Source organism: Halictus rubicundus, chromosome 11 (assembly GCF_050948215.1).
Source record: "Halictus rubicundus isolate RS-2024b chromosome 11, iyHalRubi1_principal, whole genome shotgun sequence".
Lineage (NCBI taxonomy): Eukaryota > Metazoa > Arthropoda > Insecta > Hymenoptera > Halictidae > Halictus > Halictus rubicundus.
In genome coordinates, this window is record NC_135159.1 from 1,745,038 (window position 1) to 2,193,789 (window position 448,752).

At 40.4% G+C, this 448,752-nt stretch overlaps 50 protein-coding genes, 5 long non-coding RNA genes and 1 other non-coding gene across 99 annotated transcripts; 32 read left to right on the forward strand and 24 right to left on the reverse strand.

The window, feature by feature from the left end:
- The first annotated feature begins 127,541 nt into the window (after positions 1-127,541).
- Positions 127,542-129,122, forward strand: LOC143359300 (uncharacterized). The gene is made up of 3 exons (XM_076797187.1): positions 127,542-127,671; positions 127,766-128,241; positions 128,788-129,122. The coding sequence occupies exons 1-2, from the start codon at positions 127,667-127,669 to the stop codon at positions 128,196-128,198; spliced, it is 438 nt and encodes a 145-aa protein (XP_076653302.1). The 5' UTR covers positions 127,542-127,666; the 3' UTR covers positions 128,199-128,241; positions 128,788-129,122.
- A 6,736-nt stretch (positions 129,123-135,858) lies between these two features.
- Positions 135,859-143,757, forward strand: LOC143359264 (nardilysin). The gene is made up of 14 exons (XM_076797097.1): positions 135,859-136,268; positions 136,349-136,437; positions 136,565-136,743; positions 136,841-136,954; positions 137,029-137,224; positions 139,523-139,728; positions 139,795-139,965; positions 140,053-140,396; positions 140,475-140,975; positions 141,056-141,206; positions 141,317-141,450; positions 141,551-141,929; positions 142,034-142,550; positions 142,646-143,757. The coding sequence occupies exons 1-14, from the start codon at positions 135,916-135,918 to the stop codon at positions 142,810-142,812; spliced, it is 3,501 nt and encodes a 1,166-aa protein (XP_076653212.1). The 5' UTR covers positions 135,859-135,915; the 3' UTR covers positions 142,813-143,757.
- Positions 143,758-144,702: 945 nt separating this feature from the next.
- On the reverse strand, positions 144,703-157,944 carry LOC143359265 (constitutive coactivator of PPAR-gamma-like protein 1 homolog). 2 transcript variants are annotated; one of them, XM_076797099.1, is made up of 17 exons: positions 157,469-157,944; positions 156,195-156,580; positions 155,948-156,120; positions 155,759-155,872; positions 155,536-155,682; positions 155,082-155,457; positions 154,629-154,889; positions 154,146-154,526; positions 153,934-154,072; positions 153,683-153,808; positions 153,494-153,611; positions 153,116-153,416; positions 152,588-152,832; positions 152,182-152,310; positions 150,723-150,823; positions 150,363-150,630; positions 144,703-150,306 (listed from the first exon to the last, which is right to left on the reverse strand). In XM_076797099.1, exons 2-16 carry the CDS (start codon positions 156,400-156,402, stop codon positions 150,363-150,365), a joined length of 3,087 nt encoding a protein of 1,028 aa, XP_076653214.1. In that variant the 5' UTR covers positions 156,403-156,580; positions 157,469-157,944; the 3' UTR covers positions 144,703-150,306. The 2 variants fall into 2 exon arrangements, with proteins under 2 accessions (XP_076653214.1, XP_076653213.1); XM_076797098.1 differs by lacking the exon at positions 157,469-157,944 and adding an exon at positions 157,358-157,462 and having other exon boundaries at positions 144,703-150,630.
- LOC143359305 (uncharacterized) lies at positions 151,341-152,074 on the forward strand. Its single transcript, XR_013083093.1, has 2 exons — positions 151,341-151,627; positions 151,708-152,074. It is a non-coding gene; the product is annotated as an uncharacterized LOC143359305 (long non-coding RNA).
- Positions 157,945-157,991: 47 nt separating the features above from the next.
- Positions 157,992-161,566, reverse strand: Gp93 (heat shock protein 90 Gp93). Its single transcript, XM_076797116.1, has 4 exons — positions 161,386-161,566; positions 161,202-161,288; positions 160,319-160,925; positions 157,992-160,191 (listed from the first exon to the last, which is right to left on the reverse strand). Exons 1-4 carry the CDS (start codon positions 161,429-161,431, stop codon positions 158,505-158,507), a joined length of 2,427 nt encoding a protein of 808 aa, XP_076653231.1. The 5' UTR covers positions 161,432-161,566; the 3' UTR covers positions 157,992-158,504.
- Positions 161,567-163,245: 1,679 nt separating this feature from the next.
- On the forward strand, positions 163,246-166,120 carry LOC143359293 (calcyphosin-like protein). Its single transcript, XM_076797180.1, has 5 exons — positions 163,246-163,437; positions 164,303-164,459; positions 164,590-164,767; positions 164,856-165,065; positions 165,214-166,120. The coding sequence occupies exons 2-5, from the start codon at positions 164,305-164,307 to the stop codon at positions 165,313-165,315; spliced, it is 645 nt and encodes a 214-aa protein (XP_076653295.1). The 5' UTR covers positions 163,246-163,437; positions 164,303-164,304; the 3' UTR covers positions 165,316-166,120.
- A 757-nt stretch (positions 166,121-166,877) lies between these two features.
- Positions 166,878-166,948, reverse strand: Trnag-gcc (transfer RNA glycine (anticodon GCC)). The gene has a single exon. It is a non-coding gene; the product is annotated as a tRNA-Gly (tRNA).
- A 785-nt stretch (positions 166,949-167,733) lies between these two features.
- Positions 167,734-170,920, forward strand: LOC143359291 (27 kDa hemolymph protein-like). The gene is made up of 4 exons (XM_076797176.1): positions 167,734-168,208; positions 169,388-169,873; positions 169,958-170,129; positions 170,225-170,920. Exons 1-4 carry the CDS (start codon positions 168,112-168,114, stop codon positions 170,433-170,435), a joined length of 966 nt encoding a protein of 321 aa, XP_076653291.1. The 5' UTR covers positions 167,734-168,111; the 3' UTR covers positions 170,436-170,920.
- A 1,004-nt stretch (positions 170,921-171,924) lies between these two features.
- LOC143359289 (interferon-related developmental regulator 1-like) lies at positions 171,925-175,681 on the forward strand. Its single transcript, XM_076797173.1, has 6 exons — positions 171,925-172,198; positions 173,481-173,959; positions 174,038-174,291; positions 174,394-174,637; positions 174,724-174,939; positions 175,023-175,681. The coding sequence occupies exons 1-6, from the start codon at positions 172,165-172,167 to the stop codon at positions 175,107-175,109; spliced, it is 1,314 nt and encodes a 437-aa protein (XP_076653288.1). The 5' UTR covers positions 171,925-172,164; the 3' UTR covers positions 175,110-175,681.
- Positions 175,682-175,862: 181 nt separating this feature from the next.
- On the reverse strand, positions 175,863-178,855 carry LOC143359280 (uncharacterized). 5 transcript variants are annotated; one of them, XM_076797156.1, is made up of 6 exons: positions 178,477-178,844; positions 177,548-178,266; positions 177,340-177,462; positions 177,094-177,258; positions 176,864-177,028; positions 175,863-176,262 (listed from the first exon to the last, which is right to left on the reverse strand). In XM_076797156.1, exons 1-6 carry the CDS (start codon positions 178,514-178,516, stop codon positions 175,984-175,986), a joined length of 1,491 nt encoding a protein of 496 aa, XP_076653271.1. In that variant the 5' UTR covers positions 178,517-178,844; the 3' UTR covers positions 175,863-175,983. The 5 variants fall into 5 exon arrangements, 4 of the variants coding, with proteins under 4 accessions (XP_076653271.1, XP_076653270.1, XP_076653269.1 ...); XM_076797155.1 differs by having other exon boundaries at positions 177,548-178,278; positions 178,477-178,843; XM_076797154.1 differs by having other exon boundaries at positions 175,984-176,262; positions 177,548-178,653; positions 178,717-178,855.
- A 13,990-nt stretch (positions 178,856-192,845) lies between these two features.
- On the forward strand, positions 192,846-193,984 carry LOC143359295 (NADH dehydrogenase [ubiquinone] 1 alpha subcomplex assembly factor 3). The gene is made up of 3 exons (XM_076797182.1): positions 192,846-193,056; positions 193,124-193,238; positions 193,410-193,984. The coding sequence occupies exons 1-3, from the start codon at positions 193,004-193,006 to the stop codon at positions 193,812-193,814; spliced, it is 573 nt and encodes a 190-aa protein (XP_076653297.1). The 5' UTR covers positions 192,846-193,003; the 3' UTR covers positions 193,815-193,984.
- On the reverse strand, positions 193,681-194,479 carry LOC143359304 (uncharacterized). Its single transcript, XR_013083092.1, has 2 exons — positions 194,288-194,479; positions 193,681-193,772 (listed from the first exon to the last, which is right to left on the reverse strand). It is a non-coding gene; the product is annotated as an uncharacterized LOC143359304 (long non-coding RNA).
- Rrp5 (Ribosomal RNA Processing 5) lies at positions 194,440-200,329 on the forward strand. The gene is made up of 5 exons (XM_076797096.1): positions 194,440-194,574; positions 194,649-194,714; positions 194,799-198,531; positions 198,608-198,773; positions 200,117-200,329. The coding sequence occupies exons 2-5, from the start codon at positions 194,649-194,651 to the stop codon at positions 200,292-200,294; spliced, it is 4,143 nt and encodes a 1,380-aa protein (XP_076653211.1). The 5' UTR covers positions 194,440-194,574; the 3' UTR covers positions 200,295-200,329.
- LOC143358814 (uncharacterized) lies at positions 199,184-248,890 on the forward strand. Its single transcript, XM_076796289.1, has 3 exons — positions 199,184-199,507; positions 199,588-199,810; positions 248,641-248,890. The coding sequence occupies exon 1, from the start codon at positions 199,184-199,186 to the stop codon at positions 199,505-199,507; it is 324 nt and encodes a 107-aa protein (XP_076652404.1). The 3' UTR covers positions 199,588-199,810; positions 248,641-248,890.
- On the forward strand, positions 202,538-220,450 carry LOC143359268 (uncharacterized). 7 transcript variants are annotated; one of them, XM_076797107.1, is made up of 9 exons: positions 202,538-202,695; positions 202,817-202,874; positions 210,827-210,994; positions 211,228-211,311; positions 212,694-214,224; positions 218,120-218,215; positions 218,287-218,639; positions 218,735-219,060; positions 219,933-220,450. In XM_076797107.1, exons 2-9 carry the CDS (start codon positions 202,843-202,845, stop codon positions 220,247-220,249), a joined length of 2,907 nt encoding a protein of 968 aa, XP_076653222.1. In that variant the 5' UTR covers positions 202,538-202,695; positions 202,817-202,842; the 3' UTR covers positions 220,250-220,450. The 7 variants fall into 7 exon arrangements, with proteins under 7 accessions (XP_076653222.1, XP_076653218.1, XP_076653223.1 ...); XM_076797104.1 differs by having other exon boundaries at positions 202,547-202,695; positions 202,817-203,261; positions 210,646-210,994; XM_076797105.1 differs by lacking the exon at positions 202,538-202,695 and adding an exon at positions 202,966-203,261 and having other exon boundaries at positions 202,852-202,874; positions 210,646-210,994.
- Positions 214,268-217,127, reverse strand: LOC143359298 (protein GVQW3-like). Its single transcript, XM_076797184.1, has one exon. It carries the CDS (start codon positions 215,111-215,113, stop codon positions 214,583-214,585), a length of 531 nt encoding a protein of 176 aa, XP_076653299.1. The 5' UTR covers positions 215,114-217,127; the 3' UTR covers positions 214,268-214,582.
- LOC143359083 (uncharacterized) lies at positions 226,897-227,384 on the forward strand. Its single transcript, XR_013083060.1, has 3 exons — positions 226,897-226,946; positions 227,027-227,091; positions 227,362-227,384. It is a non-coding gene; the product is annotated as an uncharacterized LOC143359083 (long non-coding RNA).
- Coro (protein coronin) lies at positions 240,075-247,226 on the reverse strand. Of its 8 annotated transcripts, XM_076797162.1 has the most exons (7): positions 245,648-245,921; positions 245,390-245,531; positions 243,847-244,052; positions 243,243-243,724; positions 241,601-241,979; positions 241,085-241,321; positions 240,075-240,991 (listed from the first exon to the last, which is right to left on the reverse strand). In XM_076797162.1, exons 3-7 carry the CDS (start codon positions 244,042-244,044, stop codon positions 240,812-240,814), a joined length of 1,476 nt encoding a protein of 491 aa, XP_076653277.1. In that variant the 5' UTR covers positions 244,045-244,052; positions 245,390-245,531; positions 245,648-245,921; the 3' UTR covers positions 240,075-240,811. The 8 variants fall into 8 exon arrangements, with proteins under 8 accessions (XP_076653277.1, XP_076653275.1, XP_076653283.1 ...); XM_076797160.1 differs by lacking the exons at positions 245,390-245,531; positions 245,648-245,921 and adding an exon at positions 247,081-247,226; XM_076797168.1 differs by lacking the exons at positions 245,390-245,531; positions 245,648-245,921 and adding an exon at positions 246,896-247,074.
- A 40-nt stretch (positions 248,891-248,930) lies between the features above and the next one.
- On the forward strand, positions 248,931-252,790 carry LOC143359282 (uncharacterized). Its single transcript, XM_076797158.1, has 5 exons — positions 248,931-249,299; positions 249,718-250,098; positions 250,175-250,453; positions 250,525-251,018; positions 251,101-252,790. Exons 1-5 carry the CDS (start codon positions 249,129-249,131, stop codon positions 251,252-251,254), a joined length of 1,479 nt encoding a protein of 492 aa, XP_076653273.1. The 5' UTR covers positions 248,931-249,128; the 3' UTR covers positions 251,255-252,790.
- On the reverse strand, positions 252,450-255,396 carry Tpr2 (Tetratricopeptide repeat protein 2). Its single transcript, XM_076797171.1, has 10 exons — positions 255,139-255,396; positions 254,744-254,832; positions 254,547-254,671; positions 254,282-254,470; positions 254,075-254,193; positions 253,834-253,987; positions 253,607-253,771; positions 253,343-253,508; positions 253,100-253,246; positions 252,450-253,016 (listed from the first exon to the last, which is right to left on the reverse strand). The coding sequence occupies exons 1-10, from the start codon at positions 255,174-255,176 to the stop codon at positions 252,817-252,819; spliced, it is 1,392 nt and encodes a 463-aa protein (XP_076653286.1). The 5' UTR covers positions 255,177-255,396; the 3' UTR covers positions 252,450-252,816.
- Positions 255,397-256,238: 842 nt separating this feature from the next.
- On the forward strand, positions 256,239-256,714 carry LOC143359302 (uncharacterized). Its single transcript, XR_013083090.1, has 2 exons — positions 256,239-256,483; positions 256,620-256,714. It is a non-coding gene; the product is annotated as an uncharacterized LOC143359302 (long non-coding RNA).
- Mtmr6 (Myotubularin related protein 6) lies at positions 256,642-261,669 on the forward strand. The gene is made up of 13 exons (XM_076797145.1): positions 256,642-256,817; positions 257,132-257,245; positions 257,338-257,500; positions 257,577-257,734; positions 257,819-257,944; positions 258,022-258,156; positions 258,243-258,375; positions 258,448-258,674; positions 258,752-259,002; positions 259,125-259,265; positions 259,342-259,468; positions 259,548-259,820; positions 259,903-261,669. Exons 1-13 carry the CDS (start codon positions 256,773-256,775, stop codon positions 260,044-260,046), a joined length of 2,037 nt encoding a protein of 678 aa, XP_076653260.1. The 5' UTR covers positions 256,642-256,772; the 3' UTR covers positions 260,047-261,669.
- Positions 260,854-269,390, reverse strand: LOC143359278 (calnexin). 5 transcript variants are annotated; one of them, XM_076797147.1, is made up of 8 exons: positions 269,346-269,390; positions 264,274-264,532; positions 263,908-264,203; positions 263,177-263,836; positions 262,859-262,999; positions 262,216-262,338; positions 261,848-262,084; positions 260,854-261,769 (listed from the first exon to the last, which is right to left on the reverse strand). In XM_076797147.1, the coding sequence occupies exons 1-8, from the start codon at positions 269,373-269,375 to the stop codon at positions 261,713-261,715; spliced, it is 1,803 nt and encodes a 600-aa protein (XP_076653262.1). In that variant the 5' UTR covers positions 269,376-269,390; the 3' UTR covers positions 260,854-261,712. The 5 variants fall into 5 exon arrangements, with proteins under 5 accessions (XP_076653262.1, XP_076653261.1, XP_076653265.1 ...); XM_076797146.1 differs by lacking the exon at positions 262,216-262,338 and adding an exon at positions 262,587-262,712; XM_076797150.1 differs by lacking the exons at positions 262,216-262,338; positions 269,346-269,390 and adding exons at positions 262,587-262,712; positions 264,912-265,596.
- On the forward strand, positions 266,390-268,317 carry Hpf1 (Histone PARylation factor 1). The gene is made up of 5 exons (XM_076797172.1): positions 266,390-266,594; positions 266,789-267,310; positions 267,379-267,527; positions 267,613-267,851; positions 267,934-268,317. Exons 1-5 carry the CDS (start codon positions 266,460-266,462, stop codon positions 268,236-268,238), a joined length of 1,350 nt encoding a protein of 449 aa, XP_076653287.1. The 5' UTR covers positions 266,390-266,459; the 3' UTR covers positions 268,239-268,317.
- A 2,020-nt stretch (positions 269,391-271,410) lies between the features above and the next one.
- Positions 271,411-274,777, forward strand: LOC143358640 (myotubularin-related protein 10-B). The gene is made up of 9 exons (XM_076795935.1): positions 271,411-271,825; positions 271,936-272,130; positions 272,198-272,353; positions 272,439-272,716; positions 272,783-273,087; positions 273,170-273,316; positions 273,381-273,553; positions 273,643-273,813; positions 273,881-274,777. The coding sequence occupies exons 1-9, from the start codon at positions 271,739-271,741 to the stop codon at positions 274,349-274,351; spliced, it is 1,983 nt and encodes a 660-aa protein (XP_076652050.1). The 5' UTR covers positions 271,411-271,738; the 3' UTR covers positions 274,352-274,777.
- A 113-nt stretch (positions 274,778-274,890) lies between these two features.
- Xit (ALG6/ALG8 family glucosyltransferase xit) lies at positions 274,891-277,070 on the forward strand. Of its 2 annotated transcripts, none has more exons than XM_076797019.1 (7): positions 274,891-275,161; positions 275,245-275,517; positions 275,605-275,773; positions 275,834-276,043; positions 276,099-276,338; positions 276,413-276,561; positions 276,645-277,070. In XM_076797019.1, the coding sequence occupies exons 1-7, from the start codon at positions 275,016-275,018 to the stop codon at positions 277,045-277,047; spliced, it is 1,590 nt and encodes a 529-aa protein (XP_076653134.1). In that variant the 5' UTR covers positions 274,891-275,015; the 3' UTR covers positions 277,048-277,070. The 2 variants fall into 2 exon arrangements, with proteins under 2 accessions (XP_076653134.1, XP_076653135.1); XM_076797020.1 differs by having other exon boundaries at positions 275,032-275,161; positions 275,256-275,517.
- A 232-nt stretch (positions 277,071-277,302) lies between these two features.
- Nd-39 (NADH:ubiquinone oxidoreductase subunit 39) lies at positions 277,303-279,445 on the forward strand. The gene is made up of 7 exons (XM_076797175.1): positions 277,303-277,439; positions 277,751-277,959; positions 278,059-278,352; positions 278,432-278,598; positions 278,670-278,798; positions 278,899-279,088; positions 279,186-279,445. The coding sequence occupies exons 1-7, from the start codon at positions 277,400-277,402 to the stop codon at positions 279,366-279,368; spliced, it is 1,212 nt and encodes a 403-aa protein (XP_076653290.1). The 5' UTR covers positions 277,303-277,399; the 3' UTR covers positions 279,369-279,445.
- A 2,248-nt stretch (positions 279,446-281,693) lies between these two features.
- Positions 281,694-286,353, reverse strand: LOC143359286 (uncharacterized). The gene is made up of 5 exons (XM_076797170.1): positions 286,202-286,353; positions 285,970-286,063; positions 285,223-285,345; positions 283,146-284,750; positions 281,694-282,752 (listed from the first exon to the last, which is right to left on the reverse strand). Exons 1-4 carry the CDS (start codon positions 286,312-286,314, stop codon positions 283,686-283,688), a joined length of 1,395 nt encoding a protein of 464 aa, XP_076653285.1. The 5' UTR covers positions 286,315-286,353; the 3' UTR covers positions 281,694-282,752; positions 283,146-283,685.
- Positions 281,694-329,682, reverse strand: LOC143359308 (uncharacterized). Its single transcript, XR_013083094.1, has 2 exons — positions 329,556-329,682; positions 281,694-281,903 (listed from the first exon to the last, which is right to left on the reverse strand). It is a non-coding gene; the product is annotated as an uncharacterized LOC143359308 (long non-coding RNA).
- LOC143359281 (uncharacterized) lies at positions 291,042-295,348 on the reverse strand. The gene is made up of 2 exons (XM_076797157.1): positions 294,046-295,348; positions 291,042-291,683 (listed from the first exon to the last, which is right to left on the reverse strand). Exons 1-2 carry the CDS (start codon positions 295,028-295,030, stop codon positions 291,103-291,105), a joined length of 1,566 nt encoding a protein of 521 aa, XP_076653272.1. The 5' UTR covers positions 295,031-295,348; the 3' UTR covers positions 291,042-291,102.
- Ric8a (ric8 guanine nucleotide exchange factor A) lies at positions 307,007-309,949 on the forward strand. Its single transcript, XM_076796553.1, has 10 exons — positions 307,007-307,216; positions 307,297-307,436; positions 307,625-307,737; positions 307,822-308,117; positions 308,191-308,363; positions 308,438-308,690; positions 308,775-308,919; positions 308,999-309,146; positions 309,513-309,632; positions 309,735-309,949. The coding sequence occupies exons 1-10, from the start codon at positions 307,139-307,141 to the stop codon at positions 309,859-309,861; spliced, it is 1,593 nt and encodes a 530-aa protein (XP_076652668.1). The 5' UTR covers positions 307,007-307,138; the 3' UTR covers positions 309,862-309,949.
- Positions 319,393-327,597, reverse strand: LOC143358984 (protein meiotic P26). Its single transcript, XM_076796552.1, has 10 exons — positions 327,275-327,597; positions 325,933-326,765; positions 325,433-325,764; positions 325,135-325,339; positions 324,545-325,037; positions 324,305-324,472; positions 321,973-322,223; positions 321,505-321,862; positions 321,132-321,364; positions 319,393-320,995 (listed from the first exon to the last, which is right to left on the reverse strand). Exons 2-10 carry the CDS (start codon positions 326,611-326,613, stop codon positions 320,891-320,893), a joined length of 2,826 nt encoding a protein of 941 aa, XP_076652667.1. The 5' UTR covers positions 326,614-326,765; positions 327,275-327,597; the 3' UTR covers positions 319,393-320,890.
- LOC143359299 (uncharacterized) lies at positions 329,551-394,011 on the forward strand. The gene is made up of 2 exons (XM_076797185.1): positions 329,551-329,642; positions 393,316-394,011. Exons 1-2 carry the CDS (start codon positions 329,627-329,629, stop codon positions 393,762-393,764), a joined length of 465 nt encoding a protein of 154 aa, XP_076653300.1. The 5' UTR covers positions 329,551-329,626; the 3' UTR covers positions 393,765-394,011.
- 140up (RPII140-upstream gene protein) lies at positions 330,770-332,081 on the forward strand. 2 transcript variants are annotated; one of them, XM_076796047.1, is made up of 5 exons: positions 330,770-330,985; positions 331,059-331,181; positions 331,258-331,509; positions 331,587-331,835; positions 331,913-332,081. In XM_076796047.1, the coding sequence occupies exons 2-5, from the start codon at positions 331,168-331,170 to the stop codon at positions 332,028-332,030; spliced, it is 633 nt and encodes a 210-aa protein (XP_076652162.1). In that variant the 5' UTR covers positions 330,770-330,985; positions 331,059-331,167; the 3' UTR covers positions 332,031-332,081. The 2 variants fall into 2 exon arrangements, with proteins under 2 accessions (XP_076652162.1, XP_076652161.1); XM_076796046.1 differs by having other exon boundaries at positions 330,770-331,181.
- On the reverse strand, positions 335,098-340,646 carry Twf (twinfilin actin binding protein). Of its 4 annotated transcripts, none has more exons than XM_076796790.1 (5): positions 340,226-340,642; positions 339,943-340,020; positions 339,215-339,874; positions 339,029-339,147; positions 335,098-335,734 (listed from the first exon to the last, which is right to left on the reverse strand). In XM_076796790.1, exons 1-5 carry the CDS (start codon positions 340,248-340,250, stop codon positions 335,564-335,566), a joined length of 1,053 nt encoding a protein of 350 aa, XP_076652905.1. In that variant the 5' UTR covers positions 340,251-340,642; the 3' UTR covers positions 335,098-335,563. The 4 variants fall into 4 exon arrangements, with proteins under 4 accessions (XP_076652905.1, XP_076652906.1, XP_076652908.1 ...); XM_076796791.1 differs by lacking the exon at positions 335,098-335,734 and adding an exon at positions 336,109-338,716 and having other exon boundaries at positions 340,226-340,646; XM_076796793.1 differs by lacking the exon at positions 335,098-335,734 and adding an exon at positions 336,109-336,383 and having other exon boundaries at positions 340,226-340,643.
- LOC143359111 (toll-interacting protein) lies at positions 341,291-343,116 on the forward strand. Of its 2 annotated transcripts, XM_076796796.1 has the most exons (7): positions 341,291-341,601; positions 341,753-341,926; positions 342,045-342,178; positions 342,263-342,476; positions 342,549-342,725; positions 342,809-342,919; positions 343,001-343,116. In XM_076796796.1, exons 1-6 carry the CDS (start codon positions 341,554-341,556, stop codon positions 342,917-342,919), a joined length of 858 nt encoding a protein of 285 aa, XP_076652911.1. In that variant the 5' UTR covers positions 341,291-341,553; the 3' UTR covers positions 343,001-343,116. The 2 variants fall into 2 exon arrangements, with proteins under 2 accessions (XP_076652911.1, XP_076652910.1); XM_076796795.1 differs by having other exon boundaries at positions 341,295-341,601; positions 342,809-343,116.
- Positions 343,120-345,260, reverse strand: Pex16 (peroxisomal biogenesis factor 16). Its single transcript, XM_076796794.1, has 5 exons — positions 344,944-345,260; positions 344,620-344,866; positions 344,266-344,533; positions 344,078-344,181; positions 343,120-343,996 (listed from the first exon to the last, which is right to left on the reverse strand). Exons 1-5 carry the CDS (start codon positions 345,071-345,073, stop codon positions 343,741-343,743), a joined length of 1,005 nt encoding a protein of 334 aa, XP_076652909.1. The 5' UTR covers positions 345,074-345,260; the 3' UTR covers positions 343,120-343,740.
- Positions 347,891-350,071, forward strand: Ts (Thymidylate synthase). Of its 2 annotated transcripts, XM_076797246.1 has the most exons (5): positions 347,891-348,005; positions 348,076-348,154; positions 348,799-349,062; positions 349,136-349,398; positions 349,696-350,071. In XM_076797246.1, the coding sequence occupies exons 2-5, from the start codon at positions 348,133-348,135 to the stop codon at positions 349,903-349,905; spliced, it is 759 nt and encodes a 252-aa protein (XP_076653361.1). In that variant the 5' UTR covers positions 347,891-348,005; positions 348,076-348,132; the 3' UTR covers positions 349,906-350,071. The 2 variants fall into 2 exon arrangements, with proteins under 2 accessions (XP_076653361.1, XP_076653360.1); XM_076797245.1 differs by having other exon boundaries at positions 347,891-348,154.
- On the reverse strand, positions 350,153-352,783 carry LOC143359350 (protein ILRUN). The gene is made up of 3 exons (XM_076797247.1): positions 351,670-352,783; positions 350,868-351,217; positions 350,153-350,776 (listed from the first exon to the last, which is right to left on the reverse strand). Exons 1-3 carry the CDS (start codon positions 351,825-351,827, stop codon positions 350,670-350,672), a joined length of 615 nt encoding a protein of 204 aa, XP_076653362.1. The 5' UTR covers positions 351,828-352,783; the 3' UTR covers positions 350,153-350,669.
- On the forward strand, positions 354,873-361,126 carry LOC143359188 (uncharacterized). 2 transcript variants are annotated; one of them, XM_076796946.1, is made up of 6 exons: positions 354,873-355,297; positions 356,429-357,319; positions 357,684-357,900; positions 359,491-359,724; positions 360,081-360,328; positions 360,398-361,126. In XM_076796946.1, exons 2-6 carry the CDS (start codon positions 356,578-356,580, stop codon positions 360,616-360,618), a joined length of 1,662 nt encoding a protein of 553 aa, XP_076653061.1. In that variant the 5' UTR covers positions 354,873-355,297; positions 356,429-356,577; the 3' UTR covers positions 360,619-361,126. The 2 variants fall into 2 exon arrangements, with proteins under 2 accessions (XP_076653061.1, XP_076653062.1); XM_076796947.1 differs by having other exon boundaries at positions 356,575-357,319.
- Positions 361,151-362,579, reverse strand: Crif (growth arrest and DNA damage-inducible proteins-interacting protein CRIF). The gene is made up of 3 exons (XM_076796950.1): positions 362,442-362,579; positions 361,685-362,161; positions 361,151-361,612 (listed from the first exon to the last, which is right to left on the reverse strand). Exons 2-3 carry the CDS (start codon positions 362,128-362,130, stop codon positions 361,252-361,254), a joined length of 807 nt encoding a protein of 268 aa, XP_076653065.1. The 5' UTR covers positions 362,131-362,161; positions 362,442-362,579; the 3' UTR covers positions 361,151-361,251.
- Positions 362,625-363,349, forward strand: L(2)37cg (RNA polymerases I and III subunit AC2 l(2)37Cg). The gene is made up of 3 exons (XM_076796951.1): positions 362,625-362,763; positions 362,834-362,931; positions 363,021-363,349. Exons 1-3 carry the CDS (start codon positions 362,746-362,748, stop codon positions 363,223-363,225), a joined length of 321 nt encoding a protein of 106 aa, XP_076653066.1. The 5' UTR covers positions 362,625-362,745; the 3' UTR covers positions 363,226-363,349.
- Positions 363,465-365,964, reverse strand: Rps2 (ribosomal protein S2). Its single transcript, XM_076796948.1, has 3 exons — positions 365,872-365,964; positions 365,163-365,514; positions 363,465-363,987 (listed from the first exon to the last, which is right to left on the reverse strand). Exons 2-3 carry the CDS (start codon positions 365,511-365,513, stop codon positions 363,493-363,495), a joined length of 846 nt encoding a protein of 281 aa, XP_076653063.1. The 5' UTR covers position 365,514; positions 365,872-365,964; the 3' UTR covers positions 363,465-363,492.
- Positions 366,339-368,111, forward strand: LOC143359307 (testis-specific serine/threonine-protein kinase 3). Its single transcript, XM_076797190.1, has 4 exons — positions 366,339-366,603; positions 366,712-367,015; positions 367,331-367,890; positions 367,956-368,111. The coding sequence occupies exons 1-4, from the start codon at positions 366,508-366,510 to the stop codon at positions 368,094-368,096; spliced, it is 1,101 nt and encodes a 366-aa protein (XP_076653305.1). The 5' UTR covers positions 366,339-366,507; the 3' UTR covers positions 368,097-368,111.
- Positions 368,129-375,307, reverse strand: LOC143359262 (uncharacterized). The gene is made up of 14 exons (XM_076797095.1): positions 375,140-375,307; positions 373,687-373,838; positions 372,594-373,532; positions 372,112-372,523; positions 371,591-372,036; positions 371,382-371,524; positions 371,057-371,307; positions 370,746-370,994; positions 370,322-370,668; positions 369,974-370,229; positions 369,665-369,899; positions 369,212-369,585; positions 368,834-369,118; positions 368,129-368,760 (listed from the first exon to the last, which is right to left on the reverse strand). The coding sequence occupies exons 1-14, from the start codon at positions 375,183-375,185 to the stop codon at positions 368,396-368,398; spliced, it is 4,500 nt and encodes a 1,499-aa protein (XP_076653210.1). The 5' UTR covers positions 375,186-375,307; the 3' UTR covers positions 368,129-368,395.
- Positions 373,862-375,157, forward strand: LOC143359292 (RWD domain-containing protein 2A). Of its 3 annotated transcripts, XM_076797178.1 has the most exons (4): positions 373,862-374,256; positions 374,329-374,569; positions 374,696-374,772; positions 374,837-375,157. In XM_076797178.1, the coding sequence occupies exons 1-4, from the start codon at positions 374,062-374,064 to the stop codon at positions 375,071-375,073; spliced, it is 750 nt and encodes a 249-aa protein (XP_076653293.1). In that variant the 5' UTR covers positions 373,862-374,061; the 3' UTR covers positions 375,074-375,157. The 3 variants fall into 3 exon arrangements, with proteins under 3 accessions (XP_076653293.1, XP_076653292.1, XP_076653294.1); XM_076797177.1 differs by having other exon boundaries at positions 374,329-374,772; XM_076797179.1 differs by having other exon boundaries at positions 374,116-374,256; positions 374,373-374,772.
- Apc10 (anaphase-promoting complex subunit 10) lies at positions 375,731-385,868 on the reverse strand. The gene is made up of 4 exons (XM_076797183.1): positions 385,755-385,868; positions 376,499-376,684; positions 376,169-376,421; positions 375,731-376,077 (listed from the first exon to the last, which is right to left on the reverse strand). The coding sequence occupies exons 2-4, from the start codon at positions 376,521-376,523 to the stop codon at positions 375,786-375,788; spliced, it is 570 nt and encodes a 189-aa protein (XP_076653298.1). The 5' UTR covers positions 376,524-376,684; positions 385,755-385,868; the 3' UTR covers positions 375,731-375,785.
- On the forward strand, positions 377,008-380,883 carry Eif3c (eukaryotic translation initiation factor 3 subunit C). Its single transcript, XM_076797110.1, has 10 exons — positions 377,008-377,156; positions 377,410-377,516; positions 377,588-377,720; positions 377,795-378,079; positions 378,162-378,259; positions 378,341-378,468; positions 378,560-379,337; positions 379,418-379,633; positions 379,713-380,529; positions 380,630-380,883. The coding sequence occupies exons 2-10, from the start codon at positions 377,424-377,426 to the stop codon at positions 380,761-380,763; spliced, it is 2,682 nt and encodes an 893-aa protein (XP_076653225.1). The 5' UTR covers positions 377,008-377,156; positions 377,410-377,423; the 3' UTR covers positions 380,764-380,883.
- On the reverse strand, positions 380,930-383,224 carry Vps33b (vacuolar protein sorting 33B). The gene is made up of 6 exons (XM_076797151.1): positions 383,035-383,224; positions 382,724-382,953; positions 382,140-382,646; positions 381,818-382,048; positions 381,425-381,750; positions 380,930-381,351 (listed from the first exon to the last, which is right to left on the reverse strand). Exons 1-6 carry the CDS (start codon positions 383,190-383,192, stop codon positions 381,088-381,090), a joined length of 1,716 nt encoding a protein of 571 aa, XP_076653266.1. The 5' UTR covers positions 383,193-383,224; the 3' UTR covers positions 380,930-381,087.
- LOC143359266 (uncharacterized) lies at positions 383,605-388,970 on the forward strand. 3 transcript variants are annotated; one of them, XM_076797101.1, is made up of 10 exons: positions 383,685-383,876; positions 384,313-384,431; positions 384,498-384,743; positions 384,885-385,006; positions 385,079-386,482; positions 386,565-386,777; positions 387,020-387,129; positions 387,229-387,443; positions 387,532-387,788; positions 387,984-388,970. In XM_076797101.1, exons 1-10 carry the CDS (start codon positions 383,715-383,717, stop codon positions 388,067-388,069), a joined length of 2,934 nt encoding a protein of 977 aa, XP_076653216.1. In that variant the 5' UTR covers positions 383,685-383,714; the 3' UTR covers positions 388,070-388,970. The 3 variants fall into 3 exon arrangements, with proteins under 3 accessions (XP_076653217.1, XP_076653215.1, XP_076653216.1); XM_076797100.1 differs by having other exon boundaries at positions 383,606-383,876; positions 387,532-388,055; XM_076797102.1 differs by lacking the exons at positions 387,532-387,788; positions 387,984-388,970 and having other exon boundaries at positions 383,605-383,876; positions 387,212-387,370.
- LOC143359285 (sorting nexin-7) lies at positions 388,090-391,191 on the reverse strand. The gene is made up of 7 exons (XM_076797169.1): positions 390,968-391,191; positions 390,680-390,835; positions 390,501-390,617; positions 390,252-390,416; positions 389,986-390,181; positions 389,630-389,904; positions 388,090-389,562 (listed from the first exon to the last, which is right to left on the reverse strand). Exons 1-7 carry the CDS (start codon positions 391,130-391,132, stop codon positions 389,203-389,205), a joined length of 1,434 nt encoding a protein of 477 aa, XP_076653284.1. The 5' UTR covers positions 391,133-391,191; the 3' UTR covers positions 388,090-389,202.
- Positions 394,012-394,269: 258 nt separating the features above from the next.
- Rfx (regulatory transcription factor Rfx) lies at positions 394,270-401,851 on the forward strand. Of its 5 annotated transcripts, none has more exons than XM_076797112.1 (17): positions 394,270-394,666; positions 396,736-397,046; positions 397,260-397,440; positions 397,728-397,772; positions 398,113-398,218; positions 398,287-398,386; positions 398,459-398,614; positions 398,927-399,058; positions 399,436-399,617; positions 399,685-400,155; positions 400,239-400,360; positions 400,426-400,523; positions 400,597-400,752; positions 400,844-401,046; positions 401,240-401,393; positions 401,469-401,520; positions 401,617-401,851. In XM_076797112.1, the coding sequence occupies exons 1-17, from the start codon at positions 394,657-394,659 to the stop codon at positions 401,658-401,660; spliced, it is 2,523 nt and encodes an 840-aa protein (XP_076653227.1). In that variant the 5' UTR covers positions 394,270-394,656; the 3' UTR covers positions 401,661-401,851. The 5 variants fall into 5 exon arrangements, with proteins under 5 accessions (XP_076653227.1, XP_076653228.1, XP_076653230.1 ...); XM_076797113.1 differs by having other exon boundaries at positions 394,271-394,666; positions 397,248-397,440; positions 401,469-401,531; XM_076797111.1 differs by having other exon boundaries at positions 394,272-394,666; positions 397,248-397,440.
- A 4,773-nt stretch (positions 401,852-406,624) lies between these two features.
- LOC143359160 (traB domain-containing protein) lies at positions 406,625-409,486 on the forward strand. Of its 6 annotated transcripts, none has more exons than XM_076796907.1 (7): positions 406,625-406,642; positions 407,349-407,611; positions 408,077-408,288; positions 408,371-408,485; positions 408,548-408,684; positions 408,761-409,176; positions 409,287-409,486. In XM_076796907.1, exons 2-7 carry the CDS (start codon positions 407,356-407,358, stop codon positions 409,456-409,458), a joined length of 1,308 nt encoding a protein of 435 aa, XP_076653022.1. In that variant the 5' UTR covers positions 406,625-406,642; positions 407,349-407,355; the 3' UTR covers positions 409,459-409,486. The 6 variants fall into 6 exon arrangements, with proteins under 6 accessions (XP_076653022.1, XP_076653020.1, XP_076653019.1 ...); XM_076796905.1 differs by lacking the exon at positions 406,625-406,642 and adding an exon at positions 406,696-407,066; XM_076796904.1 differs by lacking the exon at positions 406,625-406,642 and adding an exon at positions 406,696-406,975.
- LOC143359163 (histone-lysine N-methyltransferase SETMAR) lies at positions 409,478-411,745 on the forward strand. Its single transcript, XM_076796911.1, has one exon. It carries the CDS (start codon positions 409,628-409,630, stop codon positions 410,384-410,386), a length of 759 nt encoding a protein of 252 aa, XP_076653026.1. The 5' UTR covers positions 409,478-409,627; the 3' UTR covers positions 410,387-411,745.
- A 369-nt stretch (positions 411,746-412,114) lies between these two features.
- Cchl (Cytochrome c heme lyase) lies at positions 412,115-413,817 on the reverse strand. Its single transcript, XM_076796910.1, has 4 exons — positions 413,597-413,817; positions 413,006-413,244; positions 412,583-412,938; positions 412,115-412,496 (listed from the first exon to the last, which is right to left on the reverse strand). The coding sequence occupies exons 2-4, from the start codon at positions 413,228-413,230 to the stop codon at positions 412,256-412,258; spliced, it is 822 nt and encodes a 273-aa protein (XP_076653025.1). The 5' UTR covers positions 413,231-413,244; positions 413,597-413,817; the 3' UTR covers positions 412,115-412,255.
- A 949-nt stretch (positions 413,818-414,766) lies between these two features.
- LOC143358520 (uncharacterized) lies at positions 414,767-418,716 on the reverse strand. The gene is made up of 4 exons (XM_076795691.1): positions 418,660-418,716; positions 417,912-418,098; positions 416,301-417,791; positions 414,767-415,753 (listed from the first exon to the last, which is right to left on the reverse strand). Exons 1-4 carry the CDS (start codon positions 418,694-418,696, stop codon positions 415,456-415,458), a joined length of 2,013 nt encoding a protein of 670 aa, XP_076651806.1. The 5' UTR covers positions 418,697-418,716; the 3' UTR covers positions 414,767-415,455.
- Positions 418,717-448,752: the final 30,036 nt, after the last annotated feature.

Consider the following 448,752-nt stretch of genomic DNA (forward strand, 5'->3'; position numbering starts at 1 on the left):
TTCAGATTGAGTCTGACTATTGTGTATTCTAAGATCTGGTTGTTCCTGGCTGAAGGGGTATGGACAGTCTCATATGGAATGTGATTCTTGATTAGGATGGCGGTACCACCTCCCGCTTTGTTGATCTGTCTATCGTTCCTTATAATATTATAGTTAGAGTATTGGAGTTTGTATCTGCTTGCCAACTTGGTTTCGGATACTAAAGCAATATCAATATCATTAGCAATAATAAATTGGTGCAGATCGTATCGTTTGTTGAGGGAGACAAGTGAGTTTACATTAATTGCTGCCATTTTCAGCTCAGTTATTGTGCGAATGCTGAAGGGTGTATTATTCATCGTTAATATTAAAGGATTCGTACAATCTGTTAATCTTGGTTGCATTTTGGTTGACTATATATACGATGGAAGCTAATTGCGAGTTTATGGTTTCAGTGATCATCTGTTTAATTTGATCCATGATATTGCTAGAGCTTAGGTTAGGTTGGGTTTGGTTATCTGAATTAGAATTGGAGTTACTTCTCGGGAATAGGTGCTGGCTGTTGTTGGCATTAGAAAGCAATGCGTTAGAAAGAGGAGGAGCTGACTCGTTGGGTAAACTCAATGCATGATGAGAGACTGTATTGTGGTAACGCTGCGCAGCCTGCGGATTTACTTTTTGATGTATTTTTTGAATTTTTTCTTCTCTCTTGAGTTGTTTCATCTGGTCGTCCCTTGCTTTGACTTCCAGTAAGTATTGATAGTAGGGGCAGCCACGATAGGACGCAGGGTGCCCAAAGGTGTCACAATTAACACAGTAGATTGCGGTACGATCTGAATTCAGGGGGACCTTGCATTCGCCAGGGCCATGGGCATCTTTGCATTTAACGCACCTGTAGTCCAGGTTACAATTAGAGCTGGTATGACCCATTCTTTGGCACTTCCTGCACTGGTGAATTTCTTTTTTTTTAAGCGGCTCCCATTTTACCATTTGGTACATCAGGGTTTTAATTTTAATTAGTTCGGTGGTGGAGCTATCATTCGTTAGTTGGACCAAAAAGCAGAATTGATCATGGTTGACCTTGCTTAGTTTTATCTTCGTTATTTTTTGAATTTTTACTTGCGGTAATTTGAGATCCGTTATTTCTTTGAGCAAATCAGTTTCGTTGAAATTTCCATGGATGCCCTTCAGAATGAGGTTCTTCGGTTTTAATTGCTTAGGTGTGTACGAGAAGAATTTAATATTATTCTGAGTTAGGTGTACTTTTACAAGGTTGAATGCATCCATGTTTTTGCAATAAATAGTATGGTCTAGTTCTGCATATTGTCTAACCGAGAATTGGTTACTCAAAGGTAACGATTGCTTAAGGGTATTAATGAGGTCTGTAATGTTAATGTTACCAGCAAATATGGGTGGCGGTTTACTGCTTCTGGTCGGGTTGCTGCTATTCGAGCTGTCTTCTGTTGAAACTGTGGGTTGATCAGTGATATTAATTGTTGAGGGATTGGCTGCGTCAGCTGGAGTTGCATTGGACAGTGGTAAAAATACGTTGTCCGATATAATATTATTCTGTTCCGTGTGGTCGGTGGTTGGTTGACTTTTAAATGTCTTCTTTGGCTGAATCCAGCCTGAGCTCGGGTGAGAGCTTGATTGCTTGATGTCTTCAGTTGACCTTGCTAGCGGTCTTTTTTTTTTTATTAGTTTTGGAGTGACTGAGGAAGGGCTTTTATTGAACTCCTTTAATGCAGCTCTGGTTAGCATATCATTTGTGAAAGGTTTGCTTAGAATTTCCCTCAGAGAATGATTTAATCGAGACCTATGCCTCGAGCTTGTGCCCGCGGGGGGCACATTTTCCTTGCTGGAGCCCGGCTGATTGTGTTGATTAGGGCGCTCCATTTGGAGATGTGTATTGTATCCAGGGGCGAGCCCCGCTTCCCTGACGTTCGAGTTGACCGTCGGCGGGGAAGGGGGGGCCGCGTGGGCACGCTGCTGGGCCTTCTCTCTGATGTTCTAGGAGGCGCATGCGCTAAGCGGAGCGGTACAATATGGCCGCCTTATCCCTTGGCATAGGGATGGATCGCAAATTGGTATATTATGCTAACACGGCAGGGCAAGCACCGAACTTATTATCAGTAATAGTCTCAGACCGCTAAAACTGAACACTAAACACTCTTACATCACTCTGTGGGCTTTAAACAGGATGATTAATACACTATCGTACGGAGCTCTTGTCACGCGTGTTACTGCTACGGAAGCTGCGCCCTCTCCTCCGCGGGGAATCGAACCCCGGTCTCCCGCGTGACAGGCGGGGATACTAACCACTTTTTTTAACAATGCGTTTATTGTGCCAATAAATACAATATATACAGTGGGTACAATAAACTTAAACACAAAAAAAAGTATAACAAGGTATAATACACTTATGAGACTAAAGGCTCCGTTTTCGGAGCACGCACGGTCTTAACGCTAGTGTTTGTTTTTGTGCACTTATTGCTATTACATGATTATCTTATGAGATATACTTATTTAGATTATGGCTATGGGATATGTGCGCAGCTAGGCACGAGAGCTGTACAATCGGTTTTATATTTAGGGGGGGGGGAAGAGTTAGAGAAGATTTTTATATGTGATGGGATACTGACCACTATACTACCGAGGAGTCACAAATGTTAGTTAGTTAGCGCGATTATTTAAATAAACAATGTATGTGATTGGGGTTACAATGTATATATATGGGGAGGGGGGTGTTATAACCACCAGTATTTTTTTGTGTTTTGTCGGTGTTTATCGTTTACATCTACACTAGACAGTTTATAAATAAAGCGCATGTTTGGGTCGTCTCGCTGAATGTTTGTGTTGTATGTGATGTATTTGTCAAATGTTCTTCTATGGACGTGGTATATTAATGGTATATTGTTCGAGTTTTGAATATAGCCTTCACTATCCAAAAAGGTGAAAGATTCAGGAGGAGTATAGCCTGTTTTCATGGTTTCTGTGAAGTACATCGGGTTCGGATATGTGGCGGCAAAGATGAGGCTGTTAGATGATATTTGGCGGGTGCTGGCCCAATGGTTCCTAATCAGTTTTAGGATGAATAGGTCGATCCGGATGAGTTTGGCTTCTTCGTAGAGTCGGTGGTTGCTGATCATCTTGGTGAAGTTGGATTCCGGTGTCCGGTATTTGTTGAGGCAGGCTCTGATGCATTTCCGTTCGAAGATTCGGAGTCTCTCCATGGTTCCCGCGCTGATGTTGAACCAGATGGGGCATCCGTAGGTCAGGATCGGTCGTATGAAGAGCTTGTAACTGAGAATTTTTACGGATTTATCGAGATCTTTGGAATAAAACAGTCTTTTAAGGGAGAGGAATGCTTTTTGTGCTTTGCCGATTTGGATTTCTACGTGGAAGTTGTAGTTTAATTTAAAATCTAGATGTATGCCTAGGTAGCGAACCAACTCTTTGTGGGGAATTTTGACGTTGGGATTGAATTTATCGAAAATGTGAAATTTTTTTGAGTGTTTCTGCACATCGTAATTAGCGTTAGAGATTTTTGAGATATATGGTCTAAAGAGAATCGTCTCGCATTTATTTATATTTAATTTCAGTTTCCAGGTGTGAAAGTAGTCTTGGATGTTATCGAAGGTTTCTTGCAATTCAGATTGGATTTTGGATACTTTGTTATCGCGCACGTAGACTAGTAGGTCGTCCGCGAAGGCTATTACCCCTTTACAGTTGTCGCTATTTAGGCCATACATTTGGAGAAGATCGCTTATGAATATGTTAAACAAGACAGGGGAATTGACTGTGCCTTGTTGTAGGCCGTTATCGATGTTGAAACATTTGTTTGATTTGAGATGGCCGTTTGTAACGTAGAATTTTTTGTCATGTAGCATGCTCCAGATGATTTTAATTAAATGAATTGGAAATTCTTTTTTAAGAAGTTTAAAAAAGAGTCCATCCAACCAGACTGTATCAAAAGCTTTTTCTAGATCTATAAGTACGGCGCCTATGCAGTCGCCTGCATTTCTGGCCCAGCAGATGTCTGAAGTGAATTTAGTGATAGCGTGAACGGTGGAATGTTTATGGCGGAAGCCGAATTGAGATTCTGGGATAATGTCCTTGGTATTGCAAAAGTCGACTATTGCGTTATTGACGAGAGTTTCGAAGACTTTACTGATGTTTTTCAATCATTTAAAAGACAGGATTCATAGAAGTTCAGATTAAACAATGTTCGAACTTATACTAGAATGAAATACACAATTTCCCGGTTGAACAAATTCTTGCTTCGGCATAAAAACCTCGACGGATTACGAGGAAAAGCCAAAGCAAGATGCAATAAATTTATTCTATTAAGCAACTACAAGAATTTCGCCGTACGAAAGCCCAGTATCAAATAGTGTTTAAATATAGATAACGAGGTTAGAAAATCGGCGTTTCAAGCAATTTACATGCTAAAGGACATTTTAGTCTAAAACTAAGAGAGCTCTCTTACCGTTAATACTCAAGTCTCTGCGCGTAGTGATCCACAGCAGAGTTCCACTGGAACTCTGCACAATTGCCGGCTGGCCCATAGGGCACTCCTCTGCCGGCAGCACTACGGCTAGCCTTGCAATCCGTCCCAGCTTCGGGATTCACTGGAAAGGAGCTTCAAAGCTGCCAATGCCCTTGGATCTGTGAGCCGGCCTGGGAGGATTCAAGTATTGCCGAACCGAGTGCGAAACCAAATCTCCTATTACCCGGAATCACTCGCGTGAGCATTCAAACCAAAAAAGCAACTCAATTTTCAATTACGAACTATCGCATGAAGGACCCGAGTCGACTCTCTCCTTCTGACAAGTAAATTCAACCTTTTTTCTCAACACACTCTTTCTTTGTTTTCGACCGTTTCCACAACAACGCCTGCTTGTCAATCGCGACCACCGTGAATCGCTCGCTAGACTCGCATATATATCTACATGACGCGATTATCGTCTTCCTTCGCGATGATACGATCGTCATTACAAAATCGCCGCGAACAACTGATATTTGGGAGCAGACTGATTGGCCTATAGCTATTGGGGTCGCTACTGTCTTTGTCTTTCTTTTTTATGGTTATTAGTTTGGCCGTTTTCCAAGTTGCTGGGAAGTGATAGCAGTTTAAGCAGTTATTGAAAATAATTGTATAGAAATATATATAACGTCCGGGGAGGTGTTTTAATGCTATGTTTGGGATACCATCAAAGCTCGAGGATTTTTTATTGTTGAGATTATGAAATGTATATTGTAATTCTGTTGGTGATGTGAAATAGTTGGGAGGGATTTCTGGAGCTTCGGGATTGCTGGCTTTGTTGTTGTCTGTGAATGTACATAGGGTTCTACCGTTTTCTATGTCTTGCTGTGTGTCTGTACGTAGTGCGTCTACTTTCTTGTGGATTATGTTGGACAGTTGTGGTTTGCCCATGTGGTTGTTTTGGGAGTGGACTGTCTCAAAGTGTGCTCCCATTACGTCTAATTTATTCTGTTCGTCCGTTATTAGAATTTTGTCGGAATCTGTCGAGAGGAGATTGATATTCGGATCAGCTCTGCTAAGGATGGCGGTGTTTGACGCGGGAATTTTTAAGGTGTCAATGTCGTTGTTTTCTTTGTGACGGAATATGCTATTTATTGACGGGAAAAGTTCTTCTTGTTGTCTGAGGGAGATTTTAATAATTTTCTTTTTCCAATGGTTGCTCACCGAGTTTTGAAAAGCTTTCTTAATTTCGTGTCTGGTGTGTTTTAATCTTTTTTGTAGATGGTCTATTATAGGATCGTTAGCGGAAGTGTAATTGCGGAGGTCTTTTAATCTATGAATTTGTGTAATGAGTTTACTTTTATTGGCTCTGAGTTGTTTGATTTCGGGTGTGATGTATTTGTCCGTCGAGTTGAAGTTATTGTCTATTTTCGGTACTGCGATATCAATTGCTTTTACGATGTTGTCATTCAGTTTCTCGATATATTCTTCAATTTCTTTTGTTGTCAAGTTTTTATTGTCGGGGATTTCCGTGTCGTCGTTGTCGGTTAGGAAGGTTTTGTATTTTACCCAGTCTACTTTATTGTAATTGTATTTTATGGTCGGGGTTGTTTCGTCAAAGATGAACTGTTCGGCTGTTGGGATGGATATGGTCATAAGGGTGGCTCTATGGTCGCTGTCGTATCTTGACGAGTGTAGGAGGTTGGGGCCAGGTATGTCGTGGAATTTGATTCTATTGTCCGAAATACAGAGGTCTATAAAGGCTCCGCTTTTCGGAAACGAGGGTATTGCGGTACTGTGGAGGGTTGCGCGGAAGGTGATTTGGCTTTCTATAAGCCATTTGTTTAAGGAGACTCCTCGAGCATTGTTTATGGTATTTCCCCAGGCATGATGTTTCGCATTAAGATCACCTGCTAGCAGGTAAAAATTGCTAGCTTTGTATAATTCTAGAGAATCGAAAAGGGCTCTGAGCTCTATCATGAATTCTTTCTTACAGCTGCTGGTGGCATAACTCGCGATGAGATACAATTTGCAATTGTTTTGAAATTTAATTTCTACTACTGTAGATTCGAAACAGGTACTGTCTTTGATGCAGTTTAGCTGGATGTTTTTGAATTTAATATCCTTACGGATTAAAATACCCGTACCTCCTGCTTGTTTAGCATTTGTTCTATCGCGTCTGACAAAGATGTAGTCCTTGAAGCTCAATTTGTGGACTGGATTTAGTTTTGTTTCCGAAAGTAAAGCTACATCTGGTTTGTGTTTATTAAGGAAATCCAGGAGAGTGACTCTTCGTTCATTTGTAATGATGGAGTTTACATTAATTTGGACTATGTGCAATTCTTTTAAAATTAATTTATTGGCTATGTTTACGCGGATATCGGGAGCCATTGAATTAGAAATTGATATCTAAGGCCTCTGCAATGATGTTAATTTTATTAGCGTTCGAGATGATGCTTTCTTTTAGTGAGGATATTTGTGAATTTATCGCGATCGTGATTACGTTTCTGATTTCTTCGAGTAGGGAGGGGTGTGTCGCGTTTGTTTCCTGTGGTTGCGGTCGTATGGGGATAGTTTGTTGGGTCTGTATAATTTGTATCTGTTGGGATTGGGGGTTTGGTTGTACTTTGTTTGCGGCTATGGAGCTATAGGATATGTGGCTTTTAACTATATTGTTGTAGGATTTTATTTTATTCTGTGCGACTGATTTTGATTGGAGTCTACGTTCTTCTATTTTTTGCTTGATTTCTTTTAATTTCGGACATCCTCTGTATGACGCGGGGTGTCCGAATTGTTTGCAATTCGTGCAGTATGGTTTTGACTCCTCGGTATCCGCGGTTATGTCTATTTTTGATCGCGGGCACTCTCCTGGATTATGGGGCGTATTGCATTTTACGCATCTATAGTTTAGATTGCAATTTAATGCAACGTGGCCTATACGTTGGCATCTTTTGCATTGAATACGATCTTTTTTAATTAGTTTTTCCCAAGATATTATGGAGTGAAGGACTGTCTTTATGTTTTTAAGGTTGTTTATTGAACTGTTTTGGGAGATTTGGACTATGTAGATGGGGAGGTTTCTCCCTTCCTTTAATGAGCGTTGTGTATTGAATTTTCTGACTGATATGAATTCTATGTTTTCAACATTTTTGTTTTTGAGGTCTTCAAGGACTATTTCTGTATCAAAGTCTCCTTCTAGATTTTTTAGCAAGACTGTGATGGGTTTTTCCTGTTTGGGAGTGTATGTGAAGTATTCTACGTTATTTGATTTTAATGTATTACAAGCTAGTTTGAATGTCTCTAAGCTAGACGTATGAATTATATGTTTGTTGACATTAATTTTTTTTATTGCAAAGTTTTTCTCTACGTTTTTCATTATTTCTAGGGTTGTTTTGACTGGGGAGGAGTAGATAATTATTGGTGGGGGTTTCGAAATTTTTGAAATTTGTTGGGATTGCGTCACCTGGTTTTCGAATCGCGGCTTCTTTATGGATGGGTATTGGGAGTATGGGTATTAAAGAAAACCACACTATTATTAAATACGAAATAAGATTTATATCAGAATGGTAACTCTAAGAGCACGTTGTGAGACACGTCTTTACACAGCGAAAGAAACGTTACGAATGAAACACAAGAGATCGAAACAGAGGAGCAACAGTCCAATATTAACAACTGAAGATCGAGGGTCCCATGCCGGGGACAACATACAATGTATATTAACTGAAGATACAATGTATGCATATACAGGTCAATAGCCGGTTCAATCGATCCTACCTTTTAAAGAAGTAATAGATTGATTTTGTTCTACATTTATGAAATAAATTCCAACACGCCCCCTCAAAATAAATCTATTATTCTAGCAAAGACATGTCTTCCTTGTGCTTCATCTGGGGCTAATTACATATGGTCCAACATTTGTTGCTTAGGATTAGGGAAACCCAGAAAAACCTAATCAGACCAGTACATACACACACATGTATGTATACACATATAAGAATAACAATTGTAATTACTTGCAAACAAAAAATTATCAATATTAATATAGTTAATTTATTATTGCAAATCCAGTCCATTTCTCAGTTCTAGGAACCTGGCTGCTGGCAACGGCTTGGTCAAAATATCGGCCAGCTGACTACCTGTGGGCATATGTAACAATCTAATTATGCCTTTTTCAACCTGCTCTCTAGAAAAATGGTACTTTATATCTATGTGTTTTGATCTTTTATGATTCGTTGGGTTGTTAGCAATACTAATGCAGCCATTGTTATCCTCATAGATTACAATTGATTGCAAAACATCTATATTTAAACCCTTTGCCAAAGATCTCAACCAAAGAGCTTCTCTAACAGCTTCAAAGAGGGCCATATATTCAGCTTCTGTAGATGAAGCTGCTACAGATGCTTGCCGTTTTGTGTTCCAGCATATTGTGCATCTTTCAAATAATTTAAACAGATATCCTGTTGTACTTCTTCTATCATTTAAATCGTTGCCTCCCCAATCTGAATCAACGTAGCCGCTCTGTTCTTTGTAGGAATTACTACGCGTCGGAGCGATCCCGCACGCTCCGTGGTTTCGCTTACGTGTTCGAATAAACAACACTTTTGAAAGTACGATGTCTTTATTAATCACTTTGTCGAATTGGACTCGCGATATGCCAGTCTATAAAGGTCTATAAAGTTCTGGGTTCACTCTTTTAATACGCTTTACGTTTATACGCGTACAAGTTGGTTCGACGTAATCGCGAGAGACCGTGTATTCTATAAATTATATGACTGAATTTCGTACGATTTTCGTTCGTGCACAATGACAGCCTAATCGTTCAGGCGAACTCACTCGCGGCCCGCGGCCGCGTTCCATATATTCGCGCTCTCTCCCTGGAATCGCGATCGGCAGATGTTTCGTCGCGATCGTCGGATCTTCGTCGTCGCTGTCGCTGCCCTATTACCTTATATGGTCATTGGCGATTCCCATGACCATATAAGGCTCGACGGTTTCCCGCCAAATCTAACGGATCGATGAAACGGGCGGATCGCGCGCTCTTATGGTTATTTATATTTCGTATAATCGTGTGTTTTATAGACGTTACAGGCGGGACTTGTTCTTCGCCTGACGCTAATTCGTATACGTGTGCACACTGCAGGTGGAACGTGATCTTCACCTTATCGTTTATATTAATAGTGATATTAGCTAGGTGGAACCCGATCTTCACCATATGCTTGTTTGCACGAATGTATGTGTAGGTTGTAGGCGGTACACGATCTTCGCCTTATCTGGCTGTTAGGCCCATTCGATGGTATTACAATTGATCGTTGACACTTCGAAGTGTTGCGACGCGACACGCTCAGAAGATTAATATAATTTCCTCTTTCGTAAATTAATTTGATATTTTGCGAACATTTCAGATATCTAAGTACTCTTTTCAAGCACTGCCAAAGTTCTTTGTTATTTTTGTTCAGATATCTGCTTAAAATATTAACAGCTGTGCTTAAATCAGGCCTCGTACACAGCATCACATACATCAAACATCCGACAAGATTTCGGCAAGGAGCATCATACTCCTCAGCGGAATTCAATGCCGTGTAATCTAATTTATATTCAAGAGGCGTATTAATAGGGTTACAATCTGACATATTGAATTTGTGCAAAATCGTTTTAATATAAGCACTTTGATCCAAACTTATCCTACTTCCATTTCTCTCAATCTTAATAATGGGATATGGGTATATATATAAAGAAAGCACACTCTTTTGTAGCACACGGAATAGAGATTATATTTCAACAAATTCTCTAATAGCACGTCGTCAGACACGTCTTTACGGTTTGAGAGAAACGTCGCGAATGAAACAAGAAAACGAAACAGAGGAGCAACAGTTCAATATGAACATCAGAGGATCGAGGGTCCCATGCCGGGGACAACATACAATGTATATTAACTGCAGATACAATGTATATCAAAAGCCGATTCAAACGATCCTTCCTTCTAAAGAAATAACAGATTCATTTTGTTCTGTTTATGAAATAAATTCCAACACGCCCCCTCAAAATAAATCTATTATTTTAGTAAAGACATGTCTTCCTTGTGCTTCGTCTGGGGCTAATTACATATGGTCCAACATTTGTTGCTTAGGATTAGGGAAACCCAGAAAAACCTAATCAGACCATATAAAAAAAAAACTTGTACTATCACAACTATAATTCTATATTCATTATAATCTTATTTCTATATTATTATTATTATTACTGAATATATTTTTTTTTTTTTTATTCCAGGCCCATCTTTGCTCTAAATTCCTTAAATTTAGGTGCTGGCAATGGCTTCGTAAGGGTGTCTGCTAGTTGGCTATCTGTGGGAATAAATTCAAGTTTTATGACATTCTTTTCAACTTGTTCTCTTGAGAAATGGTACTTTATATCTATATGTTTCGACCGTTTATGGCTGCTCGGATTGTTCGCAATATTAATACAACCCATATTATCTTCGAATATTATTATTGGATCAGAGACACTTATATTAATACTCATTGCCAATGATCGTAACCATAGTGCTTCTCTCACAGCTTCAAAAAGAGCCATGTACTCTGCTTCAGTGGATGAGGCTGCTACTGACTTTTGTCTTCTACTATTCCAACAGATTGTACATTGTTCATACATCTTGAACAAATACCCTGTTGTACTCTTTCGATCCGTATGTTCATTGCCTCCCCAATCTGAATCTACATATGCACTCAATAGATTTTTAGAATCGTTTTTAACATAAGTTAGTTTAATATTAGCTGACCCTTTCAGATATCTAAGAACCCTTTTAAGGTTTTGCCATAGTTCGCTATTATTTTTATTTGAATATTTACTTAAAATATTTATTGCAATACTTAAATCGGGTCTTGTACAAATCATTATGTACATTAAACATCCAATTAAATTACGGCAAGGTGCATTGTGTTGTTCATCCGAGTTTAAAGCTACGTAGTCTAATACACTTGGAAGAGGTGTACTAACTGGTTTGCAATCTAGCATATTAAATTTCTCAAGCACAGTCTTAATATATGCACTCTGATCTAATGTTATTTTCCCATTAGTTCTATTCACTTTTATTCCAAGAAATAGTTTGATTTCATTTAAATCTTTCATACAAAATCTATCTTTCAAATAATTTTTGAAATTTTTCATTGCTTCAATCTCAGCCGTTATTATTACTAAATCATCCACATATAGTATCACGTATATATTCTTTAATATACTCTTTCTATCTAGAATATAAATGCAACGATCTGCTGATGAGTTCCGGAAGCCTTTTTCTACAAGAGCTTTTTCAAACATCTCAAACCAGCATCTAGCTGATTGTTTAAGACCATACAAAGCTTTATTCAATTTACACACTTGATTATTATTATTGTTACACTTGACACCCTCAGGAATTCGCATATAAATTTCTTCCTTTAAAATACCATTTAAAAAAGCTGTTTTTACGTCCATGTGGTGGACTAATAAATCATATTGATTTGCAAAAGCTATAAGAAATCTAAAACTAGACATTCTAGCTACAGGTGCAAATGTTTCATTATAATCTTCTAGATATTTTTGACTAAAACCACGAGCCACTAGTCGAGCTTTGTATTTTAATGGATTTCCGGATTCATCATTTTTGATCGTAAAAACCCATTTGCAGTCGACGATGTTTTTATCTTTTGGCCTCGGTACTAAATCCCAAGTTTTATTAATAATCAATGAGTTTATTTCCTCAGCAATAGCTTGTTCCCACTTGATCCTGTCTTCTCTCATTTTAATCTCTTCAAAAGAGGTGGGAATTTTTAAAACTATTGACTGGGCACACAAAAGATAATCATCGTCTCCATCAAATTCTTCATACGAAATAGACGGTCGTTGTTTAATTCTATCACTCCTTCTAGGTTCAATGCTATCCTTTAATTCTACTATTTCATTTTGTTCTGGTCCCGGCACTCCTGCTATATCTGTTTCAGTTACAGATTTATTTTCCATGTGATCTACCATTACTTTTATTCTTGGCTCTAGTATATCTGATTTATTGTTATCAGATTTCATCCTCTTTAATACATCTGATTTTTCATTATCAGATTTATTTAAACCACACTGTATATCTACTGATTTGTTGAGTTTAAATCCATTTCCTCTTCTGTAGTGTCCTTTGTGGTTTCCTCTTCTAGATTGATTTCCAAAATTGCTCGGTCGTTGATTTCCTCTTTCCATCCTTTGTACTTGCAGCACTTTTGCACTGTTGTCTACTTTTTCACTTTTGATTTTGGTTTCGTGATCTAAGAGTCTTTTCTTCACAATATCTATGGTAATATTCGCTTCTGTTAACATTGTCTCAATGACAGTCGATACCGTGTCGTAAGCTTCTGGTAAGCTCGATAACAGGATAGAAATTATTTCATTTTCCCTGGCAGGCACACCTGCAGCCGACAAATCTGTTATCAATTCATCGAATACTTCGAAGTGGTCTTTTAGTGAAGTATCACTCTTCATTTTTAATCGTAGCAAGCTCTTTCTGAGTGACAATTCTGTAGCCGTACTCTGGCTTTCATAGACGGAATCTAATTTGGTTAAAATAGATTTCGCCGTACTTCCTGGCGTATCGTATTTGAGGTGCGTGTCCGACAAATACTGCACAATCGCACATTTAGCAATACGCTCGGCTTTGGTCCATTCAGCCGTGATTGGATTCGGCGGCAGATCATCAACAACTTTCAGCACATCAAGCTCATACAGAAAATTTCGAATCCTGTGTTTCCACGCATTATATTTTATGCCACTAAACTGGGGAATATTTCTCCTGTCTTTAAATGTGTCCATTGTCACTTATACAAAGTATCTTACACTTAGTCACTAAACAATAAAAAACTACAAGTCAAACACAATTAAAAAAAAATACTTAACAATTACACTAAGTACTTTACACAAAAGACAAAATAAACTAATAACTATATATAGAGTTAATGCAAAACGTGTCCTGGGTCCATAACCTAATGAGATATGGGTATATATATAAAGAAAGCACACTCTTTTGTAGCACACGGAATAGAGATTATATTTCAACAAATTCTCTAATAGCACGTCGTCAGACACGTCTTTACGGTTTGAGAGAAACGTCGCGAATGAAACAAGAAAACGAAACAGAGGAGCAACAGTTCAATATGAACATCAGAGGATCGAGGGTCCCATGCCGGGGACAACATACAATGTATATTAACTGCAGATACAATGTATATCAAAAGCCGATTCAAACGATCCTTCCTTCTAAAGAAATAACAGATTCATTTTGTTCTGTTTATGAAATAAATTCCAACACTTAATACCTAAGAAAAGTTTTATTTCGTTTAAATCTGTCATGCAAAATTTTATCTTAAGGTAATTCTTAAAGCTATTCATTGTGTCGATTTTTTGCGGTTGCAATCACTAGGTCATCTACATACAACACAACATATATATTTTCCGATATATCTCCTTTATCTAAAATATAAATGCATCTATCAACAGGTGAATTTTTAAACCCTTTTTCTTGAAGAACTTGTTCAAAGATTTCAAACCAGCATCTGGCTGCTTGCTTTAATCCATACAACGCTTTATTTAATTTGCACACTTGATTATTATCACAATTAACTCCCTCAGGAACTTTCATATATATCTCTTCTTTTAACGTTCCATTTAGAAAGGCAGTTTTGACGTCCATGTGATGAATCAACAAGTTAAACTGGTTTGAAAAAGCTAATATAAATCTAAAACTAGAAATTCTAGCAACCGGTGCAAAGGTTTCATTGTAATCTTCTAAATATTGTTGACTGAATGCTCGAGCAACAAGCCGAGCTTTATATCTCAATGGGTTTCCAAATTCATCGTTCTTAACTGTGAACACCCATTTACAATCAACAATATTTTTATGTTGAGGCCTTGAGACTAAGGTCCACGTATTATTTGTTAAAAGTGAATTGATCTCTTCTGTAACAGCCTGTTCCCACTGAATTTTATCATTCATATTTTCAATGTCCCTATATGATGTAGGGATTTTACAAATAATCGATTGAGCACATAAAAGATAATCGTCCGACATATTGTCTTCATTGTATGAAACACTTGGTCGACATTTAATTCGATCGCTTCTTCTTAACTCAGAAGGTACTTGTCTTTTTCGATGATTATTTATGGAAGTATCATTGTGTGAATCTGCTTCAACTACAGATTTATTAAGTCCACGACTTAATTCGACATTTTCAATAACAGTATTTAATGGTGGAGATTTATCTGATTTAGTACTATCAGATTTATGATTATCTACTGAATTTGACTGCACGTCAGATGCATCAGTTTCAGGCTGTACCATTACAGGCCTTGATATCAAAAAATTAGTTTCATCAACTATTACATCTCTCACAATAACAAACTTAGCAGTTTCCACATTCCACACTTTATACCCGTTCGGTTCATAACCAACTAAAATACCTTTCGAAGATTTTTCTTCGAATTTTGATTGTCTAGTTTTATTATGTATATATACTGTTGAACCGAACACTTTCAAATATCTTAATTGTGGCTTTTTGTTATGCCACATTTCGTATGGTGTTTTTGATTGTTTCAAGGCTTTCGTCGGAGTTATATTAATTAAAAACGTAGCGGTAAGGACAGCTTCTCCCCAGAAAACTTTATACAAACTAGCTCCAGCAATTAAAGTTCGAGCCTTTTCTGTTATCGTCCTTACCATACGTTCCGATACACCATTTAACTGTGGGGTTCGTGGAACTGTTAAGTGGTATGTAATGCCTTTTTCAACACAATAATCTTTCATTTCGTTTGACAAGTACTCCCTGCCATTATCGCTATACAAGTTTACTACTTTAGAATTAAAATGTGCCTCGCTCTTTGCAACATAATCTTTAAACATTGAAAATACGTCTGATTTATGTGACATCAAATATGTTACACAATAGTGGGTATATTCGTCAACGAACAGTAGAAAATAATTTTTTTCGTTAATTGTAGTAGGAGTGATCGGACCACAAACATCTGAATGAACAATGAATAACGGTCGTTTTACATATTTCTTATCTTTCGAGTTTCGAAATGGTAATCGCGCTTGTTTGCCGTTTATACAAGCTTCACAAAGATTGTCGTTAACCACAACATTCTCTACTCGATTTATATCAGCAAACATTTTTCTATTCTTTAATTCTAAAAATTTTGATTTTCCGATATGGCCTAAACGCTGATGCCATAATTCATAATTATCTTTCACCGTTCTAGAGACATGGACAGTAGGAAAAGTATTTATCAAAAATTCTATGCCAGTTAAATTGTTTAGGGGCTTACCTGACATTATGACATTTTCATTTTTACTTATCTTAACGCCTTCCTTGTCGAAAACAACTGTCATGCCCGCCTGCTGGATCCTTCGAACGGACAGTAAATTGTACGGCACATCTGGGCAGTAGTATACATCGTCCACGGTTCCCTGGATGCCCAAATTAGTAGTAACATTCAGCGTTCCTTGTTTTGTCGCTGCAATGTATGTCCCATTTTTCGCCACAGAAATTCGTACTGGCGTTTGCAACACCTTGAAATTTTGGGTCAGGTCTTCCCTGTTAATCAGGTGATCCGATGCCCCCGAATCCAAGAGGAAGGTTATTTTGTTTGTCCCGTGCATTTCTGATTTATAATCTCCCACCATGAATGCAAAACTTGACGTGGGCGTTGACGTATTTGTCGCAGGTTCAGTCATTTGAACGGTTTGCACAGTTTTATTTCTTTCACCACTCTGTTGTTGGATGCCTCGTTTATAATAAATGCAATTTGGTTTAATGTGGCCTTTTCTGCCACAGTGGTGGCATTTCACTTCTTGGTTCCTGTTTGTCTTATATCGTTTCAATTTTGGTTTAGGTTTTGAGAAATTGAATTCTCGTTTCTTTCCCTTAAATTCGGCGTGAAGCACCTTTAGGCTGGTATCACGGTTCTCACTCGTCAATTTGACCTCATGGTCCAAAAGTCTCGTCTTTACAAACTCTAGTGTTAAATTATCTTCAGATAATGTTTCAATCGCGGTTATTACTCCATCGTCTTTTTTTGAGTTTCTTAAATTCACTATGTCTATGCACGATATTTAACACACGGTAAACGCACTTTCTCACAACTTAATTTTTGCAGAAAATGTTTCTTACACACAACGTAACTAGGTACACGACGTAATACGGTATGTAAAGTAACCTGGGCCCATAACCTATTGGGAGTATGGGTATTAAAGAAAACCACACTATTATTAAATACGAAATAAGATTTATATCAGAATGGTAACTCTAAGAGCACGTTGTGAGACACGTCTTTACACAGCGAAAGAAACGTTACGAATGAAACACAAGAGATCGAAACAGAGGAGCAACAGTCCAATATTAACAACTGAAGATCGAGGGTCCCATGCCGGGGACAACATACAATGTATATTAACTGAAGATACAATGTATGCATATACAGGTCAATAGCCGGTTCAATCGATCCTACCTTTTAAAGAAGTAATAGATTGATTTTGTTCTACATTTATGAAATAAATTCCAACAATGGGTGTGGAGCTGGCGCCTGGACTGTCTTCGTATCGGCCATTATGGTCCCACTTCCTGTCACCTTGGTTGTTGAGGGAGGTGCTGGCTGGCTGTTTTTTCGCTTCTGCGAGGAGACTTCTATCCACTGTTCGATTGTTGGAGGGTGGCCCGGTGCCGGGATGAACGTGGTTTGTTGAGTTGGCGTCTTTTCGGTCGTTGCTGGTCCTTTAACATTTTGCGATGTCCCTGGTTCCGCGATGATTTTTTGCTTTCGCTCCTCCTCCAGTTGTTTTGATAAATTTTCTATGGTTCTGTTTAAACTTGCGATCATTTTGATCAGTTCATCGTAGGAGGGTTTTCCCGTTTCGGTTTGTTTTGGCGTGGCTTGTAATTTGGAGGGTGTCTGAACTTTCGGTTTTCCCATTGTTGCTGTTTGTTCCGCGGTCTTACGTCTGTTTAAATTCGGCTTGGGATTTAGCCGTTTGACGTTGTCGTTTATTTTGAGCACTTTGTTGACATGTGTCAACAGTGCTCCACTCCCATCTGCGAACGTGTTCGTTCTCTTTACAAATCTTATTAAGTCATTGATTTTGCTGGATTGATTTTCTTGTGAGACGTGACTAGGGGGAAAACCCCCTTGTTGATTTTCTTCACTTTCTATTTTGTTTCTGTTTTAGCCCGTATTTTCATCACAGATAGATTGAACAAACTGTAAATTATTCGAACTGCGATATATTCACACGCGCTGTACGCGGATACTTTAGTGGCGAGCGAACACTGTACACTGTGTATGCGTGGGTTTTCGGCGGCGTTGTGTGTGGGGGTTACTCGGTATACCTGCGGAGCGTTCGTAAGGGCACGTCCGACTCCTACGAGGGTTGATGAGCAACTGGGGATACTGACCACTATACTATCGAGGACGGGACGCTGTTTTAATATTTGTTATTATTACTTATAATTGCTATCTAGGTTTGGAACCACCAGAACTTCTCTGGGTCTTCCTTCGCGACGATCTCTTTGTCGTATTTCGTTAGCTTATATCTAAAGCGCATTTCTGGGTGGTCAAAGGTGACGTTGCTGTCGTAGAGTAGTCTTTTGTCATATGTTTTTCTATTATAATGGTATATGATTGGTTGTTTGTGATTGTCTTGTATGAGTCCGTTGCTGTCGAAGTGTACGAATGATTCTGGGGGTGTATATCCTGTGTGTCTGGTTGATTCGTGGTATTGTGGGTAGGGGTAAGCTGATGGGTATATGTGGCTATTTTCTTGGATATTGGGAACGTTCACCCAATGGTTGCGAATGAGTTTGAGTGTAAATATGTCGATTCTGGGCATTTTTGCCATTTCGTAGAGTCTATGATTGCTGTATAGTTTGGTGTAGTTGGATTCGGGTGTCCTGTATTTATTTAAACATGCTCTTATGCATTTACGTTCGAGAAGCCTGAGTTTTTCCATGGTGCTTGCACTTATGTTATACCATATTGGTGCACCGTATGTCAGTATTGGCCGTACTAGAAGCTTGTAGCACAGAATTTTGACATTCGTAGTTAGGTCCTTACAGTAGAATAATCTCTTATTTGCTAGGAAGGCTTTCTGAGCTTTGTCTATTTGTATGTCTATGTGGTTGTTGTAATTTAATTTAAAGCCTAGGTGTACGCCTAAGTAGCGAACCACGTTTTTATGGGGGATTTTTACTGATCTGTTGTTGGAATCATGCAAGTGAAAATCTTTGGAGTATTTTCTGACGTCATAATTGGCATCGGAGATTGTGGAGATATAAGGTCGGAAAAGTATTGTTTCACATTTATTGACGTTAATTTTAAGTTTCCATGTATGAAAATAGTCTTGGATTTTATCAAATGTTTCTTGTAACTGTTTCTGTATTACCGAGGGTTTGTTGTTGTTGACGTATATTAATAGGTCATCTGCAAAAGCTATTGCTTTTTTGTGTGGTTCGCCATTTAAGCCGTACATTTGTAAGAGATCGCTTATGTATATGCTAAACAGGATTGGGGAATTGACGGTGCCTTGTTGTAGGCCGTTTTTTATGTTATTTATTTTTGTGGAGGTGTTGGTCCCCTCTGTTACACGAAACGATTTTCCGTGTAACATGTTCCATAGCATTTTAATCAAGTGAGGGGGAAAATTTTTCTTCAGCATTTTGAAGAAGAGTCCATCCAGCCAGACTGTATCGAATGCTTTTTCAAGGTCGATGAATACCGCCCCGACACAGTCACCTGCGTTTCTTGCCCAACATATGTCGGAGGTAAACTTTGTTATAGCGTGGATGGTAGAATGTTTGAATCTGAAGCCGAATTGTGTTTCGGGGATGATACTATTGTCTATGCAAAATGTGTTTCATGAGTTGTTGATGGTGGTTTCGAATATTTTGCTTATATTGGGCAAGAGACTGATGGGTCGGTAGCTGGTCGGTTCGGCACCATCTTTACCTTTTTTCTTCAAAGCCACCACTTTCGCTGTTTTCCAGGCTTTCGGAAAGTAAGCGCGGTTTAGGCAGTTATTGAATATTACTGCGTAGTAGTATATATACCGAAGGGGTAGCCTTTTTAGTGCTGTGTTAGGTATACTATCGAAACTGGAGGATTTTTTATTATTCAGGTGTTTGAATGTATCTTGTAATTTGAAGTAGGAGGTGAAGAAAGGGCCTAGCCGAATAAGATGGTCAAAACTGCCCTTAGACGTTTTTCAATAATTAATGAACCATTCGAAAGCTGACCAAGAAAAACCTCTCTGATCCAAATTTCAACCCCCTATCTTGCTCGTGAGGGTAGTTACAGGGTAAATTAGATTTTGAGCTTTTCCGTGCATTTTCCGCACTCTGATGCTTCCCAAAATTCTGAAAAAAATGTGACATATTTTGGACCCTAAGGCGGATTTTTGAGAATTTTTTCAGATTTTTTGGATGCAAACTGTGGTCGTAAAAAATGAAAAACCTCAAAAAAATCGGAAAAATGCAGGTTTCTCAAAAATATGAAAACATGCTATTGAGCTGTTTAGTGCCCCAATAAAGTACCATAACAGGCAGTGTCCTCAATTTTTTTTAGATTTTTTGTTGTGGGAAGTCTTTGTCAAAAACAAGAAAAACCGAATTTTTTCGACGTTTCTGCTATTAGGAGGAAAGTTACACTTGTTGATTTTATCGCAAGTATATATTAAGGCATTTTTAACGTTATTACATTGAAACAAGTAAGTGTTTGACCTCAGAAATATGTTTTAAGAGAAAAATAAATTCTGTTTCGTGCGATATATACCAGAATGTTCGCAACGTTTACAACATCGCCGGTTGGCCGAGCAGTCAAGGTGTCGGACTACGGAGCGGAAACGCTGGGTTCGAATCCCGTCGAGGGTAAAGTTTTTTTTTCCATACATCATCTTTATTTTTTCAATTTTTTTCCTGGTTTATTCATGTGATTTTAACAATATTTTTTAAATGTTTTTAAAAAATATTGAGGTAACATTTTTAACTAACTTTTATTTATATTACTCCGATTTGACTTCGAATTTAATGATATTATTTTCTTGGATTAGGCAATAAATTAATATTTATATTATTGTGTTCGTCCACGATTTCCGCCAGATATAGAAATTGCTTGCGAAAATTGGTAAGATTCCGTGAAAAGAATTTTTAAATCTACTTCTGTCATTTCCGGAAAATCCAGAGTATCTACCGAGGATACTGTTTGAAATGGAGTCGTTTTGCAGTTCCAATTATGTCCAATTTTTGGAAAGGTTTCGTTGTCTACTTGTTTGTGTAGAAGCTGGTACTTTTGACCTTGTATACTATACATTGCCTCTACAACCCAATGAATTTTCGTGACTTTTCGGGAATAATTCGACTCTTTCGTCGCAAGTTGAGAACGATTACCTTTTAAAGCAGGCATGAGAACTCTGAAACCAAGACCTGTTAAATGAGATGTAACATCTCGAAAACCTCTGTCGACAATACAAAAGTCTCCCCTCTTCATGATGGTTTTCAATCAAGTAACTATAAACGGAAATACATCCTCATGTACGTTACAATAAAGATGAATGGCTAAGGCTTATTTGTACCTGATACCTCACTTTAAAAATAGTGGTAGTATGAGGCCCTTTTCTTTCAATTTGACAAAAACCAATACTTTGCTGCGTGTTATTTATTCAGAGTTCTTCTCATTTCCTCCCTAATTTATGAAGACGCAAGGCTTAGAAACCAGATTAATGAATTTTAATATTAAGAATGTTAGAGAGGACCGTAATGAAGATCATATACAATTAGAGAATCGAGGAAGTGATAGATACTCTAAAACTATATTTACATATATTTTACTCAAAAATGTTTCTTAAATATTTTTAAAACATTAAAAAAATATTGTTAAAATCACATGAATAAACCAGGAAAAAAAATTGAAAAAATAAAGATGATGTATGGAAAAAAAACTTTACCCTCGACGGGATTCGAACCCAGCGTTTCCGCTCCGTAGTCCGACACCTTTTTTTTTTTTTTTTTTTGTAAAAACGTTTATTGGAGGTGTGCGTACATTCAAAGACTACATAAGGTACCAAAAACGTGACATAAAAAAAACCAAACAATAACTTAATAAATATCTGTTTGATCGAAAGTATCGATTCTAATAGATAGACAACTTTGTTATAACTAACTTAGACTAATTACAATATATGGGTTTAGGAACCAGAGGGGTTGTACAGTTGTTGCCACAGTATACTGAGCTATCAGTCAAGGGAAAAGAGGGTGACGAAAAACCCTCGAACCAGTTTTAAGAGCTAATAATAATTAATAACAAATAACAGATAACAGATAACAACAAAAAAGAAAAATATCATAGAGAAAGGATAGCTTGACAGAGAAAAGGGAAGAAGGAAGGGGAGAGGGAAGGCTATTTACATAGAGGCGAAAAGCACGTTTAGTAAGCGCCATTGTGTTTGGCTAAAATTTGAGCTAATACTGTTTGCGCGGATTATCGGGGCCTCGGTCGGGGTTGACTTGGCCTTCGCGCGTTGAGGTTGCTTAAATGGGTGGTGTTAGGTGATAGCCACCAGTATTTTTTGAAATCTAGTCTGTGGAAGTCTAGATAATCTCGGTTAGGGATAATTGAGGAGAATTTGAATTTGTCTCTGTTCGTTATGAAGTCGTTGTGGTTAAGAGCAACTCTTTTATCGGCTTTGTTCCTGCGCCAGTGATAAATAATTGGAGTGTTGTCGGCGTTTTGGATAAGGCCGTTAATATCGCAAAATAGGAACGCTTGTGGGGTGGTATATCCTGTGGCAAGTTGTCTACGGGAAGTAGCGTCGTCTTGTTCGGATAAAGAGCGGACGATGGCATTGTCTATGAATGGTAGTTTACTATAATAATCTCTCGTGAGCTTGATCATGAATAGATCAATTCTAGGTATGTCGGCCTTGTTGTATATTGTTTGGTTTTTTACGTAATGTTGCCAATCTGAACTTATTGATCTATATAGTCGGAGGCAGGCTCTCAAGCATTTGCGCTCCATTTGTCTGATTTTTTCTGCGGTTGTGTGGTTCATGTTCCATAGGATGGGCGCTGCGTAAGTAACTATGGGGCGGATTAGTAACATGTATAAAATGATTTTTGTTCGGTTAGTTAGGTATTTGTTATAGAAGATTTTGCTGTTGGCGTGAAAGGCTTTGTTGGCTTTATCAAGTTGTATATCTATGTGTTTATTGCCGCGGAGGAGGTAGTCAATGTGGACTCCAAGGTATTTTACTATTTTTTTGTGTGGGATGAGTTCTTTATTGTGAGTACCTGGTATTGTGGCTGAGATGCGGAAGTGTTTACTGCCAGCTTTTGTTTTGGAGTTGAGCATGTCGAGAGGCTTTCTGAATAAAATGGTTTCACATTTTTTCGGATTTAGTCTCAGGTTCCAAGCTGTGTAATATTGATTGATTTTATTTACAATTGTGTCGAGATCGTTTTGTACCGACTCGACTCTGTTACCCGAAACATAGACAATGACATCGTCCGCGAATGCAATTAGGCCGGGACTATTAGGTTCGTTGAACTTAAATAATTTGGGGAGATCGCTTAAATAAATATTAAAAAGGATCGGTGAATTAACGGTACCCTGTTGGAGCCCTTCTTTGATATTGAATTTAGATGAAGACAAGTGTTTGCCATCCCAGGTGAAAAAAGATTTTCCGGTGACCATGTCCCAGATTAAATGAGTTAGCCAGGTTGGAAAGTTCTTTTTGTGCAGTTTGTATAGCAATCCATTCAGCCAAACTGAGTCAAAAGCCTTTTCTATGTCGAGGAGGGCAGCACCCACTAGTTGGCTATTGCTGACCTTTTTGGAGATGTCGGTTAGTAGCTTATGGACGGCATGAGTGGTAGAATGGGACTGTTTGAAACCAAATTGGTGATCGGGGATTATTCTGTTGATGTAGCAGATATTTGAAATTTTGTTATTGACAATGGCTTCAAATATTTTGCTGATGCTAGGGGTGAGGCTAATGGGGCGATAGCTCGAGGGGTCTTTAGGATTTTTGCCTTTTTTTAAGATTGGCAAGACTTTAGCACTTTTCCAGGCTTTAGGGAAATAACTGTAATTAATGGAATTGTTAAAGAGAATTGTGAGCTTGATGATTAGGTTTGTGGGAAGGTGTTTAAGGACTATGGGTGGGATACCGTCTAGACCACTGGAGGTTTTGTTGGGAAGTTTCTTGAGGATATAGGATACAGTGAGGGGGCAGCAGAAAGGGTCAAGGGTGTGATCAGGGAGAGATGGATTAATGGCAGAGTTGGTTGGGCTGAATTGTATAATATAGGAGCCTCTAGATCTAGCCGTGAAGAATTCTGATTTGACAGAGTCTGCGGTTTTATCGACTATCTTTTTCAGAAGGGAGCCGTCGTTTAAGGGTCGCGGTGAATTTATTTCTTCAAAGAATGCGCCTATTGTGTTTAATTTATCTTTAGGGGTATTAATGATGTAGTTATTGTTGATTTTTTTGGTATTGGGGAGATCATAATTGCATCTGTTGATAATGCTGCTATTACTTTCGTGTATATGAAGTTCATCTATCTTGGATGGTTGTTTAGGTCTGAAGATAGCATTAATTTTTGGGAAAAATTTGTCGGGGTTGCGGTAATCAATTTTTTTTATAGTGTTGGTCCAGTAATTTTCAGCAGCTATTTTAAATTCGTGTTGTAGTGCTATTAAAAGTTTTTTGTGTAGTGTTATGGCGTATCTTGTGATGGGGTTTCTTTTTAATGGATCTGTTATGTGAAGGTGGTGTAAAAGGGAGACGATGTACTTTTTTTGTTTTTGGAGTTTTAGAATTCTGTTGTTTAGATATCTGTTAATGCTATCTTTGGGTTTGACTTTAGGGATGGAAGTGGAAATTGCTAGTTTGATTGCTTCGTTAAGGGTATTGAGGTTATGGTCTATTTCTTCGAGGGTTAGATTACGATCGGGAGGGATGTTGTTGGTGTGGAGTTTGGAGAGGCGTTTAGTGAATTTTTCCCAATTAGTGGCTTTGAAGTTGTAGATAAAATTGGGTGGCGGGTGGTTTTCCCACGGAAGGGTGCCGGTGTGTAGTTTAAAAGATAGAGTAAGGGCTGCATGGTCACTGTCGTATGGAATGGTTAGGGCTCTACCTTGGGTATTGTTAATTAAATCGAGTCTGGAGTCAACGAGGCAGATATCTAAGTACGACTGGGCAGGTTTGAATGTGGCGAAAGCCGGTGTGATGATTTTAAGTTTGAATTTAAAATTGTGATTTGTTTCCCATTGTCTAAAGTATCTGCCTCTTTGGTTATCACATCTGTCGCCCCAGGTTTTCCTTCTGGCATTGAAATCTCCCGCTACAATGTAGTAAGTGTTAATATTATGTAACTTAAGGCTATCGAAAAGAAAATCTAACTCTGATAAAAATAGACTTCGGCTGTCATTTTTGGCATATGCGCTGACTAGAAATAATATATTACTATTGTTTAATTTTAATTTGATGATGGTGTATTCTAATATTTCATTATTTGCAGAGGATGGGTGTGTAACTTCTTCGAATGATAAGTTTTTGCTAATTAGAATGGCCGTACCACCCCCTTGAATAGCATTTGGTCTGTCTCTTCTAATTATTGTATAATCTTTAAATGAGATTTTATGGGAGGGGTTGAGCTTAGTTTCTGATAGAAATATTATGTCATGATCGTAGTTTTTTAAAAATTGGCAAAGTTCTAATCTTCTGTAGTTGGCTATTATTGAGTTGACATTGATTGCCGCTATTCTAATTTGATTGCTGAGTGTGAAGTTATGGTCCATGATCTCTATTGAAAATTGTATTTAGTATGAATTCAATTTTTTCGGAGTTAGCAGAAATTTGTGCAGCTAATGTTTTAAATTGGGTTGAAACTAATATGGTTAATTCATTTTTTAAATCGGTTACCCAGCTAGGAGGGTTGATTGAATTGGGGTTGCTGGAGTCGTCTCGGGCAGTTATTGGATTGGGCGTTACGTATACGGGCTGGGGGGGATGAGTGGACTTCGTAGGCGGGGGCTGTTTGGGATCTTGAAGGCTGGCTGCTTGAGCATATGAAGTATTTTCCCTGATGGTGGCAGAGATACGGTTGAGGTTTCTTAGGGTTGAGCGGGTTTGGGAAGTCTTTTGCTCTTTTTTATTTGCGAGAGCAAATTTGATAAAGGGACATCCTTTGTATGAGGCAGGGTGACCTTGTTGATTACAATTGGCGCATTTGAGATTGTCACGACTGTTAAGGGTTTCGACGCTGCATTTGCCTGGCTCGTGGGTCAGGGAGCATTTGACACAACGGAACGGCAGATGGCAATTCTTGCTGGCGTGGCCAAGTCTTTGACATTTTTTACATTGAAATATTTTTTGTTTTCTGAGGTGTTCCCAGTGGACTTTTTGGTATGCTATGGCTTTTATCTTGAAGAGGTCTGTAGTCTTGCTATCGCTGGAGAGTTGGACAATGAAATGGTGTTTTTCAGGTGTGCTTTTATTATAATAGAATTTGGCGAGATTTGTGATTTTTAAATTGGGTATCCCTAGATCTTCTAATTCCTGTTTTATTTCCTCTGGGCTGAATGAGCCTCTGATGCCTTTTAAAATGATTGAAATGGGTTTCAAGTGTTTTTGCGTGAATGTATAGAATTGGATCTTCTTATCAATCAGCCCATCGCAAATGGTGGTGTGAATATCGGTGTCGCTGGCATAGATGGTGTGAGAGTCCTTTTTGACTTCTTTAATTAGGAAGGCTTTTTTGGGGATGCCCAGAGCTACGATAATATTTATCAATTCATGAATCGTGGAATTCAATGTGAAAATTGGAGGCGGTTTGCCAAATTTAGATGTTGATTTGACAGAGTGGCTGTTTGTAGTGAAGGAGGCATCTTGATCAATAGTGTTTTTGTTCGAGAGCGGTTGAAATCTATTGAAGTTAGCAGCGTCAAGAATAGGTGAAGGTGTGTCGGTTTGGGGGATTTTGCTTGTTTTTTTGGGAGTTTCCCAAATTTCGGAGGCCATGCCATCGATAGGAGTGAGGTTGGTTGTAGAAGAGGCCTGCACTGCCCCCTTGACCAGCGTGTTCGTAACAGGTCCGCGGGCCACCTTTAGGTTAGGCTTAACCTTATTGTTAGATGGCACATTATTTTCTTTTAGAAAGTCTTTGTAGAGGAGCTCTAGCTGAAGCGAATTCAGTTTAGGTACCTTCGGCCGTCTGAATTCGGAGCTGGTGCCGGGCTGGGGGCTCTCCCCGTCCTCCGAATCCGACGTGATGGAACGCTTGGTTTTCGGAGAAGGGAAGCTCGCCATCGGATCCATGGGCGAGCAGGGAATCCTGCTGCGACCCGGGAATCAAGATTCGGTTAATAAAAGTACTATACCGCACTATATAAATGTTCAGCGATAAAGGATTCGCATATAATATCACTATACGAATCCGCGGCGTATAGGTTAACCAAAGAAACAGTGAGCTGAAGTTGACTGGATGCTAACACGTCCTGTTCGGTCAACGGTCGGCAGCCGACTCCCCGTAGTCCGACACCTTGACTGCTCGGCCAACCGGCGATGTTGTAAACGTTGCGAACATTCTGGTATATATCGCACGAAACAGAATTTATTTTTCTCTTAAAACATATTTCTGAGGTCAAACACTTACTTGTTTCAATGTAATAACGTTAAAAATGCCTTAATATATACTTGCGATAAAATCAACAAGTGTAACTTTCCTCCTAATAGCAGAAACGTCGAAAAAATTCGGTTTTTCTTGTTTTTGACAAAGACTTCCCACAACAAAAAATCTAAAAAAAAATTGAGGACACTGCCTGTTATGGTACTTTATTGGGGCACTAAACAGCTCAATAGCATGTTTTCATATTTTTGAGAAACCTGCATTTTTCCGATTTTTTTGAGGTTTTTCATTTTTTACGACCACAGTTTGCATCCAAAAAATCTGAAAAAATTCTCAAAAATCCGCCTTAGGGTCCAAAATATGTCACATTTTTTTCAGAATTTTGGGAAGCATCAGAGTGCGGAAAATGCACGGAAAAGCTCAAAATCTAATTTACCCTGTAACTACCCTCACGAGCAAGATAGGGGGTTGAAATTTGGATCAGAGGGGTTTTTCTTGGTCAGCTTTCGAATGGTTCATTAATTATTGAAAAACGTCTAAGGGCAGTTTTGACCATCTTATTCGGCTAGGCCCTTTGTTGGGATTATGTCTGTGTTCGGATTTGATGCGGTATTTTCGTCATGGAAGGTGCATACTGTTTTGTTGTTACGTACGTCTTCGTCCAGTTCGGTTCGTATTTTTTGTACTTTCTGTTGAATTATGTTTGTTAGTTCGTGTTTGCCCATGTGCGAGTTCTGTGTGTGAGCCGCTTCGAAATATGCCCCTAATACGTTTAGCTTGTCTTGTGTGTCTGTGATTAGATAGTTGTTCTTTTCGTCTGTCTGTACGTTGTTTCGGTTTATGTTGGCGTTTATTATATCTGTTTTCGTGTTGGGAATCTTTAGGGTGTCTATGTTGTTTTTGTGTTTCGGTCGGAAGATATTGTTAATGGATGGAAAGAGCTCGTTGGATTTTTGCGTGGAGATTTGAGAGATTCTGTGTTTCCAGTAATCACTTGTCGAATTTTGGAAGGCTTTTTTGATTTCATATCTTGTGGTTTTTAGAAGTTGTTTGAGTGTGGCTATAGTAATGTCGTGTGCACTAGTGTAATTTGAGAATCTTGTTAGTCTGTTTAACAGTGTCAGTAAGTGGCTTTTTCGTTTTCTTAATTTTATTATTTTTGTCGTAATGTATCTGTCTGTTGAGTCGAAGTTGGTGTTGGTTTGCGGTACTGCTACGTCTATTGCTTGTGTGATATTTGTGTTGAGCTGTTCAATGTATTTGTCGATTTCGTCTATTGTAAGGTTTCTATTATTCGGCATGTCTATTTTACCGTTTTGTTCTAAATGTGAGGAGAATTCTGTCCAGTCGGCTTTATAGTAATTATATTTTATATTGGGGGTTGCTTCGTCTATTTCCAGGTAGTCGTGGGTACGTATGGATATTGTTATTTTTACTGCTTTATGGTCGCTGTCATAGTCGGTGGAGTCGAGTCTGTTATGTATGGGTGTGTCGTGAAATTGTAGCCTGTTGGCATCACTTTTGGGGAAGGATGGTGTTAATGTGTGAAGTAGGGAGATTCGGTAAGTTATCTCGTTGCGCGATATCCAATTCAGAAGAGCTACGCCTCTATGGTTATTGATGGGGTTGCTCCACGCGGAGTGTTTGGCGTTTAAAGGTCGCCCCAAACAAGACGGGCAAGATGCCGAAGTTGTTTGGGCGGCCAGATTCAAGAACACGGGCTAGAAATTTGCCGGTCAGGAATTGGTCTTCGTGCTCGAAATCTTTCCGGGGTCGCCCCGACGTCGTTGGGGCCATAACTTTGAACGTCCAGATGGCCTTTCGAGAGCACGTTGACACGTTCCCTGCTGTGCATGGCACAAAAAAAATGTTTTTAGGGGCTCCACAGCTCCTTAGGTAAACTATCGGTATCTCTCCTCTACAACATCATGGGGATAAGAATTGTGCCTGTCGCTTGGTGAAACAGCATCACACATCCTTATGTTATACGTGAATTACACAATTTTTTTAAGGAAATATCCAAATTAGGAAGGGGGTCATTCCATGTGAATTAAATCTTTTTTTGGGGACCATGTTTCGAATTTGGATGAAACTGAAAGATTGAGCCATCTTTTGTAATCTTCGAAATTGTTTAAAGGATACGGACCATCAAAGTTTGCTATTTGGGATGAGTTTTACGAAAACTGCCTACACAACACATTTTATACCACAGATAAAAGACATAAAAACAAAAAGATAAAAACAAAGATAAAAAACATTTTCTTTTTTTAATCATCATCGCAAGAGACTGTTCTTTTTAAATAATTCATCATTTTATATTCGAATGTGATTACTTAATGCAAAAATATTACTAATATCTTTGTTTTGCAAATTTTACCATCGGTTGAAGTGTTAAAAAATTTGAAAAAAAATATTAACAATTTTCATAACAAAATTTATTTTTAAAAACTAACAAATTAAAAACGAAATTAATGATAAATGAATGTTATTCGCTATCCGACTCATTCTCAGTACTTTCAATGTGATCCCTGTTCACGTTCTTCCAAACAATCTGGATCTATCTTTACATTCTTATTATTTTCGGATAGGTACGAAACGTATAGTAAAAGCAAATTAAGAATAAATAAAAATGATTGACATATTATTATTGCAAAATTGTTTATGCACAGAAATTATTATTATGATTATTAATAACAATTTCCATTCTCATATACATACGCATTTAGTGTCATACGCATTCTATGCAAAAGGAATGTATTTAATATCGTGATATACACGAATATTGAATTTTTCCAGTAAATTCTGCACCGTGACTGCGTCCGTATCCGCAGAGATTTCTAACGCTGCTCAATCTTGTCTGTGGGTTGCCCGTGGGCAACACGCTCCAGCATCGGCATCTCGGGGGTGTAGAGGGGAGTAAACAGTTCTGCGGTTTTCGGCACTTGGCCTTTGTTGCGAGGACCGTCGAGCGCCTCTCAAGTGGCCTGTCAGTTCGCTCGGTCCTTATGGACAGCGACTTCGGCCGTTCGAACAACTTCGGCATCTTGCCCGTCTTGTTTGGGCGGACCTTAAATCGCCCGCGAGGAGGTAGTAATTATTGTTTTTCTGTAATTCTAGTTGTTCAAATAATGATTGTAGTTCGGCCATGAATTCTTTTTTGCAGCTACTAGTCGCGTATCCAGAGATTATAAATAAGTTATTATTATTTTGGAACTTTATCTTGATTGTGGTGGCTTCGAAGGTGGCATTCTCTACGCCGCCCCGCTGGATGGACTTGAATTTAATATTATTTCTGACTAGGATGCCTGTTCCCCCAGCCTGTTTAGCATTGGCTCGGTCGTTTCTTAGGAATGTATAATTTTTAAACCTAATTACATGTCTAGGACTTAACTTAGTTTCACAAAGAAGGACCACATCCGGATCGTTGGACGCTAGATACTCTGCAAGAGATGCCCTTCTTTCATACGATATTAGTGAATTTACGTTAATTTCGGTGATTTTAAGTCTATTGCATCGAAGTTTCTCCGCATTATTTTGCCGTGTGTAGTTGGTTGTGGAGGAATTGAATGTTAGAATTCGAGGTCTAGTGCATGGGCGATGAGATTGATTTTGTTACTGTTAGATTCTAATTGCTCGAGGAATCGGGACATTTGAATGTTAACAGCGGACTCTATTGTTCTTTTAATTTGGTCTAATAATGATGGGTTTTGGTCTATAAGAGGTGTATGTTAAAGATATCCGAAATCTCGTGAGGAGTCAGGAGATTCTCTTACTACCGAGGTTCTGGGGTAAGTGCTGCGTGGTTCCTCACAGTCCTCATACCAGAAGGCACCCTCGCCTTCCCCACTCTGTGGCCAGATCCTTGGGGCACAGGGCCCCACTTTCTAAGTGAAAATTAAGGGGAGTTTAGACTCTCAGCCTCTCTCAACTTTCCCTCATCTGGTTGCAGTTAAACAACCCCTCGACGGTTGACGGCGGAAAGACCCAACGTGGTCGCCTGCCATCGTCCATCGATGGTTCTGTTTTATTTCATTCGTCTTCTTTAAGGGCCTCACGTAGCTCGGGACCCCATCATAAATCCATCCGAGCTTAAGGGTCGGGTCAGCGCGGACCCCTAACTTGGCTCGCACGTGTTGATGCTAACACGGCCAGACTGACCTGCTTCACGCTCTCGGGAAGCAATGTTTCGTAATTTTAGCAGAGTTTCTCCAGTTACCAATAACAGGCAATAACAGGCAATTATAGAAATACTTTTGGACAGCGCCGCACGCCACAATATTCAAAGTGTGTTACAGACGTTGCACGTCTTCACGACTAGCAGTCACCAATAACAGATAGTATTATAAAAATACTTCTCGACAGCGCCACACGCCACAATATTCAAAATGTTTTACAGACGTTGCACGTCTTCATGACTAGCAGTCACCAATAACAGATAGTATTATAAAAATACTTCTCGACAGCGCCACACGCCACAATATTCAAAATGTTTTACAGACGTTGCACGTCTTCATGACTAGCAGTCACCAATAACGGATAGTATTATAAAAATACTTCTCGACAGCGCCACACGCCACAATATTCAAAATGTTTTGTTTTTAGGATGTATTATCAATATCAATCAACTTCCATACCACAACAATTCTTTTATTATATTTTGCAAAAGAGGCTATCTTCCTCTTTCCTTCTCATTACAATCACAAAATTATAATTTTTATGAACGGAGTAAAACAAACATTATTTCATATTTAACATGTCACATTGCTAACACGGTTCATTCTTGTCTTCGTCGTCGCTTGACATCTCGTCACCAGCCCATTCACCCTTCCATAATCGTAGTCTATCTTTTGGCGCTACTTGGGGTCTGCCGGTTTTTCCTACAATTTCATAACGATCGTTAGGTAAGACTTTTGAAACCGTATAAGGTCCAAGGTATTTTCGATCTAATTTAGCACGGCGCGTTACTGCGGGTTTCAAAAATACCGTGTCCTGTTCGTTAAAGTTAATGTTCGTTCTTCTTGTCCTATTAAATCGTTTATTTTGTTTTTGTGCATTATCTAATATTCTATTATGGGCAATCTCTCTATCACTGAAAACGTCGATTTTCTCGTTTAAATTTGGTAAATCGGACTCTATTTGAGTTGCATCACCTGCACTTCGTTCTACGCCGAACAACAAACGACTCGGCGAAAATCCCGTCGTAGCTTGTACTGTGGTATTTAATGTCTCTTGGATTTTAATAAGTTTGCTCGGCCATTCTGTAGTTTTTAATGTTTCTACGGTTAGTAGATTGGTTACAGTCGCAACGTATCGTTCAGCTTGTCCATTTGCTCGAGGGGCGCCCGTGGCAATATAATGTATTTCCACATTTTGTTTTTTAAAAAACTGCTGCAACGGTTTGTATGTGAAATTTGTACCGCGATCTAACACTACTGTTCGTGGTCTTCCAAATAATAATAGGCGTTCCCTAAAAACTTGTAAAGTTTCTTCGCCTGTTAAAGACGTCAACGGCACAAGTTGAACGTATTTAGTAAAGGCGTCTAAAATAATCAAAACGTGCTGATAGCCTGTTTTTGTTCTAACAAACGGACCGACACAGTCGCAATGAATGGTATCGAATGGAATTGGTTTCTTTTCTATTGAATGGAGTAGACCTTGTTTGGGTCCTGTTTGGCGTTTCGCGACGATGCAGGTAAGGCAATGATCGATATACTTTTTGATGAACGCCCTCATTCTAGGGAACCAATATTTACGATTAATGCGATCAAGAACTTTATCTAACCCTATATGACAATTTTCGTCATGATACAGTCGCAACAACCCGATACGACTTCCTTTCGGTACATAGAAACGAGTGATTTCGTTATCGTTATCGTTACGCAATTTTCGACACAGCAGATTATCTTTTATCGTATAGTCACTACTTACGGAATCATTACAACGAATCCTTTCGATTATCGACTTGGTTTCCTCGTCATTCTTTTGTGCAATTTCCAACCACGATCCTTGACAAATGACATTTACGTAGCAGGCTTTATTTTTACTGGGATTTCGACTTAAATAATCTGCATATTCTATATGTTTCCCTTTACGATACTCTATAGTATAGTTGAAATCCTGCAGGTATATCCACCATCGAGCTATGCGCGGTAATAAATCTCGTTTGGTGTTAGTCGCCTTTATCGCATTACAATCGGTTACTAGCTTAAATTCTATACCTAAAAGGTAGACGCGAAAGTATTTCAACGCATTAACCACGGCCAAGGTTTCCAATTCGTAAGAGTGATAACGCGATTCTTCTACTGTCGTTCGGCGACTAAAGTAAGCCACCACTCGCAAATCTCTTTCGAATTTCTGAAACAGAACTGCTCCATAGCCTATCGCGCTCGCGTCTGTATGTAGTTCCGTTTCTTTATTAGGATCGAATGTTACCAGGCATGGTTCCGACGTAAGCTTGTCGATTACATATTTTCGTGCTGTTTCATGTTCGCTTCCCCAATTCCAGGGCTCGTTATTTTTTGTGAGTTTCGTGATACACGCTGTCCGAACAGCAAATTCGGGTATAAATTTACGGAAATACCCAGCTAAACCCATGAATTGTCGCACCTGTTTAACATTTTCGGGTACTGGTGATTCTACAAGAGCTTTAACTTTTCCCCTACCAGGTTTAATTCCTTCTGCCGACACTACTCTTCCTAAATACTCTATTTCCGTTTCAAGGAATTTACATTTTTTAATATTTAAAGAAAACCCAGCTGTGTCCAATGCGTGCAAAACCCTGTCTAATTTTTCTAATCCTTCTTCCTTTGTTATAGATGGTATTAAAATATCGTCGAGATACACTAGAGCAGTATCATATTTAAGGTTTCCTAAGGCGATATTAATTGCCCGTTGAAAGACGGCGGGAGCGTTTGCTAGACCAAACGGCATTCGAAGATATTCGAAATGACCATCAGGTGTAACAAAGGCGGTCTTCGATACGGAGTCTTCCGCGATGGCAATCTGGTGGAAGCCGGATGCCATGTCGAGAACCGTGAAATATTTGTTTTTTCCTAACCGATCTAACTGGTCATCGATTAAAGGAAGAGGGTACCGGTCTTTTACGGTTATCCGATTTAAAGCGCGATAATCTACGCACAAACGATCCTCACCGTTCTTTTTCTTCACTAGTATAATGGGGCTCGAAAAAGACGAAGTGCTTTCGCGTATTATGCCCTTTTCTAATAAGTCGTTAATTATAACGCGTACCTTTTCTCGCTCGCTAAATGACAGCCTATATGGATGGTAATTAACAATTTTACCTTCTTTCAGAGTGATGTCGAGTCGGGCGGTCTTCACCTTGTTATGAATTATATTATCGTTGTTAGACATGTGTCTATACAGGTTGAGTTGACTATTAAGTTGACTCTTTATGGGTTCATCAAGGTCCACAGCTACGCAGGCGAGGGGTTGCATCTCGCTCGTCGGTTCCTGTGGTAGCTTCGACGGGCAGCGTACGAGTCTTGAAGTCCCGTCCTCGTTGATCAGCATCTGCAAGCCTCCTTGGGATAGAATATTTTTGCCGATGATCACATCGTATGGGATGTACGAGTCCGCCACAACTAGAAGGTCCATTTCCAATGAAACATCTTCGGTCTGCACTAACGTGGTGGTCGCTCCCTTGGCCACGAGCACAGCGTCTCGCAATCCTCGTACAGTTACCGTGGTTGGTTCGATTTTGCAATTCGCTCGTTTTGCAATAGACTCTTTTATGAGCGAACATGTTGCACCCGAATCGATTAAACAATTTCGAACAACACAGTCTCGGATGATGACAGGTGTCGGCTGATGCGGCATCGAATAACACGCGTTCACTTCGGGTTTTCCCTTTTGGGTTCTGTAGGTCGTTTTCGATATATTTTCGGTCGGGGATTGACCTGCATTGAATCGTTGGGCCCGTTGCTTGAGCCAGCAGGTATCTTCCTCATGTCCGCGTTTTGTGCAATAGGTGCAGGTAGCAGTATGCTTCGATGGTGGTCGAGAACTGCCGGCCGCAATTTTTTGTCTTTTAGGACAATCGCTTTGCACATGGTCCATCGAATCGCAAACAAAACATCGCTTTCCTGGACGAGAGGTGCTGTAAGGACGTTTCGAAGGATTTTTACGATGATCCTGATCCTTCGGGTCCCGGCGTCGCTTAATGTAAAGGGCTATTCCTGTTAACAGATCAGCGGTGGTTGTGTATCGTGCGTTCGTCAGTGATTGCCGAGTAGTGGAGTCCATAACACTCGCGATTACAAGCCGCACTAGTTCCATCGGTGTAAACGAAATTTTCGTCTGTGTGAAATATTTAAGTTTTGTACGGGCGTATTCCGAATAACTAGCGGCATCGTCGCTGGTATAGAGCACCGCGCGACGTAATAACTGACCAAGACGGTCTTCCGTAGTGTAGATCGAGCACAAATCTTGGCGAAAAATCGTCCATGTTCGTGGGTTTCCCCGCCACGTACGGTACCATTCTTTGGCCGAACCCGTTAACGCGTGCGTTGCACTACACAATCGTTGCGTCGATGTAAGGTCCTTCGTGATTTCTTCCACCATATCACACCACGTGTCCGCACTTTCACCAAGTTCTTCACCACTGAATGTCGGTATGGCTTCTATCGGATGTTGCAGAGGTCGACTTAGCACACTTACTTCACTCGCGACGCGTTCTTCCTCTAATTTTTGAATGCGCTTTAGCAAGTATTCGATAGTCGTATCTTCATTCGGATGGTCAGCCATAGCGAATACTATTTAAGAATTCTTCGCGTACCGGTTAAAATCAGTGTGCGCGCGTAGTATTAAGTGAACAACTCGTTCACACGTATCCCGCTTCTGATGTTAAAGATATCCGAAATCTCGTGAGGAGTCAGGAGATTCTCTTACTACCGAGGTTCTGGGGTAAGGGCTGCGTGGTTCCTCACAGTCCTCATACCAGAAGGCACCCTCGCCTTCCCCACTCCGTGGCCAGATCCTTGGGACACAGGGCCCCACTTTCTAAGTGAAAATTAAGGGGAGTTTAGACTCTCAGCCTCTCTCGACTTTCCCTCATCTGGTTGCAGTTAAACAACCCCTCGACGGTTGACGGCGGAAAGACCCAACGTGGTCGCCTGCCATCGTCCATCGATGGTTCTGTTTTATTTCATTCGTCTTCTTTAAGGGCCTCACGTAGCTCGGGACCCCATCATAAATCCATCCGAGCTTAAGGGTCGGGTCAGCGCGGACCCCTAACTTGGCTCGCACGTGTTGATGCTAACATGTATTTTCTGTTTTCTTTGGTTCGGGGGTGGGTGGCTTCGGGGTGCTGCTTTCTTTTAAAAGCGAACTAAACGAAACACCGGGTTTGATAAATCTATTTTTTGCTTGTTGGCTTTTCTCTAATTTTTCTTTCGTGGCTAACTTTTTTTCTTCAATCTTTAACTTTATCTCTTTGATTTTTGGGCATCCCCTGTAAGAGGCTGGATGTCCGAAACTTTTGCAATTTATGCAGTAGGGGCCTGCAGAGTCCTGGCTACCTGACGGTTCGGCGGAGCGTGGGCATTCACCCGGGTTGTGGGGCACGTTGCATTTGACACAACGGTAGTCTAAATTGCAGTTAGAAGCCACGTGTCCTATTCTCTGGCATCTCTTGCATTGGATGCGGTCCTTCTTTCTGATCTTTTCCCATTTGATCGCGTTGTAAAGGACTGTCTGTATCTGTCTTAGGTTGTTTACGTTACTGTCAGGCGATATTTGGACAATGAATATGGGTAGTACACGGTTGTTTTCTGCGGCGCGTTTGGTAATGAATTTTTTAACTGCAACGAATTTTAGTTGGTCTACTTGTTTAGCTTGAAGAGCTTCTAATACTTCCTGAGTTTCAAAGTGGCCCTCTAGGTTTTTCAACAAAACTGTTATATTTTTTCGGATTTTGGTGTGTACGTAAAGAATTTGATGTTATTCTTTTTTATGATGTCGCAAGCTATTTTGTGATTCTCTATTGTGTTCGTTTGCAAGATTTGCTTGTTGTTGTTTATTCTTTTGATATGGAAGTCTTTAACTGTTTGTTTAAGTGAATTTACTATCTCTTTGTTTGAGTCTGTGTGTAAAATGATCGGTGGGGGTTTTTGTCTGTTCGTATTGTCGGTAGTTTTTGCGTCCGTGCGGGTTTTGGATTGTCCGAAATGTGTTTTATGCGTGTCTGTACCTGTCTTTTGTCTCTGGTCGGTGTTTACGCTGTTCGGGAATTGTTTCGGCCTTGGCTGGGGGATGCCGGTGCCTGGCTTATTGTTGGCTGGTCGTTTGTTTCCTGGGTTGGGGTTGTTGGGGTCCGGTTTATCTTCTGCCGGTCGCTTCAGCGGTGTCGTGGTCACGGTCGGTTTTCCTTTTTCCCTCGATGAGGGGACCTTCATCCAGGTCCCATTGTCCTCCTTGGCGTTGTTTTCCAGGTCGGTGCTGCTTGCGTCCATGGGCTCCGCTGTGGTGGTGCATTTCCTTGCTTCGGTGGTGTTCAATTTGTCTGTTGCTTCCTTTAATTGCAACGACAATTTTTCCACAATTATGAGGAGGTTCCTGTTTGAGCTCAGCAGCTCCTCGTATGATGGAAGGGTTTCCATTTTCTTCTCCTCCGGTTTCGATGAATTGGTGGGCACTGGTGATGGTTCCTTGTCCTTGGTCCTTAGGATGCTGGAGATTTTTGGCGTCGGGTTTAGTCTTTTAGCGTTCTTTTTCATTATTGCACTTTTGATATGAAGTGCAAATGCTTCATTGGAAAGCGTGTCTAGTCTCGTGATGGTGCGATGCGCTGTCAGTGCGGTGAGCACCTTTTCCGCTGTCTTTTTATCACTTTTTGTTGAATCACGTGGTTCACTCGTTTTTTCTTCTTTGTCCGCGTGTGAATTAATGTTGATTTCTTTCGAAATTTTACTTTAATTTTAATTTCACTGTTCGGCGCTATATGCGTTTCGCTTTCGCGTTACTGTCACTGTTCGCGCACTTCAGTGTAGTATCCCTTGCACTGGCTGGGTCGTACCTGCGTCGTTGTCGTTTCGGCTCTCTCGGCACGTCCTACCCCAACGAAGGTTCGAGGGATACTGACGCCCTAACCGCTGTGCCAACCGGCGATGTTGTAAACGTTCCGAACATTCTGGTATATATCGCACAAAATACAATCCATTTTTTCTCTTAAAACATTTCTTAGGTCAAACGCTTACTTGTTTCAATGTAATAATGTTTAAAATGACTTAATATATACCTGCGATAAAACCAACAAGTGTAACTTTCCTCCAAATAGCAGAAACGGCGAAAAAATTCGGTTTTTCTTGTCTGGACAAAAAGTGCCCACAAGAAAAAATCTAAAAAAAATTGAGGACACTGCCTGTTATGGTACTTTATCGGGGCACTAAACAGCAAAATAGCATGTTTTCATATTTTTGAGAAATGTACATTTTTCCGATTTTTTTGAGATTTTTCATTTTTTACGACCACAGTTTGCAAGAAAAAAATCTGAAAAATTCTCAAAAATCTGTCTTAGGATCCAAAATATGCCACATTTTTTTTAGAATTTTAGGAAGCATCAGAGTGTGGGAAATGCGCGGAAAAGCGCGAAATCTAATTTACCCTGTAACTACCCTCACGGGCAAGATAGAGGGTTGAAATTTTGCTCAGAGGGGTTTTTCTGGGTCAGCTTTCGAATGGTTCATTAATCATTGAAAAACCTCTAAGGGCAGTTTTGACCATCTTAATCGGCTAGGCCCTTTGAACAACTAATATGAAAATAAATACACAAATTTGATATGAAATAAGATGACAGATAATCATAAACAATGCGCTAAGTAACAGAATTGCGATCTCGCACACAATTATGTCTCTAATCAGACTTCCGCTTAGTCTACTCAAATATTTATACTCTGCCCCACTTCTTTCTCTCTTAATAGTGGGGTTGAGCCCCCTCTCGCTGGCTTCGCTTGGCTTAACGGCCCCGGTTCGATCTTTACGATCTTACCGTGCTCGCGGACCTGGTTTCGGAGGGGTTTGATCATAACCCCCTCCCGGTCTGCCGGGCCTAGGCTGTTGTCCATAACAACCTTATCCGTGGCCATCTGCGGGGTTTCCGTCCATGTGACGGTCTCCCTGCAATACGCGATGCCGCGAGAGGTTTATAACGCTTAATTTGGAACACATTTTCTCCCATAGTAGCATTCTATACATATACAGATCTGTCACCACACCATTCAATATTCGCACGCAGTTTACAATATTTCCGCATCGCACCACTGCTACGCTACAAACTTAACTCTATTCACGCTATTAATTTATTACGGTATTTGTTCGTCGTATACACATACATAAATTCGTCTCTTACATTTCACACTGTCATCTTGCGCGAAGAGGGGATATCCTAGTAACATCTTAATTTAAATTATCAATTCGCAACACCTAACTAAAACAAACAATTGATTCGTAACACTTCTCTTAAAGCGCTTGCTTGTTGAAGTGTTTTCCGATTTGGCTGCTGTGAATCTGTATCTCTTTCTGCGAGATAAAACATTTTTACTGGTTTACCGTGCGTGTCATCCACCCGGTGTTCCCCAACGAGGTGCAGCTTTAAGATCTTTAAGGTCAGCATTTGTGCGTTTTGCGGCCAACACGTCGTGTAACATAATAACATAACATGTTATTTACATACGTCGGCAGTACTCTTGCAAGTAATTCTTAAACTAACTTAATATAACTTACACTACTATTTACATCTTAACCTACTTATTACCGAAGTGGTGACTCTGCGCCGTTGTCTCCTGCCCCATCCTGTGCATGCACTCCCCAAAGCACCCGTGGCCGGAGAGCAACTGCGTGAGGCGGAAGGTCAACCTTCCCCGCCTCCTGCACCATATATCAAATATGGACAGGAGGGCTCGTACGGTCTGATGCGTCGAGGGGGCGAGCAGTTTCCCCCATTCAGCAAACGTGTCCGCTCGGGCCTGGCGTATCAGAGCCACAAGCTCCTCATCCTCCCCGCGCATAAGCTCCACTTCCGGCGGGCGGCGAAACGAGCAAACGATGTGGTATAACTTCGCCCGTTCCGCCGCCGCCAAATGGAACGGTGGAACCACTGCGTGGATGCCCGCCACCTTGACGGAGATGGTGCGGTATCCCCGTGTGGCCCGCAAGGGGCTGTTTTCTAACAGCAGTTGTGTTGATCCCAAAGTGGTGTATCATTATGGTCACTCAAGATTGGCTTGAAGATTATTAATTGATAATTAATTAATCCTTACATCGAAATCATTACTAGAACGTCTCGGGTAGAGCTCCGGCGAGTCTACTGAGTTCCTAAATTAATAGTCCGGGGGTGGTCCAGGTGTCCATGTCAAAACGAATAGAATGATCTATGTCACATTTAGAAAAGAGCGGCGGGGGGAGGGGTGGGGTCCAAAGTCTTATCGAACAATATGTTTATATAAAACCTAAAAAGTTACATACCTTCATCGCGAAGAGCAGGTTCCGCTTTCGTAACTGTTGCGGGATCACGATGTACAGTGGGTACAGACGTGTTTGAGGAACCAATAATAGACCACCATGTAATATATGAATAACTATTTAATTAAATGAGAATATACAAAATACTGAACTTCTACACTCGGCATGGCTCAGTCCTCTCTCGCACGCTTCGACAACCACCTCGCGTCTCACACACCCCACTCTCTCCCATATCCTTTATGGTGCATTCACAGTGATAGTCACTTCGCTACAAATTCCCCTTTGGCTTTCAATGTGAATTCACCTCTTATATTCAACTTGTCTAGGTTTTTCCTTAACTTATTTGCATTTAACGCTTTTGTCATAATATCGGCTTCCATATCCTCGGAGTTTACATGTTCTATTACAATGTTATTCTTCTGTACCTCGTCTTTTATAAAAAAATATTTTCTGTTAATATGTTTTGTTCTATTAGTAACCCTATCCTTGTGAACCCAATCCATGGCTGCTTTACTATCAGTGTTTATTTTAATTGGCGTTCTATTTCCGATATCTGTGCCTAAGCTTTCTAATAACCCTTGAACCCATTTTAATTCTTGCACTCCCTCACACATTGCCATGAGCTCGGCCTCACACGTAAACAGAGCCACCAAATCCTGCTTCTTACTCCTCCATCCTACTATATTGTTCCCTAATTTAACAGTATATCCACTAAATGACTTGGCATCTTTTGTACTGTTCCAACTCGCATCTGTGCTAACGGTTAATACATCACTCTTGGCATCGTATGTTAATCTATAGTCTTTGGTACCCTTTACATATCTAAATATTCTTTTTAATGCGTTCAAATGAATCTGACGCGGATCTTGACTATATTGCGACATCTTACTTATACTATGTACAATATCAGGTCTCGTTGCAATTCCCAGGTACATTAAAGATCCTAACATCTCTTGATATAATAATGAATCTATCTTTGGCGATTCTTCGTATTGGTCTAAATCTTGTTGTACATCTAACGGTGTATTTTCTATTTTGCACTCTGCCATATCGAATTTACGTACTATTGTCACGTTCCCATGCATTTAACACATGTGCACGTGCCCGATTCCCTTGCAGAATCGTACGCTTTCCCCCTATCTCCGTCGCACGCACAGGTAGATCCTGCAGCGGCGCGCTCTCTCTCCCTCGCACGGACGGCCAGCATAGTGTTACGTTTTAATTACGGAGTTTCGGGATTTATTTCGCAGGGAGAAGGAGGTGAGCTTATAGGGAAAAAAAAGGAAAGAAAACTGTTAGTTGATAAATAAAATATGTATATTAAGAAGAAGAAACTGTTTTATATATATAAATGTGTGTGTAGTGTGTGCGTGAATGTTCGTGTTTATAAAAGAAGTGTTAATGTGTATGTGTGCTTAAATAATAGGTGATATTAATGTAGGTAAGGTATTATCGCTTATTATAAAATTTATTACGCGTGGATCATAGGCTAGATGCACGTCGGTGGGGGGAGAAGCTAGGACAGGGGACGGCGTGGGGATCAGCTTCCATAGTATAGGCTCCGAAAATGTTATTGGGATTAATTTCCATGCGGGCCGGAAATAATCATCAAAGTTTTCTGGGGGTTCTACGTGTTGATATAATGCCTTTGTTAGTTTTTTTAACTGGTGTTTCCTTCCTCCCCGCTTAGTCTTACGCGACTTACACATCTAAAAAAGGACTTTATTAGTTATATGGAGTATTGCGGGAATTATAGGTAGTTAGCCAGGAGGTGCTGGCGAAGACCGCACCTTCTGGTGGATTTTGGAAGGTGCTGGCAAGGACCGCACCTTCGAAGGGTCTGGAGGAATCTGAGCGCGAGTGGCTCTTTGCCACTCGTATTTATACGGCCGTTTCCTCCATATTTGTATCTATTTTGGATTTTTCTAGGAAATCTTCTTACTTAGTTTTGTTTTCGATTGTGTTTATGTTTGTATGGTGGCGAGCTCCTTCGCAGGTGGCCACCTCGCGACGAGTACGTTCTGTGGTGGGGGCAGCTCCCGCTAAACGCGTTAAGCGTGAGCCGGGAGCGTCGCGTTCCCTTGCATGGGAACGTGACACCTCCCCCCTATGGAAAAAATGAGATTTGAAAAATCTCATTTTTTTTTTTTTTTTTTTTGTGTGTTATAATTTCGCTTGAATTTTAGAGATGCGGCATCTGTCCATGTGGATTATCTTCATTTTTCCTTTGATTCGCACCTTTATATTATTTTTGGGTAAAATCTTTAATACTAGATGTGGTCCGGAGTATTGATGTGCTAGTTTGGTCTTATCGTGAAGAAGTATAAAAACGCTGTCTCCTGCTTTTAATTGTTGCGGATGTATTTTTTTGTCATAATAATATTTTGATTTTTCTTTTGCTGCAATCAAGTTGTTCCTTGCTTGAATTTGTAATTTCTTTAAATTCTTGATATGTTGGACGAGGTAATCTTCATATGTTTCCTCAGGGTCTTCATTTATTAAGTCTTGTATAAATGGTAGTCTTGCCGTATTTCCAAACACCAAATGGTGAGGTGAGAATTTTGTTCCCTCGTGAACACTGGTATTATATGAAAATACAGCAGCCTCTGTGCAATCATCCCATTGATTTTTGTTTGTAATATATTGCTTCAGGTATTCTTTTAGGACATGGTGGGCCCTTTCCAACGATCCATTGCTCTGTGGGTGGTATGCTGAGGTTTGAATATGTGTGATTTTAAATCTTTTTAATAAATTTTTAATTGTTGTGCTTGTTAAGTTTGGACCTTGATCTGTTAATAAGCACTTTGGGCTTCCAAATCTGTAGATGAAATGTTTTAAAAATGCGCTGCTGATGGTGTTTGAAAGTCCAGTTGATAATGGAATAGCCAAAGAGTACTTTGTTAGTAAATCCTGGATTGTAAGGAGATATTTGTTTCCTTTCCGGGTAACTGGTAGTGGTCCGACCATGTCTATTGATACCTTATCGAATGCTCTTCCAGGTGTGTCCGTTAGAGTCATTGGTTGTCTATTCTTTACTCTTACTAGCTTCCGTAATTGGCAGTTTAGGCAATTCTGTATGTATGTAGAGATATCCTTTTTCATATTTTCCCAGAAAAAGTATTCCCTAATTCTTGCGTGTGTTTTGGTTACGCCCTTGTGGCCAGATGGTGCCGAGGCATGAAACCTTTCCAATATCTGATTTCTCTTCGAAATTGGTGGTATTTTTACAAGATTTTGACAGACCGTGACCTGTATTGGAAGGTGCAAGATCTTGTCTTCTAATTGTTCTAATATCGGTTGCCAATTTACTTGGTCCGTCCTTGCTGGTTTACTGATTGAGAACGAACTAATTGTTTCTTCGTAAATTATTTCTTGTAATTTTTCGAAACATTTTACTAACATTCGTTTGCTTATTTGGTTTTGAGGTCCCTTCGTGATTGGGAGTCCTATATATTTCTTCCTGTTGTACATGCGGATGCTAGGTTCTCCGAGGGTCAAATTATTATGCAGGGGAAATTTTGCGAAGTCCTGCAATTGGCGAGCTCCTTCATCGAAAGGTTCTCCTGAAGAGGTGATTAAATACACTAAATTGTCCTTTCTCATATGAAGACAGTCTCGTGTTTCTATTATGTTTGAAGAGATGTTTCCATGTTCTTCGTCTCCCGAGGATAATATCTCTTCTTCTTCAGAGTCCTCAGAGGAGTCTTCGGCAGGGTGATTTTGTTCTTCGGGGTCTTCTGAAGGGCTGTGTGGGGTTTCTGTGATTTGCCAAAGCCTTAAGGATGGCTGGGGGGTTCGTGGGGGTTCTTCGGAATCTTGAGGTTCCTCTTCAGGGGTTTGGGGAATCTCCATTGGCTGCCACTGCCCTAAGGATGGTGATGGAGGGTTTTGGGGGGTTTGTGAGGGTTCTTCGGGATCTTGAGGTTCCTCTTCAGGGGTTTGGGGAATCTCCATTGGCTGCCACTGCCCTAAGGATGGTGATGGAGGGTTTTGGGGGATTTGTGGGGGTTCTTCGGAATCTTGAGGTTCCTCTTCGTCCTGGGGGCTGGTCTTCAAGTTTTGTGAGGGAGGATTTCGGGAGAGCGCATCGGCGTTGTAATTGACTTTGCCCGGTTTATATTTGATTTCGTATTCGAATTCCGCAAGCTTTAATCGCCAGCGGACGAGACGGGATGTAGGGTCCCTAACCTTGTGGAGCCAGACCAAGGGTTGATGATCCGTGATCAAAGTGAATTTTTTTCCATATAGATAAGGGCGGAAATGTTGAGTGCAATACACTATTGCGAGAAGTTCCTTTTCAATAGTTGAGTAATTGATCTCGGCAGGGTTTAATGATCGAGAGGCAAACGCGATAGGAAGGTCCTGCCCAATTTGCCCTTGGCTTAAGACTCCCCCGATAGCATGGTTAGATGCATCGGTAGTAACTAAAAATGTTTGATTAAAATCTGGATATTGCAATACCGGCTCGCTACAAAGAGCTTCTTTCAGGTCTCGAAAAGATTGTTCCTGCTCATTTTGCCAATTGAATTTTATTTGTTTTTTTAATAATAGGGTCAGTGGTTTAGCTAGACCGGAAAAATTGGGAATGAATCGGCGATAATAGCCGCTGAGGCCTAGAAATTGTTTTATGTTTCGCGGGGTTCGAGGAGTTGGGAAATTTTGGATGGCGGATATTTTGCTCGGATCGGGTTTAATTCCTTTTTCAGAAATTATATGTCCTAAATAATGCACTTCTTTGCATAAGAATTTGCATTTTTCAGGTTGAAGGTGAAGGTTGGCGTATCGTATGCGTTCGGCTAGTTTGTTAAATTTAATTGAATGTTCTTGTAATGAGCTTGAATAAAGGACTATATCATCCATATATACGAACATCTCGGTTCCTTGTAACCCAGTTAAAACTGTATCCATTAGTTTTTGAAAAGTTGCCGGTGCATTTTTTAGACCAAACGGCATACGAAGGAATTGAAAATGGCCATGCGGGGATGAAAAGGCGGTCTTTTGAGCATCGTTCTTGTCCATTGGTATCTGGTGAAAGCCAGAAGCCAAGTCCAGCACGCTAAAATATTTAGCTCCTCCCAATTGATCCAATATTTCGGTGATATTGGGGAGCGGATATGCGTTTCCAACCGTCTTTTCATTTAAATGGCGAAAGTCGATGACCATTCGCCATCTTTTGTTTCCAGCAGAATCTGGTTTTTTGGGGACTATCCACAGAGGTGAATTGTATGGAGAGTATGATGGTTCTATTATTTTCTTATCTAATAATTCTGTTATTTGTTTATTTATTTCTTCTCTGTGGATAGGGGGAAATCTATATTGTTTATGGTTTACCGGAATATTATCAGTGGTGTGGATTTGATGTGTGGTTAGCTGAGTTGCCGTTAATTGGTCACCTTCGCAGTAAAAAATATCATTATGTTTTGAAATTATTTTTTGGACGTGCTCTTTCTCTTCAACGTTCAGGTGGTTTGTGTCAATTTGGGAGAAGATTCCTGCTGATCTCGAGGTGTTGACTTGCAATATTTTTTTGGGGGTTTCTTTGTTAATTATATAATTGTGTTTGGGGGGATTTTCTATTTCGTCGATTTCCTCGAGATTCAGCCATGGTATTCTCACATTGAACTCCTGATCCCTTGTGTTGAATATTTTAATAAATGCTTGCCCATTATTGTTTTTTACTACACATTCTCCTGCGAAGATGCCTGGACCGACTTTCAAGCGGGGAATGAAACCTACTTTCACGTGTGGATTTTTAATAAAAACGGGGATCGTGGTGATGCTACGTGGGGGAATTAAATGTTTTGGAGGATCGGCAAAGGGAATTCGTATTGAGCCGAGCGAGAGGCAGTGATCTTGGTACGAGATAGTGGCATTAGCCTTTTTTAAAAACTCTGATCCTAGGATTGCAGAGTATGGTATAGGGAAGTCGTTAGGGACGACGTGAAATTCGTGGGTTTTGTTAAATATTTGGATCCCTAAGGATCCGAGGGTTTTCACTACTTGCGACGTGATACCACTTAGTCTCAAGATCACAGCTTTATTTAAAGGAAGGTTAGATACTTGGCTCTTTTTTATTAAATTCGGTTCTGCTCCCGTGTCTATCAAAAATTTAGTGGGTCCTATGGGATGTGAGAGGTCTAGTTCGACGACAGAATCGAAGGTTCCTCTGATATGGTAAGTTCGGAGGAGATTGGGAAGGTAGGACGCCCGATTGTTCCCCCTCGCCGGTCGTCCGTCGGCGGGGGTTTGTTTTCGTTTCCCGAAGTTGAGGGACGATTTTGAGGGTTTTTGAAACACTCTGTATGAGTGTGACCAAGCCGGTTGCAGTAGTTGCAACTTTTCGGCGAGTTAGGGAACCGCATTTTATCATTATTATTATTATTATTATTATTAAGATTATTATTATTATAATGAGGTGCCGGTCTTCGCGGCGTGAAAGCAGGTGCCGTTGAATTTAGGGTCGACGGCCTAAATCTAGCTTGTTCTTGTTCTAAATCATTAAAAATATTTATTGAGTGATTATATGCCTCATTAAGGTTATTATAACCTCTGAATTTTAGTAATATTTGAATATTGGACGGAAGGCCCTTAACAAAATATTCTAGAACGAACTCATCTATTTTGGGATCTGTTGGGCGACCTTCCTGTCGTTCTGAAGCTACAATTGTATTTTTTAAATTTTTGACACGCTGGATATAGTCTATGATATGTTCATTAAGACCCTTGAAAATATCTGATAATTGACCACGGTAAAAATATGATGATTTTTGAGGAAGTAGTTTGGTATGAAGAGAATCTAAAAGATTATCGATTGAAGAAAATTCCTCATCTTCTATGATGCAGTAGGCTCTGCCAAAAATTTTTAATCTAATTGATTTGACTAGGTCTGGCTCTTGACAAGGTGAGAGAGCATCCCGAGCTCGTCGACAGGCTTGAAAAAACCTATTGATTGGGATGTTACTTCCCGAAAATGTCGGTATGTCTTGAATGACATCTTGAATTTTTAGTGAGGAAGAGTGATTTTGTGTTAACGATGCTTGAGGGGAGCTGACTTGCCTACTTTTCTCGGTGAGTTGAGTTTGTAAATTTAAAACAGTTTGTGTTAGAATTTTAATTTTATCATCTTCTTCTAATCGAACTTTCTCTCTTTCCGTCTCTAAGAAATCTTCGAAATTTTTCTGTGTTTCTTTAAATTGTTCTTGTTGTTCAGCTAGTAGCTGTTCCTTTTTCTGGAGTTGCTCCAACAATACTTCTACTTCTCCTTCAGTAAGTTTTTGTTGCCGTGTAAGAGGCATTTTTAATATAAATTTCTAACTTTTTCCCAAAGCTTTTCCTTCTCCGCGTATCATGTGCGAAATCCCACCGCTGTCACCAAATTTTTATCTGTTACGTTTTAATTACGGAGTTTCGGGGTTTATTTCGCAGGGAGAAGGAGGTGAGCTTATAGGGAAAAAAAAAGGAATGAAAACTGTTAGTTGATAAATAAAATATGTATATTAAGAAGAAGAAACTGTTTTATATATACAAATGTGTGTGTAGTTTGTGCGTGAATGTTCGTGTTTATAAAAGAAGTGTTAATGTGTATGTGTGCTTAAATAATAGGTGATATTAATGTAGGTAAGGTATTATCGCTTATTATAAAATTTATTACGCGTGGATCATAGGCTAGATGCACGTCGGTGGGGGGAGAAGCTAGGACAGGGGACGGCGTGGGGATCAGCTTCCATGGTATAGGCTCCGAAAATGTTATTGGGATTAATTTCCATGCGGGCCGGAAATAATCATCAAAGTTTTCTGGGGGTTCTACGTGTTGATATAATGCCTTTGTTAGTTTTTTTTAACTGGTGTTTCCTTCCTCCCCGCTTAGTCTTACGCGACTTACACATCTAAAAAAGGACTTTATTAGTTATATGGAGTATTGCGGGAATTATAGGTAGTTAGCCAGGAGGTGCTGGCGAAGACCGCACCTTCTGGTGGATTTTGGAAGGTGCTGGCAAGGACCGCACCTTCGAAGGGTCTGGAGGAATCTGAGCGCGAGTGGCTCTTTGCCACTCGTATTTATACGGCCGTTTCCTCCATATTTGTATCTATTTTGGATTTTTCTAGGAAATCTTCTTACTTAGTTTTGTTTTCGATTGTGTTTATGTTTGTATGGTGGCGAGCTCCTTCGCAGGTGGCCACCTCGCGACGAGTACGTTCTGTGGTGGGGGCAGCTCCCGCTAAACGCGTTAAGCGTGAGCCGGGAGCGTCGCGTTCCCTTGCATGGGAACGTGACAATAGGCCTAGCGCTCCCCCTCTCTCTCTCACGCACAGGGAAAACCCAAGGCGATGCGCCCGCACACCAATTAGCCTGCAAAAAACCCACCCTCAATAAACACCCCGTACAACAGTTCCGAAAATATCCGTCAGATGCTACTTGAGACGAAGACTTTCTCGAAGTCAAAAGTATGCTCTGACGGATATACCTCCCCCGGAAAAAACCAGGAAAATCGGAATTCACTCCAACAAGTACTTGGCTTAAAAGTGAAACCCCAGACACCGTGCAAGAACGCTTAGCACTGTCTGCCCACACCTTCCTACTCCGTGCAAGAACGTTTAGCACGAGTTTCCTCATTTCCGCCTAAACCCCCACCAATGCAAACCACCTCCACGAAGAAGGATACCGGACCATCAGGACCACCCACAAGAACCAAGAAGATTCGGAGGGCAGGACGGAAGGTTCAGGAGAACCGCCGCTTCAAAATCCAGAGACGAGCCCAGCAGCTGAAGACCGGATCATCGCCCAACCCACTCCCCTCCCCGCACTGGAAACTCATCCCTCTCACCCCTTGCTATCCGAGTTTTCCAGAGTTTTTCAAAATCACCGAGACAGATCCCCGCTTCACCGTTTACGCGAACAAATTGTTCCCCCAGCCCCCTAGCAAGCGTTAATATTTATCCATAGCTACAGTTACATTTATATCTCGTTTCCTATTATTGTTTATATTCTCACTCTCCGTTATATTTATTATTTTTGTAAAACTTTCATTATTCCAAAGAATATATATACGTTGTTTTCGTTACTCCTGCTACAAAATCGTTTCAAAATCAATTTATTTAGCGAAATAACCTAGAACCTGCAGCACCTTCCCTCTCCTTACGACACGGGTTTTCAACCCTTCTCCATAAGCGATACCAAGCGATCCCCGCCTCGAGAACGGGTTACCGCTCGTCCGTTTTCGGCTCTAACGGCTTCTGATCAATCCCAAAGGGAGTCGGAGGACGTAACACTATCTTATCTATATATTCTCGTTGTGATAGTTCTAATCCTACTTTTGTTTCCGTTATATCTACATTTAAAAAACTTTTCTTCACCGTTTCTACGAGATCGACATTCTTTCTTATCTCATTAATATTACTTTCTATTATTTGATTGTCCGTTCCTACGACTAGGAAATCGTCTACATATACTCCTATCAGTAACAGTCTATTGTTCTCTTTCTTCACATATACACACGGATCTTCTTTTATCTTTTCTAACCCTATCTTTTCCATTATCTCGTTTAACTTCTTGTTCCAATAAAATCCTGACTGAGGCAGTCCATAGATGCTTTTTATTAATTTGCATATTTCATTTTTTTTATTGTTGAATCCTGGAGGTTGTTCCATGTATACATCTTCTTTCAAGTCGCTGTATAAATATGCCGCTTTCACGTCATATTGTTTTATTCTCATTTTGTATGTTCTCGCTATCGATAGTAATGTTCTTATCGTTTGCATTTTAATAACAGGTGCGAATGATTCCTCGTAATTCGTCCCTTGCCGTTGTTGGCATCCCATTGCCACTAATCTGGCTTTGTATCGCACGCTGTTCTCTCCTATATGTTTCTTGTTGTAAATCCACTTTGATTTTATAACCTTCATCTCAGGTTTTCGTGGTACTAGCCTCCACACTTCTCGTTTTTCCATGCAGTCTAATTCCTCCTTCATTGCTTCTTCCCATCTATCAGCCTCTGAAGATTGCAACGCCTCCTGCAGGTTCTTTGGTATTAGTTCACTCACAGCTATGTTGACTTGTTGACACTTGTTCTTGATCCTCTCTGATCTTCTCACTCCTTGTTCTAATAATCTTTCTTCTTGTTGTTGTCTATTTCTTCCGTGTTCTTCTTCTATTTCTTTTGCCTTCCTTCTTGGTTTAGGTACTATTGGTGGTTGCTCTATATTTGTTTCTTTTTCAACCCCTTCTTCAGGACAATCGTCTTGTTCTGTATCCTTCCCTGTTCCTTCATTGCCTTCAACCTGTGTTTCTTCTACCTCTCTTTCTTTCTCTTCGTGTTTGTTCCCCTCAAGTATATCTATATAAGTAATATTACTGAGCCCATTCGACATTTCAATACCTTTTCTATTTTTCATGATTAATACCCCTTTCTCATTTTCATTAAATTTTACATTTCTTGCTTCTACTATCTTCCTTTGTTCAGCGTCATATATTCTATAAGATCTGCTTCCTTCAGAGTATCCTACAAATATTCCCTTCCTTGCCTTCGGCTTTAATTTGTGCCGTAAATTTTTCGGTATATAATAATAGGCGACACTTCCAAATATCTTGATGTATGAAACCGTTGGCTTCCATCCTGACCACAGTTCTATCGGTGTTTTTTCACCCCTCTCTCTACACAAGGTTACGTTCTTTAGAAAAGCGGCTGTCTTTATCGCTTCAGCCCAGAACTCCTCAGGCAACCCTGCATCCAGCAGCATCGTTCTAGCTTTATCCAATAGGGTTCTATTTGTTCTTTCAGCTATCCCGTTGCTCGCTGGATTATATGGCACCGTTGACTGCTGATGAATTCCCTTGTCTGTACACAACTTGCTAAACTTACTATTAATAAACTCCCTACCATTGTCCGACCTAATCCTTTTTATTTTTTTATTCAATTGGTTCTCATATTTTGTAAGATATTCAAGAAAACATTGAAATGTTTCCTCCTTGCTTTTGAGTAAATATATACATATATATCTAGAGTAATCGTCTACCAATACATAAATGTATCTGTTGCCACCTATTGAATTCACGCGCATCGGCCCACACAAATCCATGTGGATCAGTTCTAACGGCTCTCTTGTCACAATATTTTTTACAGGATAAAACGGTTTTTGTGCCATCTTTCCCATCACACATGCTTCACACCAGCCTAAAGATTCAGGACGATACTCAAGGTCCCTGACGATTTCTTTCCTTTTCATATAGTCTAAATAATTTTCACATACATGCCCAAGCCTTCTATGCCATAACATTTTTTCATGATGCGCTAACCTACTGCATTTACCTATGCCAGTATCTATATCTACACCTGATCTATTCTGCTTACACATACTCTCATTCTGTGTACATTCCTTAACACTCGCATCTGCCAACATTGCGTTCCCTTCCAGTACAGCAGTTTCTAATATAAAAATACCATCCTGTTCAAAAGCTTCTGCAATTTGTTCACCATATATCCCAATTATTTTTGCAACACCCTCAGCAAATACTACTTTATGTCCATATTCATTTAACTGACTAACAGATAATAGGTTAGAACGCAATGTAGGCACGTATAGCACGTTTCTAATACAAATAGTGTTTTCTTTGTCACCGCTACATACTTTCACCTTTACATCTCCTTTCGCTGGAGATTCTATGCTTCTACTTTCATCTGCTAACCATATCTTAACCTTATATTCTATCACATTTATCATATTCTCTTTACATGCTGACATATGCGCAGTCGAACCGGAGTCTATTGTCCATATTTTTCTATTATCACTCTTTCGCACACCTTTTCCACTTGTCACTAGGAAATTATATTCACTTTTGTCGCACTTCACCATACTGCTTTGTTCTTCCCTCTGCTGCGGTCTTCTGTAACTATTTTGATAGCTGTTGTGTCCCTGGTAGTGATGATTTCCTGGCCTTCTATTTGGTGGTTTTGCTGACGTCATATCTTTCCTATGATAGCAATCTCTCGCTATGTGGTTACTCCTCCCACATATATAGCACGCCCCGCGCTTTCCTCTGTTGACTGGATGTCGTGTTACCTTGTAAGCGTTCTCCGTCTTCCATGCTTCGTTTCTACCACGTGTACCGTTCTGATTCTGTCGGCTTTCTTCTTCCGTTAGTATACGTTTAATATCATCTATATTGACATCCTTTTGTGTTCTCAACACTGCTGCAGTTCTCTCGTACCTAGGATGGATTCCTCTAATCATATGGTAGCTTACCTCACGTGGGTCAAATGGAGATCCTATTTTGGCACTTTTGGATGCGATATTCCTCGTTCTTGTAACATATTCCATAACAGATTCGTTCGCATCCATTCGTATATTCTTTAATTCCAGTCCAATCTCAATTTTCTTGTCTTGTATATTACCTTCGTGTAGTCTTCTTAGTTCATCCCAAACCTTTTTTGCCTTGGGTTCCTCTAAAAATTGACCTGCTTGCTCGTCCGACAGTGTAACAATTATCAGTCCAAATGCTTCGTCATTTTTAGATTCCCACGTCTGTCCTGCTTTCCCTTGAGCCGATTCCAGATCGTTTGACACTGGTGGTTCGTTACCTTCGATTACTTCTTTAAATAATTTTCTCGCTCGTAAAACTGCACGTACTTTTAACGCCCATACATGGTAGTTCTTTTCAGTTAATTTGTCTATATTTTTGCTTGATACGCTTAACTCAGCCATGGTTATTTCTATGGTTCTACTGACGCTACTGACGGTACAATTAAATTTGCTGTTCAATAATTGCATCTCCGACGGCTTAGGCAACACGCAAGTTTCGTTAGCCGTATAACCTGACCCAGTGATGGTGTAATCGTGGGTCGTCTGTTTTTTAGCTTCAGACTGCTGTTATCTAACAGCGGTTGTGTTGATCCCAAAGTGGTGTATCATTATGGTCATTCAAGATTGGCTTGAAGATTAGTAATGGATAATTAATGAATTATTAATTAATCCATACATCGAAATCATTACTAGAACGTCTCGGGTAGAGCTCCGGCGAGTCTAGTGAGTTCCGAAATTAATAATCAGGGGGTGATCCAAGCATCCATGTCAAAACGAATAGAATAATCTATGTCACATTTCGAAAAGATCGCGGGGGGGGGGGATGAGTCCAAAAGTCTTATTGAACAACATTTTTATATAGAATTTAAAAAGTTACATACCTTCATCGCGTAGGTTCCGCTTTCGTTACCTACCGACTCTCGTCTCACTATAAAATGGTACAATTAAAATGTTAAGACTCGACTTGCAGACGGCTTAGACTCGTAAGTTTCGTTAGCCGGATTACCTGACTAATTCAGTGGGGGGATTTTCGTCAGTGCTTCTACGCATGTGAAAGTAGTGTGGTACTATTATTAGTAGGAAAAACCGGAAGAGTCCAGGACGAGACGACGAGACAAGCGTGTTACGTATTTTTGGTATATTATTATTATCATCGAATCGTTGACCCGTGGAAGTCTTGCTTCTTCTATTGATCCTGCCCTTCTCAGAAACATCCATCCCCCCCCCCCCCCCATGCCGAACACTCCTCTAGAGTGTGTTCGGCCTCCCTCCCGATGCAACACAGGTAGTCGCCGAAGCACCCGTGCACGGTCATCACCTGCGTCACACGGTAGGAGACCCTGTGCCCCATCCACCCCCTGTTCCTCCGGTCGAACACAGGGAGAAAAATATAAATAGTTTTACATAGTCGAATTATTAAATTAACGGTACAGTACTCGTCGCTTTCGATGATTTTGTGATCGAGAAAAGCACAGTATGATCCGAAGAACGAAGTATGATATATGCCCATTTGAGATTCCATGCACATCAAGATGTTAAGGGCCCGGGATAATCACGTGACTTTTCAAGATTCGGTGATCGGTATCTGCCATACAGTTTTCTTTACAGAAATGGTATTACCTACAAACGTGTAGCTGATTGATGAACACGAGATGGAGCTATCGTCGTATTCTATTATGAATCAGAAAGGGAACTCGATTAACGTTGCAACACAAGAGGTGTGTGACGAGGAAGCTAGATTTTACTGCGTTGTCAGCTTTTAAAAGTGCAATGTTGCCGCATCATATTCATACAAACACCGTCGATGCTCGTATGCAAAGTTGGTCGAAATATTTATCTAAATAAAAATTTCGAATAACGAACAAAAGCTAAAACAATTTTTATTCGTTATTCGAAGGTTCGAATAAAAAAAGTATCTTTATTCGACGAGTATCGAATAAATAGTTTTATTCGACGAGAATTTATCTGTTACGTATGGAGACGTTCTCCACGTTTATTTCGATTAGAATTTCTAATCTCTTTTCTGAGAACGAAAAGCGTCCCAACAGGCCCCTTTTATTAACGAAAGATACTGTATGCCTTCTTTATATCAAAATCTCTAGACACTCCCTTCTGGCATCCGTTAATCAATATTCTGATAGGAAATAGCCCGGATAACCTTCATTAACCCCTTTCAACGAAAATCTAACTGAGGCCTGCTTTTCATTAGAAGTGACAAAAAATGTGACTGTGACCTTACGCGACATCAAATCTTAAACAGAGTACCCCTTTCATTTTCAAGGTATATAAACCCATTCGTTTTCATCCTCTTTGGTTAGTCGAGAAGCGGTTCAGTCAAGATTGAGACGCGGTTCAGTACTCGTGCAGTCACGTCGCGTCAAGTCTAGTGAGATCGGGTTAAAGTCCCTTTCGAATCAATTCATAACCTTATAGATTCCGTTAGTTCGGTATATATTTGTTAAAGATATCCGAAATCTTGTAAGGAGTCAGGAGATTCTCTTACTACCGAGGTTCTGGGGTAAGTGCTGCGTGGTTCCTCACAGTCCTCATACCAGAAGGCACCCTCGCCTTCCCCACTCCGTGGCCAGATCCTTGGGGCACAGGGCCCCACTTTCTAAGTGAAAATTAAGGGGAGTTTAGACTCTCAGCCTCTCTCAACTTTCCCTCATCTGGTTGCAGTTAAACAACCCCTCGACGGTTGACGGCGGAAAGACCCAACGTGGTCGCCTGCCATCGTCCATCGATGGTTCTGTTTTATTTCATTCGTCTTCTTTAAAGGCCTCACGTAGCTCGGGACCCTATCATAAATCCATCCGAGCTTAACGGTCGGGTCAGCGTGGACCCCTAACTTGGCTCGCACGTGTTGATGCTAACATATTCTATTTGGCATTCAACAATCGCCATCTAACCCCGCATTGCCAGTGCGTCAACACCGTGCAACATAGGTAACAAATTCTCAAATTGTACATTCACTCGCGACACAAACAACAACATTTGTAATTATCTTAAATCAGAATATATTTGTCTTGTTTGTTAACTCGCGTAATCTACAACCCTTAATTATTGCCCAATATCCTAATCTAATAATTGAACGTTCCCACATGATACAATCTTACCGCTTGGATTGTATCAATTAAATTATATAAGTTACGAGGCTTACTAATCTTAAATTCAAATCAACGAAGATTTCTCCGACCTAGTGGCTCCCCGGTTTGGCATTGGGTGCTTCCACGAAAACTATACCATCCTAGCGGATCCCCGATTTCGCATTGGGTTCTTCCGTATCCTAGCAGCTCCCTGATTTTGCATCAGTTGCGTCTGTGAGTTTTCCACCTTCCTTTCATATCGGGTTCGCCGCGTGTCCAACCTAGTGACTCCCCGATCTCGCATTGGGTGCGTTCGCGAAGTTTCATCCTCCTAGTAGCTCGTCGGTTTCGCATCGGGTGCGTCTGCGTTTGACTCCAACCTCCCAGAGGTTCCCTGATTTCGCATCAGGTGCGTCCTCGACGTCAACTATCCTAGCGGCTCCCCGATTTCGCATTAGGTGCGTCCGCGCACCTAACTAACAAATGGAAACCATATTCCTGGGGTAACAACCCCTCGCCGGTCTCTCGCGTTGCTCGCAGCCCTGGCTCGTAACATATCCGACGAATAAAGATAATTTTTTTTATTCGAAGCGGATTTATTCGAAATTCGACTAATTTTTTTATCTTTTATCAGTATCTTTTATTAGAAGGCTTCGAATAAATCTTCGAATAACTTTTGCCGAGTGCCGACCTTCAAAGACCCAGCGACGACAGACGACATACAATGTAAGCGGATGGAGAATCGCGCACGAATGAAAGTTTAAACTTTTAGATTTATCAATATATCTTCATAAAATTGTGACGAGCGAAAGGAGGGGATTTTCCTGATGAAAATGAGGTCAAATTCGAGTGTAATCGAACAAGTTTCACTGATACGTAATGTTACGATAAAAATTACAATTTCATTAAAGATAGTCCAAATGATGTCGTCTTTGGACTCTTTTTGATCGGGATCAAACAAACCATTCAAACCATTCATTCATTCAAACCTGTTATATCATGTTCTATAGTGAGTTCTTAGAATAATTAGTTTCACTTTGAATTTCAGAATTTTGTATTCAAAACGTTACCCTCGATTCCACAATTATCTGAAATGAATAATATTTTGGATTTTTAAGGTTTGAAGTGTTTTGTTACTGTATAGCAAAAAAGTTTTTCAAAATCTTGAACTTCGAAAATTGATTTTTGGCCAGTAAAATCGCGTTCTCAGACCACGGTGCGCCGCTTTTGCGGCCGCCTCCGCCGCTTTCGCTTTAACCAAAGCCTCCTTGGTTTCAACAACGGCCTTCGACGACGACGCCGTCGTCGCCGTCGCTGCCACCTCCGATTGGTTCATTTTTTTTTTAAATCTGTAAAAAAACAATACATGGTTTTTAATGAACAAAATAATTTTGCCTAATGTGATATTCTTGTAATGCATTATACTTACGTTCGCTGAGTTTGTTCCTCGAGGACTGTCGAGCAGCGTTGTAGGAGTCGTACTGTGGAAATCGTACCCGAATGCCGACGCTTTTATAGCAAAATGCAAAGGTAGGGGCGGGGAGGGTTCATGAACGGGCACGGGCAGGTATTGCTGGTGACCTGGTGGTGTAGAGTGTTGGACAAAATGATGGGACGTTTCATATATTTGTTCATTTCATGTAACATAATAGAATGTTGTGTATAGGAACTCTTACACGTCGGAACGATCTTGCACGCTCCGTGGTTTCGCTTCGTAGTGGAAGAAAGAACGCTCTTGAAATTGCGTGGTGTTTATTAACTGATTTGTCGCTGCGATGAAGTTATACAGAGATTTACAGAATGCTAATTCGCAATACGACAGTCTAGAAGGTTCTGGAGTAACTAACTTCGGCATGGCCCTCCCCACACCGTGACCAGGTTTTCGTTCAACTGTTTATGACGTAACGTCGATGACGCCCGGGTGTCGCGTTCCCATTTCCATTGAGCCTGTGCACAGGACTTGTGTTTCCCCGTAATCGGCCATGATTTGTCGTGGGAGAGTCCCGCGAAGCGAGGCGCCCTTCTCAGGTCGCCCGGAATCTGGTTGGTGCGTCGTGCACGTCCCTGAAAACTCGGCTGTGCTCGGCGCGCGAAATGTATTAGCTCCTCGGGGAGCGCTTCCTAACCTCAGGAGCAGTCGTTTAACGCGAAATTCGGCAGTCCGGTCCCTGCGCTATCTCGTAACGGGCAGGATCAAAATTTGCAACGTCACAATATATATATTATTGAAACAATATTCCATGTGCCCGTTGCTTTCACCCTTCCGAGTAGCGCCTGAGCACGCGAGAGGATTCGAGCAACGAACAAGGAATCTTAATATCCTGAAAATCCTAACTAAAAGAATTTGTTAGATTGTGTACGAGCTAATGTTCATGCATTCTTGCAAAAAGACTCTACTTGAAATTTAAAATATAATCTCAAATTATGAATGAAATATATATAATATATATAAATTGTCAAGCAAAGAGAATAAGAAAGATTTTAATAAAAGATTAAAAAACCCCCGGACGATCCTTTCAACAAAGTAAAGTTTCGAAACTATGGAAACAGTACTCTACTAAGTGTAAAGTACTCGTGAAAATAATACGGTTTAAATTTATGTGCGTATTTGCTTTGTCTCGAGGATATATCCGTCGCGAATCGTCTTTTTGTACGTAAGATGTACTGCTTCCGAGCAATTCAAACTAATATTAAAACACGTTCTTAAAAATAAATAGTTATCTTGATGATAAAAATCGAAAATTGGTGATTACATTATTGAAATTATTTCATTTATAAAAAAAAAAAAAAAAAAAAAAACAACGCGACGTACAAAAAGACCCTACCTAGCTAGGAAACAAATTACTACCCGCGGAAACGCCTGGCGTTTCCTCGGTCGCTGTACTCGTCAAAATCATCTATTACTAATCAAATATTGCAATAAAAAAGACATTTGTTTGTGCACTCACTACTTGTTGGAGGGATGAGAAAGCTGCGTTAGAGTTCTGGAATCAAAAAAAGATACAAAAAGATATTAAAAAAGTGATTCGTAAAATTCCATCGGGGTATAATAAGGGTTTATTTAAATGATTTTTGGATTATAATTGAAAAGATGTCCTTTGTTACTTACATTCTTACCCCCTTGAAGTAAGCACTACACGTTGGCTCTGAATCTGAGCTATCGATGCGTAGTATTACGTTAGTTTTACTTCTCTTGTTTCCAATGATTCCAAGTGTTTCCAAATGTTTCCAATCCCATAGAATCCACCCCGGATTCAAACGCGCTACAACACCATCCACCTGCCTTCCTGAAGTTACGGATGATCCATCGGTCAATTTCGTATGACCGGTTTCCATCTGGTGCGATGGCGATGAATCGGGCTGAACGTAGTCCTGGATCATCGCGATATCGCGTGCAGGAGAAATCTCCACTGCAAATAAAATTAGCATTGATGGTGGTCATCCAACCATCAAGAGGCGTGTGCTCCACACTCAATGCGCATGGTCCAGGAGCGAGTCTAGATCGGCTTCCTCTTTATTCCATGGTTCTGCATTATCTGTACGATGGAAGAACCGACGTTATTGCACGTCAAGACGGCTGCATTAACATTCGCCAAGTCTTCAGTGCTCTCAGTAGGTTGTGTCACCTCCAGTTAGCCAACAAGGCCTGGTACAACCTTCTTTTTCGTCATGTCCGACGTCATCTTATATTTTTCTTCCATGTTACTCATAACATGGCTAACTCGGGTCATCCATTCCCGGGAGAATTGGAGGCGTCCCTCCAAAGTGTCGGCGGTTGCGGGCGGAAAATATACCCCCGTAAGAACATTCCTTCCTTCCGGACTAAGATCTTCAATTGGTCCGTATCCTAGGAAGTTCGATGTTGGAACCATTTCCAAGCCCATCAGGTCTTCGGGCAATGGACGCCAGTTCCTATTCCTATCAAGAATGGCTTCCACTCTTCTTCGCGTAACCATCGGGGCGACATAGCACTCATATGCATTATGGTTTTGTGCAGTCACTGGTACAAACGTGCCAGCATGGTTCCCCCGCGGAATAGCAACGTCCGGAATGTTAACTCGGACGTGGTCACCAGCAATCGTGGTGACATGTGATATAAGGGAGAAGTATTCTCCAATCTGACTAGGTACCATGTAGTCAAGATATCGGTTTTCGTGTTCAAGATATTCGTTTTGGGAGACGTCAATAATAGTGGCATTAAGCAACGTGTTGCAATAATGCAAGAATGCACAAAACGGCATCTTGTGTGACAACCGTTCGTCAACGGTGAGTAAGTCTCGAAATGTCCGCTCAACAAGGAGCGGAAATGTCGAATAGTCAAGATTGTGACCCTACTGCTGGGCGATGGGCGTCAGTGGCCCCATTGACCCCACGGAGTACAAGTCCTCGACTACTTCAGGCGTTTGTTTCTGTGCCCGGAACATCTTCAAGTCCACCACGGTGTCACGAGACAATTGTCGTAATCCGGGAAACGACAATGATTACTTCGCGATTTCGCGTATTAGTACTTCGAAATTACGTATTCTGAACCGTAGTACGAGATACGGAGTCGGCGGGGTAGAATAACAGTGCGTGGCGTAAGGTATTCACAACTGGACTGGTTTATTGAGCTGGCGTGGGCTTTATATACAGTTTTGGGGGTCCGAAAGGGCACGTTATCTTCGATGATGAGTCTTGAAATCCAAAGGGCATCTTAGTAATTGTTGTATGCATTAGGAGGAGATGACGCGTACGGTGAGCCAAGGAGCAGTTTACTCTATGCGTCGGATAGGTGATAAGATTGGCTTTACAACGGACTCGGCATCTCTAGAAGAGGGTTGTTTATTTGCTGGTGTTCTATCTCCCTCCTTCCAACGGTCGGAACGAGATTTGTTATGTTGCTGGCGGCTAGGAGTTACTCTTTTGCCTGCACCGACCGCAGCCTCATAACGATCTCTTACATCGACCTCATCTGCCCAGCTAAAACCGGCAGATTGATTTTTGCGATCATTAAAGTCTCGCATACGCGCATAATCTACCATCCACCTGCCTGGGGTTCGGACACGGAAATAGCGGGGACAGCCCTCACGGCAGGGCAGGTCGCGCAGTTTGAAAGAATCGCAATACGAAATGGGCTCTAAAAGATTTATTCCCTGTCAGATGTTACAAGGTAGGCGGCCACGTGGCCGCACCCGCGCTCTTTGTACAAGATTGGCGAATCGATGGAGGGATCGCAGCGCGTGGGAGTCGTTCGATAAAATCTCCCACTCGCGTGCGGTAGATTGGCACGGGTTAATGTTCTCGCCGAGACGAGAACTTCGCGGCGCGCGGATGTTCGGCGCAATTACAATGCGACTGTCGTGGTGTGGTTTCGGTTCCAACGGACGGCGAAATGCTCGGCGGAAGGTACGTGTTAAGATTTTCAAAGTGCCCGCACGTAAGACACCTGAACCGCGTGCGGTATATTTTTGTTTTGTAACGCGTTGACCGCTGCCGCCTGATCGCCGAGCTCTCTCTGCTCTCGACCGCCGAACTGCAGCTTATCCGTTTCTATCGCGGTAATCGCATCGCGAAGTTCTCTATTTGCGCCTTTAAAATTTGTGCCGTTGTCTGTATAAATGGTCAAAGGGGAACCTCGTCGCGCTGCTAAACGTTGAAGGGCCATAATAGCTGAGCTCGTGCTTAAGCTGTGCGCTAGTTCCAGATGAACAGCCCTGGTAGTTAAGCACGTGAAAAGTACCCCCCAACGTTTCTCCCGACGCCTACCGATGCGGACGATCATCGGGCCGAAATAGTCGGCACCGCAATGGCTGAATGGTCTCTGTCTGTACGCCACACGACCGGCTGGCAGGGCAGACATTAGTGGATTATTTGGCTTTCCCCGACGTAGCCTACATATGACACATTTACTTATTAAGGATCGAAGCGCGCGTCTAAGACCTACCACGTAGAATTGCTCATCATTTACAACCGCGTCACTGTTCGCGTGATAAAACCGTCGGTGATAATTTTCTATCAATAGCCTAGTAGCGGGATGCCTGCTATCCAAAATCACCGGCTGGTTGTTGAACTCTTCATCGTTCATTTTGGTAACCCGTCCCTGAGCTCTGAGAATCCCGTTGTCATCCAGAAAGGGATTCAACGCGATAATTTTACTTCCTTTCTTGATGTATTTCTTGGCTTTCAATGCCTCCAATTCCCCAGCAAACATTTCCGATTGGATAGTACGGTAACAATATTGTTCCGCCGAAATAATAGTCTCAGTTGTTACTGGGGCCTGTGGCCTTCCTTTCCATCGGTCGAACGCGGCCCTTACCCGCCTTGCAGCCACCAACAATCCGAGCCATCCTAACATTTTTGCGACGTGTGGCGTATAATATTCATGAACGTGAGCCACATATACTTGCGATTTTCGTAGCTCGGCGTTGTCAATTTGAGATTTCTCTTCCTCGGTCATATTCTTCTCCGTAGGCCAGCTCGATTCTGCCTGTCGTAAGAATTCTGGGCCGCCGAACCAATGGTTATCGGTATTCAGGTCTTTATTAGACCAGCGTGTCGCGTTGTCTGCAGGATTCAAGGACGATGGGACCCAGCGCCACTCGGAGCTTAGAGTCGACTCGCCTATCTCTCCCAACCGATTCGCGACGAATACTTGTCGTGTTCGCGGCTCTGATCTTATCCATCGAATAACGGTAGTGGAATCAGACCAAAAAAATCGTAGACCTATCTCAATTTTAAGCTCTTCCACGACAGTTTTGGCTAACCGTGCCCCTAACAACGCGGCCTGTAATTCCAGCCGCGGAACCGACAAGGGCTTCAAGGGCGCCACTCGGGTTCTTGCCATAACGAGGATTGTTTGTGCAGTGTCGTCTTTCATTATAAATCTTAAGTACGCAGCCGCTGCGTAGCCCTTTAAACTAGCATCGCAGAAAACGTGCAACTGTATTTTTGCATATCGCGTTCCGGTGAGGATGTAACGACGAGGTAGACGGAGATTGTTTATTCCGCGGAGCCCTTCGAGCCAGGATAGCCAACCCGATTGTTCTTCTTTACGTAGTTGCTGGTCCCATACTACACCGCTGCGCCATATGTCTTGCATCAGTATTTTGGATTTAAGCGTAAACGGGGAAAGGAAGCCCAACGGATCAAATACGGACATTATGACGCGAAGAAATTCGCGTTTCGTTGGCCTCACTTCACCCCTTAAGACTTGCTCTGATATTTTACCCATCTCCAAATTGAAATGAAGTTCGTCTTTTCGGGTATCCCAGATAAGCCCCAGCACCCTTTCTCCCCCTCGATCGCATAGGCGCATTTCATTCGGCCTTGTCCGCCTTTTAATTTCCGGTATTGGGTTCAGAATTAGTTCGGAGTTACACGCCCAACCGTGCATTTCAAATCCTCCTCTCGAATTTATTTGGATCACGTCGCGAATGAGCGTTATCGCTTCACGTACGGTATCTCGACCGGCTAAATAGTCATCCATGTAACTATCGTTGATTATACTTTTCGACCCCTCTGGCATTGATTCATGGTTCTCATTAGCGTTTTTGTTCTTTATGAACATAGCGCAGCACGGTGAGGATTTCGCGCCAAAGATCAAACGTGTCATTGCGTATGTTTCAGGGGATTTTGATTTGTTGGCGCCGCGCCACAGAAATTTTTGCGCCTCTTGATCCTCCTTTTTTACTTTCACTCGTAGGAACATATCTTTAATGTCTGCTTTAATCGCGAATACGTGCAAACGAAAACGTAATAGGATGCCCGGTAAAGATTGTAATAAATCCGGTCCCGATTCCAGCTGGTCATTTAAACTGACACCCGCTGTCTTCGCCGCTGCATCAAAGACCAATCTTAGTTTGCCTGGGTTATTAATATTTTTGACTCCGAAATGCGGCAAGTACCACGATTTTCCATGATTTTCATTATCCTTTGTTTTTACCGCGTAACCGCTTGCGATGAACCGATCCATTTCCGCGCAATAAATGGCCGCGTATTCAGGGGTCACGATCGAGTTTGTTTTCCAGGGAGATAAGTCTTTTCAAAGCCACCGCCTTGCTGTCCACGTTCTCCGCGCGGCTTTCTTTCCACAGTAGGCCTATCTCCCACGAATTTCCTTGACGGCGCGACGTTTCCTGTAATATCTTTAACACCCGTTCCTGTTTCCCGTTATCTTTGTTGAAATCGTTGACGCCGAGCGTGTCTATACCAAAATAGCTTCGTACTAGCGAATCAAGTTTTTCGTCGTCCTTCACCTCGCTCTCCGGAAATTCGTGTCGCGTCGCGTACGCACTGACTAGATTCTTTCTTTCCACGGGACGTTCGGAGACCCCATGCAACGTCCAGCCTAACTGACAGCGCGAAAGTGCGAAGCCTGTATTTCCGACTGTCCGGAGTTCCTCGTTGACTATCAGAGGCCAGTTGTCTTGCCCTATGAGAATTCGCGGGAGCGCGTTCGAGTATGGAGCTATTTTAGAATTCGTTATCCTTTCGACGTATTTTACCGTCTCTTCCGGGAGCGTCTGCGTGGGGAGGCTTAACTCTCGCATCGTTACGGCCTGCCTAATTTTGTGTGTTCCGTATCGACCTTTAATTTCGAATTCGACCCTCTCGCAATGGGTTATTAATTGCTCACGTGGTTGAACGCCTTTTAAGGTTATGTTTACGCGGGTTCCTCGCGCTCCTATTTCTCGCGACAACCCTCGGTCGACCAACGTAATCGTCGAACCTTCGTCCAACAACGCAAACGTACCCACGGATTTTTTGGGCCCTTGAATTCGAACCGGTAGTATCTTTAGTAGCGCGCACTCTACCCCTAGTCAAGTGCTCTTTGCGGTATCTCTCGCGACGTTTTCCGACGCGACGATAGTTTCTGGCGCTTTTCTGTTTGATTCCTTCCGACCCCTTCTCGTGTTTTTATTATCGCATCTGACATTATGGAGAAGGATATGGTGGTTGCCTTTGCAGGCTGAACAGCTCGCGCCCTTGCACTCGTTGCGCGGATGTCCCTTTTCCAAGCATTTGAAACAAAATCTATGTTTTTTTACCAGAAACCATCGTCGCGATATCGTTTCCCGGGCAAGTCCCGTACAGTCGGCCGTGGCGTGGTTAGACCTATCGCAGAACACACATCTATTTACGCGTTCTTCGCGACATTCTACTGCGTTTATTCTAAACTCTGCTTTATCCAACGTACTGGGACCCTTTCCCCTAATGCGTTTTTTCGTGCTAGGCAGCGCTCGCGACGTCGATGCAGTATTCGATCCTACGTTGAAAACACCCGCCGCTACTGCGAGCTCCGCTTCTTTAAACAGGAAACCTGATAGTTTCTCTAGCTGCGAATTTTCCATGGTCACTTCGATCGCATACTTGTTATAGGCGTATTTCAGAGCCGAGGGTAATTTGTTCCCGACGACTTGAACTAATTCGGGGCTGTGGAGGTAACCAGTGAGCTCCAAGGATTGAAAGGCTACCACCGCATTTCGAAGTTTAGTCGCGAACTGTGCTATGCTTATTGCGCCCGAGTCCAAGCGCGGTAGACCTTTAATATCGTCTATAATCTTGCGCGCCACTGCATATTTATCCCCGAAATTTAACTCCAGTGTACGTATGACGGCTCCTGGATCCTGACTCGTGGCTAACAACGCACTTACGGTCTCGCGCGCCTCTCCCTTCAACGCGGCGAAAAGCCTGGCCATATTCTCCCGATCGCTGTACGCCCCGAGTTCGGACGTTAATCGGTAGGTCTCTTTGAAGTGTATCCATTCTACCGGATCTCCCGAAAACGTCGGCAATGACCCCGCAGAGGTAAGACGATTCATGAAGCGCGAACTCCCTATTCCCATCGACGCCTCGCTCACGGTTCGCAACGTATTTTCTATCGCTTGCACGAGACGCGCTGTGGGGTCCGTGTGTTGCGGACGTTGTTGCTCGCCTTGTTCTCGTTCCTGGTACTCACTCCGACCGGTCGACCCTTCGTTCCTGCTGCTGGTGCTTCCAGGTGAGCTTTCCGAGGACAACCCCTGACGTTGACGGTGGTTTCTCTCCCTGACGGCTGCATTCGTTGACGGAGTTCCAGGTCCGGGTTGAGTTCCCGACGGTCCGGGCTGATCGAAGTTGAGAGGTTCGATTTCACTCCTCGCACTTTTCCTCGCAGAAGCTCGTGTTCTCTTAGCCATCGGCGAATCCTTATTCGCCTGTGGTGCAAGAGCCCTCTTCCTTCCTCTTGCCATCGCCGCACTTTACACTCAAGCGAATTATAACTCACCACCGGCGAAAATTATCCCGGGTTTCGGCACCACAGTTTGTCGCTTGACTCTCCTGCGTCTCGATGGCAACTAAACTCTCTCCGATCGGCAGTTGATTTTCTGAGGGCTATGGGAGGGGATGGAGCAATTTGTTTATGATTCCCTATTGAAATTTCATGGTGCTTTGTCCCAGGTACCAAACCCGCGGTTGTCCTCGACCGCCCATTGTAAGCACAAGAACGTACACCAGACAATCAATTTAACAATATCACGCTCATTATGTTGGCACTTCCCGAATCTCGCGACCTTTCCTTAGCCTGGCGGCCCCGGATTAACCTTTCGGTCTCTCCGTGCACGCTGGTAAACCTTCATTCCGTGGGGACGTCTCCCCTATTTTTGAGGTTTATTGCGGCCTAAGGTAGACGCGTCGCGTCTACCTTTACACGCACTGGCTTGATATGCAACAGAACGCAATCGCTTTGTCACAACGCGCCCACGAGATTCGGGTGACCATCGTTCGATAGTTTTCCACAATGTACAATTTTCAGCTAATACCGGTCTGCTCCATCCTCCTTCCATATCCTTTACAATACACGTGTATTTCCATACAATGAAATATTGTCGGAATTTGTTGATATCTAATTACCACTATATCTGCGTGACGGACACTGCACGATCTTAATTCTATCCGCAACAGTAGGATCGTGTGTAGAGACTCAAAATGAAAGACTAGAACAATGTTTTCAGGTGACGTAATTTCTTGATCAAACACGACACGAGTATAAGTGTAATTCGCACGGTGCACAGTGCGGACAAGTCGGCACATCTCACTACATTTTTATTTCACGATGCACAAAAATTTCCTTTGACAGAACTCTTTATTAGCAGGAAATGCATATTATTATTCATTTAAAAATCATTTAACAATTTTTTTTTTGCATAAAAATTGTTTTCTTTTTTTTTCAACTTATTAATTTTATTGTTAAATTTAATTTTTTGTGACTAATTACCATTGCATATGCATTAGTAACTAAATTTAGATTTTTGTGAAAAAATTTGGCCATGGAGGCACTCTCTAAAGTGCCAAAAATCGAAAAATGTTATATTAACTGTAAATGAGTGTGCAATAATAATTCTGTGTAATGGAAAGTTCTTACCAAGGAATATGCATTCTTTATACATTTAATAAAGTGGATTTATTTTTTGTACAAATTTTCAACGGTGGTTTTATTTGTTAATTGCATATAAAACTTCAAATTAACATAAAACAAAAACGGCAAAGTATATCCTGACATTCATGCATATTCGGATACATTACTTATTATAGTTTAAGAATTTCATAGTTTTGTCTGCCACTTTTTGCGACTCTCAATTTTATAAACTTTTTAAGAAGTGTCCATACCTTTGCTTTAGGATCTATCGTGGAAAATTTGTTATTTTATTTTTAAATGTATTAGTTATATTGTTAAATTTCATTTTTTGTGAATAATTAACAATAAGTATACATTTGTAAACAAATTTGGATTTTTGTAAAAAATTTCGCCATTTGTTCGCCACAGTTACAGTGGGGAATTTACTGGAAAATTTCAATATTCGTGTATATCACGATATGAAATACATTTCTTTTGCAAAACATGCGTATTAGGATGGAAATTGTTAATAATAATCATATAATGACCATATTTATGCATAATACAATTTTGCAATAATTATGTATCAATCATTTTTATGCATTTTTAATTTGTTTTTAATATATGTTTTATAACTATTGAAAAAGTAATAAGAATGTAGGGATAGATCGAAATGTGCAAGATCACGAGAGTCAATGATTTTGAGTCGCAATGAAAGTACTGAGAATGACTCGGATAGCGAAGCAGCAGCAGCATTTTGTTGAGTTTATTCATTTTATTCACTAGTATTATAATTTGTTTAAGTTTATTATTGTTAATTTTACATATGGTTCATTTATTAATAATTTTGTTCTAAACTTGTTAGTTTTTAAAAATAAATTTGTTAATTTTTAATAATAAATTTTTTTTTCTAAAAAAATTTTTTTTGGTTAAAATTATGAACTATATTGGTAAATATAATTGTCTGTAAAAAATTTCCTCTATATATGCATTAATAACCGAACTACGAGAAGTGCCGAAAACAGGCGATTTGTCCGCACTGTGCGGTGCCTCAACGTGTTAACATCATCCACGAGGACCATCGAATTTCGCGGTGATCCGATTAACGCGTGGGCAACTTTCTTATTGCGACAGACGTCGTAACTGTGCTAGCTACACGGATTAGCGAATACTTTTAATATTTACCTCTTTGTGCAGGCAGAGCATCACAAGCAGGTTGAATCCATTTACGAGCAGACCCAGGAGAGCATAGCAGCAGAGGCACGTCAACGAACGAACACGGCCATCTTCGAGTCTCTTGCTAAAACACGTGATTCGTAACTTCATCTTAGTCTTAAACTTCCAACAACTTTTCCGAGTTCAGACGTATCCGGGTCATTGGTCCGAGGTTGATTCTTAGAGGTCGCGTCGTCAGGTGGTTGGGTCGTGTGTCATCGCTTGTCAGCTCGTTGAATTAGGAGGTGCGTCAGCGAATTCCATGCGGCTCCACACAAGGTGAAACTGCACCCGTATAGCGAGTGCAGCTGATAGCCGTGTATTATTGCGTCAGCAATTGCCTTTATAAATTTGAGGATTATAAAGACTGCTAGTATTCCTACACTGAGGGATCCAAGTGCGATGAAGCCGTGCCAGAATTTTTCGGCTGCGTTTTCCGCTATCTTGTTGAGTGTTTCCTCATTCATCATGTTCATTATGGAAAGTGATCCATCTGGTATAGCTTTACCAGTTATGCCTCGAGCTACAGAGTTTAGTACGGCTGATTTTTCGGCTGGGAACATGATATGGTCTCTCAAGTTATTGAGATCACCTTGAGTATAGATTCCACTGGTAGCCAGATTCGATGGGTTAACGTAGTGCCATGCTGGTTCCTTGAGTGGTGTAGTATTCGAGGTGGCACGGCTTCTATGGGTCCTGTAAGCGTTTAATCTCATCCAGACTAGCTTTTGGAATGCTAGTTACAATAGGCATTAGATACTCTGGACGTAGTGTGTGAGAAATTAATCACCTGAAGGTAAACTTCCCACAATATCTATTATAGTGGTCTCAGCGAATGACAGTGCCAGGGGGTGTTTCCCCATTTCAGGATAAATGAATGATTTATTGCCGAGAAGAGATGTTGGTGTTATCACCATTTCATCAGGCAATTCTACATCATTTATTCTTTCACCAATTCCCCCTTGATTTGTGACTAGAGGTTTAGTCCCATCCTGGTTTTGTTCATCAATTGATGACCCTGTCACCTTGAATTTTGCTGTATTAATGGCATCCTCCTCAGATATGTAAGGCTGCTCAGTTAGTATCATACATGCTTCTTTCAAAATATCCCCGCCAGTCATATGTTCCCTGAACCATAGATAAGGATTGGCTTCCAGATATTGGGGATTTCCTGTAGCTAACAAACATAATTTTGCATATGTTACATGGTTTTTAAGCGATGAAAAATCCTTCCCTCTTTTTAACCATTCATTGGCCCTTTCTTGTAGTATTTGTTCAGTGGGGATATAGTCTGTGAATCCAGGAACGCTATATAATTGTATAAGAAGTTTAATGGTCTTTTCTCCAATAAAGGTTACTTGTTCGTTCTGCATTGAGGTATATACATAAAAAAATTTCTTAAATTCACCCATTATGATGATTGCCTTTTATAAGGTGGCCAGTCCTTTGTTTCCCAAAAGTGCTGGCTCAGGAGTTTGCATCTTTTAATATTCCCGATGTCTCTTGACTAGTCAGCTGTATGTCGCCAGGATTCTTTTACTTATGAAATCGACGTCTTTTCTTATAATTCGGCATAATTGGATACCCCTCCTGTTTGTTCCCAAGGTGTAAATTGATCTTCATCTGCGTATCTTGCAGGAAGATAAGTCGGTCTTTTTCCGCGCTACCTAACTGCGTAGAATTCTTAGCGTATATCCTATTTTATTTTTCTTCGCGTGACATCATCGGATTTCTATAATAATTCGTAATAATTCTTTATCTCAGGGTTTATTCATTGACGGTCGAACCACCGGACGTGACACAATCAATGGAAAGCATCCTCAGGTGTGACCAATGGAAAAGAGCGGTTGCGGCTTCAAGATTTGCTTTCTCCTTCTCGAGGCGCTCGAAGCGCCACGATAGCACGCACATCAAGGACTGCACATCAAGGTAGCCTTGAGGGAGCGATGAAACCTCTCCACCATTCCATTGGTCTGAGGATGGTAAGGAGTGGTATGGATTCATTCCGAGCCTAGCAGACTCTAACCAATGCAGCGAAGAGGGCTGACTCGAACTGGGTTCCCTGGTCTGTGGAGATGGTGAGCGGGGATCCAAAGAAAGCCCTGGCAACGGTTTCGGCCTGTATTTCCTTGATGGTTATCGCCACTGACCAACTGGAGTACCGGTCAATGATGACGGCCATGCCAGCAGCTTTTTGGAGGACTTAGAGGTTCCAATAAGGAGATCATTTAGCGGTGCCTGTATACGGGCAGCATCCGCGATACAATGCCTGTAATAATTTAACATTCCCAGAAAACGCCGGAGTTGAGTGTTGGTTTCTGGTTTGGGAAAATCCTCTATGGCTTTCACTTTGGCAGGAGGGGGGCGATAGCCCTCCTTCGAGTTGATTCGGTGAATTTATTTTATTGAACTTTTTATGGTCTTGAGAAACTCTTTTTACTCCTATACTATTTCTTTTAGAATTGTTTATACTTTGTGCTTGAAGAACTTTCGTGCATGTGAGAATACTTTCTGCTTTTAATTACCTTCATTCTCAAGTTTTCCATCTTTAAATGCACTCAACACTATACGGGGTGAGTCACCAAACGTTAGCACCTCAAATATCTTTGTTGTTTCTAAAGATACGTAAAATATGGTAAGGACAAAGTTGAATGGTACAATGGGGCTGTCACGATGCAAAAAAAAATTTTGTTTTTATGTCATTTTTTTTTAGATATCAAGGTCACCTTGACTTTTTAAAATGGAACCACCCTTTTTTAAACACTTACAATGATAGTCCCTTTCATTAGGAATTCAGTGACTATAATTAGTCCAAGGTCATTCAAGGTCACAGACAGAGAAAACGTATAAGATTTAAAATATGAAAGCAGAATACGTTTATCACGGTTGAGACTTGTAGTAAATAGTAAACATAGTATGGTCGTAGTTAAAGTAAACATACTAAGGTCCTTCAATGTTATTGTTGTTCAGCATTCTTATTTACTATCAGTATGTTTCCAAATGCGATTCCGTCTTATTCAATGACTGAAAAGTGTGATATGATAACGATTTACTGTGAATGTAGACAAAATGCAGTGCAGGACCGATTACTGTATGAAGAGAGGCACCCCGAGCGAAACACTCCTTCTGGACCGACTTTCATTAATACGTACAGCTAGTTTCGAAGTACTGGAAGTGTACATGCAAGACAGCACAAACGGAAGAATCCCACGACTAATGAAGACAATGAAATTAATATTTCAGCAGTTACAGCTGTCGATCCTCGCGTGAGTACGAGAAAAATTTCTCGGAAAGCAGGCATAAGTCAAAGTAGCGTAATACGAATTCTGGCCCGACATAAAGGGTCTAGGGGGATAAGACAGGTCTAGCGGCCCCGGCGGGAATTTTATTGGTATTTTGTGGAAAACCATCATTTTAGGTTGAAAAACAATCCCCTAAAATTTTAAGTCGCTAACCCTTCATTTAAGGGTGATATGAGGGTAAACACCCTCAACTTTAACATTTTTTTTCTCGGTTGTTAATTAAGATATTGAGATGAAATAAAATCGAAAATATTCGAACTTACTTCCTTCATATCATATATTTTTTTCATAATTGTAATTAAATTATTAAGACTAGAAAAAAATTATTTAATTTTTAATTTTTTTTAGGCGTGGGGGTGGCAAGCAACCCTTCGAGTGACCACTTCCAAAAAATTCAAGAACAATGTTCTGTTACCTATCTAATACGTACAAAAGTTTCAAGATCGTCGGATTGGTGGAACATAGTTAAATATTGAAAAACAAATGAAATTACCGTATTATAAAGTAGGGATAGTACTATTGGTGGTACATTTGATTAATGATAATATGTATTTATTATTGATTCTAAGATACTCTGGCTACGATTCTCAGCGTGGCACTCTTAAGGCTTGTACAGACCTGAACATTTCGACGAACATTGCGCCGAACATCGCGCCGAACATCGCGCCGAACAGCGTCCGAAACGCAAAATCGCGTCGAAATGAATGTCGACTTTGTTTCGTTCGCTGTTCGGCGCAATGTTCGTCGAAATGTTCAGGTCTGTACGAGGCCTTACACTCATTCGGTTTCTCTGCGACTTCCACTTAAAAGTCCCCAACACTCGCTCGGTCTTGAACCCAAAATCACAAACACCCGCTGCATCGCGCTCGACTGTGAAACAAGCATTAATTATATTTTTATTTAAACTTAGAAGTGGCAGTTCTAAAGTAATTATTAAAAATATATTCGGTCTGCAACATGAACAACAAGTGTCAGGATATTTCCATCAAATAATTAACGCATTTGAAAAGGATGTTTTGGGAAATCACTTCGGAATAAATACAAAATCCAGAGCCGATCTCATTTTAAATGAAACAGCGTACGCACCAAGGAAACTTTTTGAAATAAAAGATTCTGAATTAGTAGTCATTTTTGATGGAACATATGTTAGACACGAGAAAAGTAAAAATAATGTATATCGAAGGAAATCATATTCTGGACAGAAGAAAACATCATTATGTAAACCGTTTACAATTTGCACAACAAATCGATATATTATTGACACGGCAGGACCATTTAATGGTACCATGAATGATGCGTCAATCATGAAAATCTTATTAGTAGATCCTAACGGAATAAGTTCACTTTTACAACCCAATGATTTTTGCGTTGTGGACCGTGGTTTTCGAGATGTTGTCGAGCATATGAAAAATAGAGGATATAATGTTTTAATGCCAGCTTGTAAGGGAAATCGAGCACAATTGATAACAGCAGAAGCAAATTCATCACGCTTCGTAACAAAAATAAGATGGATTGTTGAAGCTGTCCATGGCGATATTGCACAGAAATATCGTTTATTACACCACAAAATAGACAATAAACTCTTCTACCATGTCTTAAATCATTGTGTCGAATAGCATCCTTTCTACACGATGAATTTGGTAAAAGATTAGATACAGATCCAGAAATAGATTTAATTATTGATTATATGAAGAATCAACGGATAAAAACAAACGCTTCAGGAACTAGTAGAAGGAAAAAAATTAAATCGCCGTAGAAAACCATTTACACGAATGACTGCCAACGTTGTAATGGATTTTCCAGAAATGACTGAGAAAGATTTGAAAATCTTATTCACAGGTAACATACTTTCTTGCATATGTATAACATATTATCACATATAAAACTATATGCTACTTATGTAATATTATGTACAGGTACCTCAATTAACCCAGTCGGTATGCTATCTAGCGGAGTTAATGAGGAATGATGATATTTTAAATATGGAATATTTAAAGGAAACTAAAAATATTATAAGGGTGAAAGTTCATTCGAAGCATATTAATCGCAAAAGTTATCAATGCTACATTGAATATGTACCACATGCGATTAGTTATACCGGAATTACACGATATACATGCGACTGTGCTAATGGCAACAGAACAGTAGGTTGCTGCCCCCATGTCGCTACCATTATTTACTATTTATCTCATGGGCGATTTAAATCGAAAATTGTAAAACCAGCGGAGATATTAACCAATATATTTGATACGACACATACTGTACCAGTAATTGAGGAAAATAGTGACGAAGATTGAATAAATCTATATTATGATTCCTAAACTTTTCTTTTACACCTACATAATGTCTATTTATATTGCAAATTCGGGAAGACAGGAATAGAATATAATACGATGCGAATAATTGATCAAGGAGGGACATAATCTCCTGATAAGAATTATTAATTAATAATTAGTCGTAAGAAACAGTGCACTACACATTATACTATTATAATGGCGTAATTTCATTTGTTTTTCAATATTTAACTATGTTCCACCAATCCGACGATCTTGAAACTTTTGTACGTATTAGATAGGTAACAGAACATTGTTCTTGAATTTTTTGGAAGTGGTCACTCGAAGGGTTGCTTGCCACCCCCACGCCTAAAAAAAATTAAAAATTAAATAATTTTTTTCTAGTCTTAATAATTTAATTACAATTATGAAAAAAATATATGATATGAAGGAAGTAAGTTCGAATATTTTCGTTTTTATTTCATCTCAATATCTTAATTAACAACCGAGAAAAAAAATGTTAAAGTTGAGGGTGTTTACCCTCATATCACCCTTAAATGAAGGGTTAGCGACTTAAAATTTTAGGGGATTGTTTTTCAACCTAAAATGATGGTTTTCCACACAATACCAATAAAATTCCCGCCGGGGCCGCTAGACCTGTCTTATCCCCCTAGACCCTTTCATTAGTTCCACATATCGCTCCATCAAGAATTGCACGGGAATGATTTTCAAAATAGAATTAACTTTTGTCAATGGGGATTGCTTCAAAATCATTCATTTTTTTCTAGTGTCTTGTTTACGGACGAAGCAACATTCACTAATCATGGCCCAATTATACATTTATAAAATACAGGCATTCTGCTTCCATATTTTTGTTTCATACGTTTTTTCTGTCCTTGACGCTTGAATGACCTAGGCATAATATAGTCACTGCATTCCTAAGGAAAGGGACTATCATTGTAGGTGTTTAAAAAAGGGTGGTTCCATTTAAAAAAGTCAAGGTGACCTTGATATCTCTAAAAAAATGACATAAAAACAAAATTTTTTTATGGCATCGTGGCAGCCCCATTGTACCATTCAACTTTGTCCTTACCATATTTTAAGTATCTTTAGAAACAACAAAGATATTTGAGGCGCAAACGTTAGGTGACTCACACTGTATATACCAGAGAGGAATGAGAGTGCTCACGCCTGGGTTTTCGGCGTACCCGATATAGTGCTGACATCTGCTCAGCCTTAGCATGGCACAGAACCGGTCCGTCGTTTAGCATGGCACAGAAAACCAGTCTGTCTTTCCTGGAACAAAACCGGTCCGTCTTTTAGCATGACACAGAACCGTGTCGTCTTTCCTAGAACAGAACCGGGCCACCGACGAGATATATAGAAAGACTGCCAGCCTTACGGGAGAATGTGTCGATCGAAAAATGCGGTGGTCTTCTACCGCCCTCTAGGATAGATTTTGGCTGGAGTAAGAAACAGAAGGCCAACGACGGTATTTCGTCGGTGCAGAAGACCACTACGGAAATTCTCATCGGTGAGAAGGTGAATCATTACGGACCTATATCGATTACACTGTCCAACAAAATTAAACTTTTTTCGAGTTTTGCAATACCTGTTGGGTGATTCTTATACACTTTGTCATCCTAAAACCGAATCTGAAAGTAGAATTGCTCCATCACGCAACGTTTTCGAAAAATTTTGGTTTTTGTAAAAATGCCCGATTTGGTACGAAACGACGTGTTACGCAAAAACTAAATACGCGAGAAAGTTCAAATTTGAGTCAAGAGATAGAGGGGACTCTCCTCTACATATTCATATAGTCAATTATATTTTTATGTACTTCCTAATAGTTGTAAATGGTTGTTAAAGTTTGAAAATGTGCCGACGCAGGTACTTTGTACGCTCTATTTTTGTATTTATGTGAAAAATCCTTTATCTAGCAGGAATTTACTATACAGGAATGCATTCTACAGACATTTCTGGTAAAGAAACCATTCACGAAAAGTATTTGGTTCCCTTAATGTACGAGAAGGATCAGAAAATGTTAATTGACAGCGTGTGCGCGACGCGTTCGCGCCAGACGGCCATTGCAGCCTTTTCGCGACTCGCCAGGGCCGTCGCTATGCGTAGTCGACGTTGGTACCACTCAAGTATGTCTTTGCTTACTATGCTTAATTAAATACATTTTTTTTTGTCTTTTTGGGTGCCAATCATTACAAAAGATTATAAAAATACGAGTTATATTCACATTTCATTGTGGAAATGCTTAATAAAGAAAATTGACCGCAGCAATGCGGTGACTCGAAAATTTTATTTTCAGTAATTGTTGTCTTATCTTTATAATTGTAATAACAATGGACATTCAAGATTCTTGCGATTAAAATAAGTCCAAACACTATGTAAATGGGACTATTTTTATCGATTTTATTGATCGAAGTACATAATTAAGATAGATCGCTCTATATTAAATCGATAAAATCTCGCGGAAGTGTATAAATCAGCCGGACTGTTTTTGTTATATTCGTGACGAAATTATTTTAAAATTAAAACAAGGAATACAATTCCAGCATTAATCTTTCATCAAGATATTTCAACAATGGAAAAACGTTACAAAGGAAAAGACTTATGTGCGGATGCTTGCTGATTACTGCTGGACACTTATTATTGAAAATCGGGATACCAGGAACAAACGTCAAGCAAGGCGGAAACATTTTTAATTTGTTTACATCAGAAATAGGTAACTTTTTGTATTCAATTTTCTTTATTAAGCATTTCCACAATGAAATGTGAATATAACTCGTATTTTTATAATCTTTTGTAATGATTGGCACCCGAAAAAACAAAAAAAATGTATTTAATTAAGCATAGTAAGCAAAGACATACTTGAGTGGTACCAACGTCGACTACGCATAGCGACGGCCTTGGCGAGTCGCGAAAAGGCTGCAATGGCCGTCTGGCGCGAACGCGTCGCGCACACGCTGTCAATTAACATTTTCTGATCCTTCTCGTACATTAAGGGAACCAAATACTTTTCGTGAATGGTTTCTTTACCAGAAATGTCTGTAGAATGCATTCCTGTATAGTAAATTCCTGCTAGATAAAGGATTTTTCACATAAATACAAAAATAGAGCGTACAAAGTACCCGCGTCAGCACATTTTCAAACTTCAACAACCATTTACAACTATTAGGAAGTACATAAAAATATAATTGACTATATGAATATGTAGAGGAGAGTCCCCTCTATCTCTTGTCTCAAATTTGAACTTTCTCGCGTATTTAGTTTTTGCGTAACACGTCGTTTCGTATCAAAATCGGGCATTTTTACAAAAACCAAAATTTTTCGAAAACGTTGCGTGATGGAGCAATTCTACTTTCAGATTCGGTTTTAGGATGACAAAGTGTATAAGAATCACCCAACAAGTATTGCAAAATTTTTTTGGTGTTGGACAGTGTTATTGCCTGATATCCTAATCTAATAATTGAACGTTCCCACATGATACAATCTTACCGCTCGGATTGTATCAATTAAATTATATAAGTTACGAGGCTTACTAATCTTAGATTCAATTCAACGAAGATTTCTCCAACCTAGTGGCTCCCCGGTTTCGCATTGGGTGCGTCCACGAAAACTATACCATCCTAGCGGATCCCTGATTCCGTATTGGGTTCTTCCGTATCCTAGCAGCTCTCTGGTCTCGCATCAAGTGCGTCTGCGTGTTATCCACCTTCCTTTTAAATCGGGTTCGCCGCGTGTCTCTCCTGGTGACTCCCCGATAACGCATTGGGTGCGTTCACGAAGTTTCATCCTCCTAGTAGCTCCCCGGTTCCGCATCGGGTGCGTCTGCGTTTGACTCCAACCTCCCAGAGGTTCCCTGATTTCGCATCAGGTGCGTCCTCGACGTCAACTATCCTAGCGGCTCCCCGATCTCGCATTGGGTGTGTCCGCGTACCTAACTAACAAATTGAAACCATATTCCTGGGGTAACAACCCCTCGCCGGCATCTCGCGTTGCTCGCAGCCCTGGCTCGTAACAGCAGCATCAGTCAACCACCAACAACTGGTTCTTTTACAAAAAACAAGTAGCTCTGACCAAAAAACTTATAAAAAAGAAAAAAAGGGAAAACTTCCGACAATTTGCTGCCAACCTCTCCCACAAAACTTCACTCACCTACATCTGGAACCACATCAGGGTACTTAAAAAGTAAGTGGACATCCACGAAGAACAAAGAAAGTACAAACTCTGAGCTACTCAAGGAAAATATTAACAAAGCCTCAGACAAACTCTCCCCTCCTTGGGTTCCAATAAATCTCATCATAAACGTAAAAGTTACTCCAAACCCATTCCTAGACTCCCCGTTCGACTTCACCGAATTCAACAATGCCATAGACCGATCCAACCCCAAATCATCCCCTGGACTCGATGGAGTAGATTATAGGATGGTACAAAAATTATCAACCAAAGCTAGACTTGATCTACTTGACATATACAACGAATTATTCACAAATCATCGCACACCAGAAGACTGGAACAAAACCCAGGTACTATTCATTAAAAAACCGGACAATCAAAACTTTAGACCCATCTCACTCACGTCTTGCATGAGTAAAATCGTGGAAAGATTAATAAGCAACAGATTACTGTGGTGGTGTGAGATCGTAGACCTCATACCCCCAACTCAGGCAGGCTTCAGAAAGGGCCGCTCATCTACCGACAACATCCTCAACCTAGCAACCTACATACGGTCAGGCTTCGCTCTTACCAACTTACAACTGCAGCTTTTCTCGATGTCAGCGCTGCCTTTGATAACGTCCAATGCCACATTCTGCTGAATACTCTAGCCAAGATGGGAATCTCACGCAACATCTTACACTTTATAGCCAACTGGTCATACTGCCGCTTCGCTTGGCCCCCCCCCCCCAGCTTCCATGGCATGAGGGTAATCTATAAGGGCCTGCCACAAGGAGGAGTCCTCAGCCCACTTCTCTACAATCTTTACGTCGCCAACATCTTCCAAGATATTCCCAAGAAAGTGCACATCTCCCAGTACGCAGACGACATAGCCATATACACAAGAAGCTCAAGCCTGGAAGAAGCCAAAACAACCATTGAAAAGTCTTTTGAAAAGGTACGAACCAATCTCTCTGCAATAGGCCTCGATCTTTCATCAGAAAAGACCAATATAGTGGTCTTTAACAACGGAAGACTACCAGCCGGACGCACCCAATTTCGATTAGGCACTACAGAAAAGACGGATCTAGACTCTGCAAAATTTCTGGGAATTCACTTTGACAACAGACTAAACTTCAAAGCTCACATACTTTCTCTCCACAACCGCTGCTTACGCACCATGAACATAATTAAATTCCTTAGAGGCGTCTGGTGGGGAGCCCACCCAGACACATTAATTGTACTATATAAAGCCCTGATCAGATCCAGACTGGATTATGCCTCCCACATATACTTTCCAAGCCAACAATCTCTCATAACCAAACTCGAGTCCATTCAAGTGCGTGCCCTCAAACTGGCCCTCGGACTCAGAACATCCGCTCCTACTAATGTAGTTTTGGCAGAAGCAGGGATACCATATCTCCAAAACAGAGCATCCTTTTTAGGCAAAACCCATCTCATCAAGATTACTTCCAACGTAAACCACATTTCCAACAGGTACATAAAAGAATTTGATCAAATAACCTCCTCGAACCCTGGCAGTTTACTCCATAAAGCCTCCAATGTTCTCATGCACTGCATCAGCAATATTCAAAAGATCTCCCATACTTGCCACAAAGACGATAACTTCCCCTGCATAGCCACATCTTACAATGCCATGAATTTCCAAATTTCCTGCGACCTCAAAACAGGATTTCAATTAGAAGGATCCCCATTTCCAAACACAGAATTTATAGACCACATTAAAACCCACTATCCAAACCATCTTTGTATTTTCACTGACGGCTCTAAAGTTCAAGGCGGACTCTCAACAGGTGCAGGTATCGTCTGCCTTGAAGGAAAGTTCTCACTCCCTATCCATATTAACCCCACAGCTTCAGTATACACAGCTGAATGTGCAGCTATATCAATAGCCCTAGATCTCTTTAACAACTCTGACAAACCTCTGCTAATCTGCTCCGACTCTCTCAGTGCCCTTACCTCACTAAATAACGCCTCCCCAAATACTAGAACCAACTATCATATCTGTTGCGACGCGTAACGACCCCCCAATCGCTCAACGGATTTCGGACCGTCTTTGGGCTACCTGCGCCCTCACTTTCCGGAACAATGACCTAGGCGAGCCGTCTGTCCGCCACGTGCCTACCGAAACAACGTGTTAACGCCACTACCGAGACGGGTCCGTTTTACAACCCTTGCAAATTTCAATAAATTACCGTTTATGACATAGCTACAATAAATCCTCGAAGCCATGGGACACAACTATTTAGCGTCCGATTTTTAACTACAGATTTCGTTTCCGGGCCATCTGTTTGCCAGCCCGCGCTATCCTACTCATCGCGTTTTAACTTCAATATGTCTTGCCTGGTCCGAAGCGCTTCCTTGGTTTATTGTCTGCTACGGTCATCCTCCAAATTCAATTCCGCCAATGACAGCCCCTAGGCCGCTTTGAAAACTCCTCCCAAAAATGACGAAGGGAGGGAATCGCAGCGAGCGTAGGTATAAGTATAGCCAAGCACTAACAGATAGGCAGAACACCAGAAATCGCTAAAATCAACTGAAATCGTAACGACCATCGTAACTCTAACACCGGGGCTGTCGCTGTACGACCAATAATACCGTTTGTAACGCCGTATCAGTTTTGTAAACGCGAAGAATAAAACGGGTAAATTCAACAACGCTTCCATTTATTTCAAACAGTTCAGTTTTTCGTTAGTTCGAAAACGAACAAGAGCAACGCGAAACGAAAGTCGCGGCATCGCTCAACAATATCATTGTTATCAAACAAAAAACATACAATCTAACAACCAAATTTAACAACCACAAACACGTTTCATATATATGGATCCCAGCCCATAGTGGAATACATGGGAACGAAGTAGCAGATAATCTTGCAAAAGAAGCCACAAAAAAAGCACCGTCCTTACAACACAAAATCCCTTACACAGATTACAAAGAGTTTTTCAAAAACGAAATGTGGAACGAGTTCCAATCCCTCCTCAGGGATAGGTTTCATAGCAAAGGAGTTAAATATTTTCAACAATTCTTCAATCCGCATAAGAAACCCTGGTATAGAGATGTTGACCTTCCCAGAGAACTGATAGTAAGATTCGGAAGAATGAGGACCAATCATGTTAACACACATGAATCCCTGGCCAAACTCAAAATAATACAGCATGCCACTTGTGAGTGTTCGCACCCCACCCAAGACGTAGACCATCTAATATGGTACTGTCCTCATCGTCGTAAGAACAGAAATCTAATGGTCTCCAAATTACTGAAAAATTACTGGAAACCCTGTTTAAAATAGACACCTTCCTAAAGAACCTCAACGTTACGGTCTTAAACCTCATCAATACCTTCTGCGCTGCAAATAACATTCTTATAACACCCCAAATCTACAAGCACTCCTCATACTGCTCAATTAATCAGTATTAAATAGTATAAGAATAGTAAGATAAGTCCGATAATTACCATTACAAATAAGAATAGATATAAGGCAATATATGTGCAATACAAGAACCAAATCAAATAGGTTAATCTAGTATCCAGATACTAGATATAAGAATATAAAGACTGAGTAAATGTAAGAGCGTAACTTAAGGTATATAGACAATAAGACAAGTAGAAGTGACCTCGTAAAGAAAATGTGATAGAAACCACATAGCTAAGTACCAACCCGAGAAAACTGTAAACAAATACTGTATAGGAAATAAGAGATATACATAGACTTACATATAGACGGAGAGGAAATATATAGATATAGATAGATATAGATAGATATAGATATATATATAGATTTATAGATATGTATATATATATAGTATATAGGCATATAGGTTTAAGTACAAGATGAATTTATTGTGTTCCTTATACAAAGCAGGTCAGGGGCCATATTAGGCCTAAAGCTTTATCAATAAAAAAAATATATATATATCTCGTTGGTGCTGCCAGCCTTACGGGAGAATGTGTCGCTCGAAAAATACGGTGTTTTCTACCGCCCTCTAGGATAGATTTTGGCTGGAGTAAGAAACAGAATGCCAACGACGCCAACGACGGTATCTCGTCGGTGCAGAAGACCACTAAGGAAATTCTCGTCGGTGAGAAGTTGAATCATCACGGAACCATATCCGACGAACGTATTCGAATTAAACAGATATTTTTTTTTTAGTGTTGCTTTTTAAGGTTTAAAATATTGAAAGTAAAACTAACATCAAGGACAAAAAATTCGTAAAAATATTTTACGTAAGAAATTATTAAAGCATAATTTTAGGAAAATCAATTTCTACTAATTTCATATGAGATACCTTAATTTGTAATTTAAAAATGTTTCATGAACAAGCATTATTTCCTTACACTTTTTTTTATAGATAATTGTTCCAAGGATCGATCTGTGGGAACAGAAATATGTTGAAAACCAGACTAGCGTTTATTTAACGTACTATTCCGAATAATATAGAGTTTTGAGAGAGAATCACGTGGATGAATTAATATATATAAAATAATATAATTGTAGGAGCAAGGATGAGCAAGTTTTTATTGAAATAGTCATTTCAAACAGCGAATAAAAGATAAAAAAATAATTTGTTACGCGTCAAATAAAAATAATTATGTTATCTCTATTCCACACGTAATGACTTTATTCGACGAATAAAGATTTTTTTTTTTAAAGACCGACCAACAGCCTACAATGTAAGCAGATGGAGAATCGAGCATTATTGGCAATTTATGCTTTTATGTTTTTAATCAGAACAATATTGTTAATACGAATGAGTTGTAGAGCTTATCCCGATCAAAATGAGCCCAAACACGACATCATTTGGACTGTCTTTAACGAGATTGTAATTTTTATCGTAACATTACGTATCAGTGAAACTTGTTCGATTACACTTGAATTTGACCTCATTTTCATCAGGAAAATCCCCTCCATTTGCTTGTCACAATTTTATGAGGATATATTGGAAAATCTAAAAGTTTAAACTTTCATTCGTGCGCGATTCTCCATCCGCTTACATTGTATATCGTCTGTCGTCGCTGGGTCTTTGAAGCTCGGCGCTCGGCAAAAGTTATTCGAAGATTTATTCGAAGCCTTCGAATAAAAGATACAGATAAAAGATGAAAAAATTATTCGAAGTTCGAATAAATCCGCTTCGAATAAAAAAAATTATCTTTATTCGTCGGATAAATTCTCGTAGAATAAAATTATTTATCCCATACTCGTCGAATAAAGATACTTTTTTTATTCGAACCTTGTAACCGTGTCGGTTACATATCGATGTATCGCGTGTATCCGACAGCGATACCGACCCCACCACAACATTCTATTACGGTGCTCGCGAGTCCGAACGTAGAGAAGCACCGCGAGATATCGCGATACCGTTCGAGTTGCGCACGCATCGATCCCCACTCGATAACGATCGAAGGAGGTCGATGCGAGCCGTAGATCCGGCACTCTACGTCTGGAAGCGGTCCGGGAAACACCTAATAGTCAATTGTGTCTGTTCGACGAAAACCGGTACGCGTTCGAGAAGTCAAACTGACTTAGCAGGGCAAGGCAAACCGTCCTTCCTGCTCTCAACGTGTACGCGCCTCAAACCGAGGAGTCGCGATCGACGCGTCGAACAGACACAATACATTCGTCTCGCGATACAAATCCTAATTCAAGGTTAAAGCATAGTTACTGGGTACGTAGAAGCACAGACGAGGTATAGGAGTAGACCAATCACCATATGGGGGTTCGTGTCTCATATGTAAACAACTGGTTTTCTTACGCCCTCTACGCTGACGAACGATAACTGCTGGAACTAGATCCACAAGAATGATCAAATCTGGTCAAATACAAATGATTGACGAGTTATGTACGCGATGACTATATGTTCAAATTATATTTTTTTATTTGATGTTATAAAAAATATAATATTAATTATTACAAATATAACATTAAATAAATATAGATACCACATTTTCAAATTATAGAAATACAATTTTCATACATTTATTTTATACATTTTATTTATACATTTCTCCATACGTATAATTATTATTCGCATTTCTATAATTTTTTAACACTATTGATGCGCATCCATTTTGAATATATTTTGTAACTGAATTTGAAAAAGAAATTAAATTGAAATTTACTATATATTTTCATGTATATTTCATTTAAACAACATAAATTTTAGCTTTAAAGAATCATGTAAAATATCAATTAATATTAATTGTGAAATTCGAAAGAGTTAAGAATTAATTAATCAATAATTATGTAGTTGATCGTTTTTTGCGAGATGTCAATCTATGTGACTCAGAATGTAGTTGTGTTATTTTCTTTCACGTTTGTAGTGAGAAAATAAACGACGAACGCAATATGTAGTACGACACGTACGAACACAACTGCATTCATCGAGCTCGATCAGACTCGTCCAGTCGTGATGCCAGAATCATTGCTTGGCCCCACTCAGACGTATCGTCGTCACATTACCAAAATATCGAGCGCCTGAACCGCAATCGATTCCCGGTTCGGCGAGACGCACATTTTGCTACAAATTTAAAACTAAAAAAGATATCAATGCGATATTTGGACTAGAAATTTTTTTTAAATTGGGTTTGATGTCGTATATTGAAATATGTTCTATATTTCTGAAATAATTTTTTTTGTTGATTTTTAAGATAAAGCCGGATAAGATGGTCAAAAATGCCTCCAAACCAAATTAATTTTTAGTCGCACCATGCTCAACAAAAAATTACGAAAAAATTCATGAATATTCTATCTTATATCATACACGACTGAGATTTTTTTCATAATTTTTGGTTTACAAAATCGTTTTTTCGAAAAAAATTCATATTAATAATCACGATGAGACACAAATAACATAATAACATAAACGTGGTCAACTGAAAACTTCGATATAAAATCGTCAATTTTATGCTTTCGGATTTGTTTAAAAATCGATTTTGCAACCAAAAATTATGAAAAAAATCTTAGTCGTGTATGATATTAGGTAGAATATTGATGAATTTTTTTTATAATTTTTTGTTGAGCATGGTGCGACTAAAAATAAATTTGGTTTGGGAGCACTTTTCATCATCTTATCTGGCTATGTCTTAAAAATGGACAAAAAAAAAATTACTTCAAAAATATAGAACTTATTTCTGTATACACCATTAAACCCGATTTTTAAAAAGAATTAGTCCTAATTTCGCATTGATATTTTCTTTTAGTTTAAAAGTTGTAGCAAAATGTGCGCTTCGCCGAACCGGGAATCGATTGCGCTAATCGGTGGAACGCGTCGAATAGTCGAGCAGGCAGCTCAGACGACGTTACGAGTCGGCGGAGGGGATAGACCCCCCCTGCCGTGGGACGGCGCGGCCACGTAGGCAAGATTCGTTACCGAAACCTTTTTCCATAAGAGTTTTCAATATTAATTTAGTCTTCGTTATTCTCCGATTTATAGCGAATTTAGATTCGTTTTTATCAGAAAAACATCTCCAATCGGCTCATAATATTTTCATTACGATATTTTTAATAATAAGACAGTTGAGTTCTGGTTGTTCATTATTAATAGGCAATGTGTTACAATGTTGCCTTTCGTCTTCCGATCGTGGTCTTGAGAATTTCAGTGGCTCATTGTCAGTCAGGCAAGCAGCTACTGGACACAACAATGCAAGCTCATAAGCATTGCTTACTAATAAAAATCTAATTTTTGTAATAATTTATTGTCATGTTATGAAAATATGAACAATAAATTGTAAATATTTTTCTGGTAAAAATGAGTCCAAACACGCCATAAATAGAATGAAAAGGAAGTTAAGGAAGTGTGTAGGAATAAAGTGTAAATAAATATACATAATTACGCGGAATATTTACCAAAAAAGTAACATGAATAATGATATATTTAAATACTAGCAAAAATACATAATAATGTTTTTAATACGAATTCCTCCGCATGTGGGTGAATTTGTGCTTCTTGATGCTCCCTACATATACATACATGTACATTATATATGTATATGCGTAGATGATCTCCTAGAAAGAATACATTACAATTAGACATAAAAACATACTTTTACATATGTAATAAATTCTACTAGTTATTGGGCTTTAAAAATCAAGCCATGTTACTATTAAAACCAGATATACCATTATACGTATAATGCAATTGTAATAGCATGCCACTCTTTCATCTTAGTTCTTCTATTACTTCCCAATGCAGTGATGTAGTACATGCAGTGGTCAAAGTAATAAAATTAACAGGATGGGCCACGTGAAGGCGTGAAAGAAGGTCTTATCCATCCCAGAGTACATTAAATGTTTACCAACATCAGCATACGTGTACAAACGTATACACCACAATAAAATATACGAAGTTATATATTTACACATTTTATTAAGTAAAAGAACATTGAGTGTACTCCGAATCGTGAAAAAAGAATAAATCAAGCAAAAAAATCGTTAAGAATATAATACAAAGTCTTTGCATGATAATAAAACATACAAAACAAAACTACTACAATCACCATATTCCTCGAGCCAAAGCAACTACAAATGTATTCCAAATATTACAATGCAGCTGTATATATTTCTTAATTGCTTCTATAAAAAAATCATTTACAAAATGTTTATTAACCTAGTTTCCAGAATTTCATATACACAACGTATACGCAAATCTCTATGCATGAAATTCCGAAAATATGATTAATAACTGATTTTAATGAATTTATTATAGACACACTTAAAAAGTATATTGAAATACCAACAGGATTATCGATAAAAATGAAAAAATTTAAACATGTCTGAAATGCGATAATTTGGAAAATGTTTTCGCGGAATTTTTTATACAAATACATTTCTTGCCGAGCCACACTGTATCCTTATGAATTTTTACTGTTAATGTAAAATATACAATGTCTTTCTTATGTTCAGCGCATTCGTCTTGGTTAAAGCAGTTTGGATATTTCTGTTCCACAGAACGTGAAATTATCGAAAATATCGATAGTTTATCTAATATGAATGCCTCGCTGCGTATGGATGGGTAAACCATGTCAAAAGTTTTATTTATAATTTTAAAAATGGCCGAAAAATGTACACTCGGGACACAAAGATGCCCAAATTCAATGTTATCGTGTACAATATATGCTCTAAAGGATAACAGTAGTTGCTCGTCTCGCGTGAACGTTGCATTATTCTCCAAAAACATATCGTAACACCTACGACATCCCGATTTTTCAATACATTTTTTAGCGATATACCCTGCAAGGTATTCAATCGCACACGATTCTAGCTAGCACACCGATGTTGACAGACTTCAATATTGTCATCAAAACGATCATCATCTGTGTTCTCTTGGATAGCAGACAATGAAGCATCTGATTCCAACGTGGCTGATTCACATTGTGCTATCATATCCCCCGGCATTAACGGTGCATCGTCATCAGGCATGCAGTTACCACTATGTATACTACGATTCAAATTCAATAATATATTTTTTTGAATTGCAAGACGCACCGCTTTTACCGAAGGATTGCGATCATAGGTGCCACCGTGCATTCGAAGAACGGAAAAAAAATTTTCAATGCAATCGCTGTTTAAGCGTGATGTTATAAGGAACATACTGCCTTCTTCTTTTAAATCGTTCCACAACTGCAAGATGGCATTTATAGATTGCCGTAATCCCAAAAGACATGGATGTGTTTTACGACCGTTAGAAGAAAGTACAAACCAATTGCTCATGTTGGTAACATGCGCAATTAAATGTTGATCAATGTTATTAAAACACGAAATAGCACGCTTCATGGGATTTGGATCACTGGTAGATCGACTGTTTAAATTACCAAACAAATCATTAAGCGTTTCAAAGAAACTAGCTGTGTGTTGTACAGTATTTGTATTAATGCTACCAGTGAGTGAAGCGGTAAACATAGCAGCTGACACTCTTTTGCTAAAAACTTGAAGAGCAAGCTTACACTTCATTTTATCAAAAGAATTTGGAAAAAAATGTTTATCGGATAATTTGTAAGCTGCTCGCGTACTTTTATCTTTCTCCAAATTCCAGAGAAGTACTACATCGCGCCACGAAACTATACAGTCATTAATAGAAAAATCATAATTTAATAAATTATTCCTAATGCTCTTGAATAAATGTAAGTAATCAAAAATGTAATAAATTTTTTGACCATTTCTTATAAAAAATGGCTTTTCAACAGAAACACGTTCATCTGCTACGCTTTGATAACTACTTCCCTGATCGGAAACAACTGCTCTGACTTTCAAACCTGTCTCATGCAATGCATCTAAATCATGTTTTTTAACACCAGTTTTTGATACAAAGAAAGCCAAAGGTTGTTTCCAATTAGTGAACAGCCCGCGTATCATAAATACACGAACCTGTGTACCCACAGCTACATTTCTACCCAAAAATCCTAAATCTTCGAAACCTTCAATGACCTGCCGTTTTGGGTGGAAATCGAGACACTTTTTGATGGCCATTTCATCAAATACAAGGGTGGAATTACGATCTGCAATTTCCATGTAAGAAGATTTTAATTTTATCGCGTTAAATAAATTTGGACAAATTCCTGGCCAAATGTCGATTTTCCCGAACCATCGACTAATTGTGGATGGACTTGGCAAATGAAAACCAAAAATTTCACGCATTTTATGGTACAAAACGGGAGAAGTGTAGTGCATTGTAATGCATAATTGTTGCTCCTTTTTCGAAAAAATTCGCCACGATTTGAGTTTAAACAATATGAGGATGACAAATGTCAATAAGTACCCGGAAATTCTTTTAGAAATTGCGTTCTTCAAACATGTATCATCGATATTGCCTGAAGAAAGCTTATCTTGCTACCGATTTATTGCCTTACACTTTGCCCGCAATTGCAAGCGAAGAGCCTTATATTTTTTCTTCTCTTGCTCTAATTGCACCTGGGTTTCCATTAGCTGCTGTTCCAAACCATTACAACTTTGTATTGATGACATGTCATCCTGTATAGACATAGTGTCTGACTCAGTGCTAAAACTATTATTATTCATATCGGACGAATGAAAAATTTCCGGTACGGCATCTTTGCGCAGTCTACCCGACGCGTAAAAAGAATGATTAGAAAAATGTTGACTGCACACATATTGATTTTGTAATTTTTTATCAGACATTTCCACCCAATCATCTACGCCACAGTTAATCAGCCACGTTATGCACCTATCACTATCTCTCGTTGGAAATGAATGAAAAGAAATATTGTTCGTTGTAGTACGGTTTGTTAAACCACAAAAGGGATAGGCACACTTTTTATAGTGAGTTTTCCGTTCATTCCGCTTCATTGTATGCGAGAAATAGGATAGCAAAGTGATTAGAGAGAAAATAAGCAGATTACGGAACACTAGCTTTCTATAATAGTAAATGCGATATTTACTAAGCGCATGCAATATACAATAATATATATGTTGTGACGTGGCATATTTGTCCACGTCCCGCCGATCAAGGTCGAAAGACCGGGCCACCCTTTGGCAGCACCGCGGCAACAACGGCTGCCGTGATCGATCTCCCTGGGAGCACCCGAGACCCCAGATCGAGAAATTGACGCGGTTTAAATCTGGCTACTCTGTCGTGACCTAATCAGAGATTACTCCAAGGCCACGTATCGTGACAAAGGGTAGACTCCTGGGTCCCGTGGAGCGACCGAGGTTTAGTGCGAGTGTCCCCCGAATCCGTACGATAGAGCATCGCACGATCCCGAGTATTCCGTCTTGACCTTTGTCAGAGATCACTCCGAGGCCACGTATCGTGCCAAAGGGTGAACCTATTGGTCCCGTGGAATAACCGAGGTCTAGTGTGCGTCTCTACTGAATCGAGACGATCGAGCCTTGCACGATCGTGGGCACTCTGCCGTGACCGGTACCCGAGAACACTCCGAGGCCATGTATCATGCCAGAGAGTAGACTCGTGCGTCCCGTGGAGTGACCAAGGTTTAGTGTGCGTCTCCACCCAGGCCACTTGTACGAACAGCGGGCAGATGCCTGGATGGTTTGACGGGTACGATGTCGTTCGATCGCGGAATTCGGGTCAGATTGGAGCAATCGGACTTTGCACGATCACGGGCACTCTGCCGCCGCCTTGTCTCAGACTGCTCAGAGGCCACGTTACGTGCTGAAGGGCAGGCTCATTGAAAGCGTAGAGTGAAGGCGATTTTGTGTGTGTCTCCATCCTGATCACTCGTACGATTGTCCGGCCGAGTGTAAGGGTGGTCAGACGGGTCACGAACTGCTTTTCGCGGGGCGTGATCCACGCTGGGTCATTATTCTAAATTGATTCCGAAAACCGGACGTAGAGTCGAGCGAGCGTACCGCGAGCGATCGACACGCATTGAAACGATTTATTTACGCGTCGCGAACCTTCGACGCAGGAGCCCGACGCGTTTTGTTTTACTCGTCACCGCGGTGGTATTTGTTTTGTATACAGTTCTTGCCAGAATATAGATATCCTTTGTTACCATATCTGGGTCTATAACATCTCATTTAACTCGTCCAAACCTCGCCGCTTTCCAGTGCCTGGAGGCACGAATCCATTCTATCTCGCGAACTCGCGGGTTTTCGAAGAATAGGGTAGTAACAGGCCCTGCGAAACGATAAAAGATAATTTCGAGAAGCGAAGTAGGGATACAGGTAGCAACGTACTCGGGTAGAGTGAAAAGAAAGGAAAGTACGGTTACAACCTTCGAATAACGAGTAAGATAAAGTATCTTTTATTCGAATCGTTATTTAAATAATTTTTTATCTAAATAATGCCCAACTCTGGTAGGTACGCCACGTCTGATGAAGCAGGTATCGATTAGAAAGAAATAGGCAAACCGGCGGCGGATGTAGAACGGAAATAAATTTTTAGACTTTATATGTTTTTGTACGATTGCGACGATTTTGTTAAAATTTGTGTACCGTTAAAATCAATTTTTTAAGAGCTCACAATAAAGGGGAGGAAAGATGTACCTACGTAATACGGAAATTAGTTTTTCGGGCATATTTGATTTCATAAAATTGCCACAATTTTTTTTAAATATACGACGAAGCGTACTCTATGCAATAAGACCAGAATTAAGTCGATTAATTTATCAGCCATATTTATTTCCGTAGAACCACGAGAATCTTTCTAACCAGTCACCACAAGGTAGTCCGTTTCTAATAGAACAAACCTTAAATCGATTCATCGATTTTTCTCGAATAAATTCTCAAAAATGTCCTCTTTCACAATAACGGAGGAGTAAGGTTCGAAACTGAATTATGACTGTGCGGAGACTATATCAATACTTTGCCCCATTTTTTGCCCGTAGCAAGGCTCAAATAAAAGGAAGGAAACGAATGATAAATTATCTTGTTTAATTAGAAAATTTGAGAGAAACGAGAAGGTTCAAGAGACAGGGCTGGCGAGCCTGCGAGTTGTAATTCGCTCGTTTGATTTCGTCGATCAATGTCGCTCCGATTAAATGGAATTTTCGCTATCGATACAAGCACTTTAAGCCGTTCAGAAGGTACAAGCCGCCAGATAGACTGCTCCAATGGTGCCACGATTACACGGGAGAATCTACCAAGGATTCCCGGCGCGTCATGTCGATACGTTCGATTTGGTGTATCGGTTTCTTCCACTTTCTCTTACACCCTCCCGCCATCCCACTCTCTCTCTCTCTCTCTCTCTCTCCCTCTCTCTCTCTCTCTCTCTCTCTCTCTCTCTCTCTCTCTCTCGCTGGAATTCATGGAATCCCCGAGCGTAGTTCCAACAGAATGTTCCAATTTACCGGAACACAATTGCCGACTGTCGAATGGCGTCCAATTGCTCCAGAGATTCATCCGTCCGAGATAAAATATCTCAGACCAGGGTTTCGCATGTTTGACAAATTGTTTCTCTCCAGTGCCCATTTAGCTGCGATATTATTCATCAACGAGCTTATCTCCTGCTTCGACAACCGAGCCACTTGTTTGGCTTCCGTGTAGGATGAAGGGTATGAAATCGCCTTCTGGACGGCCATTAATCTAAGAAATTCATTCGTTGATGTCCTGTTCTCGGAAAATTAGCTGCATCAACAATTGCGAAGCTTATTGGGATCGTTTATCATTATGTAAATTAAAATATCTGCAAAACTAATCATTTTTCGACATGCTCAACACTTTTTTGAAATATACAAACACGGATAGATTCGTGTGGGTTGGTACGAAAATATCCTGTTGTACAATGGCGGGACACGATTTTTCCATTGCAGCAGCTTTGATGAAGTCGATGCTTTTCGCAGCTCATGGAGATTTATATACGATCGTTAAAGAGATAGTTGAGTCATTAAAAATAGTATATGTAGACTGCGGGTTTGTATGCGTCCATAGAATTTATACATTTCAATTCGATGCAAAATTAAAATATGGTATCCGCTTCCAGCATTGAGTTTCAAGACTCTAAGGGATCAATTTTCGAGTATCCGGGATCAATTATCGAGATTACACGTTGAAGTAGAGAGAAAAGTCATCGAGTAGCTCGGGCGATAGAATTCTAATGCGAAATAAACCAAAGACACACCGAAAAAGAGATCAAATTTATTTCCCTTTTAAATCATTTAAGCGTTTCTAGATTTTCTAAATGCTTCTATACTGTTTTGCGTTTGATCCATCCATTTTTAATTAACAGTCTTGTTAATTATTGTTCGTTTAGCCTGGGATGAATAATTCTTCAAAATATAATTGTTAAATACGATGCTCTCATTCGGCTGATGCAAAGCTTTTAAATTCCGCGAATTTGAATGTGAAGATATTTAATCTCCCGATCAAGGAATTTCGACGGAACATAACGACTAAGAGTTTACTGTTTCCGTAGGAATCGGTGTCAGGCGTGGCCAATAATTGCATTGGTACGTAAAGAGAAACATTGTTTCGGTGAGGAGAGGTGTTCTCACTTTTGTTAGTTCCACTGCCATAATTCTTCCAGCCACGAGGCTCAGGGACAAACAGTTTCCCTAGAAATAAAGCATCGCCCATGGAAAGGGCAATTTTTTTTTGCGCAACATAAGTCTTTTGCACAAAATGTGTGTCGCGGTGGGCACCACCCACGTGTTCTCAGCAAATACCACTCTTTTCTTCAGTTGAAACAGAAGCATCCCGGTGGTAACAATATCTCCACCGGCCTGTGGTGTACTCTTTCAGGCCGAAACCAGGCCGAGGGAGGAGAATTTAGAGGGAGAATTGCTTACAGTTTTTGAACGCATCCAGATTTAATCCGATGATTTATTCACAGATTTAATCTGTGACCAATTGATACGATTATAGAAAACATGACGACGGAGAGAGAAATAATTAACGCGTTTGCTACTAGTGTTTGCTACTAGCGGTTGTTTTGGCAACAAGCTTCATCATATGATATTCTTCAAAACGTCCTCTTTTAAAATGTGGTGTCATATACGATCGGTAAAATATCGATGGAAATATTAATAATTACAGTATAACCTCGCCTGTTGCAACCTCATTTATTGCATGAACTCCTCGTTCGTTCCACGTTCAGTGTCCCTAGATGAGGAGGGAGAGCACGAATTGAGGGGACAAAGTTACCCTCTGTTTGCAGAAGACTTGTAGAAGAGGAAATTCAAAAGAGCCAAGGACATGTGGGGAAGAGTTCCGTGAGAAGAGTGAAGGAGAGAAATGCGGACAGTGGGGCCTCATTCTCTCTCATACCACGGGCTAGAAGCGTGGAAGTAGAGGGGCGGTCTATTGACCATCCCTAGTGAGGTTAGGTTTTTAGTGGGTATGGGTACGCCGAACGTCTGCGACCTGAGCCCCACACTACCCCATTCTGGGGTGTGCCTACGGCATTTTCCCCCTCACCCTTAAAAAAAAAAGAAGAGGAAATTCGAGCGGCAACAAGTATTGATCTGGCGACTATGTCCGTTGCCAGGGACGCTGTTACGAGTTGCTGGATCTTGTTGCGCACCCTCGATTTTGCACACATTTTCGTATTAATACAGTGGTGAGACAACAAACCGATAGAAATAATTAACGCGTTCGCTACCAGCGTTTGTTTCGGCAATATTTCTTTAAGGTGTAACATTTTATCAAACGCAACACATCCTTTTACGAAATGTGAACAATATATGATTACAAAAACGCGAAGAGTTTCTCTCTGAATCGTTCTATGCTTCATATGTAATATTGAATGTCTACGTGGGGAAAATTAATTTGATTTTTCTTGCACGAATGAAATCGCGATTGCCATACACGCGCGACAATTTCAACGACCGACTCTGTGAATTCATTTGAGGAAAATCAAATAAGAAAAACGAAATGCAGATAAAACAAGATTGTTTGCAGCGTTCGTAACGCGATCGTTATTACACAGTTCCGATGAAATAGTATTTTGAAGGAGAGTGAGAATCGAACGAGTGAATTGTTTTATTGTTCAAATAAAATACTCTGACTTTTCGCAAACGAGGACTTATTGAAATAACAAAAAAGTCACTAAAATCAAACGCGTAATTCTCCAAGTATGCAAACGATTTGGAATAAATTGAACCATTTACTGAAATAATATTTTCCTCTGTCTTTAGAGCAGAGCCTGTTACGAGGATGCTACCTGATAATTGCGTTTCTACCCCCTATTCGATGATAGTGTTATACCAGTATTACAGCGTCGTGTAATGTCCACAACTGTAACGTTTAAAGACATACAGTCAATTAATAAGACAATTTTTTAATAATTGGACCAAACGACTTTAATCTTTTCGAGATATTAGAAAAATTAGTGTCACAAACCAACAGAATTTTTTTCAAAAAATTGCAATTGGTCACAATCGTAGAGAAAAATTTGAGGGTTACTTTTTATTACCGTTTTTTATTCGGGCCTGTCTTGAATATTTAAAAACTGCATTTGGTAAATATTTGTCCTGAAGACGGAATTTTTCATTTCTCGCTAGAACATTTCTACAAAGAAAATATCTGGGTTGTATTTCTTGTTACTTGATCGTTTCGAGGTACTTCGATGTTTTATTTCGATCAACGCCATGTAGGTCATCTATGGGAACAGATGCCTGCCCCTGGCAAAACGCTTTTCCCACCAACGTGGTCGGCTAAGCTCAATCGTACGAGGGAAAAGACGAAGGGGCACCGCAGCCCGGTAAAGATGCGAGCTGCGCGAAAGAGATTTGGTAGGGGAAGCAAGCGGCTCCTACCGTGCCATTCCATGTTTTCACAGCACATTCTTGTGCAGCGTAATTGTTTTATTCTGCATCATTATTCAAGTACATCAATGTTACTGATACGCATACTGAAAATTTCATCGAAATCGGTTGACGAAGAAAAAAACAGCGTTTTCTACTAAGGATCTCTATAAGAACGATTGAATTTTGTCAGTACTTGTAGATTGTATTTATTCTGTTTTTTTTTATTCTATAATTATTACTGAATATTTTTTGTTTAAGAATCATTATTTTATAAATATCGCAATAATTTCCAAAGTAATTTTAAATTCTGATATTTTGTTAGATTGTCACCTAGTAATCACTTTCATATTTCCTATATGTGTAAACTCCACACAATCCAATTTTGCAAAAACTTTAACAGCTTCTATCTCAATAACTATTTGTTTGCGACATATTGTTCCTTTCAATCTTTTTCTCTTCTCGATCAGCAGAAGGTGTCAATGTAAAAAAGAAACTGTAACAACAAGTTTCTTCGTTATAAACAATTTTACGGCAAGTTTCTCTTATAAACGTCCACCGATCCAGAGATGTAGATTCATCCCTAGGACGGATGACCGTTACTATTTATACACCCTGTACATAATCTGCTTCATACAAAGGTAATAGGGGTATCGTATAGGGGTAACAATAAAGGGAACGAGACAGGGGATTCACAGCTGCATTAGAAAGGGGATTCGCATAGTTACAAGACATTTTAAATTCGGGGGCCGGCAGGCATTTGGCCTTGACTGTCACGCTGTGTTACGCTGTGCCTTTTTTTCTAAACATTTTACGTCTTCAATAAGTAAGTAATCAATTAAAAATGCATACCACCGTGTTTGTATATGTCTTTGCTACGTCTGTATAGAGCCTTTTTTTCGATACGAACACTAAATCTCTCGAAATTAAGAGAATCTCTTAGCGGCAGCCATCTTGTGACGTCATACTTGCTTCAGAATTCGAATTTTCTGCCGAATATTACAAATTACTCCACGATGAGGTAGAAATTCGCAATTTGGGCTCTATACAGACGTAGATTGGACTTTTAGGAAACACAATTGACCACTTCTAAACTGCTCATTGCAATATTGAAGCGGCAGTTTGTCTACATTTTGATCTTTGCATACGTATATGGATTTCAAACCATGCCGGCCCCCTTAAGGGTGCGTGGCCGTTTGAGCTCTCCAATGCTATCGGAGAGTGCTATTCCTATATTGCAAAATAAAACACTGACGAATTTTTCTCTCGAGAGTAAATCGCGACAGTTTTACTCTCAGAGACACGACTTATGTTTTTTTAATGTAATTTTTCAGCATCGTGCGATACCGAAATTCGTTTTACAAGGAAAGTTTTCCTTGTGATTAAAAAAATTTGAATCAGTAATATTTTTTAATTTCAAAATTTACGTCCACAATCAGAGACCTCAAAACATTATATTTCAAATTTTTGCGGAAATCAAATAATTTTTTCAAATACACGACCGCCATTTTTTTAATTTTGAGTTCAGATCTGTAACCGGCGATCCCGAAAACCTTAGAATACTAATTTTTTAACAGAACGAACAATTTTTTAACGTACACGTTCGCCATATTGGATCTGCCATTTTGTTTTTTTAAATTTAGCGTTCAATTTCGTAATCAGCGATCATCAAAACATTAAAACACAAATATTCAATGAAATCTGGGTCCAGGACGGTCTTCCTGGAAATTGCAATTCGCCTAGGTAAGGGGCCACTTCTGTAAGGTCCTGGTCTGCGCAGGGACATGATCGTATGAAGGAAAAAGAAGGAGATATTGGTGGATGATTCGCTTCCTTGTTGGTCTAGTGATGGGATATTGATCGGATTTGTTGACGCAGGCGCGACGATTATAGCATGAGTAAAGTACAATTTTGGCTAAAATGGGGTACTTTAGTCATCCCGTATAATTTCGCATAGTGATTTGATTATGAAAAATGAATGTATAACATGTGTATGCCAATCAAATGGTAATAATAATTTATCAAAAATATGTAACACGCTTGTTTCGTCGTCTCGTCCTGGACACTTCTGGTTTTTCCTGCCAATAATAGTACCCCACTACTTTCGCCACGATATAGATCCATTACTGCGCCGGACGCGCATGCGCAAAAACCCCGACGAAAATCCCCCCACTGAAGTAGTCAGGTTATCCGGCTGACGGAGCTTGCGAGTTAGTCTTGCTTAAGCCGTCGAACCGTCGAACCTGATCTACTCGATGAAGGTATGTAACTTTTATTCAGATCAATAATTAAATGTAGATATTTTTTTGTACTCTTGTTAGCTTTAAAACCTCCTATAGTATCCAACGACATAATTTCAAATGGTTTTTCCGCTGGGCCTAACTGTGACAGAGGCGCTTTGAAGCAGCCAATTCTTGACTTGTTTTTTATACATGTTTCACAAGAGCGACAAATATTTTTAATGTGTTTGTACATATTTTTAAAATAGAATTTATGTCCAATTGTTAAATTTAATTGTTTGGTCCCAATATGACCCTGTGTTTTGTGGACATCTTTGATAAGTGACGTTCCATATTCTTCTGTAATCCAAATCTTTTTTCTATTATTTAATGTTTTGTATATAATTTTATTTTCAATGTTATATTTGTTATCCAGTGGTAATAATTTTTGGTTCTCATGAATTTCTTCTATTCTTACTACATTTGTTGTTTTTATTTTCGAATCTTCTTCTTGTTCGGTCGGTTCTAATACCGGATTTCGAGATAGACAATCTGCTTCTAGGTTATCTTTTCCTGGGTTGTATACTATTTCAAATTCAAATTGTGATATATAGTTTAAAAGGGCCTAGCCGAATAAGATGGTCAAAACTGCCCTTAGACGTTTTTCAATAATTAATGAACCATTCGAAAGCTGACCAAGAAAAACCCCTCTGATCCAAAGGGCCTAGCCGAATAAGATGGTCAAAACTGCCCTTAGACGTTTTTCAATAATTAATGAACCATTCGAAAGCTGACCAAGAAAAACCCCTCTGAGCCAAATTTCAACCCCCTATCTTGCTCGTGAGGGTAGTTACAGGGTAAATTAGATTTTGAGCTTTTCCGTGCATTTTCCGCACTCTGATGCTTCCCAAAATTCTGAAAAAATGTGGCATATTTTGGATCCTAAGACAGATTTTTGAGAATTTTTTCAGATTTTTTGGATGCAAACTGTGGTCGTAAAAAATGAAAAACCTCAAAAAAATCGGAAAAATGCAGGTTTCTCAAAAATATGAAAACATGCTATTGAGCTGTTCAGTGCCCCAATAAAGTACCATAACAGGCAGTGTCCTCAATTTTTTTTAGATTTTTTGTTGTGGGAAGTCTCTGTCAAAAACAAGAAAAACCGAATTTTTTCGACGTTTCTGCTATTAGGAGGAAAGTTACACTTGTTGATTTTATCGCAAGTATATATTAAGGCATTTTTAACGTTATTACATTGAAACAAGTAAGTGTTTGACCTCAGAAATATGTTTTAAGAGAAAAATAAATTCTATTTCGTGCGATATATACCAGAATGTTCGCAACGTTTACAACATCGCCGGTTGGCCGAGCAGTCAAGGTGTCGGACTACGGAGCGGAAACGCTGGGTTCGAATCCCGTCGAGGGTAAAGTTTTTTTTTTCCATACATCATCTTTATTTTTTCAATTTTTTATTACATGGTTTATTCATGTGATTTTAACAATATTTTTTAAATGTTTTTAAAAAATATTGAGGTAACATTTTTAACTAACTTTTATTTATATTACTCCGATTTGACTTCGAATTTAATGATATTATTTTCTTGGATTAGGCAATAAATTAATATTTATATTATTGTGTTCGTCCACGATTTCCGCCAGATATAGAAATTGCTTGCGAAAATTGGTAAGATTCCGTGAAAAGAATTTTTAAATCTACTTCTGTCATTTCCGGAAAATCCAGAGTATCTACCGAGGATACTGTTTGAAATGGAGTCGTTTTGCAGTTCCAATTATGTCCAATTTTTGGAAAGGTTTCGTTGTCTACTTGTTTGTGTAGAAGCTGGTACTTTTGACCTTGTATACTATACATTGCCTCTACAACCCAATGAATTTTCGTGACTTTTCGGGAATAATTCGACACTTTCGTCGAAAGTTGAGAACGATTACCTTTTAAAGCAGGCATGAGAACTCCGAAACTAAGACCTGTTAAATGAGATGTAACATCTCGAAAACCTCTGTCGACAATACAAAAGTCTCCCCTCTTCATGATGGTTTTCAATCAAGTAACTATAAACGGAAATACATCCTTATGTACGTTACAATAAAGAGGAATGGCTAAGGCTTATTTGTACCTGATACCCCACTTTAAAAATAGTGGTAGTATGTAGCCCTTTTCTTTCAATTGGACAAAAACCAATACTTTGCTGCGTGTTATTTTTCAGAGTTCTTCTCATTTCCTCCCTAATTTATGAAGACGCAAGGCTTAGAAACCAGATTAATGAATTTTAATATTAAGAATGTTAGAGAGGACCGTAATGAAGATCATATACAATTAGAGAATCGAGGAAGTGATAGATACTCTAAAACTATATTTACATATATTTTATTCAAAAATGTTTCTTAAATATTTTTAAAACATTAAAAAAATATTTTAAAAATCACATGAATAAACCATGTAATAAAAAATGGAAAATATAAAGATGATGTATGGAAAAAAAAACTTTACCCTCGACGGGATTCGAACCTAGCGTTTCCGCTCCGTAGTCCGACACCTTGACTGCTCGGCCAACCGGCGATGTTGTAAACGTTGCGAACATTCTGGTATATATCGCACGAAATAGAATTTATTTTTCTCTTAAAACATATTTCTGAGGTCAAACACTTACTTGTTTCAATGTAATAACGTTAAAAATGCCTTAATATATACTTGCGATAAAATCAACAAGTGTAACTTTCCTCCTAATAGCAGAAACGTCGAAAAAATTCGGTTTTTCTTGTTTTTGACAGAGACTTCCCACAACAAAAAATCTAAAAAAAATTGAGGACACTGCCTGTTATGGTACTTTATTGGGGCACTGAACAGCTCAATAGCATGTTTTCATATTTTTGAGAAACCTGCATTTTTCCGATTTTTTTGAGGTTTTTCATTTTTTACGACCACAGTTTGCATCCAAAAAATCTGAAAAAATTCTCAAAAATCTGTCTTAGGATCCAAAATATGCCACATTTTTTCAGAATTTTGGGAAGCATCAGAGTGCGGAAAATGCACGGAAAAGCTCAAAATCTAATTTACCCTGTAACTACCCTCACGAGCAAGATAGGGGGTTGAAATTTGACTCAGAGGGGTTTTTCTTGGTCAGCTTTCGAATGGTTCATTAATTATTGAAAAACGTCTAAGGGCAGTTTTGACCATCTTATTCGGCTAGGCCCTTTCGCCAATATAGGATTTGGAATTATAGGTTATCCGTAGACACGTATTGATGCAGAAAATATACCTGTTTTTAATAAATAAACATATTTACAGATTAGCTCACGGCTAATAACATATTTCAAAAACAATTAATAATATTATACCTGAATCAATACAATTGTCATTAATAGTAAGTAATAAATACTTTATTACTGAAGCTTGTGACTCTCACTCTCTCTACGTTGCCTCTTAGCACGTTGTGCCAATTGTGTGACTCAGGCGACCAAGTTTGGCGCGTAGATACAAACTTACATATATATGGTTATGCAAAACAAAAATTAAACAACATGAACTCGCACGACTCTTAACGCCTTCATTCATACCGATAACATAGACATGCACTCCGATCTACAATTCGTAGGACCCACGAGTCAAGGATCCCACACTCGGCCATCCTGCACGATATCTGTCCCCAGATATGTTTATTTATTCTTCGGCTGATGAGATGTCGCTAGCCTCATCAATCCAGGGCTTCATATATTCTGCCGAAGTTGACGTCTGCTGCGGACCCTCGTGCTCGCCTACTTTATGTACAACGAAACGATCGTTCCTTAGAACTTTTGTCACACGATACGGACCTAAATATTTGGGCGCAAACTTCAAGCCCGGGCCGTATTGGGTTCTCTTTATGGCCACCAATTCGCCTTCTTTGTATTGCCGAGCCTTCTTCCTATGCTTATCGTAGCCACGACGATTCTCACGCTGAACTTTTAAAATACATTCCTTAGCTTGATTCCGCTGCTCTTCTCTGTTGCTTTGGAACATATCAATCATTCTTGGGTGTGTCCCAAACAATAATCTAAATGGCGTTGTACCGATGCTTCTATGAGGTGTTGCATTTAAAAATTTCTGAGTAATATCCAAATAGCGATACCACTCATCCGGTTTGGGCGCAGACAACTTTGTTACTATTGGTATAAGTGTCCTATTCACACGCTCTACCTGTCCATTAGCTCTTGGCATTCCTGTCGTTATCAGACTGTGTTCTATTGCTTCTGATTTGCAATATTCCCGAAAATCATTTGAAGTAAAAGCAGTGCCACGATCAGAGATAATGATTGTTTCTTTAAACGTTCTACTACTTCGGAGGTAGCTGTAGTTTTTGTGGCATACAACCACACAAACTTCGAAACTGCATCCACGACCACGAAAATGTGCTTGTAACTCTTTCGTGTGGATGGCAGTGGCCCGAGATGGTCAATGCGATACACATCTAATGGAATATTCCCTTTGTCAATAGAATGTAAAAATCCTTCCTGTCTCCCATGTTTCTTTTCGGCTAGAATGCACGGAACACAATTGCGCACCACTTTCTCAACTTTTGATTTTAAGTCTGTGAACCAATAATCTTTTCTAACTAGAGTCTCTGTTTTTGAACTCCCGAAATGACCATTCTCGTGTACGCGTCGAATAATTTGCGATTGCATAGTACGCGGCACTATTAGTTTCACGTCACCCTCAATTTCCTTAAACAACAGTCTATTCCGCATTACGAACCCACTTAATCGTTTTTCATTCACTGCTTCGAAAATCGGTTTCAAAGTCTCATCCTCACACTGCGCTTTACGAATTCTCGCAATTATGGTATCCTCGCATTCGTTCATTAACATACACTCCGGTAACGGATTTCGGCTTAACGCATCTACGTGTCTTAAACTATTTCCCGCACGATGTTCTATTTTATAATTAAATTCCTCTAATAAAAGAGCCCACCTCGCAACTCGAACACATAAATCTCTCTTACGCATCGTTAATGTAAACGCTTGACAATCTGTGATTATCTTAAATGGTATACCCAACAAGTATATTCTAAATTTTCGTAGGGCTTTAACTACTGCCAAAACTTCCAGCTCGTAACTAATATATTTCGATTCTGCTGGTGTCGTTTTTCCACTTGCAAAGTATACCGGATAAAACTTATTATCAATATTATTACGCTGCAAAAGAATTGCACCATAACCATGCATCGAAGCATCCGTATGTAGTTCAGTCTCCGCTTCTAATCTATATAATTTTAAAATTGGACTATTGCTCAATATAGTTTTTAACTTCGCAAATGCAAATTTTTCTTCCTCCCCAAAGTGAAAATTGACGTTCGATTTCAATAAGTTTGTTAACGGTCGTGCGATCACAGAATAGTTTGCGATAAACTTTCGAAAGTAACCAGCCAAACCTAAAAAACTTTGATTTTGCTTGAAATTTTGTGGTTGTGGAAATTTCATAACCGCCTCTGTTTTCCTTTCTGATGGACGAACACTTCCGTCTTCAATTATGTGCCCTAAAAACACTACTTTAGTCTGCAAGAAGCTGCATTTCTTCCAATTGATCTTTAGACCAAATCCCTCCGCAACACGCAATACCATCTTTAGATTTTCTATACCAGTTTCAAAATCCGTTGAGGGAACAATTAGGTCGTCCATATAAGTCAAAATCTTTCTCTCATTAATCAAATCTTTAAAAACAGCATTTATAAATTTCTGGAATACTGCGGGTGAATTACATAAACCAAATGGAACATAAGAAAATTCATAATGGCTATCCGGTACTATAAAAGCAGTATACTTCCTACTAACTTTATCTATAGGCACGTGAAAGAATCCATTCTTCAAATCTAACGTAGTAAAAATTCGTGAACCTTGCAAAGCGTCCAATTGGTCATCGATCAACGGCAACGGGTATCGATCTTTAATTATTTTCGTATTCAGTTTTCTATAATCTACACAAAGCCTGGTTGTACCATCTTTCTTTTTAACGAGTACCACTGGGCTAGCGTAATCAGAAAGAGAAGGCTGCACGATATCGTCGGAAAGCCACTGCTTTATATGTTTATCTACTTCTCCTTTCTCAAAAGGGGACAAACGTCTAGCCTTCTGATAAACTGGTTCGTCATCTTTAAGTATTATGGACATTTTCACACCCGTTTCCCGTGTTTTAAGTGGTTTATAATCTCTAATCAGATCGTTAATGATGCTTCTATGCTTGGTATTCGAAATTTCTGGTAAATCAATCTTGTTTGCTTCGTCTATACAATCAATTTTGTAAATTTCGGGTATATTACCTTGAGACTGGTGTTCTTTTTCAACGCTACGGATAGAAATTACACCCCCCTTAATATTTATCTCCACAGTGTTCAAAGAATCTGTGCCAATTATTAAATCATGCTGCATTAATGTATCAGATATTACCCAGATATTGATTGGATATTCACTACCATCGATCTCTATTCGTGCGTTGAACTGTCCTATCGTCATATTAGCTTGGGATCCAATTCCGCAAAATTTAATTTCTCGTCGTACTAATGCTGGCGACCCTATTCTCACGTACTGTTCTGCACGCATTACCGACAAATCGCTACCGGTATCAACTAATGCCGCTAAACTCTCTCCATTCATCCTTACATTCTTGTAGTATTTTTCGCGCGTATACTCTGAAATATTACAAATGGCATTCACAACATCTTTCTTCGGACAATTTGCTGCCACGTGGCCAAACATCTGACATTTAAAACACTTCGCGCCGCGATTTTTTAAAGGACAGTTCGTGCTGTAATGATTTTCCATACCGCAATTAAAGCAACGATTGACATTTCTGGGTACTTCCCTTCTCTCGACTCTCGGTGACGTAAACCTCTCGTTCTCCCTCGGTGGTCGCAACGGTCTCTCTTCCACTCGCATCGGTCCATACGCTCTGTCATCGAATCTGGGTTGACGGTACATCCTTTCTTCTTCCCTCGGTGGTTGAAGCGTCTTCTCCTCCGTCCTCCATGGTCGGGATGTCTTCTCCTCTGCTCTCCGTGGTTGAAACGAATTTTCCTTGGCCCTCGCATATGATGCATACGTCGTCGGCAAGAACTTCCCATACAACGACACCCCCTCGAACGCCTCCAACAATGATGTCTTCGTCTCCAGTTTTTGAGCGCGGGCAATGTTTCTTAATGTGAAATCTGGGATTCCCTCGATAACGTAGTCCACAACGTCTCTGTCACTCATGTTAAGACGATTTGCCATAATCACTTTCTCATGCATATATTGGGTAAATGCTTCCTCTCGTCTCCAAATACGCCGTTCAAACTCCTGCCGCAACCGGATCCTGTTTGGTTCGCGGTAAAACATTTCTCGTAACCCTTTCAATAGTTCTTCGACTTGCATCGCGATGCATTCAGGTTTTGAGTGAAACCACTCGAACGCTTTTCCTCTTAAACGTGACGAAATAACCAGCCTCATTATTTCATCCGTCACCCGATATGTTGCCTTCAGTAATCGCACCTGTTTTTCCCACATTTCATATGTTTCCACGTTGCCATCGAAATAATTTAACATCTCCGCCACCATTGATGCAGTCACACGCGGTGTTATCTCGTCTTCTATTGTCGGACGAAATGTATTAGCTGCCGGCCCATCGCCGCCGATTCTTAGTTGTTGCATATTTTTCAGAAATTCGATCTCTCTGCGTGCCAGGTTAAGTTCGTCTTCCTTCAATCTCTTCTCTCTCCGACAGGGTTTACGTTTTTTCCAAAGGCGGTACCTTAGCCTGTTGGCCAACACGCCTCCCCTTTGTTCCTAAAGGCGTTCGGAACGCAGGGATAGGGATCGTTTTGATGCACGATCAGGGCACCTCAACCTAAGTTGAGTACCAGTTTGGAGTGCAGTTGCACCCCACTACTGGTGGAGTATGGTTTCCGGCTGACCATGCAAAGGGAACAGCCCGTAGGTGTTGTGGACTTGGGCATTGGAAAAACCCCTCGTTCACCAGTTAAGGATCATCACAAAGGTAGACCGTCCCGTACGGGAAGTAACTCGCTTAGCCGCTACCGAATCGACTTGCGCCGACCCAGGAGCGTTACCAGCGGGGGCCACGAGGAGGCGGAGTTACCAGCTTAGCGCTCGGTCTCTAGCAGGTTTCGTCAACGGTGTGGTAGCCGTTCTCATGACTATTTCACCCTACGATCCCGAATACCCAGTTGTTGAGGTATTACCTGCGAAGGATCGTCAGGGTTATTTTGCCTTTACTTCTCAAGTGCCAAAGTCTGTGCGACTAAGGCATAATTCTATCGCGTGTTTGAACGCTGCACAGTTCTTATCACGCAGACCATGACTGGAAGGTCTGCCTGCTCGCTTGCAATTTATGCAAGAAGGCTTCTCTTCTTTTGACGGGCACTTCTCATATGTGTGCCCGTCTTTACCGCAGTGCCCGCACGTGTCGGTTTTCGCTTTACAATGCTTTGCCACGTGCCCAAATGACTGGCATTTGAAGCAACGTGTCGCAGCAATGTAATCCTTGAGCCCGTAGGCTTGGAACCCTATGAAGACCCGGTTCCTGTCCAGCAGGATTTTCCGGGTCTTAGCTGATACTTCTGCCACCCAGTTGGTGGTTGCTTGGTCCTTTTTGCCTGTTCTGAAGAGGAGTTTGAACTCCTCTTCTAATTTTGCCTCTGTTTCAAGATCAAGGTTTTGATTCTTGATTGCCTTATTGATTTCCGCCTCAGATGTCTCCGAGGGGATGCCAAATATTATGATTTTTGGTCTCCTCTTGGGGAGGGGACCAATGTCCACTTTCTCTTTTAGTTTCTTATTTCCGAGGACTTGCTCAAGGTCCTCGGTTGTCTCAGTTTCTATAAGAATACCGGAGTTCCCGAGTTTCCTCAGGTTCCGTATTCTTATTTTCTGTTCTGTCGGATTGATGCAATCCGACAGTACCTTTTTGGTCTCGTCGCTGTTCTTTATCTTACTACCCTTTACAGGGTAGATTGCTGCAGCTGGCTTGGACATTGTAACAGGGGTCCTCTTGGCCAGCTGCTTAGTTGCCTTGTTTGCTCTTATAATGTCCGAGTAGAGCAACGGTTTCGGAGGTGGAACCTCCTGGCCGCGACTCTTCTCGGGCATGGAGTCTATCTTTGCAGATAGCTCGTTTAGTTTCTCTGTGACTTTGTCCATCTGGTCCTGCATGGAGCTCTGCTCCTTTTGCGCGTCCAGTTTTCCTCTTAGAGCCGCGTTTTCTCTACGTAGCTCGAGACGGAAGTCCCTGGCTTCCGTCTGCATTACCTCATGTTCCCTGATTAGGGCGTTTAGGAGTTCTTCTCCTCTCTTTCGTTCGGGCTCCTTGAGTCCCCTGAGGAACCTTCTGAGGTTTTCCTCTGGGCTGAGTGGCAGTTCATCGAACCGCTCCAGCTCAATTTTAACATCTTTAATAAGCTTCTTGTGTGACTCGCTGCACGAGTCACCTGATTGCTTATTCTTACGCTTTCTATTCTTGGGAAATTCCCAATTAAAGTCCTCTTGACTTATGTCCCACTCTGTATCGTAGGGATCGTCCGTGTATTCGTCAGATTCGTCGTCCCAGACAGTAGCTATGTCCCTGTCTGTCTGGGTCGTTTCTTTTTCCACCTCCCAGCCCGTCTTCTTTTCTCCTTTCTTTTCTTCCTTCTTTCCTCCCTTCTTCTTCGTTTTGTTTTTGGTGTGTTTGTCAGAATCCATAATTGTTCCCACGATTAGGGACGAAAGACGGTCGCTCCCCGGGTGACGCCCTTTCCGGGGAGAAGGCTTTTACGCTCAAGATTTCGCCAGGTGTCTTGAGGTTGCGCTAATGGTCGATGGACCCACCGACCGCCCGTGTAAGCACGGGACCTCTTTCGCCGCGTTCTCAGCTTAGAGGTTAAGGGTTTGTTCAAGGGGTTCGCCTCCCCGTTAGGCCGACCGGTTAAGGTAAGCCCCCCGTTTCTCCCGTTCTGCAACATACCACCGGAAGTATCCGGTGGGTCGTCGCGGCAGAGGGGAGTCTTCCGGGTGAGAGCCGCGGTTATCGCGAACGATAACACACGCATGGGCTCCCTGAGAGCCGCGGTCATCGCAAAAGCGATGACTCCGCCAGAACTCTCTTAATGAGAGAGCCGCGGTTGTCGCAGAGCGACAACTCACGCAGAGCTCTCTGAGAGCCGCGGTCCCCGCCATGCGACAACTCCGCAAGAGCTCTCTTCCCAGAGCTGCGGTTGTCGCATGGCGAGAACTCTCGCAGGAACTCTCTTACCAGAGCCCCGTTAGTCACCCGAAGGTGTCCAGGTCCTACCACGTGAAGGAGGGGTTGGTGCGTCAGGGTTATACCATGATATAAGTCCCTGACGCTTATAAGACCCTTCTCTCTCCGACAAAGTTCAATTTCCCGCTGCATGTCAGCCCACTCTATCTCACTCACACGATGGGTACCTGCCTCTCCTAACTGCCGAACTTCCTCGCGGCCTGACGATTCGGTTTCACTGTCCTTCGCCCAGTTACCCGATGGATCAGCTTCCATTAGTCGGTGTATTAATTCGGCTTATACACCCGTTGTACCCAGTCCCATAGCCCGCAGTTTTTCTTTCAACTCTGCTACGGAAAAGTCACTGGCAGATCTCATCGGTAAACTCATTGCGCAAACAAAAATAACCCACAATAAATCGCACTAATTAATTATACCAGTCACAAACTCTTATCGTCACAATTACGACTGTCACTCTTGCTTTCAATCCCTATTGTGCACTTTGATCCCTAATAATTGTCACTTTTCACAGGAACGAATATCCCAACTCACGGATTTTCGTAGACACGGACGAGCCCCCAAGATTGTAGGGATCTTTGGTGCATAGGGATCAAAGACGAAAATCAAAGCAACAACATTTAATGATACAGAATATATATATATGGTTATGCAAAACAAAAATTAAACAGCATGAACTCGCTCGATCGCTTTCTCACTCTAAAACTCGCTCTCTCTCTCTAAACTCGCTTCTCGACCTCTCGCACGACTCTTCACGCCTTCATTCATACCGATAACATAGACATGCACTCCGATCTACAATTCGTAGGACCCACGAGTCAAGGATCCCACATATATAAAGCTAAGAACATCAGTGAGCCAATTAGTTCCCTGTGTTACGTCCCAGGTAGGACGGATTATGATTTTTATGAGATAGGACGCAGTTTTGAACCTACCTGTATTCACCGGCTACGGTTCGGGAAATTGAGGATTGTTTAAATAATTTGTATTCTTATTTTCCAAAAACAAACAAAATTATTGATTTATTCAATATCAGATGCTGAATCAGATGTTTTAAATATGATTTGACAAATAGAGATTATGTGCAGTTAACGCATAAACTAGATAGCTTACAAATATTTCGTATAATAATAATGTTAATTTTTACCGAGTCGCTGGGTTAGTATCGCTTCGCAAATGTAGTTGTCGCAGATCGCAAGTCCAATAATCGCAGCCGCGGGTCGCCAATTCCAATAATCGCAGCCGCAGGTCGCCAATTCCAATAATCGCAGCTGCAGGTCGTCAATTCCAATTCACCACTTACACTGAACTTTTGTTAAACCTTAAACCTTTACTGAACTTTGAACTTCACTTCAATGACGGACTGGTCTGGTCCAAACTTTATGACAGAATGATTGATCTTTGAAGTATTGGTTCCCTTTTATAGGATGGACAGTCCATTGTTTCAATAGGATATTGATTTGATCTTTTATCTAATGCGCGTCATTCTTACCATGGGATTAGTGTGCCTTCTTGGAACTTGGCGCAAGTGGACACACTTTCTGTTTATTTTTCGGGGTGACATCGATCTTTGCTGCGTCTCTCGCAGGAGGATAATTGGAATTGTTTTGTTCGCTATCTAATTTTCTAGAAATTTTAACGCCTATCCTAATCCTATTTATTTCCTTCTCCTTGCGTGACATTATTGGGTTTCAACAATAGTTCATAATAATTCTTTGTCTGAAGTTTTATTCGTTTGATTCTTAAGCGGTCGAATCACCGGACATGACACCGTCTTACTTCCTAGAATCTTAAGGCTTATCTTAATCTTATTTAGTCTTCTCTCCTCGCGTGGCATAATTTTTATTTGAAGTTTTATTTGTCTTATTCATGAGCGATCGAACCACCGGACGTGACACCTGTATGGCGTTTGCGCCATCGCATCCTTTTCTTCTTGGGTAGTTGGTCCATCATTGATAGTTAAAAGGACTCCTGGATCCAACGGTGTAGACACTCCACGACATTCCATCATGCTGTATTTCTGTAGTAGCGTCTCTATGTATTGTCTGTGTGACATGCGTATGTCCCCTTTTGGTTCCACTATTTCCACAAAGTTTGCCTCAATGTCGCTTTCGACATTATTACTTTCGGAATCATGTTCGCTGACGGACGTCTTCGGTTTTCCTTTACACCCATATGGATTTCTAATGACCCTTTTGGGCCTACCCACCTTTTTGGTTGTGTTGGGAGTGTTGACCCCCACTATCTCCTTACTTACTCCATTTTGTGCAGGCCTTTCCGACGAGCTCTGCTCATCGTCTCGCTTCGCAGTCGTGGAGCAGCTCTCATTCTCTGACTCGGTTTCCGACCAGGCTTCGTCGAACCGCCAACTTTGTGCATTTTTCCTATATATCCATTCGGACCCTATCTTCTCTTCGACGAACCGCACATGTTTGGCAGTGAGTACATCTCCTAATGTTGGACACCACAATCTGTAACCTTTCGTGCGATTACTATAGCCTACCAGTATGCATTTCACTGCTCGATTGTCCAATTTATTTCTCCCTTGTCTGGGAACTCGTGCGTATGCTAAACAACCATACACTTTTAAGTGCAACACGCTTGGCTTATTCCCAGTCCATACAGCCAGTGGTACCTCATAATCGATCCCGGTGTGACACACTCTATTTTTAATATACGCCGCAGTTGTTACCGCTTCGGCCCAAAACTTCTGTCACAATCCGGCTGAAGCGAGCATTGACCTGGTCATGTCCAGTAACGTTCTGTTTATCCTTTCTGCGACGCCATTCATCTGCGGAGTTTCCACATTTGACCGCTCGTGCCGTATACCCAACTCTCTGAAATATCCATCAAGTTCTCTATTACAGAATTCCAGTCCATTGTCTGTTCTGAACCTTTTGACCTATTTATTTTGTTCACGCTCCACCTTGGATATGTAGTCTTTAATGTGAACTTTAGCTTCGTCCTTGCTTCTCATACACTTTACAATTGTTTTTCGAGAAAAGTCATCGGTAAAGGTAATGAAATATTTACTACCACCGATTGAATTCACTGGCATAGGGCCACAGACATCAGAATGGATCAACTCGCATACCTGTCGTGTCTGTCTCTCCCTGAGTCTCTTACATGGGAGTTTTGTTGCCTGACCAACGCAGCACGCATCGCACGCAAATTTATCATCCCTCGTGTTAGTCAGCCCTCTCACTCTGTCTTCTTCTGCCATTCGTCTGATAATTTCGTGACTTGTGTGGCAAAAACGCTGATGCCATATTTCGTTTGTATTTAGGTTCAGCGCATGCGATTCTATTCCTGTGGACTCGGTCACATCCACTTCAGCCTTCACTATATACAAGTCATCTTTTCGCTCAGCCTCGCAAATTATTCTTTTGGTCGTTTCATTTCTTATTATGACCTTCCCTTCTTTGAATAGTAGCACTTTATTTCTCTTTTCGATTTGCGAAACGGACATTAAATTGCGTCGCACATCTGGAACATAATATACGTTGTGTAATATAATGGAATTTTTCTTACCATTCACCAACGTTGTTAAGGCTATATTCCCTTTTCCCTTCGCTTTCAGGTTTGCACTGATTTGTTTATTTGGGTCCGCCGCAGTATTTACTACTTCTGATTTCAATTCGTAGAACTTTGTAAACCATTCTCTGTTTCTGCATACGTGGTGTGTACATCCGCTGTCCAGTAGCCACGCATCATCCATATCCACATTGTTCACTGATACAAGAAATGCATCGTAATCCTTCCGTGGCTTTGGCTCGTACCTTTTTTTTTCCTCTCTCGGGTCTTGACCGACAGTCTCTGGCCATATGTATAACCTTCTTACAATTAAAGCAACGATTAGGTTTGACTTTATCGTTCCAAGGTTGTTTGAATTTCTTCTCTTCTGGCTTTTTAACAAACAAGGCTTCTTTGGGAGTAGCTTCGCTGTCAGCATTTTCTCTCGATGCTCTTCGGTTATATTCTGCCAATAATACCCTTTGGACCTCCGTTGAAGTAAATTTATCGTCTGGTAGGTTTGCCAACGTCATATTGAGGTTTTCGTAGCTATCTGGAAGACCTGATAATAATGTATACGCAAGGTCCTCGTCACCTACCTCTGCTCCTGCTTCTCGCAGGTTCGTTGCAGCTATTTTGGCCCTGGCAAGGTATGCAGGCATATTCTCATCATCCTTCACTTTTAAATGGTAGAATTCTTTCTTCAACTGCATGATTCGTACCCTTAACTTTGGTTGATGGACTTGCTCTAGTATCGTCCATGCCTCATGCGCACTTGCACAGTCTTCTATGTGAACCTGTTGGTATATTTCAACGTGGAGACCTATTGTTGCAATTGCTTTGTTCTCAATTGCTATGTGCATTGCCCTTTGCGCTTCTGTAGCCTCTGCGGGAAGCTCTACCTTCCTTAGAACATTATCCAGTAAGCCTCTGCCAGGTTGAGAGCTGGAAAAGGAAGCGAATGGGCCAGATAATGTCTAAAGGAGATAGAAGAGAGAGCTATAGGAGGAAAGAAGATGTCAAAATGGGAGATAGGGAGGAAGAAATATATAGAGGAAAGGGGGAATAGAAGAATGTTAGAGGAGGGAGATAAGGAAGAGAGGGAAGAAGAGTGGGGAAGGATAGAGAAAAGAGAGAAAGAGAAAGAGGAAGAGGAAAACTGGAAGAGGGTAATGGAGTCTAGGTATAATATATGATATAAAGAGATAAGGACAAAGGAAAGACCCGAATACCTAGAAAAAGGATCAAAAGAAGAAAAATGGACGAGGATAGCAAGGTACAGGCTGGGGAATGAAATGAGGGGAGGAAGGTACTGGGGGGAAGAGGAGGTGAGACGGTGCAGAAGGTGCGGGTACGAAGAAGAGACATGGGAACACGTGTTGGAAAGGTGCTCGAGAGATCAAGGGTTGGAAGTAGGAATTCAAGAGAAGGTGAAGGAAATACTGGCTGAGGACGGGAGAGGAGAAGAGTGGATGAAAAAATTAGACTGGGAGAGAAAAGAAATACAGGACAGAAAGTATCAATGAGAGGGTGAGAAAGGAGGAGGCAGGAGTGAAAGGAAGAATGAGTGAGAGAGAGTGAAAGCGAAAAGAAAGAAAATGTAAAGGGAACGGGATCTCTATGTAACCCGTAAGGGAACATTAAATATATACATACATACATACAGTAAGCCTCTGCCTCTGAGATACCACTTCATCTCAATCTTCCATGAACGATAGTTATTGTTATTTAATTTGGATACCCTATTATCACTTTCTTTCTCCATACTTGATGCAGACATCTATCGTGATGTACCTAGTATGTATGTACTGCTTTACATCCCCACGTGTTCACTTTTAGGTTATGTGTACTATTTAGCAATCCGGCGCATTTATTTGCGTTCTGGGCCCATAACCATTGTTGTGGGGGGGGGGTAAATAAGTGTAGAAACATTTATAACACACAAATATAATTACTAGGGCTGTTACTTTTCCGAAGCTTCGACACTTCGAAGCTTCGAAGGAACGAAGAGACCTTCGAACCTTCGCACCTTCGAACCTTCGAAACTTCGAAACTTCGAACCTTCGATTCGTTTCCAGTTAACGGATAAAAGGAATAAATTTTCATACTTTGTTTCTATATTCATCATCTAAATTATTTCAATAATTTATTGTTAAGATAATATATTTATTATTTGAATTATCATTTCGATAGTTCACTGATGAAATAATTGTTTAAATAAATAAATTGTTACAATTTGTTTCTATATTCATTATTTGAATTGTTATTTCAATTATTTATTGTTAAAATAATGGTTTAAATGAATAAATTTTCAAATTTTGTTTCTACATACATTATGTGAATTATTTCAATATTTCATTGTTAAAATAATTATTTAAAGAATGTACAAGTATTTACATAATGAATATAGAAACACATTTCTATAGATTATAAAAATTTCCGTAGATTATAAATTTTTATACTCTATAGAAATGTATTCCTATATTAATTATGTAAATACGTGTACATTGTCTAAACAGTTATTTGAACAATAAATTATTGAAATAATTCAAATAATGAATATAGAAACATATTGTGAAAATTTATTTATTTAATAAGTTATTTTAACAATAAATAATTGAAATAACAATTCAAATAATGAATATAGAAACAAATTGTAAAAATTTATTTATTTAAACAATTATTTTATCAGTGAACTATCGAAATGATAATTCAAATAATAAATATATTATCTTAACAATAAATTATTGAAATAATTCAGATACATATAAAAAAATATTCAATAACAATTTTTTATGTTAAATAAACAAAGATTTCGTTCACTGGACCACTGTCGCTAAAATGCAACAGGTATTTTTTGGTAGTGCTCCAATGAACGCTATAAAGATAATTTATGTAAGATAAAACAATTGTTATTAAATATTCTTTTATATGTATGGATGTCACAAGTTTTTTTATTATCTGATTTGTATCCCTTAAAAATTTCACCTGAAACATCAAATAATCGTGACATCCGCGCGATTCATTCTCGGAAATTCCGAAAGTTGATATTTAAACTTAAATTGCGGCGAAAGCATCTCGAAGTATCTCTTAAAATTTTGCACAAAGCTAGATCAATATTATAACTTGCCAAAACGATTAGTTCCAGATCGAAGGTATTCAAAGGATTTTTTGTATTCCTCCATAAAGAAAAAATGAGCGTAACACAAAGGGGCTTCAGATTAGTCCATATTACTTAATGTTAAACAACTTTTTTTGGAAAATTTTTTTTGCCATTCAATAGTTGAAACCATTTGCAATAACCCATATGATTTGTAGACCCCTAAGTATTCAATTATGGGCGGAGTAATTACATATCTATCGCACTGAAAACTGATGAATTCCCAGGAGCGAGGAAATGGTTATTTACCATGCGTATATCTCCGTAAAAAAATTTTTTTTAAATCTGACTTTGGCACCTCATGCACGCACTATTAGGCTATACAAAAATAATTTTTTTTTTATAAAAATCGAAAATTTATAAAAAGGATTTTTTGCCGCCTCGGCAACACTGTGCGGCGGTCTCTTTATTTTCCGAGATATTCGCAAAAAACTGTCTATTTCGATGAAAAATTCTGCCTTTTTCGAATGGCCGAATTTGATCTTTAGGGCGGGGGAAGGTTCTTTGGTTAAAATTCACAAGGAGACTTTTATTATCCACCCTATGAAATTATCGAGTCGATGTTCTCCCACTTTCACAGAAGTAATTTATGCATGATCACTATAAGTTGTTTCTATATATGTATCCATTGAGTTCATAAACATTGAATGGTCTTCACAAGTGTAAGTATTTCAGGTAGAGACAATTTCTAACTGTACCGCAAACGTTTTCTTCATTTATTCTCGGGTTGTCCCTACAATTTATTTTCCTTACCGCGTGTAGTAGCTTGAAAACTTCACCTTCTGCCGTTGGATACATGTTATTATTTATTTTCAGTGTTTTCAAATGGGTGAGGTTCGCCAGCGGATGCAGTGCTGGTTCCTCGGTCACCTCATTGCCTCATGTTTCGTTTTCAACGGTGAAGAAGTAATTTTGCAGGTATTTTCTCATTATTTCTTTATCAATGTTTTAATTTGAATAGATCTTGTTGTCTTGAATTTGGAATTTATAGGATACCCCAATCCTCGCTAGTCTGTCTTTGGATCCAGCAGGTAGTCGATAAGAGGAGGCTATAAGTGAGGGTGCAATTGAAAGCAGTGTTGTGGAATCATCTGTTGGTGAGTTACGTTTGTTCAATCTTTCTATTTTAAGTTTAATCTTTGGCCTGTGTGTCTAATCTTTCCCATACAAGGAAGTGCGTGGGTTTCTGTTCGAACTATGACAACGACTAACAAGGGAACATATTCAGATGCGAAAATCCGATTTTGATGAAACCTACGGGAGCTTATAGTTGTTTGAAAAATATTTGACACGTGTTATTTTTTATCGGCAGACATCCACTTTGAAGGGGTGAAAACAGTCCTCAAAGTTTTTGGGGACAAAACCATATTTTTTGAGATATCTCGGAAACCAGAGGTCGAAAAAATTTGAATTTTTTTTAAATTGTGTGTTTTTCAATGGGAAATGTAGTCGCGCAAGAAAATTTTAACAAAAGTTTTTTGTTTAAACAATATATTAAATAATGATTTTATTTAAATGATAGGAGAATTCGATGGTTTTAACAGGCCCGTAGAAAAATTTATAAAAGAAATACGCGAAATGAGTCAACTCGTGCAGGATGAAAGAATATATTTTAATATGCTTAAATGCCAGAAAATAAAAGGAGATGCGAGGAAGCTATTAGACCAACACGATTTATTCGATTTGGAGGACCTTTACGATATCTTGACAATAGAATATAGCTTGACTAAAAGTTTTCATTTACTGGTACAAGAACGAACTCAGCTTAAACAAGGAAAAACAGATGTTAGAGAATACACTAGACGATTTAACCTGTTGCAAAGGGATATAAAAAGATCTATTGATCAACTACCAAATCTTTCTGCTTCTGAAAAACGTGCTGCATTACGTGTAGAAGAAATTACTGCTTTAGACGCATATATACAAAATCTTAATGATACGCTTACTAAAGACGTCCAGTACATGAAACCAAATTCGCTACGCGAAGCCCAACAGATAGCATATGAACAACAACGCCGTAACGAATTAAGAAATATATCACAAAGACAAACAGTTACCGATAGTTCATGTCGCTGTAATCTAAATTTTGCGCGTCAACCCGCTACGTCAGGAAAAAGAGGTCTAGATTACACAGAATCTGAAACTCGTAGTCGTCAACCATTTTCAGCGAAACGTTTAGACAATTCAGAAATGGGAATCCCTACGTGTTTTAAATGTAACAAACCGGGACATATATCCAGAGATTGTACGCGAAAATTTTCAGCTGAGACCACCAATCTCGAAACTCCCAGACGTCAAATTTTTAGTCTCAACGGAATCGGTAATTCAGGAGAACGATCAGCAAACCGTCGAACACCATCTAGACGTGATCACAGAACAAATCACAGAAATGAAGGAAAAGGGAATCATTCGTGACTCAACGTCACCATACAATTCACCGTTGTGGGTTGTCCCGAAGAAACAAGATGCAAGCGGGAAGAGGAAATGGAGGGTAGTCGTCGATTTTAGAGGTTTGAACGAGAAAATTTTACACGATGCATACCCGTTACCCAATATTGAGGAAATATTAGACCAATTAGGGCGAGCCCGGTGGTTCTGCGCATTTGATTTGGCAAGCGGCTTTCACCAGATAGGAATGAAAGAGAAGGACAAACCCAAGACTGCATTTTCAACATCGGCAGGGCATTTTGAATTTAACAGGATGCCTTTCGTTTTGAAAAATGCACCAGCCACGTTCCAACGGATGATGGATCAAGGATTCAAGGGATTGATTGGCAAAATATGTTTTATTTATCTGGACGACGTCATAGTTTTCGCCGAAAGTTTAGAAGAATTAGAGCAACGTCTGAGGATTTTGTTTCAAAGGTTTCGGGATGCGGGATTAAAATTACAGCCCGACAAGTGCGAATATTTGAAGCCAGAACTGCAATATTTGGGACATTTGATTACAGCCGAAGGAGTAAAACCAAATCCGGATAAAATAAAAGCAGTAAAAGAATTTCCACGACCTAAAGAGAAAAAAAATGTAAAGCAATTTTTAGGACTCGCGGGGTATTACCGCAGATTTATTCCGGAGTTTTCAAGGATTGTCAAACCACTGAACTCTTTATTGAAGAAGGATATGAAATTCGAATGGAAAGACCAACAAGAGAAGGCATTTCAGCAATTAAAAACGGAACTATGCGGAGAACGAGTTCTCGCCTATTGTTCGGGAATCGGTGACGAGTTGCTCTGAGCAACACGGGCAGCGGGCCGATCCCGCGACTTTGTACGATTCAAAACCGCGCGCGCTCAGGCGTAGCGCTAATTAGCTCCCGAGCACGTCCGTCTCTGCGAATAAGCCCACGGCACACTAGCTAATCGTCGCACTCGCGAGTGACGACATCCGCGAGCGATTCCCGGAATCGGTCTTCTTTTTCGGCGAACCGTCTAAGCGATCGCACGTGACACCAAACCGTTTTATTAAGCCGTGATTTCCGAAAGTACCGCGCTTACCGGGTAAATCACACAACGTATATCGTGTACGCAGGGTTTTAACGATCAAGTCTGAACCTTTATTCCAAATACAAGTGTGACAACGTGTAGTGCATTCTTTTCTTCTCGATCAACCACGTGCTCAATCCGATTTTCCGTTCGCACAGTCCCGGCGCTCGGAGTTTTCGCCCTATCCGTTTCCGACCATCTGCCTCGAATTTCCAAGCCTTCCGATAAGGCTGTCCCAGCCACCCATTCCCAAACATTTTGGTCCTTCGAGCCGGATTGGAATCGAGGAACCACGTGCCGGAAACGCCGCCATTAATACGGAGACTCCCTTGCCGACACCATGAGCCAGTTCGAAGAGCTGCTTCACAAGCAGAACCAAACTCTCAGATCCATCGAGAGGGCTCTGATAGGAGCAAGGTACGCTCCTGAAGGGACTCGCACGAAACGTGCCATGCGCGACGGCGCGTGCGCAGCGCTGTGTTCACAGTGTTCAGAGTATGTTTGAGATGAACGCCACGAGTCTCACGTGTAAAGCACACGGTTAGATATAATGTTAAATATGTTAATAGTTCCTATAGTGTACATAGTTAAATAAACATTAGGTTAAGTTAAAACCTTCTTGATATTTTGATATCCACGCCCAATAGGCTCTATCCAATTTTAAGAAGCTGGGTCAAGCCAAAATGACTTCAGCGACCACGCAGAACCGGATGGCCGCCCTGAAGGAAGCCTTCAACCAAGCGCAAGACCTCGACGCGAGACTCACCGCTACTGCTGATCCGAAGGCGAAATCGAGTCACCCCTACTTCGCGGACAACGTCTTCGAAGCGGATGAGGACAACTACCTGGAGGCATCGGACTTCATGGCAGAGGTACTGAAAATCGCTACCGCCGCCGAGCCGGCATCCAGCAAAGGTGTGAGTACCACTCCAATACCGACGTCCAGACCGACCGCGCGTCTACCGCAAATCCAGTTGCCGTCGTTCGACGGATCGTTCGAGGCTTGGGAAAGCTTTCGCGACCGTTTTTCCTCAATGGTCATCGACGAACCCTCCCTCGCGAACGTTGACCGATTACATTTCTTGTGCTCGTCGTTAAAGGGCGAAGCGAGTAACGCGATCGCTCACCTACCAATCACCGACCAGAACTTCGCCGTCGCGTGGGAGCTCATTACGTCGCGATACGAAAATAAACGCCGCTTAATCACGACGCACCTTACCACGTTATTCTCGCTCCCGCAAGTAAATTCCGAATCCTCGCGAGAATTACGTGACCTACGCGACCGAATCAACGTTTCTACACAGGCGCTCAGAAATCTAAAACGTCCCGTTGATCAATGGAGCGATATTATTGTTTTCCTCGGCGTTCAAAAGCTAGACCGATCGTCGCGGAAAGCGTGGGAACTCAAATTAGAAAACGCGAACGAGTTTCCAACGTATGCCGAATTCGACACGTTCCTCGAGTCGCGATCGCGAGCGCTCGAAGCCATGGCGCCGATTCAAATTGGAGGTCCAACCGAAACCGTAATCGTGAAACGACCGAAAACAAAGTCACTCGCTACGCACGCGACCGCTGTCTCCACCGCGACCTGTTCTGTTTGTCGACAGAACCACCTTCTTTACCGGTGCCCGACGTTCGTCGCTCAATCGCCGTCCGACCGCTACAATATAATCAAAACACAGCGACGCTGTATCAACTGTTTCTCGGCTAAACACGCGAGCGCGCAATGCACGAGCCAACACCACTGTAAGGAATGCAAGCAGCGGCATCACACGCTCTTACATTTTCCATGCGCCTCCGATGATCAGCGCGTCGCAAACCCGAATCCGGCCGTCGCGTCCGATAACGAGCCCACGATCAGCGCCAATCTGGTCTCCGACTGGCCAACTCGTTACGGCGTGCTCTTATCGACTGCCCATGTACAGGTACATTCACCACACGGTCGGCGTACCACCGTCCGTGCGCTCCTGGACCAGGGCTCCGCGGCGACATTAATCTCAGAACGGACCGCTCAGTTGCTGCGCCTCCACCGAACGCGGACACTAATTCGAGTCACCGGTATCGGCGAAACGCAATCAGTCGCACACTCCACGGTTCGAATCACCGTTTCTCCAGCGAGGAAGGATCAACCTGCATACTCGACGACGGCGGTGATATCAAAAACGCTCACGAGTTACGTGCCACCTAAAAAACGAACCGATATTAATTGGTCTCACCTTTCAGACCTGGAGCTGGCCGACAGAAACCCCATGAGCTCGGAGCCGATCGACCTCATCATCGGGGCCGACTTATATAGCCAGGTCATAGTCGGAGGCATACGAAGGGGCTTACCTGCAACTCCGGTTGCCCAGAATACCACTCTCGGGTGGATCCTATCCGGTCCCGTTGCATCCTCTCCAACCCTATCGTCCATCGGTGTCCATCACTGCGCCAACATTGAGCAGCTCGACCAAGCCCTCAGAAGGTTCTGGGAAATCGAGGAAATCTCCACCTGTAGGTTCCTTACGAAGGACGACGAACAATGAGAGAACCACTTTCGTAAAACACATACCCGTGATCCAGATGGACGCTACGTCGTCCGCCTACCATTTCGTCATGAGCCACCTCTCGAATTAGGCGACTCCCGCCTCGCCGCTCTTCGGAGCTGGCAGCGTGTCGAACAACGCCTGCACTCCAACCCTGCCCATGCGGCCCTGTATCAGGACTTCCTGCATGAGTACGAAGTCCTCGGTCACATGCGGCAAACCCCGGTAGCACCAATCCACTCCTCCGATCAAGCGTACTATATTCCGCACCACGCGGTGTTCAGAGAGAGTAGCTCCACGACGAGCCTACGCGTGGTCTTCAACGCGTCCTGTCGTACCACCAATGGCCAGTCTCTGAACGACCACCTTCTACCGGGTCCAAAGCTCCAAGGCGACTTGATTGCCATCCTGCTTCGCTGGAGGCAGTCTAGGTTCGTCTACGCGGCCGACATCGCTAAAATGTACCGCCAAATTAAAGTCAATGAGCACGATCTCAACTATCAGCGAATCCTGTGGCGCCCTTCGCCAACCGAACCGATTAAGGAGTACCAACTCCGAACCGTTACTTACGGGACATCCTCAGCTCCCTTCCAAGCGCTGCGAGTCATCCAGCAGCTTGCTGTCGACGAAGGGCAGCGATTCCCCCTGGCCGTTCCGGTCTTGCAAGACCAAACCTACGTCGACGACTGTCTATTTGGTGCCGACAGCCCGGAGCTCCTGCGACGAACTCGCGATCAGCTGATCGCGCTGCTCCAAGCAGGCGGGTTTCGACTCCGTAAGTGGGCGAGCAACACATCGTCCCTGCTCGAGGACATTGACCCAGCGGATCACGGACTAGCATCGACCAAATCGATCACCACCACAGACACGATCCCAATACTCGGGATAGCGTGGATCCCCGCGCTAGACCGATTCCAGATTCGGCTCCATCACTCCACCGAGCCAACCAACACAAAGAGAGCGGTCCTGTCAGCCCTGGCACGTCTCTTCGACCCGCTAGGCTGGATCGCCCCGGTCGTCGTCACGGCCAAGCTGATAATGCAGCGATTGTGGGCGGCACGGTGCGATTGGGACGAACCTATTCCCGACAGGCTTCGTCACGAATGGCAAACCTATCTCGGTAATCTTCCGGACCTTGAGGCGATCCAGATCCCTCGTCCCATAGCGTCGGGCTCGGTCCGAAGGCGAAGTCTTCACGGCTTCGCCGACGCCTCCTCGACGGCCTACGCTGCAGCAGTCTATATCCGCAGCGTGCTCCAGGATGGCCGAGTAGAAATCGAACTCCTTATAGCGAAATCACGGGTGGCCCCCGTGAAAACCATTAGCGTGCCTCGCCTTGAACTGAGCGCCGCGCTCCTACTCGCCAGCCTCGTCGCCTTCGTCCGCTCATCGTTACGGTACGAACAGTGCGACACCCACTGCTGGACCGACTCGAGCATCGTCCTCACCTGGCTCAGCCAATCTCCGGCGAAATGGAAGACCTTTGTCGCCAACCGAGTCGCAAAAATCCAGGCGTCTCTTCCTGACGTGCTCTGGCATCATGTCCCAACGCAGGACAATCCTGCCGATTGTGCATCAAGAGGCATATCTCCACGCGAATTGCAGAGTCACCCACTCTGGTGGCACGGGCCAACCTGGCTTGAAAAACCTTCTGAGGCTTGGCCGACTCGCACCTTCGACTCCACTTCGCACACAGAATGCGAAGCGCGACCTGTCTCCATCGCCAGCATGGTCTCAGTTCCCGACAAGGTCAATTTGGCTTCACGCTACTCGTCGTGGCCGAAGCTGATCCGGGTGACCGCGTATGTGCAGCGCTTCATCAAGAGGCTGCGGTCGCAACCTCGCGGCTGCACAACGACGGCCCTCCTCCCGGACGAAGTCGCAGAAGCAAAACGCCACTGGCTCAAGCGAATCCAAACCGATACATTTCCTCAGGAGCTGCGTACGCTCGCCGCTCACGGGACCGTTCCCAAACAAAGTCCGTTATCATCCTTGAACCCGTACCTCGATTCGGACGGGCTCATCCGAGCCAAAGGACGGCTGTCGAAGGCGCAGCCTGAAACCGAAAACGAACCGATCATCCTTCGCTCCCATCCTCTCCTGTCACTCCTCATACACCATACCCATCTCACGAACCTTCATGCGGGACCTCAGCTCACACTCGCGTGCCTCCGACATGAATACTGGATTCTGCGAGCACGTGCAACAGTACGAGCTGTGCTGTACCGGTGCGTTCCATGCACCCGGGAGCGGGCTGCTATTCCTCACCAGCTCATGGGGGATCTGCCAGCCTCACGCGTCACTAAAGCTGAAAGAGCATTCATTCACACCGGCGTCGACTATGCAGGTCCGATTCAGGTTCGAACCGCTCGTGGAAGGGGACACAAGTCACAGAAGGCGTACATCGCCGTATTCATATGCCTCACCACGAAGGCAATTCATTTAGAAGTTGTCTCCGATTACACATCAGCAGCGTTTCTCGCCGCCTATCATCGGTTTGTCTCCCGAAGAGGCCTCCCGCGCTCTATGTCCTCCGATAACGGCACCACCTTCCACGGGGCGAATCGCGAGCTAACGACAGCGTACCGCGCCGCCACCCGCGACCCCGACGTCCACAATAAACTCGCTATCGACGGGGTAACTTGGCACTTTCTACCCCCCACAGCCCCTCACTTTGGAGGACTGTGGGAGGCAGCGGTCAAAAGTGTCAAGCACCACCTAAAACGGTGTATCGGTGCGCACACGCTTACCTTCGAGGAGTTGTCGACGTTCCTCTGCCGCGCCGAAGCGTGCCTCAATTCTCGCCCGATCGCTCCGACGTCCGAATGCCTCGACGACTATTCCGCCCTGACACCGGGGCATTTCTTAATCGGTGCCGCCCTCGTCGCGAGTCCGGAACCCAGTGCCCTGCACCTGGCGGAGAATCGGCTGTCCCGATGGCAACTCATCCAACGACTCACGGAGACCTTCTGGAGAGCCTGGATGACCGACTACGTGCAGACACTCCTCCAGCGTCCAAAGTGGAAAACAAGGCAAAACCTAACCAAAGTTGGCCAGATAGTCCTGCTCCGGAACACCAACACTCCTCCGTGCACGTGGGCACTGGGCCGTATCGTCGCGTGCCATCCGGGCGATGATGGGCTCGTTCGAGTCGTCACCGTAAAGACAGCCCAGGCTGAATTCAAACGCCCGATCGCGAAACTCTGTTTCCTCCCGGTCGCGATAAACGAGGCGAGCGACGCGTCCATTAGCACGTAAAGCCACGTCCCCCTGTATAATTGTACATACCGCGTAGCTCTAAGTTAGATTTAATTAGCTTTAAGTTGTATAAGTACATTAGTCACTTACCTGTACGTGACATTCGAACAACGACACCGATTGTCAGCCAAATTACGCAGTTCGGCGTGTGACAGCGGGCGACCGACCACACGCGAACATTACCGACATCAGCCGAATCTGCCGATCACTCGTTCCGTCCGCCGATGAAGCACGTACGTGCGAAAATTGTAATGCGCTTGCGCCACGGCAATCCCGTGTTGAACGCACCCGTTCAACGGGGGGGGGGGGGGGCGGCGTGTTCGGGAATCGGTGACGAGTTGCTCCGAGCAACACGGGCAGCGGGCCGATCCCGCGACTTTGTACGATTCAAAACCGCGCGCGCTCAGGCGTAGCGCTAATTAGCTCCCGAGCACGTCCGTCTCTGCGAATAAGCCCACGGCACACTAGCTAATCGTCGCACTCGCGAGTGACGACATCCGCGAGCGATTCCCGGAATCGGTCTTCTTTTTCGGCGAACCGTCTAAGCGATCGCACGTGACACCAAACCGTTTTATTAAGCCGTGATTTCCGAAAGTACCGCGCTTACCGGGTAAATCACACAACGTATATCGTGTACGCAGGGTTTTAACGATCAAGTCTGAACCTTTATTCCAAATACAAGTGTGACAACGTGTAGTGCATTCTTTTCTTCTCGATCGACCACGTGCTCAATCCGATTTTCCGTTCGCACAGTCCCGGCGCTCGGAGTTTTCGCCCTATCCGTTTCCGACCATCCGCCTCGAATTTCCAAGCCTTCCGATAAGGCTGTCCCAGCCACCCATTCCCAAACACCTATCCAGATTTTACTAAAGAGTTCATCTTGGCAACGGATGCTTCAGGAGAAGCATTGGGAGCAGTATTAGCTCAAAGAGACAAAAATGGAAAAGAGAGACCAGTTAGCTTTGCAAGCAGGACCCTGAATGCTGCTGAACAAAATTATTCTACTACCGATCGAGAAATGCTCGCAATAGTCTGGAGCGTCAAACATTTTCGACCATACCTGTGTGGCGGCGACAAGCTGGCGCCACGTCTCCGCCATCTGTTTAGTTTTAAGAAAGTATGTTTGTAAGAATGAATATCGGGTTGCGTGCTGCGCGAGAGCGTCGAGTGGATGTTTAGATGACTGGGTCGAGTGTCGCGTAGGGTGAGTGTGTTTAGTTTAGTTAAGAGCGAATGCAGACCGTGAGAATGAAGAAAGAGGGATTGTTGTGAGGATGCGTTAGCGAGCGAATGGTTAGTTCGTAAGTTAGTTCTGTAAGAGAATTCGTCGAGAGCGGACACGCGGGCTACGCGGGTGTATCGTCCCTCTCAGAATAAAAACTCTAGTCGAACCACGAGCGGTACACCTTTAATACCCGTAACCTATCCCGACGGTACTCACCGTCCACACCTGTATGGGAGGAAATTCACAATAATTACAGACCATCAGCCTTTGAAATGGTTATCAAATTTGAAGAAGCCAACATCGATGCAAGCTAGGTGGCGCGTAATACTAGAAGAATATGAGTATGAGATACAGTATAAGAAAGGTTGTTTAAATTCCAATGCAGATGCATTAAGTAGAAATCCTGTTTTATTGACCACAGTTAATAGAAATCCATGGTTAAGAAACATAGTTTTTATGGATCATAAGCCGGAAGGAAGTATTTATGTAGATTTCAGTGTAGGAAATCAGGAAGAAGTCAAATTTATGTTAGAAAACAAAATCATAGAAATACAAGATGCAGCCTTTACTAATTTAGAACTAACTAAACATTTCGAACGACTTTGTGACTACATGATCGCAGAAAATATACAGGATAACTTTTCCTTTGACTTCGATAATTTAATAAGTATATCTAGCTTATCACAAAAAGAATTAAAATCATTGTTAATAAACACTTTTAGAGGGGCAGATCAAACTATTATTTTAATATCTAAGCCATTAAAAACACCAGCGACTGAAAGTGAAAAACGACAAATAATGTCTAATTCTCACGGTTCATTATCATCGGGTCACATTGGTATAAAAGCCACAGTAGACAAGATATTAGAGAATTATGTATGGAAAGGTATATATTTAGATGTAACTAACTTCATTAATTCTTGCGAGAATTGTCAAAGAGCAAAAATAGTTCGACATCCTACACGAATGCCATTAACCATAACAGGCACTCCTAAACGGTTTAATGATAAGATAGCTTTAGACATAGTAGGTCCATTAGCTGAAAGTCTAAGAGGTAACAAATATATTTTAACAATTCAAGACCAACTGAGTAAATACATGGAAGCAATACCATTGGTCGACCAAAGGGCAGAAACAATCGCAACAGTACTTACTAATACTTGGTTGTTAAGATACGGTTTTCCAAAAACAATTTTAACCGATAGAGGAGCTAACTTTACCAGTAGAATATTACAAGAATTAACTAAACTTTTCAAAATAGATTTAGTACATACCACTGCATTCAGACCGGAATCAAATGGACCCTTAGAAAGAGCGCATGCCGTAATTAAAGACTTTTTGAAAACCTATGTTTTATTAGATGAAACTTGTGAAACTTGGGACGATTATTTACAAGCCGCAATATTCACCTATAATACTACGAAACATACTAGCATTAATTATAAACCATACGAATTAATATATGGACAAAAGCCACCCAGTCTAGATCAACTTCAGCATAATGAGACACCTGAGACTTATTGTGATTTAGTAACGTCGATAGAAGTTCATTTAAATAAACTTTGGAAACATGCAGAAGGAAACCTAATTAAGATAAAGGAACATGTAAAAATTTCCTATGATAAACACTTAAAACCTTTGTCATTGAAATTGAAAAAATAAAGATGATGTATGGGAAAAAACATTTACCACCGACGGGATAAGAACCCCAGCGTATCCGCTCCTTAGTTCGACGTCTGGCGATGTTACAAAACTTTACGAACATTCTGGTATATATCACACATGTTTGGGATCGAGCCTTTAATAGAAGGGTTGAAGGACCACTGTGTAGGCGGGCACGGTTAGAGGAAAACTCGGAACTGCACGAGAACACTTTATTTTACCGGCTCGCGGTTCGTCAACGCGAACGTTCGCTACACAGAATGTATACGTAAACAGAATAAACAGTATGAATTATACCCGCTAATATGATTATTCCCGGTCTCGAGAATAGAATCCCGCTGAGATTAACGCCTTCTAAGAACGGGTCACACGACGCACGAAGCTCTTAGAAAACCAAAGAAACCGAACCGAACCGAACTACTTGCGAGAGCGTTGAAGATCGATAGAGTAATGAATGCTTCGGAGATCGGCGAGCGGTTTCCTAGCACCGCCGGAACGATTACTTGCCAAATTTGAACACGGGCCAATAGAATATCTATTATCGCGTCGATAATCGATACGACGGTGACGGCCTATCACGCGGGGCGCTGAGAATCGACCCGCGATCTCGCGAAGACGAGCTAAGACCCAATGACCGTGCGGCGTTCGCACGTCACGCTCCGCCAATCCCAAACATTCCGCCCGCCTCGTCATTCATTGACGAAACTGAGCAAGAATGAATGCATTGGGAAAGTGCAACGTAGTATCCGAAGTTATGATCGCGAGTGAATAATGTACAGTGATGAATGTACAGTGCCAGATGCGTGAGGTGAATTTACAATTGATGTTATGAGATAATGAGGTGAGTGAAACGTATTCTAATGAATGTGGTGGTGAAAAGAGGCCGTGATCTTACAACTACGCAACTTAACCTAAATTTATGTACAAATTTACAGACGCGGATGGCACGATCCGCGTAATCGGCCCCGCCTCGAGGCCTCCCCCGCAGTTTATCGCTCATCGTCCGGCAAGTGCAGTGGGATGAGTTTGTGCACCGGCCGAAGCATTTGCGACGCGGCGGTGCGCACGGTTGCGACTCGCACGGAAGAGTCTGGTCCCGGGTGCACGAGAACGACGCGAGCGAGAGGCCATTGCGTGGGCGGCAGGATTTCGCTCTTAATGAGGCACAGGACTCCGGCCTTGAGCGGTGTTTTGTCCTTGTGCCATTTGCCTCGAGGTTGGAGAGAGTTCAAGTACTCCCGCGACCAGCGTCTCCAGAAATGTTGCTGCATCTGCTGGATTAACTGCCAACGGGACAATCGAGAGACGGGGAGGTCCTCGAGACTGGGCTCGGGGATCGCAGTGAGGGGTTCCCCAACTAGAAAGTGACCCGGGGTCAGCGCCGCTGGATCCTCAGGGTCGTCGGACAACGGTAATAACGGCCTAGAATTCAAACAGGCCTCGATGCCGGTCAGGAGAGTGGTCAGCTCCTCGAAGGTTAGGCGCTGCTCCCCGATGATCCTGCGAAGGTGGTGCTTGACGGACTTGACCGCCGCCTCCCAGATGCCACCGAAGTGCGGCGCCGAAGGAGGGTTGAATCTCCAGGTGATGCCCTCCCTGGCGGCAGCTGCGACCTGACCTCCGCTCTGCTTAGATGATTCTCGCAGGAGAGCCCGTAGTTCGTTGTGCGCTCCTACAAAATTCCGCCCGCAATCGCTGTAGAGCTCGGCGCAGCGACCTCGCCGAGCCATGAATCTCCGTAGTGCCGCCAGGAAGGTTTCGGTGGAACCGTCGGAAGCTGCTTCCAGATGAACGGCCTTCGTGGCGAGGCAGATGAACACCGCGATGTAACCCTTCGAGGTGCGCTGACCACGACCCTTCCCGGCTCGAAGCTGTATCGGTCCCGCGTAGTCAATACCGGATCTGAAAAATGGACGACAAGGCGTTACTCTTGTCAACGGGAGATTTCCCATTTTAGGCTGGACTGTTTGCCCTCTCCACCGGATACACGTGGTGCAATGTCGGATACACGACTTGACCAGGCGACGACCCTTCAGGATCCAGCACTCCTGACGAAGAGTGGCGAGAGTCAGCTGAGTCCCCCCGTGAAGGCATCGACGATGCGCCGCGTCAACCCAGAGCCGTGCCAAGTGAGAGTCGTCTGGTAGGATGGCTGGATGCTTCCCGTCGTAGGCGAGGTTGGACGCCTGGAGGCGGCCTCCGACGCGCAGTACTCTGTCCGGATCCAGGAATGGACAGAGTTTGGCCAATCTGCTCTTGGCCCGTAGCGGTTGGTTTGCCAGCAGCGCCCTGATGTCTTCCCCGAAGTGCGCAGCCTGCTCCAACCGCAACAGGGTGAGTTGGCAGTCTCGTACTTCTGAGGCAGCGAGTGTTGACTCCTCGTTCTGGTTTCCAGTTCTCCACCGCCGACACCATGCCAGAACTCGGAACAGGCGAGCCAGGTTGGAGAATCGTTCGATCAAGGGACACGACGAGCTCGTCTCGACCTCACGGACCACGTGATGTACCTCCAGTTCCTGGTACTCGTCGCTCGCTTCCTGGTCACTTGTTGAGAGGGGGTGGCCGGAGGACGAAAGCCACTCGGGTCCTTGCCACCATAGGTCGAAGTTGGATAGCTCGGATGGGTACAGCCCCCGAGAAGCGCAGTCAGCAGGGTTCTCCGCACTTCGAACGTGGTGCCACTTGGCGAGAGGCATCGTCCTCTGGATTTCGGCAACCCGGTTCGCCACGTACGTCGGCCAGCGGGAGGGATGGCCCTGGATCCAGCTGAGGGCCACAGATGAGTCCGACCAGAGGTGGATTTCGGCATCCCGCAACTCGAGCACCTTGGTGACGTGCTCAACGAGTCGAGCCAGCAGAAAGGCGGCGCAGAGTTCCAACCTAGGTAGTGACACTCTTTTCAAGGGAGCCACCCGGGATTTGGCCATGATTAGGGAGACGGTAGCCGCCCCTTCTTCGTTGACCACGCGCGAATAAACCACGGCCGCATAAGCGCGCTCAGAGGCGTCAGCGAATCCGTGGATCTCGAGAGTCTGAGTGGAGCGGTTGATCCCGAACCATCGAGGAATGCGAACCGCTCGCAAGGCAGGGAGTTGCTGCTGAAACTTCTGCCAAATGAGCTCCTCCTTGTCCGGTAGAGGTGAGTCCCAGTCGATTTTTAGCAGCCACAGCGACTGCTTGAGGACCTTTGCTACTATCGTTACAGGTGCCACCCAGCCCAGCGGATCGAAGAGCTGAGCCGTCCCACTGAGCACAGCTCGCTTGGTGTGTCGGTCCCTCCGAATCGAAGTAGCCGCAGAGACCTGAAAACAGTCAGAAGAAGGGCACCAGCGGATACCCAGAACGCTGTGAGACGAAGACGAGTCCCATTCGACGATTCCCTTCCGTTCGTCGTTGGAGAGTCCTTCCAGTAGTTCCCGAGAGTTGGATGCCCACTTCCGCAGTGGGAATCCGCCCGCCATGAGGAGCTCCCGCACCTCTCGCTGCTTGAGTCGCGCCTCTGGGAGGGAGTCAGCCCCAGTGAGGACGTCGTCCATGTAGACGTCCCGCCGTACTGCTTGTGAACCCCGTGGATAGAGCTGCTCTCCCACTTGGGCGAGTTGATGCAGGCACCGGATGGCGAGGTACGGTGCACAGGCGAGTCCGTACGTCACCGTGTTGAGCTCGTAATCCCTGATAGTTTCCTTCTGCTCAGGTCGCCACACGATCCGCTGCCACCCCCGATCCTCAGGATGGACGAGAATCTGCCTGTACATCTTCTCGATGTCAGCTGAGAATACGAACAGATGCCGTCGCCACCTCAGCAGCACATCCGCCAGATTAGGCAGAAGGTTGGGGCCCCGGAGAAGGAAATCGTTGAGCGACTTCCCGTTAGTGGTCGGCCTAGAACCGTTGAAGACGACCCGAAGTTTGGTGGTAGTGCTGCTCTCCCGCAGCACGCCGTGGTGAGGGAGGTAGTAGCCGTGCCGGGAAGAAGAGGATCTCATCGCTGTCATGTGTCCCAGAGCTTCGTAGGCATCCAGGAAGTCGCGGTAGGCTAGTTCGAATTCCGTCGAATGCCGGAACTTCTTGCTCAGTCCCTCCAGCGTCCGAACGGCAGTACGTCGGGAGTCTCCCAGCTCGGGTGCGGTCTTGAAGGGCAACCGCACCATGAAGCGACCATCGGGTAAGCGAAGATGCGTGGCAGTGAAGTGCTCTTCGGCCCGGATATCATCCTCGGTCCCTGGAATCGACGCCTCGACTTCCTCCTGCTCCCAGAACCTCGTGAGCGAGGCCATGAGCTCGCGGTCGACCCTGCAGTGATGCACTGGAGCTTCGACCCGCCTCCCCGGTCCGTTGTCCTTGAAGCACCCGGCTCCGCCAGTCAGTATCCAGCCGAAGTGCGTTTCCTGCGCGACTGGAGTGTGAGGAGGACCCTTCTTGACGCCCTCAAGAAGCACGAGGTCATATGATTCGGCTCCGAGCAGAATATCGACAGGGTCGGACTGGTGCCAACCTTGGTCGGCAAGATTCAACCCCTGGATATGAGGCCAGGAGCAGGGGGAAGGCAGGTTGCGAGGCTGGTAGCTGGAGAGCTCGGAGAGGATGTAAGCGGGGACCCGGAATCGTCGATCCTGTCCTCGAAGCGGGGCGATGACAAGCTCCGTCTTCCCCCGAGTGAACTGCGCCCTGGTGCTCCCGACGCCACGAAGAGGGATCCGGGCTTGGCTTCTCCGAAGGCCGAGCCGCTGCGCCAGAGCCTCAGAGACCAGGGAGACTTCGCTGCCGGGATCGATTAGGACGCGGGCCAGGCTGCGATGCCCGTGGGGGCCTAGAACCGAGACGCGAGCGGTGCCAAGAATCACCGAAGGACTACTCACCGGCGTAGATACCTGCTGCACGAGGGCTCCCGCCGGGCTGCTCTCCCTTGCCGGGGAATCTGCGTCGTGGATCAACGTGTGGTGCTTGCCCTCGCACCTCTGACATCGCTTGGCAGATTTGCAGTCGTGCGCTGAATGGTTACCGAGGCAGTTGAAACAGAGATTCAGCGCTCGGACCGTGGCCTTCCGCTCGGCGGGAGTCTTCTCTCGAAACTGCCTGCAGTTTTGGATATAGTGTTGGTCCTGGCAGAGGCTGCAGGACCGCCTGGAGGCACTAGCCGGAGACACCTGGTGCACCTTGAAGCCCTTGGACGCAGTGCCCTTTCGAGGTGAGGCTCCTTCGGACGGAGTGGGCTCTAAAGCCTCGCAGGCCTGAATGCGTCCGATCAAGAATTCTTTCAGTTGTTCCAGAGTCGGCATCTCCCTGGAAAACTTGACCGAGTCCTCCCACTCCCGGCGCGATTGGCGATCCAGCCGGTCGACGGTTAACTCGACGATCCAGTCGACGGCGTTGGTGACAGGACGATCGAGATTGGCGAGAGCATCGACGGCATCGAAGGTCTCGTCGAATAGGCGCTGCATCTCGGAGGAAGACTCTTTGCGCACCGGAGAGATCTGTGACAGCAGTCGGATTTGCGACTGGACTAGCAGACGCCGATTTTCGAATCGGCTCTCCAGCTTATCCCAGGCTATGGAGAAATTATCGGTAGTCGTTCGGATATTTTTTAGCAAGGAGGCGGCGCTGCCTCTCATGCAAGTTTTCAGATAGTGGAGCCGTTCCACCGGGGACAGAGAGGAGTCCTTTATTATGAGCGACGTAAACAAGTCGCGGAAAGAGGGCCACTCCTTGTATTGCCCGTCGAAGGTCGGCAGAGCCATTTTCGGCAACACGGCGCGTGACCTAGAGGAGCTCGCATCGGTGGCAGTTGAATTTGAAACCGGGGTCTCCTTGATAGCGGCAGCGACCTTGAGCCCTGAGATCATTTCCCGGAGCAATCCAGATTGCTCCATGAAGGTCGTTTGTACCTCCTCAGCTTCGTCGTCCTTAAGGTAGGAGCTCTCCCGTAATTTAGGGTCCGACTCCGCGGCGGCTCTCACGGCAGCGTCTCCCCGCTGATAATTGCTCCAGAGTTCCTCCAGAGTGCTCATCCCGGCTTCCAAAAATCCAAGCGTTATGTTGGCCTGTCCACGCTTCTTTATGTTGATCACTATCCGGCCGATCCGATGAGCGAGAAGCCTTTGGTTCCCCAGAAGGTCAGCCATTGTTGTTCTCGAATTTTCAAACGCGAGCAACGGTCACGACGAACTAATTTTCCTTCGTTTTAGCACACTGCAGCGCTGGATCCGGCTCGAAGGACCAAATGTTTGGGATCGAGCCTTTAATAGAAGGGTTGAAGGACCACTGTGTAGGCGGGCACGGTTAGAGGAAAACTCGGAACTGCACGAGAACACTTTATTTTACCGGCTCGCGGTTCGTCAACGCGAACGTTCGCTACACAGAATGTATACGTAAACAGAATAAACAGTATGAATTATACCCGCTAATATGATTATTCCCGGTCTCGAGAATAGAATCCCGCTGAGATTAACGCCTTCTAAGAACGGGTCACACGACGCACGAAGCTCTTAGAAAACCAAAGAAACCGAACTGAACCGAACTACTTGCGAGAGCGTTGAAGATCGATAGAGTAATGAATGCTTCGGAGATCGGCGAGCGGTTTCCTAGCACCGCCGGAACGATTACTTGCCAAATTTGAACACGGGCCAATAGAATATCTATTATCGCGTCGATAATCGATACGACGGTGACGGCCTATCACGCGGGGCGCTGAGAATCGACCCGCGATCTCGCGAAGACGAGCTAAGACCCAATGACCGTGCGGCGTTCGCACGTCACGCTCCGCCAATCCCAAACAACACAAAATACAATTTATTCTTTCTCTTAAATCACATTTCTTAGGTCAAACAATTACTTGTTTCAATTTAATAATGCTAAAAATTACTTAATATATATCTGCGATAAAACCAACAAATGTAACTTTCCTCCTAATAGCAAAAACGTCGAAAAAATTCGGTTTTTATTGTTTTTTGACGATGATGTCTCACAACAAAAAATCTAAAAAAAATGAAGACACTGCCTGTTATAGTACTTTAACAAGGAACTAAACAGTAGAATAGCATGTTTTCACATTTTTGAGAAATCTGCATTTTTCCGATTTTTTGGAGGTTTTTCATTTTTTTACGACCACAGTTTGTAACAAAAAAATCTGAAAAAATTATCAAAAGTCAGCCTTAGAATCCAAAATATGTCACATTTTTTCAGAATTTTAGGAAGCATCAGAGTGCGGAAAATACGCGGAGAAGCGCGAAATCTAATTTACCCTGTAACCAACCTCATGGGCAAGATAGGGGGTTGAAATTTTACTCAGAGGGGTTTTTCTTAGTCAGCTTTCGAATTGTTCATTAATCATTGAAAAACCTCTAAGGGCAGTTTTGACCATAAATCGGCTAGGCCCTTTTAAAAGGATCTGATGTCTACGTTCAACACTCGTCATACTTTCTGTTTAGTTAATATTTTAATGTTTGTAAAAAGTTTACCGATTTTCATCTCGAAATCTTTTTTCAATTTGCAATTGTTGGCTCTTCTCCGTGGATAACAGTCGATCTTTTATACGATGGTCCAAAATCATGCTAACTACCAAATAATTCGTAGTGGCAGCAAAGTTAAATCTACTTCCTAGCTCGACAATTAACGCAATTATATAACGCAATTTTTCCTGAGTTTTCATTACATGTCATCTAGTAGCTGTCTAGAAGCTGAAGTCGTTTGGTCGATTTATAAAAAAAGTTATTCTGATTTAAAGTGTCTGCCATCAATTATGAGACTGACTGCATAATGTATAACGAGAAGCGGCCGCACGTTTCTCGCTAAGCAACCTGCGCTATCTCCATGTTTATAATTGTGTAGTGTGAAAATGGTTTACTGCCTTTTTGGTTCGTTATCTCGACCATTTCTTCTAAAAAGTGTACTTCCGTACAATGGGACAGTAGGGCTCTCATCAGCGAGCTAAGGTTTATGACCGGCTCGCCTGCACGCCCCCACTTAGGTCACCCGCTCCGAGTATTTGATCTACCTGCACGCGTATGCGTTTTGCTCTTCCCTCCCCATCGAGCCACTGTTAATCTTCGCAGTTATTCATTATCGAAAAATATAAAAGTCTAAGACAATCTATTCTCAGGTTAGTTAGCTCAGATTCTGTCAAACAGTTTTTCTCAGCTTACCAGAATTCAGTCTTTTGACCTTTGGTGCGAGTACCAGTGTGGCGGCCTGTGCAAAGAGCACGCCGACGAACCGCCAGCATACATTGTAGACGCGGCGGCGACCTCGTATAAATACACATCAATATTATACAATATTTATATATCCATTCCTTCAAAAACTATTTAACGAAGTTTAACGTTAATTTTCAACATTATAAACAATTTTGCAACAACACATTTTTACGACTGTACACTGAACCCCGGTGTATAATATAAAGGAATATATAAAATACCGTTCTTCACATCTAGTTATTTACATAAATCTAGGAAATAGTTGTTATTGCATAATTATTTTCAATAAGGGTTATACAAATTCTGAATCAACATTTCATTATCAAAATATATAATAAAACATCGCAAACATTTAGCATTGTCAATATACTAAAATGCTTGATAATATCGATGTGCTGATCTTCCCGCTGTAACTCGCATCATGTCATTTTACGCCTGATTTTATTTCGAGCCGTTCGCTTCGTTGCGAGCAGCTCGCATCGGTGCGGGTAGCTCGCATCGTGCGAGTACTCGACTCGACTCGCACAATCGAGCCGAGCTAAGCTCGGCTCGCATTTTCGGGTACTCGCACAGCCCTAGCTGGCAGTCTTTATATATATCTCGTCGGTGACACGATTCTGTTCCAGGAAAGACGACACGATTCTGTTCCAGGAAAGACGACACGGTTCTGTTCCAGGAAAGACGACACGGTTCTGTGTCATGCTAAAAGACGACACGGTTCTGTGCCATGCTAAGGCTGAGCAGATGTCAGCACTATATCGGGAACGCCGAAAACCCGGGCGTGAGCACTCTCCTATCCTCTCTGATAGAAGATTATCGTATTGATCGTTCGAAACACCGATACCACAGATTATAAAGCAAAAAACGATTTGATGACGCATGGTGAATGGTAAATGGTAACACGTTTGCAAAGATCCTTCCTTTTCGCAACGAAAAATAGAAGTTTTCTCAAGGTACTTCAACGCAGCATTGAACGAGCGCCGAGTTTAATGATAATGTCGAAAAGTTATCTTCAGACTCCACCAGAGAAAAAATTGAAAACAACCAAGGCCTCTGTCGATTCGCCCAAGACCGTGACCACCTCCGCCGAACATAACCTCAAGAACGCCAACACTGTTCTTGTTGACAGTATGAAAATTGAAAATAGCAACGAAAAGATCCCAAGCGATGTCACAGCGATACCACCAGTGAAAGTCACCTATTTAGACGTACCCGTCAAATCGGGTAACGATAAAAAGGATTACAGGTGATGGAAAGGCTATAACGTATATCTAACAGTTGTTTTTTTTTTTCGCTTATACAATCATTTCTTTGTCATTCTTTCAGAGTAATTCAACTGGAAAATGGCTTGGTAGCTTCGCTGATCTCTGATATGCATTTTCCATCTTCTCTAGATTGCAATAGTGAAGTAAAAGGTAACGGATGCTTTGGGTATCGAATCGATTAATAAATTTTATTAATTTGTTGCATTTGCAATGCCAATTTAATTCAACGTGATGTCCTTGCTAACGTATTAGCTGTAACCACCCGTTCTATTATCAGCAAATGCAATACCTAGTGACAATGAGAGCGAAGAAGACGATGAGGACGAGGAATCTGAGTGCGAGGGAGACGATGAAGACGAAGATGATGACGATGACGAAGACGATACAGAAGACGAGGAATTGGGGTTAAAGGATTCGCCCTCTCATAAAAAACGGGTGAAGAGAGAAGAGAAACTGGTATTTTCAGTTGAAACATACAATTTCATGTATATTTTATGTAAATGCGTGCGTTGTTGATATTCTCAGACTGCAGCTACGCATATTTCTTACATAGGCAGCTTGTGGATTATCCGTGGGAGTAGGAAGTTTTAGCGATCCTCCAGAAATTCCTGGTCTAGCCCATTTTTTGGAGCACATGGTTTTTATGGGATCCGCAAAGTATCCACAGGTATTGATATTGAGTGTGATTTTTAAACAAGTTCGATTTCAATATTAATCCTTTAACATCCTATACCTTTCTAGGAAAATGATTTTGATGCATTTATCAAAAAAAGGGGAGGTTCGGACAATGCCTTTACTGATTGCGAAACAACAACATTCTACTTTGAGATACAAGAGAAGCATCTTTTATCCGCTCTCGATCGATTTGCTCAATTTTTTATCGAACCTTTGATGAAAAAGGATGCTATAAACAGAGAACGAGAATCTGTAGACAGTGGTACGTGACAACCAGAACGAAAATGATCGTTCCGGTTAATTACACTGTCCAACAAAATTAAACTTTTTTCGAGTTTTGCAATACCTGTTGGGTGATTCTTATAGACTTTGTCATCCTAAAACCGAATCTGAAAGTAGAATTGCTCCATCACGCAACGTTTTCGAAAAATTTTGGTTTTTGTAAAAATGCCCGATTTGGTACGAAACGACGTGTTACGCAAAAACTAAATACGCGAGAAAGTTCAAATTTGAGTCAAGAGATAGAGGGGACTCTCCTCTACATATTCATATAGTCAATTATATTTTTATGTACTTCCTAATAGTTGTAAATGGTTGTTAAAGTTTGAAAATGTGCCGACGCGGGTACTTTGTACGCTCTATTTTTGTATTTATGTGAAAAATCCTTTATCTAGCAGGAATTTACTATACAGGAATGCATTCTACAGACATTTCTGGTAAAGAAACCATTCACGAAAAGTATTTGGTTCCCTTAATGTACGAGAAGGATCAGAAAATGTTAATTGACAGCGTGTGCGCGACGCGTTCGCGCCAGACGGCCATTGCAGCCTTTTCGCGACTCGCCAGGGCCGTCGCTATGCGTAGTCGACGTTGGTACCACTCAAGTATGTCTTTGCTTACTATGCTTAATTAAATACATTTTTTTTTGTCTTTTTGGGTCCAATCATTACAAAAGATTATAAAAATACGAGTTATATTCACATTTCATTGTGGAAATGCTTAATAAAGAAAATTGACCGCAGCAATGCGGTGACTGGAAAATTTTATTTTCAGTAATTGTTGTCTTATCTTCATAATTGTAATAACAATGGACATTCAAGATTCTTCGGATTAAAATAAGTCCAAACACTATGTAAATGGGACTATTTTTATCGATTTTATTGATCGAAGTACATAATTAAGACATAGATTGCTCTATATTAAATCGATAAAATCTCGCGGAAGTGTATAAATCAGCCGGACTGTTTTTGTTATATTCATGACGAAATTATTTTAAAATCAAAACAAGGAATACAATTCCAGCATTAATCTTTCATCAAGATATTTCAACAATGGAAAAACGTTACAAAGGAAAAGACTTATGTGCGGATGCTTGCTGATTACTGCTGGACACTTATTATTGAAAATCGGGATACCAGGAACAAACGTCAAGCAAGGCGGAAACATTTTTAATTTGTTTACATCAGAAATAGGTAACTTTTTGTATTCAATTTTCTTTATTAAGCATTTCCACAATGAAATGTGAATATAACTCGTATTTTTATAATCTTTTGTAATGATTGGCACCCGAAAAGACAAAAAAAATGTATTTAATTAAGCATAGTAAGCAAAGACATACTTGAGTGGTACCAACGTCGACTACGCATAGCGACGGCCCTGGCGAGTCGCGAAAAGGCTGCAATGGCCGTCTGGCGCGAACGCGTCGCGCACACGCTGTCAATTAACATTTTCTGATCCTTCTCATACATTAAGGGAACCAAATACTTTTCGTGAATGGTTTCTTTACCAGAAATGTCTGTAGAATGCATTCCTGTATAGTAAATTCCTGCTAGATAAAGGATTTTTCACATAAATACAAAAATAGAGCGTACAAAGTACCCGCGTCGGCACATTTTCAAACTTTAACAACCATTTACAACTATTAGGAAGTACATAAAAATATAATTGACTATATGAATATGTAGAGGAGAGTCCCCTCTATCTCTTGACTCAAATTTGAACTTTCTCGCGTATTTAGTTTTTGCGTAACACGTCGTTTCGTACCAAATCGGGCATTTTTACAAAAACCAAAATTTTTCGAAAACGTTGCGTGATGGAGCAATTCTACTTTCAGATTCGGTTTTAGGATGACAAAGTCTATAAGAATCACCCAACAGGTATTGCAAAATTTTTTTGGTGTTGGACAGTGTTATCTAGAAGAGGGGCCTCCTCACCGATTTCAATAATCTCGAAATATGTTGTCAAGCTCATCATCCTGAACAATTTTTTCTCATATATGTTACGGCCGCTCGGCTTTAGTTGTTTAGATATTCGCAAAAAACAGCGGTCCTCCTCTGCCCTACAGGATAAATTTGGTCATTTGGTCATTAATACCAACAGTTTTTTTGCGAATATCTAAAAAACTAAGGCAGAGCGGCTATAATACGTATAGGTAAAAGTTGTTCAGGATGATGACTATGACAACATATTTCAAGATAATAGAAATCTGTGAAGAAGCCTGTTTCTAGATAATTACCATCGTTTCGAAAGGATACGAAATAAAGCTAAACCTATTCTATAGAATTCCAGATGGCCTTGCCTTTCGACACGAATAGAGGGGAGCAACTGCTTTGTAGTTTCGCGAAACCGGGCCATCCGGTCTCAAAATTCATGTGGGGCAATATGGTAACGTTACGCGATAATGTAGTCGACGAACGTTTGTACGAGGAACTGCACAAGTTCAGGGAACGTCATTACAGTGCTCACAGAATGAAGCTGGCCATACAAGTGAATATACTTTCTACACTTTTCCTCGTATCTTAAACAGACGAAGAATCCAAGAAATTTCCACAGGCTAAACTTCCATTGGACGTGTTGGAAGACTATGTGAAACAATGTTTTTCGAAGATACCGAACAATGGATTACCCCCACACGACTTTACAGCGTTCAAAGGAGCAAAATCCTTTGATACACCGAGTTTTCGAAGAATCTATAAAATTAAACCCGTAAAAGATGCTTGCAAGGTACTGATTATCGCGTATTTGATTACTGGTTCGCCGTAAACTCGGCTACATCGATTTGAAACTTGGTCTCTGTTTCTGTTTCTTCAGGTAGAATTAACGTGGGCGATGCCTTCCTTGCACGACTTGTACAAAAGTAAACCACATTGGTACTTCACGCAACTGATCAAGGACAAAGGAAAAGGCTCTTTAATGAGCTACTTAAAGAAAAAAATGTGGTGTCTCAACATGTACACTACAGAGGACGAAAGCGGTTACAGGCACAACTCTATGTGCTTGTTGTTCAGCTTGTCGCTCAAGTTAACCGAGCAGGGACACGAGCATCTGCGAGAAGTATTGAACGCCGTGTTCTCCTATATTAATATGATACGTAGGGAAGGGCCTCTTAAACGAATACACATGGAGATGGAGAAAATAAACGAAACGACCTTCAGGTGAATAGCAACAAAAAACAGATTGCGCCTATTCAAAGTTACAAGTTACATGTTCCGATACGTTATTATCGTTTTTAGATACATGGACGAGGAAGCACCGGTCGAAAACGTGAAAGATTTATGCGAGAACATGCATTATTATTCGCCGCAAGATTATATAACTGCTAACGATTTGTTCTTCGAATACAATCCTGAAGCTATACAAGCGTGTATGGACTATCTGACTCCGGACAACGTGAACATTATCATTTCCGATAAGAAATTTAACGACAAGGAATTTGAGAAAATCGAGCCATGGTTCAAAACGAAATACACGGACACAGAGATACCGAAAGAATGGGTGGAATGCTGGCGCACCATAGATCCATTCCCCGAGTTCCATTTACCACTGCCGAATGTGTTCCTTATCGACGATTTGAGCCTGATCCCTCTACCCGCAGAGGTTCCGAAATACCCTACGAAAATTTATTCGGATCGAGTGACCGAGATCTGGTATCGGCCCGACCCCAGATTTCGTTTACCCGAATGCTACATGAGCTTTTATATTGTAGCACCCGCGACTATGTATTCGCCGAAGAGGTGAGCTTTTACGAACGTACGAGCAACATTACCGAAACAACATCGTTAACTTGTTCACAGTCTCGGTGTTTGATTTACAGCGCTGCCATGACGGACTTGTGTCTAACGATATTGGATCATTTGCTGGCAGAAGAACTGTACCCTGCGTTGCGAGCAAACCTACATTACGAAATCTACACGGACAACAAAGGTGTCGTTTTGGAAGTGAGCGGACTCAGTCAGAAAGTGCCGGTGAGTAGTAGCGAATCGTGAAATATACTACTACGATTCAAAGGTTTGCGTATCTTCTGCTTCGTGCTACCGTACCTCGTCCAACAAAACTGTCCGTTGTCTGTTTTCAGTTGCTGTTATTCACAATTGGCAGGTACATTTCCGAGTACATGACACTGCTAACGGAGGAACTGTTCAACGTACTCAAGAAGGATTTGATCAAAATCTACTACAATAAATTCTTGCAGCCCGAAAAGCTAGTGTAGTATGCGACAAATCATAACGTTTACTATACAGACGCGGTGAAGCGCATGTCTGCTGTGTGCTCGAGCTTTAATTTCACGAATTGTATTATTGTATTTCAGCGACACGAAGCTGTCCATTTTGGGGCTGGAATATTGGTCAATGAATGCGAAACACATGGCCATCGGCGACGTCGAGTTCGACGAGTTCGAAAATTTTGCCAAGCACCTGACCGACCACGTTAACATTCGGAGCCTGGTGCAAGGAAATATGACCCAGGACGACGTTGTCAAAAACGTGCAGAGTTTCGTCGAGACATTGAAGTGTGGACCTCTACTGCCCGATACTATGCCACAGAACAGGATCACCCAAATACCCGTGGGTTCTCACGTCTGTAAAATAAGGAACTTTAATAAGACGGACGTGAATTCCGTCGTTACCAATTACTATCAATCCGGTGTGATGTCCATTGAATTGTCGGTTATAATCAAACTTCTAATTGTAAGTACAGTGAAGCGTAGACGAATACGCAGATTCTGATGCCGCGAAGGTCATTCGGTCGCGAGAACTAATTTCCACGATGTCGTTGATCTTCTCGATCTCAGATGATTATGGAGGAGCCGTTGTTCCATCGACTGAGAACAGAGGAGCAACTAGGCTACAACGTGTTCTGTCATAGCACAAATACTGTCGGCATCCTCGGCTATTCCGTGACGGTCTGTGCGCAAGCGGACAAGTACGTTACGGAACACGTGGACGATAGGATCGAGACTTTCTTGAACGCGTTCAAGGAGATTCTGGAAGCGATGACCGAGACGGAATTCGAGAGCGTGAAGGAAGCGTTCATCAAGCAGAAGCAGTGCGCCGACATCAGCTTGGAAGAGGAACTGAACAGAAACTGGACAGAGATTGCGTCGGCCAACTACATGTTCGACAGGATCGAAAGAATGATAGTTATGACGGAGCAGATCAAGATCGAGCAACTTAGGGAATGGATCGACTCTCATACCATCAATGGTAGTAACTTGAGGAAGCTGAGCGTGCACGTGGTTGGAACTCGGAAACCAACCGATTCCGAGAAGAGCAACGAAATCGTTGACTCGTCCGATACAAAAGCAAAAGGTAAATATCAGAGTACAGTTTGTTGAACCGTATGCGCATCCAAAAACTTGAAAGCTATGATAAACCGTGGCTCTTCGCTTCTTTTTCATTTACAGACGGAGAGTCGGAAACGGATTCGGAGGAAACTGGGACCGCAAAGTACCCGCTCGATTACATTCTTAGCCCGGAGTGTGAAAAGGACACGTGTACAGTGAATTACGTCACCGACATAAACCAGTACAAAAGTCAACTGTACACTTACCCTGTACAGCATATTGTCTAGTGATACGAACCTTTATTACATTGATATACGTATTGATGCGTACAATAGTACGAATAGTAACAGAATTGAACAGAAATGTAATCAATATCGCGGCCATTGCCAACTATTGTGTGTCTCTCGATGGAAAGAAGGGAAAGAAGAAATCTTTCTTTGAAAGCAAGATCATGTTAGATTTTTTTATATATAGTTCTTTTAATCGTATTCAAGACATGACAACACGTTTCAATAAATCATTATTAACTATCGAAAATGTCAGCCAACCATCTCCGAGAACCTCTCACACGAACAGCTTTCTTACAAAATTTCACTGAAAGTTTGTTTCCTTTACTTCGAACAGTGCAAAGCGTTTTTCTCATTAACAGACGATCAGTGGAACCTTAACTGGTCTACTTTGCAGATCTGTGTTGTGTAATCGCGTTTCTCTTTATCTCCCTTCTTTTGTTTTTTTTTCTTTATACATGAAAGAACAAAGGAGATATATATATATATATATATATATTTTGTTTTTTGAAAGAAACAAACTTAAACCATCTGCCCTTGGAGAAGCTTCTCTGCTCGTTCGAGATAAAGAAAAAGGATTCCTCTTTCGTTTCCCGGTGTACGGTTTCGCTTAGCGTTTTATTTTTCCTCTGATCGAAAAGAAATATGCCATTCAACCAGCAGAGTGATAGCGTTCCAAACAACAGATTCACATAAAAATATGTCAATGCAATTTGAATACTCTAAATTGTTTACAACATCCATTAGAAGTGCATTTTGCATTTAATATTTCGAATAATTATTGAATATATTGGTTTCTTTCCGTTTGTAGTATTATAGAATTGCCACTACATTTATATAATGATTACCTCCTACGTTCCAAATATGTATCTGCTTTAAGAGTACCTTTAAATGTGATGGTTTTTTTTTTTGTTAGCTTTCTAATAAATTCTCGGTTGCCTCGTGTTCTCGCCAGCACTGATTCTTCTTCCATTTTCATTTGTTGTATACAATAATTAGTGTGTTATTTCCGATCTATACATATGGGTTCCCTCTAAAGTGTTCGACGACATAGAAAATCGTGCTCGACGACTCTGTTTCACTTTTGTTTCTGTTAATCCACGAATAATTTTATACGGATTTCGCGTACGCCGCTTTCTTTCTTTATATCTTTTCTTTCAACTTTCGCATCGGTCTTGACACGTTCGTTCAATTAGCTCTTTCGTTCCAGTTTATCAAAACTAGCAAAAAGCATAGAATCAGCTTTGCTCGACACTAGACACGAATGGGGTATATGTTACAACAGTAAGTTACAAGGTAGAATAATCCAACAGGAATACATCGATGAGACTGTATGTGTGTGTATGTGTGTGTCGGAGAAAAATGCGGGGACCAAAATGAGTCGGTTGTCTGCACCTCTACAGAAGTTTTTTTTTGGACGCAACACGGTAAACGAATCAACTGACAGGGCTGTTTGCCGGTTTGCTTTTTTCTGCTCTTTCTGCTGATTTTGCTTGTTTTAATTGCGTTACATGTATATCGGATAGGCGATGGTGACCGAAGTGTCTACAGCTTCGTCTATGTGGTAGTTGGCGCGGTATTGTAACGGCGTTTTCGCAGTTGTGTGTTTCGAAGTCCGTTTCGTTTCAGGCAACAACGTGACAACTTACCGACCCATGTGGTTCAAACTTTTAAACAAATTGCATGACCGCTGACAACGCGCGTACAGTAATTCTTTCGCTTCGAACGAGCACGATCATCGTCCGGCGCTAAGCGTCTCGATGCTCGACACCACAATTCATTAACATTTTATTTTCTTCGGAGAACGACGTTCGTTCTTTTTTGTGTTTGTTTGTTTGTTTTTTTTTTTTCTTTACACGCACGGATCAATCGATCGCTTTGTCCCGGCTGTTTTGTTTTGTTTTGTTCTGTTTAGGTAATTGCGGAAAACAAAGAAAAGAAGAGAGAGAGACACTGAAAACGAAAACTAATAAAACGTACCACGATTATAAATTCTAACAATACATATTACAATGGTCAACATCCTCTGCACGGACTTTGTATCGTTTAATAATCGAGTCGCCATTCCCTTTCTCGTTTAGCCGTAAAAAATAATAGCAGAATATGCACGTGTGTATAGTAATATTTAATAAGAATATATAAGAACGGGGCCCACATACGTTTGCAACTACGTCGATAAGTGTTATGTTTTCTTGTTATTTCCCTTTAAATTCGTTACGTTGTCTTTTTTTGTTTTTTTTTTTCACTTTATTGGATAGTTTTGTTTTTTTTTTTTTAATATTTAGTTATTTATTTTTCTTATTTATTTTACTGTCTTTGCTACCGTACTTTGAATATATCTCGTTAATAGGTAGGTATGCAAGCGAAGAAACTATGGTGAATGAGAAACTTAAAATGTAGCGCGTTCCGAGCATTACGTAACGACTCATCCGTCCCTTTTATCCGTCGTTTTTTCAGAAGAGAAGTCAGAAGAAACATCGAATGTTTTCTTTAATGCCCATTAGTTGCTTGCTTCTACGGAGGTTTACGGGCGAAACAATAATCGCGAACGCGTTTACGCACCGTCTCATCAAAGTCGCCATACTTTATTCCTATATCCTTCTCATCTTCTTTATTATTTCTTTCGATCTTATATTTTTCTTTTTTTTTTTTGTGTGGTTTTTGTCTTTTTCTCGCAGCAGTGCAGTAGTGCGACAGTGCAGCAGTGCAGCAGCAATACCATTCGAAAAGAAATCATTGAAATTAAACGATCCGCTCGATTTTTCTCTTTTCATAGATATATTCCTTCTATGTATGTGTATATGTACATATTATAGTTGTGTGATTCGTCGCGAAAATACCGAAGAACTTCTAGCACAAATGCGATTTCAAAATCAAACGGTGAACAAAAAGTCGACTAACTATAATAGTAGAAAATGAAAGTAAACGAATAGGTAAATAATAACAAAAGGACGGAACCGAACGGCGAAGCAGCAACGCGGTTTTACATTTGTTGATTGCCGAATCGATTGTTCGTCCGGTGAGAAACGATTCGCGTTTCCGTTATGGAATTTGCTCGGAACGAAAGAGTAACAGCGTCGGGAAAAAATAATACAAACTGAATGTGCGAAGAGCAACGAGAGAGTACGGTCGTTTGGAAAATATAATCGCAAAAGTAAAGGAAAAAAAAAGAAAATTACCTCTTTGATTGACACACCGTGTGTCTCTTTCGTTTCTCACCTGTACAACAAGCGTTTCTCTATCTATCGCGTTCGGTTCCGGATCCCGGGTACCGGGTTACCGGTTTTTAGCATGGTTACACAGCGCGTAAAGTGTTTAGCGGCACATTAAAACTTCCAAGTACAATAATTCACGTTTTTCTCTGTTCGTTCGTTACCACAACAGCAACTATACGCAATCGGATCGTTTGCAAAATGGCTTGACCTTCTAAAAGTACACAAGAGAGTTTATTTTCCTCGGGTTAGGTGATTTTCGTGGGCCCCTATTTTTCCATTATTCATTTACTTTTACTTCATTTGCTTCATTTATTTCACGTGTTTTTCTCGCACGTTTTGATCGTACCCCAACTTATTACAACGAAAGGCAGGCAGGCAGACAGGCAGGCAGGCAAGCAGGCAGACAGGGACAAGACAAGCTGTTTGCCTTTTCGTCCTTTTCTTGATCGTCGATCGTATTACCACGCAACTTTCTCATATACTGTTAATTCTTATTTTCGTTCGCCATACGCTACCGTTTGCCTTGGTTTTCTTTTTTTACGATACTTTTCTGTTGTTCAATGCGGACTTCGTGATCTGAGATACAGCTTTTTTTCACTTGTTTTCATACGTTCACATTTCCTCAGTTTTCCTTTATATTATGTATGTCCATGTATTGCTTGTTCGCTTCATTTACTTATCATTATTATTATTTATTATTATTATTATCATTATTAAATTATTCCTTGTCTGCGCACACGTTGATCGCGTTGATTGCGTTCCTCGTGTTCTCATCATGTGTGTTTGTGCCATACTTTATTTTTCTTTTCTTCTTCATATGTTTCGTCTTCGCCGTTTTGACTTTTATATATACATATTTTTTGTTTTGTTAGTTTCGTTTTGTTCCTCGGAAAGAAAATCTTCTAGCTTTGCACGAAAGCGTACAGTGGGCGTTTTTACATTCTACGTTTACTCTCGAATATGTTTTACGTTCGTTCGTTCGTTCTGTTCGATCTGAAAACGGTGTGTCTCTAAGACTTCTAGATGTACGATTTATGCCGTCGTTAATTCTATTTTCATATTTCTTGGTTAAACGTTCGAACAAGATCCACACGATGACCTCTGTTTCTCGAATCTTTGTATTTGATTTATTATTCTATTTCCTCACGCATACGCAGAGACACGTAAGAAAACAACACGCGCGCGTGTGTGTGTGTGTGTGTGTGTGTGTGTTTGCCTGTATCGTTTTTGTTCAATTGAAAATCGTGGAACAGTAGCGAATGATTTAACTGTGAACAAACACAGCTGTTCGTTCGCGGAACCTCGTTTTCTTGCATTCTGTGTAGTATTCGAAAATCGTCTGCGAAGCAATCTTCCATTTTTTTTTTAGAATTTCATTCGGAAAACTGTTTACTATATGCATATGCTCTCGTATCGAAGCTGACACGATGTTCGCGTGTCCTTTTTCTTCTTCTTGATTTTCTTCTTTTTTTTTTCTTTTGCAGGTTTCAATTTCGCATTCGTTAACAGTTTCTTGTTTCGATTAAATGTTTTAATGTGCCAAACAACTCGGAGCCTCCGAGAGTTTCGGAGACACAGAAGAATTAATCAGATTTTTCGTTTGTTTCTTGCTTCTCTTTTATCAATCACGGATGTCAAACATGTTCAACATACCATCATCGGCTAAAGCACTTTCATTCTTCTACCCCCTCTCGCTTTCTCTTTCACACTCTCTTTTTCTCTGCGATCTTACTTGTTTAACGTTCTCTCTCTCTCTCTCTCGCTCTCTCTCTCTCAGACTCGTTTAACCACCACTCAAATTATATAAAGTTTCTCATTGTCTTAATGCATTTTACGCAATAACAAATCTACAAAAATATAACATTTTTTATTCTTATCTCTCGTTATATTATCTCAATAAATGGTTTTCTCTCTCTTTCCCTCGTTCGCTCGTTCTCTCTTGCTCGCCTTTCAATTAGTACTGCGCGCTCAAGACACATTCTATTTGCCTCGAAACCTCTGCTCTCTCTCTCTCTCTCTCTCCCTCCCTCCCTTCCTCTTTAAGAATCGTGTTCTGTCGTGCTGTCTTGTTTTTTTTCTCGTTTTTACACGTTTCCGCATATCATACTTAACGGATAAAATCCATTCATCAATGATCTTTGGTAGAAAGTCTCTCCGACTATTCTACGCTATAAATAGTATTTCTTGTTTTGTTTATGTTTCAACATAATCATTCCCTATCCCCGTTCTCACGGCAAGCGCGCAACACGGTGCGCTTTTATGTACACCAATCACACCGTGTGTGTGTCACTTCTAAAGTAATCCTATTCGTATGTACAATTAAACGAAGGATATACATTTCTTAAAATATGCTACACGAGGGCGCAAACAACTTTTAAAAGTTTCACTTTTTTTTGTCGAACATCAACGTGCAAAAAGCAAAGAAAAAAAATGAAACGACGATCTCGTTCTAAAAATATTTTTACAAAAAAAGCTCAACTTTTCACCCTTCCCCCAACCTCCCACTTTCCTCGGGTTAACAAAATTTAGAATTTTGAAAACGGCCCAGATAATAGAATTTCGAATTTGCGACGGCACTGTAGCATATTTTCGAAGCAAAACCAGAGCGTACCGTGAGAGCAAACTCTTTCAGAGAACTTCGCGCCCCTTCTTTTTCTTCTACTACTTAGATTCTAATGTTCTCGCGGTAAGCCCCGAAAAACCACGATTACAATTATCGTGCACAAATTGGTAATTCGTTCCGAAGTCGAACAAACGCAACGCATTCCTCTCGCCTCCTCGACGCAACAGCAAATAAATATATTTCGTAGGGACTGCGTGTACGCGCGCGCACAAAATCACCAATCTCCTCCTCTTCACATTTGTATTTTCGCGGATGCGCGCGTTCACGCAGTACCAACATTCTTCAACATCCCCACGCTTCTATATACATTTTTGTGGTTATTTTTTCCCTAAATAATTTCACTCGTAGTCCTTTCGCACGCACGCACGCACACATTCTCGCGCTCTCTCTCTCTCCCCCTCTGTCGTCCTCTCTCATTCTCTCTAACCGCACAGCGATTCGCAAGTAAACAATCAGTCAAAATCCAATACGCACGCTCTCTCTCTCTCTCTCTCTCTCACTCACACATAGAATATTTGTCACGCGCGCACTCGCTCGCCGAGCATTCACAACTTACACAGATATATTATGCTATATATCGGAAACCTCTAATCTAAATCATATATAAATATATATTTTACCTATATGAAAAGCATCAGTCTCCATTTGCTAATGAACGTCTCAGTATTCTATCACGCGTGTTCTCGTTGTCCGCGCGGAGAACGAGAAAACCACCCATCGATGCTGTCCCCCATTGTAAAACAACAATGTTCGTGAAACTTGTCGTTTGCATGTCTTCAATCCGGTTCGCGGCTGATCAGAGTACTGAGACCGTCAATGCGAGCGTTTCATATAATACCGGAAAATATATATTTTCATTGTAAAAAAAATAATCACACTTCTTAAGAATTAAATACTTATTAGCAGCTGACGACGACTTGTTCTCGTTTAGTAAAATTAGCGCACGCATACACTAATCAGTCGAGTTCTCAATCCATTGGTGATTTTCGAGCGCGGTGTAGGTTGAAACGACGCTCGTCTAGCACAAGCACGATTTTATCCTTGCATCGTTTCGTTTTTTTTTCTTGCGTTATTTCTAACCGTTTTTCTCTTATTCTTTTTACTGTTTTTTTCTTTCTTTCGCGTTTTCTTTTATCTTGTTGTTGTTTGTAGTTGTTGTTGTTTCTTTGTTTCGCTTGTTTGTATCTTACGCATTGAATGGTACGTTTTGGCAGTGAGGACATCGTATTGTGTACGTCGGAAACGGGTCACTATCCTGTGTACGTGTGTATTACATAGTCTCTTGACATCGTTAACCGATGCATTGTCTCTTATATTAGTTTAATTAGTTTTGGCCCCATCAGAGCTTTAGACATTATCGAGTGATTCTGCGCGCGGACATTTGAGGAGTCTCTCCGGCACTGTGTTGTGCATTATAGCGACTTACGTTAAGGCGAAAACGTATCGTCTCTGCGTCTCGAACACACTCGCGAGAAACAACGATCTCTCTCCCCTCTCCCCATTACTCGGTAGCGTCTACTCGGTAAAAGGGAGAACGAACAATGTACATGAATCGAGCTTGTAAACATTGCGTTCAAATGTCATGTGCCGCACAATCACCTCGTTACACGTATAATAAGATTTTTGATTGCAGTCTTAAGTCGTATCCGGGAGTGTCTAAAAGTCGATAAAAAGTCATGTATATATATGTTTATATATATATATGTAAATACCTAATTCTTGGCGGCGACCGGAGCGATCGGAGCGATCGGAGCGACTGGAGCAACCGGAGCAACCGGAGCGACTGGAGCAACCGGAGCAACCGGAGCCACCGGAGCCACCGGAGAAACCGAACCGATCGGAGCGACGAGAGACGCATCCCCCTGGCCTTTCTCTATTCCTTTGCAATTCTCGACTGCATCTTCGAATTGGCCTGGCACCGGCACCGACAGCGGCTGCGGCACCACGTCCTTTGTCGCGTTCGTGTTCGGAATCGTGTCGCTGTTCGCAACAACAACGACAATGCTCGTGAAAATAATTGGCCCGTCATGGTTGGCACAGATTGGAGCAATTACAATTACTATTTTACTCACTTGTAATCGGTTATCCCATCGACACCGTTACCTCGTCCCCTGCTGTCTTTCTTCTCGGACTCTTTGCTCTTCTTCACGGTGGTCTTCTTCTTCCCGGTCGCCTGAAAATTGAGTTCGGTAAAACTAATAGCGTTTTGCCATTGCTAATTTTGATAGAAAACAGAAGAACCATTGCAACCGAGATAGAAATGTGCCTCCGATGTTTTCCATATATATGCATAGGTACATATACATACAGGGCGTCCCACATAAATGGGAACACCTAAATATTTTTCGTATTTACAGTCCTATCAGAAAACTTCAGAGGACAAAGTGACACTATTGCAGGGGGCAATTATAATGGTGAAGAAAAAAATGTTTTCAAGGTCACCGATGTTTTTTAAATGGAATAGTATATTTTTTCGATAGCATGATAGACAATAAAAAACTGAATTTAGTGGATACCACCTTTTGACCTTGAAATGACCTTGAGCATGAATAATCATGTTGAAGCGGATGAAATGTGGAAGTTTAAAACTTACGTGTTTCAGCAAAGATTGCGCGTTGTTTACGTCGGGTTGACCTTTACATATCATAATAAATGTTCGAAATAGTTTTGATAGTAAACAGCGTAAGACCGTGGACCGTTAACGTATGGTGCGGAATTTTATGCAGTAAAATAGTAGGCCCGTACTTTATACAAGAAACTCTTACTGGTATAAAGTATGCTGCATTTTTACGCCAGGATTTGTCGGGCCTTTTAGAGGAAATTACGTTATTCGATCGGGAGCGCATGTGGTTTCAACATGATGGTTGTCCAGCGCATTATTCTAAAGTTGCTAGAACGGTGCTAAATACGAAATATCCTGGACGCTGGATTGGGCGACGAGGACCAATTCCATGGCCAGCCCGTTCTCCGGATCTGACACCATAGGACTTTTATCTATGGGGCAAGATAAAATGTATTGTGTACAAAGATAAACCCACAACGCCAGAGGATATGCGGCAAAGGATTACTGCAGCATGTGCTTCAATTACGTCTCAGGAAATCGACAATGCCTACAGATTATTTATTAAAAGATTGCATAAATGAGGATGGTCAACATTTCGAACATTTATTATGATATGTAAAGGTCAATCCGACGTAAACAACGCGCAATCTTTGCTGAAACACGTAAGTTTTAAACTTCCACATTTCATCCGCTTCAACATGATTATTCTTGCTCAATGTCATTTCAAGGTCAAAAAGGTGGTATCCACTAAATTCAGTTTTTTATTGTCTATCATGCTATCGTACTAAAATATACTATTCTATTTAAAAAAACATCGGTGACCTTGAAATTTCATTAAAAAACACGACATAACAAATTTTTTTCTTCAGCATTAGAAGTTTTCTGATAGGACTGTAAATACGAAATATATGTAGGTGTTCCCATTTATGTGGGACACCCTGTATAGTAATAGCCCAGCTATCGTTTACCTTCATTTGAGTCTTTTTCCCGCGTCCCGCTATTTGCGTGCGGTTGCTACCCCGTGTCGGAAACGTTGATCGACCCATGGGAGCGAACCCACGTGGAAGACCGTATTTCAGACCGCCGATCGACGTTACCTAAAACAAGAACGTATGTCGTAACTCAACACGTTCACTGCCGAACAATCGTCCTCTAAAAATCCTCCACAAAATCAAAGCAATGTAATCAAGTAATCATTCTAATACAATAAAAATTGTAAAGTTAAAGCTTATCATAGGGATTACTTTTTGAATTCTTTTAGATCGTACAAATCCCAATGTCGGTCGGTTCAAGCAACTATGTTATGAACATGATAAATTGTTAACCGTTGAAGAAAGCGAAAAAGTTTCGGAATTTTTGGATCTACATATGTACCTGCGGTGGGAGTCGTCCACGTGGATGACCCTGTAGTGGTTGAGGCAAACGACCGGGTTGTCCATAGTTGGCACCCCATTGACCAACCACGACTCCAGCAATCTCCAATTGGCCACCGCGCGACGGTATAGGTCGACGCATTAATCCGCGTTGAGGCATTGTTGCGTTTCCGCGGCCGCGCATCAAACTGTCGTTGAGCGTACAACTGGCGGCTAAAATATTTTGGGGCACCGACACACGAATACCTGGGGAAACAGATCTACGGTTACGTAAAAATACCGCAAACTAAATGTATCAGCTTTGAGATTCGAGGGCTAAGCAAGGTGTGACGACCACGAAGCAACAGAACTGAATTTACTTTCCTTCCAATCCGAAAACATACCGCTAGGAGCGTGCATGGCACGTCTAGGTGTTTGGAAGAAAAAATCGAGCTCTTTCACGAACGTTCACGAAAATGGAAAATGATAAAGAAAAGATGGAAAAGGCTGTAACAAAAAGAAAAGAAAAGATTAATTGATCGACAATTACCTGGGGCAACAGGCATCGGCGGCCGTGCAAAAACAACATTGATACCCTCCAGTACGGCTTTCCTCATCCGTTCTACCTTCACAACACGTTCTATATGGCCACTGCAGAGTTCCAACAGATTTTTCGCTATCGTAGCACGGGCTAACGTATGGTGAAATAATTTACCGTCGAAATATAACCACGGGCAACACATTAACCATGGAATTGGTGCGCCACAAGCATCGTTAGCCAAGAGAGCAGTTTCGACGCCAGCCATAAACAATGTAGCTAGCTGTACTCCGCGGGATGTCACTAAAGGAAGCTACGGAAATAAGGTTGATTAGTAATTTGTTGGGTGGAATTGACGATGCATGCGAGGTGTGGTGTAAGCTTCGGTACCTGAAGATCTTGTAAATACTGAGCGTTCATGAGTTCAGGTGAAAATGCTTGCGCGATGAAAGCGTCTAGCTCCTGGCGACGCAGTATCTTGATTATATCTGAGAATGACATGATATATCTGGAAGAGAAATAAGCTGCGTTAAACCAACACGAATCTCCACAAGCGAAACATTCGATTGTGTTAATTACCTTAAGACACAAGCCATGACCAGCAAGTGTTGGGGTACGTAGGTCGTATTTAACATGAGGGGAGTGTCGGACCTCATGCAAGTCAAGAATCCTCTTAGACGGCGGCGTTTATCATCTATACCTGTGCTGAAGGATGTAACGCATCATTTTTCTACGTGTTCGGTTGATTTAATGTCGTACGACGGACGGTAAGCATCAACATGTAATTGTAAGAATAAGATCGAGATGCGACCAAGAGAAAAGTTTCTCACCCAAACCACAAACGTTGAATCGTGGGAACGCCCCAACCGATTTGTTCCGCCTTGACCAATTCTGGGACCTGATACGGATTCGATTTGGACCATACCCACTCTTTTATCACAACGTCCGGGACTTCGATCTTTTCGCTGTCTGCGGGAGACACACCAAGAGAGCGTAGCAACGACTTCAACGAGATCGAGAACGATCGTTCTACAATACTTACCACCTTTCTCTTTACTTTTAGCTGCTAAATACATTCGATGATGCAGATTGAACAATATCGCGTACACCATCTGCCTAACGGGTCTGTAAATCAGATGAATAGATGGGAATTCACGATGATTCTCGTCCTCCAAGAGGACGGGTAGTTTAATCTCGCCGGCGATAAGAATCTGGTAGATATGGGGAGACATTAATCCTTTCTGGTGTCTCTCGGACGCGGTGCGCATCACTTCTGGCACAGTGGTAGGAATACTAGTCGTCTTCTCAGCTTGTCTAGCAGAATCGGCCGTTGCGTGGGATGGCGAAGTGGCGGAAGAACTGCTACTCGAACTCGACGAACTAATTAAAAGGTTGTGGGTACCGTTTATAGCGTGTCCATTTCCTAAACAACGTTTCACCGGATTAGAAAAACAAAACAAAAAAACACGGAAAAACGCTAACCACGGTTGTTCGATCGTTCAACCGCGTTCGCTTTCTCTCTTACTTTGTTCCGTTTCTTCCGCTCTAATATTATCGGCATCCCCATGACCCTGAATACCGGGCGGGTCTATCACAATTTGCGGAGCAGACTTTGCGTTCACTGTCGCTTGCTTGTACGCGTTTAAACTCTCGCGTTCGCTCTCCACAGTTTCGGACGCGAACCTTGACGTCTCTACATTCGAATCGGCATCCGAGGTTGCCGGCGTTTCAGTTGAATTCGACGTTGGGGTTTGTACCGCGTTTTGCTTCGAGTCCAATTTATGCACTGGAACACACGTTTGTTTGCTTCGCGTTACTCGACCTTAAGGAATTTAACTGGAGAGAAAGACTGACTGGCCGACCGACTAACTAACTAACTGACTGACTGGCCGACTAACTAACTAACTGACTGACTGACTGACTGACTGACTGACTGACGATAGAAGCAACCACGCGGAATCAGAGCGAAAATTCTTACCTCTGTTCTGTTTCACTGGTTTGTAATGCAAGAACCCTTCTTTCGTTCCATTGATGTAGTACTGAACGGATTGTCGCAGTTTCGAACACCTTGGATCCGCCAAAGTGCCAAACACTTTTTGCGCCACCACATCCAGTTCAACGGATGGAAGGTCTTTGACGAAATTGGCTATCGCTTTTATCGTAAGTTCATTTTTATCTGTATTCGCTTTGTTTAAGTTGGCGTTAACGTTCAGTTTCTTATAAAAATCAGTCAAATCCTGTTCGGTCAAGATATAATTTCCCAGTAGTGCAGCCACCAAGCATAATCTATCGGATGGTATGTTCAATGCTTTTAAGAGTTCGGGGAGTATGTATTCCTTTGTGTCGAGAGAGTCCTTGAAGAAAAATATAATCTCGCTTAATCGTTCCGCTAATTACGCGAATAACAATTATCTGAAGACCCGTGCCTATACCTTGTACGTCAGCTTCAGCTGTTCCGACGAAAAATATCGTGGAGGATCGAATGCCGCGTATTCCGCGTCATCGGCAATCAAGCCGTTGAAGTTATTTTCTCGACAATAAGCAATTACTTCTTGATGATGGTCGTCCATACTGCATAACTGTTTCAACAACACGGTAAACAATACAATGCCAAGACACATAACGTTATGAGATATTTTAAACAGTTTTACTTACAACTGTAACGTTTAAATGTCTCAGAGCCATTCGCAGACTGGTTCTTAAACAAACAGGCGGAGTCCACCAAATTTTTGGCGGTGGAGTACCTTTTATTGAAATGTGTTTCAATACCTGTACAGATGATTATCTCGGATTGAGTAAATGTCCTAGGAGTTGTATAGTGCACAAATAAAAAAAATAGCTTACGTTGTTCACTTTAATCCTGACTTGTAGTTGATTCTGTATCCAATCCGCGCGTCGGGGAGATTCGAAACATCCATTGAAGAATACAGCCAATTCCAAGCCTGACATTTCTGTTTTCTGTATGAGGACTGCCAGAAACTGAAGCATTCGGTTCCATTGTCCTCCGCAAGTCCAATCTGAAGGGAAAAAGATCGCTGGTTAATACTAGTTCAGTAGCAAAATAATATTGCGAACAGGAAGAAACGTGTACCTGAGAAATAGCCGCCATATAATCTATCTAAACAGCATTCTCCGTCGAGAACTAACTTTAATTTTCCAGAATGCAACTGCTGCGCTTTACCGATACGATTGTGCTGCCTTTGCGTACTGGTACGTGCGATTTTCAACAGATCAACTGGTACGGATCCTCCTTGTACGTAGTTGCTATCCAGAAAGACTTGCAAATCTTGGATGCCCATTTTGATCACGATTCGGTTTACGACGTAATGTTACTACTTAAATGCTTAAGTCTTTCGTACGGTGTTATAACTTTTTTCTGCTTATTTATTAACTACAGGTGAGAGTGTTTGTTTAATGTTTTGCTTTAAATACTTTTACAACTTGAAGAAATCTGATTTCAATTTCAATAATTTCAACCTGAAATAAATACCATTCGTCAATGACAAAAAAAATATATGCACATACACATATATTTCTCACATTTTAGAGGAATCCTTGTCATAATTTAATTGTAAACTTAATTTTAGGGAAACTTTCAAGTTTAGTTTAATTTAAAAGGAATTTTAATAATAAGCTGATTTTAGAGAAAATTTAGTAATAATTTTTGTATATATACATCCTACATTTTGTTCGTTAACAGGTGCATTTGAAATACAGCCGATACAAAGTACAATGTTCAAAATATACTAAACTATTTAGTATAGTTATGTCGCGTGCTCCGAGCATTAGAATATGGTAAAAGAGAACCACTCGTTAACAAATACGTGAGAAAAAGAAAAAACGAAAAAATATACACGACATGTATATAATATAAATTCCGGCAACGATATAGTAGATGATTTCTATCGCGTGTAAGCGACTACACTTCCGTTAACGTAGAGTGTCGCGTAGACGAATCGAAAAAGGTTGAAAAAAATACTGAATGATCGAAAATTTGTCATATTGGGAGTCGAAGTATGCCGACGCCATTTATTTTGTTTATATGTGATCATTTGTATATCGTCGGCGAGTTCTTTATCTCTCGACGGAAGATTCAATCTTGTCAAGGCTGTCTGTGACACGCGAATGGATCAAAGACAATCGGTTTCGATTAATCCTGATGTTTCTCGACGAATTGAACGTGACCGAAAAAGAAGGACTGCTTTATAGACCGGCATGGCGAGTAAGCTGTTCGCTGTTCAGTGGGAAACTTACACAAAGGAATTCGCACGGTTTCGTGACCAGTCTCCCTTTACAAACGACACCGCGCGAATTCCACCGAATCCAATCTACGCGATTTCATCCGGGAAACGTGATGATACTTACGTTAAATTAGCGATAATCATCGTGGCCCCAAAGAAACACAAAACACACGGGTTTTCAGAGTAGGTGACGTCGGATTCGAAAACGGAAATGAGCGCTCGGCCGCGCTCGGATATCTACGCCATTTGTCCCGGTTCCAACAGAATCGAGCGTTCCCATTGGTCTGTCCCCGAAAGCGACAGCCATGCCGGAAACGAATAATTTTACATTGTTTTGAAATTACCGACTACAAAAATGCAAAATATAACAGAATTATTATAAAATTACTCTGAGATCACGTATAAAATGTACTTTCAAATGCGTGGCACTGAGTCTTAAGAAATTTTTTATACAAAGAAAGGACCGTGCAAGCAGAACAAAATTTTCTCCATCTTTTGTACAATCGTTATTGTCGATACGCGTGATACGCGCGTTTTATTTAAACCTTAACTACGCGCGTACGTCCGCTAAACTTTGAAACGGAAAAGATCTCTATAAGAACAAATACAAAGAATAAATGGTAAAGTATAAAATCATAACAATAGTGTGACATTTCGGTAATCTTTTAATATATCCTTTTATACAAACACATTCATTCGCATCACAAACATGCTATGTTTTATTATATTCGATGAATGAACCTTCTTTTAGGTCACTATAAAAAAAAGTGAGAAAGTCGAATGAAATAAATTACAATAATAATAGTAATAATAATAATAGTAGTAGTAACAACAATAATTCGTTATCAAAGGTGTAGCCTACGATGTGTCTGCAATATTGTAGACGTATTACTATGGATGAACTTAAAACGCGGAGTATTGTACCCTTCGAATTTGTGTCTTTGTAATAATGCCATTATCATTACAAAACACTTTAAATGCTGCAAAAGAAGCATCGAAGAACACTTCTTCCCCTTTCTGTACAATTACAAGAGTTTCGATTGCAATGTCACGACAATAGTCAAGATTTCGCACGACGCAATCGAACACTGTGTAACCATACATTGTACAGTTACCTATACAGTGACAAAGTTGGACTTATGCGATATAGTTTTCATAGGTTACAGTTCTTCGTGCTTTTTCTCGTCTCTCTCTTCCTCGCTCGCGTCCATGTCTATAATGTTCTCCGACTCGGAGTCTAGCTCCTCGTTATCCATCGAGGCAGATTCCTCGTCTTGCATTTCGTCTTCTTCGTCTACTTCTTCTTCCGGTAGTTCGTCCAGAGGAATGTTCAAAGTTTTCCTCATGAGTTCTTCGACGCTCTGAGCAAAGGTTGCAGTTTCCCTGAGCATATATCCAGACCGAAGAGTAGCCGTTCTGAACATCATCAGTGCAATTTCTTTTGCTGTTTCATCGGCGGTATCTGCGTTCACGCGTCGCAGCAGTTCCCTGATCAATGGATGCCTCGGATTGATCTCCAGCGTCTTCTTTTGATTCAAGTAATAATTTTTCTGTGGGTCGTCGCTTTTCTGATGAGCGTTCGAAATCGCGAGTCTTTCCATGTTTCCGGTCCAGCCAAACATACTGGCGATCAACGCGCACGGAGAGTCCGTTAATCGCTCGGAGACTTGAACTTTGCCGACATGATCTTTCAGAATGTCGTTCAACCATTTGATCAACGGCTCGAACGTTGTCTTCAGATATTCCATTCTCTCCTTGGCTTTGTCACCCTCGTCAAGAGAGAAACCTTCTTTCGCCACGTTCTGGAACTTCTTGCCGTCGAATTCGGGAAGAGCTGAAATCGCGTATTCGTCGACGGCTTCGGTCAAATATAGGACCTCGTATCCCTTCTTATCCAGTCTTTCGACAAATGGAGACTTTCTCACCTCTTCTTCGGAAGAGCCTGCAATATAATAGACGTATTGCTGACTGGGCTTCATGCGGGAGACGTAATCTGCCAGAGATGTTGTGCCTTTCTGAGTAGATGAGTGGAAGAGCAACAGTTTCGACAGTCTAGCCCTGTTCTGGGCGTCTTCGATCACGCCCAGTTTAATGTTTGTGCTGTATTCTTTCCAGAACTTCTCGTAATCTTCTTTGGGAATCTTCTTGATCATGTCTAGCACTTTCCTGATCAGTTTCTTTTTGATTACCTTGATCAGCTTGTGTTGTTGCAAGTTTTCACGAGATACGTTCAACGGCAGGTCATCGCTGTCGACGATACCGCGAATGAAGGACAAATAGTTGGGCATCATGTCGGTGAATTTATCGGTGATAAACACTCTCCTAACGTATAATTTAATGTTATCGGACTTGGTGCCGTAGCGATTGAAGCTATCTCCCGGTTGAACTTTCGGAATAAAAAGAAGCGATTTGAAGGTGACTTCGCCTTCTGCTACAAAGTGAATCTTTCCCAAAGGTTCTTGAGTGTCTTTCGTCAACGCTTTGTAAAAGTCATTGTAATCTTTCTCCTCGACTTCCGATGGTTTCATAGTCCATATAGGTTTCGAATCGTTTAACAATTCCCAATCCCAGACGGTTTTGTCGACTTTCTTCGTCTTCTTTTCTTCTTCGGCATCCTCCACCTTCGCGTCGTCTTCTTCGTCTGATACTTTATCTTCAGCCAACTCTTCTTTCTTGTTTTCGTCTTCCTTTATGGGTTTCTCATTGTCGTCTTCTTCTTCGTCGACTTGAATAACTTTGCTGCTCCACAGATATATGGGGAAGTTGATGAATTGCGAGTACTTCTTCACCAAGTTTCTGATAGTATCTTCTTCCAGGAAATCCAATGCTTCGTCTTTCAGATGAAGGCTGCAACCACAAATCAATCAGGTTCATTGAAAAACTTTACTAAATCGGTGTACATGGTATACCGCGTATATAGCGTATGCGTGTTAACTCGGCTCAAAGATATTAAAAAAAATGTTATTTTCTGTACCTGACTGTTGTTCCTCTCTTCAAAGTATCCCCTCTTGGATCTTCAACGATACTGTAGCTGGAGCTATCCGACTGCCAAATGTATTGTTTGTCGTTGTTGTGTTTGGATGTGACAACCACGGTGTTAGATACTAGGAAAGCAGAGTAGAAACCTACTCCAAACTGACCAATCATATCGTTCAAATCCTGAGTGTTCGAAGTCTCTTGCATTTTGCCCAAGAATTCGGCTGTTCCAGACTTTGCGATCGTTCCCAGATTATTAATTAGTTCCTTCTTTGTCATACCGATACCAGAGTCGGTTAGACTCAATATCTTGTTTTCTTTGTCGGATTTTATCCTGATCACCAACTCGGGATTACTGTCCAGGACATTCTTCTCCGTTAGGGATAATAATCTGATCTTATCCAAAGCATCGGAAGCATTGGATATCAGCTCTCTAAGGAATATATCTTTGTTGCGGTACAGCGAATTAATAATTAGTTTCATTATACGATTGACTTCGGTCTGGAACACAAATTTTTCAGCCTTGTCTCTCAGTTCCTTCATTTGTGCTACATTTAATCCATCCAACTTTATCGCTTCCTCTTCTCTCTGGACTGCTTGATCGTCTAAAAAGACACACGAGCAATTATTATAAATGCAAAAAGTTAGTTTCAAATTGGCTACAAACAGCAATTTAATTGTTCATGAACCATGTAAACACGAGTCAAGTGGTCCATTTAAATTTGTCTAGGATAATTAAGGGAAAGGGGCGTTTCTCGCAACTGTTGTTACCAGATAAAGACCCCATTCGTACACTTACTTCGAGTAACTGCATATCAATCAAAAGTTGGCGAATAAAACAAGATTGAAAAGTAAAAAAGAAAACAGAAACTCTGTATAACCTGTTCGAGATCCTTCCCGACTGACACCCAAATCGTTCTCGACGGTTCCAACATTTTCTTCGACTTGATCTTCTGCTCTAGCGAATCCTAAACAACGAACAGGAAAATTTTTATTGCGTTACGGTTAACGTGTAAGTCTGAACACGTTCTTCCTCGATAATTATCCTTTTACTGTATAACGTACCTGCCAGAAGAAACAGGACCGACACCAATATTAACGCTTTTTTCATTGCTGTCGTAAAAAGTTTACGAATAATCGCAGAAAAAATACCGGAATTATACGGGTCCGAGACAAACACAACGCTTCGTTGTTTCAACACTGTTCAACACCGACCAACCGACTGTCATACAATCAGCCACGACGCTGTGTTATAGCAAGAAGAATCCGGGAACATCCACCAATCGGATGGACCCACGCAATACAGAATTACCAATCAGAGATAAGCCGGCTACAGCTCGGTCCAAATGTCCTTATCCTATTGGCGGATAAACGCAACACATGGCATTCGTCAGTTCCAGAAGTTTCTATTCTAATTCTTTAAATTGAAAACAAAATTTATGTTAAAACGCGCGTTTCATCGATTTTCATTGTATCTGTTCGTGAATAAACATATCGGATGTAAATTCTAATTATCCTATCTGCTCTTTTAAGAAAGTCGATTAGATTATTATCGATTGCGCGTCGAATGGTAAGTTAGCGACAACTACGCCATCGGTAACGCACATAACTGCAATGACTGTCGGTAATCTTTTCCCGCCAATATGATTCGTATACAAATATATGAATACGAATTTATCATTTCTTACGTTTCACGTTCGTTCACGTCTCAAAGTAAATTAATATTAAATGTTCCTTGATAAGAACAAATCGGTACGATCAATCTAACGTTACAGATCAACGATCACCGACAGCGATAGAAACAATTCGTTAAGGAAGCAGATCGTTAAAAAAACAAAGACCGGATATTACCATTGCGCGCTACGACAAAATCCTAATAGGTTTCATTTATATTCTACATCTATATGTGTACAAATATACATGTATCATATGCAGAGTCTACAAGCCGAAACACTTGGACAACACTCGCGTCATATCATTGCTTAACACTCGAATACGCCAGCAGGTCCTGTTTAGGGTAGTTATTCCGAATCCAAAGGTGGTTGAGCGTCCATGAAATAGTTGGAATAATTTTTTATGAACAGAGAAAGACACGGTCACGTCGTCCGCACAATACATAGAATGATCCTTCCGAAGAGATAGAGCGAGCTAATGCATAAAGCTTTGACCGGTACATACTAGGGATCGTCCTATAGTGCACCACCGGGAAATTTGGGTGACTCGCGAACTAAGATAAAGGAAGCGTGTGCATCCATATCTAGTGCAACATTCGCAGAAACTAGCAGGAGTGTGGTCAGCAGAACTCAGAAATGCATTCTCGCTAATGGAAGTCACATTGAACACGAGATGTACGTAGTCTTATCGCTACAACATACACTAGTAAATACAATATTACGAAATGTTAAATTTATTTCTTTTATTTCTGCCCTTGTGTAACCCTGAAGACCGTAGGATGCTACATGGTTGAAGAAGCGTCTTAATGCCCGCTTGCATACAAAAAAGATGTAAAAAGATATGTAACATTCCATTAAAAAAATGGTCACCTTTGTTTCTAGAAAAATATTAAAAATACAAAAAATTGAGATACGCTATCATATTGCTAGTAATATACTACAACTACAACTACCTCCTTTTCGGTTTTTTTTCAAATGTTTACCTTTTACGAAAAAAACGCTAGTACAAATTATCGCGAATACCCTGTATACGGTACATATATGTATAGCTAACCACCGATAGGAAATCGGTATTGGGAATTGATCACGCGTGAAATTTTTGCCGATATACGTGTTGTGACTGTTTGGTCGTTATGGATACGTTCTACAGACTATTGTATGGACATTGTATACGACAGCACACCTTGTTTTCCTATGTGAGCGTGGTGTCGATCAACGTACATACATACATACGTGCGGTGTGATCCACTGTATGCCGTCCTATTGAATGCGACCAGCCGCGTTAAAGGGACCATCTACCGTCATTCGCCTTCCGGTCTTCTTCGGAGTACTTAGTCGCGAATATTTCCTGCTCCTTATCCTGATCCTCGACGACTATCGTTCCGTCAAGAATCTTCTACAAAATTGGCGCGCATGATTTCGACTTCCTCTTCTTAGAATCGAGGTAAGTACAAAGTAAATGTAGAAAATAGAATGAGACTAAAAGAAAAATTAGTAAACACGCGAACACATACCTCGTAACTAACATTTTCCAATATTTTGGACAACAGGTATCCGCACCGTTCTAAAACATTACAAATAATTAACAAAAGCAATTTTTAGTCTACCCGATTGCGAGAAAGCGCGCACGGTACGCAGATTATGCTAATCGATCGGACCATGACAAATTACATTAGAATCGAATCGATACTTTCCTCTTTCCTCTTTCCTGCTTCTCGTACAATTGTGAAATAGAGATCCGCTTACAGCGTTTCGTCAGTCGTCGGTATTTAATTAAGTAAATATGGGCCGGGTATTTCACGAAGCCATACCGTTAACCGCACTCTGCAATCGAATAAAATGAAAATGTTTGTTTCGCATTACTTTGCAAAAGCTCCCCGGTGACTCTGCATATTCCCCGGTGATTTGAAAAAATAAAATTCATTATTATTGAAACAGGATTAGCGTGTACACACCAGGCCAAACCAGACCGATACCGCAACTCCCACTCTTCGCGTAAATCCCACCAGTTCCACACTCCCGTTGTCTTTCTCTGTTGGTTAAAAAGGCTACAAATATCGAAAAGCATTTTGCAAAAGGTGTCGAAGGATTCGACCGTGCACCTAATACAGCCAAAAGAAACGGCCAATGGTATAACTTTAGATTAACACATATTGCGTGGTATCGTACATGTTTTGTTCGTAGAGTAGATTAAACTACGTTCTGCGATTAGCTATCTCTCTCCTGGAGATGTAAAGTTATCCTTGTCGCGTGAGTCAACGCGATACGTTGCAACACAACGGTGAGGAGAACGGGTTTCTCTTTTGCAGGGATGTTCTTTAACAGACCGCAGAGCGCGACGACCAGACAAGAGACTGAGATGATCAATAAGGCCCAACGGGCCATACACACAGCCACGGACACCATAGAGAAGCTGCGTTTGCTCTGCCTGGCGAGAGGTGCCAACGGTATCCTTGGTCTGGGTAGGTGAGTTGTCAAACGATTCCATTTCGACAATCGCTTTCCAACGCGTTCCCGAAAGCAAAAGACAGAGCCATGTCGCGCGCAACAACGGTCTATCGATATCGATACAGCCAGTTTTCATTTTCATATTCAGAGTTTTCCGTCGTATGGACGACGATGGCAACAAGAAGCTGAACCTCGAGGAGTTCACGAAAGGTCTGGAGGAAACGGGTCTGGACGTTTCCGAGGAGGAGGTGAAAGAGATCTTTGAGAAATTCGACACCGACGGCGACGGGAACGTCAGCGTCGACGAGTTCATCGTTGCCATACGGGTACCGGAAGTTCTCGATTTCGATAGGTCGAAGTTCTCAAGGTATCGGATCGCGATCGCGACGATGACGAAGCGTTTTTGTTGTGCAGCCTCTGATGTCGCAGAGCCGCAGGAACGTGGTGGATCAGGCGTTCAAGAAGCTGGACAAAACTGGTGACGGTGTGATTACGATCGACGATCTGAAAGGAGTCTACAACGTGAAATGTCATCCTCGTTATATAAGCGGGGAGGAGAGTGAGGAGAGCATCCTGAACAAGTTCCTCGGCAATTTCGAGCAAAACAATACCAGGGACGGCACAGTGAGGATTGTTTTACATACATATACATACACATAACTATATTTTTCAAACGTTCTCGTTCTCGATACGTATAGATGCGCGTATAGGCAGAATTTCAGACGGAATATCGATGTTGATCACCTGAAACGTAATTCCACGTTAATTGCAGGTCACCGAGGAGGAGTTCATGAACTATTACAGCGCGATCAGCGCGAGCATCGACCATGACGCGTACTTTGATTTAATGATGCGGAATGCTTACAAGCTCTGAACTTTGTACGCAGCTATAGCCTACTCGGAATTATCGGCTTTATCAAGGACGTTAAGCTTTCACGGTCAATGTCGACAGCAAACCTATGCAGCTTGGTTATCCGCGCAGCACATTTGTGTTCCTTATTTACGAACCGAATTTATCCCTCTCTCTCTCTCTCTCTCTCTCCCTCTCGAATGCTGTAAGGCCTCCTTTATGTAATAATTAATGATTTAAAAAAGGTTAAACGTAGCCCGGTTTTCTCGGGCGCAGTTGATCAATGACTAAGCTATTCCATAATGAGGGCAGCGAGGAAATAATCTTGCAAAATAAGCTCCATTGTTCTTCGTAGACGTTCGACAGCGGTTCTCAATCGGGTCCACGAATTACGAATGTACCTCGGCAATCCGCCAATAAAATTAACCCCGGGAAGCCGACTGTACTGTGTTGATCGTGTTGGGAACATCTAAAATTCAATTATTATCCCATTACACAATTATATGAATTGTATGTGTGCATAGTGTATAAGGAATAGAAGTTGGTTACAGGGTCCAATACAGTGTAAACATGTAAATATCTACGATCAACATCGTATACCTACTTACTTACTGGAAACGGCGTGATCCTAAAGAATCACGATCGATTATATCCTTGTTAAAGTTTGATTGCCACTTCAACCTGTGTTTTATCAAGTTCAACGTTACACTTTACACTGAAAGAACAAAAAGTTGGAAACTCAAATGTACTGCATTATATAAAATACGATTTATTGGCATTCTGATATTATAACATCAAATATTCTAATAAACGTTTGTACTCGATCATATTACGCCTAGCCACCATATTAATGCCACTAATAAGTTGCCTAACGACAACTTATTATCGCTTTTTTTTTATTCCCAGTTAGCAATCGTTTATACCGCTGCGCTTGCGGTTCAATATTATCGCGTTGATGCACCATCCAACAGTTTATTGCAGTTATTCAATATTTATTAGGCAGCTTGCGATATCAGAGAACAATCTTATCGTGGAAGATAAGGAATCAAATATCCAATTAAATTCTATCTAAAAGGTTATCGAAACAGAATGTTCCTAAATTGTTACTTCCTCCGTTTCTCTATATACATAGAGAAAATTAGGTAGATTGTTTAATTAGAGGCAATCAATGTCTTCAAAATAGAACGAATGCTCTGGGATTTGGTATACGTAAGTATACAAAAAAATCTATTCAAATAAATCTTTATCATTAATTCAATATAAAATTAACCAGATGTTGGAGACTTTAACGACCTTCTTACATATTCTGTACACACTTGTCGCGTGTTTGCATCTAAATCGACATGCAAAATACTTTTTTAGATCAGACTCTCGGGTATCCTCGATGTTAGTGCTGTTTATGTAATATTTATAACTACCGTCTGTCAAAGTTTCGCATTTATGTACAACGGTGACTGGATGAAATGAACTCAGACTGCGCGTAAACAAATTAGTACAGCACCTCCCACTTAAGCACATACGTTTCTTTATCTTTGTTTTTAATCGGGTGATGAAAAAATAACTAAAAATCGGATGAAAAAGAAAACTGCATCGGCCGGGAATCGAACCCGGGCCGCCCGCGTGGCAGGCGAGCATTCTACCACTGAACCACCGATGCTTCTGGTATCATGTTTAACGGAATATATAGATCAGCGCAACAATAGTTATGTTTATCACGACAAAATTATTTAAATCAGCTGAATTGATTACTTATTACTTCTACCGTATATATCCGTATATACACAAATGTTTATACATGAACACGCCTGTTCGAAATGCAGCAAAATTTTTTGGACCCAACGCCCGCGCCTTTTCAAGCATTTTGAAAACCTGGAACCTATTAAACTGATTGTGAGTGGCTGGTGAAGGTATTGGGGACCCATAAGGGATTACACGCTTTATAAATTCCGTTCATAAAATCTTTCGGGTCATTGGAAGCGTGTAGTAAAAAACATATAACCCACGAGGATGTTTTGCAAGGACAATGAACTCGATGTCTTTTTATTAAAACTTTGGAGCTTTTGCATGTTGACAATTTTGCAAAAATAGATTCTTCCCGTTCGCTCGATGACTGATCGCTACGTACAGTAAAATTTAACATATCCGCCGTCCCACAACTAATCGGAATTCATTTGAAAACGAGTCGATTTATTTGAGCAAAATTTTTGCATTTTTTATCACGTGTCGACACTTCGCAATATGCAGTATTATTCTTTCTGCGTATCCCTGGCAGACATTTGAAATGGCAGAAACCTGTGAAATCGAAAAGAACTTTGAAGTACATATATTTAGTCGTGAAATTGGAACGTGTGAGGAAGAGTGAGAGAAAGTGTGCATGTGTATGTGCGCGCGAGTGGAGAGGGTAGGATTCTCATCGAATTTATATAAGCCGAGCGCACGCGCTCGGCGGTTCAGTATCGGAGTAGCGTTACTCTGTGCGATCGTCCGAAGTTGTGTCATTGCGCTCTCCGCTTCCCAATTTTCGTCCTGCTCTTTCACCTTTGTCCCCTCCCTGCCTTTCACTGTTTCCGTGCGTCGCGTCATAAAGTTACGTGTCGTTATAGACCTCTGGTAATAACAGAGCAAAACCGGGTACGGGTACGTGGACGGGAACAGGGAGCGGGAACTTGGACCCGTCGCGAGCCAGACGACACGCTCGTAAATCGTAACAGTGATGCGCATCTGAACGGTGTATATCCATCTTGCTCGTACAGCGGCACGTACTCTTTTGCCGTCGCGAGTCGCGAGTAAACGCCGTCTCACGTAACGGCGTTTTGCAAGATGATTTCCTCGGCGAAACGGGTACTTCTACGTGAAAAGTCAAGAGAACCTGCGATGACCAAATCCTCGACAATCGTTGCTCTGGTGCTCCTTTGTGGTAAGTCCGCCCTCGGCGATAGTCGACGAGAACTGGGAAACGTAAGATCTTGCTCGTTTTTGTGTTCCATCCACGTTGACAGAGTTCAAGCTGAAATGATTCACGACACGCAACGTATCACGATAAACAACAAAGGAAGGAAACGCGCGAACGAGAGAGACAGTTGTATCGATAGCGAATTCGATGCGTGTAAAACGATCGCATGCACAAAATCATATGCCTACGTACTTCGAGCTCGAGAATGCTGTACGGTTTTTTTCACGTTCGCTTCTCGTTACGCTTGCTGTGTCAGATTCAGATTGAAATACGACTCTTTTTTTTTGTTTCTTTTTTTCTTTCTGCAAGCAGTTCGTTATGTTACGAGCTGTGTATCTATCGCGGCATTGTTTCGACAAGAACAGTACGGTAAACTTGAATCATAGTCGATTCACGATTAAAAGAACGATAGAGCGACCTTCGATCGCGTTCGCATAATCGATAAGAAATGATTGGTCGGAGCATGGAATCCGACAAGGTAAAATCGAATTATATGTACTCTTACAATTAGAATTAGAGACGTACCGTTCAGATAGATTGTTGCTTTTCATTTTCCGCATAACTATCCGAAATATGTATAAAATAAATGAGAATCTGCTTTATTGCCGGGTGTGTGCAGTGTGCAAGTCTTTACGTTACGATACACGTGTGACGAATGACGAATACATACGTATCTCTTCGATTTCCGTACTTTGTACCCCCTTTAGATGCATTTTGATTTGCTCGATTGTATTTCACGGGATGCAAACGCCGTACTTCACAATGACGTACGATAAAATATACCGATACCGATACCGATACCTACACCGAAAGTAGATGTATTTACACGGTGGAATTATTAACTCGTAATTCATAAAACGTATCGGGACTCTCCTAGTTACGGGCTCTTGATTTCAGTGTTTCGTAACTGAAGTACTTATACATATAGGTGGCTGATGCGTTTACTTCCGCCTCCGTTGCGAGAAACAAATATTATTCTAAATCGAAACTTTTGAACTTGGACAGTTAAAATCGAAGCCGTTGAAAGGCCGCTAAACAACCGTGCAGGGGTTCATTCTCCCTAGTGAGATCTATAACGTTCTGTATTGGATTACTTTTAACAAGATGAATTACTCAGCCGTTTCTCTGTTTTTTTCTTTTTAGGTTTCTTTGGGCACACTAATTCCCAAGAAAATGCCGACGATGTAATAAATAAAGTATCCAACCTGATAGATCCAAAAACTCTGAACGCATCCGGGATTGATTTGTCCGCTATAAACGCATCCGCGATACCGGCTCTCAACGAGGCGAAGAATTTGTTTAAACAAAAATGCGACAAGAACGGAGGCGAAGGTACATTTGAGAATGCTATGAAAGCGGAAGAAAAATTGGAAGAATGCATCAGATCATTTGTAAACCTGAAGCAGCTCGAAACCGAGATGGAAAAGTATAAACCTACTGGAGATTTGGACGTGGTGTTTAGAAGATATTGCAGCAAGACACCCAAGCTTAAAAAGTGTATGAGCAATTTCACAGATGCGACGGAACCCTGTTTTGAACCATCGGAAAGAGAGACTAAGAAAATACTTTTAAACGTTACTGATTCTCTCTTAAATTTTGTTTGTTTCAAAGAAGGAGATCGTATTGCTCGTATGTATACAAACATTCAAATAATTATATTCGCTGAAACTCTCTATCAAAACTCTAGCTAAATGGATTTCTTATTGTTTCTAGTTTTTATATCTGCTAATGGACCAGAATGTTTGGAGTCGAAACAGCATGAAATTGAAAACTGTATCAATGCTACGTATAGCAAATACATCCCTTCTATGGATGCGAACAATGGATCGTTGATAGGATTGGATCTCATCGAACATCTGTTTGTACTTGGTAATAAAGAATGCGGGTAAGTAGACGTTCAAATAGTAGAATACAACAGAATTATGCTAATGGCGACACAATAATATTTTAACCGATCTGTTTCTTCCGATGTACACGCAGGGACGTTTCTACTGTCCAAAGCTGCATCGTTAAAGAATTGGAAAAATGTTCGGATCCCACGCCTGCCAACATTGTGGATTCCATATTCAACTTCATTTTACGAGCAACACCTTGTAAAAATGTGGTGCCTGGTCTAAATGCTGCTGCTACGTCTATGATTAGTTTATTATTGACTTCGAGTCTGGTACTCTTGTCGCTGAGACTCGTTTGAACAAACTATTTAAAATTTTGCACTGTTCTCTCCAATGTCGACAAATGTGCACAATCGACTGTTCTTTATATTACCAATTTTGTTTTTCTTACCTTACGATTCTATGAGGTGCATCGAACGATGCAACAGCATCCTCTTTTAATGTAATATATATGAAACTTGTACAAAATCACTGAAGAAAATTGTATAACATATTCAAAACATAGTAAAACTTTTCTTTTCTTTCGTTTTCGATGTGCTGTAAAATTGAAATGTAATCGCTACATTTGATTGCCAAATTTGCTGTTTTCATGTTCCAGGTGCTTCGGAATAGACTGACATATTCATAAGCGTCCATCTATAATCTATATGTATACATAAATAAGAATTATGGTAAAACCTAATTCTTTTTAACTTTTACTACACTTTGAATATGTTAAATTTTGTACCATAGAAATGTATTCGAACAGATTGATACAATCTTGTAATATAGATATTATAATGTATGTATATGTTTGTATTCGCATTCATCCTTAATTTTATCATTTGATACGTATTTACATCCTGTTTCTTTGAAATATTTAAAAGCGCAGCATTAATTATTAAATCGTAAAAAAAAACGATATAACTAGATATCATTCATTGTTATTCTTATGTTGACACCATACCAAAAGTGCGTCGTTCTTGTGGAGAACTTAAAGAATGGTTGTTTATATTTTCATAAATGTTGTTTTTATATTTCAAGAGTACAAAATAATAATCAATTGTTTAAATAATTGTGTTTAATCTTCTCCTTGTACCTAATACATATTATCTTCTCTAAATAAAGTGAATCGCGATTAAAAACGGATTAACCCTTTAGTTACTGGTGTATATGTGTTAACAAATGTGTCTGTCTAAACGCAAAACAAAAAAAAAGAAAAGTTGCATTTCTTATGCGCGATCGGAAATATGGGCCCCACGTTCGAAAGGAAGGCAATATAAACAAATACATCGAGCATACAAAGCGGTGTTTTTTATGCGTCTGATACGTAACGAACGAAACATAAACACTCTAAATACATACGCACTTGTTGCATCGACGCAATCTCGATAAAATAAATAAAAGTACCCCCGTTCCCGACATAATTCATCAAATTGCTTGCCGTATCTCACAAAAGCTTCGTGCCGTCGTCTATTGACGATAGCCGTAGTTAAAGGGTTAATAAATAGTGTTAGTGTTAGCGTTAATCATTTTGATCTGTTTCGATCATTCCGTTCGTGCATAAGTGTGGAGGTTCAACTTGGCGATAAAGATTCAAGGAAAACAAAATAACGATGGCTGCAGTGTGATCACGTGACGGAGCACCGATTGGTCGATTCTGTGCACGAGCTTCTTGGAAATTCAGTTTCCCGCGTGAATTTCCAACCGAGTTCTTTCGAGGCACGATAGCAAGAGGCTGATTGGCCAATTCGCAACGACACGATCAACGTGGCGCCTGCGCCGTAAACGTTTCGGGGAGTTTCGTCCGTGTTCGGGTACGTTCGCGATTTCGTGAAAGACAGTGCACTTGAGAAAGCCCGTCGTAGGCTGTCTCGACGTGTATGTTTTGAACAGTTCGCACCATGTTAATGAGTTTCTACCAAGTTTTTATTAAAAGTTCATGTGGTGCGTTCAGTATACGAAGGAAAGCTACTAGTGCAAGACATTTACCCTCTTGATCGAGTATTTTCGTTAGTATCAATTGTGCAATAAGGAAGGTGAAGAACGATGCCAGGCAAAGGGGGTAGAAGAGGAAAATCCGGTAAAAACTATTTCATCATTTTTACGTTTCCGTTTTTCCTGTCGCGAATCTATCGTTCTCGACCGAAATAATCTTTGGTAGTTTACAATCGGGCACATGGTCCCATTGAATTATCAACCTTCGCGACAAATGAGTAGAAGCCTTCGTGTCATCCTGCGTATAAGTCTTGCTTATATCGTCTTACGTCACTGCTATGCTCGTTCAATCGTAGCATTTTCGTTTAAACATTTGCACCGAAACGGTGTTTCGTTTATTCCGTGGCCAAGAAATCGTCTATCGATTTACCGGGAGTACCTTTAAATATATTAAAGTGAGCTAACATTGTATCGGTACCAGACCAGTACCACCTACCCCCATGTGACTTTCATGCTTTTCTCACATGGATCTTTGGGTTAGACGCAGGCAAAGGCGTTCGGGAAAATTCGATGAATTCGATAATACTCGATGATCCATGCTACTTTGGCCGATATTTTGTTCTTAGATTGCACTAGAAACATACGTGGTTTTCGATAATCTTGTCTCTGAACGGGTCACAAAGAAATTATAAAATTTCGTATTACTTTCGTTTGATTTTCACGTCGCTTAAACGCAACAAAGGTTAGATGGCTGAATTGTTCTTTTCGCGACGACCAATCGTGCGTTTTCTTCTAAATTTAGATTGTGCTCTATCTCACATATATAGCATAACATCGAAACTTCACCGTTCAATGAATCGTCGTCGTAACAAATGTTTAAATAATTTCTCACCGCTAGCTACTCGTTTGCAAAAATAATTGTTACCTTTTGTTCTGTATACGCAGTGACGATAACGATCTGTCGCTTGAAACGAACAAAAATGTTTTATGATGCGTTAACAAGAACAACAATTAACGTTGCAAACATGTAATTAACATTGTTTCCCTTTCCTCATGAATGAGAAACTGCAGGATAAAATTGTTGAACAATGGAATTCCTAGTCCTTCTTGTTCAATAATATCACCTTATACAATAACAGTCACATATGGTACAGTTATATTGGATGTCAAGAGTGGCAGCTGTTTATACTATGTAATATGACATTCGTTTTGAACAGCTGTTATCTTCTCCTTTCACTGAATGTGCCAATTACACAAGATTATTAATTTGTCGGTATTAGTGCTATCTGTTTATGTCGTGTTTATATTTCATGAATAATTATGATTTAGTTCTAAAAATTTTAGCAAAGAAAAATATGTACAAGCAAAGCAGAGAGATATATGTACATATAGTAAGATGTTTATCAAAGAAAATATTCCTTAAATAGGTCACAGCGGAAAAAGAGCTGAACTAACATCCGATGAAGATTCAGTTAACAACGATGCGTGCAGCGTTACCAGCAGTCAATCCGATAATCGTAGCATGTTGGACGATGTGAACGATACCGAAGTAGAAGAGTTTGCGCAACAAGAAGCATTCGAAGAAAAACTTAAAGAAGCGATAGATGGTTTAACTCAACGAAGCGCAAAGGGCAGGACGGTTTGCTTCAGCGGAATAGAAAGGATATTTGCCCTGAAATATGTTCCAGACTTTGTGGAAGACAGAAAAATGACTATCACTGATTCCATAGAACGAGGTCTGAAGAAGGGTCGTGGGGAAGAGCAGTCGACAGCAGCCAGATTGAGTACTTTGCTTTGCGTTCAATTGGGAGCATTTGAAAGCGCAGAAATGGTATGCAGAGACCTGAAAAGTACTTTGATTTTCATAATTAACGATACATCTGCGTCGACTCAAGCTCGCTCTGAGGTAAACAATAATTCTTAATATATTTTGCAAGTAAACGCAGGCATGAAATACGTGTACAGTGATTCTTCTGTTTTACAGTGTTGTTGGGCTTTGAGCATGAATCAGTTCTTATCGGGCAACGATGTTACGGACACTTTTGAAATTGTACAATTACTGTCTGGTATTTTTGCTGGTTCATACTTGAAGGGAAATGGAGCTGTACCGATTATTTCTACGGAAATGGCAGCATTGCATGCAGCAGCTATTTCTGCGTGGACTCTTCTTTTAACAGTTATGTCTTCAGCCGACGTGTATAATTTTGTTGCGAGCAATAGATCCAACAGTTACATGCCGTACGTACTTAATTTTTATTATAAATATATAGATGTATCTGTATGCAAGGAACACGTGGAAATGTTAGTACGGAACAGTAACGAGAGTCGTATGTATTTTAGATCTTTGAACAGATTGCGTGAATTATTGGATTCACCGCATTTGGATGTAAGGCTTTCGGCTGGAGAAGCTCTTGCTGTGATATTTGAACTTGGTAGGGGCTTCTGCTGTGATTACGAACAAGATTGGTCATTGGATTTAATCGAAGTGTTGAAAGAATTAGCAACAGACTCGAACAAATACAGAGCAAAGAAGGATCGTAAACAACAAAGAGCCAATTTCAGAGACATACTTCGTTATATAGAAGTAAGATAGAAAATAACTACAGAAACGAATTACATTCGATCACTTACCATTTTAATATTAATCGCTATCGCTTTACCGATTATCAGGAAGACACAGTATCAGAGATGCACGTAAAATTCGGCCAAGAAATTCTATATTTAGAAGGATGGTGTGCACGAACTCAGTATAACGCATGCTGTAGATTATTAGGCCCAGGTATTAATATTCATCTTGCAGAAAATCAACTGTTACGCGAAATTTTCCATCTTGGTAATAAGGTTTTACCTGTTAAACTGAATCAAAAAACTACCAAATTGGAGAGGGTAAGTCCAGTTCCATAACAAAACGTGATTAACTCTCGCACATACCTTACAATGCTAATGATATATCGAAATTACATTTACAGACGTTAATGAATGCAGCTGCATTTAAGGCTCGCACTATTTTACGCAATAAGAACAGAGATAAACGATCAGCAGCCTTGGCACCGTAATTCTTCAACTTTCTGCTTTTATACATTAGATAATTTGATTTAGGATAATGAAATCTCTTTTTTATTTATTATAACCACCGTCTGGTAATACAAATTCATTAAATGTATTGAGTTTTCCACAACAAACTAGAAAAAATTGTAAATAGAAATAATCATGGACAAAAAGATAATACGTAAATTTTGTTTATTGCGATGCAATTGAAAATTTGTTTCAGCCTATTTTTGATTAGTTGAAAACAATGCTGTCCGATATTATTTTGTGTTACTTACGTTCTGTATGTACGAAACTGAAATGTATTGTATGTATATACTTACGATAACTATAAATACTTGATACAATAACAATCTATTGTTTTCTATATACATATATAATATGCAGTAAAATGATTAATATCAATGATTTTGTAAAGTATAACGAGTGCAAACTTATGTATGCGATGCAGAAAATTGTTAACTTTACTTGTTTTATTTCATTGAGAATCTATAGTAGCATTGTACATAATTACATAAGTTATAACATAGCATAGGATTCTTCATTTTATTACATAATAAAATACGGTGAAATACTTGCATTTCTTGTACTTTTATTATATAACAATCCACATATACTTGTAAATAACCCATTTCCCATGAATTATATTCTCATTTCCTCATATTTACATCACAGCTGGGTTAAATGGGTGTAAATTATTACAATAATTGTATCGAATAACTATGCACACATGTACTGTATAGAGGCACACAGTTGTTTAGGTTTGTTTGTGTGTGTGCGTGCGTGTTTCTGCGCACGGGCGTGTATATATATAAAAAGAGGATTCGCGATACTGATCAGGTTTGACATAAAGAGAAAAGCTGCAATTACATACAGCAGTTACTACACGTGTAATTTCAATGTTTGATTCTTAAATTCCTTTTCGGATAACATGTGCCACCTATAATTCAATATTTTCGAGACCGCTCTCTCTGTACTCTCGTAGCTGCGACTATTTGTTTTAATCCATTCGTAATGTGCCGAGGACCAATTCGTTATTTTTAACCAATCCCTGTCGCATCTTTTCAATACTGCGTTTCGTCGAACATAGAAACGGCGCAAGGCCTTAGCGGTGAAGACGATTTCTAGAATTGTGGCTGTTGATATCTTATCACGGATCATCTGTAGAAAAAATAGATTTCCAGTGTGAAACTCAATCGAATAATTATTCGTATTTCAACTATTGCAAACATCTCTCCAAAATTCAATAGTTAGTTACTTCTAAGTTTGTATATCGCAATTATATTAACCATGATAAAAGAGAAAGTACAAAACATCAGGGATATTTGGCTTTGTTAGTCTGACATCAATAATTCAATCCTCAGCCAAGTTATTAAATGTGTCATGGTGAAGTATTTGCCTCCCACTGACTGGCTTCCAAGTCATTGATACAATAATCGGTCTCTATATAAATCTGTTGCCTTGTACACTATTCGCAGATCATCGATATTGCCACATAACATATGTACATAAATAGATCTCTAAAAGGTTCGAGATGCACTTTTTATGTTTTCTACATGTACTTATTTATACAGACTTATTTTGAAAGAATGGGTTACAGTTTAGTTAGATGGAACTTACGCAAACACCAATAAAGTCTTTTGTACAACAAGAATCTGAACGCATGCCATCACACCGTAAAAAGGTTGTTAGAATCTTAGCATTTTAGGAAAGCTGTCTGTCATAGATTACATTGGAAGTTTGTTCAAACACAAAATGCTACCAGTGTATGAAGATTTGGACACATTCTGCAAAATTGCACTAATGCTTCGTCCAATCTTTGTGCAAAGTTCCTATGTAAAAAGTATCTTGTCAATCCTTTGAATGCGTATACTTTTATCGTTTGTTTGAAAAATGTTCCATGAGTTAAAATAGTGGCAGATGAAATCTGTAATATTTATTTAACTATTAGACGACGAACAAATAGTATTATACATGGTTGAATACACTGACCTGTGTATTTGGATTATCCAGCACAATGCTATGGCATGGAATACCTCCGTGTTCCAATAAATCGATAGGCAAAAGTATATCGGTGGGTTTAAAACTTTCCACTTCGAAATGAACTTTAAGATAGGGATTGTTCTTTCTCATTTTTATCCAACATGCTCTCTTAGGCTGAATCAAAAAATGTTTGAAAATAAAATTTCTCAGAAATTTCAGAAAGCACATTCTAAACTAATGGAACATAGCAATTACCAATCTCATTGTGGTGTCCTTTGGACTATATCGATTTTGAACGATATGAAGATGTTCCAATTTAGTGTAGCCAATTAAGTCTATTACATCCTCATGAAGGTTTTGTGGACTAATAATCAACACCTTTGCAAGCAAAGCGAATACTTCAATTTAAAGAGTTCACATCTATTTTACCAAAAAATTTTTTGAATTCATATACAGAACTTACATTCAGATTAAGGAATACTCCCACATGAAGAAGGGGGCAATAATATCTTGTGGTATTGATCAGTACCAATTTAGATAACGTTTGCGTACAATTAGCGCAAATATCATCCATTAAGTGTAAAGCTTCTTTACTATCCAACATAAGATCTATTAATTCTAAACACCGTATGTTACATAAATTGCGCATAAGTCTCTTCAATTCCTCCAATAATTTCCCACCGGTTCCAAAGAGCCTGACATGATCATGGTCATCTCTGTTTGCCATGTTACAAGGAAATGTAAATTTCAGTCGTCTAATGTATGTACCAACACCTGCTACCGATGTATTATCGGATCCTTGTCTTTCGGTATACCAAGATACCATATTCATAAATTCGAAAAGATTATAAAAATTTAACATTGGTTCGAAGATTAATGTTCGAAAATTTCGTCCAACTTTATTCAAACATGCGGAGGTTCTCATGTGATCCAAGACGTATTGCCAACCGCTATAATAATTAAACTTGCCCCGAGTAAGCGTGGTATCCTCCAAAGTAAAAGTGGACCAAACGTTTTGTAATTTAAAGGCACGATACCACGATTTGCACACCAACGATGCATAATAACGTTCACGAACAGTTAAATAGGAGAAAATTTCCTCTAGAAGTATATCAGGAGTTTGATCCCAGTGGCTGTATACTCTCGTTTCTTTATCTTCTTCCGTCTCTTCGTCGTCGAGGTCTATGTACAACGCTACATGAGAAGTTTCTATTAAAACACGATATATATAGAATACTTGTCCGAAACATATACCGTTCTCTAACGTAATGTAGTCTTTCACCGGTATGTGCGCCGGTAACGTAAAAATGTAACTACAGAAAAAATGCGCATCTAAAATTTTTATTATTTCTGACACATAATTTTCTAACCTAAAACGGTTCACCTGCTTACCTCTGTCCTCGTTGTCGAACTTCCAACAGCCCTTGCTCATTTTCGTAACGAACTGTCGTCTTGTCAAAATACAATAACTGTGCGCCCGTGATAAAGTATTTTCTCTGCGATATTTCTAAAAATACATTAAAATAGGAAGGGGACGTCGCAACTGATCGAACAACTCCATGGTGCAGCCTGCAACGAGATATTCTTAGATCTTAGATTCAATTTGCCGCCGTGAACTTTATATTTTCGTACCGACGAATTTCTGATACTATTTGAATCAGCCAATCAAATGTTATCTCAATAACGATCACAGATTACGAGAGACACCGAGCGTGTACCGCGTTCAACCATGGAATATGTATATAGTTAGTGTGCCGGCCCGGCTGTTGGTACATCGGCACGTCGTTGGTACATCGTGGGTACGTAAGCGTACCTATATACTTGAATTTGAATTGTACAAGGTTCCGATGCTACTATCGCAGACGAGGTATAGGATAGACCTATCATCCAATGTATTTACGTGGCCCACTTTTGTGGGGTCACGTAACCTGACTTAACCCTATTACCATTTTCGTGTCACATCCTGTATTACCAACTGGAACTAAAATCTGCCGACAGCGTTGTTAGTGGTAGAAATTAAAAATAAAAATAGCTATATATAGCCACAGTCGAGGTATACATAGGAGTAGACCAATCACCATATGCGATTTCGTGTCTCAAATATACACAACTGGTTTTCTTACGCCCTCTACGCTCACGAACGATACATGTTGGAACTAGATCTACAAAAATGATAAAATCTGGTCTAATACAAATGGTTGAAGAGTTATGTCACCGACGAGATATATATAAAGACTGCCAGCCTTACGGGAAAATGTGTCGCTCGAAAACTGCTGTAGGTTTAAGGGTCCCGCGGATAAATGCGGAACCCAGATGCAGCCTACTCTGCACAGAACCGCTGGGAGACTTTTATCAAAAGTGATTCACTCGTGTATGCAACAAAACAACTTTATTCGACTTTACTTCGAGAGCGTAGGATCGAGACGTCTGTCTCGATCGAGAGTCCGGCAGCGAGAGAGTACATCGGGCGGTTCTCTCGCCTGCATTGCCCGAGGTTGAGAGTGCCAACCTCGTCAGAGCATATTCTCTAGGCGCGTGCCTAGGGGAATGGCGCGGCAGCGCCAATATCCCTACACACTCCCTCCCGAGTGTATACGACATTTAAATTAACCGCTGTTTTAACAAGGAGAAGTGTTACACATACTGCATGCACTTACAATTTTCTTTTTATAATTCTACTCGTTTCGGCAGCGAACGTAACGCGCTTTTTATTTGTATACGTGCGGATCGTGCTGCTTCCCGAAACGGCTGCAGGGTCGCCGGCAGCTTCTAAGTTCGATTCGCGAACTGCGTACGCGGGTTTTACATTTTCAACAGATACCGAACGCGGTTTACAATTGACCTCGATTTCGATGACTCTGTCGTTGACGCGTTTTAAGACTTTATGCGGTCCCGTGTATGGACGTTCAAGCGATTTCTTGAGAGTGCCTGCAGGGTCGCCAGCAGCAAATGCGACGTGGTTGCGCACGCTTACAATTCCTTAATGTTTCTTACAGCTAAGATACGCGAGGACTATGTACAACTTATGACTAAGTACGCGATAAGGTACGCAGCACCGTGCGCTGGCTCGCGACGGGGGTGCGCTGGAAGAATGTTTCCAGGACCTCGCGGAAATAACGCGCGGTTTGCACGGAGTGGTGGCGCAAGAATTTCGATCGGGGTTGATCTAAACCATTCTTTTGCCATTTGGACATGTGCGCGGGCGCGTGCGTGCGCATGTGTGCGGCGGGCGCGTTTGCGGCGCGTGTGTTGTGGCGCGGCGCGTGTCGCGGCAGACGCGTGTGTGTGGGCGCGGCGCGTATGTGTGCGCGTTGTCGCGGCGAACGCGTGTGTGTGACGCGGCGCATGTGTAGCGCGCGTGTGCGTGTGTACGACCATTGTTGCTTGATTATGAATCCTTGCCGCGGAAGGAGGACTCGACTTGGGCGAACCAAAGTGCCGGATCTTCTTTGAAGAAATCGGGCACTTTTGGTTGCCGGTATGAATCGACGCGACCCTGTAACAACGAATGAAGGAGTTCATCCTGAGTGAGCTGCGCGGGGGTAGACATTTTGCGCGATTTTCGAACACTCGGGTGCTTGGACCGGCAGCGAATTATTCGTAACGCGCGCTCTGCGCAGACGTACGCAGTTTCGCAAGGGCACGGCGCGACGCGGTAAACATGAACTACCCGGTGTCGTAGCGGTTACGCGAGTCGACGGGGGAATCGACACGGCATAAACACAACAACGCGAAGGTCGCGAAACGGTTGAATCAACAGGCATACGAAAATGGCTTCGTAGATTATTTTCGCCACGAGGTACCGCGCGGCGATCACGATCGTTTACAATAATGAGGCGAAATTTCGCATAATCGGAACGATACCTGTCGGCGCACGTGTCACGTAATAATCAAGAAGAAAATATAGAAAAAAACTTTATTGCTCAACCGGAGTTGAGTACCACTGAGTTAGTTACAAAGATTATTACAATGATTGAAATACACGGAGAACGTACGTAGGCGATACTAAAACAAAACTGAACGCTCGTGCCCTGGGGCGGCGGCCTCTTATGCCGTCGGATACAACTGACCGCTGAGGATATTTGATCCCTTCTTATCAACAGGACTTCTCCGAAGGTGGTGCCGTGTGCAACGAAGGTGTTGCCGTGTGCAACGGGCCATAATCAGGTGTGGTCCCTGTGACATTCCCCCCTTCTTAGAGTGGAGCTGGTCCCGCAGCTTCGATGTTGGAGGCTTTTCTTCAGGATGCTCTTTGGGATATTGGCCCGTCGTCTCTCGAATAATATCTCATCTTCTCCGATGACACGGGATGGGCGAAAGCTTATCGCTAACGGCTCGATGTAGGAATCGGGTTGTTCATTAGTCGCAGGCACGCTCGGTACAGTGTTGATCGTATTTGTCTTAGTCTTACAACACAGCAAATGTATACACAATTTCGATGGCATAACCTTACCTAGCATGCTGAGTATTCCGGTTTTGTTTAATACATAAAGGCCTAATAATCCTACAGAAATGTAGCTAATAATTTGAAATGCTGTCCATCCGTAGCTTTTAAGGGTCTTGATTCTATGTTCTACTTGTACTTTGTTAAGTTGATCGTCCAATTTATTCAAGTCTAGTTTGTATTGTTCGATGGTCCCTGCATTGTGATTTGTATCATGTATCTTTTCTAATTCTGAAAATAAATCGCTTAAACTGTCATTTGTTGGCAATTCTAATTCTTTTCGCTGTAAGGTGTAATTAACGCTTGCTTTGGTTTCGCCTACCTGTATGTGTTCGTTTTTGAATATTAAATCACATGTTGTGTTCGCGTATAAAATGGAATTTCCTGAAATGGTTATAATATCGTGTTTGTTGTCGCAAATAGTGTTAATCTCGGTAGCTCGCTCGGGTATAACTAGGTAGCGGTTTCCTGAATGTAAAGGTATTAAAACAATTTGATCAATTTTGTAAACCGAAAACATGCATGTGCGGATTGTCGATTGAAATCCTATCAATTCTATATCGCAGTTTGCCTTGTTTTGTCTTCCGCGAATCGGTTGCGTTTGCTTGCAAATGGTAGTGCCTAATTTCTTTCGACAATGTTTCGTTAAGTATTCTTCGTCTACGCTTATGAAGTTTAGACCTGAAGTAAAGAATATTGGCCTGACGATAACGGGTGCTAAGAACACGTTGTTCTTCAAAATCGGGACGGGGTATCGATACTTTAAAGAAAATTACACTGTCTTATACAAATACTGATAAATCGCTAATGTCCAAAATAAATTGAAAATGTTCCATGTCCGGTTTTATAAGAGTTTGCAAATTCTTTTCGTTTAATAACTTCTCGTAATTCGCGAGAAATTCCTTAGGCTCTATCATCTGAGGACTTATTATTCCTTGTTTACCTAATACAATGGTGTTTAATATTTCGTCGATTTCAAAATGAAGTTCGGATATGGCGTTCGTGGCGTGAATAATATTTTGCAAATATGTGGCGACGTCTTGCATTTTCTGTTCTAATTCGGCGGTCGCGTGTTTTAGCAACTCAAAATTTTTCATACTGTCGGAACTTACAATCTTGCGTATCAGTGAGGTTTGGTTCGAAATTACGGATTTTAAATTGTTATTTTGATCGAAAAGTTTGTCTATGTTTTCGTTTATCACATCTAAATCGTCATTATCTAATGTTCCAAAAAGTGATTTTGATACAGATCCTACGAAATTTAATAATCCTCGCTTGTTTCTACGGTTTGTTATAATTCTGAGGTGTGTTACAAGATTCGCAAGTCGTTTCTGCGCAGAAAACATTGCTTTAATTTCTGGATCGTAGTTGCAACCGGTCCTTTCACAATGCTGTTCTAAAATATGCGTAAGGCTACGTATTTTCGCATGGTTTTCGTATATATTGCTGGTGTCTAAACCTATTATAACATTTATTCGATTATTATAAATATATGCTACATCTATATTCTCGTGGTATAGCGATGAATCTCCTAAATGTTGTAATATAACTTTAGCGAATCCGATTTCTATGAACGGAAGGATTGTCCTGCAAAATACGGTTTTAATCTATTACCATGTATCTTTCTCCAAGCATTATTAATCAAAATTTCATAATAAGGAGTTTTTACTAGCTCAATGGTGTAAGGTCCTAGCCATTCTTGGTCTAGTTTATGCTCTTTATGGTCATTATGAACCATGACTAAATCTCCAATGTTAAACAAAGTTTGTGGTTTAATAATTTTTCTTTGCTGATCTCGCAAATTTCTCTTTTTACTTTTAACTAGCGTTTCTCGCGCTGCTTTTAACTTCGCGTCCCATTCTCGTTTACGAAATTTGACTTCTTCTGGAAGAGTTCTTTGAGGGTTCTTGGATATGGTCGAGGGAAGATTCGCCTTATGGCCAAATGTCAATTCGAAAGGAGTGAATCCGGTGGATTCATGGATCATGGTGTTGTAGGCTAAGCAAATGAAATTTAGAGATTGATCCCGTTCGGAATCTTTCTGTAAGGAACTTCGAATCATGTCTTTCACTACTGCGTGCGTTCGCTCGAGGCTTCCGTTAGATTGAGGGTGAAAAGCGGTTGTGGCAATATGTTTGATTTGGAATGCTTCTTCATATTTTTGCATCAATTCTCCAATAAAACTCTGTCCTCTGTCTGTGAGTACTTTCTTAGGGGCTGAGAATATATAAATGTAATGATTTAAAAGTTTTTCCCATATAGATTGCGTTTTCGTGTCTTTGAGGGGTAGCAATAGCAAATATTTTGTTAACTCGTCGTGGATCGAAAGTATGTATTGATTTCCGTTTCTGGTTTTTGGTAAGGGGCCGATTATATCCATAGCTATCTTTTCATTTGAATCAACAGGTGTGTCTGGTAACACTGGTTGTTCCTGGGGCCTGATTCTAACTAATTTTTGTTTTTGGCAAGTTTCACAATTCTCAATTTTCTTCTTTACCCTGTCCATTAAGTTCGGTATTTTATAATTATGTCGTATTCGGTCGTACGTTTTCTGTATACCTGGGTGTGCTGCTAAGTCGTGATGTTCTCGTAGTAATTGTTCAATTTCATGCTCTGGGGTTTCGCGTATTGGTTCTTAAGCTAGTTGTATGTCTTCGCGCGATTCGTTCAGAAATAATAACATTCGATTAATGTGCACCTTCTCAATTTCAGTAATACGTTCGTCTTCTATGCCAATTTTGTGATGATCTCGTACCAAAATGCTGAGTCTGTCTAACCATATTTTTTCGTCGTAGGGTCCTAACTGTTTCAAAGTTAATTGATAAAGATTCGGGTGATTTGGAATGATTTTAATTAGTTTCGGTGTGTCGTCTGTTTGTTCCCATCGTTTAAATTCTTCTGTAACAGACCTGGCTGCGCCAGGCCTGTTCCTAGCCGTACGCGCCCCGAACGCGAACCGCCCCGAACACGACCGACGGATACCGAGATCCATCGGTACCCGCGAGCGCACCCCCGCGACCCCCGCACCGCCGAAACGATCTTGGCGGGAACCGGAACCCTCCATGATGCGATACCGTCCCGCCGGATGCGTGACGCCACAGGAAAAACCGCCCGCGAACCGCACCGCACCGGACCCCTCGCCTAGCAAGACGAGAGAGACGAGCCGGAAAACGGTCTCTTTGGATTCCCGACTCCGCCGCGATTAGACCGTTCTTGGGGATAGCTAGCCGCCGATACAGACCGCACCGATCCGCCAACCGAACGGTTCGACGCGAACACCGGAGACCGAGAAAACCGATACGAGCCGCGCGAGTATTTTGCGAGGAATCGTCGAGCAGTATCGCCGTGTCTTCGCGATACGCGAAAACCCGTACACGCCGCCGCGTGCAAGACCGCCTGGAGGTGCCGACCCGAACGCTGAGCGATCGAGGACCGGAACCCGAGTCGCAACCGCCGAAAACCGAGACGCGAACGCCGGGACAGTGACGAACACTTGAGAAACTCGTGCCGTTAATCTCCCGTGCCCGACCGCCCGTATCCCGCCGTAACCCTCGCGTTATTCCGCCGCGAACCTTGGCACGGCGAGCCAAATCCGGCCGCGAGGAACCGTTGTACGAGATCCGCCGGGAAACGGACTCGTTACACTTCGTATAGTGTTTTAGCGTCTTCGTTCGGTTCTACATTGTATATTTGTCTCGAAAGGGAATCTGCGGCTAGGTTATTCTTTCCCTTAACATAGTCTATCGTATAGTCATATTCTTCTAATTTTAATCTCCACCGTATCAGTCTGCTAGAGGCGTCTCTACAATTATGCAACCATTTCAAGGCCTGATGGTCGGTTCTAATGAGAAATTTTTCTGTCGTGGTATAATTCTTTTCGGGTGCGTTTAAAGTTCGAGATATAAAACAACAAGGGTGACCTTCTTGTGAGAGGATGGCTCCTAATCCTTCGTTTGATGCGTCCGTCGTGAGTGTAAAGGGTTTCTTAAAGTCGGGATATTTTAAAACGGGTGTTGTGCATAATTTTTCCTTTAAAGTGTCGAAACTGTTTTGGGTTTTGTCAGTCCAATGGAAAGGCGTATCTTTTCGTGTTAATTCGGTAAGTGGTTTGGAATATTTTGAGAAGTTCTTAATGAATTTACGGTAATATCCTGCAAGTCCTAGAAATGATTTTACGTCTGTTGGGTTCTTGGGAGTTGGGAATTTCTGCACTGCTTCTATCTTTTTGGGATATTTCTATATTCTTTTGGAATATTTCTATATTCAAGTTCAGGTTTGAGAAATTCACATTTATCGGGTTGAATTTTAAGTCCTACTTCTTTTAAACGTTGCAATACCATGGCTAAATGTTGATTGTGTTTTTCAATTGAATCTCCGAATATAATGATGTCGTCTAAATAAACTAAACAATTCGATAAGCCTCTGAGTGCGTTATCCATCATGCGTTGGAAAGTGGCGGGGGCGTTCTTAAGTCCGAATGGCATACGATTGTAATGAAAATGTCCCTTCTGTGTCGAGAATGCTGTGTATTTTTTTGATTGTTCTTCCATGGGGATTTGATGAAACCCGGATGAAAGGTCGAGGGCTGAGAAAAATTTAGCGTTTCCTAACTGTGAGAGTATATCGTCGATGTCGGGTAAGGGGTACGCGTCCTGATCTGTGAGTTCGTTTAACTTTCTGAAATCTATTACAATTCTCCATTTCTGTTTTCCTGATGAGTCTAATTTCTTGGGTACTACCCATACTGGTGCGTTATATGGTGAATTTGATGGCTCTATAATTTTCTTTTCTAACATTTCATCCACTTGTCTCGTTATTTCTTCTTTATGTTTTTCAGGAGGTTTGTAGGACTTGGTATTGACAATTTTATTTTCTTTCAAGGTAATAACGTGTTTGGTTAGTGACGTGCAAGGGAGTTCAGTGGAGCTAAGGTTGAACACTTCCATATAATGCAACAGGATTTTCTCCAAAGGTTCTCTTAAAGCGGGTTCTATATGTGATAGTCTAATACTTTGTTTAAATTTGGACAAATCGTCAAAAGTGTTGGTTTCTAAAATGTTTGATATTATGGTTTCAGACTCACCACCATTGAAATAGCATACTGACGTTGGTTCTCCGTCCAAGTAGATTGTTTTGTTGGTCGTTTCACCGGGGCGTAGCACTTCTGGTTTCTGTAGCAAAGAGTACGTCTTATGGTCTAATTTTAACTCGTCTTTCGAAAGCAAGAAATTAAATTTATGTAAACCGGGTAAGCCTAAAATTCCGTCGTCTATAATAGGGAAATCGTCTTCTACTATCACAAACTCTACCGTTTTTGTTAACAGATTCACTTCCACTATGTACTCTGAAACGTATTTAGAATGTCCCATTGAAAATTTGTGTGTTTTTAACTTAAGATTTCGTGGATCGCAGTTGCTTCGCTTGAGGAGATTGATTCCTGCTCCTGTGTCGACAAGTAGTCGCACGGTTCCTGGTCGATGTACTCGATTGAGTTCGATGGTAGGTAATCTTCCAAATTGTGTGTTATTGATCCGTATTCGGGACCGGGGTCTTCCGTCGTGTCCTCGTAATTCAGATTGTTGATTCTCGGTAGGCCGGGTGCTCGAAAATTTTGACATACGTTTGCCGTGTGTCCGAATTGCTGGCACTTGAAACATCTCATTTTCATACGGTCCGAGAGTGGTTGTTTCTCTGCTTGGCTGAATTTGGGTGTACTGCCGTTCGGCTGGACAGGTGGGCTGACGTGTCGCTGAGGTGGGAGAGCGGGTCTCATTGCTCGTTGAAAATTGGTTGTTACCGGTGGAGTGGAGCGTCTGATACCTGTAGGGGGTGCTTGGCGGCGTCGACTGTGCTCTTCTCTAACTAATCGTTCGAAAGACATGGCGCGTGTTTCAGCGTCGTGCAAGTTGAGTGGTAAATTGCAAAGTAACATTCGGGAGAGTTCATACTGTAGTCCTCGTGCATAATCGGTTACCGTGTCTCTTTGTAGGCGGTCGATCATGGCTGTACGCGTTATCTCGTCGCGATATTCATTCGATATACTGTAGGCCAGTGCGTTGAATGCCTTCCTAAAGCGGATGTTGTAATCTTGAACTCGCTCATTCTGGTATTGCTTTATTTCTCGTAAACGGTCTTGGTTTTCACGTACCGTAGTCTGAGCTGCCACATTTCTCCTCAAGGCTTCGAATAATGTTCCGAAGTCTAAAATTCTCAAATTCCTAATGGCTGCTGCTGCTTTGCCAATTATTTTCTCAATTTTAATTATTTTCAAGAGTAATCCTTGCTCCGTGCATAGGCTCTTTATTTCGCGTACTTCATTAATGAATTCTTCTACACCGATATCGTTCTCTCCGTTCATCACGGGTACGTACCGTGAGGCGTCTTTGGCATTGAGGTATGGTGCCGTAGCAACAGTTGGAGTCGTGTTGGCCGGGGTTCTCATATTTGGCGTCGGGTTCTGTAGAGGCGGTATTGGTGGGGTGACAGGATTGGGCGTATGGGTGGCTGGCAGCGACCAGTGGGTTAGGCGAGAGCTCCTATCGTCAGTCATCATTGAACCAATTTCCGTAGAATTGATATCTTCCATCATTTTCAAGCCTTTTATCGTTCGAGTCAGGGTCTCAATTTCTGTAACTCGGTGTCTATTCTCTTCGTTCGCAAGTTTCAATGCGTTTCTGAGGCCTGCTACTTCGTCGCGGAACAGTTTTTCCTGATTTTGCATGCTATTCATTATTAGCTTAAAGTTCTCGTTAACACTATTGTCCGAACCCGTACATTTGGATTTCTCCACGCTGGTTCCAGGCGGTGTGATTTTATTCATCTTCGTAGAGAATGAACTGTACACTGTATCTTCACTGGAGTTGCTGGAGAAACTAGCCTTCCTATCACAGTATTGAGAATAAGAAGCCAGGGCTCACCTTTCGTAGAAATCCGTATCGTCTCCAAAATCTTCCGTTGATCTTAGGTTCCCGTAGGCCGAAGTCGTAATTTCGTTTATCACAAGACTCGATGGATCCTGGCAGGATCGCCAAAATGTCACGTAATAATCAAGAAGAAAATATATGTAGGAATCTTGGGAAATGGGGAGATTAATCTCTTTGAAACACTTTACTGAATATTAATATATTTAGAAGAAATAACGCTGACACGATTAACACTCTTTCTCGCAAGGCAGTCGCAACTCTACTCTCTCCGCTCTTCCCGAACATCCACGCTTTATAGTCTTTCAACTCTCCTATCACTTAGACCTAAACACTTTTCGTTCACGCCTCTTCAGTCACTCGAGTTTTCCAAACATACCGGCGCCGGACCGTCGCAACATGATCCGGTCGCCCGCACGCACGCACGCACAATGAACCATTCATCCCACATATAAAAAAAAACTTTATTGCTCAACCGGAGTTGAGTACCACTGAGTTAGTTACAAAGATTATTACAATGATTGAAATACACGGAGAACGTACGTAGGCGATACTAAAACAAAACTGAACGCTCGTGCCCTGGGGCGGCGGCTTCTTATACCGTCGGAGACAACTGACCGCTGAGGATATTTGATCCCTTCTTATCAACAGGACTTCTCCGAAGGTGGTGCCGTGTGCAACGAAGGTGTTGCCGTGTGCACAACGAAGGTGTTGCCGTGTGCAACGGGCCATAATCAGGTGTGGTCCCTGTGACACACGCATGGTTGGGCTCGTCGATAGACTGGCTGCAATGTGATGCTCGTCAAGGCGCCGGTGGTCGGTGGCTTCACACAATTAGCGGAACTCCAGCAAGCTCGTCCTCTGTAGACGTCCAGGATGGCATCCGATGTGCAGTGTTCGACCTCGTGCAGCGAGCGGATAGCTCGCCGCCTGGAACCGGCAACGGCAGCGTGCAGCGAGCGGATTGCTCGCCGCCAGGAACCGGCAATCTCTTCCGATCTCTCGACCGGCAGTCTCCGTGAAAACGTGCACCAGTTTCCAGGCACGTGCAGCGTGGTTCTTGATTTCCAGATCACGTCGGGGTCACCAGTTGTAGGTTTAAGGGTCCCGCGGATAAATGCGGAACCCAGATGCAGCCTACTCTGCACAGAACCACTGGGAGACTTTTATCAAAAGTGATTCACTCGTGTATGCAACAAAACAACTTTATTCGACTTTACTTCGAGAGCGTAGGATCGAGACGTCTGTCTCGATCGAGAGTCCGGCAGCGAGAGAGTACATCGGGTGGTTCTCTCGCCTGCATTGCCCGAGGTTGAGAGTGCCAACCTCGTCAGAGCATATTCTCTAGGCGCGTGCCTAGGGGAATGGCGCGGCAGCGCCAATATCCCTACAATGCGGTGTTTTCTACCGCCCTCTAGAATAGATTTTGGCTGGAGTAAGAAACAGAAGGCCAACGACGGTATTTCGTCGGTGCAGAAGACCACTAAGGAAATTCTCGTCGGTGAGAAGGTGAATCATCACGGACCCATATCGATTATCAAATGTTACATTCTCCGACCAGAGTTGGGCAAAATATTTATCTAAATAAAAATTTCGAATAACGAATAAAAGATAAAAAAATTTTTATTTCCTTATTCAAAGGTTCGAATAAAAAAAGTATCTTTATTCGACGAGTATCGAATAAATAATTTTATTCGACGAAAATTTATCCGACGAAAAAAGATAATTTTTTTTATTCGAAGTGGATTTATTCGAACTTCGAATAATTTTTTCATGTTTTATCTGTATCTTTTATTCGAAGGCTTCGAATAAACAGCAACGAGGTCCGATGAGCGCCGAACTTCAAAGACCCAGCGACTGACAAACGGCATACAATGTAAGCAGATGGAGAATCGCGTACGAATACAAGTTTAACTTTTAGATTTTTCAATATACCACCATAAAATTGTGACGAGTGAATTGATGGGATTTTCCTGATGAAAATGAGTTCAAATTCGAGTGTAATCGAACAATTTTATTGATACGTAATGTTACGATAAAAATTACAATCTTATTGAAGATAGTCCAAATGATGTCGTGTTTGGACTCGTTTTCATCGGGATAAGCTCTACAACTTATTAGAATTAAAATTATTATTCCCATTAAAAATATAAAAGCTTAAATTGCCAATAATACTCGATTCCCTATCAACATTAAGTATCAATAAAAATTGTTCGATTACACTCGAGTTTGGACACATTTTTCCCAGGAAAAGCCCCTCATCAATTCACTCGCCACAATTTTATGAAGGTATATTGAAAATATCTAAAAATTGAAACTTTCATTCGATGCGGGATTCGATCCCGGACCAAAAGATTCTCAGCCGGAGATGTTACGACCAGCGCCAACCGAAACTGTTGAGAGTCACAGTCATATATTGAAATGTAACGCAAATAAAATATTTTATATTGCAGTTTCTACACTGTTTTCCTGAATATAAAAATGTTCAATATTACATAATACACCTACAAAACGATCAGAAGGCATCGAAATAATTGATTTTGTTTTTTTAACGACGGTGCAATTTATACAAAATTCTGAAAAAATTCGGAAAAATTGTTTCAATAATATCTAACTACTGAATTTTTATAAAACTGGTATCTCTGAAACTTCAATTCGAAATGTGCACTTTCTCCAAATGATTGGACATCCAATTATCCAATTTTCTTAAACGCGTTTGCATAATCTGGAAAATCTGTAAAAAATACGACCAATAAAAAATAAGACCAATAAACGTGGTCAACTGAAAACTTCGATATAAAATCGGCAATTTTATGCATTCGGATTTGTTTAAAAATTGATTTTGCAGCCAAAAATTCTGAAAAAATCTCAGTCGTGTATGATATTTGGTGGAATACTCATGAATACTTTCGTAATTTTTTGTTGAGTATGGTACGACTAAAAATTAATTTGGTTTGGAGGCACTTTTGACCATCTTATCCGGCTTTGTCTTAAAAATCAACAAAAAAAATAGTGTAAAAAATATAGAACATATTTTAGTATACGCCATTAAACCCGATCTTTAAAAAAGATTTCTAGTCCAAATTTCGCATTGATATCTTTTTTAGTTTAAAAGTTGTAGCAAAATGTGCGCCTCGCCGAACCGGGAATCGATTGCGGCTCAGGCGCTCGAAACTTCGGTAACGTTAATTCGGCGGAACGCGTCGAACAGTCGAGCTGCAGGGCCCGCTCTAGCGGTTACGACGCCCCTTTTTAAGCACTAAGCACCGCGCCGAACAAAATGACCTTTTTTTTTTTTAGCAAAATTGTCTGGCAAGGGTAGTCAGAAATTTTCTATTAACTGAATATTTAAAACATCAATATTTTTCTCACACTTACAGCCAAAGCCAAAATGGCGCCCCGGGCAAGTGCCCGGGTTGTCCCCCCCCCCCCCCCTAGAGCGGGCCCAGCGAGCTGGCAGCTCACACGGACAGAATAGAGGTACGCTTGTGTGTAGCGCGTGCGTAGTAGAAGCAACGTAAGGAGACGTACTGTTGCCTTCGTCGTCTATTTTCTCACTACAAACATGAAAGAAAATAATGCAACTACGTTCTCAGTCAGTAGTGAAATAGATTGACATCTTACAGAAAAGATCAACTACATAATTATTGATTAATTAATTCTTAAGTCTTTCGAATTTTACAACTAATATTAATTGATATTTTGGATGATTCTTTAAAGCTAAAGTTTATGTTTTTTAAATGAAATATACATGAAAATATATAGTAAATTTCAATTTAATTTCTTTTTCAAGTTCAGTTACAAAATATATTCAAAATGGTTGCGTATTAATAGTATTAAAAAATTGTAGAAATGCGAATAATAATTATACGTATGGAGAAATGTTATTTACGTTCAAGGTTTATGAAAATTGTATTTCTATAATTTGGAAACGTAGTATCTATATTTATTAATATTGTATTGATAAAGATAATTGTAGATATATAACATAATGACATCAAATAAAAAAATATAATTTGAACGTATAGTCATAACATCAGATATGTACATAACTCGTCAATCATTTGTATTTGACCAGATTTTATCATTTTTGTAGATCTAGTTCCAACATGTATCGTTCGTGAGCGTAGAGGGCGTAAGAAAACCAGTTGTTTACATGTGAGACACGAAACCCCATATGGTGATTGGTCTACTCCTATACCTCGTCTGTGATATAGCTATTTTTAATTTTAATTCCTACCACTAACGACGCTGTTAGCAGATTTTAGTTCCAGTTGGTAATACAGGATGTGACACGAAAATGGTAATGGGGTTACGTCAGGTTACGTAATCCCACAAAAGTGGGCCACGAAAATACATTGGATGATAGGTCTATCTTATACCTCGTCTATGCTACTACATACGTATCAGAGAGGAGCTCCTCTCTGTATGCCTATGTACCTCATGGACCGACGGTTAGATGCATGCGTACAGAAGCTTTTTGTTTCTGCTATTTCGTGCTTTGTCAATGAAGTTTACATTTTTCCATTATTTATTAATTAAATAAAGCAAGACAATGGGCTCGAACAGAAATGTGTTCGCTGTGACGCGATTACTGCAAAATTTCAGGCGAGTAGTAGAACTCGGTGCACTTTTCGATTGATGAACTATTAGAAAATTATTTCGTTGTTTACAGGCAATTGCATTGTTCGCACGTGAAAAGTCTAGCGTACGAAGGTCCTGGTAGAACAACGGCTACGATTATTAACGATGAAGTTACCTCTAAAATTTTAATAAACAAATGTTTACCGGTACGTAATCGCGAAGCTTGTTTAAAACTCGATATAGAGAAACGTTAGTTTTATGTTTACTTTATTTAGAATCTAATGGATCCTTGATATAGTAAGCAAATTTCTGTCTGAATCTATTTTGTCTATGTCGATCTATAAGAACCGTATAATATTGTATTATACGTTTTACAGGTAGGATTTATATTCAACGATAATTCTGGATTGATTGGCCCTCTTGCAATTTTCCCAAAAACTGTTTTGTGTTGGAATATTGCTTCTGGAGAGGATATCAATGAACAAACGTTATCCTTATTTCTTGCTATCGAACCGAAACTAGATATATTAATTTTAGGTCTGGAAAGGAATTACGAATATAAGAAAGTTCAAGAAATGAAAAAAACACTAATAGATAGAGACATCAAAGTGGAGATACTTCCTGTAGAACGAGCATGCGGTATCTATAATTTCTTATGCGACGAGGGTAGATATGTTGCAGCCGGTTTAATACCACCATTACCAGAGGAAACCTTCCAATCTAAACTGCTCAAAAAGAATCTGCAAAAAATTAGAAAACAGAAAGCATTGAATAAAGAATGATTTTTAAATATGGCCCTACTGTATATACAAATATTAAAAATAAATAATATTAATTGTAAATGTGGCCCTGCTGTATAGACAAATATTCAAAATAAATAATATTAATTTATGTTGACAAATTGAATCTACAAGTGAAATAAATAATATCCAAGAGAATACTCTCTGGCAATGTCCTCTGGATTATTCTCTCTGATAATATTTACCGTATTAATATTGCTAACGTAATCTGTTTTATCATTAGAACGAGTGTGTAAGTGTAATTATTCAACTTAGTCGCGCACTCGCGTCAATGATGAGATATCCTGCGGGTTTTTTCGCGCATGCGCGACGATTTTAGCGTCAGTAAAATGAAAGTTTGGGTAAAACAGGGTACCTCGGTCGCCCTGCATAATTTCGCAAAGTTTGTTATGATTTGATTTTGAAAAATGAATGTACAAAATGTGTATATCAATGAAATATTAATAATAACTTACGAAAAATTCGTAGCACGCTTGTCTCGCCGTCTCGTCTTGGACTCTTCCGGCACTTTCGCGCCAATAATAGTACCCTATTACTTTCGCCTTTCGCCACAATATAAATAAGTTACTGCACTGGAGGCGCATGCGCGAAAAAACCGCACAATATCTCATCACTGACTCGCGTATGGCGCTGATGAATGCTAACATAACCTATGGATAGTAAATGTGACACAGAGAACATGTGCGAGTGTGACACGTTTTGAAATCATTTTGGATTCTAAACTGTTTTCTAAACTACGAAGGTGAATTTTCTGTAAAGTTCAAATAATCGCAATTAATGTTCCCACATCTTGTAAAATATTAAATATTTTTTTAGATGACGTTAAAGAGTTTTCCAAGAGGAGGAAAGAAACTGCAAGAGAAAAAGCCGATAACGAATTTAGTGAGTGAAATTATTTAGCTATAACTTTAATTATTTATTCAGCGTATTAATCGTTTAAATTATATATTACTTTTATCCTAACAGGTACGAAAGAAACATGAGAAAGTCAATAAAAAGAAACGCGAGAAGGGAAACACAAGAAAAGATGAGGAAGAGGAACCCAATTTTGTGGCAAACACTGCAGAACGTTTATCCTATGCTACGATATGCGAAGGATTAGTGGTACTGGGATGCATTTGTGAAGTAACAGAGTACGATCTGATTGTATCCCTACCTGGCGGTCTATTGGGTCATGCTCGAGTTACAGACATTAGCGAATCTTACACGAATTTATTAGAAAATTTAATAAAAAATAAGGATGATCTAACAAGCGAATTCAAACCGTTACCAGAACTGTATTCTCGTGGAGATCAAGTTGTGTGTTATGTAAAGAACATACAGCCTCAAGAAAAGTGGCAAATTGTGCTATCTCTTGAACCGAAATTAATAAATCAGAATTTGAATGTTGAATATCTGAGCAACGGTTCAAAAGTAACATGTACCATTAGTAGTATCGAGGACCATGGTTATGTTGTGGACACAGGCTTCACGAATGTGAGAGGATTCATACCGACAAAAGATCATATTAACGATAAGTATTCGTTTCTGGGAAGGCAGCTCCTGTGTCATGTAAAAGAAATTAAGACAAGCGAGAATGTATCGACTATAAAGTTTTCTTCGAAACTGGGGTTAGTTCAAGCAGGAAGCAATATCGAAATCAAATCGTTAGATAGCTTGAGTCCAGGAACTAACTGTAATTTGCAGATAAAAAAGATTCTTTCCAATGGATTATACGTTTCCTTTGGCAATAATTATACAGGCTATATAAATCAACTGTATTTGAGCGAACCTTTGTCCAAATATTCAAAGGGAACAAAAATTACTGGCAAATTACTTTATATTTTACCAACCGTGAAATTTGGATACTTCAGTTTATTGTCGAATAAACCTAAAGATAATTCTATAAAGCCAGGAAGTACGATAGAAGAAGCTACAGTTTTATTTAGGGAGTCTGGAGGAATTGTGCTACAGTTGACAAAGAGTGGAATCCGAGGATTTATACCTTTGAAAAGGACAAACGTGAACTTTGACAAGATTATTGAAAAATTTATACCTGGTAGTACACATAAGTGTAGAGTATTATCGTATTGCTGGTTGGATGGAGTTTATGTTTGTACGATGCAACATTCGTTGATGCAAGAAAGATATTTTTCGCTTTTTGATTTGAAACCAGGCGACTTAGCTAAAGTCAAGATTACAAGTATCAATACAGAAAATGGTTTCATTAATGTTCAAGCTGGTAAACTGTATGGACACGTCGCGTCGGAGCATATATCGGATGCTGGAATAAGCGCACTGAAAAAATTGAAAGTCGATCAAGAAGTAGAAGCGAGGGTATTAGCCATTGACAATGCACGAAACAAAGTATATTTCACTTTGAAGAAATCGCTCTTATCGAGCGATCTACCTGTTTTGTGTGATGTTCAAACAACGAATCCGGGATCCAAACACCATGGCACTGTAATCCAAATAAATAAGAATGGTATATTGGTGAAATTTTTTGGTGATGTTAAAGGTTGGATTCCGCAGTCTGTTTTGAATAAAGGAGCATCCACCGAAAACTGGAATTATTCCATCGGCCAAACAGTTATGGTAAAGATCGAATCTGTCGATAGAAATTCAAGGAGAATACTGTTAACTATAGCATCTGAGGATAAAGCGGTAGAAGAAACTGCGTTTTTTATTGGAGAACGTGTGGAAGGAACAATTACAGAGTCATCTAAGGAAGGTGTATATTTGAGGATAAGTAAAAACGATGGACAAACTGTTAGCACAGGATTTTTACCTGCAGGACATATGTCGCCGTGCATAGAAGTTGCCACTATGCTAGCATTAAAATGTATTCCTGGTGATACTCTTTCTGCCCTAGTGTTCGCTACAGCACCTAGTTTGATTTTGTCCAGAACTTTCTTGTCAGAAGAGAAGTACAGAGAGTTTGACCAATTGAAAGTAGGCGATAGTATACCTTGTTCAATCAGAGACATAGAACCGGATGGTGTGCGAGTTCTGTTACCTATCGCAGGCTGTTCATCGCCATTCTCGTATATCTCTTACAGCAATGTTAGTCACTTTCACGTTTTGTACAAGCATCAAATTCTATTTGCAAAAATTATTTCCATTAACCAACAAAATAAACGATTGATTTTGTCGTTAACACTGAAGAGAATATACGACGGGTTGACTGATCCTACGAGTAGGATGATGATAGCAGTGGATACATTAAATTTACACTTCAACAAATTAGCAGAATTAGCCCAAAATTCTTATTATGACAGCAGGCCAATCTCATCGGTTTCTTTAGGGGAGAAAGTAACAGGAAAGGTTGAACAAAGTACGGACAGCGGTGTTGTAGTTCAATTGGAAAACAATTTGTTGGGAATAATACGGAAGGATCATTGTTTTCGAAATCCAAAGGTGGGAGATACAATTTCTGGAACAATTATATGGAAAGATTACGTGCTCGAAGTCGTTGAAATGACAATGTTACGTTCCGTAATGAAAGGTGTAAATGAGAAACAAAATACAAGCTTACAGATTCCCGAAGGAAAAGTGATCCGCGGTAAAATTTTGATGGTAACAGATTGGTTTCTCATAATCCTCTTAAAAGGTCATGGTAAAGGCTCGTTGGCAGCAATGCCCGTTCGACGTCACATCAATGATATACAACCGAACCTGTCGCCCTACGTTGTTCATGCAAAAATCAGGTGTTACGCGATATTACATTCCGGTGAATCTGATATTGTACCTATTTGTATGGTGAAATCTGCATTCGAATCAAAATACATTAAAGATACGAAACCGAGCAACGCTACCTTAAAGAGAAATAGAGCGCCAATGGAAGATAAAGAAAGATCTGCTAAGAAGATAAAGATCGAAGAAACTCTGCCAAAAGTTGAAGACGTTGAATGCTCAACGAAAGATTCCAATACAGAAACTCTAAGTAAACGGCAAATTAGAAAGGGAAATGAAAAAAAATTGAAAGAAATTAAAAAAGAGTTTTGCAGCAGCTCACAGGAATCTAAAAAACCATCGATACCAGAATGTGGTTTCTTCTGGGACGAAAAACCAGATATGAACCTTCTTGGAAAGAATGAATCATCGTCCAGTGACACCGAGGATGAAGCGGAACAACAACCAAAACGTAAGAAGAAAAAGTTAAGTGCTGGTGAACGCAAAGAACAAGAGAGACAAAAGGAGCGTGAAATTCGTCAGCGGGAAGAAGCGAATGCCAGTAATCAGTTACCGAATTCTGTTGATCAATTCGATAGGTTGGTGCTGGCAAGCCCGGACAGTTCGATCATCTGGTTACAATACATGGCGTATCATCTACAGACAACAGAGATTGAGAAAGCAAGAGCAGTCGCCAGAAGAGCTGTGAAAACAATTAATTTCAGGGAGGAGAATGAAAGATTAAACGTGTGGAATGCTTGGTTGAATTTCGAATCGAAATTTGGAACTTCCGAATCGTTGAACGACGTTTTCCAGGAGGCAGTGCGAATTAACGACGCGTTAAAAGTGTACACTCACATGTTAACGGTACACTTTGAAGCTGATAGACAGGCTGAATTAGAAAAGCTAATCAATACTATGCTTGGTAAGTTCAAGAACGTTCCTCAAGTATGGATCGACTGCGGCACGGTATTGTTAAAAATGGGTTTGAAGGAAAAATCAAGACATATCATGCAAAGAGCATTGCAATCTTTGCCACCGTCGGAACGTGAGTACGCATGGTCGAGGTGTCCCGACACAGTCAAATAAACGGTGTTATTGTAAATCTGATTTTTCATGTACAGATGTCAATTTGATGACGAAGTTTGCCTTTCTGGAGAACAAATTTGGAGATAAACAAAGATCCCAGACGTTGTTCGAACAAATCTTGTGTTCTTATCCGAAACGCGTCGACATATGGTCGTGTTATGTGGACTCGTTGATCAAATCCAACGATGTTGATATTGCCAGGTAAACGATACTTTCGATTGAATTCATTCCAAATCTACAGGGTGTCTCACATAAATGGGAACACCTAAATATCTTTCGTACTTACAGTCCTATCAGAAATCTTCAGAGGATAAAGTGACACTATTGCAGGGGGCAATATAATGGTGAAGAAAAAAAGGTTTTATGTCGAGTTTTTTAATGAAATTTCAAGGTCACCGATGTATTTTTAAATGGAATAGTATATTTCTTTTACGATAGCATGATAAACAATAAAAAACTGAATGTAGTGGATACCACCTTTTTGACCTTGAAATGACCTTGAGCCAGAATAATCATGTTGAAGCGAATGAAATGTGGAAGTTTAAAACTTACGTGTTTCAGCAAAGATTGCGCGTTGTTTACGTCGGGTTCACCTTTACATATCATAATAAATGTACGAAATAGTTTTGATAGTAAACAGCGTAACACCGTGGACCGTCAACGTATGGTGCGGAATTTTATGCAGTAAAATAGTAGGCCCGTACTTTATACAAGGAACTCTTACTGGTATAAAGTATGCTGCATTTTTACGCCAGGATTTGTCGGGCCTTTTAGAAGAAATTACGTTATTCGATCGGGAGCGCATGTGGTTTCAACATGATGGTTGTCCAGCGCATTATTCTAAAGTTGCTGGAACGGTGCTAAATATGAAATATCCTGGACGCTGGATTGGCGACGAGGACCAATTCCATGGCCAGCCCGTTCTCCGGATCTGACACCATTGGACTTTTATCTATGGGGCAAGATAAAATGTATTGTGTACAAAGATAAACCCAGAACGCCAGAGGATATGCGGCAAAGGATTACTGCAGCATGTGCTTCAATTACGTCTCAGGAAATCGACAATGCCTACAGATTATTTATTAAAGGATTGCATAAATGAGGATGGTCAACATTTCGAACATTTATTATGATATGTAAAGGTAAACCCGACGTAAACAACGCGCAATCTTTGCTGAAACACGTAAGTTTTAAACTTCCACATTTCATCCGCTTCAACATGATTATTCTTGCTCAAGGTCATTTCAAGGTCAAAAAGGTGGTATCCACTAAATTCAGTTTTTTATTATCTATCATGCTATCGTAAAAAAGTATACTATTCCATTTAAAAAAACATCGGTGACCTTGAAATTTCATTAAAAAACACGACATAAAAAATTTTCTTCTTCACCATTATAATTGCCCCCTGCAATAGTGTCACTTTGTCCTCTGAAGTTTTCTGATAGGACTGTAAATACGAAAGATGTTTAGGTGTTCCTATTTATACATATGTATAATGTAAAATATAAAGGAACATTTTGACAAAACTGTTTTCGTGAACGCAGAAAAGTACTGGAGCGAGCGGTTGTTCAGACGTTGCCACCCAGGAAGATGAAGACTCTATTCAAGAAGTTCATTAGCTTCGAGGAACAGTATGGCACGCGGCAGAATGTTGAACGCGTTCAACAAATGGCTGCCGAATATGTAGAGAAACAATGTAACAAAGATTTGGAATCATTCTGAATAACGTGGGTCATAAATAAATTGTTTTCACATATCACCTGTAAATGATCACCGGAAAATTAGCGAAACTCGTTTGAAAGATTAAAGAAACACGGAATTTCGATGACACAGAACTGGTTGATCGATACCACAGACGAGGTATAAGGATAGACCTATCATCTTATGGGACTTCGTGTCTCATGTTCTGAAGTATCGACTGTTCAAAAAATCAGAGGTTTTTAGAATTATTCGTTTATTTTCTCGTATTCGCGAGACTGCAGTGACTATATACAGGGTGGCCCACATAACTCTGAACAGCTCAATATCTCGAAAACTATGCCATCGATTTTAAAGTTCTTAGTCTTAAATTGCATGGAACTGAAGGGCCTTTCTGACTACATAAACGTGAAGTGGCCTCCCTTCCCCTTTAACGGGGGAGGGGAAGTACCTTTGTAATTTTAAATGGAACCCCCTATAAAATGTTACATATTTAGATTCTACCGGAAAAAACAAGTCAATTTTGTCTGAAACATTTTTTTGTCAGATACTTCCATGATGAGATATAACAGTTTGAAGTTTCGAGTTGTAGGTATTCGAAGCGCTCGGAAATAGCGTTATGGAATTAAACGCGCTTGAGTCCTTTGCTTATTCGTGAAGAAATAAAATGTACTTTAAATTAAATGTTCAAAATGTCCACCACGGGCTTGTAAACATTTATTTACTCGAAACATCAAAGTTGTTCTAACATTTTTTAACATTTCGGGAGTCACTGAAGCGCAAGCGTCACGTATTCTTTGTTTCATATCCTCTTTTGTCGTCGGTGGTTCAAACATAACTTTGTCCTTTACATATCCCCATAAGAAAAAATCTAATGGTGTTAGATCGGGGGATCGAGGAGGCCATTGACGAGGTCCCCGACGACTTATCCATTTGTTCCCAAATTTTTCGTTCAAAAATTGCCTGGTGATGATTGCAAAATGTGGAGGAGCGCCGTCTTGTTGGAACCACATTTCTCTTCTAACGTGCAGTGGCACATCTTCCAAAAGCGCAGGCAAATGATTTTTTAAGAAATCACAATAACTTGCAGATGTTAGTTTCTTGAAAAAAATAAGGTCCAATCACAAAATCTCCTATTAGGCCACACCAAACATTTAAAGACCATCGACGTTGAAAGGGAACACATCGCATCCAATTTGGGGTTTCCACGGCCCAATAATGCAGATTATGTCTATTTACATGCCCTGAATTCATAAAAGTGGCCTCATCGGAAAAAAAGTATTTTGCACAAAAAGTCGTTTTCCACAACACCCTGCAGCCACTCACAAAATCTTACGCGGTGATCGTAATCTGCTATCGAAAGCTCTTGTGATAAAACCATGTGATATGGATTATACTTTTGCCGTTTCAAAATTCGTTGAATTGATGAACGACTAATATGTGATGTTTGTGCAAGTGTACGTTGACTAATATGAGGATTTAATGTAATTGCAGTAAGAATACTGGCACTATTATTTTCATTAGTGACAGCTTTACTAAGCCGCTTTTCTAAATTATGAAATGTTTCTAAATTATGAAGCGCGTATAATTCCATAACGCTATTTCCGAGCACTTCAAGTACCTACAACTCGAAACTTCAAACTGTTATATCTCATCATGGAAGTATCTGACAAAAAAATGTTTCAGACAAAATTGACTTGTTTTTTCCGGTAGAATCTAAATATGTAACATTTTATAGGGGGTTCCATTTAAAATTACAAAGGTACCTCCCCTCCCCCGTTAAAGGGGAAGGGAGGCCACTTCACGTTTATGTAGTCAGAAGGGCCCTTCAGTTCCATGCAATTTAAGACTAAGAACTTTAAAATCGATGGCATAGCTTTCGAGATATTGAGCTGTTCAGAGTTATGTGGGCCACCCTGTATAACTATTTTTGATTTTAATTACTATCGCTGAGGATGCTGTCAGCAAATTTTAGTTCCAATTGGTAATACAAGACGTGACACGATAATGGTAATGGGGTTACGTGACAACAAAAATGTGGGCCACAAAAATACATTGGATGATAGGTCTATCCTATATGTCGTCTGTGTCGATACCACCGACACCAGTCTATCAAATCTAAAGTCGAACGATTTGAATTGAATTTTCCGCGGCAACTGCATGGCGGTCAACAGCGATTGTCAATTCGAAAGACGCGCGCGCGCGCAGCAGTTGCGCATATGACAGCACCGATCGGTCGCGCCGCGCCGCGGCTCCACCAGGGGGACCCGAAACGGCATTTTGGTCTGCGCTAGCGCAGAATGCGGTAGTCGCGGAAGCGATGACTGTCAACGCGGAAATCGGTAACCTTGTAATCGCCATATTGTTTGCACGCACGTTGCGTTAACGAAATTGTCGGGGTGGTGTTGATCTCGAGTGGTGTGCAGTAAGTGTTGTTGACGCGGTGTTATACCAAAAAAGAAACGGAGAAAGAGAGATAGATAGAGCGTGCGCAAGTGTCAAGAGGAAAGGTAATTTAATACTCGGTTTACTCCGTTAAGTTTAAGAGAAGTACGAAGCACGGGCTACGGGCATGTATCGACGGTATCGGCACGGTGTTGGCTGGTACGGAGTACAGGATCGTCGGGCTCCTGTTGGTACGCGGCTCTAGCGTGATCGACGTAAACGTGCCCGTAAATCGATCGTGCCCCTTGAGGTTCTCGTCGCGCGACTATCTCCTCACCTCAGCTGCATCGAAAGTCTCTACATAGAGTATTGGTCGCAGTGACGTCACGCCGAAAGCTACGAGCTACAAGGGATGGCCTATGCCTTTCTTCTCTTTTTTCGTCCTTGTAACGAGCCAACGTAAATTTCTCGCGTGTACGATATACGATGACCGTGATGGGAAATCGTTTGTCGCTACCTTTTGTGAGAATCGTCGTCGCGTGTTGGTAAACTCCCGACACGACGGTCTTTCGAGCGAAACCAAGTCGCTTCCTCTTTCAGAACCTCGTGAGTATCCCATTATACTCTGTATTTTCTATCAACGGCTCTCGGCTCTCGGCTCTCGATGCAAGAGAACGAGCTGAATCGCGGTTTCCCTCGGATTCTTGCGAGAAATAACTTTTGAAACGCGAGAAATGCCAAAGGCCGCCCGAATCGTCGAATCTTTCTCCTTCTATCTCCTTTCTCTCTATCTTTTCTCTCTCTCTCGTCTGCCCCACTCCTTTCTCTCTCTCTCTCTCTCTCTCTCTCTCTCTCTCTCTCACGCTCTCTTTCTTCCTCGTTTCTCTCCCTCCACTTGCCGCATCTGTCTTTTTCTCCCTGGCCTCGTGAGCACGGGGTTAGGTTACGAATCGGAACAGCTCGATAAAAATATTCGAAGTGAGAAACGCTTTCGCGTTGCAAATCCAATTTTACGAGGAATTCAAAGGATGTCGGTCGTTTTGTGTGTCGAACACCCCGGATCGAAACAACACGAAGAATGTTGAATCATTATCCGGTTGTACGTGCAAACTCCCGTTACTTTCGAGAATGTTTAAACGTATTTTACCAATCATGTGAGACGATAATCGAGTGCCAGTGAAGTCTTTCCAACGCGTAAGCGACCCTACCATTTTCGTTTTTGAATCTTACGGTTTCTGGAAGACGGTTGTTACTCGTTAGTTCGTTAGTCATGAATGTTGCAGGAGTTTTGCAGGAGCGAAACGGGCAAAAGGGTTTTCGATCATGCAACTGACGTAATTAATCGATCTAACATCCAGTTGAACCGTTCTATCGATGCACTTGTACTGAAACACCTCGTGTGGCGTGTGCTTATCGATATATGATATAGATAGATCATTTATCGAAAAGTCCGTTATCGAAATATCTTTGTGCTAACTGATATTTATGGGTAAAAACAAACAATGTTCGAACGGCAAGGCGACTTTCTCCGTCGGTATTTGCTTTCGACGTTTTCGCGTTAACCGTATTTTTACAATTGTCGCGCAGTAGATTCGCAATTCCGCCTTTCGCTTCTCGCCAGCCAGATCGAATTACAATTTTGGTACGTTCGTGATCCACCGGGTTATTTCGTTCCAGTAAAGTAGTGTCGCCATAAAATTAGACATGATCGAGCGTGTCCTTATATATTATGTAATACGATACAGTACTCACCTACTCACGCATTTCGTTGGTCGAAAGTGACTCGTTCCGCTATAGACACGGAATTCGAATCGATTTTATTAATCGCGTTACGGGTACAGTTGCACGCGAGAACGGTACCCTTAGTATTTCTCGTCCACGTGCACCCATTCAGTCTTGCGGCGATTACGCTTCTTTACGGTGCTCGTTCACCGGAATTTTTCGAACGTTTCAACCATGTTTTTTTTACTTGAAATTCGTCCGACAATGAGAATAGTATATTGAAATGGTTTCTCGATTGGACTGCCGAAGTACGTCACTACCATCGGTTTCATTCGAATTGTCGAGAAAGCCAGAGATTCAAAAGGAAAACTGCGATCATGCTTTCATTGTGCAAATACGTAACCGGCTTTCCAGGTAATCCACGTATATGCATGCACATACTAATCTTCGTGACGCAATAGACGTGATTCATTCGTATCTCTGTCGTCGATCCCGGGTACTTAGAAACGGTGGTTTGTCTATATTTTGAAAAAAGAAAAGAGAGAGAGAGAGAGAGAGAGAGAGCTATTATTAGTAAAGAGGGTCACGATTATTAGTAATGTTTACGTTCGAAGTATTTTCCCGCCCGTTCCCCTTTCTGCAAATGGCGGAGGACATCGAGAAACCAAATCCTTCGAACAGAATCTTTCGTTACCGGTTCGAGAAGATTAAATGGAACGGTTGACCCGCAATTTATCGCAGGTTCACGTCACAGGATTGGTTACATAATTTCAATTGTGCTCTTTACGTTATTACATAACCTCGTTACAGACTTCGCCTATAACGCGAAACGTAAGAGATAACCCACGCGCGGCGTCTTACCATAATTAGGTTGAAAACTCGGCGTGACTCGACCGTTCATTTCGATCCAGCCGAGAGACGGAGCGAAACCGGTTCTCTTTTTCGCCTGTTCGTTCGGAAATGAACGCACATCTGAAGGCCAATTGTACAAACGATTGACGTTCAATTATGGCGGTTACCCGTCGGCATTATTAGTCGCGGGATCGTTATTTCTAACAATTCGAAATCGCAATGTGTAGCAGCCGCGGGGGAACAAACGAACCGTGCACGACCGGCGATGCTCGATCGGTAATCGAGTTGTTTCTACGTTGTTGGGCGATCTTTGGTGAAATCGAACCGTTTCGCGTATTTGTTCTGCGCGTTCGATTCCGGTGAAAACTGGGCCGTTTGCCAAATTCGAGGAAAAACGCGAATCGCGGCTGCTTTCTTGACGCCAGCTATTTGGCAAGACCGACGATTTTCCTGTTAAACGTACCGCGCGACGCGACGCGACGCGACGCCTCGTGTCGCCGTGAAGCCGCATCTCGGCTTTCGTGATTTTTCTGAAACCATTTGAAAGCTTTTTACCGACCCCGACGCAATTTCTCATTCCAGGCGACATAATCTGGTTGCGAAGCGCAAACATATGTAGATGTTGCTTTGCGTTATTTAGCAAATAACGGTCACACCAGAAATTTCTGTTTTTTTTTCTATCCTGTATTACCTTCTGTAGTTACCTGTAGTAAAAGTATGCGAAGTATGTGAAATCTCATGTACTTTCGTTCGAATGTACATACACAAGCTCGTTGACTCATGAATGAAGTTAATTGTGTCTGGGAACGGTAATGTCGAATTGAATTCGCGCTACGTTACGCAAGAGGCGTTGTTTGATAGAGTCAGCCGTAGTAATTCCTCTAAATTTAGAACCGCAGATATCTCTGGCTATCTTTTTTTCTTTTGTCTCTTCTTCGATTCGTGTGTGTAGAACGTCGATTGGGGGTCGTTACACGATCACGTTATCCGAGTAGAATATTTCGCGTCCAATGACCCCGATACGTATTTAAGTATCTACGCGGTTTTCGATCCTGTAGGATCGGATAAGATTAATCCTGGCCGCGCATTTGGGATCTCTCTAGAGGATCTCGTTTCTGGATGATCCAACAGAACTATAATTACTTCAATAAAAACGTGACAGATCGTTTTCGAGCTCGCAGTGGAGGGGAACCGTTTGGAAAATGGTTCCGCCTTATATCGTTGGTCGCGCGTACAACGGTTAAAAGTCATGGCGTTGGTTCTATATAGGGTGTATCCATTCAACTGGCGCGTTAATCCCGAACGTTCTACATTTTTCCTGGCTCAAGGTTGGCCCGTTTCTTTTTTTAGCCCGACCTAGTGACCTTTGGCATTTCGTCGTTTTGTGTTCACGTTCGCGCGAGAACTGAACACGGTGGTCGCAGTAATGGTAAATGCATCGGGTCGCATCAGGTTCACCAACTTCCTTGTTTCTTTCCTTGTATTTGTTGGCTAACGGCAATCTTGCTTCGAAAACGGACAAGCGCAGCAGATCGTATTCTTCCGGTTCACTGTTCGAACAAAAATCTCGCGAAACTCTTGTCAACGTTAGGGGACATCGAATCAAATCGAGATCGGAATCGAAATTGAAAAAGAATTGAACGGTACACATATAGAATACATTTGATTCTATGGTTTGAGTCCGAGTACCGCATTATGCTTCCCGGTTTTGGCCCGGTTTCCCCTAATAACGGAAGAATAGAGGCAAACGTGATCGGGGCTAAGAATCGTAGCACGGCTAGGTTTTTCACGCGAGAAAAGGCGAAAAGGGGGAAAAGGGAACAAGGTGAAGTGCCGCGCGGCCTACTCGCGCAAGGTCGACCTCGGGAACTAAAGCTGGAACGCGACTTTTGAACGAAGGTTCCAACCGATGCGATGGCTGCGCGCCGTTTCCTTTCTCCTCTTCTTCTCCGGAACTTGCCGAAAACGAACGGTTAGGCAGTGCTATCGATCGGACCGGTCGAGGACAGTCTTACGGGACCTTATGGGTGAATGAGAAACGTTCAACATCCCGAACGTAGACTGAAGGAGCGAACCTGGAGGCTCGGAGCGTCCTTCATACAGTGCAATTCCATTCGGGCGCGCTCGCGTTGCACAGTGGCCCCAAAGCCGGAAAACGTGGCCCCAAAACCTAAAATATGAACTTTCAGCTAGGTAAGTTTTAAGTATGGGATTGGTTACTCTAAGAGTGTTTCTAAGTGGGGGTAAACAGCAAAAAGGTCGTTTTTTTATACCTGACCAACAGTCACAGTCCGAACTTCGAGTTCATTAGACCATACCTTTTTAAGCTTGTGAAGCACATTGCGAATTTCAAATGCACAGTGTACAAATTGTGTTGAAACGTTTCGATTTTAATCGTGCATTATGGATGCTGTTTGTGGAGGTAAGTTGCATAGGTTTTAGTGCCAAATGTTTATTGTTAACTGATAACTGTGTATGAAAAGAAAGAGTAAAAGTGAAGGCATACATTTTTACGATTTAGAGTAAAAGTTGAAAGTCCCACCAGGTCCCACGCTAAAACTTGTTGGAGCTTCTACTACATAGTATTATCTTGTAATTCTAAAAAAAATTAGCTGCCCCTAGGTGCCCCTGCGGTCGTAGCACTGTTTTTTGTAACGCAGAGTAAGTATTTTATGTGCTTTCCTTGCATTTCTTGTCAAACTGTGAGAGATATGCACTAAGTCTTTCTGTAAAATTTAAACAGATTTTCAATAGAATGTCAGTTTTTTTTTATAAAGAATCATATATCCGAAATTTTTTTATATTTTTCAAACACGAACGCTGTTTCATATCGGCTGTTCATTTGAAAACTCTGCAGCCGAATATCTCGAACAATATAAAAAATATTAAAAAAGTGTAAAACACGTGTCCAAGGCAGTATCAGTTTTTTATTTGGATTGCGTTTTCAAGGTTATTTGAAGGTCAACTTTGTTTTTTCAAATGGAAACCTATATTTTTGATTATGGGATCTTATTGTACGTAAAAAGACCAGCAATTCTTCATTTCTTTATTCTTTGGGAACTATGAAGTGCGAATAGAATACCTACTTTATACAATACAAAGGGTAGAGTTTGCTATCCGGAGAATTAGTGTTTCCCCTCGGTCAGGTCAATATGAGACAGCGAATTTTCTAATTTCAAGTTCAGATTCGTGATCAGCGACCCCAAAAACGGCCTAATACCAATTTTCAAGCAGAACCAATAATTTTTTAATAAGTTGTGAGGTTTTGACCACGTTTTGGCGATTTGGGACCACTGTGCGTTGTAAGGTCGAAAATTCTTAACCGGATAGAACAGCGAGACTGGATTATCGATCGGGTTGTGATCGATTTTCGGATTTTGAGGACCAGTTCACGACTAAACACACTCGCGCGCTACGTTTTCCAGAACGGAACGGGAAACGTTATACGGTCAGGCTGCGATAAAGATAGGCCATAACAGCTATAGCTGAGCTATACCCATAAACGATAAACGATATATACATATATATATATACAGGGTGTCCCGTAACTGGTGGTACAACCGAGCAGGGGATGATTCTACATGAAGAACTGAGTCGAAAATATAGAATAAAATTTTTTGATACAAGGCTTTGTTTCCGAGAAAAAGGAGTTTAAAAATTTGTCTAGTGCGTGTGCACTCGACTTACTTGCGGCTCAACGGACTTTATTCTGAGTTACGTAAACCTTTTTTCGCAAAGGTTTTTGAGGTTTGTATACATCGAATAAATCGAAGGTCGAGGTTACAATGTTAGAATCACCTTTAAGGAATTCGTTTAATTCATAAATTAAATTCCTTCGTACCTCTTGTAATGTGCAATTATTGTGTTGCTTTAAGTGTTCAAACGCTATCAGAATTTTTTGTTGTAATTGTTCGATGCTCGTTATGTCATCACGATACACAATCGACTTCACCTGACCTCACAAATAAAAATCTAACGGTGACAAATCCGAAGATCGTGGCGGCCAAGGTACTCTGCCACCGCGACCGATCCAGCACTGATCATTTTCACTTAAAAAACGTCTTACTCGCAACTGTAGTGCTCCACCCTGTTGAAAAATTAGCGTTCTTCGAATCCCGTTGAGCCGCAAGTAAGCCGAGTGCACGCGCACTAGACAAATTTTCAATACTCATTTTTCTGAAAAACAAAGCGTTGTATCAAAAAATATTATTCTATATTTTCGACTCAGTTTTTCATGTAGAATCATCCCCTGCTTGGTTGTACCACCAGTTACGGGACACCCTGTATATATACAGGGTGAGGCGCTAGAAACAGGCCACCTGAATAACTCGGCTGCTATTGGTGTTAGGAAGAAATGCATCAGATTGAACTTGCTTGGTTTCGAGGGTGCATTAATCTGATGTTAGTAGCATTTTTGTAGGTGGACGCGTAAAGGACATATGAAGGTCAACTTCATTTTTTAAAATGGAACGTCCCATTTTTTATACCATAGATCGATAGAGTATCAAAGTCTGAGTATAAAAGCTTCGACCTTCATATGTCCTAAACCTAATAGTTAACGAGATATTATCCAAAGAAGAAAGAAAATTATTTCGATAATATCTGGTTAACTATTAGATTTAGGACATATGGAGGTCAATACAGTTTTACTCAGAATTCGATAGTCTATCGATTCATGATACAGAAAGTAGGTCTTTCCATTTGAAAAAAAAATAAAGGTGACCTTGAAATCTCCTCTATGCCTCTACCCATGCAGAGAATGTTTGTTATACCGTGTAAGTTTTGTATACAACATTTTTTCATATTATCACAAATAACGGCAATATTCAAAGTGGACATAATTATAGGGGGCACGGGGGGAACTTACACGGTATAGGGGGGGAGGCATATTGTGACACAAACATTCTCTGCGGGGGTGGATAGAGGAGATTTCAAGGTCACCTTGATTTTTTTAAATCGAAAGACCTACTTTTTGTATCATGAATCCATAGACTATCGAATTCTGAGTAAAACTGTATGGACCTCTATATGTCCTAAATCGTTAACTACGAGATATTATCGAAATAATTTTCTTTCTTCTTTGGATAATATCTCGTTAACTATTAGGTTTAGGACATATAAAGGTCAACGCTTTTATACTCGGACTTTGATACTCTATCGATCTATGGTATAAAAAATGGGACGTTCCATTTTAAAAAATGAAGTTGACCTTCATATGTCCTTTACGCGTCCACCTACAAAAATGCTACTAACATCAGATTAATGCACCCTCGAAACCAAGCAGGTTCCATCTGATGCATTTCTTCCTAACACCAATATCAGCCGAGTTATTCAGGTGGCCTGTTTCTAGCGCCTCGCCCTGTATATATATATTACTTATACTCACCGTTCTCTCTCCGAAATTGTTGGGATTCAGGAAGATTCAGGCCTCTAAGGGAAGATAGAGACAGAGACAGACAAAGAAATAGAAAGAGTGAGAAAGAGAGATTGAGATACTGGTGAGCCCAGGGTGCAATGTCATATCACCGTGGGGGCCAGGCGGGCGCCGTAGCAGTCTCGTACAGCAGCAGCCCAATGACACCGCATTCTCCTAGCAGGCGATGTTCCAGCGGTAGCAGCGGTACCGGTAGCTCCGCGATCGGCAGCTCTTCCGCCAAGCTGAACACCTACCGACCCACCGGCTCGTTTTACACTTCGTCCACCAGCTCGAGCTATCGTTCGAGCTATACGTCCGAGTACAGACGACCGTACTGCCCATCGAGCAGGTGAGTCCTATGCGTCTCTTCACTCGGTGTATTCTTATTCTTTTTCTTATTCTTATTCTTATTTTTATGGGTATTCTCGGGATCGGCAGCCGCTCTGTTCGCTTAAAATTCTATTCCCGTATTCCATCTCAACGGGGCTCGTGTTTCTTTTTGTGGACGCTGCCGATCCCGAGCTTCGTTCAACTGGCGAATATTTGCAATGTTAAATAGCTCGTACTCGATCGGCCCTACAGTTACTACTCGTTAACGTCGACGGGTTCGAGCATCCGCAGGAACTACTTGTCGGACTACGGCCGTTCTCGTTACTCACCCGCAAGGTGAGAGCAATCCCCGATACACGCGGGCGTGTGTTAAGATGCGGGCTCGACGGCTACGAGAGTCAACGGTGTCCGCGACACGCGACGTCCCGATAAGTCTCGACAGTTTCATTTTTCAGTCTCTTTCTTTACAATTCCCATAATCCCGTTCACCGTGGTCAGTGACTATCCATAACTAATAACAGTCTCCCACCGACACTTGGCTAATGCAAGTAACACCCGAAACGCGTTCAACGATTAGAGAGGGCTAGAGCGAACGAGCTACAGTGAAAAACGTTGGCTCGGCGAGTTTCGGACACCTATGAACGGATCAACTGAATCTGTTCCCAATCTCAATCAGTTGCTTTAACTTCCGGACTCTATAGTCCGACTGCCCTATACCCTAAAAGGTCGAGGTCAAGAAAAGTTATGCATATCGGGTGCGATGGAAGTGACCTAGGGCCGATAACCTGAACTAGACGCGTCAAGTTCGCATTTCCAGTCCGGATATGTGTACTACCATGTATCTACGTTTTAGTCGGCAGCGTTGCTCGGCGCGTTCATTGTACTTATTTTTACGATTTCAAAATGGTGGATCGATCTCAAAGATGAGAAAATGGTGGCAAACATGTCGAGTATCGCCCTATACGCGGTATACGCGCGCAAACGATGTTGCGCGCCTGATTCAGGATTCAGTAACCCTGACGATCCAAATCCGAAAGGGATGGTTCTAGTCGGCGAGTACGCCAGCGCCATCGACCGGACCGAGCAAAATGTTACTCGCGATGCATTCGCGGCTGTCCATCCGAGCGTCGGTAAAACGGATTTCTCATAGAATATGATTGCCTTTTTCTTTTCTTTTGTTTGTTTGTTTTTTTTTGCCACTGATGGTCGAATCGTGTTTCAGTTGATCCGAGACCGGAAAATCGCCGAGATTCTCCGTTAGAATAATTGATTCCGGTGTTCGGCTGTATCCTACGAGTAATTTGGATCAGAGACGAAACTCCCTACGGTCTTTTGATCGGAGGAGAAAATTGTCGAAAAGTGTTCTAAATTATTTTCTCATAAACCCGGGGGGGGGGGGGGGCTTAAATTTTGATGGACACGAGTTTCGCGTCTGGTCCAGAGCTATCTGTGCCGTTACTAACATATAGCCACCACGATGGCGCTGCTTACATATTCAGGTGACACGAGTTTGTGCGCGTGCGTGTGTTTATATGCCGAACGGGTTGCGTGTATACTCGCAATCATTGCATAACTCGAAAAAAATGAGGGAAGCGGCGAAGGGGTGAGGGAGAGAAGAACGTGGAGAGAGGATGGTGCGCAGAGGGTAGCCCTTGGCCGCGGGCCCAACCGAACGAGAAACGATGCTCGCGATATTCACATTAGACAAACGTTTGCAGGTCAGTTTCGTCGTCGGCGTACAACAACACGGGCAGCAGTGGCAGCGGGAGCGGCAGTGGCGGCGTGGGCACAAATGTAACGACGAACGGTACTGGCGGCGGTAGATACGGATTGTCGACGTCCTCGTCTTCCTCGAGCATCTCGATCGCCGGTTCTTCGTCGAGGGAGAGGGGATTGGCACAGGAATCCTCGTCCTCCAGACAGTTGGAGTCGACGTCACCCACCACAGCAGAGATCATCAGCAGGTATTCGCCGTCCGGTTACGTGCCGAACATCCGGCAGACGAGCATCACCGGATCCTCCGGTAACAGCAGTGGCAGTGGCGGTGGCAGCGGACATCATCATTGGAAGCATCACGCGACCGGTTCCTCCTTGACCGAGCTGTTCGGCGGTGACGAGAGGGAAATAGTCGAACGGAGCAGGGACCTACGGCCCGAGTCCTCCCTCTCCACCTCCTCGTCGTCGTCTTCGACGGCTGCTGGTACCGGTGGTAGCGGCGCGACGCTCTGGTCAAGGTCGAAGAGAGGAGGGTCACTGGCCAGCAGCACGGTGTTGACCAGCGGGCATGCTCGCGCGGATAATGCCGCCGCGTCCCCTGGCGAGGTAACGATTGACGAGCGCGGCACCATCCGCGACCTAGATCGAGACGAGAACAACGACGACAAAGACGAGGACGAGGACGGCGACGCCGACGACGATGACGATCATGACGACGATGACCAAGAGGACGACGACGATGACGAGGACGCGGACGACGATCGGCACAACACCAACAACAACAACAGCAACGATTGCACCACCAGCAACGCCGAGGACGCATGCAGCGGATACGGCGTGAACAACAACGACCCCGACGATAACGACGAAGACGGCGACAGCAACCTGAACAACCGCCATCACCGCCAACAACGCGCCGGTGCTCATCGAACCGCCGGCGAGGTCTCACCTAAGCGTAACCTCCTGTCGTCGTCTGTACCCGGTGGTGTTGGCGGTGCCGGTTTGATCGGTGTTAAGCTCGATCTGCTCACTAACCTTGCCACTAATCCGAATAACACGGAACCGCTGATTAATAACAACGGCCAAAAGAAGCCCGGCGACGTTCGACAGCACCACCAGCAGCAGCAGCAGCATTCTATCAACGACCGGATCGAAATCGTTGAGGACAATAACGAGGTAATGCGCGGCATAGAGGATGCCATCTCGTTCCTGCAGGGCGGACGCTCCGAGGATCCGGAGATCTTGGAAGACGCCGATCAACCTCGGAACAACCACCCATCCTCCGCAAACGCGTCCTATGATATCGATCGTACCAGATTCGGGGGCGGTGCCACTCCACCGCCCGTTATGCGGAACGGCGTGGCCAGCCGGCCTTCCGGTACCTACGGAGACGATCCAGCCGTCCCTTCCACCTCCAGAAGACCGGACGATCATTTTTCAGGGAACACGAACACTGCTAGTAATCTGACCCCGTCTTCTACGGCACCATCCACGGCGCACCAGAGTCTCTACCGCGGCGTAGCCGATCAGTTTGTGAGTGTCCCAACCGTCCGGTGCCAATTCATCCAAGGTAGCTACGCGGCTAGGATAACGAGCACGCGAAAAGGAGCAGGGCTATCGAATCTCAACGGTTGCGTCCCCGGCACCGATGCTTTTGGCATCGGATCCGATCTACTCGACAGCGTTATTGCTTCTTATTCTTATAACACATCACTCAATAAGACTCCGGTCTAACTAAGAAAAACAAATTTTTTTTTTAGAAATTCCACTTTATTCATCACATACTCTCCTTTAAGAGTGATACATTCATTCCAACGCTCCTCTAACTTTTCCATGCCCTTTATGCAAAACGATTTGTCTTTGCTTTCAAAATAAGCCTCAGTTTCTGCAATCACTTCTTCATTTGGGCCAAATTTCTTTCAGGCGTGTAGTGGTGGATCCATGTTTCATCCATTGTCACATACCGACGCAAGAAATCCTTTTTATTTCGCTTGAACAGCTCCAAACAGCGCTCTGAATCGTCGACGCGTTGTTGTTTCTGGTCCGGTGTGAGCAAACGCGGCACCCACTTCGAAAGCAACTTGCGCATGCCCAAATTTTCATGTAAAATTGTAAAGACACTACCTTCCGATATCTTCAAGGTGTCAGCTATCTCACGCAACTTTATTTTACGGTCTTTTAAAAATATTTTGTGGACATTTTTTATGTTTTCCGGAACAACTGCCGATTTTGGGCGACCAGAGCGTTCTGCATCATCGGTGCTTGTACGACCGCGTTTAAATTCAACATTCCAGTCAATAATAGTTGATTTCCCTGGTGCAGAGTCCCCATAATGCTTATCAAGCCACTGTTTGGCTCCAACAGTATTTTTCCCCATTAAAAAACAGTGTTTAATCAACACGCGAAATTCCTTTCTTTCCATTGTCTTGAAAATTACAAAACTGGAGTCACTAAAACGACTGTAACCTCTAAACTAACGGTCAGAATGCCATGAAATTTTGACACGTACTGTTTGAAGGTTAGTACTACCCGGAATTCACGTGGGTCTGTCAACAATGTTGCCATATATGTGTCAGGCCGGGGACTTATTGAGTGATGTGTTACTCATTATTATTCTTATTCTAGGGCAGGGATGTTCGATGGTCCGAATTCAACGTATTCCAACGGATACTAGGGGTCGCCTTGGACTATGATCGGACATCCCTGTTTTAACGAATTTATTCATCTTGATCCTTGAGCTACTAACCGAACAATGATCGATAAACTATTTGTTGGTACAAAAAAAAAGAAAAAGAAAAGAAACATTGCGTTCGTTCAAGACCTTGGTAGCGCATGGATCAAATGATCAAAACAAAAGCAGGCAATCAATCCCGCACGCGCTTTATTCGCAAAAAATATGTCATGCACTTTTGATAGCGGCCGCGCAACGTCTTCAACTATGCAGCAGCAGCTGCTGCGTAATTCTCGGTGTAGCGCCAAAAAAGCACGCGGTGTCGGAACGAGACCGTTATGTCTTCGAGGTGCACGCGCGCACGATAACAGATCTTACAAAAATATTTGGCATATATTTTGTTCGAATTGTTCCTACCAAAAGGGGAGAAGAAACGTGTCAAATGTTCTTGCGAGAGAAGTTTTCAAATTCTCGGAAAGTTGAACGTGTGGAACGAAGCCGAGGTGTCTGGTTTAATCGCGCGCTCGCTCGTCCGCTGGCTCACTCGCCCGCACGCTCGCCCGCTCGCGGTTCCATCCGTTACGAAATGCAGTCTATCGAGCCGCCTCGTGCGCGAGTTTTCGTCCCTCGAACGTTTTCTTCGACTAGTTTCGCACGGCGGTCGGTCGCCGCGCCGACTGCCTTTTATTAATAGACCAAAGCTCTCTCACCGGGAGAGTGAGAGATGCGCGGCTAACGCGGGACCTCTCATAACATAACGGTACCCCGTGTAACGGCAACAAACGCGCGTGTTCGCGCTCACGCTCACGCTCGTGCCCGTGCCCGTGCTCGTGCACACATTACCACACCGCGTGCATGAGCTGTTCTCCTCGCGCAGCTCGTACTGGCATCTGTAGAAGCGCGTATCGTCACCGTTTGTAGTTTAGTGATCGTCGCGATCGCTTTTTCCCGCTGGCGTAGCCCTACGACGACTGACCGTCCCGCGTTCCGAGGAGGTTCGGCTTTGCTTTGCTTCGCGCGTGTCAGTTTATTAGTGTATCTCGTTGCCCGAGGGTGGGGGCACCGTATACTCGATGCGTTCAGTTTGGAAAAGGTGACTTTCAAGAGGAGTGAATACTCGAGGAAACTCGGTGTCTCCTAAAGAAATCATTCTCCCGACCGTCGTCGTGTCGCTAAGCTGCGGATCCTCGTGCAAACACGAACCAATTCACCGATGCCAGAGAAAATCGAAAATCTGTTTGCCACGTTAATGATCTTTTTCAACGCGCTATCGTCGCGTCGTATTTATTACGCAAGACGCTGATGGAAACGTTACAAGCACGCAGCACGATAGAGGCTGTTCGGAATCTTTCTCGTGGTTCGATTTTGACTATTCGACCAGTTTATATACATCGTAAGCGCACCAAATCCGCAGTCTGGTTGTTATTACAGCCGGGACCTGTTCCTAGTCGCTAACCGTCTGCGATATTTCCTTCCTAACGTCGCGGTACGATACAGACGATTAATGTTGTACGTAGAACAGTATCCGACGTCGTAACCTGTTGTTTGTCGTAATCGACGACTCGATCTTATCAACAAGATAAGTTGCGGGCTAGCGAGCGGGCACCTTTCTTATAAACTGCATATAAACTGGCTTACACCCAGTACGTGGGCTGGGGGTTGTGGTGTTTGTGGCTAGCGATCGCCCTGCTCCTCGTTTACGCGTTCGTGTTGGGTGTTTCGACGCCTCTAACGCCCCGGAAACATCCCGTCTCGCTCGGTCTCGCTTCCACGCGGTTCTGCGGATCCGTGGTGTCCGTACGCGCCACTCTTCAGCCTCCGGCTAGCAGTCGCGCAAAGGTGAGTGCTCGGGGAGGGATTTGCGAGACTCCTCTTTGTAGTGGATACCGACCGAACGAACCGAACAATGACGTCCACGTTATGCGCCGCTTCTTTCTTACGGCTGCTCGATACCCTCGATATTTACACCGTTGTCCCTTTTATCAATATATTGTGTTGGGTGTACTTTCTGTTCGGAACTATCCACACGCTGAGGTCGAACGCAACGAGAAACGTACGTACCGTGTGTGCGTGTGTTTGTGCTCGTGCGAGTGCGAGTGGATGGTTGTGATATCGAGCAAGCGCCTCCGATTAGAACGGTAACGCGTACTAACCGCTAGTATCGTGTCTCGAGTTGAATCAAGTGCTAACCGATACCCTAAGGTCCGGTGCGGATTAGCGATTACAACGTTCGATTATAGGCGTACTCGACAATTTTATTTTTTCTATTTTTAACTAGCTTCGAGGATCCGGTATTACTTTGATGCTCCCCTCTGGTGCAAGCCATGCGTTGTCATAAGACCCCGTAGGCTTTTCAACTTTCAGTCCTTGAGTCTTATTTTGACTTGCTGGATTTCACGCGCGTAGGAGAAACAACGATCCGTCGTGGCAAACAATTCGAGATTGAACTTACTGGTTATATACCGCACCGGACCCCATTGATTTTTCGCTCCGACACTAACTCGCCGCCTTCACTGTCCAGTATTGTCACTCTGAGTGTTTCCGTTAGTTCTTGTTGCAAGAGAAGTAGAGTGTTACTTGTTACTCTAGCAAGCTTTACCTCCTCAACGCTTAAGAGCCTAACATTGTCGTGCTTTTACCAGAGAAACACGACGACATTCGACGATCTACAGCCCCCTGTAGAAGTAGTCCGTCCACTACTCCCTTTAGAGCGCGCGTGCGAGATTAGGCGAGCGCTGACCGTGATTTACTTTACAGGACGGAAGCCCGACAAACAAAGCGGCGCGTAATCGGCTCCAAGCGCATCGCGACGAGCGATGTGGACTGAACGGATTGAGGAATATTGGAAACACAGTAAGTAGTATACTCTGTTTCATTCTGTGTTACCGTACGAAGTATACTCTATGAACTTCTTTTTCTTTCAGTGTTTCATGAACAGCGTGATCCAATGCTTGAGCAACACGAGACCGTTGCTCGAGTACCTACTGAACGAACAGTACCCGGCGGACATCAACGTGACCACATCCAGCATGAAGGGTGCCCTGATCAAGGCGTTCAGCCAGGTGATACACGAATTGTGGGAGGTGGGCGGTGATCACGTGGTGAACACAACGGCGCTCAAATCACAGATACAGAGATTCGCGCCGAGATTCATGGGTTACAGTCAGCAGGACGCGCAAGAGTTTCTCAGATACCTGTTGGAGGGACTTCACGAGGACGTTAACAGAGTGACGGTCAAGCCGCCGCCGATCCACACGGATATCCCTGATATGTACACGTAAGGAAACGTTACTCCCTATCGACAGGAGCTCGTGTCGTTTTGTCCGTTATATCTGGTATGCTGAAACGTTTCGAATTTTTCCGATTGTACAGAGACAGCCAGAAAGCCGTGGAGAGCTGGAAACGTTACCTGCGTAGCGAGGACAGTATGATAGTGGACGTGTTCGTCGGTCAATTACGCTCGTCGTTGCACTGTACAGCCTGCGACCATAAATCGGTAACGTTGGATCCTTTCTGGGACCTGAGCCTGCCGATACCGGCCAGAAGCGGTACGGTCAAGTTGAGTCAATGTCTGGAACACTTCACCCGAGAAGAGGTTCTCGACGGTGACGAAAAGCCGACCTGTTCCAAGTGTCAGATGAGGAGAAAGTGCACTAAAAGCTTCAGCATACACAAGTTCCCGAAGATTCTTGTTATTCGTATCCTTTTCAAATGACCGTTAAAAAAACGGGTATGCTCTTACCGTTAACCCTTTCGGTACGAGCGCCGGATATATCCAGCATCCATCTCATGACCTCTGTGTACGAGCGCCGAATATATCCGGCATCTATAGTGACATTTGTTAGAAGAAACATTGTTTTATTAAGCACAGTTCTTATTTAACGCTTAGGAAAATCCTCACACAAAAGAGGACTGATCACGCGCTATGTGTGCATTTTCGGAGTGTCACGGCGCACAGTGGGCAATTTGGACGAAATCGGATTCAAAATCAAAGAACATTAGATAGAAATGAGGTAGAGCGATGAAATTTTTTTTAAATTAAAGCTGAAACTTTGTAGAATGTGGGAAAAATAGGGAGATTATGGTACGAACGCTTTTTAACCTTGAGAAAATTCGTTAAACTTGCACAATTTCAAGAAAATTGTGGTTTTTCCAATACCACGCGCGGAAAAAATTTTTTAACATGCTATACATCATTTCCCATAGATTTTTTCACGCTGATTTCAAATCTGGTCTCAAAATTTGTCTACGACCTCAGGATTTTGCAAAAAATAGATTTTTGTGAGAATTTGTAACTAATGAAATCATTTTTTCGTTGAAATGATTGGATAGTAATAATCTCCCTATTTTTCCCATATTCTACAAAGTTTCAGCTTTAATTTTAAAAAAATTTCATCGCTCTACCTCATTTCTATCGAAAGTTCTTTGATTGTGAATCCGATTTCGTCGAAACTGCCCACTGTGCGGCGGACAGAGCGCTCGTACCGAAAGGGTTAAGGATGTTCAGCGTACCTACATGTAGAACGTGCTTTGGGCGTCGAGGTTTTCCTTAACCGAAAGAATTCTGTAGATTTGAAACGTTTCTCCCCCATGGAACGATTTCGTGGCAAGCTAAACGTGACGGTGGACTTTCCATTGACCGGATTGGATCTCAGTGCCTTCGCCGCCCCCAGGGTTCCGGGCTGCACCTACAATTTGTACGGTGTCGCGAACCATTCGGGTACCACGTACTCCGGTCATTACACCGCGTACTGCAAGCATCCATACTCAGGCGAATGGCACGAGTACAACGATAGTCGGGTGTCCGTGGTTCCGGCGCGATCGGTGGTCACCAGCGAAGCCTACGTACTGTTTTACGAACAGCAGCCTCATAGTTCTCACTTGTAACCTTACGCCATTGCCTAGAGTTAAACGACCATCTTGCCTCTCGATACCTCAGTCCAGCGTAGCGTAATGCAGGGGTGGCGAACTTGTTCGAAGCTTGGAATCGCACGCGACCTATTATCATTGAACAGATCCCTCCATCGGTAGTCTGTCTGCTGCGTGCCTGCGTGCCTGCCTGCCTGCCTGCCTGGCCGTTATATTTGAACCGTCTCAGCTTATTCTTTGTCATCCGTCTCAGGTCATGCATCTGATTGTAAGTGGACCCCGATGACCGGTACCCTCTGAATTTACACGGATTACAGTTGACCACCGAGAACCGAGTTCTATTCGGTTTGTGATTCAGAATCTCTGATGGCAAGGCCAGAAACGGACCCCGGTTAGGTCAGCTTAGGCGTAGTCGTGGCGACGAAGAGGGCTTAACTACTTGGCGGAACAAGAAGGCAAAAGTAAAGCCAGCAGGAGAGCCTCGTGCGACTCACGGGCCAGTTAGTTCGTTATCCCTGATCTAAACGAATACTACTTTGTCGTGTGGTATTGAAAAGCGACTAAACACTGAAACATGACGGCGAACCAGGTCGTTTTCCGCATTGTGTCGAGCACATCACGTCGGGGATTGCGTGCGCGTATGGTGAGACATTGGCGATAATCATGACCTCCTTCACCCCCCATCACTCTACCTCGAGCCGATTTGTCTTTTTCTGCGGATCCCTTCAGGTTCTACCCGTCTTCTTCATCTACCATTCGATGTCTTTTTTTTTTTTTTTTAGAAACAAAATAACACAAGACGCTTTCGTGTGCATGTTTAGGAGAAGAAGAATGTGTGGGAGGTGTGCGTGCGTGCGTGCGCTCGTATGCGTGTGCGTGAGAGAGAGAGAGAGAGAGAGAGAGAGAGAGAGAGAGAGAGAGAGAGAGAGAGAGAGAGAGAGAGAGAGAGAGAGAGAGATGTGAAAACCTTCGATGTGGTATATAGGAATGTATCATGTAACATCGACACTTGGCGAACGTCAAGAGCTGGTAAAAGTGTGTGTTGACCCAAGGTGTACTCTCCTAATTGTCGCGCATATTTTAATTTCAATCTATTTATCTTTTGTTTTGCTATGGAATATACACTGAATCGGGCAATCGCGAATCGCGCATTCTAGAGAAATTCGACAAACACGATAGACCAATGTATACATACATATAGATTTCTTGTGCATATGTATGTATATATATGTATGTATGTACTTTGGTATTCGAAGAACAAACGAAAGAATAATCATGAGTTCGCCAAAGATCACACGTATATACGGAGTAATACGCTTCGGATGTCTAGTTACTTTTGAATAGACGATATAGTAATATAACATGTATCCTCACACTTCACCTGGCAATCTACAGCTAATTTACTTTTGTAAAATATTTTGTTTAATAATATATCACAGTCAAGAGTTATTTATTTAATTTATGGAAAGAGAACATTGATAAAATATTAATATATTCGATATCGACAAATATATATATATATATATACATATATATATATATATAAAAATAGATAAATTATTATACGTACTACATACCAATAAAAGTAACAGAGATTAAGAGGAAAAGAACAAACGAACGGAGCAAATATGTCCTTCTCATTTTTTTCATAGCTTTAACGAAATTGTGTCCGCGTTGTTTTCCTTCCCCCATTAGAAAATAGTGCCGATGCTGATATTAATGCAGATTGCATTGGACGTACACCGAGAGGACATTAGCCCCGATAAATTACTTCTCGTGATTAATTAAATAAAGTCTCCTAAAACTTAGTCAACTTATTGGTCTTAATAATAAAGAATTGTGGTTAAAAATCGATTTAATTAGTTTTATTTTGTTGCATGATATTGCAACGACATTATGCACATGAATTTTAACACCTGTTAACGAACATTACTATATATAGTTTAATTTTTACGAATCATTACAGCCGCGGTAACAAGAAACGTTTTATTCGTGCCACCTCCTTTACAATAACACTTCGAATCCCCTGGTAAGTATGAGGCGCATATGATTATAAAGTTGGGATTCGACAAGATAGACTTATCTACTCGACGCACGGAGAAAGAGAAGGATAGACAAAGAGCTCCTGAGTAATCCGCGTACTCCAAAGATAATTTATTAATAACTCGTTTACCATTAATGATTCGTTGGATTTTGTGTCTAAATTAATAGCTATTAATAATTACTCCGTCCCTTGCTCTAGAATAACCTCAAAAAGTTTGACAAGTCCTTCTTCGATAATTAATTTACTAACTTTTACACATTCTTTTTAATTTAAAAATTATTTCATATCCTCTCTGGTTTCACCATCAGTGATATCTTGGATATCGACCTAGAATCGGCTGTCAGTAAATTAGCTAGCAACTTGATCGTTTCGTAGCTATGTATATATGTACGTGTTTTGTCTCGATCTGTCTCGATCCGCTCAGTACAGCTCAGTACAGGTGGTACAGACAGTGATGAGATATCGGCCGCGTTTTCTCGTGCATGCGCGACGATTAGGATCGGTTAGGTAATTCTGGATAAAATAGGGTACCTTGATCAGTCTGTAAAATTTTAAAAAATGATTATGATTTGATTTTGGAAGCAGCGAACTCTACGCCTCTTTGTAGCTCATTCTCCAATATTAGCTGCCATTGTATATTAACACTATTCCTACCGCGACCGGTCAAATGACCGGTCTTTAGCACAACTTATATTTTTTAATATAGAATGAAGATAATAGCCAATTTGTCAGTATAAAAATATAGTTTCTTCTATTTAGGAGTATATAATGTACATTTTATTCGTTTTCACCGCATAATATTTCGTTTACTATACCCTGTTGGGCCTGATGTTCCCCTAAAAATATTATGAATAGGTGCTCTTCCAGGATTAGACCCTTCTTTTACTTCTTGCCAAACAGTTCCGTCTACAGCAGTTTCGATTACCTCTTCCTCATTCTCACTATCGGAACTGGCTAAAAATCTCCTTCTCTTTCGTCCTCTACGTACGTTCGAAACATTCTCTTCGTCCTCATCGGTGTTCGAGTCGGTCTCAAATAGATCATACTTTTCCGCATTGTCATTTTCAATATGAAAAATTTCCTGATCATCTTCGGAACACTCTTCATCAATATTATTTATTTTCTCTAATAATAAATTTACACACTTCGAACGTCTTGACATTTTGGGAATGAATATTCAAGGGATAAAATAAAAACTACAATATAAAAATGTAAATCAAGATGGATAAAAAAATGAAGAAAAGATAAAATGTGAAACTTACTACCAAGTATTGTTGGTTTGTTCACTTTTTTGAAAATGACACTTATAACACGTAATACAATATAAAATAAAAGTAGAATAATAATAGAATAAAAGTACAAAATAGTAAAAGACTGCCGAATATGCTCCTTGTAACTTTCACGTTTTGATGCTCTCTGTTCAGGTCACAAGACTTTACTGATTTGAATTTGTGAGAAGACGTCTAGGCATTCCCTTCGGCTATGATTTTATTTATTTTACAGTCATAGTAGATAAGACGGTGTAAGAAAATCCGAGGTTCTGGACCGTTTCGGATACCAATCAGGCAAATAAACACCGCGAGGCTGATAGACGAGCGAGAACTGTAAACACTTTGAAGTGCCGTAAAGCAGTCCCTGGAAGGCACTTTTCGGCTAAAATCATGCCACAACTGCCCCTAGTAGCACAAAATATTGTATACACATTCATATAATATTAAAAAGAGATTCAATCTGTTTTTAATATTCAAATATACATACAATATTTATTTGACATTAAGTAACAAATATTTTTTTTTTGAATATGCAATAAATAATTATTTCATGTTACGAGAAAAATATTTTTTTCTAAATAGAAAATGAATCTTTATTTCATATTAGAAATAGAATATTCAGGGTGTCCTGTTTAAGTGAGAACAGCAGGATATCTCGGATGGTTTTGTCAATATCAAAAAAGTGTTCATACAAATGTTGTTTGGTATGAAGGAAACAATCATATGGTGAAATTTTTTCGGGACTAGTGTGGAGGGGAGGGAGAATTTCAAAGTTGAAATAAGTTTTTTAAATGGAATGTTCTATTTTTTATACCATAGATCCATAGAGTATCGAATTCTGAGTATGAAAGTGTTGACCTTCATATGTCCTAAACCTAATAGTTAACGAGATATTATCGAAACAATTTTCTTTCTTTTTTGGATAATATTTCGTTAACTATTAGGTTAACTATTTAGGTTTAGAACTATCGTATAAAAAATACGACATTTCATTTAAAAAACTTATTTCGACTTTAAAATCTTCCCTCCCTATCATTCTAGTCCCGAAAAAATTTCACTATATTTTTTCCTTCATACCAAACAACTTTTGTATGAACCCTTTTTTGATAACGACAACGCCTTCCAAGAGATCCGTCCGTTGACCATCCGCGGATCATAAGATCAACAGTCGCGAATCGTCCGTTGGCGAGCTTTTAAATCCAAACTGAGATTTGGATGAGCTATTAAATCCAAAATAATAGGATTATTTAAATTTGATAATTTCGCTGATGAAATTGTATCTTATGAACTAAGTGAAATTTTGTACAAATCATTTGTAGTTAAATGCCATTCATATTTCGCAGCATATGAGCTGCTTCATCAATATAATTAATCTATATTCACTTACTTTATTTTAAATTAGATATTAGCTGATGTATTTATTAGTTTATATTTTTAGGGATTGTTTCATATCATTTCTAAAATGTCACCAACGAGGACATCGCGACACGACACTGTTTCAAGAAAGCGAATTATTTTCGAATCGTCCAACTCATTTGATTCGTCAAATGAGAGCCAACCAATTGAACAATCGCATATGGAAACCCCAAGTAAGTCGGAAAATAAACAAAAATGCTGAATTTTTATTATAAATATAAAAATAGTAATTAATTGATCATATACTAAAATAATAAACTTAAGGTAATAATAATACTTTGTGATATTCTACACAGATCTACATCGTGTAACAAAAAAGAACGAGGATCATTTGGCCGCATTAAGTCGACAATACCTAGACGTTAAGCAAATTTTTAATAAATTAGAGAGGATAGAGAGGTTACTAAACGTCACAGTAACGGCTGGAAGTAACCAGTTAGCTGGAAGTAGCGAGATAGATACTATAAGTTCGTAAATTAACTCTGAAGCGGTGAAGACTGGATGAGCAGTGGATTCGAAGGAAGGAAGGATAGAAGCAGAGAAGACGCCAGATAAGTATTGCCACGTGGTATTTTTACCAATACACGTAACAAATTATTATATATTTTGTATATTCTTTATTCAGTTTTCTTTTATCCCCATGGATCGTAGAGTTTTGAAGAAGTCGGTTTCGCGAAAACCGTATAATAAATTAAGCGCTAGGCAGAAACGAAATATTCGGCGCGAAATAACCTCAAATTTGAGGAAGTTTTCACGTGACAATAAATTACAAAGTCCCCCTAATCTTGATAATCTGCAGAACATTCCCAGCACGTCTTCTTTATCCGTGCCTGTCAGTAATAATAGTAATGAAAGTCTTCTTAATATTCCCACCACATCTTCATTCACGCATGATTCGTCTTCTACCTTTTCATGCGATGATGTGGTTTGGGAATCTGCTGGTACTGTTTCAGAAGTATCATTTCGTGATGGTTTAGCATCTTGCTTTGTGGACAATAATTTAACGCATACTCAGGGGAACAACATCTTATCTCTTCTACGTACCCATTCGTGTTTTTCTAGTTTGCCGAAAGATATAAGAACGCTCATTAGTATACCATGTACCAGTGTCGTCACCTCTGTGGTAGAACCAGGGGGCATAAGCTGAAATGCAAATAATTTAACCACTAAGTTGCTGGCCCCGAGCACTAGGCGGCGTTGGTGTTCCCCATCACGTGATGGGGGCACATGCGCAGAACGCTTGCTTTGCTCTGACTGACGCTAACGCTAACCGACGCTAACCTAGCGTCCAAGCGTCCTGTAGCATCCATACTGTAATTCACTGGAAAGCGATTGTTCAAAGCGAGTCGAAGTTGGTCCAAGTGAAAGAGTAGCTATGGTTGCTAAATTGTGCGTTGTACTTAATTGCCCCGGCAATTATAGCCGTTTATACAAATTTCCTTCGGACAGGAAATATGATAAAAGGATTTCTAAGTGGCTCTCTGCGACTGGGAACAAAAAATTATTGCATTTGCCCGAGAAACTACTTTTGCAGCGGGCAGTATGCAATTTACACTTTGAGGCCAAATATATTGGGGGGCGAGGCCTCTCTCTGTCTGCTGTACCAACTTTATGTTTACCAGGTATTTATATATTATTTATTTATAAATAAATATAGTTAAGAAATAATGGTATAAACATGTGCGATAATATATCTTGTCTTTATATTCGCAGATCCTATTGAAGTTCCGCTGGATCATTTTTCATGTATCGAAACAGGAGGTGATCATGATGAAAGCAGAGCCATTGATCAACCTTCAACGAGCGGAAGTATCAATATTACTGAAGGTTAGTAGGAACAATCTGTTCTTATTGTTTATTCCAATTTGTATTAAGCTTTATAGTAACAAAAAATTTTTATTAGATGTTCAGATGCATAGAAACATAAAGCGTTCCAGGGATGAGAATCAAGGAAGTGTATTATCAACAAAGAAACGGAGAAAAGGTAATTATATTATTTCAAAAACTAGTATTTTATAAACGAATATGAAAACTACAAAATATTATAGTATTTTCTTATTCAAGAACATTTCTTCTGCTGCATTTCAATGAGGCAATAACTGAAGGAAAAGAATCCCTTAAGAAACACAGTAAGAATTCTTGTGTACAGAGGTGTTGTGTGCGCAACTGCAGCATGATAGATGCTTGTATAATTTAAGCTTCATATTTCATACTTAATGCTTGAATTCCCAACTTTTCTTACTTTTATTCATTTCTATTAAGTTCTGTGTGCAATTATGGTAAAATTTTCGGAATTGTACTTTACTAAATGCATGCACAAACGGAGTGAATGCGGCGTTTGTCTTTGGTAACATAATTTAAATAGCACAAATACACAATAATTATATTATATTTTTCAGTGTCTATTTTGAAAGTATTCAATACAACAACTGTCAGCCAGCTATCCAAGGGAAACCATAAAAGTTACCAGGTAATGGTGGACATTCAGAGGAAGTTTAGACAATGCAAAATACAGAAGCTAAAATATAAGAAGAGGCTAGAAATTGCAGAAAATTTGATAACCCACAATTTCTGGAAAAGTGTGCCCGAGCATGTCAAAAATCTATTTTCATGCTATCACAGAAATGTAAATAGGAAACAATGTAAAAGAACTTTTACGTTGCGGGGAAAAAACAATAGCTTTAGCTATTTGGAAGAAGAGCCCGAAGAATTATAGATTTTTTCAAAATTTGCTATTATTGCCCTCGACGGTAACGTTGAAGAAATTAATTACCCAGCTGGACATTAGTCCAGGAATATGCAGTAGTGTTTTTGAAGCCATTGCAAAAAATATTACATCTTTCTCAGCTCAAGAAAAATATTGCGTACTCATTTTTGATGAGATGCAATTATCTGTAGGTGTGCATTACAATGCAATAACTGATAATGTAGAAGGTGTGTATATTGACAGGCAGGGCAATTTACAATTTGCAGACCATGCGACAGTATGGATGCTGAAAGGCGTATGTGGTCAAAAGCCTTGGAAGCAAACTGTCGCATATACATACAGTAATAGCAGCAGCACATATTTAGATGTCACAGACATGTTCAAACAAATTGTAATAGCAGCAAAAAATATTGGTCTTTATGTAATTAGTTCTGTTTGTGACCAAAATTCAAATAATGTGAAAGCCATAGATGCATTGGTAGAAAATTCACAAGAGCAAACAATTCATATTAATAATCAAGAAATATTTCCTTTATTCGATGTCCCTCATCTAATGAAATGCATACGTAACAATTTGCTAACAAAAGATTTACAATTCTCGCTCGATGGCGTTCATCAATTAACTGCAAAGTGGGAACACATTGACAGGACATATGAAATAGATAAAACTAATGGACCCAATCGTCTTTTGAATAAAATTACAGACCAGCATGTAAAGAAGGGACAAATTAAAAAAATGAAAGTAGCGTATTGTAGTCAAGTTTTCAGCTTAACATTTGCTAAAATAATTCATTTTTATTGTAATTACAAACACATTCAGGGAGATGACAGTACAGTATTACCACCAGATGCAACCCATACAGCAGATTTGTTACGGTTTTTTAATAATTTATTCGACAGTCTCAATAATTTTTACAGTGAAAACTCCAATAGCAGTACATATTCCACTAACATGAACATTTGGCACAAAGCAATTAAAATAATTTCATCCATGAAATTTATAAAAAATAAACCGATGGATAAAACGCATCCTGTTGTATTAAAAAACTGGATATTCACTCTAAAAAATATTATTAAATTAAATTATAAATTAAAGGATGTAGGAATTAATTTTGCTGGCAGAAATTTTAATCAGGACCCATTAGAAAACTTTTTTAGTGTAGTCCGTAGCCACGGAGTGAGAAATGTAAATCCTACGTGCACATCATTTGAACATTACTACAAAAGTATTTTTATTAATAATTTTGGTCGGAGGATATCGAATAAAGCGAATTGTGAAGATGATTGTTCACAATATTTTGTACATACAAAGCACATTATTGAAATGGCAAGAAGAAAACATGTGGAAGTTACACATGCTTTTACTAATTTAAACATATTTTTAAATAGTGTAGATGACAAACATGTAACAGACATATTAGCTGCTGTTGCAAAGAACTTGAAGTCTGACTGCGAAGACTGCAAACTATTGTTCCGAGTTTCGGAATTGAAAAAATTATTCGATAGTGCGTTCTTAATTGATATCTGTCATTCAATCATGATGAATATTTGTGAAACTAATATTAAAGAAAAAGCTATAAAATATTTACAAAAAAATGTAATTTTCAACACGACACATACCGAGCATGCCACTAGATTACAAACCAATATTTTCCAAAATATATTTAATTACATTTTTAATATGTACATGAAATATGTAAATAATATATTAACCGGAAAGTTGAAAAATATTCAACAAACGGAATCACCTTTGTTTGAGATAGCGCGTACATATTATAAGAAACATTGTAGAAGAAAATAAATGGATTCATAATAAATATTTATTTTTATATATTTCAAGCTGTATAAATTTCTACCCTTTCCACTTAAAAGATTAATTGTACGCGTGTACATGAAAGTACATATAGCTACAATAGAGTTGTGTGAGTCACGCGAGTATCTGTGTATGAGTGAGTAGTGTTTGTATCTACATATATATACTGTTATTAGTTCGGGCCCCGAGCACTAGAGAGCGCTAAAATACTGGTCACTTTTATAACACGGCAGCTTGCACCCCCTTTTTTTTTTTTTTTTTTTTTTTTTTTTTCGTGAGGAAATGTTTTATACATACCTCGACTCCCTGGGGGAAGCCGGGGTTATGTGGGATTCTCTCCGGGGGGCGGAGCCCCCGGAGACTACCCACTAAAACCTCACGCCCACCTAAGCTACACGGGAGGTGCCTGGATCACGCGAGTACTCAACAGGACACCCCCCAGCTATCATCATACCCCGGGGGAGGGGGTTAGCCTCCCCCACTGCCTGCGCTATAAGACCCCGGGCGGAGGGACCCGCCCGGTGTCCCCATCCCTGGAGCCTTCGGATTGGGCTTCCCGAGCCCCAGCTCGGTCCACCCACAGCTCCCGGAGTCTTCGTGCCCCGCTCGGGGCCGGTGTCCCGAAGGAACCAGCCCCGGCCGAGACAAGAAGACGCCGCCACCGGAAGGAAGGGCCGTCGGAGGCGTGATCCGGCACGCCCCGACCCTTCCTCACCCAATACCCCCCACGGATCCCCCTCCCCAATCGGGGAGGGACGGACCGACACCGCCCTACACCGGGGAACTAACCCGGGGGGCGTCGGCCTATCACGGGGGGAGCTATGCTCCCCCCCGGGGGCCCGGGTCAGCTCACACCCCGGGCCCCCAAGTACACCGCCCCCAGTTGTGGGGGCGTAACAGGGCGCGGGGAAACTCCCCGCGCCAACCCCGCCCCGCCCCCCACCACCGGGGGCACACGTTGACGCGGGGGAGACCCCCGCGCCCTCCCTACCCTCTCCGCCCCCCTCCTAGGGGGCACACGTCGGCGCGGGGGTCGTCCCCGCGCCCACACCCTCCTCGCGGAGCCCGGGTCCCGTTCCCGGGCCCGCTCGGCGGCCTCCTTCTGCTTCATTACTTCCTCGCAGAAGGAGGCCACCGCCTCCCACGACCCCACGCTGCCGACCATGTGGTCGACCACGGTCGACAGCGCGAGGTCCCACCCGCCCACTGCGGCTCTCAGGGCACGGCGCGGCCCGGCCCAAGCCGGGCATTCCTCCAGGGTATGCCGCGCCGTGTCTACATCTTCGCCGCAGTGGTGGCACTGCGCCGTCGGCTCCCGCCCCATTCTGTGCAGGTACTCTCCAAAACAGCCATGGCCGGAGAGCACCTGCGTGAGGCGGAAGGTCAACCTTCCCCGCCTCCTGCACCATACATAAAATATGGGCAGGAGGGCCCGGACAAGCGGACGTGCGGAGGGCGTTAACAGCGCCCTCCACTCCGAAAAGCTTTCCGTCCGGGCCTGGCTTTTCTGGCCCTCGAGCTCCAACTCCTCCCCGCGCGCGAGTTCAACCCCCGGCGGGCGGCGGAAGGAGCGGGCGATGTGGTATAACCTCGCCCGCTCCGCCGCCACCACAGTGAAGGGCGGAATCACGGCGAGGAGTCCCGCCGCCTCGGTGGAGATGGTGCGGTACCCCCGTATGACCCGCAAGGCCAGCCGCCGCCGCACTCTTTCCAAGAGTCTGCGGCTGGGCGTGCTGGCCCCGAGCGAACGGTGCCACACGGGGGCCCCATACAGGGCTATAGACCGCACCACCTCCACATAGAGGCGGCGTACTTTCAAATCCGGCCCCCCGACATTTGGCAGCAGCCGCGCCAATGCGGCCGCCGTCTTCTCTAGTCGGGGGGCGAGGAGCTCGAAGTGTCCATCGAATCGCCAGCGGCCGTCTATGATCAGGTCCAGGTACCTCATCCTGGGCCCGATCGCGACGGAGGTCTCAGCGACGCGAATCCGGAGATCTTGACCACGGGGTAGCCGCCACGGCCGAGGCGATCCATACATCCAGATCGCCTCGGTCTTTGCGGCGGCCACGGTCAGTCCCATCCCCCGGATTCGCCCGACCACGCAGTCCAGGGCGGCCTCACACAGGTGCCTGGTCCTCCTCCAGTCCCTCCCCTCGGCATAAACCAGGGTGTCATCCGCATAGCAGATGACACCCGTATCCGGGGGGAGGACAACCCGCAGCACCGCGTCGTACGCCAAGTTCCACAGGAGCGGTCCGAGGACCGACCCCTGCGGAACGCCGCGGTGCGTCTCCCTCGTGTGCACAACGCTATACCGGCCGGTAAACACCACCTCTCTGCCGCGGAGATAGTCGCCGACCACCTCCCGGAGATAGGGGGGCACCTGGAAATATTCCATCGCCCCCACTATCTCCCTCCAGGGCAGGGCGTTGAAGGCGTTAGATATATCCAACGACACGGCTATCAACACCCTGCCCCGAGCGACAGCCCGTTCCCGGAGGAGGCGCAGACGCTCCAGGGCGTCAATTGTGGAGCGCCCCCTCCGGAATCCATACTGGCCGTCGCTCAGGTCGGGACCACCCCGCGACAGATGCTCGACGAGGCGGGCGGCAATTATTCTTTCGAACAGCTTGCCCGCCTCGTCGAGTAAACACACCGGCCGGTAGGCAGCGGGAGACTCTGCGGGTTTCCCCTCCTTTTGGAGGAGAACCAGGCACGCTTTCTTCCACTCTTTGGGAAAGACTCCCCGGCGCAGGCTCGCGTCCATGACGCTCCTGAACGCCGGGGCGAGGACCTCCAGAGCTAAGGCCATTACACCACCGGGAACCCCATCGGGGCCAGGGGCCTTCTTGCCCCCGGCCCGGAGCTCCCGGACGGCCCGGTACAGCTCCCACTCAGTGACCCGGAATTCGTCCGACCATTCAATGGCCGGACCCGGGGCGCGTTCCCTCCCCCCCTCACTCAGGGGGAAGAGGGTATCCACTACGCGCCCCAGAAGTTCCGGGTCTAACCGCTCCGCGACCGGGGACGCCCAGGGGCGGAGCTTCCCAAGCACCGCCTTATACGGGCGTCCCCACGGATCCTCACGGAGGGTGAGCAGGAGCTCATCCCAGGCCTTGGCCTTAGCAGCGGCAATCGCACGCTTGAGGGCCACGGCCGCCGATCTGCACTCCCTGTACAGCTCGGCGACCCTCGGCTCCGCGTCGCCGCCCAGAAAATGGCGGCGACGGGCGCGGGCATACCGGCGGCGGGCTCGGCCGGCCGAACTGCGGAGTTCGGCCAGCTCCCCCGACCACCAGTAAACTGACTTTCTCGGGGGCTGAGCTCGGACCCGGGGCATCGCCACGTCACAGATCATCTGCAACGTGCCCCGGATCCAAGCCGCCCCCTCGTCTGCCTCGCGCTCCCTGGCCGAAGGCCAGGCGGAGCCGATAATCACGGCCCTCAGGAGGTCCCCGTCCAGTCGTTTCAGCGCCCATCTGGGCGCTGACGGGGTGCCACGTCGGAGGGGCGTGTCCAATGGCGAGTCCGAGACCACAGCCACGTCCATCAGGACGTAGCTGTGGTCCGACAGGGTCTCTCCACTCCAGACCCGCCAGTTGGACACACGGCGCGAGGCGGCGGCTGTCGCGAATGACACGTCCACTATGGACCAGCCATTCCACCTCACGCACGTAGGCACGGAGCCCCGGTTTAACAACCGGAGCTCCATCCCCTCCGCCCAGTCTTCCAGGACTCCGCCTCGGGCGCTGGTCCCGGGGTTACCCCAGGTGGAGGACCTCGCATTGAGGTCCCCCAGGACCAACACTGGACCGGCTATATAAGGGGCTATCATTAGCCCCAGCCGGTCCAGGAACATCCCTAATTCGGCGGAGTCATAACTGGGTGAGCTGTAGCACCCCACGACCAGAAATCTTCCCCACTTTACCATAACCATCCCCCTGCCCCGTTCGACCACGGAACAGGGGGGCACAGTCGCCGAGTGGCGACGCCACCATATCGCCACGGAGCCGTCAACGTCACCGGACCAGTGTGGGTGGTCCGGGATCCTGTAGGGCTCCGTGGCGACGGCCAGGCCAACCCCCCACTCCTCCAGGCACTGGACCATCAGGTCCTGCGCCCGGTGGCAGTGGTTGAGGTTGGCCTGGAGTACCGGTAGAGGAGACCTGCGCGGAATGTGGGCCATTAGTTGGCCTCTGTGCTGGTCCCCTCCTCTGCGGTCCCGCTAGGGCCCGCCTCCACCTCCATCGTCTCCCCCTCCTTTGGGTTTGGGGGAGCGGCCGACTTCCCCCCCGGGGTAATCGGCGCCGCGCTTTTGGGGGACGCCACACCGTCCCCCTTTGCGCCCTTCTTCTTTTTGGGCGGCGGGGAGCACGCCTTGCTCCCCGCCTTGTGGCCCGCCGGCCTGCCTACCGCAGCGCACACCACGCAGTGTGGTGGCGCCCTGCATTCCACCGCCCGGTGGTTGGCGTCCCCGCAGCGGTAACAGTGACCGCTGCGGTCGACCTCCGCAGTGCATCGCTGCCGTACATGGCCTAGGGCCAGGCAGCGAAAACACTGCAACGGACGCGGAGCCAAAACTACCACCTGGGCGGTGGACCACCCCACTCGCACCCCGCCGGCCTTTTCTATGGCCAGCGCGGCCACGGCCGGGCACTGTACCCAAACAGTGCCGAGTCCGTTGGGCGGAGCTTTGAGCTCGCCCACCCTGACGGACTCGGCGGCACAGCCCCCGGCCTCCGCCACCGCCGCCGTCACCTCCTGGGGGGTGACCGACACCTCCAGGCCCGTGAGGCGAAACTCCGCCTTTTTGACGGGCCTGGAGACCCTCACCTCCATCCCTCCCAGGACGGTGGCCATCCTGGCCGCCAAGGCGTCGGCCTTCGGGCCCCCGTCGGCACCAGGGACCTCAATAATGAGGCCCCCGGTGACCGCCCGCTTCCAATTGAGGGCCCCGATGCCTAGGGCATCTAAGTCGATGCCCTGGCGGGCCCTCCTCACGGCCTCCTCATACGAGGCCTTGCTCCCCTCGGGGACGGTCAAGGTGACCGCCGCCGCGCGGGGAGGGGCCTTCACCCTGGAAACTGGTTTTCCCCCCTTCGGGGCGGGGGCAACGGCCTTCCTGGCTTTGGAGGTGCCGGCTGCGGATGCCGCAGCCTGGGACGCAGCCTTGGCCTTGCCCTTGCCCTTCTTCCTAACGACTTCTGACCAGGTATCCCCTTTATCGGGGACACCCGGTGCTGGCGGAGAAGGGGCGGGGGCCGGGGTGGCGACGGGGGCGCTCCCCCCCGCAGAATTTCCGCCTTTCTTCTTCTTCTTCTTCTTCTTCTTCTTTCCCGCCCCTCCCGACGCCGGGGTAGGAGCGGGTGCAGGCGTCGGCGGCGCCGGCGCCGGTGCGGGCCGCGGCGGCGTCGGAGGCGCCGGCGGCAGTGGCCGAGAGGCCCCGCACGCGCCAACCACGCGACGCAAATCCCTCCGCAGTTCCTCGCGGAGGGATCTCAGACCCTCCTCCATGAGGGCCCGCATCTGCGCCATAACGTCCGATGCGGGCGCCATGGTGGCCACGCCGGCGCCGGGAGCCGGCAGGAGAGGAGCGTCCCGCAACCGCTTTACGGCCATCAGTTCTCCCCTGATGGCCTCCAGCGAGTCGCGGGTCCCCCGGAGCTCCCTCTCCAACGCCGCGCATCTCTCCCGGAGAGCGCTCTCCCCGGGGCTCGCTACGGGCGTAACGCAGGAGCAAGCCGCAGGGTGTCCACCCTGGACACCCCTACGGTCCATCTCCCGCGCGCATGCCTTGATATCGCCGGAGGCTTCCCGGAAGGCCTTAAGGTACGTGCCCTTAAGATTGCCGGACCTCTCGGCCAGCTCGCGGACCTCGTCGGACCGCTCTACCATTAGAGCGGTCAGCTCCCCGGGGAGCAGGCTCCGTATATCCGGCCGCGCTGGATCCTCCAGACGCTCACGCTCGCGATCCCGCTTGCGCTTTTTCCCAGCGCCACTGGAGGAGGCTGTCACGGAGATGATCGACAGCCCGTCATCCTCCAGGTCCGGAATCGGAGTCCCCCTCCCAGGCCGGGGCATGAGATCCCGGGGAACCGGAAGAAGCGGCGGTCCCATCACCAACGGCGTGGGTACCGCCGGGGCCGGCTGCCCCATAACCTGTGGTGGCACTGGTGCCACCACAGCTCCCCCCTCAACCACTTCCGGGTGTGGTACCCCCTCCTTACCCTCTATGTTTGTGTTTGAATATTCCATAGTTCGTCCCACGAGAATGGCGGGAAATGAGGTCCACCCGGGCAGAGCCCCCACTACCCGGGTAAGGCTATATACGCACTGGAGGCGCCAGGTATCCAGTGGTTGTTGGTGCGCTCGCGACTGGTGTACCCCACCAGCCACGCCCTGTTGCCAGGGCGTACCCTCCCACCGCGCACCGAAGCTTAGGGTTGGGGATTTTTATAGAGGTTATCATCCTCGCGGCCCGGCCGGTTAAGGCAAGACCACCGTTCCGGTAAAACATGACCACCGGTTTACGGCAAGGGCCCTGCGGCGACCTCCCCGGTCGTTATCGCAGGACCCATTCCGCGGTTTTTCATCCCTCCGTGTGAACCTTACCGGCAAGGGAGGCCCTGCCAGGATCCGAAGATCCCGCCGGCATCGCCTCACACATCATTGGGACTACTTCCCGCGGAATACCCCTCGCTCCGTTAGCAACACACAACTATGTGTGTTCCCAGGGACCACCACGAGGAGGTGGAGCGTAGAGGATTTTAGGGATATGACCGCCACCACTGTGGCATACCTAGTAGTGGATCCGAGTCACCACTACTAAGCCCATATCCCCTCGGTCCCCGAGCTTGCACCCCCTGGGTAGAACCAGGAGAGTATGTTCATTTTGATGTAGAGTTGGAAATAGTTAAACAGTTATCTCAATGTTCTCTAATAACACTGTCCAACACCAAAAAAATTTTGCAATACCTGTTGGGTGATTCTTATAGACTTTGTCATCCTAAAACCGAATCTGAAAGTAGAATTGCTCCATCACGCAACGTTTTCGAAAAATTTTGGTTTTTGTAAAAATGCCCGATTTTGATACGAAACGACGTGTTACGCAAAAACTAAATACGCGAGAAAGTTCAAATTTGAGTCAAGAGATAGAGGGGACTCTCCTCTACATATTCATATAGTCAATTATATTTTTATGTACTTCCTAATAGTTGTAAATGTTTGTTGAAGTTTGAAAATGTGCCGACGCGGGTACTTTGTACGCTCTATTTTTGTATTTATGTGAAAAATCCTTTATCTAGCAGGAATTTACTATACAGGAATGCATTCTACAGACATTTCTGGTAAAGAAACCATTCACGAAAAGTATTTGGTTCCCTTAATGTACGAGAAGGATCAGAAAATGTTAATTGACAGCGTGTGCGCGACGCGTTCGCGCCAGACGGCCATTGCAGCCTTTTCGCGACTCGCCAGGGCCGTCGCTATGCGTAGTCGACGTTGGTACCACTCAAGTATGTCTTTGCTTACTATGCTTAATTAAATACATTTTTTTTTTGTCTTTTTGGGTGCCAATCATTACAAAAGATTATAAAAATACGAGTTATATTCACATTTCATTGTGGAAATGCTTAATAAAGAAAATTGAATACAAAAACTTACCTATTTCTGATGTAAACAAATTAAAAATGTTTCCGCCTTGCTTGACGTTTGTTCCTGGTATCCCGATTTTCAATAATAAGTGTCCAGCAGTAATCAGCAAGCATCCGCACATAAGTCTTTTCCTTTGTAACGTTTTTCCACTGTTGAAATATCTTGATGAAAGATTAATGCTGGAATTGTATTCCTTGTTTTGATTTTAAAATAATTTCGTCATGAATATAAATAAAACAGTCCGGCTGATTTATACACTTCCGCGAGATTTTATCGATTTAATATAGAGCGATCTATGTCTTAATTATGTACTTAGATCAATAAAATCGATAAAAATAGTCCCATTTACATAGTGTTTGGACTTATTTTAATCGGAAGAATCTTGAATGTCCATTGGTATTACAATTATAAAGATAAGACAACAATTACTGAAAATAAAATTGCTGCGGTCAATTTTCTTTATTAAGCATTTCCACAATGAAATGTGAATATAACTCGTATTTTTATAATCTTTTGTAATGATTGGCACCCAAAAAGACAAAAAAAAATGTATTTAATTAAGCATAGTAAGCAAAGACATACTTGAGTGGTACCAACGTCGACTACGCATAGCGACGGCCCTGGCGAGTCGCGAAAAGGCTGCAATGGCCGTCTGGCGCGAACGCGTCGCGCACACGCTGTCAATTAACATTTTCTGATCCTTCTCGTACATTAAGGGAACCAAATACTTTTCGTGAATGGTTTCATTACCAGAAATGTCTGTAGAATGCATTCCTGTATAGTAAATTCCTGCTAGATAAAGGATTTTTCACATAAATACAAAAATAGAGCGTACAAAGTAACCGCGTCGGCACATTTTCAAACTTTAACAACCATTTACAACTATTAGGAAGTACATAAAAATATAATTGACTATATGAATATGTAGAGGAGAGTCCCCTCTATCTCTTGACTCAAATTTGAACTTTCTCGCGTATTTAGTTTTTGCGTAACACGTCGTTTCGTATCAAAATCGGGCATTTTTACAAAAACCAAAATTTTTCGAAAACGTTGCGTGATGAAGCAATTCTACTTTCAGATTCGGTTTTAGGATGACAAAGTGTATAAGAATCACCCAACAGGTATTGCAAAACTCGAAACAAGTTTAATTTTGTTGGACAGTGTAATTCCTGGAGAGTTGCAATTATATTTTCATGTGGATGGATGTAGTTTAGATAGTTCCAATACAATTCAAATTTGTCCTATTTAAGTCAGAATTGTAAATATCTTAAATAGTAAACCCATTGTAGTAGGGATTTATAAAGGCACTCAAAAAACCGAGGATTGTAACAATTATCTTCAAAAATTTGTCTGTGACATAAACTTGATAATCTCAAATGGAGGCATTACGTTCCACGAGAAAAAATTCCAGTCGTATTAAGGTGTTTTATTGCTGATGCACCAGCGAATCGTCGATGGATGAAGAAGACGGTAACATATTGGGAATGTCCCAGTAGGTTATCGCTGTGCTGGTTCATTTTGAAACAGTATAGTTTATTCCAAGTTGCACATTGTACATTACATATTTCTCGTGTTATGATAAATTGTATTGTTATTATATATAGATACGCATGGAAAACAAATAACTTTATGTTATAATCAATAATATCTTCCGTGCAGTATTGTATAGTATTATTTTAGTACTCTAGACTTTATATAGTACTCACAAATATTTTTAATTATTTCAGATACCTATTTTTCCAAGAATGCTTTACTACCAGGATTACCACCGTAAGTAATTTGGAACAAATGTCAAAACAGTATTATTTTGAGTTGATTAATGAATTGAAAGTGAGTATATACATTATTCTAGAATTTAAAAAAATTTTTCTTCGAAATATATCTATTGTACAATGAGAACAGAACATATATTGCGTCCTAATGTAAGGCCCTTTTTGTTTGTAGGAAGGAGAAACTACCCAGTAAGCAAAATGCTTTGAATCTGCCACTAAAATTTGACACGGAAGTGCCATCTATCTGCCGCCGCATTACCATATGTATTCCAGTAGAAAATCTGCTACGCCATATTCGTGCCAAACTTTCGCTTCGATCAGCCTTCGTTATAGAGGGCAGGTCCGTCGCAATAAGAAAGGGGTAACCTTGTTCTGAAAGTAAATATCGGGAAAAATCGGAATAAACGACGACAGGGAAAATTGAATTTACAAACGTATTTATTTTTATTTTACATATATTTGTATTATATAAATTTATTTGTTTCATATTTATAATCTTAAGAAAGAAAACGAATAGACAATAAAATTTTAAAAAATGAACTGTACAAGTTAATACACGAAGGAAATAAAAATGATATAAAATTCAATTATCATAACAAAACTGTTATAAAATAAAAAATAAATATTCAAATCTTAAAATAATGGAAATAAAACCCTCGAATGGAAAATAAGGTATGGGGGCGCTTAAGAAGAGTTTAATTAATTTATAATACATAATATAGGTCATTAGGCATGGGCAGCACGGACAGCACACCACTCTTTTGCAAATGACCGGTCGTGGTAGGTAAGACAGACTACAAATTTTTCTCAGAAAATAAACAACAAAAAGAAGTGAATATTGAAAAATGTATTATACGCATATTTTAGGAAAAGTCGTGAAGTTTAAAGGCGATTCAATTACGTTGTATATAGGAAATTCTAATCGAAATTTTAAAAACGGTCATTTGACCGGTCGCGGTAGGCATAGTGTTAAAATATTAACAATAACTTACCCAAAACTCGTAGGACACTCGTCTCATCTCGGAAAAGTTGTTCCGCTACTTTCCCGCCAATATCATTTCCTTACTACCTACCTTTTCCTCATAATATAAATACGTTACTGTTTTGGGCGCGTATGCGCGAGAAAACGCGAACCATATCTCATTACTGAGTACAGACCCTTGAACGGAGCTCCAACATTTTATTGAATATTAACATTTATGTAAACATAAACGTCATAGATACGTATATTATATTATATTAATGTTATAACTATTTATACAAGAAAATAGAGATTTATTTTCAATCAGTTATATATTATGTATTCACATTTTTTGTACAAAATGTATTCTTTTCACAATGTTGAAAAACAAGTTAGTTAAATATAATTAATACCATACATATTGTTATTGTTAAATAGCAATCTTTGTTTATTACTTTGTGAATCGCATAATTTATATACAAAACAAAATTATGCGTCCTTCCAGAAGATATTACGTTGTGTACACACTGACGCTATACTACGATAAAAGTAATTATTCGTTATATTACAGCGGTATGTCTGTACAAATTAGGCACTCGTTTATCCTCATAGAGAAATATACATAGAAGTCTCGAGTACTGGATGTTACAACAGCCGATATCTTAATGCTAATAAACAAAGCACTGTCACGTGTTAGATACAGACTAATAGAAATAGAAGATGTAAAACATGGTACAAATGCAAGCGATGTATGATGAATGGATGTACAATAAATAGCAAAGATCGTTCCAAAGAATCAAGACACACGATGTAGCTAGAACCTACTATTTACACAAATTGTTATATCAAAATATATGATAGTTTTTTTTTTTGTTTTTATTACATAATTAGTTATCTTTTCGTAATATTTGTCGTTTGTGAGCTCAAAAATAGTTTTAAAAAGTTAAACCTCGTCGGATGCAAGCACCTCGGTCGTGGCAGGCGAAGCAGCCTTTTCTTTTCTTTCTTCTTCTTTCATTTGAAGAGCAACAGCTGACTCGAGTACACGTATCCTTCCCTCGTGCTTCACGATCACCGCTTTCAATTTTCTTATTTCTTCGGTGAATTCTTTCAGCAACTCCTCCTATCGAAGAAACGTCGTAATAGCGTCGTTTAAGAGAGTTCAAAAGAGCAGCGATTTTAAGTACACACAAGTATTCAAGTTTCAAATACGTACCGTAATTCCTGCAGATTGCGTAACATTTTGTGCATTAGACGCAACTTTCGCTCCTTTGCCGAGTATGTTCGATTTCTTATTCACTTTAAGGTCGTTCTTGGCTACCGTTGGTTGATAGCCGTCTCGCATTGAAATTAATATAGGGTCTGCGTCTGTTCCGCTTGCCCATTCCTCCGCGGAAATCGCAGCCGTGTCGCCAGAAGTATCTGGATACAAATCTTCTTGGAATAGGTCAGACTAAAAATTGATGAAAATTAACATCGATCGATAATTAACATTTCCAAATGTTGGCGTTGACTAACGTACCGGTAGCTACGTAATAGAAAAATACTAGTATCGGTAATCATAATAATTTACCAGATTTAATGAAACGAAAACTGAAGAGTGACTACGATATCTTTTACTATTTTATACTTTTATAAAAATTTTATATCTTTTACTTTTATAATTAATATGATTCGTATATGAGTCAGCCAGTAATCAACGCGTTAATATTAGTATTTGTTTGAACTCTACCCTTCTCGGTACTGTCATAGAGATGACCTGGCAGAAGCCCGAGTTGTTGAGCCGGTAGAATCTAGTTATTTCACAGCTCTTAACATCACAGCCTCGTTTTGGCATCATTCCTATGCCCCTTTGTGGATCAGGGGTTTGAAACGTATTGATATAATGAACGAAAGGAGGTTCGGGAGTAATTTCAAAATAGCGAATCACAGAATCCCCTTTCCCGCACAAATACACCAGATTCGTGTCGGGATCGTATAAAGGGAACATCACTCCGTTGCTCGTATCCAATTCTACCATAACTATGGGTTCGCCTAACATATCGGGGGCACGCAACGAATACTGCCTCTCGGACATTTTGCTGAAACCTGTAGTAAAAATCAAGCCTCCCCTGAAAAAATAGTAAATCTTACGTGGATACGAAGCTTCCTTCGAATCGGATATACATATGTAGGTACTACCGATACTCTTAAAACATACACTCGTACATACTATACAAACGTCCTACAACTTATTTCTAAGTATGGTATGCTTACACTATTGTAATCCTTCGTATAATATCGTTTTCCGAGTTCTCTCAAGTTAATCATCAAAACCGAATAACATCCACCTTGTTACAACTTCTAGGCTGGTATTAAATACACACATGTAGACAGTATAAAGTAACACGAAGAAAATACAGTGATGAGTAAGAAAAACTTGTTCGTTTGTTGTTTGTCTCAAGGTCATTGTAAATCATATTTCAATGAAAAATGTCAGTGTACCGGCTGGACACTGTGCCCGTAAATCGTATTATTCCAAATACAGAAAATCACATCTCGTTGTTACGATACGTTTCGTATTAGTGCAGTTACATCACTGTTCATCGTATTTATTACACATGTTCATTGATCGACATGTACAAGATGTTATGCTTTAAGGTAATAACTTGAGATACGATACTTACTGTAACTTTTTATGAAGATGCTACACAGTGGACATCTTGATATTTGTATTTATTAAGCTGACATCCTCCCGATGTTGTATTTTCAATCTTGCGGTATTCCATTAAAAAATACCACACCTCGCACTACACAAATTGGAAAGACCATGTGATAATAAAAAATAAAGGTATCCTTAACACGCGAGTGAGAGTATATCGTTTATAGGATCTTTATGAATGCTTCTTCTAGAAAATATAGATTACTTGTACGCTTCTAATTCTAATAAATATATATCGATAGAAATATCATTCTTCTACTTTAATTCCTTGAATTGAATTCTGATACGCTTATCGTGTAAAAAGGCGGATGTATACTGTTTGATGATTATTCAATGTGAAAGAGGTATGTTGATAGTGTATCGCATAGTAGAAATAGTTGTTATCGCTAGAAAGATGCCAATAAAAATATTTCTCCATAATCGATTCGAATCATAGAGAAATATTAATCATGTATGTATGTGCAACTCTGTAAAGGTACCAATCGCGCACCTGTGAAATAGACGCATCAAATAGTTTTGTATACAATTTTCACAGCTGCTCGCACCAATTAGTAGCATCTAGTGGTAAACTTAATTCTTTTTTAATGTAACAAAAAACAAAAAAAACATTTGCCAATTGGTATAAGCAAGCTAAGATTAGTTAATCATGCTTGGAAATATTGTTCGTACGCACCTGAGAAAGATAGCACGGGTAGCTTTGCTGCCTTCGTGCGCGATAGCCTCTTCTAATATTTCTCCTGAGCGTGGATCCAAAATCCGAATCTTTTTATCTTTGCATGTAGTTACCAATCTGGATCCATCCCAATTCCAACATGCCGAATAGATCATGTCCGGGTGACAATCTATTTGTACTATTGCTTCTCCAGTACCGACATTCCAAATTAAAACAAGATTGTCAGACCCGGCTGTGAGCAACACGTTAGAGGCGGTCGGATGCCATAGGACAAGACCTACTCTACGTTGATGCAATTGAAGGTCTACCACCGAGTCTGTTAACGTCCTGGAAATCCCGCCGTCAGGTATTTGCCATACTTTGACAACGCAATCTTCCGAGCCTGATGCTATGACGTTGTCGTTGTGAGGACACCACGCAATATCTAGCACCGGACCTTTGTGTCCACCTACCAGGGGATAATCTGCTGGTATTCGACCGATCTATAATAAATTCAACATTAAATTCAATTTCTCCTATACCGACGAAATAACTTTTCTCGATTAAGTAGCAATTTGTCAGACCGTTAGATTCAATGGTTGACAAAGACAGGGATGAAACTTGCCTTATTATGGGGCAGAACTATGAAAGCGCCACCACCCGCGGACTCCACAATGATGGCCAGAAACTTTGGGTTCACAGCACAAAAGGTCGAGTCCCAGGAGGACTTGGATACTCTTATGTTGTCATAGCATTGTTCGCGTTTCAAAGGTGTCCCGTACACGTGGCGGAACTTGCTGCTACGCACAACACGGAAAGACATATCTGCACCTATTTTCGTTCGACGAAACGAATTCGAACGAACAAACAAACAGAAAAGAGGAATAAGGAATCAGAGTGACAGAGATTAACCTAACGAGAGCAGAAGGGGGTTCCTTCGTGTACCTTGCTTAGCCGGTTATTAAAGCGATAAATATTTTGTTTAATAAATTATTATTCTTATTGTTGTTGGTGTTGTTGTTATTATTATTATTATTATTATTATTATTATTATTATTATTATTATTATTATTATTATTACGTGCCCACTGTCGGCGTGGGTGTCGCGTGGACCATCCCCGTTTTATAAATAGATTCCCCACCCTCGGCGTTGAAACGAGCGCGACTCGGAATAAGAATATTTTCGAATCCCGAGACTTTTACGGATTTACAGAGTTTAACTTTTGTCCGGTTTCGAAGCGTACTAATTCTATACTACAGTGTTGCCAATTATCTCGAATATCACCGGAAAATCTCGTATAAGCCATACTTGGCGAATCGAGAAATAGATCGGATCCACCCGAAAATAAACCAGCCGCGGCTTTTATATGACGATGATTCACACCACCTCGATCGTTATAGCGTTCCTGAATTTGCATTACTGGCTTTCAAAATAGCGTTAACGTCGTTCCGTGATTTTCGCATCGAATCCGATTCACGAGTGAATTTGACGATACGTATTTGACGGATACGGATGTATACGTATTCCGATATTATTGTGATATGGGTATATTTTGCTGGACTATTCGGCCAGAATTATCCGTACATCGAGGTCGTTCCGTGTCGATTGAAAGGCGGTTTCGGTTAGGGGGCGTATCGAAATTTTAATCGCTTTACCGAAGAACGCGTTTATAGGTCAACCGCATTCAATTTAATATCTTTCACGGAGAAATTCATTCGAGTTGATGCCCCGTACTCGAACGGATGAAAGCGTACGCGCGTGTACGTCGAGAAAATCACCGAACATATATCTCTAAGTACACTTACCACCAATACCACCATCCCCCCCGACACGATTTCCTTATTTCGGATGGACGCGCCGAGAAGAATAATTGAATCTCACCGATGAATGATTTTTAAATAAGGAACGCAGTTATTCGACGTATGAATCACACGCTTCTTTAGAAAGCTGAGTAACGGAATAAGTTCTGCCGTCCCGTTCTGCTACCGTCGACAGATTGACGCTGACTGTTATCATTTTGTGCTAACTGTATCTAATCTACTAAACCGCATTTATGTCAATGCTGTTCACTATTCTTTTCATAAAGTTCCCGATGTTTCCCGATTCGTGACTCATATTGCAGAAAATCTTTTTAACTCGGTTTTTTCCTTTTTCGATAAAAACGTACATGTAATCTAATGGAATGGATAGCACTCGGCAGGGTATACACACGTTCGATTGACCAGCGTGTAACATCGAATACGCCGAAATAATTGAACGGAATTGAAAATATGTAAATTCCGACAGACTCGGCGGTCTCGACGGGCAAGCTCGTGATAAAAAAGATGATAACTACCTAATTCTTCGAAATTGATTTCTATTGACATAGAAGAAAGTTCGACAACGAGAAAATTATGAAATTTAGACATTTTAATCGGGAAATCACCTTTCGATTCGTCAGTTGTGCCACGAGATATACCACACTTCGAATGCAGGATGCATACGCGCACAGAAAAATGTTTTTAAACGTATGCACGGATGTATGGCTCACGATCGAACATTACACCAGCGTACTGTTGATAAGAATGCAAGGCTGCATCCGTGACTACGTGAATACTTTTGAAAGCCAGCACTTCGGAATTTCAACGTTCCCGCCGCGCCGGCGAGTAATACAGAATTTCTTCCCGAGTGTCGCACTTTGCGACCTCTCTGCCGTCGCATTTTCCATCCCCACCCCATCGCCGCTCGGCCCACTGCGCAACCAATCGTACGCAGCTCTTTCAGAAGGAAAGAGCGAGGAGCAACGATGATAAAACATACCTGCTTACAGATGTTAGAAGATACAGACGTATTTAGATACAAAGCAAGTGAACACATAGACTGTAGATAATAAGTAGACAAAAATTGGTGACAATAATTATGGACTGTAACAGATTCAATCATGATCTTCCATACAATCTATTTCAAATCACAGAAAGTACGTTTCAACACAGCCAACATTTGTTGTCAACCAAATATTATTTCTTAATACTTATTTCTGGCAAATATAAATGTATAAATTCGCATTGTTCAATAAGATAACAAAGTAGATAAATGCAATCCGCGCAATTGCGGGAAGTAGAGTATACATATACGTGTATACTCATGAAAGGTTCAAATAAACTCGGCCGAAGTTCGTAGGTATGTTTTTTAAAATACTTCTGAGTAGTTCGAATCTATCTCCCCTAGAATGCTTCTGAGTATCACGGTTTTACTATCCAACGATAGAGATTCGAATGTATACTTCTAATAGGTATATACTTTACATTATCCCATTTCTACAGCAATGTTTCTTTTCGCTGCCTGTTTTTCTCTTGCGGCACAAGGGGGGCAGTTTTGAAACGGAGTCGACGCGTGACGGCCAATTAATTTGCAAAGAAAATCTTTCCCCGACCTCCCCGGTGTCGCGTTGCGCCTCCCACGGTCGCAAGACGTTCGAGAGGCAAAACCGTAACATTTCGCGTCGTAATTCAACCGACGATCACATAGCGGCGCTATCGACATGAACTGGCTGGATCATTTGAGAGCACCTTATTTGGAAGCACCTGCTCCCGCGAATACCTACCCCCCCGAAGCTACCGATTTTCTCACGTTATTATCACTTCCAACATGTTCTCTACCTGTAGAACGATCCTAACTATCGATCGCACTTCACCTTTCTCGTCTTATTCCTGTATTTATTCCCTGAACACTTTGCACGCACAAGACGGAATTGTTGCATACGCCACGAGCGGAATCGAATGGAATCATTCGATGAATATTAAGTACGGGGAATACGCGCGTGTTTGTCGGAAGATTTTTCTTTTTCGTGTAGAGCACACTCGGCCGAATGTATCTTACCGATCGAATTTTTTCCCGATGACAGACGATGCACGCTTTTGGAAAAGAAGTCTCCCTCCTCCCCCCCCCCCCGGGTCTCATGCGTTTACGCGAATGATAGGTGCGCGCGCTTCTTATACGCAACATGGCGTCCCACTCGAGGAACATTCGAATGCACTCGAGTTTCCCGTAATTCTAATTCGTTCGATCTTGCATAAATCGAACGACTCATCTTATCGAAAGATCTTATATCATATCTATCGAAACGACAACTACATCAAGTAAATAACATTAATTAGATACACAACGAGACATAATCAATTTAAAGCATCGGAAACGATATGCCTACTTACATACAGGGTGTTTCGAAATAAATATCCAGTTGTAATATAAACTGTAGCTTTTGTAGCAAGTATAGATACTAGCACACGTAGGTGCGAAAGAAATACAAGATGCGTGTTCTTTCGTAGATTTCGTGGATTCAATTATTGGGATTTTTAAGTTGAATTTTTGTAGCACAGCTTCGCGGTATATCGGATAGGTAGCTATAGTCAGCTATATATAGGAGTATACAGGGTGCCCCACATAAATGGGAACACCCAAATATCTTTCGTATTTACGGTCCTATCAGAAAACTTCAGAGGACAAAGTGATACTATTGCAGGGGGCAATATAATGGTGAAGAAGAAAATTTTTTATGTCGTGTTTTTTAATGAAATTTCAAGGTCACCGATGTTTTTTTAAATGGAATAGTATATTTTTTTTTACGATAGCATGATAGACAATAAAAAACTGAATTTACTGGATACCACCTTTTTGACTTTGAAATGTCCTTGCGTAAGAATAATCATGTTGAAGCGGATGAAATGTGGAAGTTTAAAACTTACGTGTTTCAGCAAGATTGCGCGTTGTTTACGTCGGGTTGACCTTTACATATCATAATAAATGTTCGAAATGTTGACCATCCTCATTTATGCAATGTTGCAATCTTTTAATAAATGATCTGTAGGCATTGTCGATTTCCTGAGACGTAATTGAAGCACATGCTGCAGTAATCCTTTGCCGCATATCCTCTGGCGTTGTGGGTTTATCTTTGTACACAATATATTTTATCTTGCCCCATAGATAAAAATCGAATGGTGTCAGATCCGGAGAACGGGCTGGCCATGGAATTGGTCCTCGTCGCCCAATCCAGCGTCCAGGATATTTCGTATTTAGCACCGTTCTAGCAACTTTAGAATAATGCGCTGAACAACCATCATGTTGAAACCACATGCGCTCCCGATCGAATAACGTAATTTCTTCTAAAAGGCCCGACAAATCCTGGCGTAAAAATGTAGCATACTTTATACCAGTAAGAGTTCCTTGTATAAAGTACGGACCTACTATTTTACTGCATAAAATTCCGCACCATACGTTAACGGTTCACGGTCTTACGCTGTTTACTATAAAAAATATTTCGAACATTTATTATGATATGTAAAGGTCAACCCGACGTAAACAACGCGCAATCTTTGCTGTTTTAAACTTCCACATTTCAGCCGCTTCAACATAATTATTCTGGCTCAAGATCATTTCAAGGTCAAAAAGGTGGTATCCACTAAATTCAGTTTTTTATTGTCTATCATGCTATCATAAAAAAAATATACTATTCCATTTAAAAAACATCGGTGACCTTGAAATTTCATTAAAAAACACGACATAAAAAATTTTCTTCTTCACCATTATATTGCCCCCTGCAATAGTATCACTTTGTCCTCTGAAGTTTTCTGATAGGACCGTAAATACGAAAGATATTTGGGTGTTCCCATTTATGTGGGACACCCTGTATGTAGGTGTATATATAGGAGTTGTATATTCGATAAACATGTATGCAACGTGTCGTACGGACGTCGTACGTCGTACGAATGCACGCACGCACCACTTACCTCTACCTTTCTATCATTCGTGACGATATTCCTGAAAGTTGCATACGGTTATATGCATGCTTTGTTGTCGTGGGCAATGTTATGTCTAGATGATAAGACAGTGAATTTACTATTACTTTAATACACGCTAGCTGAAAAGAAATGGGTAATCAAGTGGCACGTGCTGGACACGCATCCTCCAAGAAAACTGAATCCGTTGTACATACCGGCGACACCACCACCAATGCAGCTAATCTTTCGAAAAGTTCTTCGGGAACCGAATTAGAAAATCATTCGCACATGCAATTCTTTCCGATCGAGAATCTGGCGAAGGTATGAGGATGTTGCCGTATAACTGCACAGTCCTATCATGCTTATTAGATTGTTGCGAGAGAAGATCGATTCTTTATGACTCATGCAGGGATCCATCAGTTATTGTGCAAAGAACCTTCGCGTTTCGAACAATTTCAACTCTCTCGTTCTAGTTCGAATGAATGATTTGCAGGTCGTTTGTCGACATTCATTCTTGGAAATGTCATCGTATATTGACTGTAATGTACATAACCTATAATCGTGTTCCTGATGTAATAGATTCTTTACACACATTGTTACTGTGTTGCAAGCATTACACACAATACTATATACATATTATATAGTCCCTATGTAATACATAGCTATTAATGGCTTTGTAATGTTAATACAAACAACGAATCTTAACACGCATCTGAAACTGTATATGTATATTTTCCAGACTTTATCTCATTTGACGCACGACGAGGAACGTGTAAGTGGCATTACCAAATCTGTATTTCAACGATACCTTTTCCCTAATTATCCAGAGTTAGGTGAAAATTTATTCAATTATTTGCACCATGCTGCCAACATTAGCACCGCTCACATGAGCGCAAATTCTTTTAAACAACAAGCTGAGAAGTTTCTTTCTGTGATGAACGACCAAACTGTATTAGAAAATTATGTAAAAATGTACTCTAATCTGAAAGGAGATGGAAACGTTACTCCTGAAGGTTTAAAAGGTTTATTAAATATTTCCTATAAGATTGCCATGGACAGCAGCGCGACTCCTGCTTGCATTTTTGCAGAGCAAATAATGAATACGGTTGTTGTCTCCTGTGTTAGTATACTAACCTACTTATTAAAACATCATTTCCGAGCTTGTATAGTTCCATATTACATAATGTACATTACAGTTTCATGGCAAATATATTTTGTCTGTGAGTTATGTGAGTAACTGGATCGGACAACACTGTCCACGTATAATACATGGTCCTCATCATTATGTAGTACACGTATTGACAACTGCATATCGAAGCGGCGCAGTTCTGTTGTCCAAAGAGCAACCGCAACCGCATTTGGAGATACCAACACCCATATTGGAACAACCAGATTCTATAGATTTCCCACAAGTTTTACTACCTGTGAGCTATGTATGGTTGCTATCGAGTACACTACCGGAATGTTATCTCCAGGTAAATCTCTGATCGTGGTCACTTCACTTTTAACATGTCGTTAAATAGTAACATAATGAATGTGTGTCTAGGCAGAGGAGTCTCCGAAGGATATTCCTCATGCTCTGATAGCAAAAAGATTAGGCAGTGTGTGCCCAAAACATTGGACGTTGCTGTATAATAGCTCAGAGCATGGCACAGGAGCAAACCGTTTTCTGCATCATGTGTTAGGATACAGAGGTCCTACCTTGTTGTTTATAAGAGCCCATAGTCCAGACAAGGATACGGTACGTCCTACATACTGCATATGCACTTCTGTAGAATGGCGCGAGAGTCACCTCTACTGGGGTGACGAGAATTCCGTGGGCATCGAGTTGTTCCCATCTTACAGAGTTATAGAGAAGGGAGCTAAAGTATTGTACTTAAATACTAACATCAGGGGTTATCCTCACGGACTACGTTTCGGCAGTAATCCGCGTTCACCGTATATCAGCATAGACGAATCGTTTCAGTCAGTTAGTATCGCAGGTGCGCCTTATCCACTTGCCAGCTTGGAAGTTTGGGGCTGTGGACATACGCAATTGAGGTAACTAAAACGTTTTGTTAAAATGTTAAAATCATTTAAATTAAGTCTACCTTGGTGGTAAGCTAATACGTATGTGATTTAGGGAGCGTCAATTAGAAATAAAAAAGTGGCAAGTGAAGGAAGCCGAGAAACAAAGGATTGTCAAGTTGAGTGCCAGCGATTGGATAGATCATCCTGATCGCTACCTGCTGGAATTGGCTGGTAGAGCATCTTATAATAACGAAACGAATAAATAATCGTAATGGAACGGATTACGATAGCGTAAAATTAATTCCGGAGATAATAGTAAATTGTTTGTATATATGTATATATTACTAAACATACTATTGTATCAATACGTGGTACTTATGTCGTATGGGTAAGATTGCGGACATTATGTTTGATCTTGAGAAATATTTTATTTTAAACGTATGTACTTATATACGAATGCGCAACGAGTGCAAGTTTATATTTTGCAATTTTGCTTGAATTATGTTACACGATTTTACGCATCTTGATTTTTTCGAACGTCAACGTACTCGTGATAGAAACACTCGATGCGTCGTGTTGCATCGCGTCGATAACCGGAAGAGATATTTTATTAACTTATTATTTTATCGAATGATGACTTGAAGTTCAAGTCCAAGTACTTACTGAAAAGACCTAAATGCAGTATATTTTAATTGTATTTGAAAATCATATTTTTATGCTCAATAACATTAGGTAGTTGTAAAAGATACACGAGTGAAATACTTGAACGATTACAAACGAAAGTAGGATGCCATTTTGTACGACGATGATTTAATATTTACGACAGATGCACACAAACGAAAAAGTACGAGGCAATCGAACGGTTTGTTAACGTTCAGCGTGTTTTCGAGTGAACGAACTGTCGTTGGACTGAAATTTAAATATACTCGCTGGAGTAAGATCTCAGCGAATATGTAGGTGCTGTTACATATTTCCATGTGTCTTTGCAAATATGTACATTTCGGCTACTGCGTGCCTTACGTCTCCGTGTTGTTCAACACAATTTCGAAGAATGTGCATAATATCTACGTATTTGCATATTCTTACATTGTTCAAGTTGCAAAGATTACCGCATGCCTTATGTACATACTGCTATAAACAACATAAATAAGAGTCGTCAAATGTTAGTATTGATACGCGCCTAAACGAACGTTGAAACTATTATTAATACGTTTTCGAATCTTGTTATTTGTGCTCTTGATATTGGTTTTATCTTTTATAAAATTACCATAACTTATGCTAAACGCAAGATTTGTATTTTCATAGACAATAGAAATATGAAAAGATCTCGATTTTATTTTGATGAATAAGCATCGTGAAAATGTTGCTCTTCAAGTTGGAGAAACGAATAAGATACTTAACAAATGATTTCCTTATTCTTCTAGATATCCCATTACGATAACTATACACACAACAAAGGTATACTTAATTAAATAATATATTCTATCATTATACTTTCCAAACATCGTATTTTTATATTATTCCTAATCGTCTATCACATTCTTTGATTCAATAGAGTACCGCGAATATGATTCAGTACTTTTTCTTTTTTAAGAATTCATTGTATCTTAACGTAACGATCGGTCTACTTTTCCAATGTGGAAAAATAGAGGGACAGTGACGTCCTATGTAAGGATGAGCACGATTATTGAAATAATCAAAGAGTCTGGTTATACTACTCCCAGTATCACCAAATACTCTATCAAAACCAACGTTTATAAAAAGATACACAAATCGTATCGAATAAAATACTGTGTAAAATATGCAACGCACTTAAAATTTATTAAGATCACCAAAATGGTGCATCTTGGTATCTGAAAACCATAGTGTCGTTATCTTTGTCATATCGATTATATTCATTTATATCATGCTCATTGTCGTAGCGCGATCGCTTCTTAGGATCAGATAGAATTCCATAGGCTTCTCCAACTTCTTTGAACATCTTCTCTTGTTCTTTCCTTTCACCCTCCGTTGCATTCACGTGTCGATCTACGAAACGATATTATCAGAAAAATATCTACTTGGCGATTTAAATGCATTAAAGGGCTAAACAGTTACTTCCGTAAACATACCTGGGTGATGCACCATTACTCTTTTCCTATATGCTTTCTTAATGTCATCGGTCGACGCGGTTTTATTGATACCTAAAATCTTATAATAGTCTTTCCTCTTCGCCCTGTTCAACGCAAATTGCGCTTCCATGAGTAACCGTTTGTGTTCTGTAATATAAATCGATATTAAAGGTAACTCTGTACGATGTGAACAATGAAATCATTTTTATAAAGTAATAGAATCTTCATAATCTTTTTTTATACCTCGGGTGTTGCACATTCTGCATACTTTCTCAAGATCATGAACGGCTTTTTCGAAATCTGAGAGTGTCATGTACGCCGATGCTCTCCTTAAAAGAGCTTTCAAGTAATTTTCATCTAATTTCAATGCTTCCGTACATTCTGCAACCGTTTCTTGTAAAAGGCCACACTAGAACACGTTCAATTGAATTACGATTAACGATTTTTCCTGAAAAATTTGCCATTGGCAAAAAAGAAAGATACAAGTAAAAGAGAATTACCACACACCTTCGCGGCAGCTGTTGCTTTATTGAAATGAAGTTTCGCATTCATTACAATATTCTTGGGATCTATAATCAATGCTTCCGTGTACAACTCGTATGCCGTTCGAAATTGATTGTTTTTATACGCTGTGTTTCCTTCTTCTTTTTTTTTCTTTAGGTTTTTAGCTCGCTATAAAATTGCACAACAATATAGAGACTACTGTAAATATTTTTGATCCCACTGGTCTCTACCTTGTATATCTCCATTGCCTTGGTATGATCCGGTGCCAATCTAAGCACTTGTTGAAAATGCGCGAACGCTTTCTCGATGTTCCCCAGATAATACAAACACATAGCGCGGACGTATATAGCATCCAGATTTTGTTTGTCGATGTGTAGAATATTACTGAAACGGAAAATAATGCGCAAATGACACGCGACAACATATTAGTGATATATGTGTACAAAAATAGTAGTATGTAACAATAAGTACTTTGCGATTTCCTGTGCTTCTTGGTATCTTCCCAGAAATACTAAACACTCTGCTTTCATCAATTTGAACCTTGGACAATAAGTAGCGACATCGCAGCAACGATCCATACAATACACAACCTTTGAAAAATGCGAAAGATTAATTATTTGCCGTGTCCATAGCAATGTTGCACATGTATTTCATTTTATATAAGAAGTAATTTCTCACCTTACGAAAATCCTTTATGGCATATGCAACATCTCCTTCCTTAATATAATTTTTTACATGTGTCAAGTAGTTCGATACCATAGGTATCGCCGAATTGTTTGGATCCAATAGTTTTAATACAGCTATAGTATGCTCAGCTTCGCCAAGCGATCCTAAGATTAAATGGCATCTCGCGATTCTAACATAACTCTGTAAAAGTAATTACATGAAATGTGTATTTGTTTGCTTTGTACATATCGTGTATTGGACGCATTATACAACATACTTTGTAAAACCTGGGATTCAACTGAAGACACTTTTTCGAGTCTTTCAGAGCATCGGAATATTTGTGAATCATTATGTAACAAGCAGCTCTATTTCCATAATGACGAAATTCGTTTGGGCATAACTCTACAAAGGTAATCGAGCCACCAATTAATTAACTATTGCCATAATAGATTTCAAATCAGAGAGAATGCTCACCAATGAGATCATTGTATTCTTTTAATGCTTCTCTGTACTCTTTTGCTAAATAAAACTTTTTGGCAGCTTCGTTTTTCTGTTCCACCAACCTGAAATTAAATCTTGACAATATACAATATCGAGATACGTTTCAACAGCAAATTGAATACTCAATGTACGATTAGTGTTAGCGTTCGTTGTTTACGCTTTTCCTAAGTGTATATAAAAAAAAATGGCTCACTGCTTACAAGTCGACATAATACTTTTTCAAGGAATCTTAGAATTTCATTTGTGAAATGTGTCGTGTCATTGCGAGACTATGGTTCGATCGTATTAAAGAATTCAAGTACTATTAGTATGCACTGAAGCGTTGAATGAAATATCTTGTTGTATACTCGTACAATTCATGTACTTACTCCTCGGCAGGTTTTTCCACGTTCAAGTTACTAGCCATTTTTGTTTATCGAGTTAGCGTCAATGTGTGTAAACCGTTTTCGGTTTAATGTCGCAATTACGATCTCGTTGAAATCGAACGCACGAAGTTTGAAGCGTTCCGCTGCCCTCCGTGCGAGTGCGAGAGTTCCTTCGCCTTCGCCTTCGCCCTGCTTTACTTCTTCAACAGTGCCAATCGAAGGGCCTGGTTTGTAATAATGATCTTGGGCTTGGGATCCTCGCCAATCACTGATATATATATACTATAGTATATGTATCAGTGTCGCCAATCCTCGCTTGTCCATGCGTTCCGAAACGCATTTCAACCAATCTATTCAAGATTCATTGCACGTATTTCATATACTCTTATAACTGCTTATATATATTATAGAATACATACATTGCAATCGGATTAACGTAAACGAAAAATACAAGAAAGAATTCCAAAAATTCAGATTGAGCAAGTATAGCAACTAATAATGTATAGCATCTATATATATTACTCAGCAAGTCGTTACCATTGAATTATACTTACGTAAAATAAGTGGCAAAAGTTCAATGTGTTCAATCGAGAAAGTAAGAAATCTTGAAATCGATTGAAATTCTAGTAATCAGACTAGTGATGGGCACCATCGACTAAAAACTATCGACTAAATCGATAGTAGCCAACTACTATTTTCAGTCAACTGTTTTACACGTCGCCATCTTGAAATTTCAAATGTCAGTGTCACACGATGAAACAAAAAGGTTAGAAATACATGATTATGACAGGACGTGCAAATATGCAAGTAATGAAATATGTAATAGATATTTCAATACTTTAATTCATATTAGATGTTAAAATCTTATTGCTATTTATGCGATATAAACTATATATGTGATATACGTAGGCATAGACTATAGCCCGCAATCTAGACGTAACCACTAAAACGAAATTTCAGTCAACTAAAAACTATCGACTAAATATTCGATAGTATGTAGTAACTAAATAGTAATTAGTCGATAGTTGAATGTAGTCGATAATGCCCATCACTAAATCAGACAATCAAAGTATCAACAACGCAAGCTTTAAAAACGTATTGTTCATTTTCGGAACGCATTTCACATGAAGCGTTATACATATACATACAAAGCATTCTTTGTACAGATATTTCAGCCTGTTTCAGCATTTTTCACAGCGTCTAAGTCTAAGGCAAAATCTATTAGGTACGTGCGGGTTTACCGATTAGTCCAATTTGCGAACCTGTGGCGGAACTCTTCATTTTCCACTAATTTGAACAAACAATTCAAATCAACCGCGCCTCTATTGTGCGAACAATGCCCCCTTCTGTATGTATATTATTAATACTGTAAAAATGATAGTCCTGTAAAATAAGTTTAAAATGGTAATGAAGAACTGTTTAGTTTCGAAATATTGTAGGTAATTTCTGAATAATTATTTTTTATTTTCTGCATTGTATTACAGGAAAGTGCAGGTCGCAGCGGACTGCGTAAGAGAGCAAATCAAAATGCAAAATGCTTCGGTTTGATAAGGATGAGTTGAGCACCACTGTTCCGGAAGATTGGTCAGTGGTAGCCACAATTTTCAATTTGTCAGATGGTCCGTCGAGTGTAAACAATGGCGAACGGAAAGAACAAACTGGATAAAATAACGATTCCAAAGGTATTCCGATTTAACATTTCCTCGTTTATGCGCGGGACTGTTTCGAACAGACGTTTCCATGTGATTCTCGGCACTTGTCAATATGTTCTATTCTATCATTCTCGTTTATGCGCCGTTTTTCGTTAAAAAAAGCCGTCAAATAAAGATAATAGATACGAAGATTTTCGTTCGAGTTATGCACTCTGTGCACTCCAAAGTGCTGAAGTGCTTTGTTTATTTTACGGTCGGAGAAAATCTGTGGATTGAAACTTCGAACGAACGCGACAGTGTTATTCCTTCGAGATGTTATTCCTGTCAAGTTATTGTCTTTCCAGGTGGAAAATGTAAGGATTCTAGACAAATATAGTAACAATCACTCTGTCGGAACTCTTTATTTGACTGTACCTCATCTTATATTCACCGAACGAAATGGAAAGAAGAAAATTTGGGTAACGTATAAACGTTATCTCTGCTATGCGTAAGCTTCTTATTTATTTGAAGTATAGTCCTAACAAATGTCAACTATAACATCGTATTACAGGTTCTATGCACTCATATTTCAAGTATAGAAAAGCTACCATTGACTACAACAGGCTCGCCGCTATGTATTAAGTGTAAACACTTTTTCATTGTGACGTTTATCATTCCAAAAGAACGAGACTGCCATAATATATATCAAACGTTATCCAAGCTATCTTGCCCGGGTAAATTGATCATAGAAGATCCTTGGAACAGTCATTTCGAGACTTCGCTTTTATATGTAAATATATTTATTTTCAGTGAATTTAGAGGACCTTTATTGTTTCTATTACCAACCAACTGATGACACCCTACCACAGCACGCAGGATGGAATTTTTTTAATTTACAAAGCGAATTTCAAAGACAAGGTCTTCCTAATGAAGAATGGTCTCTGAGCTATATAAATACAAATTACGAGGTACAAATGGAGTAAAACTTAACCATGAGATTTACAACTGTAAAAAATCTTATGAATACGTACAATATTTACTTATGATTTCAGCTTTGCGATACTTATCCCAAGTATTTATATGTGCCCAGTACAAGCAGCAGCGGTACTTTGATAGGTAGCGCAAAGTTTAGGAGCAGAGGACGGTTACCGGTTTTAACATATTTACACTCTAACAAGGTTTGTGTGATGAATAAATACAAGAGAATACATGATTTAAAAGCTCAGAATGTAAGCAAGTACATATTGTTCCATAGGCTGCCATTTGTCGGTGTAGTCAACCTTTATCAGGATTCAGTGCCCGATGTCCCGACGATGAACACATGATGTCCAATATATTGTGTACGAATCCTAATTCCAAGTACATGTATGTTGTAGATACACGACCGCGCGTAAGTCTATTAACATGAGCCAAGGTATTTTCGTAACTGTAAATGTTGTCAATGTTCACGTCAATCTCACGATGTCATTTGTGTAGATCAACGCCTTTGCCAACAAAGCTGCGGGAAAGGGATACGAGAACGAGAATTTTTACGATAATATCAAATTTCATTTCTTCGGTATTGAAAACATACATGTAATGAGGACCAGTCTGAACAAGTTGATAGAGCGTGAGTCTACCGTTTCAATCTATGAACGATAAACGTTACTCGCTGTTTCAAGTGTATCTGATTCATGTTCAGTGCAAAGGACAACTTCAATGAGCTCGTTTCTAAGTGGTTTGGAAAGCAGTGGATGGCTGAAGCATATAAGATCTATACTGGAGGCTGCTTGGTTCATTGCTCGAGCAGTGTCGAGCGGAGTTAGCGTGGTGGTGCACTGTAGCGACGGCTGGGATCGTACTGCTCAAGTATGTTCGCTGAGCGCGCTCTTATTAGATCCATTTTACAGAACGATCCAAGGTTTCCAGGTATAATATTTCGTTAAGCAAATTTCCGAATTTTCTATAGGCTTGTGTAAAACATGCTATATATTCTTCTCACATAGGCGTTGATCGAAAAAGACTGGCTGTCGTTCGGACATAAGTTCAGTAACCGTTGCAGTCACATCAGCTGTGATAGTAAAGAATTAGCACCAATTTTCACACAATTCATTGACGCGACATATCAATTGTTGCAACAGTATCCGCATAAGTTTCAGTTCAATGAGTTTTTCCTGTTGACTCTTCACGATCATGTGCACAGCTGTCAATATGGTACTTTCATAGGAAATTCTGAAAAGGAGAGACAGATGCTCAGGTATAAAAATGATTCGTTTATTATACAGAAGTTCGTGAGCTTGAGGAGCAAAGATATTTGAAACACATAGGTTAGTTGGGATGCCCTGTACATATCAAACAGTGGAATTTTGATTGTTTCAGAGTATCGGAGAGAACGTATTCCCTATGGGGAGATATGGCGAACAATATGCACGAGTACATGAATCCGCTTTTCAAATGTAGTCGCCTCAACGACGACTCTAGTAATGTTCTTCAACCAAAGTTAGCTGCGCAGAGCATCATGTAATATATACGGAATTATTATTCGTACCGAGAGGAGAGAAAGAATTGTATATTAAATACACCGATAACGTTGCAGTTTGTGGCGAGGGATGTATTTCCGATTCGAGAATGGTATTCACCCTAGGGAAACGTACGAAGATTGCTTGCTCACCATACACGACCACATCAGTTGTTTGGAAGATCACGTTAAGCTTCTCGTAAAAGTACAAACTCGTTGTTTGATTTTTATTGTTTCTTCTTGCTCATCGTATATTATATTTAATGTAATTACTGATTGTCTAGAGAGTAGGTGCCTTGAACTCGACTCTGAACATGAACAATGTTCAGAACAAAGGTGCACAAGGAAAACACAAGTATGACAATAAATATACGAAAGATCCTTTGTCCGAAGCTATAATAGAAAATACAGCGAACAACCACGAGGAGAAGAATAAAAACAAAATACAAATTAGTAGGTTGGAACACGAATTGAAGACGGTCGCTTTAGATTGGAAACCAGCGAGAAGTATGGAAGAGTGTTCGTGCGCCACCACGTTCGATGCGTTCAACAAAAAGGTGTAGAACCGCGTTCCCAATTTCGATCATTCGATCAGAATGCTTCACTGATTCGTCGAATAATTCAATTGCAATATTTCAGCACCATTGCTGGTCATGCGGCGAGGTACAGTGCACCAGATGCATGGGTGCACACACAGTTCTTCCTGGACATCTTTCGCAACGCGCGGTACCCACTTGTAAGTCGTGTTCTCAGAATTCGAGTATTCAGTCTACTAGTCCCTAAGTCAACATTCTCTCTAAACACATTATTTTTGTGATCTACACCTAAGATGTATGTATATTAACTAATTAAGCAATGTGTCATTGAGGTAAATCGAACGGACGAAAATCGACAGATTACTTTTTAAATAAATGTTTTCTCTTGAAATTGCATGTACAGTAAAGTCTCCCTGTAAGCAAAACCCTCGGGTTCGTTCTGTTGCATAGATAGAAAGGGTATACTTTATTTTTATCAATTTTTATTACCTGAAAGACCGCGTCGAACGTAGAAAAGGACAGCGCGTGTAAACATGGAGCGCGCTGCCGAAGGCACAACAAAAGATGGAGTGCATCGGTGAGACCCATTCATGCAATGAATGAAACTTTTTTATTTTTACTTATGTTTAATGAAACCTTACCAACATATTTGTGACATTTTTCTGATTAAAATAACACCAAACAAGATACAATTTCGCCCATATTGACTGTACATGTGAAGCATAATGTATCGCTTCAGAATTCCGTTGGCAATGGTTTCACAGCAAGAAATGCAAAATGAAACGTTTTGCAGTTGGATTAGTAGTGGTTCACACCGATATACCCAACTCCGTATCGGATTACGAGGTACGTTCACAGCTCGAGATTCTTGGCCCCTCGCGGGGTTGCCCCGCAGTGGACGGGATATTCGTTTTGCGAAGACAGGACGGCTCCGTTTTGCTTAGATGGAGACTTTACTGTACATAGATACGTGTATCGCATTGTTTCTTCCTTTTCGATCATGTTGAAACCGAAACACGTTCAACATCGAATAAAAAAAAAAGATACGAGAAGGTATTAAGAATAAAAATACAATTTTATTTTAATTGTCAATTGTAAAACATGTTATAATATTGTTACTTTTCTCAGGGTCCTTGTAATATATTAAATTAAATCACTTTCTAACGAAACAATCGATTAAAGCTTCGTTTTCGAAAGGTTCGAATATTTTCGTGATCCATCGAAGAGAAAAAGAGATTTTTATAATGTATTCTTTAATTATTCTTAAACAATTCCAAACTTAACAGTTATAAATGATATATAGCATTACATGATACATAAAATTATCTTGTTCACAGTGTACACTTTATTAACGTAATGGCAAAAGTAATTAAACATATTATTTAAGAGAAATTAGTTACATCGAATAACATAAATGTCTGCGACGGCGACGATAACTGAAAATCGTTCGTTTAATTGTACGTTATTCTTTTTTTTTTGTTTTGTTTTGTTCTTATACATAAGTCGTGAATAAAATCTATTGTATTATTCACGTTCAATATACAATAACAAAAGTTCATTGACTACATATTATCAAGGCATAAATAGTTACACCGAATATCATTCGTTACAAATTTCTTTTTTTTTTATCTTTCTGTATGTTTTATGTATTATCATTCATACGTGAAACATGCTCAACCGTGAAAAATCATTCGCCTTAGAGTATGATACTTAATGAAATCGAGCTTGAACTGAGTACGCGTAAAACGTTTTGGGGGCATAAAACTGGTTCCTAGTGTTTTCGCATTGCATTCTATCGGGCACTGAAAAACCCTAACATACACAATGGCGAGTGTTGCGTGGAATGTGAAAGATTTGCATAAATATCTTAGTAATACGAACTCTTTCCCTCCGTTTCAATTCGAATAAAAGCTCTATTCTTTATTTGGTTTTCTTCGTCGTGGTCCGTCACCACCCATCGCTGGCTTGTCCTGCAACGAAATTTCCATTCGATTGAGTATTTTATAATTAATAAAAATGTTGAAGCTTTGACACGATCTTTTACTAACGTTGTCTTCGCTTTCTATCAACTCCTCGGTCTCCCCATTTTTATCGGATTCGTCCACCGATTTCTCAGTTTCGTCCACCGATTTCTCAGTTTCGTCCTCCTCCGTCTCAAGTTTTTCCTCAGGTTTCTCCTCAGATTCGATACTAGCCGTTTGGATCTCATTCTCTTCCTGTTGTGCAGCCGCTTCCTCGTTTGTAAGCAGAGGCGATTTATCTTCATCTTTCAAGTCGTACTTATCCTACGAAACGAATTAGTCAGTTCTGTACACAATCTATAATTCGATTATTTTTCCATTGCATGCTCTACATTTAATAGGAGCGAGAACTGTATGATTAGCAATTTGGAACATAGTTCACGGATTCTTTATACCTGGGAAGCAAAGCAGCAACAATATATTACTAGCATTATGGGTATAGCAGCAGCTATTATATATACAGCCCATATCCATGGATGTTCCGCGGTAAATGTGCCAATCTGACGCCATACGCTCCACTATGTAAAATAATTGTTAAAATTATAAAACAGTAACGATCGTGTTCACGATCAAACTTCCGGATAGTATTTTCGTTCTACTTTATAAATGCAGTTGATCGATACGTATGTACATGATCTATGAGAAGACTTCTGTGCCTAATATGCAGGTGTGTCGATATCAAACCGCTTAGCTCTGGTACAATTACGATACTTTTGTCAAATACTATATTATTAAGCAAGTAATTGGAAATAACCGACAGTTGTACCTCACGGAATCGTTTCAGTAAGTACCAGACGTATAATACGACTGGTACCGCGCAGTACAAGACGTACAGCGCCCACCAGCCTGGTTTATAATTCGTAGCTTTTAAAATGCGACCCCACAATGTTACCTGCATGGTACAGCGTACACATATTCATCAAATTTACATGTACGCTCATTGCTCTCCTATTCTTCGTTTAGATCCTTTTCAAACGGTACACGCGAAGATCACTAAATCAAATGTGATCATTAATCAGTAAATAGAACATTACTTACACTCTCTTCTGCGATTCTAGCACGACGCACTTCAAAAGTATCGTCGGCCCACTTCTTCCCTACTTCTTCATCGTCGGTAATTAACATATTATCGAACATTGTGTCCGCGGACATAGACCAGAGTTCGAAACCAACAGCAAACTGTGAACACATAACACATTCTATCCGGTATTTGCATCAGGCGATCATCTAAATAATTGACTGTCCACACCAATTTTGCGTTTCGATAACCAGTTAAAAAAACTCTTGTAAATTTGAAATACGAAAAAAAGAAAGAAATTTGTTGTACAGTATTATTACACGAAAGGTTTAACATACGATAGACGTCATTCGGAATGGCTGCTCATCATTGAAGTAATTAGGATTGTATATCAGTCTAGGTTTCCATTTCCCTTTGTAATTGGGATTGTTGATTAGTGGCGGTGACCATTTGCCCTTGTACCGTGGGTTCTTCTTCATGTTCTGTTTGTACGGACCGCATCCTGGCGCGTCGGCACACTTTGGATTTGGTATGTCGGGAGGTTCCCATTCTCCGTCCATTTCAACGTCCCAATCTTCGGGTTTAACAGAATCAGGATTAGGTATCATCGGTGGTTCGTCTTCGAGCCATCCATCGGGCATGACGTCGTCTTCGTCTACGATTTGTGCTGGAGCATCTTCGTCCCAATCGTCTGGTTTAACAACTGACAGATCTGGGATCTTCTCCCTGTCGTCCCAGTCTTCGGGCTGAACATCGGTGGGATCTTCGATCTCTAAAGGTGGGTTTACCGGTGGTGTGAAATCGTCCAACAACGAACCAGAATTCACCACCTTATTGTCCACTTTGATCTCGAAACTGTTGTCGGGACGAACGATCAAAGTGTAAAGGTGAGATTGTTTGTCTTTGAAATAGTCTTCCAACCTCTCCCTTGGTTTTTTACAATGTTTCTCCTCTATCGAACCGTTCAGAGGATTTTTATGCCGGAATATAAAGCGCAACTGCATAAGCATAAGCACAGATTAGTGGACAGAATGACTACAAGATAAGTAGACTTTCTGCCATTGTATACCTTGTGATCGTTTCCACACTTGTCAGGTCCGAACATTATAGTGTAGGGAGTTTTGTCATGGAAATTCTTCAGATCCGCATGTTCCTGGTCCAATGTGAGGAGCTTCACATAGGCTCCCCCGCATTCTTGACCCTCTTGGAAATTCACTTCGTATTGTACCACTAACGGTTTGTCGTCGAAATGAAATGGTTTAGACAATGCCCTAGACACAGCGGCATGCCTAGCTTTACTTTTTAGCACTAATCCTAGGTCACCCTCTTGCGCATGTTTCTTAGGTTCTTCTATAGACCAGATTCCTATAAAAATCATTAATGTTCAGAATCAGTGTAATAATGTTTAAGAAATACGTAACAAAGAAAAATGTACCATCGTATTTCGCTATGTCTTCGTCTACAGAATCTTTCTTGGCCTCCGACAACACCCACGTCTCCTTGAATTTCTCAAGATCGTCAAAGGTTTCCACTAAGTACGCGAAACCGGATACCTCTGGAGTTTTGTATACTGCTTCTGATACTACATTATGAGCGTCGTTGTCGTTGCTTTCATTAGCTCCGATAATAGTACACAATACGCACAAATAAATGATTCCGTTTGCTATGAGTCTGGCCATCTCATATTCCTGAAACTGCAAAACAAAATACATATACATATTTTTATAAGAAAAATTTACAACGAATTCTACAGGCTATAGGTGCATGTCACACAGAGATTTTTTATTGACCGTATAATGAGAAAATCATTAAAAATTTCACTTGAAAAAACAGGAAGTAGCATCTTTACAAAAAGAAGAAAAAAAGAGATAGATAAGAAGATAGATAAGAAGTGCCGGTTTTGCGAGATTATTCGCATAGATACGTACGCATAATACAGTCGCGTATTTTACTCACAAAATAAGATTTTTTTACCATCAAAGACCGCTAAGCTACTAAGATTCCGTGGCAACTGTTACGTAGGACACCCTGTATGTAAGAGCCACCATAGTTATTAATGATATGCTTTCTTACCGAATTCGTGGGAGTTCAGTCGCGGAGCATCGATTCCCGAATAAATATCGCATCCAATGAGAAAGCTACGTCTCGGGCTCGACCTAGTCGCGGCTTATTTATTCAATTAAGTAATAACAGTAATTGAATTACGCGTAAATGGACTGTCTTTGCAGGCGTGCGTTCCAAAAAGTAGCGAGAATGCCGGAAACAGGGGGCGAGCTTCACGGGAAGCACACGGGAAAACCGTGTGTGTTCCACTTGTAATTGTAATTCAATTAATCGAGTTGTTGAAGTAGAAGGGCTCCCGTTCGTGCCTCGGGTCGGTTTGCTTTGGGAACCGATTTTAATATCGATCCTCTGTCGACAACGATGTACCTTCGAGCAGAGGAAAAGAAATTACTATCGAGCCTCGAACGAATTTCGTCCGTTCGTTTATTCTGACGTGTGATATGCATGTAACTCTACGCATACACCGTTTTCCCTGAACATCGTTCCCATTCCCATAAAGCTCAATCGTCAGTGATGCTCAGTCGGGTACGGCAAAAAATTGTCCACGGACTAACGGATCACGTACTTACGAACGACACATAGAAAACGGTTACCAAAAAGTATCTAAATATATATACTATCGATTCTTGAGTAAATAAGTATGTATATATAGTTTTAAATGAAATCTTGAACGATAATTGAAGAGCTCAGGGCAACAAACGGTCTGCTCGATTTCGACGCGACTGCCCACTTAGATTTTCGGAATCGTTCGGAGCAACAAACAGTCAGAGAGACTATAAATATTCAGAGCAACAAACGGTCAGCTCGATTTAGACATGACAGCCCACTTGGAGCTTTTCATCTTCGAGGCAACAAACAGTCACGAACGTCTTATGATATGACCGTTCGTTGCAACGAACTATCGGAAGAATTTGTTCTTTTACAGTCACGTCGAAATCAAGCTGACCGTTTGTTGCCCTAAGCTCTTCGATTGTATACATATATTTTTTGGCAAATTTTACACATTCGAAGGAAAGAGAGAGAGAGAGAGAGAGAGAGAGAGAGAGAGAGAGAGAGAGCTGGTTGAGAACTACTGATCTAGAACATTGTGGCGCCATCTATATTTGTTATCGCTACTTTCTATGTATGCACAATGACCTCATCCTGGAGGATAACAGCTATGTAATTAGAAATTCACATTTCATCCGGAAAGTTATATAGGAAATTTTGGTCGATTGTTTCAAGAAAAATATGCTGCAATGAAACGATTTGGACAAAATGCCTTCTCGTTATTTTCTTGCGAACATTTTTTAATTTCTTCCAAAGCAAATTGAAACCTGGAAATTATATAGATGTATTGACGATAATCCGAAGATACATGTAATTACGACGCCTATAACGTATTGATAAAAACACCACCTTTTTTATAATTAAATTATAAAAGAACTCATAATTATTGTATATACGATAAAAAGAAATTCGTTTCTTTTTCATTCTTTTTGGTGAGCAAATATGTATTGCCTTATTTTCGCGGGAAACTCTCACTCGAATACATACATACATAAGTATACATAAAAGATGTCTGACAGCGAGGAGGAACAATTTAAAGTGTACAAGGGAGATGCACGGATTCCTTGCCGATATGGAGTAAAATGTTATCAGAAGAATGCTGCTCATCACGAGAAATATAAACATCCACCTTCAAAAGACACGGTACGACATTATCATTCTGCACTCATTTATGTAATTATGTACACATTGCCTAATTCTACACGTATTAGGCTCATATTTCACATACAATTTTTAATATTTTAACTGTACTTTGTTCTTCTTTCTCAATTCTTTTTTGCCCTATAAACTCTCGCAAACAAGAAAAAAAGTATTGCATTGTACTCCTGTATTTGTAGAAGAAACAGAAAGGCATCAGACGTACAGCTACTAGTAAGAAAAGGAAGAAACACGAGAGCTGCGAAGAATCCGATGACTCTCCAAAGAAGAAAGTACAGAGGAAAGATGAAACTGAAAACAATCGGAACTTAGGAAAAACCGAAGAATGTACTGAACCTACAAAACAAGAATCAGATTCTGATAACGAGAAACATATAAAAGATCCATCCACACGAGTTACTATTGCATCTTTATTAAAAGATTCTAATGTTAGTCTCAAAGATGACAAAGTATCTCGAAATGAGGCACAGACAATTATTTCTCGTTTGTTCTTAACAGAAATGCCAGAAGATTTCTTTCAATTATACGAGTTCTGTAAAACCATTTCTGAGAAAGATCCTTTAAACGCCTTTACACATGTACAATTACAACTCGTCGGTCCTTATGATGTATTTAATGAGAAATTTCTAAGTTTCAAAGTCGATGATGAAAAGTCCCTACTCAGGCACTGGAGGTACTATTATGATCCACCAGAATTCCAAGTAAGAAATTTAAATATTTTCTTTTATGGCTTGAGAAACAATTGCTATCAATCTAATATTTTTGACAGACTATCATGAAAGTTAATGGTAAAGAAAATTTACACATTGGTTATTGGAGGGACGATGCATCGGAAAGGCCTGTATTTGTGGCGAAGAACAAAGCAACTGCAAATTGTACGATTGAACTAGTAGCTGAGAACGTATTTGGCGCGCTTTAGTAAGAAACTGATTAAATCATAAAATTGTGGTGTTTTTTCGTTTTTCGAAAACTTCCAAATGGTTAGTTTTAATTTATATTCCAGCACATACCTAGGAGAGAAAGTAAAACTGGCTAATCCGTTTGAAAAAACCCGAATAACGCAGTTGCAGCAAAAATTGAAAAGCTATGCTCAAGAGAAAAATATAACATTGGACCAAAAATCGGGTAGAATGCAAGATAGAGAAAAGAAAGTTGTCGCGAGAACTTTTCACAAAGCTGGAATCGTGGTACCGTACAATAAGAAAACTGAGCTAGGGTACAGGGAACTGGCAGTAACGGACAGTGAGTTACCAGAAAATATAGAAAACTATTAGTTGGACCTATAGAACTTGAACTCCTTGAGCCATTCTTGTCTTTATTTCAGACGAATTAAAGAAAATATTGAAACAAATAGAAGATGCTCGGGCGGCGGAAGAAAGGAAAGCACCATTTTCAAAACTCGAAGAAGTTCTAAGATTGGCGACGATCGCAGTGGATGAGTGCGATTTCGGCACTTGCTTAGAATTGGGACACGATCTTTTTTACAGTGGCGTCTCTCATGTACAAAATAAGGCATTGCACATGTTTTCTCTCGCCTACAATCTTTTGCAAAGACCGCAATTTTTGAAAATCGCGCAGGCGCATTTCGAACATAGAAAGAAGGGTCAGGATCTAAGTGTATTTTACTGAAATAAGAAGACTTCCACTTCTCGTTTGTTCATGGTTTTGTACATTAGCCATCGATTAATAAATATTATTTTTAACTCAAATTTATTGTTCATCTTTTTTTAGTTAAAGTTTTTACTAGTCGGATATTCAATTAAGTACATATTCTCTGAATGGCCTGGACTTGAATCCAAGTATTTATGTATCTAGATAGGTATATGTAATTCGGATACTCGAATTTCAATAGAATGAGTAGATTTGCAATGCAGAATTATCTATTTAGTCATTACATATCAACGCGCGCGGGAGTGCGCGAACCAAGTTCCCCTCCCGCTCCCTCTAAGCTGCCGAGTAGTATATCTCGAACCAGAGTTAAGCGGTTTTTAGCCATATTGGCACCGTCACTGCCGCTCTCCCCGGTAACCGAGGACAACCAAAATTTGTATGTGAGCTAGATATAATATCAACTAACTTTCATGTAAAAAGCAACTTTCTACCTAGCCTGGAACTTGAGATATAAATACGCCAAAAACGCATAATTCTTAGAATATACAGGGTGACTCACCTAACGTTTGCAGCTCAAATATCTTTGTTGTTTCTACAGATACGTAAAATATGGTAAGGACAAAGTTGAATGGTACAATGGGGCTTACATGATGCCAAAAAAATTTTGTTTTTGTCATTTTTTTAGAGATATCAAGGTGACCTTGACTTTTTTAAATGGAACCACCCTTTTTAAACACCTACAATGATAGTCCCTTTCATTAGGAATTCAGTGACAATAATTATTCCAAGGTCATTCAAGGTCACAGACAGAGAAAACGTATAAGATTTAGAATATGAAAGCAGAATACGTTTATCACGGTTGAGACTTGTAGTAAATAGTAAACGTAGTATGGTCGTGGTTAAAGTAAACATACTAAGGTCCTTCAATGTTATTGTTATTCAGCATTCTTATTTACTATCAGTATGTTTCCAAATGCGATTCCGTCTTATTCAATGACTGAAAAGTATGATATGATCATGATTTACTGTGAATGTAGACAAAATGCAGTGTAGGCCCGATTACTTTATGAAGAACGGTACCCCGAGCGAAACACTCCTTCTAGACAGACTTTCATTAATACGTACAGGTTGTTTCGAAGTACTGGAAGTGTACATGCAAGACAGCACAAACGGAAGAATCCCACGACTAATGAAGACAATAAAATTAATATTTTAGCAGCTATAGCTGTCGATCCTCACGTGCGTACGAGAAAAATTTCCCGGAAAGCAGGCATAAGTCAAAGTAGCGTAATACGAATTCTGGCCCGACATAAATTTCATCCGTTCCACATATCGCTCCATCAAGAATTGCACGGGAATGATTTTCAAAATAGAATTAACTTTTGTCAATGGGGATTGCTTCGAAATCATTCATTTTTTTTTCTAATGTCTTGTTTACGGACGAAGCAACATTCACTAATCATGGCCTAATTATACATTTATAAAATACAGGTATTCTGCTTCCATATTTTAGTTTCATACGTTTTTTCTGTCCTTGACCTTGAATGACCTTGGAATAATATAGTCACTGCATTCCTAATGAAAGGGACTATCATTGTAGGTGTTTAAAAAAGGGTGGCTCCATTTAAAAAAGTCAAGGTGACCTTGATATCTCTAAAAAAATGACATAAAAACAAAATTTTTTTATGGCATCGTGTCAGCCCCATTGTACCATTCAACTTTGTCCTTACCATATTTTACGTATCTTTAGAAACAACAAAGATATTTGAGGTGCAAACGTTAGGTGACTCACCCTGTATATAGGAGGAGGATCATGTTAATTCTAACCCACTTCCAGACAAGCTAAAAACTTGAAAATTTGGAATCAGCTGTCTTTTATATCGAAACCAACAGAAAAAATCGAAAAACCCGAAAAATATATATTTTTTTAAATGAAAAGACAACATACGTCATGTGGTTGGGCAGACCCTATAGGCTGCGGGTTAAGCCTTTTGCAAATTTCGTTATTTTTGCGGAAGGACGCACCGTTCCCGAGATACAGGCATTCAAATTTTTTTTTTTAAATACATATGTATCTTACAAAAATAACATGATATCCAAACCAAAACACTTCGTGTAAAGGTTGACCAAGTTTCCCGGCCCATCCACTTCAGTGATATGAAGGATGGACCAAGTTCCTCTTGCCTATAAGGGCTGTGATATCGGGAAGGACCAATTCCCAGAGGCCAATGATTGTTGCACTTAACTAATTCAAACTTGCACGAGTATTTTGACTTGCATGAGAAAAATTTATATGCGGATAGATAGTATTACTAAAATAAGAAATAATTTGCAAACAAATAAATGCATTAGCACTTTTAAAATTAATGAAATGAATAACGCATAACATAGTAAAGATAAAAATATACAGAATTCTCAAAATAGTTTGAAATTAAATAAACAAAGTAATGAGAAAACAGACTGTTCACCTACTTCTAGTAAATTAAACAATTTAATTTAGTCATTAAACGAGCGAAGTCAGAAATTATTATAATTTTAACAATTCGTTAGATCAAAATGATTTCAAAGAATCATTTTTTATGAATGTTTTTAATTCAGAAGAAACCAAATCGAAAGACACAGATACATGTGACATTGAATTGACTAAAATTAATGAAGATACGAATGTTAATTTTGAATATGAAAATTGAAATGAAAATAATGTACAAAAAAATGGACAGAATGCTTCAGAGATTAGTACTGAAGAACATAATGAGCATGCACTTGGGAATCCGGATATAATAAATTTTTCTAGTGCCAGCGCCGACGCCAAGTTCCCTAGGTTGTAAAGTTTGAATTAGGTAAGTGCAACAATCATTGGCCTCTGGGAATTGGTCCTTCCCGATATCACAGCCCTTATAGGCAAGAGGAACTTGGTCCATCCTTCATATCACAACTTTGATAGGCGAGAGGAACTTGGTCCATCCTTCATATCACAACTTTGATAGGCGAGAGGAACTTGGTCCATCCTTCATATCACTGAAGTGGATGGGCCGGGGAACTTGGTCAACCTTTACACGAAGTGTTTTGGTTTGGATATATGTATATTTACTATAGCCAGAGAGGAAATTTCCTCTTTACTATAGCTTTAAAAAACTAGAAACAGTAGAAACCATGAAAAGGTCACGTTACACGATGCTAAGTTCTCGTGACACATCGTGGCCGCGGCGAACAGGCGAACATAGCCTCAAGGTCTACCTAGCGATGAATAAAGCACGAAAACGACAGACGAGGAGGAGGACGACATAGAGAAGTTGTTCAGGATGATTTGTACGGAGGGTTGTACCGCGGCCTGGTTTGGGCCCGAGAAGTGAGAATCTTCCTTGCGACACTCGTAAAAAATGCCTTGAGCATTGATAGACGATTGAATAATCATCAGCGATCGTGCGACAATGGAAAATTAAGTGGAAACTAAAAAGAACCGCAGCTTATGTCGAGGGATATATTTTGTTTTCTATGGTTTTATTTTCACACGGTCGATGCCGATCACTCACGCGTTCACGATGGAAAGCAAAAGCTGCAACAATTTCATAAGCTACGTGGGCCTTGAGGAACACGAAATGCAGGTAATTCTTTGTCGGTGATCTCTCATGTAAACATTCAAACATAACCTCAACCGAGAGCTTTCCGACTATGGTACAGTACTGTTGATCGAACGTTATTACGTTGTGCACAGCCACTAGGTTCCAGTCGACGTAATTCGCTATCCGAAAACAGTGTCAAATTACTTCCCGGCGAGATTCTGGTCACCAGTGCGCAGAGCGTTCTTATGTTTTCACCTGTCAGCGACCTGAAGCAAGGAACCTCTGGCAATCTATCGGTTACGAATTTCAAGCTCAGTTTTGTCACAACGGATGACACGAACGAGGACGTAAGTAGACTCGCAAAACGTCTCCTCTTCCAACGATCAACTGACTATCTTTCCATCTTGTTCGTAGGATGTGGTGCGCCAACAGAATCATCTTTATGGATACATGGATACGTGTTTAACAAACATAGAAGATATTTATATAACTGTAAATGATAAAAAAAGAAGACTGGTACCTGGCAATACCGTACCATCTAAAGTAAAAGGGATATTTATTATTTGCAAAGTAAACATTTATATTTATCTATTACTGGTAATGCGAACGTTATATTGGCGAGAGTCCACGGTACATAAGCCATTATAAATTTCAGAATCTACGAACATGGTCGTTTTCCTTTAAATTTTCACCCATAAAACACAGGATAACTCTGTTGACCGCATTGTTACATCATGCTTTTCCGAGCAGACATCACTTGTTATTCGCTTACGATTACACGGAAGCTTATTACAGTAGTCTTGACAAAGCTGTACGCCTGTTTCGAGATATATCGGATTGGCATAATGAATTAGAGAGAACTATAAGTAACGAGAAGCTTAGAAAATTTTGGAGGCTGTCTACGGTTAACGTGGATTTCAAGCTTTGTCGTAGGTAAATGCCATCCGTAATAAAACCTGCGTCGAATGGAATACAAAAGAATGACCGATTGGTTTGCAGCTTGTCACGATACATAATTGTACCAGCATCCATCACCGACAGTCAACTAATGGATGCAGTTAAACACTTTCAAGGCAACCGTCCACCAGTTTGGTCCTGGTCGAGCGCGCACGGTGCGGCGTTAGTCAAAATGTCCGAACTCTCGCCTTTGATCACCAACAGAATGCAAGAAAATATTCTGTTCGAGAACGTCCGCAAGAGTCATCCCCAAAAAAGGGCACCGTTCGTTTTAGAATTAAATAAAGAGATTAATATAAAGTTGATAGCCGCATCTTTTTCCAAATTTGCTAGTCTCTGTTCCCCGGGTGAGAATTTTTTTACCTATTTCTGTGTACTTTCAGGTATCGTTGACATTTCTTGTATACTAATAGATTCTGTTCTGTTTAGAGAACATCAGGCAGTTTTGGCTCCAAGACAACAGTTTCTACTCATTGGTAGAGAACACGAAATGGTTGAAGCATATATCGTATTGTTTGCAAAAAGCTGTCGAAGCCTGCGAGCATCTTCATTTAGGATCCTCCGTTATTTTACAAGGTGAGTATCTCGAATCGCTGCCGTCCTATCTGTTCCACTGGTTTGAAATGGTTCGATATTTCAGAAGGTGCTGGCGCGGATATTTGTTGCGTTATATCGAGCTTAGTTCAATTACTACTGGACCCGTACTTCCGAACCATAAACGGGTTTCAGTCGCTGTTGCAGAAAGAATGGATTGCCGGTGGGCATCCGTTTTGTGATAGATTAGGTCATATTGCCAAAAGGAAATCCGAGAAGGTACATATATACACATTCATGAAACATTTCGAATCTCTTAAATTAAATGCGATCATGTAAATAATGTACAAACCTTTCTATTTCAAAAGTCTCCAGTGTTCCTTTTATACCTTGATTGTGTCTGGCAACTGTGTCAACAATTTCCCGCGGAATTTGAGTTCACGGAAACGTACCTGACAACATTGTGGGACGCTGCTCATGTTTCAATTTTTGATACATTTATTTTTAATTGCGAGAAAGATAGGGTGGCGGCAGCTACGGTAAACATTTGAAATATACATAAGTACGTCCACGCTATTTGATGCTGAAAACGAGTTTTTCTTTTAGGAGCCAAATAAGCCTTTGGTTCTTCGAAGTGTCTGGGATTGGAGGGAACAGTTCAGTGAACAAGACATATTGTTATTTTATAACCCCCTGTACAGCTCTCGCGAAACAAACGTAACAGAGAAAAGCATAATAAAGCCCCAGTACAACGTGGTGAGCATCGAATTGTGGGTTCAGTGTTACTTCCGGTGGATACCACCTTTGGAGATCCGCAACGGCGGACAAAACCACATAGAACTGTATGCGAGATTACTTCGAAACAATGTGAACCAGTTGAAGATAAGCATAAACAAGAACTGTGATTCGTCCGTTGTGAAGACGAACAGCTATACAGTTCAAATGAACATCGACAGTTTTTATCCCTTCTCGAATAAGAAAACTGGGAACACGGTCAGCACTCCCATAATAAACAGTTCGATGTTAGCCACAGAGAGCCTGCTGGACGCGCAGTCTTTGATAACTGCATGCGACTGATTTGTACATATGTATTGTGGTAATATTTGTTCGAAACCCACGAGCTCTACGATAGAGAAAGATGATTCAGACGTTAGGACGTATTATTTCCTGAATCCTTCCAGTGCCAATTTTATGCTAGCATTTGTTCCCCGCTGATATGTATTTATATTGTAAATACGAATTATTTTCTGCTGGACAATTTTCTAGAGAATCATTTTTCTAGTGGTCACGATCAGTTTTCCAAGTTATTATTGTCTGTCCATGCTTGGTTTTGATTTGTCAATGTTTGGCGCTGGAAAGATCAGAAGCATCTTCGAACGAAAGATATGTGAAGTTTTCTTTTTGTATGTTACATTGTAAAATAAAAGAATTAAGGAGAACCGATATTTAATAACATGCTGATGTTATGTAAGTTAAATAACAATAAAATTATTTTTTCTAGAATTCTATTTGATAAATAATCCTTTCGTTTCGTTTCCCTCCTGTCCCGGACAGTGTTGTATTGTGCTGTATCGAACAGGAGGAAAAGAGAAGTATGTATGAAGTAAGATAGAAAGAAAACAGTGGGGGGGGGCAGTCAATGAGAGTCGCGTTGGCATGTTGGCACGTTGGCAGCACCAGGTAACCGCTCTGCTTTTCGAACGTGTTGAAAAATGTTCCGCGAAATTTAATTTTCATCGTAATGACTGTAACGAATTATAAAGATGTTCTAAAATCGAAGAGGGCGAAGAAAGGTTATGGTACGCCGGCGAAATGGAGCCCAAACAAAGTTCTCTTGCAAGTTTTCATCCTTGTCACATGTCTCAAGATACTCTTGATTCCATTATAGTACGTTTCTCTCATCACGTGTTTTGAACGTATTATTATTATTTTCCAAGTGATTGAATATTATATACGTTGTACTATTCTAGTCGTTCTACAGATTTCGAGGTGCACCGTAACTGGTTAGCCATAACGCATAGTTTACCGATTCAAGAATGGTACATGAACTCTAAGTCTCAATGGACACTAGATTATCCACCACTGTTCGCATGGTTTGAATATTTCCTCAGTCATTTGGCGGAACTGGTTGATTCTAAGATGCTTCAAGTGGACAACCTAAATTATGCATCCTCCGGTACCATTTTCTTTCAAAGAGGCTCCGTGATATTCATGGACATACTATTTGCTTACGGAGTAAGAGAGTACGTTTTTGAAACTTTCTGGGTACCGTGTCGTTATTCAATCTATTATAAGACCTATTGTTTAATATGTTATTTTGTGTATTTCAGAATTGGAAAAGTGTTTTGCAAGTCTTTCGATAGCTATGCAATTTTTATAATTTTATCGTTATGCAATATGGGATTGCTGGTAGTGGATCACATACACTTCCAATATAATGGATTCCTACTTGGCATTTTACTATTAGCCGTTGCGAATGTATCAAAAGAAAATGATCAGGTATCTACATGCTAAAATATTATCTTATTTTTATATTAAAACTAAAAAGCTCTGTTTCAGATTTCGATCCTGCGAGGAACTCTTTGGTTTGCTTTGTTATTAAATTTGAAACATATTTATCTGTATGTAGCACCAGTTTTTGCAATATGGTTGTTAAAATCTTACTGTGTAAACAGCGATTGTATTCTTAAACGTTTGTGCGCGCTGGCAGGCATAGTATCCGGTACTTTAATCATTTCCTTTGGCCCGTTTGCATCTCAATTGCCACAGGTATAATAATGAAACAGTGTTCGTCGTTTCGTACAATTAATCGTGATTATTTCAGCTACTATCGAGATTGTTTCCATTTAAAAGAGGCCTGGTACACGCGTATTGGGCTGCGAACGCATGGGCATTGTATATAGGCTTGGATAAAGTAGCAGCAATTATTTTGAAACGATTAGGTTGGATAAAAGTCACAAAGACGGCTGTAATGACCGGTGGTTTGGTACAGGAACAATCGTTAATTGTATTACCAACGCCGACTCCAGTTGTAACATTATTACTGACACTTATCTCAATATCGGTAAATTGAAGAAAATCTGAGCAGCAATACATATACATTGTGTCGGAACTTGATAATAACAATATGAATTGCAGCCTGCATTGTACTGTTTGTTCTTCAAAAAAAGCTGCGACAAAAATCCAAATCAGTTCGTAAGATGCCTGGTGCTTTGCGCTTTGTCTTCGTTCATGTTTGGTTGGCATGTACACGAAAAAGCTATTTTGACTGCTATTATTCCACTGTGGTAAGAGACTAGTATGTAGTTATCATATCTCGAGAAACGAAGAATTCTTAACTAATTTCTCTGGTTTTCACTGTGTATTTCAGTGTTCTGGCTGTGATAGACAAAAACGATGCTAGAATATTCTTAATTTTAAGCAGCGCTGGACACACCGCTCTTCTGCCGCTACTTCATCCAAACAACTTGGCTCCATTAAAAATATTAATGCTCTTAACGTCTATGGTCGCGTCTTTCTTGGCCATGTCGCGAAAGTTCAAGCAACGTTTGCTTTGCTATCACGAAACTATGTATGTTGTTATTTTACCATTTTTGCCGGTGTACCAAACTGTATTGCATAAATCGATATTTGGCAACGCATTGCCATTCCTGCCCCAGGCAATCACTTCGATATATTGTGCGGTAGGAGTGAGTTATTGTTGGCTATTGTACTATTACATGTTCTTGCGCTACAACGAGAACACTAACGATCAAAGAAAAAAGAAAGAATAACAATTATTTGATTTCCTTTTAATGACTTTGTTTAACTTTGTTCTTTAATCACCTATTTTAAATCGTTCTACTCGCGATCGTGCGCCTGCCATTCTTCGCAATGATGACTATTCGAAAAACACATATAATATTGTGTGTTTTACAACAATGAAGTTACCGCTAATTTAAAAAGCTCTTTGTCCGAAATGAATGTATAAATGTAAATACAAGACAGTTTCAAATTTCGCGCGCTCGCAAGAAGCATTGTGATTCGTTTGCCTTCACAGAGTACTGACACTGTACTGTATTCTGTACTACTGATGCTGACTTCCTGTCAGTTTTCGGCCGAATTGTGAATGCCATAGCCGCAAACATGGCGGCTTGGATTCCGAAAACGGTGGTACGAGCCGCTAGTAAGTTGATTTATCCTGTTCATGTATCATTTTACTTTGATGCCTATTCAACATTCACAATTCAATATATGTTTAATTACATTTTTGCAATGCGTTGTTGCGATCCCGTGCACTTTGTTGACAACAAATGATAAAATTATATAACTATGTAACGAAGAGTTGAACATTAATCGTAATGTTTCGAAATAGAAGAAAGTTAATCAGAAAAAATTGCGATTGATTTAATCGAGTTAACGAAGTTAGTCATCGGTTATCGATTATTAATATTAATGATTGACTAGAAATATTAATGATCACATTGTATCTTTTAGAAAACCAAAATGCGTACGTTGCGTGTCAAGCCATACAAACCCGCGGCTGCACAAATAAGCCGAGGATCATTAAAAATCCAACTACAGCCAACTTGAAAAGAGGTACCGGAGGCCGTAGTTCTTTCAGTGGAGTAGTATGTACAGTGTTCGGAGCAAACGGTTTCATTGGACAATCTGTGGTCAACCGTCTTGGGAAAATTGGTACGCAGGCAAGTAACTTGCTATCTATGTGTATCTATATCTATGTGTATTGAATTTCGTTCCTACAAAAAGAAGGTTGGAATCATATTAACCAGCTTTTTTCACAGATAATAATTCCGCACAGAAGCGACACGTATGATGTTCTGCCTCTTAAGTTGTGCGGCGACTTGGGACAAATTCTGTTTCATCCTTTTAATTTAAGGGACGAAGACTCTATAATCAAGTCTATTAAGTATTCCAACGTTGTAATTAACCTAATAGGCTCACACCATGCTACTGGCAACTTTAGTTTGCACGATGTGAACGTGCAAGGAGCTAGAACTATAGCCAGGCTTGCTAAACAATGCGGTGTAGAACATTTTATTCACGTGTCATGTTTGAACGCCGATCCTAATCCCAAAGTAATTAATCGAATTGATATTTATACTCGTGAAGGTAATAAAATAGATTTTACGAATTCTATTATTTTCTTGTTGTTAGCCGCTTATGTTGCCCGACGGATCGCAGATACTTAAATCTAAATGGGAAGGAGAATGTGCGGTAAGAGAAGAATTCCCATCTGCGACTATCGTTCGACCCGCATCTGTGTATGGACAAGGAGACAACTTTATACAGCATTATATGCATTCGATGAGACGAGTTTACAAGTAATATACATAGTTTTAATTGTTCGATCTTATTACTTTATCATTCCATTGATTTGTTCGATTACTTACAGGTCTATACCGTTATGGGAGAAAGGTGAAAAATCTGAAAAACAACCAGTGCATATTTCCGATGTAGCTGCCGGCATTACTGCCATCGCAACTAATATTCGCACTGCTGGTCAAACTTACCAGTTCATTGGGTATGTATAGCAGAATTTGCATTTAAGTGTAAGACGTTGTTCACGGTGTATACGCCTTTGTTGAGGTGAGGAATGTAGGAATGTAAAAATCTTCTTCCAGACCGAAAAGATATACACTGCACGAAATAGTCAAGTGGTTCTACGATCTAGCAACTCAAGGAGAGGAAGATCCATTCTATGCAATACATCCTATTAAACATCACTATCTCTTTCAAATGAAAGTTACCTTAAACGAAATTTTGCAAAATTTCTATCCAATCTCCTCCTTGTCTTGGGAAATGCTGGAAAAGGTTCGTCTGTGCTTGAAATTTGTCTAGCGAACAGAGTAATTTTTCTGTATCGCGTTCCGAAAACGAAGAGAAATGTAATCTGTGATTTGTTTTATAGGAACATGTTTCCGATAAAGTACTTCCAGGGGTACCTACGCTAGAGGATTTAGGTATTACGCCAACGCACATGGAGTCGAAAGTACCTTGGGAAATCAAGCCATATAAATTTGTAAATAAATATCAACAAACTTTGGGAGAATTCGTGATGCCGCCACCACCAAAAGAAGTTCCCATACGTTAACGTTCGTACATGATCTATTGAAATTAGTAAGAAAACGAAGTGTGCTCTGAACTCAATAAACGGAGTATATATAATTATAGATGTATAATCGATTATTTCTTCATACTTTGGTACGCGAAGTAAACACAAATATCTACTCTCATCGATGATACATGTTGTTCGTTCTTTAATGTTTATTAAATGACAGACCATTCTAACTACAATAAAAGGTTACAGTTTTTCTAATTATTGTTTTTCGTTATACGTTACATGTTAGATGTTGGTAAAAAATATAAGCTAGTTTGGTCCTCGGTTACTATGCTGACCGAAGGCCACGCAGATTTTATATTGTAAATGGCAAGGGAGAAAATTGTTTCCCTTTCGTGCTTTCTTTTGTTTTTTCTTTTTTATATAATTAAAAGCACATTATTGGTTTTTATTTTGCTGCTTGAAAGAAAATAATCTGGAATTTTGCCCTGTATCATGAATCGGCAGCTTTGGAATGTGAGCTTAAAAGTTCTTGCCGTTACCTCTCGCAAAACGTTTAGATGCGACCAATATTAGGAAGAATGTGCTATTGTACATTTAGGCCGAGAAACGAATCGTGGCAAAAGTATAGAAATACTTGAATGGAAGATTGGTGGCATTGCTCCCGGAATCCAAGCAACTGCGCTTCCGATCCGCAAAGTAAATTTTTCGAAGTATCTACTAGGTCAGGTGCACTGTACGCGCTACAAATCTGACTGTCTTATAGTGGTTCTTTTATGCAAGGAAGACTACGTGTACGTAAAGCCATCTTAGGATGAATTAACTCTCAACAGAACGAAATTTCTATAATTTATTTATTTACTAAAATAATACGATTAGAAAACGATTAAATCTTGTATTTATAGAAGAATCGTGTTTGTTTAAGCAGCGAACACCTTTATTTCTTGTCCCAAAATTTCGATGGAAAGTGTTAGGTATAAGTTTTGAACTGAATTAATCCTGTAAGAATGTATGTATATCATGAGATGCTAACTCTTCCTAAGATCAAGCAGAAGTCATCGTTACTCGTGTATTCCTCCAAATCACGCGACTTTCGTTCCTTCAACGAACATTTCTTATAATGTATAAGTTTAACTTATTATACCCTTAGTTCCTATATACTTTCATCGTCGACGAGATTTATTTGCTCTAATATTGCTGTCGACCCCCTGTTTCATGCATCGTAATACAACCATTATAAAGATACTTTAATTGTCCACACGATAACGTACACATATGCAAAGCTAGAAGTACCTATGAAACATTTAAGAAAAATATATTCTAAATCTAAGGTACTGACAACAAGTAAGGTACTCGAAGAATTCGATCAAGCTGCAGAATAACTTCGATATGAACGAAACAGAGGGTTAACGTAACACGAAGTGGCAAGTGTGAGCAAATACTCGTTTGCAAACGTTCCTATTTCACAGAGTAAATCCAAAATGGATGCGATTTTACTGGCCCAATTTATACAGGTCAGTTTTAAAGCTCATAGTCGCATGCTTAAAATTGTGCGAGTTACAATATAATCGATTACAGTGAATGTCTTGAAAAAGTTCTTGATAATTGTTTCGTGTAAAACAGAGCTGCAACAATAATCACCCACGCGTGGCTATAACTTCTTCGAATTTTGAGGATCAGGATGAGCATGATCGTTATTCAAGAAGTGCGGTTCTGCGATTGATTATTTATGCAGTCGCTGTTTCCTGTTGTCTTGATATACTTTCAAGCGTCGGCCAAGTGGAAAGGACTTGTTCGGTTAGACGATTTCAAACCTCTTTTTAACAAGTGACTTTGTACACGCTCGAGTCGAAGTCAGAATCGTCTATTGAACAACCTAATGTGTTCTACACGGCTTAACGGAAGAACTGGGAATACAGCAGTATGTATTTCCTTGGTACTACTGGGAGGATACAATTAAACTGATTATGATTTTGACTGCTGCATTGTAATTGGTTGAGTCGCGAGATGGTATAAGGTATCGTGCAAGTAAGTACTTGTGTATCCAGTGAATGAGAGCAAAGAAAGTAGTTTCAACTGTCCATACGAGTCATGCGTGACGTTACAGAGGAAAAATTGTGTTAGGAAATTGTACTTGTAAGGTGCAGATACGCTGGGAAGTAACTTACGATGTTTCTTGCACGAGCGACTCTCGTGTCGTGAGTAAATATACAGGGTGTCCCACATAAATGGGAACACCTAAATATCTTTCGTATTTACAGTCCTATCAGAAAACTTCAGAGGACAAAGTGACACTATTGCAGGGGGCAATTATAATGGTGAAGAAAAAAATTGTTTATGTCGTGATTTTGAATGAAATTTCAAGGTCACCGATATTTTTTTAAATGGAATAGTATATTTTTTTTTACGATAGCATGATAGACAATAAAAAGCTGAATTTATTGGATACCACCTTTTTGACCTTGAAATGACCTTGAGCAAGAATGATCATGTTGAAGCGGATGAAATGTGGAAGTTTAAAACTTACGTGTTTCAGCAAAGATTGCGCGTTGTTTACGTCGGGTTGACCTTTACATATCATAATAAATGTTCGAAATAGTTTTCATAGTAAACAGCGTATGTTTATGTTAGAGTATGTATCATTGAGATCGTTAACAGAAGGTTAATCGGTTAGAATAAGTACGTTGTTCCTTCTGGATTATTCGAGTTCGAAACGTGAAAGTGATAACAATGCGTTATACTGTACAGGAACGAATCGATATGGTTTTCACTTATGGCGAAAGCCACCAATCTTTGAGGCAAGCAGTACGTTTGTATCGTGAAAAATTTGTGAATCGTATTTGTCCTTCGTTACACGCATTTTCCGTCGTGGTAAAACAATTTAAAAATACCGGTAGTGTAAGTTCTAAAAATCGTAATAAACAAAGAATTGTAACTCACGAAGAAAATAGAATTAATATCCTAGCTGCAGTATTTAATGATCCACATGTAAGTTTGCGACAACTCGAACAAGAATCCGGTATTAGCAGAAGTAGTATTTCACGAATACTGCAAATAGAAAAGTTTTACCCACATCACTTGAGTTTACATCAGGAATTGTCTGCCACCGACTATATTAATCGTGTCCGGTTCTGACAGTGGGCACAATATCAATTAGAAGTGGACAATACTTTCTTTCACAAAGTTCTTTTTATGGATGAGGCATCTTTTACCAATAATGGGCAAGTAAATTTGCACAATATGCACTTCTGGTCAGCTGAGAATCCACGATGATTAAGAGAAGTAGAAAAGCAAAGATCGTGGACCGTTAACGTATGGTGCGGAATTTTATGCAGTAAAATAATAGGCCTGTACTTTATATAAGGAACTCTTACTGGTATAAAGTATGCTGCATTTTTACGCCAGGATTTGTCGGGCCTTTTAGAAGAAATTACGTTATTCGATCGGGAGCGCATGTGGTTTCAACATGATGGTTGTCCAGCGCATTATTCTAAAGTTGCTAGAACGGTGCTAAATACGAAATATCCTGGACGCTGTATTGGGCGACGAGGACCAATTGCATGGCCAGCCCGTTCTCCGGATCTGACACCATTGGACTTTTATCTATGGGGCAAGATAAAATGTATTGTGTACAAAGATAAACCCAGAACGCCAGATGATATGCAGCAAAGGATTACTGCAGCATGTGCTTCAATTACGTCTCAGGAAATCGACAATGCCTACAGATTATTTATTAAAAGATTGCATAAATGAGGATGGTCAACATTTCGAACATTTATTATGATATGTAAAGGTCAACCCGACGTAAACAACGCGCAATCTTTGCTGAAACACGTAAGTTTTAAACTTCCACATTTCATCCGCTTCAACATGATCATTCTTGCTCAAGGTCATTTCAAGGTCAAAAAGGTGGTATCCAATAAATTCAGCTTTTTATTGTCTATCATGCTATCGTAAAAAAATATACTATTCCATTTAAAAAGACATCGGTGACCTTGAAATTTCATTAAAAAACACGACATAAAAAACTTTTTTCTTCACCATTATATTGCCCCCTGCAATAGTGTCACTTTGTCCTCTGAAGTTTTCTGATAGGACTGTAAATACGAAAGATATTTAGGTGTTCCCACTTATGTGGGACACCCTGTATTTATATATATATATTTGAGATCGTTGAATTGGCATTGGCTTAAACGTGTTTAGACACGCAAGAAATGTGGCAAGTTACTTGCTAGTGTATCTGCATCTTGAAAACAGTCTTGGTAACCGAACGACATGCCACGGAAGAAGAAGAAGAAGAAGAAGACGAACAAGAACTCATTGAAAGCGAGTTGGAACGAGACCTCGGACTCATTGGAAGAGATTCACGGAGAAGAAAACAACGAAGGAGAGAGTGGTCGGTAACGTGAAGATTCCGACGACTCCCGAGTCCAAGTTATCCTGTACAACGTTGTCATGGCACCTGGCCATCAGATCGAAGTCGACAAAGTTCATGGGTTTGCTGTTATACTCGATCGGCGAGATGCAGTAGTTTTTCTTCTGAAACTCTATCGCGGTGCCGTTGACAAAGTCGCTCTCGAGGACATTGTGGGCTTGACAATCGCAGGGAAAATGATTATCGACGGCGCTGATCGAGCCGACCTCGAGGCTGATGTCTTTAGGGTGGCGGGGCGCCTCGAGCACGTGATTCCCGTGGAATCTTAAGAGGTTGATACTGCTCTCATACTTCAGGTACAGTCTCTCGATTAAATCGATCTTGTTGTTCAGCACGTTCAGCTGGGCGACGTTGGTCAACCCGGTGAACGCGTCCTTCTCGACGACACCAAGGTCGCTCTCTTGGATGTTCAACGAATTCACGTAGGACAGCGCGCGGAAGGTGTACGACTGGAGGGAAGTCAGGTCCATGTAGGCCAATTTGAGAACGCCGACGTGCTGGAGACCGTCGAACGCGTCCTTCTCGATGATCCTGATCCCTGATGGGAAGATCAGGTGGTCCACATTCGTCAGCCCGGAGAACGCGTGGCTGTGGATCCTCAGCAGAGGATTGTTGCTCAACAGGATCAGCTCGATATTCGACGTTCCAGCGAACGCGTAACCCTCTATGTAACGAATTTTATTGTTTGCCAGCAGCAACATCGACACATTCTGCAGAGCGGCGAACGAAAACTCCTGTATACACGGCAGAGGCGTGTGATGGATCGAGAGCTCGCGCAGTTTGCTAAGCCCGCGGAACGCAAACGGCTTTATCGTTGAAATGTTGTTACCATCCATCGTCAGCTTCCGCAGAACCTTCAGCCCGGCGAACGCCTCGGCCTTTATCACTGGAAAGTTGTTCTTCGTCAGTGAGAGCTCCTCTACCGTCGGGGGCAACTGCTGGGTGGGAATGTCTTTTAGCCCACCTGTATTGCAGAGTACCTGCAGTGTCAACAAGCATTTTATCAACACCGTTCTACAAACAACACGCTCGATTATCTAGGTATGCTTCAAGACTGATCGCATAGAAATTATAGAAAGTAACCAAGATATATATGTTGTTCGTTGTCGGTGAGAAGTTGTAATTCGTTTATATGGTGTAACTCCCTGAATCGGTTGTGTGTATGTTAAGTCTTCTGGCATGCGTGATCTACTGTGCAGCCGTCTAATCTGATGAAATTTCGATTGGAGTGTGCTTCATTCAGTGTACAATGTCTCTCCATGTTTTGCTTTCTAGTCCTTGGAGATTGTGCTGTAATGCACATATAGAATGTTGTAGTATGGAGCTGTCTGCGTGTATAGGATTCTATGTAAGTTAGAGGGGGGGGGGGAGAGAAACCTATATTGAAATCAAATTTATCATAGTTTTAAAAGAAGCTGTCAGTGGCTGTAAATTAATGGAAATGATAAATACCTGTTCTGGAGAAAGGCAATTGCATTCTGCAGGACAGTCCCATCTTTTTGCAGTGGTGAGTTCCTGTTGCAAGGTAAGTATTGGACTCAGCGTCGCTGTCCACAGCAGGTAATAAATGCAGATCTGCAATTTAAACGAAGGAAGGTGAAATAACGATTTTAGTAAAAATATCGTTGTGCTATTGTAATTTTCAAGGTTTCGGTAATAGGTCTTTCCAGCTCTCGAGACAGGATGGAATAATTTATTAGAGTTCATTTTCCGTCGGTGAATTTAATTCTATCGATTAAACGATTACACGGACGATCGCTCGGTAGCCAAAACCAATTTGTTCGACTACCCATAATCGTTCCAGGCGATTTCTCTTTGATTGAACAATCAAATTCCGTTTTCAAAGATTTACGAGAAGCGAATACCATTCGTATTAGAATGCCATTTGTGGGAAAATCGTTGGCGTTGCTTCGAACTTTGAAATTTCAAGAAAAACTAAGAGAACCGAAAAAGTGATGCAACCATTCGGATTTGCGAACAGGAGGTCCATTGATTTCATTAAACGAGACCGAAATGCGCCTTCTAAACTAAAAAGGATATACACCGAGAAGGAGGCGCAGGAATCCTGTACCGGACATACACCTGGAAGAAGGGTAACGACAAAAGAGATTCTCGGCATGCAAATGGATGATGTGCATCGATGTTACGAGTTACGACAATAACGTTGCTTGCACACACGCGAAACGATCTGATTTGTACCTGCGCTCTGCAATACATCAATCCCGAAGTTTTTAGGGCGCATGCCTCAGCATCCAGGAAGACGTCACGAGCGGCTGCCGATGGTCCAGCGTGTCTGGAAAAAAGCGGATATGTGCCAGGAAAAATTCTGTTTGGCGCGGCACGCTTGACGATCCACCGACACCCCCGTATCTCTTTCAATTCGAAAATTGAACACCAACACCGTCAACGACGAACAAAACGACCGGCTTACCGAAACAGCGAGAGGCGAATTGCTTGCGCCGCCACGGGGACGGACGAGATATTCCTTGGGTTCCGGAAGAACGAAACAACCCGAGAGAGAAATTTCGCTATCCGTGACCGCATTCACCGGCTGGGCTCGGGGCTTTATTTCTCCTTAGTCGCCCACCTCCACCCCCGACGAGCGATCTGCGCAAGCCCATAATTATTCTCTCAGTGCGCGTAGCCGGGAATGAGACTTATTAGAGGGGCAGAACTATACATAGAACAGAGGATGACCAGACCGAAGCGTACTGACCTGGGATAATGCGCGTCGGGGCTGTAGTCCGTGGGATTTGATCGCCATGGTTGGCCGTTGTCGTTGATCCTGCTGATACGACTCCATACTTCTCTCACCCCCGTTCACCTCATCTTTCTCTTTTTCCCAGGGCGGTTCCACAAATCGCCTGACATCGGTGGAATTTTCGGATAATTGCCACTGGATCAAGAAAAACGCTTAGCTATGAAAATTTAACAATTTTTCGAATGTAATATGTTACAGGCAACGTCTAAGCTGATCCACTAGATTAATTAACGCAGTTTCTACTTACGATACGCGGAGGCACATACTCATTCTTTGAATTGCGTATCTATTATTCATTTATATTAATTGCGTCTCTACTATATCAAATTTCTTAATTGTGTCTATTTCTAAATATAACAGATAATTAATTAGAAACTAATGCAATTCTGATTACGATCATTCCAACATTGTTAATACTCCATTACCCATTAGTTCCAGCAGTTTCTGTTCTGCGGAACAGAACAAGCAATGTACAATATATTTATTTTCAGATTTCCAGTATGCCATCAAAATTATTTCCAAATGGCAGTACGCTTGTCGTAAAGTGTACTTTTTTAGCTTGGACTTGATCCTGACATTATGATAATACAGAAATGTACGTTATCGACATCCGCCACAGTGACTTCTCTGTTGGTAAATTTGGCTAGTAGTTTGAGCGTTTAGCCGCCGTACGAACCTTCGCACAGAGCAGATGATCTTGCCGGAATTCACATTTCGTCTTATGGGGAAAGCGGCAAGAATCATCTACCGCCTGTAGCAGTTGATTTGAATTATTTCTTCTGACGAAAAGTGGATGCGATTCTTTATGTTTGCGTAATAATGGGCCCGGTCTTCGTAGATTCGCGATAAGGTAGAGTGACTACATTACCGTCAAAACATGGTTTTACGTGCCTCAAGTTTTCGTCCTTATATAAGAATATTTTATCGCTGGTAAAGGGCTCAGTCGAAAGAGGAAGGTTCAATCTAGTGCGCGCTGGTCAGGAGCTGCCGAGATTATGCAGATATTTGGTAATATAAGCGTTAGAAGTAGGCCAAAAATTGACGATGTGCATGCCGCGGAATTCAAGCATTTTTATGGCATTGGATGAGTTTCCTGGATCAAACCGAGAGCAGCGCGCACTAAAAAATATCTCCAGCTACAAATTGAGCTATATTTTGTCTTGATTCTCTGCGAAATAAAGCCAAAAACTCGAAGCACGTTTCTGGCGTCAGAATTCATAATATCGATAATGCAGAGCAAAAAATGTGACAAGTTTAGTCACAGACTCAAAACCCGTCGGATCAAGATCAAGACGGATCTTAAGTCTGTGAATGGAAATTATTAATTAAAAAGTCACGTGACTATCCCGGGCCCTTAAATGTTATCGAAGAATGATATGATCAAGGACCTGCTGTTTCGTGTGTATAATAAAACAAGATGCTCATGTTTTCAAAGGATAATATATTTTTGATAACAAACTTGTACACTTCTAGCAACATATGTATGTCCAAATCGTGGAAATGAGAATCGGTACCGGTAATTCTTTTCGTCATTCACAGTGGTAAGTATAAAACGTGGCAACGTATGATTGGTTGAATGTACGATTTTGTGTATCAGTGCGTGATCGTACATGCGAATCCTCGCCTAGGAGCGTAGGAAAAATCAGTCTTAAAAAATAATACGACGCTAAGAATACATACAAATAAAAGGCAATTTTCATTCTCTCCGTCTGCTCCCGATTATGTACAATCTTAATACATTAATTGATATAACGAACGTATTACACGTTCTGAGAACGTAAGGCATCGAAAATTGCGTTTATGCATTAATTAAAGTTATGCTATACGAATATAAACATTTGAATTCCGTTTTTATTCACACATATTCCACCTGAACCGCTTAAAACTGTGTAATTTTACGCATCGAGTGAAATTGTCCTTTGTCGGAACGATTACTCTCCATTCTAAAATTATTTTACGAAATTAAAGAGGACAATTTTGATCGCGGATTTCAAAAAGTCTTCTTTCTTTTTTGCCTTATCACCTCAGTTTTATTAAATTGGTCCCACGCAACTTTTCTGCTTTGAACACATTGTACGATTTTTTAATTATAACAATCAGACTTCTTGGTATATATATATATGCTTTAAATATTACTATATCATTTGAACTAGAATTTCTATGTTTAGGCACTTATGGCTTCAACTATGTCTCGCCCTCACGTTTCTCGTTCAATTATTGTTATAAATATATATATTTCTTTTTATTGCTATATGGCGATTAGACGAACTGCAACGTCTAAAATCAATAATTTGTTTGTATAAATAATCATTCTATTTTGCAATCGCATCGCGATTAATGACCAGGTACTGTATTACATGTTCTATTATTAAATTAACAAAGCTCAAATCTCGTTCTGATCGTACCCCTCGACGAGAAGTATTGATGTAACGAACAGAAGATAATCGACTATGTACTAGGTTGAACACTATTTCTTTTCATAGAGGAAAACATTGCTGAATTCGGATTTTGATCGAAGATAAATTCAAAATGACAGACAAAGATTTGAGCCGTACATTCCACATTACATATTTATCACTATTTTAAGGAGGCTACGGAATGCTGAGGTGTAAACGTTTCAAGGCAACTTTGGTTTGTACTTGTCGGTGTGAGTATCCTGTGCTGAAGAACTTACAGTCTTTCTATAAGAAACAAATTTCGCACGAATTCTAATGTACGAATAGCTTGGCATAGAGCGGACTATTGTCGTTGTCGTATAAACTGTCAACTTGTACTATAAAATCTGAGATCTATAACTAACGCGACAACAATTGATCGTGAAGACAGAGTGTGTGTGTGTTTGCTTTCTCGAACGCCGCGGCGAGAGCATCCTTGTACTTAAATATGTACAATCCTGAGATCTATAACTATGCAATCGGATGGACTCTGACTAATTGTAAAGTCTGTCCGTTGCATTCCGGACAACGTGAAACTGGAATACCTACAGAGACGAATATCTAGCAGCCTCGTGGTCGGTAAATTGTTGTATCCCAGCCGTTGAACGGCGATCAAATACGTGTTCAAGAGAACTGCAACTCTCTTGGCTTACAACTAAGTCATAATTAAAATTTAAATCTCATAATATAATATACTTCTCATAACTTATACGTATAATATATGTATATATCTATGCGTACTCTTCTCTTCCATTCTTTTCTCTGTATACATACATCAATGTTTGTAAAATAAAATAAAAAAAAACGGAACCACGGTTCCGTCGTGCTGGTAACGCAGGTTCAGTTCATCAGTCTTAGCGTATAAGCGAACAACTGTTCATTGTACGATATGAGGTAGTTCGTTCTATGTGTATTGTATGTATAATGCGTAATATTGAGCAATATTGCAGCTGTATCCCAGGGCCATGATCAGTAACGATAATGTAATCTTATAATTAGCAACAAATTAACAGGAATATCTCAGTCATTTACGAAATCAATCAAATTCAATTCTATCCACGTTCCTGCCCTATCGCTTCTCCCGTCGTATCCTACGGAACAGCATTTAATGCTTAAAAGATAGGAATATTTTTCTTCGAAGAAAAATAAAACAATATTGCTAAAATAATATACATATTTCTTCCGTTTCTTATATGTATATATATATACGAGCTAATTTAAAATCGATAAGGCTCTAATATAGTACTGCTATGTCGATTGCAGAAGAAAAAAAAAAGAAAAAGAAAACAAAACAAAAAAAAGTAAAAGAAAAAAATGAAAATATCGAATCACAATAGTACAAATAATAAAAATTCTACGTATGCGTTATTCACTGGTCCGAAATTGTTTAAAGCTCAATGCGATTCGAATAGTAGAAGTACGTTCGCTCGAGCGATCGACGGAGAACGTTTGCACTTTTTCGCGCTAAACACGGTAGAATCGATGACATACATATAGATGCAGGTATAGATCTATCGTATACCCGTAGTTTGTCGTTTCGTGCAAGGATTACCGATATACATTTTGCGTAGGGTACAATCCTGCGAAAGGTTTCGATTTCGACGCGAAATCAAGGCACACGGTTCGTTGGTAATAATTAGCATTAGGCTTTAACAACTTTGGAACGCTAACTCTGATTACGTTTCAGTCTCTCGAGTCCACGATGCGCTAATCAGTCTTCCGTAAAAGTTAATCCGAGAGGAGGATTCTACGAGCCTCCGTCTGGTTCTCGGCGTTTATATCAGTTCATGGTAAATCTTTGCATCGTCGTTGGACGTGTTCTATGGCTTGCCGTTAAAAACGGCAACGTACTACTAAGAGAGGTTTATCGAGGTTTCTGAGAGGTTTATCGAAACGCTAATTCGATCTGCTTTTCGATTTCGCTTTATCTTTCTCTTGTTCCGTTTCTACGCGTGTCGTACGCGCGTTCCCTGGCTATCGTCTCCCGTAATAACTGTTACACTAATTCACGAATATCATGGCGAACGATCCTTTGTTACAAACAAGATTACAGTACGTCTAGTTCCGCGGTACGGAGACACCTAGGCGACTCCTACAAACCGGCGCGGCGCGGTGGGAGAAACGAGAACACCGCGTTTAGTTATGGTTACAGGAATCGGAGCCAACGCCATCCTCCTCTTTGACCAACGTAGGTGGGGGGACTATCACGCGAACATCCGACACGGACTTACGACCCACCGAAAGATCCTCAACCTGATCTTCGTTGGTTTGCTGTTGTTGTTGCTGTTGTTTCGCGGAGTGTATAACGGGGCTGAGACTGCACCGGGTGATATCTAACATTTCACGATCGATGGGACCCTCCCTGGCTTTGTAAGCCTCCAGGACCGAACCTGGATTCTCAATGACCGCGTTGCTGTTCTCGTTCTCATTCTCGGACAACGCGCCGCCGTATATGCTGCCGTTCACGTTGCCGCCGATCCCGTACGGGAAACAGGCGCCGCTGCCGTTCGAGCCGCGTTTAAAAGGCCGCGACGTTGTGATCCCGAGTTTTTTCACCTTGTCGTAAAGGGTTCGAGATGGTACGCCGTACTTACGTGCTGCCTGCAACGCGCTCATCCCCGAACGCACCGCTTCGATCGCGGACAGGATGTCGTTTCGCGTGTACTGTTTGTACCGTTTCCACTCGGGCTTCGGCGTCGGAACACAATTCAAGATTCCTAAACAAACAAACGAACAAGCAACTATAACAACAATTGCCAGATATATTTTCATTTTGACTTTCATTTCCGTTTCGAGAAAGAGTTCATCCTTTTTCTACACCCCAGAGTCGGAGTAGCGTGATAAAATCGTAGTCAGGTTTTTATGACTGAAAATTATTTCGATCCGAGTCGTGTCGTTTTCAATGCTACAACGTAAAATCGATGTTAACACATTACACTGTCCAACACCAAAATCGTTTTGCAATATCTGTTGGGTGATTCTTATACACTTTGTCATCCTAAAACCAAATCTGAAAGCAGAATTGCTCCATCAGGCAACGTTTTCGAAAAATATTGGTTTTTGTAAAAATGCACGATTTTGATAAAAAATGACGTGTTATGCAAAAACTAAACACGCGAGTAAGTTCAAATTTGAGTCAAGAGATAGAGGGGACTCTCCTCTAGATATTCATATAGTCAATTATATTTTTATGTACTTCCTAATAGTTGTAAATGGTTGTTAAAGTTCGAAAATGTGGCGACGCGGGTACTTTGTACGCTCTATTTTTGTATTTATGTGTAAAATCCTTTATCTAGCAGGAATTTACTATACAGGAATGCATTCTACAGACATTTTTGGTAAAGAAACCATTTACGAAAAGTATTTGGTTCCCTTAATGTACGAGAAGGTTCAGAAAATGTTAATTGACAGCGTGTGCGCGATGCGCCATTGCAGCCTTTTCTCGACTCGCCAGGGCCGTCGCTATACGTAGTCGACGTTGGTACCACTCAAGTGTGTCTTTGCTTACTATGCTTAATTAGATACATTTTTTTTTGTCTTTTTGGGTGCCAATCATTATAAAAGATTATAAAAGTACCAGTTATATTCACATTTCATTGTGGAAATGCTTAATAAAGAAAATTGAATACAAAAACTTACCTATTTCTGATGTAAACAAATTAAAAATGTTTCCGCCTTGCTTGACGCTTGTTCCTGGTATCCCGATTTTCAATAATAAGTGTCCAGCAGTAATCAGCAAGCATCGCACATAAGTCTTTTCCTTTGTAACGTTTTTCCATTGTTGAAATATCTTGGTGAAAGATTAATGCTGGAATCGCATTCCTTGTTTTGATTTTAAAATAATTTCGTCATGAATATAACAAAAACAGTCCGGCTGATTTATACACTTCCGCGACATTTTATCGATTTAATATAGAGCAATCTGTCTTAATTATGTACTTCGATCAATAAAATCGATAAAAATAGTCCCATTTACATAGTGTTTGGACTTATTTTAATCGGAAGAATCTTGAATGTCCATTGGTATTACAATTATAAAGATAAGACAACAATTACTGAAAATAAAATTTTCCAGTCATCGCATTGCTGCGGTCAATTTTCTTTATTAAGCATTTCCACAATGAAATGTGAATATAACTCGTATTTTTATAACCTTTTGTAGTGATTGGCACCCAAAAAGACAAAAAAATGTATGTAATTAAGCATAGTAAGCAAAGACATACTTGAGTGGTACCAACGTCGACTACGCATAGCGACGGCCCTGGCGAGTCGAGAAAAGGCTGCAATGGCCGTCTGGCGCGAACGCGTCGCGCACACGCTGTCAATTAACATTTTCAAGGAACCAAATACTTTTCGTGAATGGTTTCTTTACCAAAAATGTCTGTAGAATGCATTCCTGTATAGTAAATTCCTGCTAGATAAAGGATTTTACACATAAATACAAAAATAGAGCGTACAAAGTACCCGCGTCGCCACATTTTCAAACTTTAACAACCATTTACAACTATTAGGAAGTACATAGAAATATAATTGACTATATGAATATCTAGAGGAGAGTCCCCTCTATCTCTTGACTCAAATTTGAACTTACTCGCGTGTTTAGTTTTTGCATAGCACGTCATTTTTTATCAAAATCATGCATTTTTACAAAAACCAATATTTATCGAAAACGTTGCGTGATGGAGCAATTCTGCTTTCAGATTTGGTTTTAGGATGACAAAGTGTATAAGAATCACCCAACAGGCATTGCAAAACTCGAAAAAAGTTTGATTTTGTTGGACAGTGATTATCTACCAGCGATTATTCCATAACATTTGGAAGTCTATGGGCCCATCAAGATCAACAGCAACCACGACAGAAACTTCAATCGTAGACCAACGACCCACCCTCAATAACGTAAAAAGCCTATTTAACGCGTCGAGTCGCTATCTTACGGTCGCATAATAATATAACAGCGTGAAAAAGGATTCTCGGTAAGTTCTACCGTGGCAAAGAACTGGTTGCGAAAAAAATCTAACGGTACAGCCCGTTAGCGTTTCGAAAAGTTTCCGGTATGCTGGCTGGCTCGCTCTCCCTTACCTGATTTAACGTCCCCGGGATAGGACTGCGGCGAGGGTTGCTTATCGTCCTCGTCCATCATGGACACGTCCGTGTAGGGACTATGCGCGGGCTCCCCCTGTGTCGAGATATCCTGACTGTTGCGTCTGTCGTTTTCGTGGTACGAGCCGTTGCTGCTTGTGTGCCTGAAGTGATTGCTCTCCTGACTGTCCGAGTGCAACAAAGGTATGCCTTGCGAGCTGTCTGCGTGTCCCTGGCCGAGTACCGTCCTGAGGATCGGTGTGTCCCTGTTCAGCAACATGTTCGAGAGCTTTTTCCGTTTGAGCGGGGAGGTTTCGAAGCCGTTATCGTACGATCCAGTCAGAATCGATTGTTGGGAAAGATGCGGCGGCGCTACCTGGTGGTTCGATCCGACGTGAGAGGAAATGGGAATCCCCGAGAGGGGCCACATGTGCAAAGGGAGTCGATTCGAGCCCCTTTCCATCGATGACTTCCCGTAGACGGTGTACGAGGAGCCGGTGGAGTGCGGCGGCGACGTGTGACCGCTGCTGTGAGCCACGCTGCTGGTCGTGCTCGTGCTAATCGCCGGTGGAGGAGACATCGAGGTCTCGACCTCCTCGCGGCGACCTTGCGAGGAGGAACCGTTCTCTTCTACCAGGCCCTTGACCTTGAGCACCTCGGCGACCTTGAGAAGGCCTGCCAGTTGCTCCTGCGCTACGTTCACTTCGCCTCGGTACATGTACTCGAGGATCGCCTTGATCTCCGAATATTTCACGTCCTTTAGGACGACGATCGGATGCTTGCACGGCAGGTCGATGAACAACGTTTGAAAGTAGGAGGAACAGGCGGCCAACACCATCTTGTGACACTTGACCGAAGCACCGCCGTCCACCGCCAGGGTCACGTCGGTGAACGCTTCGTTCTGCAGCAGTTCGTCGAACACCGTCAGCAGATTCGAACGGTGGTTGTTCCAACGCAGGCAATATTGTTGCGACGTGCTCGCCATCGTGGGGAACGATGTTATCGCTGTCTGCCTGTCTGCCTGCCTGCCTGCTTGCCTGCGGCGATACCTGGAAAAGGATGCGCGATTAGAACGGACGGTAGAGAAATCGAGAGAGCCCGGGATTTGGTTCTTTTCGACTGGAATGTGTTCCCTATTCCCAGAACTGTACCTCGGCTTTACCGCGATACGATGCACTTGCCAGCCACCGAGACTAGAGCAAAACTACTTGTTTGCAATTTTCGATTAAAGATTTATCTATGAAAATTTTTATTTCAATCGACTGTCGCGCGTATCCGAACGAATCTACGCGATAACTTTGGACCTACGGTTGAAGCCACCTATACGACATTATTTCTAAAATAAGAAAACTCTTGTCGCGCGTTTTGACCTGTCGTCTCGTGCAAGTGTTAAACGCGTTACGCAATCTGATCGCGAGTCTTAAGTTTTTGAAAATATTAAACCACGCGTTCGGAAAACGGTAGCGCGTCCAACGCAGTCTCGGGGAGAGTGAAAAGTCGTTAACCGAATTCGGTAATTACCGCCGCCGTGACTCACTCACGTGGAACTAGTTCCCCCAATTTACCAGGTTCGCCTAATGCCGAGAAAATGAGTAAAACAACCGAGCGAAGCGGCGCGCATGTGCGGAACACGAGCATGCCTTCAGGCCAACGCATACGAGAGGAAGTTGTGCGATCGCGAACACGATACGAATCGATTCTCTCGTGCGTCCGGGGGTTCGAACACGCGATTAAAACCGTGTCTGTTCCCCCGTGCTCTTGCTGTGTCAATGACCTACATACATATACAAATCGCGATAGCAACATCCACTCTCTCTTTCCCTCAAACGTGACAACCGTCGTTCCAGGAACTAGCAAAACAAACGAAACTTAAATTTCACTCCCCGAATATTTCCGCAAGAATGATCTATCGATCGTTGGAACGCGATACACAGCGAGAACTTACTCTGCGAGACGGTGCCCTTTCTCCCTTATACGATGGCGCCGCGCCGTGAACGTTCAAATGGCCGCCGAGGTGTATGCCAGGAGACGCGCACGAGTCCGCGTGCGTGTGCACTCGCATCCGCAGTTTTCTCTTGAAATTTCTCGATGTTCTCCGCACACCAACAGCAACCCTCTGCCGACCGACTGAACCACGTTTTCCAGGCCTCAGCTGTTATTTTGCATGGCGATCGTGGAAGCGCGTGCGCGAATAGCGCGCGAAACTCGACTTGTTGCGAACGGACCGATCAAAACAAACCTCGTGACTTCATTCTCGCTGAACTGCGCGTGGTCTGCACACATGCGCACCAACGTGGATCAACACTGGTTGTCGGATGCGCTACTGTGAACGCGCGCGCGCGCGCACACACAAGACTCCAGCCGAGAAAAACGAAAATCTGATTTTCTATCCCCCCTCCCCTCCTTCTCTCTTCCTTCGTGTCTCTGTCTCTGTTGGGTTCACTTGCGATTTCTCTCTGGTCTCAAGAGCAGTCTCGAAAAGGCTCGGTTACGTTCATCGTTCAGGGTTCCTTTCAGTTTTTCCTATTCTCCGTGGTTTGTGTGGGTGCGCGCGCGCTTTTCCTCTGGCCGCTTCTCTTTCTCCAGGTCCGTTTTGTCGGCGATGCTCTTCTATTTTGTTCTATGTTGGGCAACAGCGTCTCGTCGGTTGTTGCGATACGAGTGCACACCCGCAGCAGCAGGACGAAGTCGATGCGCGAACGGAAACCCTCTCCTACGACCTACTCGGCGACCACTGAGCACCGACGAGCCCGTACGTTTAGAAGACGCACTCGGCCGAGAGCTGGTCATGGCTCGACTCGCATAGGGGTGGCCGCGCCAACATGTGTTAGTGCGTTGCTCTCTATCTCTCTGACTCTCTCTCTCTCTCCCCCTCCCTCCCTCCCTCTCTCTCTCTCTCTCTCTCTCTCTTTCTCTCATCTTCGCCGTCTCTCTATCCGCACGACGGCTGTCTGTTTTCTCTCTGTCCGTGTGCGCCTCCGTCTCTATGTATGCGCTAGGAGAGCGTGAGTGGCGTCGCAGTGGCAGTGGCGTAACCGACACGCTTCTCATGCGAAATATTTCTAGAGGATCTTTACAGCTGATTCTTCTTGAATCGTTGTACGGAGTAACCGCTCGACACAAGTAAGGACTACTTTTATACCACGGTTAGGACAATTTTTTAAGACCGATCGAACCCGGCGAGAACAGACGATTCGAAAGAAACAAAATTGCGAACAAAAATGCGAAGTCTGCGCCGTTTCTCTTTCGTAATATCCGGGAAAATCTTATGAAAAATAACGCTCGATCGTTACATTTTCTTTCAGAGATCTGCTAACTGTTTTGCGGGAGGACAACTTTTGCCAGAAAGTTTGTAATAGATTTCAGGCTGAACAAACGAGAAGTTGCTTAAACGACCCACAGTTTGCTAATTACGATCGCGATAATCGCCGTTAAACAGCAGTATTCGTGACGTTAATGACCACGAGCCCAAGGTCAAAGGGCTATTATTCCATTGCCAAGCCGCGTTGCGTGGATCTAGCGAAGCAATTGTAAGAGGACGCATCAAACCGATTGATTTCGTTAAAATATGGCTAAAAAATGCGAAGCTTCGGGGTTACGCCACTGAATAGAACACACTAGGAGAGACTTGCACAGACATCGTCGACCCTGGTTGCACGATCGGCCAATCACACAGCGTCTAGGCCAATATCCTGCGGGATACGACGCATACATATGCAACCAGTGCATACGTGCAGCTATATGCGTGCGTAGACACCGATGTGTCGTTGTATGCGTACACCCACGTCTTTTACCCGGATATCATCGCTAGCGATGGCTCCTAGTTTTTTAAACTCGCGAGCTTTCGAACAATTCCTCTTTCTCTCTCCCTCTCCCTCGCCGTCTTGATAATTTTTCCTCAGTTGCAAATATAATTCTTCGGCCTTGTAAACACTAAGAAACAAATATAACAAGATACACGATCAAAAACAGAAAGGTCCTGATAAGTAAAAGCTGTAATGTTTTAGAACAAAATTAATGTACTTGCAGCCCTCCACGAGCCTCGATTGCTAATTCTATCCTCGAGTGTATTCCTCGAATAATTTCCTAAAAAGATTCGTCGCTCGATGATTTACCGAGCTAGTCATTGGCTGAATTGCCAGCCTTCGCGATTATAAATTATAATTGTTATAAATTTTCTGACCGATGAATCAATCGTTTTCGAATCAAGCATCGAAGCGTCGTCAATTTTTCAGGACCACACTGGAATTCGGAAATTCTTTTAATCGGGACCGTCTCGAGGCCATCGCTAATGCATTCGTGTTCAGTCCTCAGGCATCGAGGACGAAAAACCCGCGTGTCTGTAAGCGTCCCCGAAAATTGCCACCACGCCCAGTCTCTTGCGATGCGACCGCTGATTGCGCCTGCGTCTCCTTATAAAATCCTACGAATTTTCCCAGGGTTGTGGGCCCCTCCGTGTCCACGCAAATCAAATATGTGACTTATGGTGGCTACCTCGGTTCTCCACCCCCTAGAAGAACCAACCGGTAAGATCGGGCAAATATAACGGCAGGAAAAACTATACACACTCTCTTCTATTCCAAATTGTTTCCGTCACGACAGAACAAATTTTCAACAATCTTTTTAACAGTCTTAAAAATTCTCAGCAGGGTATGAATAATTTTTCGGTATACAGATCGGTGGCTACGGAAATGGCGCAAACTGTTGCACAATTTCCGCAGCCGTGGACGCGATAACACACATCGACGAAACAACACGAGGGAACGACGTTGGAACGCTATCGTTTCGGAACGAAGCAACGCGGCGCGTCGCTTCGGTTTCCGCTCGATAGTTTTTCTCTCTCCTGCTCTCTTGTTTCGTTTCTCATTTCCAGACTCCCGCGCCCCGCACCCCGCACCCCACACCCCGCACCACGAACAGTTTTCGCCGGTTCTGGCTTCTTTTTTTCACGAAAACCCGGTCGTCCCGTAACAACGGGGTGCTGCAGCCTCCTGCTAAATCTGGGATACCAACGCTGCACGTTTTATCCAGCACAGACCCGAGCATACGTTCAAAAGGTTTTGATTTTGTATTAACTCGCTTCAATTAACAGCTAAGAAAAATAATAGCTTCTGCTGTGCGACAGAGAAGATGTCGATTTTCGAATGTTATTGAAATGTGGCAAACTCTCCCGAAACCGAAGCGTTCGAGTCTTCGACAAATATGTGTTACGCAATGATGGAACGCAGCGAGCACGATAGTAATCGAAGCCTAATTTCAGGTTCCAACGATAAAAAAAACTAGTCACAGAAGTACGCAATAACAGGGCATCGATTGCCGAGTGGTGGATCAACGTTGTCGTCCGTTTTTCTTTTAAAATTGGCTCGGCCTGGTGTATGCTTGGTACAACATGCTCTAACGCAACGTCATGTATGGAATTTTTTCGGATGGCGCAGGGCACAGTGGTACAAGGATTCACCTCAAGAGCTTCGCCTTCCCCCTTTACCGTTGTCGTTTGACTCGCCTAGAACCCTCCACACTCTCGCAAACGCATACATGTACGCGCAGTATTCCGGGCGATAGAATCTGGCTAGGCAAGACTATACTTTCATGTTTTTTCATCTCCGAGGCGCGAAGCCCAAGTGCATAGACAACCGTTTCCAATTGTTTAATTATGAGGAAACACCATTAGCATCTGTTTTGCAATATTTAGTTTGACTTGAGTTTTGAATTTTTCCCTTCAGTCTAGCTAACATATGGCTGGCTGGCTGGCTAGCGAACGCGAACGCGTAGAAACGCGCGCAGACGATTTTCTTTTCGGCCGTAACATGTTATCATTTCTGTTTATTGTGTCCTCTTCTTTTAACGTACGAACTCGTCGAGATAAGGCGAATAGGGGAGGCGGAGGCGTGTAGATACTTTCGGTACTCTAGCCGCGGACACTTCGCGAGACCATGGTAAACAAATAGCGTCCATGTGGCATCGCGTAACGGTCTCATCGACGCGACGCGACGCCACGAGGCTACCTATTGCCAAAAATGTGTTTCGTCGGTGCGACGCGACGCGTCGTGGAAACGGGAAAAGTAAATTTTCGGGAGGGAACGCAATGCGTCCCCATGGATATATTAGTGATAGATAGTTACATGCTGCGTTGCACATTATCTATGAGCAAAGCGATGATAGAGGGATACCGACTGTTTGCTTATCGGGTCTACAGATAGCACGGCAGTGTCTTGATTCCGTATTCTCGCGTATTTTTGTCGAAATCCTCATTCCGCTCGAGGCGTGCTGGAAAGATAAGAAAAATTCATCGGATAGAAACGATCGAGAACATTGCACGCGTATCTCGCTGGAAACGAAGAAAAACAATTGGTGGGATGATATACCTACGCGGCACGGTATTCACATGCTGCATAGTGCACACTGCATACTGCATAAGAGAGCTGCATGTGTGTGGGTGTAAAGTCTTTTATGGGGGACCCATTTTTACACGGGTCCCAGGACCCTGATCTTGGGGCCCAGTTTCAGCTGTAAAGGTGGATGCGAGCAGTTTTTCGATCCCTCGGCAGGAACCTGTTTTCCCTCTGTGTTCGCTCTCCCTGTTGTCCTCGCGGTTCCATGGAGTCCCACGGAAATTCTGATTCCTACCGCATGTCCCTGGAAAATCGCTCCGAAATTCCTTCTCGCTTCGCTCTCTTCGAGATTCGACTGCACGCAAGAACCGTCTTGAAAATCTATAGCAAAAAAAGAAAGTATGTACTATTTTCAACAATTCGAATTCAAAAGCCTGTGCCCAGTGGCGCCGAATTACGAAGTAATTCAACCGCACTCGTAATTACGTGATTACGGCAAATACATAGACGTTGTATTCATTGAAAAGCACAATGTTCGAGTACAACGTATCTGATTAACACAACTACGTTAACGAATAACGTCTCGAACCGGTACAGAAAACTTGATCGATCGAGATGCTGAAAAAGGTCACGACAATGGGTTGGATCAGTCAACTGGGGCGAGTACAAAGTTACACAGGTGATTTCCTCATGCCCGGGTTCGGGGGTTGGATCGACAGAACCATCATGAATCCCGGTGGATCATCGACACCGAAAACTTTTTTACACGAGTCGTTGCTTCTTGAGGGTGTTCGCTCGGGCAATCGTTCAATGAAACCAGAGGGAAAGAGAAAGAGGAAGAGGGAGAGAGAGAGAGAGAGAGAGAGAGAGAGAGAGAAAGCGAGAGAAAGAAAGAAAGAAAGAAAAGGGTATTACGTGTCGCGGCGGTTCGGCGCAGGTGAATGGGGCATTGCACCCGACTCAACTCGGCCCGGCCCGGCCCGGCCCGGCGCGGCGCAGAGAGTAGAGAGGCGGCTGCAATGAATGACCCCCGGCGAAGGTTGATCTTAAACAGCAGAACGAAGTGCATTCGGTTACAGAGAATAATTGCACTTGACGCCCAAGGGTTCCCACCAGACCAGAAATACTTTCGCCATTGTAAGCCGAACAATGTATCAGCAGGTAGCTGATCATCGATTGGAATCCCCTCGGTCAATGGCCTTGCAATACACCACCAAACGGCGCCCCTTTTCATGGGTCACGACGTACAAGGTATTAATAAAAATCGGACAATCCTCTCTTTCTTTCTCTTCTCTCTCTCTCTCTCTCTCTCTCTCTCTCTCTCTCTCTCTCTCTCTCTCTCTCTCTCTCTCTCTCTCTCTCTCTCTCTAGTTTCCATGTATTATAGAATTAAACAATGACAATGCAGTTACATTAAAAAATATTCTCGCGATAGAGAGATACACCGCGAACATTGATCTTGAAAATTTAATTTAGTTTAATCTGATTTTTACTAATTCTGAGTTTCTTATAACGCGGTTTCCATATAACAGAGTACGAATTAATCGCGTTACAGGAGATTCGACTGTATCCAAAAAATGTGAAAGCAGGTATTAGAACTGTATGCGCAAACATTGTTTACGAAAAGCTGCAAAAGTAACCATACATTCCCTGAGACTTGTTCAAATTCCAAATTGTAGTTTAACCCTTTGCACTCGAGTGGTGACTCTGATGCACCACTAGAAATTATTGTGGCATTATTTCAAAGAAATTACAAAAATATTACAAAATATTTGTTACATTACAAAATTTCTATTTAATAGATTACTAAACATTTAATTATTATATGTGGTAATCGGATTAGTTTCGCATGAATAAAATGAAAATATTCCAAGACGGAAGAAAAATTTAGTTTTAGAATGAAAATAGCGCCGAGCGCAAAGGGTTAATGAGAACGAGAGGCTCGTAAGGATAAAAGATGCGAATAGAAAATGGTTTGCATAGTGATCGTTACATATTTTGTGAATCGGTAATCGGGGAGGAATCCGTGGCGCAACAAGTAACGGGACATCGGATTGTTGTTCTGTGGCAGCATACTATGCATCAGGGAGTCTGGGAATCGGCGGCAACAACATTTCGTTGCAACAAGAGAAAAACGACAAGCAAGGTGTATCGGATACGCCTTGTTCCTAAGCGTAGGGCCCTCGGTTTATCTGTGGTAGGCGAGTGTCAGTGGGTCGACACCCGCAAACCGGTCCGGATCACGTGGAATGCTAGCCTGCGGTGCGATGTTGCCACATATATGCATGATTTCCCAAAAGTGCATCCAGCAGGCCTGTTAATCGCGCGCGCGTTCGCGGGACATGCGTGCACGCGCACAGGCACGCACACATGGACGCAATCTCCCCCCGTTGCGACGTTCGTACGATTTCGAGAAAAACCGTGACTCTGGGGCCCCGAGTTTCACCAAACGGCCGCTGAAATAATATTCAGACCTTGCTTTCCGGTGACCTTCACTCGTGGCCACGTGTGCCACGGTGTAACCTGCGACATTTTCTCTCGAAAATTATCCAAATGATCTTTCCCCTATTTTTCTGAATAACAATAAGTCATTGGAGACATTGCACGATCATTGTGAAAGTTGCTTATCCTAAACTAGAAATTTCAAATGATAAAATCGATTGGCGACACATGATATCCCGTTACAGTAGTGTTACATGTTGATCTCATAACGCCCGAGAACAATGCACGCGGAACATATTATTTAATTTTCCGTTTGAAATTGAACTCTCGACCGGACAGAGGCGAGTGGAAAAATAACAACTTACAATTGCAAATGAAATAAGCTTACGAATGGCACGCAGCCGGTCGAGGATATCAAAAATTGATGCTACCGTTATCCAAGCCCAATGGCGTAACGTTCTGAACGACGGAAGTGTTTGTTCCAGAGAAGATAATCCGGCATTCGAACATTTTCGTTGCCGGTTGCTGTTCGCCGTCTGTCTCTGTTCTCTGCTTATAGAACGGACCTCTCGAGTGTAACAAGCCAACATATCGTCCCTCTAGCAGCGCAACGCAGCACCGCGGCAGAAGAAAACCGGCAGGACTCGATTTCTCCGCCAGGTCAAACTAGAAAGTGCCACATAATTTACGCATCTGTGAGAGTGACGTTCCCGTCGGCGATTGGACAACCCTACCCTCCAAGGTCATCCTTTTTCTATTCTCCAACGCGCGTCCTTTTTATGCCTGTCTGAACGGGATGGAAGGAGTTTTTATACACGGCGTGTCCTTGTCGAGCCCGACAATGGCTGCGTGTTTCCTGTGAGGCACCTGTTGTATCGTTGCTCTTTCTCGGCCACGCCTAATGTGCACATCCGACGCAACCGCGCGATCGACGAGACGAGCCGCATTTTTCCTATGCCTCTTTCCCCCTTTCCCTTCTTCCCCCCCCCCCCTCCCCGCCCCTCTCTTACCACGTTATGCCTACTTCACTCCGCCGCCGATTCCTCTGCAATAGACGAAAATAGTCTAACGTGGGGGAGAAAGAGATGAGAGCCTTTGTAACGTGCAAATGCAGACGATAAGAATAGCACACATACGTTCTGGAGAAGGGCGAGGAGGCAGCCCTTTTGTTCAAACATCGAGTTCGTTCCAACAGCTCCCCGGGTGAGTTGTTCCCTGGGTTCAAGGTTGCGTGATTTCACAACAGAAGCAGGAAACTGTCGCGGAGGAGTCACGGTTCATCGCCCTACGCCTATGCTCCGTTATCTACAACATATAGCAAATTAGTAAAAATCAAAACTCACCGGAAGAATTTAAGGTTGATACGTAGACTACGGATCTTTATGCACATGAGAATCGTTCGCATTCACCCGTTGCACTACGATTTATTTTACGATTACAATGACTAGAACTTCTTTGACGTTTATAATTCTCTAGGAAGAAAAGAAAATTTATATTTATTGTATACCCACGTATTTTCCACTGGATAAATATTGACCACAATAAAATAGAATTGAATTAGAATTTAGAGATTATTAATAATATACGTACTCAGCAAATTCTGTTCGAAATCTTCATCGCGAGTCTGACTCAATATTGTAGTACAAGTGGTTAATTACATATCAACCAAATAAGTTCTCTTTGGTGGTTTTATTAAGTTGCAAGAAATGTGTCGACACTCTTATTCACCAAATTATTTCCAGGGTAGTTTCACGCGTGTTTCGAAACCTAACGCGCGGAACCAGCGACGCACAGTGGGGTATTTGGCCCGAAAAGCCGAAAAAAGTCAATTTCAAAAATTTAACGTAAACTGTAATTTTTTTATTGCTCGAAGTTGTTGAATGTATGGAGAACAATGTATTACATTTTTTTATTCATTTGTAAGTTTATGAATCTCTCAACTTAATCGAAAGTCAAGAGATTCTATGACTTGTATTGCCTTTCCAATCATGCTATAACATATCGTACATTTATGAGTGATTTTTACATATTTTAAACAAGCTGTGTAATTTTTTGCTTTGTGTAATTTTTACACTTTTAGACTGTTTTCATTTTTTTATTATACTTATTTATAAAGTTATTAATATTTGTACATGATCAATAATTCAGAAATTATTTTTACAATTATAAGACTTCATTAACGATTTTATTATGGTTCTGAGTGAGTCCCGATGGTCTTTTTGGTCTCATTATATTCGGTAGAGATTTGTGATTCCAAGCTAATAAAGTTTGGTTCCGGATTTGTCCGGATTGATGTTTTATAGCCAATTTAGTATTAACGTTTAGAAGTGATTTACGTACGCCTATACGCCGTAATTAATAGTAATAATTTAAAAATATTCTTAAAATACATATCTACTTATTAAAACATTTCATGATCTATATATTTTGTTTTAAAATAATAATTTACATCATTTTAACATAATTTACGTGTAAACATACTTTTTCCAGCTTTTCGGTGCACGTACTCCACAATCGCAACGATTTTTCAAGGGTTTCCGATAATCAGAGGAAAAAAACAGTATTCAGATGTCTACAAATTTCAATACATAAAATTTCAGAAAAATTTTTTTTTTTTATAAAAAGTAAGGATCAATTTAATTTTTTAACTGTTAAGATATATTTTTGATTTCATAATGTTATAGCTGATGTTAAGACGAATTCAACGGCCTACTACATTATGGCATTGAGCCTATATATAACGCTTAAATAATTTCTTCCGGCTTTTCAGGCCAAATACCCCACTGTGCGACAAAACGTGACCCAGGCGAATAGCAATTAACAAATCTTACGCCATTGCACAGTGTTCCCGAACTCCGGCGTTTCTTTCGATTCCGAGCATCGTAATTTCTCCTCCGGGCGAAAAAAAAACGAACAAAGTCGGCCGGAGCCTGAACGATTACGGGGACGTGATGTAATCCGCGCTGGAAGGTCGAAGAAATGCTTAGAAGAAAGTCGTTGAACCAGATTGCCGCCGGGGCATCGACCAAAAGACTATGCTGCGCCGCTGGCAAAAAAAAAAACAAAAAACGTTTGATTACCCAAAACTTTCCCCCACCGACAGTCTGCAGTCTACAGTATGTAGTACAGAAACGTAGTTTCTCCAGTTCGTTCACACCATACAGAAATAATTGTTGCACAATGTGTGTTTTGTTGGTAATGTTCGTTAAATACCATCAATTCAGCCATCTTATTTTTTTTTTATTTGAATACCTTCCGAATAGGATTTTCAATTACTATACGATATCGGAATACAACTTGAAAATCTCATTTTACACAGTTACATAAAAGATTATTCATATTCCTATTACATTATTACCGGCAGGCAATGAATAAATATTATCTAATTACTAACTTTTTTTTCGTAACGACGAAATAAAGTTCTCTATTGTAGATTTCTGTTAATTGTAGAATGACTTTGCATAAATAGGTTAGGGAGAACTTTGAGAGTTCTCATTAAATACATACTTCTATAGATAGATAGATAGAGAGTGGGGGGTGTAAGGGAGAGGGTGTGAGGGAGAGAGAGAAAAGGGTCCCGCGAATAGAGAAAAACCTGTTTCATGTCGATTGCGAGTTCCACGCCCTTTCTGTGGGTTTCCCGTTCCTTAGGGACGCTCTATGTGTGTTATAGGGTCAATTCATGGTGAAATGTTGCGTTGCAGAAGCGTTTGGGTTAATAAGGGCCTGGTTCGTCACTTGAAGAGATCACACGTAAATCGTAAATATGAGAAACGATTTTTCCCTTAAAGAATGATTCACTTTTTAGGAATATATAAACAAACGTGCAAAAATATTCATGAAACAATAACCTTTTTGCGTGTTTCCCCACAGAAATATTCGATGCTGCCCCTAGCAGGTTTTTCTACTGTTAGCAGAGAGTTTAATAATTTTCAGAACACGACGAAAAATGTAGTTTCCTATACTTTGTCTGGAAGATCTTTTAAGTGTTCCGTGGAAAGCAAAATGGGAATTCTTTGTATTTCAATTCTTCTAATTCTCTTGATTTTCAGTTTGAAATTTTCAGAACAGAAAGAAACACGAACTTCTTGTCGCGTCGAATTTGAATGGGTATAACACATGGCTTCGCATATCGAAATTTTCAAGAACACGGTATGGCCATCTGACGGGAAAACCATAAACCATTGTGTCAATCACCATTGGCCATTGGGTCGAATCGCATGTCAGAAACGTTCTGTGAACGTTCTGGAACTGTCAATTTCCCGTGGGATCGTGTTTGTTTTGAATTTTCTCCGGAAAAATAATATACTTTCATCGATATGTATGCGTTGGCAGAAAAAATAATCAGCGACTCGATTGACGAATTCTCGCAGGACATTGTCACCTTTCAGGAAAAGGTGAGTACTCTGATTTCAATTATTCCACGGGCATTTCTAAGTAATTATTTACTGACAGTCCCATGTTTTGTATCTTTTAGTACGAAACCAGAACCACCTTCGAAGAATTAAACAAGCACCAGTTGCGGGAAAAGCTATGGGAAACCCTGTTCACTTCTTTGTCCAATGATTGGCCACCTTCCCTTCAGCAACGCTGCTTATCCGTTTTACGGATTCTCAGGTATCGCTGTTGTACAAGATATGTAAATTACAATTGCTGTTGAACAGGTTTATCGTATCGAATAAACTATTTTATTTCTAGCAAACTGTTAAACGTTTTCACATGTCGCTTGTATTGCTTGATTAGTCACGTTGCCAGATTCAGCATACATTGTAAAGTAATTTCCTTATTGTTATCTGTTAACATAGCCGCGACAAAACAAAGTTAGACGAATTAATCACAGATGATAGACTAGATCTGATATTAGAGATGGCAGCTTTGAAAAATGCCGGCGTAGATGAGCAGACCACTTTTACTAGTGGTAAGACTCTTCTCTATACATATAATATACATATAACATGGTAGAACACATACAAACTGTTGCTCTGACATCGTTGTTTTACAGTTACAATCGAAGCTTTAAAATTACTGTGCAATCTCATATTTAATAGTACAAATGTACAGCAAGTATTACCATCGAAGTCTTGCCTGTCCTGCGTCGTCGAGCGCATGAAACACTACGACAGCAACACTCCTTACGATGTGATGCTGTTCGATACAAGAGTCCTATTTCTAATCACTGCAACAAACTGTTCCACAAGAGAGATAGTTAAAAGAGACCTGAGGGGAGACGCATGTCTTATTAAAATCGTGGAAAACATGGAAAAACAAATTGAAAAAGAGAAGAACGGTACCATCAAGGTACTATATAGTAGACACGAGTAACGATTAAATCGAAGTCCCGAAAAAATTCATTTGAATATTTATTTTACAGACGGAGTCCGCGATGTTGGCGTGCAATGCGTTGAAAACATTGTTCAATTTGTACATGCACTCCGATGACTCTGCATGCCTGGTAGACTTGGAAGAAGAAGAGCAAAATAAGAACTTAATGTCAATTCTTTACAAGTTGCTGTTAAAATGCGAGCAGGAAGATGATATTCAAAGGTAGACTCTGCGCGCTATTGTGATTGTACCATTGATATTACGTTCTTCTTACTCGGCGGTAACTTTTGTCACAGTGACATAGTCAATTTACTGACAGTGGTACCGTACAACTGTTACTCGATACTCATACCTCCGACAAAGGAAAAAGGAAAGCACGTGTTTCAAGGTGTGAACATGACAGCCGTGTCTGTTCTACTGAAATTTCTTGACAAACGACTGACCAATAAGGACGATTCCACTGTCTATTTCAAACTCAATCCAATCGTCATCACGATGATCAGAATGTCCGAAACCGAAAGATTAATACGGAAATATACTAGATTACAGGTACAAGAAATTTCTTTGCATTGCTTTCTTTTCCCTTGTTCAACCATCTCTGCTGGTGTTTAACAAGTTTCCTGTCTTCTTCAGATCTTACCTCCATTGAAAGATGTAATGCATCGTCCTGAAGAGGGAACGACTCTGAGGGCAAACCTGTGTAAATTGTTAACTTCTCCTTTGACAGATTTACGGGACCTAGTCGCCGAGTTTTTATTCGTACTCTGCAAAGAAAATGGTACTAATTGTTATATGCGTGTAATGTGTTATTGGTCAGCGGGAGAGCGAATGGAAATTCTGCAGAATGTTACTTTCAGTCAGTCGCATGGTGAAGTACACAGGATATGGGAACGCAGCAGGCATGTTCGCAAACAAGGGATTACTGGGCTCGAAGAGGATACAAGCAGATTATTCTTCAGAATCGGAGGACAGCGATACCGAGGAATACCTGAGGCACAAAGAACAGTGAGTATAAACGAAAAACGATTTTCCGTGGACAAATAATTGCACGATTTCACTTGAAATAGCTAACTTTGTTCCGAAAAAGTCTGTTCATACAATGATAAATAAATATAATAAGGCAGATGTACTGGGTAAGTCACTTAGTGAAGTTGTACCATCTAAATTTACTCATAACCTAGCTACTTATTGCAACAAAAAATGTTTCGAACAAGAGTTGTTGGACAGTAACCAGTACGTACAGTGTAATAATCAGTTTGTTTATATGCAACGAGTAGGTTATGAGTAAATTCAGGTGGTACAGTTAAGTGACTCACCCTGTATAGCTGATTTGAAAAACTTCTCCTTTTTAATATTCGATTGCGATTTAAGGATTAACCCTGTGACTGGTTGCTTCGAGCCTCCGAAGCCTAATCCTTTGGAAGGGATGTCGGAGGAGCAAAAGGAATATGAAGCCATGCAGCTTGTAGGACTTGTAGACAAATTAACTAGGTCAGTATATAATCGGCTGACCAGAATGATCTGTAACTCAAGATTATCGGGTTAGTATGGTTAGCACGCATAAATTGTCTAACAAGGATACTATCGTTTCAGGGAAGGATTGGTGGCACCCTGTCGGATCGGGGAAGATGGAAAACCGAAACCCATTGAACATATTCTAGAGTTACACGAACAACTGCCTAAACAACAATACCGCCACGATTCCGACGACTCCGATTAAACGCGCTGAAAGAAGAGAACCATATTTATTATAACTAACAACTATTTATGAAATACAGGCGCTCTCCTTGTTCGGAGGAGTAACGAGAGTATTTCTTTTTATACCTTTCTATACCTTTTGTATCGTCTCCAGATGATCTTCGAAGCAAATTCGAGCTAGACGTTGACGCGAGAAGGAAATGAACAAACTCAGTCTGATCCGTTTGCTTACTTTATTGAAAAAAGAACAAAGAACAACATTACAAATTAAACAATTGGCAGGAAAATAAAAAATATAACAGTTTCCAAAATCACATGAAATATTTTAAACATTACAATTTTGGTAAATTATGTTATGTGCTTTCGTGAGCATCACAATAGATTATTATTGCATTTTTGCAGCGTATGCGCAAAAGACAAGAACGTATGTTTCTACAATGTTTCAAAGAACTGCGATAGTTTTTGAATATACCCGACTTTGGAAACGTGTCGCCGCGGAACGCTGAGGCGAAGGCGAATTGACAGGTAAAATGGCGAGAAAAATCGTTTAAAGTTCACGGAACAACTTTACACTTATATCACCCTTCATGGTCGTGGGGTTATAGCAACCGCACGCCCGTTATCAACAACAACCAGACACTGCGTGTCCCAAAATGCCTTTTTTCGCCCGTCCCGCGAAAAAACCTTTCCAAACGCACACACGCGATACATTTGACAAATATATGTATAAGTAGCAAATGTCTCCATATATCTTTAATTACGTAATAATATAGTTATGTAGATTAAAATATTGATTCATTTGTTTTTTTTCTTTTTATTGTTGCTTGTAAAAGTGTATATAGATGTGTATACGTATAATACCATAAATTTGAATATTCCATATAAAAATGAAACTAAAATTTAGTAGGTACGATGTAGAAGAAAAAAGAAAAAAATAATAATAATAATAATAATAATAATAGTTATAGTAGTAGTAGTTAATAATAAGCGAAAAACCCGCGTTAAACGAAAGGAGGGACCCCGGGTCGAATACACATATATGTATGTATATACCTAACACAGATATACACGCATATATACTTACAGTCTTTTTTTTGTATTTATGTGTGTATACGTATGCGTTATATAAGACTAGGTTTAACAAACTTTGGGGAAATTCTTGTGGGGCGTAGAAGGAATTAAAATTAGAATCGTCAAAGGTATCGCATTCTTCTTACTTTTTTTTTTGTTTGTTTGTTTGTTTGAAGGACTTATTCGAGAAATGGATATACATATATATGTACGTACGCGTACCATGTATATAAATATATATATATTTATTGTAAATATTGAAATATCTCGGAAATGAAAATTCGCGGTTATAAATATATATATATGTATATACACATATTATATATTTTATGTCTAAAGGCTGAGTAGTCTTAGGGGGACTGACAATTGATTACACGGTCCGATATAATATATATATGTGTGTGCACATTACATATTACCGTACGTGTAACAATAAATAATACAACATTTACGTTTATAACGTGACCATGCTCCTTGGCATCCCATTAGCATATATAAAAAATATATTTGGAATACACGCTTTCTCCATATTGCATTTACGATTTACCGTTTTCTCTTGTCTTGTACTATCCCTTTTATACAATGTCCTCTCTCCACTCTTTTTTGAAGTATAAGCGACTTGTCGGAACATTTAAAATCCATCCCATATTTCACGAATTGTCTCATTTAATAAAAAATACCAATGGAGGTCTCAGGAATACATGGTTTACTACGCACATATTGAACAGTGGATTTCGTTCCTTCCATGTGGTTGTCCCTCGTCTCTACGCGTACCTTATTATTTCCTCTTTTCTTCCTGTTTGAGACATACGCACAGTACCTACTACACATATACATACGTAGATGTATATGTATATACGTACGTATATATGTTACATTCTATACATATATCGTTTAAATGTTACATCTCATTCACGTTTTCTGGTATATAAGAAGTTCTCCTTAACATATGGCTCGGCGTTCATTCTCTTTCTACTGTAACAAATTCAACCGGGGCAAGTTGTTCTCGAAAGATCACCCTGTGTATGTCTCACGTTGACTCTCCTTTTTCAAGAAAGGTTTTGATTTATTATCCAAAGATAGGATAATTAGAAGACATTTTATTTAAGACATTGTCTAGAAAAGCTCATAAACGATTCAGATCTGTCTCCTCAGGTCTGGTATCAGATATATTGGGCGTAAGCCAACTCTCTTTCTCGACCAATCCTGTCAAACCTGTTGCAATTTGAATACAAAGTTCGAAGCTGTGAACTCTTTTGAACCCTTTATGACTAGATTGTATCAAGAGCTTCCAGGTGCAAGACTTTCCGATCATCGAAGAACCCTAGACTACACAAGATTTGGCAATCGATGCATCCGACTCCGAAGAAATCTAAACTAAAAAGTGAATCTAGCGATACTAATGTCTGTATTAAAGAAATTACAGTCATAATATCTGTGTATGCGTGGACTTTGGAGCAACTAATATGGAAAAATATTATTCGATCTCCACTGGTACGGTATGTAACTTATATTAAAGAAATTACAAACTATAATTAACATATTATTGCAGTGTCGCGCCTGAATGAACAAAATATATTATCAAAACCAATTCCTTCTTAAGAAACGATTTCACCTAAAGCTTTCAACCTGTGTGTCTGTCTATTCAGAAAAGATGAAACGTCGCTCATATAAAAAAAATATATCCTTTGTTTACCCTCCAGCTCTTTCCAAATGGAACGCCGAGCCAGATACCAAGTTCAGAAATGCTTTGCCCAGGTAGATCTTTTGCTTGCATACATCGGGTATAACAGGATTATTCTTCTATAGAAGAACCGTTTCTAATTAGTTTCGAAGACGTTTCAATTGTCTCTAGTCCCAAATGGGGTATTACCGTGGACAATGGGGGCAGAAGGGTTAGTTGTTGGAAAAGTATGAAAAAACAGAGAGATCATGGGGAACATTGAAGGGCGTGCACTGATGACGCCAATGGAATGCAACGGTTTCCTTAGTATGTCCATTTATGGTCAATTTGATATGTCAAAGAAAACATCTCCGAAAAAAACAAAAAAAAACAAAGGAACGTGTCAATATCAAAGTAATTCGCGGCTTTGTATACATATATGTGTGTGTATATTATATATTATATATAATACATATATTATATATATTATATATAATACGTATATAATATATATAATATATATGTATATTTTTGTATTTATTATATATAATACGTATATAATATATATAATATATATGTATATTTTTATATTTATTATATACATATCGTATATATCGTAAGAGAAAAAACAAAAATTGTTCTCTTCCCTCGGTTTTCTGTTGTCTTCTTTCAGCCCAAATATCGTATATATTCCTCGTTTACTGGTTTAAGTATTATTAAACGTCAAGTAACTAATGCGAATATAAATAAAGCTATCAGAGGCTTATTAAGGAATGAAACAAAGTTTTTATATGCTGCTACGCCTCTTCTCTTCTCTCTCTCTCTCTCTCTCTCTCTCTCTCTCTCTCTCTCTCTCTCTCTCTCCCATACATTCCTCTATCTTTCTCTCCCTCTCTCTCCCTCTTATCTCACTTATCACCTAGAATCATAGAATACATTTAAACATTTGTACTTTTAACTGACTAAGCAAGGATTTTTTAATAATCATTTAATATTCTTTCTTATCATTTTTTTTGCTTTCCTTTATCCATTTTGTAATGTATTGTATATGTATATGTATATGTATATGTATATATATATATATATATATATATATATATATATATATATGTATAATATACATATTATTTGTTTTTTTCCCTCCATTTCTGACATCCTCCACACTTATTCTGCTTATTCGTCGTATCTATTAAAAATCTAGAATCATCGACACCCCGTTGATACGCGGCAAATGGAACACTCAACTCAACACAATGCTGTAAATAAATAATCAACGAGAAAAATAAAACGTAAAAATAGTGTATAGCGAGCGAGCTAAGCGCTTTATCTCCCTCCCTGTTCCGTTTCGTTATAACTCCTATATGTATAGAGAACAGTCTCGGTTGTTCGTATTTCAGTTTTCTTCCCTTTGTTTGTCTCTTCTTCTTCTTTTTTGTTTGTTTGTTTTTTTTTTTGGCACTAAAGAATTTAATTTACGAAATAACGACTCGACGAAAGGAAAAAGAACTTTAAGAAAAGCTGGAGACCGATTCAAAAGAGCGCGCGCATCACGCGGCCCATTCGCGGGAAAATTCGAAATTACCGCGAAGCACGTGCCTCCTCTCCATCTAACGAAAGAACAGGAGACGATCGAAGAGAAACTAGGTATGCCGGCCAAATGGGAATGGGTTGGGATAGGGATAGGACGAAGGGAACTAGCCGTTTGGCACATATAATTACGACCAAAAGGCAACGATCATCGATTGAATTTTGTAAACCATCAGGCTCCAACGGGAAAACATACACGTTGTCTTGAGATCTCTGCCTTGCACTGCCTTTCACTAATTAAAAAAAGAAAACGAAACAGCAAATGAAAAAGAGAAATGCAAAGTCTTTGCTTAAACTACACCTTAAATTAATGTCTATCATTATGAGATACGAAATAATGTAGAAGTAGCAGTACTAATAGTAATATTAATTATATAATAATATATCGTAGTAATAATAATAATTCTTAAAAACGTTGTTTAAGTCGTTCAACAAAAATAAAATTTAAAACCGATCAATTGGGAAAGGGGAACTGGGGAATTGGAGAAGGGCACGGGGGATTGAGAGGCTACGAAACGAGAAAATTCTTTTTCCCGCGCCTTTCATCGTCGCTTCGATATGAGTATTCATGAAAACAAGAACGAAAACAAAAAAGTCGAACGATCTGGAACAAAGTAAAATAATAATAATAATAATAATAGTAATAATACAAATATGAACATAAAACAATTGTCAGAATCGACGAGTTTGTGAGATGAGACGAAAAACGTTTCGAGGTGGGAAAAAAAACGAGGAATGGAAATACTAAAAAGACAATAAAAAATAGGTCCTGGCTAGGTCCTGCCTGGTTACCCATAAAAACTAACTAACTAGATGTGTGGTTAGGTCCGTGTTAGACCTAAGTCAAAAATCGAAAATCAAAAATAGGTTATGCGGTAAGAAGATGAATAAATGAAAGAAAACAATAAAAGGAAAACACCATGAGATACGTAAATAATATGAAACAAACGGTTATCGTCGAACACAACAATCGTCAAGAATGGTAAAAGAACGTCCGAAGAGGAACGGAACCCTAACGACACCTCAACACATGGAACACACACAAGGTATAATAATATTATTAATAACAATAATAATTATTATAATTATAATAGTAATAATGCCTCGACGAAGAGATTAAAAACAAACGTCATACGCTTAATAATGTCCTACGAGAAAGAAAGAAAGAAAAAAAACACCAGAGTAAAAGGGAATGGAAAAAATGCCGTTTACAAAGTTGAGGAAAAAGCAACGAAGAAACACACTTGTCGACGTAGTAAACACGTAAAATTTGGTTCCTACTCGAACCTGCTCCTACATATGTATATATAGATATATATCTTCTCTCTGTTATTTACCGAACCCCTTACCTCACACGTCCTAAATCTTTGTACAAATATATGCCGAATAACGATTGAAGGAATAATAATATTGTTCTCCTTATCGTCTCTATACCTCGCCCACAATTCATTTCCTTTTTATTTTATTTTATTTTATTTTATTTTTTTTGTTATTTTTCAATGCATAAAAGTTGATTTTTTCAATGCATAAAACTTGATTTTTTCAATGCATAAAAGTTGATTTTTTCAATGCATAAAAGTCATGTTCAATAAAAGATCCTCGGCAAATCGAACCGCCCGACAATTCTCGTTAAAGTATAACATCACCGTGTGGGGATTTAAACGTTCATTCGATTATGCTTCTTTTGCTTTTCGTTTTAGTTTAATATATAATATAGTGATCGGCCGCGGCACGGCTTCTAGCGGATTGCCGTGACCTAAAAAAGTTAGTAATCGCAAAAGACATACGTTTCTTTTTTTCCCTTTCATTTATCTTTTATCCAGGACTCTAGGAAGACTATGATTAACCGTAGGCTAGAATTCAGTTTAAATTTGCGTCGTGTGTACGTGTGTGTATGTTTGTGTGTTTGTGTCTGTGTTGTGTTTTCATCCGTTTTTCTTTTTTGTTCTTCTCCTTTAAATCCTATCTGTTTATATTATTATAATTCATACATTCATACGTACATACATACACGTATATATATATATATATATGTATGTATGTATATACAATTGTTATGCAGAGGTGCCCCCCCCCCTTGTCAACACTCGCAAAATGAAAAAAACAAATACACGAGGGTCACTTTATTTTATTATATGTATGTATATCGTCTAATGTGATGCGATCGTTCGAAGTCAGGAACATTCATTTGAATATTTTTATACGTTTCATCCTTGTCGGAAATTTGCCGTCGGTTCGGATACGTGTTCGCGTCGGTGTTTATTTTTTTCTCTCTTTTTTCACGATGCTACGCGATACAATTGTTCTGTCATTCATTGTCTTTTACGGACGGCCTGACAGATTGTTGTCGCACATAGTCACAGAGCTCCAGCCAAAAATAAACGAATAATATTCGTAAACACGTATGTATTCGCGTCTCATGTAGTTTTCCAGATCCCGCGCGCGTACGTGTGTAGAGGTACGTGTCGAAAAAGCAGACATCTACTACCCGGAAATCGATAAAGTCATTCCCATGACTTCATGGACAAATAACGCTATTTCATTTTGAAGAATGAACGGCTCAAACCTCGCAGATTCCTCTACGACAGGTTGCAGATTAGAGAAGATTTGATTCGTTAATCAACCAGCCGATTATTGCAACACCACAGAGAAATCTCCAATTCGAATCGCGAAACTAATAGACATTTTCCCGTGAGTTACACATGTTTTTTTTTGGTCTTTTTCCTTGTTTCGTGTGTGTGTGTGTGTATGTGTGTGTGTGTTTCGTTTTTTGTTGTTAAGCTGCACACATATAGCACGTCATCGTAAACGAACACAAAGAACGATCAGAAAAACCGAAATCGTGTCGAAAATGTTCTTAGGTGGCACCTATAAAAGGCCTTGGAAACTGTGTATCAGCGATTAAAAACATTGTATCAGTTAAAAATAATAGGTAGAACATATCCTGAAATACATTATACAATAGAAAGTATCTTTCTTTTCTCCCTTCTCTTTGTGAACTGCTTACGGATAGGGTATACATATATACATATGTACTTATATGTACATATATATCCTATTATTCAGATATTCTTTTTGTTGTTGTTGTTTAATAAGTAGTTTCAACAATGTAAGCAGAGTTTTCTTTATGTAGTTTATGTAGAGTGACTATTATAATTCTATACATATTAGGATAATAAGACTTTTGAGATTGTAAAAATCATCAAAAAATCTATCACAATTACCATTTACGTAACAAGTAATTCTCGTTTCTTTTTTTTCTTTTATATTATTATTGTAATTTAAACATCAAGGCAAATAAGGGGTGAATTTCAACAGTGGCCTAAATTAGCCAAGTAGTCTTCCACAGATAAAAATATGTAAATAGAGTAAATCTATACTAAAATATTCAAGTATATATAAGGTGAGCGTAATATAATAATTTTGTGAGGTAAAAGACCCTCTCATTAATGGTCATCCATTCGTTACACTATGAGTTTAGTTTTTTCATTCATTTTTTTTTCTTCATTAAATACGACTGGCAAAAATTTTGCAACACATTCTTGTTATTTTTACTCCTTTAAAGTTCTTCTTCTTTTTTTTTGGTTACTCAATATCTTTTTCTTTGTTTTCTTCTTGTATTCAACGTACCATTAGAGACCATCGATGGCATTGTGTATGGTGTTATTGTGCATCGAACATAAACACACCTTCCACAAGGCGTCGCTAACAGCATCTCGTTTTGGTACCTCTAATTTATATTTACCTAGCAACAACATCAGAGACTCTGTAAGGACACAACTTATCCTGACGATACTATTATCACAGGCATTATTTATATAACTCTGCTAACCATGACTATTAAATACTTCAGAATTACTTCTTTTTTTCCTTTTAATATATATAAAATTAAAACTTCTAATAATAAAAGATGATTACGACTGATTAGCTTAGGTGTACGTACGTAGGCTTCGTGCAATTTACTACAAATGTTATGCGCAAATTTCCGAGTAGCCCCCTATATATTTATCGATCCTGTATTTGAGACCCCTCTCCTATATCTCTTGTTCTGCTCGCTCTCTCTCTCTCTCTCTCTCTCTCTCTCTCTCCCTCTCTCTCTCTCTCTCTCTCACACACACACACGCGCGCGCGCGCGCGCCCTCTCTCCTTTTCCATCTATAATACTCTAATCGTATTCTGCTCTCCGCATAGTCAATTGTATTCATTATGTGAAACAAATTTGAAGCTATCCAAGTAGAAATATATATATATGGATGTGCTTTCTAACATTTGGTATGGCAAGATAGTTATTCACATTCAATTGTTATTGTAGGTAATCATATAACACAGTATATAGCGATCTGCCTGATATATATATATATATGTATATGTATATGTATATATATATATATATATCCATATATGTTGTATACACATTGCATTTTAATTTCAATCAAATCTTAAGGCTGATCATGTAAACAACCCTAAAAAATATGTGTATTTCTATATATGTATGTGTTTTACATGGATTTCCTTTTCCTTTTCTTTACGGATCATGTTATCATTATTATTAATTTCTTTTTTAGTATATACATAAATAGAAGTTGTTTAGCAAACTGTACGTTATTTGTTTTTATATTCCTTTTGCTTTTTTACATAGATAAAGTATTGTTCCTATGATACCGGTGGTATAATTTACTTATGAACCTTGTATAATATATTACAAGACCATTCCACAGCATTGTAAAACGTTGGAACGATTCTGTAATTTTTATAACAAATACACTTACTTGGTATGGATATATTATTATAATTCGCTAGCACCACGAACCAATAATTCACACACGCATATATATGTATGTATGTATATATATATACATATATATATAATTATATGTACGTATGTATATATTTATATGTACATATATATATATATATAATTATATGTATATATGTATATATTTATATATATTTATACATATATAATATATGTATATATATATATAATATATTGTATTTATATGGTGGACCATAATAAAGCATCCTGAGTAAATATTGTAACCATTGTGTGTCTTGCCTATTATTTTTTTTTTTTTTGTTGTTTCTCTTAACAATGCACAAATGGGATCTATCGTCGTCAATGGCAAATCTACAATAAATCGTTTCGATTTGTCCATGAAATATATATATATATATATATGACGTGTGCCGATTAATTTCTCAAGACATTAAATGTTTGATTTTCAACATGTCATAATTATTTTCCATTCTAGTTAACGCTGTCTCAATATAATTGCCTCTTTCGCTCTTTTTCTTTTCCACCCTTTTCGATGAACTATTAATTCTCAAATGCACAGAGAAATGTTATCAGGAACATATAGCTCTCGTATATTTTCTGTCTTTCTCCCATTTCTTCTTTTCTTTTTTTTTAATCGTTTTTTAATCATTTTAAGTTCACTAAGCTTCATATACCTGCCATAACAAGGAGTTACTGGTTATTTTGTTTAGTGTTTTCTTTCACAATCATCTCAATTCGTTAGAGATATGATATGACATTAGAGCAGGAAGTACTACCGTGTGTCGCAGCATGCAACACATTTTCTCTCTGACTTGTTTAAGCACAAGTTGTTTTACGATTTTTCTGTACGCGCGTTTTCCTCTTTTTCACTTCTATACCGGATACAGTAACCTAAGCTTAACGGAAACCTTTAGAAAACTTAGCGTGCCTACAAAATAGGTCTCGAAGTAACGGTCGGAAGAAAGAACCGTATATACCGTGTACTCTTTCCTCCCCTCTCAAGTGTGTGTCTCACTCTCTGTGTGTGTGTGTGTGTGTTTGTGTTTACATGCGCGTGTATGTATATACATATATACGTGTAATATGTGACCGCCATAAGCGGTTTCATAACACGGAGAACCCGGTTTAAAAATACACGACAAAAATTGTTGCTTCGAGAGCACAGATCGAAACCAGCGTGTAAACAGTGCTCGTTGAAGACTAGAATAATTTGATTTGTAAACATACCTAAAATACTGACGAGTCGAAGATGAAGATGCAACCGATGATTTCGATGAGAAAAGCTACTGCGTGTTGTCACTGAAGTTCCATTCCCCCTTTTTTCTTCTTCTCGCTTTCGTTGCCCTCCTCTCTGTCTCTCTTGCTCTTCTCCTTCCCCTTTACCCTTTCCTTATTCTTCGCTTCTTTTATCTTGACGTTTTTAAATTTATCTTGGCAGTTTATCAAATGCAACTTGCTAAATCACTATTTATACTATTTTTTTTTCTTCTTTGTTTCACTTTTGGTCGGAGATGTTACGTTCACCATTATTATTTGTTTTTTTTTTTGTTTGTTTGTAGTATTCATCGTTTCGACGTTGTGTGTTACTTTCATAAAACAGGGACGCATTTAAACTTCTTCTTTCGTTCTTTCTTTTTTTTTTTGGTTTTTTTTTAAAGGTTTTTGTTCCTTTTTTGTTACAGACTATTAAGGCTGCATGCTGCGCTTGCTTTTACTATTGCTTTGATAGGCCCAAATCTCAAATCTCAAAAGAACTTCGAACTTCGCCCAGACCAGGCATATATATATATATATATGTCTATATGTATATATGTATATATATATATTTCTTGTCTTTGTTTTCTTGCTGATTTGTCCTTCGTTGAGAAGCAAAGCAGGTTTTGTTTCGTCTCACAAGGAAGTTCCACTCGCGGGAGATAATCGTGACATACTTGCTTGGTCTGCCTCCTCGCTTCATGATATGTAAAGGGTGTTCAGTACGAGGACGTGATGATTATTTTTAGCCAGCGTTACGATATATCCCTCGGAAGTTATTTTCAAGCCGCAACATCGAGAAACCTGCAAGAATTGCATTCGGATTGATTGACTTGGAAATACAACATTCACCGTCGTCAATTATACGGCCTCTATATTATCTATTATATGTATATTATGACCTCGACACATAATATCATAATACGAGACAGAACCTTACCTTCACGTATGGACATTCAAACTCGGAAATCAAGGAACCGTCTCTGGAGAAAACAGCCACGTGAAAACGATTGCCGTGCGAGTCTCCTATCAATATGTCGCCTGCATCGCTAATATCTATCCCGTTTGGGAAGTTTGTTACATTGTCACAGCCAATGCGACGCAAAAACTTGCCTTCCTCGTTGAACACTACGACACAATGTCCCTTGAAATCGCACACAAAATATTCTTTACCTGAAAATTATACGATCTATATAGCCATGACCGATCATAATTAGAAGATCATTAAATAAATAAATCTTTTTTTTTCAGTCCAATCGCTGAACCCTTGAGTATCTAAGTGTAAGGTAATGTGCCGATTATGAATTCCTCACCACTAATTGCAATATCACTTGGTTCTCTCATGTATTCACTGCAGTCGAACCATCTTAACAAGTTCCCTGTGTCGCTGATCACAAACACCGTTGGCGACACACTATCAACAGCCAAAATGTGGCCCTCGCTAGTAACAGCTAGGCCAGCTACAATATCGATGTAACGAATCGCTATTTTCTTAATAAAGTGACCGTTCTTTGTAAATATCTGCATTCTAGAACGTTCGTTTCCACGGTCACAGACAACAAATTTCCCGGTGTTTCTCATAACGGCAACTTTCCTCGGATACCACAGTTGTCCTTCCTCTTTGCCAGGAACACCAAATTGGAATTTGAAAGCGCCAGTCTTATCAAATATCTAAGAAAAAAAAAGGGGGAAAAGAAATTACGAGCGGTCTAGTCTAACGATCGTGTCTAACCGAAGATCTCGAAGAAATAGAATAATTTTGTTTTGAGACAAACGCGTACTTGAATTCTGTGATTATTCGTGTCGGCGACGATAATGTCTTCGTCGGCACTTAAGCAGAATCCATGGGGTGAGCTGAATTGGCCTTTACTAGGGCCTAATTGCCCAAATTTACAGCGGATATGCATGGGCGTCAACTTCGCGGTGTTCGAACGTGGATGGGCATAATTTCCGGATCCGGAACCAGTCACGTTGCCAACAGTATTTCCCACTACCACAGGCATGTTGTGTATCGAATCTCCCATTAAATCATCTACAAGAACAAATATGTTGCTACACATTGTTTGAAATTTTTATATACAGGGTCATCCGTTTTTAAACGGCCAAACGTTAACCAGCTATAGAGGACCCCAAATGGAACAACTTTCATCCCTAACACTTTTTTTGATTCGAAGTTATTTCATTCAGTCTCCACGGCGTGCCCCATGTCAAAAAAACCAAGATCCAAAGGTCATACAAAAAAGTTGACTGAATAAAAAAGATGCCCCTATTTATTTTAAACCAAACAAAGGAAAAATCATCAAGATACATAATTGCAGTCCTAATATATTTAATCTTAAGTGAACGCAAAAAATGACGGGTTTTTGCAATTATCTAAAAATCAAGACCGAATCAAAAAAAGTGTTAGGGGTGAAAGTTGTTTCATTTGGGGTCCTCTATAGCTGGTTGACGTTTGGCCGTTTAAAAACGGATGAACCTGTATACAGTGTGTCCCACGAACTGTGTTCACTTGAATATCTTGGTTATTTCAAACAATACGAGAAACTGTTACTTACAGAAGTTGTAGACTTTAAGAATCTACATAATATGGTATAAATGATATTCTTGCAAGTGGAGGCGTAAAGAAGATATACAGGTCACTTTTGTTTTTTTAAATGGAATGTCCCATTTTTTATGCTCGATTTCGATAGATTGGCGTATTCCGAGTATAAAAGTACTAAAGTGTATTTGTCCTAAAACTTGCCTTTGTGAGACATTTGACTGTTTTCATTCTAAGTACTCTGTACTCTATGTATTCTGAACGTATTCGAGGATATGCTCACTACGTCAAATGTAATTTTGTAACATTAATAATAACATTGGTAGGCTTTCGACGTCTCTCAGTGTCAGTCAGTTAGTGTACATAAGATAGTTAATATGAAATTTTCATTCGAAGAGCAATTACAGATGCTTCTAATTTATGGAGAAAGTAAGAGAAACGCAATTGTAGCTCGAAATTTGTACGATGAGAGATATTGAAACTGCATATGCCCTTCACACAAGATTTTTGAAAGATTGTGTAAAAAATTAAAAGAAACTGGAAGTTTCGCTGTTCGTAAAATGAATCGTGAAAAGCCTGTATGTTGTGGTGAAGATAATGAAATTAATGTTGTGGCAATGGTACACCGTAATCCTCGTGTCAGTGTACATCAGATTCAGCGCGAATCTGAAGTCAGCAAAAGTAGTGCATCACGAATTCTCACTAGTCACAAATATCATCTGTACCTCCATTAACCTTCACCAGAAATTACATGACATGGATTATGTAAATCGCGTTAGATTTTATGGATGGGCTCAAGAGCACCTACAAATCAATCCACTTTTTTTCTCTTTAATACTATTTACCGATGAGGCTACTTTTACCAGCACTGGGCGTGTTAATTTACATAACACGCATTATTGGTCAGTACAAAATCCTCACTAACACACTACGCTCGAAGGGTAAGAAGTACACTTAATGAAATAATCCCAAATCGATGGATAGGACACGGTGGCACTATTTGCTGGCCAGCACGAAGTCCAAATTTAACACCCCTAGACTTTTTCTTGTGGGAAACATTGAAAAATATTGTGTATCGAGATGCATCAACAATTCTGGAAGATACGAAGCAACGAATTATCGCAGCGTGTGCTACAATAGACACTCCAACAATAAGACGTGTAAGAAACACAACAGTTCAAAGACTACAACGTTTTGCATCGCTGCAGATGGTCGACATTTTGAACATTCTTCATGAAAACAGTCAAATATCTCAGCAACGGTAAGTTTTAGAACAAATACACTTTAGTACTTTTATACTCAGAATACGCCAATCTATCGAAATCGACCAAAAAATTCGACATTCCACTTTAAAAAACGAAGGTGACCTCTATATCTTCTCTACGCCTCCACTTGCAAGAATATCATTTATACCATATTATATAGTTTCTGAAACTCTACAACTTCTGTACGTAACATTTTCTCGTATTGTTTGAAATAACCAAGATATTCAAGTGGACAGAGTTCGTGGGACACGAACACGAACACACACACACACGCGCGCGCGCGCGCGCACACATATTATAATATCTTACCAGCACCCTGTGAAAGTATCGGCGAAGTGGAGGATGATAAAGACTGAAATCCCCCATTTAGAAGAGTGTTGGCAGCTAAACTTAAATTTGGCGTATCTACAATTGCTGGTGACGGACCCCTGCCCAATACCAGACCGCTGCCACCATTGATCGCTGTGTTACCAAGGTCTGCGAGAGTATGACCAACAATAGAATTATAATTTGAAATGTTTCAGAAGGTAAACGTTGGTCTTTACTTACCTTGGTTGCCAAGCGAATTTCCTAATTTAGCTAGAGCCTGGAGATTATTGATCGCGTGGCTCGTGGAACTCAGATCACCGGCGAATAGGTCAGCCAAAGTAAAAGGTGGAGTTGGGCTGGGATTTGAACTGGGGCCGACCACGTTCGTGTCTCCAACCATTTCAACCTTTTCCGCTAAACTGGCTAGTTGCTGCAGATTGTACTCTTGAATACTGGTGAGGCCATGCATAGGACCTGGAGGAAGGGATACGGGTGCTGGTGGAGGTGGAATATTCTGTGGACTGGATGTCGTGGGTATAACAAACGAAGGTTCACCTTCGAACGAAGATTGCATTGACGCAGGAAGAGAAATGGGAGACCTTGTGCTAATGGAACGTGGACAGCCCATCGAAGTGTGAACAACTTGTTGACTTGTACTCACTCCCGGGACCGTGGTGATCTGCTCGCTCTTCATCACTGGAGTAGTCTCAGTATGAAATTTCCCAAATACATCCTGCAACATCATTCGTGTTCCTTTGAAAACTTTTTCATTTTTTTTTTTTCGTTTCTCCTTCCGCAAGTGTACTAAATTTTTAGAAGACGAGACTTACCTTTACTGTTTTTTCAAATTGATCATAATCAGTCTGAAACTCAATTGAAAAAGAAATATTTGGTTTTGGTGTATTCTTGATTAAATTCATTAACTGAGTTCCTACGATCCGGCGAAGCGCAAGAATCTCCACAGCATCGCCATGTTCCAAAAGTCTGGAGGTGAAACGACAAGCATTCTCTATTTTCTCGACTGTTTTTTCGACACTGTGTGCAAAGAAAAAAGAAATGAGAATGAATTGATATAAATCAATTGATGGAACGATGTAATCACGCGTTCGAGAAATAACCCATCCTGACCTATGAAACGTGTCCATTATTTCCAGTTCTCTGTTAGAATGCAGCTTCTCAAGCTCAACTAATGCGTTATCACGACATTTCTCTAATACGGCTTTGTAACTCTGAAATGTTTCTATAATCAGATCTTTGGCCTGATCGTGTTGAGCTTGAAGTTCTCTGAGAGCATTGTCCAATTGAGCAGAAACCTGATCACAATCAGCAATTCTTGCTTTACTTTCGTTCACTAGTTTGATTAATTCTTCTTTTTGGCGTGGTTCTGCATCTACTAATCGTTCGTATTGATGGTCCGGGGCTTTATGTTCGACAAGTAAACACTCATTGCATATTGGTTCCTAGTCAAAATAAACTCTATATATTACCTGGATGTTTCTACGCTCGACTAAAATAGTCTTTAAAAACTTTTAATTACTTTACATGGTGCTCCAAAATAATCCATACTATGTATGGGCCCAGATATTTTTTAGTGTTACATATTTGTAGCATAAAAAACAAAGAATTACCTGGCAAGTGTAACAATAAAACTTCATATTTTCGGTAGGATGACACTCGCAAAAAATTGGTTTGTGTATCGGTATAGCTTCGTTGGATTTCTTCAAATCTTCGAAGGCGACCACCTTGTGACTTTCGAAACAGCGCATAAACTGGTGAGCGCAGTTACAACTCGGGCACAAGAAATTGGCACAGTCCGAACACCGCGCAATGGCGCTTTCTTTGGCTTTGCACGAGGTACACAGTACAGCCATGTTTTCGATTGCGGACATATCGAGTATATTAGTTAGAACATAGTCGCAAGTGAGCGATGCAGCACCCTTAGAACTAATGGAAGTTTCTTGTTGACAGATGGGGCAGACAAGGACAGAGCCCACCTTTGGGTCACCCGCCTCGTCCATCAGGAGCTTATCCAGACAAGCCTCGCAAAACACATGAAGACAAGAGAGCACTCGCGGCAAGCATAGTTTGCCCATGCATATGGCGCACTCTTGATCGCCATTCTCATCTGTACCGCAATTGATCTCCTCCAGAGCATCTCCGGGACTAGAGGTTTCGTTGCAGCCGGTAACCGAGTTAATATTATGTTCACTGAAAACATCTCCGTTCTCGACCTCGTCGCTCTGTGAGATACCAGTTCCAGCTGGGACCGAAGCTGTTCCAGACGGAACAGCCACCATGGATGATGCCATACCGTGATTTCTCTTTCTGTTTGTGTAGTAGTGATCTCTTTCCCGTTACGAAATAGCTCCCGCTACACCGATAACGCGAGGTGTATCTCGTCGTAGTGGAATTTCTGCTGTCCAACGGTGTTCCGCTCTAACGAACGGGAAGGTGAGAATACCTATGAAGAGAATAAAAGAAATGGAAAAACAAAAAACCTAGTAACGAACAAAAAGTGGGAGAATCACTCGCGAAATGCTTGTTTCAAAGAACTAGGTACGAGGACCGAGACATCGTAGCATCAATTGCAACCGTAAAAACAAAACACTGCATCACAATAGAATTTCCTTCCGGAAACCAATTCTTTCCATCTATTTACGGACGTGTAAAATAACGGACGTTTCGAAATGTTGCGGCACGCGCTGCAAAAAAGTTGAATTAACGCGCGAGATGGTCCAGCAACAAGCTTTTGACTCTTCGAGGTCTCGCCACGCTAGATGTTTTTCTCTCTCTCTCTCTCTCCCCCTCTCTATCTCTCTCTCTCTCTCTCTCTCTACCCTTGCCTAGGCGAATGGTGTCTACACGTACGATCGAAATGAATTACTCTGCCTCGTGCTCCCAACGTCTCGTCGGTTCTTTTTATATATTGTATTATGCGACACTTTTTTCGTTGGTGTGTCTTATACTTACCACGGGGAGAGGGGATGGGAGGGCTCGTATTAAATCTTCGTTTTGAACACGACCAACGTTTGGGCTCGCTTCGTGTCCGTGGTACTAGCAAACATTATTATCGATCACACGACTATCACCGACTCGTTCGTGATTGTACACGGCGATTGTTTCAATTTCAATTGTTATCAACGCCTCGACCGCCAATATTTCAAGCTCTCTCATATGTAGAGCGGAGGAATAAATCATTCGAATCGAGAAGAGTTGACCCCAATGCAGGAGCCCTGCACAAACAATTAATGCAATGATGGGTGCACTTATAGAATGTCTACAGTACTCATAGAACTTCCCTAGAAATCTCGTAGCTACTTACTTTCAGGCTCGCGCAGATCGAAGCGACACCTGGCTGGCCACCTCCAAAGAGTAGGTATCCCTACTCTTTTCCACCTAATGATACAATCGTGCCAACTATCCACTAAAATGTTGTATTTTCTTGAAAAGGGTAACTTTGAAACAACGGATATCAACATAGGAAAAAAGAAAGTCATGGTTTGAATCCATAAAGAATATAGGAAGACGATCCCATTAACACGCTGAGCAGGATCAGAGCCAATCATTACAACTTGGCAAGTTCCCTAGCTAGGAAAAATTATATAAATTATACAACATGTGAATGTGGCCACGATAATGAAGATATAGATCATATCATATGGAGTTGTCCTATTTACACAGGGAAAAGAGGAAAGTTAATGAGAACCTTTGCTAAAAAGGATATAGAACTAGAAGAGGAAGTTATTAGTATATTAAAAAAGAAAGACGATTCCATTTTGAGGGCAATAGCAGTATTTTTAATACAAATAGACAGATCAATCTAAACGTACCTCTAGAGAAGGAAGATGAAAATTGGAGTACAAGTATTATTTCTTAGTTCAGAGCATTTGTTATATCTCTATATATTTTATATATGTTTAGGTAGATGCGCGGTTTATTAGTGTTGAATATTGATTATATAATGGATAAAATAAGGTGAAAGGAATATATTGCACATGTATTTACATTTATAATATATAAGTAATTAGATTAACAATAATATGTAAGGACCGTTTTTTGTATTGGGCAGATAGAGCTCAGGCTCTCCAACGCCATCTTTGTATGATATATATAAAGGAAAGAATAAATCTCTCTCTCTATTGAAAGGGGTGATTTCTAAATTCATTTGATGTAACTCTTTCCTTTACAAAAATGTTCTCCGCGGGTTCTTTAAGGAATAATTAACGAAACACAGATCCATCAGAGCAGCTACAGTAGACGGATTCCGTCTTGACCAATGCCAACGCCACGCTCAGCGGGACCTGTCACCGAGTCGGAATCCATCAGATGTAAGCGTGCTCTGATTGGTCCGCGTTTTTCGTTAATAACTCGTTAATAAAGCTGCGGAGAACATTTTTACAAAAGAAAAAGTTACCACAAACGAGCTCAGGAATCACCCCTTTCAAGGAAGTACAACATTTTTGGGACACCCTGTAGACTACAGACAATCAATTTTCAACGCTTCCTATATTCAACTATTACAATATGAACAGTCAACATTTCAACAGTAACAGCTAGACAATTATTCTATACAGTTGAAGAAAAATTATTCGTAAGGATTACATATCTGATTGATTATTAAACACATATAATTTTGATGTTGAACAATGCGACAGTGTCAACTAATCAGATTATGCTAATAAATCGAAGAATAACGAAGAATAAATTAATATTCAAAAATTCATGCAAAACGGTTTCGGTAACGAATCTGGCCTAGTCTGGTACTGGACGAGTTTGATCGAGCTCGATGATTGCGGTAGTATCTGTACGTGTCGTATGTCTATTCACTGATATATATACTATAGTATATTATATATCAGGGGTTCTATTGCAACCAATTGCATCTGTCGTTTATTTTCTCACTACAAACGTGAAAGAATATATATATGAAGAATGTTCTTCATGAAAAGCCTACCAATGTTTACATTTGACATAAATAGTGAGCATATCCTTGAATACGTTCCATAATGAAAGTAATAGAATGAACAATCAAATATCTCAGCAACGGCAAGTTTCCGGACAAATACGCTTTAGTACTTTTATACTCAGAATACGCCAATCTATCGAAATCGAGCATAAAAAATGGGACATTCCATTTTAAAAAACAAAGGTGACCTCTATATCTTCTCTACGCCACCACTTGCAAGGATATCATTTATACCATATTATATAGTTTCTGAAACCCTACAACTTCTGTACGTAACATTTTGACCTTTACATATCATAATAAATGTTCGAAATGTTGACCATCCTCATTTATCCAATGTTGCAATCTTTTAATAAATGATCTGTAGGCATTGTCGATTTCCTGAGACGTAATTGAAGCACATGCTGCAGTAATCCTTTGGCGTTGTGGGTTTATCTTTGTACACAATGCATTTTATCTTGCCCCATAGATCCGGTGTCAGATCCGGATAACGGGCTGACCATGGAATTGGTCCTCGTCGCCCAATCCAGCGTCCAGGATATTTCGTATTTAGCACCGTTCTAGCAACTTTAGAATAATGCGCTGGACAACCATCATGTTGAAATCACATGCGCTCCCGATCGAATAACGTAATTTCTTCTAAAAGGCCCGACAAATCCTGGCGTAAAAATGCAGCATACTTTATACCAGTAAGAGTTTCTTGTATAAAGTACGGGCCTACTATTTTACTGCATAAAATTCCGCACCATACGTTAACGGTCCACGGTCTTACGCTGTTTACTATGAAAACTATTTTGAACATTTATTATGATATGTAAAGGTCAACCCGACGTAAACAACGCGCAATCTTTGCTGAAACACGTAAGTTTTAAATTTCCACATTTCATCCGCTTCAACATGATTATTCTTGCTCAAGGTCATTTCAAGGTCAAAAAGGTGATATCCACTAAATCCAGTTTTTTATTGTCTATCATGCTATCGTAAAAAAAAATATACTATTCCATTTAAAAGAACATCGGTGACCTTGAAATTTCATTAAAAAACACGACATAAAAAATTTTTTTCCTCACCATTATATTGCCCCCTGCAATAGTGTCACTTTGTCCTCTGAAGTTTTCTGATAGGACTGTAAATACGAAAGATATTTAGGTGTTCCCATTTATGTGGGACACCCTGTATATATAAATAATATAAATATATAATATATAGACACACATATATATTTATATATAATATAATGACATCAAATAAAAAAATATAATTTAAACATATAGTCATAACATTGCAGACACAACTAGTCAATCATTTGTATTTGATTAGATTTGATCGCGTTTTCGTGGATCTAGTTGCAAAATTTATCGAGTTGTTTTTGTGTGAGTCAAAAAACTCCATATGGTGAATGGTCTACTCCTATACCTAATCTATGCTAGCAGTTTGAGCATTTTGCCACTACGCCATTTGGCGCTGTACGGACCCCCGCGCGGAGTTTGGAGAGTCCGCCATAAGAGGCGCCACGAATCGCTTAGGAAAAATCAACAGACAAACATTGTTTTTTTATTTGTGAATAGAAAATTAAAATGTTATTAAGTATAATGAAATATCTGTTTGGTTGGCCCTTGCAAAGTTCGTGAAATATACATTCAGCGAAAAGGACGAATAGCGTTTCAATCTTACTGCAATTAGTGTTGCACCATAACCTAAGTTTGTGGAGTTAGGTAGAAAGAAAAGCATAATGTTACGCTTACGGATAAATAGATCACTGGTGTATGCATTTTTCTTTCCATTTAGCAATGTTAACAATTCAAAAGACGATGTCAGCAAAGAGACGAAACTGCCTGAAATAGTTGAAATAGAATCTTTATCTCCAGGTGAAATTGGTATAGATAGATTAAAAAACATGTTTTATGATGCGTACGTACACTTCCAAACTTAAAGAATCAACTAATCCGTTTTAGCATCATTAATTTAAGTTTAATTGTTGATGCAGAGAGGGCAATATAACCAAAGAGCTTCAATCTATCATGAGCGCCACAACTACGGGTCTCTTAGGAGGGTTTTTTTTTGGTGGAATAATAAAAACTAAAGATTTACCACACAATTTTGTAAGAGAGCATCAAGCTACAAAATGGGATAATACTTTTCATGCGAAGAGACAATTAAATAATAAGTTTGCCTTAGAATTCATTAAAGGGGGTATGAGTCTTGGCTGGAGAATGGGATTTTTTTGTTGTTTATTCCAGTAAGAGAATTTTGTATGGTCACTGATAATAATAAAGCAAGCATATAAATGCAACTTCATTTAAAGTTCTGTAACAGGAGCACGTCGGTTATGCTGTACGTATATAGAGGCAAATTTGAGTTGCTCAATTCTACCATTGCTGGTGCTATAACGGGAAGTTTGTTCAAAATGAACATGGGACTTAAAGGAATGGTGGCTGGTACGGTTGCTGGTAGTATATTAGGCACTGTCTATGGCACAATGACAAAGCTAATATTGTATATTGCTGGAGTCGAGATGAACGATTTGTATGAAATACATTTCCAACTTATGCAAAAGAGACGAGAGTAAGTGTTCATGGACTTGCGAGTTAACAAGTTGGTAACAACTTGTAATGTTTCTGAAATTAATATCTATGTTTTAGTAATATAAATCGAATGGCATCAAATTACATAGATGAAGAAGCAAAGTCACTTAAAACAATGTATATTGAAAATAAAATACTCCAAGAAACAGCAGAGCCTCAAAATAAAAGTAGTTAACATGTTTTCAAAAAAAGTGTACTTAGAAGGTGAATAAATCTGTATCATTTCTTATTTATTTAATAACTCCCAAACAATACAGATTATATGTATAATAAAATATAATATATATTGAATATAACAAAAATCACTGCAATCTTTAAATGTATACTGAATGTCGTATCTTGTTTCATTGAAAATTCATTATTAACATAAGAGTTGAATATACAGAGTGATGGATATGCAAATGGGAATACCTAAATGGCTTTAGTGTTGATAGATACAGTAAGACCCCGCTTAACGCTGTTTTAGTATTACGCGTAGTATTTGGATTCCCCGAAATCGCACACGGTATTGGTACTTATCGTATATGTGTGCAAATGACGACGGTGCACGCTATGTATCTTTTTTTTTCACTATGCTCTTTTGTTAGTCTGTCCAGAATAAAGGTTCCAACTGTATCCCCAAAATCGCATTACAGTACGAACGCATCTTTCCTGTTTCACAGTTGATTTATAAGTGGTCATCAACGTTACTAGGTGTATAAAGATACAAACATAATATTTTATTTTATTGTGATAAATTTGGCAATTCTTAATTCTTACAATGGGTGATTGCAAAGAAAAAAACAGTAAAGCGACAAGAAAAAGCATTTCGCTGGAAATTAAAATGCAGGCGATTAGATTCAGGCCAACGGCAATCTGATGTCGGCACTGCATTAAATTTGTCAACTTCAACAATACGGATAATTTAAAAAAAAAAACAAAGGAAAAATCGTATCATCAGCAACTACAACCACGACGACTTCTGCAACAAAAATTACCCGTTCCAGAAGCAATGTGATTGAGGAAATGGAAAAACGACTTTCCATCTGGATTGACGATGAAGTTGAACGCAATATGCCATTAAGTCAAGCAATTATAATGGAAAAAGCGAGAACAATTTTTAATCATTTTCAGAATGAAAAAAGCGACACCAGTGAACATTTTGTAGCTAGTCGGGGGTGGTTCCATCGATTTAAAAACGGAAACAATCTTCATAGCATACAGATTACTGGAGAAGCGGCAAGTGGAGATACAAAAGCAGCTGCTGCATTTCCAGCGACATTAACACTAGGTTTACGGAGCACTAAAAATGACTATTTTACATTACTTTATAAAAATAACATGAATGTATCGATCAAAGTTTGTAGCCATTTTTTTAATAATATATATCCAAAGAAATCAATTTGTTAAATAATTGCTCATGGATGCATTTTTACAATCTCAATATTCGCAATTTAAAAATACTAGAATCCGTCATTTTGACGGGTCCCGTAAATCTAGTGTTAAAACCAATCATTGAACGAGGGAATTATCCTCCTGAATTAGTTTTCAATTTTGATGAAACGGACCTTTTTTGTAAGAGAATGCCAAAACGTACATTTTTATCCCTTGAAGAAAAGCGAGCACCGGGATTTAAAGCTGCAAAAGATCGTTTAACACTTCTACTGGGTGGTAACGCTAATGGAAACTTTAAAATAAAACTACTGCTTGTTTATCATTCCAAAACCCCAAGAGCAATGAAGGGAATTTCAAAATCAACTTTACCAGTAATTTGGGAATCCAATAAAAAATCACTATGAACATTTTCCAGAATTGGTTTACCGAACATTTTTGCCCGTCTGTTAAACGCTACTGCGAATTTAAAAAACTAGAACCGAAAGCTTTACCCTTGCAAGTTCATATACGTATATTGCAGATAGATTCTCTTAATTTCGAGAGATTTAGTGTTCGTATCGAAAAAAAGGCTCTGGACAGACGTAGCAAAGACATGTACAAACACGGTGGTATGCATTTTTAATTGATAACTTACTTATTTAAGACGTAAAATGTCTAGAAAAAAGGCACAGCGTAACATAGCGTGACAGTCAAGGCCAAATGCCTGCCGGCCCCCTTAACAACATGCATTCCAGTAGAAGTGGTTTTTCTACCGCCAAATACAACTTCGTTAATCCAACCAATAACAAAAAAAAAAACGGAAGCGTAATATCAAATTTTAAAGCTTATTATTTCTGGCGGACATTTCGACAACTGATTGATAAAACCGGTGGAGAAGATAAACAATCTATTAGAGATTTTTGGAAAAACTACAATATCATGGATGCTGTAGACAATATCAATCTTTCCTGGAATGAGGTGACCGAGAAATGTTTGAAAGGAGTATGGAAGAATGTATGGCCGGAGCTAAGCAAAAATGTTGACATTAGAGAATCCATTGTTGATGTCGACGAAATTGTCAAGCTATAGCTGATCAAACAGGGTTGGATAATATAAATGCGCAGGATATTGATAAATTATTGCAAGTTACAACAGGTGAAAGCCTTTCCGACGATCTTAAAGAATTAGTAGAACAACAAGTGCACGAAGATGACGAAGTTAGCGTTTCTGAAGATGAAGAGCAAAAGAAACTCTCAACAGATTTAAAAAAAAAAAGTTTAGCCACTATAACGAAAATTATGGATCAGTTTGTACAAAATAATTTAAATTTTGATAGAAGTTCAAAGGCAAGACGAAGTGTCATTGATACGGTGTCTTACTATCGACAACTGCTTGCTGAACGAAACAGGAAAAGACAAACGACTTTAGATGACTTCGTCACAAAAAAACAAAAAATATCAAATGAAGAAGGACCTTCCTCGTTACAAACATGACATCTTTACTCGAACTCTTTTTGATTTTCACGAATGTTTTATGAATAAATATGGATATTGGCAATAAATATGTCTATAATTGATGTAATAAAAAACTATTTAACAATAAATGTTACAAAATAAAACAAAAAAGAACTGATAAATTTTCTTATTCTTTGTTTTGTTTCACTTATCCCCATTATTTACGTGTTAAGATGACCTCGTTTAACGCTGTTTCGTTTAGCGCTGGAACTTATTGGAACGTATTCCGGTCTTACTGTATATGAAGAACTAAGATATTTGAAATTTTATTCGATCCGAGTAAACCCGGGATTAAAGTAAAATTTTGCCAAATTTTTTAAACAGTTTCATTTTGCTTTAAAGTGTTTTTCCATGTATCTATAAATTAACAAGGGAAATTTTTAATAATTTTTAATTTTTTCCCGCTTATGTATAAAAAATAATCCCATTATGTCCTATCCTGTAAACATATATAATATATAACATCGTTATTATAAACAGACCTTATTTACATCTTTATAATACTCTGTGCATAGTAATGAACACATAATATAAATAATCATGTAATACAGTTTCAAAATCACGGTTACAAAATAGGCCTGATGCTCAAGTAAAACCCATAAATTGTAATTCAAGATTACACAAAATAAAATCATTTTTTGCATAGAAGAAATAATACTTTTAGGTTGATAAATGGAAAGAGGTAAACGATGACACACTCATCGCTCAACAAAGAAGGAACATACCATATATATATGCATACATATATGTATATGGGTGCGTGTGTTTCTGTGTGTTTTGTATATATCTATGCATATATATCTGATGAGCATATAGATCAACAAGTTCTTAAAGTATCTATTTAACTATCTTGATCCGAAGTTCCTAAATCTTGAACCTTGGTTAAACGTTTCGCACCTCTGCCTGGTGGACCCTTAGGCTTCGCGAATTTTGGCTGATGCAAACTGACTTTTGGATGTAATTCCTCTTGCAAAAATCCCTCAGTTAGTTCTCTTCCATCGTCTATTTCAAGCTATGCAATCAACACATTTTAAAAGAATAATTATTATAATACAGACAAAAGCAGGAACATGCTGCCTAATTTGTAAATACAAAGAAACAAATTGAACAATTTTGGAAAAGAAAAATGGAAATTAAAAATAAAATTTTGTAAATGCACAGGCCTATTCTGTAAGGTGAATAAAACATATCTGTAAATCTTAATTGTAATTACATACCCATCCAAGGATTGACTCACCATGTGCTCCTTACAGACCTATTCTATATGGATCAACCATAATCGATGACAATCCAAGAAAAAGAAAAGTAGAAAAAAATATATATATATAAATATACATATATTTCGTCCAATATCAATTTGTTGAAAATTAAAACAACAACAACCTGTTAGATTAAATTACATAATGCTTTATTGTTTGTAGCGATTTTAATATTGGCAAGATATACAATTTCTTTAATCGTAATAAACCTATAATTACATATTAACAGAATGAAAATAAAATTATACTAGAAACTTACAGAATAGGCCTGGGACAAGGATATAAAAAGTGTCCAGGCTATAATGTGCGTTGTTACATAACATGGAACACATTTTTGTTAACAGTTTTTGAGCATTTTGCAAAGCATTCTCACCCTTGTATATTGTTTTGTATCTGAAACTACTACATAAGAATGTTTGCCAAATTTTATATGTTTTCTATATACATAAATATGTGTATAGTAGAGCAGTGCAAAGGAACATAAAATTCAATAAATTCTTCTATATGAAACTAAGCTAACAAACAATGAGTATGTTATGTTGCGATTCCAACCATAAATGAGTTTTCTATATATCGTAAAAAATCTCATACGTCGAGCTCAACTTTCATATTAGCATATGTATATGTCTTGAAGCATAAGCATAACTTAACTTTCTTCTTGAATATGTTATTGCAAAACACACTGTGTATTGCTTCTTTCAAATATCTTCGATTCAAATAAATGCTAAGGATATGACACACCTCGCGCTATCGTTATACTAATTCAATTTAGGCCAAACTCTCATTTCAGTAATTTGTTCGTTTTTGTGTTCGTATATGTGTATTGGACGAAAACTTTTAAAAAGTTTATAAAAAGCTACGAGAGTTAAAAAAATACAGATCAGAAAAAATAGAATGCCTCTCGAATATTTTGTCGCTGGTAATTAGATTATATAGTCCCATTTGCTATACGTTTCAGAGAAGGAATGTCTTGTTTCAAGAAATTTGAAAAACTACAATTTCTTTTCAAAAGAAATACTGATAACATATATATCACAATCCGATTCCCAGCTTCGTTGTACAAACGTTTCTCCGTTCTTTTAATTCATTAGGAACATAAGTTAATCAAAAACTTTTTCGTCTTATTTCTCATGTAAATACGTATCGTTTATAAATTTAAATAATAAATAGAAAATAAATAATTTCAAGTGTGCTTGTTTTCACCTACACGAATCTGAACACTTTGTGCGTTTTCTTGACTATACAGCCAATGGGACATACCAAGATCAGTCTTCGTATATACATATATATTTGTGAAGTCTAGTATTCTGTATCATTTACAATAGTATAGAACATGGTATATACATGTGTGTATGTGTATATCATGTTGTATAGTATGTATATTTATATATATAAAGTAACTAGCATTATCACTAGCTTGTGTTCAAAAACGATAATCGAGTGCAAGAAAATATATCCACACATCAGTATGGTATTTGCACATTTATCACTTGTCTGCTATATTATTCTCTACTTAAATTACGCAGAGAAATTACGTGAGTGACGTCAGTTAGCTAGGGCACATGGAATTTTCCCTAATTCTCTAAAAATCACATAAGGTATGCAAGTTACCATAGATATTTTAATCTGAAACGATCTAATCTATATTGCTAATTCCTATACAAGTGTACGAATGAATTTGAAAATCAAGCCTTCGAGTTTCATCTAACGAAATCACTAATACGAGAAACGAGACTTATAATACATATCACTTTCCATTGGACTAGGAACTAATTCTCACAGTCGAGTTCACTGGATTTCTTTTCTTCGTACATTCGAGCGACAAACGTTAAATGTATGGAATAAAATAGAATAGAACAGAATAAAATAGGATAAAATAAAGGAACTGGTAATTACAAAAGTAATATTCTTACGAAAACTTTTATAAAGTTAGATTCTATTGGCGCTAGTTATTGAAAAATAGAATTAAAATTGTAAAATCCAGTGGAAGGCTTCACTTTCAATATCAAGCAACTGAATCTCATCGCATTTCAGCAGTGCTGCACCCATCACGAACGAAGAATCATTCGTTACTGTATCCTCGAGAATCAGCAAAAACCTGCATCCTATGACAATCGTATTTATCCAGAATATGTGTCTGTAGTTACCGATGAGCGATACAAGAAGACCTTATCGCGAGAATTTTGTTTCTAAAATTTAGAAAAATACACTGCTCGGTCTACTCTGACTCGCTATATAGATCTATGTATGTATATGTATGTATCACTTTAACCAATTAATATTAAATATTAATAAATACTGCTAATTAAAAAGAATTCATATCTCTCTGTAAGACGCAGCAGATTTCTTATTCGAATTGTTTTTACGACGAGCACAACTATATTTACGCCAACGAGAACACTATCTGAAACCCATCGTATCATTTTTAAACTACATATTCATATAACATACTATCACAAATTTCGAATTCATGGAAGAAGCTATATCGAATGTTTTGTAAAACATCATCACAAATACTTTAACACTGACGAATAGTAAAAAATAATGGCGATTAAAGTACATAGAATCGGTTAACTCAAGACACAAGATCGCTTCTGCTTTGATTTCTTTTCGGGTATAGATTGAGTAGGGGCATAGGGCGTTGACGGAGTTGCAGGAGTTATAGCAGCTGTTTCTTTTATGGTTGGAGGAGCTTCCAACATGTCTGCCAACTCTTCGCCACTATTTACTTCCAACTAGGATTTGTCAAAATTTTACAAAAAAAAATCATACTTTACTTTCCGATATTAAAAAAGAGTAGAAGCTAGAAAAGAAAGAGATACCACACAGTATAGTAAAAGAAAGTAAGAAATGCGCGTTTTTTTTTCTAGCTTTTTGGAGGAAATACACAGTAGAGTTTTAAATGATAAATCAAATTATTCAAGAACAGTACAGATACCTAGAATTGATAGCATTGAATCATTTCTATTAATAAACAAGAAAATGAATGAAAATGAGGGAAGCGGGAAAATATATAATTAAATTGTGAAGTAGCTCTTTGTACTTACTTTCTTTGTTATAATCACCCCAAGCGATTGAATAAGTTCTAGGAGCGGCGCTTTACACGACGAGTACAACATTCTTTCTTTAATGCTACAGCTGTATCCAGGCATACTATATATAAAAACTGCAACATACACATGAGACATTAGTCAATGAAATCATCATAGTTATCATCTTTCTATTCCACGTACCAATACATTCCATGTAATCTCCTTCATGAGTGTGCTTAAAATTATAAAGATGATATCTAGCAGAGTCTGATGGAACTTTTGTCGGCAATTTATCCATTGAAACATCACAGGCTGTAACCAGGTGTATTTTCTCTTCCTCCAAATCAATCTTCAACTGAACGTATTCGTGTACCCCTTTACCTAACTCTGTGATCGCTTGTTTCGCTTCATCCGTTACAGGAAAAGCTACTCCGCTTAATGTTTGGTGTCTTGTTTCTACGCTATAATCCGTACTGACTGTGTTTTTCTTGAGCTCCGCTAATTCTTCTTCGGCAATGGTTAGTGGTGCCGGAGCTGCATCGTTTCTTTTGTATTTATAATAGCCTTCCAGAGTTATATCCTCGGGCAAGGTACCATGCAATTCCTCTTTTATGGAAGCTGTACCAAACTCTTGTTTCAAGGTAGCTTTAGTCGATGCGTAAAGCATCTTTTGCCTAACTGGTGCAGTATCAGGAGACCAGGATATAAACAACCAATCATAACCAGAATCCGGAGACTTAGTATCTAGTCGATAAAGTATGTATGCGGGCTGATTTTCAACTATCAGGGGCTTAATTAGTTTGTCATAGTCGTCTTGCCACTTGTTTACAGGCTTCGAGGAAGCAGCAGCTGTTAATTCCTCTGCAATACAAGAAACATAGTTTACCTATGTACAAGATTTTTCTTTCTAGGTTTCTACATTAACTTACCGTTTTCTATGGAAACTTTCAAGACTCGTATTTTGCCATCGCGGCATTTGGCAAACAATTTCTTGAGAGCATCGTTCGCTGTAATAAACAAAACATTATCAGTACCAAGAAACATTCTCTATTCAATACGCAACACGTAAATAACGGCGATACAAGTTCAACTCGCATTTTTAAGGATCCGGGCCACTATGCGACGATTGTTATCAAATTGAGGTTAACCGAGCTTCAATGAGATTTCAAAAAGTTTCAGTTTAAATGACAAAGGGCGACATTAGATATGTACCTTTGATCCCTGTCTGATGCGACATAATTGCAAGGATGATTTATCGATATCTTCTTTCGCCGAAAATATGGTAGAACGCGTAACCGTTCTCGAGAGCTATTGTGGGAGGAGATCCACCACCACCACCACCACCGTCGCAAGCAGACCGTGTAAATGATTCAAGTACGAGGAAAAAAAATCGAATGAATTCGAAATCAAGAGAAACTAAGAACCGGCTTTCAGTTCTTTCAGGCAAATATTGTCGAGAGACTTTGGCCTCCCAGTTCGAAAAAATCCAGATGTCACGCCAGCGAATGCAGACCAACGACTTGTCATGAATGCTCCGAATCCGAATGCACTTCACAGTTCACACTCTATGATTTTCTTCAATAAAACAGAAAGAGAAATCAACAGAAGGCGAACCGAGAAACAGAAAGAGAGAGACAGAGAGAGAGAGAGAGAGAGAGAGAGCGAGATAATTGTATCTGAATTTCAAAATGGCTTCCGAGCCGTTTTTGTAGAAATAAAATTATACAACAATTTATCATGAATTTCGAACGCAGCTTTCCTATATTTATGTACACACGCTTTTACTTTTGACACGGATTCTTCAAATTGATTGTAGTTTTACTATGTTTACAACTTCTATTATATATTACAGGTCGAATATGTACTAATAAAATGTGTAAAGTTTAAATATCAATCGCCTGAAAAATTCTCGAGTAAACGTCATTGTAAAATATTTTTTCGCATACCCCATTAGAAAGATGTCGTTTGAAATATGATATTATTAGTCTGATTAAGTATAATAATAGACGTGGGATGAATTAATATGGTCGCGTCCTTCAAATGACCTTGAGCTTATCAGTAGTAGATAAACTTTTCGACGTTTAATGGAACTATCATTATTATAGCGGAATATACGAACTTTTGCCCGTACGTTGTAAATTTTTAAGAGCTTTATTTGTTTTGATGAGATTTGATGAGATATTTCTTATTAGATATAATAGTAATCGATAGACGAGGTATCAAAACAGTGTTCCATTAAAAATATGCTACTTTAATATTTTGTGACAGATTCACTTGAGTGCTTGATGCAAAAGGTCGAAGTAAATTAAGTTCAAAAAGCGCTCGTTACCATCCGCGCGACCTCTTTTTCTAAGATTTCTCTAAGATGGCGTGCTGTCACCATATCATATGCGTGTTATGATTACATTTCGATGCATCAAAACGTTCTCACGTAGGTAGTTTGACAGGTTTCCTTCGCACTGTGACAGCGGTTATTCTACACATTAAACGATCAAATTATTTTGGACACTGTCGAGAATAAGACTTCACATTATTTTGTAATGGAAACCGAGAGGCGATCGGATTTATACGAAGAATGGAAAAAACGGGTAAATAGTGCACATTCGTTCGTTGACAATATCGCAATGATTAAATTTTTTCGGCTACGATGCAATTTTTTTCGGTCGAGCGATAGCGATGTTAGAGAATAAGTAACATTAAGCTAAAATATAAATTTGCAAGTGACATGGAATTTTCTAGGCCTTTCTGGGCCCTCTACCTCAGGGATTTCTTAGAGTAGAGGAACACAGTATCCAGGAACAACAAGAAGCTGCCGATGAACAAGCTGCGCTCGCGCTTCATCAGCTGCAGCTGCAAAGTATGCCTACGATGCAAGAACCGCACGTTGGTACGCTTAGCATAACGATTGTTCAGGTAATCCGATAGCTATTGGTTTTGATATCATAGAGACTTAAATTTACTCTCTAGAATCGATACGCATATATTTTGTAATAACATTTTATTCGTAATTTCAAAAAGATACTTCCTGTAGGCTAAACTAGTAAAAAACTATGGGATGATCAGAATGGACCCTTACGTAAGACTGAGAGTAGGCCATGCCGTCTACGAGACACACACATGCTCCAACGGAGCAAAAAATCCACATTGGAACAAAGTTATTCGATGGTATACGCATTTTAAAGAATGCATATGTATGTGTTTTCAGGTATATCTAAGTATCGTGTACATATTTTCTTCCTATTATTATAGTTTCTTGCCACCTGGAGTTACACAAATATACGTAGAAATTTATGATGAATGTTCTTTTGTAATGGACGAGTTGATAGCATGGGGCCACATAGACATTCCGCCGCAAGTCCTACAAAAGGGTGAGACACGCGAGGGTTGGTATATGCTTAGTGGAAAGCAAGGAGACAATCAAGAGGGAATGATAAATCTAGTTTTTAGCTTGGTAGCTAACATGGTAAATGATTGTTAATTAATATCGTAAAGAAATTTGTATCGATTGTTTAATTATTTTATCGAATTTGAATAGGCCAAGGGCCATCCGTACATGAACCCACCATCGTCTGTTGTGACGGTCCCTTCTTTAACGATGTTCGGTATGAAACGATATCCAAACGCGGTAAACGTTTACACGGCACCACCTGCAGCTGCTGCACCATCCGTTGCACCCAGTTCTATGCCAAATGCCGAGGTCGAGTTAAAACAGGTAGTGCAATTCAATTTAAATACCGAAGATGCAGCATTATTTTTATTTTTATGAGAATCACCACTCGAGTATATTGATTGCAGATCTTCGAAATGTTTCCGAACGTTGACAAGGAAGTAATTAAGTCTGTTTACGATGTGAATCAAGGGAAAAAGGATATAACTATAAATTCATTGCTTCAGATGTGTGAATAAGTAATTTTTTTAATGGAAATTACTTTATTTAATTCCAAAGGCCATATTTGTATTTTCTGCTATACGCTGTATTACTTTCAGAATGTAATATATGTGCGATCTATTGTCATGCGTATTATGGTTTTAACGATTAGGAAGTTTCGTAAGGAGATTCATGAGACTTTATTGGGCAGGGAAATATATTTTCTATGAAAGTACCATTCTTAATCTTTCCGATATTTATTGATCCTTTATTTCTCTTTCTTTCTCTCTCTCTCACCCTCCCTCCTTACTCGGTTTATTATGAACGTTTGTATCGTTTAAGCAACCTTTACATTTGAAAGAGAAAAATTGAAAAACATAGTTCTGATCTCAATTAAAAAAATCCTATTGAGACTTTATTCTTTACTAAAGTACGATGGCATAAAAAGTAAGCACGACGTATATTCATAACGTTTTACGTTGAAAATTATAAGCGAACATTCAAACCTCGATGAACTTACAATTTTGGATAGTAAATATAAAATATGTTAACAGAATATTCTATATACGTGCTTCTCTCCGCTGTTTCCGTTACCAAGTTAGAAAAATGTTTGTAACTTCTTTAGTAATTAAAATATATAGAAATTTATATATTAAATTATGTACGATTTCCTTGACTTCATCTATGCCTCATATTCCATAGATATAAATTTCTGAATCTTCTATTTACATCACCATCTACAATGAATCAGTCCTTTGCATTCAAATCATTAAATTTCTTAATATTTATTATTAGGTATCCCTTAGTATTTCGTGCACAACCATTCCCAAATATCAAAGATATGCAATGATTTTATGAACTAGACAGACCACACATAAAAGTATGTGCTCTGCCAGTGTGGAAGATATCTTTTTATCGGTTCTGCGATTAACTTAGCGAAAGGCACATTCTTGGATAATGCGGTAAGGAAAGCATATATCCGAACTCTACTACATTTATCATAAAATGGAGATCTTAGAATGTAAAGCAATAGGGCGGCTCTTCGTCTATGTAACTCTCGTCTGTCCTCGTTACTAAATGCAGTTGCCTTTATTTCCTTATTGAATATTTGTAAACTAGAAGAGACAACGTATAGTTTTTACATACTGTTCCCCAATTGAATTATTCTTTTAAATTATTAGTAGAATGTTATTTACCTAAGCAAATCAATGACTAATGACAGTAACCATGGTGGCCATTGTTTTTCGCCAGTTACAGATATACAACCTAGATGGAACAGTGGTTTCATAATATACAAACTCTAAAAAAGAAGAACCATATTAAACATAATTAATAATAATTAATAACTCTACAATAACCGGTAAAGTACAGTGAAATCATTTACCTCCGCTAAAGCTATATTTCTTTCTAATTTAGAGGAAGAGTCTAAATTATCATGAATACTAGGAGATAGAGGCTCCCATGTGCGCGTATGGATTGAATTTGTGCCCCTTATGCTTCTGACAACAGTGCCGGATCGTTTCAACTTGAATCCTTCTTTTATTTTCTCCTCCTCAGACTCGTTCAACTTATTTCTATTCAGCGGTTTCAATGGAGGACTCTTTACTATCCGTTCTTTATATACATGTACCAACAAAAGTCTCAACACAGCTCTAAAAACAATTTATGTACATGCACTTTTAATGTTCTCCTCTCCAACCATTAAATGTACAAGAACTTGGAAATACCAACAACTTACTTGAATATTTGTACCGTAATAATTATAAACCATTTACCGGTGTGTCCCCAATGTTTCTTAACAGAGATCTCAAACAGAGTTTCCGTATATTCAACAACGGTTAACCAGATTTTGATTTTCGATTTGAATTGGGGGAACTTTAGATGCAAATGCCTTCCACTGCACATTAACAAATCATTAAAAAGCACTATCAGATTCGATAGAGAGTAAATGAGCTCTGAGGTCAATGTGGAATTATTGAAACGACCTGGAAAAAATTAATGTCGAGAATATATCAAAACGAAAACATTATATATTGTTAAAAAAGGAACAATTTTTTCGAACCAGCTGTAAAGTAAGATAAACATTGGATCGTTTCTTCCAAATCTGCCAGTAACTTTGGATTCTCGATAACCCATTTTCTGTAGGGTTCGATGATTTTTAATATGGAAGAGTTTACTTTATCAAACACCATTGTTGTTCTCCTTAAAAATTTAATCAAACCCTCATCAATATTCAATTTCGATTGTCCTCCAGTCGTCAACGTATAAAAACAACTCTATTTTCTACATTTCCAGAGAGGAACACCATTGGCTCGTTCCGATAGAACGTGCAATCCAGTGCAATCACACAACGTGAAATTGCATTTTTCTTACATTTGTCATTTACGACTGTAATGGACTTTAAATACAAAAGAAGACAGCTGGAGCGACACTGGCTGTGGCCGAGGCAAGAGGAGAGCTTATCTTTTCATAATTTGATTCGCTGACATTGTCACTTCGACCAATAGCAAAATTCTGTGTACCTATTAATTAAATAATAACCAATCAGATTCACATTCCTTACGGCTGCCTTCTTTAGGTACAGCGACGGGCGTACTTTTGTTTACATGGTTTCTATACGTTTGTGTGTCTAATGTTTTATAAACAATTAGATTTTTTAATTTAAATTATATTTTTTCCGTTCTTTTTGTATCTGTTTCCGACCTTTCGCAGAAACGAAATCCGTCCGCCATAGCCGCGCTCTGATTGGTCCGTATTTTTCGTTAATAACTTGAAAACAAAGCGTTTCGACATAGTGATGGGCACCATCGACTAAATCGATAGTAGCCAACTACTATCTGCTAGTAGTGGTTGGGTTACTATTGTAGGGAGTATCGTTGACTCCCTAGTGCATCCGCTAGGCGACGCAGCGGGCGCCAATAAATAGGAGCACGACTCTATGTGTCTAGGGACTTTCCCCGAGACACTCTCGGCGTCCTCCCTAGGCACCAGTCGCACTGAGTCTGCCGCCACGTGCAGATACAAATAAAGTTCCTCTTGCCAACATACACGTGCCTAGTTCTTTACCTGGATGGTAGGCCCCATACCTACACTATTTTCAGTCGACTGTTTTACACGTCGCCATCTTGAAATTTCAAATGTCAGTGTCACGATGAAACGAAAAGGTTAGAAATACATGATTATGACAGGACGTGTAAATATGCAAGTAATGAAATATGTAATAGATATTTCAATACTTTAATTCATATTAGATGTTAAAATCTGATTGCTATTTATGCGATATAAACTATATATGTGATATACGTAGGCATAGACTATAGCCTGAATCTAGACGTAACCACTAAAACGAAATTTCAGTCGACTAAAAACTATCGACTAAATATTCGATAGTATGTAGTAACTAAATAGTAATTAGTCGATAGTTGAATTTAGTCGATAATGCCCATCACTATTTCGACGCGAATTAGCAAAGGAAAAATCTTGAGTCGCCACGCTCCAAACAGGAACTAGGAGAAGCTTCCTAGCGATCTTCACGCTACAAACGGCAGCTAGGAGAAGCTCGAATAACAGTGTGCGTGCCGTGTGCGTGTGCCATGGTGTGCTGCACACAACGCTAGATCGTACAAGGTTGCAAGGGTTCGGGAGGCCACGATTTATGGTTCGATAATGCAAAGATCGGGCTTCTCAAGGGTGAAAAGCGTTAGATAAAAGATAAATCTAGATCGCTTGACTACCGGCAGGTCCTACTTTTGCGTTTTCTAGGCGTAATTTGCAAAATTAGGCAGAATTTGCACATAAGGACAATTTTCTTAAATAACCGGGTTCTTATGGAGATCGTTGGACTCAAGCGATCTAGCAGTGACATATACAATGTCAATGCAACCTTTATTGTATTGTATAATTACGTATTAAACACAGGAATCGTGGCCTCCGAAAACCATCCCGCAGCTATTATTTCGATTAAATATAGTTCCGGCATTTTTCGCTACGAGCGCAGTATTCTGTTTCCGATCATTGTCGCATGATGCCTGTCAGAGAGGCTATCTGAGCACGCGTGGCCGACATCGTAAACAACGGCGCTGCCGTAGCTTCGTTCGAACAGCCGTGCCGCGATGAGAATAGCAAGGTTTCGGGAAGCGGCGATTCCTGACTCTATAATACAAAGGTGGGGCCTGTCAGTGGACAAAAGCGGTAGATGAAGGATAAATCTAGATCGCTTGACCACCGGCAGGTCCTACTTTTGCGTTTTCGAGCAACATTTTCCATTATTCGGTCGCATGATGCCTGCCGTAGCTTCGTTCGAACAGCCGTGTCGCGGCACACTCACACACCGCCAAGTCGTGTACCTACGAGAATCGCAAGGGTCCGGGATGCGGCGATTCATTGCTTGATAATGCAAAATGGCAGAGTTGGGCAAAATATTTATCTAAATAAAAATTAGATAAGTAATACAGCCCATAGATGACTAAAGGTTGAAAGTACTCCAAAAATATTTTTCCGGAAAATTATTAAAAAATAGTTTAAACATAGTTAAAAAATGTTTTTACAATAGCGTAACAACAATCATACGGCTAGAAATAGAAAAAACATCTGATTAAAGAGAAAATCACCTCAGGCATCACCCCTTCCTATTTCCTACACTTTTTCTGGGATACTCTGCATATATAAATAAAATAAGAATATCTTACGTACTCATGACTAATAGAGAATTCAATACGATGAAATAATGGGAAAAATAAAGTTATTGCAAAAGAAAAATATATCTTTTTTCGGACATTTAATTTATTGCACTTATTAATCAGATTATAAGCAGGCAGGTTCTCTTCTTGCTTTTTCTTGTCTGTTTATATCGAATAGTTATAATTAGCAGAAGCACAGACGAGTTTCGTCTGTGACGACACTGTCAGCAGATTTTAGTTCCAGTTGGTAATACAGGATGTGACACGAAAATGGTAATGGGGTTATTTGACCCCATAAAAGTGAGCCACGAAAATACATTGGATGATAGGTCTATCCTATACCTCGTCTGTGGTATTGAGTATATTTACATTGCCGGTGAAAAATTCATATCAAAATAATGAGTGTGACTCTAACAACTTCATCGATTGACCAGAATGGGACTAAGTACTCAGAAAATGAAAATGAACACGAGGAATATCAGTATATACATTTAATCGATAAAATAATTAAACAGGGAATCAAGAAGTCCGATCGTACAGGCGTGGGCACATTATCAGTATTCGGAGCTCATATGAGATATAGTTTAAGAGACGGTAAAAATATATGTCCACACATATATTTTCATGTACAGTGAAATTTCGTTTTGTGTCAGTCTCGCCGTTCTTTTTACTGACACTCATACGAAATCGGTGGTTCTCGCCGAGCGTCCCATTTGAAATATACAGGGCACGCTGGAAACCTAAGAGTCATACCGTTTCAAAGTCATAAGAAACCTATGACATACAAACGTGACTGACGTTCAAACGGAAGAAATATCCGTCTCCGATATAATGTTGCACGGAGAGTGTGTCACACATTGTCAGCTATATCGGTGTGAGACCAGAAGACCACTATTAATCCAATTACAAAACTTCTTTATTTTTTTATGAAACTTTTACCAACATATTCGTGGCATTTTTCTGATTAAAATGATATCAAACGCGATATAATTCAAGTAAATATAATAAATTCAAGTAATCAAGTAAATATCATCGGAATTATATCATATTTGGTTTCATTTTAATCAGAAAAATGCCACGAATATGTTGGTAAAAGTTTCATAAAAAAATAACGAAAAATAAAGAAGTTTTCTACTTACTTGGAAATGCAAGCTTGGCACTGGCATACAACGAGATTTCACTGTATCACTTGAATTAAGTGCGATATAATAATATTAGAAATGACTTACCTGCTATAGGTGTATTTCCATTACTGACCACAAAACGGGTGTTTTGGAAAGGAGTAGTCGAGGAGCTGCTATGGTTTATAAAAGGATCAACGAACGCTAAAGAATTATCGTCCAAAGGGATTCATATTTGGGATGCAAATAGCTCACGGGAATTTCTAGATTCACTTGGATTTACCAATAGAGAAGAAGGAGACTTAGGACCAGTTTACGGATTTCAGTGGAGGCATTATGGAGCAAAATATCAAGATATGCAAACAGATTACACGGGTCAAGGTAATGATATTTAATATGCTGGTAACCAAACTGCTTTGCAAACTAAAATGAAATTATTTTCTTTGGTAAACAGGCATCGATCAATTGAAAAACGTTATAGATAAGATAAAGAATTCTCCCGATGATAGAAGAATAATTATGACAGCTTGGAATACAAACGATATTCCAGAGATGGCATTACCTCCTTGTCATTGTCTTGTTCAATTTTATGTTGGCAACGGGCACTTATCCTGTCAACTTTATCAGAGAAGCGCAGATATGGGTCTTGGTGTACCTTTTAATATAGCATCCTATTCTTTGTTGACTTACATGCTAGCTCATATCACAAATTTGAAGGTTTGATATGTCCTTTATGATTGGATATTACCTCTGGCAGAAAATATTCGATCAAAATTGCAAATATAATTAAATAGTATCGCATTATATATTATTACACATGTATGTATCGTTAAAACGATAGTTGCTCTTATGCTTGTATTAAATAATGCACTGTCCTACTGAATATTTTTTGGCTGGAGCATACTTATTTTGTCTTTCTGCTGTTTTGCTTGGGCTTGTCTTTTTCCTAAATTTCTACAGCAACAAACTGGAGAATCCTTTGGCTGAAACTTCTATTTTCTTGTTTATTTTTAGCCTGGTGAATTTGTACATACGATGGGCGACTGTCACGTATATCTCAATCATGTGTCTGCGCTTGAGAAACAAATAGAGCGCAAGCCGAAACCGTTCCCACGTTTAAAAATAGTTAGGAACGTTCAAGATATTGACGATTTTCTACCGGAAGATTTCGAATTGACCGGATACACCCCACACGCGAAAATTGCTATGGAGATGGCTGTTTAATCGTTTACACGAACAACTACTTCTTACAATTTTCTGCAGAACAGAATCATTGAAAAAGTAAGCATTTCCGATTCAGTTTCCAATTGTAAAGTGAATATAATCCAAGTTATTGTACAATTTCTAACTATATCTATGCTTTATTTCCTAATAAAAATTATACTTTTAATGAACTCGTATCTTAATAATTGTACATATATACATATATAGAGATGATACATGTATATATCTATATATGTGTATGTATGTATGTATGTATGTTTATTTATTTATATTTATATTTATATATATACCAATTTCTCTCAGTACCGGTCTTTAATATGGTCCATACGTGTCTGTTACAACTTCCAGTTTCACTCGTTTTCATTGAGTGAAAATCACAATTGATTTATTGCAATGCGTGTCGCATGTGCAAAGAAAAAAGAGAGAAAGAAAGAAAGAGCACATTTCATAGACGTAACTGACAAGCATGGACGTTAAAAGGCCTTATGTAAACAGTTCTCGAATCTAACAAAAATTACAATTACATCTATACAGCTTTTGAATCCAGTACTTCCTTAAATCGCGTGCAAACGTCTGCTGGGATATTGTTTATTGCATTGTCTGTAGCAGAAAATATGTACTCCTATTGTTTAAAGTAGCATCTTTCAAAGGTATGTATCGATCGTACGTTCACTCTCTTGATTTCAAACAATTCGAGATGTTTTTCAAAAAGGAAAGAGAGGGAAAAAAGATAAAATTTAAGGGAAGTCTCCGGATATCAAGGGCTAACACATTTGTACATCATTCGACTGTGAAGTACTCAATTGATGTAGCTGTTGAGTAACCGCCAAGGTACCACACTCGCTCACCGTAATAATCACCCAAATAACGTCTAAACAAAGAAGGAAATGCAACAAATAATCATCGTTATCGCAATAATTGCATAAGGATTTCTTGATATCAAAAAGAAAGGAAGAACTTACCACCAAAATAAGAACCTGTAGAAGTTTTCATCCTCCATTTACTTTCGTAAGTGATATCAGGAACCGGAGGGCTTACGAGCTCGATGCTCACCTCCATTGTTTCTTTAGGACCTAGAGATAGAACAGGTACCCTCGTACATCCCATTATTATTCCTCCAGTATGTTGTAGACAAACTCCGTCCGGCCATGGTTCTGTACCGCTGTTTTCCACGTGCCATGATTTTCGAAATTTAGTATTGGGTGGCACAGATTCTCCATTGCCAATAGTACTGTCGCATATCAGTGTCATATGAGGGAGTTGAAACGGCGATTCACAGTCGAAATAACTACATATAGCTGCCTGGAGGTTCCTGCAATTACATGGTCATTATAATTTAACGATGGTCGGAGAACAATGGTATTATTGGCTGCTCGAGGAGTTGGTTTTTTCTTTTGTTTATTATCGTTTATCTCTGACAAAAGCTTATCTCTTTGAAGAAAAGCATTTGAAATTGAGATTTCCATTGCTCTTAGAAGAAATATATAAGTTATCCTAAATCTAAACTACTCGAAAGCTAGTCGAGAAGATGAAAATTGTTAGTTGTTAGTTGTTCGGAATCGTAGGAACGATAAGGAAGGATCGAATGCATCGAACGCATTGGATCGGTGAACGCGAACTGTCAACACAGAGGTCAGAAGATAACAGATACAAGAGACGTGAACTCTCAACATAAACATGGCGACGTTAGGGTTAGGTCGGGAGAGAAGAGACGATACTCGATCGTCGGTAAGAACGGCAGGCGGGAAGGATAGTGTCTCTCACCAATTATTCATATCGAGGAAAAATCTGGCGGCCGTCTCATTTATTTGGTTGCCAGCGAGCATGCTTTGCAGCTGTTCCACCAGATCATCCTTATCGGTGGTGCTTAGACAGCTGAACTGGCGCAACAAATGATGGTCCATGTCGTTGTCTACGTTCATGATGCGCTTCTTTTTGACTTTGACTGTTTCGATCCTCTACGCTGACGTAACGTAACGTGTCGAAGAACGCGAACGCGAACACGGTTCCCGTAAACGTGCCGTAACCCTATTTTCTCCGTTTCTTCGGTAGCGGAATCTTCAACTGGAAAATTTAAATGTCATTCGCCGTGACGTTGTGTGATCGCAGTGCGCCGTGCGGAGCAGCGAGCAGCGAGCAGCGAGTGCATGCATCTACACTACACACTACACACTACACACTATACACTCCAATGGTACACTCCGCGCGAGAATCACGCGAGTCGCGACGCACAGTATGTATATATATGTATATGTATATATGTTTATATATGTATATATAATCGCTGTATAATCGCTTTCTCGGTACAGTCTGTTAAATTGAGGCAAATCCGCGCTCCCGTTTTCTTCGTTCCCTTTGCGACGTGTGCAGCAATAAATTTTGATATTTACGTCTGCCCGATCTGTACATCTTATAACTATTTCTAGACGCTCCACTATATTTCTTGTTTATTTTTTTTTCTTCCGGACACTCTCACACGAATTAACTTCAAACGAAGTTAGATAATTCGGCACGCACGTATATCTTCCACTTTTGACACTGTACCAATCAATTTTCAAGTTGACTCGACAACAGAATCTTTCGACTCCTGGATTTCTAGACTAGATGTATCTTCACCGCTGAGTCTGCGTCTATCCGACTACCGACACTTTTTTTAGTACGATACAGGTATCGGCCGTGTCGGCGGGTTATGATAGCCACGTGCCGCCATGAGAAAATAGACGACAACCAGCGACTATTACGAATACTCGATTTGACGTTGTGTCACCTTGACCTTGGTCTGCTCGGATACGAACGTTTGTGCAGCTGATAAATAAAGATATCTACCCGCGACCGCGAGAAATGTCACGCGGAGAACGCTCGCGAAATCGACTCGTCCGCACCGCTGCGCTGCGCTACCCCACCGCCTATCTGCGCTAGACGCTCGTCGCATGTCGTCTGTGTATCGCAAATTGAATGCGTGCGGGGATCGTGAGCGCCCCGCGACTACATCGAATGTGTTACTGGTCCAATGATTTAACACTATTCCTACCGCGACCGGTCAAATGACCGTTTTTAAAATTTCGATTAGAATTTCCTATATACAACGTAATTGAATCGCCTTTAAACTTCACGACTTTTCCTAAAATATGCGTATAATACATTTTTCAATATTCACTTCTTTTTTTGTTGTTTATTTTCTGAGAAAAATTTGTACAAAAAATTTGTAGTCTGTCTTCGCTACCACGACCGGTCATTTCACCGGTAGAACGATTTATATCTTTTTGTAATAGTATTCTTTCAAAGACTCAATTCCCAAACTATAAAGTCGTTACAAACGAAAGATAATGCAGTTGTGGCATGATTTTAGCCGAAAAGTGCCTTCCAGGGACTGCTTTACGGCACTTCAAAGTGTTTGCAGTTCTCGCTAGCCTATCGGCCTCGCGGTGTTTATTTGCCTGATTGGTGTCCGAAGCGGTCCAGAACCTCGGATTTTTTTACACCGTCTTATCTACTATGACTGTAAAATAAATAAAATCATAGCCGAAGGGGATGCCTAGACGTCTTCTCACGAATTCAAATCAGTAAAGTCTTGTGACCTGAACAGAGAGCATCAAAACGTGAAAGTTACAAGGAGCATATTCGGCAGTCTTTTACTATTTTGTACTTTTATTCTATTATTATTCTACTTTTATTTTATATTGTATTACGTGTTATCAGTGTCATTTTCAAAAAAGTGAACAAACCAACAATACTTGGTAGTAAGTTTCACATTTTATCTTTTCTTCATTTTTTTATCCATCTTGATTTACATTTTTATATTTTAGTTTTTATTTTATCCCTTGAATATTCATTCCCAAAATGTCAAGACGTTCGAAGAGTGTAAATTTATTATTAGAGAAAATAAATAATATTGATGAAGCGTGTTCCGAAGATGATCAGGAAATTTTTGATATTGAAAATGACAATGCGGAAAATTATGATCTATTTGAGACCGACTCGAACTCCGATGAGGACGAAGAGAATGTTTCGAACGTACGTAGAGGACGAAAGAGAAGGAGATTTTTAGTTAGTTCCGATAGTGAGAATGAGGAAGAGGTAATCGAACTGCTGTAGACGGAACTGTTTGGCAAGAAGTAAAAGGAGGGTCTAATCCTGGAAGAGCACCTATTCATAATATTTTTAGGGGAAATATTATGCGGTGAAAACGAATAAAATGTACATTATATACTCCTAAATAAAAGAAACTATATTTTTATACTGTCAAATTGGCTATTATCTTCATTCTATATTAAAAAATATAAGTTGTGCTAAAGACCGGTCATTTGACCGGTCGCGGTAGGAATAGGTATACGTGAAGTGTCGGTAAGAATAGTGTTAAAGGGTTAAGGTTACGCACCTTGGAAACCTCCAAGAAATGAATTCTCAATTTTTCTTGTCTAGGTAGCGATCAACTTGTTTATCACGATCCGAATCCTACATCAATACTTCGTATAAAATCACTCCAGAGAATTTTAGAATTTCTAAAACCGCTCCTAATTTGTCGAGAGTAAACTTTCGAGATGTATTCTTAAATAAAACCGAAATAAATATGTTTTATACAAAGAAACGACAAAATCGTATTTTTATGATGAAAATGACCGCGTTTGCCACGCGTTGCAGATGATTCATTTGTCCGAAACGATATTACGCCTTTATTGGGGTCCGTCTCTACAACTGTGCGTTCGTTTCTCAATTCTTTCGTTTCCTTGGAATCTACAGAGCGATACCTAATTAATATTTTCGGTACGGATTTCTTGAATTGTTACAATTTTTTTATTGTTCTCCTTTCTAGGTATTCGAATAATGGCCAACTTCGCACTGCACTTTGCCGTTCCATGTGCGCGCGCATCGCGTACCGCGCCGACGCGTCATCCCCTCCATCTTGATCATGGCTAGTAGATGCGCGCGCATAGCGCCGCGTAACAGTTGAAATGCAAAAGGCAAGAGACAGTCGTGGTCGCGGTAGTTGATCATGCAGATATTCGAAATACGTCCGAACGCAAGGTGATATACCGTTTACAAAGTGGAAACTCGCAGTCGTATACGAAATCATCAATCATTGTTGATCGGCGAACAGTGATCGTGTGTAGCGTGACGATGAGATATCCGTAATAAGTTGCGCTGTTCTCCAGTTGGCCCCGTCGATCGCGAACGCTTTCAGCCGATATTGAAACAACAGTTTTCTTCGTGTTTCCCTTGTGACAATTCGGGGTACACACCAGCATCGATGAGACACCCGAATTTTCTGAATGGTCGTCTTCTCGCTGACAATAGGACTTCGTGATGACCAGTTTAACCATTCTTTCGACGATCGCCTGAAGTGATCGGCATCGCGTATCGGCTCAACGATATCAAGAACAGGAGAGTCGAGGTAAGCAATTACGATTCGACGAGTCAAGTGATTTTTATTGTTTTTCTTCTTTCTTTTTTTTTTAATTCTTAAGTCGATCATTCGAATTGTTGCGGACTTATTCAAATATGCGCTGATCATTACTAAATGGGTCTCGACGAAACTCCGAAAATTTAGAATAATATTATCTCTTTTATCATCCTTCTAATACTCCAAAGTAAAGTGGATTTCCATCTAAATACTAATTCGGTGAAAACTAACAATGAAAATAAATCGTTGTATTTTTTCAATTCTATTTGGAAGGCCCATTTAAACGTTACGAAAACTCAATGCTTTATTCTTTATTTTAACATTTATTTTGATTTTAGGGTACCCCTTGGAATGGCCTTGGAAGTTACACTGCACATTTTTCATTATTTTATGTTGCACTCCAAAGTTTTCCAATGCTTTCCAATGCTATTAGCGATCGGTGTACGTTGCAAATTATGTTTCGTTTTGTTTTGTTGCCAGTCGTATCACCACTATAAATCGAAGTTGTCCCGTTCGCAATATACTTGTGTATTAATTTGGTTTATCAATGTCAATAAGTATCAGTTTCCGATTCTCGAAAAAGGGTCGATATTTAAATTGTGATCATTTCGTAAAAACAAATAGTACAACCATAAGCCTGGACTCATTTTAAAGCTTAAAGCCTCTTCTCTCGCACAGCAGCGTTCATTTTCCTCTAAGATATTTTTATACGATGCAGCAGATGGGAAACCAGAGACCCATTTTCCCATGAAAATGCAGCAAATTCAAACGTCTCCAAAAACTTTCAAAAATTTTTCTGGCGAATGAAGCTGCCATAGATTTGAATATTGAAGCCTTATCTTTACAATGCCTCCTTAAAAATTTATGCACGATCTACTTCCACTGTTTTATGGAACAAAAACGGGGAACAAGTTCGGTGTAACTTAGACTACTGTGAAGTTGGTACCAAACCTCTCATTCAAAAGTCGCTAAAACGACTGAAAAAATCGTACATACATTTTTAAGATGTTGTTGTAAAGAGGAAGTTTCAATCTTTAAATCTATGGTGGTCTCGATCGCGAACAAAATTTTTGAAAGTTGTTGAAGACGTTTGAATTTTCAGCATTTTTTCGAAATTTTCAGACCGGATAAGAGGGAGTCTGCTGCAATTGTAAATGAAAAATATTAGAACACGTTATTTTGACGGGTCCCATAAACCTAGTGTTTAACATGTACGCAAAACGCGAACGTTGGATTGAGAAAATCCAGTGAAAATTGACTTTGGACAGAGCATGATCGGACCGTCTTCGGGTACCGGAGGGATTCCGGATCACGAGGTGTCGAATAACCAGTCGCGAACGGCGAAGAAGCGGATCTTTGACGATCTGGATATTGAGAGTTTGTGCGAGGAAGTCCAAAACAGCAGGAAACGATATCACCTTGAAGAAATTGAGACTCCAATGGAGCTGGTGGCCTCTAACCAGGTGATCGGCGACAACACCGCCGCGCTATTTTCCCCGTTATCGGCCCAAGAAGCCGTTGAAGAGTGTCCTATGGCACGCTTGGAGGTCCTCCTGGTAGATGGGACCAATTGCACTTGGACAACTGTGTCTGAATCGGAATCACAGCAGAATGTTGGTGAGATCGCTGCGTCCCCGTCTTCCTCGCCATCGGTACACAGACTGGAACAAGCGATTCAGAACGTCCAAGTCGGGGAAACCAGCTACCAGGTGGACTCGAGCTACTGGGAACCAGTGGTGACGATACCTTCGACGAATCTGCAAGAGAACAAACTTGGCCCGCCTTTCAGTAACCACCATCACCACCATCATCATCATCATCAGCAGCAGCAGGAGCAGCAACAGGAGCAGCAGCAGCAACAACAACAACAGCAGCATCAGCATCAGCAACATCAACAGTTTGACGATCAGGAAACTGGGAACCTGTCCTGGCTATTGGACTTCAAATTGGACTCATTCATCGAGGCTACAGATGAGAAATCCAATGTACCAACACACAGGGACAACCATAACGGTGTGCATAGAATTTTTTAGCCCGCGTACCACTTGTGGGAACAGAAATATTATTTCAAGTTTCCAGGCTGCATATAACTGGACTGCAGATCTTTATGGATTTATGGGGAAATGAGTAGGTGAAACGTGATATAGTAGAAGGAAAATATGTTATCATCAACTTATTAGAATTATTAAAGTGGTAAACTAATTTTTATTCGATTCCATCGTCTTGTAATCGATGCCGAAAATTTTGCGGAAAGATCCGCAGTCTGTTTATAACAGTGTAGGAAAACCTCGACTGCCTAATTAGAAATTGGAGTCACTTTTCGATAATTCTGGCGCGGTTCCGATCTCCGTTAATGTTTGAACTTTTTTCTCCATAGGGAGTAAGACAAAAGTAAATGGACGCACTTACAGTTCTACCTACGCGAACGATGTCAAAAGGAGTTATAACGAGACTGGTACAGCTTATCAGGACACGACACGGACTTACTCCTATAATGGACCCAAAAAGCCACCGTTCACTTACACAGAACTCATCGAACATGCCCTTAGAGAAAGAGGAGAGCTTACAGTATCGGCTATTTACCAATGGATCTCGTAAGTGTTTCTCGAAAAATGTATGTACTTTATTGAACACGTATTCTGGATTTAGTCTCGAGCTGGTAGAAACGTGAACAAAAAAAAAACAGTTCCAGTTCGAAAATCTTCGGAAATTTTTTAAATCAAAGGTACCGAATATTATGATTCCAATCTGGTACATTTATTAACACGTTGAACGCCACGTCAGCCATATGTGGTTGACGGAATTATTTGTGCAGGTTTTAAAATGAATTTTTACGTTGATATATTCATTGTACTAAACTTAATTAGGATCTGTAACATGCAAGAAAGTTGGAGGATTACTCAGTATCGTACATTTAATTTTTTGCAATTTTTATTTCATTAAATAACTTACTTTGATTTTATGGAATTTTTGGGGTTTCTAGTTTGGCGTTCAAAGTGTTAACCAACATTTGAAGAAGGTGCTCGAATACTTTCAAGTATTAATAATAATTGTCTCGACAGCGGTGGTAGTAAGAGCGTTTGAAAATATCGGTGAAAGTGATTCCGTCCACCCCGTATAACTAAAACTTCAGAGGTACATGTAGGGAACAGGTTTCTACAAATTTGTGCACATGTGTGTGTGCGTGTGCGTGTGTGAGGCTTGCGTCGATGCGGAGTGGCTTGTCGGGGAGGGTCAAAGGAAGGTTCTTAGATGGTACCCCTTGGCACCGCTGCCCTCGAACATGGTACCACCTGGTACCGACAACTCTCCTCGACGTTGCAACCCCTCCAACACGAATGCGCACAATTTACTGGGCTCTATGTGCTTTCACCTGTTCGATCGTGGGCTCATGAAAAACTACGTATAGATAATCGAGCCCCTGAACTCCTTCCCTTCCCAATTTCCTATTACCGAACGTTCGCTAAATGATTCTTGTTAACGAGACAGGATCGTTCGTAAAACCACACCAACATAGTTGCAGATAATTGGTAATTACAAGATCTCCCCAGTTTGGCGGGTAGTAAAAGTACTTTCGTTTTTACTTTCTTTAAATCTAGTGATATCTGAAAAATCGATTAAAGCCAATTAGTAATTTGAAAAGTTGATGCTACAACAGTTAGAATCGCGTTCGTCGGCAACGAATATTTTCTTCGAATTACTAATATATGTTATTACTGAGACCGCTGTAACTCTGAACAAAATGATTTTTATTGCATAAGAAGATTTGTATGCGTTCTTCGAATGTTGGTTTAGTTAGCGTTATCGAGTATAGAAAATGATAATACTCGAAACGTTAGCCTTACGAAATCTCGAAAGATCACGTTACAATCGGAGCGTCATACCAGGGAGGCCTCCTAATTATGGGGGCTTGTAGCCCGCCGTGACATCGCCGTGAACAGGTGAAGAAAATTGGTCTATGTGGGGCGCAAGCTTATCGATGAATACATGAATGCTTACATGAATCGTAGGGATATAGTTCCTAATCGTTTGTCATTATGCAAATGAAGACTCTTGGAATATAGATACACGAGGATTTCCTTGAAACATAGCTAGTTCTGTTAGATTATACGTTATTCGAGATAGAGCGAAATTTGTCTGATTAATATTTTTGTATTGTTCATGGGATTCTTTTCTTTTCGTAGCGAACGTTTCCCGTATTACAAAAGCAACGATGACCGTTGGAAGAATTCTGTGCGGCACAATCTTTCTATAAACCCTCACTTTCGTAAGGGATCAAAGGCACCCCATGGGGCTGGTCACCTATGGGCTATCGCGAACCGATCCATGGACTCTAGACCTAGGCAAATCATCAATCCCTCGACAAAGCAAGTTGCCAAGCTACCCGTGGAACCTGAGAATTCTCGGAGAAGTATTAGGTGATACGATTTATATAATTACTAATACCTCTCGTACACAAATATTCAGAAATATGGATGAACATTACAATGGAAGAATTAATTTTAAAAAATCACTATTTCCTAATGTATTTTTAAACGAATAAAAATATCTAAAATTGGTTTGCGTAGCTGAATTCCCAAATAAAAAGTACTCAAACATGCCATGTAAACCATTCCTTTAGATTTAATAGTTTTCAAGATATTCGATCCAATATGATGGTCACCTTGACTGTAAAGCTTTAGGGGCTGTTTTCACCTCTGTAACACTTTCGGGGCGGATTATCACGATCGGGGTATATACATACATCATAATCATTTATTGAAATTCTTTGCAGTCACATAAATCCCATAGACGAAGTGGAAGCAGCGACTGCTAGCATCGCTCAACCAGCTTCGGAAGAGGAAACGGAGAGCGTAGTGAGTTCTGTGACATTGGAGCACTGTGCAGAGCAAATACTCAGTGGTATTAAGAAGGAAGTAGAAGTACAGTATTTGATCCCTATGATGATGTCCAGCAACGAACACGATTCGACGCAGACCGCTCACCAGACGCAAGAACTCCATTATCCTGTGAAGGAAAGTGGTAAGGATTCTATCGGTTTCTTGATAATCTAGAAACTGAAAACCAATTACAATTGTTATAACTTTATAGATTTCCTTAATCCCGTGTCGAAAGAGGTGGTGGCGGAGGAGTGTGGGCTCATAAGCGAGGGTTATCTAGTCACGGATTTGAATCCAACAACCTTAGGTTTGAACATGGTCGAACCAGAAATCATCACGCCAGAAATTATCACGCCAGAGAATCTCTTTGGCGAAGAGTTGAACTTTCAGTTTTATGAATTGTCGTCTCCGTCGCAGCTTCAGTCTACCTGACATACGGAGAGAAACAAGCTCCGTTTGATAGTGATCGACGAGTTGCACGTACAAAATATACAAAGCTGCGATCAAACGGAGACCACCGTTGGTCGCGATCTTCACAGTGCCACCAAAGGAAACGAATTGTCTCAGGACGTTCTAGCCAATGGAAAACCATTGTCGATCGTACAGAATCATGTTGAAAACTCTGACGTATGTTCAACGGTCGAGAGCTGACTTCTCTAGCAACGATGCTGCCGCTACCACAAGATTTATACAGAAAACCTAAAGAACTTGTTCGCGGACGGCTGTGAAACAGATTTCTCTGGGAATACTTGAAATCCATGTGAAACGGTTCGACCAGACTGGAGCATGCTCTATTGCCTTGATTGTGCCTGAATACATGTCTTATCAAGTCATTTAATACTACACATTATAGTATAGTTTCTTCTAGCTCTTACAGAGTAACATGTAACGTTTTTTTGTATTAGCAAAGACAAACAAAAATATATAATATTTACTATGATGTGCAAATAACGTTTTTCCAAGGTTCCTAAAATATTTTCAGTTCGATTCTATTTTCTTTCAAACGTGTGTTTCTACATAGAAATGATTTTCAAGTAGATACACAGTATGCTTTGATGGAAATATTTATGTTTTCGGCGTTGTTTCAGCAACCGGCGATTCTTCCTTGCTTTCCGAAGATGTTTCTACTTCAGGCTTTTCTATTGGCATGTTTGTTGCTAAATATTGCTTGTGCCTTTCAAGCTGTCGTTGTTTCTTGGCTTCCTTCTTCCTCTTTTTATCTTCCTTCTCATATTTTTCTAACATTTCGTTCATTTTCTCGGTTGTCACCTGACCTGTAGCACGCAATTGTTTTCTAATCTCATCTAATCGACGTTGTTTCTTTAGTCTCGCTTGTTCCGCTTCCATTTGCTTCCTCGCAACTCTTTGTTTCACTGAGGCTATCAGATTTTCCATGTTAGCCATTTTTGCCACGATCTGGTTTTGCCTGCAAATAACGCAACACACCATGTATATTCAGTTCGACTCTATCAAAAGTTTTTCGACTAACTTCGCATACCTAGCTATAATAGCCTCCTCTTTTCTGTTTTTCTCTTCAACGATCTTCTGCCATGTTTCTTGAATGGTTAGCGGATAACCAACTCTTTCGTACTCCTTAGCATCCTCCACTTCTTCAGGCGTTGGCCAAGCTAATCCAGCAGGTACTCCTAACGCCTCCATACCGTACTTACCTAATATCCTTCTTTTATACTTCACCGTGTTATGAAACCAAGCCATGGGTTGGTCATAGGGTTTCCGACCTTTTATGATATTTCTATGTTCGGTGCTCAATCTTGATTTATTTCTTTTCGTTTCCATATCGTCCGTTTCACTTAAGAACACTGGTTCTTCTTGCACAGATTCCAGAATTTCATTTTTTGAATTCGATGCAAAGTATCTCCTCCCTATGACACTTTGGAACCTTACCATTAGCTGTACATTAGCAACTAAACTTCTTAGAGACATTTTGTATGTCGAATCGACTTTGTTTTTTATCCTGCAAAACAAAAATTATAACTAAAGTCGACCATTAAATCTTAATTTACTTCATTTATTTACACAGTGCCCAACGATCATTAATTGTCAATTGCATTAAACATTGCCAAAGTCTGTCTTTAACAATGAAATGAATACGTTTATCATGTTTATTTAATTAATCAAGTTATGATATTTAAACAAAATCTATAGAATGCACTGTACATTTTCTAATATTTAATCTATAATCGTGTCGCACATACACAATCAAGAATTCGAAGTGAGGTTAGGTTTATTGTTACCTTTAAATTACACTGTGTTGGCAGTTGCACATCACTTTTTGTCCAGTGTATATATTTCAGTGTAAATTTTCGATAAACAAAACGGTAAGTCAAGTACAGAACAAACTTTTAAATTACTGTATATTAAAAGATTCAAATATTTGTGTTTTATTTTCTCCGATTTGTAGCAATATTGTTCAGCGGTGTTCGCATGGTTACGATCACATGGTATTGTTGTGGTTATGGACACTATCTATTGAGCATAAAAAAATTAACGTAAATTAATAAAACTATTGCACATCGATTAAATAACGAGTAAACAAAGATGGGTAGACTAGCAGAGGTACGATATTTGATAGAAAAATTCTATATTCCAAAGGAATATTTTTATATAATTAAAGCTTGGTTTGCAGGTAAATGGCGAACAATCGTCCGATAAAAACAAAACTTTCGTATTCATGAATGAAGGTTACACTCTGGGAAATGCTTTGGTAACAGTGATCACTCAGAAGTACGACTAGTAGATTTATTTCTAACAGATTTCCGAGTATCCTCAGCATTCTTTTCCGCTTTTATTTATTTATATATGTTCTTACACAGCCCTGATGTGGAATTCTGTGCTTGCTTTGTCAATCATCCAGCAGAGGGAAATATTTACCTAAGGATACAAGCAAAGAAAGGGAAGGCAATAGACATTTTAAGGAAAGGATTGCAAGACTTCGAAAAGATTTGCGACCATACTTTGAAAACTTTTAATGCTGCCTATGATCAGTTCAAAAGTTCTAAAGATATGGACACTACATGATTTCCCTTAGGACAACTATCATGCATTATTATAATTATCCTATTTGTTTCACTATGTATAATAATCAAGAAATTTCAATAAAAGTTTTTTTATAAAAATATGTAATATATCCGAATCTACTTAGCGTTAACTAATTTTTTTTTCATAAAAAGAATGGAAAAATTAAAATTAGTATATAGTTGAGTGTAACAATTGGTATTGGACAGTATGTAAGAGAAAGAAAGTACACGACGCTTCGGTAGAGTTTTTCACATGGAGATTTATTGTTTAAACAACCTCAGCAGGTCTTTGTCCACCAACACCTTTGTGGTTCTTGAACAGGAAGTCTGCGAATTCCTGGTAAGGTGCTTTTTTCAGTGCCTGGTTATGCCAGAGGTCTGGTGTCAGGTACGCGTAAGTCTTTGCGATGGCCGCATAAGTAGCCTTGGCGAAATTACCAAGAGTACATGTCGACCCTCTCGCGGAGGTGTAACAGTCTTCGATACCGGCCATCTGGAGCAGTTTCTTGGGAACGGGTGCGGAGACGATACCTGTACCTCTGGGCGCAGGGATCAAACGCACCTGAACCGATCCACATTTACCAGTGACTTTGCATGGCACGGTGTGGGGATCACCGATCTTGTTACCCCAGTAACCACGACGCACCGGCACAACCGAGAGCTTGGCCAAGATGATAGCACCACGGATGGCAGTGGCTACTTCTTTGGAGCACTTCACCCCTAGACCGATGTGCCCCTTATAGTCACCTATGGCTACAAACGCCTGAAGCACAGACATAGCTATTAGAGAAATCAACATTAATCGACTATAGTCTGTCCAACAAGACGAAACGGCAAACGTAAACATAGCCACTCGAAAGATTTGAAGTTAGTCTTCTCAGATGATAGCTAGCAAAGGATGCACGCTGAACAAGTACTTCCGCTGCTTCGTTTCTTTGGACAGACCATAAATATACAGTGACTCGCTTAATAACTTTTTTCAAATAGGACCAAACGACTTGAAATTTTTTAACACTTGATTGCCAGATGAAAAAGAAGGTATCTGTTCAGTTTGTGATCCCTCTGACAGATTGGTGGTTTTATATGATAATGAGAGTGATCAGATACCTACCTTCATAATTCTAGTAAAAACCAACATATGTTAAAAAAAATTATTTAAGTTTTTCTATATACAGTAACGAGCAATACTGAGTCTACACTATTTGAAGCAACATAACTTTTTAAAAATTAGATCAAATGACTTGAATGTTATTGAGAAGTTAGAAGGATTAGTTTATTAGACGAGGTATAAAAAATTTTTGAAAAAAGTTTGAATTGGTCGGAATCGCAAAAGAAATAGTAAAAGTTGGTTTTTCTCAGCTTTTTTATCTGAGCCTGTATTGAAAATTTAAAGAATGTATTTGATTCGCTCGAAAAATGGCAATTTTTGCACTTTTAAGCGTTTATAACTCGTAAACAAATTAACCAATATCTGTGAAATTTTCAGCATGGATATAATTTATTCAAGCGAATCAAACACATTTTTTAAATTTTCAATACAGGCTCAGATAAAAAATCTAAAAAAACCAACTTTTACTATTTCTTTTGCGATTCCGACCAATTCAAACTTTTTTCAAAAATTTTTTACACCTCGTCTAATAAACTAATCCTTCTAACTTCTCAATAACATTCAAGTCATTTGATCTAATTTTTAAAAAGTTATGTTGCTTCAAATAGTGTAGACTCAGTTTTGCTCGTTACTGTATATATAACAATAAAATCATAAATGAGTCAAATTGACTCGCTCCGGCAATCTAGTGTTAAGAGGCTAGAATAATTAACCTTTATTACTAGATGACATTTTTTGGTCTAATTGTGAGAAAGTTATTCTGTTTTAAATAGTATTCGGTCGATTATACGAGTTACTGTAAGTATATATGTTAAGCATTGCAAGTTTACCTTGAAACGGGTGCGTTGACCGGCTCTGGTCTGCTTTTGTACAGGCATGATTTTTAAGACTTCATCCTTTAAATCGACTCCAAGAAATTTGTCTATGATTTCGTATTCTTTGATAGGCAATGAGAAGAGATAGATGTTCTCCAGGGTATCGATCTTTCCGTCCCTGACCAAACGACCGAGCTTGGTCACTGGAATCCATTCCTTACTGTCTTCCTTGCCACGTCCACGACCACGGCCTCTTCCTCTGCCTCCACGGCCTCTTCCTCGAGATCCACCACGGTCACCGCCACCTCCACGAGAGCCAAAACCTCCACGGAATCCTCCACGTGCGGCTGGAGCAGCGTCCGCCATTCTGCAAAATTTTATAAATATTATTATCACCGTTTTCTTTTTTTTAGTTGATCGGGAGAAGAAAAAAAGGAAATAAACAATAACTATGACTTGAAAGATGGATTAATAGAGTTTCGCTAGCTGAAGTGTGAACCACGATCACGTCAGTTATAGGAAGTGATCTTCACTGTTGCCGCGTAACCCCTAAACACGTGGTTCTGTCAACAATAATGTTTATTTCGATGATCCGACAACAAATTCTTTCTTTAACAATTTCTCTCGAATCTTGGGAACGTTCGCGTTCGAAATAAAAGTTTGAAAATGTCGAAATCGACGATTATTACAACAAAATCGAATAAATTTGTTCGAGCGTACTTACGTTACTTCTTTCTTCTGGGTACGGTTACGGAAGAAAGACCAAACGATACTCGAGATATCGACTAGCCGCGAGAATCGAACGTGTATCGATATATCGATACATTACTTACATAGAGACCGACATTCTCGATATTCGACGCATGGCGTTCGTGTCATATCCGAAATTCGAATTTAAAAAGTGTTACCGCGAAAATAAACGTAAGATACATAGTATGTATACATACTTATATGATATGTACACGAAAATACATGATATACGTACCTATACTCGTTTATTTGTTTGATCCTGCGAAATCGATAGCAGGCCATGAGTTCTTCTGTCATGTTCTATTTTGAACGAAATATTAACTGGTCAAAATGGTTAAGTAGAAACAGGTTGTCAAAATACACTATCGACAGAACACATATCGTTTTATTGGTTCCCATTTCTGGAAATGCGAATGAAGACATGCGAACGAAAACGTGACATCTACAGAAAATATTAAAAAATGACGTCGTTGTGGAGCGGTTTTTTTATTTAAAATATCAACGATTTACGAATTTACTGGCCAGTTTCTCACGAGGAGTCTCGTGTTTGATTCACTCTTAATCTTCACAACAGAGGTGGTAGGATGTCATTGGAGGATCATCAGATCTCATGACGGATTTGAGTCAAACTGTATCAGAGGAGGCTGTTCTATATCAACGCGGTTACAAGTTCTTGAAAAAGCTAGGTGAAGGTTCTTACGCGAAGGTATAAATTCTAGGGCATGTAACTTGTACAAGTATACTTACACGAGGCATTTGATTCATGGTTCGTTCGATTATCTAATTTGCATTTATTTGGTTATTTTCGTTCTAGGTATATTTGTCAGAGTACAGGTCAGATACAGAATCAGAGAAGAACAAGAAACTGGCTTGCAAGGTGATAGACACTACCAAAGCGCCGAAAGATTTTGTCAAGAAGTTTCTGCCTCGTGAGCTCGATATTCTAGTTAAAGTGAACCATCCCCATGTGGTGCACGTGCACAGTATATTCCAGCGGCGAGCCAAATACTTTATGTTCATGCGATACGCCGAGAATGGGGATCTCCTCGAGTTCATACTGAAAAATGGAGCAGTTCAGGAAGGTCAAGCTCGTGTGTGGATTAGACAGCTCACACTCGGTAGCATTACTATCAATTTGATGATATTACATTGATGAGCAGAGCGAGTGGGTAGAGTATAGCGAAACTATCTCTAAATTCTAAACTCTAAACTAATACTTCAACTTTTTCTTACAAAATTTACGATCGTTTGTAACACCTTCAGGGTCTTTGAATAGCTTGAGTTCCTGACTCGCTACAAACTGTAAAGGACTCGTCATCGCTAAACTTTTCCCAACCGCTTTGAGGCTTCGTTGCGGAGTAGTTACACACGGTCTCTGGGGAATGTACAGAGAAAGATCTGCCTATAGAAACTGTTGTTTCTCTTACAACTAGCTCTGCAGTATCTCCATGAAATGGAGATAGCACACCGCGACGTCAAGTGCGAGAATGTTCTTCTTACGTCGAATTACAATGTGAAGCTTGCCGACTTTGGGTTCGCGCGTTACGTGATCGACGACCGGGGAAAACAGGTCCTCAGCGACACTTATTGCGGTTCTCTATCGTACATCGCTCCAGAAATTCTTCGGGGTTCTCCGTACAGTCCTAAAATGTCTGACGTCTGGTCACTGGGCGTTATTTTGTACATCTTGCTGAACAAAGCGATGCCGTTCGACGATACCGATATCAAACGGTTGTACGTGCAACAGAGGAATCGCAAGTGGAAATTCCGCTCGAAAGTCGTGTCGCTGTTGAGCGAGCAGGTGAAGAAGCTGATCACCACTATTCTGGAGCCAGATCCGGTGAAACGTTTAAGACTGGATCAAATCATCAGCAGCGAGTGGATCGCCATGGATCCTAGACTCCTGACGCTTACTCCTGCCGAACAGACTGCTTTAGCCAACGCGCAGGAGGAAAGAAAGAAAATGGAGGAAAAGTTCTCGAGGAGAGATCCTGTTAGAATCTTGATTCAATTAAAACAGAGAGCAATAAGTTACAGATTTCAATATTTACTTTGCAGAAAATGTTCAAAGTCGAGGAGAAAAGCAAGATAGACACACAACAGCAAAGTAAGGGGAAACAAGATGTCACCGTTATAAAGAAAGCTGCTGCAAATGTTTGTATCTCCGTCTATCGATATCGATGTTTCCTGTCATTGTGATCGCTATTCTTCAGTCTCTTTTCTTTCTTTTGCTTTTCAGGTAGTAATGTCTTCGATAGCAGGTGGACCTTTCTTAAGCAATGTCTGAGAAACATGGATAACGGTTATTATTCTATCGCTAACAGTAATATACCAATTTATTGAAACTTGGTGTGCATGCTACAATGGACAAGCATGCATATTCTTTATGGTAAAGATACCGCTTAACATTAAAGTAACGAGGAACAGAATTTTCGAACGTATCAAATTCATTGCACGGAATACGAATGTATACATATATGTACATATGTATATTGTTTCTAGTTCCATATGTATTGCGCCTTCATTAGGGTTGTATCGTTTGGTGATCTGCACTGTACATAGTAATCGAATCCATCGATAAACGTTTCTACTTCCTCTTTAAGGGAAATGTTAATGATATTATGAGGACTAGCGAGTCCTTCTAGGTTCCAAACTCCATTCGATAGAAATAGCAAAAGCTGATCGTTCGGCGACCTGCTCATTCGAAACACCTCCGTAGCTGGCAAAATATATTCTTGTAGATCATCGTTCCTCCATGGTTGATAATGCAAAAGCAACGTTTGCGATCTCAGTCGTAGAGCGATCCACAATGATTCCGATAGCGACTCCACGAACGCATCGATTACATTTCGAATAGGCAGGACTATAGAACATATATAATCACTTTTTCTTAATATTCCGATTATCGCTGACTTTACGAAAAGACTGAAACAAACCTTTTGATTTATGAAGTCCTTCTGTATTATTATACGAATATATCAAAACAGAGTCTAACTTTATCCAGACTTTATATTCGTTCTCCTTCAATACCATTGATTTTACTAACACAACGTCGCGTGATTGCGATTCAAATACTCGATTTCTTATGGTTTCATTGATACAAAATTTGGATGAGTTTCCCAATTGACACTGTTTTCTGCGATCCGTTATATTCTTGTTCACAGTAACAACAATATTCTCTTCTTCCACCACTTCCAGTTTGTTCAAATAAATTGCGCGATCTGCAATGATTGTTAAACGTTCAATAAATCAAGACTGTGAGAAGGGAAAGTATCTTTCCCTTTCATAAGAAATACATATTTTACTTTACTAACTTTCTAATGCCGCTTTAATTGTTCTGGTTGCTTTCGAATAATTCTTCATTCTTTCAGCAACAGACTCTATGCTTGAATAATTTTTCGAAAAATTCTTCAACTCTATATTTCCATAAGTATGATTAATTGCTAAATTCCCAAAAATTCTAAAAGAGTTTTGCAACTCTACATCCGTTTTGATCTTTTGTAAAGGCCTCTGCTTTCTTAACTGACTACTTATCAAATCAATCAAGTTAACATCATTTACTAAACCATCGATAACAAGCGTTGACGCATCGATCGTTCCTTGAATTTCTATTTGACCATTGATTATTTGATCGGCAGACTTTGATAATGTTTTTGACAGAACGTGTCCCATTACAGTACCAGATACACTGTAAAATAAACATTGGTCTACAGAAATATTCCAGGTAAATGAGAATTGTACTTCGTACACCGACATTAGTAAATTACTTTATATTATTAGCAGTAATAACGTTAAAGATCTTCCGTCCCTTAATGGTTGCAAATTTCTGTTTCCTCGTCAGAGAATTCCTTGCCCATTCATTAAAATTCAAACCATTCATACTTTCTGCAGTCAGAGTCATCACTTTTGTTTTCCCGGCTACTAGAATCTTTTCAGAATCAAATCTCATAACATCGGTTCTCAGATTGATATTATTAATTTTGTCTCTTGCGTGTAATTTATCTGTGAATTGGTAAAAAGAAAAAATGAATTAATCGCCAACGAAGAAATATTTGACAGCGGATCATAGTAGTTACCTGTGACCTTTAATTTATTAAATGTCCATTTTGCAGTAATTTCTTGGTCTTCATTACTACGAATTAGGGCATTATCAAGCATATCGTTAAAGTCTGAAACTGAAGACTTTATAGAAGAAAGATTTGAACCAACAATGCCAGGTATTTCAACGTTATTTATTGAGGCAAGAACTTGTATCTCCTGTGGTTTTGTCTTACTCAAAACACGTGTGGAAATGTTCTTCCATGTTTCAAGATTTAATGTATTTGAAATGCTCTGAAAGGAAATCGTATTATGTGCGATTATAAAAAAAAAATAAATGGAATTATTATATGATAAATCCCTTGGGATAAAAGCAAAATCCTTACATTCTTAATGATATTCCCTTGCATAGATGCATTTACAATCTGCAAATATTTTCCTTGAAAAACTGTATCGTTTCCAGTCAGCCATATCTGTTTGGATAATTCTTTCAACTCGACATTATTTATAGTTTGTATTTCTGGTTCGGTTCGAAATGTTATGGAGTCTTTAACAAGAATGTTAAGTGGAAATTCGTTTTCTATAAACGAACCAAAGGAATATGGCAAATATATTACGTTTGTTTTTATACTCCCAGATATTCGTTTTTTATACAAATTAACATCTTCTTCCAACTGTGAACTATGGAATGGGAAGTAGTTGGTGTAGAGATTATTCGCTGTGAATCCACCGCCTGCAATGAGATGCTCAAAACAGTTTTATGTTTAAATAAATGCAATACGTTGATTAAGGAAACGAATAATTGCTCACCGAATGTTATATTTCCTAAAGACACTATGCTTTCAAGTTTGATAGCATCAGTCAAAAAGTTGGTAAGATTGATATTATTAATGACTCCTATGTATGTGTCTTTTTCTGAAATCATGTCGCCTATTACCCTTGGAATATCTATTCGCAACTGAATAGGAGACTGAAGACTACCAACTATTAAATCTGTTGCCTCGATTGGACCTCGAAGGATGTTAGACGTAGTCCATGAATTTGCAAGTCTTTTAAACTCTGTTTAAACAAATGTAAACTATTAGATAATCGTGCTCAATTCTAGAATAACGTCGACTTACCTGTTAAGTTCACATTATTTAGACGGTTTGCAATTAGATTCTTTACAATGACATTATAGTGGTACTCAGTTTCGGTAGTCAGATTCAGTGGTTCAAATATATACATTGAATTCTCATTCAAATGTCTTTTACCAAAATTTCCAAAAACATGCAAACTATTCAGATCTCTAACGGTAATATTATTAATAGTTAAAATTGTTGTCTTGATCTCAGGAACAATTATAGTATTACCACATAGTGGTGCCTTAATCCTTAAATATAAAGAGATATTCTTTATCTGACTGCGTTAAGATCCATAACTATAATAAACGTTAAAAAATCTTACACTGGAAATTTAAAGTTATCGTAAAAAGATGTTGTTAATCCAAAATTATGAAGAAAACGTTTATGTCCTGATATGGTAAGTTTGCCCTGAGAGTTAAAGGTAATCCAATTTGGTGATCCATGTAACGTGACGTTACTCCATTTCTAAATAAGAGTTCATCCTTGTTATTTAGCTATCAAAACAAGTTGTAACAATGACAAGTTTCTCACCATTTTTTCGTTTGAAAGTACCAAAGTCGTTGGTACAGTTCCGTTCAATGGTATTGCATTCGACAAAGTCTTTTTAACAGATCCTGTCTTGTAGTCGATCAAGTCTTGCGATCTCAAATTTTCGATCTTAGCACTTTCCAGAGTTACAACATGATCCACGTACATGAACTCGGAAATTATTATTATAGGTCTCAAGCGCGTTGTTCCTGTTCCTCGTATTGGGCCTTGTAAATCAACAGTACCGTTCATTCTGATTTTTGATGCCTGCATGGAACCGACCATTGTCGTAGGAAGTCCTTGCAATGGTAATAAAAGTCCATTTCCCGTTAAGTGAAGTTCTTTGGTTTTAATCTGTTGCATTCGCAACTGCTGCTTCGTTATATTGAATGCAACATCCAGTGTCATGAAAGCATCCATCACATTTATACCAACAAAAGTATGTTTTCCTACAATAATATATAATATATAATTTTTTATGCAATCACTCTATGCAATCAAGAAATGGCAATTTTTAATTTTACCTGAAACTTTCTGGTCGCCGACTATTTTTAAGACATTCTTCTCTAACTCGTTTAACAATATTCCATTCACCAACTTATCGATTCGAATTTTCTTTATAGGGAGACTAAAAACGGGGCATTTCCAATTCTCGATTTCCATTACTCTTAAAGCTTTAAAGCTCTGTGCTTGGTCTTCGTCGGATGCCTTTGTCAACTTGGACAGAAGATGAGAATTTTCTTTGACGTTCAAACGATTCAGTTTACACTTTGCTTTGCACTTAACACGAAGTTTGTGTGCCTTGGAGAAAGTAACGGGCGAAGCATTGGAATGCAATTTACTGTTTAAATTAATTGTTTGGTCTTTCAACTTCAAGATCAGTTTCTTGCATTGTTTCGTTGCATCCCTTAATGCATGAGAATTATGGTCATTTATCTGCACAAGTAATAAGCAATTAATTTACGTAATCGATCTTGAAACGGTGTGAACGCAAATTGAATCTTACATTGCAAACAAAAAGTTGGTCAATATGGCCATTTAGAATGTTAATAGGATTCTTGGAAACTGAATTGTCCGTTAGTGTTCTCTGAGCTGTCTTCTTTGCGTTAATATTCCATGTCCTGATTTCTTCTTGCATATCCTTGTAGGATTTTTGTTTCATCCATGTTGGCTCCTTTATCGTCCATGTGCCATTCTTGTACTTGACTAACAGTAATTCTTTTCCATGCAACAGAACTTGTTGAAATTGTTCAACCCCGAGCAGATTTATAATCGAGTCTGTAAATCTCCAACCATTGTACTGATAAGACAGTATTGCATCTTTGTGTAAAAGTAAAAACAATATTGCTCTGTTTGAAAATATTGGCACGATAGACCCTCCAAACGGAATTTGTTGGAAGGTAACAAAACGATCATGAATTTCTTTGTATAAAATTGTAGAGGATTCTGTGGAAAGGCACAAGAATTGTTCCACGAAGTGGCTCTCTTCCATCCGAAGGGAAGAAACATCTCGGCTTGACGGCAGTATTTGCGTTACAACAAACTTGCTGTATCTGTAGAAATACTTGAAGATGAAAGTAGTAGGCCCGGTAGCGGCAAGACACATAATTTCCTTGCTGTAGAAGGGAATTAATTTTTTGGCACCATGATCTATCACCTGTACCAAATCAAAGTAACCACCGAACCAGGTGTAGATGGAAATGTTCAAGTTTGAAGCAATGCCCAAGTGTAATTGATTCATTCCATGCCAGACTACTAGATCGGTCATGTTACTGGGCTCAAAATCCTGGACGAAATGCAAATCATACTCTTTGGTAAAGTGCAGAACTAGGATTGAGCTGTCGTGGTTTTGGACGATCAAAAGAGCTTCATACTTGCAACAGTTTACTATTATTTTTCTTCCTGTAGTTAGGGTATAATTAGCCACAGGGTAGAAATCGTAATTCTGAAAATAAATTTTAATAAACTCCAGTTGGATATATATATGTATATGCATGTACATATAATATAATACAATATAGTATATAATATAGTATACATAGTATAATATTATGCATGTATAAGTACAATACAGGCAAAATAAGGAATGTGATACGTACGTCTACTTTGTATACAGTTAACTGTGAAGCATCCAGAACTACTGCAAACCAAACCACTTGGTGATAATTTTTAAAAGAAAAAAAATCAATATCGTACACATTAGTGAAGTTCAGTTGATTGTGATCTTGAAATCCATGTAGTATATTGATACCTAAAAAGTGGATCGCAAAACACATATATAAATCGTTCGAATTGAAATTCAAATTCAAATTTGAGTAATCGATTTCGCGGTTCGATATGATCTGTCAGAACGCACGTGGACATGGCGAAATACTTTAAATATCAGTTGCTGCCTTGATAACCTTAACGGTGGCCGTGATTTTTGTTCAGTATTATATAAAAAATTCGTGTTCGAATGTACAAAATCCTTGAATATGACCACGTACGAGGAAATACGGGAAAATCTGGCGGCGCAAATCTGCGAATTGGAAGCTCTACAATCTGTTTATCCGAAAGAATTACATATCACGGATCATGGAATACTTGCTGATATTAACGAATTCATTAAAAATTCAACAGAAGAACTTCCTCAACAATTGGAGTACTCGATCGACCTTCCGGTGAATGGTGTAAGTCTCGATTCTGTTCTAATTCACTTTCTCTACTGTAATATTTGTTTTAAACTCCTGTGTCTTCTACAGGGAAATATTGAATTATTAGTTAGTCTGTCTATTAATTATCCCAGAGAGAAACCAGCGGTATACGCGAAGAGTTCCTTGTTACATAGAACTCAACAGCTTCTTTTAAATCAAGCTCTGAGTGACATTGTGGAACGTCAAGAGGAGAATGAACCATGCATTTACATATTGATATCGTGGTTACAAGACAACGGAGAAGATTATATTGCTGCTTCCAATACAATTCAGGGGAAAGAATCGAACGGTAGATGCAGCAATGAACAACAAAAATCTACAACTTTTGCCCGATATTGGATATACAGTCACCATATATACAGTAAATTTAAAAGGAAGGAAGTAGTTAATTTAGCCAAAGAAAACTCTCTTACAGGTTTCTCTATGGCTGGAAAGCCAGGCGTTATTTGTGTAGAAGGTGCCTATGAAGACTGCGAATACTACTGGCAAAAAGTATGTCATAAGTAATAATAATAATTACTCTAAACGTAATTGTAACTTATGTCAATGATTTCAGATCAAATCTATGAACTGGCACAGAATAGTGATACGATTATTGGAGAAACACGAGGATTGTCCAAATATAGATAGTATGCGTCAGTTTAACGATATTCAAGAAATAGCTTTCCCCACTTCCGAACGACATAACGATTTGGGACAACTATTAAAATATTTAACAGACCTTAATTTACAGCACGCGTTTAAAGAACTATTTGGGCTTGAAGGCAAATTTAGTGAGATCTCAGATTTGTGAGTTTTTAACAGATATATTGTTCAGAAATTATATTTATTTTTAATACTATTTTTAATAAATACGTACCCCTGTTGAACACTCTCACTTCTCTCTTATGGCGACCGAAATTCATTTTCGACGCATTCACGATATGTTCCTCGATTTTTTCGTCAATTTTAGTTAATTCATTAGCGTCCAAACTTTTTATTTCTAAACACAGTGTCACAATGCATGATATTTAAGAAAAAAGAACGAAGTGTGTATTAGCGTGTAATCGATGAAAAAGTGCATACCATGGTCTAATCGTAATTTTTCAAAAAATTTTGTTGTTTCATCAAGCGCAGTATTCAAAGCATAACTTTTTTGTCGATTTACCCGACAACTTGTTATGTTAATTAATAGTAAAATTAATACAGTATTTAATATCATGTTTGCACATAGACTCTTGGATTGTTACTCGAAGCACTACTTTATAAGGAAAGATGTATCATAGATGAAAAGGAAGCCACTGTACAATGTGTTTATATTTTTTTTCCTTACAATCCATAATAGAAATTCTGTGAATTCGAATACACACTGCTGTGTACACACGTCTTATGTTTGAAAATGGTGGCTGTAGTTAATTATATATCTGTGAACATTTGATTATAAAGGTACAAAACAAACACTTGAGGGTTCTTTTTTTACAAAGAATTTTTATTTAATGCTAAGGAAACATGGATTGCTATAAATTTTATCTAACTGTTGCATAACGTAAAAATTCATTGGTAAGAAACTGGCCCGGAATATAAGGAGCTGGTGGTCCAAGAATGTCCTGCGTAGGACTGTGAACTTTGATTTGCCTCATGTGAGTGTCGCGCCCATTTTGATGATTACTTATAACAGCTATCTGTATCATAAATGTCCGGATAGGTCTGTCGCCTGTATCTTTTATTGGAATCACAATCCAACCACTGGGTTCGTTCAAGTCCATGACTTCTACTTCTTGAAGATCATTAAAATTTGTGCCTGCTCTAATACTTATCCTAGAAAGAGCAACTTATTGCGTTAACGAAAAGAGAGCAGCTATACGCTTGTCAATTTTATTCTACAGTCTCTGGTTTATAATTGTCTCACCTGCTGGGAGTATAACTTTCATCCAGCTTATAATCCGTATAGATACATATGTCTCTTATTGTTGTTTTCCTCTTGAACTGAATATTCACCAAGTGTGGAAGCTGGCCATCGGATTGCCAATATGTTTCTGTAACATCGTCTCGCAGTTGATCCACACCGAAACCAGGTTTACAGCTGGACAAACTCCATATTGCATGGTTTCCAACTTCCCGTACACGACCAGCCAACTCTTCCTGTACAGGGTCTATTTCTCCTAAATCAGTGGAAGATGGAATACTTAACCAAAGAAAATATAAAACTCTAAGAAAGAAAAATCATCTGATACATTACCTGCGTTACTAGCCTTATTAGTCATAATATAGATTTTTTCAATAATTTAAGGCAGTGTCATCAAATTTGAACAAGTTTTTATTACTCGTTAAGCCAAAGATAATAAGCCCGTTTGAATAAAATCCTTCTTTTACCATAAAATAGATCGGGATTGTTTATCCACAAGTTTCTAATCAAATCTGAAATCTGTTAAAATTGTTATGATACAATACATTAGCTATGTACACAGAGTACATGCAGCATAGAGTGGCGCTGTATGTACACTTGAACGGAACAAATGATTTTTAGCGGAGCTCATATTTGGTTTTAAAGTAGAAGTGGCAAGAATCAGTTACACTTGAATAAAATGTACTATTTCGATGCTTTCCCATTGAGATTTCTTAACTTTTTGGGACTCGAATGATAGCTGAGAAAGCGTACTTTATGATAAATCTACCTATGTATATATGTATATAGAATTGTCTTCTATGTAGATCTACATGTATATACCTGTTCGGACCTCTGAACGGAGCTTCGAGAGTTCGCCACAAGAGGCGCCAGTATGATCAAATGATTGCGCTACGTTTAATAGCGTGTGTCCGCCTTTAATATCGTTGTCATTCTAACCTGCAGTAGTTCTGTCGTTCATAAGGAAAACGAAACAATAACTTTATACTCTGTAAGTTTTCTGTACCACGTTCTGTACTCGTTTTTTTAATGGAACTTGCGTTTCGTATCAACGCGCCTATTGTTTCGGTCATTATTCATGAAAATACCATGCCATGTGTTTGACGACACTGATGGTTGCCGCTTATGCATAAAAGTTTTTCTAATTACACATGTACAAGAGATTTCCAATATTATAGAAATATTATTATAAAATATTACGCGATATTACTGCCTTTTGCATGTACTTTGCATTTTTGTTACAGTATTTTTTTACAATATGAGTCGTTTTTTCGCAACTGGCTCAGACTCTGAGACTGAAAGTGCATCAGAGGAGGAGCAAATAACAAGGGGACCAACTGCAGCTTTCACTGTAAGTACAACTGTCGCTTTTCAAGTGCTTTACTTCGAGCTACTGATTTTTTGTATTTGTTCTGCACACAGTTCAGCGATGAAGAAGAAGAAACAAAACGCGTCGTCCGTTCGACGAAGGAGAAGAGATATGAAGAAATTGCAAATCTCATTAAGCTCATACGAAATTATAAAAAGATTAAAGACATGAGCAGCATGCTGTCCAGTGAGTGTTTAAGATAACGAACCGATGTACAATCGAACGAACACGGTTAATGACTGTTCATTTTGTAATTATAGGTTTCGAGGATTTGATGCGTGCTTATCAAAAGGCGTTGCCAGTGATCGCGAAAGAGGAAGCTGGTCAAACGCCACGGTTTTATGTTAGGTGTTTGGTAGAAATGGAAGATTTTATCAACGAAGTGTGGGAGGATCGCGAAGGCCGTAAAAATATGTCGAAAAATAACTCAAAGTCTTTGACTTCGTTACGTCAGAAGCTTCGTAAATATAACAAAGACTTTGAAGACGATATAGTCAAGTTCAGAGAGAATCCGGATCAAGACGACGACGAAGAAGAAGAGAAACGTAAATACGTAAAATTTCGAATCACGTGTACGATACACGTGTACCGTTTCAAAGAGAAATTAATCGATACTTCACGTTTCAGCCGAAGAAGTTGTAGAATCCGAAGAGGAGGACGACAGCGCTGTAGCTTTCAAGAAAGCTGTTTCTGAAGCGAGTGAACCAGACATATCGAAGTTCAAAGTTTGTAACATGATAGCTAATACTAGAAGACATTCAAAGTACATATTCAACAGGTTCTTAAACAATCTTATAACTTTCCAGAAAAGCGCGACCGATGGTGAAGACGTTAGTGAAAGCGAATCCGATTGGGGCAGCACCTCGGACAGTGAAAGCACGAGCAGCGAAGACGACGGACAATATCAGAATATTCGCGAACGATTCATCAAAAAGTAAATCCCAACATAATATACACACGGTCGATAGTAACGAATATATTTTATTTTCAACAGAATCAATATAAGTTTTTCTGATCGTTTTTAGTAGGGCAGCCGATAAGGACGAAGAAGAAGACAAGACGAAGCGGAAAGAGCAGCGAAAAGAACGTAAAGACAAAGAAAGAAAAAAGAGGAAGGACGAGGACGATGGAGAGGGCGAATGGGAAACTGTGAAAGGCGGTGTGGCCATCCCGTCCGAAAAGCCAAAAATGTTCGCCAAGGATGCCGAGATCAACGTGGCTGCTGTTTTGAAGAAGTTGTCGGAGATCATTGCAGCTCGCGGTAAAAAGCGCACGGACAGACGGGAACAAATAGAGCTCCTGCACGAATTGCAATCGATCGCCGATGCTCACAATCTTGGATCAGCGGTGGCTGTAAAGATCAAGTTCTCGATCGTATCTTCTATTTTCGATTACAATCCGAAAGTGTCGGATGCGATGAAGCCCGAATACTGGTCCAAGATCTTGGAGCGTATAACAGAGATGCTCGACATGCTGCTGAGCACTAAGGACATGATAATCGCTGAGAACGTGTCCGAGGATGCGGAGGAGTTCGAAACCGTTCCGTATAAAATACACGGATGCGTGTTAACGTTAGTGGAACGTTTAGACGAAGAGTTCACGAAACTGCTGAAGGAATGCGATCCGCATAGCAATCAGTACGTGGAACGATTGAAAGACGAGAAACAAGTGTCCATGGTAATCGACAAGGTTCAAGAGTATTTGGAGAGGCAAAAAACCGTGTCCGAACTTTGCCGCGTGTATCTACGTAAAATCGAGCATTTGTATTACAAATTCGATCCGAACGTCCTTAAACAGAAAGAGGTAAGCATATATAGATTGCTATTAGAAATGCAAATGCAAGGGGACCGTTTAGTGATTGACACGGAGATGCATCGTTTCAGGGAGAACTCGGGTCAGACGTTGTAACGTCTGTTCAAGTAATGGAAAAGCTGTGTAAATACGTTTACGCTCACGATGGAACGGACAGGCTCAGGACTCGCGCGATCCTCTCTCATATTTATCATCATGCGCTTCACGACAATTGGTTCCAAGCACGCGACCTAATTTTAATGTCCCATTTACAGGAAACTATTCAGCATTCCGATCCAGCTACACAGGTCTGTGTTTTTTTCTGAAACTCGTCGTCTTTACTCTACTCCTATATGTAGATGTACCTAAATTCTCGTTCGTTTGTAGATTTTGTACAACAGAACTATAGCTCATTTGGGGTTGTGCGCATTCCGTCACGCGAATATTAAAGACGCGCATAATTGCCTGGTCGACTTGATGGTGACGGGAAAGGTGAAAGAACTGTTGGCGCAAGGTCTCCTTCCTCAGAGGCAACACGAGCGTAGCAAGGAACAAGAGAAGATCGAGAAACAGAGGCAAATGCCGTTCCACATGCACATCAACTTGGAGCTTTTGGAATGCGTTTATCTAGTTTCCGCGATGCTCATTGAAATCCCGTACATGGCTGCCCACGAGTTCGACGCGAGAAGGAGGATGATCTCGAAAACTTTTTACCAACAGTTGAGATCGAGCGAACGTCAATCGTTGGTCGGTCCTCCGGAATCGATGAGAGAGCACGTCGTCGCCGCGGCAAAAGCGATGCGCAACGGAAATTGGTCGGCATGCAATAATTTTATAATCAACGAGAAGATGAATGCGAAAGTTTGGGATCTATTTTATCAGGCGGACAAAGTCCGGGACATGCTTACAAGATTGATCAAAGAGGAAGCTTTGAGAACGTATTTGTTTACGTACTCGCACGTCTACGATTCCATCTCTATGCCGAAACTGGCGGAGATGTTCCAATTGAAGCGACCGGTTGTTCATTCCATTATCAGTAAAATGATTATCAACGAGGAGCTGATGGCGTCGCTGGATGACCCTACAGAGACCGTTGTCATGCATCGCAGCGAACCGAGCCGACTTCAGTCTCTAGCTTTGCAACTCACCGATAAAGTGAACAACTTTGTCGACTCCAACGAACGTATCTTCGAAATGAAGCAAGGTGGGTCGATCGATTTCTCAAATAGCTCGATCTTTCGAATTGTTTGCTTAGCGCTCGGAAGAGTGTTCCTGATAACAATGCGCGATGTCTTTTGTTGCAGGCAACTTTTTCTCAAGAGGAAATCAAGGAAACTTCCGCGATAGGCAAAATTACAACCGGCAGGGTCAGGATTGGGGTCGTCAGAGACGCGATCGTGACAGGGATCGTAATCGCGAAGAAAATCGAAATTATTAAATTAAAACCATTGAATGTTATTTACTTGGGTGTTCGTTCGACAATGGATCGTAATTATACTGTGTACACGCTCATGTAAATAATGTTGAAAATAACAGTATATAAACTAACAGTACATTCTATTAACGTACCATTGAATCATCCGTCTTTCTATGCACGCGACTCGCATTATTTTTATATGTACATATATGTACACTTAAAGCAGTTGATTTGCAGTATAAGAATAAAAAATATTAATTATACAGGGTGTCCCAACTAATTTGACAATCTCAAAGTCGGGAGACCCTGTATGTTTTCAGTGTTTCTATAACAGTCGAAAAGTTCTTAGATATCTTGTATCTTTTCGAGGATTTTATTACCTGTTACAATACTATCGGATGTAAGAACAAGTCGGATTCCTGAAGATTTTTCTATACGTCTGCAAGCAGATATTTCAGCATAAGTGATACCGCCTATTACGCAGATTACCACTGTTTTCGGGTGTAATGTACCATGTTGTCCGCTTACAACGCAATTCGGTAAACTAGATAGTTCATCGAGATTCCGAGAACCGTTTTCCTGACTTACGACAGCGTTCAACGCTTGAGCCTGTGAAAATAAATTGACGCTATTAATTTGGGTAAAATATTAACCGAATAATCGAGTGAATTGCCGTACTAACGATCACAGGTACGTATGCGTTATTGAACACGTAACTAGGACACGCGCGTCCTTTTTGCTCGGTCTGTTTAAAGTAGCTAGGCAAAAGTTTCATCCTCTGAGCGCTGTTATTCCATTCGCTGGTCCAATTCGGTAATTTATGCAGAAGATTTTCGGGCCTGCATCTCAGCAAACCTACGCTTTGCAATTTGTAAAATAACGGGATATACTTGTAACCGTGCGCGTGAAGGTGCAGTTTCTGAACGGAGGATAACTCATTTTGCGTGAGACCGTCGCTCGCGATAGACAATAAACACAACAAACGTAAAGTCCTCAGCGGATGATCGTCTGAAAAGAATTATTAATTGGTCAGTTTCAAATAGAATCGTTTCATGCCAGCAGAAAAACAGCGTACCGATATATCTTTCAATGTAACTTAAACATTCTTTTCTATCTTTGCATTCTATTGTGGACTTTTCTATTCTCTGTATAGTCTGAAAGTCGGATCCTAGCGTGTCGGCAATAAGTTGACAGGCAGAAATATGAAAAGCTAATTGTCTTGTCATGTCCTTGGTCTTCTGCAATCTTATCGCTACGTATCGCTCCATTTCAGACAATTTCATCGTTTTTATAGCGTCTTGTTCGGCTAGTAGAAAATATTGGATATTATTATACCAACTGCTGTTTAGGCGGTAACAACGGAGAGATACGTGTACATATTAATTATATTTATGTACATTTTAGAGATTTAGCTTTTCCATGTAAGATGGGGAAAACGTCGCTGCATAGTTTGTCTCTTACTTCTCCGTAAATTTGGTCCTTGTTCGGATCCAATTTGGTTTGGGAGTTGCCCAAGGTTCCTACGCCGGTGTTTATTTCGACGACTTCGTGTAATAAGCTAGCGTACGTTACAGGTGTTAGAAGCGGCGTGACTGAATCGTAAGTTCTGTCCATCAGAATTAAAGCTCCAATTTCGTTCGACACGTTCGACGTACCTAAACATTGTTTCATAGAATCTATAATCCTGAGCGTCTGTATGCTGTGTTTGCCTAACGAAACTGTGAGTTTGGGAGAGCCGAGTATTAGCTGTAGCGACCACAGGCTACGTGCCAATGCCGGTAACAAAGCAGTATCTTTGTGATAATAAAGTTCGGTAAACATGAAAGTTTCTAGAGATAAAACGTTGCCATCTAATCTTATGAATTCCCAGGACAGTGATTGTACGGTCATCAGCTCCGACAAGCCTGTGCAAACGACATTCTGATTACGATAAATAAATGCCTTATCCTTCGATCTGAGGTAACGATAGGCAAACGATTACCCTCTTCCTCGATAATAGTGTTAAGAACAGCTGGCACAAACGGAGTGACCAACATATGATGACACGGTTGTATATGCTGTTTGACATTTGGTAAAATTTCTGACTGAATTTGATCCAATACTTTTTTGCAAGAGATTAAATCGCTCGAGACCAGAAAGACGCGTTGAGAGTTGGATAGCTTGAAACCATCCAATTGCTCCATTTTATAGATTTTATCCACTCCATAGCGCCTGAATGAAACATAATATTTTATACTTTGTATATATTACAAGTAAAAACTGTGAACAGCGACAGTGAGAAAAGAAATTTACTTGAACACAGAAACTCCAATGAAACTGTCCAAAGTTTTCATAAGTTTCTGTTCGATCACTAGGTCTTTGATCCCAGGAATCGCGTCCAATATCTCGACGAGCCTTTGTTGGCTGATCTGCTGCAATACGTTCAATCTATCGTCCAGCGTGATATCCATGTTTTCTAGTGTTACAAATTCATTCGATTCCGAGAGAGTATATTGCCTAAAAATGAAGGCCAAGACATGATTTCGTGTTCAAACATCAGATTTCATTTTAATTCTGAATAGAATGTATCTGGCTCTCTCTCTCTCTCTCTGGCCGTGGCGAACGAACGACAGTCAAAGTTCTTTAACCCCTCGGGGTTAGAAGAATTTTGTATGTTTTATTAACCAACATGAATTCAACACAAAACTAAATATACTGCGTGCGTGCAATTCTTATATTTCGCCGAGTCTATCGTTTCCATCTAAAGTTTCGTAGCATAAGGATAAATACGTTCTCTATAAGTAACGCTACAAAGTTTCGGTACCTACAAGAGGAAGGTGTGAAAACAATTCGACTGGTGCGCTCATGTGGCAAACCTCGGCGAATTGTACGACAGTGAATCGCATTCTCCGATCTTCTGTATCTGGACGCTCCTCACCTCGCGCCTTGCGCCTCACGCCTCACGCTGTATCTTTCAGTAGGGTTATTTAAAAATGGCGGACGCATCGTCTTCCGACACTACCTCAGACTGTTGCAATGAATGGTTCTCTGATATTACCTCCGAAAGATCAGAATACGTTATAGTAGGTCAGAAACCGTGTCTTTCCCACCGTCGCAGTAAAAGACATTTCTTACAGAAGCTATTTTTAAGAGAGGTACGGTCGCTTAACCTTCAACTCGCGGTGCCATTCGTGAAACTGACAGAGACACAAGCAACGCATCCCAATGTGTATCTGTCAAAACGCGTTTTCGATCGAAACAACGAAAAAGAAAAGCAAAACCACCGTATCTACGATTATTCTCGAGAGAAAACTATTTCATTGTTTCTCGATGGACGTTCGCATGCTCGTTAACGAACCGTTCGCCGCGGTCAAGCATCTAATGGCTGCAAGAAAAAATATGCTTTTGTTCTTGCCCATTCGTTTATGTATTTGTGTTTTTCTTTTTCCATTACAATTCCAATGGAATAGCGATTGCATGATGTCTAAAAGCGAAATGGGAATGAAAAATATTGTTGCGAACATGGAAAAAATATGAAATAATTCCCTCTTTAGTACATTGTAGTACATTTATTTTATTATTCGATTGTAGATCAGAGGTTGTCTATCGGCGCACAATTATGCTTCGGAGGAAAGACTGTTTGCTACTGTACCTTCGTGGAGACACTTGCCGCTTCTACACGTAATCCCAAAATCTGCATTAGAAGCAGGGTACGTGTACAATGTTTACTCCGAACGAACGAGATGTTTGTTTGACGACTGCTTTTACTTTTTAAGGCACATTGTAATGGGATTGACGCAATGCGGTCAATTTCTACTTACATACACGTACACAATGGACATGAGCGGCATCACCTCTTTATACAAATACTTGTTACACTGGTGGGCTTTCACGCCGAATCATGTTGCTCGTAAAGTCGCGGAGGTTACGCTTTTCGGTAATTACACTATCTATAGAGAACTTAGCATCGTCATATCTCAATGGCCAATGGAACGGAATAAGCTGGTGATACATGGCCTTTGGTAAGCATCAACGCGGTAGGAAGTTAGGGATGGAGTCGAGATCGATATGCACTCGCGAGTCCAAGCATAATATACTTTGTCCTGATATTTACTTTCATCGCTAAACAACTTGGAAGTTAACAATCGATTAACAATTTTTAGTACAAACTGGCTGCACTTGCAGCCAACAGACAGAGGATACTTAACGATAACTACAGTTCCATCTCTGGAGAATTGTAAGGATTGTTTGAAAGTTGCCGCGTCTTACGAAGAGGAAGGCGAAGGTAACATGATATGTTTAACTATTAAGACACGTTAAGCTAACGTTAGTAAAAGCCCTAATCGCGTGTCTACAGAGTTGGCTGCCAACTGGGACGGTTGCGTGCGTTGCAATTGTCTTCTGCACGGACTCACGGTCCACACGGTCTACGAAATAATTTCCCCGTATCCCAGGTTCCGAGCAACCGTCTGCTTGAACTATTGGAACCATGTGGTGGTTAACACGGGAAACTTTTTACATGTGCTCAGGGTGGATTTGGACATTCCAAAATCAAAGAATCAGAAGACTTGTGATAAACAGGACACTGTGATATCGGACACGGTGCCATTAGACATGAGCGACGTGGAGGAATTGGATTACATGAAGGTGGAACGATACGAGAGTTCCGACGAGAAATTAGGCACGCCGGAGTGCGTGGTCGACCGGTCTCCCAGATGCGAGTCGAGCATAGAACAGGACTTTCCAGAGGAACCAATTAGACTAGATCGCTTAGCTTATAACGATAAGTTAGCTCACCACGACTCATTGACGTCGAATACCTCGAACAGTAATCAAAGCGATTGTGTCTGTGATAGAAGTAAGTCTGTCTCTGATAGTAGTGTTAAGTCGTGCGAGTGCGCGGATCCCACCGACTGTAAATGCCTGAACGTGAGGTCGCAGCAAGCAACAGCGATATCGGTCAGGGACAAGATCTTGCAGGACTTCTGCGAGGACATGTCTCAGGAACTAAATATCGGTAGTGATCTGATTACCTTAGTGAAGCACCCCTCGTGTTCTCCTCGATCGACCCCGCAGAGGCTCCCCTCCGATCTCAAGATGACCAGCTGCTGGTCCTCGCCGATTCTCACGCCGCCATCGGATATACTTAAGACCCGTAATTCGGAATCTAGTCATAGAAGCAGCAGCCGCAGTCAACGCTCAAACTCTCCTCAGCCGGGTGCCTCGGAAGAGGGGAATAACGTCGTCGCTTCCAACAACGTGAATTCTCCGCTCCACTCCATAAATCCTTCTTGTTCCTCGCGTCTGATGTCTCCGCCGGTGTCGAGGTCCTTTCGCCAGCCGAGTCCACGGAAACGGTCGAATCTACACTCTCCGCCGCCGATCGTAAATTCCTCGCAGTCCAGGACGACCAGAGCGACGCACAAACTGATCCTCGAAGCGGAGAAGGCGTACGAGTTCACGGACGAGGCGCAGGAGACTTGCGAGAAGCTCAGCTCCTTCCGGAAACGAAGACTCGCCGACAAGAAGTACGAGTTCTGCGACGAGACCGAGGACGCCGAGAATATAGTTCCTTTCAAGCACATCAGGGATCAGTTCAGACACCGTGGCTGTTCCATACATCAGATACCCTCGTCGCCGACCATGTCGCCTGCACTGCAGAACGGCAAAAAGCACTGGGTGGATTCCGATCAAAGCGAACCGGACGATTTTAGCATCAGCCAAGACGTTGGAGCGTCGAACGATGTAACCGGTGATCCAGGTAAATTGATATCCAAGTCCGTTCAAAGACTTTTGATGCTCTTCGACTCATCGGGTCTCTTTTTATATTTTTCACCTAATAGCCGAGAAGAACGTGTTACGTCCGCTGAACCAAAATCAGCTTCCCAACGGAGGTATAAGCAGGGATCGCTTGGCCAAACATTCTGCTGTAAACTCCTCTCCGCTCGTTCCGAAAATCAATTTACAGTATCCTATCATAAAATGTACTGCACATTTCAAGAGAAGTTACATAGAGATGGACGACGAAATGATATCGGTTATCACCGATGTCGAAGGTACAAATTATACGAGTCGTTCGTACGAATCACTCTCCTTAACATTAGAAACGAATGATATGTATATAATATGCGTAAAACTATGCCCAGAATGAAGCAACATCGAGCAACTTTTTATCGCCTCTTATTGCCCTCTTCTTCTTCTTGTTCTTTCACTTGATAAGAAAAGTAGAAGGCGACAAAAGGTTGCACGATGTTGCTTCATTATGGGCATGGCTTAAGCATTCACATTTGTTTCACAGATGAAGAGACTGGAGGTTACGTGAGTTATCAGTGTGTGCTTCCTATGCTTGTCCATGGATCTGGATATGTACAAATGCAAATGATCAGCAACAGCAAAGCTGAGAAAATGGTATTCTATTTATCACCGAATATTTCTTCTACTAATTCTACCAGGATGTTAACATTTTGGTTCTGATAAGCTTCGATGACAGCATCGTTGTATTTTCAGATAGTACCTTGCGTGTCGATAAACCAGCTGAGTTTCGATATAGAAACATTTTCTCATCACATCGCCGACTGGATTTGCATGAGATTCAAGAAGAGATATTGGCACTGTAGCGATTACGATATCGAAATCATAGATATATGCGCGTTGAGCGGCGACATAATTTGTTTGTTGATTATGAAGATTCAAGCTAGCGAGATTAACAATCAAACACAGTGGTCAGTATGGACATTTGTGTATTTAGAGGTCTCCTACGATACAAATACTTTGTTCGGGTCTTTTACTGAAAATGTCAAATGTGTATAGTTCCCAAGAAAGAAAACAATACGAGGTAGGGTGTAAATTCACGTGGAACATCGACACAAGCCAGTACAGAATAACGGACATATTGCCGATGGAAGAAGTGAAACCGGAATCCTGTAAACCGAACTGCATAAACGTTCCAAATTTTCGGATTCCGTTATGGAATCCGACTCGACGTCTAGCGCCAAAGTTGAGAGAGAAGATACAACAACCGTATGCGCACACGGTACGGTTCTTGCATAACGAAATGACTCTAGCCGGTACGTATTTTTTCAAACCAATCGTTTTTCTCCGTCAGCTTCCATCACATTCTCTGAGGAATTTTAGTTTAAAGAAGAAAAAAAAAACAATCAGATTTTCAACTTTAAGAATGTGTTCCCTTCAGATTTTTTAGATAGTGTATTTCATTCTATTGACTAGAGCAACAATAAAAGTATACAAAATGTATTTTACAGGTGAATCTATAACTAGACTATACGATCTGGACAATTTGGTGGAGTTTTTCATAACACCGATGCCAAACGATCCTTCGATCGAGTAAGATCACTGTCAGTTCGAGAGTACGTTGCAAACAATAATTTATTTATTGATACAAATCTAAGAGTTTCATCATTAATAAGGTAACGTGTACAATGTAATGAATGTCTTGAGACCGTATATAATAACTATTTCAAGAATTGTTAGTCCCAAGCGTGGATAACAACAGATACGACACGTTGTATAGATTCAGTGGCCTGTCTTTTTTTCACAAGACTACCACCGAATAAATTGATTGTTAACTGCTGCCGTATATAGATTGTCCAAAAAACTTAATAATATAGAGTAAGAGTACTGATTAACGATACAACGAACATTGTAAGCGTTTGCTCGAATTTGTAAATTGTATTCTAGAATTATATATTGACTATCTATGATACATAGATAACTTTGGTATCTATCGTCGGATACAGGTGACTAAAAACTGATTGTCAATAAATGTATTGTATGTAATTCAAAAGTAAGAGAAAGAAAGAGAGAGAGAGAGAGAGAGAGAACTAGCGAAAAAAACCGTGTAGTACTTGGTCCCAAACTTAATTGGTGATCTAAAAGAAACTACATATATATCTTAAAGTCGTAGTCGAATCTATGCCGAAATTTGTTCTAGCTAATACTTATAGAATTGAATGTGTTTTAATTTAATTTTTGTTTCATGTCCATGTTTCATCACCTTATTGTATCATAAAGCCATTTTACCATAAACTTTTTTATATATCGAAACTATGAATACATTATAAAAATGTGCAGTGTACACATCTAACGGATGCACTTGTAATTTATGTAAGTACCGATCGAACTTTCGACAAAGAACATTTAAAACTTAAGAGACGAAGTTATTTAATTGCTGAAGCGAGATGACATTAAAGCTGGTGAGGTCAGTTTCTTAATTGCAATAAACGTTTCATCGGTAATAGCGAATGCTTTGTGTTCTGTGTATTCTTTACCTTTTTTTATATATATGTATATATATGTATGCATATACATATATATACATATACACATATATATAAATAAGGTGTATAAGAAGAGATTAGTACGAGGTGTTTAGTACGAGATGTTTAAGGTGTGTGTGTGTGTGTGTGTGTGTGTGTGTGTGTGTGTGTGTCCATATGAGAAAATAGAATTTTGTTGCGATGTTCAAACGGGAATTTTAATAGGTGGTCCTACGGTAACATCGGATCCTACCCCGTCTAACTTCAAACCGGTCAGAATTTCTTCCCATGCATTCATGCATTGCTGATAATGACGTATTTGTCGATCCGCCATAGAGATTAACATATGTTTCAGATCCATCTGTTTCTCCACGTTCCATCTTTGCAAGTCACTGCGCAAATTTTCGTTGGCACATTCTACGCGATCTTGCAGCACTTCCACTTGCTTTGCCAATCGTGGAATCGTCTGTCCGAGTCTCTCCAATTTTTCATCGCGAGATTCTGCTTTCCACAACGATCCACCCCAATTTTGTGTTGCGACTGTGCCACTCGAGAGTCCCATTAACTGTTTAAACAATCGACAGTACAGGTCATTATAATTTCTATTCAATTTTAATATTTTACACACCTACCTGATCTTTTTCAGATCGTTTCTTCGTCAGGTCGTCGATAGTTATTTCGTATTCGATTTGCATCGAATCCCGCCGAGATAGAGCACTCTTGACTGCATCTATATACGAGATGTATTCTCGTTCCTCGTGCGTAACATTTTCGAGCAGTTTTTGGTGAGCTTCGGTATTGCATTCAATAGCTTTTGCAATCGCTAATAGAATAGGGGCAAGTTCTGGTTCAGACGTTGCCCATAATGTGAATATCGGATGCAATTGATGCAATTCCAGCAAATAGTCTGATGCAACATAACAAAAGTATTCGGTATGTTAATCATGTGCATCGATATTGTACGAAAACCAGGTATTTCTTACAATACCTTGTCTCTCCTTATGTATGCGATGATTTATTTTATCTATCATTACTAATTTTTCACTAAGGGCTGTACAATAATCTCGAACTTGTTCAAATTCGAAATGACGTTGTTTCATGGTGTACGTGCTTGCTATATTTTGTAAGGAATCTGTCATTTTGACGAGAACGTTTGCACGATTTTTACGATGCACAAGGAATTCCTAAAACAAGCGAAAAACAAATAATACTCAAAAATCCTGCAAAAGAAATCCTAACGAACGATATACTTACCGCAGGTTTGGTAGTTAAAAAGATGTACAAATTTTTGTCGCAACTGAGAATAGGATGATTAACCACTCTGTTAAGAAATATATGCAACAGTTTCATACGAGCTATGATAAATTCTTTGGAGTAACGATCTAACTGTGCGAGTAACGTGTGTTTTCCAGGCATCGGCTACAACGGTAAAGTTGATGTATGTTCTTTTACATAAATATCACAATATTACCTTAGAACTTCAAGAAATATACAATCGCTCACCGGAATGATATGCGTAGGATACGAGTCCACCAACTTCTGTCGCAACCAAATGAAATCATTGTATCGTCGTTGAACAACGTATTCGAATCCTCCATCCGCGAATTCTGGTCTCGTGGACTGAAATCAAATATTCCTTAAAAAATATCCATCTGGAAAAGTGAACTAGAAAAAAGGCTTACCTTTGTCGTTATGCGAAAGGTGATGTAAGTTTCTAGTGTTTCAAGGTGCTTTTGAGGATTATCCACTCTGACCTGCAGATCTCTCGAGTCTGTTTGAAAGTCTGATATCTCTTGCTCCGGCAATGTGGAGAAACTGTCGAGGGAAGGAGATGCTATCTGGAAATTGAGTTGCGTTTAAACAACGTTAAGCGTTCGAAGAGTGCTACCCGAACATTGAGCGTTGCTTATCGTCGATCGTTTGACAATCGAAATGACTTGTCAAAGAAAACTTTCAGGTTATACACTGACCACAGAACCTTCTATAGAAGTGCTGCAATTCGAAAGGAAGTCCGTGTCGCGGCTTTCTTGTTTGATAACACCGCCGACTGCCATCGTGCTCACTTCCAAAATCGCGGAATCTTCCGTGGCCCTTTCACCGGAATTTTCCGCATCGTTTTCCGACGAGGACATCATATCTTCGAACTGTCAAGTGTCAAGTAACAGAACCTCGACGATACTGCGTCACAATGCGCAGCATTACGGAAAGCACGAACATGATATACATATACATACGCGCATCGATCATACTTCAGGAAAACAATTCGGAAAAATTCGGTCGCGTTACGTCAATACAAATCAGTTTGCCGACTGATAACGATACGATTAATCAGTTCATATGACGCACAGGTGCAACGAATAATGTTACACACGACTATCATCATAATTTACCCGCCGTTTTTCTATTCGAGGGATACCTATCGCATGCTCTTGTTCCCTTCGCAATTGAATGCCAATTATTCGACTTGCAATTGTTGCGAAGCGTGATCGGGAAAATTATTTACAATTTCCACAAGTACAAAGCAAATATTTTTCGCCCGTGGAAACCGTATCTCTGGGATACACTCTACACTATTTTTCCCGCGATTAAGTATTCGAACCGTTTGCTTGCTCCAGTGATGGACTGGCCGAAAAATGACGAATACGGTCCCATTTTATCCAAGAGATATTCCATAATGATGGCGGAGGAATCCTCGCTGCCAGTTATTTATTATCGGTCGCAAAATCCGGTAACGAGTAAGTGTTATTATTTTTTAAAATATTAATTTCGATCTTTCGAACTTTTTTAACTTTTACCTGTCCACCTATAATACTATGCGTTTGATCATTTACCGACGAACGTAGATCGGTTTATTCGTTGCTTTCGACGTGTCGAAATGATAAATGATTACACGCAAAATCTAATTCGAATATTTCATGCTCCTAAGCGTTCCGATAATTTTGAATAGCGCGCCGAACGAAAGCGCGGTTCCAAACGAACCAAACGAACGGTTGAATCGATTAGGAAATACATGCTTTCGTATCTCGTATGGTTTAATTCGGTGGAAACAGAGACCTAACCGATAAAAAAGAAAATGATTATATTTGCCGAAGTAAAGCAATCGTCATAATGCGGCTTAACGGTGTGTGGTGGGCGCATTAATACGCGATTGCGCATGCACACGAAAAAATGTTCGCGTTTCATAAGAAATTTATAGCATTTCGTACTTTTCGGCGATAAGTAGATTATAAAATATGATATTAAATCTTCGTCTAACTTGGGATACCTGATACCGAACTATTTAATCAAGCGTGTTTAGCTGACCGTCAAAGCAAGAATAGGGAGACGCACGGCGTTACTCAGTGCTGTACACAGAGTTTTCTGTGCCAACTATAAACAGATCCTATTACATTCAATCTTCTCATCTTCGAATGTCACAGTTGAACACTCTTTTCATTCTACCCCAAAAATATTAAATTCGCTTATGCTTAATCATATTTCGATACGATTCGAGTCTAGTCGTAACTACTACCGTTTAATTTTCTGGCTACTTATACGGAATTTATTACACTATGGTTATTTGCGATTACGTACTCGATGTCGATGTATACCCTGAATTTATCGGGAACCAGTGCACCATTAATAGACAAGTACAGTAGGACCCCGTATAACGCGATAATATAAATAATACCAGTAGAAACGTTTGCAAATAAGAAACATATGTTATTATATAATTGCACGTATACAAGGTGTCTATAAATTTCTAGCGTTTAAAAATATGTAGGGACATTTTTTTCATTGCTTTTTACGTATACAGATAGAACTTGATAATGTACTGCAATGTTATAACTGGCTATAAGTAAGTACATTGGTTTCGGAAACGTCAATATACAGGGTGTCCCACATAAATGGGAATACCTACATATCTTTCGTATTTACAGTCTTATCAGAAAACTTCAGAGGACAAAGTGACACTATTGCAGGGGGCAATTGTAATGACGAAGAAAAAAATTTTTGATGTCATGTTTTTTAATGAAATTTCAAGGTCACCGATGTTTTTTTAAATGGAATAGTATATTTTTTTACGATAGCATGATAGACAATAAAAAACTGAATTTAGTGGATTCCACCTTCTTGACCTTGAAATGACCTTGAGCAAGAATAATCATGTTGAAGCGGATGAAATGTGGAAGTTTAAAACTTACGTGTTTCAGCAAAGATTGCGCGTTGTTTACGTCGGGTTCACCTTTACATATCATAATAAATGTTCGAAATAGTTCTGATAGTAAACAGCGTAAGACCGTTAACGTATGGTGCGGAATTTTATGCAGTAAAATAGTAGGCCCGTACTTTATACAAGGAATTCTTACTGGTATAAAGTATGCTGCATTTTTACGCCAGGATTTGTCGGGCCTTTTAGAAGAAATTACGTTATTCGATCGGGAGCGCATGTGGTTTCAACATGATGGTTGTCCAGCGCATTATTCTAAAGTTGCTAGAACGGTGCTAAATACGAAATATCCTGGACGATGGATAGGGCGACGAGGACCAATTCCATGGCCAGTCCTTTCTCAGGATCTGACATCATTGGACTTTAATCTATGGGGCAAGATAAAATGTATTGTGTACAAAGATAAACCCACAACGCCAGAGGAGATGCGGCAAAGGATTACTGCAGCATGTGCATCAATTACGTCTCAGGAAATCGACAATGCCTACAGATCATTTATTAAAAGATTGCAACATTGCATAAATGAGGATGGTCAACATTTCGAACATTTATTATGATATGTAAAGGTGAACCCGACGTAAACAACGCGCAATCTTTGCTGAAACACGTAAGTTTTAAACTTCCACATTTCATCCGCTTCAACATGATTATTCTTGCTCAAGGTCATTTCAAGGTCAAGAAGGTGGAATCCACTAAATTCAGTTTTTTATTGTCTATCATGCTATCGTAAAAAAATATACTATTCCATTTAAAAAAACATCGGTGACCTTGAAATTTCATTAAAAAACATGACATCAAAAATTTTTTTCTTCGTCATTACAATTGCCCCCTGCAATAGTGTCACTTTGTCCTCTGAAGTTTTCTGATAAGACTGTAAATACGAAAGATATGTAGGTATTCCCATTTATGTGGGACACCCTGTATAGGTATTATAGATTTTTGCAGTCGCATCACTGTGAACATTTCTGTTTCTTTCTACGAGAGAAATGATATTTAAAAAAGAAAAGCTGAAATATCAGTAGGAGCGTTTCGTAGAGCGGCGTGTATAAGAATCTCGAAGCTGAATAAAGTTGAATATCTCCCGCGTTCTAGGGGGTCCCACTGTGCACTGTAACGGTGTACTTGGTACGGTACTGGTCGTGACGCGGGCAGTGATGCCGTAGTCAAGGCGACCGCAGCAGCAGACAACCAACACTCCGACCAGCCGTCGACAACAAAATATACAGGTTCGTCGGAGTGTACTGCTCCCGTTTTTCGGTTGCACGGTGGCTTGGCTGTCCGCGTGGTTTCCTGGGTGACACAGGCACAGGCACAGGCACAAGCACCGGCACCGACGCCGGTACAGGCTCGGCTGTTCCTTCAACGGGAAAAGCCCGACCGGGATACAAGGGGGGAAACGTTCGGCCGCGCAAGTGCGCCCGGGCGTCGTGTTCAGAGTACACGCCATTCATGAATACAGGTGAGTAGAAACAGACTTATGGGAATCGCGCTCCGTTGCGATCGCGATTATCATTTTCCTCCGACAACATTTTCCTTAGATAATTCTCTTGCATGCACAACTTCGAGGAAATATCGTACGCGAACTAGAACCTCGATGTTACAGCACGTCCTCGACGTCCCGATATTTTGTCGTTTACACATATTCGTTCACTGACAATAGTTGTAGGTTTAATATCGTTTACCGATTATTCATTACTCACTTTTATTTTTACATTAGGTGAATCCTGTCATTGTCAACTATTTAAGGTCCTTGTTCTATATTTTCCCTGCCTCCAGTATTCTGCATCTCTGTACGTATTGTCGGTTCTCTAATTTATCCTGTATAATTTAATATCAATCTTCTAGATATTTGTGCATTCGTATAGAACATTTCATCTCCAAGGGAACATTGTATCTATAGAGCTTTGTTCCCCTAGAAATCCCATGCTGTTTTCCATTTCAGTGGATCTTCTGAGTATCTCTGTATCAGAAAATAATCAATTCTTTTTTACACTTCTTCCCACCATTGCGGATTTCTTCATTTCGTACTCCCCTGCTGCATCATGCTTTAGCGATTTTATTATGACCCCTTAGCCATGGGGTATCTAATATTTGGAAGCCTTTTCAGCTTTTAATTAAATCCAGCTTATCAATTATATCAATGAGTTTCTTCAGCCATGAAAATGGAGACACCCCAGAGCAGAGCATTCGACTATTAATAAAATCTTCTGTCTATTTTTGCAAGTATATCATGCCATCGTACACAAAGTGTTAGTCTTATAATATATTGAAGACAAAAAATATATCAAAGAACAGAGCATATACAATGTAGTATAATAGATAAGGTGTGTAGAACAGTCCCAAGCATCGGCCAAGCGTAACAGAGCCAGGTGCTCTCTCTCTCACACACAAACATACACATGTACACAGTGTGTTTGCCGGTATAATTATCCTGTGTAAAATAACACAATGCTTTACATTGAGATTCATGCAAAATACTCTTCTTCCTTTTATTATATATGTAACAAAAAAGAATAGTTTACATTATGAGAAACAAAATTTGAAATGAACCAATCTTTTTGACAGTATATACTACTAATAACGCACTAAATAATTATTATACTGGGACTTAATTCTTCTGAAGGACCAAGGTTTGTGCTAATTAGAAAATGTATTGCTGTCAAGGGGGTAGGGGCTTGATGTTCTCTAATTGCACCTATAATCTGACCTTTTCTACAGATAGGTACTTTGAACCCCTCTAAAATAAGAGTCCCCATACATCCAGTCGCGCGTGCACCGCGTTTTAGCGATCCACCCCTCTCCCTTTCGTATTCTTCCCTTTGAAATACATTGTTTGGTACCTGCCACCCTAACAGGTACAGGATGCCCCAACACACGTTTCGATATATTACATGTTCCCGGCTACAATGCCGTGTTTCATTTCTATTGGAAGCTCTCTTCGGGGCTTCTCTTTGATCTCTAGATTATCGAATGCTGCCCACCTGCAATAAATTACGTGGCCGATTTTTTTTTTATGTAGGTTAGGGTGCTCATTAAACACTATCGCGCGGTGCATCTATTCAACGTCCAGTTCGGGCGTCGTCGATTATCGGTCTTATTTACTCTATAATACATGTACATATGTATTATTTAACCACTCGATCGTAGCGATAATAGTAATAAAGTTTACAACATATTTATTATCGTTTTTTTCATTCTTTTATTCCCTGGTTACAGTATGTATAACATGGATGTACATTTACAGATTATAGTACCTCCACAGAAAACACAAATCAATTTTATACCTAATAGAACAAAGCCCTTGTATTGGTCAAGTTTTTTTTAACATTTTATTATTTTATTTTTATAAATGACCATTTCATTTTTGTATCTTCGCAATTAATTGTACACTTTGATAATGGTATCTTATAATGTATAAAGTGATTAAAGGTATAAGAGGACATTAGAGCAGCGGTTCGTGTATCAAGCCTGTCGGAAGACATTATTGATATTTACTACATACGTATGGGTTATACGTCTACGTTACAGACCCATCCCTCCAGAAACGGACAGGTAACAGTGGTAGTGAGATCTTGGGAGCAGAGAGAGGTGAAGGAGTGATTGCCATGACTACGACAGGAGCCCAGTATGCCCTCGCAGCATCCACCAGAGCTAATAATAGTGGGGGTAACTCTGCGACAGTGGGGGTAGAACCTAAGCCAAGCGTCGTGGTCGTGACTACTTCCAGTTCCAGTGGCAGTGGTAGCGCGGCACAGAGTCAATCAACAAGGGGTCAGCAACTTATCACTGTCGTTACTAGTCCAGATCCTTCCAGTCCGAACAATCTGCAACCTATTCAGGTTTGTTGCATTCCATTCTAATAAATTACAGTGTTATCAATAATACCTTGCGCATACTTGTGTCATAACTACGGAAAAAATTAATTTTCTTTACTAATTAGAGAATGCTAGAACTTGTGTTTCTGTGATTATACCTTTATATTGTTATACAGAACATTACTGTTGATTCTAAGGACATGCCTACTATAAATAATAATTTAGTTATTGGTTCAGGATCCGCTTGAAACAGCTGCAGATTCTTCCAACGGCTCAACAGGTACCCCAGCACATGTTACAGCGCAAGTTGTAGTGAACACTACTCATTCGGGTCAACACGCTCTCGTCGATTCGGACGCTGCATCTACATCAGCTGGTACAATTGTCAGCGGCTCTCCACATTTTATTACCGTCACAGGTGAGTTCTTGATGAAACAATTCTATTAGATTCTCGTTTCATCCGTGTTGGATGTCAAATTATTCGTACAAATATCTACCGAATTCAAGAGTCTTGCAAAGATCACTATAAATACATTTGTGGAAAATATTGCGATTATAAGTCATTGAAAGACTTCCTCTAAGTCGTTTATATTAAGGGTGAGTATCAGAATCAGTTTGAAAAATTATAGTGTTTGAGTAGAGATTTGGCCCTTTCCATGCTGCTGAAAAACATGCACCTCTGTTCTTCTACTCTGACTACACTAGGCACCGGTGATTCACCATCCTACGCATCCCTCACAACGGCAGTAGGTGAGGGCAGAATATAATCAGCATGTACTATCCGTTTCTAATAATTCAGCATATCTATATAGAACTATAATTTTTTTTGGTGAACACTTGATTTTGCATGGATCAATATATTATTTACACATGTACAATCATATGAATACGATTCGATACCGTAAGGTAGATTAAATATAAACACACGAATACCAGACTTCCTGTTAAAGTCGGAAGAGTCTTGTTTTATTAACTCTTCCAATAAGGTGTAGTCTTGTGCTCGAGTATTGTGTGCATTTTGCCAGGCTTCACATTCAGATCTGAGGATTATTTGTTACAAGTATATTAAAGCATGTTGTATCTGTTTCAGTATCGGGCGAGCCAGAGGCAGTGGGGTCCGAGTCAGTGTCTCATCCCACCTATGTTCAATATGTTGAGGGGGATGGTTCTACGTATATACCGACGAATGGTCAGATGTAAGTATAGAAGCGTTTTATGTATTCGATATCGTTTTGACCTTTCTTTAAGTTGTGAACTTTTGCAGGACATATCCTGTATATGCTGTTGGGGAAGCAGGAGCAATGTACACTCCTGCTTCGAGCCAATACTATACACCAGCATCCACGCCTGTGACCTACGCACAGGTAAAGTATCAAGCAAATATTTTGGGTAGTGTTCGTAGATTTGTCGTTATCAATAATATTGTACAAATTTAGGTGACTGGGCAGGGTTCGAATTCGACGACTGGACAGTTATTATCTCAGGGCAATGGCACGTATTTGATCCAACAAAGCGTCGTGGATGGCGATCCAACCGCGCACGCGTTAATATCTGCAGCTGCTGCACGTGCCAGTCCACAGACGGAAAATGCGGTAAGATGCCAATGCATGGATCTTCTTAGATTTTTCACTCTCGATTGCTTTCGTTCGATTGACTTTTTTTGCGAGTAAACGTTTCGAGATCGCAGGCATGGGAGCCCTGCATGATCATAAAGGGACGGAAAGGGCGGAGTATTCGTTTGATACTAAATTTCTCCAACCGAGACACGAATGATAATCTCTAAAGTAATTCCTGGTAGAAAACTATATTGTATTTTTGGCCGGATGAACATTTCTAACGAGAAGAACACAGAGTGCATCTAATTGGGGTTTAATGAGCTATTGGTGTCTTGGGTTGTTCGATAGGAAACTGTGGTTAGCGGGGGTGGAGGGGCATACTTGATCAGCGGTAATTCAGGAGGTACTACAGTCACCGTGGAAGATGCTGCGGCTGCGGCAGCAAACATGACGCATGCTACTAGAGTTTCTCAAGCAACAGTAAGCTAATACATGATCATCCCTATTTACAGGCTTTATCAACTACTAATTCGTTGCAGCATGCTTGTTAGCAGTATCTATCGTCAACGATCAGAATTAAAAAGATTACTCTGAACGATTTCTTTTTTCAACTCACCATGGATTGTATGGCTTAATTCTGATTGTTAACGTGCACTTTCCTTAGGGATTTCGTTCACTCTTAAAATAACAGAGCATATCTTTCCTAATATGATCGAGTAAATAACAGTAATTATGAATGTTTGTAGTTTGTAGCGTTGCATCGAATACTCTTTTTGTATTGTAGTATACCATATTACAGATAGGGAAAAAGTTATTCTATTACTATTCAGAAATCATATCGATTTTCGTCTAATTAGGTTCACTGGTTGCTTGAAAATTATGAAACAGCGGATGGTGTCTCCCTTCCAAGATCTACGCTTTACAATCACTACCTACGCCATTGTTCTGAAAATAAGTTGGACCCTGTGAACGCGGCAAGCTTTGGAAAATTAATTCGTTCGGTTTTTTTGGGCTTGAGAACTAGACGATTAGGCACCAGGTAAAAAGTTGTCCCATTTAAATATTGACATTTTCAAATGTCTTTTCAAAATTGAATTCTTTTGTAGAGGAAATTCAAAGTACCATTACTATGGGATTCGAGTGAAGCCTAACTCTCCTTTGGTAATGTTGAACGAGGATGGAACACCTCGCCAACAGCAAAGCGCAAACTCTCAAACGAAACGATTCAAATTTGTGAATCAAAAGCAGGAGACAACGTATGAGAATAACACTCATTCGAACACGAACATTTCTTCGAACACTTCACCGCCGCAGTTCCATCAATACCTTGGCGAAGCGAGTGGCGCGATCCCAGAGTTTCCGGAAATAATAGTCACTCATGGGTCCTCTCTTCCCGAGGACTGTAATTTAGAAGACATCGACACGTTTCGAAGTATATACAGGGAACATTGCGAGGCATTCCTGGATGCCGTTCTCAATTTTGAGTTTGCCACCGTGGAGAGTCTTTGGAGAGAATTTTGGCGTAGTCAAGACAATAATAATGGGGACGAGTGCGAGGAAGAGAAATATTTGTCAAAGTGAGACCATTCAAACATAATATTGTGTACGTACAATTTATTCAGAAGGAACGTTAGTCTAATAAAATCTATTGTCTATACAGAACCAAACTGTATGAGATATGCAAGTGTTCGGAAGTTCAAGATTTCATTCAAAAAGTTGACTACACATTTTATCAGAACTTGGTCGAAGTATTAATGCCTAACGTATTGCGACCTATACCGAGTAAGTTACGTCGATCTTTTGTACCGGGACTCTAATATGTTGTTATAACAATGAATATTTCTCAGGCTCACTGACACAATCCATCCGAAACTTTGCAAAGGGTTTAGAGTCATGGTTAACATCGGCAATGACTGACTGTCCGGAAGAAATGACTCGGATAAAGGTACTAATTACATCACAGGGATAGGACAGACCTCTTGCACAGTTTTTATTAACATAAACGTATTTAATTTCAGTTGACAGCTGTTTCTGCATTTGCTCAGACACTAAGGCGTTACACATCTCTGAACCACCTTGCTCAAGCAGCGCGCGCAGTGCTTCAAAATTCGAGTCAAATCAATCAAATGCTGGCGGATTTGAATCGTGTTGATTTTCATAATGTACAAGAACAGGTATTTATAAGTTTAACTAAACGAATACGAGCGTGTTTCTGTGTGTATATTGTACGTGTACACAGAATGTACGAGCAAGTCGTGTTTTCAGGCTTCTTGGGTTTGTCAATGCGATTATCGGATGGTCCAACAATTAGAAGCGGATTTCAAAGTGACGCTACAGCAACAAAACTCATTGGAAGACTGGGCGATTTGGTTGAAGAGCGTCGTCACACAGGTTCTCAAACCGTTCGAGGAGAAACCTACGTTTGCGAAAGCTGCACGTCAATTTTTGCTCAAATGGTCCTTCTACAGGTTCGTTACTAAATCTATACTACCTTGGCTATTACTTGACAATGACATTATTATTATTATTATTTATTGTAATCCTTGCCTTTCGGTGTAGGATAACTTTCAGTTACGTCTATCTACATTACAGTATCTTACAGATAATTTAACCTATTATTCTTTGAATTAACAAGGATATTAATTGCTACTTATTCAACAGTTCCATGGTGATTCGTGATCTCACTTTAAGAAGCGCAGCTAGCTTTGGGTCTTTTCACTTAATTCGGTTACTGTACGACGAGTACATGTTTTACTTAATCGAACATCAAGTGGCAATCGCTACGGGGACAACTCCGATAGCTGTAATGGGGGATGTACGTATTCCTGTTTGAATCCGTTCAAATGATAAATCTCTATATTTTGTTTTTCACGATTATGTCTCCTTTTAGAAAAGTCAAAATTGTTCTTTGGTCAGTGCATTTGGCGTGACTTCTAACGGAGGTTAGAGATTTGTTCGTTTCCTTATCACCTTATCGTATTTATGAACCCTACGGAAAGAGCAAGTTGTCTTGAACCAAAAATATTTTTCTTTTCTAGATACTTTGAACACGAACCAACCAAAGCGCGTGAAACTAAGCTAACTGCGTGCCTACATGCCTTAGTTTGCAAGTAAACCAGTAGCACCTGAAAATGAAATATTAGCACAAGAGCATGCAGGCCTACCGATACACACTAGTCCCATAAATTATAATTTTGTATAAGATGAGATCTTGTCGAACAATGACTTAACAGAGAAGATTTTTGCATAATGCCCAGGATATATATATATATATATATATATATATATATATATATTATATATAATATATAATATATTATATAATATATTATATAATATATAATATATAATATATATGTATACATATGTTTATATATATATATATATATATATATATATATATATCTACGATCTAGGTAAGTCTGTGTGATATAACATGTACGAATATGTACTGCAGTCTTGTTAGGTACAAGCAAGTATATGATTCGAGCGTAAGGTATCGCTGGCACGATGTTTAGTATGTTAATGTATCTTCTAGTCGAGACATTTTTTAAAAATATATGGGACCATGAATATGTCATGTCCCTATAGCATACAATATCTAAAGCTTACTCGATTTAGTTTCTTATTTCTATAATGTTTCGCGGCATAATCGACGTCTCTCGATGAATTTAATAAAATACATAGTATTTATGTATTTGTTTTTCCATTAATAATTTATTTAATCGCTCGTTATATATTCGCTATTGAAATTTATGCAGATTAATATTTATAGAAGAGAGAGTGCGTTACGAGTCGATAATAAGGCTGAAAAAAGACAATATAAAGAAAGAGGAAGAATAAATTGCATTTCGACCCTTCCTGTGGATTTTTTCAAAAGAAGATATATTTATTGCTTGTACTCAGTGATCAACATCTCTTTTAAAATTTTATCGTAATTTAGAAATTTCCGGCGCAAAATTGTTTAAGCAAAATTGAATGTTCAAGGACTTTGTTCTTTGGTCGTGCAAAGATGAAGATCTGACTTATTAAAATGCTGCATCTTGCAACCGAACTTTTTATTTCGATAACATCTTAACCCGAGAGAGAAAACAAAGTCGAGTAAGCTTGAAATAGCGAACATCAGTCTATGCAAGAAGAAAGAAAAAAAAAGATGCATTCATATCGACGGATTCTATTTTGCACAAATACTTGAGTAACGTTTAATGAAATCCGCCCTGCCGACGGTATTGTCAAATAATAAAAGAATATTCCTACTGGAGCAGATGCGAATTAGAATTACTATAATTATTATATACTTGTACGAGTTTTAGATATTTCTGACATTCATATTTTTTAACACGACTTATTGATTGTACATCGAGCTACATAAAGAAAGAAAAAGAAAGAAAAGGAAAGAAAACGATTCTGTTGCGAACCGTCTGTTACACTCCATATACATATATTCTTTCAGTACTTTGAAACGAATAGTACAAAACAGCACTGGGAAAAGTATTGGTGTAACAATATATAAGTGTGATCGTTTTAATTTACTGATAGAATATACGCTATGGTTCTTGCATCGTGAAATGTACATATACAAAATAACGTGGCAGATAAACGAGAGTGCACAGTTGTTGAAATTTAACGAAAAAAGAAAGAAGAAACAAAGAAAAGACACTAAATTGCAACGGTAGAAGCTGAGAGTGTTTGCAAACATGCTTCGCGTTTCAATAATTTTAATTAATATATTTACGATAAAAAGAGTCTGTGTCGGTATACATATAAGTTTTATATTCGTAGACTCTCGCGTAACTCTCATTGGTGTAACAAAATTCTAGGTCTAAGGGTGCATTGTCAACTTAAACGTTATTATTCCTTTTTTGTTATATATATACATGTACGTAACATGGCAAAAATATGCCTGTGTATTTAAGCTGTTTCTTGTTTCGTCAGATATTTAGTAATTTATTTTCGAATTAAATTGAATTGCAATCACATATAGATTATAGATATTTGTTCTTCACACTGAAAGACGTTAATGTGCTGATTGAAATCTATCGAGAGGGAGTATAATCTGTCGCGCGTATTGCAGGTTCATTAAAACTTTGTATATATTCCATTCTGTTCAGCTGAGAGTTTCTTTAGTCTACAAACCTTTTATATTTTCTATATTTATATTTTTACATACACGTATGCATTATATAATTTCATTCGAATATATTCGCATGCTCTCGTTCTCTCCCTACATGAGTACAAAGTTTCAATGAAGTTAGTTGGTGTGTAATTAATTAAAATATTTTCTAACAACACTTGTAAAAGATTTATTTAAACGCTTAAACTTTCAAGTGGTCTTAGAGAAAATTTTATGTTTTCTAAAATGCAATATATGTAAATACATAAAATTAATTGATTACTTTAAATTCACGAGAATTACCGCTGCATATTTTGCAAGAAAATATCGTTTGAAATTGTTACGAATTGCGTGCGAGGTCTTTCAGATACAGAGCATACGATATGTTACAAACGTATTTTCTATTGCAAAGCACCGCTATATAGACCATTTGTCAAACTTTGCGAATATATATATATATATATATATATATATATATATATATATATATATAAAAATATATATGACACGCGTGATTCAAAGATAACTGAAGTTTAGTAAGCAAAAATACAAATTGCCTAAAATGACAAGAAAATATTCTAGATGCTAAACGTATCTTGCAGCAGAGAAACGATGAAAATATGAAGAAGATTGTAACTCGAAAGATGACGAACTCCTACGAACAAACTAGAATGTTTGGCAAAACTTGGTGCCTTTTATTTCATACAAGAGAAGAAAAAAAATGGACATTTTTTTACTGTACTTTAATTATACAAAGAACGAATAAGAAGCTTCCAACGCCAAACGACCAAAATGAATTAACGAAAGAAAATAAATTGCTCTTCCTTTAGGGCTTCTTTGCAAAGCTATTAAATTTTTATGGCGTTTTACTTTAAGAAAGGAAAGAAAAAGAACAAGTATTCGAGGACCTCGAAATTGCAAAACAAAAACGAGAAAAGGAAAACCAATGAAAGTTTGGAAGGAAATGTATGCGTTGTACCTTAAAAATATATTGTGTCCAGGGGTATTGCTTGTTTTTGTATTTTCTTAGATCTTTTTCAATAAAAACTTCTTCCAGACTGTATAGTTTGCTATATCGAAGGTCACGATAAAGGGTACTAAACACTGGTCAAATTTATTGCATTGCGATATTCGCAAATAGTTTTAACAAAAAGATAGGATAAATGTTTATTTATTGTATAAAACTATCGCATACTAGTCAAACTTGATAGACTTAAGCCAAAAAAAAACAGGGATTGAGTATATCACACAGTACATCGACCATTGGTTGCGCATGTATTATTTGTGCGAACAGAAAGGATAGAATATTTCCATAACTATAATGAGCTTATACATGTAAAAATTAACGATAACTATATGTGTACTTAGCATAAGAATGGCTTTCTGAGAAATTTCTACGTTTTTCTTTTCTTGCCGACTTGAGAAGTCGTGCAATGTTAAGGAGAATAGTCGAATATAGAAAAACCTGCATCGGAATGGCTTGGTTCTAGAACGTATGAGAGATTTAAGAATCAAAAATAGAAAGATATTGTGTCCTACTAGTGAAGATAAATCAATCCAATGACAGTACACGATTCTATATTCTTCTATACTTGTTTGTATTTTTAAGTAGGATCGCTGTTTGTAAGTTTCACAATTATCACAAGGTGCAAGCGATTGTAGTCTTGTTGTTGACAAATGAAAAATCAAACTTACCATGGTTTCCTATGTTGCGGAAGAAGGCCTTAAAATATTTCCACTTGTAAACACAAACACACGAAAACAAAAAGATTTACTATGTTGTTAAGAGTGAACACTGGTAACGCAAATGAAAATAATAATAATAATAATAATTAAAAAAAGAAGAAAACTTAAAGATACTGTCGCGCGAGGAAAGATTGTGAGAGAGAGAGAGAAGAGAGAAAAAAAGAGTATCGTTTTCCTTATGACGTATAAAAAATATTTTGATACCTCCAGATTTGCACAAATCGAGTGTCATTCATTACTGCTTAAATAAGATTATTTTTACTGAATGCAGCTCAAAACGATAACAACGTATATAAAAATTACACGAGATTTAAGAAGCTCTAAGAACTGTGTGAATGTGCGAATCACAAAAACAATTAATAAATATATGTTTAAAACTTGTAAAGTTGTGTTGGTTGTAGAAACCTTAAGGTTTAATTACTTTCATTATTTTGCGCACTTTAAATCGACCGCCGCAACGCAATGTTCACCAAAGCGAGTGCTCGTGATAAATTTGATATTTTTATATATATTAATTTTTCAAATTTATTGTCAACAATCGTTTTTAATTCAATAAATGAATTTTAATTCGCGTTCTATATCGAAAGAGATATTTTTTATAAACAGGAACAAAAATTATAGTGTTAGAAATTCAAAACTCTAGTAGTTTTTGAAAATTTCGATATACGTGAGTAAATTTTTTCGTTTGAACTAGTTAATTATGAATATTGCTAGTATAAGCAATGAAAAAATTCATAAAAGTATGAGGAATTTCGTAATCGATGTTGAAGTAATAGTTAGAATCGTAGTATTAAAAAAGGTTTCAGAAATTCTATTGAAGACGTAAATCGTTCGTTCACGTTATTATTGTGTTTAACATTCAATGGTAGAACAGATGTTCAAGTATATTTGTTGTATGTAATATAAAATTGAACATTTTTTGCTAAATAACAAGGACAAGGACAAGTATTTCATAATTTTCTATTGTGAAAAGGCGCGCTTTTTGAACCCTGTACAATAGCGACCCCTATAAAAGTTGTATATTTTTCATTGGTATTCTCAGAGAGGATACGTATTCTCGTTGATTTAAATTTTCTATATATGTATATACAAATATAAATCTTATATATTTGGAATTACAAAACTGCAAACCTGTAGAATTAGTAAACGGAATGATATTTAAACCTCACAGAATAAAGAACATCAGAAAGTTGACAATAATTGAGGTGACTATGCGTACGTCATTGGCGATTGCTATCAATTGCTATATATGTAGTTAGTGTATTCGCCATACTTATGTGATTATCGGCTGTTCATACCTTGAAATTCGAAAAATATGCGAAATTTCATTTCTGTTCGATAACACTCGATGGATGGATCAATTTGATAACCAAATTGGTTTAGGTTTTTAACATATTGTAGTGCATGTAATTTTTATTTTCACTAAAGAAAAAACATGGAAAGATGATATTCGATAGTAACGTCACTATTTCTTATCTAAAAGTTTTACTTGTAAGTCCGTAACAATAGTAGTACATACATATAGGTTTTCTATTGCCGTAAGTTCTGCGATATTTTACAAGAAGTTACAGTGTTCATCTGGATTATCGAAATCATCTTTAACACACCATATTGCTCGTTTTCATTGAGGTTATTTAAATATTTAGTGGTGTATGAAATCTCACGCATTCAATGCAGTGACAGAGGAAACAGATGTTTTTACAAATTGTGCTTAATTTTGTTTATTATTTCGAAAAAGCCTGTTAGATTGAGAAGTAGTCTCTTATTGTTTTTGCTTTACAGTGTTAGAGAAAATCAATTAAATTGTTTTATCTGTAACCATATGGCAAAGTAAAAAATTGTTTTTTTTACGCGTAGTATTTGTAGTAAAATATCGCGTTTCCTATATCTTGTATTCTAATTGTTAAATAGGTTTAATATGTCGTCGGAAATTAAGGATCTGGACAGTTCAAATTTGAATGTGTCGCAACATCAAAATACAGTGGAATACAGTCAGTATTTTGTACTTAATCAAAAGGATGATTACGATGGAAATATCAAATTCGATGGGCAAGATACCAGTGAAAAATTAATTGCCAGTGAGTCAGAAATTCCTTATGATCCAATTTATGAGTCTGAAGATGAATCTGAAATAATGGAACCTTCGATGGTCATAAACGAAGAAAAAGCAGAAGGTATTAATAAGTTAAACACATTTCAGGATTATTGTTTAACACGCGTATCTCTGTATTTTCTTCAACTTTATTCTGTTAACATAGTTTCGTTGATTACTTTGACAGATACTTTGAAACAGCTAGTGTTTTAAGGTTTCATGTGTATAAAGTCTTTCCCCCCCCCCTTTCTATCTCTCTCTTTCTCACTCGTCTGTCTTTAATGCAATAATGAGATTAATGTAGAAGCCATTGTTTGAATTATAGAATGAATTTACTAAAATAACTCTTTAGTGCTTTCAAAATGCCAGTGCAGTACAGAAATAGGAGAAAATTAGCGAAGCACCAAGGTACCGTTATCAGTTACAGAATAATTACAACGTTCTCTGTGGAAAGTTTGTAGTTACACCAATGCATTTGTTAGAAGGACATATTTAAATCAAGGTATCGGTAACTCTTGTGCTTCAAAGGAGATTCTTCTGATTCTAGAGAACGTTGGGTCTCGGACGAGTTCAAATACTCAGATAAAAAATGACCATAAAAATTACGATACCATTGTATCCAATCGACATGAATACGATGCTAGCATAGACGAAAGATTACCAGAAACAGTAAAGTTGCTCACTACACCCAACGGAGCAAAGTTGTATTTAGTGGGAACAGCACATTTTAGCATTGAAAGTCAAAATGATGTATCCATGGTAAATAGTCTTTCGGCTGTCTATTATCTTTGTCTGTCTAAGTATGATGATAATTCTAAATATATTTTTTTCACAATTTAAGATAATTCAAGCTGTGCAGCCTCATATAATTGCGGTCGAATTATGCAAAGATAGAGTTCAAATAATGCAACTTACCGAAGAAGTTCTATATGAATATTCAAAGAATCTTACATTCCGTAAGTTCCTACAAATACTTAAATTTCGTTTTACCTGACATTTATTCAAATTCATTCTGTAGAGTCTGTTATGCAATTGGTAAGGAAATATGGTGTTTTTCACGGATTGTTCCATGTCTTGTTATTGAGAATGGTAGCCCAAATTACTAAGCAACTTGGAGTGGCACCTGGTGGTGAATTTCGCAGAGCATTCAAAGAGGTATGCTAGTAGAATAGATAACTTGAAGGTTAAGTACTCATTAGAAACAGTTCTTAACAATGTTGTATTACTGTAGGCAAAGAAAGTACCAAATTGTATTATCCAGTTGGCGGATAGACCGTTCACCATAACAATTCAACGAGCTATGCGTTCGTTAACTTGGTGGCAAACTTTTAAACTTGGATGGTATTTGATCACTTTGAAAGCTGATATTAGCAAGGAGTACGTAGAAGTTTGTAAACAGAAAAGTTTGTTGGATGATATGGTCCATCAGCTGAAGGAAGAGTTTCCACCGATAGAGAAAGTGTTTGTGAAAGAAAGAGACATGTATCTTGCATACTCGCTTCAAGCAGCATGTATGCTTCAATGCAACGATGCTTCGAACGGAGTGTTACTGCCTAGAGTCGTGGGAATCGTGGGCATAGGGCATACCTCGGGTATTCTGGAAAACTGGGGGAAGGTGATGTGTTCCGACATACCGCAGATTATGAGGTACATATTTATACAGGGTGTCTTGACTAAATGTATTGTATATATCATGAAAATGCCAGCTGAAAGTTTAGCAGATAGAGAAATTGACTATTTTCTTGTTCTGTTTACAGTGTGCCTCCCCAACCATTGTCGAGTAAAATGTTGAAGTACAGTGTTAAGTTTTTGTTCCTAAGCACTGTAATTTATGTAGGGTATAAAATTTTACCAGTGCCTGTCGGCATCACGCTACGGTCAATTCGATCATTCGGCGAAGGAGTGTTAAAGGTCAGTGTACAAAAATAAAGCACACCTGGGAATTTGATTTCTAAGACATTTGAGTCGATGCTCCGATAACGCATCATTCTCAAAAGAAGTATTTTTCCTCTTTGTTATTCTTGTGCTGCCGTTTGTTTTCGAAGGAGTTTGTTAAGTTTATCGGGGGCTTTCGTTGATTCACTGTTTCACGGTGAGTATGGAGGCGATTAGTCGCGCAGACGAATACGAGCATAGTACTCCAAGTGTTATGTACATAGTGAATAACATACCAGGTCCGGGTATAGATTTAGATGACTTTGAATCAGAATACTCGCTAGGTTGTTCGTGTATAGAGAAATGCTCGGATAGTTGTTTGTGCATACGTGGCCCTCCGAATTACATCGACCACCTACTATTCGACGAGAAACTGGAAGGACCCGTCGTCGAGTGCAATCCTAATTGCGCCTGCAGAGAAACTTGTGGCAACAGAGTGGTACAGCGAGGTCCGATAGACGGTTTAATCGTGTCTGAAATTAGTGGAAAAGGACTTGGCTTGGTTACCACGAAATTCATTCGGAAAGGACAGTTCGTTTGCGAGTACGCCGGCGAGGTGATAGGCATCGACGAAGCAAGGCGGAGAGTAGAGGCGAACAAGGACAGCACGAATTACGTTCTGGTAGTTTCGGAACACGTCGGAGATCGGACGATCGTCACATGTATAGACCCTAAGTATTTTGGTAATATTGGACGGTACTGTAATCATAGCTGCGAACCGAATGCCAATCTGGTGCCCGTCAGAGTTGAAACGGTAGTGCCTCGATTATGTTTGTTCGCATCCAAAGACATAGCTATCGGGGACGAAATCACTTTCAACTACGCCGGCGGAGTTCCTAATTCTGTCCATGAATTCAGCCGCACACCCTGCCTTTGCGGTTCTAATCATTGTCTTGGCTATCTGCCTCATAATTCTATTTGAAGCTAATCGAAAGTATTATAGCTACTGGACAGTAAGAGCCGTTTTTACAGGATTGTCGGCTAGCTCGATAGTCGCTACTCGCTAGTAGATCGTTTCTGTTCAATGCCGTATGAACACGCAGTGCAATTAGTTGCATCCTTGTTTATTTACACATATATGTATACAGGGTGCCCAACGAGAACTGCCATCCGAAATTACTTGTATCGTGTTAGTTGTATCAAGAAACGTGTTTTAATGATTTGGAAACAATCATTTCTGATAGAACCGACAGGAAACCAGTTATTTTAACACCAGGTTTTACGGAGCACTAAAACTGACTATTTTACGTTAGTTCATCAAAATAACGAGGCTGTGTATATCCAAATTTTTAGCCATCTCTTAAACAATATGTACCCGAAGAAATAAGGATGCATCTTTACAGTCTCAATAATTGTAAATTAAAAATATTAGACAAACCGCTTAGTGTTCCAGTAAACCTAGTGCTAAACAATAGTTCTTCTTAACTCACTTTGTGTATAAGACTTTAATTTGAATAGTTAACTGAAATGTAAATTAAATTTCGTTTCGTAGAACGTAGAAAATTCATGTGCCAATTGTTTAGAGAAATTTCTATTGATTGACAATTCGTATGGTATGGGGGATACAAAGGAGAAATATTGTATTTACACTTCAATTCCTGCTTTCAATGTTGGCGTTAATTCATCGAAAAAAGAGCGTGCCTGTTACACGTTTGTAACTATAAATTAATAACCGAGAAATTGCGAGAATCTTTTCTCGTTGAAACGAGAAAGAACAAGATGCAATCAAATAGCAATGCAATATGTTGTTAAACATAGAAAAAATCGTTCAAGCCACAGTTCTCTGATGAATCGAATTTAAAAAATCGCAACTATATCTCGGTTAACGGGACGTCATGTTCTACACATTGCTTTTGTAATCGACGTATTATATAAGTTATGCATTATATAATGATACAGTGTACACATATTTGTATAAATATACATATGTAATATACGTACATACACATATATCTGTATATATATATATATATATACAGATCGGTAACGATTTTGGGGGTGGGGGGTACTGTTCAATGCAAAGTGTTTTCTAATGCATTTCATATTATTATTTACATAAAAAATTTTTAAGAGAGTCCAAATTTCTCACGTTTTTAATACAGATTATTTAATAACATAATATAAAAGCACTTTGTATTTCAATCTTCCAATTGAATAAAATACCGGAGCGGTTGTTAAAAAAATAAGTTAAGATCATTATAACAATAAGAATCAGCTCGAAGCGGTTGCGGTTCTGTTTGTATGCTTAAAAGAATATAATTTTACTCGATGACGTTACAAATACTGTTGATTACTCGAGTTCTATTAACCTATCGATTCATTCAATTTCAAAATATTCACCACAGGCAACGAAGTAATACGTGACGTATACAAAAACGCATGTACAGTCCAGTTTGGAGCATATATCTCAGTTCCAACCGTTTATTGATATTCAAGGGAACAATTCTTACCGTTACTATTTTTTTTAACAATTTTATTTTCAAGTTCCATCAACGTACAAGTTCCTTTAAAAATTGTAAATTGTTTTTTGACGAACACCAACGTAGACGCTCGTTCATTGTCATTCTAACATTGATCACGAAATAACGAAAGGTAAAATGAATTTTTAACACGTGTTTTTCTTAAACGATACCAGAATGTTTGCGCGCGCGCGTGTGTGTCTATATATCTTTGGTTTTCCATATGATTACAATACAAGCCGTTGTCTTCGCTCTTTGAAGATCATACATTGTTCGAATATTTGGAAAGCTAACGTTTCTCCAGTCTACCAAGTAACATCTAATTGTCTTGTTTACTGCGCTTGCTGGCCACATTCCGATTCCCTCGATTCGTTGCAGTATTTCCAACGCATCCACGTTACCCTCATACGATCCCAGATGTTCTCCAACGAGTCCATAGCAGGCCTTACATCGAGCAGTGCAAACACGTATTTTTCATTTATTTGTACACCGTCATAGTAATCTATGACGTATCTGACATCCTTCCCACATCTGTCAATGATCCAGTCATGACGGTCAAATGGCAATTCGTATCTGAAATTATAGGATTTTCTATGAATTTACTTTATTATCCGCTACTATATCATATTATGCTTCCAACTTAGTATTAGTGTGCATACCCCAGCAAATGTCGGATACGAGCACGTGGCGAGTATTTTGTAGCTTTGCCTCCGAAGCTACGCAGCCTCGGAGTACTGCATTCTCTGGCGTGCAACGCCTCCCATTTCAGTACTTCTTGCCATGCTTGTTCGTTGTTGGCGTTATGAATCTTTATTATGTGGTCCATGTCTGTGGGCGAGATGTCCTCCTTCTTCCACCGCCAGCCTTTCCTTAACATAGCATTCCAAAACATTTGTTGAGATGGGTATACCCAGAACTCGTTCTGTTCTGTTGCTTTTGGTATCGAGGAAACTTGTCTCTCTGTAGGCAATGGGAAAGGCTGATCGGGCGCTGGTTGCTGATTAGCGGCAGGCATCTGTAAACGTTCGTTCCAGGCAATGGCTTTCCTGTTACTAAAGGAAAAGATTTGTATTCAAGCGTACCATGTTAAGAGGGTTAATTTCTTCCTGGCCCGAATGATCAACCGGACATTCGTTGGTGCTTCGAGGAGGTGCCTTTGGCGCAGATTTATGCATCGGACACTCTGGCGGTGGCTCTCCCTCCAGTTTGCTTGTGCCATGATGGTGCGGATTGTCCGGCATCGCCGGTTTAGGCTCTGGTACAAGTTTATTAGCTGCCGACGTGGAAGAGGCTAATACGTTGCCCATTATCCTTTGAATTTCTGTAATATATATTTATCGATAGGGTTTCCATAAGGATTATCGAATAGGCATGTTAAATGGAGCTAGAGCAGTTGTGAACAATGAAAGGATATAGATCTAAATAATAATGTACGGAGGAACCAAAAGACACGTGAGGGTGACGACAAAGTTACTGCTACTATTAGCATTGCCACTTTCATTCAAGAAAATTGGAGGAACTGATGTTGCAATAACCTATACGGATTATGCAATAGACTACACGTTTTTCAGCGGAAATCGATAGACTTATTTTAATGACAACACAATAAACGTAAAGTTATAATCTAAGATTATAGGTTTTCGCAAACCATAATATCGAAAGTGTAAACTTACATGCAATTAACGCGTCAAGCGTGTTGTTGTTAGAACGACTTGGTTCGTCAGTATCGTTTTATTGCTCTTTTTTAGTATCTAAGTATTTTGCAGTGATCATAGATAAGCCTAGGATTGTCAAAAATATATACAATGCATTTTGAAGAATTGGAACACCTCAATCCCGAATTCTTCTGTGCATGTGACTGTTGGCTGCGGACTGCATACAACGATACAACAGTGATATCGTGATCGCGATCAAAATAGTTATCCCCTCCACTGGTCAGCAACGGATCATCGATCGAAACAGAGTTGACCATCTTACGTTGCTATACTCTATGTCCGATGATCGCCAAATATTTGAAAATTGTCAGAGTTACAGATAATTGCGAAACGATAAATAACAAATTTCTCGAGACAGAGTTGACCATCTTACGTCGCTATACTCTATGCCCGATGATCGCCAAATATTTGAAAATTGTCAGAGTTACAGATGTGGCGCCTCAGCGATGCGTTATTTCTCCCGCGTGCCATCCTGGCGCTTCGAGCGCCTCAAGAAGGAGAAAGCAAATTTTGACGCCACGGCCGCTCTTTTCCATTGGTCACACCTGAGGATGCTTTCCATTGGTTGCATTTGAGAATGCACCCTAATCGCGGCCTTCTTGCTTTCCCCTTCTCTTTTATTGTTTAATGTTGTTCTTTCATTCCATTTCATTCCTTCCATTCTGTACATGTCTCACGAGTATCACGTACATTTCTCTCTTAAAGTTATAATTTTATAAATAAACCATTTTAAACGTAATTTTACCAGTTAATTAATTTACCTGTTGTTACCGCTCAATTAACGAACACGCGAATTCTAAACAGATAAATGCGAAACGATAAATAACAAGTTTCTCGAGACAGAGTTGATCATCTTACGTCGCTATACTCTATGCCCGATGATCGCAAAATATTTGAAAATTGTCAGAGTTACAGATAAATGCGAAACGATAAATAACAAATTTCTCGAGACTTTGAAAGCATTGCGGATTGAAAAATGTTAGAACTCTGAAAAAAAGTTGCAGGACCTTCAAAAGTTTTTCGAAAGCTACGAAAAAATTGCAGGATCTTGGAGAAGAACGATGGTCGTCGATCGGAAAATCGAGGGTGTGCTTAGCATGCGACGGAGAAACGAAATGAATTGATCGGTCGATGGTTTTTTTTTTAGTGCTCTTTCGTAAATTAAAACACTTATAGTATATACACTACGATACACTCGATGTCGGTTCACATAATTTCCGGACACAGAGACGGTGAACTGAAACACCCCTTGCGTTACAGATACATGTATGTACAAAACATATGAGATTTTGCAACCGATGGTGGAAAGTCGTGTCTCGTCTTACTCTCAACAGTCCATTATCCTACAATACTGTATAAAAAGTACACGCGTACGACCGGACTGCGGGCGTTGTTCGTGGTCGTACAAAATGGTACCTTTTGATCGCGGCTAAAGAAAAATTCGTTCGAAAAGATGTCGACGGAGCACGAAAAATCCAGGACAATTTTGACGATTCTAGGGCCAGTAGTACAAATTAGAAAAATTGCTCGCTACGTGCAATCGTACGTCCGCAGAGAATCCACAGTCCGCGTCGAATTCTATCGATGAAGAAAACTATATGTATAGGACCATGAAGGTTCGGTACGCTCAAGGGCAAGCTACTCTTTGCAGCAAAATCGGTTTTCAATCGAACGTTTGCGCGAGAGCAGTCGTCGAAAGCCGATTTTGACACGGTGGCCACTGTCGCTCGTCGATAGTCGGTGGAAAAAAAAAGAAGATAAAGAACAAATAAGGAAACCCGTCGTCGGGGAAGTTTGGTCGCGCGTACGTGTCGGGATCAATTCCTCGCAATCTTTGTCGACTCCTTGTTCCCGGTGACGTGTTCCAGGTCGAGAACGTCGTACTCGAGACCTGCCGTGTTGTCGTAATAAGCGTAATCGTAATCGGTTTTCTTGCCGGACTTCGGTCTTGTTGTAGTGGTCGGCGGAAGTCTGGTCGTCGACGAGAAAGGTCTCGCGGATCCGCTAACGTAGCTGCTGCCTCTGGCAGTCGTCGGACTCACCGGGGGCCTTTGCGTGTTCGAGTTGAACGCGTTCGCGTTGCTCGGGTTGTAAGTGGTTGCAGACGACGCCCTCCTAGAACCAATAGAAGATAACGAGTTCCTTTCGATGCGCGCGTCGACTTGCTTGCTAGTTGTTAACAGCCTTAAAGTTATAAGTTCCATAAAATCAAAGTATTGCAATTTAACGAATGAAATACAAATCGAAATGTTCAGATTTGTCAGGCTTCTTTTTTCTTTTTATTGTTTAGACTGCGGTCTGGTTTAATGCATTTACGCTACTTCTCGAGGTCATTTTCCGACCCCGGGAAAGTGAGGGATTCCCCAGCGATCGCCCCCGTTTTAAAGAGGGGGGGGGGTGTGCAGGTCGGAACTACCCTCTAACATTTCATCCTCTACTAGCGCCCCCAGTTACGGTTTGAAGGTGGCCGGATCGTCAGGAGACTTTATTTCGACTAGATTTATGATGCTGATACATAAGTACTCTTTCATCCTTCTTGCATTTATTAGATTCCAACCGAATTTGCTAATATCGATGTATTAACGCAGAAATGTATTTACAAGCGAAAGTGTTAACAAGGAATCGGATCGACGCGCGACGAGAAATATCGTCGAGCCTTTACCTTGGCACCGGTGTGGTGGACCTGGGAGTCTCGGCCAGGTGGTTGATGCTCGCAGGGCTGAACCCGATGCCTACGGAGGACCTCGCTAGGTCGTAGTTGCTGGTGCTGGTCTCGGCGTAGTATTTGCCGTTGGTAGCCTCGTAGTTGTTATACTGTGTGGCCTTCTTGGGGGTCTTGGTGCTCTCGTAATACTGCGACGAGCTCTTTGCGGGTTGATTGTTTTTGTCGTAGTACTGTCCGTTGTCGTTGTTCCTGGCTCCGGATTGACCTTGGCTTTCGTTCGGTATGTGCTTGTTGGTGGCGGGGCTGTAGGTGGTGGGCGCGAAGCTACTGCTGGCGTAGTTGGGGAAGTATTTCGTGGTGGCCTGAGCGATGTCCTGTCTGGTGGTGCTCCTGTACTGGCCGTTGTTGTTGTTATTGTTATTATTGCCGTTGTAATTGTCGTAGACGGTGGCCGGAGGTGTGGTTGACTGGTACGCGTTCCCGCCAGTTCTCTGGATGTTGTTGTAGCTCCTCTGGTAGTTGGTGTTGTAGTCAGCCGTTTGGTAGTTGGTGCTGGGTTGGACGGTGGTGGATTGGGTGTACTGGCCGGCGTTGCTGTAGCTCTGGTAGTTCTTGTTGTAGCTGGTCGGCTTCGATGTGGTGCTCTGACCGAAGTTACCAGCGGTGGCGCCGTTCTGGTTGTAGTTCTGATTGTAATTTTGGTTGACATTGCCGTATGCGTTGTAGACGGTGGTCCTGGCGGTGGTGCTGGCCGACTGGAAACTGTAGTTGTCCTGATAGGTGGGTCGATAGGTCGAGGAGGGCGTTGGGTTGTACCTTTGCGCGTTCTGGCCCTGATTCTGGCCCTGGTTCTGGTTCCTATTGGCTACCGCGGCCTCCTGCGGCCTCGCACTGGTGGACGTCGCGTACCCGTTGGTTCGTTGGTTGTAGCTGTTTCCACTGTAGAACCCGGTGTACGTGTTCTGGTTGTTCACAGTCGGAGAGCTCGGCGAGGCCGTGCTAGAAGCGTGGCCGCCACCGCCACTGTTTTCGTTGAACTGTTGTTTCCTGCTGACCTTCCTTACACCGGGCTTCTGAATCTTCCTGCCGCTGTCCTCCTCTTTGTAGCTCTTCTCGTTCTCGTAATCCTCCTCTTTGCCGTTCCTGTTGTTGTAGAAATTGCCGCTACTGCTACCTCGCAAATCTCGATTATTATTATTGTTGTTGTTGTTGTTGGCGTTGGCGTTGTAGTTGTTGGAGGATATTCTGTTCAGATTATTTGCCGAGGAACGAACAGGGTCGCTGGTCTCGCTGCGTTGCAGGTGATCCTGGGGCTCCGCGTCGCTACGGTAGTTGTCGTAGTGCGGCGACTCCAGTCCGGAACCAATTCTGTACAGGTCGAAGTTGTCGCTCGCATAGTAGAGGGTGGCTGCTTCGCAGTCCACGTCGTACCAATCCGCGCAGGTCTGGCTCTCCTGGTCGAACGCCGTGTCGTTGGGGCACAGGAACCTTTGAAACGAGAGATAGATATTAGATCCTTCTTCGACAATGATCCCACCATCGGGAGCAACTCGTTCCGGTTCGGGGGAAAACTATTTGTCTAAAGTCTAACAATAGGCGACAGCTTACTTGTAGTCCTGAACGGTGCCCGCGACTGACACGCAGACGTGGAACACCTGGCAGTCGGTCTCAGGGTCGGCGTAGTAGCTTCCTACGATCTTGTTGCGACAGGTGAACGATGTTTCCGGCATGTACTGCTGGGAGTATCTGGGCGGTGGCCGTTGAAGCCCGAGAACGCAGGCCCCGAGCACGGTCGCTGCAACCGAGAAATCATCCTGCTGTGCTCTCAAACATTTTCCATTTTAACACTCGGAAGGCGGACGGTTTCGACGATTGTACAGATGGAAACCTTTGATTCCATTTGGACGGTTGTTCACCAGGAAATGAATGCGATGCCTTTAAAATACTGGGTCTAAACGGACCCGCCATCCAAGTGTTAACTTACAACCCGTAATCAATAGACACCACCGATCACGCCGCGAACATTTTTTTTTTCCTCCACGATCGAAACCCGAACAGACATTTGCGGGCAGCCTGTACATATAGAACGATAGAATATGTATATGTAGAACAAAAGAATGGATGACGCCAGAACAGCCTGGCCTCCTCGTTCCCCGGAAGTCGGATTCTGTATCCGTTGGTCACGGTTCGCGAGATTCTCTTCTCGATCTCCTCGAAACGGAATCGATGTTTCCGGTTCTCGGTCGAGAACTTCTCGCGCCGCGATGCAATCGAGAAAAACGTAACTCTCCCTTTCGAGCCTCCACGTTCGAGGCCCGATTTGGAGAGAAATCGCTAGAGCGCCGGGTGAACGTACCCCAGATCAGGATGAAGCGTCGTCCTATAGCGTACATGGTTTCTTTTTCTCTCTCTTTGTCTCGGAGTCGTGTCCCTTGGCTTCGTGGTTAGTCCTGAAGACGGATCGGATGGATATCGGGTTGGATCGGATATATCACTCCCGCGCGTGTTGTTACCTTCGCGAAGGGATTCTCGGAGGCGACTGCGGCACGGAGGAGAACGTCTCGGCCGAGAAGAGGATGATGCCCGGCATTCGTCGGGGAAAACGGTCTCTGGGAGGATGGCTCGGCGCCCCGGGCCCCGGGCCCCGGTAGGAGCCCCACTCGAGGAGCTTCTCTCGAGAGAAGGTACACGGTACACGTGTGATGGGGGTAAAGGACGTAACGCTTCGTTACGTCACATTCTTGATGGCCTGTGGCTGTGGATCGTGCACCAACGTCGACTACCAGCCGGATCACGAATGAGTCGGATCCCTTCTCCGTGCAAGAAACGTGCCTCGAGCTTGCAAATCCTCCTAGTCCATCTTGTCGTTAAACCCTCGCAGAAATCTCGTGGCCCCTTCCTTGCATTTCGCTGAATCGCGCACCCGGTATCCTCTTGATCCCGATAGTTTATAGACGATTGAAATTCTTCTTCCTAGGCTGCACCTACACCATCGTGTCGTTGCCAGTCTCTTTTCAGGGCGCGAAAAAATTGTATCTAGAATCCTTGTAGCCGCCCCTCTTCAGGATCTTTTCAAAGTCCTGTCACAGTCCTAAATGCTGGCGTATCCCATCGTTTTTTTGGGAACCAAACGACAGACAGCGTCGACTCTGTTTTTTCACCGATAGAAACGACAATCGAGGATCACACGAGCCTACTAGGACGAATTCGTGCAATTCCACCGGTGTTCTCCGGCCACGGCCATTCTCGCTTATCGTCCACGGAACACGGAATCGACTTCAGCCGATTCGGAATGTCACCGAGTCTCATGGTTGTGCAACCGTGTGTTTCGTTGGCAAAGGGGGAGGCCGATTCGACTGATCGTCTCCAGTGAGCGCAGCGATCCTCTAAAAGGAGCCGATGACTATCGGAGGAGACTCGAGGAGGAGATCGTAGGAACGCGAGACTCTCTCGTAGGTGCAAATATCGTACCATCTAGGAACGGAGCCGAAGACAACTTTCGCCCTCCAAGGCTGAGAAGATTCCTGGTTGTCGGAGCTCTCTGTCGTGCCAGCGATGGCGCATCTCCCATCCCGCATCCCGCGTAACAGAGACCAGAGACACACCGACGGCCATTGAAAAATAGAATCGGCCCCGTTAATTAACCGTTACGAGGAGCGTACCGCTGATGAAACCGCGACGCGAGACGATTCCGCTGGACGTCCAAGACCATCCTTAACGCTCGATCACGGCCTCCTTGCGCAACCTCGCGACCGATAGTCTCATCCGGTGGGGGCCCGTTCCCGTTGGCGGATCCTCGGGAAAACGTTTCGAGTCCGTTCACGGCGACCGAGATCAATTTTTTCGACTGTTTGTGCCCGGAGGTTCTTCGCATATTCCTACGTACGTCTTGCACTCTTACGTTCCCGAATTCATTCGAGGTTTCCGCACGGCGAATCTACAGTTGCGCAGCCGATTCGGGCCGGTCGAGGCGCGAGTAACGATCAAGGTGTCGGCGACCGATGCGATGCCTGGAGAATATTGTGTTCCCTCGAGGCTGTGCGAGGCGATGCGAAGCGACGCGAGGCGATGCGAGGCGAGGCGAGGGTCCGAGTAAAAGCGATTGCGCAACCCCGTCATCCGCTGGCATCTTCCCTCGCAAGGATAGAAATTGATTTGCTCTCGAGAGCTAAGCGAGAGATCCGAAGACGCATCGAACGCGCGCTTCGTTCTCGAAGTGCTCTGCGCTTGAATTACATAAGAGAGAGCAACCGCGCGCTGCGCTGCGCCGCGCCGCGCCGCGCCGGTTGTAGTTTGTATCGCGTTGATGAGCGGATAATTCCGTTTTTCGCACGGAATTGCTCGAGCGCGCGCGGTGTCACAATAACGAGCGAGCTAGCGAGTCGCGCGTGTAATTAAGACGCGGCGTTCTCCGTGCGCCGCGTTCTGCGCCGTTAATTATATTCATAAAGGCGTCGGCGTCGGTGTCGAGGACTGCGTCGGCGTCGGCGTCGGAAACGCGGAAATAAATTACGCTTATTAGGCTCGCGTTTTACGACACCGCGCGCACCGTCTCGAATTTCCACGGGCTCTCGTCGACAATTCCCCGGCCCCGTTGGCCCGCAGGAGCACTCCGGACGGGAACAACGTGCTCCGGACGATCCTCGCGCCGGTCAAGAGGCGAGACCAGACCAGTGCTCTCGCACTCGTGGAAGACGATTCCCCTCGATGCCTTTGCCGCTCGCCTTTTGCTTTCACTTTCTCACGTGGAGAAGACGAGCGATGAGCCTCCGCTCTCCCTCTCGGCCCCTCACCGCGAACGATCATACCAAGATTCCTCCCGGCCCGGCGGAATCGTCCTCGTCACGAGCGAATTTATCGAGATCGTTGCATCTTCGGAGGTCTAAGCGTACATTGGTACGCGCTGCGCCGCCACAGTGATGCCAAGACAGCAAAAAATCCATTTTATAAATTTTCGATTTTTATAAAAAAAAATTATTTTTGTATAGCCTAACAGTGCGTGCATGATGTGCCAAAGTCAGATTTTTGAAAAAAAAATTTTTACGGAGATATACGCATGGTAAATAACCATTTCCTCGCTCCTGAGAATTCATCAGTTTTCAGTGCGATAGTTATGTAATTACTCCGCCTATAATTGAATACTTAGGGGTCTACAAATCATATGGGTTATTGCAAATAGCTTCAACTATTAACTGGCAACAAAAATTTTCCAAAAAAAGTTGTTTAACATTAAGTAATATGGGCTAACCTGAAGCCCCTTTGCGTTACGCTCATTTTTTATTTACGGAGGAATACAAAAAATCCTTTGAATAGCTTCGATCTGGAACTAATCGTTTTGGCAAGTTATAATATTGATCTAGCTTTGTGCAACATTTCATGAGATACTTCGAGATGCTTTCGCCGCAATTTAAGTTTAAATATCAACTTTCGGAATTTCCAAGAATGAATCGCGCGGAAGTCACGATTATTTGATGTTTCAGGTGAAAATTTTAAGGGATACATATCAGATAATAAAAAAAAATGTGACATTCATACATATAAAAAAATATTTAATAACAATTTTTTATATTAAATAAACAAAGTTTTCGTTCACTGGACCACTGTCGCAAAAATGCAACAGGTATTTTTGATAGTGCTCCAATGAACGCTATAAAAATAATTTATGTAAGATAAAAAAAATTGTTATTAAATATTTTTTTATACATAAAAAATTAATAAATCATATGCACTAACATTTTTCTTTATTAATTAGAAATATTCCTAAAAAATGTCACGTGGAACATCAAATAATCGTAACTTCCGCACGATTCACAAAGTTAGATCAATATTACACCTTGCCAAAGCGATTAGTTCCAGCCAAAATCTATTAAAGGATTTGTTGTATGCTTCCATGAATAAAAAATGGGCAGAAAACAGAGATTTTCGATTAGCCCATATTACTTAATGTCAACAACTTTTTACAAAAATTTTTTTGCCAAATAAGCGTTGTACCAGTGGCAATCTCTCCACAAATTTTCAAACAAATTCGTTGGATCGTTTCGTTTTTACAGATTTTTTGCCGCTTTTTGGCCATTTGGCACCACTGTGCGCCGCGCCGCGCTGGGCATCTTAGCTGCTCGAAACCAAACGCAACTCGCGAACCAATTGAGAACCATTCGAGCTGGCAGACACGAGTTGCGTTTCCCTATGGAAAAAACGAACTATCAGTTACCACTCTGCTCTTGCTCCGTCCGAGCCGAGAGTAACGAGACCACGCCCCCCTCGGAACGTTCTTCTCGATCCGAGCTAGAATCTGCTTTTGAAAGCGGAGTCGGAATCGGAACGAAACCAGCTGATCGTTGAAGTACTCGGGAAGCGATTGCGAATGTAATCGAATGGAAGAGAAGCGAGAACAATGAAACGCGTGGCCGTATCGGAAGGCGGTGTCCCCGATCCTCGAGCGTCTGGAGGCTCCCCCAGCCTTCGATCGAAAACCACTGAGATCGCTGAAATCGCTGAGAATCCCCGAGTCCCTGTCCTTAACCTCTTCGGCCAGCGACGTTGGTGGTAGTTCTCGGGCACGGAACAACGGAGGGGTCGATATCGATAGAAATCGAGAGTGCGAACCCGGGACCAGTGGCAAGGGATCGACTCAGAGGGGAGCGGAGTCGTAGAACCGGCTTTCCGCTTGTATAATCGCCGACAGGCTTCCACGTTCCAGGACGAGCTCCTCCGCCGTGTTAGTTTATGCAACATTGCTCGAGGATCCCCGCGGTACGCACCGTAAGATCCGTGCGATCGCTATGCCCGTGTCCCCTATCCCTTATCCCCTATCTCCTATCCCCTATCCCCTATCCCCTATCCCCTATCCCGTGCCGTGCCGTGCCGTGCCGTGCGTGTTCATACTGTTCATCGACCAGAGTGACGTCGCGTCGCGAGTGAAAGTTATGCCAACGAGCGACCGAGAGTCGCTTCGCGCGGCATCCTCGCGCAATCGTCATTATTATTATCATTATTACACTGCGAATTTTCCAAACTCGAATGGAACGAATAGAATGCTGGCGCTCGTGGTTTAGGTAAAGATTATGGGTGTACCAAAAATGATCGGACCCCTCGAAAGGGACGGTTGACGAGGTCATTGCAAGTGACATTTTCCTTTGCGGAAATGTCCGCCTCGGTTTTGTTACAGAGTTACCGTTCCTATCGAGAAGTCGGAACATTTTTCGGACACCCTGTACAGGTAGACACATCAATTGCCGCTGGCGCTTCTTCCGCAGTCGTTCGCAGCGTAATTAGTAGACTGCGGATGTTTATCCAAATGCATATTTATATAGAAAACTGATAAAGCAATGGGACTTAAACAGAAATATGTTTTGCGATTAGAGGATTCTAAAAATATGTTTTTTATTTTGCACTTTTTGCATAATGCATATGTTTTTCAAAGAGAAATATCTAAAACATATTATTTTCCGTGTATATGCATATCTCATGCTGATATGAATCATTTATCTTGTTAAATTTATGTAATCTATTAATAAGCACTCGTATTATAACCGAATAACGTCGATAATAGTGATACGCCGATATAATACTGAAGAAGCCTCAATAAGTTATGATGTTCCGACCTTATATTGCTTACTGAATCAGCTCTAAGAACACATGTAGCTGTTGGTATTTAGAATTCGAACAGTTCAGTTTGATACTCGAAGTGGTAAGGCGAATTTTGCGAGAGTGGGTGCGATCATTATTAAAATGCCGAAAGTTCGGAAAAGTAGGGTTTTACTGATGAAATGCTGGATCGAAGGCGATCCCAATTTCATTATTGACGAAAATAATGAAAATAATATTTACTGTGAAATGTGCAATAAAAGTATAAAGTGCGATAGAAAATCGCAATTCATTCAACATATTAATACTTCCATACACACAAAAAATAGTGGTCAAGCAACATGGGCAGCATTGTACGAGTTTTATGCGGAAAATTTGTACAAGATCCAATATGTACGCCACAACACAGTATAAGTAACTTTAAATATGCACCGATAAAGTCGATGATGTGGAGCGGTCATTTTCGGCGTATAAATTAATTGTGACCGACAAACGCCATCAATTGACGCCATCAAATTTAGAAAAAATGATTGTAATTTATTGTAATTCGAATTACGATACTCCAGTATAACTGTGAAATGTCTGTTAATACTCAATATTGTACCTAACACTTAAGGTAAAGGCACCAGTAGTTGACCATTTTATAGAAAAACATAAAAAATAAGGTATTTATGAGCTGTGCACTTTTGATGAAAGTGAATCTCGGATGCCATGCTATCTGTTGTTTAAATTTCAAAAGAATTGCATGCGAAGTGAAGTATGCATAGTAATAACGGACGTTTGAATTCATTAAGGTTAGTAATATGCTGATATATCTCTATTTCCTTAACGTTTCTGTTAAGAAAAAGCTGTACGGTTCAGGTAAAGAAATCTATACGTTGTGAACTTTTCGCGACCGAATCATTTGCTGTTTATATTCTCACAGAGTTTTATAAGTGATAAATGCATTGTTTTTGTTATTCTAACCTGAAAAACAATAGTTTATTAGGTGGTCAAATATTGAATATTGTTTTTGAACAATTTTTAAAAGTTGACAGGCGTGATCAATTACTAACGTGACTCATTTAAATTTGTTTACGGCTTATAATGTATCCATTTTACATCTACGATTGTTAAGAGTACAAAATATAATTATAAATTTTGTAGCATGCTGTGTTTTAGAGGATGACCACATGGTCAACTATTGATTGCATTCACGGTCAAGTATTGATCAGTGTCTTTTAAGACAGCCATGTGCGTGACATTATAAATACCAACGGAAAATTAAAATGCATTTATTTAATTATTTATTTCAGAAGTCATTTCATTACTTATCGAGAGATGCCTCCTATCAAGGGCTCCTTTAGAATTTATTCTGGAGAGACGATGAAATTTTTTTTTTTTGGAAAAATTCTTCGTGTAACTAAAACAAAAGCGACTATTTCATCCATGGAAATGTACGGGCGATTATGGAAGTGACCAGACAAGCCTGATGTGCTGGACTACGAGTGGAAGGCTGTACTTTCTCATATCAATGAGCCCACGAAATCGAGCAGAACTCGCAACGTCTACTCTGTTCCTGAATTGAACTTTTTATGGAATTGATTTATTTTATTTCTTATTTTATTCTTTAATTGTAAATTGTGCTAGTAATTGTTGAAACTAAATGATACTAAAATGATTCCCAACATCACTGCTTTAACCCTCTTTCTAGTATAAGTGGTCAACTACTAACGAAGAGAAGGTCATTTACTAGATTTTTCATGTTTAAGAGTGGTCAACTTCTGAAGCAATTACAGAATTTTTAAATATGTTTCTTAAATTTGTATAAGTAAACTTTTTTTAAAAAGTGCCATCGTTACATAATCTAGAAGACTTAAAGAGTGTCTTCAGGCATCGACTGTCGCTATTCGATGACAGAGCAAGCGGTTACTATTGTTCGCGTGAAAAACTTCTCTTAACTGGTCAACTGCTGATACCTTTACCTTAATGTAATACAGAATTAATATCGGAAAAATTTGCATATGTTTCGAGCATATTTGCATATTTTTCGTGCATATCTGCATATTTGCGTGTTTTTCGTGCATAAACTTCCGCAGTCTAGTAATTAGCAACGACCGAGACGTTCGCCAGCAGCGAAAGCAACTGTTTACAGCGAATACAATCGATACGCATTATAATTAACGGACTTAATCGACTTCGCGGTGGAAGGTTGACGATCGAAAATTTCCACGGAAGGTTCTCCCAAGATCTAAGACGATCCTGGGAAGCAGCGACTCGCGAAGCATCCAGGTCGCGATTAAACGGAAACTCGCTCGGCGGAATGCTCTCTCGGTGGTCCTCGTTCCGGCGTGCGGCGCGGCGCAGCACAGCGTTGGGAACCGTATCGATTGTTCAGGCCGCGAACAATATTGGGAAACGCGATTGTTGCGTGTTGCTTGTTGCATGAATCGCGCGGCGCGTGTACCAGCAAGGTATGTACAGAGAGCACAGATTACAAAGCACAGTGTACAGAGCACCCGATAAAAAGTGGAGCAACGATTCAAACCGGTCGGCGAGTTCGATCGAGTTCGGGATCGAGATCGCTCCGCTTCCCATCCTCCTCTAATAGGTGATCGCGCCATAGACCATTCTTCCCTCCGTTTACGATCCGCGAACCACGATCCCTCCCTTCCACTTTCACAGATTTTGCTTCTGGTGTCGAAGAAGCGTCTCGGCTCCTACTCCCTTCCAACATCTCGTCGATTTCGTAAACGGTTCTCCGTACAGAAGACGATCGAGATCGAATCACGATTTAGGAATCGTCCGTGACTTCGCTCTGCTCTGTACAAATATATCCCGAACGGATAATCTGTACAAATTGGTAGCCGAACAGAGGAGATTCGAGCGTCCGACCATCGCCATTTTCTATCGAATAGACTTTGATTCTTCCCTTTCGCGTACGTAGATGATGTTACGCGTTCGCAGCATAGAGATCGTGCGATTTCGCCGAAAAAAGCAGTTTTTGGTTCGGTTCGCTAGGAGGACGAGGAGCGAGGGACGACGACACAGGATCCAGCTGACCGGGAAACGTATCCTTGTGCCAGATTCTCGTCCGCGACGACCCATTTGTAGCACGGAACCGATCCAGCGATCTCTCGATCTCTCGGCTCCGGTGTTGCGACACCGCACAGCCAACGCACCTGTGCCCGTGCCCGTGCCCGTGCCCGTGTACCATTAGTCGGTACTTTTGCGTCGCTTCCTATCGGCGCTGACGTTCCTATTGCGAAACGATCCAGGCGATTTTAGGCTCTCTCCAGAATCTAGGTGATCCACATGATCGAAAGCGAGGACGATCGCGGTGAAGAAATCGGCGAACGGTTTTACATAAGTGACGCTCCGTCCACATCTGACCGATTCCCACGAATCGGTCTCTAACGATCTAACTTTTACGCGTGCGTTGCTCGGTGCGCGCTCATTTTTCTCCCAACCGTGCGACGGCAGTCGCACACACATACTATACATACGCTCGAGGATACGAACGAGCGACGCATTATAAAATAATCGCGACTCGATTCTCGAACGAGAGTAAACCAACTTCTATGAAAGGGTCCGCGAACGAAGAGAATCCAGCGGTTACGTTCGAAGCTTGAAAACTGATTCGAAACAATTCGAAAGAGAAGAGCGATGCCTTATAACTGGTCTGCGGATTTTATGCATTTATGACAAAAATTGGTAGGCGTATTTTAAAACAGTAAAAGCATTAGAAAAGTTTTTAAATACTGTTACATTATTTCTAACCTACTAAACATATTAAGGGGGCCGGCAGGCATTTGGCCTTGACTGTCACGTTATGCTATGCTATGACTTTTTTTCTAGACATTTTACGTATTAAATAAGTAAGTAATCAATTAAAAATGCATACCACCGTGTTTGTACATGTCTTTGCTACGTCTGTTCAAAGCCTTTTTTCGATACGAACACTAAATCTCTCGAAATTAAGAGAATCTCTTTGCAATATACAGTGACTCAGGAAAGTATTTGAACACTTACCATGAAATATTTAATTTATTATAATAAGTATATTATACAATACTTAGAGAAATATTATTAACATTATAAATAGGTATGACTCTCTAGATTATACAGGTCAAGTTTCAAGTGAATCGAAATATGTATACAATAGTTATGAATTATTTCCCACAAACATAAATTTTGCTGATGCCACAAAAGTATTTGAACATACAGAAATGAGCTCTAAGAATGAATGAAAACAAAGTTTTTCAGGCACTGAATGTAAACATTCACTGTTGGTAGTTGTTCTACGTGCGTCAGTCATAGTCTAGCATTCATGGTGAAATATTCTGTTGAACATGTATCCCAAAACATCTGAAATTCCTGAAAATGAGAGAAAATTAATTGTGAAGTGGCGTAACGAAGGAAAGACGTATGGTGAAATAAGTAAATTATTAAATATAAATAGAACTGTAAAAAACAAGTACTGTTCAGGCCGTCCAAAAAAACTAACGGAGAAAGAAGAGAGAGCTTTGATCGGCGAAATAAAAAAAAATCCAGAGATTTCTGCTACACAACTTGCAACGATAGTAAGAGATTACTTCAAGAAAGATGTAAATCCAGAATTATGTAGAAGAGTGCTACGTGAAAATGATTATCATGTCAGGGTTCCTAGAAAGAAGCCGTATATTAGTGATATTAATAAGACAAAGAGAATAAAGTAATCTTTTCAGATGAATCGAAATTTAACGTTTTTGGATCGGATGGACGCAGTTTTGTTTGGAGACAAGCAAATATTGAAATGGAAGTGAAATGCTTGCGTGCTACGGTAAAACATGGGGGCAGTGTTCAATTATGATCTGGGGATGCATGTCAGCAGGCGGTACCGGGAATTTGGTCTTCATAGAAGGAATAATGGATAAATACAAATATCTGAACGTTTTACAAGAAAATTTAAAAGAAGGTGCAAGAACATTGAGTATATACGAACACTTTTACTTTCAGCAGGATAATGTGATCCTAACCACACCGCAGGAATCGTTAAGGAATAGATCATATACAATACCCCCCACATGTTGGTCACACCACCACAAAGCCCCGATATTAACCCGATTGAACATCTATGGGCAATAATAGGAAAAGGATTAAAAAAATTTAATATATCATCCAAGGCAAGTTTAAAAGAAAAAATACTCGAAGTGTGGAACTCTATATCTCCGAGTGTTACAGAAAAAAGTTAGTAAACAGTATGCATACTCCCTTACAACATGTTATTCGTGCCAAAAGTAGACCTACTAAATATTAAAGCTTTAAAAGGTACCTGTTCAAATACTTTTGTGGCATCAGCAAAGTTTATGTTTGCAAGAAATAATTCATAACACTTGAAACTTGATCTGTATAATCTAGAGAGTCATACCAATTTACAATGTTAATAATAATTGTGTAAGTATTGTATAATATACTTATTATAATAAATAAAGTATTTCATGGTAAGTGTTCAAATACTTTCGTGAGTCGCTGTACGTATATGAACTTGCAAGAGTCAAAATCTTGACAAATTGACGTTTCAATATTGCAATGAGCAATTTAAAACTAGTCACTTGTGTTTCCTAAAAGTCCAATCTACGTCTGTCCAGAGCCCAAATTGCGAATTTCTACCTCATCGTGGAGTAATTTGTAATATTCGGCAGAAAACTCGCTTTCTGAAGCAAGTATGACGTCACAAGATGGCAGCCGCAGAGAGATTCTCTTAATTTCGAGAGATTTAGTGTTCGTATCGAAAAAAAGGCTCTGGACAGACGTAGCAAAGACATGTACAAACACGGTGTTATGCATTTTTAATTGATTACTTACTTATTTAAGACGTAAAATGTCTAGAAAAAAGGCACAGCGTAACATAGCGTGACAGTCAAGGCCAAATGCCTGCCGGCCCCCTTAAGAAAGAAAATCAATTTCTATTTCACTCCAGTCTGTTGCAATTCAGGTAGAAAATTTTTATTTTGCATAAAGATCCGCAGTCCACTTATGACCCACGACCCACGACCGTGGCGCGCCTATTGCGTAAGCTTGCGTCTGCAGGGGAAAGCCTATTTGTTTAGAAGCCGTTCCCGCACGTTCGAAATATCGTCGTAAGCCGCATTTCCGCGAACGCGCTTTCTTGTTTTGAACTTTGCCAACGAGGCAAACATCGGTCGACGCTTTCGTAAAATTCCGGCGCGACGCGAGCAAATGGCAATAATACATATAATTCCGCTCGATGATTTCCGCGCAGCTGCGAAACAAACGCCTCCGGGATTTCTCACAACACAACACGACTTCCGAGCCGGAAACCCTGCAATTTCGGCATCGTGTAACGCCTGTTCTCTCAATGTCCCCTACACAATGCCGTTCGTGTTTTCCTCGCGTGCGCAAGGCCCCTTATCTGTCGGTCGCATCGTTTTGTATCCTTTTGCCCCGTTTCCAGCTTCGATCTCTCGAAATTGCTTTATTCCCACTGGCTAGACGCCTGCGACCGAAAACGTTCGAAAAGACTGCGCGTCTTCGTGCGAAATAGGGTAATTTCGAGAGAGATGCACAGTAGGGTGAGATGCATTTGTTTCTAACATGTTTCCATTTGTAAATATGTAATCTCAAAACAAAGAACACGTGTATTATAGTATTTACGTGTAACAGAAGTATAAAAACTTCTTCGTGCTCGAAACTTCTGATGAAATATTTTTGTGAGTGGTCAGTACAAATGCTATTACCTTCTTATGGTATGGTTTGAACTATCATTATCGACTGAAATAGTGACAATGGTTTCTCTTTTGCGATTTTTCGTTGTGTTTTGATAACATTTTTTGAGCTGGTTCTTGTTTTTGTATAGGTATTAATGTATGTAAATGTACTAGGCAGTCGTTTTTATAAAAAATGAAGCACCTTTTTTTAATTAATTAAAAAGCGATAAATTAAACTTGAGATTTGTTCTTTACCACAGCATTTGTTAACATCTTACACTTTAATTAATTAAAATTAATTAATTTATATTTATTGCTCTGTAATTAGGTAATTGAAAAGGAGACGCTTCATTTTTTATAAAAACGACTCTCTAGTACATTCTAATAATTATTGTATTGAATATTTAGAAGATTATTATTCAACCACATCTAAAGTAGATTGGATTTCTTGTGTTTAGAATGTCTCAAGCGGCTCCATGTAACATGTATTAGGACCTTGAATAAGTTCTCGCTGTTTCTTCAAAAATGGCAGTAGCAGTACCCCGTTCGTGGAATTTCGAATGGTAACACACATGCAAGGCAGTAGTGTATCTAACCTTAAATTTCAGTGTATGGTAGTTCACTTTAGTGTAAATAAAGTAATTTTTTCTTAGTTCTGAAAATGTCTACTTTTGTGCCAAATAAAGTGTATTTGCGGGGAATTTTATTGCATTACTTTATTCAAAAGAAATCTGCAGCTGAAGCACATAGAATTCTTGTTGAGACTTATGGTGACAATGCTTTGTCGGATACGACATGCAGAGACTGGTTTCGACGCTTCAAAAATAATGATTTTGAACTTGAGGATAAGGAACGTTCTGGCGCACCGAAAAAATTTGAAGACGAAAAGTTGGAGGAATTACTCGATCAAGACCGATGTCAGACGCTAGCAGAACTTGGAAAAACATTACAAGTAGATGAGTCAACTGTTTCATAACGTTTAAAAGTTTTAGGAATGATCCAGAAGCAAGGACATTGGGTAAAAGCTTTTATTTTGTAAAAGAAACAGCGAGAACTTATTGAAGATCCTATTCTCCTTTGTGTAATATGTGCTAGAGAAAAAAAGAGAATACAAGTAGGGAGAAAAAGGTATAAACGGAAGGAGTGCATCTATCCCCAACAAGGAGTGCATCCAACCCCATGCCCTAGGGACAGATGCACTTTTTAAACAGCATATTAATATATTGATATAAAAGTTTTATTCATTTTACGTTCTATTTTCTTAAAGAGATTGAAACAAACAATTGAACTATGCCTGCCTATTTTTCACAATTAATTTCAGTAAAATTTCTATTAAACAGAAAACAAAATGTGGTGCGTCTCTCCCGGAACTACCAAATTCTCTGCTCGTTCCTCCTTTAAATAAACGTAATTATTTATCAAAATACCGTTGTATTACTCTGCTAACAGCATTTGTTTCATCTCCCTCGTTGAAATACAACGTACCTCCTTCATAAAATATTGAAACAATATTATTCTGAATATCATTCTGTGTGCTATGCACCTGCTATAGATTTAAAAATGAATTTATAAAATGAATTCGACTGTCGTCAAGGAAACTGCGAGATGACAGTCCCTATATCTGGCAATGAATTCAGACGATTTCGTAGAAAAAGTCGCAGCCTACTTGTTGCCTAGCGAAGTTTCGAAGATGCGGATCAAGTCGATCGTGTTTTCCTCTCGTTTCCGCGTCGGAGATGCGCGACGAGCCGGGCTTATCTTTGGTGAAAGCGTGCCGCATCCTCGTGCACGTCCTCCGCGAAGGATCGACCGCGATCCACGATCCACGATCCACGATACGCGATCCATAGTCGAGCGCCTCGTCCTCCTCACGAGCCGGCGATTTATGGGGGCGCTGATCCGCGAAAGCAGCACGAACTGGAGCAGAGTTCTATCGACGCGTTACTGGTTACCGAGCATCGAATCGAATCGAATCGAATCGGATCGGATCGGATCGGATCGGACAGAGAGATGACTCCCGTCGATAGCCTCCAGGAGAAACTCTCGATCTCGAGCGGCCGGTGAATCGGGCCTGGAAAAACGTTCCGCACCGTTCAGAAGCGTCTGAACCACAACCCTCCGCGATCGAGAATCGGTCGGTTTTCCTGGTGCATTGTTACCGTAGCGACGTCTAATTAGCGGGCCCCTCGCACCTGTACGTGGACCCGCCGCGAAAAATCTCTCACGAGAGTTGCGCGCACGTTCGAGCTCGATTCCCGGCACCGTTTGTAATACGCGTTTACGCAACCCTGGGCTCGTAATACGCTACGTATGCTCCCTTCGCGTCGCTTTGCGTCGGGACAGGCCACTATGTATACTGCGGAATCGAATTCTTCGGATAAACTTTTCTATCCATGATAAACGAACGGAAACTGCCACTTCTGATGCTGATTGTTCAGCCTTTGTACGCTCGTTTCCGATTAGGCGCCGCACAGTGGGCAATTTGGACAAAATCGGATTCAAAATCAAGGAACTTCCGATAGGAATGAGGTAGAGCGATGAAATCTTTTTTAAATGAAAGCTGCAACTTTGTAGAATATGGGAAAAATAGAGAGATTGTGGTACGAACGTTTTTTGACCTCGAGAAAATTCGTTAAACGCGCACAAATTCAAGAAAATTTTAGTTTTTCCAATACCACGCGCGGAAAACATTTTTTTTTAACATGCTACACATCATTTCCCATAGATTTTTTCACGCTGATTTCAAATCTGGTCTCAAAATTTGTCTACGACCTCAGGATTTTGCAAAAAATAGATTTTTGTGACAAAAACTAATGAAGTCATTTTTTCGTTGAAATGATTGGATGGTAATAATCTCCCTATTTTTCCCATATTCTACAAAGGTTCAGCTTTCATTTAAAAAAAGTTTCATCGCTCTACCTCATTTCTATCGAAAGTTCCTTGATTTTGAATCCGATTTTGTCCAAATTGCCCACTGTGCGCCGTACCAGCGACCGATTTATACTTCTGCCAGCCAGGGGCTAAAACTCTACACCTCAGCTCTCCTTAACCCTTTGACTACGAAAGGCGTATACAGGGTGGTCCACGCAACTTGCACACCTATATAACTTCCAAAGGATGCGTTGCACGAAAAAGTTTTGTATACAGAAGTTGCATGGTCTGAAGGGGTTACACAATTTAGTGTATTTATTTTTTTTACAGGTGGAAGTGTTTCGGAGATTTGAAGGTCGACTTTGTTTTTTTAAATGAAATACTATATTTTCTATACCAAAATATGGAAGAATGTCGAATTCTGAGTAAAAAAGTATTGACCTTCATTAGCCCTAAACCTAATAATTAACGAGTAATTTCACTTTATTTCCTGAAAATTTTCTTACAAAGAAAAAAAAAATCATTTAATTTTCTATTTATTTTTCTAACCTGATATTACGCGAAGAAAATTTTCAGGAAATAAAGTAGTTGAGTAGTTTAATTTTCTTACAAAGAAAAAAAAATCATTTAATTTTCTATTTATTTTTCTAACCTGATATTACGCGAAGAAAATTTTCAGGAAATAAAGTGAAATTACTCGTTAATTATTAGGTTTACTTAGGGCTAATGAAGGTCAATACTTTTTTAAGGCCAACTCGCTCGCTCCCTTTTATGCTTTCTCCCAATAGGTTTATCAATAGCATAAACCACGAAATCATTAGTACTACTCTAATTTTGTTCAACCTATTTTTCGGATACGGGAGGGGGGGGGGAGTTAGGTACTTGTATTCTGCATTCCCCTCTCGTAGGCTTACAAACATGTTATTTTTATTTTCAAATTGGTTAACATTTTCATTTATTTGTATTTATTGATGTGACTTGTGCTTTTGGTATTTTTCCAAAAATTTGCCGCCCCTGGATTTATCCGCCCTAGGCTGTAGCCTCTAGCCCTCCCCCCCCCTCTAAATCTGCCAATGCAGCTTACGAATCGCGTCTGCTAGACATTTTCGAGCGCCGGATCCTCTGGAAACAATCTCCTCGTTCTCAAGGCAACGGAACGTCGAGAACTTGTTTCTTTCGTAAACTACCCTGTGACAAATGATAGCTAGACGAATCCGATGCGTTCATGATGCCACGATTTCACTGGCCAAAAGTCAAAATGTCATTGGAACTTTCTAAACGTTGGTAATCACGTGTTTTTGGGGTCACTGATGACGAAGCTAACACCAAAAATTCAAAATTCAAAATGGCTGATTCAATACTGTGCACATAATTCTGGAAATATAGTCTGGAAATTCGCTTTTTGCGGTCAAAATTAAAGAGACACATATATCGACATTTTTTAACGCAATATATTTGAGTTATTTAGTGTAACTAATATAAGTAATTTGTATAATATGATTATATTATTTATTTTCTAATTATAACTATTCAATTGTAAATAAATATGCTATTTACTTTATAATTATAATTATTTAACTGTATACATATAATTATATTATTATATAATTACGTTTCTGACATCAATTCTAAATTATCCAAATACATAAGCATTGGCAATTCGAATTCCTCTTCATCTGAATCTTCTGCATCATCATCAATTGATTCCGTATCAATTATAGAGGATACAGATGGCTCTTCTTCAATAAACAGAGGACACATTATAAATCGAGATGTTTCGATTCGAATATTCGATTGAAGACTAACGCGGTCAAAAAGAATTATGCTAGAAGAAAACCAATATTTGTTTATTAAAAGTAATACTATGGTAACAAACAGGTTGATAATTGTATTATAAAAAATAACGCGAGCTTTTATTTCTTAATTATCGTACAAGGTGGCAGGAGGTGGCACCTAAAATTTATATGCTCTTCTTCGCAATTGTTTGAACTTTCATATAAAACAAGTCTGATGCTTATCACTCTTAATCGTTTTTTAAAAACCCTTCTGAAAGTTTAAATTGTTAATAATATTACAGCATTTGTAGATGGATTAAATAATGCTTAAAAACTAATTAAATACTGAAAGTACGCCTATTAATATTGTATATGCATAAAAGATTCATTGAAACCTGTTATATCATGTTCTATAATGAGTTCTTAGAATAATTAGTTTCACTTTCTATTTCAGAATTTTGTATTCAAAACGTTACCCTCGATTTCACAATTATCTGAAATCAATAACATTTTGGATTTTGAAGGTTTCAAGTGTATTGTTACTGTATAGCAAAAAAGTTTTTCAAAATCTTGAACTACGAAAATTGATTTTTGCCCAGTAAAGTCCTGTTTAGTCTCGAGCGCGACGAACCTGCTCGCAGGCTGCATCGCTGATTGGTGTTCGATAAAAGCATCTAGCAAAAACTCCCTTTTAACGAATCCACCGGCGCGCCAGAGGGTACGAAACGATCGAATTTCCGTTAATGTAGAAAAAGGAACATTTTATGGAGAGATCTCGCTCGACAAATGTCGGGAACGCAAAGGTCACCGAGAGACTGATTGGCCAAGTACCGTTTGCTCAAAGGTCGCCAAAGCGACGAGCCCTTTCGGCCGTGCCGACGATTCGCGCCGCTAATTGCAAGTTGGACGAGCGGATCGCGAGAGGAGAGAGGGCACGGCTATCCGGAGGACGATCTGCAGTTCTTTCGAAACGGATTTACCTTGTTCGGAGATCGGGCTGCGTGTCCGCGCGTTCGCCGAGGCTTTTCCTCGCGATCGTCGGTCACGCACCGGCTCTTAACGAACTTTCGTATCGGAACCTTGAGCGGCCGGCGCAGCCAGGAAGAAGCGGCGGATCGAGAACCGACGCGGAGGAAGTCGTAATTAGCGTAGTGCCACTTGGTCTCTCCCCCGATCGGCAGGGTCCAGATTAGTGTTCCCGATTTCACAACATTTTTCATTTCTCGAGAAATGAGAAATAAGACTATATTTCTCGAGAATTCTCGAGAATGTTTAATAAAATGGAAAAATATTGGGAAACTTTTACCAAACTTTTATAAAGTGAAACTTTTCTTTTGAAATGACTTCTTAAGAAGCATAATGCGTCTAATGTAGAATCAGGCAATCTACTTCTTTTATTTTTGTAACAAAATCTGTAGCCGTAGAAAAATTTCTTTCATTTTGTGTGGATGTTGGCTTTATCGTATACAGAACATTCAAAAGTTGCTGAAGATTGGGTGTCCTTTTTCCAGTGGACTCAAAAATTTGGAATTCCTTTGTTAGAGTCCGGAATTTATTTTCTTCTGCCGCTAAACTCTTGACACTAAATTCTTGAAGGCTATCTGCAATTTCTAATTCTAACGGTTTTTTCCAGTGATAGCTCCTCGTTCTGAGAATCTGAAAGTTTTTCACTATTTTCATAAGAATCATTCTCATATTTTCCAAAAAGTTTGCTTAGAATTTGTTTTGCCATTTTATACGTATCTGCCTTGGATGTTATATAAAAAAAATATATCTTCTGAATCTTTTTACAGAGACTCTGGATTATGCAGATATTTTATAAGGGATACAATAATCTTGTCTCTTCTTTTAGATATTTCTTCTTTAATAACAACAAGAAACTCATTACTCAATTCAGTATTCAGTTTTTCTAAAGTTTTAAATAAGAATTTAAGAGAATTTAAGAATTTATATGTTATAAAATAAATGAGATTCATAAGAATTTTCGTTTAGGACGTCATTTCGTGCCTTGTAGTGCTTCATAGCCTTTCAAGCTTTTTTTTTATCGTCGTATCAAATATGGAAAAACAAAGTGAGCATGCATTTACGTCAGATTTTACCCTTTTAATTATTGATAAATTTTTCATTTATAAAGATAAGAATGCAGTGCAATTATGGAAAAAGTAGTGTGCTGTTTACGGAGAGGATGTACCATCGGACTACCATTTATTTCGTGCTCTTCAACATTCTTTAAGCGTTTTTCATTTCAAATGAAGGCGTCAAAAGTCATAACTCAAGTATAACTCAATTTTTGGCTAATAAAAAATAGGAATTCTACGAGCATGGGATCTCCAAGTTGCCAAAAAGATGGCAAAGGGTCGTAGAACAAAATGGTCACTGCATCACCGAATAAAACTTCGAAATAGTGACAAATTGTCTTTCATTTTCCCGTTAAAAAACGAAATTACTTTCCGAACAACCCAATAGATTACCAATGAATGAGAGTTACCCCGGCGAACGATAATCGCACGTAGAATCTTATCCTAGGACCGTCGAACCAGCCCGAAATACAAATCGAACGGGAACATATATTTCTATTCGAGTCCCGTTTCTTGCAATCGATCCAGACAATTTTTAGTTTCTACGAAAAGCCACGGTCTACCAATGACTCTTGTCTCGAACGAATATCGATTGCGAACTTGCCGAATCTTGAGATTCCACGATTCGAGAGCACCGCGAGCTATTACGTTTCTCGTGGGAGGCTGCCGGGGATCTCACACTAGGAGCACAATCATTTTGTTATGCTGGCAGGGTACACCGCGTCGTCGGATCCCGTAATTGTTGGTAAAGCGACTCTCCGTTCTTCGTTCCCGGTCCCCCCGTAGCGTCTCGCGTAACTCGCGCGCCTTTTTTCGTGGTGTCTTCCGCCACGCCGCGGATTCGAGACCAGGAAGCGGCATGGTTGCGCAATGGGAAGCGCTTTCGAACCTGGGATCTTCGGGGCCAACAGGACAGGGGGGACAAGAGGTATTCGAACCCCTGAAAACCCTTCGGTACCCCCTTCGAGGAACATCCCCTCCCAAATAACCCAAATGCATCTTTTTGTCCATGCTTGAATTAAGAAAATGATGCAATCGTTTTGCACGAAAGAATTTTGATCCATCGATTTTCAATTGCATCGTCCAAGGTGTAGCGATTCCGGACGCTTCGAAAAATGCGAACGGAGTAAGGTCCCAGCGGCTGACCATGTCCCGGTATCCGGACAGTAATACAAATTTCATTTATTTTCTACCTTACTTGTTAATATAATTAAAAATAAAAATAAGTAGCATAATGTAGAAACACTCATTAATATAAATTAAAATAATCATTATACAGGGTGGCGCACATAACCCTTAACAGCTGAATATCTCGAAAACTATGCCATCGATTTTAAAGTTCTTGATCTTAAATTGCATGGATCTGAAGGGCCTTTCTAATTACATAAGCGTGAAGTGGCGCCCCCCTTTCCCTTAAAGGGGGCCGGGGTACCTTTATAATTTTAAATGGAACCCCCTGTAAAATGTTACATATTTTGATTCTACAGGAAAAAACAAGTAAATTTTGTCTGAAACATTTTTTTGTCAGATACTTCCATGATGAGATATAACAGTTTGAAGTTTCGAGTTGTATGTACTTACTTGAAGCGCTCGAGTCAAGCAGTTGATATTATGTTTATTTACATGCCCTGAATTCATAAAACTGGCCTCATCGGAAAAAAGTATTTTGCACAAAAAGTCATTTTCCACAACACCCTGCAGCCACTCACAAAATGTTACGCGGTGATCGTAATCTGCTATCGAAAGCTCTTGTGATAAAATCATGTGATATGGATGATACTTTTGCCGTTTCAAAATTCGTTGAATTGATGAACGACTGATATGTAAGGTTTGTGCAAGTGTACGTTAACTAATATGAGGATTTAATGTAATTGCAGCAAGAATATTGACACTATTGTTTTCATTAGTGACAGGTTTAGGTTTATTACGAGTTTTTTTTACACAATTACACAGTGCTCACGAAGCCGCTTTTCTAAATTATAAAATGTTACATGACATTTTTTGATCCCATAACGTTCAAAATACATCACTGCTGCACGCCGATAATTTTTTTGGCATTCACCTAACGTTAATAACATATTCACTTCTGTATCAAAAATAGCCATAATCACAATGTTACTGCTTAAATAACAGCTCTAAACTGAGAACGTTTTCATGGATAATTGAGTCAAACTCAAGAATTGTAAATATTATTGTTTGTGTTTCTTCGCGAATCAGCAAAGGACTCGAGCGCGTATACATAATTCCATAACGCTATTTCCGAGCGCTTCAAGTAAGTACCTACAACTCGAAACTTCAAGCTGTTATATCTCATCATGGAAATATCTGACAAAAAAATGTTTCAGACAAAATTTACTTGTTTTTTCGTGTAGAATCGAAATGTGTAACGTTTTATAGGGGGTTCCATTTAAAATTATAAAGGTACCCCGGCCCCCTTTAAAGGGAAAGGGGGGCGCCACTTCAGATCTATGCAATTTAAGATCAAGAACTTTAAAATCGATGGCATAGTTTTCGAGATATTGAGCTGTAAACGGTTATGTGGGCCACCCTGTATAAAACTTATTAGTTGCAAATTATTATTTTCAAACATGTGTCATATCGATAACAAATCTTGAAGAATTTCTTAAGCTTTCACTGAAAAATCTCTCGAATTTATTAAGGGAATCCACTGAATTCTCGATATATGTCAACAACACGGGTCTTGCTAGCGTTGTATATCGTCCAATAGACATACCCGAGCCCTGTTATGTTTACACTCCTCCTCCTATACCCCGCGGTAGTAGGAATAATTCCGCGACGTTTATCATCGAGGCCATGGTGACATATATAGAGAAATCGCTGTATTTCACTGTATCTGATATGTTATATTACGAGAATGAATTAATAACAACAGTTTCCTCAATGTACCAGTATAAAATGAATATATAAATTATTACTATATAAATTACTATATAAGTTAAGCATGACAGAAACAATTAAAACAAACTTTTGAAGCTGTATCGGAGGAGGTAACAGGCAATGTCGTATTATATTATGTGTTCGGTTAATGGGACAATGTAATTCAGGTACTGGGACATGCACTCTTAGGTTGTCCGCTAACTGGGACATTATACCTTTTCGTATAATCGTTAAAATAAATACGCCTAATTACGCCATGATTTAGAGGTTTGACTGTCCCAACTTTCAGTAATTACACTGTACTAGCTTGCAAATTAAACAAAACTTGTTTAATTTCATGGTGGTTTTACACGTGAAATAAAGAAATAGCGTACCGCTATTCCTTAAGCGTCCGGATACTGGGACGTTTACCTGAATTGCTGGGCCAGGTACATCGACGCAAAACAAAGAGCTCGCGTTGCAAGCTTGTAAAACCAAAGTTCGGCGTGACCGGTCGCGTCGCGTGGCCTTTGCGCTCCGAAAGGTGCATCCTGGGAGTGCTGGGTCGCATACCAATAGACTCTGAAGCGAACTGTTCGACCGTAGAATCCTCCGCGCGACTACTGGTACGTCGCGTCGTGGAATTCGTTGACGGCAGACGAAACGACGAAACACTCGAGACGGCTCGAAAGCGAAACGCAACGAGTCGCGCGCGGCTTCAAGTAATTCCGCGAAGATCGAGGTCGTGTCTCGACGAGATCGAGTCACGATTTTGCCACCATTTTCATTATGGCCTTACGGTACGCGAGGGAGGCATGGCGTGCGTTTTCTCAGTCTTACGCGAACGATTAGGATTATACCGGTGGTCGCGTCCTGTTCGGATGATCCGGTTGTCATAGTTGTCGGTACGGGAACGCGTAAGGAGGCTCGGTTGGGAATCGCTTTAGGGTAGATCGATGTGCCGTAATTTCGATCGTTGAGAAACGCGTGCTCCTAATTGAGCGTTTTAGCAGAGGAACGTTGTACCGATTCCTCTTCGTTCGCTGGCTGGCTGACTCGTCTCGCGATCTCTCTTTTCAACGGAGAGAACGAAATGTGGATTCTCCGCCTTGCATAATGTCCTCGCCTTCCGGCTCGAACACCTACGTTTATAAATAGCGATACCTCTGGGAAATCTTGTGAGCGAGAGAAAGAGACAGAAGGAATATGACATGGTTCGGCGACCATTCAACCGGGCCCCGAGGCTCCCGGGGCCGGAGAAAGCTGGGAAGGTCAGAGGTTTGCGAGCAGATCATTTTTCCACGATGGAATCTCGCTGCATCGCGCCGCGCCGGCCCGGTTGCAATAACCGTAACACCCTCGGTGAATCAATTACGCGTTACGATGCGATCGCGGCGCCTGGACCTCTTATATTTCTTTATACCTACCTACATATGTATGTACACAAGTTCCTACGTTCACGCATACCCACATTTCCTACTTTCCATTTTATCTTTCAATATCCTCCACCCGTGATTCCTTTACCTTCACAGCCAATGCTCTGGTCCTGCAATTCTCTTTACCCACATTCCACGCTCATACATTCCTACATCCTTCGCTTCTACACTCCTGAATCTATCCCTAACACCCAGATAGCACACAGACGTCTTACAGACGTCTTACAGACGTCTTAAAGACGTCTGTCGATGGACATTCAGACGTCTTAAAGACGTCTTGAAAGTCCTACGAACGTCTCTGGAACGTTTTTGTTACAAACCTGTACGTCTTAAAGACGTCTTTAAAACGTCTGTCAGACGTCTTTTAAACGTCTTAGAGATGTCTTTTAGACGTCTTAGAGATGTTCATAAATGTTAATTAAAATAAAATAAATTTAAATGAATAAAGCAATATTTTATTGTTATTGTCAATATTTATTATAACATTCAAAGTATACATTAAAATTAAAATTAAAATTAAACATTACAATTAAAACTAAACATAAAAATAAAACGTTAAAATTAAACATTAAACATTAAGCATTAAAATTGAACATTGAACATTAAACATTAAAATTAAACATTAAACATTACAATTAAATATTAAACATTAAAATTAGACATTAAAAATTAAAATTAAAATTAAAATTAGACATTAAAAATTAAAATAAAAATAAAAATTAAAATTAAACATTAAACAATGCAATAAAAATTTGTGATTCTTTTAATGTGATGCTGCAGCACCGAGGCACCTTGTAGGATGTTCCTATGGATGTACGGTACTATCCATTAGTTAAGGTACTATCCCGTCTAGGTCATTTGTCTTGACCGATATTACGGAACTAGGAATCCGCAGACTTAAAAATTACAGTGGAACACAGAATGGACACGGTTGTTACTCGCGACACTGAACGGGGTCTTGGGAACACGCTCGAATGGGATTCAACGATAGCTGAACGTTTGTTCATTTTCATTCAGTCGATCCTCGAGCGATGCATCGGCGTCGATGATCCTTGAGTGCACAACCTTTCGATGAAGTCAGCGAGCGTCGGAGGAGTTCCATCTAAATGCCAGAGGAGTAACATCACGACGAGCGCTGCTCATTGATCTTAGACACCCGGCCGTATCTCCTTTTCTCTCTTTCTCTATCCCTCCTTCTCTCTTTCGCGAAATGGAATAGCTCTAGCGAGGAAAAAATCCAAGGATGCCGCTTCGAATTTTTATTCCACGGGCTGGCCGTTGCGGTCGACGTAATTGCACGGCCTCCGCACCGTCTTCTTTGCTCGCTGACAACCTACCGTGCGCATTATCTCGCCTCGCAGCGGTGCGCTCGGTTTTTGCCAATTTTTTTTTTTGCGGGAAAATGGGTACGAGCGAAACTTTCTGGCCGTATCGTTGAGCCGCGAGTCACTCTGGATCGCGTGAATACGGTTTTAATTAAGGTTTTCAACACGTATCTCTGTAAGGCGAGACTCGACGCTTCGACTGCCGAATTGGTCGTACAAGGCTGACATAATCCTTCGTACGTTTAGTTTGTCTTCGCGTGGTTGCGCGAATCGAATTGCACCGGAATCTGCAAAGTCTAAAGGGGCTCGAGGAACGATCAGCCTACTAAATTTTAATGCTGCGGTCTCCGATGAGATTACTGGAATTTTTAGAGATTTTTCGGAAAGTAAAAGACTAGTATTTTCCATTTAGCGAGCTCAGAAACCTATTACTTTGTAGGATTGCAAGTCGTCTTTGTAAGAAAGGGAGCAATATTGAAGGAATATTGAATTCATTCTGACTCCCTTTCGGGTCTTTTGTGCAGCAACTTTCTCGTGGCGAGACCCGGGCAATCGGTATTATCTACCACTTCTAACATACTGTAACTTATATGTGGTATACAGTATCTTACAAGTAGTGGATAATATGGAGCTAATAGCAGCACACTTAGAATTTCCGTTGATATTGTATAGGTAGTAGAATCTAAGACTCTTGAAGATGAAATAGCATTTCTTTAATAACATTGTTATTTGTCATTTTACATTTTACACGCGCCGTTTTCATTATGTCTTCCTAATACAATATTTAAAACCGCAAAAAATAAATTACACATACGTAAGTCGCAAACTTTAGTTTTTTGTGCAAGTGGTTGGTTTTGGTGGCGCCACCCATGACAAAATAGGTTAACTTCAGAAATAACCAGTGCCAGAAAGGTTATGAGAGTGCTCGCGCCTGGAATTTCGGTGCCTCCAGTATAGTGCTGCCCCCACACCAACTTTTAGCCTGGATCAGATGATATATCACAGACGAGGTATACGCAGAGAGGATACTATCGGCAGAGAGGAATGAGAGTGCTCACGCCCGGGTTTTCGGCGTTCCCGATATAGTGCTGACATCTGCTCAGCCTTAGCATGGCACAGAACCGGCCAGTCTTTCCTGGAACAGAACCGGTCAGTCTTTTAGCATGGCACAGAACCGGTCAGTCTTTCCTGGGACAGAACCGGTCAGTCTTTTAGCATAAAACTGAACGCACATTATTTTTTTAACCAGGATTAGAACGTACAGCTTAATTGTTGTATATGAAATATGTAACTAACATGTAAATCTTGTGTACAAAATCTCTAATTAATATAAATTAAGAATAATATTAATTGTAATGATACGTATTTTATTTTTTTTCCAAGTTTGTAGTTGCAAACTTTAGTTGTAAAAAATGGAAAATCCGGAAAAATTCGAACAAATACAGATCTCATATCGAAGTTTAAAAGCGACCAAACTGAATATTAATTTAATAATGAGCTATTGTCATCAACACTATCTTAAATATTTTCATATATATAGCTACTGTTATTATTAATTAAAAAAAATTTTCTTTCATGAATAAATATTTTTTCCACCTCAGCACCATAAGATTTTTACTAGATGACTTTAAAAACACATTAGAACTATTTTTAAATAATTTTACTCGAAAACATTCTAGTTTACTCTTTATTTCACCGTTCTACTAATTTTTTATGGGCTGCATTGCAGCTCTGTTTAACACCCCTTCACAACCCAATACCATGGTACCATCCATATTCAAGGAAGAACAATTTTTTGCGACGATCATTGAAAAAACAAAAGTGTTTCCTTCGTTTCAGTCCTTTAGTGCGTTGGTGACATAGCGCCCAGCACACCTACCTGTGTTCTGTGTAACATCTGGAGTTTTATGGTACGCTAACAATTGCTATTGACTCGCAAGCCAGACCGTACAAGCGAATGCATCCACAACTTCCAGAGACCTGCCTCCAAAACTAATTAAAGGAAGGCTAGACATGCAGTGTGTACTAAACTCCTCAAAAGAGGTGGATTCCAGTCGCTCGTGTCATAAACCGCATTCGATACTTCATCGACAGGGTGATCTTACATATTTCTGTAACAGTTCCTGAACACATTATCATTCATCTGAAACTGCTTTGTACGACATTACACACGCCACATAATTTTTATTTTCTAATTTTGTCAAAGTAGTATATATAACAGAATCATACAAGTGTCTACAATTACTTGAAATCCAAAATACAGAGCGTTTCTTCCTCTGCGACTGTAAAAAAAGGACTTTAAAAGAATGTTAAGATAACAGGTGGGCTGTCCTTCCAAAAGGCACCTGTGGCCAGAGTTGGGCATTATTTAGATAAAAAATTATTTAAATAACGATTCGAATAAAAGATACTTTATCTTTATTCGTTATTCGAAGGTTCGAATAAAAAAAGTATCTTTATTCGACGAGTATCAGATAAATAATTTTATTCGACGAGAATTTATTCGACGAATAAAGATAATTTTTTTTATTCGAAGCGGATTTATTCGAACTTCGAATAATTTTTTCATCTTTTATCTGTATCTTTTACTCGAAGGCTTCGAATAAATCTACCGATAACTTTTGCCAGCTCGACGAATAAACGGCGACGGCGGCTGACGAGGACCGACGAGCGCTGAACGTCGAAGACCCAGCGACTGCCAAACGGTATACAATGTAAGCGGATGGAGAATCGCACATTATTGGCAATTTATGGTTGTATGTTTTTAATCAGAACAATATTTTAAGAGGAATGAGTTGTACAGCTTGTTCCGATCGAAATGAGTTCAAACACGACGTTATTTGGACTGTGTTTAATGAGATTGTAATTCTTATCGTAACATTACATATCAGTGAAACTTGTTCGATTACACTCGAATTTGACCTCATTTTCATCAGGAAAATCACCTCCATTCGCTCGTCACAATTTCATGAGGATATATTGAAAAATCTAAAAGTTTAAACTTTCATACGTGCGGGATTCTCCATTCGCTTACATTGTATGTCGTCCGTCGTTGCTGGGTCTTTGAAACTCGGCGCTCGGCAAAAGTTATTCCAAGATTTATTCGAAGCCTTCGAATAAAAGATACAGATAAAAGATGAAAAAATTATTCGAAGTTCGAATAAATCCGCTTCGAATAGAAAAAATTATCTTTATTCGTCGGATAAATTCTCGACGAATAAAATTATTTATCCGATACTCGTCCAATAAAGATGCTTTTTTTTATTCGAACCTTCAAATAACAAATAAAGATAAAGTATCTTTTATTCAAATTTTCATTTAAATAATTTTTTATCCCAAATAATGCCCATCTCTGCGAGGGCCGTTAGCACCGTGAAAGATTTACTTAATGTTTAATTGAATTTAATAATTACAAAGAGTGTATCATGAACAAAGTGCATGCACTTGGAACTGTTACAGATATATGTAAGATCACCCTTTCGATGAAGTATCGAATGAGGTTTATAACACGAGCGACTGGAATCCGCCTCTTTTGAGGAGTTTAGTACACACTGCATGTCTAGCCTTCCTTTAATTAGTTTTGGAGGCAGGTCTCTGGAAGTTGTGGATGCATTCGCTTGTACGGTCTGGCTTGCGAGTCAATAGCAATTGTTAGCGTACCATAAAACTCCAGATGTTACACAGAACACAGGTAGGTGTGCTGGGCGCTATGTCACCAACGCACTAAAGGACTGAAACGAAGGAAACACTTTTGTTTTTTCAATGATCGTCGCAAAAAATTGTTCTTCCTTGAAGATGGATGGTACCATGGTATTGGGTTGTAAAGGGGTGTTAAACAGAGCTGCAATGCAGCCCATAAAAAATTAGTAGAACGGTGAAATAAAGAGTAAACTAGAATGTTTTCGAGTAAAATTATTTCAAAATAGTTCTAATGTGTTTTTAAAGTCATCTAGTAAAAATCTTATGGTGCTGAGGTGGAAAAAATATTTATTCATGAAAGAAAATTTTTTTTAATTAATAATAACAGTAGCTAAATATATGAAAAAATTTAAGATAGTGTTGATGACAATAGCTCATTATTAGATTAATATTCAGGTTGGTCGCTTTTAAACTTCGATATGAGATCTGTATTTGTTCGAATTTTTCCGGGTTTTCCATTTTTTACAACTAGAGTTTGCAACTACAAAATTGGAAAAAAATAAAATACGTATCATTACAATTAATATTATTCTTAATTTATATTAATTAGAGATTTTGTACACAAGATTAACATGTTAGTTACATATTTCATATAAAACAATTAAGCTGTACGTTCTAATCCTGGTTAAAAAAATAATGTGCGTTCAGTTTTATTCTAAAAGACTGACCGGTTCTGTGCCATGCTACAAGACTGACCGGTTCTGTTCCAGGAAAGACTGACCGGTTCTGTGCCATGCTAAAGCGGCGATGTTACGAAAGTGGGAACGCCGAAACCCCGGGCGTGAGCACTCTCATTCCTCTCTGCTATCGGATTCCTCTCTGCTATCGGAGATGATAGATACTATCCTCTCCAATCCTCTCTATTATAGGAACAGACCAATCACCTATGGGATTTTGTGTCTCCCACAAAACAATGTAGGTTATGCGTGTTCGGTACACCTGCGTTCTTCCTTTTTAAGTTCCTGCCAGTTCCTGCGAGCATCTTAGGCGTTCAGTAGTCAAGTAGTGTTCAGTAGCTCTCAGGCCAGGGAAGAAGACTGCCAATAGTCTTCGGGTAGAACGTATCAACATCGATCCTCAGAAAGAAAAGAAATATTCGTCAACACTACACATGGTACCAGCCACAATCTGTACACTACCACTCGACCTGTATGCGAAACGGCCCATACCATGCTATCAATTCAAATTACAGTAATGACAGTATGATGGCAATACTTAACAGGAATTCACAAAATTTACTTTTTTGTTTTAGAATTTTGACCAAAAACCGCAGGGACTATGGTAGGAAGCTGTAGTGTCTGCCTCTTCGAACAAGGGAAGATATGGATAAGTTTGAAAACTGCTCCGACGAGGAGTATAATAATGTGGTAAATGTATGCATTTATTTTCGCATACACGGGAGGGTGTAATTTAAAAGAGGCACCCAGTGCTTCTTGCAGAGAGGCTGTCGCAGACAGCCTCTTAACCTTCTATACATGGTTTGGCACAGAGAATCGCTAACCATTGTATCTTACAAAATTTGTGCTGGCCCTTTTCGGTAAGAATTATTTATTACTTAATACATTACATAAATACTTTAATACATTAACATTAATATGACCGTGTAAATAATCTTTGCAGGGAGAACTCCAGTCACCGGGGGCGCAAGTGGAGGGAGGAGTTTTAGTGGGTAAACCCTCGCCATCACATTGCCCCTCTGAAAGGGGAGGGGGGCGATCGCTTGGGGAGTCCCACACTTTCTCGGGGTTGGAATGACCCCGAGAAGTTGTACGTAAAGCATTCAACCTCCCTCCACTTAAAATAATAAAAATAAAAAAAAAAGAGCACCAAACAGCACTTTTCAGTGCTCCAAACAGCACTTTTTAGTGCTAATGTAAAATTATATTCATCCATGTAACACAATATGTTTGAACATTTTGCGTAACAGAAATAAAGCAAATGAATCTTACACGTTGAATTTTATTTATTCCATTTTCTGGGTTGAAGGTCATTTGCAGGTCATATTGCGTTACATGGATGAATTCGCTATTTTGTCAGCTACAACATTACGTTAACGAAGATATATCATTTCATTAAAAAAAACATCGATGACCTTGAAATCTCATTAAAAAA

What these genes read in the sequence shown, in the direction of transcription:
- LOC143359289 (XM_076797173.1), top strand. Translation starts at nt 172,165, where the DNA reads ATGCCAGGCAAAGGGGGTAGAAGAGGAAAATCCG. An exon ending in CGACTCAAGCTCGCTCTGAG is followed by an intron (nt 173,960 to 174,037) that starts GTAAACAATAAT and finishes TCTGTTTTACAG; the next exon opens with TGTTGTTGGGCTTTGAGCAT. An exon ending in ACATACTTCGTTATATAGAA is followed by an intron (nt 174,638 to 174,723) that starts GTAAGATAGAAA and finishes ACCGATTATCAG; the next exon opens with GAAGACACAGTATCAGAGAT.
- LOC143358814 (XM_076796289.1), top strand. Translation starts at nt 199,184, where the DNA reads ATGTACGAAATAGTTTTGATAGTAAACAGCGTAACACCGTGGACCGTC.
- Twf (XM_076796790.1), bottom strand. Translation starts at nt 340,250, where the DNA reads ATGTCGCATCAGACAGGGATCAAAG. An exon ending in GAAAGTTTCCATAGAAAACG is followed by an intron (nt 339,875 to 339,942) that starts GTAAGTTAATGT and finishes CTTGTATTGCAG; the next exon opens with AGGAATTAACAGCTGCTGCT. An exon ending in GGGTGATTATAACAAAGAAA is followed by an intron (nt 335,735 to 339,028) that starts GTAAGTACAAAG and finishes TTGATTGCATAG; the next exon opens with CTTGAAATAGACGATGGAAG.
- LOC143359307 (XM_076797190.1), top strand. Translation starts at nt 366,508, where the DNA reads ATGACGGATTTGAGTCAAACTGTATCAGAGGAGGCTGTTCTATATCAA. An exon ending in GTGAAGGTTCTTACGCGAAG is followed by an intron (nt 366,604 to 366,711) that starts GTATAAATTCTA and finishes TTTTCGTTCTAG; the next exon opens with GTATATTTGTCAGAGTACAG. An exon ending in AGTTCTCGAGGAGAGATCCT is followed by an intron (nt 367,891 to 367,955) that starts GTTAGAATCTTG and finishes TTTACTTTGCAG; the next exon opens with AAAATGTTCAAAGTCGAGGA.
- Rrp5 (XM_076797096.1), top strand. Translation starts at nt 194,649, where the DNA reads ATGACGTTAAAGAGTTTTCCAAGAGGAGGAAAGAAACTGCAAGAGAAA. An exon ending in ATCTTTGCCACCGTCGGAAC is followed by an intron (nt 198,532 to 198,607) that starts GTGAGTACGCAT and finishes TTTCATGTACAG; the next exon opens with ATGTCAATTTGATGACGAAG. An exon ending in AACGATGTTGATATTGCCAG is followed by an intron (nt 198,774 to 200,116) that starts GTAAACGATACT and finishes TCGTGAACGCAG; the next exon opens with AAAAGTACTGGAGCGAGCGG.
- LOC143359280 (XM_076797154.1), bottom strand. Translation starts at nt 178,516, where the DNA reads ATGAGCAAGGGCTGTTGGAAGTTCGACAACGAGGACAGAGGTAAGCAG. An exon ending in GAGTATTCCTTAATCTGAAT is followed by an intron (nt 177,463 to 177,547) that starts GTAAGTTCTGTA and finishes TTGCTTGCAAAG; the next exon opens with GTGTTGATTATTAGTCCACA. An exon ending in GTCCAAATCTTCATACACTG is followed by an intron (nt 176,263 to 176,863) that starts GTAGCATTTTGT and finishes TTTTTTCTACAG; the next exon opens with ATGATCCGTGATAAGATATC.
- LOC143359350 (XM_076797247.1), bottom strand. Translation starts at nt 351,827, where the DNA reads ATGAACGTAGACAACGACATGGACCATCATTTGTTGCGCCAGTTCAGC. An exon ending in TTCCTCGATATGAATAATTG is followed by an intron (nt 351,218 to 351,669) that starts GTGAGAGACACT and finishes ATGTAATTGCAG; the next exon opens with GAACCTCCAGGCAGCTATAT. An exon ending in TACAGGTTCTTATTTTGGTG is followed by an intron (nt 350,777 to 350,867) that starts GTAAGTTCTTCC and finishes TTCTTTGTTTAG; the next exon opens with ACGTTATTTGGGTGATTATT.
- Rfx (XM_076797111.1), top strand. An exon ending in GAAGAGAAATATTTGTCAAA is followed by an intron (nt 400,156 to 400,238) that starts GTGAGACCATTC and finishes TTGTCTATACAG; the next exon opens with AACCAAACTGTATGAGATAT. An exon ending in TGGCGTGACTTCTAACGGAG is followed by an intron (nt 401,521 to 401,616) that starts GTTAGAGATTTG and finishes TTTCTTTTCTAG; the next exon opens with ATACTTTGAACACGAACCAA.
- Crif (XM_076796950.1), bottom strand. Translation starts at nt 362,130, where the DNA reads ATGTCTCTAAGAAGTTTAGTTGCTAATGTACAGCTAATGGTAAGGTTC. An exon ending in GAGGAGGCTATTATAGCTAG is followed by an intron (nt 361,613 to 361,684) that starts GTATGCGAAGTT and finishes CGTTATTTGCAG; the next exon opens with GCAAAACCAGATCGTGGCAA.
- Apc10 (XM_076797183.1), bottom strand. Translation starts at nt 376,523, where the DNA reads ATGACTAATAAGGCTAGTAACGCAG. An exon ending in TAATAAGGCTAGTAACGCAG is followed by an intron (nt 376,422 to 376,498) that starts GTAATGTATCAG and finishes CCACTGATTTAG; the next exon opens with GAGAAATAGACCCTGTACAG. An exon ending in GAAAGTTATACTCCCAGCAG is followed by an intron (nt 376,078 to 376,168) that starts GTGAGACAATTA and finishes TGCTCTTTCTAG; the next exon opens with GATAAGTATTAGAGCAGGCA.
- Ts (XM_076797245.1), top strand. Translation starts at nt 347,959, where the DNA reads ATGAGTGTGACTCTAACAACTTCATCGATTGACCAGAATGGGACTAAG. An exon ending in GAGATATAGTTTAAGAGACG is followed by an intron (nt 348,155 to 348,798) that starts GTAAAAATATAT and finishes TACCTGCTATAG; the next exon opens with GTGTATTTCCATTACTGACC. An exon ending in CTCATATCACAAATTTGAAG is followed by an intron (nt 349,399 to 349,695) that starts GTTTGATATGTC and finishes GTTTATTTTTAG; the next exon opens with CCTGGTGAATTTGTACATAC.
- LOC143359111 (XM_076796796.1), top strand. Translation starts at nt 341,554, where the DNA reads ATGGAAACCGAGAGGCGATCGGATTTATACGAAGAATGGAAAAAACGG. An exon ending in TTAGCTTGGTAGCTAACATG is followed by an intron (nt 342,477 to 342,548) that starts GTAAATGATTGT and finishes GAATTTGAATAG; the next exon opens with GCCAAGGGCCATCCGTACAT. An exon ending in CCGAGGTCGAGTTAAAACAG is followed by an intron (nt 342,726 to 342,808) that starts GTAGTGCAATTC and finishes TATTGATTGCAG; the next exon opens with ATCTTCGAAATGTTTCCGAA.
- Rps2 (XM_076796948.1), bottom strand. Translation starts at nt 365,513, where the DNA reads ATGGCGGACGCTGCTCCAGCCGCACGTGGAGGATTCCGTGGAGGTTTT. An exon ending in GTCAACGCACCCGTTTCAAG is followed by an intron (nt 363,988 to 365,162) that starts GTAAACTTGCAA and finishes TCTGTGCTTCAG; the next exon opens with GCGTTTGTAGCCATAGGTGA.
- LOC143359262 (XM_076797095.1), bottom strand. Translation starts at nt 375,185, where the DNA reads ATGAATTTCGGTCGCCATAAGAGAGAAGTGAGAGTGTTCAACAGGG. An exon ending in AGTGAGAGTGTTCAACAGGG is followed by an intron (nt 373,839 to 375,139) that starts GTACGTATTTAT and finishes TCCACTTTTTAG; the next exon opens with GTATCAATATACTACATGGA. An exon ending in AAGGGAATATCATTAAGAAT is followed by an intron (nt 370,230 to 370,321) that starts GTAAGGATTTTG and finishes ATTTCCTTTCAG; the next exon opens with AGCATTTCAAATACATTAAA.
- Tpr2 (XM_076797171.1), bottom strand. Translation starts at nt 255,176, where the DNA reads ATGGCTAGTAACTTGAACGTGGAAAAACCTGCCGAGGA. An exon ending in CCATAAAGGATTTTCGTAAG is followed by an intron (nt 254,194 to 254,281) that starts GTGAGAAATTAC and finishes CATTTTTCAAAG; the next exon opens with GTTGTGTATTGTATGGATCG. An exon ending in AGTAATGGTGCATCACCCAG is followed by an intron (nt 253,017 to 253,099) that starts GTATGTTTACGG and finishes ATCGTTTCGTAG; the next exon opens with ATCGACACGTGAATGCAACG.
- Ric8a (XM_076796553.1), top strand. Translation starts at nt 307,139, where the DNA reads ATGTATGCGTTGGCAGAAAAAATAATCAGCGACTCGATTGACGAATTC. An exon ending in TCCGTTTTACGGATTCTCAG is followed by an intron (nt 307,437 to 307,624) that starts GTATCGCTGTTG and finishes CTGTTAACATAG; the next exon opens with CCGCGACAAAACAAAGTTAG. An exon ending in GGAAATATACTAGATTACAG is followed by an intron (nt 308,691 to 308,774) that starts GTACAAGAAATT and finishes TGTCTTCTTCAG; the next exon opens with ATCTTACCTCCATTGAAAGA.
- Hpf1 (XM_076797172.1), top strand. Translation starts at nt 266,460, where the DNA reads ATGTCTGACAGCGAGGAGGAACAATTTAAAGTGTACAAGGGAGATGCA. An exon ending in ATGATCCACCAGAATTCCAA is followed by an intron (nt 267,311 to 267,378) that starts GTAAGAAATTTA and finishes TATTTTTGACAG; the next exon opens with ACTATCATGAAAGTTAATGG. An exon ending in GGAACTGGCAGTAACGGACA is followed by an intron (nt 267,852 to 267,933) that starts GTGAGTTACCAG and finishes TCTTTATTTCAG; the next exon opens with ACGAATTAAAGAAAATATTG.
- LOC143359292 (XM_076797177.1), top strand. Translation starts at nt 374,062, where the DNA reads ATGACCACGTACGAGGAAATACGGGAAAATCTGGCGGCGCAAATCTGC. An exon ending in TCGACCTTCCGGTGAATGGT is followed by an intron (nt 374,257 to 374,328) that starts GTAAGTCTCGAT and finishes TGTCTTCTACAG; the next exon opens with GGAAATATTGAATTATTAGT. An exon ending in GCGAATACTACTGGCAAAAA is followed by an intron (nt 374,773 to 374,836) that starts GTATGTCATAAG and finishes CAATGATTTCAG; the next exon opens with ATCAAATCTATGAACTGGCA.
- LOC143359298 (XM_076797184.1), bottom strand. Translation starts at nt 215,113, where the DNA reads ATGGAAAGAAAGGAATTTCGCGTGTTGATTAAACACTGTTTTTTAATG.
- LOC143359285 (XM_076797169.1), bottom strand. Translation starts at nt 391,132, where the DNA reads ATGATGTCCTCGTCGGAAAACGATGCGGAAAATTCCGGTGAAAGGGCC. An exon ending in CTTCTATAGAAGGTTCTGTG is followed by an intron (nt 390,836 to 390,967) that starts GTCAGTGTATAA and finishes CTCAATTTCCAG; the next exon opens with ATAGCATCTCCTTCCCTCGA. An exon ending in CCTTTCGCATAACGACAAAG is followed by an intron (nt 390,618 to 390,679) that starts GTAAGCCTTTTT and finishes ATTTGATTTCAG; the next exon opens with TCCACGAGACCAGAATTCGC.
- LOC143358984 (XM_076796552.1), bottom strand. Translation starts at nt 326,613, where the DNA reads ATGGCATCATCCATGGTGGCTGTTCCGTCTGGAACAGCTTCGGTCCCA. An exon ending in TTTATTGTTACACTTGCCAG is followed by an intron (nt 325,765 to 325,932) that starts GTAATTCTTTGT and finishes TATTTTGACTAG; the next exon opens with GAACCAATATGCAATGAGTG. An exon ending in CGAATAATCACAGAATTCAA is followed by an intron (nt 321,863 to 321,972) that starts GTACGCGTTTGT and finishes TTTTTTTCTTAG; the next exon opens with ATATTTGATAAGACTGGCGC.
- LOC143359265 (XM_076797099.1), bottom strand. Translation starts at nt 156,402, where the DNA reads ATGGGCATCCAAGATTTGCAAGTCTTTCTGGATAGCAACTACGTACAA. An exon ending in GCCGATGCCTGTTGCCCCAG is followed by an intron (nt 152,833 to 153,115) that starts GTAATTGTCGAT and finishes CTGTTTCCCCAG; the next exon opens with GTATTCGTGTGTCGGTGCCC. An exon ending in GGAAAAAGACTCAAATGAAG is followed by an intron (nt 150,824 to 152,181) that starts GTAAACGATAGC and finishes CTCAATTTTCAG; the next exon opens with GCGACCGGGAAGAAGAAGAC.
- LOC143358640 (XM_076795935.1), top strand. Translation starts at nt 271,739, where the DNA reads ATGCCGATCACTCACGCGTTCACGATGGAAAGCAAAAGCTGCAACAAT. An exon ending in CGGATGACACGAACGAGGAC is followed by an intron (nt 272,131 to 272,197) that starts GTAAGTAGACTC and finishes TCTTGTTCGTAG; the next exon opens with GATGTGGTGCGCCAACAGAA. An exon ending in TGCTAGTCTCTGTTCCCCGG is followed by an intron (nt 273,088 to 273,169) that starts GTGAGAATTTTT and finishes TGTTCTGTTTAG; the next exon opens with AGAACATCAGGCAGTTTTGG.
- Nd-39 (XM_076797175.1), top strand. Translation starts at nt 277,400, where the DNA reads ATGGCGGCTTGGATTCCGAAAACGGTGGTACGAGCCGCTA. An exon ending in AACGGTGGTACGAGCCGCTA is followed by an intron (nt 277,440 to 277,750) that starts GTAAGTTGATTT and finishes TGTATCTTTTAG; the next exon opens with AAAACCAAAATGCGTACGTT. An exon ending in TCGATGAGACGAGTTTACAA is followed by an intron (nt 278,599 to 278,669) that starts GTAATATACATA and finishes GATTACTTACAG; the next exon opens with GTCTATACCGTTATGGGAGA.
- Vps33b (XM_076797151.1), bottom strand. Translation starts at nt 383,192, where the DNA reads ATGGATATCACGCTGGACGATAGATTGAACGTATTGCAGCAGATCAGC. An exon ending in ATTGGAGTTTCTGTGTTCAA is followed by an intron (nt 382,954 to 383,034) that starts GTAAATTTCTTT and finishes TGTTTCATTCAG; the next exon opens with GCGCTATGGAGTGGATAAAA. An exon ending in AAAAGCTAAATCTCTAAAAT is followed by an intron (nt 382,049 to 382,139) that starts GTACATAAATAT and finishes ATTTTCTACTAG; the next exon opens with CCGAACAAGACGCTATAAAA.
- LOC143359295 (XM_076797182.1), top strand. Translation starts at nt 193,004, where the DNA reads ATGGGCTCGAACAGAAATGTGTTCGCTGTGACGCGATTACTGCAAAAT. An exon ending in CGATTACTGCAAAATTTCAG is followed by an intron (nt 193,057 to 193,123) that starts GCGAGTAGTAGA and finishes CGTTGTTTACAG; the next exon opens with GCAATTGCATTGTTCGCACG. An exon ending in TAATAAACAAATGTTTACCG is followed by an intron (nt 193,239 to 193,409) that starts GTACGTAATCGC and finishes TACGTTTTACAG; the next exon opens with GTAGGATTTATATTCAACGA.
- LOC143359286 (XM_076797170.1), bottom strand. Translation starts at nt 286,314, where the DNA reads ATGCGGTCACGGATAGCGAAATTTCTCTCTCGGGTTGTTTCGTTCTTC. An exon ending in ATTCGCCTCTCGCTGTTTCG is followed by an intron (nt 286,064 to 286,201) that starts GTAAGCCGGTCG and finishes GCTTTTTTCCAG; the next exon opens with ACACGCTGGACCATCGGCAG. An exon ending in TGATGTATTGCAGAGCGCAG is followed by an intron (nt 285,346 to 285,969) that starts GTACAAATCAGA and finishes TTTAAATTGCAG; the next exon opens with ATCTGCATTTATTACCTGCT.
- Xit (XM_076797019.1), top strand. Translation starts at nt 275,016, where the DNA reads ATGACTGTAACGAATTATAAAGATGTTCTAAAATCGAAGAGGGCGAAG. An exon ending in TTGCATCTCAATTGCCACAG is followed by an intron (nt 276,044 to 276,098) that starts GTATAATAATGA and finishes TGATTATTTCAG; the next exon opens with CTACTATCGAGATTGTTTCC. An exon ending in ACTGCTATTATTCCACTGTG is followed by an intron (nt 276,562 to 276,644) that starts GTAAGAGACTAG and finishes TGTGTATTTCAG; the next exon opens with TGTTCTGGCTGTGATAGACA.
- Gp93 (XM_076797116.1), bottom strand. Translation starts at nt 161,431, where the DNA reads ATGAAAAAAGCGTTAATATTGGTGTCGGTCCTGTTTCTTCTGGCAG. An exon ending in GGTCCTGTTTCTTCTGGCAG is followed by an intron (nt 161,289 to 161,385) that starts GTACGTTATACA and finishes TTCGTTGTTTAG; the next exon opens with GATTCGCTAGAGCAGAAGAT. An exon ending in TCGGGAAGGATCTCGAACAG is followed by an intron (nt 160,926 to 161,201) that starts GTTATACAGAGT and finishes GTGTCTTTTTAG; the next exon opens with ACGATCAAGCAGTCCAGAGA.
- LOC143359188 (XM_076796946.1), top strand. Translation starts at nt 356,578, where the DNA reads ATGATCGGACCGTCTTCGGGTACCGGAGGGATTCCGGATCACGAGGTG. An exon ending in ACACAGGGACAACCATAACG is followed by an intron (nt 357,320 to 357,683) that starts GTGTGCATAGAA and finishes TTTTCTCCATAG; the next exon opens with GGAGTAAGACAAAAGTAAAT. An exon ending in TTATCCTGTGAAGGAAAGTG is followed by an intron (nt 360,329 to 360,397) that starts GTAAGGATTCTA and finishes ATAACTTTATAG; the next exon opens with ATTTCCTTAATCCCGTGTCG.
- Cchl (XM_076796910.1), bottom strand. Translation starts at nt 413,230, where the DNA reads ATGGGCAACGTATTAGCCTCTTCCACGTCGGCAGCTAATAAACTTGTA. An exon ending in AAATTAACCCTCTTAACATG is followed by an intron (nt 412,939 to 413,005) that starts GTACGCTTGAAT and finishes GAACGTTTACAG; the next exon opens with ATGCCTGCCGCTAATCAGCA. An exon ending in CGTATCCGACATTTGCTGGG is followed by an intron (nt 412,497 to 412,582) that starts GTATGCACACTA and finishes CTATAATTTCAG; the next exon opens with ATACGAATTGCCATTTGACC.
- LOC143359160 (XM_076796903.1), top strand. An exon ending in AAACGAAGAAAAAGCAGAAG is followed by an intron (nt 407,612 to 408,076) that starts GTATTAATAAGT and finishes TTCTGATTCTAG; the next exon opens with AGAACGTTGGGTCTCGGACG. An exon ending in GTCAAAATGATGTATCCATG is followed by an intron (nt 408,289 to 408,370) that starts GTAAATAGTCTT and finishes TCACAATTTAAG; the next exon opens with ATAATTCAAGCTGTGCAGCC.
- Mtmr6 (XM_076797145.1), top strand. Translation starts at nt 256,773, where the DNA reads ATGGCGAACGGAAAGAACAAACTGGATAAAATAACGATTCCAAAG. An exon ending in CATATTTACACTCTAACAAG is followed by an intron (nt 257,945 to 258,021) that starts GTTTGTGTGATG and finishes ATTGTTCCATAG; the next exon opens with GCTGCCATTTGTCGGTGTAG. An exon ending in TCGATGCGTTCAACAAAAAG is followed by an intron (nt 259,821 to 259,902) that starts GTGTAGAACCGC and finishes GCAATATTTCAG; the next exon opens with CACCATTGCTGGTCATGCGG.
- Eif3c (XM_076797110.1), top strand. Translation starts at nt 377,424, where the DNA reads ATGAGTCGTTTTTTCGCAACTGGCTCAGACTCTGAGACTGAAAGTGCA. An exon ending in CGCGAACGATTCATCAAAAA is followed by an intron (nt 378,469 to 378,559) that starts GTAAATCCCAAC and finishes GATCGTTTTTAG; the next exon opens with TAGGGCAGCCGATAAGGACG. An exon ending in TATCTTCGAAATGAAGCAAG is followed by an intron (nt 380,530 to 380,629) that starts GTGGGTCGATCG and finishes CTTTTGTTGCAG; the next exon opens with GCAACTTTTTCTCAAGAGGA.
- LOC143359282 (XM_076797158.1), top strand. Translation starts at nt 249,129, where the DNA reads ATGGGTAATCAAGTGGCACGTGCTGGACACGCATCCTCCAAGAAAACT. An exon ending in CGATCGAGAATCTGGCGAAG is followed by an intron (nt 249,300 to 249,717) that starts GTATGAGGATGT and finishes TATATTTTCCAG; the next exon opens with ACTTTATCTCATTTGACGCA. An exon ending in TGTGGACATACGCAATTGAG is followed by an intron (nt 251,019 to 251,100) that starts GTAACTAAAACG and finishes TATGTGATTTAG; the next exon opens with GGAGCGTCAATTAGAAATAA.
- LOC143358520 (XM_076795691.1), bottom strand. Translation starts at nt 418,696, where the DNA reads ATGTACGCTATAGGACGACGCTTCATCCTGATCTGGG. An exon ending in GGCACCGTTCAGGACTACAA is followed by an intron (nt 417,792 to 417,911) that starts GTAAGCTGTCGC and finishes CTCGTTTCAAAG; the next exon opens with GTTCCTGTGCCCCAACGACA. An exon ending in TCCACCACACCGGTGCCAAG is followed by an intron (nt 415,754 to 416,300) that starts GTAAAGGCTCGA and finishes TATTGGTTCTAG; the next exon opens with GAGGGCGTCGTCTGCAACCA.
- LOC143359278 (XM_076797146.1), bottom strand. Translation starts at nt 269,375, where the DNA reads ATGTACACTTCCAGTACTTCGAAACAACCT. An exon ending in CCAGTACTTCGAAACAACCT is followed by an intron (nt 264,533 to 269,345) that starts GTACGTATTAAT and finishes TTTGTTTTGCAG; the next exon opens with TTTCAGGAATATGAGATGGC. An exon ending in AGTGTGGAAACGATCACAAG is followed by an intron (nt 263,837 to 263,907) that starts GTATACAATGGC and finishes ATGCTTATGCAG; the next exon opens with TTGCGCTTTATATTCCGGCA.
- LOC143359268 (XM_076797103.1), top strand. Translation starts at nt 210,744, where the DNA reads ATGTCATATCACCGTGGGGGCCAGGCGGGCGCCGTAGCAGTCTCGTAC. An exon ending in CCGTACTGCCCATCGAGCAG is followed by an intron (nt 210,995 to 211,227) that starts GTGAGTCCTATG and finishes TCGGCCCTACAG; the next exon opens with TTACTACTCGTTAACGTCGA. An exon ending in TCTCGTTACTCACCCGCAAG is followed by an intron (nt 211,312 to 212,693) that starts GTGAGAGCAATC and finishes AAACGTTTGCAG; the next exon opens with GTCAGTTTCGTCGTCGGCGT.
- LOC143359266 (XM_076797100.1), top strand. Translation starts at nt 383,715, where the DNA reads ATGGCGGACGCATCGTCTTCCGACACTACCTCAGACTGTTGCAATGAA. An exon ending in AGAAGCTATTTTTAAGAGAG is followed by an intron (nt 383,877 to 384,312) that starts GTACGGTCGCTT and finishes ATTCGATTGTAG; the next exon opens with ATCAGAGGTTGTCTATCGGC. An exon ending in ATTAACAATCAAACACAGTG is followed by an intron (nt 387,444 to 387,531) that starts GTCAGTATGGAC and finishes AAATGTGTATAG; the next exon opens with TTCCCAAGAAAGAAAACAAT.
- LOC143359281 (XM_076797157.1), bottom strand. Translation starts at nt 295,030, where the DNA reads ATGGCGAGCACGTCGCAACAATATTGCCTGCGTTGGAACAACCACCGT. An exon ending in TCCCGGGGACGTTAAATCAG is followed by an intron (nt 291,684 to 294,045) that starts GTAAGGGAGAGC and finishes TTGTTTGTTTAG; the next exon opens with GAATCTTGAATTGTGTTCCG.
- LOC143359293 (XM_076797180.1), top strand. Translation starts at nt 164,305, where the DNA reads ATGTTCTTTAACAGACCGCAGAGCGCGACGACCAGACAAGAGACTGAG. An exon ending in GGTATCCTTGGTCTGGGTAG is followed by an intron (nt 164,460 to 164,589) that starts GTGAGTTGTCAA and finishes TTTCATATTCAG; the next exon opens with AGTTTTCCGTCGTATGGACG. An exon ending in AGTTCATCGTTGCCATACGG is followed by an intron (nt 164,768 to 164,855) that starts GTACCGGAAGTT and finishes TTTGTTGTGCAG; the next exon opens with CCTCTGATGTCGCAGAGCCG.
- LOC143359264 (XM_076797097.1), top strand. Translation starts at nt 135,916, where the DNA reads ATGGTAACACGTTTGCAAAGATCCTTCCTTTTCGCAACGAAAAATAGA. An exon ending in TGAAGAGAGAAGAGAAACTG is followed by an intron (nt 136,744 to 136,840) that starts GTATTTTCAGTT and finishes TTTCTTACATAG; the next exon opens with GCAGCTTGTGGATTATCCGT. An exon ending in ATAAACGAAACGACCTTCAG is followed by an intron (nt 140,397 to 140,474) that starts GTGAATAGCAAC and finishes TATCGTTTTTAG; the next exon opens with ATACATGGACGAGGAAGCAC.
- 140up (XM_076796046.1), top strand. Translation starts at nt 331,003, where the DNA reads ATGTTACGCTTACGGATAAATAGATCACTGGTGTATGCATTTTTCTTT. An exon ending in TTTTTTTGTTGTTTATTCCA is followed by an intron (nt 331,510 to 331,586) that starts GTAAGAGAATTT and finishes GTTCTGTAACAG; the next exon opens with GAGCACGTCGGTTATGCTGT. An exon ending in CTTATGCAAAAGAGACGAGA is followed by an intron (nt 331,836 to 331,912) that starts GTAAGTGTTCAT and finishes TCTATGTTTTAG; the next exon opens with TAATATAAATCGAATGGCAT.
- LOC143359291 (XM_076797176.1), top strand. Translation starts at nt 168,112, where the DNA reads ATGATTTCCTCGGCGAAACGGGTACTTCTACGTGAAAAGTCAAGAGAA. An exon ending in AGAAGGAGATCGTATTGCTC is followed by an intron (nt 169,874 to 169,957) that starts GTATGTATACAA and finishes TATTGTTTCTAG; the next exon opens with TTTTTATATCTGCTAATGGA. An exon ending in CTTGGTAATAAAGAATGCGG is followed by an intron (nt 170,130 to 170,224) that starts GTAAGTAGACGT and finishes ATGTACACGCAG; the next exon opens with GGACGTTTCTACTGTCCAAA.
- Pex16 (XM_076796794.1), bottom strand. Translation starts at nt 345,073, where the DNA reads ATGGTGTTTGATAAAGTAAACTCTTCCATATTAAAAATCATCGAACCC. An exon ending in TTTATCTTACTTTACAGCTG is followed by an intron (nt 344,867 to 344,943) that starts GTTCGAAAAAAT and finishes AATTTTTTCCAG; the next exon opens with GTCGTTTCAATAATTCCACA. An exon ending in TTAGTCATTGATTTGCTTAG is followed by an intron (nt 343,997 to 344,077) that starts GTAAATAACATT and finishes TGTCTCTTCTAG; the next exon opens with TTTACAAATATTCAATAAGG.
- Coro (XM_076797160.1), bottom strand. Translation starts at nt 244,044, where the DNA reads ATGTCTTTCCGTGTTGTGCGTAGCAGCAAGTTCCGCCACGTGTACGGG. An exon ending in ACCCGTGCTATCTTTCTCAG is followed by an intron (nt 241,980 to 243,242) that starts GTGCGTACGAAC and finishes CTATTTTTTCAG; the next exon opens with GGGAGGCTTGATTTTTACTA. An exon ending in CTATGACAGTACCGAGAAGG is followed by an intron (nt 241,322 to 241,600) that starts GTAGAGTTCAAA and finishes ATCAATTTTTAG; the next exon opens with TCTGACCTATTCCAAGAAGA.
- LOC143359163 (XM_076796911.1), top strand. Translation starts at nt 409,628, where the DNA reads ATGGAGGCGATTAGTCGCGCAGACGAATACGAGCATAGTACTCCAAGT.